At 42.0% G+C, this 576,716-nt stretch overlaps 7 protein-coding genes and 1 non-coding gene across 35 annotated transcripts; 4 read left to right on the top strand and 4 right to left on the bottom strand.

Moving 5' to 3' along the window:
* Positions 1-13,326: 13,326 nt before the first annotated feature.
* On the top strand, positions 13,327-47,976 carry rhof (ras homolog family member F). Its single transcript, XM_078227520.1, has 5 exons — positions 13,327-13,846; positions 22,666-22,753; positions 40,504-40,613; positions 42,029-42,163; positions 45,447-47,976. Exons 1-5 carry the CDS (start codon positions 13,724-13,726, stop codon positions 45,612-45,614), a joined length of 624 nt encoding a protein of 207 aa, XP_078083646.1. The 5' UTR covers positions 13,327-13,723; the 3' UTR covers positions 45,615-47,976.
* A 10,569-nt stretch (positions 47,977-58,545) lies between these two features.
* On the bottom strand, positions 58,546-161,270 carry tmem120b (transmembrane protein 120B). Of its 4 annotated transcripts, none has more exons than XR_013499411.1 (12): positions 137,206-137,297; positions 123,619-123,737; positions 111,072-111,188; positions 99,423-99,482; positions 95,760-95,852; positions 91,924-92,013; positions 70,505-70,570; positions 69,100-69,161; positions 66,255-66,347; positions 64,578-64,642; positions 61,329-61,708; positions 58,546-59,926 (listed from the first exon to the last, which is right to left on the bottom strand). XR_013499411.1 is itself a non-coding variant. In XM_078227503.1 (12 exons), exons 1-12 carry the CDS (start codon positions 161,214-161,216, stop codon positions 59,813-59,815), a joined length of 978 nt encoding a protein of 325 aa, XP_078083629.1. In that variant the 5' UTR covers positions 161,217-161,270; the 3' UTR covers positions 58,546-59,812. The 4 variants fall into 4 exon arrangements, 3 of the variants coding, with proteins under 3 accessions (XP_078083629.1, XP_078083627.1, XP_078083628.1); XM_078227503.1 differs by lacking the exon at positions 137,206-137,297 and adding an exon at positions 161,187-161,270 and having other exon boundaries at positions 61,329-61,397; XM_078227501.1 differs by having other exon boundaries at positions 61,329-61,397.
* Positions 147,039-195,535, top strand: morn3 (MORN repeat containing 3). Its single transcript, XM_078227505.1, has 5 exons — positions 147,039-147,519; positions 155,078-155,235; positions 158,886-159,045; positions 175,715-175,899; positions 194,706-195,535. Exons 1-5 carry the CDS (start codon positions 147,375-147,377, stop codon positions 194,778-194,780), a joined length of 723 nt encoding a protein of 240 aa, XP_078083631.1. The 5' UTR covers positions 147,039-147,374; the 3' UTR covers positions 194,781-195,535.
* Positions 195,536-201,960: 6,425 nt separating this feature from the next.
* orai1a (ORAI calcium release-activated calcium modulator 1a) lies at positions 201,961-212,365 on the bottom strand. 5 transcript variants are annotated; one of them, XM_078227508.1, is made up of 3 exons: positions 210,658-210,780; positions 204,561-204,677; positions 201,961-202,827 (listed from the first exon to the last, which is right to left on the bottom strand). In XM_078227508.1, the coding sequence occupies exon 3, from the start codon at positions 202,819-202,821 to the stop codon at positions 202,249-202,251; it is 573 nt and encodes a 190-aa protein (XP_078083634.1). In that variant the 5' UTR covers positions 202,822-202,827; positions 204,561-204,677; positions 210,658-210,780; the 3' UTR covers positions 201,961-202,248. The 5 variants fall into 5 exon arrangements, with proteins under 5 accessions (XP_078083634.1, XP_078083635.1, XP_078083636.1 ...); XM_078227509.1 differs by lacking the exons at positions 204,561-204,677; positions 210,658-210,780 and adding an exon at positions 212,335-212,365; XM_078227510.1 differs by lacking the exons at positions 204,561-204,677; positions 210,658-210,780 and adding an exon at positions 211,284-211,342.
* On the top strand, positions 211,613-449,446 carry LOC144503002 (lysine-specific demethylase 2B-like). Of its 14 annotated transcripts, XM_078227483.1 has the most exons (23): positions 239,902-240,041; positions 241,603-241,741; positions 242,558-242,636; positions 244,586-244,632; positions 306,030-306,208; positions 326,949-327,055; positions 339,433-339,526; positions 341,235-341,388; positions 343,690-343,805; positions 350,551-350,677; positions 354,627-355,102; positions 385,349-385,435; positions 407,081-407,305; positions 414,917-415,075; positions 417,230-417,318; positions 424,276-424,546; positions 426,103-426,141; positions 429,322-430,001; positions 435,296-435,459; positions 442,367-442,528; positions 443,847-444,065; positions 446,466-446,551; positions 449,328-449,446. In XM_078227483.1, the coding sequence occupies exons 1-23, from the start codon at positions 240,009-240,011 to the stop codon at positions 449,337-449,339; spliced, it is 3,744 nt and encodes a 1,247-aa protein (XP_078083609.1). In that variant the 5' UTR covers positions 239,902-240,008; the 3' UTR covers positions 449,340-449,446. The 14 variants fall into 14 exon arrangements, with proteins under 14 accessions (XP_078083612.1, XP_078083610.1, XP_078083615.1 ...); XM_078227486.1 differs by lacking the exons at positions 239,902-240,041; positions 449,328-449,446 and adding an exon at positions 211,613-211,691 and having other exon boundaries at positions 417,230-417,316; positions 424,283-424,546; positions 446,466-447,444; XM_078227484.1 differs by lacking the exons at positions 239,902-240,041; positions 449,328-449,446 and adding an exon at positions 211,613-211,691 and having other exon boundaries at positions 446,466-447,444.
* LOC144503254 (U2 spliceosomal RNA) lies at positions 370,962-371,157 on the bottom strand. Its single transcript, XR_013499467.1, has one exon. It is a non-coding gene; the product is annotated as a U2 spliceosomal RNA (small nuclear RNA).
* On the bottom strand, positions 446,829-510,539 carry rnf34a (ring finger protein 34a). 6 transcript variants are annotated; one of them, XR_013499410.1, is made up of 8 exons: positions 510,395-510,532; positions 495,210-495,428; positions 488,383-488,778; positions 481,211-481,273; positions 455,330-455,543; positions 455,208-455,240; positions 450,783-451,103; positions 446,829-449,361 (listed from the first exon to the last, which is right to left on the bottom strand). XR_013499410.1 is itself a non-coding variant. In XM_078227500.1 (8 exons), exons 1-8 carry the CDS (start codon positions 510,398-510,400, stop codon positions 449,346-449,348), a joined length of 1,095 nt encoding a protein of 364 aa, XP_078083626.1. In that variant the 5' UTR covers positions 510,401-510,532; the 3' UTR covers positions 448,945-449,345. The 6 variants fall into 6 exon arrangements, 4 of the variants coding, with proteins under 4 accessions (XP_078083626.1, XP_078083624.1, XP_078083623.1 ...); XR_013499409.1 differs by having other exon boundaries at positions 510,159-510,517; XM_078227500.1 differs by having other exon boundaries at positions 448,945-449,361; positions 450,956-451,103.
* A 482-nt stretch (positions 510,540-511,021) lies between these two features.
* On the top strand, positions 511,022-565,635 carry anapc5 (anaphase promoting complex subunit 5). Of its 3 annotated transcripts, none has more exons than XM_078227493.1 (18): positions 511,022-511,048; positions 515,505-515,733; positions 515,821-515,900; positions 517,586-517,695; positions 518,865-519,069; positions 528,604-528,670; positions 529,694-529,795; positions 530,472-530,662; positions 531,212-531,293; positions 531,470-531,562; positions 532,087-532,268; positions 536,202-536,337; positions 540,129-540,203; positions 541,505-541,626; positions 549,685-549,792; positions 556,717-556,864; positions 561,980-562,142; positions 563,182-565,635. In XM_078227493.1, exons 2-18 carry the CDS (start codon positions 515,521-515,523, stop codon positions 563,385-563,387), a joined length of 2,283 nt encoding a protein of 760 aa, XP_078083619.1. In that variant the 5' UTR covers positions 511,022-511,048; positions 515,505-515,520; the 3' UTR covers positions 563,388-565,635. The 3 variants fall into 3 exon arrangements, with proteins under 3 accessions (XP_078083619.1, XP_078083620.1, XP_078083622.1); XM_078227494.1 differs by lacking the exon at positions 511,022-511,048 and adding an exon at positions 511,495-511,515; XM_078227496.1 differs by lacking the exons at positions 511,022-511,048; positions 541,505-541,626; positions 556,717-556,864 and having other exon boundaries at positions 515,172-515,733; positions 563,182-565,629.
* Positions 565,636-576,716: the final 11,081 nt, after the last annotated feature.

The following is a 576,716-nucleotide window of genomic DNA, read 5'->3' as shown; positions in this document are numbered from 1 at the left end:
TATTCAACGAGGTAGCCTCCACCACTTCAGTGGGCAGAGAATTCCAGAGATTCACCACCCTCTGAGAGAAGAAGTTCCTCCTCAACTCTGTCCTAAACTGACCCCCCTTTATTTTGAGGCTGTGCCCTCTAGTTCTAGTTTCCTTTCTAAGTGGAAAGAATCCTCCATCTCTACCCTATCCAGCCCCTTCATTATCTTATAGGTCTCTATAAGATCCCCCCTCAGCCTTCTAAATTCCAACGAATACAAACCCAATCTGCTCAGTCTCTCCTCATAGTCAACACCCCTCATCTCTGGTATCAACCTGGTGAACCTTCTCTGCACTCCCTCCAAGGCCAATATATCCTTCCGCAAATAAGGGGACCAATACTGCACACAGTATTCCAGCTGCGGCCTCACCAATGCCTTGTACAGATGCAGCAAGACATCTCTGCTTTTATATTCTATCCCCCTTGCGATATAGGCCAACATTCCATTTGCCTTCTTGATCACCTGTTGCACCTGCAGACTGGGTTTTTGCGTCTCATGCACAAGGACCCCCAGGTCCCTCTGCACAGCAGCATGTTGTAATTTCTTTCCATTTAGATAATAATCCAATTTGCTATTATTTCTTCCAAAGTGAATAACCTCGCATTTGTTAACATTATACTCCATCTGCCAGATCCTCGCCCACTCACTCAGCCTGTCCAAATCTCTCTGCAGACCTTCTACGCCCTCCACACGATTCACTTTTCCACTTATCTTTGTGTCGTCTGCAAACTTTGTTACCCTACACTCAGTCCCCTCCTCCAGATCGTCTATATAAATGGTAAATAGTTGAGGCCCCAGTACCGATCCCTGCAGCACGCCACTAGTTACCATCTGCCAACCAGAAAAGCACCCATTTATTCCGACTCTCTGCTTCCTGTCGAATAGCCAATCCCCAATCCACGCTAACACCCTACCCCCAACTCCGTGTGACCCAATCTTCTTCAGCAACCTTTTGTGAGGCACCTTATCAAACGCCTTTTGGAAATCCAAAAGCACCGCATCCACCGGTTCCCCTCCGTCAACCGCACTAGTCACATCTTCATAAAAATCCAACAAGTTCGTCAAGCACGACTTTCCCCTCATGAATCCATGCTGCGTCTGCTTAATCGAACCATTCTTATCCAGATGGCCTGCTATTTCTTCTTTAATGATGGATTCCAGCATTTTCCCAACTACAGACGTTAAGCTAACCGGCCTGTAGTTACCCGCCTTTTGTCTATTTCCTTTTTTAAACAGCGGCGTAACTTTAGCCGTTTTCGAATCCACCGGCACTACCCCAGAATCCAACGAATTTTGATAAATAATCACTAACGCATCCGCTATTACCTCTGACATTTCTTTCAGTACCCTGGGATGCATTCCATCCGGGCCCGGGGACTTGTCCACCTTCAGTCCCGTTAGTCTACCAAGCACTGCCTCCCTGGTGACGTTAATTGTATTGAGTACCTCTCCTCCTACCAACCCTCTATCGTCAATATTCGGTAAACTATTTGTGTCTTCCACCGTGAAGACCGACACAAAAAACTTATTTAAAGTTTCAGCCATTTCCTCATTTCCCACTATTAAATCCCCCCTCTCATCCTCCAAGGGTCCAACATTCACTCTTGCCACTCTATTCCTTTTTATATATTTGTAAAAGCTTTTACTATCATTTTTTATATTTAGAGCTAGCCTAGCTTCATAACCGATCTTTCCTTTCTTTATCGCTTTCTTAGTCGTTCTTTGTTGTTTCTTAAAGTTTCCCCAATCTTCCGATTCTCCACTATTTTTGGCCACTCTGTACGCATAGGTCTTTAATTTAATACTCTCCTTCATTTCCTTCGTTATCCATGGCTGGTTATCCCTTTTCTTACAGTCCTTCTTTATCACCGGAATATATTGTTGCTGGGTACTGAAAAGGATTTCCTTATAAATCCTCCACTGTTCCTCAGCTGTCCTACCTACCAGTCTGCTCTCCTAGTCCACCTTAGCCAATTCAGCCCTCATCCTATCGTACTTCCCTCTGTTCAAACAGAGGACACTGGTATGGGCCCCTACTTTCTCCTCTTCCATTTGTATCAGAAATTCAACCATATTGTGATCACCTGACCCAAGAGGGTCCTTCACAAGAACATCCTTAATTCTACCTACCTCGTTACACATTACCAGATCTAAGATAACTCGTTCCCTCGTCGGTTCTGTAACATACTGTTCAAGGTAACTATCCCGACAGCATTCTAAGAACTCTTCCTCCATCCCACCCCTTCCAACTTGTCACAAAGAAGGATGGAAGAAATAAAAAGAAGCTGGTTAAACTAAAGGAGAGCCAAATGGGATACAGATTGGGAAAAGAGTATTAATCCTAAAATGATATTTCAGAATTTTATTAAGAGGGAACATGTGCTGAAGGATTGAAATGTGACCAAAGTAATGCCTATTTTCAAAAGGGGAGCCAGAGATAATCTTGGATATTTTGGATCTGGTATTGTGTAACGAGACAGGTAGAATTAAGGATCTTATTGTGAAGGACCCTCTTGGGTCTAGTGACCACAATATGGTCGAATTTCTGATTCAGATGGAAGAGGAGAAAGTTTGGTCTCAAACCAGTGTCCTCTGTTTGAACAGAGGGAAATATGATAGGATGAGGGATGAATTGGCTAAGGTAGACTGGGAGAGCAGGCTGGCAGGTAGGATAGCTGAGGAACAGTGGAGGATTTTTAAGGAGATCCTTTTCAGTTCTCAGCAAAAATATATTCCAGCAAAAAACAAGGATTGTAAGAAAAGGGAGAACCAGCCGTGGATAACGAAGGAAATAAAGGAGAGTATTAAAATAAAAACAGCTGCGTACAGAGTGGCCAAAAATAGTGGAGAAACAAGTGATTGGGAAAAATTTAAGAAACAACAAAGAGAGACTAAGAAAGCGATAAAGAAAGGAAGGATAGACTATGAAGCTAGGCTAGCAATTAATATAAAAAATGATAGTAAAAGTTTTTATAAATATATAAAAAGGAATAGAGTGGCTAGAGTGAATGTTGGACCCTTGGAGGACGAGAGGGGGGAGTTAATAGTGGGAAATGAGGATATGGCTGAGTCTTTAAATAAGTTTTTTGTGTCGGTCTTCACGGTGGAGGACACAAATAGTTTGTCAAATATTAACGATAGAGGGTTGGCAGCAGGAGAAATACTTAATACAATTAATGTTACCAGAGAGGCAGTGCTGGGTAGACTAATGGGACTGAAGGTGGACAAGTCCCCGGGTCTGGATGGAATGCATCCCAGGGTATTGAAAGAAATGTCAGAGGTAATAGTGGATGCGTTAGTGATTATTTATCAAAACTCGTTGCATTCTGGGGTAGTGCCGGTTGATTGGAAAACGGCTAATGTTACGCCGCTGTTTAAAAAAGGAAGGAGACAAAAGGCAGGTAACTATAGGCCGATCAGCTTAACGTCTGTAGTAGGGAAAATGCTGGAATCCATTATTAAAGAGGAGATAGCAGGGCATCTGGATAGAAATGGTTCGATCAATCAGACGCAGCATGGATTCATGAGGGGAAAGTCGTGCTTGACGAACATGTTGGATTTTTATGAAGATGTGACTAGGGCGGTTGATGGAGGAGAACCGGTGGATGCGGTGTTTTTGGATTTCCAAAAGGCGTTTGATAAGGTGCCCCATAAAAGGCTGCTGAAGAAGATTAGGGCACACGGAGTTGGGGGTAGTGTGTTAAAGTGGATTGGGGACTGGCTATCCGACAGGAAGCAAAGAGTTGGAATAAATGGGTGTTTTTCCGGTTGGAGGAAGGTAACTAGTGGCGTGCCGCAGGGATCGGTACTCGGGCCGCAACTGTTTACCATTTATATAGATGATCTGGAGGAGGGGACGGAGTGTAGGGTAACGAAGTTTGCAGACGACACAAAGATAAGTGGAAAAATGAATCGTGTGGAGGACGGAGAAGATCTGCAGAGAGATTTGGACAGGCTGAGTGAGTGGGCGAGGATATGGCAAATGGAGTATAACGTTGAGAAATGCGAGGTTATACACTTTGGAGGAAATAATAACAAATGGGATTATTATCTCAATGGAAACAAATTAAAACATGCTACCGTGCAAAGGGACCTGGGGGTCCTTGTGCATGAGACCCAAAAGCCCAGTCTGCAGGTACAACAGGTGATCAAGAAGGCAAATGGGATGTTGGCCTATATCGCGAGGGGGATAGAATATAAAAGCAGGGATGTCTTGATGCACCTGTACAGGGCATTGGTGAGGCCGCAGCTGGAATACTGTGTGCAGTATTGGTCCCCTTATATGAGGAAGGATATATTGGCATTGGAGGGAGTGCAGAGAAGGTTCACCAGGTTGATACCGGAGATGAGGGGTTTGGATTATGAGGAGAGGCTGAGGAGATTGGGTTTGTACTCGTTGGAGTTTAGAAGGATGAGGGGGGATCTTATGGAGACTTATAAGATAATGCGGGGGCTGGATAGGGTGGAGGCGGAGAGATTCTTTCCACTTAGTAAGGAAGTTAAAACTAGAGGACACAGCCTCAAAATAAAGGGGGGTCGGTTTAAGACAGAGTTGAGGAGGAACTTCTTCTCCCAGAGGGTGGTGAATCTCTGGAATTCTCTGCCCACTGAGGTGGTGGAGGCTACCTCGCTGAATATGTTTAAAGCGCGGATGGATGGATTCCTGATCGGTAAGGGAATTAAGGGTTATGGGGATCAGGCGGGTAAGTGGTACTGATCCACGTCAGATCAGCCATGATCTTATTGAATGGCGGGGCAGGCTCGAGGGGCTAGATGGCCTACTCCTGCTCCTATTTCTTATGTTCTTATGTTCTTATGAATCATTAATTAGAGATAAAATTACTAAAATCTCCACATGAGGAGAGAGTAAATAGTAACTATCAACTTGTATTTTAGAAAGATGTTCACGTTGGTTGAGTGGTAGCATTCTAGCCTCTGAGCAGGTCTGGAGAGTGGTATGGGAAAATAGGAATGAAGGAAGACTTGAAAAACTCGTACTGTTTTAATTAAAACAAGAGCTTGAGGAATGATTTGATTTGGGTATTTAACATTTTGAACGGATGGGACAGAGTCGATAGAGCTGTTCCTATCTGGTGTTAGCACCCACCCTTTCAAATCTGCTCTCATCACCCCCTCAACTTTGATCCCCTCTACAAAGTCTTTCAACATGTTGTCACACTCCAAATCTACGTCCATTTCTCCCATAGCTACATGTTGTGATGACTCATGTGCTTTTGGAGAGGGAAACCTTTTGGGGCGGTGGCTTTTTCACTCCTGTTTTCGAGGGGACGGGAACAGCAAAGGGGGTGGAAAATCACACAGGAGTCCAAAAATGGCTTTTAAGCCAGTGAGATTTCCACAATTGAATGTGGCCAATATCATAATAGGAATCCCTACTTTAAAAGTCAGGATTCCCATTTGAATTAAGTTAAATCTCATTATCAGGCCTTTACGCCTGCTAGTCCTCCCATGTTAAATTGTCCATTCATGTCGGTGTGAGGGCACACCAATATGAACGATGACAGGCTTGGCTCCTCCCTCTGCAACTGGATCCTGAACTTCCTTACCCACAGACTGCAATTAGTAAGGGTAGGCAACAATGCCTCTGCGATCACCCTCAACACCAGTGCCCCACAAGGCTGCATCCTCAGCCCCTTACAATATTCCTTACACATCTATGACTGTGTGGCCAAATTCCCCCCCAACTCAATTTTCAAGCTTGCTGATGACATCACCGTAGTGGGTCAGATCTCAAACAATGACAAGACAGAGTACAGGAATGAGATAGAGAGTCTGGTGAACTGGTGCGGCAACAATAATCTCTCCCTCAATGTTAACAAAACGAAGGAGATTGTCATCGACCAGGAAGTGTAGGAGAACATGCCCTTGTCCACATCAATGGGGATGAAGTAGAAATGGTCAAGAGCTTCAAGTTTTTAGGTGTTCAGATCACCAACAACCCCTCCTGGTCCCTCCATGCTGACGCTATAGTTAAGAAAGCCCACCAACGCCTCAACTTACTCAGAAGACTAAGGAAATTTGACATGTCCACTACGACCCTCACCAACTTTTACAGATGCACCATAGAAAGCATTCTTTCTGGAGTATCACAGCTTGGTATGGCTCCTGCTCTGTCCAAGACCGCAAGAAACTACAAAGGGTCGTGAACAAAGTCCAGTCCTTCACTCAAACCAGCCTCCCATCCAAAGACACTGTCTACACTTCCCGCTGCCTCGGAAAAGCAGCCTGCATAATCAAGGACCCCATGCACCGAGGACATTCTCTCTTCCACCTTCTTCCATCGGGAAAAAATACAAAAGTCTGAGGACACGTACCAACCAATTCAAGAACAGCTTCTTCCCTGCAGTTATCAGACTTTTGAATGGATCTACCTCGCATTAAGTTGATCTTTCTCTACACGCTAGCTATGACTGTAACACCACATTCTGCACACTCTCTATGAACGGTATGCTTTGTCTATGTAGTGCGCAAGAAACAATACTTCTCACTGTATACTAATACATGTGACAATAAATCAAATCAGGTGCTCTATGACGTGCACCTGGTGAACAGAACTCACCGGTGAGTACAGCCCCCAGGGACAGAGGGTCATGCCCGGGCAGTGCCAGGAAGCAGTACAGGAAGGATGTTCTGGGGGGGGGGGGGAGAGAGAACCATGGTGGCGAGGGTCAGCGTACCATAGGGCATATGGGGGGGGGGGGGGGGAATTGTTTCAATCCATTCCCACCAGTATGATGTTGTGGGACCTGCCCCTTTAGTTTCTTTTGGCAGTTTTTTAAAAATATGGCGGGAAAACCTGCCAACTGCGCCAGTGGACTCCCGTCCGCTTTTCCTGCCTGAGACACTGCCAAAAAAATGGCGACATTCCACCCTTAACCTTGGAGTGACAGCCATGTTAAGAACTAAGGTTCTCTAAGAGATGATTTCTGGTAAAGCACCTGGTTCCCAATAAATGTTCATGTGACCAAGCTGCCTGGGAGATAAACAATAGGGAAAAATAAAGGTCAACCAGGAATTAATTATAGGGGTGAGTATGTCCCCGGCTCTGGTCTCAAGCAGGATTTAAATTTTAGATTTTAGTTTTAGAATAAGCTGAGGGCTTGAAGTCCTTAATTGAAATGCTGAGTTTTGGCTAAAGGAGTTTAAACCTGAAGGACTTCACAAACGTTGAACCTCTGGGGTAGCCAAGCAGAGTTGAGAGTTTTAAAGTTTATTTACTAGTGTCATAAGTGGGCTTACATCAACACTACAATGAAGTTACTGTGAAAATCCCCTAGTCGCCACATTCCAGCACCTGTTTGGGTACACTGAGGGAGAATTTAGCACGGCCAATGCACCTAACCAGCACGTCTTTTGGACATGTGGGAGAAAACCGGGGCACCCGGAGGAAACCCACACAGACACGGGGAGAAGGTGTAGACTCCACACAGACAGTGACCCAAGCCAGGAATCAAACCTGGGATCCTGGCGCTGTGAGGCAGCAGTGCTAAACGCTTTGCCACTGTGAGGGAGACACTTTTCGATATAAGGCTCCAGTTTTAAAGAATAGTAGAAGTAGGGGACTTCTGAATTGGGGTGAGTATGCTTAAAACACTAGTGACACCTGTTGAATGGGGAGTTTACAACATTGGGATGGTTGGAGATTTGCAGTGACAACCTTGGAGGTAATTTGACAGCCGAAGAAATTTCAATTGTTAGACAAATCTTTTGAAATACTATGCAGACCAAAATCTTCCATTTTGTTTTGATAAATTACATGAGCTTATTGGAGTATAAATCAAATGAACTTAGAAGGAAAGTTGAATTAAGAAGTTTGACCTTCAGTATCTGTTTATTACACATTTAATATCTTCAGTGTAACTATTTAAGATAGAGTGTAGTTATCAGTATTCATGTTCTCTAAATTTTATTTTTATTTACTTTTTTGTCACAAAATTATTTTGATTTAAATTGTGAACATTGTAGCTTAATTCTTTTAGCAAATACCTGGGGATTCTAAACTAAAAAATAAACACATTAATGGTCTCTACCAAGATCATAACAATGTTTCAGCCTCTGCCACTGTCATAGCACTGAAATTGCCCTATTAATATCCTCTGTGACTGTGAACATGATAAACTAGTTCTCCTTATCTTTTTTGACCTGTCTGCAGCCTTTGAGGTAGTTGACCACACCATTCTCCATTATCATTCAGCTAGGTGGTTCTACCCTCACCTAGTTCCACTCCCATCCAAAGGGCCATAGCCATCGAATGGCTTATCCTTCCACTTCAAAACTGTTGCCTCCGGTGTTCCCCAAGAATCTATTCATGGTCCCCTCCTATTTCTCATTTACATACTGCTGCTTAGCAACATCCTCCAAAAATGCAACAGGTTCCACATGTTCCCTGACAACACCCAGTTTTATCCCACCACCGCTTACCACAACCTCTGATATGTCACACTGGTGGTCCGACATTTATTGCTGGATGAGCAGAAATATCAGGAAGACTGAAAGCATTGATATTTGTTCCCAGCGCAATCTCTATTCCCTAACTACTGACTCAATCCCTCTCCCTGACTACAGGTCTGAGGCTGAACGGCACCTTATTTGACCCTGGGCTCAGAATTTGATCCCATATCTTTTCCACCATCAAATCTGCCTAGTCCCATCTGGCGTAACATCACCATTCCCCCCCTACTTCAATTCACCTGTTGCTGAAACACTCAGTCCTTATATTCTCATTACTTCATTTGCCAATTACTTTAAATCAGTGCCCTCTGATCTCAATTTTTCTCAGTAAGAAGTTTAACAACACCAGGTTAAAGTCCAACAGGTTTATTTGGTAGCAAAAGCCACACAAGCTTTCGGAGCTCTTAGCCCCTACTTCAGGTGAGTGGGAATTCTGTTCACAAACAGAGCTTATCAAGACACAGACTCAAATTACATGAATAATGGTTGGAATGCGAATACTTACAACTAATCCAGTCTTTAAGAAACAAAACAATGGGAGTGGAGAGAGCATCAAGACAGGCTAAAAAGATGTGTATTGTCTCCGGACAAGACAGCCAGTGAAACTCTGCAGGTCCACGCAACTGTGGGAGTTACAAATAGTGTGACATAAACCCAGTATCCCGGTTGAGGCCGTCCTCGTGTGTGCGGAACTTGGCTATCAGTTTCTGCTCAGCGCTGAGTCCTTTTGGCTCTTTGTCAGAACTAAAGAAAGGGAGAATGTGTTAGATGTTAATCTGTAGCTGTGAGTGATTGCAACAAAAGGTAGCAACCTCAAGTACAAAAGACAGATGGCCTGGTGTGGGAGGGGGAAGGGGAGGCAATATGTGTCTGGGATATTTATAGTAAGAAGTCTCACAACACCAGGTTAAAGTCCAACAGGTTTATTTGGTAGCACGAACTTTCGGAGCACTGCCCCTTCATCAGGTGAGTGAAGTGTTCAGTTCACAAACAGGGCATACATCGACACAAACTCAATTACAAGATAATGGTTAGAATGTGAGTCTTAACAGGTAATCAAGTATTTACAGGTGCAGACAATGTGAGTGGAGAGAGGGTTAAGCACAGGTTAAAGAGGTATGAATTGTCTCCAGCCAGGACAGTTAGTGAGATTTTGCAATCCCAGGCAAGTCGTGGGGGTTACAGATAGTGCGACATGAACCCAAGATCCCGGTTGAGGCTGTCCTCATGTGTGCGGAACTTGGCTATCAGTTTCTGCTCAGCGATTCTGCGTTGTCGTGTGTCATGAACGTCACCTTGGAGAACGCTTACCCGAAGATCAGAGGCTGAATGCCTCTGATAAAAAAGGTTTGAGATGAAGAAAGGTCACAATTTAAAGTTGCCGAACTCAACGTTGAATCCCAAGGGCCGCAACCTGCCCAACCAGCAGATGAGGTGCTGCACCTCCAAGTTGTGGTGGGCTTCGCTGGAGCATTGCAGCGGGTCAAAGATGGACATGGCAGACCCGCTGAGCTTTTCCAGCATTCTGTTCTTGTTTCAGATTCCAGCATCAGCAGTATTTTGCTTTTTTTTTAAGATGTGAAAATGTGTTCAGGAGGATTTTCCAACCCACTGATGTCTGAGGTGGCTACGCCATTGGCCACTGGTGGGAACCTCTGTTCCCATTGATGTCTGCTGCCTTTTATGTGGCTTACCCACCCCACTGCTGGGGGCCCACCTGGGGAGTTTTAAATCTTTTAAACTCTCTCATACTGTTCCTAGCTATGACTAACACCACATTCTGCACCCCCTCCCTTCCTTCACCCCTATGTACTCTGTGAACAGTATGTTTTATCTGTATAGCGCGCAAGAAACAATACTTTTCACTGTATCCCAATACATGTGACAATAAATCAATTCAGTTCAAAGGGAAGATCCCGCCGGCTGGAAGGACCGGAAACCCGCCCGACCAGATGAGTGGCCGTGAAACAGGAATTTCCCAATGATTTTATGCCTGACGAAGAAGTCACATATTCCAAATTCACAGCAGGTGGCGTGTTTTAACCGGGAGTTTGAAACACAATGAAAAATAAACAGCTATTTTGTTCGTCAAGGAGTAGTAATCACGGCAGTGAGTGGAATTCAGAGCACTGTCTCACCCTTTTGAAAACGTTTGCTTCCGCTTGAGTGTATGTTTGGGTAGTTACCCAATTAAATTGTGCAAACGGAAGATCGCAGGACTGGAGAACCATGTGCCTTTGCTCTGACATTGTGACCGCCTCAAATTCAACTGAGAAACTTTGACAGAATGTTTGCTCCAGTCACTTTCTCACAAAAATCCCCTGTCAGGATCATCTATACTGACATGAAATTATGTGATATTTGCTCAAGATTGCATTCAGCCAGGGACTTTCCGGTTAAAGCGGGTTCAGACTCGGGTATTGGTTATTTCCTCCCCTGTGAGTGCAAAGGTTCAAACCCACTTCCAGACCATCTGAAACGTGGCAATAAATGAATGACCTTGTGTGATTCTCATGGATTGAAACACTTAAAATAAAATCACAGTGACTATTAATTTCAGAAATGTCAATGCAGTTTGAAATCAGAAACAATCAGTTAAGATCTATTATAAGATGCAACATTGGAGCAGTTTGCACTCTCTGGGGCTTTATTTTGTTACAATTGGATGTCAACAAGTCTGAGCTTCTTTTCTGAGCTGGTTCCTGGGAGTTAAATTCCAATTAAAGGTCATGGCCGGAAATTTCCTGATGTGGAGGTTGGACTGGGGGAAACACAGTAAGAGTTTTAACAACACCAGGTTAAAGTCCAAATTGGTGTTGTTAAAACTCTTACGGAAATTTCCAGCCATTCACTCTCCGCCGCCGCTGCCAGCGAGGACGGAGTTTTTTGGCGCTCAGCCAACTTTCCGATCACTGCAGCAGGGCCAGAGAATCCCACCGGGGTAAACGGCTGGAAAATTCCGGCCATAGAGTTTTACATAGCACAGAAAGAGGCCTTTTGGCCTATCGTGTCTGTACTGGCCACCACATTTTAATCCCATTTTCCAGATGCTAATCACTCAAAACCAGCTCAGTTGGGCAGGACATGGCCTTCAAATGCCCAGTAGAGATTCCTGAAGGGGGGTGGGGGTCGGTGGTCATGGGACTCCCAGGAGGAGGGAAGAAACTCTTCAGGGATGTCCTCAAAGCATCCCTGGTCAAACATATCCACCAACTCATAGGATCATAGAACCCCTACAGTGCAGAGAGAGGCCATCCAGCCCATCGAATCTGTACTGACAATCCCACCCACGCCCTATCCCCGTAATCCCACATATTTACCCTGCTAATCCCCCTGACACCAAGGGGCAATTTAGCAAGGCCAATCCACCTAACCTGCACATCTTTGGAGTGTGGGAGGAAACCAGAACACCCGGAGGAAACCCACATAGACACGGGGAGAAGGTACAAACTCCACACAGACAATCACCCTAGGCTAGAATTGAATCTGGGTTCCTGGTGCTGTGAGGCAGCGTGTGTGCCACCGTGCCATCCTTGGCTTGTGCCTGGCCAAAGAGGGGAAGGTTCACTGGGGAAGGCACCCAAGACTTTGTGGAGAAAGTGCAACCGCAAAATGGAGGCATGGGAGAGAGCTCTCAAACCTTCAAACAACTCATCTACCAGAACCGTCAAACACCACCTTCTCCACAGAGTCTGCAGATGGTGCATTGGTATTAGTAGCCAGCTCAGAACCCATCAAAGTGGAGTGGAAGCAAGTTATCCCGGATTCCCAGAGACTGCAGAAGAAGAAGAAAATATCTGGCAGCTTCAGTGAGCGTGTGTGCTTCCTGTGACCCATGTTAGAATGTGGGCACTGCTCTCAGTCTAGCTGTACACCGTCAGACACTCATGACAAGAAAGAGATCTTCAAATGAGTTCTGTGGCTGCAGAGTGAGGGGAGGGAGCCGAGGGGAGGGAGCAGAGTGAGGGGAGGGAGCAGAGGGGAGGGAGCAAAGGGGAGGGAGCAGAGGGGAGGGAGCAGAGTGAGGGGAGGGAGCAGAGGGGAGGGAGCAGAGTGAGGGGAGGGAACAGAGGGGAGGGAGCAGAGTGAGGGGAGGGAGCAGAGGGGAGGGAGCAGAGGGGAGGGAGCAGAGTGAGGGGAGGGAGCAGAGTGAAGGGAGGGAGCAGAGGGGAGGGAGCAGAGTGAGGGGAGGGAGCAGAGTGAGGGGAGGGAACAGAGGGGAGGGAGCAGAGTGAGGGGAGGGAGCAGAGTGAGGGGAGGGAGCAGAGGGGAGGGAGCAGAGTGAGGGGAGGGAGCAGAGTGAAGGGAGGGAGCAGAGGGGAGGGAGCAGAGTGAGGGGAGGGAGCAGAGGGGAGGGAGCAGAGTGAGGGGAGGGAACAGAGGGGAGGGAGCAGAGTGAGGGGAGGGAGCAGAGTGAGGGGAGGGAGCAGAGGGGAGGGAGCAGAGTGAGGGGAGGGAGCAGAGGGGAGGGAGCAGAGTGAGGGGAGGGAGCAGAGTGAGGGGAGGGAGCAGAGGGGAGGGAGCAGAGGGGAGGGAGCAGAGTGAGGGGAGGGAACAGAGGGGAGGGAGCAGAGTGAGGGGAGGGAGCAGAGGGGAGGGAGCAGAGTGAGGGGAGGGAGCAGAGGGGAGGGAGCAGAGTGAAGGGAGGGAGCAGAGGGGAGGGAGCAGAGTGAGGGGAGGGAGCAGAGTGAGGGGAGGGAACAGAGGGGAGGGAGCAGAGTGAGGGGAGGGAACAGAGGGGAGGGAGCAGAGTGAAGGGAGGGAGCAGAGGGGAGGGAGCAGAGTGAGGGGAGGGAACAGAGGGGAGGGAGCAGAGTGAGGGGAGGGAACAGAGGGGAGGGAGCAGAGTGAGGGGAGGGAACAGAGGGGAGGGAGCAGAGTGAAGGGAGGGCGGCAGTGCTGTTCTCTCTGAGCAAGTACTCAGACACCAGGTCGCAGCAACACTCAGCTCCACACAACCTCCTTCCGGATAAAGGCTGTGTTCAGATCGCCTCGAACACCAAGCGGGAGGCGCGGGATCTCCGCAGTTCCAGCCAGAAAAGCAGCTTTTCCCCGCGGAAACTCTCACATTCAAACCTCCTTCGGCAGATGTGGCACCAAATGTCACGTTTGTGCTCCGGGGAAGTCTGGCTGGAGTTTGGCGGAGTTTCCAGGGGTTGAGTGTGTGTGAGCGGAGAGACAAAACGCGATTCGTTTTCTTTAAAAAAAGACAATAACTAAGATGTCAAATGGCCACAATGTCAGCGGCGCGGATCGGAAAGAGCTGAAAGTTGTGATCGTGGGAGATGGTGGTTGTGGCAAGACCTCGCTCCTTATGGTGTTCGCCAAAGGAGACTTTCCCGAGGTAAGTTTGAATGAACAGATCGCTAAAGCTAACTCAGCAGTGTAGTGAATAGGAGTTAATGTGATAAGAGTGAGAATTCGCTTCATATCTTACCAGAGCCACCATGTGGATTTGATAAAAGTATCCAGTATATTCTGTATTGAAGGAAATGTAATTTGGCAGCGCTGTTCTGGAATAACCATCATTGGAGTGAATCTTGCTGTATTTCGTTCATCACATTGGCCATATTCTCCCAACATTGAGTTGTTACAGAGACAATAAACTTAAAATAAAATGTTTCCCCAGTAAGATAGTCCAGCTCTGATGTTGAGGTAAAGTGGGGAGCAGACAAGGATTGGTGCAAAGTCTATCAACTCACTGAACTCCCCGAAGCTGGAAGCAGGAACAACTGGAAAGGCAAAACCTAATGAGGAAGAAAATAAATTGCGGGGAGGGGACAGAGAAAAGAGGAAAAGAGGACAGGGATATTGTCACACGAGTGACGAATGAGCCTGTTTCAATTTCACCACACATTTCACACTGCCTAATTAATACTGTTTAGCCCCAAACTGTTCGCCCAAAAATATTGTTGTGAGGATCATTCGTGTTGGTGTTCATTGTGCATGTTGATAGTGTCAATGTGTCCACCACATTTTTTTTTATTATCACTTAACAAACATGTTGCTGTGTCAATGGTGTGAGGATTACTGCAATAGTTTCTCCCCGTTAGAAGGAACTATCTGATGGCATTCGGTTTTTAAAAAAAATAAGTTGTTCATGGGAAAGTACTGGGAAGCAATGCCATGTCCCAATTACAAGTGAAATTAAGCTAGTCACTTAGACACAAGGGAGCAGTTTCACAGCAGACTCAATTGGCACCGTCTCAAGTTGCAATCATGAAAGATCTTTTCCTGAGTAGAACCTTTATTTTCTGAGCTTGAACAGTGCAGACCAGATGAGCAAAGAGCAACGTCAATTGAGTGAGATTTGTTTCGCCTTTCTCAAGGATAGAGGAGATGTGCGAGGAAAGTTTTTTACCCGGGTCACTGTCTGTGTGGAGTTTGCACATTCTCCTCGTGTCTGCGTGGGTTTCCTCCGGGTGCTCCGGTTTCCTCCCACAGTCCAAAGATGTGCGGGTTAGGTTGATTGGCCAGGTTAAAAATTGCCCCTTAGAGTCCTGGGATGTGTAGGTTAGAGGGATTAGCGGGTAAATATGTGGGGTGGGATTGTGGTTGGTGCAGACTCGATGGGCCGAATGGCCTCCTTCTGCACTGTAGGGTTTCAATGAATCTATGATTTCTATGAATGTCTGGAACGCGCTGCCCGGGGAGGTGGTGGGAGCAGGTACAAAAGCGGCATTTAAGGGGCAACTGGACGAATACATGAATAGGATGGGAATGGAAGGGTACAAACTCCGTTAATGCATGCGGTTTTAGTTTAGGCAGGCATCATGATTGGCACAGACTTGGAGGGCTGAAGGGCCTGTTCCTGTGCTGTACTTTTCTTTGTTCTTTGATAGATGTTGTTTATTAGATTCCTTCGATTGGGAGTTGTTCTGGCTTTTTCTAGTATTGACTCCCTCGCTGTGTAATATAGTTTTGATGTGGAAATGCCGGCGTTGGACTGCGGTAAACACAGTAAGGAGTCTAATTTTTTATGTCACACTATCTGTAACCCCCACAGCTTGCCTGCTGGACTTGCAGAATCTCACTGGCTGTCCTGTCTGGAGACAATACACATCTCTTTAACCTGTGCTTAATGCTCCCTCCACTCACATTGTCTGTATCTTTAAAACCTGGTTGGTTGTAGAGATTCGCATTCTAATCAGTATTCTGTAACTTGATTTTGTGTCTCTGTGCCCTGTTTGAGTGTGGAAATTTTTAGCCTGTCTTGATGCTCTCTCCACTCACATTGTTTTGTTTCTTAAAGACTTGATTAGTTGTAAGTATTCGCATTCCAACCATTATTCATGTAAATTGAGTCTGTGTCTTTATAAGCCCTGTTTGTGAACAGAATTCCCACTCACCTGAAGAAGGGGCTTGGAGCTCCGAAAGCTTGTGTGGCTTTTGCTACCAAATAAACCTGTTGGACTTTAACCTGGTGTTGTTAAACTTCTTACCTTGCTTAAGAGCAGATTTCCACTCCATCTGACGAAGGAGCAGCGCTCCGAAAGCCAGTGGCGTTTGTTACCAAATAAACCTGTTGAACTTTAACCTGGTGTTGTTAGACTCCTTACTGTAACATAGTTTTGGCAGCTGTCCTAAAGATCCCTGCATAGCATGAATACTACAGATGCAATATAGAGATAACAACAGAGGTGTTACTATTTTGGTGGATTATAAAAACTGTTAGTCCAGTGTGAACAGTATAATAGTCCAGTATTGGTTGGGGTGGGGCATCATGTAGGGTACACTGGGGGTTGAAATTCAATCTTCACCCTTCAGCTCCAGCTATATTTCCGCACTGCAAATTGCTGGAAGTGTAAACTGATAACAGCAAGTGAACTTAGTGAAGCACAATTACATTAATCAATTACATTTAAAGACAGTGAGAGAAGCAGAATGAACAACAAAGGAGGAAATAATGCAAATTAGAATCAAAATAGATACAGAAAGAGAAAAAAAAGGAAGATGGAATAAAAACAAAATAACTGCAAAAGCAGGAAACCTGAAATAAAAATGAAAGGAAGATTCATAGAATACCAACAGTGCAGAAGGAGGCCATTTGGCCCATCCAGTCTGTGCCGACAACAATCCCACCCAGGCCCTATCCCTATAGAACATAGAAAAACTACAGCACAAACAGGCCCTTCAGCCCACAAGTTGTGCCGAACACATCCCTACCTTCTAGACCCACCTATAACACTCCATCCTATTAAGCTCCAAGTACTCATCCAGGAGTCTCTTAAAAGAGTTCGCCTCCACCACCACTGACGGCAGCCGATTCCACTCACCCACCACCCTCTGTGTGAAAAACTTACCCTAACATCTCCCCTGTACCTACCCCCCAGCACCTTAAACCTGTGTCTTCTCGTAGCAGACATTTCCACCCTGGGAAAAAGCCTCAGAGAGTCCACCCGATCTATGCCTCTCAACATCTTATACACCTCTATTAGGTCTCCTCTCATCCTTCGTCTCTCCAAGGAGAAAAGACCGAGCTCCCTCAGCCTATCCTCATAAGGCATGCCACTCAATCCAGGCAACATCCTTGTAAATCTCCTCTGCACCCTTTCAATCTTTTCCACATCCTTCCTATAGTGAGGCGACCAGAACTGAGCACAGTACTCCAAGTGGGGTCTGACGAGGGTCTTATATAGCTGCATCATTATCCCCGGACTCCTAAACTCAATCCCTCGATTGATAAAGGCCAGCACACCATACGCCTTCTTAACCACCTCCTCCACCTGCAGGGCCGATTTTAGAGTCCTATGGACCCGGACCCCAAGGTCCCTCTGATCCTCTACAGTACTAAGAGTCTTTCCCTTTATATTGTACTCCTTCATCCTATTTGACCTACCAGAATGGACCACGACGCATTTATCTGGGTTGACGTCCATCTGCCACTTGTCCACCCAGTCTTGCATCCTATCTATGTCCCTCTGTAACTTCTGACATCCCTCCAGACTATCCATAACCCCACCAACCTTTGTGTCGTCGGCAAACTTACCAACCCATCCCTCCGCTTCCTCATCCAGGTCATTTATGAAAATGACAAACAGCAAGGGTCCCAGAACAGATCCCTGGGGCACACCACGGGTGACCGACCTCCATTTAGAAAAAGACCCATCTATACCCACTCTCTGCCTCCTTTGGGCAAGCCAGTTCTGGATCCACCGGGCAGCAGCCCCTTGGATCCCATGCCCTCTCACTTTTTCGAGAAGCCTTGCATGGGGGACCTTATCGAATGCCTTGCTAAAATCCATATAAACCACATCTACCGCCTTCCATAGAACCATAGAAAATTACAGCTCAGAAACAGGCCTTTTGGCCCTTCTTGTCTGTGCCGAACCATTTTATGCCTAGTCCCACTGACCTGCACTTGGACCATATCCCTCCACACCCCTCTCATCCATGAACCCGTCCAAGTTTTTCTTAAATGTTAAAAGTGACCCCGCATTTACCACTTCGTCAATGCGTTTAGTCACATTTTCGAAGAACTCCACCAGGCTCGTAAGGCACGATCTGCCCTTGACAAAGCCATGCTGAGTATTCTTGAGCATACTAAACCTCTCTAAATGCTCATATATCTTGTCCCTCAGGATCTTCTCCATCAGTTTACCAACCACTGAGGTTAGACTCACCGGTCGGTAATTACCTGGGCTATCCCTATTCCCCTTCTTGAAAATAGGAACCACATCCCCAATCCTCCAATTCTCCGGCACCTCTCCCGTCTCCATCGATGACGCAAAGATAATTGCCAGAGGCTCTGCAATCTCTTCCCTCGCCTCCCACAGTAACCTGGGGTACATCCCATCCGGACCCGGCGACTTATCTATCTTGATGCCATTCAAAGATTCCAGCACAACCTCTTTCTTAAAGTCCACATACTCAATCCTTTCAGTCCACCGCACGCCCGCAGTACATCCACCCAGGTCCTTCTCCTCTGTGAAAACCGAGGCAAAATACTCATTGAGCACCTCTGCCATTTCTACTGGTTCCGTACAGACTTTCCCACCTTCACCTTTTATAGGCCCTATTCCGTCACGTCTCATCCTTTTACTCTTCACATATTTATAGAATGCCTTAGGGTTTTCCTTAATCCTACCTGCCATGGCCTTCTCGTGACCCCTTCTGGCTCTCCTAATTTCCTTCTTTAGTCCCTTCCTACAAGCCGTATACTCTTCTAAATCCCTATCTTCGCCAAGCTCTCTGAGCCTTTTGTACGCTTTCCTTTTCTTCTCGACTAGGTCTCGCACAGCTTTCGTGCACCACGGTTCCTTTAACCCACCAACTCCTCCCTGTCTGCTCGGAACGTTGTCCTGTAGAACTCTAGACAGACATTCCTTGAAAAACTGCCACCTCTCTTCAGTACATTTCCCCGAGAATACCTCCTTCCCATTTACTCCTCTAATTTGCTGTCTTTACCCTGCATGTATTTACCCTGCTAATCCCTCTGACACTAAGGGACAATTTAGCATGGTCAATCCACCTAACCCCCTCATCTTTGGACTGTGAGAGGAAACCGGAGCACCTGGAGGAAACCCACGCAGACACGGGGAGAAGGTGCAAACTCCACACAGACAGTCACCCATGGCTGGAATTGAACCCAGGTTCTTAGTGCTGTGAGACAGTAGTGCTAAGCACTGTGCCACCGTGCAACCCTGATTGGTTTGGATTGAGGGAGAAGAGAAAGAAAAGGCAAGAAGGAAGTTTTACAAACCTCTAGTAGCAATTTACCAAGAAGCAGGAGAGAGACTCCCAGTTAGTCCGCTTGCTGAACCCTTGGGGTTGGGTAATGTGTCGAGACCGTTATTTGTTCCATCGACGTGGTAACCATTAGTCACCCCATTACTGGAGTCCTTATGCCATGATGTAACACCCCTAATTGCCTGTGCTAAGTTTAATTCATATTTATGGTGCAAATCCAGTACTTGAACACTAAAGTCAAGGCTGACACTTCAGTCCGGGACAGAGGGAGTGCTGCACTGTTTGAGGTGCTGTCTTTTAGATGGTATGTTAACCTGAGGCCCCGTCGTTATCCCTTGGTCTTGTGGCCAAATCCTATACCTCAGTAAACATATTTAAAAACAGAAAATCTGCTCACGGTCACATTGCTGTTTGTGAGAGCTTGTTGTATGCAAATTGTCACGTTTCTAATGTTACAAGAATGACTGCACTTCAAATGTACTTCATTGTTGTAAAGCAAGTGGCACTGTGCAAAGATCATGAGAGGTGCTATGTATATGCAAGTCTTTGTTTAAATGCAGAAATCTCTTGACATTCATGAAGCGGTTCATGGTAAGGGCCATTATGCTCGGGTAATGGCGGAGCTGTGCAAATCAGCCAGCAATATGTAGCAGTTTGCAACAAGTGACGCATCTTTTCCTCACCACAGATTGCTTTTTTTTTACATGCACAGAACAGCATGCGGAAGAATTGGGTTTGCATGTGGTCACCTCCCCTCCCCCCTCCCCCCACCTTACTTATACAGTTGCCTAGCAATGCTTACTGTCAAGGCCCACATAGATAAAGGGCTGCTTGGAAGGAATAGTGTTGATTTCCCAATACTCATACCCCAGCGAGAATCATTGCTTTCAGAAACAGAAAATGGGAAAATTAACCAAAAAATGCAAATAAATTGAATCAGGATGACAACTTATAAACGTTCAAAGATTGTATTTAGTTTTATCATTCAGAATTGAACTGAAGGTAAATACCATGGTATAGAATCATAGAAACCCTACAGTGCAGAAGGAGGCCATTTAGCCCATTGAGTCTGCACCGACCACAATCCCATCCAAGCCCTATTCCTGTAAACCATATAATTACCCCACTAGTCCCCCTGACACTAACAGTCAATTTAGCATGGCCAATCAACCTAACCTGCACATCTTTGGGGTGTATGAAGGGTATAGATAGGGTGAACAGTGGGAAGCTTTTTCCCAGGTCGGAGGTGACAATCACGAGGGGTCACAGGCTCAAGGTGAGAGGGGCGAAGTATAACTCAGATATCAGAGGGATGTTTTTTACACAGAGGGTGGTGGGGGCCTGAAATGCGCTGCCAAGTAGGGTGGTGGAGGCAGGCACGCTGGCATCGTTTAAGACTTACCTGGATAGTCACATGAGCAGCCTGGGAATGGAGGGATACAAACGATTGGTCTAGTTGGACCAAGGAGTGGCACAGGCTTGGAGGGCCGAAGGGCCTGTTTCCTGTGCTGTACTGTTCTTTGTTCTTTGTGGGAGGAAACCGGAGCACCTAGAGGAAACCCATGCAGACACGGGGAGAATGTGCAAACTCCACACAGACAGTCAACCGAGGCTGGAATTGAACCCAGGTCCCTGGCGCTGTGAGGCAGCAGTGCTAACCACTGTGCCATCATGTCGCGTAATTCAGGCAAAGAGTTGGGCAAAGAGTACAAGTTAAAACCTAACATATTGATCATACTTACCTAAAATCTGCATTGGAAAATTTACACCAACCCAGTCAGTAAAATCTCCACGGTTCATTGATCACAAACAATACCTCAAGGTGCAATTCCTACACTGACTTGTACAAGGATTTAAAGGTCATTTATTATGCACACTAAAAATACTAGATATTGTACTGGTCTGCTTCAGGAGAAGAAGAAAGGAAGAAAAGCCAGTGTTAACTTCCTCTCATTTAAAAACTTAAGCTTATACACCTCAAAGATGTTTATATGCTGCACCTCATTTATTGATGCGATGTCAATTGAGATGGTCCCAGAGCTCTTCTTCAGTGGTTAGCCTCACAGCGCCAGGAACCCGGGTTTGACTCCTGGCTTGGTCACTGTCTGTGTAGAATTTGCACATTCTCCCCATGTCTGCATGGGTTTCCTCCAGGTGCTCCGGTTTCCTCCCACAGTCTAAAGATGTGCGGGTTAGGGGATTGGCCATGCTAAATTGCCCCTTAGTGTCAGGAGGACTAGCTAGGGTAAATGTATGGGGTTATGGGCGGCACGGTAGCACAGTGGTTAGCACTGCTGCTTCACAGCGCCAGGGTCCCGGGTTCGATTCCCGGCTCGGGTCACTGTCTGTGTGGAGTTTGCACATTCTCCTCGTGTCTGCGTGGGTTTCCTCCGGGTGCTCCGGTTTCCTCCCACAGTCCAAAGATGTGCGGGTTAGGTTGATTGGCCAGGTTAAAAATTGCCCCTTAGAGTCCTGAGATGTGTAGGTTAGCGGGATTAGCGGGTAAAATATGTGGGGGTAGGGCCTGGGTGGGATTGTGGTCGGTGTAGACTCGATGGGCCGAATGGCCTCCTTCTGCACTGTAGGGTTTCTATGATTTCTATGGGGATAGGGCCTGGGTGGGATTGTGGTCGGTGCAGACTCAATGGGCCGAATGGCCTCCTTCTGCATTGTAAGATTCTATGATTCTTCTGCCTCTTCTGGTCACGTTGCAACAAGGTAGGCAAGATACGGACAATTACAGTCTGTCCTTGGCTTGCTGCAATGTTCCAGTGAAGCTCAACGCAAACTAGAGGAACAGCATCTCATCTTCCGGCTTGGCACTTTACAACCTTCCGGTCTCAACATCGAATTCAACAACTTCAGATGATTTGCTCTACCCCACCTCCACCCCTTTGTTTTCATTCTATTTTATTTTATTTTTTACTGTTCTCTACCTTTTATTTCTTTATTGTCTTTCTTCATTTTTCTTCCCCTCCCCACTCTTTCCCCCAGTTTATCTCCCTTCCCTTACCTTTTCTCCCCCCTCTTCCTCTTTTCTAAATCTTACCTCTGTCCCATCCATTCCCCCCCTCCCCCAACATCTTCATTTTAGCTTTTCTGCCGTTTGGCCATTCACACCCTTTATTCTCTCTCTGGACAGCGATGAAACAGTCTTTTCCCCTGGTTTCTGTGGCTATGACTCATCTTTCATTCCCTCACCCTGCAGTATAAATATCTCCCACTTTCTATGCCTTTTAGCTTTGACAAAGGGTCATCTGGACTTTTCTCTTTTCTCTCCTTACAGATGCTTCCAGCATTTTCTCTTTTGGTTTCAGATTCCAGCATCCGCAGTAATTCGCTTTTATTGAGTCATATCTTTATTTTCTTTCCTGTGGAAAAGTGCGTTCTTCCGCACCTCCTGTTAACAGTTTTATGTTGGTCGTTTTTGAAAGCTAAGCATTTTAATTATTTTCATTCATGTTTTGTTTTTAGCAATACGCCCCATCAGTGTTTGAGAAATATGTGAAAGATATCACTGTTAGGAACAAGAAATTTACCTTGACTCTGTATGATACAGCAGGTAAGACTCTTTGATTTATTTCAGTTTTGGGAACTTTTATTGAAAATATTTTAATATTTAACATTCAATAATGCTTTGTAAGCCTGAGCAAAAGGCAAGGAAAGCTCTCGATTTCTTTTCTGGCCTGTGCTAAGTTGACTGATTTTAACCACAGCAGCAATAGACTACATTTGACTGCAATCAAAATCAAGGCTGACAGTACGGTGCAGCTTTGAGGGAATGCTGTACTGTCAGAGGTACCATCTTTCAGATGTGACATTGAATCGAGGCCTGGTGTGTCCTTTCAGGTGGATGCAAAAGGTCCCATGGCATTATTTCAATGAGTAACAGGGAAGTTATCCTAACGACTTGGCCAATGTTTATCTCTTAATCAACCTCCCAAAAAGTTTATCTAGCCATTATCACATCGCGATGTGTGGGGGCATCTGTGTATAAATGGCTGCTACATTTCCTATGTTACAGGAGTAACTACACTTTAGAAGAATTTCATTGGTTGTAAAGTGCTTTGGGACAGCCAGTGGTCATGAAAAGTGCTTTATAAATCCAAATCTATTTTCCCCTGGAATGACCCTTGGTGCAATGTAGGAAAGTAATCAATCAGAATGTTAGTTCCAGATCCTGTTAGTGACGCCTGTTTGTTTTCAGATTGTAGACATAGTCAGGATCAGTTTATGTTACTTATAAAATGCAGGATCTGTTCAATTTATTAATATTTAAATATTCACAAAAAAGGGCGGGGTTTTCAATGCAACCCGATGCGTGTTTCATAGCGGCAGGGACAGCCTGCCACTGGCTGGTGGTGAGATCCTCTGGTCCCCTTGTTGTGATGATGTGGAGATGCCGGCGTTGGACTGCTGTAAGCACAGTAAGAAGTCTCACCTGAAGAAGGAGCGACACTCCGAAAGCTTATGCTACCAAATAAACCTGTTGGACTTTCCCCTTGTTGTGAACAGGGTTTCCTGTTGAATGCGCCTCTCGCTGCCAGGAAACCCACAGTGGGACTGGAAGATCCCGCTGGCGTGAACAGCTGGAAAGTTCCAGCCACAGTAAGAATGTAAAAGTTAGAATTACCCTGGGATTGTATATGTAGAGCCAAATGAAAAACTAATCCTTAAGAATTAATTAATTATCAGAAGGGATGTTATTAACATGCACAAATAAGGCTTTCAAGTGGTGTCAGGATTTACAGTGTTCTTGTTTTTCAGTTTGTAGAACTTTACACACAGGAGCATTGATACTGCCAATGATGTTTACTCATTGAAGCTATTAAATTGAAACATTGTTCAGTAATATATGTGTGGCAATAAAATATGGCAACAATCATCAGCAAATTACTGCAGATTCTGAAGCAAAAACAGAAAATGCTGGAAAATCTCAGCAGGTCTGACAGCATCTGTGGAGAGAGAATAGAGCCAATGTTTCAATTCTGGATGACCCTTCGTTTCATAGGTTTATGTTAGTTACTTTTGAAATCTATTGATTTTTATCTTCTCCAATATCCCTCATCAGTATTCAAAGTATGTGACTGTTACTAACTATTGACGGCACGTAGAGTTTTGCTAATTACAAGCATGCAGGTATTTGAATTTGTTGAGGTCCCCTTTATATGGTCACAGGAAACTGCAGGTGGACTTAGTGTGTGCGCTACAGTTCACCCAGGGAGTCTGAGTTGTTGTGGCAACGTGCACTTTTACATGCAGCCTGAAGCAATGGACAGTAATGGTAGAGGCTCCAACTTCTTTTCCATTACATGGGTAACCAGGAATATCCCATTTTTACCACCCATCATGGAATCATAAAATCCTACAATGCAGAAGAAGGCCCATCGAGTCTGCACCGACCACAATCCCACCCAGGCCCTATCCCCATAACCCCATGCATTTACCCTAGCTAGTCCCCCTGACACTAAGGGGCAATTTAGCATGGCCAATCCACCTAACCCACACAACTTTGGACTGTGGGAGGAAACTGGAGCACTTGGAGAAAACCCACGCAGACACGAGGAGAATGTGCAAACTCCAGACAGACAGTGACCCAAGCTGGGAATTGAACCCAGGTCCCTGGCACTGTGAGGCACTGTGCCACCATGCTGCCCAATGGCATATATTGGAAGGACTTACTCAACCTGTTTTTCAGCATTATAAACACAGCTTCCATGTCCATCAAGTCCTGAGGTGGGACTTGAACCTGGAACTTCTAGCTCAGAGGCAGGGAAACTACCCACTGCGCCACAAGACTTCCTAGAATAGGCAGTACTAGGTTTTATTGTGTGAAGTATGAACTGCTTATCATTTGCTGGTTAGTTCCTGATTTCATTGTCATGTTATTACATTAGTACTTGACAACTTGACTCCAACACCTTCATCATTTTCCATTTTGGACGTTTAAGCTTCTTTGTTGTCACAGTTGAATTTTATTTGGGAGGCAGTAATGCTGGAAGGAAAAAAAACATTTTCCAGTTAATTTGTGAACGACCCATTACTTCAGTTGTAAAACATTTCACAACAGAACTGGAGTGTGATGATGATGGCTCAGTGATGGAAATGGGAATTCCTAGGCACAAGGTGCATGCTCACCTGGCCACACTTTAATAACTCGAATTTAGATTGCACACAATCTGTTCAATTATATAAAAGGTGCAATGTACATCTGTCAGATTTTAAATGCCTATGTCCTTTCCAAAAAAGGAAGCAATTTGATGTTCTCTTTTCTGATGTGGAACCAGGAATTTACAAGCATTTACAAATCTACAAACTTGCTTCACTCATGACAATTGACTTTGGCATCAACTATCTCTGTATCCAAATATTGTGAACTGCATGTTATACAACAAGCTCAAGAACATCAGAACACTGGGTGATTTGTGCGTGGAACCTGAACCTTCCTTAAAGTGTTAGCTTGTTAGATTGGAATATCCCTAGGGTAAGGGGATTGGATGGGGAAGAGTTCGTTAGGTGTGTTCAGGAGGGTTTCCTGACACAGCATGTGGACAAGCCTACAAGAGGAGAGGCTGTACTTGATCTGATACTGACCAATGAGCCTGGACAGGTGTCAGATCTCTCAGTGGGAGAGCATCTTGGGGATAGCGATCATAACTCTATCTCCTTGATGCTTGCATTGGAAAAAGAGAGGATCAGGCAAGCTAGGAAAGTGTTTATATGGAGTAAGGGGAAATATGAAGACATAAGACAGCAAATTAGAGGAGTAAATTGGAAGGAGGTATTCTCGGGGAAATGTACTGAAGAGAGGTGGCAGTTTTTCAAGGAATGTCTGTCTAGAGTTCGGTAAGAAGTTTAACAACACCAGGTTAAAGTCCAACAGGTTTATTTGGTAGCAAAAGCCACACAAGCTTTCGAGGCTCTGAGCCCCTTCTTCAGGTGAGTGGGAATTCTGTTCACAAACAGAACTTATAAGACACAGACTCAATTTACATGAATAATGGTTGGAATGCGAATACTTACAACTAATCCAGTCTTTAAGAAACAAAACAATGGGAGTGGAGAGAGCATCAAGACAGGCTAAAAAGATGTGTATTGTCTCCAGACAAGACAGCCAGTGAAAATTAGTTGTAAGTATTCGCATTCCAACCATTATTCATGTAAATTGAGTCTGTGTCTTATAAGTTCTGTTTGTGAACAGAATTCCCACTCACCTGAAGAAGGGGCTCAGAGCCTCGAAAGCTTGTGTGGCTTTTGCTACCAAATAAACCTGTTGGACTTTAACCTGGTGTTGTTAAACTTCTTACTGTGTTTACCCCAGTCCAACGCCGGCATCTCCACATCATGTCTAGAGTTCTACAGGACAACGTTCCGAGCAGACAGGGAGGTGTTGGTCGGTTAAAGGAACTGTGGTGCACGAAAGCTGTGCGGGACCTAGTCAAGAAGAAAAGGAAAGCGTACAAAAGGCTCAGAGAGCTTGGCGAAGATAGGGATTTAGAAGAGTATACGGCTTGTGGGAAGGGACTAAAGAAGGAAATTAGGAGAGCCAGAAGGGGTTACGAGAAGGCCGTGGCAGGTAGGATTAAGGAGAACCCTAAGACGTTCTATAAATATGTGAAGAGTAAAAGGATGAGATGTGACGGAATAGGGCCTATAAAAGGTGAAGGCGGGAAAGTCTGTACGGAACCAGTAGAAATGGCAGAGGTGCTCAATGAGTATTTTGCCTCGGTTTTCACAGAGAAGGACCTGGGTGGGTGTACTGCGGGCGTGCGGTGGACTGAAAGGATTGAGTATGTGGACTTTAAGAAAGATGTTGTGCTGGAATCTTTGAATGGCATCAAGATAGATAAGTCGCTGGGTCCGGATGGGATGTACCCCAGGTTACTGTGGGAGGTGAGGGAGGAGATTGCAGAGCCTCTGGCGATGATCTTTGCGTCGTCGATGGAGACGGGAGAGGTGCTGGAGGATTGGAGGATTGCGGATGTGGTTCCTATTTTCAAGAAGGGGAATAGGGATAGCCCAGGTAATTACCAACCCGAGATCCTGAGGGACAGGATATATGAGCATTTAGAGAGGTTTAGTATGCTCAAGAATACTCAGCATGGCTTTGTCAAGGGCAGATCGTGCCTTACGAGCCTGGTGGAGTTCTTCAAAAATGTGACTAAACACATTGACGAAGGGAAGGCGGTAGATGTGGTTTATATGGATTTTAGCAAGGTGTTCGATAAGGTCCCCCATGCAAGGCTTCTAGAAAAAGTGAGAGGGCATGGGATCCAAGGGGCTGCTGCCCAGTGGATCCAGAACTGGCTTGCCCAAAGGAGGCAGAGAGTGGGTAGAGATGGGTCTTTTTCTAAATGGAGGTCGGTCACCCGTGGTGTGCCCCAGGGATCTGTTCTGGGACCCTTGCTGTTTGTCATTTTCATAAATGACCTGGATGAGGAAGCGGAGGGATGGGTTGGTAAGTTTGCCGACGACACGAAGGTTGGTGGGGTTGTGGATAGTCTGGAGGGATGTCAGAAGTTACAGAGGGACATAGATAGGATGCAAGACTGGGCGGACAAGTGGCAGATGGACTTCAACCCAGATAAATGCGTCGTGGTCCATTTTGGTAGGTCAAATGGGATGGAGGAGTACAATATAAAAGGAAAGACTCTTAGTACGGTAGAGGATCAGAGGGACCTTGGGGTCCGGGTCCATAGGACTCTAAAATCGGCCCCGCAGGTGGAGGAGGTGGTTAAGAAGGCGTATGGTCTGCTGGCCTTTATCAATTGAGGGATTGAGTTTAGGAGTCCGGGGATAATGATGCAGCTATATAAGACCCTTGTCAGACCCCACTTGGAGTACTGTGCTCAGTTCTGGTCGCCTCACTATAGGAAGGATGCTGATGTGGAAAAGATTGAAAGGGTGCAGAGGAGATTTACAAGGATATTGCCTGGATTGAGTGGCATGCCTTATGAGGATAGGCTGAGGGAGCTCGGTCTTTTCTCCCTGGAGAGACGAAGGATGAGAGGAGACCTAATAGAGGTGTATAAGATGTTGAGAGGCATAGATCGGGTGGACTCTCAGAGGCTTTTTCCCAGGGTGGAAATGTCTGCTACGAGAGGACACAGGTTTAAGGTGCTGGGGGGTAGGTACAGGGGAAATGTTAGGGGTAAGTTTTTCACACAGAGGGTGGTGGGCGAGTGGAATCGGCTGCCGTCAGTGGTGGTGGAGGCGAACTCAATAGGGTCTTTTAAGAGACTCCTGGATGAGTACATGGGACTTAATAGGATGGAGGGTTATAGGTAGGTCTAGAAGGTAGGGATGTGTTCGGCGCAACTTGTGGGGCCGAAGGGCCTGTTTGTGCTGTAGTTTTTCTATGTTTCTATATGTTACTTAGGAGTGTCTGACATTGGTACAAAACCATTTCCTGCCTGGGTTGGACTTGAATTTCACTGCAGGAAGGAACTGACTAAACATTATAAGTTTGAAGGTGAACACCATTTTCAACTGAATGTTCTTGTCAATTAAATGAAACGCTAATCGATGTCTAACAGATTCACTGGGAGTTAGCTCAATTCTGCAGGCAACTTTGACAATTTGGGTAGTTGCCCTCCAGTTGAAGTCAATTCCCTTGACTTTAACCGGAGGTGAGGATGGTTGCACATAGTAATTACATTTCTTTACTCTTAGAAAGAGGTTTCATAAATTGGTGAATTTAGTATGTTGAACTGTAACAAATTACAGATATCCACATTGGAAACACATAGCACATGGATGTTGCAAATAGTTGAGAGTGTTTGCTTGTCAAGAGCTGTGGTGAGGTGTTGGGGGGGGAAAGATAATCAATGGATTCTATATCAGATTGCACTTCCCCGGGACAGAGGAACCAGACACCGAGAGAATCTGCATTGGTACAGCACCATTCACGTCATCAGGATGTGAAAGCTCCTTATTGACAATTATTTGCTTTTGACCTGTTGTCCATGTTGCAGGCATGTCCAGGGCCTGTGCAACCATGAGACAGTCACCTCAAGTGGCAACATTTGGGGGATGGCAAAAAACTGAATGAAATATCCATGAAACTACATAAATAAGCAAACAGGCCTCAGCAGTGGGAATGAAAGGTCCAGATCTATTGATTTTCTGTCCAAATTGTTATAATCCCAGACCAGACCCCCACACTTTTGGTACGATCTGGTTAGGGACCAGTTACATTTTGTTTAAAGTAGACAAAGTTTGAGATTCAAGACACTTGCGAAGAGAATATAGCCACAACATTCCACAGGTTTTGAACCAGCAAAAATAAACTTTATTATACAAGGTCAAAAGGATTAAACAATTTATAATATCTATTTTATACCCCTAATATTCAGGGTAAAATAAGATACATGTGAATTAACTGGCAAACTGGTTGAACACACCACACTGTCTCTAAATTCCCTCAAGGCCTCTCCAACTCAGACTGTCTCAATGACTGCACACTTCCCAGGGTTTCAACCTCATCTCTGTTCTCCCGGATTTCCAAGTCTTCACTCCAGCTTCTCCTTACTGGTACAATTTCAGCTCTTTAATCATAGAATCCCTACAATGCAGAAGGAGGCCATTCGGCCCATTGAGCCAGCACTGACAACAATCCCACCCAGACCCCATCCCCGTAACCCCACATATTTACCCTTTTAATCTCCCTGACATCCCCCTAATACTAAGGGGCAATTTAGCATGACCAATCAACCTAACCCGCACACTTTTGGACAGTGGGAGGAAACTGGAGCACCCGGTGGAAACCCACGCAGACATGGGGAGAATGTGCAAACTCCACACAGACAGTGACCCAAGCCGGGAATTGTACCCGGGTCCGTGGCACTGTGGGGCAGCAGTGCTAACCACTGTGCTACCGTGTCGCGCTTACCCGGCTAGCTTCACTGGCCTGGCATGCCCCTAGATATCCCCAAGCTCCAATCTCCCCAGCTATGCCAAGCTACAAATAGCTCCCAGGGCTTCTACTGAGCCCTAACACTTTCCAGCATGAAACAGCAACCTTCTGCCACCTTTTCAGTTTCCCAAGACTTCTCCTGAGTCCTAACAGTACAGAAGCAGTTAAGGGCTACAGCTTTTCTGTGGGGCCTTTTCCCCCGTTGCAGAACATTCACTCCCCCAGTCAACACAGATTAATCAAAACACCAGAACTTTATTAAGCTCCACCCATCTTCATGAAGTAGCCTTCCAGGACTCACAATTAAATTAATTATAGCTCTAACTCCCAAAACAAAACACCTCTCTGGGCTGCATTGCTTTGCAAAAAGTCTAGAAACCACATCTCCAATACTCCAGCTAAGTAAGTCCCCCTGCTGTTTTATGATCTTACCTTGCTAGCTGTTAACCCCTTAAGTCAGCCTTTTAAGCGTAATAGTCTTCAAGCTGCTTTGGTTGCATTTATCCCATTTTCTTTAGTTAAACCTTAATCTTCACAGAACTAAAAATTCCCTCTAAAATATTATGATGAACCATGAATAAGGGCCCAAATTCTCTGGCCATTCACGTCAGTTGGATTCTCTGGTCCCGCTGACGGCACACCTCCTGCCATGGGTTTCCCAGCAACGTGAGGTGGGTTCAATGGAAATTCCCATTGACATAGGTGGGACCAGAGGATCCCCCGCCACTAGTGAACGGCACGTTGCCTCCCACCGCTGTGAAAATGCTGAGGGAAAGCCAGAGAATCTTGCCCATGGTCTTTAGAACAACATATGCTGACATACATTTAGATTTCCGAGTATTTACATTGTAGTCCTTCCCAAAACTTCACCCTATACTTCTCATTCTATCTATGCAATAGTTTTACATAAACTTATACATCTGTGTAAATTTTTTTTGGACTCTTTCATGGGGTGTGGGTGTCGCTGGCTGGGCCAGCATTTATTGCCCATCCTTGAGGGCACTTAAGAGTCAACCACATTGCATTGGATCTGAAGTCACATGTCGGCCAGACCAGGTAAGGCTGACGGATTTCCTTCCCTAAAGGACATAGTGAATCAGACAGGGTTTTACAACAATCGGCAATGGTTTGCATGAAACCAGCTAGTAACTGTTGCAGGAACACAGAGGCCCATAACTTCTGGGTTCCCCAGTGATGCGCTGGGGTATTGCTCCAGGAGGATCCCACATAAATGTTTATTCGGCAGTTGCCAGAGGCACTAACTTCCTCTGGACCCTGGGCGGGGACCATCTGACAGAAGTTATTTAAATCGCTATCTTTGGATGGTTCTGCCAGTTTTATCCGATAGTTATTCTTTTAAAGAGTTAGAAGGAAAAAGACACTTTTAACTCTAGCGTAATTATCTGAACACCCAGATCCAGCCTCACAGGGAACCAACCACCTTCCCACTCCAGCCTGAGCACCCTCCGCCAACCCCCCCCCCCCCTCCCCCCAATTCCAGCTCCGGTCACCCCCACCCTCCTGGGGGTGGAGTCCACAACATGGTCAGCGTTTTGGAAGCTTGTTGTATGAAAATAATATTTTCCTAACATGTTGATTGGATATTGCAATGGCAAGGTGAAATGAGGCTTGGACTCAAATGTTCATATAGTGGTGTCCCAATCTCAGCTTTGTTATCTGCGGAAGTCACCTAGTGTTGGGCGCAACATGTGTTTACATAAAGGCCGGTCTCCAAGCTTCAAGCCCACAGTTCTTAAAAAAGCAAATTGTAAAACTTCTCAATCAATTTACGATGCACACAAAATACACATCCCTTGGTATGGGTAGTGGATGTGTTCTTCTAGGATGTCCGTATGTGTTGGGCCACAGAACTTTACCTTGACTTCTCCCTGTAGGTAACATATATTTAATGCAGAGCAGAAGACTGCAACAGTATTGGTGTATGGATACTTTTCATAGAATCCCTTGTTGATATAAAATTAAACTTCTTCATACAGAGAGATTGAATAGGTTGGGACTTTATTCCCTGGAGCGTAGAAGATTGAGGGGAGATTTGATAGAGGTGTATAAGATTTTGATGGGTATAGATAGAGTGAATGCAAGCAGGCTTTTTCCACTGAGACTAGGAGAGAAAAAAACCAGAGGGCATGGGTTAAGGGTGAAAGGAGAAAAGTTTAAAGGGAATATTAGGGGGGGCTTCTTCACGCAGAGAGTGGTGGGAGTGTGGAATGAGCTAGAACATAGAACAGTACAGCACAGAACAGGCCCTTCGGCCCACGATGTTGTGCCAAGCTTTATCTGAAACCAAGATCAAGCTATCCCACTCCCTATTATCCTGGTGTGCTCCATGTGCCTATCCAATAACCGCTTAAATGTTCCTAAAGTGTCTGACTCCACTATCACTGCAGGCAGTCCATTCCACACCCCAACCACTCTCTGCATAAAGAACCTACCTCTGATATCCTTCCTGTATCTCCCACCACGAACCCTATAGTTATGCCCCCTTGTAATAGCTCCATCCACCCGAGGAAATAGTCTTTGAACGTTCACTCTATCTATCCCCTTCATCATTTTATAAACCTCTATTAAGTCTCCCCTCAGCCTCCTCCGCTCCAGAGAGAACAGCCCTAGCTCCCTCAACCTTTCCTCATAAGACCTACCCTCCAAACCAGGCAGCATCCTGGTAAATCTCCTCTGCACTCTTTCCAGCGCTTCCACATCCTTCTTATAGTGAAGTGACCAGAACTGCACACAATATTCCAAATGTGGTCTCACCAAGGTCCTGTACAGTTGCAGCATAACCCCACGGCTCTTAAACTCCAACCCCCTGTTAATAAAAGCTAACACACTATAGGCCTTCTTCACAGCTCTATCCACTTGAGTGGCAACCTTTAGAGATCTGTGGATATGAACCGCAAGATCTCTCTGTTCCTCCACAGTCTTCAGAACCCTACCTTTGACCCTGTAATCCACATTTAAATTAGTCCTACCAAAATGAATCACCTCAGCTGCCGGATAAAGTGGTAAATGTGGTCACTTTTAACATTTAAGAAAAACTTGGACAGGTTCATGGATGAGAGGGGTGTGGAGGGATATGGTCCAAGTGCAGGTCAGTGGGACTAGGCAAAAAATGGTTCGGCACAGACAAGAAGGGCCAAAAGGCCTGTTTCTGAGCTGTAATTTTCTATGGTTCTATGGTTCTAGGATCAGAAGCTGTAGGGCTAAATCTTAGAGCTCTCTGAAGACTGGCTTTGAGGCAGGAAGGCTCAGAAAATGGTGGCGGGAAGCTTCAGGAGGAAAGCTTGACGTTTTCCGGCCACCAAGGGATATTCCCAGAAGCAGGAATGGCATGGCTTGGCTGCTGTCCAACCTGAGGCAGGTGGTCAATTAATGCAACTACGTGGCACAATCTCACGATCTTATAAGCATCAACACAGACAGCACCCACCCACACATAGTGATACATCACTATGGGCGGCACGGTAGCACAGTGGTTAGCACTGCTGCTTCACAGCTCCAGGGTCCCGGGTTCGATTCCCGGCTCGGGTCACTGTCTGTGTGGAGTTTGCACATTCTCCTCGTGTCTGTGTGGGTTTCCTCCGGGTGCTCCAGTTTCCTCCCACAGTCCAAAGATGTGTGGGTTAGGTTGATTGGCCAGGTTAAAAAAAATTGCCCCTTAGAGTCCTGAGATGTGTAGGTTAGAGGGATTCGTGGGTAAAATGTGTGGGGGTAGGGCCTGGGTGGGATTGTGGTCGGTGTAGACTCGATGGGCCGAATGGCCTCCTTCTGCATTGTAGGGTTTCTATGATTTCTATGAAGACTGTCTCCAAGGGCTTCCCAGCAAAGGGGCCTACCAATCTGGCAACTCCAGCAATGTCACACCCGCACTCCCACTACAGCTCTGATGTACTCTATAGTACAAAAACATCTTCCCATATAAAAATTAATCTTCTTTATCTCGGTAACAATTTTAAATTGACACTCTTGTGACAAGGTGATCTCACTCTATAACTCTTCATTATTTTAAAATCTATCGCATTTCCTTCGCTTTGTTTGTTTGTGTGGAAACAGTTCCAATATCTCTAACCTCTCCACTTAATGTTTGTTAACCGCTGATATTATGCTGTGGTGCGCATTTCATGGCTTTAATGTCCTTTTTAGAATGGATCCGCCAATTCTGCACAAAGTGGTGGGCTGATCATTGCCGTCTACAGAATCATCCTTTGCCCTTTATGGCTGCACCTCTGGCCTGATTGCCTTTCTTTACAACAAGACCTGTTGTACTGGTTGGAACGCAGCAATTTTATATCGCTCATTTGGTACTGGTGCACCACCAAGATTTTTAGTCAGATGGTTTCAGAAGTAGAAATATAAGGCTGCAATGTGGCAATAACACAATAATTTTCATCTTCAGTTGTGATATTGTTTTGTTAGAAAGTAAGATGATAAAAATCCTGAAGAATCACACCAAGAGTTTATATTGCAGTGGACGAACTGGTTGTTTTAGTGCTTCAGGAAATGAGATGATTCAGAAGTTCCGAATGCAGCAACACATATGTAAAAATTCCACCTAGGTTATACAAAAACAAATAGTTAATGTCTTTGTGATGCTTTGTTTATGACTGTTACAGCTTATGGTGCTGGACAAAGAGAAGCAGTAACTCATACTTCAGTAACTCTGATTGTTAATATACCTAAACCTAACTAAACTTTAAAACCATGCTATCCAAGGAATAGCAGGGGATAGGTGCAGAATCTATTGAGGCATTTATACTCAGGTATTAGGATGATATGCAAAGAACTTTGGAAGATAATGCAGCACAGTGTCACTGCATGTGGCCTGCACACATTGGAAGCATTGCGGAACTCCTCACAATTTCCCAGTATGGTCTGGCTGCACTCAAGGTCCTGCGCTGTCCCATCTCTGAGAATTGTGCAGTGTTGGTGCGGCTATGGGAACAGTTCAATAAATCACCATTAGAAATTATGGAGCCAAATAAACTTCCCGTACTCTCCTGAAGGATCTAGGTACAATTTCAGGAGGCCCCCAGTCCAACGCCGGCATCTCCACATTACAATTTCATGAGGCATAGCCATCCTCCTGTACCTTGTCCAGGTAATGTTTCTTCAAAAATGAGACTAGACAGCCCTTGTTGCAGACTATTCCAGTGTGGATGGTGTCAGACTCTGTTCTCAGTCAACATTCGCACGCACATTCTAGCAACGCTTATTGGAAAACAATCAGAAACAGAAACACAAGAGACCTAGCCCCTCCTCTTGAACTCAGTGACACTGAACCTACTTATACCATCCCTACCTCAACTAGAATTACCTAAATCAGGAGAAACTAGAAATAAATCCCAGGATGTTCATCCATACGGTGAGTTATTACATTTTCCATAACAACTGAGCAATTCTTTTGCAGAGCTTATCCTTGAGAGATTATCCCTCTAATTTCACCTCCCCCACACTCCTCTTATTATGGTTCTAAAATAGTAGATTGTAGTGTTTCCATGAAAATGAGCTTTTCTTTTTAACGTAATGGAATATGTATTTGCTTTATGTGCCATTTTATATCTGTATGTTCTCAACCTTAACAATATTGACATGTTTACTCTGGTTGCTTCCTCCAACTTGGAGGAGTTCACGTCTTTTGTTTAAAATGGCCGTTTCCTTTTAATTAGTGGTTTGTTAACATTGATCCAAATAGATTTCCTTTGGGTTGGGTTGTAAGTGACAGTTTGTGGAAAGTTCACCGCAAATTATGAGCTACAGAATTGCTCTGGAAAGTCCCCAGTGCTACAACTATTTTAACAAAAGGGTGTAAAACGTGTCACAAAGTTCAGATCGCTTGTTTTATTTAATTGAAGATGAACTTAGTCAGCAAATTGTTGGTAAAAGTATTGAGATGCATTTGATTAACTGATGGAGAATTGTGATTGTATCTCCAGCCAAGTTCCTGTAATGCTGGAGTTGGTGAATATATTTAATAATATAGTTGTACAGAGCATAATCTCCCAATTGTGTTTGGTTAATACTCAAGTAATGGCGGCACGGTAGCACAGTGGTTAGCACTGCTGCTTCACAGCTCCAGGGTCCCGGGTTCGATTCCCGGCTCGGGTCACTGTCTGTGTGGAGTTTGCACATTCTCCTCGTGTCTGCGTGGGTTTCCTCCGGGTGCTCCGGTTTCCTCCCACAGTCCAAAGATGTGTGGGTTAGGTTGATTGGCCAGGTTAAAAATTGCCCCTTAGAGTCGTGAGATGGGTAGGTTAGAGGGATTAGCGGGTAAAATATGTGGGGGTAGGGCCTGGGTGGGATTGTGGTCGGTGCAGACTCGATGGGCTGAATGGCCTCCTTCTGCACTGTAGGGATTCTATGATATGCATTATTCACTTTTCTGAAAGCTAATGCAATCTCCTAAACTATTAGGATGATTACACAAGACGTTATTTGATGAGGTTTAGGAAAAGCAGATTTTGAGTTTCCTGGATGATGGATTTGTCCCCAAGTTTTGACAATTGCAGTAAGTTATTGGGATCCCACCCCCAGGGCTGGTATCTTTCCTGTAATTCTGGTATTTGATCAGGTAAACGGCTATTTACACTCAGCTTATGAGATAACACTTTTATCAATTGGGAAAACCTTTCATAATCAAGGAAACAGTTGAATTTGCCACTCAAAAATTTTGAATTTAACAAAAATAACTGACCAGAGATTGTTAAATATTTCTTCCAATTGTTGTTACTGACACTCATTGTATATAAACCTAACTTTGAGAATGAGCATGATTTTGATGCTTTGTATCACCTTCAATTGAAAATTCATAGAGTCAGATAATCATACAGAACAGAAAATGGCCCTTTGGCTCATCACATCTGGACATACCATCTAACTATTCAATCCCATTTTCCAGCACTTGGCCCATAGCCTTGTATGCCTTGGCATCACATGTGCACATCTAAATACTTCTTAAATGTTGTGAGGGTCTGTGCCTCCATCGCCCTTTTAGGCAGTGAGTTCCAGAGTCCCATCACTCTTTGGATTAAATTATTTTCTTCACATCTCCTCCAAACTTCCTGCTCCTTACCTTAAATCTATTTTCCAGTGTTCATTGATCCCTCCACCAAGGGGAAAGGTTTCTTTTTGTTTACTCTATCTATGTGCCTCATAATTTTATTCATCTCAATCATGTCCCCCCTCAGTCTCCTCTGCTTCAAGGAAAACAATCCCAGTCTATCCAATCTCTCTTCATAAATGAAACTCTCTAGCCCAAGCAACATGCTGATAAATCTTTTCTGCACCCTTTCCAGTGCTATCACATCCCTCTTATAACGTGGACTGTATTTTCTGTACAATTTGTAAAGTCTGGGCTGCTTGATATCCGATTGTGCAACATTAAATCTAGGAAGAAAATGTAGTGTCAGTTTGACTCAGTTGGCAGTCCATTCATTTTGAGCCAGACAATTGTGGGTTCAAGTTGTTTTGTAGGATTTGAGGTACCATGGGTGAAAATCCAGGGTGACACTGATGGAATGTTGCATTATCAGAGGTGTTGACTTTGGATGATCCTGATGGTTTACTTTTCTCCTGAATAGCATCTCTGATAATGCAGCACTCCTTCAGTGCCACCCTGGTTTTCACCCAGGGCACCTCAAATCCTACAAAAGAGCTTGAACCCACAATTATCTGACTCAGAATGAATAGATGTGCATCTGTGATGCCAAGGCATACAAGGCTATGGGCCAAGTGTTGGAAAGTGGGTTTAGAATAGTTAGATGGTATGTCCAGATGTGACGAGCCAAAGGGCCATTTTCTGTTCTGTATGGTTATATGATTCTATGTATGTGAACTTCCACTTAAAGGTGATATATATGTGAGGATATAAACTGAAGTCCCAACTGGCTGTTCAGATGGACATAAAAGATGCTGTGGCATATTATGAAGAAGAACAGGATGTTTTCCTGGTGTTGGGTCCAACGTTCCTATCCCTCAACTAATGCCATCAAAAAAAATAGATAAAATGGTCATCCATCTTATTTGATGTTTGTCAGGCACGGTGTACAAATTAGTTGCTTCATTTAGCTACACAATAACAGTCTCTAGACCTTTGGTCAATCTCAGAATAGGTCATCAGTTCTTGCTTCCAGGCTATTGTACATGTGAAAATTGTCAGTCCTCAGTTACTCACACAAATTGGCCAACAGGTTCTAAGGGATAAGGTCGACTTAAGAGAAATGCCTTTCCAGCACTGTGAAATTGTCCAAAAAAAATCTGAAAGTGTCACAGAACAGTACATCCACAATGCATTGCTCACCCAGTACACTGAAATGATACAAGGAAAGGGATGTGGTTAGCATTTATTGCAAAGAGACAGATAAATATTTTGTACACCTCTTCCTGTCTTTGCAAGATAACTCATTTCCTCTGAAACTTGTCTTTTGTTTATATCAACCTCAGCATTGTGGCTTAACCTTAAAGTAATTCTCTAGGTATCATGGTGCAGCATGCTGAATTTAATGAGGAAAAGGCGCATTCTGCTTTTGACAGGAGTTGGTTCATCGTTTTCCCCCTAATCTCCTTCCAAATCTATGAAATTTGTTCAATGCTTACATCGCAGTTTGTAACAGAAATGGGTCATTCAGCTCATTGGGTTTATGATGTTGCTTAAAGCTCTCACACTCTCATTTATATAACCCTATTGGCAAACAGATGTGTGGGTTAGGTTGATTGGCCATGCTGAATTGTGTCAGGGGGATTAGCAGGTTAAATACGAGGGGTTACGGGGATAGAGCCTGGATGGGATTGTTGTTGGTGCAGGCTCGATGGGCCGAATGGCCTCCTGCACTGTAATGTTTTTTTAAAAATCCTATTCCTTTCCTCCACAGGCCTCTATAACTAGCCTTTAAATATATCTGTGCTATTTGTTACAGTTATTCTAGATTCTACACTCTCTCTGGATAAAGAAGTTTATTCTGAATTCCTTATTGGATTCATTAGTGGCCATCTTATATTTATGATCCCTAGTTTTGGACTTCATCCCAAGAGGAAAAAAATCTTCTTTATTTCTTACCTCTATCAAACACCATCATAATCTTAAAGGCGTTTATTAGGTTTCAAGAGCCATTTGTTAAACAGATGCTTTATAGACGGGAGTATATTGCTTCTGATGTTATCCAAGGTAATATACATTTCCTGAAAAATAGTTGAAATGTTATTAACCTAATTAAGTGAATACCATTCACTTCCCGTCCTTCATACATTTTAATCATTGAAGCACGTTTCTTTATTAAACGCACAACACAAATGGAAGTAGCCGTTTGAAGACTTTAAAGATATAAATTTTGTACGAACAAAGATTTTTTTTGACAGTTCAGAATGTCGCTAAACTTGTAGAAAGAGAAAGCTTGATAGGTTAAAATGAAAGCAAATTACTGTGGGTGCCTTGCCCCTTAAATCTATGCCCCCTAGTAATTGACTCTTCCACCTTGGAAAAAAGCTTCTGACTATCCACTCTGTCCATGCCCCTCATAATTTTGTAGCCTTCTATCAGGTCGCCCCTCAACCTCCATTGATCCAGTGAGAACAAATCAAGTTTTTCCAACCTCTCCTCATAGCTAATGCCCTCCATACCAGGCAACATCCTGGTAAATCTTTTCTGTACCTGGGTGCTCCAGTTTCTGTACCCATATTACAGGAAGATCATGGCCTCAATCACTGACCTATGCTGAGTTTATTGATTTTAGCCAGGTAGGAGTGGGAAGCCTTTGCTCTTTCAGCACACCTTTAGGAGAAATATCATCCTGGGGTTCGATTCCCCGGTTACTGGAAGAGGTGCGATTTTATATTTTCTCTATAGTTCCAGCCACATACAGTCCAGTGTCATGTATGAAAACAACCAGTTGACTGAGTACAGGGTATTGTCAGCAACAATGGCACCATATTCCAGGATAAGTCTACAGGATTTGTTTCTTTGCATTTATCCATGTCAAGATGCTCCTAGTTCTGATATATCTTGCACAGACAAAGCGTAATTATAGACGGCATGTAGCACAGTGGTCAGCACTGCTGCTTCACAGCACCAGGGACCCGCGTCCAATTCCCGGCTTGAGTCACTGTCTGTGTGGAGTTTGCATGTTCACCCCGTGTCTGCGTGGGTTTCCTCCAGGTGCTCCGGTTTCCTCCCACATTCCGAAAGATGTGCTGGTTAGGGTGCATTGACCCGAACACGCACCAGACTGTGGCGACTAGGGGAATTTCACAGCAACTTCATTGAAGTGTTAATGTAAGCCTTACTTGTGACTAATAAATAAGCTTTAACTTTTAATTAGTTGAATAAATAGTTTCAAATAAAGAACATGCATCATTTCGTGCTTGCTTTCCTGTTTTATTAAATTTAGGTCAGGAGGATTATGACAGACTTCGCCCACTTTCCTACCAAGATACACATGTCTTCCTCATATGTTATGATGTCACAAACCCCACAAGTTTTGACAATGTCCGTATTAAGGTGAGGGTGCAAATCATGTCCTTCTACTTTTGTCATGGTATTTGTTTTAGCATTTTTCTGTAATTATTATTTAACCCTAACCACCGTTTTTATAATACATTGTGTATTATTTTCTTCTGTCCCCTTCTTGATAGACAAAATATCATCTATAACTAACAGGGTGGGAAATGTCATCTCCACTGTCTGCGAATTGCACTTTCTGTCTATGTATCTGGAGGTGTATGGGGGTACTATTGTGGGGTAGTTCACCCATGTTCAACATTTCCCCATAATGTCTAAATGCAATTGGGAGCTAAAAATATTGCAGGTATAAACCTACCTCCTAATTTTATGTAATGCAGTGCATGGAACTTCCATGTGGAAGCACAGCATGACCACATCTTACAGAATTTCACCAGGATGGCAGTAAGGCCCAAGGATTTTCAGAATATTGGACACAGTATGATCATCTACAGTACAAATATGTTAATTCCATTGCTCGTTATGTGTATTTCATCACCTAGCTGTTTCCTACAGCACATTAACATAACTATTTCAGGGATAAATAGTCCTATTGGAAAAGGTACTTGCACTGTTAAATTATAGAGTTATCACAGCACAGAGGATGTCATTCAGTCCATCAGGCCCACCCAGCTCTCTGTCGGTCCCATTTTCCCACCTCATCTCCGTAAGTTTATTTCCCTTAAGTGCCTGTTCAATTTCCATTTGAAATCATCAATGGCCTCTGCTTCCACCACTCTTGTAGATGGCGTTACCACTCATTGCGCAAAAGAAATCTCACACATCCCTCTTGCATCTTTTGCCCAAAATCCCTTAAATCTCTGTCTCTTTGCTCTGGCACCTTCAGCTAATGGGAATTACTTCTGTCCACCTTATCTAAAGCTGCCTTAATCTTATACACCTCTTTCAGCTCTCCTCCGCTCAGCCTTCTTACCTCCAAGGAGACCAGCCTCACCTTCTCCAGTCTAACCTTGTAGCTAAATTCCCCAATCTCCCTCGGCACTGACTTTCTGCGTTGAATTCAATTGATAATTGATGCGGAAATGCAACCATTTCATGAAACACTCTGAAAGGTCGAGGGTGAGCTGCTATTGTCACGAGGCTAGTGACAAATCGCCAGCAAATTGTGACGAATTACGATTCACGGGGTACTTCTTGCTCACCACAAGTTGCCATACAATTCACAGATTAATCATGGCGGGCACTGTTAAACCCATTGTTATTTTGGTAGCAAACGTTGGACCATTAGTTCTGACCAAAATTGTAAAGAAAAGCGACTGAAGCACGAGTAATTTGAGCTCTGCCAAAGCTTGAACAAATGTGGAACGATGCTTAACATAAATGCAATGCTATATTTTCCTACAAGTGATGTTAAAGGCTGTTTGTTTTTTGTTGCATTTCCTCAACAACGATAGTGGATTCCTGAAGTAAGTCATTTCTGTCAGGGAGCTCCCATGCTTCTGATTGGTTGCAAAACGGATCTTCGAATGGATAAAGAACGTTTGAGAAGATTGAGAGCTGCCCATCAGGAACCAATCACATATAATGAGGTAGAGTGGAACTTTTTTAAAAAAAATGTTTGAACTAATCTCACATGATCGATTTAATTGTCCAAGCTCTGCCTGTTTTTCAGTATATTAGAAACATCACAAAAAAACTAATACAACAAGCCGTGCATTTGAAGAGTACTCCAACTTTCTCCCATTTACTCAAGGTGTTACCTTATTAATGAGCTGTGGATTCAGATGTGCCATGTGTTACTATTTATGGTCGAGCCATATCAGCCAATATTGGAAGGCAATTTGAGTGCTGGTAACATCACAAAATAGCCAGATTCTTTCCTTAGCCAATATCTACATAGGAGCACTTTCAGAAACTTTAGGTTCATTGGATCACCATAACCAAAGAAAGCATCCTTTCTGAATGTATCACAGCTTGGTATGGCTTCTGCACTGACCAGGGTCACAAGCAACTACAATGGGTCGTTAACAAAGCCCAGTCCATCGCTCAAACCACCCTCCCACCCACTGACTCTGTCTACACTTCCCGCTGCCTTGGAAAAGCAGCCAGCATAATCAAAAACCCTACGCACCCCGGACATACTCTCTACCTTCTTCCGTTGGGGAAAAGATACAAAAGTCTGAGGTCACGTATCAACCGACTCAAGAACAACTTCTTTCCTGCTGCCATCAGACTTTTGAATGGACCTACCTTATATTAAGTTGATCTTTCTCTACACCCTAGCTATAACTGTAGCACTACATTCTGCACCCTCTCCTTTTCCTTCTTTATGAATGGTATGCTCTGTCTGCATAGCGCACAAGAAACAATACTTTTCACTGTATACTAATACATATGACAAAAATAAATCAAATCAAATTAAGTTCCCCTCTAAGTTAACATCTCCTGACTTGGATATCCTATATCATCACTGGGTCAAAATGCTGGAATTCTCTCCTGAATATCATTGTGGGAATTCCTTCACCAAATGGTCTGTACTGGTTCGAGAAGATCTACCACCACCCTGGAAATAAATGCCGGCCTGGCAAGGTCATGCTCCTACCCAGAGAATTTGGGTTTTTTAAAAATCTTCTCTAATCTAGGAGTGCTATGATCAATTTTTTCCACCTGTTTTCGCTGTTTACATCAACTAATACCATACAGACTGGGGAGTTGAAATAGGGCCAGAGAGGCAAATCATAGAATCTATGGTGCAGAAGGCATCCACTCGGTCCATCAAGCCTTCACCGAAAACAATCCCACCCAGACCATATCACTGTAACCCCACGTATTTACCCTAGCTAGTCCACCTGATACTAAGGGACAATTTAGCATGGCCAATCCATCTAACCCGCCTATCTTTGGACTGTGGGTGGAAACTGGAGCACCCGGAGGAAACCCACGCAGACACGGGAAGAACGTGCAAACTCCACACAGTCATCCGTGGCCGGAATTGAACCTGGGTTCCTGGCGCTGTGAGGCAGCAGTGCTAACCACTGTTAGCAATGAAAGCTGTGTTCGCAGTACAAATTTGCTGATTATATAAAAAAAATTGAAAAATTAAGATATTTGTGATATGTTTGAATAGCAAACATATACTTCAGACATGTTTCTCTGAAGTTTACGATACATTAAAAATTAAACAGACTTAAAATTGTCTTTATTTCTTCCTTAAGCTTTGCCAATTTGTGTTGGCATGACATTTTGCATTGGCCAATTTTACTACAAATTGCCACAACTTTATCTTGGAGTAACAATCTTTTACTAAAAAGTTCCAAGAATGGAGCAGTCACTGTCAAAGTACCTTTGGCGATGTTGGTAAAGTGACCAACTTGTGTGCAGAACATCCAAAGGCAATTAGAGGCTTCGCTAGGAATATGAACCCTGTTCTGGAGTTATGCAAAGGACCATGAAGTGAAGACCCCTTATAATCCAAAGAAGCTCATCCATACACTTGCCTGATAGTCTGTTGGACAGATGGATAATATTAATCAATAATAAACATATCAACAAGGAGATTTAACAGAGATGTGCAAAATTACGAGAGGTGTAGAAGGTAACTTCCCGAAGGTGGAAGGGTCTGGAAGCAGAGGACATCGGTTTAAAATTATAAGAATCAAACATGAAACGAGGTAAAACTTAATGCAGCGAGTGATGATAATCCGGAGTGCACTGGTTGAAAGGGTGGTGGAAGCAGATTCCATTGAGACTTTCAAAAGGGAATTAGAAAAGGGAAATATTTTCTGGGTTACAGTGAAAGGGCAGGGGAGTGGGACTACTGGATTGAGCGGGAAAGAACCAGCACGGACTTGACAGCCCAGATGGCCTCCTTCTTTGCTGTCACCATTGTGTGACAGCAATGCCAAAACCCTTGTGGGCCGCCCTTCACACCCCCATGAGAAACAGATCCTTCCCCGACCATGTGGTTTTCCTGACTTGTAGGAGTTACTGACAACCACAAGCTTGGCCTATAGACAAGTGTAAAATCACCAAAATGGTAGAAAACAGTAAAAAAAATTTAAAATATTGGCAAAAAAAGGAACTGAAAGTAAAACAGGCAACAATAGAAACTGTTAAAAGCGACAAATGAAACGGAGAAAGATGAAGAGGAATGAATAAAGAGAACAGTAAGAATAAAGTGATAAGAAAAAAAGTTTTCAAAAAAAGTGAAGCTGGAGTTAATGGATTCTTTAAAAAAAAACTGCAAAACATTCAAAATGGAACCAAAGAAAGCGTCATTCACATTTGTAACCTAACCTTTATAAAATGGTGTTGTCTGTGTAGTGTCTTTCATAGCTACAGGATATCCTGCAGTGTTTCAGAGCAAAGTCAATACTTTGTAAGTATGGTGACTGTTGGAATGCAAGAAATATGGTCGCCAATTTATACAATGCAAAGTCCCACAGCAGCAGTGAATAATGATGAGATAATCTGTTTTGGTGATGTTGATGGAGGAATGGAGTCCAAAGATGTGCAGGTTGGGCGCATTGGCCACGGTAAATTGTCTCTCAGTGTCAGGGGGATTAGCAGGGTAAATCCGTGGGGTTACAGGGATAGGGCCTGGGTGGGATTGTTGTCGGTGCAGGCTCGATGGGCCAAATGGCCTTCTTCTGCACTGTTGGGATTCAATGAAATCTTGTCCAGAATGTGATGCTGGTTGATGGATATCTCATTACAGAACCGCATAGGAAAAACTAAAGAGAAGTCTGCAACAAAGTTCTTCCCATTGACAAGGCTGCAGGGATGAAATGAATGGCAGCAAAACAGACTAAGACTATGGGAAGGGAAGAGAAAAAATAATGAAGTTTTCACATTGTCTCATTTTTGTTCGAGGGTGAAGAGGTTGCTCGCCAGATTAATGCTGTGATGTACTTGGAATGCTCAGCCAAATTCCGTGAGAACATAGAGGATATCTTCAAAGAAGCTTCAAGTGCAGCTTTAAGTGCCATTAAGAAGAAAAAGAACAAAAGGAGGAAGCAGAAGCATTGCTTGCTTCTTTGACAGTTGTTACCTGTAGATGTTAATGGACATCAGTGTGCCAAACTGAGATGCATACGCTGTATTATAAATCTGTAAACCTTTCATTAATGGCATGTAATTGTCAGACATTCTCGGTGAACGTTTGTTACTATATGAGAATATTTTTCACATCCGTGGGTAAATTATTGAGCTGCATTGCAGGATTCGTTAGGCCAGAGATGCATTGCCACAGTACAATCAAATAAGTCATCAGAGCTGCAAGAAGACGGTGATCTATAGAAATAGTATTCATCCATATTAAATTAACCCAAAAAATAAAAAATTAAAAACTGCAAGTGTTGACCACTTGAAACAAAAAGTACACTGAGCAAGTCTTTTAGCGCCTATTGAGGGTGATGATGGGACGGTGTTTTGTTAGAGAGTGTCTTCATGGTTTAAGAGGAGCCTGGCTGAAATGTTGCCTTGATTTTATGCTGACTAACCTGTCGTATACTTCCAGCAACATTTGTTCTTGTTCGTAGACTGCTCATGTGCGTATGTCACTCAACATCATCTTAACCATCACTGCTGCTATGGGGTGTTGAGCTTAGTGCTTCATGTGTCTGATGCATCTTGCTATTGCAAATTTTAAAAATAAATTAACATTGAATGTTAAAAAGTAACAATAACTAGCAGTTGTTTTCAGCCATGCTTGTAATTGTGAGAAGTGAGAATATGTAACTGGTCACTACAAGCAGCAGCAGCTTAATGGCACTATAGCACTTTCTAAAATAACTATTTTTCCAGCTTTTTCCCTCCCCTCCTGAAAGCACCGATTTGTGTGAGGATTATGGTTCCACCAGTGCCTATGGTCTTCTGCAACCTTTCCCAAATTACCTTTTGTGAAATGTCTCGATCTTAAATAACAGCAGACTATTCACTGTGGAGATGCAAGATAGCCTTACTCTCATTTCAGTTTCCAACAGCAGTTAGGAGTGTGAATATTTGGAGATCTTCCCCTCTATGACCTTAGAATCCCAATTGCAAGCCTCCTATCAGTGCCCTAGCTCAGAAACAGATCATTCAACACCAAATAGAATCATCGAATCCCTACAGTGGAGAAGGAGCCTGCACCGACCACAATCCCATCCAGGCCCTATTCCCGTAATCCCACAAATTTACCCTGCTAATCCCCCTGACACTAAGGGGCAATTTAGCATGGCCAAACAACCTAACCCGCACATCTTTGGATTGTGGGAGGAAAGCAGAACACCCGGATGAAACTCATGCAGACACAGGGAGAATGTGCAGACTCTGCACAGATAGTGACCCGAGGCCGGAATTGAACCTGGGCCCCTGGTGATGTGAGACAGCAGCGCTAACCACTGTGCTACAGTGCCATCCCTAGGATACAAAACTTCTGGTTTGCATCCACTCTGTACCTTTAAAAACTGATCTATCAGGAAAGCTGCTGGTGCACTTTAAAAAATATACACATTTACAGGAATATGTTTTAAGTGCATTTTGTTGAACAGCCACAATTCTTTCCTTCCTGTGCTGCCTGGTTCAGAGGAATAATGCAGCAATGCTGTAGGAGCCAGGCTGAAATAAATGATGCTGTTTTCATTTCCCGAATAACAGAAGCAAGATCAAACCAACTTCTGCTGGCAAACAGACTACTGATTTTATAGGATGAGACACCGTATTCTAAGGGAAAATCAATTCAATATATTCAGTTCCTATCATCCTTTCACATTTTTAAACTTCATAATTAATGAGTAATTGTGCAACAACAGTTAAGGAAGAGGTACCAAAGGCAAGGAGATTAACAAATAAGGGATGAAGGAAAACCGTTCCTCTACATTGGCCCACAATAGCTGAAATACCAGAGCACTGGCAGGCATCGGAGATGGCTGCAGCTGCCAGCCTATTCCTGCAGCCATAATCCAAGTGGCTTGTCCAGCATGATACAAAGATAAAAAATGGCACTGCATTTGCTTTGATAACTGTATGAAGCCATTATGCATTCAGTAGGATAAAGGCACATTACTCTTGCATGCAAACCAGCGCTTCAGAATTTTGCTCTGGATAAGCTTAGAATAATTTCACAAGAAAATTGGGTGCAATGTAAAATAAATTTCTAATTCGCTATCACCTGTTTCACATTTGCGTTGACCAATTTGATCCCCAGTGTATTTTATACAGCTGGCTCTGCATCGCCTAATGGGTTGTACTGTATATTTCTGTCAGTGGGACAAGGATGATAATCGGTTAGGAGCTGTCTGCAGTTTGAACCTTCAGCGATTTTTGTTTTAAAAGTAGTTGTTGAAATTCAAACTTAATCTTTAGCAAACTGTTTTACCAACATGGGAAATTATATTTTAATACAGTATTTTGAACCATTGATATTTCTGCTTTCATCTTTTGTCATTGACTTCTATAAACGTTTCTTAATTTACTCACTGAGAAGAGGCAGGCAGCCAATTAGGGAGTCATTTAGAGGGTTCACTGGCATATTGCTGACAATGGAAAAAATCCCCAGCCCTATGTGAGGGCCACCAGCTCTATAGGCTCAGCTTCCCTGTGACAGGCTGGGTGGCTATCAGAGTTGGAGACTCCGTCCCTTCAAGGAGAGGGCAGCAAAGGCTGCATTCTTGACCAATAGGTTAGCTGGCTTAGCCCCTCTGAATTTAAAGCTTAAATTTATGCCTCTGAGGGGCACGTCAGTAGCACCCACCTCTCCCTATGGAGGCTCAGGAGCTATCTGGCCTTTCATTGGGCCACCAGAATTAAGAGCCTGACTGCTGTCCACAAAAGGACAAGCATGGATATGGCCAATTAGGGAAATTAACTTCACCAATTTAGTACCCAGCAAGCATGGACTTGGGACCCAGATTTGCTTCCAATGTCAAGTTGCAAAGCCAATGGGAAAATCCTGCCCTATGGATGGAAGTTTCCTTTTAAGTGACTTAGGTCTGCATTAATTGGTACTTAATTGTCAATCGCACTTAGAGAGAGACCATAGCAAACAGAAGTGTTGCATCGGTTTGAGTAGAGGGTACTAATCTAAGACCTTGAGTACTGACAATCTCGCAGTCAGTCCGAGGAACTACGTTTTATTATTTGTCCCTTTTTTTGTGCGGTGGTCCAGAGATTCGGAGAGAACTGTCCTGAACACCTTTGCCTTCATGGTGGTCTAAACATCATTTGTACATTTACAAAAATTTGAAATAAACGCAAATTAATTGAACAGATCTAAATGTTACACATAGCCTGAGACACCATGGTAGACACCTATACAGTCCACAAAAAACCCTCTGCTACCCACTGACTATGATTCAAATGAAAAGTTCAGTACTGCCATCAATTACCTTACTAACACTAATACAAGACTTATTTTGTGATGTCTATATATATTGTGGTGGCTATATATTTATCAATGCAATAATCAATGCGATAAAGGGCGGCACGGTAGCGCAGTGGTTAGCACTGCTGCTTCACAGCTCCAGGGTCCCGGGTTCGATTCCCGGCTCAGGTCACTGTCGGTGTGGAGTTTGCACGTTCTCCTCGTGTCTGCGTGGGTTTCCTCCGGGTGCTCCGGTTTCCTCCCACAGTCCAAAGATGTGCGGGTTAGGTTGATTGGCCAGGTTAAAAATTGCCCCTTAGAATCCTAAAATGCGTAGGTTAGAGGGATTAGCGGGTAAATATGTGGGGGTAGGGCGTGGGTGGGATTGTGGTCGGTGCAGACTCGATGGGCCGAATGGCCTCCTTCTGCACTGTAGGGTTTCTATGATCTCTATGATAATCATTCTGTCATGCCCAAAATGTCACTCATACAGTACACAATAAGGACTACATTTCCTCTGCAGCATCATTATCAGTTCATGCTGATCATGGGTAGCATTCTAAAATGGTAGATTCATTAGCAGTTGCATTTCATGTATATTCATTTTGCTTCAAAAATGAATAATGGAGGAATTCTTCCAGAATACATTGCTGTTTTCACCAGATGAGTGATATTATGCAATACATACATTATTATTGTTATTTTCCATACCAATTTTTCTCTGTTGTGTGTTGGATATGCTTCACTACCTCTCCAAATGACAACTATTCCTATGTAGTTGAGTGGTAAAAGATAATTTAATCCCAAGCCTGGCAATACACACACACATTCAAACAACACACAAACAGTGACCAGGAGTTGGAACTCGAGACAATTTTCCCTCCTCTCCTGCTGTGGATTGGGACCACCTAACTTCACTTTTAGAGGAATAATAAGTTAACACATTGAAACCACCAACAAAAAGATCAATTCTAGCCCTTACAACAGCAGCCAAAGATGTTGAAGATGAGAAAACATCCACAAGAAACTCATCGTAATGCACTGACATTGTGTTGATCTGCTTCTGCCAAACATAATCTGCCATCAGGCTGAATTGCATCTAAAGGAAGACTTCATTATGTCTTTCAATCACCAAGTTTTTTCACAAGTGATTTGGACAATTTTATGTTACAAAATCCTTGCCCATTCAGCATTATGAAATAATTTTGACGTTCTTTTAAGCCAAGTTACTAAATAGAAAAGGCATCTAAATAGAAAATTGTCTCCTGTGTATTGCAGAATCTCACAGGCTGTCCTGTCTGGAGACAATGCACATCTCTTTAACCTGTGCTTAATGCTCCCTCCACTCACATTGTCTGTATCTTTAAGACCTGGTTGGTTGTAGAGATTCGCATTCTAATCAGTATTCCGTAACTTGATTTTGTGTCTCTGTGTGCCCTGTTTGAGAGCAGATTTCCACTCCATCTGACGAAGGAGCAGCGCTCCGAAAGCTAATGGCATTTGCTACCAAATAAACCTGTTGGACTTTAACCTGGTGTTGTTAAAACTCTTACTGTAATTCAGAGGAAGACAAGTTTGCTGATTGGGAAATATCTATGGACAAAACTGATAAGGCACACCTATTCCTATCAGCTATAGCAACTGCAGCAAAAACCCCAAAAATGTCAAATTATTCATATCAACATTTAATTTTCACACCTATTTCTGAATTATTGAAGTTATTTTTCAGTAGGCAAATGTCCTGTAATAATACATGAAAATGTATCCCAATGGTTACTAAAATGTGCTGAAAATTATCCTAAAACATAACCCATAACGATATGATTTTTGCCTATTTTCTTACAAAACATTTTTACAATGTCGTGATGCTAAAAGACACAAGGGCAGATTTAATGGATAGCAGATCATATTACACATGACCATTAGTCTTTTAAACTTTAGTTTCTTATTGCACAATCTCAGTCAATTTAGCAAGTAGTGACCAGGTTTCAAAGAATGATGACTAATACACATAAAAAGGTAAGCACTCTCTATCAGGATAGAAATTCTTTTTTTTATACTTTTCCAATTCAATCAAATCAAATCCAATTCAGAGTCTCAACAAGTTGAGACATTTCAGATCCAGGCTGACAAGACAGGGCAAGCGACCAAACCACCCTGTCCTGGGCCCGATCTACATGAGCCAAGCTGATTGGAGAAGGGGGAGGTTCCTCCTCCAAGACTTGAGCTCATTTGCATCTTAGCCAAAAGGCCGAGATGCCGCTTTAAAAAATTGCTTCATATGAAACATATGAAGCTTCAGTGTAACCTAATGACCTCAACCAAGTGCAGCCGACCATGGGCTGCCGACCATACTACACTTAATCTTAGCCAAAAGGCCGAAAAGCGATCGAAATTCTTTTAGTATTAGTCCGCAAGACATGCAAGGATTTCTTTTGCTAACATTTTTTCTTAGGTCTTCAACATATGTTGAAAAACCGAAGACTATATTTTTTCACTCTTGGTTTGTGTGTGTTGAATGTGTAAACAGACACACCCATGTGAGGAATGTATTACGATTGGGTCATAGATTATGGTGCAGATTTGTTTAAGAGGATCAGGTATGATTCCTGGTCTGTGCTGTGTTAGCTGATCTCAACTGGAATGACAGTAAGGGGCACTACAATTGATGACAAAATCCTGGGCTAGGGAGGGGAAAAATAAATCACAGTTCTGGTTCCTGATCACTATGATGTGGAGATGCTGGCGTTGGACTGGGGTAAGCACAGTAAGAAGTCTCACAACACCAGGTTAAAGTCCAACAGGTTGGCCAGGGGCCAACTAAAGAGGTATGTGCGTGGACTCTAGAAGTACAGCTGGGTTACAATGCCTCTCCACTGTTAAACAGCATAGAGCATAGAACAGTATAGCACAGTACAGGCTCTTCGGCCCTCGATGTTGTGCCGAGCTTAGTCCGAAACCAAGATCAAGCTATCCCACTCCCTATCATTCTGGTGTGCTCCATGTGCCTATCCAATAACCGCTTGAAAGTTCCTAAAGTGTCCGACTCCACTATCACAGCAGGCAGTCCATTCCACACCCCAACCACTCTCTGAGTAAAGAACCTACCTCGGACATCCCTCCTATATCTCCCACCATGAATCTTATAGTTATGCGCCCTAGTAACAGCTACATCCACCCGAGGAAATAGTCTCTGAACGTCCACTCTATCTATCCCCCTCATCATCTTATAAACCTCTATTAAGTCGCCTCTCATCCTCCTCCACTCTAAAGAGAACAGCCCTAGCTCCCTCAACCTTTCCTCATAAGACCTACCCTCCAAACCAGGCAGCATCCTGGTAAATCTCCTCTGCACTCTCTCCAATGCTTCCACATCCTTCTTATAGTGAGGTGACCAGAACTGCACACAATATTCCAAATGTGGTCTCACCAAGGTCCTGTACAGTTGCAGCATAACCCCACGGCTCTTAAACTCAAACCCCTGTTAATAAACGCTAACACACTATAGGCCTTCTTCACGGCTCTATCCACTTGAGTGGCAACCTTCAGAGATCTGTGGATATGAACCCCAAGATCTCTCTGTTCCTCCACATTCCTCAGAACCCTGCCATTGACCCTATAATCCGCATTCAAATTTGTCCTACCAAAATGAATCACCTCGCACTTATCAGGGTTAAACTCCATCTGCCATTTTTCGGCCCAGCTCTGCATCCTATCAATGTCTCTTTGCAGCCTACAACAGCCCTCCACCTCATCCACTAATCCACCAATCTTGGTGTCATCAGCAAATTTACTGATCCACCCTTCAGCCCCCTCCTCTAAGTCATTGATAAAAATCACAAATAGCAGAGGACCCAGCGCTGATCCCTGTGGTACACCGCTGGTAACTGGTCTCCAGTCTGAAAATTTTCCATCCACCACCACCCTCTGTCTTCTATGAGATATGATGTGGAGATGCCGGCGTTGGACTGGGGCGAACACAGTAAGAGTTTTAACAACACCAGGTTAAAGTCCAACAGGTTTATTTGGTAGCAAATACCATAAGCTTTCGGAGCGCTGCTCCTTCGTCAGATGGAGAAATGTGCTCTCAAACAGTGCACAGAGACACAAAATCAAGTTACAGAATACTGATTAGAATGAGAATCCCTAAAACTAGCTAAAGATACAGACAATGTGGGTGGAGGGAGCATTAAGCTCAATGGCTATGGATGTGAACACCAGTTCTGTAGCGAAGGGTAGAGATTGGTGACAAAAGTGGATTAACTTAATCTTTGGGCAGGCACAGCACAAAGCAACTTCCTTCTACTTTGCCAGCTACCAACATAATCTGTCAAGTACTTGCAACACCCACCTTTAGGCTTCTCATAAATTTAATCTGGTCAGTCAAGCCTCAATTTTGAACCTTTGCTGCTTCGTGAATAATTGGCATCCGAGATAAGATTTTCTAACCCAAGGTCAAATTGTATTAATGAAGGTCTCAGCTCAAAAATGAACAGTGGAATGCAGAAGGCACAGAATAGATAAAGTACATATTTCAACCATAAAAGAAAAATGTTGGAAACCAAAATATGGACTGTAGTCAGCAAAATATAAAGGGTGCATATTAGATGTTGAAAGAGAGAACAAGGATAGAGGATCAGGAAATAAGAACAAGCGGTGGAGCATTTAAAAAAAAAACCATAATTCTTAAAGTGAATTGTTTATTCATATTGCCTTAGTAAAATAACACATCTATTCCTGACATCACAGTTCTATTGTTATTGTAATTCTTTAAGCATTGCAGTCTGTTATCTGGTTTCCCAATTGGCAAGCTCAAAGTGTGCAGAATTCCCTGAATTTACCAGAAGTAATGATATAAGAATTAACTTGAGCAACTTTAAAATATCAAACATTTGAATCAGTTTGTGGATTTTTTTTTCCCACAACACACATTGGTTTCACAGAACATACAATGTACAAGGGGAATGTACTACTTCATCTATTTCTTCTTCCTCCGGAGAAAGTTTCTGGAACAAACCCCGTTCATCACAGAATAGCCCTTCAAGGGCATTTTCTGAAAAAGGGTCTAAACCAAAAATGATTCTTCCTGACATTTGAATTTATACAATTTTCTGTTTTTATTTAAGATGTTTCGGATGGATTTCAGAAACCAACCACCTAAGTACAAGGTGATCCACAATGGATGATAATTTAATGTTTGCTACAATGAGTTGGCCTCCAGATGGGGCATCACTTTTGAAACAGCCATTGCCCCAGTTATTTAAGATAGTGGTACTGTAATCTTGTGAACCAAATATTGTTCAGAATTTTGACCTTCCAAAATTTGGTTGGACAGTATCCATTCATGATACAATCTATTATCGACTCCTCTGGAACCCTGTGTTTTTTTAATTTCTTGAACTAGACCAGTAACTGCAGTCACCCAAATACTGCCTTATATCCAGCTATAGATTAGTTCTAATTCTGCAAAAGCTTTTTAAAATAGTAAAAAATGTAGTGTCAGATTAAGATCACTATTATCCAACTGCTTTATTATATGCACTTTAATGGGCTAAATTCAATTTCTCAACATCAAGATTCACATATGAATAATGGCCATTTTGGAAACATACCAGTGGATAAAAAGTACCATGGAACTATATGCAACAGACATCTGGGGCAAGGAGCAAAATAAAAGACGGCAAGAAAACTCCAAGACGGTCTTTCAGCCTTGAGACCAATTAAGGCCCTTAAGTGGTGGGTAGGCCTGAGGCTTGGTGAGGTAGGGAGGGCTGGCCCCTCTGTTGAGCACAGAGGTACCCATATGCAGAATGGAAAAACATGAGTGAAACTCCCCCGCCCTTTAATTTGAACCTCCTCCTCCACTTACCGGGGTCCTCCAGTCTGATCCACCCCATTGACCTTTTACCTGGTCTCCAATGTTAATCCATGACGTAGGCTTCACTACATAACCGGCAGTAGCCCACAGTCCCAGTGGCTGAGTACTGGAGAGCTGCCAGTTTCCACTTGGCCAGCAGCCTTCAGAGACAAGACATCCACCTTCCTGGATTACTGGTGATAAGGTAGCTTATTTGTGTCACAGCGGGGTTACCATTGATTTTGCACCCAATAGACAGCAACCTCCCCGCCCCCCCGCAAGTGACCATTAGGTTCCACACTTTAAATTTGCATCACAGCATTTTTGACCGGAATTTGAGGCTCTACCATTTTTCTGAACCTATCCAGACACACTATTGCCAGACTCATAGTCCAGCATTTAGTATTGGATGAGCAGAAATTTCTTCCAACTAAATACTGGAAAGACAGAAGCCTATGGATGGGGTTTTCTGTGCCTCCAAGTGGTGTGTGCTGCGGCACCATTGGCCAGCAATGGGATCTTCTAGTGTCATTCCATGCAAACTCCACCCCCACCTCCCCAGGAAACATGTGGCAGGAGTCCATCATCGGCAGGACCGTAAACTTCCACCAGGAAGAATGGCAGAGAAATTCCAGCCCTTGTCCAGCCACAAACTTCATTCTTCTCCCTGACAACTATCTGCGGTTAAACCAGATTGTTCAGGGTCAAATATGTCACTAAGGTAGGCTTGCAAATGCATTTGAACACCTATTTCTATCTCCCTAATATTGCCCTACTCTACATCTGCCTCAGCACGTCTGTTGTGGAAGGCTCATCCTTGATCTTGTTCCTCCAAATTTGATTATCCAATGAACTCCTGGATGGCCTCTTGCTTTCTAACTGCTGTAAAATTTAGGTCACCCAAAATTCTACCGCCCATGTCCTAACTTGCGCCTAATTCCATTTATCCATCACTTCTGTGCTCACTGATCTAAACTGGCTGCCAACTAAGCAACAATTTAAAATTCTCATCCTTCTTTTCAAATCTCTCCATGATCTTGCCCATCCCTACGTTTGTAATCACTCTCCACCTCTGCAGGCCTCAAGTATCCCGAGTATCCCAATGTTAGTTGCTCCATCACTGGTAGATGTGGCTTCAGCTGCCTCAGTCCTAAAGCTCTGAAATTCACTCCTTAAACCTCTCTGCTCTCCACTTCAATTTCCTAATTTAAGACACTCCATGAAACCTATAATCAAGTTTTTGATCATCTGCTGTAATATATCCTTACGCAGCTTATATTTTGTTTTATGATGCTCCTATTATTACATTAATGGTGCTATGTAAATATTGTTGCTATTAAACAAAGGCAGGGCTTTTCACCAGGCATAATTTCAAAATGTTTACATATTCAATGAAAAAAAAGCAATAAGAAATACCATGAATGATGAAACACGTAACAACTCAGTCAACAAAAGACACAAATATCTTGGGTGGGCTCCTTCAGATGAGAGGAAGGATCTTTTGACAAAGTACTAGATAAATCATTTACCTATCTTTCTTTGTTAAGATAGTAGCCAACCTAATGTGCATATTCAACATTATTTCATTTCAGGCAAAACTAGATCCATTTGTGAAAAATACAACCATGGATAAAGATACAAAGTGCTTCAAAGTGTTTGAAAAGCAATGGTCAATTTGAGATTGGATGTCCATTATTTATAAATTTGTAGCCCAAGAGATTGAATTGGTTTATCTTAAACAGCCTTATACATGTGAAAGTACAGTTTAAGTTAAGCCCATATAAACACCAAATCATCTCTGTAACAATCATAAAAAAGTCCGGATCTTTCTTTTTAATTCTATTCCACAGTGGGTGAACCTCATTGAGATTAAACCTTTTCAGGCAGCAAATGGTTAAGGTCTGGAATGCACTGTCTCGGAATGTAGTACAGACAGGTTTAACTGAAGAATGCAAAGGGGAATTGGACTGTTATCTGCATAGGAAGAATGTGCAGGGTTACAGGAAGAAGGCGGGGGAAAGATACTAGGAGAATTCCTCATTCAGAGAGCTGGTGCCAGCATGGCCAGGTGATTGGTCTCCTCTGTACTGTAACAATTCTGATATTCTTACATAAAAATTATCCAGGAAGTGTATTTTTTTTTACAATCAGTATTTGGAAAAAGAATTTTCAGTTAAGAAATACGCTAACTTAAAGATCATTTTAAATGAGACTGCATCACAGCGACTGTGTTCTGTTTATTTATAAACAGCATTCTCATTATCACTATTATAATACAGACCTTTTTATAAAATGTCCATCACATGACTTCAATAAGTACAGTTAACTCACAGCAACTTTATTAATCTGATCAATTCTGTTTTCTCTGTATAACCATTTAAGGCACCGCACACTCTACATACTGGTATCCTTCTTAAATCAGTTGATTTGTGCAACTAGCCTCAGCATTGCAATATCCTACTGGAATGCAACTTAAGCAAACTATTGAAAATTGTAGCTTATTACAGATGTATTGCACTTTGATAGTAAAATAATTTAAATTATACTTGCCTGTTAACATGTAATTTCAGGTTAAGGGCTGAATTCTAGATAGACATTGAATTACTCTGATTTTGAGCAGCAAAAATTTGTTCCATTGATTGAAAATGTTAAATACAAAAAAAAACTTGTTCCATAACAAGCAGTAAAAATAATCTAAAATTTCCCAGCATGGCCAAATAGAAAACATTGGTTTAAATGCAAAATAAACTTCATTGATATAAAACTTTCTGGTCACAGCTAGGTTTCACAGTTAACAGAAGTCTGAGTGACCACAGAACGTGACAGTGTGAGACAATGCCCGATTGAAGCCTTCTGCAAACCGACCATGTGTATTTTTAGCTTTACAGACTCCTTGCTCCGACCAAAAATGAAAATTGCAATTACAATGATATGCTGCTGATAACATAACATGGCCATAACATTTATAACAAGGTTTTCATTTCTAAATTATAAATCCTTTTGTTTATGAACTGTGTTCCATTTCTGTTCATCCATTTTTGCTCCAGAACATGTAAATTGTTACATAGGCTGTGAATCACTGCAAGCATCTTTCAATGCCAGTTTGGAATTAAAAATTCCAGATTTTGATGCCAATTAAATGTGTCTGGTCAAAATACATTTTCAACAAATCCTAAATTGCATGGGCTGTGATTGATGGTATCTGCCTTCACAGCACACTTCACATTCAGCAACAATCATGTTCCTGCAATGCTTGCTGGTTATTAGTGTATCAAGGTCAACATGTCTCCATTTTGAAAGAATAATATACTCTTGCTGTGAAATAGTCAGCCACTGAATCCACGCCGTGTTTATGCTTATTTCTCAACTGAGAGATTTGAAATGCCCTGAAATACACCAGTTTCAGTGTCACATCAATTTTAAACAAAGATGAAACTAATTTAAGAGAATTTTATTGTTTGTGCTCAATTAGATTTGGTTCTGTTTCATTGAAAAAAAGATTATTGTAATTCTTGCTACTACGCAAAAAAAAGTATTTTGTTGGGCCAAGTGGAATTCAACTAAAAAAAGGCAAACATTCAAAATTTTTCCTTAGGTCTAGCTAAGTCACAGTGATTTTCTATTACTTTTTCACTGCTACAATCTTCAGAGAATTTCAAAAATGATGAAATGCTTCAATGTACAACAGCCTTTGGTCTAAAAGTTAAACTTCTCTCAATTTTTACAGTGAATTACATTTGTTTTGCAAGAAAATATGAACTAGCTATTTTAACGAGTTTTAATGCATCTGAACATCATGTACAAATACAGAGTATTTCACAAATTTAAATGTACAAAATACTTAGACCAGCTTATGTGAAGAGCAAATGGATTAATGAAATAAAAAACCTAGGTGGGCAAATGCTATCAATACTAGCTACCGTTTGTAATTAAATGCACCATGTCTTAATATGTAACCAAAATCATTTAACAAAGTATGTAAGCCAATTAAAACTTTAAATCATTCAGGAAAATCAATTTATTCACCGAGTGGTATGAACTAGGTTCATCCAGAATCCAAAATGTAATGAATTCCTTTCAAAGTGTTCCAGCGAGTGTAGGCATTAAATGGATCCCAGGCACTTCTCCCAGTTGTAAGGAGATTGTGTCACCCTGTGCAAATCTAACCAGCTAAATCAAAAGTGGCATTGGTAGACATAGAGGAGGTAGTTTGGTTGCCCTAGTGCATGGTGTTGGGAAAAATGTCTTCAAAACAAAATCCAAGCAAAAGACATAATTAACATGAGGAAGGGTGGGTGAATGCCTATTTTAGAAAGTAATATTACGCACACAACATTGGATAATGAAATAATTCAATATATAATCCAACTTGTAATATACATTTACTTGATGTTAACATAACATCCACAAGGGCTGAACACAAAACACACGTGCAGAATTTACATCAATATGTCATTTCAAATGAGGCAGTATTCAATTTTACTTGGAAAACAGCCTTTTTCATTGGCCAGTTCAGACTAATCTTATTCTTCAAATCAAACTTAATCTCCTGTTTACATCGCAGACAATTCACAAACTGGATAACTCCAGTCAAACCATGATGAAGGATTAGCCAAACATCTGATCTTGGAGAAGACATTTACCGTACCCGTCCACATCCACATCCTCCCCCGCTAAAACCGTCCCCTCCTCCCCCAATGTCATTTCAGAAGGGCTTCATGATATAATAAATCACATTAAGGATGATAACATCTCTCATGGTGGTGAGAAATAACATTGAAATTAATATTCAATTAACTTGTTTAAAGGACAGTGAACCATATTAATGTACAGATCTTAAAAATTAGCTTAGTCATTTTCTCTAAGAATTTGTATGCAGCTAGCATCAGGATTCTCAAATATTTGTGCGACAGTTGCAAATCCAACCTCAATGATGTGCGAGAGTATTCAGCCCTCAAGTAGAGCAGCATTGAAACAGAATGGGAATATGGTGCCATGTTCCCCAACAATGTTGTTTATTCAGCAGGTTTCGTACATTCATAGCTTCTTCAACTTATCTTTGTTTTTCTGAAATTTTTGATGAACAACTTTAAGAGTGGTCAGAAAGTTCCCAAGGAAGAGCACCAGGAATGTGAGAGCCAAGACAAAAACCTGAGGGGAAATAGGTAAAATCAACTGACAAAAACACCAAAAACACAGAATAGCTTTAAAGTATTGGAACAAAACTAACCATTTTGAGCAAAGCTAATCCAAATTATAGCCATCGTTGCCAACTTAAGCTACCTGTGAGAACCCCTCAGGCAATGTTTTCACCAGTCCCAGCCATGGCCCCCATTCCAACCTCCGCACAGACATATCAGACTTTGCCAAGTGCATTCACACTGTCAGTTTGGAAGTGCAATAATATCACAACTTCTAAGCCGTAAAGAACCATTATACACAAATGTTTTAATTACATTCCTTATACGCGAGTATCATATTCTGTTCATGAACAAAAAGTACATTATTGTGGGGTTGTTTATTCATGGTAACAGTCATGGAGAGGATGACAGTGGCATATCGGAGGTATATTTAGTTTCAAGTTACAAAATACTTCCCTAGTTAAATATTTCTTTCCTGGACTGAAAGATGTTCAGCTGATTAATTGATAACAGTTTGCTGAGATCAGCCTGTACACAAATCCACATTGTTGCTTGGTATACAGACTGCCATTGCAAAGACAGATGAATTACCTCTGCCCAGCGAAGTCACCCAGGAATTAGAAACTGTTAGCACCCATTACCACATTGAGAGAATAGAGTGAACTAGTTATTTGGGATTGCCAACCTGCCCGAGGGGGAGGAAGAGATGCTGTTACTCACTGTTATAAGGAACCTGTTGAGTAATTTCTGTGCCTCTCAAGCCTATACTAGTTTGGAGGATGAACAAGGAGGATATTTCATTGTATCAAAGTTCCTTTAGTGACTTTCAGTTTTGATAGGCAGTTGATGAGCTGAAGTCAATGACTGGCAAATATAAAATGTCATGTGTAAGCTTTTCTGCATAGGCATATGATTCAAGTTCCAAAAATGACTAAAGGCTTAAGACAGTTATTAGTTTTAAAGGACAGGCAAGAAATCAAGTATTTAACTGTAATCTAGCGACATCTGCACATCTCTTATGCCAGCTTAATTATACTTCTTTATAGGTTATATCCTGAGATACAAAGTTTCTCAATGAGTATTATTTATTTATCAGTTGGAAAGACCAGGAAAGTGTAAGCATCTCATATTTGCAATGAACTTATCAGCAGCACAAGGTTAACCATGGCATACGACACCATCAGGTACAATGCTTCCAAATTCATGCTTTGATTCAGAGAGAACGAGGGCTTGTTTATAGGAATGGCCTAAGACAGAGGAGTTGCCTGGTGGGCAAAATATTTGAATCAGAACCAGCCGTTGCTTAGATTGGATTAACCTTTCATCTGGAGATCATGCAGAGGAGATGAATTTTATGGTGGAAGGATGCGGAAAACTTTTACCAAGCAGAAATCCCTTTGGTCTGTACTCACTTGCCATTCTTTGCACCGCTCATGTTGTGAAAGTCCAAAAAGTGTCACTGAATTGTATAATTGCCAAAACTGCAAAAGTAGGACAAAGTAACAGAAATAAATAAGCATGGGTACACTTAAATTCGATTGTTTTCTGATCATTACCATTTTCCCTCCTCTCCAGAAGATGTTGAGTTCTTGCTCAGCACTGTTCCAAGTGTCTTTTGTCCTCATCTTGCAACTGACTCTCTACAATTGAATGTCAACGTACCACTTGCTTTGGGGGCATCATTGCAAAGCTCAATCCTGTCCTCCTGAGATGTGTACTCACATGCATATCCAGCTGAATCCAGTGAAAACTTTTTTTTTCCTCTAGCCCAGCTGGTTGATCACTGTTCCAACTGAGAATAGCAAATTCCACAGAAACAAGGGGGTCAACTAGTTTATAAAGCTGATTTATTTGCTGCATAAATTCAGAGTCATCATAACAAAGCAATCACCTTCCAGGCAAATTTGGGGTGTGAAGTTACTGTACCACAGCAGTAATAAAATTTATTGCATAAACTACATTCAACTGGCTTGCAATCGTTTATTGCTGAGCCATTATGGCACAGGAGGAGGCCATTCAACCCACTGAATCATGCTGGCTCTTTGGAGAGCAATCCAGTCAGTCCCATTCCCCTGTTCAATCCCCATATCCCTGCAAGTTTATTTTCCTCAAGTGTCCATCCAATTTCCTTTGTCACTGATGACTCAGCTTCCATCAGCCTCATAGGCAGACTTCCAGGTTATTACCACCGGTTGCCTAAAAATGTCCTTCTTCACACCCCCATATCTCTTGCCCAAAACCTTAAATGTCTCTCCTATTCTTTGTACTGTCTGCTAATAGTAGCAGCTTCTTTTGTGTCATAATATTGTACACCTTTATCAGATCACCCCTCAAACCTTCTTTGCTCCAAGGGGAACAACCCCAACTTCTCCAACCTGATCTTGCAGCTAAAATCCCTCATCCCAGAAACATTCTGGTAAATCTCCTCAGCGCCTTCTTAAGAACCCTAACATCCTTCCTAAAGCGTGGTGACCAGAACTGGACAAAACATATCAGTGTTTTATCAAGGTTCAGCATCACTTTTCTTCTTTTGTACTTAGTACCTTTATTCATGAATTCCAAGATCCTATATACTTTGCTGATTACTCTCTCAATATGTCCCTCACCTTTAAAGATTTAAGCACATGAAACTCCAGATCCCTCTGTCCCTTCATACTCTCATGCCATTCAACATACATTGCTTCTCCTCATTCCCTCTGTCAACATACAGCTTGCAGCTGTATAGAACGATGGTTAGGCCACATTTGGAATACTGCGTCCAGTTCTGGTCGCCACACTACCAGAAGGACGTGGAGGCTTTGGAGAGAGTACAGAGGAGGTTTACCAGGATGTTGCCTGGTATGGAGGGTCTTAGCTATGAGGAGAGATTAGGTAAACTGGGGTCGTTCTCCCTGGAAAGTTGGAGGATGAGGGGCGACCTAATAGAGGTGTATAAAATTATGAAGGGCATAGATAGGGCGAACAGTGGGAAGCTTTTTCCCAGGTCGGAGATGACGAACATAAGGTGTCACGGGTTCAAGGTGAGGGGGCAAGGTTCAACACAGATGCCAGGGGGACGTATTTTACACAGAGGGTGGTGGGGGCCTGGAATGCGCTGCCGGGCAAGGTGATTGAGGCGGACACGCTGGGATCGTTTAAGACTTATCTAGATAACCACATGAACAGACTGGGAATAGAGGGATACAAAAGAATGGTCTAGTGGGCACATGAGCGGCGCAGGCTTGGAGGGCCGAAGGGCCTGTTCCTGTGCTGTACATCAGCAAAAAAATAGATTTGAAGCACGATCTGCCTTTTGTAAATCCATGCTAGCTCTTCTTAATTATCTCTCCAAGTGCCTGTTAATTTTTTCTCTGATTTAGGATTCCAAAACCTTACCCACCATTGCTGTTAAACTCACCAGCCTGTATCCTTTCTTGAACAGAAATTGTCACATTTTTCACTTTGCAATCCTCTGGCACCTCCCCCGTATTGAGGGAACTATTGGAAGATTATGACAAGCCCGCTATCTCCATTCCCACTTTCCTTAGCAACCTGGGATGCAAGCTAATTAGCCCAGCCAATTTATCTAAGTATAGCCAGTACATCCTGCCTGTCTGTTTTCACACCATCCATTATCCCGACAATCTCTGCTTCTACTCGTTTTTGGTCACCATCCTCTTTCTTAGTTAACACTGATATAAAATACTAACTTTCAATAAGGATGTCGAGTCAGTGAAGACGCCAGGGCTGTCGCAGCCCATTTACCAGCATCTTACGCATCCATCACCTTCATTGTCCCTACAGACCCCACTCCATCTCTTACCACTCACTAACTATATATAGGCTGATAGAACATAACTGCCTTTCTATTCTCATATTCTCTTTGCCAGTCTTATTTTCTTTTTCACTTCCCTTTTATTTAGCCTAATGCATATCACGGACCCTTATTTTTTGTTTCATTCTCTTTCATTTTATCTCCATCTTCCTTGGGATCGAAGGGGGCCATAGCTTTGGTTCACCTGTCTATCCTTCTTGTTGGAATGCATCTAGTCTATGCTTGAAACAACTACTCCTTAAAGACCATTGTTCTTTTACAATCATTCCTACTAAACTTTAGTTCCTGGCTAGATGTCCTCTTATCCCAACAAAGTTAGCCTTCTTCAATTTAGAAGTTTTATTTTAGATTATTCCTCATTTTTCTCCATTACTAATCAAAATATTAATAATTATTCATATCCAAGTGTCTTCAACAGACATTAGGTCCACTTTACTCACCTCATTCCCCAGCATCAGATCCAGCACTGCCTCCCTCCCAGTTGGACTGAAAAAAACACTTCAAGAAAGTTCCACTGAACAAAATTCTTAAGTTCCTCCCCTTCCTTTCCCTTTACTCGATCCCAATAAATATTTGGATAACTAATGTTAAAAGTCCCCCAGTATCTCTACTCTATATTTCTTGCATATCTCAGATTTACTTCTCAATTTTTCTCACTGTCTGCAGGCCTAAAGAACACCCATCACAGAGTGATCATGCACTTTTTGCTTCTCACATTTAAGCAAAGAGATTGTTTTTTGCCCCTTCAATATCCGTAAATGTTATTCACCTCCTACAAAAGTACATTCCATTAAATGTATTTTAAAACATTTTCCAAACTATTATTAGCAAAGATTGTTATACTTACATGACCAAAGAAAAGGAATGGAAGAAGAAAAGTTAAACCTCTCCACATCCAAGATTGAAATCCTTCTGCAATTACAAATACAGTATGAATAACTAGCTTGTGGGAGTGATGTTAATGGGAACATTATTAACCCTGCATCAATTTTTTGGAGTTTAAATATAAAAATACTAAATTTTTGTTGTTTATTGTTACAGAAATATAATGAATTATTTCCTTTGCTCCTCTGGTAACAACTTACTCTATTCTTTAGGCTATTTCCTTCTTCATTTATTCCTCACGAAAGAAAGCATCAACCAATAGGGAACATATGTAATCCAAACTCCCTTTCTGTAAAACTAGGACAAGGTGCCAAGCAGTAAAGTTGCTAATTTCTGCACTCCAAGTGTGCATTGGAAGAGAATGCATTTCTTGGTTGAATTTTGACAAAAGTGGAAATAAAGGAAGAAGCCTCCCCATTTCTCTCTTCCTAATCATTCAGATGGAAAAGCTTATGTAACCACATGTTGAAATTGTACTTCTTCACCACATTCAGTAGGACACAGTGGCCTGTTTATTTAACCTTCAAACATTAGGGATAAAATTTTGCACATTTATATGCCCAATATTAGTGGCAAGAACAATGATATCTAGTTGAGATCCACTGCACATCCAGCCATATTACAAAACTGGATATGCAGGTTTGGAGTATTCTGTTGTGCCATTACTATAGCATGATGTTCAGTGGTGGTGATGTGACTGATTCTTTAAACAGATTCGGGTCATCTTAATTGCCAAACTGCTGTAGTGATCCAAGTTTGTTACATCAAGTGACAGAGCAGACTTAGGGGGAAATTCTCCTCGTCCGCTGCGCTTCTTCCCACTGGGCATCACGGCCTCCTTGCATCTCCGGCCACTAGAATTCCAGTGTCGTGAGCTCCGCGTTGGAAATCAGTGCGGGGCTGATAACAATATTTAAATTCTCATGTGAATTTCATTAGCGGGCCCAGGGCTGAAGTCTCCGGACCCACTGGCCTCCCCCCCTCCCCCCCCACACCCCCACCCCTGCCAGGAGTGTTTCACTCCAGCGGGGTTTACAACAGCTTCCCACTAATGGGGAGCTGACGGCCTGACCCCGCTGGAATGAAGGGGGAGGCCACAGAGGCACCCAAGGGGCAAAGTGGCAATGTCCAGGAGGCACCTTGGCATGGCCCACCAGGCCTCTTTTGGGGAGGGGGGAATGGCAGTGTCCCGCTCAGCGCTATGCATCTGGTCGCTCCAGCAGGAATAGGCCCCGTCCATTGTTTTTTAATGGGATTCATGCTAGGACTCTTTGTGATGCACAGAGTGTGGGAGATACAGTTTGAAAAAAGCAGCAGGATTTACTCCAGATTTTATGCAAATTTGACACTTTGTATTTCTTTGGGAAAATTCCACCCTTTGGTGACTCTTTCCACAATAAAGGAAGAAAAATCTGAATAAGGCACCTAGAATCCATTTAATATATCCATACAGGACAACATATAATACTCAGACATTAGTCCATGGAGGATGATAGATACACTACCAAGCCCGTTACTCTGCGGTGCCCTGCAAAGTGGGTGGGGTGGGAGGAAAACATGAGACATCAACATTGTTTTGTTCTCATAATTTGTAAATATTTAAGTCTGTAGTAATACAAATCACTGCTGCATCACATACCTACTGTTAGATCCATGTGGTCCCTTTCCCCCAGTGCCCGCAATCTATAAAGACAGCCACTTTGGTAATAATACTGCAGGAACTGTACACAACCTGCAGGAAAACAGATTTATAAGCTCAGGAAATTATTATGCAAAACCAAAATGGTACACTCAGAAAATCATAGAAAGTCAAAATATAGCCAATGTCAATGGATACATTCCACTTTATTGTAAGAAGTTTCTGATGTGTTCTCCATTTGCCTTGCTTACAACACATCAAATTGCTCAAAAATTATTTTGGCACCTTCTTTTGCTAATGTTAAATACAATTCCAAGGTAAATGGCTTGCAGCAAGCAATCTGCTCCAATGTTTAATGTTAAGAACTTGCAATTGCTCAAAAAAAGAGCAAGATTGTGGCCAAATTCACTTCCTCCTTAATTTTCTTATCCTCTGCTAAGGAAATTGTTGGCTTTTACCTGACAACATGCTGTGATAACCTGTTTATAGACAAAATCTCAGCAGAAAAAGAATGTCTTTATTTGCTGTATATAAAGGCTTTGTTCTTTTTGAATCACATACTGATCTGTGACTACCCCTCATCCACTTCAAGATGGGGATTGCAATTCCAAGATAAACTCTAAAATCTGTCTCAAGTGTTTGAACATTTTAAACATTCAAACATAAGAACGAGGAGCAGGAGTCGGCCATCTGGCCCCTCGAGCCTGCTCCGCTTCAATAAGATCGTGGCTGATCTTTTCGCGGACTCAGCTCCACTTTCCCGCCTGCTCACCATAACCCTTAATTCCTTTACTGTTCAAAAATTTATCTATCCTTGCCTTAAAAACATACAATGAGGTAGCCTCAGCTGTTTCACTGGGCAGGGAATTCCACAGATTCACAATCCTTTGTGTGAAGAAGTTCTTCCTCAACTCAGTCCTAAATCTGCTCCCCCTTATTTTGAGGCCATGCCCCCTAGTTCTAGTTTCACCTGCCAGTGAGAACAGCTTCCCTATCCTATCTTATCTATTCCCTTCACAATCTTATATGTTTCTATAAGATCTCCCCTCATTCTTCTGAATTCCAATGAGTATAGTCCCAGTCTACTCAGTCTCTCCTCATAAGCCAACCCTCTCAACTCTGGAATCAACTAGTGAATCTCCTCTGGACTCTCTCCAGTGCCAGTATATCCTTTCTCAAGTAAGGAAACCAAAACTGTACACAGTACTCCAGATATGGCCTCACCAGCACCTTATACAGCTGCAACATAACCTCCCTGTTTTTAAACTCCATCCCTCTAGCAATGAAGGACAAAATTCCATTTGCCTTCTTAATTACCTGCTGCAAACCAACTCTTTGTGATTCTTGCACAAGGACACTCAGGTCCCTCTGCACAGCAGCATGCTGCAATTTTTTATCATTTAAATAATAGTCCATTTTGCTGTTATTCCTACCAAAATGGATGACCTCACATTTACCAACATTGTACTCCATCTGCCAGACCCTCGCCCACTCACTTAGATTATCTATATCCCTTTACAGACTTTCAGCGTCCTCTGCACACTTTGCTCTGCCACTCATCTTAGTGTCATCTGCAAATTTTGACACACTACACTTGGTCCCCAACTCCAAATCATTTTTGTAAATCGTAAACAATTGCAGTCCCAACACTGATCCTGGAGGCACACCACTAGTCACTGATTGCCAACCAGAAAAACACCCATTTACCCCCACTCTTTGCTTTCTTTGTTAACCAATCCTCTATTCATGCTAATACATTACCCATAATACCGTGCACCTTTATCTTATGCAGCAGTCTTTAGTGCGGCACCTTGTCAAATGCCTTCTGGAAATCCAGATACACCACATCCACAGGTTCCCCATTGTACACTGCACATGTAATGTAATACATATGAATATGCTTCGTTTTGTCTATATAACATTTCTTTTTTCAAATTCACACGCACTGGAACTCATTGTAATGTGTTAATTTTCACAATGTACAAGTAGAAAGACCAAGCAAATACTTCTCATCACGAGTCTACTCTTAAATTCAGTTACGAGCCAACATGGTTATGGTTTAATAATGCAATGATTAGAATGCTCATGTAGCCTCTATACAACTTATAAGTCTAAGTCTCAGCAGTGGTCTCAACGTGAGCCAACTGAACACGCATAAAAGGATATCAGTTGCCAAACAGACTAAGTAGTAGGATATTTCACAGATGCACATTTCCCACCAGCTGCACCAGAGTAGCAATGGAAAAAAATTAAACAACAAAATTGAGAAGAATAGCAAGACATCTTGCTTTGGTTGGGTGGAAAGGGGAAATCAGATAGGTATCACTTGATTTTGCCAGTACATTGAAAGGGTAAAGGCTGTATTTTGACAATGAAAACGACTAATTTTCAGGTGGAACAGAATTAACAAGGCCTTTGTTGACACACACCATGTTAGATCCGCAGCCCAGAGAATTTACCATATCTGGGTCCTCAAAGGAAATTGAAAAACACAGAAAAATAATCAAGGATGGAATTATTCATTTTAAAAAGTCTAGCTTTTCTGAAAGCAAAAAAGGAGCACCAAAGAAAGAGCTGAATAATGTTAAATGCTGACCCACTTAGGCCGGTCTTTTTCTAACTAATCTATGCAATTACCAAGGGAATCAAGATTTTGTTAATTTTACAGAGAAATAAGTTACATACGTGAGCATTTAACTGTAGCCACCCTGAATGGATGAAAATGCAATTCATAGTATGCTGCAAGGTGATAACCAAAGGTTACATTTTGATGCCAACAAGTAATTGCATCTTCAACAAATTTACCTCACAAAAATTAAGGAGTCAGAGAAAATAAATGACTTACTTTGATAAATGGAAAATGCTAAAAATTGGCTGCGAAACATCTGATACATTAACCCATTAGGCCTTAAGAATAAAGAGATGAAAATTAACAGAAAATAAAGGTTCATATGTATGCATCATACACATTTTCTGATCATTGTGAACTGTTAATTCACATCGACATTTAAATAAATTCACATTGACATTTAAATAGTCGTATAAATGGAAATTTAAAGCTTTGGTGAGAAAAATACAGTGCTGCAAAATAAGCTAATAAAAATAATCTAATCCTGTCTTCACCATTTTTCCACTTTCATATTTATTTTTCAGTAACCAATTCCATCAACCCTCATTTACCTCAAGATTTTGACACCCTGACTGAGCTATGATAGTTTCAGCAGCAGTTACTCTTCATTATCTCAAGTAAAGTAACCATTTTGTGTGTGAACAGTGACTATGAGTGTTTACAGGTCACTCAATTGTGGAGACAGCAACATTAAAGAGAACCAGGCCATTCAGTCAGATAAGCCTATTCTGCCATTCAATTAGATCATGGCTGATCAGTATATCAACTCCACTATCCTGACTTGTTTCGTTATACTCCCATTACCCTGCGTAACAAAAATTAATCTGAGTTCTGAAATTTTCAAATTACCCTAGCCTCAACAGCTTTTTGAGAGCAAGTTCTAGATTTCCACCACCCTTTGTGCAACACTTCCTGACATCACCTTGGTGAATGGTTTAGCTCCAACTTTAAGGTTAGATCATAAAAGTTTAAAGTCCTTCACAAGAGGAAATAGTTTTTTCCCCCCATATACCCTATTAATTCCTTTATTTATTTGAAATACCTGTTTTACAAGTCTGTAATCTTCTATACTTACGGGAATGCAAGCCAAATCTATACAACTTATCTTCACAATTTAATCATTTAGTCTCAGCATCATTCTGGAAGAATCTGCACTGCACTCTCGACAATACATCTTCCCCGAGTGCCCAGATGTGGCCTGTCCAGAGTTTAGTGCAACTGTGGCATAACTTCGATCCCTTAGCTTTTATCACAAGGTGGCAGGAATACCAAAATTTCAGCTGATGCCTGCACACGAGTACTTCCATTGTCACAATATTTCCACAGGTCAGGAACACTACAGCTGATTGCAATGCCCCACTACTTTGCTAGCTGAAACTAGCTAATAATTCAGCACAGACTGAGGATTGTACCAGGAGCCTTTTCAATTGTATGAGCAAGTATCATAAGAAGAGTAGCATTTACCCACCAAACTGGGATGGGGAAGAAGTCCATAAATTGACTTTACCCTAAATTTTACTACATCAGTAACCATTTTGAATCATAAATTTCCCAAAATAAAATGGAATTTTCCAAAGTGCATTTTTTGCCTAATGTCACATAAGAAAGAAATTAAGCTTACCATGTTAACATAACCCCAGAGAGAAATGTTGACACATAATGATGAGACACCCACCAGCCCTTGATTCTATCAAATAAAGAAACAAAAAGTGCAGGTGAAAAAAATGTTTGAAACCAAATTAATATCTTAAGGTCACTTGTACTATGGTTACGTTCAATCCATTTGCCAAAAGCATCAAAGTTACTGGAAGTTCTCTGGCACTGCAAGATAAAAGCTTTAACATTGAAAAGAATGCAAGAATTAAATTTAATTTAAATCCATTGTGAATACCCAATACCAGATTTTTAAAAATTAGAAATTGTGCTGCAAACAGAAGATTTGCTTTTGTTAGGCTATTTTGAATTAATTCAAGTCATAAAACTGCTAAAATCATGCGATGCCTATCAAGTGTATATTAGCTCACACATTATCTAAGGTAGTATAATAGTTACATTACTGAATTTGTAATCCAGAGGCCAGGACTAATGAAACTTAGACATCAATTCAAATCCTACTGGACTGCTGGGGAATTTAAATACAGTTAATTAAATAAATCTGGAATAAAAAGCTAACATCAGTAATAGTGAGCAAAAAATTGACGGATTGTTGTAAAAGTCCATCTGGTTTACAAACTTCTTTTAGGAAAAGAAATCTGCTGACTTTACTCCATCTGGTCTATACGTGACTCCATGACTTTGCAAGCCATTCAGTGGTATCTAGCCACAACAAAAAAAATTAAAATAAAACCAGTCAGGCCATCCAGCAGTGACTTAAGCACTGGACATGACAAAAGCACACCAAGGCCTGTTGACCCAGCAAAGTCTTCCACACCAATATCTGGGGACTTGTGTCAAAATTGGGACGACTGTTCCAGATGATTCAAGTAATTAATTGGCTGATAGTCATGGTCACAGAATCAACCTTACAACCAACATCCCAGAATCCTCCATCACAATCCCTGGGTGTATCCAGTCTCACCAGCAGGGCAGACCCACAAGAGATGGTGAGGCAATAGAGTGCACACAGTCAGGTGACAGTAACTCTGCGAGGCCCCAACATTGTCTCCAGACTCCATCCAGTCTTCTGGCATCAGGTCAAAAATAGGCCAGTGTGTCTCTGTCCTGCTATGACTACCTATTATCCTCCTATAGCTGACCAATTAGTACTTGTCCTTATTGAACACCACCTGGAAGAAGCACCGAGGATAGCAAAGGCACAGAATGCACTCTAGGTGGGAACTTCAACATCCACCACTAAAGTTCGCTTGGTGTCACCACGGCCAATCAAGCCCTGACATATCTAGCTCTCAGACTGGGCCTGCAGCAAATGGCGAGAGAATTAACAGTGATCTTGTCCTCACCAATCTATCTGTCACAGATGGAACTGTCCATGACAGTATTGAAAGGAGTGACCACTGCATTATCCTTGTGAAGGCAAAGTTCCGTCTTCATACTGAGAACACTCTTTTTGCACTCCCAACATGCAAAAAGAGGTAGGTTCAGAATAGATCATGTGGCTGAAAACTGGGCATTTATAATAGAATCCCTACAGTGCAGAAGGAGGCCATTCGGCCCATCGAGTCTGCACCGACTACAAATCCACCTAAGGCCCTATTCCCGTAACCCCACATATATACCCTGCTAATCCCCCTGACACTAGGGTTAATTTATCATGGCCAATCAACCTAAACTGCACATCTTTGGATTGTGGGAAGAAACCAGAGCACCCAAAGGAAACCCACATAGACATGGGGAGAATGTGCAAACTCCATACAGATAGTGACCTGAGGCCAGAATTGAACCCAGGTCCCTGGTGCTGTGAGGCAGCAGTGCAAACCACTGTGCCATCCCTACAATGCAGGACATCAGCAGCAGCAAAATTGTATTCCACTGAAGCCTTTAACCTCATGGTCTTGTATGCCCCTCGCTCAACCATTGTCATCAATCCATCCTGGCCTCCTGGGAGATTTCCAGACCACGTGTCAGTCTAAAGCCAATTCAACAGCTTAAGCACATTGAATATAGCAAAATCGATAGGCACTGAAAACATACTGGCTATAGCGCTGAAGACTTGTACTCCTGAACTAGCAACACCTCTAGCCAAGCTGGTTCAGTGCTGCTACAACATTGGCATCCAGCAGGCAAAGCAAAAAATGTCCTTGAGGCAGGTAGAGGGATCCTGAATTCAGGAATGGAGAAGCCTCAGCTCTTGATGTTGTCCAACAGGTATGAGGTACTTGCTCCCTGGGCGGATGAGGGAGGATGAGCTAGCTGACCACTGCACCGTGGTACAGGAGACCATTCATGAGGGGGGGGGGGAGCAAAAAGACAAGTGGTAGTTGTGGAGGATTCTATAATTACGGGAATTGTTAGCATCATAAGTAAGCAGGATCGAGAGTCCCGTATGATATTTTGCCTGCCCGGTGCCAGGATGAGGGACATCTCTGACCGGCTTGAAAAGATATTGGAGTGATAGGGGAGGATCCAGTTGTTGTGGTCCATGTTGACAAACATAGGCAAGAGGACCTGTTTGGGGATTAACAGGCACCAGGAACTAAATTAAAGAACAGGTCCTCAAGGGTTATAATCTCTGGATTATTACCAAAGCCACATGCAAATTGTCATAGGGATGAGAAAATTAGGGAAGTAAACACATGGCTAAAGGAGTGGTGTGGGAACGAGAGGGGTTCCATTTCATGGGGCATTGGCACCAGTATTGGAACAGGAGGGATCTGTACAGTTGGAACAGTCTTCACCTTCTTCATCTGAAATGATCTGGGACCAGTGTTCTAGCGAAAAGGATAAATAGAGTGGTCACAGGGACTTTAAACTAGCAAGTGCCGGGGCGAAGGGGAGAAGGGTAAAACTATGGGAAGTATAATGGTTAATGGGAAGCGAAACAGCAGGTTAGCATGTGGGGAGGAGGGTTCAACTACATGGAAAATTATGAAAAAAATTAAAAGGAAGGAGAACTCAGGAGATATTATTAATGTAACTGTTAGGATTCACGTAAGCGCACTTTACCTAAATGCTCGCAGCATTCGAAACAAGGTAAATAAGTTGACGGCACAAATCATCGCGAATGAGTATGATTTAGTGGCCATTACAGAGACATGATTGCAGGGTGGTCATGACTGGGAGTTAAATATCCAGAGGTATCAGACTATTCGGAAGGACAGACAGGAAGGTAAGGATGGTTGTGTAGCTCTGATACTGAAGGATGACATCAGGACGGTATAGGTTCTATGGAGAAAAAAGGTACAATCCATTTGGGTGGAAATCAGAAATAGTAAGGAGAAAAAGTCACTGATAGGCTTAGTCTATAGGCCACCAAATAATATCACGGTGGGGCAGGCAATAAACAAAGAAATAACTAATGCATGTAAAAATGGTACAGCAATTATGGCGGATTTTAATCTACATATCAATTGGTCAAATCAGGTCAGTCAAGGCAGCCTTGAGGAGGAGTTCATAGAATGCATGTGCAATAGTTTCCTCGAACTGTATGTAATGGAACCTACAAGGGAGCAAGGTCCCGTGTAATGAGACAGGAATAATTAATGATCTCACAGTTGGGATCCTCTCAGAAGGAGCAATCACAGTATGGTTGACTTTAAAATACAGATGGAGGATGAGAAGGTAAAATCCAATACTAGTGTCTTGTTCTTAAACAAAGATGACGACAATAGGATGAGGGAGGAGTTGGCTAAGATAGACTGGGAACAAAAACTTTGTGGTAAAGAATGCTTTCTATGGTGCATCTATAAAAGTTGGTGAGAGTTGTAGCTGACATGCCAAATTTCCTTAGTCTTCTGAGAAAGTGCATTGCTCTGAAGTGGTGGCCTCAAAGTCTTTCATAGCCATATTGAGAGAGCAAATATGGCCATGGCTAAAGGTAATGTGAAATCGCAAAGTTCAGAGTCCATCTCCAACAATTTCACTATCACTGACGTCAAGCTTAATTACCCAGGTTACCCTTGCTGCCCTTCTTAAATAACGGGACAACATTGGCTATCCTCCAATCATCTAGGACCTTCACCCCTTATCCATACCACCACTTTACCCATTGTGATGGGCCTGGATCTTTCCAATGTGTCTTTTGTTGGCATTTCAAGACTTTCTGAAAGTCCGAATATATTGCATCACCAAGGCATAATTGTTAACAGCACAATTCAACATACTTTCTGCCCACATGTTTGTATAAAATAGAAACTTGACCAATGGAGACTAATGTGCCTACTACACTCTCACCATCATACGCGCCCAGGGCAGACAGAGGGACAATTGAGAAACAGTGGAGGACTTGCAAAGCGATTTTTCACAGTGCTCAGCAAAAGTATAGACCAATGAAAAGGAAAGACTGTAAGAATAGGAATAATCAGCCATGGATTTCTAAGGAAATAAAAGAGGGCATCAAATTGAAAGAAAATGCATACAAAGTGGCAAAGATTAGTGGGACACTAGAGGATTGGGAAATCTTTAAAGGTCAAAAGAAAGCCATGAAAAAAACTGTTAAGAAAAGTAAGATAGATTATGAGAGTAAACTAGCTCGGAATATAAAAACAGATAGCAAAAGTTTCTATAAACATACAAAACGAAAAAGAGTGGCCAAAGTAAACATTTGTCCTTTGGAGGATGAGAAGGAGGATTTAATAATGGGAAATGGCCGAGACATTGAACAGGTATTTTGTGTCAGTCTCCACAGTAGAAGACACAAATGCCAAAAATTAATGACAAGGAGGCTATGGCAGGTGAGGACTTAGAAACAATCATTATCACTCAATAGATAGTGCTGGGCAAGCTAATGGGGCTAAAGGTAGACAAATCTCCTGGCCTTGATGCATCCTCAGGTACTAAAAGAGATGACAGGGGAAATAGCAAATGCGCTCGTGGTAATTTACCAAAATTCACTGGACTCTGGGCAGTTCCTTCAGACTGGAAAACAGCAAATGTGATGCCATTGTTTAAAAAAGGAGGTAGACAAAAGGCAGGTAACTATAGGCTGGTTAGCTTAACTTCTGTAGTGAGGAAAATGCTTGAATCTATCATCAAAGAAGAAATAGCGAGACATCTGGATATAAATTGTCCCATCGGGCAGAGACACAGCATGGGTTCATGAAAGACAAGTCATGTTTAACTAATTTATTGGAATTCTTTGAGGACATTGCTAGCATTGTGGACAATGGGGAACCGGTGGATGTGGTGTATCTGGATTTTCAGAAAGCATTCGACAGGTGCTGCACAAAAGGCTGCTGCGTAAGATAAAGGTGCACGGCGTTACGGGTAATGTATTAGCATGTAGAGAGGATTGGTTAATGAACAGAAAGCAAAGAATGGGGATAAATGGGTGTTTTTCTGGTTGGCGATCAGTGACCTTATGGCGTGCCTCAGGGATCAGTGTTGGGAGCGCAATTGTTTACAATTTACATAGATGATTTGGAGTTGGGGACCAAGTGTACATAGAACATAAAACAGTACAGCACAGAACAGGCCCTTCGGCCCACGATGTTGTGCCGAGCTTTATCTGAAACCAAGATCAAGCTATCCCACTCCCTATCATCCTGGTGTGCTCCATGTGCCTATCCAGTAACCGCTTAAATGTTCCTAAAGTGTCTGACTCCACTATCACTGCAGGCGGTCCATTCCACACCCCAACCACTCTCTGCGTAAAGAACCTACCTCTGATATCCTTCCTATATCTCCCACCATGAACCCTATAGTTATGCCCCCTTGTAATAGCTCCATCCACCTGAGGAAATAGTCTTTGAACGTTCACTCTATCTATCCCCTTCATCATTTTATAAACCTCTATTAAGTTTCCCCTCAGCCTCCTCCACTCCAGAGAGAACAGCCCTAGCTCCCTCAACCTTTCCTCATAAGACCTACCCTCCAAACCAGGCAGCATCCTGGTAAATCTCCTCTGCACTCTTTCCATCACTTCCACGTCCTTCTTATAGTGAGGTGACCAGAACTGCACACAATATTCCAAATGAGGTCTCACCAAGGTCCTGTACAGTTGCAGCACGGCTCTTAAACTCCAACCCCCTGTTAATAAAAGCTAACACACTATAGGCCTTCTTCACAGCTCTATCCACTTGAGTGGCAACCTTTAGAGATCTGTGGATATGGACCCCAAGATCTCCCTGTTCCTCCACAGTCTTCAGAACCCTACCTTTGACCCTGTAATCCACATTTAAATTAGTCCTACCAAAATGAATCACCTCACATTTATCAGGGTTAAACTCCATTTGCCATTTTTCAGCCCAGCTTTGCATCCTATCCATGTCTCTTTGCAGCCTACAACAGCCCTCCACCTCATCCACGACTCCACCAATCTTAGTGTCATCAGCAAATTTACTGATCCACCCTTCAGCCCCCTCCTCTAAGTTTAAAAACAGGGAGGTTATGTTGCAGCTGTATAAGGTGCTGGTGAGGACACACCTGGAATACTGTGTACAATTTTGGTCTCCTTACTTGAGAAAGGATGTACTGGCACAGGAGAGGGTGCAGAGGAGATTCACTAGGTTGATTCCGGAGTTGAGAGGGTTGGCTTAAGAGGAGAGACTGAGTAGACTGGGGCTATACTCATTGGAATTTAGAAGAATGAAAGGGGGATCTTATAGAAAGATATAAAACTATGAAGGGAATAGATAAGGTCATTTCCACTGGCAGGTGAAACTAGGACTAGGGGGCATGGCCTCAAAATAAGGGGGAGCAGATTTAGCACTGAGTTGAGGAGGAACTTCTTCACCCAAAGGGTTGTGAATCTGTGGAATTCCCTGCCCAGTGAAGCAGTTGAGGCTACCTTAAGGCAAAGGTAAGATAGATTTTTGAACAGTAAAGAAATTGAGGGTTATAGTGGAGCTGAATCCACAAAACGATCAGCCATGATCTTATCAAATGGCGGAGCAGGCTCGGGAGGCCAGATAGCTGACTCCTGCTCCTAGTTCTTAAGTTCTTTATGTCCTGTCCACCAAAACAGGATAAACCCAATCTGGCCAATCATCACCCCGCTTATGCCGATTATCAGGAAAGTAATGGAAAGGGATGTTGACAGTGCTATCAAGCAGTACTTAGTCACCAACAACCTGCTCACTGGTGCCCAGTTTGAGTTCTGACAGAATCACTTGGTTCCTGAGCTCACTACAGCCTTGGTCCAGACATTGAAAAAGAGCTGAATTCAAGAAGTAAAGTGACCAAATGACTGCCCTTGAAATTAAAGCATCATTTGACCAAGCGTGTCATCAAAGGGCTCTAGTAAAACCAAAACCAATGGGAATCAAGAAGAAAACTGGCTGAAATCAAATGTAGCAAAAGGTGGTGGCTGTTGTAGGCCACTCAACATAGCTCCAAGGGTTTTCAGGGGCACGTCCCAGCCCAACTATCTCTAATGACCTTCCCTCCGGAATTATTTGCCTATGATTGTGTATTGTTCAGTGTCATTCGCAACTTCTCAGATAATGAAGCAACACATGCCCGAAAGCAGCCAGACCTGAACATCATTCAGGCTTGGGCTTGTATTGGCAAATAACTTACAAGTGCCAGGTAATGATCATTTCCACAAAGAGTCTAAATATCTCCCCTTGCCATTCAACAGCATTGCTGAGCCCACTACCATCAAAATCCCAGTGTCAACAATGACCAGAAACTCATCATCAACCACATAAGTACTGAAGTTATAAGATATTAGAGGCTGGATACTCTGCTAACACTAAAGCCTTTCTGCTTTTTACAAGGCACAAATCACGATGCAATGGTCTTCTCCTGCATGGATGAGTGCAATTCCTTCAACACCAACTGGGACAAAGCAGTCCACTTGATTAGCATTCCAATGACTACATTAAGCATTCACTCCCTCTGCCACTGACACACCATAGCTGCCATATGTAGCAGTTACAAGATTGCAGCAATTTGCCAAAGTTTCTTCAACACCACTTTCCAAACCTGCGACCCCTACTGCCTTGTGGAATGAGGGATACACGTGCATAGCAACATCACCACCTGCAAGTTCCTCTCCAAGTTGCACATAATCCTGACTTGGAAATATTTATAGGTGTTTCTTCATTATTGTGGGACCTCTCGTCCTATCAATACCGACATGGACTGTAGCAGTTCAACTCAGCAGATCACCACTACCTTCTCGTTGGCAGTTAGGGATGGACAATAAATTCAGCGCTTGCCAGTGATACGCATGTCCTAATAAATAAATAGAAATCTAAATTTTAAAAAGCTGGTTTTGTTTTTGAACAGGTCTATTGGCCAATGGGGTCAAATTTGACTTTTCCAATCAAATGACTAAATCGAATTAAACTGGAATGTCAGCTTTCAAAATTTAGTGTTAATTTTAAACCATCTCATTTATTTAAAGTAAACATGATTGCTCTGCCCATGTTATGTCGAGCAATGCCTTCAGTTGCAGCTGATCACATGACCAAACTAGTTGTTCTGTGCCTGACAGGGCTCGGCACCGATACTGGTGGAGGCATAGGTGTGGCTGGGTTCAGCAGTTTTGGGTGCGATGAAACAAAGAACTGAGTCAATTCTTGTTCGCTGTCTTTGCAACACAAACTAATCTAGGGAGAACAGTGTGAATTAAAAATCTTGACCGTATTGGTCTGTGGTAATTGTCAAATCATTAGTTCTGATAGGTAGACAGTTGGGAAGGAGGAACGCAAAGGTAGTAATCTCAGGATTGCTGCCTGTGCCACGGGATAGTGAGAGCAGGAATGTAGTAAGGTGGAGGATGAATGCGTGGCTGAGGGACTGGAGCGGGTGGCAGGGATTCAGGTTCCTGGATCATTGGAACCTCTTTAGGGGCGGCACAGTAGCAAGGGGCGGCACGGTAGCACAGTGGTTAGCACTGCTGCTTCACAGCTCCAGGGTCCCGGGTTCGATTCCCGGCTCGGGTCACTGTCTGTGTGGAGTTTGCACATTCTCCTCGTGTCTGCGTGGGTTTACTCCGGGTGCTCCGGTTTCCTCCCACAGTCCAAAGATGTGCGAGTTAGGTTGATTGGCCAGGTTAAAAAAAAATTGCCCCTTAGAGTCCTGGGATGCGTAGGTTAGAGGGATTAGCGGGTAAATATGTGGGGGTAGGGCCTGGGTGGGATTGTGGTCGGTGCAGACTCGATGGGCCGAATGGCCTCCTTCTGCACTGTAGGGTTTCTATGATTTCTAGGGGAATGTGTGACCTGTACAAAAAAGACGGGTGGCACTTGAATCCCAGGGGGACCAATATCCTGGCAGGAAGGTTGGCTAAGGCTACTGGGGAGACTTTAAACTAGAAAGGTTGGGGGGAGGGAATCGTGATGAGGTGACTGAGAGCGAGGAGGTTAGCCCGCAAATAGAGAAGGATTGTAGACAGTGTAAGAGGGAGAATAGACGGGTGATGGAGAAGGGGAGAGCTCAGACCAAAGGTTTGAGATGTGTCTATTTTAACGCCAGGAGTGTAGTGAATAAAGTGGATGAGCTGAGAGTGTGGATCGATGCTTGGAAGTGTGATGTGGTGGCCATTACGGAGACTTGGGGACAGGGACAGGACTGGATACTTCAGGTGCCGGGTTTCAGATGTTTCAGAAAGGACAGAGAGGGAGGCAAAAGAGTGGGGGGAGTGGCACTGCTGATCAGGGATAGTGTCACAGCTGTAGAGAAGGTGGAAGCTGTGGAGGGATTGTCTACAGAGTCTCTGTGGGTGGAAGTTTGGAGCGGGAAGGGGTCGATAACTTTGCTGGGTGTTTTCTACAGGCCGCCCAATGGTAACAGGGATGTTGAGGAGCAGATAGGGAAACAGATCCTGGAGAGATGTAGGAATAACAGGGTTGTCGTGATGGGAGACTTTAATTTCCCAAACATCGATTGGAATATCCCCAGGGTAAGGGGTTTGGATGGGGAGGAGTTTGTTAGGTGTGTTCAGGAGGGTTTCCTGACACAGCATGTGGATATGCCTACAAGAGGAGAGGCTGTACTCGATCTGGTACTGGCTAATGAGCCTGGACAGGTGTCGGATCTCTCAGTGGGGGAGCATCTTGGGGATAGTGATCATAACTCTATCTCCTTTACGCTCGCATTGGAAAGAGAAAAGGATCAGGCAAGCTAGGAAAGTGTTTATCTGGAGTAAGGGGAAATATGAAGCCATCAGGCAGGAGATTAGAGGCGTAAAAAGGATGCGACGTGAAGGAATAGGGCCTATAAAAGATGAAGGCGGGAAAATCAGTACGGAACCAGTAGAAATGGCAGGGGTGCTTAATGAGTATTTTGCCTCGGTTTTCACAGAGGAGAAGGACATGGGTGGATGTACTGTGGGCTTGCGGTGGACTGAAAAGATTGAGTATGTGGACTTTAAGAAAGAGGTTGTGCTGGAATCTTTGAATGGCATCAAGATAGATAAGTCGCCGGGTCCGGATGGGATGTACCCCAGGTTACCGTGGGAGACGAGGGACGAGATTGCAGAGCCTCTGGCGATGATCTTTGCGTCGTCGATGGAGACGGGAGAGGTGCCGGAGGATTGGAGGATTGCGGATGTGGTTCCTATTTTCAAGAAGGGGAATAGGGATAGCCCAGGAGATTACCGACCGGTGAGTCTAACCTCAGTGGTTGGTAAGCTGATGGAGAAGATCCTGATTGACAAGATTTATGAGCATTTGGAGAGGTTTAGTATGCTCAAGAATGCTCAGCATGGCTTTGTCAAAGGCAGATCGTGCCTTACGAGCCTGGTGGAGTTCTCCGAAAATGTGACTAAACACATTGACGAAGGGAAGGCGGTAGATGTGGTTTATATGGATTTTAGCAAGGCATTCGATAAGGTCCCCCATGCAAGGCTTCTAGAAAAAGTGAGAGGGCATGGGATCCAAGGGCTGCTGCCCTGTGGATCCAGAACTGGCTTGCCCAAAGGAGGCAGAGAGTGTGTATAGATGGGTCTTTTTCTAAATGGAGGTCGGTCACCAGTGGTGTGCCCCAGGGATCTGTTCTGGGACCCTTGCTGTTTGTCATTTTCATAAATGACCTGGATGAGGAAGTGGAGGGGTGGGTTGGTAAGTTTGCCAATGACACGAAGGTTGTTGGGGTTGTGGATAGTCTGGAGGGATGTCAGAAGTTACAGAGGGACATAGATAGGATGCAAGACTGGGTGGACAAGTGGCAGATGGACTTCAACCCAGATAAATGCGTAGTGGTCCATTTTGGCAGGTCAAATGGGATGAAGGAGTACAATATAAAGGGAAAGACTCTTAGTACGGTAGAGGATCAGAAGGACCTTGGGGTCCGGGTCCATAGGACTCTAAAATCGGCCCCCCAGGTGGAGGAGGTGGTTAAGAAGGCGTGTGGTGTGCTGGCCTTTATCAATCGAGGGATTGAGTTTAGGAGTCCGGGGTTAATGATGCAGCTATATAAGACCCTCGTCAGACCCCACTTGGAGTACTGTGCTCAGTTCTGGTCACCTCATTACAGGAAGGATGTGGAAAAGATTGAAAGGGTGCAGAGGAGATTTACAAGGATGTTGCCTGGATTGAGTGGCATGCCTTATGAGGATAGGCTGAGGGAGCTCGGTCTTTTCTCCTTGGAGAGACGTAGGATGAGAGGAGACCTAATAGAGGTATATAAGATGTTGAGAGGCATAGATCGGGTGGACTCTGAGGCTTTTTCCCAGGGTGGAAATGTCTGCTACGAGAGGACACAGGTTTAAGGTGCTGGGGTGTAGGTACAGGGGAAATGTTAGGGGCAGGTTTTTCACACAGAGGGTGGTGGGCGAGTGGAATCGGCTGCCGTCAGTGGTGGTGGAGGCAAACTCAACAGGGTCTTTTAAGAGACTCCTGGATGAATGGCAGATGGAGTTTAATCCGGATAAATGCGAAGTGATGCATTTTGGAAGAACTAATGTAGGGAGGAGTTATACAATAAATGGCAGAGTCATCAGGAGTATAGAGACACAGAGGGACCTAGGTGTGCAAGTCCACAAATCCTTGAAGGTGGCAACACAGGTGGAGAAGGTGGTGAAGAAGGCATATGGTATGCTTGCCTTTATAGGACGGGGTATAGAGTATAAAAGCTGGAGTCTGATGATGCAGCTGTATAGAACGCTGGTTAGGCCACATTTGGAGTACTGCGTCCAGTTCCGGTCGCCGCACTACCAGAAGGACGTGGAAGCGTTAGAGAGAGTGCAGAGAAGGTTTACCAGGATGTTGCCTGGTATGGAGGGTCTTAGCTATGAGGTGAGATTGGGTAAACTGGGGTTGTTCTCCCTGGAAAGACGGAGAATGAGGGGAGATCTAATAGAGGTGTACAAGATTATGAAGGGGATAGATAGGGTGAACAGTGGGAAGCTTTTTCCCAGGTCGGAGGTGACGATCACGAGGGGTCACGGGCTCAAGGTGAGAGGGGCGAAGTATAACTCAGATATCAGAGGGATGTTTTTTACACAGAGGGTGGTGGGGGCCTGGAATGCGCTGCTAAGTAGGGTGGTGGAGGCAGGCATGCTGACATCGTTTAAGACTTACCTGGATAGTCACATGAGCAGCCTGGGAATGGAGGGATACAAACAGTTGGTCTAGTTGGACCAAGGAGCGGCACAGGCTTGGAGGGCCGAAGGGCCTGTTTCCTGTGCTGTACTGTTCTTTGTTCTTTGAGTACATGGGACTTAATAGGATGGAGGGTTATAGGTAGGCCTAAAAGGTAGGGATATGTTCGGCACAACTTGTGGGCCGAAGGGCCTGTTTTGTGCTGTAGTTTTCTATGTTTCTAAATTGGAAGGAGGCATTCTCAAGGAAAAGTACTGAAGTAAGGTGGCAGATTTTCAAGGAATGTTTGTCTGGAGTTCTGCATGACAACGTTCCGATGAGACAGGGAGGTGTTGGTAGGATACGGGAACCGTGGTGCACGAAAGCTGCGCTGAACCTAGTGAGAAAGAAAAGAAAAGCGTACAAAAGGTTCAGAGAGCTAGGTGATGATTGGGATCTAGATGAGTATACGGCGTGTAGGAAGGGACTTAAGAAAGAAATTAGGAGAGCCAGAAGGGGTCACGAGAAGGCCTTGGCAGGCAAGATTAAGGAGAACGCTAAGGCGTTCTATAAATATGTGAAGAGTAAAAGGATGAGATGTGAAGGAATAGGACCTATAAAAGGTGAAGGTGAGAAAGTCTGTACAGAACTGGAAGAAATAGCAGAGGTGCTTAATGAATATTTTACCTCGGTATTCACGGTGGAAAAAGACCTGGGTGGTTGTACTACAGGTTTGAGGCGGACTGAAAAGATCGAGTATGTGGACATTAAGAAAGAGGATGTGTTGGAAATTTTGAATAGCATCAAGATAGATATGTCGCCGGGACCAGATGGGATGTACCCCAGGTTACTGTTGGGGCAAGGGAAGAGATTGCAGAGCCTCTGGCGATGATCTTTGCGTCGTCGATGGAGACGGGAGAGGTTCCGGAGGATTCACCGGTCGGTAATTTCCTGGGCTATCCCTATTCCCTTTCTTGAATATAGGAACCGCCCAGGAAATTACCGACCGGTGAGTCTAACCTTAGTGGTTGGTAAGTTGATGGAGAAGATCCTGAGGGACAGGATTTATGAACATTTAGAGATGTTTAGTATGCTCTAAAGTAGTCAGCACGGCTTTGTCAAAGGCAAATCGTGCCTTATGAGCCTGGTGGAGTTCTTTGAAAATGTGACTAAACACATTGACGAAGGAAAAGCGGTAGATGTGGTTTACATGGACTTCAGCAAGGCGTTCTATAAGGTCCCCCATGCAAGACTTCTCGAGAAAGTGAGAGGGCATGGGATCGAAGGGGCTGTTGCCTTGTGGATTCAGAACTGGCTTGCCTGCAGAAGGCATTGCAGGTGTGTCACCAGTGGAGTGCCCCAGGGATCTGTTCAGGGACCCTTGCTGTTTGTCATTTTCATAAATGACCTGAATGAGGAAGTGGAGGGATGGGTTGGTAAGTTTGCCGACGACACGGAGGTTGGTGGTGTTGTGGATAGGTTGGAGGGATGTCAGAAGCTGCAGCGTGACATAGATAGGATGCAAGACTGGGCGGAGCAGTGGCAGATGGACTTCAACCCGGATAAATGTGTAGTGGTCCATTTTGGCAGGTCAAATGGGATGAAGGAGTATAATATCAAGGGCAAGACTCTTAGCAGTGTAGAGGACCAGAAGGACCTTGGGGTCCGGGTCCATAGGACTCTTAAATTGGCCTCGCAGGTAGAGGAGGTGGTTAAGAAGGCGTATGATGTGCTGGCCTTCATCAATCGAGGGATTGAGTTTAGGAGTTGGGAGATAATGATGCAGCTTTATAAGACCCTCGTCAGACCCCACTTGGAGTACTGTGCTCAGTTCTGGTCGCCTCATTACAGGAGGGATGTGGAAATGATTGAAAGGGTGCAGAGAAGATTTACAAGGATGTTGCCTGGATTGGTTGGCATGCATTATGAGGATAGGCTGAGGGAGCTCGGTCTTTTCTCCTTGGAGAGACGAAGGATGAGAGGTGACCTGATAGAGGTGTACAAGATGTTGAGAGGCATAGATCGGGTGGATTCTCGGAGGCTTTTTCCCAGGGCTGAAATGGCTGCTACGAGAGGACACAGGTTTAAGGTGCTGGGGAGTAGGTACAGAGGAGATGTCAGGGGTAAGTTTTTCACTCAGAGGGTGGTGGGTGAGTGGAATCGGCTGCCGTCAGTGGTGGTAGAGGCAAACTCGATAGGGTCTTTTAAGAGACTTCTGGATGAGTACATGGGACTTAATAGGATTGAGGGTTATAGGTAAGCCTATATATAAGCCTAGGTAGGTCGGGACATGACCGGCGCAACTTGTGGGCCGAAGCGCCTGTTTGTGCTGTATTTTTTCTATGTTCTATAACTCTATGCTGTGGAGTATCAAAATGAGACAGTACTACAGGTCAGTTTCATCCGATTTTACTTTTGGTGCTAAAAATTCACTTTCAAATGTATTTGCTAGTCATGGGCATGATCATGCCAATAGCAACATTTAAGGTGTGGGTCGCACAGTGGACAATTAATTAAATTGAATACACATATGGATGTTTAATCAGCCACATTTAGCTACTGTATCAGACAATATTGATTAGTTGATCTGGGTTTTGTACAAAAAGTTTTTGAGCAAGTGTATTCTTTCATTGAAAACAGCGTGAGATGCGGGGAGACCAAAGTGTGTGGATATTATTTAGGTTGAATATTAGAGTCTTTCATGGTATAGTGAAGTAGCTAAATATCTAGCAATTCACTGAACGGAGATGTACATCGTCAGAGAAAGAATTTCTCTCAAGTTTGGAGATGCAAAACCAAGGCACTACATTGCCACCAGTGGTGGGAGGGTGTAATTGCAGAGAGAAATTTATATTATAAACATGAACATTAAAAATTACAATGGAAGTTATGCAATGTAAAATTATTACTTCATATAACCCAGTTTGTAGATATCCCAGTTTACGTTTATATGTAAATATTGTTAAAAAAATTGCTGATAAATGATGACAGGGAAGATCAACTAATTGAAACCAATATCTTAGAAACAAACTACGTCCATTGTGATATTACACCTGCTGCTCACTACTGAAAGTCCTCTTCCAAATTTATGATAATTGCATTCCAAACAAAATTGGAGATGGGAGAACAATCATGTGGATCAACAGAATAAGGAAGTAGCCAGGTGACAACTTAAGACACATGCGTACTTTGGTGCTACTTTTGACAAAAGTGATGTTAACCACAAGCCTGGTGGAAACAATGCTTTATCTCTTTCATCATTAGCAAACAGTAAAATAGCAACACTCAACGTGCATCTTAGATCTGATTACGGTATTAACAGAAGTGACCAGAGTAGGATGGTCACATGCACACATTGTGGGGACTATGCCCCTTACAAGGGACCGCAGAGCCATGAGCACACTCATAAAAAATAATTAACTCTTGACCCGTAAGCTTCATGATTGAGAGGCAATATGCCACTTCTAGTTTGGGGACAATGAGAGGAACCAAAGATGCCTCCTATAGGTAGTTTTGTTAGTCACACCGCATCAACAGCAGTCCACTTTTTAATCTTTCTCCAAAAAAGCAGCAACAAAATATATAGCTTTTCAATTACTATAGACTAAAATAAGTTAATTGTTCCAGTAACTTTTCCCAAATGAACTTGAACAGAAAGCAGATACCTTCTGACTATTTGAGTGCACATTTGAATAGCTCAGCCTTTTACACTGTTCCCCTGTTAAGTGTTGTCAACCATTGGATAAAGAGTAAAGTTTTCTAATGGTGTCTATTTATTTACATATGCCAAACAACAGAGATGGCATGACCAACATGATAATGAAGAACTATTATTTGCTGACCTCAAGTTAAGGGAGGCCAGTCAAATATGGGCTTAGATTCAGCAGTATTTCAGCTGGATTGGAAACCAAGTTCAATTTAGCTGACGAATGGGAGGGGATATCAAAAGTAAACACCCAAAATGTGGAGACAAAACTCCACAGCATGCAGCTATCCAAAACCCAATACTCAATGCTCCTCTACCAGAGGTTAGAACTATCAGTACTGAGGGAATACACCAGCTTTTACACTCTCCCTAAGTATTTAAAAATTAGAAATATTATTGATTGTGTGTAGCATAAACTCCCTTTATCTGATCCTAGAACATGGCTCTGCTTTGATAATGTGGTTCAACTCCACCGTCATCAGAGTCCTTTCTACACCAGCCATTCTGTGGGCTCTTTGAATAACATTACTAATTTAGTCAATTTATGTTCAATTTGGGCAGTTTTAAGAACATTAGGAATGGGAACAGAGTACACCTTAGGCCCCTCAAACCTGCTCCACCATTTAATAAGATTGGATTGGATCTGATTTGTGGCTTCAACTCCACTGTCCTGTCAGTCCTTCATAACTCTTATAGATCAAAAATCTGTCTAACCTCACCGTGAATGTATTCAATGACCCAGCTCCACTGCTCTCTGGAGTAGAGAATTCTAAAGATTAACAACCCTCAGAAGAAATTTCTCCTCATCTGCCTCTTGTGAGAGAATGTTCCCTCCCTTAAACCAGAAGCAATGAGGTGGACTGTAATCTCCCCTGCCTTCATTATGGAGATTAGCAGCTATTAAATTGGAGCTATTACTGGCCTGGGTTTCTCAGCTCAGCCATCGAGACAGCCAACACAAAACATCTTATATTATTTTACATTGGGTCTTATGGCAATCAATCAGGGAAAAATCATCCCATCATGACCTCCACATTCATATTCAGGAACTATCCACTTCAAAAGGTGGTGGTACAGTGGTTAGCACTGCTGCCTCACAGTGCCAGGGAGCCAGGTTCGATTCCCAGTCTGTGTGGAGTCTGAACTCTCTCCACGTGTCTGCGTGGGTTTCCTCCGGGTGCTCCAGTTTCCTCCCACAGTCCGAAAGACGTGCTGGTTAGGTGCATTGGCCATGTAAAGTTCTCCCTCAGTGTTACCCGAACAGGCGCCAGAGTGTGGCGACTAGGGAATTTTCACAGTAACTTCATTGCAGTGTTAATGTAAGCCTACTTGTGACACTAATAAAGTAAACTAAAAAAAATGTAGATTTTTAAAACCTTAACACTGAGATTGGCGGTTGTCATGTACACAATGGTAGGTGCATATGATAAATGCATGAGTGTACTAATCTTAGTCCTTGACCAATCAGAATTTTCCCCTTTACTGATGTCATCATACCAAAATTGAATGAATCAAAATGTAGCGGTTTCACTAGATGACACAGTTACGTATTTAATTATGGTGCACTAAATATTGAATGAAATCCTCTGGCATTGGAGTTTCCTAGCGGTGAGTTTGGTGAGCTCATATGCATGAACATTAGGAGACTGGCTTTATGTCATAGCGGTTAAAGAAGGCTTCTGTTCTGGAGGTGCTATTAACACTTCAGAAATTCAAAGAGGCAGAAACGTCTCTTTTTGTTAATTGGCAGATGCTAAAATAAGAATTATGTTGCTGTCAGGGAGGCCTTGGTTGACCAATGGAGCAATTTGACAGACGGGCGAAATGGGAGTCAGAAAGTATGCTGCCAGCTTGTATGGTGATCCTGATCAAGAATGCATGTCATGCAGAGAATGTGTGACATTATAGGTCAGAGAAATACCATAGAGTACATAATGATTTAAGACTGAATGCCAATTTAGAAATTGGAGGTGCTAGCCAGATGAATGCAAAACTGATTTGCACTTGGCTTGGATTGTTGTCAGACTGCTTCCGTTGCTGTGGGGAGAATGCTAAATATTGAGATCCTATTGTTTGATTTGTTTTTAAACGGAGCAGTATGTCCTTCTCCCACACAGAGTATCTGTTCCTTCAATACAAGTTGAGAAAAGGGCCAAAAAAAAAAGCAAGATAATTTATTATCTGTAGGCTGTCATCTAAAGGGACAAACTTCCTGAGGTTGTCTTACTTGTTTCAGCAGAATCACGGAAACCAAGAAAATTGCTTAGATGCTGTCCAGACTATTTTTCTAAGGTTTCTGCAGCTATTATGCTGAATTATGGCCAAGTGTCACATATACCCTTTCCAGGCAAGGATGAGAGCTAAGATCATGAACAATTGTTCAGATAACTGTACAAGTTTGTTGTGTTTGCAGGGACAAAAAGAACCTTGCACTGTTCCAGCAAAACAAGGCAAGGAGTCTAACAACACCAGGTTAAAGTCCAACAGGTTTATTTGGTAGCAAACGCCACTAGCTTTCGGAGCACTGCTCCTTCGTCAGATGCAGTGGAAATCTGCCACTCCATCTGACGAAGGAGCAGCGCTCCGAAAGCTAGTGGCGTTTGCTACCAAATAAACCTGTTGGACTTTAACCTGTTGTTAGACTCCTTACTGTGTTTACATGACCAGCAAAACAATGCAGACACAGCAATGTAAACAATAAGATCCATGTGTAATGAAAGATAAGCACCTGTGAAACTTCCTAACAAACGTCTCAGCTCCTTAAATCCACATCTCAATATTGAATATGGATTGTTTCATCAATGGTGTCACAGTGTGGATTTTGTTTTGGGTGTGATGCTTACCTGCTCTGGGATACAAGGTCATCCTGGTTAACACCAGCATGATGTCGAGATGCCGGCGTTGGAGATCTCTACTGCCTCCCAAAGATACACAAGGCAACCACACCCAGCCGTCCCATCGTTTCAGGCAATGGAACCCTGTGCGAGAACCTCTCTGGCTGTGCCGAGGGCATCTTAAAACCCAATGTACAAAGAACCCCCAGCTTTTGTCGCGACACTACGGACTTCCTGCAGAAACTCAGCGCACATGGAGCAGTTGAACCAGGAGCACTCCTCGTCACAATGGACGTCTCGGCACTCTACACCAGCATCCCCCACGATGATGGCATTGCTGCAACCGCCTCAGTACTCAATGCCGTCAACTGCCAGTTTCCAGATGCAATTTTACAACTCATCCGCTTCATCCTGGACCACAATGTCTTCACCTTCAACAACCAGTTCTTCATCCAGACACACGGAACAGCCATGGGGACCAAATTCGCACCTCAATATGCCAACATCTTCATGCACAGGTTCGAACAAGACTTCTTCACTGCACAGGACCTTCAACTGATGCTATACACTAGATACATCGATGATATTTTCTTCCTTTGGAGTCATGGTGAGCAATCACTGAAACAACTATATGATGACATCAACAAGTTCCATCCCACCATCAGACTCACCATGGACTACTCTCCGGAATCGGTTGCATTCTTGGACACACGCATCTCCATTAAGGACGGTCACCTCAGCACCTCACTGTACCGCAAGCCCACGGATAACCTCATGATGCTCCATTTCTCCAGCTTCCACCTTAAACACGTTAAAGAAGGCATCCCCTACGGACATGCCCTCCGAATACACAGGATCTGCTCAGATGAGGAGGATCGCAACAGACACCTCCAGACGCTGAAAGATGCCCTCATAAGAACAGGATATGGCGCTCGACTCATCGATCAACAGTTCCGACGCGCCACAGCGAAAAACCGCACCGACCTCCTCAGAAGACAAACATGGGACACGGTGGACAGAGTACCCTTTGTCGTCCAGTACTTCCCCGGAGCGGAGAAGCTACGGCATCTCCTCCGGAGCCTTCAACATGTGATTGATGAAGACGAACATCTCGCCAAGGCCATCCCCACACCCCCACTTCCTGCCTTCAACCGCGCAACCTCAAACAGACCATTGTCCGCAGCAAACTATCCAGCCTTCAGGCGAACAGTGACCACGACACCACACAACCCTGCCACAGCAACCTCTGCAAGACGTGCCAGATCATCGACACGGATGCCATCATCTCACGTGAGAACACCATCTACCAGGTACACGGTACCTAGTCTTGCAACTCGGCCAACGTTGTCTACCTGATACGCTGCAGGAAAGGATGTCCCGAGGCATGATACATTGGGGAAACCATGCAGACGCTACGACAATGGATGAATGAACACCGCTCGACAATCACCAGGCAAGACTGCTCTCTTCCTGTGGGGGAGCACTTCAGCAGTCACGGGCATTCAGCCTTGGATCTTCAGGTAAGCGTTCTCCAAGGCGGCCTTCACGACACACGACAGCACAGAGTCGCTGAGCAGAAACTGATAGCCAAGTTCCGCACACATGAGGATGGCCTAAACCGGGATGTTGGATTTATGTCACATTATCAGTAACCCCCACAGCTTGCCTCCTGGACTTGCAGGCTGTCCTGACTGGAGACAATACACATCTCTTTAACCTGTGCTTAATGCTCCCTCCACTCACATTGTCTGTATCTTTAAGACCTGGCTGGCTGTAGGGATTTGCATTCTAATCAGTATTCTGTAACTTGATTTTGTGTCTCTGTGCCCTGTTTGAGAGTACATTTCCACTCCATCTGACGAAGGAGCAACCCTCCGAAAGCTTATGGTATTTGCTACCAAATAAACCTGTTGGACTTTAACCTGGTGTTGTGAGACTTCTTACTGTGTAACACCAGCCTATCAGGGGCTGGTACCAGAAAAGGGGAGGTGTGGGTTGGGGGGGGCAGTGCGGATGGAGGATACCTCAGCACCTTTATACAGAACTGGAACGGTGAGTCATATCAGTAAAATGACATGGTTGGATTAGTCTTTGAAAGCTCTATTCACATTGATTCTGAAAGCTAGATGCTGCAACGATCCCTTTACTTTAGTTAATTATGTTGAGCTAGTTTTCCAGTATGGGTAGGGAAGGAACTATAGTACCACAAAAAGTGGTTGCAAGTACATATTTTTAAACAGTCACCTTAAATAATGCTTCTCCAACATTATAAATTTAAAATAAGAAAGGAAAGTTAACTTTTAGCTGTCATGCTTGTACTATAGCATTATTAAAACAAATTCAGTCTGATATAATGTAAAGCTACTAGCAATAATTCAAGGTGGTAAGAAAAAAGTACCAAAACAGCTATTACCTGGATCCATTGCTGATAAGAATGCTCTCCCTTATTGTTAACGTGCAGTAATACCAGACCAACAGGAAATTAAAGATTTCATCAATTACCCTGGTAATAAAGGTAAAAAAAAATTAAAAATAGTAACTAAACCAAGATCAAGTTCACAACAGTTGCGTTCCTTACCAATGATGAAGTTTGTTCAACTAAAGGTACATTTTTATTTAAAGAAAATGAATAATTTTATGGGTTTTACCAGCACAGGTGGTTGTAGACATCCATTTCTGCCTTCCATCTAGCAAGCTGACCCTATTTCCATCAGAGTACATGGTACACAAATGGATTATCTTTGTGCACAATGGGATCCCTAATTTTTTTTTTAAGTGCATAAGCAGTTTCCTTAAAGTGTGTGGTCCTTTTAAATTTTTGGGTAGCTACACATCTGTGGTGATTTGTGCATGTAGGGACTTTTGGGTTGCTGTGCAACAGAGGGAATATTAGATAACAACTTATATTTATATAAGCGTCTTTATTGTAATAAAACATCCCACAGTGCTTTATGTGACTACTGCGGGGTGCATGGCATATTTGCTTGTGATGTAAAAATAGTACAACCTACATGCAACACAAATTGTGCCATACTTTCATCTGATTAGCTTAACTTCATATTTATAAATCACCAAAGGGAAAAAATGACTATGCTTAGTTGCTAGATTGTAAACTGCACAAATAAAATTCAGTTAAATATTAACAATAGCTTGAAACAGGTAATCAGCAAGAGCAAAACATTTTAAAAGTGATCATATTGCAAGAATTATTTATTTAAATGTTTTCCCAACCCAATGAGTTACACTCAAGTTGGACAGTTAAATGACATGTCTTGCAATTGGATCAATAAATCTGTCTGATGAATTACTCTATTATCTTTGAAAAGTGTCCACAAACATTTTTCTTCACAGATCTCTTGCAGTGTGACAAGGCTTGGGCTTGACGTTTAATTGTGTTGAGGCATTTGTTGGTCTAACTCATCCTTTGCTTGCCATGTGCATCGTGCATGTGCCATTTGTCCTATTTCCTAAAATGGTTCTTTTCAATATTATTCTAGATATAATTTTTCTGGAAATTTGAACATTTTGTTCATTCTATTTTAGTTACATTATTACATTATTGTACCTTTACAATTAATTTTACTTCTCCTCGCTATTTATAGTTTGTTCTCCAACTCAAATATTCCTTAAAGCAAAAGAAAAACAACATAGCTGCTTTGTTCAATGTCCTGAGATGATCTTGTTTCAGTCCTGCATATCAAATTCAATTACACTGCAAAACACCAGAAAATGTCATGCTAATACTCAGACTTTACAGTAGATGGAGTATTACTAAAAAGTCACAATTTACCATAGCACGCAGACACTAAATGCTATTTAATGCAAGAAAGGATGGAATGAAAAAAATGGTTCACGATGTTAAGTTCATTACACAGTGAAAAACCATGCTGAGCGCAGGAAATAACCAAAAATAAATAAAAAGAGACAAAGGCTGTATGGAAATTGATCAGCGGGGAGCATAAAAGTGAATCAAAAGCCTTTACAAATCTATGTGTTTACAAATAGAAGGGTAGGGCCAACATAGCATCAATAAGGAGAACTTCTTGTGGAGGTTGAGGGTATGGCTGAGTTACTAAATGAGCGCTTTGTGTGTGTTTTTTTCTGAAGAAGTGGATGCTGTCAATGTTACAGCAAAGGAGAAAGGAGCAGAGAAATTGGATAGGAAAAAAGTGGATACACCAAAGAAATTGCAGCGTTCGAAGCAGAAAAGTCACGGGTTGCAGCCCATTCAAACCACAAGCTGCTGAGGGATGGGTGAAAATTACACAGGCTCTGGCCACAATCTTGCTCAGACATGCGTGTTGCAGATGTTGCAGACTTGTTTGAAAAGGAGAGAAAGATAAACTCAGGGAAAAATCTAAAGGGCAACAGCGAAAATTCAGGAATTTTGACTAGACTAATTGCACAGATCTTTCGCGGGGTCAGAAAAGGAATGATAGGCGGTGGCTTCTTTCTGTGCTGTATCATTCTATTATACCACAAAATAGAATTTATCTACTCCTCATGTCCAAATGCGTTCTCCATTTTTGAAGAAATTCTTTTCCTGTGCATCTCCACAGGGATGTGGCATTACAGGCCTGGTTCATCCTTATTCATTAGGAAGGAGCGAAACCTAAACTAGTAATCACCACAAGCTCAGCCTGTGTATCAGCTAGTGTCTGGCGCTGCATGGTAAAAGATGCTTCGTTGCACAGTTGGCTTGGGGAGATGATGGGATTGTTGGATAGCAATTATTTGCCAAGCTATTCTTTCCTGAGGTGCAGTTCTAAGGACAATAGTGCCCTCTGGTTCCTTGAAGTTACAATTCTTTACAAATTAACTGGACAATTAGGTGCATGCATGCCCATTTGTGAATGTTTTGGTGCGCAGCACAGTCAAGCCTGAATCCCATTAACATTCACATCCATGCATGCATTTCCTGCATAGCGTCTGAATAGCAGCCTGATCAATTTGCTCTTTCTATAGCCAGAACACAGACCAATTTCAGTCTGCCCACTGGCAACCTGGAGCACATTAGCTAGCACAGCACAGAAACATCTGTAAAGTTTACACTGAGCCATCCAGATAAATCATGCCACATTAAAAAGCATTTAAATGCAGAGGGCATAATTTTCAGTCCAAGCGCAGGTGGTAAAATGGTAGTTGCAAACTGACTGCCCATTAAACGACATGCCAAATGTTCCTTCCTATTGACTTAAATAAAGGAAAAATTGTGCAATGCATATGACATGCTGCTGATCTTTCACTGATAATTTTCTACCCCTATCAAAATTTATTATGAACCCTGGAAAGTTTAAAATTACAGTTGCATTATTGAATTATCAAAATTTATGCATTGTGAAATTTGGACTCAGAACAAAAATTAGTTATGCTGGAGACTGCCCAGAGGACTCTCCTGCACAAAACATTGCCCCCTGTTTTTATCAAGTCATTATATAACTAGGAAAAGCATTTATAAAGAAAATAGAACAGAATAATTGTCCTCTAACAGATTCAATTATATACATAAAAGCAAAAAGTATACAACAAAATTGTCACAGAAATAAATTAATGTAAAATCAATGCTGTACTGCTGTAGACTGAGTTGAAATCACATCACTTCAATGCAGGAGCTTTAACCAAGACCTATCCCAGGCTGTTGCAATGTAATTCTTTTCTGTTTGCAGTTTCAGGGGTTACAAGTAGAATAAGTCAGAGCAGTCATAATACGGTTCCTCATGGACATCAGATCACTGTGCCATTTGTTACTAAACCATGTGGTCCCACTGAAAATGGCCAGAATACTACGAAGAATGTAAATAAAATTCAATTGTGCAATTTAAGATTTAAGATAGGAAAGGGAAATAAAGTGTGCATTTGGTCAATGCAGAAAGCAGACACTGGGTCCAAATTAAAAACTTTCCAGCACTATCAATCTTTGGTTCTTCCAAGTTGCATTCTGTTGCTGAAAGATTGGTGCCATCAGAGAATGCTTAAGGTGTTCACTCTCCCACTCATCTCACTTCCCAATGTAAATTGCAGCAAGTAAAACAGGACCATCAGAAAAGAGGGTACATGGGCATCAACTGTTTCAGGATGTATAATAGCAAAGCGTTATGTTTATATAAACAATGTCCAACATGACCGAACTGTTTCAAGCCCTATTTTCAGATGGACATGAACGATAGTATTTAAATAATTCAGTTTTAATTTAAATGTAATATTGCAACTGTCCTTCCAATTGAAGGATGGACAAAACAAAACCTTTACCTATTCAGCAGAAACATGCAAGATATCGCACCAAGTAACAAGATGATGGTCAGATAAAGTTTGAATTTTTCATATTCATCTTTGTAGGCAAACCTGTGAAAACATTGTCAGGACAATGGTTAGGTCTTTTCACAAATGGAATGAAACAAAGCAAAAATTTCACACCTTCTCCTTTCAGTTTTAGAATCGTTCTTCAAATCCTAGCTTTCAGACAGGGCAAACATTCACATGACAGGGCAAACTCAATTAGTGTTTCTCAGATGTTAATGGTTTCAGATAGATATTTCATTAAATTCAAAAGCAGCTACCTAGTGGGAAAAAAAGGGCATACATGAAATCAATTAATTTCAATCAGCAGTGTATTTCAGATCTTTGGGACACAGGAATAATTGTATGATTTCTGCAGCTTTTATTGATTTATGATTTAGGAGTATCCGATTGCACATTTTCATAAGTTCTCATTCATTTAAATCTTTGTGTAATAATAAATTCTGGCTTTGGTTTAACTGTATCCTGCTGTGGGATCCCTCCTCCTTGACTGTCCAAGCCTTTATTCAGTATATTTTCAAAATGCATAACATACATTTTATTCACAGGATAAACTGTATGGATAAATACAAAGTGTGATGACAAAAAAAGGATGATAAGTTATAGCATTAACACTCAGTGCCAACGGAGAATGATTAGTGTGTTCATCTGACCCACCCACCCCCCCTCACTTCCCAATGCAAGTTGTAGCAAGTAAAGTTGGACCATCCTCCTGCAGAAAAGAGGACACATGGGCCTCAGCAGTATACTGTACCTCTGAGTGAGTGGGCAACAGGAGCTATCTTGAAGCAAGCTGTCAACCAATCTTTCAGCAACGGAATTTAGAGCAAACTAAAGAATTATGGTGTTAGCTTATATCGAGAAAATTTAAGAGAAGTTTAAGTTATCCAGCACAGGTAGAGGTGGTTCCCATAAGACATGGGAGCAGAATTAGGCCACTCGGCCCATCAGGTCTGCTCTGCCATTCAATCATGGCTGATATTTTTCCCATCCCCATTCTCCATCCAGAAAATAGCCATTTTTAAAAATGGTAAACTCCAAACAGGTATATATAGTTTTGAATGATCAGAATTGTAATTACATAGATATAATAAATTGATCATTTTCAATATACACGAACAACAATGGGCCAAGTTTTATTGTAATGGGGCATCTAAATAGTGGCTGCTGTTCTAAAAAGTAGAAAATGCTGGAAATACTCACTAGATCTGGCCAAAGGTTCACTAATTTCTTTTGGAGGTGATTTATTTAAGTGCGCAGTGTGGCCTTGCATGTGTGGTAATTTAAGAGGCTGACTTGTGCACAGCCTGTGCAGAGACTTTTGGGTTGCTGCATGGCCACGAGGCTTGCAGATAACATTGTTTCCCTCTCCACAGATGCCGCCAGAACGAGAGATAACACTTCAGGTCAATGACCTTATATCAAAAGTCATCATCAGAAGCATCAACACAAAACATTCTCTCCAAAGATGCTGCCAGACCTGCTAAATATTTCTAGTATTTTCCGTTTTTATTTCAGATTTTTGCCACTACAATACTTTGTTTTTGCATTGGTGCCTCTTGCGAGTTAAAACATGCCTTTGTATATTTAGGTTTATACATTTTTGTGTGACAAGTTGCTGAATGAGTGAGCTCATAACGTCACAGTGAGAGCAACAGGACACCTGGGATCCGAGTGAACAGGGCAAGCATTACATATCTCCTAACCCAATCAGATTGAAGGATTGCGAATTTAACAGCAAAAGGACTGAAAAAGAAGTGTAAATTATAGTGAGTAAATTCAATATCAAATCAGGCATAGAGACAAAATGTAAAAAAATAGTTTAAAATGATCAACAATTTAAATTACTTGCACACTTGCAATATTTCATTTTCAGTGCCAAAAGCCTATTTGATAGCAATTAACATCACTTCATTAGAAGAGTACTTAAACTGGAATAGTCAAAGCTTAACTTTACGGCAAGTTTGCTTTGTATCCACCATGTAAATATTGTAACTTCTGCCATTCAAATGGTGGGCCAAACAGTAAGATGTTGTTTTCATGAATCTAATAAAAGAACAGTGTAACTTGGACAGTAAATGTGGACATTCACATTTAACTGCACATCTGCACTTTGGCTGATGTTCCTATAGCAATTGTACATGAGTAACATGAGCACCATTAGTTTCACCACTGTTTTCACAGGAAAAACTGGGGCAATACGAAATGAACTGTATGGAGTGGCATGTACTGGGAACAATATTGGACCCTGATGCAATGAGTGGCATCTCGGCCTTTTGGCTAAGATGCAAATGAAGTCAAGCCTTGGAGGAGGTGCAATGCCGACTCCAATCAGCTTGGATCATGTAGATCAAGCCCAAAACAGGAGATGAGAGCCCTGTCTTGTCAGCTTGGATTGGGAATGTCTCAACTTGTTGAGACTCTGAATTGGACTTGATTTGATTGAATGGGAATAAAAAAAATTTTTAAATGAGTGGCAATGGTGCTGTGATATAATTTTGTTTTCGCCCATGACTTTATTGCCTGCTCCAGATGATTGGCTTATGAGGTATGTGGAGAATGTGGCTGGTATGTCCACAAGTAAACCAGGAATGTAGGTAAAATTTGAAGCAAATTCTTTGTTCCTCAGTTTCAGAATAGAAGATTTTATTCCAGTTGCTCAATTGCTACTTTGTATGGCTATGGTTTCTCTACCATCAGCTTAGTGGAACGCACAGGCTTCACTGTTGAGAAAACTTCAAAGCCGACTCAATGAAATGTTGGAGATATTACAATGCGGTGTCCAGGAAATTGTGCGCTGAATTCAGTTCAGCAGTAAGCTTGGGTTACCTTTAAGGATGTCACATTGCACCTTTTGGCAGAAACAAATGGCAAGAGGATTTGCAATAGTTTTAATTTATGTTCACTGGATTTCTTACAGAATTTTACTAAACTAAGTGATGAACAACAGGAAGCAATTTGTACTTCCTGTCTCTGAACTAGAATTGGTGCTTGGAACAAGAGGAATGACAAATGGAAAGGGACGCAAACATAAGTGGGCTTTTAATTTTAAAAGAAAATCCCAGTATCATAAATTGACTAGTGAGGTGAAAATTAAAGAGTGTTTATTGTGGCTGATAACTGTGGTGGTAAATTCACTAAACACTGATTTGGTACAAATTAAAGGAATTCCAAACATATCAAGTTTGATTCCTGGTCTGTGCAGTGTAATCTGATTGGAACACTATAAATTTACATGAGAAGCCCTGTGAGGTCATGGGGAAATAGGTCAAGAGTTCTTACTCATGATCACTATATAGTTAGAAAGTGCAGGTACGCTCATCAGGTAAGAACAGGACTGGGTTCACTTGTGATGCCCTCGGAAGTTAAATATTCTGCTGACATCGTCTCAATTCACACATTAAGAATGACTTCTTGGACTAATGCCAGGGGGCTGCTGGCACCATGGAATTATACCCTGGGAGAAGTTAAAACCTTCATAAAAGGGAAGAAAACAAAATATTAAAAACTCTCTCTTTGCAAAACTATCGGAGAAGCAAAGTAAGCAATCAAAAGCATTGGAAAGCGGCTGGAAGATAGTTATTAAAGACAGACCAAGAAATTAATTGGTATTACTTAGCCTGCTTGCTGAGAAGCGTTACATTCACATTTCCAAGCACCAGGTTTAAGTATAGCCTGAAAGGAGGAAAAACAAACATTAAAATATGTACTTTAACCGTCTTTCAAATATTCTATTTGAATATTAACATTAATGCTGACAAAAATTGGAGCTAAAGTTGTCTTATGTTAATTCCATGAAGAAAATATAAATATACAGAACTTGGGTAAAAAAAACACAGCCTGACGATATATCAATTAAGATTGCTGGAAAATAACATAGAAAAACTACAGCACAAACAGGCCCTTCGGCCCACAAGTTGTGCCGAACACATCCCTACCTTCTAGACCTACCTATAACCCTCTATCCTATTAAGCTCCATGTACTCATTCAGGAGTCTCTTAAAAGACCCTATTGAGTTCGCCTCCACCACCACTGACGGCAGCCGATTCCACTCGCCCACCACCCTCTGTGTGAAAAACTTCCCCCGAACATTTCCCCTGTACCTACACCCCAGCACCTTAAACCTGTGTCCTCTCATAGCAGACATTTCCACCCTGGGAAAAAGCCTCTGAGAGTCCACCCGATCTATGCCTCTCAACATCTTATATACCTCTATTAGGTCTCCTCTCATCCTTCGTCTCTCCAAGAAGAAAAGACCAAGCTCCCTCAGCCTATCCTCATAAGGCATGCCACTCATTCCAGGCAACATCCTTGTAAATCTCTTCTGCACCCTTTCAATCTTTTCCACATCCTTCCTATAGTGAGGTGACCAGAACTGAGCACAGTACTCCAAGTGGGGTCTGACGAGGGTCTTATATAGCTGCATCATTATCCCATGACTCCTAAACTCAATCATAAGAACATAAGAACATAAGAAATAGGAGCAGGAGTAGGCCATCTAGCCCCTCGAGCCTGCCCCGCCATTCAATAAGATCATGGCTGATCTGACGTGGATCAGTACCACTTACCCGCCTGATCCCCATAACCCTTAATTCCCTTACCGATCAGGAATCCATCCATCCGCGCTTTAAACATATTCAGCGAGGTAGCCTCCACCACCTCAGTGGGCAGAGAATTCCAGAGATTCACCACCCTCTGGGAGAAGAAGTTCCTCCTCAACTCTGTCTTAAACCGACCCCCCTTTATTTTGAGGCTGTGTCCTCTAGTTTTAACTTCCTTACTAAGTGGAAAGAATCTCTCCGCCTCCACCCTATCCAGCCCCCGCATTATCTTATAAGTCTCCATAAGATCCCCCCTCATCCTTCTAAACTCCAACGAGTACAAACCCAATCTCCTCAGCCTCTCCTCATAATCCAAACCCCTCATCTCCGGTATCAACCTGGTGAACCTTCTCTGCACTCCCTCCAATGCCAATATATCCTTCCTCATATAAGGGGACCAATACTGCACACAGTATTCCAGCTGCGGCCTCACCAATGCCCTGTACAGGTGCATCAAGACATCCCTGCTTTTATATTCTATCCCCCTCGCAATATAGGCCAACATCCCATTTGCCTTCTTGATCACCTGTTGTACCTGCAGACTGGGCTTTTGCATCTCATGCACAAGGACCCCCAGGTCCCTTTGCACGGTAGCATGTTTTAATTTGTTTCCATTGAGATAGTAATCCCATTTGTTATTATTTCCTCCAACGTGTATAACCTCGCATTTCTCAACGTTATACTCCATTTGCCATATCCTCGCCCACTCACTCAGCCTGTCCAAATCTCTCTGCAGATCTTCTCCGTCCTCCACACGATTCACTTTTCCACGTATCTTTGTGTCGTCTGCAAACTTTGTTACCCTACACTCCGTCCCCTCCTCCAGATCATCTATATAAATGGTAAATAGTTGCGGCCCGAGTACCGATCCCTGCGGCACGCCACTAGTTACCTTCCTCCAACCGGAAAAACCCTTGATTGATAAAGGCCAGCACACCATACGCCTTCTTAACCACCTCCTCCACCTGCGGGGCAGATTTCAGAGTCCTATGGACCCGGACCCCAAGGTCCTTCTGATCCTCTACAGTACTAAGAGTCTTTCCCTTTATATTGTACTCCTTCATCCCATTTGACCTACCAAAATGGACCACGACGCATTTATCTGGGTTGAAGTCCACCTGCCACTTCTCTACCCAGTCTTGCATCCTACCTATGTCCCTCTGTAACTTCTGACATCCCTCCAGACTATCCACAACCCCACCAACCTTCGTGTCGTCAGCAAACTTACCAACCCATCCCTCCGCTTCCTCATCCAGGTCATTTATGAAAATGACAAACAGCAAGGGTCCCAGAACAGATCCCTAGGGCACACCACTGGTGACCGACCTCCGTTTAGAAAAAGACCCATCTATACCCACTCTCTGCCTCCTTTGGGCAAGCCAGTTCTGGATCCACCGGGCAGCAGCCCCTTGGATCCCATGCCCTCTCACTTTTACTAGAAGCCTTGCATGGGGGACCTTATCGAACGCCTTGCTAAAATCCATATAAACCACATCTACCGCCTTCCCTTCGTCAATGTGTTTAGTCACATTTTCGAAGAACTCCACCAGGCTCGTAAGGCACAATCTGCCCTTGACAAAGCCATGCTGAGTATTCTTGAGCATACCAAACCTCTCTAAATGCTCATATATCTTGTCCCTCAGGATCTTCTCCATCAGTTTACCAACCACTGAGGTTAGACTCACCGGTCGGTAATTACCTGGGCTATCCCTATTCCCCTTCTTGAAAATAGGAACCACATCCCCAATCCTCCGGCACCTCTCCCGTCTCCATCGACGACGCAAAGATCATTGCCAGAGGCTCTGCAATCTCTTCCCTCGCCTCCCACAGTAACCTGGGGTACATCCCATCCGGACCCGGCGACTTATCTATCTTGATGCCATTCAAAGATTCCAGCACAACCTCTTTCTTAAAGTCCACATACTCAATCCTTTCAGTCCACCGCACGCCCGCAGTACACCCACCCAGGTCCTTCTCCTCTGTGAAAATCGAGGCAAAATACTCATTGAGCACCTCTGCCATTTCTACTGGTTCCGTACAGACTTTCCCGCCTTCACCTTTTATAGGCCCTATTCCGTCACGTCTCATCCTTTTACTCTTCACATATTTATAGAACGCCTTAGGGTTCTCCTTAATCCTACCTCCCAGGGCCTTCTCGTGACCCCTTCTGGCTCTCCTAATTTCCTTCTTTAGTCCCTTCCTACAAGCCGTATAGTATACTCTTCTAAATCCCTATCTTCGCCAAGCTCTCTGAGCCTTTTGTACGCTTTCCTTTTCTTCTTGACTAGGTCCCGCACAGCTTTCGTGCACCATGGTTCCTTTAACCGACCAACACCTCTTGTGCTAGTGAGGTTAATTCTGGAAGAATCATCTTTGTTAGCAAAACCCAATCCCCTTTATTCTTTCCACTCACCAACAGCTAGTAAATTAGAATGAATCTGAAACATGGGATTTTGGTGAAATTTCCATACTAATATAGATTTTGAGAGGTTTACAAACATTTTATTAATGACCACAATCTAGGTGATACAATTTAAAATAAAAATTCATTCTACAACTTCCTCCCATTTTTTGAAGGGCAACATTGATACCCGCACATTACTCTAATGTTTAAAAACACCACATATTACTGGCATGCTAAAAGTGAACAATTCTCAACTGTGTGGCAATCGAGTGTTTTAACTGTCCTCACTAGCTCCAGGCCAGTAAGGAAACAAAGTATTCCTAATTTCAATGTCTATTTGGTGATCTTGGTGGAAATTTGCATGTGTGGATATTGGTTTCAGAACACAAATGGACTTTGTTTTAGCTCTCCTTATAGGTCCATGCCAATATTTTACTCTTCAGGTTCATACTAAAAATACGAGGAAATTTGGCATGTCCACTACGACTCTCACCAACTTTTACAGGTGCACCATAGAAAGCATTCTTTCTGGTTGTATCACAGTTTGGTATGGGTCCTGCTCTGTCCAAGACTGCAAAAAACTACAAAGGATCGTGAACGAAGCCCAGTCCATCACGCAAACCAGCCTCACATCCATTGACACCGTCTACACTTCCCACTGCCTCGGAAAGCAGCCAGCATAATCAAAGACCTCACGCACCCACACATACTCTCTTCCACCTTCTTGTCCGGAAAAAGATACTAAAGTCTGAGGTCATGTACCAAATGACTCGAACAGCTTCTTCCCTGCTGCCATCAGACTTTTGAATGGACCTACCTCGTATCAAGTGGATCTTTCTCTGCACCCTCGCTGTGACTGTAACACTACATTCTGCACTCTCTCCTTTCCTTCTCTATGTACAGTATGCTTTGTCCATATAGCGCGGAAGAAACAATACTTTTCACTGTATACTAATACATGTGACAAAAATAAATCAATTAGAAAATCAAATCATACCATTGGAGCAATAACCTAGAGTGTACCTGGTGTCAGAGTTCATATTGTCCTGCATCTCCTGCACTCCTACTTATTCAACTCACCTTCTTGACTCCCGTACCAGCTAATACTCTTCCTTCTTTCCAGGTTATTACCCAGTCACCCCTTCCCTTCAAAATTTCCCTTCTCCAAAAAAACAACTTTCTATCCTCTCCAATTACCACTCCATTTCCTAATTATGAAAATGACAGATTTATATAGTGCATTTATACAGTGTCTTTCCTAACCTCAGGACATAGAATCATAGGAAGTTTATGGCACAGAAAGAGGCCATTTGACCTATCGTGTCTGCCCCACCTAGCCCAATTCCACTTTCCAGCATTTGGTCTGTAGCCTTATAGATTACACACTCAAGGTGCCTAACCCAGGCACCTTTTAAATGAATTGAGGTTTTTGCCTCCACTACCCTTTCAGGCGGGGAGTTTCAGATCCTTACCACCCTCTGGATTAAAAAAGGTTTTCCTCCTCTCCCTTCCTATCTTTGTACCAATCACTTTAAATTTAATGATGCCCTTGAGTCTAGTCACTGATCTCTCTGCCAAAATAAATAGGCCCTTACCCTCCACTCCATCCAGGTCCCTCAAGTTTGTACATCCCAAGAAAATATCTCCTCAGCCTCCTCTATTTCAATGAGAACAACCCCAACCTATCTAATCTTTCCTCAGCTTCATTTTTCCAGTCCTGGTAACATCCGTGTAAATCTCCTTCGTGGCCTCTTTTTAGTGCAGTTATAACCTATCAGCAATGAGGTGATCAGAACTGCCCACAGTACTCAAGTTGTGGCCTAATTAATGATTACTCAGTTCCAGCATAATCCCCCACTCTTAGATTCTAGACTGCAGCAAATAAAGGAAAAGATTCCATGTGCCTTCTTAGCCACCTTATCACCCTGCTCTGCTGCCTTCAGGGAACTGTGAACATTCACCCTAAGGCCTGTCACTTCCTCTACACTGCTCAGTATTCTCCTATTGTGTATTGCTTTTGTCTTGTTTCACCTCTCCAAATGCATCACCTCACATTTCTCCAGGTTGAATTCCATTTGCCACATTTTTGCCCATTGGACAATCCATTGACATCTTCCTGCTGTTTACAGTTATCCTCCTCAATATCAACCACTCAAGGGCAATCAGAACCTACGCTTTAATGTTTCACGACAGTCCCTCCATCAGATACTGGTGTCAGCCTTAATTATGCATTCAAATCTCTTGACTGGAGAAAAGGACCTTCTGACAGAGGCAAGAGTGCCACCACCACTCGCACCAAAAGTTCTTCAATATGTTGCCTCTCAGCTCTGTGCCCATCTTTCCTAAAATATTCTGTTCAGATTTCTCCAGTTCAGTGTTCACCCTTCACCCTTTCTGCAGAGCCAAAATGGTTCACACTAAAGTCCTGAATAATATTCTCGGTGACTGTGGCACATTATTCCTCTGCAATCTTTAGAACCATAGAACTATAGAAAATTACAGCTCAGAAACAGGCCTTTTGGCCCTTCTTGTCTGTGCCGAACCATTTTATGCCTAGTCCCACTGACCTGCACTTGGACCATATCCCTCCACACCCCTCTCCATCCATGAACCCGTCCAAGTTTTTCTTAAATGTTAAAAGACCCCGCATTTACCACTTTATCCGGCAGCTCATTCCACACTCCCACCACTCTCTGCGTGAAGAAGCCCCCCCTAATATTCCCTTTAAACTTTTCTCCTTTCACCCTTAACCCATGCCCTCTGGTTTTTTTCTCCCCTAGCCTCAGCGGAAAAAGCCTGCTTGCATTCACTCTATCTATACCCATCAAAATCTTATACACCTCTATCAAATCTCCCCTCAATCTTCTACGCTCCAGGGAATAAAGTCCCAACCTATTCAATCTCTCTCTGTAACTCAGCTTCTCAAGTCCCGGCAACATCCTTGTGAACCTTCTCTGCACTCTTTCAATCTTATTTACATCCTTCCTGTAACTAGGTGACTAAAACTGTACACAATACTCCAAATTCGGCCTCACCAATGCCTTATATAACCTTACCATAACACTCCAACTTTTATACTCGATACTCCGATTTATAAAGGCCAATGTACCAAAGGCACTCTTTACAACCCTATCCACCTGTGACGTCACTTTTAGGGAATTCTGTACCTGTATTCCCAGATCCCTCTGTTCAACTGCACTCTTCAGAGTCCTACCATTTACCGAGTACGTTCTTCTTTGGTTTGTCCTTCCAAAGTGCAATATCTCACACTTGTCTGCGTTAAATTCCACTTGCTATTTTTCAGCCCATTTTTCTAGTTGGTCCAAATCCCTCTGCAAGCTTTGAAAACCTTCCTCACTGTCCACTACACCTCCAATCTTTGTATCATCAGCAAACTTGCTGATCCAATTGACCACATTATCATCCAGATCATTGATATAGATGACAAACAACAATGGACCCAACACCGATCCCTGCGGCACACCACTAGTCACAGGCCTCCACTCAGAGAAGCAATCCTCCACAACCACTCTCTGGCTTCTTCCATTGAGCCAGTGTCTTATCCAATTTACTACCTCCCCATGTATACCTAGCGACTGAACCTTCCTAACTAACCTCCCATGAGGGACCTTGTCAAAGGCCTTGCTGAAATCCAGGTAGACAACATCCACCGCCTTCCCTTCATCCACTTTCCTGGTAACCTCCTCGAAAAACTCTAATAGATTGGTCAAACATGACCTACCACGCACAAAGCCATGTTGACTCTCCCTAATAAGTCCCTGTCTATCCAAATATTTGTAGATCCTATCCCTTATCACACCTTCCAATAACTTGCCCACCACCGACGTCAAACTTACTGGCCGATAATTTCCCGGATTTCTTTTGGAACCTTTTTTAAACAATGGAACAACATGAGCCACCCTCCAATCATCCGGCACCTCCCCCGTGAATACTGACATTTTAAATGTCAGTATTCACGAAGTAGGGAAGGAGGTAGAAGAGGGGGAGGGGTAGCATTATTGGTCAGAGATTGTATCACAGTGTCAGAGAGGAGGTTTGATGAGGACTTATCTGTTGAGGTAGTATGGGCGGAGATTAGAAATAGGAGAGGAGAGGTCACCCTGTTGGGAGTCTTTTATAGACCTCCTAAAAGTTCTAGAGAGGTTGAGGAAAGGATTGCGGAGTCAATCCTGCTTAGGAGTGAAAGTAATAGGGCAATTGTTATGGGGGATTTTAACTTGACTAATATTGACTGGAATTGTTATAGCTCTAGCTCGTTAGAGGGGTCAGTTTTTGTTCAAAGCGTGCAGGAAGGTTTTTTGACTCAGTATGTAGACAGGCCAACTAGAGGTGAGGCTATATTGGATCTGGTGCTGGGAAATGAGCCAGACCAGGTGCTAGACTTGGAAGTTGGTGTGCATTTTGGTGATAGTGACCACAATTCGGTTACGTTCACCTTAGTGATGGAAAGGGATAGGCATGAACCTCGGGCCAGTGGTTTTAGCTGGGGGAAGGGTAATTATGAGGCTATTAGGAGAGAATTAGGAAACATAGGTTGGACTAGGAGATTACAGGGACTGGGAACGTCCGACATGTGGAGTTTTTTCAAGGAGCAGCTACTGCGAGTCTGTGATAGGTATGTCCCTGTCAGGCAAGGAGGAATTGGTAGGGCTAGGGAACCGTGGTGCACCAAAAAAGTTTCTTTGTTGGTTAAAAAGAAAAAGGAGGCTTATGTTCGGATGAGACGTGAGCACTCGGGTAGTGCACTAGAAAGCTTTAGATTGGCTAAGAGGGAGTTGAAGAGCGAGCTTAGAAGGGCTAAAAGGGGACATGAGAAGACTTTGGCGGATAGGGTTAAAGAGAATCCTAAGGCGTTCTATAGGTATGTCAAGAACAGAAGGTTGGTTAGGGCAAGTTTAGGGCCAGTTATAGATGGCAGAGGGAAGTTATGTGTGGAACCGGAGGAGATTGGTGAAGCATTGAACCAATATTTCTCTTCGGTGTTCACGCAAGGGGACATGAATATAGCTGAGGAGGACACTGGGTTGCAAGGGAGTAGAATAGACAGTATTACAGTTGATAAGGAGGATGTGCAGGATATTCTGGAGGGTCTGAAAATAGATAAATCCCCTGGTCCGGATGGGATTTATCCAAGGATTCTCTGGGAGGCAAGAGAAGTGATTGCAGAGCCTCTGGCTCTGATCTTCAGGTCGTCGTTGGCCTCTGGTATAGTACCAGAAGATTGGAGGTTAGCGAATGTTGTCCCATTGTTTAAGAAGGGGAACAGAGACTTCCCTGGGAATTATAGACCGGTGAGTCTCACTTCTGTTGTCGGCAAGATGTTGGAAAAAATTATAAGGGATAGGATTTATAGTTATTTGGAGAGTAATGAATTGATAGGTGATAGTCAGCATGGTTTTGTGGCAGGTAGGTCGTGCCTTACTAACCTTATTGAGTTTTTTGAGAAAGTGACCAAGGAGGTGGATGGGGGCAAGGCAGTGGACGTGGTATATATGGATTTTAGTAAGGCGTTTGATAAGGTTCACCATGGTAGGCTTCTGCAGAAAATGCAGATGTATGGGATTGGGGGTGATCTAGGAAATTGGATCAGGAATTGGCTAGCGGATAGGAAACAGAGGGTGGTGGTTGATAGTAAATATTCATCATGGAGTGCGGTTACAAGTGGTGTACCTCAGGGATCTGTTTTGGGGCCACTGCTGTTTGTAATATTTATTAATGATCTGGATGAGGGTATAGTTGGGTGGATTAGCAAATTTGCTGATGACACCAAAGTCGGTGGTGTGGTAGACAGTGAGGAAGGGTGTCGTAGTTTGCAGGAAGACTTAGGCAGGTTGCAAAGTTGGGCCGAGAGGTGGCGGATGGAGTTTAATGCGGAGAAGTGTGAGGTAATTCACTTTGGTAGGAATAACAGATGTGTTGAGTATAGGGCTAACGGGAGGACTTTGAATAGTGTGGAGGAGCAGAGGGATCTAGGTGTATGTGTGCATAGATCCCTGAAAGTTGGGAATCAAGTAGATAAGGTTGTTAAGAAGGCATATGGTGTCTTGGCGTTTATTGGTAGGGGGATTGAATTTAGGAGTCGTAGCGTTATGTTGCAACTGTACACAACTCTGGTGCGGCCGCACTTGGAGTACTGTGTGCAGTTCTGGTCCCCACATTACAGGAAGGATGTGGAGGCTTTGGAGAGGGTGCAGAGGAGGTTTACCAGGATGTTGCCTGGTATGGAGGGGAGATCCTATGAGGAGAGGCTGAGGGATTTGGGATTGTTTTCGCTGGAAAGGCGGCGGCTAAGAGGGGATCTTATTGAAACATATAAGATGATTAGAGGTTTAGATAGGGTGGATAGTGATAGCCTTTTTCCTCTGATGGAGAAATCCAGCACGAGGGGGCATGGCTTTAAATTGAGGGGGGGTAGTTATAGAACCGATGTCAGGGGTAGGTTCTTTACCCAGAGGGTGGTGAGGGATTGGAATGCCCTGCCAGCATCAGTAGTAAATGCGCCTAGTTTGGGGGCGTTTAAGAGATCCGTAGATAGGTTCATGGACGAAAAGAAATTGGTTTAGGTTGGAGGGTCACAGTTTTTTTTTAACTGGTCGGTGCAACATCGTGGGCCGAAGGGCCTGTTCTGCGCTGTAATGTTCTATGTTCTATGTTCTAAATATGTCTGCCAGGGCCCCTGCAAGTTCAACACTAGCTTCCCTCAAGGTCCGTGGGAATACCCTGTCCGGTCCTGGGGATTTATCCACTCTGATTTGCCTCAAGACAGCGAGCACCTCCTCCCCTTTAATCTGTAAAGGTTCCATGGCCTCCCTACCAGTTTGCCCTATTTCCGTACAAAGAACAAAGAACAGTACAGCACAGGAAACAGGCCCTTCGGCCCTCCAAGCCTGTGCCGCTCCTTTGTCCAACTTGATCATAGATCATAGAATCATAGAAACCCTACAGTGCAGAAGGAGGCCATTCGGCCCATCGAGTCTGCACCGACCACAATCCCACCCAGGCCCTACCCCCACATATTTACCCGCTAATCCCTCTAACCTACACATCCCAGGACTCTAAGGGGCAATTTTTAACCTGGCCAATCAACCTAACCCGCACATCTTTGGACTGTGGGAGGAAACCGGAGCACCCGGAGGAAACCCACGCAGACACGAGGAGAATGTGCAAACTCCACACAGACAGTGACCCGAGCCGGGAATCGAACCCGGGACCCTGGAGCTGTGAAGCAGCAGTGCTAACCACTGTGCTACCATGCCGCCCCTAAACCAACTAAACCAATCGTTTGTATCCCTCCATTCCCAGGCTGCTCATGTGACTATCCAGGTAAGTCTTAAACGATGTCAGCGTGCCTGCCTCCACCACCCTACTTGGCAGCGCATTCCAGGCCCCCACCACCCTCTGTGTAAAAAACGTCCCTCTGATATCTGAGTTATACTTCGCCCCTCTCACCTTGAGCCCGTGACCCCTTGTGAACGTCACCTCCGACCTGGGAAAGAGCTTCCCACCATTCACCTTATCTATCCCCTTCATAATCTTGTATACCTCTATTAGATCTCCCCTCATTCTCCGTCTTTCCAGGGAGAACAACTCCAGTCTATCCAATCTCTCCTCATAGCCAAGACCCTCCATACCAGGCAACATCCTGGTAAACCTTCTCTGCACTCTCTCTAACGCCTCCACGTCCTTCTGGTAGTGCGGCGACCAGAACTGGACGCAGTACTCCAAATGTGGCCTAACCAGCGTTCTATACAGCCACATCATCAGACTCCAGCTTTTATACTCTATACCCCGTCCTATAAAGGCAAGCATACCATATGCCTTCTTCACCACCTTCTCCACCTGTGTTGCCACCTTCAAGGATTTGTGGACTTGCACACCTCGGTCCCTCTGTTTCTATACTCCTGATGACTCTGCCATTTATTGTATAACTCCTCCCTACATTATTTCTTCCAAAATGCATCACTTCGCATTTATCCGGATTAAACTCCATCTGCCACCTCTCCGCCCAATTTTCCAGCCTATCTATATCCTGCTGTATTGCCTGACAATGCTCTTCGCTATCCGCAATTCCAGCCATCTTTGTGTCATCCGCAAACTTGCTGATTACACCAGTTACACCTTCTTCCAAGGCTTGAATAAAAGCCGAGATTGCTTGTGGAGAAATTGATGCAAGCCGATATTGCCAATACTGTGCTTTATGTTTACATAGAATTTTTTTTAAAAAGGGAAAAACATACCCATTCTTCTTGGGCAAAAATGCTTCCATCTCAAAGAAAACATTGCGTCGCTCTTTGATGTCATTACTAAGTTTCTGTATGACTTCAGCTTCTTCGACATTAGCGGAATGTTTATACCTGTGTGAAAAACACATCTTAGCCCTTATCATGATCAAGAAACAGAGACATGATATAACAACAACGTGTGCTGCTTCTATCTAGCTACAGGGAATGAAAGTGGATAAAGACAAAGGTCTGAAATTTCGTGACAGCATCATTTTACTATATCAGTTTTCTTGACCTGTAATTAAATTCAAATACTCCCAGGCCAGTTCAAATGGGTAGAATTATTAGTCTTCATGGGGTAGAAACATTAGTTTTCCCTTTGTTTACCTTCTATTACCATCAAAACTGTGGACCAATGTATTTGTATCAAATGACCAAAGTGACCTCAGCATTCAAGTGCACAGTACAGGATGAAGTCCATGCTAACAACAGAACATGACCTTGCTGGATAATATACATGCAAAGCAAAGCAATGAAGTACTTCAGTGCTTCGCAAACTATTTTCCAAAGTGACCGGTAGTAACTCACCACTGCCTTTTCAAGGGCAATTGGAGATGGGCAACAAATGTTGGCCTTACAGTGGTGTCCATATCCCATGAATGAATTTAGAAAAAACATTTGAAAATTCATATGGCCGTGGATGCCAGCAAAAGCAAACAGCAATAAAGCAGCAAGATACATCATGAAACAAATAATACACCACAGAAATATTAAAATCTGTGTTAAGCATATCATATAAGGGCAGCAGAGTGGCTAGCACTGCTGCCTCTCAGCTCCAGAAACCCGGGTCCAATTCCGGCCTTGAGTAACTGTGTGGAGTTTACACCTTCTCTCCGTATCAGCGTTGGATTTCTCCGGGTACTCCGGTTTGCTCTCACAGTCGCAAGATGTGTAGGTTAGATGGATTAACCATGGTAAATGGGATAGGGGCAGGCAAGGGGCCTTCTGCACTGTGGGGTTCTATGAAAATAACATTTTTACAAGTACATTATGTAGGTTTCAGTCTGCTCCTTCCTGGGTAGCCAGTTGTATTGTGTCAAAGCATTGCCCTCAAATTGTCATTTTTATCGTATTTTGCAAGAACTGTTGCTCAGACTTGATTTAACAAAGAAGGACTCATATTGGTGGCACAGTGGTTAGCACTCCTGCTTCACAGCTCCAGGGACCTGGGTTCAATTCCCGGTTTGGGTCACTGTCTGTGTGGAGTTTGCACATTTTCCCCATGTCTGCGTGGGTTTTCTCCGGGTGCTCCGGTTTCCTCCCACAGTCCAAAGATGTGCGGGTTAGGTTGATTGGCCATGCTAAAATTGCCCCTTAGTGTCCTGCGATGCGTAGGCTAGAGGGATTAGCGGGTAAATGTGTAAGGATGTCGGGGTAGGGCCTGGGTGGGATTGTGGTCGGTGCAGACTCGATGGGCCAAATGGCCTCTTTCTGCACTGTAGGGTTTCTATTTCTATGATGCACCAGTCTGAATTAGCAACAGGGGCAAATTGTCAAATTAATTTTAGAATACTAATTAAAGAAGGTTGTTTTGAGTTTATTCCAAAAAGATTTTTGGTTAATTAATACCAGTTCACAATGACTGGAGGGGGAATTTTACCGTTCCGCCAGCCATGGGAATCATAGCAGGCTGGACACAGACCATGCAAAGAGGTCTGTTGACATCAGGCAGGATTTTCCTACCCTGGGGAAGCGCGGGGTAGGGCCTGGGTGGGTCCCTCACCTGAAGAAGGGGCTTGGAGCTCCGAAAGCTTGTGTGGCTTTTGCTACCAAATAAACCTGTTGGACTTTAACCTGGTGTTGTTAAACTTCTTACTGTGTTTACCCCAGTCCAACGCCGGCATCTCCACATCACTCTCCCTTTCTCCAGTGATTGCTGAAAGATCACCACCAACGCTTCCACAATTTCCTCAGCTATCTCTTTTAGAACCCTGAGGTGTATTCCATCACTGCTCCCTAAGGGTTCCTTCACCTTAAGTTCCCTGATCAAGTCTGTCCCATTACACATCACCAAATCCAGAATTGCCTGTTTCCTAGTAGGCTGTCACAAGCTGCTCCAAAAAAAAATCTTAGACATTCCACAAGTTCCTTTATTTGGGATCCACTACCTACCTGATTTTCCCAGTCCACCTGCATATTGAAGTCCCTTATGATTATTGTAATATTGCCTTTTTTTACATGCCTTTTCTATCTCCTGATTTATTTTCTGCCCCACATCCTGACTACTGCTAGAGAACCTGTCCACAGCTCCCATCAGGGTTTTTTACCTTTGCGACTCCTCAACTATACTGTAGATAGAAAAGAAAAGGGCTACTCTAAAATTGCCAGACTCTGCTAGGATTTTTGTTTAATCAACTTAGCTGTAGAATTCACTTTCTCAATGGGGAGCAAGTTAGTCAGTAATTGTAATTCGGTGTTTTAAATACTTTGTAGTTTTAAAGGTACAAGTAATACCTTTAATTAGTCCATAAATACAAATATATCTTCGATACATTTTTAGATGTTAAACAAAGAACTTAGATGCCACAGTTACAGAGTGCCCTTTGATACTAAACATATGTTAGACACAGTCCTTTAAAGCACCCAACTGTTGGAATCACAGGCCATAAAGGAGACTTAATTGCCTCACCAGACACCTTATCAAAAACAACTGATGCAAGAGTGAATTTTAATGAAGCTGCCTTCACAGTTTCTAATCAAAACAGAGTCAGAAAGATAATGTCACAGCTAACAAAAAAGTTATGGCAAGGGACTTAGTGGGAACTGACAAGAATTAATGGTAACATAATGATACCCTTGAAATTGTAGGTAGTGATAAAAAGCTCAGTCATTGAATTGATAAGCAATGTATACATGTGTTTTGTTATGTTGGCAATAAACAAACTTATCAGGGCTATAATCGGGGAATATCCTGAAGGCAAATTGAGTTGACCACATCCCTTAAAGATTCAGTTAACTTCACTGACAAGGTCATAAAATACTAATGGCTTTTGTAGGCCCCCTTTATCATTAAAGGATGCCCATGTGAGACTGTTTTAGAGATGCTTTGTGAGGTTGCGATCAAAATAGAGACATGATGAGGATCTCCAAGACACAGACATCAAATTTCGCATTCCAACCATTATCTTGTAAATTGAGTTTGTGTCTTTATATGCCCTGTTTGTGAACACAACTCCTCACTCACCTGAAGAAGGAACTTGAGGCTCCGAAAGCTAGTGCTGCCAAATAAACCTGTTGGACTTTAACCTCGTGTTGTGAGACTTCTTACTCAGAGACTAGAGGACAGGCTTAGGGATGATATATTGGGGTATTCCACGAGGTATCGCGATCTCATAGATCAGGGTGGTTCAGTATGTCATTTGTAACACTTTTGATTGGATTGTGTCCAACTGACTGTGAGCTGTAGAATTGTATAAACCAGGATGATTTTCTCTGTCCGGTGGAGTGATGTCTCTGACCCATTGTGTCGAGACTCTCCCCTTGCTAGCAAGTAAAATAAAGACAATCTGTCGGTTAAGTATCTTGTGTTAACGTGTGTTTGTGTTCAAGTCAAACTCCGAAATCGAGATTTCGACTCTACCCACAGAGATTCTATGCCTGCTGATCCTATATCACTTCTTGCTATTGATTTAACTTCATTTCTTACTAACAATGCAACCCCGACCCCTTTGCCCATTTGCCTGTCCTTTCGATAGGACACATATCCTTGGATATTAAGATCCCAGCCCTGAGTCCCTTGCAGCCACGTCTCTGTGATGGCCACAACAACATACCGGCCAATTTCAATGTGCGCAACAAGCTCATTTACCTTGTTCTGTATACTGCACGCATTCAGGTACAACACCCTCAGTCCCGCATTGACTACCTCCCTTCTCATACTTGTCACCTTTTTTGCTCTCCTTGAGGTTAGATTCCTGCCACCTTCTATACTCTCTGCTCGATTACGTGGTCTTGAAACTTTACTAACCTCTCCTGAGCCCTCAGCTCCTTTAACTCGTCGAAAGTTAGCATTAACCTGTACTTCTACCTTCTCCTTTAACTCTGAATTTCTAATTCTCCAAACAACTGAACCCTCCCCCTGACTATTTAGTTTAAAGCCCTATCTGCAGCCCTTGTTAAACGATTCGCCAGGACTGTGGTCCCACATGATTCAGATGAAGACCATCCCATCGGAATAGGCCCCCTCTTCCCCAACACTGGTGCCAATGTCCCATGAGTTCAAACCCATTCCTCCCAAACCAACCTTTTAGCCACGCATTTACCCCCTTAATCTTATTGACCCTGTGCCAATTAGCTCATGGCTCAGGTAGTAATCCAGAGATTATTACCTTTTTTGGTTCTGCTTTTTAATTTAGCTCCTAGCTGTTCATACTCTCTTAGCAGAACCTTTGTTTTTGTTTTACCTATGTCATTGGTACTTACGTGGACCACGACAACTGGATCTTTACCCTCCCGCTCCAAGTTCCTTTGCAGCCCAGATGAGATATCCCGAACCCGAGCACTAGGCAGGCAACACAATCTTAGGGGTTCTCGATCCTGGTCACAGAGAACAATGTCAATGCTCCTAACTATACTATCTCCAATTAAGACTACATTTCATTTTTCTCCCCCCACTTGAACGGCTCCCTGTACCACGGTGCCTTGGTCAGTTTGCTCATCCTCCCTGCAGTACCCATTCCTGTCCACACAGGGCGCAAGAGTCTCGAACCTGTTGGACAAGTTCAGGGACTGAGGCTCCTGCAACCCTACCTCCTGGATCCCTCTACCTGCCTCACTTGCAGCCACACCTTCCTGTCCCTGACCAAATTCAAGGTATTTAATCTAAAGGGTGTGACTGCCTCCTGAAACAGTGTCCAGGTATCTCTCCCCCTCTCTGGTGTATCACAGATTCCGAAGCTCAGAATCCAGCTCATCCACTCTGAGCTGGAGTTCCTCAAGCAACCAACACTTACAACAGATGTGCTCACTGGGAACCACGATGGGGTCCACCAGCTCCCACATCATGCATGAACAACACATCACCTGACTCTCCATCTCTATTTTATTTAATCAGTTTTTAATTTGTTTTTGTATTTAAACCTTTATTATATATCTCCTTATTACCTCAGTCTCAATGCAATTTCTAACCAGTAATTTTAATGGATTTTCAAATTTAGCACAGCTCCCTGTTAGCCAATCAAATCACACTCACTTTCAAGTTTTTTTAAGCACTTACTTACCAATCAGCACTCTCCCTTGTGGCCTCTGACGCCTGTTTCACCAAACTCCCTGTGTTCACCAAACTCCAAAAGCACTCCTCACAGCCAGGCAGCACTCACCATGCCTTAATTAGGAATTCTATCCTTATTCCACAGAGTAATTCTGTTATTAGAAAATGCTTCTTCTAAATTTTATATCCGATGAAATTGGTCAAATTTTTAAATCCCTATGAACAGATATTAAAACCTCTAGAAAAAGATAGACCTGGGCAGGGCAAGGGCATACTCTATAGGGACATACAATGGGCCGTTCTTGCTGCAGCAAGCATTTTGTGATGTGTGCCGTTTGGGCTTTTTCCTGCACCCTTCAGCTCGAAACATTTTTTGCAGCATGACTTACTGAAAGTGCAAGGGTGGAACAGCGTGGTGAGGGCAACAGGAATCAGGGCCTCAGTGAATGACGAAACCCATTGTGCATCTCCTTCAGCAATTGGGATAGATACATAGGAGTAGCACTACACACTCCCCAATTACGACTACATTTGGCCCCTCAAACTTGACTAGCTTATGACTGTTCTTCATTTAACGAGCTCATGACTGATCTTCTACCTCAACATCTCCATATCCCCTGATGACATTGGCATTTAGAAATCTAGCGACCTCTGCATTGAACACACTGAACGACTGACAGCCGTCTGCAGTAGAGATTCCAAAGATTCTGCCACCTTCTGACTGAAGAAATTCCTCCCCATCTCAGTACTACCTACATTTTATTCTCCCAGTTCGAGGCCCCCAACAAGAGAACTATCTTTTTGCACCCACCCTGTTGAGCCCTGTCAGAACTTTGTATGAGATCACCTCTCATTCTTCTCAACAGGTCCAGTCTCCTCAATTTTATTCGTAGGACAATGCCATCATCCTAGGGATTAGCCTGGTGAACCTTTGTTGCACTCCCTCTATGATCAGTATAGTAAGAAGTCTCACACATCAGGTTAAAGTCCAACAGGTTTATTTGGAATCACGAACTTTCAGAGCGCTGCTCCTTCATCAGGCGAGTGACTCACCTGATGAAGGAACAGTGCTCCAAAAGCTCATGATTCCAAATAAACCTGTTGGACATTAACCTGGTGTTGTGAGACTTCTTACTGTGCCCACCCCAGTCCAACGCCAGCATCTCCACATTATGATCAGTATAACCTTCCTTAAGTAAAGAGAGCAAAACTGCACACAATGCACCTGTACTCAAATTGCCTTGCAAAAAAGGCTAACACACCATTTGCCTTCCTAATTGCTTGTTGCACCTGCATGTTAGCTTCCAGTTACTTATGAACAAGAACACCCAGGTCCCTTTGGACATCAACATTTCCCAATTTCTCCCTATTTAAGAAATATCTGCATTTTTGTTTTTCCTACCAAAGTGGATAACTTCACATTTTTCCACATTATTTTCCAACTGCCATGTTCTTGCCCGCTCCTTAGCAAGTTAAATCCCCATCAAGCCTTTTTGCATCCCTCATCACCGCTCACATTCCCACCAAGTTTTGCCTCATCAGCAAACGTGGAAATGTTACATCTGGCCCCCACATCCAAATCACTGACATTGATCGTGAATAACTGGGGCCACAAGCACTGATCCTTGTGGTTTCCAACTAGTTACAGCCTGCCAACTTGAGAATGATCCATTTACCCCTACTTGATTTTCTGTCCGTTAACCAATCCTCAACCTATGCCAGTGTATTACCCCCATTTCATGAGCTCTAATTTTGCTTAATTATCTCTACTAGCATGGTAACTTATTGAAAGCCTTCTGAAAATCTAAATACACTGGTTCTCCCTTATCTATCCTGCCAATAACATCAAAAAATTCCAACAGGTTTGTAAAACATGGTTTCCCTTTCATAAATCCAAGTTGACTCTGCCCAATCTCACCATTATTTTCTAAGTGCCCAGTCATCACGTCCTTTAGAATAGATTCTCGCATTTCCTTACTACTGATATCAGGCTAACAGGTCATCCCTTTTCTTAAATACTGGGGTTACATTTGCTATCTTCCTATCTAATAGGCACCATTCCAGAATCTATCGAATTTTGAAAGATGATCATCAATACATCTACTATCTCTACAGCCACTTCTTTCAACACTCTGGGATGCAGATAGAAACATAGAAACACTACAGCTCAAAACAGGCCCTTCAGCCCCACAAGTTGTGCCGAACATATCCCTACCTTTTAGGCCTACCTATAACCCTCCATCCTATTAAGTCCCATGTACTCATCCAGGAGTCTCTTAAAAGACCCTATTGAGTTCGCCTCCACCACCACTGACGGCAGCCGATTCCACTCGCCCACCACCCTGTGTGTGAAAGACTTACCCCTAACATCTCCCCTGTACCTACCCCCCAGCACCTTAAACCTGTGTCCTCTCGTAGCAGCCATTTCCACCCTGGGAAAAAGCCTCTGAGAGTCCACCCAATCTATGCCTCTCAACATCTTATATACCTCTATTAGGTCTCCTCTCATCCTACGTCTCTCCAAGGAGAAAAGACCAAGCTCCCTCAGCCTATCCTCATAAGGCATGCTACTCAATCCAGGCAACATCCTTGTAAATCTCCTCTGCACCCTTTCAATCTTTTCCACATCCTTCCTGTAATGAGGCGACCAGAACTGAGCACAGTACTCCAAATGGGGTCTGACGAGGGTCTTATATAGCTGCATCATTATCCCCGGACTCCGAAACTCAATCCCTCGATTGATAAAGGCCAGATCATCAGATCCAGGGGATTAAGCAACTTTGTCCCATTAATTTCTCCAGCACTACATTATTATTCATACTCATTTCTTTCAGGCCCTCAATCTCAGTCCCTTAGCTCCCCAATATTTCAGGGAGTTTTTTGTATCTCCCTCCATGAAGACAGACACAAAGTTTTTGTTCAGTTCCTCTGTCGTTTCTTTATTTATAAACGGTCCATTCTCTGCCTGCAATGGGCATTTGTCTTTACTAACCTTTTTCTATTACATACCTATAAAAGCTTTTACTCTGTCTTTATGTTTACTTTCATACAAAGAACAAAAGAACAAAGAACAATACAGCACAGGAACAGGCCCTTCGGCCCTCCAAGCCCGCCCCGCTCCCTGGTCCAAACTAGACCATTCTTTTGTATCTCTCCATTCCCACTCCGTTCATGTGGCTATCTAGATAAGTCTTAAACGTTCCCAGTGTGTCCACCTCCACCACCTTGCCCGGCAGCGCATTCCAGGCCCCCACCACCCTCTGTGTAAAATACGTCCTTCTGATATCCGTGTTAAACCTCCCCCCCCTCACCTTGAACCTATGACCCCTCGTGAACGTCACCACCGACCTGGGAAAAAGCTTCCCAGCGTTCACCCTTTCTATGCCTTTCATAATTTTATACACCGCTATTAGGTCACCCCTCATCCTCCGTCTTTCCAGTGAGAACAACCCCAGTTTACCCAATCTCTCCTCATAACTAAGCCCTTCCATACCAGGCAACATCCTGGTAAACCTCCTCTGCACTCTCTCTAAAGCCTCCACATCCTTCCGGTAGTGTGGCGACCAGAACTGGACGCAGTATTCCAAATGCGGCCGAACCAATGTTCTACACAACCGCTACATCAGACCCCAACTTTTATACTCTATGCCCCGTCCTATAAAGGCAAGCATGCCATATGCCTTATTCACTACCTTCTCCACCTGTGACGTCACCTTCAAGGATCTGTGGACTTGCACATCCAGGTCCCTCTGCATATCTACACCCTTTATGGTTCTGCCATTTATCGTATAGCTCCCCCCTACGTTAGTTCTACCAAAATGCATCACTTCGCATTTATCTGGATTGAACTCCATCTGCCATTTCTTTGCCCAAATTTCCAGCCTATCTATATCCTTCTGTAGCCTCTGACAATGTTCCTCACTATCTGCAAGTCCAGCCATTTTCGTGTCGTCCGCAAACTTACTGATCACCCCAGTTACACCTTCTTCCAGATCGTTTATATAAATCACAAACAGCAGAGGTCCCAATACAGAGCCCTGCGGAACACCACTAGTCACAGGCATCCAGCCGGAAAAAGACCCTTCCACTACCACCCTCTGTCTTCTGTGACCAAGCCAGTTCTCCACCCATCTAGCCACCTCCCCCTTTATCCCATGAGATCCAACCTTTTGCACCAACTTACCATGAGGGACTTTATCAAATGCCTTACTAATGTCCATATAGACGACATCCACGGCCCTTCCCTCGTCAACCATTCTAGTCACTTCTTCAAAAGACTCCACCAGGTTAGTGAGGCATGACCTCCCTCTCACAAAGCTATGCTGACTGTCGTTAATGAGTTTATTCCTTTCTAAATGCGCATACATCCTATCTCTAAGAATCCTCTCCAACAACTTCCCTACCACAGACGTCAAGCTCACCTATAATTTCCCGGGTTATCCTTCCTACCCTTCTTAAATAACGGGACCACATTAGCTATCCTCCAATCCTCTGGGACCTCACCTGTGTCCAGTGACGAGACAAAGATTTGCGTCAGAGGCCCAGCGATTTCATCTCTCGTCTCCCTGAGCAGCCTTGGATAGATTCCATCAGGCCCTGGGGATTTGTCAGTCTTTATATTCCCTAAAAAACTTAACACTTCCTCCCTTGTAATGGAGATTTTCTCTAACGGGTCAACACTCCCCTCCGAGACACTCCCAGTCAACACATCCCTCTCCTTTGTGAATACCGACGCAAAGTATTCATTTAGGATCTCCCCTACTTCTTTGGGCTCCAAGCATAATTCCCCACTTTTGTCCCCGAGAGGTCCGATTTTTTCCCTGACAACCCTTTTGTTCCTAATGTATGAATAAAATACCTTGGGATTCTCCTTAATCCTGTCTGCCAAGGACATTTCGTGACCCCTTTTTGCCCTTCTAATTCCCCGTTTGAGTTCTTTCCTACTTTCTTTGTACTCCTCCAGAGCTCCCTCCATTTTTAGCTGCCTGGACCTAACGTACGCCTCTCTTTTCTTTTTGACCAATCCCTCAATTTCCCTGGTTATCCACGGTTCTCAAATCCTACCCTTCCTATCCTTCTTTTTTACAGGCACATGCCTATCCTGCAGCCCTAACAACTGTTCCTTAAAAGACTCCCACATGCCAGATGTGGATTTACCCTCAAACAGCCTCTCCCAATCAAGAGCTGCCAATTTCTGCCTAATCCAACTAAAATTAGCCTTGCCCCAATCCAACACCTTACCCTTGGGACACCACTCATCCTTTTCCATCACTATCCTAAAGCTAACAGAATTGTGGTCACTATTTGCCACATGTTCCCCTACCGAAACTTTGAAGACCTAACCGGGCTCATTCCCCAGTACTAGGTCCAGTATAGCCCCCTCTCTAGTCGGGCTATCTACATATTGTTCCAAAGAACCTTCCTGTACGCATTTTACAAATGCCTCCCCATTCAGACTCCCAGCCCTACGCGATTTCCAGTCTATACCAGGGAAATTGAAGTCTTCCACTACAACAACCCTATTTTTCCTGCACCTATCCATTATCTCCTGACATATCCCTTCTTCCACTTCCCTTGGGCTGTTGGGGGGCCTGTAATATACCCCCAACATAGTGACTGCGCCCTTCCTGTTTCTGAGCTCCACCCACAGTGACTCGTTACACGACCCCTCTGAATTGTCCTCCCTCTGCACCGCTGTAATATGCTCTCTAACTAATACTGCTACTCCCCCACCTCTTTTGGCCCCTCCTCTGTCTCACCTAAAACACTTGTACCCCGGAATATTCAGTTGCCAGTCCTGTCCCTCTTTCAGCCAAGTCTCTGTCACCGCAACCACATCCAAATTCCTCGTAAGCATTAAGGCCCTAAGTTCGTCTGTCTTACCTGCTACGCTCCTTGCATTGAAGTAGACACACTCCAGACCTCCAGGCCCAGTGAGTTCATCCTCCCCCAGAGTACTCTTCTTCTTTGCCAGCCTTGTCCTGGCCCCAAGCTCGTCCCCAGCCTCTACACTTGTAGACATAATTTTTTGATCCCCACCCCCCTGCCATATTAGTTTAAACCCACCCGAATTGCACTAGCACAACTCCCAGCCAGGATATTCGTGCCAATTTAGTTGTGACCCGTCCTTCTTGTACAGGTGCCATCCTCTCTTGAAAACTTCCCAGTGATCCAGGAATATGAAGCCCTCCCTCCTGGACCAGTCCTTTAGCCAAGCGTTCAATTGTACTATCTCCCTATTCCTAGCCTCACTGGCCCTAAGTATTGGGAGCAGCCCAGAGATTGCCACCCTGGAGGCCCTACTTTTTAGCCTATTTCCCAACTCCCTGAATTGCTCTCGTAGGATCCCCCTGCTCTTCCTATCTACGTCATTTGCACCAATGTGTACAATGACATCCGTTTCTTTATCCTCCCCTTTTAATATGCCTCCTATCCGCTCGGAGACATCCAGTACCCCAGCACCAGGTAGGCAGGCTACCATCCTGGAGTCCCAGTTTCATATTATATTTCTCTTTATAAATTTCTTGGTTCTCCTTTGATGAATTTTAAAATGGTCCAATCCTCAGGCTTGTTACTTTTTTGGCAACTTTATATACCTCTTCCTTTGATCTGATAAAATATTTTAACATCCCTTGTTAGCAATGATTGGATCACTTTTTCTGCTGGCTTTTTGTGCCTTAATGGGATGTAAATTTGTTGCAAACTGTGTATTATTTTTTAAAATGATTTAATGATTGAGCAAGAAACCAAAACTTTGGAGAAGAAGGATAAATTAGAGTGATTGATTTAGCATCGAATTACTGAGAAATAAAAAGAGACAAAAGGAAAGATGGTTTGAGTGAGGTAAAAGACAAAGATAAAGTCATAAAAAAGTTTTTAATTTGTTTAAAATCCCCTACAATTTATAACATGTAGGAATAAGATTTCACATTTTAAATTGTTCCTTTTCAGAACTAGAGAGATTGATTGGCATTGTATTATCAGCTTATTGTTAAAAGGGGACTTACACTCAATTGCCAGACTTAATGGGCTGTGGTTAGTTTAATAGACAAATAATATTCTTGAAAGTTCTTGAAGATAACATGGAGACATGGGTGTAATGCAGTTTGCATGAAGCAAATGGCAGAGCAGCATAAAATGATCAGCAGTTTCTGGAGATCAGGCTATGAAAGCAATTGGAGCTGGTCAAATTGTATGAAATTTGATTTTTCAGCACAGAAAACATGTATTACAATTTCCTTTACAAAACATAATTAAAATACTATTACACGTGTACATCATTAATTTATTTACCTTCGCAGGTTGCAGGCGAGGTCTTTTATTCTTCTTTTCTGTTTACTTATCGAGTTGCTACATATAGTCTGAAGGTTCGTAAGTTCATCGAGTTTTTGTCTATACACTTTATGTGTTTCCTACAATAAAAAAATATAAAATTAGAGATTCTGTAGATAAATCCATAAATAAGACAAGATCACAGAATTGAACTGAACTAAACTGTCCATCACTTTAAAGATGTTTAGCAAATCTGCTGCCTGGGTCAAAATGCAAGGATAAAATTAATAAACTGACTGGGAAAAAAAATGTGCAAAACACACCAGATTTGTTGGTATTTTCCTTTCTCCACCAAAGACCGCTTAACTCCATTTACATTCCCTTCGCTAAGAAGTGGTTGCTGATGTCAAGTTTTAAAAGAACCCCTTATTCAGGTAACACAGCATCCAGTGTTGTGGACTGTTTGATTAAAACATCAGGTTGTGCTGCAACTCCATCAAGCCACCAAGTGTTGGAAGCAGGAATAGGTCATTTGGCCCTTTCAACCTGCTCCACCATTCAATATGGTCATGCTGGATCCTCTATCTCAATGCATGAAGCATTTATGCCAATTACTAAACTAATTTCACATTAGGTTTCAATGGTTTATGCACATCTCTGATAGAACTTGGTATTCCCCGCAGTTTCTTTCCATGTAGTATTATTAAAATAGGCACAGTTTCCTATGTCTTCCACCACCTGTTCAGTTATTACACTTATAGGAGTTGTGACATGTTCTCTAATTTAACCCCCTAGTTAAGGTTTAATAAAACTACTATACGTGCAGGTTAAGAAGAAATATGTCAGACATTACAAAAACACTCACCCATCATCACTAAACTGTTGTCATCTGAATGGCATAACTAACTTTATTTTTGGGTGCTGGAGAGAACTGTTATAAGGGGCAAATTTTCCTTTAGTGTATTGTTGTCCAATATAAATCATTAACTAGCAAAAGGTACAGCTATGGCAACATGCGTAACCACATACAATAATTCTTTTAGAAAACACCTAACATACAAGTAATTACAGGGGTAAGGAAGGGAGTTGGTGGCACATGGTAATAATGACACTAGACTTGCAATCCAGAGGCTCATGCTAATTTTCTGGGGGCATGTGTCCACCTCGACAGCTGCTGGAATTTAAATTAACAAATCCGGAACATAAATTCAGTAATGGTGACCAAGACAATTATCATTGGATTGTTGCAAAAACCTGAATTAGCTCGCTAATGTCCTTTAGGAACATTATGTTCCTCCTTTAGGGAAAGGAAATCTGCCATCCTTAACCAGTTTGGCCTACATATGGCTCCAGACCCCTTGACTGCCCTCTGCAATGGCACAGCAAGCCATTCAGTTCAAGGGCAACTAGGGATGAGCAACAAATGGTGGCCTTGCAGCAATGCTTGCATCCCATGAAAGAAAGAAAAAAGCAGATTTAATTCTAAAAACGTACATTACCAGTGCAAAACTTTGCAGTCTGATAAAAGGGTGGAAATCTGGCATTAATTTAATCACACAGCAAATCTTATGTAAACTTCTACGTTTTCTTTGATTTCAGAGAGTTTGCTGAGAATGTTCATAGAACCCCTGGAGTGCAAAAAGAGTCCATTCGGCCCATCAGGTCTGCACCAACTCTCTGACAGGGTATATTACCCAGGTCCTCTCTCCACCCTAACCCAGTGACTCCACACACACAGCATGGTTAATACACCTAACCTATACATCTTGGGACACCCAGGGGCAAGTTTACCATGACAAATCCACCTAACCTGCACATCTTTGGACTGTGGGAAGAAACCTACACAGGCATGGGAGAAGGTGCAAACTCCACACAGTCACCCAAGGCCAGAATTGAACCTGGGTGTGAGGCAGCAGTGCTCCCACGGTGCCATCAAGTTGGTACCCTCTCTATAAACTGTTGGGGTGAAGCCCTATATAGAAACATAGAAAACTACAGCACAAAACAGGCCCTTCGGCCCCACAAGTTGTGCCGAACATATCCCTACCTTTTAGGCCTACCTATAACCCTCCATCCTATTAAGTCCCATGTACCATCCAGGAGTCTCTTAAAAAACCCTATTGAGTTCGCCTCCACCACCACTGACGGCAGCCGATTCCACTCGCCCACCACCCTCTGTGTGAAAAACTTACCCCTAACATTTCCCCTGTACCTACCCCCCAGCACCTTAAACCTGTGTCCTCTCGTAGCAGCCATTTCCACCCTGGGAAAAAGCCTCTGACAGTCCACCCGATCTATGCCTCTCAACATCTTATATACCTCTATTAGGTCTCCTCTCATCCTACGTCTCTCCAAGGAGAAAAGACCAAGCTCCCTCAGCCTATCCTCATAAGGCATGCCACTCAATCCAGGCAACATCCTTGTAAATCTCCTCTTTCAATCATTTCCACATCCTTCCTGTAATGAGGCGACCAGAACTAAGCACAGTATTCCAAGTGGGGTCTGACGAGGGTCTTATATAGCTGCATCATTATGCCTGGACTCCTAAACTCAATCCCTCAATTGATAAAGGCCAGCACACCATACGCCTTCTTAACCACCTCCTCCACCTGCGAGGCCGATTTTAGAGTCCTACGGACCCGGACCCAAGGTCCTTCTGATCCTCCACAGTACTAAGAGTCTTTCCCTATATATTGTACTCCTTCATCCCATTTGACCTGCCAAAATGGACCACTACGCATTTATCTGGGTTGAAGTCCATCTGCCACTTCTCCGCCCAGTCTTGCATCCTATCTATGTCCCTCTGTAACTTCTGACATCCCTCCAGATTATCCACAACCCCACCAGCCTGTCATCGGCAAACTTACCAACCCATCCCTCCACTTCCTCATCCAGGTCATTTATGAAAATGACAAACAGCAAGGGTCCCAGAACAGATCCCTGGGGCACACCACTGGTGACCGACCTCCATTTGAACCCATAATTTTAACAGATAACTTACAAGCGGTAACCAACAATCAAAATACACTTGCACATTGCTCTTTTTGTCTTACCATTTACCAACAAATGCACAAGAGGTTGATGTTCCCATGCATACACTCTGTGGACTTGAGCAGAGATCACATTCCAAATGACAGTGCCTATTACTAATTAAAAATGTAATTGGTCATATCTAGACTCCCAATTAGCAACATGTAGCTCGTGGCTAGCGTATTGGAAAACATGGCTTCAGCGCAAACTAAAGGGAGCCACCAATATACATAGCAAACAGGTTTAAATAAGTTATTTGCTATGGAAATTAAAAATTCTGAAAATTGTTCTTTAGTGTCCCATATTCTAAACAATCAATATTTAGTTATTAACTGAACAATTGTAGGATTAATTTATTGCAGTACGACATACCCTTTGAAAAGAAATCTATTTCAGATAAACGGTACTTTGATGTGGCAGATCACAAACAATACAAATTGAGTAACTTAAGATTTTTAAAACCAGCACAGAGCCATTGGCATTAAAGTGAACTAGTATAAACACTCCAATTGATCATATTAATTCTTCCTCTTACTGTAGAATGCAGCCCTATATCAAGGGATAGGGCAATAACATTTATAAAAATTAATCACAGAACAGGACTTCTTTTAAAAATACAAAAACATACATGCCAAGTAGTCAGTACAATTTTTACCTTTTGAAGACAGTAGTTTCATGTAAACTGTTGCGCTTCACGGATTTCATTTTCTTTGGAGATGTCATGAAACCTTAACCTATATTTATTATTTTTAGTGAATTGGTCACTCGTGGTCAGCAGTGACCACTCCCTGGTCAGATTTAGCTGAGTAAGGAATCTAACAACACCAAGTTAAAGTCCAACAGGTTTATTTGGTAGCAAAAGCCACTAGCTTTCGGAGTCCCAAGCCCCTTCTTTAGGTCTGACCTGAAGAAGGGGCTTGGGGCTCCGAAAGCTTGTGGCTTTTGCTACCAAATAAACCTGTTGGATTTTAACTTGGTGTTGTTAGACTTCTTACTGCGTTTACCTCAGTCCAACGCCGGCATCTCCACATCAGATTTAGCTGATACAGGTAAAAATAAAGCATTCTCTACTCTGACCAGTAATGTAGCTTTGCAATTTTATCACCACAAAAGGTCTTCTGCCACTTCCATTGCCCAAGCTTTCCAGCAGCCTTTATAAACAACACTGCCAGCTTTTTGCCAAATTGTCTCTACAAACTACCAGGCTGCCCAAACTCAGACAACTTGATTTTGACATACAAATGCAATGGGTACAGTGGCATAGTTGACAGTAATGAACATGCAAGAGGTCACAAATTCAAAACTCACCATTGAACTTTGTAATTATGCTCATTTGTGGGCTGGATCCAGAGTAGATATCCATAAAAGCAAACAGATGGTCACAAAATGCAATTGATTCACTAAGGTTCAGGGAAGGAAACCTGTTACTTCTATCTGATCAGGTTCATAAGTGACACCAGAGTCCAGTACGTGGTCTTTATACCTCAAGCAAGCCATTCTTCATCAACTTTTTTAACAAAACTATAGATGTGCAATAAATTCCATTTCCAAGATCAAATTTTTAAAAACAGCTCTGGGCTATATAAGCTCATATCTGAGATCGGAGACATAAAAAGCAGTGTACTAATCAACTTAGCATCTGACCTCTTGCCATAAATTTTTTATAGTTTACATTATTTAAGTATAGTCCCCTGGTGAGAATCAAAATTTTCAGGGAGGAAGCTGACACAGTGGCAATAGGGAGACATGGTGGCACAGTGGTTAGCACTGCTGCCTCACAGCACCAAGGACTCAGGTTCGAGTCAAGCCTTGAGTGACTGTGTTTGTACATTCTCCCTGTGTCTGCATGGGTTTCCTCTGGGTGCTCCGGTTTCCTCCCACAGCCCAAAGATGTGCAGGTGGATTGGCCATGCTAAATTGCCCCCTAGTATCTCATGATGTGTAGGTTAGGGGGATTAGCAGGGTAAATATTTGGGGTTATGGGGATAGTGCAGGGGGTGGGATTTGGTAAGATGCTCGGTTGGAGACATGATGGGCCAAATCATCTCCTTCTGTACTGTAGGGATTCTATGAAAAAATGTTTTACACATTATACTGAACCATTTCTGGGATGTGAACTAAGGCCATCATTACCTCTCTTCATTCTCACATCTTAGCCACTTCAGATCAACTTTCATCGCTATGTGGAAGATTCAAAGATCCAATTCGGATCAGGAAATCTTTGTGTCTTGAAACTCATCCTTACATCTCAATGAACTAAACAAAATCTCTGAAGACATTTAAAAGGAAGAATAATCATTCCACTACCGAATTTGGGTAGATCATAATCATCGAGTGGTAAATAAATCCACCAAACATAGCATTAAGAAATTATAGGTAAAAGTGAAGTCAATGGAAACTAAGGGAAAACTCACCACTAGTTGCTCGTACCTAAAACAGAAGATGACTACGAATGTTGGAAGCCTATCATTTTAGCCCAGGGCATTGCTGCAGGAGTTCCTCAGGGCAGTATCCTCAACCCAATCATCAAGGTCAGAGTGGGATGTTCACAGACAATTGTACAATGTTTAATACCATTTGCTACTCCTCAGGTGATGCAGCAGTCTGTGTCCACATACAGCTAGGCCTGGGTGAGAACTGTTGACACTGTTGACCAGAAATTTAACTGGAATTGCTGCATGAATAAATACAGGGGTTACAAGGGCAGGTCAGAGGCTGGGTATTTTGCAGCAAATAACTCACTTCATCAACTCCTCAAAGCCTTTCCACTGTCTACAGGCTCAAGACAGGAATGTGATAGTCTTACCACTTGCCTGGATTAGTGCATTTCCAACAACACACAAGAAGCTCAAGTATTCAGGTCAAAGCAGCCTGCTTGATTGACACCTCACCTTAAAACATTCACTCACATCACCACCACAGTAGGTACCATCTATAACTTTCAGCAAGCAGCCAAGACTTCTTTGCCAGCACTTGCTAAATCCTTGATTGTTACCACCTAGATGAATAGGGCATGGACTACTAACCCAGAGCCCTGGGGTAACGCTCAGGGGATCTGCGTTTGAATCCCACCACAGCAGATGGTGAAATTTGAATTCACTAAAAACCTGGAATTAAAAAGTCTAATGATGACATGAAACCATTGCCGATAGTGGTAAAAATCCATTTGGTTCACTCATGTCACTTAGAGAAGGAAATTGGCCATCCTTACCTGGTCTGGCCTACATGTGACTCCAGATCCACAGCAATGTGATTGACTCTTAATTCAAATGCAAAAAGGGATAGGCAGTAAATGCTGGTCCAGCCAACGACACACACATTCCACAAAATATTTTTTTAAATCTCAGAACTTGCTACTTAAGAGCACTGTAGATGCACCTTCACCACACATCAGTTTAAGGAGGTAACTAACCTTCATCTTCAAGAGGACAGTTAGAGATGGGCAATACATCTCAAACAAATAATGAAAAATGGTGTTACTTTCACTATAATTTAAGTTTATTTTTTAATTACAATGCTAGTGGCATGCACTCTGAAAACATTTAGTGACAATTGTTTACAAATAAGCAAAAAAAAAATTTATCAATCGAGGGATTGAGTTTACAAGTCCGGGGATAATGATGCAGCTATATAAGACCCTCGTCAGACCCCACTTGGAGTACTGTGCTCAGTTCTGGTCACCTCACTATAGGAAGGATGTGGAAAAGATTGAAAGGGTGCAGAGGAGATTTACAAGGATGTTGCCTGGATTGAGTGGCATGCCTTATGAGGATAGGCTGAGGGAGCTCGGTCTTTTCTCCTTGGAGAGACGTAGGATGAGAGGAGACCTAATAGAGGTATATAAGATGTTGAGAGGCATTGATCGGGTGGACTCTCAAGGGCTTTTTCCCAGGGTGGAAATGGCTGCTACGAGAGGACACAGGTTTAAGGTGCTGGGGGGTAGGTACAGGGGAGATATTAGGGGGAAGTTTTTCACACAGAGGGTGGTGGGCGAGTGGAATCGGCTGCCGTCAGTGGTGATGGAGGCGAACTCAATTAGGGTCTTTTAAGAGACTCCTGGATGAGTACATGGAGCTTAATAGGATGGAGAGTTATAGGTAGGTCTAGAAGGTAGGGATGTGTTCGGCACAACTTGTGGGCCGAAGGGCCTGTTTGTGCTGTAGTTTTTCTATGTTTCTATGGCCACGGAGTTGTACCTCTGACTAGCCAAGAATTTGAAAGCCAAACAACAGCACAATTTGCAGAAAGGTTTGCACTATAACTGGAAACAGACATCGACAATTAGAATATCTGGGTACAAAATTCTGACCTAATTTTCCAACAATAAATTCCATTCTTCTTTACTTGCCATCCTCTTAAATTATTCTGTCTACAAAATAGATGGAGTCAAACTGAAGCAAATCCTACCCACCTAATTTTAACTTGTTTCTGAATACAGTAATAACTGGTGCCCAATCCCCATTCAAAGATTGGTGAGATGCAATCATGACCAGCCTTTTTTTGCTGGGAACGTGAGTGCATGTTGGAGGGTAAAAAGACAACAGACTCTTCTTTCACTTTGGCATCATAGTGGCAAGTCTAATAATAAGTCACATGCACGAAGACCCAGTAATTATTAAAACACCTGGTGTACTGCAATTTGAACTGCACTTAATTCGATTTAGCAGTTACCAGGATAGAACACAGCTGCCTTTTAACCTATCACATATGCTCTTCTCTTCCTCCTGCTCCATGTCAAAAAATTCATCAAATGTCTCTACGTGAAAAAGTAGATTCCACACACCCAACCCCCCCATGTCAGTGAGAGCTGCTATGCCAAGCTCTGTTCTTTCTCTCACTCATGTTACACACATTTAGAGAACTTGGACCAGGCAATTCCATCAGGTTTGCTCTTTAGGACACTTATACATGCGGCTTCATAAATAATTTGTTGACATTTTAACATCCCTGTGCAAATTACTGTTTAACACTGTGGTAATTAATGATGCTTTTATAAGTCTCTGTATTTTCAAGTTACATCAGTTATTAACACATTTAAAAGAAATATTTATGACGTTGAGTGATCCTCGCAAAGCATTCAAATGTCATATAAAAGGTTTTAAATCATCAAATCATAGAATCCTTATAGTGCAGGTGGTGGCCATTTGGCCCATCGTGTCTGCACTGATTCTCTGACAGAGTATCTTAGCCAGGCCCTCTCCCCCGCCCTATCCCCATAACCCCCCACACATTTACCATGGCTAATCCATCTAACCAACACACCTTGGACATTAAGAGGCAATTTACCATAGCCAATCCACCTAACCTGCACATCATTGGAGTGTGGGAGGAAACCGGAGCACCCAGGAGGTAACCCACCTACACATGGGGAGAATGTGCAAACTCCACACAGTCACCTAAGGCTGGAATTGAACCCAAGTCCCTGACGCTGTGAGGCAGGAGTGCGAACCACTGTGCTGCCCCTGGAATCAAATACATTTCCTGAAACAAAGGACAATTTCCAGGTTTAGAGGAGTCATGTTCTGGACTATCTAATGTAAAAAGATGTCAACATCATTCAAAGAACATCATTCAAAGATTCAGAGGTTATTATGACCAAATGAGGACAGATGCCAGTTCTTGACCTTTCTTTCTCGCTCCCCAGTTGACTGTAAAAGCAAAATACTTCAGAAGCTGGAATCTGAAACAAAAACAGAAAATGCTGGAAAATCTCAGCAGGTCTGACAGCATCTGTGGGGAGAGAATAAAGTAAGAGTTTTAACAACACCAGGTTAAAGTCCAACAGGTTTATTTGGTAGCAAATACCATTAGCTTTCGGAGTGCTGCTCCTTCGTCAGATGGAGTGGATATCTGCTCTCAAACAGGGCACACAGACACAAAATCAAGTTACAGAATACTGATTAGAATGCGAATCTATACAGCCAACCAGGTCTTAAAGATACAGACAATGTGAGCGGAGGGAGCATTGAGCACAGGTTAAAGAGATGTGTATTGTCTCCAGACAGGACAGCCAGTGAGATTCTGCAAGTCCAGGGGGCAAGCTGTGGGGGTTACTGATAGTGCGACATGAACCCAAGATCCCGGTTTAGGCCGTCCTCATGGGTGCGGAACTTGGCTATCAGTTTCTGCTCAGCGACTCTGCGCTGTCGTGTATCGTGAAGGCCACCTTGGAGAACGCTTACCCGAAGATCAGAGGCTGAATGCCCGTGACCGCTGAAGTGCTCCCCCACAGGAAGAGAACAGTCTTGCCTGGTGACTGTCGAACACTGCTCGAAAATCACCAGGCAAGACTGTTCTCTTCCTGTGGGGGAGAACTTCAGCGGTCACGGGCATTCAGCCTCTGATCTTCAGGTAAGCGTTCTCCAAGGCGGCCTTCACGACACACAACAGCGCAGAGTCGCTGAGCAGAAACTGATAGCCAAGTTCCGCACACATGAGGACGGCCTAAACCGAGATGTTGGATTTATGTCACATTATCAGTAACCCCCACAGCCTGCCTCCTGGACTTGCAGAATCTCACTGGCTGTCCTGTCTGGAGACAATACACATCTCTTTAACCTGTGCTCAATGCTCCCTCCGCTCACATTGTCTGTATCTTTAAGACCTGGTTGGCTGTACAGATTCGCATTCTAATCAGTATTCTGTAACTTGATTGTGTGTCTCTGTGTGCCCTGTTTGAGAGCAGATATCCACTCCATCTGACGAAGGAGCAGCGCTCCGAAAGTTAATGGTATTTGCTACCAAATAAACCTGTTGGACTTTAACCTGATGTTGTTAAAACTCTTACTGTGCTTACCTCAGTCCAACGCCGGCATCTCCACATCGGGAGAGAATAAAGCCAACGTTGAGTGGGGTCATCCAGACTCGAAACATTGGCTCTATTCTCTCTCCACAGATGCTGTCAGACCTGCTGAGATTTTCCAGCATTTTCTGTTTTTGCCCCAGTTGATTGTAGCAGGTTTTTTGAAATTGTTAAGGATGAAGGTGTTATTTCAGTGTCAGTACTTAATCGTTTACATGCTGATTGCAAAGAACTCAGTCCGACAAGCTTGAGTTTAAATACAAAGGGAGGGGTTCATTTTTGATCTAAAAATCAAGCCAAGATAATAAAAGAAATTAAAAGATAAACATACCATTGCAGCACGCACAAACATGCAAATTTTATACAGTACAGATGCACATTCTCCTCGTGTCTGGTGGGTTTCCTCCGGGTGCTCCGGTTTCCTCCCACAGTCCAAAGATGTGTGGGTTAGGTTGATTGGCCAGGTTAAAAAAAAAATTGCCCCTTAGAATCCTGAGATGAGAAGGTTAGAGGGATTAGCGGGTAAATATGTAGGGATATGGGGGTAGGGCCTGGGTGGGATTGTGGTCGGTGCAGACTCGATGGGTCGAAGGGCCTCCTTCTGCACTGTAGGGTTTCTATGGTTAACGTTTGACCATGTTAAGATTCAAGGAAAAAAGGCCACAAAGAGAGTTTAGTGAGTCCTAGTGATGTTCATCACAGAGGCACACCTTTAATGGCGGGTCTTAAGACAGTATCTTTTAAACTGTAAACTGTCCTTTTCAAAAATGGATACTATGGCACCAGAGGTTCCTTTCAATTGAAATTCCCTTGTGATTGCTGCTATTGGTAAACAATGGAGGGTGATCCATGTTAATGAAAGAGCTTTGACCTCCTATTGTCAAAGCTATTAAGATGCCAAAGAAACAGAGTTTCTAGCACTTGACAGAATTCCTTAACACCCTCCTTGCATGATGAACTGTACTAGCACATCATTGTTCCCAATAGTTTCTAGAGTCAGAAAATCTAGAGGCCCATTGCCCTTATGGTTAGTAGTAGTGAGCTTAGACATTGACAGATGTGAAGTCCATTGGAAGAACTGCTGTGGAAATGTCTCCTGGCAAATTCACATTCAGAATTTTATAGATTTGGCCAATTTGTAGCCATTTTAAAGTCAGTGTCTTTGCTTGACAAAAGTCCTTTTAAAAGAAGTTCAATACATATCTGACCAGCTGATTGAAGATTATGATCCCACATACATACATCATAGCGCCATGACATGTAATGAACAGTTCACCTGCCATCATAGATTACAAGGAAGGTTTTATTAAACTGTAAAATTATAGTACCAATGGACTTTGGATTATATCCTCTCAAAAATATCTCAATTGATAAAACACTTGAACTATTGAACGGGCATCAGATCAAATCTGGTAGCATAGGTTTTGCTCCTTTCTACATGTTATGCCCATTATCACATGAGCAGAATCCAAAATGTGTTTCGGTTGTGCCCGAATAAAAATCTGGAACCACTTTCAATCTTTATGCTCTGTTAAAATGGAGTCTATGGTAGTAGTTTTAGTTCAATTCACTTAATCAGCAATGTTTATAGAACATTCTCAGCAATTAACCATGATGACATTTACTGGCTCATAACTTGATTATTTATTAAACAGACAAAATGAAACATAACTTTCTGTTCATGTACAGAATGTGAAGCTTAATGATGTGCAAACAAATAGAACTGTTTCAACTGAACTACAAAGGGTCGTGAACAAAGCCCAGTCGTCACTCAAACCAGCTTCCCACCTATTGACTCTGTCTACAGTGCTTCAGAAAAGCAGCCAGCATAATCAAGGACCCCACGCACCCCAGACATACTCTCTACCCTATTCCATCAGGAAAAAGATACAAAAGTCTGAGGATACGTAAGAACTGACTCAAGAACAGCTTCTTCCCTGCTGCTATCGGACTTTTGAATGGACCTACCTCTCATTAAGTTGATCTTTTTCTACATCCGAGCTATGACTATAACACTATATTCTGCACTCTCTCCTTCTTTATGTACAGTGTGCTTTGTCTGTATAGCATGGAAGAAACAATCCTTTTCACTGTATACTAATACATGTGACAATAATAAATCAAATCAAACTATTTTTTGCTTTCTAAATTTTTCCTCTCGAAGAATCTGACTGTTGCAGCATAGTTCCACGTTTGAATGGACCTATTTTATGTGTGTGAACCCAGAAAATGAGTTCAACAGGACAACTGATCACAGTGGGTGGCAAAACAAATTATTGCCCCAATTGCAAGTGCAGAAATGGACACTTTTCCTTTGGGTCAAATGGGTGGGAATATTGCCTGACTTTTCACTTGAAAGAACAACTGTCTCACAGCAACCCACTGCCCAATCTGAGAGCAGTTAACTCACAAAAGGTCAGGACTTTCTGGTGTATGTGGCTAAAATATATATCTTTATTCCATTTATCCACTAGGCTTGGTCTGTGTTTTCATGCGTTTTACAAAACAGCATTGTACAAGATTATATGTTGGCATTGTACAGCATTGAAATTGTACTGTTAAGGAACCTGAACAACTCTTATTTAATATGTTTCTAACTACTTTTGGAGATAAATCACATTAGTCAGGATATTCTTGGGTCGTTTTCAAAGCCCAGGTCAATATTAGGCCCTAATTAATAAGCAGGCAAATTCTGCATCTCACCTTAAAAGACTATTGCCACCAAAATTGTATCAGCATTTAACCCTTTTATGGTTAAGAGGATTTAGATTTAAAATGAGCTTAATGCTTGACACTACACCCAAACATTAATATTTCCTCAACATTCACTGTTAACCGATTATAAATTCATAGAAATAGAAGATTCATAGAAACCCTACAGTGCAGAAGGAGGCCATTCGGCCCATCGAGCCTGCACCGACCACAATCCCACCCAGGCCCTACCCCCACATATTTACCCGCTAATCCCTCTAACCTACGCATCTCAGGACTCTAAGGGGCAATTTTTAACCTGGCCAATCAACCTAACCCGCACATCTTTGGACTGTGGGAGGAAACCGGAGCACCCGGAGGAAACCCACGCAAACACGAGGAGAATGTGCAAACTCCACACAGACAGTGACCCGAGCCGGGAATCGAACCCGGGACCCTGGAGCTGTGAAGCAGCAGTGCTAACCACTGTGCTACCGTGCCGCCCTGTTCCAACCACTACCTAGACTTCTAAAAGTATAATTTTTTTTAAAAATCACTGATAGCGCCATACCCTGACAGAAAATTAAATGGCCATAGATTCAACTTCCTATTTTTAATACTTCACTGAAGCACTTAAATGCCATTCTAGATATGCGTGTATATATAGTGACAATGCATAGAAATTATGTGCTGGCAATTAAATGAATTAGCGGTACACTAATCTGGGCAAAATTAATTAACAAAGGAGATATTAAACACACTCTTCCCCAACTCGGTGCATCTGCTAATTGGAACAAGCACAGATTTATAACAACATGGTATAAAAAGGACCGTTATTTGCTCGTCAAAGGTCTTGTTTAATCCTTACTGAAAGGTAAGGTTTTGGTACCTTAAGTCTTGGGCCTTATTCCAACACTGAGACAAAGGGGCCCCCCAAACCCCAATGTGACACAGACACTGAAGAGATGCCTCACTGAACAACTAAAATCCCAATTCAAAAGCACCGATGCAGCGAGGTCGCCGCGCAAAATCAGTCGCCTCTCCCTCCCAGACTGAGTGCCGCAGGCTCAGGCGCTGCCATTTACCTGCAATTGTTTGAATTCTTTATCCAACTCCTGCCATTCAGCCTGGCACCGCAGCAGTGACATTGTCCACTCCGCTCCGCAGTACATGCGCTGCACCGGGACTGCTGGGATAGCGCCGTGACGTCAGCCGAGCCCACTGCAGCAGCAGCAGCAGCAAGCTCCCTCCCCTTCAGGCTGTCCCCTACAACCCATCCCAAACAGGGCACAGCAGGCCAGGGAGTGGGGCAAAGATAGCTCGCAGCACCACAAAGGGGCTGCGGATATTTGCTCCTGGTGTAAAAAACACACACACACATTGAAACTTCAACAGTTGGTAAAGTCTAAAGTATATTAATTAGTGTTACAGATAGGCTTACATTATCACTGCCATGAAGTTACTGTGAAAATCCCCTAGAACCCGCAAGTCGTAGGACACAGAGGAGATTATTTAAATCAAACCTTTGGCATTTATGAAGTTGTCACTTTTAAGCCTCCTTTTAAAATCCAGTGGCACAAACCAAAAGAAAAAAGTTGCTCAGTACCAGGGCAAGGGATATCTGAAGGCAGCTGGGAAGGGAAGGGGTAAATAAATCCAGCTGACTGAGACCATGTTGGCAATGAATAAAGGACATACTTAGGAACAGGGAGGAAGCCCTGCTGATGGGGTATCAGGGTTTCTGAACTGAAAAGAGCAGGATCTCAAAGATAATAATCCCTGAATTATTGTCCAAGCCATGTACAAACGAGCACAGAAACAGAAATATCAGCAAGCTAACCCATGATTATGTAATATATATGGCACAGTCATTGATCATTCAGCCCAACAGTCCATACTGGTGTTTATGGCCCACTGGAATCTCATGTAAATCTATATTCATAAGCCTCTAATCCTTTCTCCATCATATGCTTGTCTACCTTCCCCTTAAATGCATTTCTACTATTTGATTCCACCACTCCCTGTGGCGGCAAGTTCCACATTCTGACCACTCCGGGTAAAGTAGTTTCTTCCAAATACCCCACTGGATTTCTTGGTGACTATCTTATATTGATGGCCTTTGGTTACGTTCTTTCCACATAAATAGAAACATTCTTTCTGTACATTGTAAAAAGTTTCATAATTTTAAGGACCTCTATTAGGTCACCCTTCCTTCAGTCTACTTTTTCCAAGATAAAAGGGACGCAGAATTTCCTGATATATATACCCATACATTTCTGGTATTATCCTTGTGAATCTTCCTTGATTCCACTCTAATGTCTCTATATTTTTATAACATGGCAACCAGAACTGCACGTATTCATTAATGTGATCTGGCCAAGATTTGATACAGGTTTTTTTTTTAATTCTATTGAAATCCAGGCTGGAACTGACTTCCATTTGTGGGAAACACAAACTCAGCAGAGCCATTTTGCAGCAAGGGTCCTATCCCGCAGTAAGGGAGTTACAAATTTTCAGAGTAGACATAAATACTCTTGAAAAGTTGATAAGGTATGTAGATCAAGCTGAAAAGCATTTTATGTCTGCAGTCCTCTAAACATTGAAAACAAACCACATGCTAGTCTTAGTTGAAAAAAATCTATTCTAGCAGTTGCAATTGCTGTTGACATTACCCAAAGTGCTAACGCTACAGCATTACTAATGTTTGACTGCTTTCTACAACCTCATTTTCACAGTGAGGGGTTATAAGTTTGCAGTTTGATTCGAATAGGTTATTAAAGGATTAGCTGTGCGGTTATGAATACAAATGTTTTGATTTTATAAGGGTTTAAGTACTTGAGGGTACTTAATGGGCTTTCATGAATGAGACTTTTTTATAGTAAAGTCTGTAACAGATACTTAGAACTTTATTTTATATCATCTGAGTCTGACTACTGAGGTCTGCCCATGTTGGATACTGAGTTGGTTAGCATTGTGGCTATAAGGGGCCATGGGAGAGGGTGAGGGTGATGGGTTGGCATGACTTGGCACTAAGTTGGCATGAGGGCTTCAAGGGATGAGTGGGGGTATGAGCTGGCTCGAGGATGGCATAGATGCAACAAGGTGCCATGAGTATGGGTAGCCCCCATGTCATAGGTTGGCATGGATGGTATGAGAGACTATTCAAAGTTGGTGAGTGGGGACATGGATTGGCATGTATGGGCATAAGGAGTGGATGCAGGATGAAGGACTCTGAGGGGCGAGGATTAGAAGGTTCAATGTTTAAGAAAACAACTGGGAGATGTCCAATAAATAAATACTTATTATCTACATTGAACATCACAATAAAATACAACCACATCAACTTTAAACTAAAATCCTCAGTTGAACCTTCCCTATTCCACTATGACTTTCCCCAGAAACTCTGATTACTTATCAGGTTCTTGAAGGTTATCCAATTTTTTGGGGCCAACTCCAAAATTCTCCACAGCAGCCTTGTAAGTGCCCGGGACTTTTCAGCTCAAGCCTGAACGTTGCTTGTAATTCTTGCACAATGATTAAGCAGAAAATTAGAAAGACCCCTGATTTTTAATAATTCTATTCCCCTGGTCCATAGCTATTTCACAGCTCCTGGCAAATTATTTTCCTTTCCCTTCCAAGCTCACACACCAACGTAGTTGCTCCCAGCTCCAAGTACAAAAATCTTCTGACTTCTCTGAGCTGAATTGCTTGTCTCTAAGAAAAACACAGAAAAACCCCATACAAAAGGGGAGGTCCTTGCAACCTACATCAATTGCAATGTGGCATGCCTGGGGTGTTCCAAACAGAAATTTAAACTTTTGTCTTCAAAAAAATCATTTGATTCTGTGACTCACATGAGTAATGAATGTCTCTAATGGAGCTAACAGCCTTTTTTCTGGACCTTTTGGTCCAAAAAAAAGCATTTATTTACAAATGTGTTTATAGCTTCTTTGATTTTGGAACATGAATAATTTAAACCCCTTAATGAAATAACTGTAGACCTCCTTTCTCAGTTCAAACCCTGATCCTATTAACTAAATAAGGCCTGGCCTAGGCCTCGGCACCTCCCTATGCGACTGGATCCTGAACTTCCTAACTCACAGACCACAATCAGTAAGGATAGGCAACAACACCTCCTCCACGATCATCCTCAACACCGGTGCCCCACAAGGCTGTGTTCTCAGCCCCCTACTATACTCCTTATACACCCATGACTGTGTGGCCAAATTCCCCTTCGATTCGATTTTCAAGTTTGCTGACAACACCACCGTAGTGGGTCAGATCTCAAACAATGACAAGACAGAGTACAGGAATGACATAGAGAATCTGATGAACTGGTGTGGCAACAATAATCTCTCCCTCAGTCAACAAAACGAAGGAGATTGTCATTGACTTCAGGAAGCGTAAAGGAGAACATGCCCCTGTCTACATCAATGGGGACGAAGTAGAAAGGGTCGAGATCTTCAGGTTTTTAGGTGTCCAGATCACCAACAACCTGTCCTGGACCCCCATGCTGACACTATAGTTAAGAAAGCCCACCAACGCCTCTACTTTCTCAGAAGACTGAGGAAATTTGGCATGTCAGCTATGACTCTCGCCAACTTTCACAGATGCACCATAGAAAGCATTCTTTCTGGTTGTATCACAGCTTGGTATGGCTCCTGCTCTGCCCAGACCACAAAAGATCATGAATGTAGCCCAATCCATCACGCAAACCAGCTTCCCATCCATTGACTCTGTCTACACTTCCTGCTGCCTCGGCAAAGCAGCCAGCATAATTAAGGACCCTAAGCACCCCGGACATTCTCTCTTCCACCTTCTTCCTTCGGGAAAAAGGTACAAAAGTCTGAGGTCACATCCAACCGACTCAAGAACAGCTTCTTCCTTGCTGATGTCAGACTTTTGAATGGACTTACCTTGCATTAAGTTGATCTTTCTCTGCACCCTAGCTATGACTGTAACACTACATTCTGCACTCTCTTGTTTTCTTCTCTATGAATGGTATGTTTTGTCTGTATTGCGCACAAGAAACAATACTTTTCATTGTATGTTAATAAATCTGACAATAATAAATCAAATCAAATACAGGTTGCCCTTTGAACTATCATTACCAGTTTATCAACCAAGTGTTTGCATTAATGTACATTTAAAACTGAATGTCTAAAGTAAAAATTATTTTCTAAAACACATGATTAATGAATCAAGATTTTTGTAAAAGTGGCGAGAATGTGGAACTCATTACCACAAAGTTGCTGATGTAAATATTCTAGAGGTATGTAAGGGGAAGCTAGATAATATATATGAAGGAGAAGAGAATAGAGGGCTATGCCTATAGAGTTACGTGAGGAAGCACGGGAAAAGACTCAAGTAGAGCATAAATGACGCTAAATGACCTGTTTCTGTGCTGCTTATACTATGTGATTCTGTACATGCTTGCACAAAACAGGAATTTAGTTCAACAGATAACTAGAAACATAGCATTGACCTGTTGGCACTCCCACATGTCCTTTCTTTCAACAATCTGTTGAACTTATCCATAAATATTAAAAATGGTCTCTGCTTCAATCATTAATGCTTTGGTTTCACAATCCGTCGAACAAAAATGTTTCATGATGAACTGAAATCTCTTACATTTAATCTTGCATCTATACAACCTTATTCTACAAAACAGTCTGTTTTTTCATACCCTGTCACCATCCTTCAAAACTTTAAATGCCTCATCAATCACTATGTCAAGTCCTACATTTAATCTTCTGTTACTTGGAGGTATCTCAGCTCATAAGAACATAAGAACTAGGAGTAGGAGTAGGCCATCTGGCCCCTCAAGCCTGCTCCGCCAGTCAATAAAATCATGGCTGACCTTTTCGTGGACTCAGCTCCACTTACCCGCCCGCTCACCATAACCCTTAATTCCTTTACTGTTCAAATAATAAGCACTATATCCACTCTTGCTTCAACGTCTTTTTTTTGTGAGTAACTCAAAATTGCAAAATATACTCCAACTATGGCCCTATAATGTTTGTTATGGATTCACTATTGCACCTCAATTTATATATTCTATGTGCCTTGTTACAGCGGCACGGTGGCACAGTGGTTAGCACTGTGCGGCACAGTGGTTAGCACTGTGCCTCACAGTGCCAGGGACCTGGGTTCGATTCCCAGCTTGGGTTACTGGCTGTACGGAGTCTGCACGTTCTCCCTGTGTCTGCAGGGGTTTCCTCCGGGTGCTCTGGTTCCCTCCCACAGTCCGAAAGATGTGCTGGTTAGGTGCACTGACCGTGCTAAATTCTCGCTCGGTGTAACCGAACAGGTGCTGGAGTGTGGTGACTAGGGGGTTTTCACAGTAACTTAATTGCAGTGTTAATGTAAGTCCACTTGAGGCACTTCACAGAACTCAATAGCTAGCTATTTTATGGTCTTTTCAACTTGAAGTATTACTTTTAAAATGTTCTGCACCTGTGCCCCAAACCCCATTGCTGTTTCAATTTATCCAGCTGTCCTAATCAAGTTAGAAGCAATACCCTCATTTCTAACATATTTACTTATATTGAATTCCATATGCCATTCTTGAACCATTCCACCATAAATCAACAACTCCTTGCAGAAATACTTACTATACTTTCTAATTTAACACCCGCTCTAGTCTTACACCCAAATTGTTTATGTATGTGTTGAAGAGAAGCACTCCAGTACAAAATCCTTCAGAAAATGAAACTCTTAAACCCAAGTAACCTTTTCCACAATAATTAGACGCTTTCCTGCACTGCTGTGCAGTTCCACCATCTCTTAATACAAATAAGTATTTTATTTTTATATACTTTTAAAATGCTTATTGCTTCCTTTTTTAATTTATCTGCCAGTCTTTTTCATATTCCTAAGTTGCTGAGGAAAGGATTGGTGGACATTGAAGAGGCTCTGGCCACAATCTCCTCATCTTTCTTTGATGAAGGAGTAAAAAATGTAAATGTCGCCAAAGTCCGAGAGGACCAAAAGCTGCTCTCCCCTTTGAGAGAAAGCTGATGATGGTGGTGATTTAACTGAGGGTCACCACATCTCAGGCAAGGGGCAAGGTTGAGAAAGTGGGGCATTCCATAACCTAGTACGGGAACTGAATCCATGCCGTAAGTCTCACTCCTTATCACAAAGAACAAAGAACAGTACAGCACAGGAAACAGGCCCTTCGGCCCTCCAAGCCTGTGCCGCTCATTGGTCCAACTAGACCATTCGTTTGTATCCCTCCATTCCCAGACTGCTCATGTGTCTGCTCATCATGAACCAGCCGTCCAGATAACTGAGCTAACCAACCCCTATATGGGTCACTGTCTGTGTGGAGTTTGCACATTCTCCTCGTGTCTGCATGGGTTTCCTCCGGGTGCTCCGGTTTCCTCCCACAGTCCAAAGATGTGCAGGTTAGGTTGATTGGCCAGGTTAAAAAATTGCCCCTTAAGAGTTCTGGGATGTGTAGGTTAGAGGGATTAGCGGGTAAAATATGTGGGGGTAGGGCCTGGGTGGGATTGTGGTCGGTGCAGACTCGATGGGCCGAATGGCCTCCTTCTGCACTGTAGGGTTTCTATGATTTCTATGATTTCTATGGGGGTGGTGTTAGAGGATTGGAGGATTGTAAAAGGTACGCCTCTGGTTAAGAGAGAGAGAAATAAATCCAGCACTACAGATTAGACAGCTTAATAACAGTACTGGGGAAATGTTTAAAAAAAAAATTCAGGACAACATTAACTGGCACTTGGAAAAATATGGATTAATAAACAAAAGTCATCACAGATTTGTTAAAGACACATTGTATTTGACTAACTTAATTGGGGTTTTTGATTAAGTACTGGAGAGAATCGATAAGGATACTGCAGTTGTATATCATAGAAATCATAGAAACCCTACAGTGCTGAAGGAGGCCATTCGGCCCATCGAGTCTGCACCGACCACAATCCCACCCAGGCCCTACCCCCACATATTTTACCTGCTAATCCCTCTAACCAATGCATCTCAGGACTCTACGGGGCAATTTTTAACCTGGCCAATCAACCTAACCCGCACATCTTTGGACTGTGGGAGGAAACCGGAGCACCCGGAGGAAACCCACGCAGACACGAGGAGAATGTGCAAACTCCACACAGACAGTGACCCGAGCCGGGAATCGAACCCGGGACCCTGGAGCTGTGAAGCAGCAGTGCTAACCACTGTGCTACCGTGCCGCCAACTCTAATAAGAAATATTGACCATGTACAAAAGAAACTATGCAGTGATCACTCATTGAGAGAGGATGTCTAAGTAGCATCTCAGAGAGCAGTTTTCGTTATATGTTTGTCTTGCTTAACTTTTGTAAATAATCAGCAGGTAAATAGATGTTGTTTTGAACAAAGACCATTGCCTCCTGCAAGATAGAATCATAGAATCCCTACAGTGCAGAAGGAGGCCATTTGGCCCATCGAGCCTTCACCAACAACAATCCCACCAAGGCCCTATCCCCATAACCCCATGTATTTACCCCACTAATCCCCCTAAATTGGCAATTTAGCATGGCCAATCCACCTAATCTGCACATTTTTGGACTGTGGGAGGAAACTGGAGCACCCGGAGAAAACCCACACAGACATGGGGAAAATGTGCAAATGCCACAAAGCCAGACACCCAAGGCCGGAATCACACCCAGGTCCCTGACGCTGTGAGGCAGCAGTGCCAACCACTGTGCCACCCAGATCTCTTCTAAAATAAAAGCTAATGAATTCCAATACAACTGATACAAAGACTTTCAAAAGTGTCTGATAATGTAAATAGGCAGATACATAAGTTTGATATGGAGAAGTTTGAAGTGACTCATTTTGGTAGGATGAGTGAAGAGAGACAATGTAAACTAAATGTTATGTGGAGAGACTAAAGGAACTTGGATTTAATAATGCTTGGAGCAGAGACAGTTAAGGGTAGATTAGTTAGATGTGTTCAAAATTATGACAGTTATTGATAGGAGTAAAATAGGAGAAACTGGTTCCAATGGACAGTCAGTAACGAGTATCAGATATTCAAGGTAATTGGCAAAAGAACCAGAGGTGACATGAGGAAAATACATTTTTATGCAGGACTTACATAGAGTTGTTGTGGTCTGGAAAGTACTTCCAGAAAGGGTGGTGGAAACAGATTCAACAATAACTTCCTAAATGGAATTGGATAAATACTTGCAGGAAAACCAGGGGATTGAGTAAAATGTTATAGCTCTTTCAAAGAGCTGGGGCAGTCACAATGAACCAAATGGTCTTCTACTGTGATTCTATATTCTCTAAGCCTTCTAATTTCCCTTTTCACTTTCCAACTATCATATCCAAATTGCTTGTGATTGTCTTTAATGTTGACAGCCCTAATTTTATCATATGATTCTCTTTTAATGTTAATTTTAATCTACTTATCTTTCACTTATAGTCCTGATGCATCCATCCTCTTTTGCTTTATATGAATATTAATTTTGTATGTTAATAATCACATTTGAAGATTTCCCACCAATCTTTTGACCTATTTACTAACTGTTCTCCCTAATTTGGGCCAGATCCCTTCTTAGTCTCACTGAGCTTTGTTTTCTTCTAATCCTTATTTTTGAATCATCATTATCATTATCCTTTTCTATTCTTGCAGTGAACCAAATTATTTTGTAGTCATTATTTTCAAATTATTTTCCTAATCTTGGTTAATTTCTTGACTTTATTTCCCCTCGATACATCTCTATTGTTCGGTGGCCTGTAATGCATGTCCAGAAGTGAACCATTTAGAATCATAGAATCCCTACAGTACAGAAGGAGGCCATTTGGCCCATTGAGTCTGCACCAATTTGCATCTTACCCAGGCCCTATCCCCCCATAACTCCACATATTTACCCCATTAATTCTCCTAACCTACACATTTAAGTTCTTGCACTGTCGTTACAAACACTGCCATCCTACCCATGTGTTTTTCTTCATGTCTCTCATCAAAATGTTATCAGGATTTTACTGGTAATAAATTTCTAATCCTGTTGAAACCTAAGCCACATCTCCACTATCGCTACTCTCACATTCCATATTATTAATACCTCTGCAATTTTGTTTTGAGTGCTTTGTCTATTCACTTACATCGTACCCAATTCAGACATCAATTATTTGGTAATGTGATCAGCAATGACTAAAAATCACTATTCATTCAGCTGAAAATAACTTATTTATGATTCCCACTGTTGAGTTACCTGGTCTCATTTGACTAGTTGGTACACATTCCACATGGAACTTTCAAACCTGATCATATAGCACTATTCTTTCACCACACTCAAGTATGTGATTTAATATACTCAGATATTGGTGTAAACAGTTTTCCCTTTTGGAAGTACAACTTAACTTGGTGAAGGAGGGGTGGGGGGAAATTATCTGGAGATGACGATTTCACATTTATCAGAGCCACCAAGATCAAGAAGTACATTTCAATAAGATCAATGTGGGAATGAAGTGTAAAATGTTACACAGTCCCCGTCCGCAAAAAAAGGTTCAGCTTCTTGTGTGAAGATTACTGTTCATAAACCTTTGCGTGCTGTCTTGTGAAATTTTTCAACTCTCCAGAGCTTTAAATGTAAAATTTTGGCGTTTTTATTTTTTTTAAAATCAGTTTTGTGATACTTACGCGTTTATGAGTGAAAAAAGTGAGTATCCAACAATTCACATTAAATGATAATAGAGATCTATCTTCCAGGCCTGGAGTGAGAACCGCTTCCTTCCTTTCATGGTACTTCCTCCAGGCGGGATGATGGTGTGACGCATACCATCAAACAACTTTTTGGGTTAAAAAAAAATATTCTTTTCAATAAAATAACTTTGGTCTGATACTATTTCCCCCCCTTCCCCTCGCCCGTTTTAGTTTTAAATAAAGACAGTCACAAGGCCCCGAGCGCAAGGCCCGTCTCCGTTGCTATAGTAACGGGCCGTACGCTATAACACAAGGAGCGTCAATGAGTGCGGGGATTGTTGTTAAACATCCTGTTGCACCGGTGTCTCCACCTTGCTTCACTTGCTGACATGTTTTGCTGCCGAATTTCGGTCTGTTCTTCTGGTGCCCGCTTGCCAAGGTTCCTCGAGTGAAAGCGGGGCGCCATCTTCAACAAGCCCGCCTTGTGAAGGACCTGTAGAAGAGAGTCAGCCTCAGCCTTCCCTCCCATCCCTCTGTGCCGGCACCGTGCACCCCGACTCGCCTCCCTCTACAATAAGCAAAACCTTCCGTCGGTATTCACAAAATGCCATTTCTGAGGCCGTGGAAGCCCAAAGAAAATCGGTGGCACGAGTGGGATCGAAACGCGCAGAAAAACGGTTTAAAAAGCACCGTCTACTCATTAAGTGGGGACGAGTATACAGGAGAGTGGCGGGACAATAAAAAACATGGTAAGGACGATGCCCTGCTCCCGCCCCCCAACACACACACTCTTACAAAATACAACATAAAACAATAAAGTGCAAGGCATTCGCGGAGATCTGCTTTAAAAGGGAACTGCTTATGTGACTGTACTGCTCGTACATAGGCAAGGAAAACAGAGCAAGCCAGGAGGAAAAGTTCCAAGAGATGTAATTAACCGAAATGAAGTGGTTGATTTTTGAATTTGAAAGGTGGAGAGGTTAAGGAATGCAGTTCTAAACGGTGAGACTTGGATATATAGTTGAACATCCTTCATTGGTGAGGTGAATTAATGATGTGGAGATGCTTGTGTGGCTTTTGCTACCAAATAAACCTGTTGGACTTTAACCTGGTGTTGTTAAACTTCTTACGAGGTGAATTAAGCCAGCTGTGGATGCACGAAAAGTTTGGAGCGCATCACGGTATTTAAAACTGGAAGAAATAGCAGGAATAGAGTAGACGAGAACTAAGACTTGGACGTACTTTGGGGAATAGGAAGCTAATGCGGGGAAGAGGCAACCAAGCAGGGCTAAAGTGTGGGACGAAATCTGTACAAGTTATGGAAAATGGAACACCAGCAAGGAGAGCACTAGATAGTTGAGTCAAGAAAAAAAGCTATGCATAAGGATTTTGATAAGGATAATAAGTTTAAGGTAAGGCGAGGTAGTCAGTGCTCTTTGTGTTAGATCGGATGTAGGGTTTGAAGCTCAGCTAAGAGTTGAATAGGGCCCCCAATTTGACTAAGACTGTCTCCTTCCATCCCCATAATGTCGCCAGTTAATGCCCCTAAGCATTCGCAACATGCGTTTGTAACCTTAATACTGTTCTGGCTGGCCCTCGTCTTCAACCCTCTATAAACTTAAGTTTACACAAATCTCTGCCGCCCATATTGTAAGTCGCAACATATGTTCACTCGTCACCCAATGTTCGTTGAGCAACATCGGCTCTGAATCTATCAATGCCATGGATTTAAACCTCTCATCCTTGTGTTCCAACCTTTTCGTTGCTTTCCTGGTTCAGTAATCTCCTGCACCTCTACAATCTTCAGCGAACTCTACAATGCTACAATTGAGAGTTCTTGTGCATCCCCAACTTAATTCATTGATCAGCACACACTAAGCTTTGGAATTTCCCCTCCATCTCTTTTTTAAGACACTCATTAAAACCTACCCCTTTGACCAAGCTTTTGGTCATCTCATGTCTCCTTTTTTGGCTTGGTGCCAATTTTTGTCAGATTCCACTCCTTGCCATGTTTTGCTGTGTGAAAGTTTTATATAAAACAGGTTATGGCATGACAGAGTGACTCCTTTACTTCCTCAGATAATGGCAAGGGAGAAATGTTTGGTAATGAGCAAAAAACAAATGGTTTTATCTTCTGTTAAACTGGAGGAGTTGTGACTATTACAAATTACAGATCCCTGTTTAGGTTTCACCATTAATAATGGTTACTCTCCATTGCATCACTTACGATCAGAAGTTATGGTTGGCATGGTGGCACAGTAGTTAGCACTATTGCCTCAGAGCAGCAGGAACCTGGGTTCGATCCCCATTGGCATTATTTTCATGGTTACAATCAGTGATAGAAATGAAATTAAAGCATAATATGACTTGAATTATTCTATGCATTCACTTGCTGACTGCAAAATAAAGCAGTCTAGTGATTCATACCTGGACAACGCCTCGCTACAGAATTAATTGACCTGCCATTTCGAAGTTTGGAGAGAAACAACAGAGTGCCATTTGTGACTGCAGGCCAGGCTATCATATGAATAGATATTGAGTAACTCAGGGAAAGTTTAGTTTATTTATTAGTGTCACAAGTAGGCTTACATTAACACCGCAATGAAGTTACTGTGAAAATTCCCTAGTCGCCACACTCCGGCACCTGTTCAGGTACACTGAAGGAGAATTTAGTATGGATAGCATGCCTTTTGGACTGTGGGAGGAAACTAGAGCACCCAGAGGAAATCCACACAGTCACAGGGAGAAACTTACAGACTCCGCACAGACAGTGACACACGCCAGGAATCGAACCCAAGTTCCTGGTGCTCTGAGGCAACAGTGGTAACCACTGTGCCACCATGCCAGGTCCAGCTCCAGCATCATCCTCCAGGTCTGACCCCGACCCCATACCCGTCCCTCCTGGTCTGCTGCCCTCTGGTCTCTCTTTCTCTTCTTCCCACTTCTGACTCCCCTCATTCTGACTCTGGTCCAATCTCCACCATTCATTCCGACTCCCAGTCTCACCCTACATCCACTCCAACTCCAGCATCCTCCTCCAGGTCTGACTCTGACCTCTTTCCCTCTTCTTCTTTTCTCTCTCTCTCTCTCTCTCTCCCCCCCCCCGAGTTACTCCATGCTGATGCAGTCAGGGACATGCTTCGCTGCCTCTGTCTCACCCACCTTGAGAGTGGAAAGTCAAGTGAGATGGGGGCTTTGGAATTTTAATGAGGGTGAGTCCCTCCAGAATGGCAATCCGTTGGTGGCCTGTGACTCCCTCAGAATGACGAATATAAAATGCAATTCCGTCATTATTAGTGAGTTGAGTAATGTTCCGAGTCTATCCTATTTCTGACTCGGACAAAGAGTTACCCAGAGATTGATTAACTCACTTAAAGTAGACTGGCATAGGACCTTACCATTTGACCTACAAATGCATTCACCTGATCTTTAATCTGGCAGCTGGAGAGAGTTCACTTTAAGAGCTGACAATTAATCTGACTGACTCATTGGTTTCCTTCCATCTGTGAGAGATAATGAAACTGCAGCCTTGGAAGTTTTGGTGAGATCAGATAAGATCATCTGCTGCACTTCCTTTGACTGAAGTCTGGAAAGGCAGTCTTCCAAACATGAAGTTGTTCCATGCTGGTGATGCATGATGATCTCTGCCTTTTTGGAGGGTTTGCTTCGGAGCTTCTGAAGCCACATGTCTTTTTGGTGACAATATTTTGCAGGTGTCACCATTTGCATCGATTGTCAGCTAGAGTTTATCATTTGTCACAGCAGATGTTGTTTGCTGAATAAACCAAATCCCAAAGGGATTACTGATCATAACCCTTTTTGGCTGTGTTCTGAAAACAAGGAAAAAACTACTGATCCCAGGAGCATAGAATTCCATAACAGTTTTATGATTTTTAAAAATTGTAAGTTTTAGAAACAAGAAAAGAAAAACTTAAACATGCAGTTACACAGTTAAAACAGTCTTACAAAACCTCCACAAAAGAACCCACTCAGTCAGAACACACAAGTAAACGCCTTCTTGGCAACTTTCCCTGATTGATTTTGAACTCTAAAATTTCAGTAATATTACCCAAGGAAAAACCGCTGTCACTGTAGTAAAGGTATATCATGTGTCTTGTCAAACTCTTCCACTCTGCTGTGGAAATTCAAGAAAATTTAGAAACACAACTGCTTTCTGAAACTAAAGATTTTTCCGGTTTCTGAATGGCTGTTTCAAATGTTACACCTCTCAGCACAGAACTGTTCCCAGGATGTCTTCCCCATACTGCCAACACAACTCAGCTCAACGTCACTCCTTAAATATCCTTTTCCCTTTCATATTTGATTCCATTGTCCTCAGCACCTCTTTGAACTTAATTTTTCCAAAAATATAAAAATCCTTCATGTAAGACCATAAGATCATAAAGCAGAAGTTGAGTCTGCATCACCATTCAATGAGATCATGACTGATCTGATAATCCTCGACTCCATTTTCCCATCTTATCCCCATTACCCTTGATTCTCTTCCTGATTAAAATCTCTGCCTTGAATATGCTTAATGATCCAGCATCTACAGCCCTCTGCAGTAAAAGAATTACAAAGATTCACGACCCTCTGAGAAAATAAATTTCTCTTCATCTCTGTATTAAATGGGCGGCCTCTTACTCTGAGATTATACCTTCTGGTCCTAGACTCTCCCACAAAGGGAAACAAACTCTCAGCTTCTACCATGACAAGCCCCCTGAGAATCTTAAATGTCTCAAATAGGTTGTGTCTAAACTCCAAAGAGTATAGACCTAACCTACTCAACCTCTCCTCATAAGAAAATCCCTCCATACCCGGGATCAACCTAGTGAACCTTCTCTGGACTGTCTCCAATGCCAGTATATCTTTCCTTAGATAAGGTGACCAAACTGTTCACAGTATTCCAGGTGTGGTATAACTAACTTCTTGTATAGTTTTAGCAAGATTTCCCTATTTTTATCTTTCATTCCCTTTGAAATAAAAGGCAACATTCCATTTGCCTTCCCTATTACCTGCTAAACTTGCATACTAGCTTTTTGTGATTTATGCACGAGGATCCCCAAATCCCTCTATGCTGCAGCTTTCTGCAGACTTTCTCAATTTTAAGAATAATATTGGTATGAAAGTGGACAACTTCATATTTTTCTATATTATGTTTCATCTTTCAAGCTTTTGCCCATTCACTTAACCACCCTATAGCCCTCTGAAGACTCTTTGTGTCACTCTCACCACTTGCCTTCCCATCTATTTTTGTGTCATTGGCAAACTTGGCAATAGTACATTCACTTCTCTCATCCAGGTCATTAATATATATTGCAAGTAATTGTGGCCCCAGCATTCCACTAGTTATAGGTTGCCGTCCTGAAAATGCCCCTCTTATCCCAATTCTCTGTCTTCTATTAGTTCTTCAATTCTCCATTTATGCTAATATACTTCCCCTAACACCATCGGTTTTATCTCATTAAGTAGCCTTTTTTGTGGTACCTTATCAAATGCCTTTTGGAAAAGGTATATCACACCTATGTCTTCCTATTGCCTCCCCTTTTAGGTCAAATAAAATTTAATAACCTTCCCTTGTTTACTTATGGAACCTTTGTAAGTTGTAAAGTTCCTTATTCTCTTTTGGAATTTAACAACTGAAAAGCCAAGCCCCTCTCTAGCTCCTGTCTTCTGATGCAAATTTTTAAACACTGGGCCAAAGTGTTTTGGGAAACGAACACAGAGCTGGGAAGTGATAACATGTACAAAGAGCTTGGAGAGGAAAGGGAGGTTGGAAATGGGTCTTCCATTGAAGAGGGTACATGGGTCAAGGGTGAATTTTGAGAAGACGGTGATGGTAATTATGATGGAGAGAAGAACAGTCTCTGAGGGAAAGGAGACATCGACAATATCAGCTATTATGACTTGCATCATGTTGATTCATTAGCATGAAGAAATGTTGAACTCAAAGTACAATTTGTTATTACATATTTTACAACCCAAGCTCTTTGCAATTGATATTATTCAGATGCTCTGTTGTGTTTACAATAATGCCTGCTCAACCAAAAATTGTTTCTATAGAGTGCTCTTCGGATAATACTTACAGAAGATATAATTATATATCTTTCCTTTAATAACTTAACTTTCTACAAAGCTCAATTGCAACAAGGCTGGCGAAGCTCTTTCAGCACCTCTCACTTCTGAACAGGATACATAAAATGCATGTCGTTTAATTCTAGATCTTTTTCTTTACAGAAAGAAAGTTGTGTCTATTATGTGACATCACACTTTGTTACAGATCACTTTTACAAAAATAAAACCAACCATTGTCATGAAGCCTGAAATATAGAAACAATTACAATTACCCCTCTGATTTATTTTAGAAGCTCATATGTAACTCTAATTAACTCAGTTTGTCTATTTGGCGCAGGCATAAGCTAATTAGGGTCTGAACATAAAAATCATGCTGCAGACCCAGAACAATCACCAACAATGCATCAGGAGATTTTGTGGTTATTAAGGAATTCCAACAAAGTTACCACAATGTTATTTTTCTCTCCGTTCTTTTTTTTAAGTTCTTCAAATCAATTTTGTGTTCTTTCAGTTTTACTTCTAAGATATTTACTACTACCATTTTAGTTTTATATCCGAGACAGATATCTCTGACTACAATTTGCCTCAAATGTACCTCATATTAACCCTGAATGCGATAAATATTGTGAATTGTTTTATCTTTCTGACCTTATATAGGAAAGATTATTTTGCTTGTTCAAAAACTGTGAACTCTTGTGACTTTATTCTCTTAGCAAGCATCTTGAATCTCAAACTTTACTTTAAACACACTGGTCCCTAACCAGATTGTACCAAAATTTGGGAATCTGATTCAGAGTAATAACAATTTCATTTGAAAAGTTAGCTTTTTCAATGGAGTTGATATGCATAAAGGTAAAGCTTTAACTAGTAAACATCATTGTCATCATTAGTATAATGTTCATCTTTTGTCCCACAGAAAATCAAAGTATTAATTCAGTGATACAGCATTGAATCCACAATTGAAATCCTTATTGCATGAATTACAGTGTGTCATGAGACCCAAACCTTCCTTAGTATGGAGCACAGAGGTCAGGAACTCCGAGTCCCGACAGTCTCCAGATGTTCCCCACATGTGCAGGTTGAGAACAAGCTGCATATGTGCAGTTCAGCATCTTCACATTCTTTTGGGTTCAGGATGAACCCAGATAGGTCCTGTGCACCTGCGTCTGAAGGAAAAAGAAGAAGGGTGTGAAAACCAAGATCAGGTTTTAGCAAGTGTCCCAGAAAGAGGGAGAAGGGAGTGGGACAGGGAGAGGCCCCAGGTAGGAGACAGGGGACAGAAACGGGTCCTGGTTAAGTTAAAAGAAAGGAGCAGAAGTTTGAGAAAGGACTGCCAAGAGCAGACTTTAGATGAAGTGGTTTTGGGACAAGCCCTAAAGATCCAAGAAGGCAGCCTCCATGCTGCAGGCTGTTGGGGTAAAGGAGCCCTTTTGGAGTGTTCTGTTTGGCCTGCTCAAGGAATTGAAATTGTACTTGTAAATTGATGCTCGAGTCTACACAGGAGTTGGAATCTCATTAGGTGAGATTGAAACTCTGAAAGGTGGGCCGTTGTTGAAGTCATCTCGAGTTGGAGCGACTTTGAGAGAGAATTCAAAGGTGAAGATTGGAAACTCTTGTGCGAGAGAAGGAGTTTCAGTGAAATTGGTTGACTTTCGGGGTGACTAATGTCTAGATGGGTTGTTGAGTAATCCATGGAATCTATTTTGGTCACATCTACCTTTTATTGTGCAGTGTGGTGTGTCCAACCCACAGCTCTTGCCTGCTAATTCACATGTACCTCAAACTTGCCCTGAATGTTAGGGTATAAGCCGGATATTGCACAGTTGCTAGTTTCATCTTTCTGACTTTGTATAGCGAAGTTTAGTTTTGTTTGTTCAAAACTCATGGAATCTTGAGGCTTTTGTCACTAAGCAAACATCTTAAATCTCAAACTTTGTCCACTTTAAACAAAATGTTGTTGGTCCCTAACCAAATCTCACCAACAACTTGTAAGTCTGGTCAAGGATCATAACATGTGAAGAGACTGAAGAAATTCCCAACTTAAATATTGGGATATGTAAGGATAATTCCTTATTCAAAGTAAAAATGATAATTGAGTGCGCAAAACATGGTCTATTTTACAATAACTGAGTACTGAAGAGGTCCAGTTTGAGCATTACAAAAAAGAAAATATAATTCAAAAGTGTTGAAACATTTCCTATTGCATTATTATTGATAGTTTAATCTAAACAGGAAAGGGAACACAGAAGTGGAAATCTACTGGAGCCATATATAATGGTGATTGGGAGTATGGAAAAAGAAATGGGTTTGGAACTTACAGTCTACCAGATCCAATCAGTGGAGAATATAAAAAAGTGTATTCAGGAGCATGGAAAAATGACAAAAGACATGTGAGTACAGAATGACTTCATGATTTCAGTATTAGTTATTTTAATGTATGACTACTACTTTTATTTCAAATTACTCAATGAACATGTGCCCACACCCAGTTTTTTCCTGGTGTGTTTAAACCCGGACTTTTATAAGTACAAAACATGAATATTGCTGAAAAGAGAGATCTGTTGCCAAACTATTGTCTTGCACTCAGCAGGATAAACGCAAGAATTACACATTTCAAACAATCACAACAATTTATATGACAAAAACAGGGTGCTGACTGGTTGGCAAATCGTCTCTGACTAAATTAATGCCACAGAGAAGGCAATAAAGAACTAAGTACCTGGATAATTCTAAAATGGTGCAAGGTCCCTGTGAATGAATGTATGTCACTTAGTAAGCGTAACAGCCATCTTACAAGCACGACTGTTTATCTTAAATTGTTTAGTGTAGCTATTGATGTACTCGGGATTGTTCAGTAAGTGCTGCCCGATCACAGAATCACATCTAACATTTTGTTTTGGGTTTTGAAAGCACTGTCTGGTTAAGTATAGACTGTACTCTGCCTATTATGAACAACTGAAGGAACATCAAAGCAAAATACTGCAAATGCTGGACATCTGAAATGGGAACAGAAAATGCTGGAAAACTCAGCTGGTTTGGTAACATAGAACAGTACAGCATAGTACAGGCCCTTCGGCCCTCGATGTTGTGCCGAGCTTCCGAAACCAAGATCAAGCTATCCCACTCCCTATCATCCTGGTGTGCTCCATGTGCCTATCCAATAACCGCTTGAAAGTTCCTAAAGTGTCCGACTCCACTATCACAACAGGCAGTCCATTCCACACCCCAACCACTCTCTGAGTAAAGAACCTACCTCGGACATCCCTCCTATATCTCCCACCATGAACCTAATAGTTATGCTCCCTAGTAACAGCTACATCCACCTGAGGAAATAGTCTCTGAACGTCCACTCTACCTATCCCCCTCATCATCTTATAAACCTCTATTAAGTCGCCCCTCATCCTCCTCCGCTCTAAAGAGAAAAGCCCTAGCTCCCTCAATCTTTCCTCATAAGACCTACCCTCCAAACCAGGTAACATCCTGATAAATCTCCTCTGCACTCTCTCCAATGCTTCCACATCCTTCTTATAGTGAAGTGACCAGAACTGCACACAATATTCCAACTGTGGTCTCACCAAGGTCCTGTACAGTTGCAGCAAAACCCCACGGCTCTTAAACTCAAACCCCCTGTTAATAAATGCTAACACACTATAGGGCTTCTTCACGGCTCTATCCACCATTCAGAAATCTGTGGATTTGAACCCCAAGATCTCTCTGTTCCTCCACATTCCTCAGAACCCTGCTGTTGACCCTGTAATCCGCTTCAAATTTGTCCTTGCAAAATGAATCACCTCGCACTTATCAGGGTTAAACGCCATCTGCCATTTTCTGGCCCAGCTCTGCATCCTATCAATGTCTCTTTGCAGCCTACAACAGCCTTCCATCTCATCCACTACTCCACCAATCTTGGTGTCATCAGCAAATTTACTGACCCACCCTTCAGCCCCCTCCTCCAAGTCATTGATAAAAATCACAAAAAGCAGAGGACCCAGCACTGATCCCTGTGGTACACTGCTGGTAACTGGTCTCCAATCTGAAAATTTTCCATCCACCATCACCCTCTGTCTTCTATGAGATAGTAAGAAGTCTCACAACACCAGGTTAAAGTCCAACAGGTTTATTTGGTAGCAAATACCATAAGCTTTCGGAGCGCCGCTCCTTCGTCAGATGGAGTGGAAATGTTTCACTCCATCTGACAAAGGAGCAGCGCTCCGAAAGCTTATGGTATTTGCTACCAAATAAACCTGTTGGACTTTAACCTGGTGTTGTGAGACTCCTTACTGTGTTCACCCCAGTCCAACGTCGGCATCTCCACATCATGACTTCTATGAGATAGCCAGTTACTTATCCAATCAGCCCAATTTCCCTCTATCCCACACCTCCTTACTTTCCTCATGAGCCGACCATAAGGAACGCCTTACTAAAATCCATGTATACGACATCAACTGTTCTACCTTCATCTATACACTTAGTTACCTCCTCAAAGAATTCAATCAAATTTGTGAGGCAAGGCTTACCCTTCACGAATCCGTGTTGACTATCCCGGATTAAGCTGCATCTTTCCAAATGGTCATATATCCTATCCCTCAGGACCTTTTCCATTAACTTACCGATCACCGAAGTAAGACTAACCGGCCTATAATTACCAGGGTAATTACTATTTTCTTGCCAGAGAACAGCCTGTCCCAATCCACGCTTTTTAGATCCTTATTCTGTAAATTCTGATAAGGTTCTTATTCTGTAAATCCTTATTCTGTAAAAATTCTGTAAACTAGATCATGAACTCTGATCTCTTGCAATTGAAACTAAAATTAAACTTGTAAAAATGTGCCTCAAATCACTTTAACTTATTTGGAATTCCATTTTAAAACAGTGATTGAGTATCACCTAAAACTGTTGGTTTTTGTCTTCTGGCAATTTGGAGGCAAGGAGATTCCACACCCAAATGATCTCCTCTTTAAAAAATAGCTACTGTCTTTGGCTGCTTGCAATGGCTGGTCACCAGGTCACCTTTCTACATAATAGTTTGCACTGTTGTATTGATGACGGAGATTTATTTGAACTCGAAAGGTACAGATTTGTTACTTTCTGTGCCTTTTGTTTGAATTTTAAGTTTTATCGCAAGTTGAGAATCAGTAGAGCAGGAAGGTAGGAAAAATCAATTGTGTGGGAGAGTTGGGATGACAAGATCAGTGGGGCAAGGGTTGCAAATTCCTTTTCTATCTTTGATTCATGAAACTGTCTTGCTGTTTAAATTGGTATTTCTGTGAGGCAATGAGCTGGCAATTTGAATATCAAGTTAGGATGAAGTAGCAGGTCTTGGTATAACTAAATTCTGTCTTTTCCTCCTCTTGGAGGTAAAACTGTTATTTCAAATGCAAATTGATTTGGTACAATCTGATGATCACTTAGTGGCTGATATGTATTGTCCTAGTTTTCCTAATCTGCTGACCCTTCTACTCTTGCCTGTTTGTGAGTGACATGCATCATACATGCACACAATATGCAGGAAATAAAATCCCTGAAAAACAGTCTGTTATATAAAAAGGGTTACTACATTGTAAAAACCATTTTCAGAATTGTGACAATGAACTCAATGGAAGTACAGCATTTTATATCTCACAGGAAACCCTGTGGTATGTGTGAATTTGCAGCAGTGCTGCTAGAGTGCCCTTCTGACCCCTCAAGTGGTTGTAAAAGATCCAATGATGTTGTTCTGAAGAAAAGCATGGGAGTTATGCCCAGTGTCCTAGCCAATTTTTCTACCTTAATCATCAGAAAACCAGGTTATCTGATCCTTATCACAGTGCTGTTTTTTCTTATTGCTGTGCATAAAGTGCCTTGTCATGTTTGCTATATTACAATAGTGATTACAATTCAAACATAGTTCATTGGCAGCAAAAATGATTTGGAACATCCTGAGGCTGCAAAAGGCTGTATAAATGCAACTCTTTGTCTTTCTTCATTCCTTTTTGTAATGAGTATAATTTTACCTTTATTTTTCCATCATTGTTATTTTATATCATTGCCTTTTCCGCAGGGGTTAGGAACCAACTTTTACTCAGATGATGACATTTATGAGGGTCATTGGTATGCTGACAAGAGAAGTGGCTGGGGTAGAATGTATTATGCAGATTGCTCTACTTATGAAGGTGAATGGTTTGATGACACTCCCAATGGTCAGGGAATGCTTCGCCTGGGTGAGTACTTGCTAGGATAATTTAGAGTAAAACTGCTTATTTTTTGAATTGAGCAATGGCAGTTTGATTTTATAGTAAGAAGTTTAACAACACCAGGTTAAAGTCCAACAGGTTTATTTGGTAGCAAAAGCCACACAAGCTTTCGAGGCTCTGAGCCCCTTCTTCAGGTGAGTGGGAATTCTGTTCACAAACAGAACTTATAAGACACAGACTCAATTTACATGAATAATGGTTGGAATGCGAATACTTACAACTAATCCAGTCTTTAAGAAACAAAACAATGGGAGTGGAGAGAGCATCAAGACAGGTTAAAAAGATGTGTATTGTCTCCAGACAAGACAGCCAGTGAAACTCTGCAGGTCCACGCAACTGTGGGAGTTACAAATAGTGTGACATAAATTCTGATTCTAGGATCGCATGATAAAGACTCAGGAGGAAAAAAGCAGAAATATTTATGTGAAATAGTGTGACATAAACCCAATATCCCGGTTGAGGCCGTCCTTGTGTGTGCGGAACCTGGCTATCAGTTTCTGCTCCGCGACTCTGCGCTGTCGTGTGTCGCGAAGGCCGCCTTGGAGAACGCTTACCCGAATATCAGAGGCCGAATGCCCGTGACCGCTGAAGTGCTCCCCAACAGGAAGAGAACAGTCTTGCCTGGTGATTGTCGAGCGGTGTTCATTCATCCGTTGTCGCAGCGTCTGCATAGTTTCCCCAATGTACCATGCCTCGGGACATCCTTTCTTGCAGCGTATCAGGTAGACAACGTTGGCCGAGTTGCAAGAGTATGTACCGTGTACCTGGTGGATGGTGTTCTCACGTGAGATTATGGCATCTGTGTCGATGATCCGGCACGTCTTGCAGAGGTTGCTGTGGCAGGGTTGTGTGGTGTCTTGGTCACTGTTCTCCTGAAGGCTGGGTAGTTTGCTGCGGACAATGGTCTGTTTGAGGTTGTGCGGTTGTTTGAAGGCAAGAAGTGGGGGTGTGGGGATGGCCTTGGCGAGATGTTCGTCTTCATCAATGACATGTTGAAGGCTCCGGAGGAGATGCCGTAGCTTCTCCGCTCCGGGGAAGTACTGGACAACGAAGGGTACTCTGTCCACTGTGTCCCGTGTTTGTCTTCTGAGGAGGTCGGTGCGGTTTTTCGCTGTGGCGCGTTGGAACTGTTGATCAATGAGTCTAGCGCCATATCCTGTTCTTATGAGGGCATCTTTCAGCGTCTGGAGGTGTCTGTTGCGATCCTCCTTTTTATAACAGGCTGAAATACAGTAAAAATATAAAAGTTTGGATTGAGAAGAGAGTTGTATTGATCAAACTTGTTCTATCCAGAGCCCATTTTTCCTAATTGGTGGACTGTGCCTTTTACCTCCTCCCCCACTCACACCTATTGGGCCACATTTCAAGGAACACTATTTTCTTTCCTAGATCTCTCCTACAAAATAAATCAAGCATGATATTAATACTTCTGTAACCCACCAACTTCCCTTCTCAATGGATGTCCTTCCAGATCCCTTTTAATTCAATTTATCACAAAGTAGTTACCTGCTCTAGGAGTCTCTTCCAGATGTTCACTATCCAGTGAGACAGGGAAAAAAAGCTTTCATCAATTCCTAATCTAATTTCATTAATTCTGTACTGAGTTTCCTCCAGTCCTATATTCACTATTCCAAGTTAAATATCTTGTTTACTTTCAATCTTGCCTTCATGTTTCCTGTATCGTGTCTTTTCTTCAATGAAAATAAGTTATTCACTTGAGCCTGTCTTCATTGTAGTATAAAGGGTTAACAGATGGGGTATGCTAATATATGATGTGGATGATGATGTACCACTAGCAGTGATGTGTTAGACATTAAGAGAGAGAGAGAGGTTGGAACACCATGCTCGGGAACAACATGCCTACCCTGTAACCTGTTTAGGTGTAGTACTAATAAACAAGTGCTAAGCAAGTACTAGAATATAACTATAGTCTGTCTAGTGTCTTAGTACCATGTTTAGAGTCTACAGGTAAGAAGAACCATCTCAGAACATTTATAAATCGGTCCAGTTGTAGATTAACCTGGTCACTTGTATGAACTCTTTATCATGCATTTTTATCTTTTTTTGAAGTATGCTGGCCAAATGGCATGCTTTACTTCAGAAATTACCTTAGTTTTATCCTGCATTATAATATGCATTGACTTGTAATCCAAAATCCACAAATTGAATCCCAGTACCTCATTGTGCTTTACAGAAAACAGAAAATGCTGGAGATACTCTGGAGAGACATAGATAGGATGCAAAGCTGGGCTGAAAAATGGCAAATGGAGTTTAACCCTGATAAATGTGAGGTGATTCATTTTGGTAGGACTAATTTAAATGTGGATTACAGGGTCAAAGGTAGGGTTCTGAAGACTGTGGAGGAACAGAGAGATCTTGGGGTCCATATCCACAGATCTCTAAAGGTTGCCACTCAAGTGGATAGAGCTGTGAAGAAGGCCTATAGTGTGTTAGCTTTTATTAACAGGGGGTTGGAGTTTAAGAGCCGTGGGGTTATGCTGCAACTGTACAGGACCTTGGTGAGACCACATTTGGAATATTGTGTGCAGTTCTGGTCACCTCACTATAAGAAAGATGTGGAAGCGCTGGAAAGAGTGCAGAGGAGATTTACCAGGATGCTGCCTGGTTTGGAGGGTAGGTCTTATGAGGAAAGGTTGAGGGAGCTAGGGCTGTTCTCTCTGGAGCGGAGGAGGCTGAGGGGAGACTTAATAGAGGTTTATAAAATGATGAAGGGGATAGATAGAGTGAACGCTCAAAGACTATTTCCTCGGGTGGATGGAGCTATTACAAGGGGGCATAACTACAGGGTTCGTGGGGAGATATAGGAAGGATATCAGAGGTAGGTTCTTTACACAGAGAGTGGTTGGGGTGTGGAATGGACTGCCTGCAGTGATAGTGGAGTCAGACACTTTAGGAACATTTAAGCGGTTATTGGATAGGCACATGGAGCACACCAGGATGATAGGGAGTGGGATACCTTGATCTTGGTTTCAGATAAAGCTCGGCACAACATCGTGGGCCGAAGGGCCTGTTCTGTGCTGTACTGTTCTATGTTCTATACTCAGCAGGTTTGACAGCACCTGTGGAGAGAGAAAAACAGTTAGCATTCCAGGTTGATGACCTTTCTTCTGAACTGGGAAAACTTAAGTGATATAATAGATCTTAGGCAAGTGAAAAGTTGGAGGGTTGGAAAAGAAGCAAATGGGAATATCTGTAATGGAGTGGAAGGCATAAGAGATTAGATGGCTAGAGTTGATGTTGCAAAACCATAAGGAGTGGTAATGGGATGTGGATGCATCTCCTGTGTTTGCATGGAAAGATGGTGTGGGGAGGGTGTGCTGGAGGTGATTGAGGAGTGAATGGTCCCTTCAGTATGTTGAAAGGGGAGAGGAAGGTGGTGGCATTACACTGGCAATGGCAGAGGATGATCTGTTGAATGTGAAGGCTGGTAGGATGGAAGGTGAGTACAAGGGGAATCCTATCATAATTCTGGGAGCAGGGGAAAGGTAAGAGCAGAAATACATGAAATGAAGGAACACAGCTGAGGACATTGGCCAGCAATAGGATCACTGGTCATTCCCAAATATTTTTCTTTATTGGCTTCTGCCAGTAAACCTCAAAATAAGACACTTTAGTATTAGAAAGTTCTTTGTTGTAAGTTATTCCTGTATGCAACATTGTATATTTTTTCACAATAAAATCCATCTGCCACATATCAGTCTGTCTGGATAATTGATTCATGCCCGTTTGAAGATGATGATGCATTTCATTTGTACTCATTACCTGCATATACAGTTTTTTGTCATTAACAGATTTAATAATACTACTTCAGATATCCCATTACAGCATTCAAAAATAGTGTTTACAGCAAAGATCTCAGAACACATCTCTCTGCAGAGATGTCCAGAGAGATGCCCAGAGGGGCAATTTTTTCACTCAGAACGTGGTGAGTGTCTGAAATGAACTGCCAGAGGCAGTAGTAGAAGCCGGTACAATTTTGTCTTTAAAAAGCATTTAGACAGTTACATGGGTAAGATGGGTGTAGAGGGATATGGGCCAAATGTGGGCAATTGGGACTAGCTTAGCGGTAAAAACTGGGCGCATGGACAAGTTGGGCCGAAGGGCCTGTTTCCATGCTGTAAACCTCGATGACCGGAATTTTACCGCCTCGCCTGCCCAAGACTCGTAAGATCCTGTCCGAGGCCAACGGAGAATTCCATCCTGTGAGCCTCGGCCACCCCGATTCTGGGGTGGACGTGCCGAAAAAATTCCAGTCTATGACTTTATAACTGGTTGCTTTTACTTTTTCAAGTAAAGTTGTTCTATTTATAGCTATGTCTGTCTTTTGTTGTTAAGCAAGTTAATTCAATCTAGCTATGAACTGCACAAACATCAACTTCCTTACAGTTCTGACAAAGTAATGTTGTAGACAATCTTTGCAAATTCAAGTAAGCTACATTTATTGGATTACCCATATCGACTATGTTCGTTACCTCTTCTACCAATAGGTTTACCTGGTATAAAAACACTGACTGCTGTCTATGAGGCTTGTGTTCTTTCCATGTATCAGCCTCTACCATGGATATTTCTTTTGACTTTGAAACACAAAACATCATAGAAACATTCTAGTTACTGAAATCTTGCAAGTGAACTTTATGCTTAATGTTGAGATAGATCATGGTGTTATCGGCTCAGTGGTAGCACTCTCATCTCTGAAACAGAAGGTTGTGGGTTAAATTCTCATTTTGGGGTCTTGAGCACAAAACTTAGGCTCGAGTACAATACATAGGGAGGGCTACACTGTTGAAGGTGCCATTCTTTGGATGAATTGCTAAAGTGAGACCCTATCTGCCTTATCAGATGGGCATAAGAGATCCCATAACACTATTTGAAGAGGAGAAGGGGCGTTCTCCCTCATGTCCTGGCCAATATTTATTCCTCAGCCAATATTGCTAAAATAGATTACTTGGTCATTATCACTTTGCCTTTTGTTGTATGCAAATTGGCTGCAAAGTTTCCTACTTTACAACTGTGACTACAATTCAAAAGTAGTTCTTTAGAATGCCCCGAGGTTGTAAAAATTTGTAAATAAATGCATATCCGTTATTTTTTTTCCTTCCCCTATTTTAGTTTATCCACATGAGGGCAAGTTCTAGTAGTAGGATGAACAGCATCTACTTCCAGGCAGTTGTCACAGAAACGACAGAACTGTTCATTTTTACTGACTTTGTGGCTACAGGAATTCTTATCTTTAATAAAAAACTCATTTTCAGTACAAGTATAACCACAACAATTTGCATTTATGTAGTATCTTTAATATAGTAAAATCTCCATGGCATTTTCCAGGAGCATTATCAAATAAATTTGACAGCAAGCCACACAAGGAGATATTAGGACAAGCAAACAGAAGTTTGGTTGAAAAGGTAGCTTTAAGGAAAGTCTTAAAGAAAGAGAGAAGAGTAGAGAGATTTAGGGAGGAAATTCAAATATTTTGTGCCAATACAGTTGAAGGCAGAACCAGTGCAGAAATCCTGAAGGGTTGTAAGGTTGGAGGAGTTTACAGGTCTAGGGAGAGGTGTTTCTAAGGAGGGATTTATTTAAAAAAATGATAATTTTAAAATTGCAGTATTGCTAAGGTAGATCATCAAACAATCATGATGGGGTGATTGGGACTTGATATGGACTAGCATATGAGCAGCAGCAGAGTTTTGGATGAGCTCAAGTTTATAGAGGGTGTAAGGTGGGAAGCTAGTCAGGAGAGCTCAGATTATTTGCAACTAGAGGTAATAAAGGCATGGAAGATAAAGTAGGAGATAACATACTTAGACATTTTATAGTAATCCATAACTCTCCATTTCATTCCACTTTCATACCATCGAATTGTCTCATGATATAATGTTTCTGCTTCCACTAACATTATTTCTACACTTGCATTATTTCATTCCCCGATGACATTGTTGCTGTCTTTGGTGCTTCCCATCTTGCCACTGTTATTGGGGATCTGTTCTCTTTTAGATTTGCCTTTGGAATAAAATGTTACCAAGTTAGGAATGGCATATATTTGTATTTGGCCTTGGGATACAGGCAGAGTTTGGGTTGAATTTTGCTCTATGATTTAATTTATTTCTCAGGATGACTTTAATTCATTGATTTGAATTGTTTATTTTGCGGGGCTGAGATCATCTATTGCAGATGTTGATGAATCTCATGATCCATCTAATTTGACAAGTGTTTTTTTAATGGATTGTAACATTTACACAAATTTTAATCTAATTCCTGAAAAATGGATCATTTTCTCAAGCATCCCATAAATGATGAAATATTTATGAAGTCTCAAATGAAGCAGCTCGAGTTACAAAGGTAGGGGTGCTTAAATCTGCTTCGATTCGTCGTTAATTGTTAACTCCCGGCAATGAACAAGTGCTTAAAAGTACCACCCAATCAAATTATTGGCCCAGATATTGCTGTCAAAATAAGGGTGAGGCTAAATGACACGCAACATTGTTTAGGAGTAAATAGCACAGCAACTTCAAACAAGCGGCAAAAGCAGGTATATATGGCAATACCCAAAATTTATGGTCAGAGTTACACCACTCTGCCTTTAGCTACATGAAAATAATCTTTTCCTGTCAGCTTCATTGAAATGTATTGAATAGCATGAAATTGTTTTAGTTGCACAGTAGATAGGAATTAAACATGCCACAGAAGGTCAAGTCTTATCACAAGTGCAAATACTTTAAGGATATCAAAACTTAATGGTTTCTGTGCTGGAGAGGCAGTAATTATGTGTCATTATTTAAAGTATCAATTGTTGCTCTTTAAAATTCAATTTAAAATCACATTTTCTTATTGCTGCTCTTCCTTTCTCTTTTTTCTCAATCCATTCTTTTTTTCCTTTTTATTTCTCTTTCTATACCTGATTCACTCTAAATGACACATTCATCTCCATTGTTCATTTCTTAATCATTCAATCATTGGTTAAGGAAGAATTGCATTCTCTATTTATTCGGTCCCAGGCGCCCTATTTTCTCTGTTAAAATCTTACACTTATGGCAGCTTTCCAAGCAATAAAAATTAACACTGAATGTGCCAGGGCAAGTTTAAATAATGGCTGTTATATGTTATACTGTTGGATGCCCTGCTACAGTAAAATCTGGGCCATTAATCCGCATTTTGTGATCAGCAGTGAACGAATGGGTGTTACATTATGCTTCCAGTTGCCTACAGACCTTTTAGGTTTTGGAGTAGCAACTTGTGGCCATCGGGAATCTGATTTTATAGAACATAGAACATGGAACATTACAGCGCAGTACAGGCCCTTCGGCCCTCGATGTTGCGCCGACCAGTGAAACCAATCTAAAGCCCATCTAACCTACACTATTCCAATATCATCCATATGTTTATCCAATGACCATTTAAATGCCCTTAATGTTGGCGATTCCACTACTATTGCAGGCAGGGCATTCCACGCCCTTACTACTCTCTGAGTAAAGAACCTACCTCTGACATCTGTCCTATATCTATCACCCCTCAATTTAAAGCTATGTCCTCTCGTGCTAGCCATCACCATCAGAGGAAAAAGGCTCTCACTGTCCACCCTATCTAATCCTCTGATCATCTTGTATGCCTCTATTAAGTCACCTCTTAACCTTCTCTCTAACGAAAACAGCCTCAAGTCCCTCAGCCTTTCCTCATAAGACCTTCCCACCATACCAGACAACATCCTGGTAAATCTCCTCTGCACCCTTTCCAATGCTTCCACATCCTTCCTATAATGCAGTGACCAGAACTGTACGCAATACTCCAAGTGCGGCCGCACCAGAGTTTTGTACAGCTGCAACATGACCTCCTGGCTCCGAAACTCAATCCCTCTACCAATAAAAGCTAACACACCGTACGCCTTCTTAACAACCCTATCAACCTGGGTGCCAACTTTCAGGGATCTATGCACATGGACACCGAGATCTCTCTGCTCATCCGCACTACCAAGTATTTTACCATCAGCCCAGTACTCTGTATTCCTGTTACTCCTTCCAAAGTGAATCACCTCACACTTTTCCGCATTAAACTAATTCCAGGTGTAACACCTGGAACTGGTATGAATATAGTAAGAAAAAGTGTCTTTCTTCAACCAAGTATGCATGAAGCGTTTTTGCTGAAGCACACAGAATCAATAGCTAATTCAAAATAAAATTATGTACAGAAAAAGAAATAGAGGAAAGAAAAAAAGATCAATTGAGAAAGCGAGAAGGATAAGAGAGAGCAAAAGTAAAAAATAAATCTCCAACATTAAGATCCAAAGGAATAGGACTACCCAGTCATAAAAAGTAAATCTTCAAGGTCAGGTTGTTTGGCAATAAGTAAAACTTATCAGTTCGTTTAAAAATAATTATTTGCACTTCAGTGAAATACCCTCAAGTTTCCTGGTTACCTCGCAGGTAAGTATCCCCATCCTGCATGTGCTTGAATGCTAACTCACGTAGCAGTGGAATTACTACATCAGTCTAGTGAAGCTCGCAGAGGAGTATGGCAAATTGGACAGCAACGTTTTGATTTTTGCATTTAATTGCATATAATTAATAGTCTTGCCATCATTCCCACTGCAAAATCTGGGCTGTTGTGTTTCTCAAAAACCGCAATCTGGAACCAGAACTGGTACACAATTAAGCAATCAAAATAAAGTAATGCTTTTGACTATCTTCTTTCTTTAATTATTGCATAGAGCTAAAAATAAAAGGGTTGGTTTCACTTCTGGCACAGATCAGGCAGCAGTTGATGGAGCAACCACCAAAGCCTGCTCAATGACTGGGGGAGGTCAAACTAATTGTGTTTGTCGAGCCTCATTTAAATGCAACAGGGGAGCTTTTGGTCCTAACCACATTGTTTATGGACAACTTGATATTGGGGACAGAAATCTAATGGGTGTGCTGCGACTTAATGGAAACCCATAGTTCTTAAAGGATAGGTGCACTTTCTAAAGGCAGTCAGCACATAAATGAGAAAATATTACATTGGCCAGAGGGCCCTGATTCATCAGTAGCCAAGTGTGGACATGCTCCTGGAGTAAGTAAGGAATAAGAAGGAAGTCCTTTTTCCTTCAGAAGACAGATGGTTTTTTTAGAGGCAGTGCCAGAAGAATGACTGAGTCATGGAAAATTAGTCAACTGCAGTGGGGAGAAGTGGCTGGGCAGGTCTTTTCCATAGCATTATTACTAGGTTCTGGCTGCAGTAGCAAGAAAAATAATAATCTTACCAGAACTACCAAGTAAGACTATTCCACATTTTTATTCTTGAAATTAAATTGCAAAGTCATATTTTGACCTAGTAGCAGCAATCCATTTCATCCCCATTTCCCATACATTTGCACAAATCACTACATCTTCTGACTGCATTCGCACACACAATCATCACTACTACAACCCTCAGTGACTAATGCCATATGCTTAGAGATTATGTTTCTTTCTCTCAGCATGCAAACTATGGTAAGTTGCCTCACTTATCTTCAAACTCTTTTAACAAGACATTTTCACTCTTCTTGCAGGAGAAGCTGGCTCATAACCGAAGGGTGACTTGAAGAACAGGAGGTCTTTAATCTGCATTTGACACCAATAGAAGATGTGGCCATTGACATCATAGACAGGGAAATGACAAACAACATTAGAGAAATGATTGCAATGAAGCCGTGCAGAGGAGGGTGCTTGCATATTTTCATTTCCTTTTCCTCTTTACACTTAACTCACTCACATGGATACATTCACACGTGCATGCACACACATGCACGCACACACATGCACGCACACACTCACTCATAGTGGTACGTTGCATTTTGTTATGGCATGGCTGATGGTAAATGCTGAGCTCCCAAATTCCAAAAGAGAAGTTTGAAGCAGCTGCCAGAATGGATTTTACAATTTGCGTATTATGAGGAAAGGTTCTGAAATCAGGAAATGATGTCTCTGATGAACTGTGATGATTTTATATTAATATGTTATACATTTATTAACAAATAAAGAAAAAATAAACAAAATTACACTTTAACACAAGAATGGCTTCACACATTAAACAATACTTTAAAACAGTTCCAAAATATCTTAATTTAAACTATCCTCAGAGCTAACCTTCCCCTTCTCTGTTGAGCAACAATTGTTATAAATTATTAAATCTGCAGAATTCCAGTAATTTTTATCCCACAGTGCCCTTTTTCTCTTGGGGTGTCCTCTGAAACTAACAAGAACTGGTTCTCCAGGTCTGGCCATGTTCACATTGTCTTCTGGGAGATCTGACTAGCTAGCTACCCTGCTGTCTTCTGGGAGATCTAAGCAGCTACCCTCTCACATGGGCTTCAGTAACTCCTTAAATGCATTCCCTCCCTATGATCCCACTCGACTCTTCAGAAGTGTTTTCTTCCCAGAATTGATTAAACTCCATTTTTACTTTAGCTCTTAAGTTTTGAAAAGTAAACTTACCCTATCTTTACCTTACTTACTTGCATCTTTTACAACCTGTACATATCTTCCTTTGAACTAAAACAACCCACTTCAAAACAACTCCTGTTATGGCCTTATGTAAAATTTTTATTAAAGTTCCTCTTGGTTCATTGACATATCAAAACCACTTCTGACCGTTGGTTTAGACTTTTGCATTCACCCTGGCTCATACTTCAATTACCATACTTACCATGCCCAACAGACTGTTTTGCAGTACATAAGAGATATGACGATGATATTACCAAAACAAAAATATTACAATTCCTTATTTCCGTGACAACTGTCATTCATCTGCCATTGTTTTTTCTTGCTATTACGTGTCTCTACCCATTTTGAGGCCTTGCAGCCACAAACATTCAGGAGAACTTTTCTAATGATTCAGTGACTTTTACTGTTGTTCTTCGATTGTCAACGCAGAATTTGGCACCTTGCATGATATAAATGACCAGTTATATGAATTTGCAGAGCACAAGCGCAGATGGGAAGGACAGCCCAGAAAACAGTTTGCTGGAGAGCAAGCTCACATCTTAGCTCTGCTGAAGTAGACAGAGCGTGCAAATGTTAGGGATTCAATATTAAAAGAAGAATGCTTTCTGTGCACCAGAGATAACTAAATCTGCCTGACTGCCTGCCAAGCAGCTACTGTAACATGACAGTGGCTGTGTATGATGCAACGTCTGTGAAGATCTGGTGCGTAGTATTGATCACTCATTGGGGGGCGCGCAATTGGTCTGGGCAGTAAGCAGGTGGCAGGGGCTGCATTTCGGGCAATGCAGGGCTCGCGATCAGCCGCGGGCCCCCACAATTGTGTGGTGCCTGTGTTCAGGTTGCCTGCAGCAGCAAAGGCCTGACAGCTCTCATTCAGTCTGAGAGCATGTGCATCAGAGTTGTGCACATGCGCAATAGCGCCCACTGCTGTTGCGCATGTGCAGACACAAACATCTGTGCATGTGCAATAGCTCCCTCTGTAAGCTGGCTGCCGGAAGCGGCTGGAAATAGTCTAGCCCAAATTTTCAATGTCTAAATCCATAAGACTGGGTGTGAAAACTCACCCAAAAAACAGATCTGCAACTCTCCCATTTTCATGCTAGTTAGACACTTAGAATCATTCTCATATAATTTCGCCCACAAACTCTATTGTAACAGTTAGAAGCCATTGAATAGCTCATAAGACTCCATGAATAAACAAATAGACTCTTTAGAGCAAACTTTAGAACAACATTATGAAGCATCTGTAAATTTAGGCAGTTGGATTGCTGCCACAAAATCACAGAGCACTCAATTCCACATTAGGGTGGCACAGTGGTTAGCACTGCTGCTTCACAGTGCCAGGGATCTGGGTTTGGTTCAGGCCTTGGGTGATTGTCTATGTGCAGTTTGCAAGTTCTCCCTGTGTCTGCGTGGATTTCCTCCGGGCACTCCAGTTTCCTCCCACAGTGTAAAGATGTGCAAGTTAGGTGGATTGGCCTTGCTAAATTTGCCCCTTAATGTCCAAAGATATGTCAGTTAGATAGATTAGCTATGGTAAGTGTGTGAGGTTACAGGGATAGAACATGGGGGGAGGGAGGGGGTGCGGGGAGGCCTGGGGCAGATGGTCTTTTGGAGAGTCTGAGAAGACTCAAAGGGCTGGATGACCTCATTCTAGATTCTATGATTCTAGTGATTGGCCCTTGTTAATGTCATAAGCTCCAGGTGTTAAATGACCTATTTAAAGTGCTCTTATAGATAGGACCTGTCAGTTTTACCAGGGATCCCTTTGTTTTCTGTCATAAGGCACATCTGCTCCAAAACCCCTTTGAAGTGCTTTGATGGACAGTAGGGACTGAGTTTCACTAGGGGTGTTCTTCTTTCAACATTGAAATTTTTCTCATCTTTCTAAATTCCTAATCCAATCTGATGTCTCATTTTTATACTGATTTTCCCTTACTAATAGGATCATAAACCTTTCCATATTGTCTTTACTGTTCATCCATTTACTTATATTTCTGTTGGCAACCTCAAAGGAACTGGAACAAAGACATTCAAGACACCAATGCTCAAGTGCAACAGGCAGTTAAGTGCTATTATTGGCACTTGGTTGCAGAATTTGTAGGAGGTGACACAACTCTGAGATAACACCCTTAGAGAAGTGCAGTTTTCATATGCAGCGCTGACCAGATAAGCGCTGGTATGTTGTCCTGTGCCTGTGTGTTCTATTGAGAGAATAAGGATTCCAGCACTAATGCCTCCTTCTATTTGACTTCTCTGTAACTCTATTTGTTCCTTCCACCTGATGCTGCTTTTCTTCTTCCTTCAGCCAAAGTTGGAATCACCAGAAGGATTCCCATTAATGAAAAACTGAGTTACAATAAGCACATTGAGGTCAGAAGAATGTACAGCCACTATAAGCATTTTAAAAACATTTGAACATATTTTTAAAAATCTAACACAAGCTCCTAGAAAGTTGCAGAATTTTGGCTGAACAGGTGAGTATCCCTTTAAATACTTCTGAAAACTGCTTCCTCCTGACCAGTACCTCCCATGGTTTGTGGGTGAGTTGAGGAAGAAGTGGTGGTAGTGCATGCTGACATTAAACTTTATAATTATTTATCAGGCCCTTGCCTGCTTTGAAAGGAGCCCTAAAGGGAAGTCCGCACAATCATTACAACAGGTGGATTTCCAGCAGTAAGACTCCTCATTATTGCAATTTTCATCCCGCCACCCTTATTGACAGGTATAAATGAAGAACTCCCACCTCCCAACAACATGGACAAAATTTACAAATATAAAGATGACAAAACATTTCAATAAAGCTGGATATATAATGTCAGAAATACCTGCAAAAACTGTCTTGTATGTCTCGGCTTCCTTCTACCTGGAGCTTGGGTATAGGTCTCAAGTTGTACATTTCACATGAGGTTTGTGTACTGAGGGTTTTCTGTGAACAAGTCCTGTGTATTAAAAAAGGGTTAAATTTTGAGTTCTTAAGCTGTTAATATAGAAATTCAATTCCCCAAATGCTCCACAACAACTCACATTACATAGGCAGTAGGTAGAATTCACAGTTTGTGTGGCGGGGGGGGGGGAATGCATCTTAGGAGTGTTTCTCACCATATCTCTGTGAAACAGCAATGTCCAAGGTGTCACATAATAGGCAGGCAGACAACTTACAAATTAACAACCATAAAACACAAGCTGTAGGGGAAGAAAGCAAAGATAAAAGTATTTTTTCCTCGTAATTTGTACAGTATGAGTAATTTTTTTAAATCCCCGTTAACTAGGCTCACTGATTTGGTTTTTTTTTACTCTTGCAGGAACTGATATTTGTGGTGGGGTTACAGCTGTGTTTGAGGGACTTATTTGATGACACATATTGTAAAGTTAATCAGGATCAGGCCATAGGGATAGGTGCTGATTACTGGAAATTCACCACAAGTGCAATCTCATGATACCAGTGCTATACCAATAACTTCAAAAAGAAATACTGTAGGAGGTGAAGAATAAATAACTGAGAAAATAACTTTGAGGAGGCAGGGATGAACAAATACGTAAAAGTACTTCTTCCATCTTAAACATATAAGCCAAGTCACTACCAGAGCTAGAGCAAAACATATTGGGTTTTTTTTGAACAGAGGAGATTGAATGGAAATTTATTGAGTGATATAAAATCATAACAAATCCAGACAGAATAGAAAGGAAGGACCTTTTAATTTTAGTTATAAAGAGAGTTTGAATAGACTGGAGTTGTTTTCCTTGGAACAGAGGAGACTGAGGGGGGGGAGTGGGTGGGGGGGATGAGATTGAGATTTATAAAATTATGAGTAGACAGGAAGAAACTATTCCCATTGGTGAAAGGATCAATGACAAGGGGGCATAGATTTAAGGTAAGGGTCAAGAGGTTTAGAGGGGATATGAGGAAAAACTTTTTCACCCAAAGGGTGGTGGGAGTCTGGAACTTGCTGCTTGAAAAGATGGTGGAGGTAGACACTTTCTCAACATTTAATAAGTATTTAGATGTGCGTTTGTGATGCCAAAGCATTCACAAGTATTAGAATAGATTAGAATAGTTAGGTGGTTTGTCTTTGACTGGCGCAGACACAATGGGCCGAAGGACCTTTATCTGCGCTGTATACCTCGATGACTCTACCTAGTTCCTTACTGAAGAGGTCCACAACCAGGGGACATAAATTTAAACTAATTTATTAAACGGTTGGAGAGAATTGAGAACTTTTTCATCCAGACAGTGGTAGAACTCTGGAACTCTATGATTCAAAGGGGAGTATAGAGGCAGAAACACCTTTTTTATTTTAAAAATATTTGGATGTGGATGCGCAGTAAGAGTTTTAACAACACCAGGTTAAAGTCCAACAGGTTTATTTGGTAGCAAATGCCATTAGCTTTCGGAGCGCTGCTCCTTCATCAGATGGAGTGGAAATGTGCTCTCAAACAGGGCACAGAGACACAAAATCAAGTTACAGAATACTGATTAGAATGCGAATCTCTACAACCAACCAGGTCTTAAAGAAACAGACAATGTGAGTGGAGGGAACATTAAGCACAGGTTAAAGAGATGTGCAGTAACCCAGGATTACAGCCTGGGAGCTGGACAATGATATTAGTCTGGATAGCTATTTTTCAGGTGACATAGTTGCAATGGGTTGAATGGCCTCCTTTCTGTTCTTTTCTATGTTTTTAAAAAAATACTACGTAAGCAATAGAGAAGAAGAAAAAACAAAGTTGCATGCATCTTAAGCAAGGGTTGTGAAGTTGAAAACTTGAATACTGTAGATGATGGAAATCTGAAATAAAAACAAAATGCTGAAAATACTCAGCAGATCAGGCACCATCTGTGGAGAGAAAAACAGAATAAACAAGTGGAATTCTCCCATCTGGGACTAAATCCCATGGCGGGGCAGAAAGTGTTTCCCGTTGTGGAGGCCAACGGGAAACCACCCTATGTCTTCCATCCTTGGCATGATTAATTATGCATCAAGGGGTTTTGCAGCATCTTCCATGGCAGGGCGGGCTTAATGGCACGTGTTCTGCCATCATACCTGGGTGCTAGGTTGCAAAGGGGTCTGACATCAATGACATCAATTGAAGAAAGGAGATGGACCTCCTGAAGAAAGAAGATGGGATCTCCAGGAACACTGACTGAAAGATGATCTCCTCGAAAACACTGAAGTTGGAAGATCCACCTGAAAGCTGCTACCTGCCCCACCCAATGCTGTGGTGTTCCAGGTTCCAAGGTTACTGGCAGCCTCCAGCTGAACTCCGAAGACAGCTCCAAACCTTTTTCAGGTAGTCCTGACTTTTGTATGTCGTGTTTGCCCAGACCTGTTTTCCCACTGGCGTAATGGAGTTGGGTTTGGGGGAGAAGATTCCAGTTGGGCGTTAATGGTTTCATGCAGTTCCTCAGCGGGATTCCCAATTTGCCACAGCAGGCACCATTGGAAGATCCTGCTGTAAATTCAAACTGGCGTGAAACTGACTGTTGGGACTCTTGCCAGTGAGGCCCATGCTTGATTGGGGGGAGACTACAATCATGAGGTGTTGATGGAGAGTTGAAGGGTTTGTTTAGCTGGATGTTAGTAGAAAGACTCGAAGAAATCTCACACCTTGGAAAATAGAGGGGACACTGAGGAATATTGAAGTGAATTCCTGAGAACTGTGACATTTCTTTGTTTGGTCCGAGGAGAAGTGAAAGAACCTTCAAAGTTCTGTAAAGGAACACTTGGGGTGGAAGTAAACAAACGGACTCTGTTCTGCTGCAATTTTGGTGTTTAAAGTATTAGTGTTTACAAAATAGAATATTAAGTTAGTAGTACTTTGTTTAATTCTAGTCTAGTAAAAGTTTTTGTTTAAAATATGAAATCTTGTGGTGTAACTCTCTCACTTAATAACTGGAAGTTGAATTTGTTTTTTTAAAAATGACTGGCCTCCATCGAGATCATACCCTCCTTGGATAGAACAATTCTGATAGTACGATAACTAGTTATACATCCATCAAAATTAACAATTTGTCTGGGACAATATTTCAAATCATTTGCTTATATGAAGACTGTGGAATACAAATGCACTAAAGAAAATCTGTAGGTTACAAATTGTTGGACTAGCTATCTTAAATGTTTTTGGTTTTTGCATTACTTAATACTCCTGTATTTATTCAGCTAATGAAAATCGCTATGAAGGCTTATGGAAAAATGGAAAGAAACATGGATCAGGAAAGTTTTTCTTCTTTGAGAAAGGCCAACTGTATGAAGGAGTGTGGGTAGATGACATTCCAAAGTGTGGAAAAATGATTGACTTTGGTCGAGAAGATGCAATTGATCCTACTCCCTACCCAATACCACAGGTATTTAAATTTTACTGTTGCTTTTTAGACAATCTCGTTTTGCACGATTTATTTATATGTTTGGAACAAGCACGGAATGAAAAAGACCATTCGGTACATTGTCTCCTTTCTTTCCAGTAGACCTTGCACAATTTGTAATACTGGGGATATGCTGAAACATATTTACCTTTTAAGGAAAGGATCTGAGTAACCATGTATTTAAAAAAGCAAATGTGCATGAATCAATCTCTTTATAGTATTTTTGTATCATATAATCTGCTTAACCAGGGTATATATTTCTTCTTTCTTATTTGGTAACTGTGTGTGGTTTTTATGACCACCCCCATCACACTACAATAAAGAAACATTCTCCACTATGGAGGCATTGTGGTGAGCAATTTCATGAACATTAACATGAAAAAAAACTTTATGAATTATGTTTTCATATGACATCACAGCTTGCATCTATTATGTATACATCCCAAGTCCTTAAAGTTGAACAAGAACTTTATATAAGCACTCTTATATATATATATCTTTAAGACTTTTGGCAATTGCCAATTTTTTTAATCAAATAGCTAAATTGTTCCTGTAATTTAAATTCGTCATTATAGAAATATTGCCAAAGAGATATAATCCAGGCATGTCCAACTAGGCATGGTTATTTTCAGGAAGCAGTTAGATTAAATATTTAACATTTTTAATGATTTCTGTTAGGATTCATAAGCAGATTAATTCACTACCTGTGATTGAATAACAGCTTGCGTGATATCAGCAACAATGATACAATAGTTAACTTAGTATAGAGAACTTTATCCTTCAGATACTATCGTTCAGTCATGGTAAACATTTTCAACATTTCAGTAGTATTCTGAAGGTAAACTGTAATTTTGTCTTCTGGCAGTGGACTGAAGAAGATGCATTGTAAACATGATTATGTAACATGTATCAGCAGTGCTGAATTTCAAAGGCATTGCTTACTGATTTCCCACTTTCATTCACTACCATATACAAGACCCATTTTGTCACCTTGTGTAACAAGATTGTCAGCTCTTTGTTTCAAAAACTCAGTAATCACATCCAGCCTCAGTCTAAACAAATCTTTCCCAAGCAAGCATTTGAAAATACCTCTTACATCGATATTTGTTCTTCTCTTAGATTCTCATTGCTGTTAACCCATCAGTTACATTATTAATTTGTACCTAGACGATTGGTCGTTGTTGACATCCTTCTATCTCTAAGATGATGGGCATGCAGCAAACCAAATATGTTAGTCATAACTTCATTATCCGCGAGGGGCAAGTTTTACCATGAGAACATAAGAACATAAGAAATAGGAGCAGGAGTAGGCCATCTAGCCCTTTGAGCCTGCCCCGCCATTCAACAAGATCATGGCTGATCTGAAGCGAATCAGTTCCACTTACCCGCCTGCTCCCCATACCCCTAATTCCCTTATCGATCAGAAAACTATCTACCCGTGATTTAAACATATTCAATGAGGAAGCCTCCACCACTTCAATGGGCAGAGAATTCCAGAGATTCACTACCCTCTGAGAGAAGAAGTTCCCCCTCCGGCCCCCCCTTATTTTGAGGCTGTGCCCTCTAGTTCTGGTTTCCCTTCTAAGTGGAAAGAATCTCTCCACCTCTACCCTATCCAGCCCCTTTATTATCTTATATGTCTCTATAAGATCACCCCTCATCCTTCTAAACTCCAACGAGTACAGACCCAATCTGTTTAATCTCTCCTCATAAGCTACACCCCTCATCTCCGGTATCAACCTGGTGAACCTTCTCTGCACTCCCTCCAAGGCTAATATATCCTTTCGCAAATAAGGGGACCAAAACTGCACACAGTACTCCAGTTGCGGCCTCACCAGTGCCTTGTACAGTTGCAGCAAGACCTCCCTGCTTTTATATTCTATCCCCCTCGCGATAAAGGCCAACATTCCATTTGCCTTCTTGATCACCTGTTGCACCTGCAGACTGAGTTTTTGCGATTCGTGCACAAGGACCCCCAGTGTCCTTGAGTGTGACATACAAAGTGGTTATCAGGTATCATCAGGTTTTCAGTGTTGCCAAGCCACTGATTGTCATGGTGGCGCACACAGGCCCACAGGTGATGTTGCCATTTGCTTTTGTCATTAACTAGTGGTGAAAGTCAATGTTTAGGGCCTTCATGTCATGCTTATAAGCACCTTGAAGTGGAGCTGTGGGCATTCTACTGGTTTTCTGGCACTGGCTTCCTCACCATACAAAAAGTCTTTGGCGGCATATCCTCTTCCTGCGAATTTACCAGAGTCAGAGAGGTTGCCTCTGCTTTATGATTAACCAAATGGATGTAATTATTTTGTAGAATTTATTTAGTTAGAATGCAAACTTATTGTAATTGTCCGAAATTTCTATTCCAAAATTACAGTTTACCTTCAGAATACTACTGAAATGTTGAAAATGTTTACCATGACTGAACGATAGTATCTGAAGGATAAAGTTCTCTATACTAAGTTAACTATTGTATCATTGTTGCTGATATCACGCAAGCTGTTATTCAATCACAGGGAGTGAATTAATCTGCTTATGAATCCTAACAGAAATCATTAAAAATGTTAAATATTTAATCTAACTGCTTCCTGAAAATAACCATGCCTAGTTGGACATGCCTGGATTATATCTCTCTGGCAATATTTCTATAATGACAAATTTAAATTACAGGAACAATTTGGTTGTTCCTTGTTCAAGAGGAGATAGCAGGGCATCTGGATAGAAATGGTTCGATCAATCAGACGCAGCATGGATTCATGAGGGGAAAGTCGTGCTTGACGAACATGTTGGATTTTTATGAAGGTGTGACTAGGGCGGTTGATGGAGGAGAACCGGTGGATGCGGTGTTTTTGGATTTCCAAAAGGCGTTTGACAAGGTGCCCCATAAAAGGCTGCTGAAGAAGATTAGGGCACACGGAGTTGGGGGTAGTGTGTTAAAGTGGATTGGGGACTGGCTATCCGACAGGAAGCAAAGAGTCGGAATAAATGGGTGTTTTTCCGGTTGGAGGAAGGTAACTAGTGGCGTGCCGCAGGGATCGGTACTCGGGCCGCAACTGTTTACCATTTATATAGATGATCTGGAGGAGGGGACGGAGTGTAGGGTAACGAAGTTTGCAGACGACACAAAGATAAGTGGAAAAGTGAATCGTGTGGAGGACGGAGAAGATCTGCAGAGAGATTTGGACAGGCTGAGTGAGTGGGCGAGGATATGGCAAATGGAGTATAACGTTGAGAAATGCGAGGTTATACACTTTGGAGGAAATAATAACAAATGGGATTACTATCTCAATGGAAACAAATTAAAACATGCTACCGTGCAAAGGGACCTGGGGGTCCTTGTGCATGAGACGCAAAAGCCCAGTCTGCAGGTACAACAGGTGATCAAGAAGGCAAATGGGATGTTGGCCTATATTGCGAGGGGGATAGAATATAAAAGCAGGGATGTCTTGATGCACCTGTACAGGGCATTGGTGAGGCCGCAGCTGGAATACTGTGTGCAGTATTGGTCCCCTTATATGAGGAAGGATATATTGGCATTGGAGGGAGTGCAGAGAAGGTTCACCAGGTTGATACCGGAGATGAGGGGTTTGGATTATGAGGAGAGGCTGAGGAGATTGGGTTTGTACTCGTTGGAGTTTAGAAGGATGAGGGGGGATCTTATGGAGACTTATAAGATAATGCGGGGGCTGGATAGGGTGGAGGCGGAGAGATTCTTTCCACTTAGTAAGGAAGTTAAAACTAGAGGACACAGCCTCAAAATAAAGGGGGGTCGGTTTAAGACAGAGTTGAGGAGGAACTTCTTCTCCCAGAGGGTGGTGAATCTCTGGAATTCTCTGCCCACTGAGGTGGTGGAGGCTACCTCGCTGAATATGTTTAAAGCGCGGATGGATGGATTCCTGATCGGTAAGGGAATTAAGGGTTATGGGGATCAGGCGGGTAAGTGGTACTGATCCACGTCAGATCAGCCATGATCTTATTGAATGGCGGGGCAGGCTCGAGGGGCTAGATGGCCTACTCCTGCTCCTATTTCTTATGTTCTTATGTTCTTATGTTGTTTGATTAAAAAAATTGGCAATTGCCAAAAGTCTTAAAGATATATATGAGTGTTTATATAAAGTTCTTGTTCAACTTTAAGGACTTGAGATGTATACATAATAGATGCAAGCTGTAATGTCATATGAAAATATAATTCATAGTTTTTTTTCATGTTAATGTTCATGAAATTGCTCAGCAGCAACTAAAGAACTGGAAAACAAGTTGAAAAATTGGATTGAACAATGTATCACAAAAGATGGTGGTTATGTTTAAGCTGAGAGAATTGAATGGTATTGTATTAAAATGTTATAAATTATGCTTTCATATGCTGTTTATGGTTTGTTTCTGTCATGTGTACATCCAGTTTTTAAGTTGCACATGTACTTTTCACGATGCATTTTTGCCAACTCTGCTTCCTCCTTGTGCAGCAATATAATCTTGGCAAACTGCCCTGGATAGTATACGCCCGCTGGTACCCTTTAAGGTCAGGGGTTATAATAGCTGTCTTTGATTGTAGCTTCATTTCATGTCCCCAGGTCAAGGCAACTGGTGGTAACTCTGGCAGCTTTCCCTTCCTCAGTCCAAGGCCAGATATGGTACTGTCAAACTGGCTGAGATCAAATAAATAAGCACAGCCTAAGGATTAAACCTGAAAACATCATGATCTTTATGGTTCAGTAAAACATTCTAATTTAATATCTTCAGCTGCTTCAACAACCTTCCCATTATCATAAATTTAAAAGTGGGCTGTTTCCTGATGATTATACGGTGTTCATCAACATTTTTTAATTCCTTAGATAATGAAACAGTCGATGCCCATGTACAAAGTTTGTGCCACACCAGTGGCGGGTAGTGACCATCACCAACATGAGAACCTTTCCAGCTTACCTTAATGTTGGAACATATTATTATGCCAGGTATCCAATTATTAATATCATAGGATCACCATTGACCAGAAACACAAAAACACCATTCATGTAAATTCTGTGCCTACTAAAGCTGGAAGTTTAACAACACCAGGTTAAAGTCCAACAGGTTGATTTGGTATGGACCTTGCCTGGACCTGTGGAGACTCTGCAGGTCCAGGCAAGGTCCATACCAAATAAACCTGTTGGACTTTAACCTGGTGTTGTTAAACTTCTTACTGTGTTTACCCCAGTCCAACACCGGCATCTCCACATCATGCCTACTAAAGCTGGTCAGAGGCTGGATATTTTTGATTGGGTGAACCCCATCCTGACTCACTAAAATCCCTCCATTAGCTGTAAGGTACAAATCAAGAGCGTGATTGAATACTCTCCACTTGCCTGGATGAGTGTAGTTCTAATAACACTGAAGAAACTCGACACTGTCCAGGCCAAAGCAGTTTACTTGATCGGAACTTCATTCATTAACCTAAATATTCACTTTGTCTGCCATACTGTACTAACAGTGTGTATTCAACAGGATGCACTGCAGTAACATGACACAGCTTCTTGAGCAGCACTTCCAGGTCTCATTCTTAGCTGCTGCAGACCAACTGATTAGAATCTCAGGTGCAGTTTAAATGTTTAATTGTTCAATCAGCATCTTTATTGTGGGCTACTGTGATTTCATCGCAGCTATTGTGGTCTAAAATTCCAATTCCATAAACACTACCAAATTAGAATAACTAATTGTAAGTTGCTTCTATACTTTCTGAGAAATCTTATGTCCCCTCTGTTGTACATCATCACCCAATTGAAAGATGAGACAAATAATTTGGTTGTATGCCTTTGCTGATCGATTCCCCCTTGGATCAATCACAGCAGAATTTATGAGAACTGCACAGACTAATTCATGGTACAATTTGTTTAGCTTATCCTTCTCTCTTTTTCCCATCCCACAACATTCTACCCCATCCCTGCCCTTACTACAGAATAGATGAGTGTTTGTGGTCACCAGGGATCAATGAGAGAGCAGATTCCACTGTTTGTACAGTGCTTAAAATTTGCATTGCAAGAAGCTGCATAGAACTATCTCACAATTACTATTGAAAAACAAGATGATTAGAAAGCAAACTAAAACAGAAAATGCTGGAAATACTCAGCAGGTCTGGCATCTGTGAAGAGACAAACAGAATTAAAGATTCAGATTGCTGACCTTTCATCAGAATGTGGAAAATTTTGAAATTTATTAGGTTTTCAGTAGGTCAAACGGGAGAGTGTGGAAAAAAAAACAAAAAAGAAGACCTGTAATAGGACAAAAGATGGAAGACATTAAATGACAAAAGATTTGGTGAGCAGAGCCAAAGGGAGTAATGACACAAGTAAAGAAACAAAAGATGTGTCCAGAGGTGATGTGAATGGCAGAATAGTGAACACCTGCTGTTTGAAAGCCAAAGTGAATGGAAAACAAGATTAAGGTTGAAACAAGCAAAGAAAATGGGGCAGAGATTAAAGTATAAAATTGTTAAACTCAATGCTAAGTCCAGAAGACTGTAAAGTTGGAAAATGCGATGCTATTAATCAGGCTTATGTTGAGCTTCATTGGAACACTGCAGCAGTCCAAGGACAGAGATGTCAGTGTGGGAGCAAGGTGCAGAATTAAGACGGTAGGCTATTGGAAGCTTGGGGGTCACACTTGCAGCTACAGCGGAGATGTTCCGCAAAGTGGTCACCCAAATTGCATTTGGTCTCTCCAATATAGAGCAGGAAGCTAATTGAATCAGGGTACACCAAAATTGACGTCAGCAAAATAATGGTAATGAAGAAAGTAATGGCACTAAGAGTGACAAATCTAGATAGTGCTCATTCCAGGGTTTTTAAAGAAGCGGATGAGAACATTGCAGATACTATAACCTTCTAAAGTTCCTTGATTCTGGAGCTATTTCTTTAGATTGGAAAATTGCAGATGTCATTCTGTAATTTGAGAAATGTGAGGGAAGAAATCCAGGGTATTATAGACCAATTTACCTATTAATATCTGTTATCATGGAATTACTAAAGTTGATAATTAAGGATAAAGTGACTAAACACCGTGAAAATTTTCAGCTGTTCAGAGATAGTCAGCATAGTTTTGTAAAGGGTGGATCTTGTCTGATGAACCTGATTAAATGTTTTGAAGCCTTGACTAAAGTAGTACTCAGGGGAATATCTATTTATATGAACTTGCAAAAGGCTTTTATCAAAGTCTCTCCTAAGAGTCTGTTGGCTAAAGCTGAAACTCATGGCATTGAAGGCAAATTATTGGACACATTAGGAAATAGTGTCAGGAGACAGATTGTATGGACATGGATAGAACTCTGAATGTCAGGTTGTGACTAGTGGTGCCCAACAAGGATCTATGTTGGGGCCTCAACTACTCATTATATTATTTGTGACTTGGATCATGGTATAGAAAGCTGCTAACTAAATATGCTGACGATGCAAAGATAGGCAGCATCAAGGTAGTGTACATAAAAGCATAAAATTACAAGGCAATATTAATAGATAACTTTCAATGTAGAGAAACTGTGAGTCATCCATTTTAAAGCTAAAAGCAGCAGAATAGTGTTCCTTCTAAATGGTGAAAAGAGTCTTTGGGGTCCAAGTACACAAGTCATTAAAATGTTGTTAACAGGTACACAAAATAATAAAAAGGCAAACAAAATACTGGCCTTTATATTTTAGAGGGATAGAATACATGAAGGTAGAAGTTAAACTTCAATTATACAAGGTCCTAACTGGACCGCACCTAGAGTAGTGTTAGCAGTTCTGGGCACCACACTTTAGGAAGGATAATATTGGCGTTCGTGAGAGTGCAGCATGGTACCTGAACTCCAAAGTTCAAGGTAGAAGGAGAGATTGCCAAGTGTTGTATTCCCTAGAGTCTAGAAGGTTAAGGTGATTTGCTTTAAGTATTCAAGATAGTAAGGGAAATAGATACGATAGCCAGAGTGAAACTATTTTCACTGATTGGGAAGTTTAAGATTAATGGACTGATCAAAAAATTAGAGTCAGACTGTCTAGGACTAAAAATAAGGGAAAACTAATAAAACTTGGAAATGAAGGGTACCAGTAGAACCTTTCTGAACTTCCCTTGTATACCTTAAAAGGAGACTCCAATACTATTCATTTTTACAGGGATTTGAAAATTTTGAACGAGTTTTTCATTCTGGGGAAACACTTATATATAAAAGACAGTGGAAGTTTGAAACCTTCTTTCGTAAATGGCAATTGATACTAGATCAATTATTAGTTTTAAATTAAAAATTTATAGATTTTTGTTAACTGCAGGTATTAAAGGATAAGGGGCTTAGGCAGGTATGTGGAGTAAGGTTGTAGCTGCCATTGAATGACGAACGGGCTTGAGGAGCTAAAAGGCCTACTCCTGTTCCAATGTTCTTACGCATGACCTATCTCAGTTGCACATATGTATTTGTGGCCAAGTTGGGAATAATATCAGTTTTCTTGCACTTTATGAATGAAGAGTACTCCTTATTATACTGATTTTAAAGATATTAGTGAGGATTGCAGGGAGCATAGCGATGAAGTTACTGGATTAGTAATCCAGTGGCCTGAACTATTGCTGCACAGAGATGAGATAAAATCCCAGCATGGTAGATTTAATTTTATTGTTGTCATATGTATTGGGATACAGTAAAATGTATTGTTTCTTGCACGCTATAGAGACAAAACATACATTCATAGAGTACATAGGGGAGAAGGAAAGGAGACGGTGCAGAATGTAGTGTTACAGTTATAGCTAGGGTGTAGAGAAAGATCAGTTTAATATATGCTAGGTCCATTCAAAAGTCTGATGGCAGCAGGGAAGGAGCTGTTCTTGAGTTGGTTTGTACGTGACCTCAGACTTTTGTATCTTTTTCCCGATGGAAGAAGGTGGAAGAGAGTATGTCCGAGGTACGTGGGGTCCTTGATTATGCTGGCTGCTTTTCCGATGCAAGGGGATGTATAGACAGAGTCAATGGATGGGAGGCTGGTTTGCCTGATGGACTGGGCTTTGTTCACAACCCTTTGTAGTTTATTGCGGTCTTGAACAGAGCAGGAGCCATTCCAAGCTGTGATATAACCAGAAAATGCTTTCTATAGTGCATCTGTAAAAATTGGTGAGAGTCATAGCGGACATGCCAAATGTCCTTAGACTCATGAGAAAGTAGAGGCATCGGTGCTCGTGAGAAAGTAGAGGCATCGGTGCTCGTGAGAAAGTAGAGGCATCGGTGCTCGTGAGAAAGTAGAGGCATTGGTGTGCTTTCTTAACAATATCGTCAGCCTGGAGGCACTAGGACAGGCTGTTGATGATCTGGATATCTGGAAACTTGAAGCTGCCAACCATTTCCCCTTTTCACTGCTGATGTAGACAGGCATGTCCTCCACTACCTTTCCTGAAGTCAATGACTATGTCCTTCGTTTTACTGACATTAAAGGAGAAATTATTGTCGTTGCACCATTTCACCAGATTCTCTATCTCTTCCCTGTACTCCGTCTCGTCTTTGTTTGAGATCCGACCCACTACGGTGGTGTCATCAGCAAACTTGAAAATGAAGTTGGAGGGGAATTTGGCCACACAGACATAAGTGTATAAGGAGTGTAGTGAGGGGCTGAGGACACAGCCTTGCAGGGCACCCAGTGTTGAGAATAATCGTGGAGGAGGTGTCATTGCCTATCCTTACTGATTGCGGTCTGTGGATTAGGAAATCTAGTATCTGGTTGCAGAGGGAGGAGCTAAACCCCAGGCCACGGAGTTTGGAGATGAATTTTGTTGGGATAATGGTGTTGAAGGCTGAGTTGTAGTCAATAAATAGGAGTCTGACATAAGAGTCCTTGTTATCCAGATGTTCCAGGGTTGAGCATAAGGCCAGGGAGATGCGTCTGCTGGGAACCTGTTGCGGAGACAGGTGAACTGTAGAGGATCCAGGCCAGAGTTGATGCATGCCATGTTGTCCTTTTGAAGCACTTCCAAATGATGGATGTCAGAGCCACCAGGTGGTAGTCATTAAGGTACGCTGCCTGGCTTTTCTTTTGTACAGGGATGATGGTCATCTTCTTGAAGCAGGTAGAGTCCCCAGATCGGTGTGTGGCGAGGTTAAAGTTGTCTGCAAGCTGGTCTGCACAGGATTTGAGTGCTCATCCTGGTACCCCATCTGAGCCAGTTGCTTTCCGTGGGTTAACTTTCAAGAAGGCTGATCAGACATCTGCGATGGTGATCTCGGATACCGGTTCGACCGAGGCTTCCGGGGCAGATGACGTCCTCTAGCTGACATCTTGCTCAAAATGGGCGTAGAATACGTTGAGCTCATTGCGGAGGGGTGCATTGTTGCCGGTGATTCTACACACCTTCATCTTGTAGCCTATGTTTTGTAGACCTTGCCATAATTGGTGAGTGTACATGTGGCTAGCCTCAGAGTATAGCTTGGTCCTGTACTGTCTCTTGGCATCTATGATGATTCTCCATAGATCATATCTAGACTTCTTGTATAGGTCAGGGTCACCCAACTTGAACTCCTCAGACCTGGATTTCAGTAAGCAGTGGATGTCTCTGTTCATCCATAGTTTCCAGTTGGGAAACACACAGATTTGCTTCTTTGGCTCACAGTCTTCTATGCGCTTACTAATTAAGTCTGTTACCGTAGTGACGTACTCAATTTGGGTTAGTCGCTGAGTTGTTAAATATTGACCAGTCCACTGACTTGAAGCTGTTCCGTAGGAGGTCACCCGATTCCTCAGACCAACATTGCACGACTTTCTTTATTGGATTCTCCCGCTTCAGTTTTTGCTTGTAAGCCGGAAGCAAGAGCACAGTCTTGTGATCTGATTTGCCAAAGTGTGGACAGACAATAGAACAGTAGGCATGTTTGATGATAGCTAAGGGCATTTAAATTTAATTAGTTAATAAATCTAGATTAAAAATGTTGGTCTCATTAATAATGATCATGAAAATACCAGATTGTTGGAAAAAACATCTGGTTCACAAATGTCTTTCAGGGGCAAAATCTTCCATCCTTACCCTTTCTGGTCTGTATGTGACTCCAGACCCTGAGCAATGTGGTTGACTCATAGTCACTTAGAAAAAAGCATTGAGGGTGTATCTATACAACTTGGATTGAAACAATTACAAACCACCTTTTCAAGGACAATTAGGGATGGGAAATAAATGCTGGTTTAGCCAGTGACGTTCACATGCCAAGAACAAATACGAAAAATATTTCTTTGCTATGCGCTCATATATTATGAAATGTTAACCAATATTTTAAGATGTTGGGTAATTTGTTAAATATCATATATCACTCAGGTTAGATCCCATTGGATTATATTTTGGCAATGTATTGAAAATGTTGTACAATTGGTTTTTGCACAATTTTTAAAGATTGCTAGATGCGGCCAAAACACTGTCCTCAAATACCTCTGGAGAGTATACTTACTAAAAGTGATTTCAAAACTCCTGAAGTGAATACTTACTGAAAATTATTTGAACCACATTTGTCATCATATTAAACTTCTCTAAAACCCAATGCTGTTGGCAGTACTACAGTCCGGTTTAGACATGTCTAATGCATATGCAGCAACAACAATAGTAATGTTTATGTGTGTGTATCAGTGCATGCAGAGTGTACTTTGAACTTATCTGAGATGAAGGCTCTTTAATTGGCAAAGGAGCCCAACTAGGACTGGCTCCATCTAATACCTGAAATTTAGAGGTGCTTGGAACCTTCAGCATAAATATTTAATTTCCTAATGTTGTGTCAAATACATAAACATATCTGTGGTGAATTTCAATGGTGCCATTAAATGTAATCAGTGTCTTTTTTTGCCTGTATATGGTATGAAGTGAAGGTTTGAAGACAATATGGCAGGGTAACATAGTAATAAACAAAGGTTAAATAATTGTGTGTTGAAACAAAAAATGTGTTACTTTTTGGTATAAAGCCAGTAATTGACGAATACCAAATGTTTGCTTCAGTTAACACTTTGAAATCCTTGGTGTTTCCTGATCAAGCTACCAGAATTAGGTTTCTCAAATCTCAGAACATTTGCAATACTATTAGAACTCTTCCAATGTTAACAACCCTGTGTAATAAATTTCAGTTTCTAAAATTGCTATTATAACCTTTTGGGGAATTAAGTGATATTTTCACCTGAGAACTTTCACTGAAACTGTTGAGCAAAATCTATATTGATAAGGTGTATTTTCCTTGTAAAAGTTTAAGAAAAAATATTTTTCAAATGCTAGAACAATAAATTGTATTTACCAGTGGTAAATTTATGAACTTTCAAATTTACTTCCTTATATTTGAAATATGTGAATTTGTATAGCCTCTATCACATCGTCAAAATATGTCAAAGCACTTTGTATAATAAATTACTTGTGGAGTTGCAGTTACCATTGTTATATAGGGAAACAATTCAATAATTTATGCTTGTGATATATATACCAAGCAGCAAAGAGAAGAATGACAAACCATAATTTGTTATAGTGAGGCATGTAAACAACATCTGCTGTGAGTCAGACATGTCCTTGCAGGTTTGGGTTTTCAAATTTTTTTGCACAATGCTGCAGGAAGTGAGAGTTTATAATATTGTGTATCTGGTGATTCATAGAATCATAGAATGTTGTACAATTGGTATTTGAGTGGACGCTGCATAGCTCCTGTGCAATTAACACTATTGTCAAAAAAGTACTCAGGCTGAAATGGGCAAGACTTTACATGATGTGGTGTGTTTAGTTTGTATCTACTTTGCAAATACAGTAACCTCATGCCAATCAATGCATTTCTATGGTGAGCCAGAAGTGAGATGCCCATTTTCTCAAAACTGAGCAAAGCAGCTTGTGCAGTATTTTTTTGAATTTGACTGCATCTGCCTCTTGCCTGAAGTCTCTATATCATTTGTGCAATAATAACGGGGAGCAGTATCAGCCTTGCTTTGACAGCAAGTCAAGGCTCAATTAGTTAATCCAAGCTATCCAAATCTTTTTTTTTCTGTACATAGAACCATAGAAAATTACAGCTCAGAAACAGGCCTTTTGGCCCTTCTTGTCTGTGCCGAACCATTTTTTGCCTAGTCCCACTGACCTGCACTTGGACCATATCCCTCCACACCCCTCTCATCCATGAACCCGTCCAAGTTTTTCTTAAATGTTAAAAGTGACCCCGCATTTACCACTTTATCCGGCAGCTCATTCCACACTCCCACCACTCTCTGCATGAAGAAGCCCCCCCTAATATTCCCTTTAAACTTTTCTCCTTTCACCCTTAACCCATGCCCTCTGGTTTTTTTCTCCCCGAGCCTCAGCGGAAAAAGCCTGCTTGCATTCACTCTATCTATACCCATCAAAATCTTATACACCTCTATCAAATCTCCCCTCAATCTTCTACGCTCCAGGGAATAAAGTCCCAACCTATTCAATCTCTCTCTGTAACTCAGCTTCTCAAGTCCCGGCAACATCCTTGTGAACCTTCTCTGCACTCTTTCAACCTTATTTACATCCTTCCTGTAACTAGGTGACCAAAACTGTACACAATACTCCAAATTCGGCCTCACCAATGCCTTATATAACCTTACCATGAGCCACATTAAGACAATTCTGATACAAATGGCGATTCAATGAATACCTAAAACATTCAACATAGGTAATTTGATTAACTTAATCCAAATTCATCAACTTGCAGGATTTGAACTCAAATTTCTCAAATACTTGGCGAGTAACATAACCATTGAGTTATAGAGGCATACAGTGCAGAAAAGGCCCTTCGGCCTATCAAGTCTGCACCGACAATAACTACCATCAAAGGCACACTAATCCCATTTTCCTGCACTTGTTCTATACCCTTGAATGTCATGATATTTTTAAAGGTTGTAAGATTTCCAGCCTCCATTACCTTCCTAGGCAGTGCATTCCAGATTCCCATCATTGCTATTACCTGAGCATAACCGCTAAATTATTAAATAGTTTTTTGTAATTATATACATCCTCATTTTGGTTACAGATTAACATTGAAAATCTAATTTTGCGCCATCAAAACAATTTGACACATGAATATCAATGCTGGTGAAAGATAAGGCTGTCATCAAACTTTAGACCCAGTACTTGGTGGTTTGTACTCAATGGTGACTGGTTCCTAACACCAACATCATTTTTCCCAGATAGGAAAGAAACAAACAACATTTAGTTTAGTTAAGTGGTGTTCAACCAATGGAATAAACTGCTGCAGAATTTGGTTCAATAAGTATATCAACTTAATATCAGAAAACCATTAGCTTTTATAAATGATAGATTTATCATAGGGGGAAGAAAGGGAATATTAGGTGAACAGGCTAGATGACCCACTTGTCATCTCTTGCCTGAAATACTTTACTATCCTTGTTTTTTTGTAACCAATGCATTGTATAATAGTTGCTCTGCTCTCGAACTCCATATTCACCATTAGCAAATTTGGAAGGGGGATTCAAGGTCCACCTATCTAAGTTTGGCTTTGGCCATAAAATGTGGTCATAGCCTACCAAGATAACTTAGAAGTGACTTAATATGACCAAATTTAATGATTGGAATAGAAAGTGTTGAAGATTGCACATGTGGAGAACCTCCCTTGGAGGGTGTGAATCTCTTTGCTAAATCGAGTAAACAAGTTTCCTCCTACTTATAACGTTGAGATTAAATATTTGTTCTCCAAACAGATAAACATTTTAGTGCCTACACTGCCCTTCCCCCACAAACATTTCTTCAGGATATATGTTATCATCCTTGGCTTTTTTCTATATATTATTGTTTGCTTTTAAATTTGAGACACTTTTGTCTTTTGATCATTTTAATTCTTTGCAATGATACAGATGGGAACATTTTTCTTGTTGAAAAATCAGATTATTTTGTAACCAATGCATTGTATTGTATTATATATTATATTACAAGACCAGGAAAGATTCTGACGCCTATTTAGTCATTCCTTTTTATGTATTGACCATGCTGTCCCATGATGATATCAGCTGTCTCAGATATAAAAGATGTGAGAACGCAGAATATAAAAGAGACTACAGAAAGATTTAGGTGAATAAGTGAGTGAGCAAGAAGATGGCAGATGAAATATGAAGTTATCCACATTTGAAAATTATTTGAAAAAAAGATTTGATTGGTGCTGCACTTGTTAAGATCATTGCTCGATATTATGGATGGTCATATTCTTTAATGCTGGCAATGACGGCACAGGCACTGTGATTGCACGTATGGTGAGTGTGCTCCTGCCATTGTGGCAGCAGTAAACACAGCCACAAAAAAGGTTTTTTGCATTTCACCTTTGGTTCTTTTGCCAATCACGATGAATTTCTGTCCTCTGGTTCTTGACCCTTCCGTCAATGGAAACAGTTTCTCTCTGTCTACTCTGTCTAGAGCTCTCATAATTTTGAACACTGCTATCAAACCTCTTCACAACAGTCTCTTCTCCGAGGAGACAACCGCAGCTTCTCCAGTCTATCCATGCAATTAAGTCCCTCATTCCTAGAACCATTCCTGTAAATCTAAATCCTCCAGAACCTTCATAAAATGCAGAATTGGATACAATACTCTGGTTAAGTTTGAAGTCGGATTTTATGAAGGTTTATGTTTAACTTTAGTACTTGTGTTTATAAAGTTCAAGATACCATATGTCTTTTTAACCATTTTCTCACCTCACCCTGTCACCTTCAATAATGTGTGTATGTCTCTCTGCTCCAGCACACCCTTTATTTTATGTTGCCTCTCTTCATTCTTTCTACCAAAATGTATCCCTTTGTACTTCTCTGCATTAAATTCCGCCTTCCAGGTGTTTGCCCATTCCACCAACCTGTCTATGTCCATTTACCAGAAACTGAACTAGACCAGACATATTAATTCCAAATCTTCAAGAGCAGGTCAGAGCTAGGAACTCTGCACTGAAGTGAGCAACTCATCACCTGATTCCCCAAAGCCTCTCCATCTGCAAGGCAGAAGTCAGAAGTGGGGTAAATACTTTCCACATACCTGGATGAGTGCAACTCCAACAACATTTAAGGAGCTCAATACCACCCAGGACAAAGCAGCCGATTGCTCAGCACCCCGTCCACCATCTTGAGCATTCACTCCCTCCACCACCAACGCACTGTGGCAGCAGTGTGTACCAAATACAAGATGCACTGCAGGATCTCGCTGAGGGTTCTTCAACAGCACCTTCAAGAACCCTTGCATTCTGATACCTAAATGAGAATAGGGGCAGCAGACACATGGAAAAACTAGCACCTGCAAGTTACCCTCCAAGTCGCACAACATCCTGACTTGGAAATATATGACTGTTCCTTCATTTTTGCTGGATCAAAGTCCTGGAACCTCCATCCCCAACAGCACTGTGGACATCATGTGGGTTACAGTGGTTAAGAAAGTGACTCACCAACATCTTCTCATGGGTATTTAGGGATGGACAATAAATGCTGGCCTTGCAATGCTCACAGAAATGAAATGCAATTATTTTTTGAAAAAGCGCACAGCTGGAGAATTGCGTTCATTTCTGGACACTACTTTAAAGGATATCTAGGCCTTGGAGAAAATACAGAAGACATTTATTAGCGTGGTACCAGGAATGAGGTATTCAGACTGGAGGAGCTAGGATTGTTCTGTTTAGAGCAAAGGTGAAGAGGAGATTCAATGTTCAAAATCATGAACAATTTTGCCTGAGTAAACGAGCAGAAATTTACAATGGCTGAAGAGACAATATGTGGAGATGCCGGCGTTGGACTGGGGTAAACACAGTAAGAGTTTTAACAACACCAGGTTAAAGTCCAACAGGTTTATTTGGTAGCAAATGCCATTAGCTTTCGGAGCACGGCTCCTTCGTCAGATGGAGTGGAAATCTGCTCTCAAACAGGGCCCTGTTTGAGACAATACACATCTCTTTAACCTGTGCTCAATGCTCCCTCCACTCACATTGTCTGTACCTTTAAGACTTGATTAGCTGTAAAGGCTCACATTCCAATCATTATTCATGTAAATTGAGTTTGTGTCTTTGTGCCCTGTTTGTGATCAGAACTCCCACCCACCTGATGAAGGAACAACCTGTTCCGAAAGCCTAGTGGCTTTTGCTACCAAATAAACCTGTTGGACTTTAACCTGGTGTTGTTAGACTTCTTACTATGATCTAGAATGCACAGCCTAAAGGCTGCTGGAAGCAGATTAAGTAACATTCAACGGTGAATTGGATAAATATATATATATATATTAGTGAAAGTCATATTAGCTTCAGTGTTTACGTTGGGTAGACATTTCCATGTACCTCCTGTAGATAAGACCATAAGACATAGGAGCGGAAGTAAGGCCATTCGGCCCATCGAGTCCACTCCACCATTCAATCATGGTTGATTTCAACTCCATTTACCCGCTCTCTCCCCATAGCCCTTAATTCCTCGAGAAATCAAGAATTTATCAATTTCTGTCTTGAAGACGCTCAACGTCTCGGCCTCCACAGCCCTCTGTGGCAATGAATTCCACAGACCCACCACTCTCTGGCTGAAGAAATTTCTCCTCATCTCTGTTCTAAAGTGACTCCCTTTTATTCTAAGGCTGTGCCCCCGCGTCCTAGTCTCCCCTGTTAATGGAAACAACTTCCCTACGTCCATCCTATCTAAGCCGTTCATTATCTTGTAAGTTTCTATCAGATCTCCCCTCAACCTCCTAAACTCCAATGAATATAATCCCACGATCCTCAGACGTTCATCGTATGCCAGGCCTACCATTCCTGGGATCATCCGTGTGAATCTCCGCTGGACCCGCTCCAGTGCCAGTATGTCCTTCCTGAGGTGTGGGGCCCAAACATGGTAATTCCAGCAGGAGGAAACATTCTATTTAGAGTTGTCTTCCTACCCACGGAAGAAGGCAATGGAAAAAAACTTTATAATATAATATTTATAATATAATAAATATATATAGTGTTATGGAGAATAGCTCCAACAAACAGCTGACACACGCATGATGGGTCAAATGTCCCCTTCTGTGCTGAATCGTTATAATTCCAAATGCACCGACTGATTTGAAACCATGAGAAAATCATAATGTTCTGTGGTTGGGTATTTGATATGCGACAAGCTAGCACCCTATTTTCATAGATCGTAACAAAAATGAACATGGTAGCTCAGTTAAACAAGGATACCTAAGTAGGAAGTGAATAATCACAATTATGCAACACTCTTATGTCATCTAGCTGCTAAGATTTAGTTTCAAACTATACTTTTGTCTTGACATGGAGGTTGTTGCTTTGTCTGGACTCTATAGCTTGATGTATCAAATAGCCTACTTCTACTCCCAATTCTTAACAATGGTTCTTAATTTTTAAAAATTTATTAATGTTTAAATCTTCAGTTCACTAGGCCCATATTATACAAAGGCTGTAGCTTTTCATCAACTGTGATATTTAGTATATGAAATTTGAATCAAATGAATTTGGTTTAAAAGGCATTCTCTATTTGATCATCTTGTTACCTACAGATGTGTAATAACTCCAGAGAGGCAAAGGTCCTGTCACCAAAAGAGCCTTTATTTACAAGACATACTATACAACAGAGTGCTCCCTGCTTCAACAGGCAGAGAGACTGACACACCTGCTTTAAATAGGAAACCGGAGGGTCCCTGATTGGGCCATCAATTAGGACTCAATCAGGGAGTTCATACTCCAGCAAGCCAACCTCATTTGCCTGACTGAAGTCATCATAAGATGAATTAATAACTTCTAAAAACTAGACTGCTTGTTACAAATGTGGGAGCTACAGTAACATGGAATTAAGAGATTTTGTTCTTTTTTTCAGATTAAGCTACGAAATCCAACTTATGTTTTAGAGAGAGCCAGATCAAGTTTTCTGGAAAGAAGTGAAGATACCTAATTGTTGACATTTCATCTCATCCTCGATTTCAAGATAGCAAAATTACAAACTTTGTAATATGGCTGTCCTTTTCAAAGTGGCACATAGAATCAATCTCATGTACATTCGTTCTAAATTTATATTTTGTACTCAACCACACACTCACATTTTCTGCAACATTTCCAGCAGGACGTTTCTATAAAACATTTACACTGGACCGAAGAATAATCCACTGCATATAAATTGAATACCTGGTGGATAAACACTCATCTATTAGTAGGTAATGATGAGTGCTTTGGTGAAGACTCTCCAGTGCAGTAATGTGCTAGTGGTGGTGTCTGCATCCTTAAATGGTGAACTTTTAATTTTCTTCCAGGTTCCTCAATCATACTCTGCAGTTTATTGGTACTTGAATTTCTATTTGCCTAGTTCTCACTTCCATTCTATATTGAACTCTTTCCTATTACCTCATATCAGTATCAGTGCTGTTTAAGTACCTTACAGGTAGTGTAATTACATTTCTTGCGGATTTCTCTCATTGCTTCCCATTGTTTAGTTTATCTGTAATATCCTCTGATGAAAAGTATGTACCCTAAATGTTAGCTCATTGGTTCAGATGATGACTTGGTGGCTCCAATATTTTCTGTTGTTAGATTTCCAGCTTCTGAAGTTTTTGCTTTGTATGATCCAGTGTGTTGTTTTTCCCTTGTATTTAGCAAGTTATTCTAATTTCCATCATTTAAATTTACCAAAATATAAAACTGTTGCAACAGGAGGATCTATGTTTGTTTTAATTGCTTGTTATACATGGGGGGAAAAAAGGATATTGATCCTGCTCATATCTAGTGATTCTGCTGGGAGTGAGTGTGAACACAGTAAGAAGTTTAACAACACCAGGTTAAAGTCCAACAGGTTTATTTGGTAGCAAAAGCCACACAAGCTTGTGTGGCTTTTGCTACCAAATAAACCTGTTGGACTTTAACCTGGTGTTGTTAAACTTCTTACTGTGTTTACCCCAGTCCAACGCCGGCATCTCCACATCAGTGAGTGTGAAGACAGAGAACCAAGTGCTCTGAACTGCTGTCACCACAATCAAATAACATTCTGAAACTAATGTATCAAAATTAATTCATCAAGAAAGGACACTTACAAGAGGACCAATGAAAAGAAAAAGAAAATCCAGACTCTTGAATAATTTTACATTGCATCGAAGTTTGGAATGACTGCATTAGACACCATGTTGACAGACAAATCCAGTGTGAACGCAAGGTCTCAAATTATCCAATACTGGTTGCAAGTTTCCATTTATTCAGGCTTCAATGAAAATTTGCGAATTAGCCAATTTAATTACCATAGTAGGAAAAGTTCTGATTTCAGTGGTCAACACTATGCACAAGACCAATTTTTTATAAGAATTTATTAAATAATTTTGCTGAATATTTCCTGAAAGCTCAATGCTACACAGAACATTACAGCGCAGTACAGGCCCTTCGGCCCTCCATGTTGCGCCGACCAGTGAAACCCATCTAAAGCCCATCTAACCTACACTATTCCAATATCATCCCCTCATGCGAGCCATCACCATCTGAGGAAAAAAGCTCTCACTATCCACCCTATCTAATCCTCTAATCATCTTGTATGCCTCTATTAAGTCACCTCTTAACCTTCTTCTCTCCAACGAAAACAGCCTCAAGTCCCTCAGCCTTTCCTCATAAGACCTTCCCACCATTCCAGGCAACATCCTGGTAAATCTCCTCTGCACCCTTTCCAATGTTTCCACATCCTTCCTACAATGCGGTGACCAGAACTTTAGTTTCCCATTTAAACTTTAAAATGAAACCCAGGCACCAGTTAAAAACAGATAAAGCTTTATATTAAATAATACTCTACTTTTCATGACCAGGCTTCTGTGTCATGTTGTTCTTCAAATTCAGCTAACAGATGGACATTCAATAAATAATAACCATGTAAAATGAAATGCATGTCATTTAGAAATCCCACATAAATAGAAATAACACTTTGTAGATTTATACAATTTTCTCACAATACATTTTTACATCAGTCATTTAATGTGGGAACATTTAACAGGGCACCATTTTTGATTTTGTACATTAATACATTAAGAAAATTAGGATGCTAGATTTTATTGCTGAGCCTGACCCTATTATTTCAAATACAGCTTGTAGGGCAAGCTTTTTTTTTGCACAGCATATTTCAGACATTAATTTCTCCTTTAACATAATTTGTAAATTTTTAACCAAGTTGAAAATTGCGCTTTTCCATTTATCAAAAACACTTTTTGAAGCATTTGCTAAATGATTGTCTAAAGAAAAGACTGCATATTTTAAAAATATTGGGTAAATGCTTTACTTGGAGATGCAGTAAAATATCACAATTTCTTCAAGTATATGATCAAGCTGAGTTGTCATAGACAGCTGCCAGAAATTAAAAAGTCAATATACATTTGGAATATCCTGTCAGAATGATATGTTCAGTGAAATAGAAATAGTTAGTTGACTAGCCATCAAAATATCAATAACAAGCCATTGCCAATGATGGAAACGTGGGAGAAAGGAAGAGGGAAATGTTGATGGGGTTAGAGAATAGAAGGACACTCATCTGGAACATAAATATTGACATTAAGCAGTTGAGCCAAATGAACTTTAAGATTTCTGTAATGTGAATTACTTGTAAATGCAAAACAAAGATATATAATGCTTGGAAATTAATTACATTAAATTGGAATCACATTGTGATATTGCCTACTGGACATCAGAACTCTGCTGGAGCCAAGAAAATAAGGTAGTTAAGTTTGGAAGTGGCAGAAGAGCAAAGCAACTTTGCTCAACTTTCCGGGTGGACTTTGGCTACCAGATCAACTTTTTTTTGCTATGTTTATTCAAGATTTTCATATATTTTACATAGCAAACAAACAGATACAGATCCACACAGTGCCTGCATGTACATTCCAATGCGACTGGGCACAGGGCTCTCCGTGGCCAGGGGACACACCCCTGGTACCCCTGGCAGCAACCCCGCCCAAGTCCCGTCTAATTGCACTAGGAATAATGGTGATAATATTTTTAAAAAGGCAGAGGGACGCTGCTGGAGAACCAACTGAGCGTCCAAGCAGCCCAGGCTGCAAACTAGCGAGTGGAGAAACAAAAGAGACAGCAAAAGAGCGAGAGGGGGAAAAGAGAAAAAGAGAGAAAAGTTTTCGTGTTGGCCCCCGTATCTCGGCAGGGCGGGCGGGTGGGCATACTCAGGTAAAGGGGCAGGGCATGTCAACCCAATCAGGGAGGGGTTTCTGCGGGAGCACCAATGGTCTTGTGGCCGTCGGATATCTACTCACCCGACTCCAACTGCAGCGTCCCAACATGTGCTATAAATGGTTGCCACATCTTATAGAACCTAAGTGGACCCATGTAGCGTGCACCTCATCGTCTCCAGCTTAATGGTATCTACCACCTCCTTCACCCACTGAGTGCGTGTTGGGGGTGCACTTGATTTCTACTTAAACAGGATTAGTCGTCTTGCCAGGAGTGTAATGAAAGCTATGCAATCCACTTGGAATTTCAGCAGCAGCAGATTTAGAGGCATGACCCCAAACAGGGCGGCCTGGGATGCACTTGTCTAGCGTTGCCACAATTGTCTCAAATATCGATGTCCAGTGATGGGCAAGCATAGAACATATATAAAAGGGTGGCGGGAACTTGCCGGCACCACTCATAAATGGGGCTTGTGCCTGGGTACATTCTCGAGTTTAAGCCTAGTTAGATATGCTTTGTGAAGGAGTTTACATTGCATCACTCCCAGCTTGGCACATTTTGAGTGTACTCGATGCAGCACCATGTCGCAATCCTCCTGAGAACTCCTCCCCCAGATCTTGCTCCCATAAAGATTAAACAAGATCAACTTTTGACTGCATCCCCATGTGCCCAGGTGAGAAATCTGGAGTGCACTATTTAATAAAGCTTTCGTGAATTAGAAAATTCAACTTGCCAGAACCAGATGAGAAACCAAATATTACACAAATTTCTTTGTAAATATTTGCAATTGCAATTAAAAGATTCATAGGAAGGTAGGAGGAGTACATGCATCTATTAAAACCTTTACATATGGAATCTGTTTTAAGTGAAATTTAAAACACAAACTATGAAGATTCTGTTCTAGTAATTTTAGACATCAATAAATTGCATTTCTGTATTTGTTACTCAGCTTAAAGGAATTCCTGTTTTTTAATAATGGTTTTCAGATATGCCAAATGTGGAGGTTGCATGAACTCATTAACTTGTGGTTTTCAACTTGTGATTAAAGGCAGAAAACTACCAGAATAAGGTCCAGATGCAAGGCAACTAGTCACATTCAGGATCACGTTTGAATATTTAAAAAAAGCTCCAACTTTTCTTAAAATGGTTACTTACCATTGCTCTTCATTAAAGCAAACTTAAGATTGTGAACTTGCTTGGAGTTCATCAATTTGAACACTAATATTTTTTCCAAGTGTTCAGATAGCCCACAATGCCATTTATGTTCACACTTCAGGAGGGGTTCGATAATTGATATATTTTGGTTATGTAGTTTTAGCCAAGTTTGTTTTGCTGGATGATGTTCTGAAGATTCTTCTTTGTGGACATAATAATGGAGGGGGATTAAGTCTTTCATCTTCGTATCCTACTTCTGCTACAAGAGAAAAAAAAACTGACTTCTCTTCAAGGAGGGTGCACAAAAAATAATTTTGTTAAAAGGAATATCCAGCCCGAATTACTCTGGAATAAAAACAGAAATTGCTAAAACTACTCAACAGGCAACTGTAGAGTGAACAACAAAATTAATGTTTCAAGTTGATAACCTTTGATTAGAACTGGAAAAAATTGAGAGCCGGGTGGATGTAAAGAAAGACTAGAAGACAAAAGAATTATGGTGCAAAAGACTATAGTAATGGAACATGTAAGAAACAAAAGACCTGTAAATGGGAATAGCAAAACTACCAATATCTCCTGTCTGAAAAAAAATGAGGTCTGTTATAATTTGAAGTTGAAGAGAGATTGTAGTGGGAGATAAAATGACAGGGAAATGGAATCTTTATTTCAGAGTTACACCATTCACAGTACTTTGTTTTGTTCATCTGCAAATCGGTTTCTACTTTCCCTTTTCTGTCTCATTGGTAACCTTTAGAATTAAGACATTGAAACATAGCATAATGCTTCAAAATATCAATACAAAGTGCTTCTGATGTGCATCAACGGAAGTGGTGTGACTGAGGAATTCCTACCACGTCTGACTCAAAACGAAGTAATCTTACATTAGCTTGTTTACCATTGTAATGGTAAAGTTAAACTCCCAAAGTTATGTTTCAAAAGGTTCCTTTGGGCCTCCTGGACAAAATTAGCTACCTAAAGTTAGACCTCCATGCCCAGACAGAATATCTTTTGTCACCGAGTTCAGTGCGACTTGGAATGAGCTCAAGTGATCAGTATAACTTGGGTAGTTTTGCATTGCACTATACAGATAGCCACATTTGCAGCAGAGTGACATCTAATGACAAAAGCAACAGGTTATAGCCAGTGCACCTGAAGGACCCCTTGTTTGTATCACACCACCCTGTAACCTCTTCCCAGCGGCAGAAACAAACAGTCTTAATTTTTTTCCATCAAAATCAATACAAAACACAAACCTTAACTTGTAAATACTCTACCATTTTTGTATATGAACATAACGGAGCACTTGCATGAGATGGCCAACAAATGACTCAAGCTTTTAGAATCAAGACATTTCAGTCCATTATCAGATAGCTGAAAAGTAACTGGCCGTGAAGAATCCACAGCGATAATATCCTGAAACCTTTGTAGGATTGTTTCTTGGGAGCCCAATTGTGTTCCAAAAGGTTCTTCAAAATTGTCTGCACATATCCAACAAACTTACATCTAGATTATCAGTTTATATGTAGATGAATAGCCTTTGAATAAACTCTAGAGATTGGCAGCTAAATGACTGTACGCACTCTAGTGTTTTGTATGTGTAGTTTTCCATAGAATCGCTACTGTGCAGAAGGCCATTCAGCCCATCAAATTTGCACCGACTCTCCAAAAGAACATTTTACCGATCCCAGTAACCCCACCCATTTACCCCACTAATCCCCCTAATTTACACATCTAGGGACACCAAGAGGTAATTTAGCATGACCTAACATGCACATCTTTGTGCACCATGGGAGAAAACTGGAGCACTTGGAGGAAATCCATGCAGACACAGGGAGAACGTACAAACAAGTCACTTAAGGTTGGAATCGAACCTGGTCCCTGGTGCTGAGAGGCATCAGTGCTAAATACTGTACCATGCCACCCCATGTGAACACATGAAATGCAGTTAGAATCACTGTTTGGGGACAGCATTTATCAAACATTCCAATCATTCTTTTTTTCAGTATTCAATTGAGAACCCAGGTGCGATATTCCTGTGTCATCCTCTGTGCAATGTGTAAGATGGAGACAGTGCAGATTTACTAAGAATGGTACCAGGGCTGAGGGACTTGATGTTTTGCAGACTGGGGCTGTTTTTCATATAGCAGAGTAGGTTAAGGGAAGGATTAATAGAATTGCTCAAAAAGTGAAAGTTTTTGACACAAGTAGATAGGTTAAATGCTTCCACTTGCAGAGGGTCAGTAACCAGAGTTCACAGATTCAAGATAATTGGTAATTAAAAACTCTAGATGCAGTGAATTGATATGAACCAGATGACACCATGGGAAATGGTGGTGAAAGCAGATTCAATGGTAATCTTCAAAAGGTGTTTCCATTTATTCCTGAAGAAATATGTTCAGCATTTGTTTTGGGGGCGGGAGGATTGTTCTTTCAAATGTTCAGCAAAGGCACAATGGGTTGAAAGGCCTCCTTCAGTGCTATGGGATTCCATGAACTAGTTTGGATAAGTGGTGTGAAGAGAAGACATTAGTCAATGAGGGACAAACAGCATTCATCCAAGAGGCGAGGTCAGTCGGGCAAGACAACTTAGCTATAATTTTGCTCGTCTCCTAGTTCTACAACAAAGCATTAATTATGCAGTTAAGTGACAGCTAATTCTCAGCCTCTGTATAACCATCAGTGCACAGCTCAATGTAATTTAAATGAAATAATGGAAGTGTAAAACTGTGGGTCAAGTTAAATCCACTTACCCTATTATTAAGACACACAATCCTGCATAACACGCAATAATCTCTTTAATGTTGAAAATTTAAACAATCCAATTAATCCTGTACAAATCCAAAGTAAATACATGCACTTTGCTATTTTATGGCACCATTTTAATTTTAAAACAAGAGCAAAAATGTTCTGCACTGGTCATCGTCCCAAAATATCCAATAGTAATATTGAGTATTACTAGATAGTCGTTCCATTGTTCTTTTTGTACAACAGTTCAGTCACTTCATGCACCAAGTGCTGTAAACTGTATGAAAGGAAGGCCATTCCCCAATAGTTAACAACCAGTCTTATCCAAAATGAGAACTAGTAGGGTGCAGCGCATCTCCTTGGTCCAGCTGATCCTGCAGTTGTGCAAGTACATCCAGTTCCCTTTCGACTCTCTCCGTTTTGTGGCTTACCAACGATCGATAGAAGTGAACTGCAAATATAATGAAAATTAATCCAAAGGGTACCATAATCGTTGTGGATGTAATAGCTGCAGCTTCTCCAGACGAAAGAGTTCCATGGTCTCCAGGTGGTACTGGTGTACAATTACTATCTTTAACCACTGGATGATTCTTTAATGGGAGAAACTTAACCCAACAAAGCAGCACAACCTCTGCAAGAAAAAGCAAGGTCCCAATGACTGTGGAGAAAGCCCATGCAAGTTCAATATGCCTGTGCATTCGCTCATGGGGTGACTCGTGAACAGAATTGAGATTGTGAACGTTGCTGACAGCCTCTATGTGTGGAAGAATACAAGTGCTTATCATGAGAGCAAAAAGGTGCACTGCAACGAGCACAGTCGTGCAGGCGCTGAAGGCTATCAAGAGACCTTGTGGGTACAAGCCGGTCCTTGGATCAAGCTGCACCTCAACCATAGCTACCTAAAAACAAAAAAAGAGAAAAAAAAAAATCAGTTGTTTGTCAAGTTTGGAAAAGGTACATGAAGCACGTTGCCGAGTTAATGTTTCACACCTCCCCACCCCACCCTCAGCACTCCGTTTTTCCTCATTCTTGCCTCTCTTGTTTATGTTCTTATTTCTTCCTTCCCTGGGGCATGTCACAATCCTAACAAAAGGGAGACTTCCAGGTTAGCAGCATCACTCCAAGCAACGCCAGCTCACTGGTAAAGATCTGTAGTGCCCAAATTAATACTTCCATACCAGAGAAGAGGCACACCAGTAATCTGCAATGTCACACTCCAATTTCATTTCATAGAAATATAGAAACCCTACAATGCAGAAGGAGGCCATTCAGCTCATTGAGTCTACACCAACAACAATCCTACCCAGACCCTATCCCTATAAACCCACATATTTACCCTGCTAATCCCTCTAACCTACACATCCCGGGACACCAAGGGGCAATTTAGCTGACCAATGCACCTAACCAGCACATCTTTGGACTGTGGGAGGAAACCAGAGCACCCGGGAGGAAACCCACACAGACATGGGGAGAATGTGCAAACTCCTCACAGACAGTGACCCAACCAAGAATCGAACCCAGGTCCCTGGAGCTGTGAGGCAGCAGTGCTAAGCACTGCTGACATTTCACCGAAAGATGTGCAGGTTAGGCGCATTGGCCGCTGCCCCTCAATGTGTTAAAATGTTAAGGGAAAGGGGTAAAATTAGATAAAGGAAATGGACATACAGATCAACCACTATCTAATTGAACAGTGCAGAACAAGCTGGGGTTTGAATGGCCTACACATTACTGTATTTCTACAAAAGTGCAGTGTTTCTATATCTGTAGGCTCTTGGAGTTCTTTTTGAAGAAAGATGGACTTACAAGATCTGAATATTTGTGCCATTATTACACTATATGTGCACAGTTTGAAACTGTGGTCTGGACTGAGTTTTTCTGAGGGCAATGGTAGGAGCGCTACAGTTGGCTCGGCAACTCTTCAGTGGAAAATTAGCCAAGACTTTTAATCGAGATCACTAACTAGTGACTCCCGTCGGGCAGTCTGTATTTGTGAATGTTGGAGGGGACAAGATTGGTCGTGATGCCCTTTGTGGTTAAATAGATGGCTATTCATTACTAAACCTCATGGGTTTGTAATTACCACACAGTTAAACTTAAAAGGAAACAACCAAAATTACATTGAAAAACAGTGAGATAAGAAAGAGATTCAAATGTAAAGGAAAAACATGAGTTCAGAAATGATTTTAAAAAAAAGTTGATTTATTCGTGTCACAGGTAGGCTTACATTAACACTGCACTGAAGTTGGTGTGAAAATCCCCTAGTCGCCACACAATGGCACCTGTTTGGGTACACTGAGGGAGAATTTAGCATTGTGCCACTGTGCCATCCTGACATTTCATCGAAAGATGTGCAGATTAGGTGCATTGGAGCAGTGACCAAAAGTCACAGAAACAAATTAACTGATTTAATTGTACATTGGACTATTCAGTGCACAATTTTCTGTTGTGATTCTCCACATTAAAATAGTGAATCTACTTTAAATGTACTTCACTGGAACTTCTCAAAGTGCTTCACAGTCAAAGCAGTGAAAGATGCCTTACAAATGGGATTTCCTTTTGCTTCTTCACAAACTTACTGTTGAAGCTATTTCAAATTGTCTGTAGGCTGTCTTAAACCAAACCATTTACTGACTTGTGAAGGAAGCTGCTTCAGGCAACCACCGCCCAGATACACGCAAAGTTACATCATGACTGCAACTCCAAGATAAGCCAGCGGGGATCACAGTCACAAAATGGATATCAGCTCCGACTGCAAATTAAACATAGATCTCATGGTCATTGTGAAACTATTGAGCTAATGGTTTAAAAATGTTTGTTTGGTCAAACTGATTTGTTCGTGTACAATGAACAGGTTTTAAAATGCACTGCATGGAAAGTTGGTTTTGTTGCATTTTTAATCTTTATTAATGTTTAAAAAGTAGTAACCTTATTTCAATTGATTTGTATGGCAACAATCTATTTTAGGCATATCATTGTGATTTAAAGTCAAGTATGCTGCAATGAAAGCAAACTCAGATCTGTATTGAGGTGTAGCAAACAGCCTTTCATCTCCACTTTATGTTTCACAGTAAACAAAAGGAAGTTGTGAAACAAACTATTGCTTCAGAACATTTGTCACTAGAAGTTTAATGTCCATCTCATCTCTGGAGAGCCAAGAGTGAATCCAAATAGACAAGGGGGGGGGGAATTTTCCTGTCCTGCCTGCCACAGGAATTGTAGCGAGTGGTTTGGGGGCGGTGGGACCCAGGCAAAGGTCTGTTGACCTCAGGTGGAATTTTCCGGTTTTGAGGCGAACGCAGCCAGAAAATCCTACCATGGAGTCCAAGATTTTTAGTATCAGTTGAATGACCCCAACTCTAGAACCACACTAAACCGTTTATTTTTGCTGAGGGTATGTTTGAAATAGTGGGCGGGGATGGCATAGTGGCAGGGAAGGGGGATTGTCCTTCCTTATTCTTCCACTCAAAAATACTTAAACCCCCACACAACTTGCATCCCAAAGCAAAACGAAGTGTGAAAATCTTACAACATGAAGGAAAAAACATGGACACCAAACAAGAGGGAAAATTCATAGAATCATAGAAACCCTACAGTGCAGAAAGATGTCATTTGGCCCATCGAGTCTGCCCCGACCACAATCCCACCAAGGCCCTACATATTTTACCCGCTAATCCATGCATCTCAGGACACCAAGGGACAATTTTAGCATGGCCAATCAACCTAACCCCTCACATCTTTGGACTGTGGGAGGAAACTGGAGCACCCGGAGGAAACCCATGCAAACACGAGGAGAATGTGCAAACTCCACAGTGACCCAAGCTGGGAATCGAATCCAGGTCCCTGGAGCTGTGAAGCATCAGTGCTAATCACTGTGCTACCGTGCCGCCCCAAAATTGTTGACATGGTTTTGGGATAGCAATGCAACATTCAAGGAATTGGTCACTTGGAAGCAGAAAGGGAGGTGTTTCGGCCACAGGTATGGTGTTGTACAAAAGAATGACTATGAATGTCAGATTTATCCACATTTCCCATTCGAAGTCAGAGAAATGGAAATTGGGTGCAGGGACCAAAGTCTGAATGCTTCCTTCTACTTCAATAAATTCATTGTTGCAAAGTGAAAATCCTGGAACTCAGTGCATTGGGCTGCAGCAGTTCAAGGTGGTGGCTCAGGACCACCTTCTCAACAACAATTAGGGATGTGGAATAATCGCAATGCCTAAGAACAAATAAAATAAAAGGTATTCAAGTGGAGACAGAGGCAACTGGGACTCCAACAACCACATGCATCTTCCTTTGTGCTAGGTATGACTCCAACTTCCGCTTTGAACCAAGCTTCCACCCACCTTCTACTCCTCGGTTTGTCCTGTAATTATCCAGTCTTCGTGAAACTTGTTTTATTTGCGATTATGTTCAGGTTCTTGAGCATCCAACAACCCTTCCTCATCGCCATGGTTGCTGACATCATAAACCTGTTTTTACCTTTCAATAATGTTCATTAAATCTCAAAATGGTCACCCTCAATCTCCAAAGTTTTGGAACCATTCTTGTCTTGGAATGAGTGCTCTCACCTCTGCCCTAGTGCTTCCTATCCAACATCTGCTTCAACTTCTTACTGGCAAGCTCACCTAAAAGCAGTCAATTTCCACATGTATGTAAATCACCCAGCTTTTATCCTCCTATATCCCTCAATTTCTACCCTATCAATCCAAAATCTCACTCATTAAATCTCTTCAAAGTTTAATTTCTGAAATGCTTTCTTAGCCAACCTCCTTACTTCCACAAATGACAACATATTTCGTTCACCGTACCTTGTTAAAAATTGCACCCATATTCCCTATGCCCCAGATCTTATTTCTCACTTTGCTCATCCAACTTCTTGCTTTACTATTGTTGGCCGCATCTTCGGCCATCATGCTCCTCTCTTCAATTCTCTTCTCCATTTCTGCTTTCAAATGTTTAAAAACTCCAAATTCTCTCACTTTCCCCTCCCAACATCAAGCATTTATTCAAAAACACTTCTTTTCAACCACAGCAGCACAACTATATTAAAATGAAGATTGCTTGCAGGATTTTCCATTATAATATATTTTTAAACTGAATTCTGAGTTGTTACTGCATCAGAGACCATTCCTAATGCAACTTTAACCAAGTTTGGCTTTAGCTGAAACTTCAAAGTATTTCCTATTGTTCAGACGTTGGTAAACATGTGACAGAGCATCAATCCAAATGAGTTTCCAAAGGATCAGTTGTTGACAATGCAAACACTCAGGAAGCATGTCCACATCAAAAATGCACTCAACATTACCTTTCTGGTATCTCTCTCCTTCTCCATTCCCCCCCCCCCCCTCAAAAAATCATTTTTGTTTTTTCTAAAAATGGATTGCACAATCTGTTTTCCGTCACTCATGTAATGTTTCCTGACACTAACTTCCCCTGCAACTGTATGACAAGAGCTACAATTGAAATCAAGAGACAAATGAAACAGTGACAGGGATTTAACTTTGAACACAACCTCAAAATTGCAGATTGAGTGGCACAAGTCGGAGCCAAAATTCATGGCCACCCTAAAAATTACTCTCAAAAGGAGGCCTTTGACTTTGTCAATTCGGGGTATTTTGAAAATCCATTAAAATGAAACAGAAAAATTGAAACATTTGAACTTTTTGTCCATATTATTTTGAATATGTACCACTAGATGGTGCTGGCTCCAAATAATGTTTTATTCTAGTAATCAGGCAAACATGATAGCTTTAGCCCCCAACCACAACCACCCTCATCCCATCACGGAATGATGCAGCCAACACAGCAGGCTGCCATTTGGCCAATCATGCCTGCTCTTTGAAAGAGCTACGCAAAGATGATTTGCTGGAGGAAGTTGTGCAAGACTCTCTAACTCATCCAAGATTGGCTGTCGGACCCGCAGATCGTCAGACCAGCACCCTGATAACAGAATTAGCAAAAATGGGTCAAACGAGGTGGTATGGCAGTGGAGTCCAATCTCATCAAAATACTTGCAAAAGTTGACTCATTAGCTGATGTGACTCAGGGGTTGAATGTGGATGAGGAAGTGGAGGCAAAGGCTACACCGTTGGAAGTTAATAGTGGGAACAAATGACGACTATCCAACTGTGCTGTGTAACTGGGCAGAAGTGTTAGAGAACTAAGTCAAAGATAGGAGAGATTGAGGAACAGTAGAGACCTGTGGCCACAGTCACGGAAAATGTCAATTGTAACACTGAGTGGGTTGTTTCTGTGCAAAGGCAAGACAGAAACCTGATCCGACAGACTCAAAGCAGGAAGTTGGGTGGAGGGTATGGAAGAAGAGGCACAGACTGGAAATTTAATGTACATGTCTTGAGAAAAGGGATACAGGATGATAGTTTGCATTATAGAGCAATCAACGTGATCAAGAAAAATAGGGGATCATTCTCATGTACAAGGTGAGTTCAGGGAGAATAAGGGGCGATGGACAAGAAACTAGTGTTAGAATGGGTTCATCTGAACTTTAATGCCAAAGTGTATTAATGTTTTTTTTCTATGAAAAATGTTTGCATGTTATTGATCAATCTGGCAAGTATCAAATAAATATATTTTAGAATTATTTTCAATCATGTTCAAAAGCAGAATAGCGAAAAATGTTACGCTAAACTAGCTAAAACTTGGAAAAACGCCAACTTCAGCATGATGTTTTTCCCATTTGATGAAGGAAATACTCCTCTGCATAGACTAAGCATTAACAACTGAGTGTGCACTTGCAGTCACCTGGGACATATATAAACGTACAGACTAAGTCCAGTAGTTAGTGAAGAGTGGGAGAAAAAGAGGATATTGTTACTGATACACATCAATTCTTTTTAGCATTGCACGTTGCGAAAGTTGTAGCTTCTTACAAAACTGCTCTGCTGATTAAAGCTTTCAAATTATGAACATTCAATTGTATTATCGCCATGAATATATTTACATACTAATATATTACCCATTTTTCAGTTCTTAATTCAGGGAATCATCAAACTACAGAATCCCTTCAGTGCAGAGGGGCCATCCAGCCCATCGAGTCTGCACCAAATCTCCAAAAAACCATCTCCCTCAGGCCCGCCCCACCCTATCCCTGTAACCGTGGCTAATCCACCTAACATCTTGGGACACTATGGGGCAATTTAGCATGGCCAATCCGCCTAACCTACACATCTTTGGACTGCAGGAGGAAACCCACGCAGACACAGTGAAAACATGCAAATTTCACAGTCACCCAAGGCTGGAATCCAACCTAGGTCCCTGGCACTGAGGCAGCATTGCTAACCGCTGTGCGACTCTAAAATTGAAAGACCTTGTCAGTATTGACAATTCTGCTAATTGATCCAAATAAGAAGCAATCATCAAAATAATTTTAGTGTTTTCAAACCAAGTTTAAACTCAGTGATAGTCACGTCAAAAGCACACATTTAATCTGGGAAAGACAAGCAGCCAGTTTTCCCACTATTTACTGATCCACTGCATGAACATACATCTGGACATCAGCTGTTATAGTCCCTACAAAGAGCCTGATTTAATTCATTTAGGAATAAATTTACACTAATAGTCCCATAGGCCGCAAAAGCCTATGCCTCAACCCAAGTGATTGCCTTCAGAGGGAGGCAGTCAGAATTTTATATACCCAACATCTTACAACTAATCAGTGTTGATGTTAGTCCCACAAACCAGTAATTGTAAACAAAATAGAAATTAAGAATAATATCTAGATAAAAATATGCAAGAAAATGTTTAATGAATTAATGGCTATAATTATTGAATAAGTTTGCCACAACCTTCATTCTCCAAACAGAATATGCTGAACTCATGCCAAATACGTACATTAAAAACGCAAGTTTGCTAAACGCTCTTTTAAACTTAAAACATAATACAGGAAAAAAAAGACACGTTTTCCTACGTGGGTATTTAATTGTTGATATAAAAAAAAACATAACTTCTGAAAAACTTGGAAGCTAAAATATGGTAGACCAGAAATTAAGAGTCAGTTTTTCCCCCGAGTCACTCAATTGGATTAAGATATTATGGATATAGGTTGAAAAGGTTGAGGGACAACCTCAAGAGGTAGATGAAGTATTAAAATTAATAAATCGCAAGATCCTGGAAAATATATTTTGCGCTTTACCCGTACAGACAGGTTAGGATACCAGGAGGAAATCTGCTGCATTACTGCAGGGGTGTTTTTTTATAAAAAAAGAGTGGGAACGTGAGAAGGTTTGCAAAAAAGGCAGGTCGATTTTCAGCTACACTTCATACGAACGCAATTTTTAAAAATCGGTCACTTGCAAATAATCCAATTGCGTTAAAATGTTTAAAGTAAAACTGCTGAACCCGAAATTATTCCGATCCGTAAAGCCACAGCCATTTCCGCCCCATTTGCTGGAACATTTGGCTTTTGGTGATGTTTTCACGGTATAATACAGCAAATTACTGATCATTTTACAGGAGCAATTGTGCGCAGAAAATCCTGCTCGCAAACCCATGTGCGACAACGTGAATTCGCGGTGGGCCTGTCGCTATTTATAAACCCCAATCAATCTGCAAAACACATTTAACCAAATTAAGATGACTGTTTTGTCAATTTGCACTTCCTTAATTATTTCAATCGGAGTTTTTTTAATTAAAAAGAGTGGCACAGGGAAAATGAAGCTTTCATTGGGAACAGAGGGTAGAAATTCAGTGAATGCGAAAGAGAAACTTACCATGGCGAAACCCGACAATAAAGCGGAGGTTCTGCTGGAGGCTTTGAGTTTGGCTCTGCTCAGATAGAGCTTTCTCCAGGACAGAGCCTGCATCGAGTGCTCGTTCAAGCTCATTGATTACACTCTCTCCCCCCCAGACCACCAGCCCAGACCACCAGCCAAACCCCCGCAATTCACCCCGGCCTCAAAGCAAGGGAGAAAGTCCCAGCTGTGCGCAGCAGCAAGTCTCCCAGGTGATGAGTGTCGTGCGGCGTTGTTGTCCCTCCTTTAAAGCACAAACGTTTCTTCCATACTGTGAAAGAGAAATTAAGGCTCCTTTGTTACCAATAGCACTGGCAGAGCGGTGCTGGTCGTGGTTTCGGGTTGCTGCCTCCGAACGCCACACATGAGATGTCCAAGTAACAGCATGTAGCAAAATCAGGAGAGCGGATCGGGTGCACCTATTAAAGGGAAAGCAGCTCCTCTCCGCCGCTGCTGCTGCCGGCTCTCAGCCTGCGCTCTCTGACTGTGCGGCTATTGTGCACAAGCCAAGCACCCCTCCCCCCCTCCCCGGTCCGCCGCGCCTGTCAATCAAACCCGCTGGGGCTCCGGCTGACGTTCCATCCTCCGCCGCGCCTGTCAATCACCCCGAGCCGGGCTCCGGCTGACGTTCCATCCTCCGCCGCGCCTGTCAATCACCCCGAGCCGGGCTCCGGGCCACGTTCCATTCCGGGTGCCCGCGAGACTGAGTCAAACTCTGACCCAGATTCGCTTGGCCGCGCGAGGCGCCCCTCCCTCCCCCCCTCAGTCCCGAGCCATTGGCTGGTCTTATTGCCGCCTCTGCCAGCTTGTGGTAAGCATTGCAAATGATGATGATGATGGTGTAGGAAGGACTTGAAAGTGTTTTGCATATAAACGGCTCTGTAACCTTATGGTGCCGGGGGCGGACTCCGGGGATTTTTTTTCTTTCCTCCCATTTTGGACCCCCCCCCCCCTCCCCCACAACACTAACCTCCCATTGCAGCCTCATAGAAGGAAATCCAGCCGGTACCCAAGTAAGTTAGTCCGATTAATAATGCGTTTGGTTTGTACACATGGCCTTTTAGTCAGGGTCACTTTGAACATACACTGAGAAAGGGTTAAGGGATTTATTTTAGGACAGAAGTAGTTTATTTTAAAGCATTTTCCCGATTGATATTTTTCGCCTAACACGAGATTAAAGCCGCATGGTAAGGTTTGAATTGTACCTTTATTTATTTTTTAATATATAAATAACACTAAATAGTGGTTTGAGGGTGTGGGAAAGCATGGCAATGCTGGCTTCTGGAATTGCCAGGCCCCTGAACGGAAATCCTGGGGATAAGAGAAGAGGTTCTGAATATTTTCCTCATAATTTCAATTTTGTCTTTTTCATTTTGGTGAAAACCGTGATTTTAAAAAAACTAATCTGTGGTTTGAGTTCATCCAGAATTGTGCCGGTATTCTCCTGACTTCCATGTGTGGGCCTTTCGGGGGGGGGGGGGGGCTGGGCATCTGAGTCATTCAAGGCAAAAAAAAATTCAAACCGTCAATAATTCTGTCTTGTTCCTCAATTAAAACTTATAAGTGACGGAACACAATTTTACCCAACTCAATTGAGCCGCCCCCGGGGTTATATTTTGCCAGTTATTGAATGCTGGGTGAACAGTCAATACTTACAGTCAGATGTGTACCTCCAACACAAGATGGCAACTACAAGGAAGCCTGAGGTCCTCACTTGCTATGCTGCAGGAGAATGTGACAGTGTGGGAGGCATTGGGGGAACATAACAGAAGTAAATCTAAATTAATAATCACAGGAGAACTATTAATGAAGCTATTAACATTTGGATTGGTCAGATTGATTTTCCAGAAGCTACCTAGAAAATTCATAGAAATCATAGATTTAGAAATTCCAGAAATGTACATCAAAATATCACTTTTTTAGTCTCTGTGGCCCTGTTAAAAATATGGTGTGCCCAGGAGACAATGCTGCTTTTCCCAATCTGACATGCAGCACCTCTCTGATTGGTAGACACAGTTTTGACATTTGTCAGTTTTGCCTTAATTGATGGAGCGATTCTGGCTTTTTTGGTGTTTCCACCAAATGCCTACAGCCAGAGCTCCTGCCAGGTGATGTTTTGGATTTGGCATGGAAGTATGGATTAATGTACTGTACGAGGGTTGTGTTCCTGATTTTCAGTTGTGTTGATGATGTATTTTCCTAGAGGAAGGGATAGAAAGTTGAAGGGTGCTGCTCTCTCCCTCTGGCGAGGTGACTCATTTGTGTATTGGCATTGAGCTGGTGGGCAGCTCATACAGGTTGTTTCGTGTCCTCTTGATTCATATTAAGTCTGTAACATTGTACAAGAGTAACAAATGTGGGAGAAAATATTTTGAATCCATATTTTTTTTCTATAGTCAATTTGATTAGTGGTGTATTTTAGATGGAAACTGCATTTGTATTAATGGGAGTGAATGGATCTTGCTGGGGCCTTGTCATGTGTGGAGTTCCACAGGTTATGTATTGGAACAACTGCAGTTTGGAGGTGGATGCAAATAAAAGCATTCCAAATTTCCTGATATCTTGAGAATTTACATGGTGTCAATTATTCAGACCAAATGATTAGACTGCAGGACAATTTGGATGAGTTTAGGTGTGAAGGTCCCATAAGTGGCAATGTGAGCTAATGTGGGCAAGTGCAATCTCATGAACTTGGGTTTGGACAACTTCTTGTTACACCATGCACAAATGCAGAGTAAAGATAATCAAGAAAGAACCCTGACGGCATTGATTGATAACTTATTGAAGATACACAAGCAGTGTATGTGATTATAAGGAAAAATAGGGTTCAATTATCTGACTATAAGAGTATAAATATACACATAGGCCAGCCTGTATGTTCAGACAAATGCGAAAGATCCCATGGCATTATTTGAAGAACAACAAGGAGATTCCCATGGTTCTATGGCCACTTCCGTTCACTGTGTAGGGAAGTCTTGCTGCAACTGTACAAGGTACTGGTGAGACCACATTTGCAATACTGTGAGCAGTTTTGATCCCCCAATTTAAGGAAAAATATTATTTCATTAGAGGCAGTTCAGAGGAGGTTCACTAGGATGATCCCGGTATGGAGGGATTGTCATATGAAGAAAGGTAACATAGGTTGGCACTCTACTCATTGGAATTTAGAAGAATGAGAAGTGATCGCATTGAAACATATAGGATATAATGGGTGGTGCAGTTGTTAGCACTGCTCCCTCACAGTGCCAGGGATCCGGGTTTGATTCCCGGCTTGGGTCACTATCTTAGCGGAGTCTGCATATTCTCCCCTTTTCTGCGTGGGTTTCCACAGGGTGCTCTGGTTTCCTCCCACAGTCTGAAAGATGGTTAAGTGCAATTGCCATGCTAAATTCTCCCTCAGTGTACCCGAACAGATGCCGGAGTGTGGAGACTAGGGGATTTTCACAATAACTTCTAGGACCAGAATAAAGGGGCGCCAATTTCAGACTGAGATGGGGTGAAATTTCTTCTCTGAGGGTTGAGTGTCTTTGGAACTCCTTGCCATAGAAAGCTGTGGGGGCAGAGTCAGTGTGTATAATTAAGGCTGAAATAGATAGATTTTGATCAAGGGAATCAAGGGTTATGTGAAAGTGGACATGAGGAACGTTGGTTGGATCAGCGATGACCTTATTGAATGGTGGAGCAGGCTCGAGGGGCCTATTCCTGTTCCTATTTTATATGGTCTTGTGTATTTCCGTGATCTAGGCCTACAGGAAGTGGTGTCATAATTGGCACAATACTAAAATATGAGGTCTAGTTAATTATTTAGAAAAAGCAAAAGCAGTTGCAAAACATTTTTGACTTGATGGAAAATGGAATACAATGTCAGTAATGTGAGGTAATTTTAATTAAATAGCACTAATTATAATTTGAATGCAATTGCTCTTTATTGTGAAACAACAAAGATCTGGGGTTCCTTTAGTTTGATACTAAGGAAGCATTCATGTAGATTTTAAAAGGTTGGATTTTATGTCGGAGATATAGAATGTAGAAACTAAGAGGTAATGATTAATGGCATTGGGCTCCATGCTATAGGGAAGATATTCAGGCTTTAAAAAAGGTGCAGTGCAGTTCATGGGTGTTGCCTGAAATGAGGAAATACAAATATGAAGAAAGGCTTGAAATACCAGGCCATGGATACTCACAACTCGATATGGTGTTGTGCATGTACATACCACCTCTGATTCTGAGGGTCCCAGGAGGAATCTGTGAAAATAGAATCATGGCTTGGTGGCACTGCTGCCTCTCAGTGTCAGAGACCCAGGTTTAATTCCGGCCACAGGTCTCTGTATTTGTGGAGCTTGTACATTCTCCCTGTGTCTGCGTGGATTTCCTCGGGGTGCTCTGGTTTCCTCCCACGCTCCAAAGATGTGCAGGTTAGGTGGAGTAGTCATGCTAAATTCCCCCTTCGTGTCAGGGAGATTAGCAGGGTAAACATATGGGGTTAAGGGGATAGGCTCTGGTTGGGATTGTTGTTGGTGTAGGCTTGATGGGCCGAATGCACTAGGGATTCTATTCTATAATTTTTGGCAGATGTTAAAAACCTGCCAAAGGGCATTCTGGTGGAAGCTGAATGAGGAAGCAGGGAGCATGAAACAGCACTGATAGGAAGGAAGTGATTATAAGGGCAATTTATCTTGCAATACCATTTTTTGCTGTCATAGGAAACTTCTGCTGACTTTGGGGAGCTGCCCCTTTTACTTTGTCCTGATTTAATCTGAGTTTGTTTACTTGGTTTGGTTTGACCTGAAAAGAGGACAACAAAACAAAAATCAGCCACTGGAAAATCTGATCCAATGAAAAATTGGGGTTTTATCCTCATAAACTTCAATTATTTTCATTGTTCATAACACAATGTGCAAGATCTGTATTAATGCTCCGCTATTTTAATATAACAGTTTTGAAGTGAAACTTTATCAAGTATCTTTAACACATGAAACCAAAGGAGAAAATGCTGGAAAATCTCAGCTGGTCTGGCAGCGTCTGTAAGGAGAGAAAAGAGCTGACGTTTTGATTCCAGCTGACCCTTTGGACTCTGGACTCAACATCAGCTCTTTTCTCTCACAGATGCTGCCAGACCTGCTGAGATTTTCCAGCATTTTCTCTTTCAGTTTCAGATTCCAGCATCCACAGTAATTTGCTTTTATCTTTCACACATGATTGTTATATCAGTCAATCAAATTGCTTATAAAAACGAAATCCCTCAATTATCACATTTTCTTTTTCTCTATTTTTGACCCGTTTTAAAAAAAAATAAAACAAGATCCCACAAATGGATGAATAACTCATTTGGCGGTGTTTGAGGAAGGAATAGTCACTGGGACATCAGAGCTCTGCTCTTTAAATAGTGCCATGGGATATTTAATATCTAAGCAAGCATGTATATGGTGTTTTGTTTTAACATTTCACCCAAAAATGGCGCTTCCAGCTTTACAGCACTTCCTCAGAACTGCATTGATGTGTCAGTCTCGATTGTATGTTCCGGTCTTTAGTGAAAATCCACCATCTTTTGGTTTGGTTGAGAGCGTCAGAAACGGAGTCAAGCTGACACATAAGGGAGTCATAATCGAATTCTGATATTTTTCCCAGTTAACACCATTTGATCTGCACGTAAACTGAACCACTGTAGTCTTTGAAAAGACTTAACATTTAAATCTAATGATTTTGGATTAATGTTATTAGATGTTATTTTAAATACAAGCAGTGCTGCTTTTTGCTTTGCCATAGGCTTCCTAAGAAAACTTTATCAACATTCTCGAAGATTAAATTAGTTGTTTTCATTTTACTTTCTGAATTTATACTTCCACTTCCACTTTTTAAATTTCATGGAATGTGGACATTGCAGGCAAAGCCTGTATTTGTTGCTTTCCTTAATTACCCTTGAACTGAGTGATTTGTTGGGCCATTTCAGAGGGCAATTAAGAGTCAACCACATTGCTGTGGGTCTGGAGTCACATGTAGGCCAGACTAGGTATGGATGGCAGATTTCCTTCTCAAAAGAGTGAAGCAGATGGGTTTTTACGACTGTCAAATAGTTGTCATGGTCACAATTACTGAGATTGGACTAGCTGTATATTCCAGATTTATTTAATTAATTAATTGGATTCAAATTCCACAAGCTGCCACGGCGGGATTTAAACCCATGTCAGCAGAGCATTAGCCTGGACTTCTAGATTACCCGTCCAGTGATATTACCCACTACTATCTTCCCCCAACCCCCCACGCCATGCATTCATTTAATTTTATTTCATTATTCAGAATCCCAATTGAAATGAGGTTTTTGCCCTTTCAGCTCTCTGTCTCAATACTGTCACTTTTTATGCCTTTAATTCTTCCATAAAAAGTATCCTTCAGAGATCCATTTCCTTTCAGATCAGGTTGGCTGTTAATTTATCATTTCATTTTAAATGTTACTTCTCATTCTTAATGAGAAGGGATGCTGCACTCTTCCTTTGCCTGAAAACCTTTTATTTAAATTTCTGATTCAGTCTACTTTATCTCCAAAAATTTGACTTTTTATATCTGACAACTGTGCAGATGTAATTTTTTTAAATGGTACATAATATGCATTGAGGCTTGCTGCACAGGAGTAGTCTCTGTATGAGGATTTTTTTTTAAAGAATGCAACTTTTCATGTGCCTTTAGACTTCTCTTCCCATGCCTAGTGGCGTATGAGGTAGACAAAGCATGTGCTCATGTCTGTTTCCATAGCCAGTTTTCCTGGCACAGATCACTGGCCTACTCCACATTAAGGCTGACCAGGAGACTCCTCACCCTCACCACCTGTCATAGGTTTATTGGAAGGATTTACAGGTGGAAAACCAGCCTGTTTGGTCACATTATAAACGCACCTTCCACGGCCATCAAGTCCTGCAAAGGGGCTTGAACCCAGAGTTTCTGGCTCGGAGATGGAGATGCTACCCACTGCATCACAAGACTTTCCCTAACTTTAGACTGGTACGCAAAATTTCTACTAATGCCTTGATCACATCTATTCTCCTTGGAGTATCTCTATTTGTTTAAATATAGGTTACATGACAAGGAGCATGGTTAGAGAAGATATTTTAGATAATAGTGTGCATATTTTATTAGCTTAACAACAAATATCAATTATTTCACACAGGCTACTTGAAGTAAATCAAAACGATTATTGTTATTGACAGATTTTATTGTATTATCTTAGTCTGAAAGGTGTCAAATTTTACTTCATAATGCTTTGTCTTGACGTGTTTTATTATGCTAAAGGTGCTTTATGAATACAACTTGTGTTATTTTTAGACTGGCACTGACACCAATTTAACATAACAGAATAAATATTAAGGCCATGAATCAGAGGCTGGCACAGATCTATGTTTGAAATTGTTTGGGGACGTTAATGGTATGTGCTTTATGTGATAGCGATTATTTTTTCAACATGGGTAGGAGGAACAAGTTTTCTCTATTTTAAAATAAATACAATTCACTCCTTAATGGCTCAGCTAAAGCAGCGAGTCGCTGAACCATACAGAGGGAAAGGTGTAAAGCTCGATCTCTAAATTTCACCAAGTGTGTTGATCTTGGCAATTCTAGGGTAGGAAAGGGAAATCACCAGAGGATTTCAACTCCTGATGGCTAATAAGCCAGAAACGCCATGTGAGGAAGGGATACAATCAGCAGTGGAGTTCATAGAATCATAGAATCTACAGTGCAGAAGGAGGCCATATGGCCCATCGAGCCTGCACCCACAACAATCCCACCCAGGTCCTCGCCCCAGAACCTCACACATTTACCCTGCTAATCCCCCTGACACCAAGGATCAATTTAGCATGGCGAATCAACCTAACCCGCACATCTTTGGAGTGTGGGAGGAAACTGGAACATCCAGAGGAAACCCATGCAAACACGGGGAGAATGTGCAAACTCCACACAGACAGTGACCCGAGGCTGGAATCAAACCTGGGCCTCTGGCGCTGTGAGGCAGTAGTGCTAACCACTGTGCTACCGTGTCGCCCGTGTTGTACAATTCTGGTGTTGCTCCCTTTGATAATGCATTCAGTAGTATAATAAAATCTTCAAATGCGGGAGCCGTATATGACTGAAAATTTACATCATCCCAAAATTATATTTGTGTGGCATCAATGGATTTTCTCATAAAAACAAATACATTTCATCTTCTACTGGGAGACATTTTGACCCCAGATTTCAGAAGCTTTTGATTTTTCAGACCATAGAGAAAGATTCCTTAAACTTCACTGATGCATTAGTGACTACGTGCACCTAATGTGGTGTAAGGCATAAAGACCCAGAAAGTCCCAAGATTGATTGCTGGTTTGCTATGAGTTAGTTGTTCTCTGCTAGTGTAAAGATAAGAATTTAGTTCTACTTTTGTACAGCTGAAAGAACAGTTGGCCCTTGGCTCCTTTAAGCTGCTATGTTTTTTATAGAAAGAAAAGATAAAAAAGATTTGCATGTATATAGTGTCTTTCACAACCTCGGGTTTTTACAGCCCTTCGTGTTTTCTAGCCAATTAAGTATTTCTGAAGTGTAGTGACTGTTGCAAATGTAGGAAATGTGGAAAATTCTGTTCCTTGGCCCAAATCAACATGAGCTTTGAGTGAGCAGTGGCACAGTGGTTAACACTGCTGCCTCACAGTGCCAGGGACCCGGGATCGATTCCGGCCTTGGGTGACAGTGTGGAGTTTGCATGTTCTCCCTGTCTCTGTATGGGTTTTCTCAAGGTGCTCCAGTTTCCTCCCACAATCCAAAGATTACAGGTTAGGTAGATTGGCCATGTTAAATTGCCTGTTAGTGTCCCAAAATGTGAGGTTATGGGGATAGGATGGGGGAAAGGATCCGAGTACGGTACTCTGTCAGAGAGAGTCGGTGCAGACTTTAACCTGGTGTTGTTAAAACTCTTACAGAGAGAGTCGGTGCAGACTTGATGGGCCGAATGTCCTCCTTCTGCACTCTAAGGATTCTATGAGAGGCAGTTCCTAGAAATTTTAAGTCTGCACTAGATTTTTTTGTTTGGATTTGTCACTGCTGTAATGTAGAAGCTGTTGCACCTAATTTGCTCACAGCAAGGTTTTACAAAGAACAATGAGATAGTGACCAAATAATCTACTTTTAATTATGTTGATTGAGGGATGAAAATTGGCCAGAACACTCCTGCTCTTATTGGAATTAGTGCCATGGGATTCCATACATCCACCTGAGCTGGCAGACGAACGTTGGTTTAATTTCTCATCTGAAAGACCGTAGCCCTAGTAGTGTGGTGCTCCCTCCGTAATGCACTGAACTGTCAGCCTACGTTTTGTGCTGAAGTCTGCATATTGGGTCTTGAACTCACAACCTTCTTACTGGTGGAAGAGTTCTCTCACTGATCCAAAGCTGACTGTATAATAATGTTGTTCATGGTGCTAACCTGAAGCATCTTTGGCGTCTGCGCACATTTGCCGTACATGTGTAGTTTTCCTCACCGGTTAGGTATAGGATAGTGTGTCGAGGGGCATTCAAACTTACCTCATCGTTTTTAGTAAGCCCTAGGTGCAAAGTAAATCTTGAGATGACCAAGCAGTAATTAGATGCCAGATTTGATCATTTTTTAGGATTTAATCAAAAGAAGCCCCACAAACCATACAGAATGTGCCATTAAAAAGCAGGATACAACTTTCTATTCCATGTGCTTCAACACTGATATTATAAGTGTTTTAATCAAAAGTATGAGGTGTTGGCATGCTAAATGCATTCTGCTAACTAAAGGATTCCCTAAAGCTGGGAAAGAACTTTCATTTTAGATTTGATTAATTTTTTTACATCTTTTTTTACATCAAGATTGTCCTTGACTGTGTTGTCTGCTTTGTCTTGTTTGTGAGCTGGAAACAAAGCAAAAGTTTGGTCTCTGAGCCCATTCTGGATCTCTGTGTCCAAGGATTGGCCAGATGGGTGCTAAACCGGTTTGGATGAGGATTTCCTGCCTGTATCCCGCCAAAGATGCCTTCACGTCAGCACCATGAACAACAGTGTTTACTGTCAGCCTTGGATCAGTGGGAGCACACTCTCAGTTGAATGAACCATTTAACATAATAAGCTTTGATGTTTACTGGGTTGCTGTTTTAATAAATTTCCATTGTCTTAAACGATCATGATTAGTGCTTCATTTGAATTCTAAAATTGCATTTTCAAGAAGCATCTGGCATAGATTTAACCCTTTCCAGCTGAATTGAATTTATAATCAGCATTTTACTACAAATTACATTGAAATTTTTCTTTGAACAAGTAATTGGACCCCCAAAATTAGCAGACATTGACTGTTTTATAGATGTGGAGAGCCATAATTAGGGCTTTAGGATGCTGCTCAATATTTTCAAAAGCCATGTCTAAAATAAATAGGTGTCAGTCTGTGCAAATAGCACAGTCATTGTTGGGTATGTCAACTAACAAGGAGGAATACATTCCTGACTTCATGCCATGCAGATATAGCATCAGATTTTAGGCAGCCTTTTCAGCATAATACCTATTGAGCAGACCAAGATCCAATTACAGGATTCCTCTAAAACAATCATGTTCACAAATAGATTTCTTGGTAGCCTTTCAACAAGGGCAAGGGAGTATTCCCAGGGTATTGGCCAACAGTTTTTCTTCATCCTTCATTACTCAAAACAGATTACCTGTTCATTTATGTGGAACCTTGCTGTGCATAGATTGGCAGCATGTTTGCTTATCAACTATTTTTGAGGCTGCAAAGCACTTAAGGTTTATTTATTAGTCACAAGTAGGCTTACATTCACACTGCAATGAGGTTACTTGAAAATCCCCGAGTCGCCACACTCCGGCGCCTGTTCAGGTACACTGAGGGAGAATTTAGCATGGCCAATGCACCTAACCTTTGGGATGTTCCCGAGGATGTGAATCATACATAGTCATACAGTACAGAAGGAGGCCATGCTGCCCATCATGCCTTGTACCAGCTCTATGGAAGAGCTATCCCATTAGTTCAATTTCCCTGCTCTTTCCACTTTTTTTCAAGTATATATGATTTCCTTTTGAGAATTACCACTGAATCTACTTCAACCACCCTTTCATGTAGTGTATTCCAGGTTATAACAACTTGATGCGTTGAGAAATTTCTCCTCATCTTCTCTCTGGTTCTCCTGCCAATTATTTTAAATCCTGTGTCCACTGGTTACTAATCTTCCTGCCAGTGGAAACAATTTTCCCTTATTGCCATAATAATTTTGAACACCTTTATTAAATTCCTCCATAACTGATAGCCTCTCTTGTTGTTGAGTCATCATCATTCATGGCACAAAAGAAGCCATTTGGTTCACCAAGTTTGTGTTATTAAGACCCAAGCCAGAAACTCCAAAGTGTTTTGTGAAGTTAGCCTAGACCCCAAGTTTTACATTTGACATTGGTGAGCATAAGGTGTTTTCACTCCAGGTATGATTCAAGTGACCCACCAGGAAGCATTTATCAAACAAAGTTTATTTAAGCACATAGTTAAAATATTGACAGAAAGAAGTAGCATAACTTTTACCAATTACAAGACTTAAACATGATTAAAATGCATTTCTGAAAGGCACAGTATCGTTACAGTGTCTCAATATAACTGAAGCTGTTCACCACTGGCTTCATTCTGGTAAGATCAACATGCACCATCTTCAATGTCTTGACATCCTTCTCAGAGTAGATGCCCAGAATTAAACACAGAACCCCAGCTGAGATCTAACCAGGAATTTATGAAGGTTTAACTTCCTAACTTGGGTACTCTGCCTCTATTTATAAAGTATGAGTTTTAACAACACCAGGTTAAAGTCCAACAGGTTTATTTGGTAGCAAATCTATTTATAAAGCCAAGGATCCTATATACCATTTTAATAGCCTTGCCAATCTGTCCTGAAAGGAACTGCAAATGCAAGGCTTTTTTTCTTTTTGCTTTGAAAATAATTTAAAATTTTATCACAGGACTAGTAGATACAGTCTTTAGAGATCTTGGCCAGAAAAGTTGCTCTGTGTGTTCCCTGATATCCAGTATGATTTACAAGACCTAGGCAAATGTGGCAACAATAATTCTGAGAAACTTTTATTTGGTTGAAGGTGTGTTTCTCATGTTAACCAATTTGTCTCCTATAGCATAAAGATTTATTATGATAAAGCACACTCAAAAATTATGCATTGGACAATGCGACCCTTAAAATAGCCTTAATATGCAAGGTTTCCTCCCTTTAGGTATGGATACCTTATTGCCGACCAGTAAAGGTTCCATACCTAAACCACCAAGTGTTAGATGGGAGGAAATTATCTTGGATGTTGACACACACAAGTTGGATGTGTCTATTTATTTGAATTTGGAAATTGAACTACATTAACTACATGGAAAGGACCCTTAAATACATTTTGTAAAGCAAACCAGGACATTCAGAAGGATGAAATGAATGACAAGTTTAGAGCTGTGTTAAATTGTACCTAATGCAGCTTGGTCCTATGGCATACAGAAGTGTATCGTGAACTTTGGAAATTTGTTCTTTGTTGAGGATAGGTGTCCAATATTTCTGATAGTACCTCTGTTTAAGGGTATTTAGCTTGTGTAAATCATTTGTTCTTGGTGTTCCCAAAGCATCCAGTGGGGCTGACAGCATGTAGGTGAATTGATTAACTAGTTTGGCCATCAAGGGTATTTGGTTGTGCTGACTTAAAACCTACACTATCTTCACGCTTGTTTAATGTAGGACTGGAGAGAGGAGAGAACTTTCATGTCCAGTCTGTGATGGGAAATAAATGGCCTTTTATCTTGAAGAAAGATGATACTTTAGGAATGAAGATGAGTAGTTTTGTAGGCTAAGTTTAATGAGGGTTCTATTAACTCATAGGGAAATTAGTTTCACATTAAAAGCCTGTCTTTGAAAGATACTGTTTTTAATGAGGTACATAATCGGGGTTTGATATCAATGATGTTAAAAAGGTAATGTCAATCCTGTTCCTATAGTTAAATAGAAATATATATAAAGTTGCTGCAGTACCACAGACAGGTGGATGTGTATCTTTAAACCAGATAGTCATAGGTTTAAGTCACAAGATGGCTGCTTTTTAGGATTGAGTTTCATACATCCTAGGGCGTTTTGGATAGACTGTCAATGTGTGGCAGGAGGGTAGAACAGGTATAAAGTAGAATCACCAAAAGTGAATGTTTTGTAAGACAGTTTACTAATAATATCCTATCTGAAGGAAGCTGTGTGTCATCAAGCTGTGTCAGTAAAGAAAAGGCCCTATCAAATAGAGGAAGTGTAACATGTATGTTGTGGAGGTCTGACCTTGAAATTCACAAAACTGAATAAACTGTTCATAGCCAAACTGGCTGGAGGGACCAGGTGGAATTGAAGTTATCAAGTGCCATTCTTATGAACTGTTTCACAACTGGTTTTAGATTTGCAGAGACCAAGTAGTTAATTTTTTTAACAGTTTATTTCTGTCTTACTTTTCATGATAATTTATTGACTGTGATTTTCCAGTTGAAATGGTATTTACGTTTTTGCAGCTGGATATATAAAACCATCTCCCTGGGGACTGTTAATGTCTCTAAAGCTCACTGCCAGCATGTGCCAATTATTACAATGAATAAAGAACAAAGAAAAGTACAGCACAGGAACAGGCTCTTCGGCCCTCCAAACCTGTGCCGATCATGATGCCCGAACTAAACTAACAAAAGCCTTCTGCCCTTACTCGGTCCATATCCCTCTATTCCCTCGCTATTTATGTACCCATCCAGTTATCTGTTAAATGCTGCTCATGTGCCTGCTTCAACCACTCCTCTGGCAGTGCATTCCAGGCACCCACCACTCTCTGTGTGGAAAAACCTCCCTTAAACTTTACCCCTCTCACCTTGAACCTATGCCCCCTTGTAATTGACACTTCCACCCTGGGGAAAAGCCTCTGACTATTCACCCTGTCTATGCCTCTCGTAATTTTGTAGACTTCTATCAGGTCTCTGCTGAACCTCCGTCTTTCCAGTGAAAAAAATCCTAGTTTATTCAACCTCCCCTCATAACCAACACCTTCCAGACCAGGCAACATCCTGGTGAACCTTCATTGCACTCTGTCCAAAGCTTCCATGGTAGTGTGGTGACCAGAACTGCATGCAATAGTCCAAATGCAGCCTAATCAAGGTTTTATATAGCTGCAACATGATTTGCTAATTCTTGTACTCAATGCCCCGACCGATGAAGGCAATCATGCCATATGCTTCCTTCATCACCTTGGCCACCTGTGTTGCTACTTTTAGGAAACTGTGGACCTGCACACCCAGATCCCACTGTATATTAATGTTCCTAAGGGTTCTGCCATTTACAGTATAATTCACACCTAAATTTGATCCTCCAAAGTGCATCACTTTGCATTTATCCGGATTAAACTCCATCTGCCATTTCTGTGCCCATGTCTCCAATCTATATATATCCTGCTGTATCCTCTGACAATCCCCGGCATTATTAGCAACTCTGCCAATCTTTGTGTCTTCTGCAAACTTACTCATTGTTCGACCAGAGCAAGAGAGAGAGCAGCGACTGGTGGCTCGAGTGAAAGGGTAAGAGATTGGCTTTATTTTACTTACTTTTTTGCGGGGTTTCTTAGTCTAGTAGTTTTAAGGGAAAAACGGAAGTAAGCTAACCGCGGGGTGACCTGGGAAGAAAATTTGTTTTTTTTTTAAGCGCACGGGAGGTTTAAAAGCAGGCCGCACTATCCAGCGGGCAGCGTCGTTAGCGGGCAGCGGAGTGAGCAGGGAGCAGAGTGAGAGCGAAAGGGCTTTGGCTTAACGGGCTTAGGAGGAAACGGGCAGAGGGGGTAGGTTCTGTTCTTCGTTCTTCCATTAATTTAAAGAAAGGGGTAATTATGAGTGGGAGGCCAATTTTTTGCTGTTGGTGTCGGATGTGGGAGTTCATGGAGACGCCTAGCCTCCCGGAAGTCCATATCTGCGCCAGGTGCGTCGATCTGCATCTCCTGAGAGACCGCGTTAGTGAACTGGAGCTGCGGCTCGATGGCCTTAGTCTAGTCAGGGAAAATGAGAAGTTAATAGATAGAAGTTACAGGCAGGTCGTCACACCAGGGCCACGGGAGGAAGACATGTGGGTCACGTGGGTAAAGGTCACAGACCAGAGAGTACCCCAGTGGTTGTCCCCCTTAACAGTAAGAGATGGGTGTCACACGGGAGAGAGCAGTCAGTGATGGTATCCCCTGTGGTTGTCCCCCTCCAAAATAAGGATACCATTTTGGATATTGTGGGGGGGGGATGACCCTCCAGGGGTAAGCCACGGTGACCAGGTCACTGGCACGGAATCGGGCTTTGGCTCAGAAGGGAAAGAGGGGAACCAGGAGAGCAATAGTAGTGGGGAATGAAATGGTTAGAGGCACAGACAGGCGGTTCTGTGGGCGTGAACGAGACTCCAGGATGGTAGTCTGCCTCCCTGGTGCTGGGGCCCTGGATGTCTCTGAGCGGGTAGGAAGCATCCTAAAAGGGGCGGGTAACCAGACAGACGTCATTGTCCACATTGGTGCAAATGACGTAGGCAGAAAGAGCAGGGAGGTCCTGAGAGAGCAATTCAGGGAGTTGGGAGTAGGCTAAAAAGCAGGGCCTCTAGGGTAGCGATTTCTGGACTACTCCCAGTGCCACGTGCTCGTGAGGCTAGGAACAGGGAGACTGCACAGCTGAACGCGTGGCTAAAGGACTGGTGCAGGAGGTAGGGTTTTGAATTCGTAGATCACTGGGAAGTCTTCAAGAGAGGATGGCACCTGTACAAGAAGGACGGGTTGCACCTAAACTGGAGGAATACGAATATCCTAGCTGAGAGTTTTGCTAGTGTGGTTTGGGTGGGTTTAAACTAATGTGGCAGGGGGGTGGGGATCAGAACAATAGGTCAATAAGCATAGAGGCTGGGGACGAGGTTGGGGCCAAGACAAGGCTATCTAAGAGGAAGAGCATTCTGGGGGAGGATGACCCCAGTGGGCCTGGAGGTCTGGAGTGCATCTGCTTCAATGCAAGGAGCGTCACGGGCAAGACAGATGAGCTTAGAGCCTTAATGCTTGCGCGGAACTTGGATGTGGTTGCAGTGACGGAGACTTGGTTAAAAGAAGGACAGGACTGGCAGCTGAATATTCCGGGGTACAAGTGTTTTAGGCGAGACAGAGGACGGGCGAGGAGCGGTGGGGGAGTAGCAATGCTGGTTAGGGAGCATATTACAGCGGTACAGAGGGTGGACAATATGGAAGGGTCAGGTAACGAGTCACTGTGGGTGGAGTTCAGAAACAGGAAGGGCGCAGTCACTATGCTGGGGGTATACTACAGGCCTCCCAACAGCCCACGGGAAGTTGAGGAACGGATATGTAAGGAGATTCTGGACAGGTGCAGAAAAAATAGGGTTGTTGTAGTGGGAGACTTTAATTTCCCTTGTATAGACTGGAAATCGCTTAGGGCTGGGGGCCTGGACGGGGAAGAATTTATAAAATGCGTACAGGAAGGCTCTTTGGAACAATATGTTGACAGTCCAACTGGAGAGGGGGCTATACTGGACCTAGTACTGGGGAATGAGCCCGGTCAGGTCATCAAAGTTGCAGTAGGGGAATATGTGGCAAATAGTGACCACAATTCTGTAAACTTTAGGAGAGTAATGGAAAAAGATGAGTGTTGTCCTATGGGTAAGGTGCTGAATTGGGGGAAGGCTAACTACAGCCGGATTAGGCAGGATTGGGTGCTTGTTGATTGGGAGAGGCTGTTCGAGGGTAAATCCACATCTGGCATGTGGAAGTCTTTTAAGGAGCAGTTGATAGGACTGCAGGACAGGCATGTGCCTGTAAAGAGGAAGGATAGGAAAGGTAGGATTTGAGAGCCGTGGATAACCAGTGAAATTGTGGGTCTACTCAAAAAGAAAAAAGAGGCATACATGAGGTCCAGGCAGCTAAAAACAGATGGAGCACTGGAGGAATACAGAGAAAGTAGTAAAGAACTCAGACAGTGAGTTAGAAGGGCAAAAAGGGGTCACGAAATGTCCTTGGCAGACAGGATTAAGGAGAATCCTAAGGCATTTTATACATATGTTAGGAACAAGAGGGTTGTTAGGGAAAGAATCGGACCTCTTGGGGACAAAGGAGGGGAATTATGCTTAGAACCAAAAAAAGTAGGTGAGATCCTAAACGAATACTTTGCATCAGTATTCACAAAGGAGAGGGACATGTTGACTGGTGTTGTCTCAGAGAGATGTGTTGACCCGTTAGAAAAAATCTCAATTACAAGGGAGGAAGTGTTAGGTTTTTTAGGAAACATTAAGACAGACGAATCCCCAGGGCCAGATGGCATCTATCCTAGACTCCTCAGGGAGGCGAGAGATGAAATTTCTGGGCCTCTAACAGAAATCTTTGTCTCTTCGCTGGACACAGGTGAGGTCCCAGAGGATTGGAGGATAGCAAATGTGGTCCCGTTATTTAAGAAGGGTAGCAAGGATAACCCGGGTAATTATAGGCCGGTGAGCTTGACGTCCGTGATATGGAAGTTGTTGGAGAAGATTCTTAGAGATAGGATATATGCGCATTTAGAACTGAATAATCTCATTAGCGATAGACAGCATGGTTTTGTACGAGGGAGGTCATGCCTCACAAATTTGGTTGAGTTTTTTGAGGAGGTGACAAAAACGATTGACGAGGGAAGGGCCGTGGATGTCATCTATATGGATTTTAGTAAAGCGTTTGACAAGGTCCCTCATGGCAGGCTGGTGCAAAAGGTTAAATCTCATGGGATAAAAGGTGAGCTTGCTAGATGGGTGGAGAACTGGCTTAGCCATAGAAAGAAGTTTAACAACACCAGGTTAAAGTCCAACAGGTTTATTTAACCTGGTGTTGTTAAACTCGGGACTTTAACCTGGTGTTGTTAAACTTCTTACTGTGTTTACCCCAGTCCAACGCCGGCATCTCCACATCATGTTAGCCATAGAAGACAGAGGGGAGCAGTGGAGGGGTCTTTTTCTGGTTGGAGGTCTGTGACTAGTGGTATTCACAGTAAGGGTTTTAACAACACCAGGTTAAAGTCCAACAGGTTTATTTGGTAGCAAATACCATAAGCTTTTGGAGCGCTGCTCCTTTGTCAGATGGAGTGGAAATGTGCTCTCAAACAGGGCACAGAGACACACAATCAAGTTACAGAATACTGATTAGAATGCGAATCCCTACAGCAGCCAGGTCTTAAAGATACAGACAATGTGGGTGGAGGGAGCATTAAGCACAGGTTAAAGAGATGTGCATTGTCTCCAGACAGGACAGCCTGCAAGTCCAGGAGGCAAGCTGTGGGGGTTACTGATAATGTGACATAAATCCAACATCCCGGTTTAGGCCGTTCTCATGTGTGTGGAACTTGGCTATCAGTTTCTGCTCAGCGACTCTGCGCTGTCGTGTGTCGTGAAGGCCGCCTTGGAGAACGCTTACCTGAAGATCCGAGGCTGAATGCCCGTGACTGCTGAAGTGCTCCCCCACAGGAAGAGAACAGTCTTGCCTGGTGATTGTCGAGCGGTGTTCATTCATCCATTGTCGTAGCGTCTGCATGGTTTCCCCAATGCACCATGCCTCGGGACATCCTTTCCTGCAGTGTATCAGGTAGACAATGTTGGCCGAGTTGCAAGAGTAGGTTGATTTTGTACTTGATTTTGTGTCTCTGTGCACTGTTTGAGAGTACATTTCCACTCCATCTGACGAAGGAGCAGCGCTCCGAAAGCTTATGGTATTTGCTACCAAATAAACCTGTTGGACTTTAACCTGGTGTTGTTAAAACTCTTACTGTGTTCACCCCAGTCCAACGCCGCCATCTCCACATCATGACTAGTGGTGTTCCGCAGGGCTCTGTACTGGGACCTCTGCTGTTTGTGATATATATAAATGATTTGGAGGAAGATGTAGTTGGTGTGATCAGTAAGTTTGCGGACGACACAAAGATTGCTGGAGTTGCGGATAGTGATGAACATTGTCAGAGAATACAGCAGGATATAGATAGACTGGAACATTGGGCGGAGAAATGGCAGATGGAATTTAATCCAGATAAATGAGAAGTGATGCATTTTGGTGGATCTAATGTAAGGGGGAGCTATACAATAAATGGCAGAACCATCAGGAGTATAGACACACAGAGGGACCTGGGTGTACAAGTCCACAGATCCTTAAAGGTGGCAGCACAGGTGGAGAGGGTGGTGAAGAAGGCATATGGCATGCTTGCCTTTATTGGACGGGGCATAGAATATAAAAGTTGGCATATGATGTTGCGGCTGTATAGAACGATGGTTAGGCCACATTTGGAATACTGCATCCAGTTCTGGTCGCCACACTACCAGAAGGACGTGGAGGCTTTGGAGAGAGTACAGAGAAGGTTTACCAGGATGTTGCCTGGTATTTTACAGGTAATCGTTTTACAGCTAATCAAGTCTTAAAGGTACAGACAATGCGAGTGGAGAGAGCCTTAAGCACAGGTTTACCAGGATGTTGCCTGGTATGGAGGGTCTTAGCTATGAGGAGAGATTGGGTAAACTGGGGTTGTTCTTCATGGAAAGACGGAGGATGAGGGGCGGCCTAATAGAGGTGTATAAAATTATGAAGGGCATAGATAGGGTGAACAGTGGGAAGCTTTTTCCCAGGTCGGAGGTGACGAACACAAGGGGTCACGGGTTCAAAGTGAGGGGGGCAAGGTTCAACACAGATGTCAGGGGAACGTATTTTACACAGAGGGTGGTTGGGGCCTGGAATGCACTGCCAAGCAAGGTGATTGAGGCGGACAAGCTGGGATCGTTTAAGACTTATCTAGATAACCACATGAACAGACTGGGAATAGAGGGATACAAAAGAATGGTCTAGTGGGCACATGAGCGGCGCAGGCTTGGAGGGCCGAAGGGCCTGTTCCTGTGCTATATTGTTCTTTGTAATCAGACCCCCTACATTTTCCTACAGATCATTTATATATACTACAAACAACAGAGGTCCCAGCGCTGATCCCTGCCAAACACCACTAGCTACAGATCTCCAATCTGAAAAACACCTTTACACCGCTACTCTCTGTCTTCTATAACCAAGCCAGTTCTGTATCCATCTAGCCAGCCCACCCCGAATCCCATATGATTTTAGTTTTTGTAACAGTTTGCCATGTGGGACCTTGTCAAACGCTTTACATGTAAACTACATCCACAACTCTTCCCTCATCAATTATCTTTGTCACCTCTTCAAAAAACTCAATCAAGTTGGTGAAACGGGACCTTCCCCATACAAAACCATGCTGCCTTTCACTAACCAATCCATTTTCTTCCAAATGTGCATGTATCCTGTCCCTAAGTACCTCCTCCAAAAGCTTCCCCACCACTGACATCAGGCTCACCGGCCTATAATTTCCTGGATTATCCCTGCTTCCATTCTGAAACAAGGGAACAACATTGGCTATTCTCCAGTTCTCTGGAACCTCGCCTGTGGTCAAAGAGGATGTGAAGATATCTGTTAAGGTCCCAGCTATTTCTTCCCTTGCCTCCCACAGTAGCCTGGGGACTTCTGGGGACTTGTCTACCTTAATGAATTTAGGATGCTGAACACTTCCTGCTTTGATATATTGACAGTCTCTCGAGTGTTAACACACCTATCCCTGAACTGAACATCCGTCAGGTCCTTCTTGGTGAATACCGATATAAAGTACTCATTAAGGATCTCACCCACTTCCTGTGGCTCCACACATAACTTCCCTCTATTGTCCTTGAGTAGGCCCACTCTTTCTCTTGCTACCTTCTTGCTCCTAATTTATGCATAAAAAGCCTTGGGATTCTTCTTGACCCTGTTCGCGAAAGACATTTCATAGCCCTTTTAGTCCTCCTAATTCCACGGATGTGTATTTGCCTTTCACCTGATCTGTCATATTCCCCACTCTCTGCCATCTGTTAATGAAGCAACAGTTGGTAACAGGTGGCACGGTAATGGGCAGCTCGGTGGCATAGTGGTTAGCACTGCTGCCTCACAGCGCCAGGGACCTGTGTTCAATTCTGGCCTTGGGTAATTGTGTGGAGTTTGCACATTTTCCCCTTGTCTGTGTGGGTTTCCTCCGGGTGCTCCGGTTTCCTCCCACATTCCAAAGATGTGGGGGTTAGGTTGATTGGCCATGTTAAATTGCCCCTTAGTCTAGTGTCAAGAGGACTAGCAGGGTAAATACGTGGGGTTCTGGGTTAGGGCCTGGTGGGATTGTTGTTGGTGCAGGTTCGATGGGCCGAATGCCTCCTCCTGCTCCGTAGGGATTCTACGAATAGGATGGGGTGGAAAATGATATTCAATGTATTTCTGAAGAAAGAGCCATGCCAAGTTTTTTGTCTTGCATTCATCAAGACAGATGCAAGAATGCCAAATTTCAAAGTGAACAACAACTTGTACTGCATGAGAAAAGGGATGCTGATTAGTTGCAAGTCAGCTCTGATTACATACAAACATATGGAGTTTAATCCGGGCAAGTGTGAGGTGTTGTACTTTGGGAGATCAAATGTTAAGGGTAAGTATTCAGTTAATGGCAGGACCCTGAACAGCATTGATGTACAGAGGGATCTTGGGGTTCAAGTCAAATTTGCTGATGACACCAAAGTCGGTGGTGTGGTAGACAGTGAGGAAGGGTGTCGTAGTTTGCAGGAAGACTTAGACAGGTTGCAAAGTTGGGCCGAGAGGTGGCGGATGGAGTTTAATGCGGAGAAGTGTGAGGTAATTCACTTTGGTAGGAATAACAGATGTGTTGAGTATAGGGCTAACGGGAGGACTTTGAATAGTGTGGAGGAGCAGAGGGATCTAGGTGTATGTGTGCATAGATCCCTGAAAGTTGGGAATCAAGTAGATAAGGTTGTTAAGAAGGCATATGGTGTCTTGGCGTTTATTGGTAGGGGGATTGAATTTAGGAGTCGTAGCGTTATGTTGCAACTGTACACAACTCTGGTGCGGCCGCACTTGGAGTACTGTGTGCAGTTCTGGTCCCCACATTACAGGAAGGATGTGGAGGCTTTGGAGAGGGTGCAGAGGAGGTTTACCAGGATGTTGCCTGGTATGGAGGGGAGATCCTATGAGGAGAGGCTGAGGGATTTGGGATTGTTTTCGCTGGAAAGGCGGCGGCTAAGAGGGGATCTTATTGAAACATATAAGATGATTAGAGGTTTAGATAGGGTGGATAGTGATAGCCTTTTTCCTCTGATGGAGAAATCCAGCACGAGGGGGCATGGCTTTAAATTGAGGGGGGGTAGTTATAGAACCGATGTCAGGGGTAGGTTCTTTACCCAGAGGGTGGTGAGGGATTGGAATGCCCTGCCAGCATCAGTAGTAAATGCGCCTAGTTTGGGGGCGTTTAAGAGATCCGTAGATAGGTTCATGGACGAAAAGAAATTGGTTTAGGTTGGAGGGTCACAGTTTTTTTTTTTTTAACTGGTCGGTGCAACATCGTGGGCCGAAGGGCCTGTTCTGCGCTGTAATGTTCTATGTTCTATGTTCTAAGTCCATAGCTCCCTGAAAGTGGCCACAGATGTAGATAGGGTGGTAAAGAAGGTGTATGGCATGCTTGCCTTTATTGGTCGGGGCATTGAGTATAAGAGTCAGGATGTCATGTTGCAGCTTTATAAAACTTTGATTAGGCCACAGTTAAGAGTATTGCATTCAATTTAGGACGCCACATTACAGGAAGGATGCGGAAGCTTTGGAGAGGGTGCAGAAGAGGTTTACCAGGATGCTGCCTGGATTAGAGGGTATGAGCTATAAGGAGAGGCTGGACAAATGAGGGTTGTTTTCTCTGAAGCGGCTGAGGGGAGACCTGATATGAAGTCTATAAAATGAGAGGCACAGACAGGGTTGACAGAATCCTTTTTCCAGAGTGAAATGTCTAATACTAGGGGGCACGCACTTCAGGTGAGAGGGGAAAAGTTCAAAGGAGATGTGAGGGGCAAGTTTTTTTACAGAGAGTGGGAGGTGTCTGGAATGCGCTGCCAGGGTTGGTGGTGGAGGCAGATACGATAGGGGTGTTTAAGAAGCTTTTAGATAAGCACATGAGTATGCAAGGAATCGAGGGATATGGACCAAGGGCAAGCAGAAGGGATTAGTTTAATTTGACGACATGTTCGGCACAACGTCGTGGACCGAAGGGCCTGTTCCTGTGCTGTGCTGTACTGTTCTATGAACATACGAATTAGGAGCAGGAGTAGACCACTCGGCCCCTTGAGCCTGATCCACCATTTAATAAGATCATGACTGATTAGCTTGTAACCTCAACCCCACATAGCTGCCTTCTGCCCCCATTACCTTTTAACCCCTTTTTAAGAATCTATCCACATCTGCTTTAAAAATATTCAAAGACTCTGCTTCCACTGCCTTTTGAGGAAGAGTGCCAAACACTCATGACTCTCTGAGAGAAAAAAAATCCTCATCTCTGTCTTAAATAGGCAACCCCTTATTTTTAAACACTTTAGTTAAGAAAGCCCATCAATGCCTCTACTTTCTCAGAAGACTAAGGAAATTTGGCATGTCAGCCACGACTCTCACCAACTTTTACAGATGCACCATAGAAAGCATTCTTTCTGGTTGTATCACAGCTTGGTATGGCTCCTGCCCAAAACCGCAAGAAACTACAAAAGGTCATGAATGTAGCCCAATCCATCAGGCAAACCAGCCTCCCATCCATTGACTCTGTCTACACTTTCCGCTGCCTCGGAAAGCAGCCAGCATAATTAAGGACGCTATGGACCCCGGACATTCTCTCTTCCACCTTCTTCCTTCGGGAAAAAGATCCAAAAGTCTGAGGTACCAACTGACTCGAGAACAGCTTCTTCCCTGCTGCCATCAGACTTTTGAATGGACCTACCTTGTATTAAACTGATCTTTCTCTACACCCTAGCTATGACTGTAACACTACATTTTGCACTCTCTCATTTCCTTCTCTATGGATGGTATGCTTTTTCTGTATAGCGCGCAAGAAACAATACTTTTCACTGTATGCTAATACATGTGACAATAATAAATCAAATCAAATAAACAGTGATCCCTGGTTCTGGATTCTCTCTCAAGAAGAAACACCCACTTCACATCCACCTTGTCAAGACCCTTCAGGATCTTGTATGTTTCAATCAAGTCACCTCTCAATCAAGTCACCTCTTACTCTTCTTAATTCCAGTTAATACAGGCCTAACCTTTCTAACCTTTTCTCATAAACAACCCGCACATTCCAGGTATTAGTCGAGTAAACCTTCTCTGAACTGCTTCCAATGCATTTACATCCTTATTTAATTAAAGAGACTAATACTGTGCACAGTAGTCCAGATGTGGTCTCATTTCAAGATGTTGCCATGCTAAATGCACGAGGGAGCTGTTGTCCCCTGTGCTTTTGTTTATTCAAAAAAGGTGCAATGTCTGGAGATGATTATTTTGCCTTCAGAGAACAGATTCCTACATTGGAATATATGCAGCTTAAAGCAAGTGGAAGTAAGCTACATTGCAGGCGTAACTGATAATTTTAAATTGGTTGTTAGTGTAATTCTTAGCACACTTGGGATTGTGAGGGACCTGCCCTCTGCAGGCAAAAGGAATATGTCCAGACATATTTTTTGAATAAACAAATACATGGGGGATAGAATAGAATCCATTGAATTCTACAGTGTAGAAGGAGGCCATTTGGCCCATTGATTCTGCACCAACTCTCTGACAGAGCACCTTACCCAGGCCCTAACCCTGTAACTCTACTCACCTATTTACCCTGCTAATTCCCCTCTACACATATTGGGACACTAAGGGACAATTTAGCATGCCCAGTCAACCTAATCTGCATATCTTTGAACTGTGAAAGGAAACTGGAGCACCAGAGGAAACCCACGCAGACATGCCGAGTATGTACAAACTCCAGCCACCCAAGGCTGAAATCGAACCTGGGTCCCTGGCGCTGTGAGGCAGCAGTGCTAACCACTGTGCCACCGTGCCGGTGTATCTCTGGTGCATTCGCCATGGCAAAATCTCAATCTTTCAGAGCTGACTTGCTGACCAATCAGCATCCTTTTTCTCATGAAATATAAATTGTTACCTTTGAAATTTGGCATTCTTGCATCTGTCCTGAGGAGTACAAGATGAAAAGCATGTCTTTTTTCAGCAATATTCAAATTCTGAACTAGAAAGTGACAATTTTAAAACTTTTAAAAATATTATATTTGTTCCTTAGCTTGCATGAACTAAAAGAAAATGATGGTCATACATGAATATAGATTATGTAGTTTCATTTAATTGAATCCAGCAAAACTATTCCCTTACAGATACATTTGTATTGGTAAATAATTTCCATTATTGAAAGTTTTCTGAAAAGTCAATATGTTGGTGCGTTAAGATATTATCAGGTATTTTGATTGGTGAATAAATTGGCTTTGAAGTGGACAATGGAGATAAAAATTATTATTGCTATTTGACAGAATTTATAGCTTTAATGAGATTAAGACACTAGAACTGCAAATTGTTATGAAATTGAAATATCCTATGTAAATGTCCATGTTGTACAGCACTTGGAAGTAACACTGAGTGAGGGCAAAGAGGGTGACCATTGTACTGGGATTAGGACCTTCAATATCCATCACCATGAATAACTTAGTAGGACTTGAGCTGGCCAAGTCTTGAAGGACATATCTGCCAGACTGGATCATGGCAGATAGTGAGAAAAGCAACATAATGGAAAACCCTATTTATTATTTTTAATTTTATTTTTTAACTATTTTATTTATTAGTGTCACAAGTAGGCCTTACATTAACACTGCAATGAAGTTACTGTGAAAATCTCCGAGTTGCCACACTCCGGCTCCTGTTTGGGTACACTGAGGGATAATTTAGCATAGCCAATATACCTAACCAGCATGTCTTTTGGACTGTGGGAGGAAACTGGAGCACCCAGAGGAAACTCGCGCTGACACTGGGAGAACGTGCAGACTCAGCACAGACAGTGACCCAAGCCAGGAATCGAACCCGGGTCCCTGGCACTGTGAAGCAACAGTGCTAACTATTGTGCCCCCCCCTTGTCCTCACCAAACTACCAGTCACAGATTGATTTATGCATGAAAATATAAGTAGGAGTAACCACTGCAAAGTCTTTGTGGAGATAAAGTCCCATCTTCACACTGAGGACTTGTGTTATGTATCACCATGAAATGGGATAGATTCAAAACAGCTCCAATAGATCAATTCTGAGCATCCGTGAGACATTGGAGGGGAGGAGGGCAGCAGCAGAATTTTATTCCATCACAAGCTATTACCTCATGGCATCCTTCACTCCTGATGTGGAGATGCCGGCGTTGGACTGGGGTAAACACAGTAAGAAGTTTAACAACACCAGGTTAAAGTCCAACAGGTTTATTTGCCAAATGGCTTTTGCTACCAAATAAACCTGTTGGACTTTACCCTGGTGTTGTTAAACTTCTTACTGTGTTTATCCTTCACTCCACCATTACTATCAAGCCCGGAGATTAACCTTGGATCAACAGAGACTAGAAGGGCATGCCAGGAGCAGCTCTAGGTGTACTTAAAAATGAGGTGCCAATCTGGTGAAACCACAACTCAGGATTACATAGGTGTTAAGTGCTGAAGCAGCATGCTATAGAACTAAGTAATCCCACAACCAATGAATCCGATCAAAGCACTGCATTCCTGCTACACCCAGTTATCAATGGTGGTGAACAATTAAACAACTAATAGGAGACAGAGGTTCCATGAACATCCCCATGTTCAATGATGGTGAAGCTCAGCACCTGAGTGCTGAGATAAGGCTGAAGCATTTGCAGGCAGCTTCAGATAGAGGTTATGCATGGCAGCTCCATCTTAGCCTCCTCCTGAAATTCCCCCATCATAAATGACATTTTTCAGCCAATTTGATTCACTCCATGTGATTACAAGAAACAATGCACAAGATACGGCAAAGGCTAAGGGCACCGACAACATCCCAACTATAGTGTTGAAGACCTGCTTCAGAACTAGCAATGCCTTCAACCAAGCTATTTTAGTACAGCTGTCGTACTGGCATCCACCCAATAATGTGGAAAATTGTCCAGTTATGTCCTGTCCACAAAAAGCAAGGTAATCCAGTTGGCCAGTTGTTACCTCTTTCAGTCCACTCTCAATCATCACCAAAGTTATGGAAGTATTGTCGATAGCAGCATCATCAGAACTTGCTCACCAATAACCTGTTCACTGATACTCAGTTTGGTTTCACTTTGCTCTAGATCTCACTACAGCCCTGGTCCAAAAATGGACAATAGTGCTGAATTCCAGAGATGAGGTGAGAGTGACTGCCCTGACACACGTTTGAATTTGACCAAATGTGGCATCAAAGAACCATAGTAAAATTGAAGTTGATGGGAATTGGGGAAGAAACTCTCCATTGGTTGGAGTCATATATAGCACAAACGAAGATAGTTTTGGAGGCCAACCAAGGTTGGGGGGGGGGGTCACTGTTGATCATAAACTTAATTGGAACAGCCACATGAATACTGTGGCTACAAGTGTAGGTCAGAGGCTCAAACTTCTGCAGTAAGTAATTCACCTCCTGACTTCCCAAAACCTGTACACCATTGACGGTGCACACGTTGGAATGTAAGGAATACTCTGCATTTGCCTGGATGAGTATTGCTCCAACAACACTCAAGAAGGCCGACACTACCCTGCTTGATTGACATCCTATCCACCACCTTCAACATAGTGCAGCATGGTGGCACAGTGGTTAGCACTGCTGCCTCGCGGCGCCAGGGACCCAGCTTCGATTCTGGCCTTGGTCACTAACTGTGGAGTTTGCACTTTCTCCCTGTGTCTGTGTGGGTTTCCTCCGGGTGCTCCAGTTTCCTCCCACAGTCCAAAGATGTGCAGGTTAGGTTGATTGGCCATGCTAAAATTGGCCCTAGTATCAAGGGGATTAGCTGTCTTAAATGTGTGGGGTTATGGGAATAGGGTCTGGGTGGGATTGTGATCGGTATAGACTCGATGGGCTGAATGGCCTCCTGTACTGTATGGATTCTACAGATTAATTACTGGCACACCGTGGTTGCAGTGTGAATCATCTCCAAGGTGCATTGCAGCAACATGCCAATGCTTTCTCATGCCATGACTCCTACTTTCTCAAAGAACAAGGGTAGCATGCCAATGGGAATATCACCACCTGAAAGTTCCCCTCCAAGTCACACACCGTCCTGATTTAGGAGTTATGTTGCCATTCTTTGTCACTGTCAATGACCTGATATTTCCGACCCAACAACACCATGGGACTACCCACACTACATGGAGTGCAGCAGGTGGCTCACTACCACCTTCTGGAGGACCATTAAGGATGGACACTAAATGCTGCTCCTGCTGGCAGCACCGACACTGCACGACCGAATAAAAAAATCGAGGGCAGAATACGATATGCATTCTTGAGATCTCGACTATTCTGATTATTATCGCTATAAAACTGCAGAAACCGCCCGAGAATTTGATTTCAATGCAAAACAAACATTTGCTGAGAAGTTCTTCCGATATTTAAAAATCTAAAGTTTCGGTTTCAAGATAGTCTGAACCAGCCACTGAACACTGCGAGTTAGCATTGACCTCCAACTGGCTGTTGACAGCCTCCGGTACTTTTTTTTTACACACGGATAGACAGGCTGTGCATGTATTAAAGAATGTGCAACATGGCATTTATTTCGAGAGTGTCATCTGGCTGCTTTGGACTCCCTGGAACTTGCAAAGGGAAACGGGTGTTGCAGCCAGCCAGGCAGTCACTTCACCTCCCGGCGATGAATTGCACTTTAGCAGGGTGGGTGGGTGAGTGCGAGCTCGGGGGGGGGACGGGGACGGACGTTCTCGATTGCAGGGCGAAGTGGTGCAAGCGGCGCTGTGCGTGCGTGCCTGCGTGTGCGGCTCTGCATCGCCAAACAATCCGTTGCTGCAAAAGCTGCGGGGGACACGCAAACCACCCCCCCGCCCCCTTAAATGCACATTTAAACAGGAGGAGGAGGAAAACAAAAGGTGCATTTTAATAAGCTGCAAAGCGGGCAGAGGATTTGATGATAATTATTTGGTGGCACGGTCGGGATATGGGAAAGGAAATTGCTTAATGTTTTTTTTGGGGGCGGAGGGGGAAACGACATGACGTAAGGTGTTTTTGGGGAGTGCATGACGTCATATGCAATAAGAGTCCTATAGAAAAATGGTGTCTTTTTACCCGGGCTGTAGAGTGACTGAAAGTTATTTGGATTCACAAAATCCTGGGTGATGCATTGGTGATTTAGAGTAATGCTATCTCAAAAATGGATGTAGAGAAAGAGTCTGGACGAAGATTGGTCTGTAGTTTTTTGTAACGTAACGAGTTTTTAATGCCATATTAAAAAGAGAGAGAGCGAGAGAGGATTTATGCAGCTACTAGTGATATGGAGGGGGAGCAGTCACCGTGTGACTGGAGCTGAAATGGCCTCTTGTTTGTTTTTTTATATATTTTGGGGAGGGTAGTGACTTCCTGTTTTGTTTCTGAGGGTCAGGGGAGGAGGCTTTTTATTTTTATATAGATATAAATGTTATTTTTTTATCTCGTTTATTTTTTATTTCTATATTCCGCCCTGGTCACGGTTTTTGCTCCAAGTTGTGAGGGAAGTAAGTGGCTGAAGTGAGTGGGCTCTGCTGTGTTTACAGTGTCTGCGGGAGGAAGCGCTGCTTCCCGCTGGCCGCTTCTTCCATCCTACAACCCAGGCTCGACGGCCTAGTTTCACCCCCCCCTCCCCCAAAAGCATCTTCACCGCCCCCCCAAACCCCCCCCGCCCCTCCCCCTCCTTCCTCTCACCTCTTCCAATCTCCTGCCCTCACCTTCCCTCCCAGTGACTTTTAATAAACAAAACATTTTTTTTACCCCGGAGACGTGCGGAAAAGCCCAGTACCCAAGGACTGGGTTTGTGCTTATTTTTTCCAAACTCGGATTCCGCTCAAATCGGACGCCTAGCGACCAGAGAGCTGGCAAAAAAATGTCCATGTATACAAAAACCCTGACGCTCCTAAAATTAGTTTTTTTTAATTATATAAAACGAATGAGGAACCTGCAACTTCACTTCTGCCTTTTATTTCTGTTTCTTTGCATGCCAGTTCACCCCGCCCTAGTTTTCATATGCCAGTGGTAATTAAAAAAAATAATTCCAATCTCGCTATGTGGAAAAACAAACTCGCCTCCAATTTGCTTGGACCGGGCTCCCACTTGGTCTAAGACGGGCAGACCGTTAGCGTTTGCAAAACTATTGCAAGCAAATTGAATTCCAAACATCGTTTGCATCGAGATTTCACTTTTGTGTCTGATCCCTCCTCGGACTGTCCAGTAATATAACATCGCAGGTTCTTGAAAGGTGCTTCAGCAGGATACGAAGTGTAAACAAAACATGTTGCTTTAGAAACTGGACCACGAGTTGTGAAATTGTTTCAACAATTGCAGTTTTTAAAAAATGCACATAAACACGTTTAAAAATGCAAATGTACGAAGAAAGGACCGCGGTGAGACGGCTTCATTAAAATACATATGAGTCGTAAATGTCTTTAAATTGATAGATTTACAAACGTCCATTTATGATGTTAAAGGTACTTCTAATTCATCCTCCGAGTACTTAGTGCTAATGATATGTATGCATATGAAGCACGTCCTGTTTCCCCATTTAATGCGTGCGTCCCATATACAAATGTGAACTTTAGTCGTGTTGTATAAACTGATCCTGTTTTTTTAAATTGCAAAATGCACATTCATAAAGGTTAAGTTTAATACCTAGCCAATACACAAAGTGTTTCATTCTGAAATCTAATATTTGAAATGGCTGTGGGTTCAACACTGGTGTAGCGTTACATATAGGTCTGGTTCTGTTCTGTTTATAGCGCACATTTTGTAGAAGGCGGTATGACAATGAGGACCTCTCAGACGATGACATAGCCAGCATGAGGACTTTTGATGTGGAGGAAAAGCTTAGTATTGCCTCATACAATTCAAGTTACGTGCACTTTATGAAAGGAAAAGGTAAGAATTGGGAGAAAGGTGTGTTTTTAAATGTACAGTGAATCCCGTTTAGATTGCGAGACTGTAGCAGCAGTACTGCAGCTTGCCTGGTCAGTGCTGCATGAGACTCGAATTTCCCGCCGTGAAGGCAGACTATGACTTCAGAGTTTGACGAGTATCGTCATTATCTCACAATCCAACTCATTATCCCCCCTCCCCCCGTGCATAAAAATATTTTGCTGTGCGATGAGATGACGTCTGAAAAACAGGAAAACCATTGAGATGTTTTATTTTATTAAAAATACGGCTGTATGTGAGAAAGAATAATCGTAATGTTATGTATGTAGCTGTGTGAATTGTAAATCCCCTTAACCTAGCCACAAAATAAAATAACTATCCGTAGACTTGCTGATATCGTTTATTTTCTTTAATAATTTGCATGTTGCTATGATCTGAACGGTCTGTATTTGCAGCAATTTGTCTAACAGGGATTTGGCCAGTGTTACATGCCGGGGGTGGGAGCGGGAGAGCGAATCAAAGCGACTGCCAATTTTTTTTAAAACAAGTGGCCGTCAATCCAGGTTCAATGGCGAGAGGTTGTTAAACAGCGGCTGTATTATTGGCTCTCCGGATTCGGATGAAGAGCTACGTTGATCTTAAAAACTCAATTTGCTATGTGAAGATGTAAGATAAAGAGTTCTGGGCAAATCCCTGTTCGATCTAAAACGGTGCTTATGGGCAGCGGTTACAGCGCCTTTTGATAAACTGCATTTATATTGTTGGGTTGACTTTTCTCGCTTCTCTCCTAAAGTTAAGTTTTACTGTATGTTGCAACAGATTTTACCCTTGAATATGTGCAGAGAGAGACTATCAAGGTCCCCATTATCTTCAGGGACAAAGATGGTCTAGGAATCAAGTAAGTTTTCTAATAGATACGTTTGTTTGGTAATGTTCCTAAACATTTATAGCACATGCCTTCGATATGTTTATGTTAGGCAAGTAAATAATCTCCCATGACCTGGTTCGTGACCTGAGGTAGACTAAAATGGTTTTAGTGCAACACTGGCGTGAGATGTTAACAGGGTCGTCGAATCCAAATAATTATTTCCCTTCTTTATGCCTGGCATAAGAAGCACTTGCTGTTGGAAATAGACCCTTACAGCAAGATTAGGTTTTCATCATCCACATTCCGGATTAAATAATTGGAGTTCCACCAGATTACGCCACGTTTCTGCCACGCCACATTAAAACAATAAAGTAGCCATGATAACGGCAATGCTTCCGTGAAGATGGGCAATTTGAATCTCCAGTTGCGAATCTTTCCGAGTTGGCCGTTCTTTTGAGTCCCCACGGATATTCTCATTAACCCTTTTCGCGACACGGAAGGATGCCAACGGAGATTTAGACACGGGAACTTCTTCACGCCTGTTTATTCTCACCGGAGCCAGCAATTGTAAAAGTTTAATTACTTTTAAGCATTTCCACGGGAGATAACTGCACCGGGTAGCGAACACCCCCAAACGGATACACGTTAATGTGCCCCCCCCCGTAAGATGAGACGTGATTCTGGAGAGAGGGGGAACAGAGCACGTATTTCCACATCATGTAACACCTAAATCATGATCCCAGCAGCCTCCAATATCCATGTGATCTGTTCTACTCGAGGCCTTGCGGGCTCAGCATTGGCCACGATCTATATTGAAACAAAACAGCCTGCTCGAATCGGTTTTTGCTTTGTGAAAAAATCTTAAATTTCAGTGCAGATGACCGATAAGTGCAATGCCGAAAAGGAGGGGGGGAATCAAACCTTAAAGTGAGCCTGTTCGACTTCCGTGGCCCCTAAATTTGGTTTTGGGGAGGGGAAAGATCGTGTCAAGTGCAGTGTTGCCAAGCCAAACACGCATTCTCGCCTGACGTGATAATTCTTGAAAAGACAGTAGTTATGTAGGGGGGAGGGGGCGGTGGTGGTGACACATTAACCACAGACGCCAATGGATGCAGCAGAATGTAGTTATTGATGTGACATTTCCCACCCACCATGGAGGTTTATTGATGGGGATGGTAGCAGATAATCGGCCCTATTAAGTTTCAACTCAAAAGCAGCAAGCTGATCTGGCGAGCTCTGCATTCCAAAGGTGCACCTTAAAACGAGAAATCTGTCACAAGTAAACGGCAGTAAATTTTCCATGGATGGCCAATGCACAGTAAATCAATGTCATGCCTGATATCGGACATTTATCTTGAATGTATATGTTGACGAGAAGAGTTTGCAAAATCCTGACACGAGTTTTATTTGTGCTGGAATATGGCCCGAAAATGGATCTGAAACGCCCCCCCCCCCCCAAGTTTAATATACTGTAAATTTCCGTATTGCATGTTAGCACAATGTGAATTTTATTACACATCCCTCTCGACTTTTGACAGCTCTGCAAGGAATAAGATTTATCGTATTTCTTTGAAGCTGAATTCACGTATCCATGTTAATACAGCGCTACCAGACCAGCGAATGTGTTGAGATGGGTGGGATGGTACACGGGGTTGTCAAATCTTCGGATCGATTAAGCAGCCTTTTGGTTCTTTGGAGCCCAGAGTTAAATCTCGGGTTCGAGTTGGAAAGGTCCGATTGGACAAAAGCAGCGCCTACCCACCCGGGCGATGTGAAATTGTAAATGAATGCACAGCTGAGCTGAGAATGCAGCTCCGAACTGTACTCTGCAAGCAGGGCTGTTAGATATGCCTGTGATTATAATGGCGAAATACTGGGGCGATTCTTTATATTTTTCAATTGGTGATTTGCATGTTTTAAAACTTTTTTTCTTCCATAACGTGAGACTAAATATTTAATTTCTTGTCTTCTAACCACAGAATGCCAGATAGCAATTTCAGTGTCAGGGATGTAAAAGTGTTTGTTGGTAAGTGAAATTTGCAACATACAAGGTGGAATGGCTTTATGTATGCGGAACTGAATGCAATTTACCGTCATAAGTGATGAATTACATTAATTTTAAATGCATAAAAGTGCTTTGTCCGTGGGTTCCCCAACCCAGGATCGTGCGTTTGACAAATCAAATCACCGTGAGCATTGTGCATGGAGCAAGATGGTGTAAGATGCATATTCAGGTATCATTGGCGATGTGGTTCTAAAATATTATCTTTGTACTGTTCATATTTTTGTCTCCGAAGGGTTAAACATTAAACATTGAATTTGTAATTTCATGGTTTTAAATTACGATTTAGTAATTATAAGGATGCTGCTGATCCTTCAGTAGAAATATCAACATCACCTTGTCTTGATCAGTCACTCAACAAGTTTTGCATACTACTGAAATTTTGATCTGTGTTTTATGTTTTCAGATGATTTATAATGTATACACACCTTAAAGTCAACATATTTGGGCTGCAATTTCATTGCTATATTTTGTGATCGTGCAGATTGGTTTTTGAATGTGTATTGGTACAGCCAAAGGAACAGGAGTAGGCCATTCTACTACTTGAACCTATCCGACCATTCAGTTAGATCATAAGAACAGAAGAGTATAAGAACATAAGAAATAGGAGCAGGAGTAGGCCATCTAGCCCCTCGAGCCTGCCCCGTCATTCAATAAGATCATGGCTGATCTGAAGTGGATCAGTTCCACTTACCCGCCTGATCCCTATAACCCCTAATTCCCTTACCGATCAGGAATCCATCTATCCGTGATTTAAACATATTCAACGAGGTAGCCTCCACCACTTCAGTGGGCAGAGAATTCCAGAGATTCACCACCCTCTGAGAGAAGAAGTTCCTCCTCAACTCTGTCCTAAACCGACCTCCCTTTATTTTGAGGCTGTGCCCTCTAGTTCTAGCTTCCTTTCTAAGTGGAAAGAATCTCTCCACCTCTACCCTATCCAGCCCCTTCATTATCTTATAGGTCTCTATAAGATTCCCCCCTCAGCCTTCTAAATTCCAACGAATACAAACCCAATCTGCTCAGTCTCTCCTCATAATCAACACCCCTCATCTCTGGTATCAGCCTGGTGAACCTTCTCTGCACTCCCTCCAAGGCCAATATATCCTTCCGCAAATAATGGGGACCAATACTGCACACAGTATTCCAGCTGCGGCCTCACCAATGCCCTGTACAGATGCAGCAAGACATCTCTGCTTTTATATTCTATCCCCCTTGCGATACAGGCCAACATCCCATTTGCCTTCTTGATCACCTGTTGCACCTGCAGACTGGGTTTTTGCGTCTCATGTACAAGGACCCCCAGGTCCCTTTGCAGAGCAGCATGTTGTAATTTTTTTCCATTTAGATAATAATCCAATTTGCTATCATTTCTTCCAAAGTGAATAACCTCGCATTTGTTAACGTTATACTCCATTTGCCAGATCCTCGCCCACTCACTCGACCTGTCCAAATCTCTCTGCAGACCTTCTACGCCCTCCACATGATTCACTTTTCCACTTATCTTTGTGTCGTCTGCAAACTTTGTTACCCTACACTCAGTCCCCTCCTCCAGATCGTCTATATAAATGGTAAATAGTTGAGGCCCCAGTACCGATCCCTGCGGCACGCCACTAGTTACCATCTGCCAACCAGAAAAGCACCCATTTATTCCGACTCTCTGCTTCCTGTCGGATAGCCAATCCCCAATCCACGCTAACACCCTACCCCCAACTCCGTGTGCCCCAATCTTCTGCAGCAACCTTTTGTGAGGCACCTTATCAAACGCCTTTTGGAAATCCAAAAACACCGCATCCACCGGCTGATCTATGCATTAACTCCATTTTCCTGGCTTTATTCCAGATCCCTTGACACTCTTATCTAATAAAAGTCTGTCATTCAGTCTTAAATTACAATTGTGGGTAAAAGCTCTGCCATATTTCATGCCACTGTGGCCTAGCTGTAATTTTAAGACTGCCTTTATTTGTCGTGGATTCGCACACGAGAGGAATAGTTTCTCTGTATCTATTGGCTCCCTTGATAATCTTCGATCCTCAACCTTCTAAAGTCTAAGAAATACAAGCCAAGGTAATGCAACATGTCCTGATAAGCAAGCGCTGGTACATTTCTGGTGAATCTGCACTGTACTTCTACCAAGGCTAGTATATATTTTCTGAGGGTTGGTGCCGAAATGCCTTTTGGGGTTGAACGAAGGCTTTGCACAATTGAAGCTTCCTCACTTTTGTATTTATGCCCCTTTTTGATTACTTTCCTGTGCCTGTACCCTGGCTTTTAGAAACTAGCTGCTTATGTCTGCAGTCAGGTCCTGATTCAACTTGCGAATGAGCCAAAGCCAAGGGGTTTGACTCTCCTGTCTTCTCATTTTTCTTCATTTCAACTTTCGCTTTGGCAGTATGCAGTGTATCACTACCATGTGGCATGAAACTGAATTTAAGTGATTGGCAGTCTACGGGCTGCCTGTGCATTTCCAAACTTAAGTGAAAAATATTTTTCATGTTCAAATGTTGTTAACATTAAAAATTGCAGTTGGAAGAATTATCTACATCTATGTAAACACACGTACTAAGCTCTCTGTGATCAAATTGTGACAGGCATTCCACAATATAACTGTTGGTCTTAAAACAATAATGCAGTATTATTTCACCCTTAAGTAAGATCACTTTGCAAAATATTCTAATTTGTCTAGAATTAATCTGTATATGATAAATGGAAAGGTTAGAAACCAAATGAAAACTGGATTAAAGTTTTATAATCTCGTCACAATGTTCATGCAGTAATGCTACTTAGCTAGCTTGTAAATGCTAAGGTGTGATTTGGTTATCTATGTTTTTCAACGATAATGACATGTTCTTATGAGATCCACTAGGCAGTTAGCCTAACATCTGTTATTGGGAAAATACTAAAATCTATTATTAAGCAAGTAGTAGCATTGTATTTAGAAAGAAAACCATACTATGATCAAGCAATCAACATTTTTGTGAAAGGGAAACCGTGTTTGACAAATTTATTCGAGCTATTTGAGGATGTAACAAGCAGAATGGATTAAGTGGTACCAGTAGCTGTAGTGTATTTGGATTACCAAAAGGCATTCAATAAGGTGTCACATAAGAGGTAACTACGCAAGATGGTGTTGGGGGTAGCACGTTAGCATAAATAGAGAATTGGTTAGTTAACAGAAAACAGAATCGGGATAAATGGATCATTTCCAGGTTGACAAATGAGTGGAATGCCACAGGGATCAGTGCTTGGGGCCTCAACTATTTACAATCTATATAAATTACTTGGATGAAAGGACTGACTGCATTGTAGCCAAATTTCTTGATGATGAGAAAATAGGTAGGAAAGCAAGTTGTACCACTAGTTGCCTGATAAATAGACTATAACATGTTCCCAATGGCAGATGTTAGGCTTAACTGCCTTTGCTATACTGCTTTGTTTCTCCTCTTTCTTGAAGTGTTGGATTTGTGGTTTTTCAAACCTGCTGCAACCTTTTCAGAATCTGGCAAATTTTGGAAAATTACACCAATGCATCCACTATCTCTGTAGTCACTTATTGTAAAACACTAGATTGTGGGTTTTTAGGCCCTTTAGTTTTCTCATTACTTTTTCTCTAGTGATGTTGATTGTTTAGAGTTCTCCCTTTTGCCTCTTGTTTTTCTACTATTCTTGGAATGCTTTTTATGTCTTCTCCTATGAAGACGTGCAAAATGCTTATTCAAAGTCTCTTCTGTTTCCTTGCTTATTAATTTGCAGCCTCATCCTCTTGGGGGCCAATGCTTTAGCTACTCTTTTCCTTTTTTACTTGTAGAAATTTTTTACTGTCTTTTTATTTCCTTATTAGTTTTCTCTTGTACTCTAATTTTTCCCACCTGCATTATTTTTTCTTCCACTTTGATTTCTAAAAAAGTCCCAACCTTCTAGCCTACTACTAATACTCTGTGTTGTATGCCTGTTCTTTCAACTTGATACCATCCTTGACTTTTATCAACTAATCATTAACTTCATATAGAATCTTTCTTTCTCTGGCAATTAAATGCATGTGAGAAGAACTCTGTGCATGTTTCTAAGGCCTGTACTCCACTTACCGAGCAGAGATTGATACAGAACCAACATTGTAACTTTACTTTGGTCTAAAAAAAATCTGTTGTTTCAAACTACCATATATGTCAGTGTATAAATTGACCTTTGAAACCTCCAAAAGTTGTTTCAAAGATGGGGGTCAACTTCTAGGCCAAATATAGAGGCAACACAGTGGTTAGCACTGCTGCCTCTCAATGCCTGGGACCTGGGTTCAATTCTGGCTTTGGGTGACTGTGTGGAGTTTGGTAATTTTGACATTGAGATCATTTACATGTTCTCCCTGTGTCTGCGTGGGTTTCCTCTGGGTGTTCTCCACAGTCCAAAGATGTGCAGGTTAGGTTGATTGGCCTGCTAAATTGCTCTTTAGTGTCAGGGGGATTAACAGAGTAAATACGTGGGGTTATGGGGATAGGGCCTGGATGGGATTGTTGCCAGTACAGGCTCGATGGGCCAAATGACTTCCTTTGCCATTGTAGAGATTCTATAAAATGTGAACTGTCAGTGTGGGTGGTTGCCATTTTGACATGTGAAAATAAAACATAACATTTCATTTTAAATTAGTAGTTTACTGAATAGATTAACAGTACAAAAATGCCTTTAACCACCAGGAAAATGTTTTAGACCCATCAAATTCATTGCCTTTGGCATCTGACATAAACAAGTTAATCAACTTCACTGTGGCATCATCGTAACGATTCCGCCCTGGATCAGATGTGGAGCCTTCAGTTTCAGAAAGGTTCCTCCTCAGCAAATTGTCTTTCTTTCTCTTGTCCAGTTTTTGAACAATCTGATGACACTTTGTGCATTAATAGCATCCCAAGATTTGATGACAAAATCACACACGACATCAAACGGGATGGTGCACATATTTCCACTCTGAAGATTTTTTTCCTCCATCAAACGTCCACTTATTCCATGCGCCGTAAGCATGATCCTAGAATTCAGAGATTGAATTATGGATGTCAGACCCTTACCCCCTCCAACCCGGTGTAACTGCAATGTGGGTGTTATTTATTCATAGGCATTTCTTGATCTCATCAATTATATGAAATCTGAACATGTCCCACATGAATAAGCTGCATTCCTATGTAGGCCACCGGGAAGCCTATTTTACATATTATTGATCAATAACTTGACTCCATCCTTATCCATCCATCCAACTGTTATTATAGACTTACACAAAAACTCCTGCAGGGAAATTGATTTTCAGCAAGATTTACTGTATGAAAATTACCATAGGCTTAATTTTTGTTTTGTTGGCCATGCAGGCAAATACCACTGAATCCCTTTTTTGCATGTCCTGCGGTTTTCACGAACTGTTTTTGAACCTTTCCAATGCATGGTTCAGTTGGTAGGCATATTGAAATTCATGGATGTTTCATCCATGTTGCCAATGTGACATATTGGGTACATGTGTGTTTCCCATTATCTGATGAATTGTTGGAAACTGGTAATCTTGACATTGAGACCATTTGGCAGTTTCTAAGTGATTCTTCTGCAACACTTGTTGTTTTAGGGCATAGGTTTCAAAGTTTATTTATTAGACACAAGTACGCTTACATTAACACTGCAATGAAGTTACTGTGAAAATCTCCTAGTCGCCACACTCTGGCACCTGTTCAGGTACTGAGGGAGAAGTTAGCATGGCTAATGCACCTAACCAAAACGTCTTTCGGACTGTGGGAGGAAACTGGAGCACCCGGAGGAAACCCACGCAGACAGGAGCAGAATGTCTGTGACCCAAGCCAGGAATTGAACCCGGGTCCCTGGCGCTGTGAGGCAGCAGCGCCAACCACTGTGCTGCCCTGGAGGAAAGGAGATGAATATTATAGCCTGATTTTGTTCTTGTCGCCATTCACACATTTGGACTGGTCAATTGCATGACATGAACTGTGATTACACTTTTTGCAATTTTTAACACAGGAGTGCGGAGGCCTTTTTTCAAAAGGGGGTCTATTTATTGTCTAATCTAGCTGCCTTAAGAAGGAATGACACATCGTCTTGAACTTCTGTGGTGCATGTGATAATGGTGTTAAGTAGGGAATTGCAAGATTTTGATTGGCAAATTTGCCCTGGTCAGTATGGTGTGTGATTGGGATGTGATAATATTCCATGATGATGCTACTCTCCTTAACATAGAACTGCTGTTGAAATAAGTTAGATGAATTGTTGCACTGCAGCCTGTTGGTTATACATGGGTAGGTTGAAGCTGGAGGGGTAAATAGAGTAGTAATGTCCTCAGTCCCATGAAGCATCAATTTTTTTTTAACCTTCACTCCTAACAAGAAGTTTTGATTCCTCATTTTTTATAGCTTGAATAGGAAATTAAATGGAGCAGGACTCATATATATCCATCCCCATGTAGTGAAAATGAGCAGTCTTATTGCTTAGCACCAGCATAGAATAAAATAGTTTTTAAAAAGCAGAATTGCATCAACTCCACATAATTTTTCTTTGTTTTAGGAGAGCAGCTTCTTGACTCTCTGCTTCATTTCTAGTTTAGGCGGATAGTTGCATAATTACAACCGTTAACCTTTAAGGAGATTATTAAGCTGGTAGCTGCAAACATCAGGTCAGAGGCTGTTCAAAGTTTTTAAAGCTTATTTGTTAGTGTCACAAGCAGGTTTACATTAACACTGCAATGAAGTTACCGCAAAAATCTTCTGGTTGCCACACTCCGGCGCCAGTTCGTGTCCACTGAGGGAGAATTTAGCATGGCCAATGCACCTAACCAGCACGTCTTTTGGACTGTGGGAGGAAACCGGAGCACCTGGAAGAAACCCAAGCAGACACGGGGAGAACATGCAGACTCTGCACAGACAGTGACCCAAGCCGGGTCCATGGTGCTGTGAGGCTGCAGTGCTAAATACTGCCGCCCGGTGTACACAATCCACTGATGTTCAGATGTCCTTCATGCTTAGAACCATATAAAGTTATGGTGCAGAAAGTGGACATTCAGCCCACTCTGTTTCCGCTGGCCATAAAAAAGAAAAACAGAAACCAGCTGCTCATTTTAAGCCCACTTTCCAGCACCTGGTCCGCAGTCTTGCAGATTACAGCACTGAAGCTGCAGATCTAGGTACCATTTTAAATGAGTTGAGCATATCGACTTTAACCACCAATTCAGGCAGTGAATTCCAAATGCCCACCACCACCCTCTGGGTGAAGATGTTTTTTCTCATGTCCACTTTAATCCTTCTACCAATCACCTTAAATCTATACCTGCGGCAACTGATCCCTCAGTTAGGGGAGGCACGTCTTTGCTGTCTTCTCTATCTAGGTTCCTCCATAACTTTGTACACCTCAATTAGGTCACCGCTCAGCCTTCTCTGATCTAAGGAAAGCATCCCTAGCCTATTCAATCTTTCCTCATAGTTGTAATTTTGAAGCCCTGACAACCTTTTTGTATTCTGTATTCTCTGCAAAGCAATTATATCCTTCCTGTAATGTGGTGAGCACTGTACACAAAATTCAAACTGTGGCTGAACCATCTTTTTATGCAGTTCGAGCATTGCAAACCTGCTTTTGTCCTCAATACCTCATCCAATAAAGGAAAACATTCCATATACTTCACCCCTTATCCACCTGTCCTGCCACCTTCATGAACCTGTGGTCATGCACTTCAAGATCTCTTATTTCCTCAGCCCCTCTCAATATCCTGCTTATCGAATATTAACTTGCTTTGTTTGCCCTCCTTTTGGATTGAATTCCATTTGTCACTTTTCCACCTACTCATCAAAACCATTGATATTCTACCATTGATATTCTGGAGTCAACAGCTGTCCTCTTCACTGTTGTAATGTCCGAACTATGTTTGGGGTTGTGGGTTTTACAGGAAAAGAAAAAGACATGGTTTGCACACACACATTCAAACTAACAATAACTGATTTATTCTAGGAGCCTTTGCCCGTACAGAGAGAAACTGAAACTAAAAGCAGGAGCTTCTGAAACACCCCAATCACATGTGACCTCTTAACGCAATCATGCTTTAATAAATAAATATGGAATAACTATCAACTACATAGCCAATTTTTGTACCATCTGCAAATTCCCCAATCGTGCTTCCCTTATTTAGATCCAAATCGTCAACATTCACAACAAACAGCAAGGACCCCATCTCTGGGTCCTGTGGAATGCCACAGGAAACTACATTCCATTTGCAAACAAATCCATTGACCATTACTCCTTGTTTCCCATTACTTAGCCAATTTTGGATCCAACCTGCCTCCTTCCCCTGTATCCCATGGGATCTCACTTTTCTGACGAGTTGCCATGTGGGACCATGTCAAATGCCTTACTGAAATTAATGTAAACAACATCCACTGCACTACCCTCATCAAGCCAGCTTGTTACTTCCTCAAAAAATTCTGTTAAGTCAGTCAGACACATTCTTCCCCTAACAAAACCAGGCTGACTATTCCTGATCAATTATTCCTTTAAGTGACTGTCTATCCTGTCAGAATTGATTCCAGTACTTTGTCCACCACTGAAGTCAGACTGACTGGCCTATAATTTTCTGGCCTATCCCTTGTACCCTTTTTAAGTAATAGTGCAACACTTTCAGACCTCCGATTTCCTGGAACCTCACCTGTATCTAGTGAGGATTAGAAAATGATCCTCATTGCATCGATTATTTCTTCCCTGGCTTTGTTTAACCTTGGGATGTAGTCCATTAATCCATAATACTTGTAATATTTCTCAAGTTTTTAAGGAAAAAAATAATTATTTGTTGTGTAACTGGAACCTTTCATTTTACACTTTTGCAGTTGATTCTAATTCCCAAGATTTCTTTTATAAATAAAAATATTCCTTATTATGCAGTTTCCCCTTGCAGTATCTTTCTTCCTCTACCTTTTTTGTTTTGGTTTGTCATTTTTCTTGTCAGACTTGTTCTGACAACCCAGTGATATTTATGTACGCCTGTACTGACAATCCCTGTTTTGCTGCAAAGTTTTAGTTTGTGCACGACACCACCAATTTTGAAAGAAATGAGGTGAACCTAGAAGTGAAGAATCGGCAATGCTAAACTGGGATTGTAAAGACGTGAATTAAATGAGGAAGGAAATAGAATTTAAGATTTTATAAAGCATTTTAAGACTTAATAGGACAAGATATAGCCTTAATAAAACTAGCATTAAGAAGAATTAAGAATCTTGAGACTGCACACCAAGTTTGAACTCATTACAGTGAGGGTGTGGGAAGAACAGTCTTGTCAGATGGCATATTAAAGCTAAAAAGGAAGAAGGGAAAGTGACCACAGTAGATAGTCAGTGAAACATAATTAGCAATTGCAATTGATTGCAACTAATTGATTTTAATTTAAAAAAAACAATGACAGCTTGAAATTCCTTTGGGATCACAGACCGTCACAGGAACCAATTAATAGTAGGTCAGGTAATTAACTTCAGTCACCTGGGGCGAAGTGTTGAACAACACTGTCACTGGGTTTACACTCCGAGCAAGTGGAAAGTATTTTGATGGAGATGAACCACTTTAGTGTTTCCTCTCTTTATTAGAATTTCAAGAAACCAAGATTTTTAATTTTTCCTGAGCTGTTGAATCTGCATTGAATTATTTTGTACTTTTGAGCGATTGAGATTTGAAAGTTGTCTTAAGTGACATGTTGGTGCATACACACCTCGTGCACTGTACAAAGAGATCTTGTGTTTAATTAAAAAGTGACTTTGGAGGAATGGAGAATTCGGATTTGTTTAGTATCCTGGATTTTTGTTTTTAACACAGATGACATTGTGTAGGGCAGAGTTAAGGAGCAAGGTGGAGAGGGTGGAAAGTCAGTTGCCTTACGATCAACGTCTAAAATATTGCAAAGTCACACCCCCATCTATGACCTTGTTGCTGCAGACAGCAGTTCTGACTTTAGTAGCTAAGTTGTAATGTAATTGGAGGCGGTTTTGCTCATATCAGAGGAGTGGAAAACACTTTTAGTTGCTGGAAAAAGCTGTAAATGGCTACTGGTGCCAGCACGGATAAGCACCTTTTTCTGCTTGCAGGTCTGTGCGGAACTCAAAATCATCAGGGAAAGTCCATTGATAGAAAATGAAAGCTGCAAGTTTGCCTGTGGGCAGTTGTTTTATGTTGTTGCCTTTGCTGTGGAGTTCCCCTTGCAGTATAAATGCAATGGACTCTGCAGTGCTAGCTGTCTTGGCTTAATAAAGAGTTCATTTAAGGTGAAGTATTCCTCTAAGATTTGATCACAACTTGGGCAGGGGCGTGAGTGGGAAGGGGGAAGGAGCTTCCTTAAAATAGAAGTGGGGGGGGTCTTGTACTTGGAAAAAAAATCATCTTGACTTCATATCTGTGCAAAAACAATTGGTCAGTGATGTTTCTGCTTTTAATAATAAATCATAGAGCATAATAAATCAGAGTTCTTGTAATGATAAAAAGTAAACCCAGACCATTCGTGAATTGTGTGCCTGTCAAAGCTGTTTGATAAACTCCCTTTCAACTCTAATTTTCTAGATGGCAGCAAAGAGTATTTTTCTTAAAGTTTAATTGAAAGAGCAACATTTTTTGAGTTGGGTTATTGTAGCAACAAACAAAATAGGACATACTTTCCATTGTTTACAAATTTTATATCACATTTCGGTGTAAAGTTGAAAGTTTTTTTTATTAGTGTCACGAGTCAACACTGCAATGAAGTTACTGTGAAAATCCCCTAGTTGCCACACTCCGGCACCTGTTCGGGTACACTGAGGGAGAATTTAGCATGGCCAATGCACCTAACCAGCACATCTTTCGGACTGTGGGAGGAAACCGGAGCAGCCATAGGAAACCCACATGGAAACGAGGAAAACGTGCAGACTCCGCACAGACAGTGACCTAAGCTGTAAATCGAACTTGGGTCAGCAGGGCTAACCACTGTGCCACCGTACTGTGATGATGTGGTAGTTATGGTATTCAACCAGCAAACTGGAGATACAGGGTTCAATCCCACCATGACACATAGTCATTGGTTAGTTCCGAATTCAATAATTTTGATAATTTGTGGGCTGCCATGAGAAATAAAAATCAGGAACGATGCTAAATTTTCATTTTAAAAATAAAACTCATCTAGTTCATTCGACCGTCCTTACCCCGTCTGGCTTACCCGTGACTTCAGTGTCACATTATGTGGTTGACTGTTAAATACCCTCTGTGGTCACTCAGCCATGGTAAGTAGGGAGGATAGTAAATATCACCTTTGCCCATATCCTGATAATCAATGAAATATTGTAGTTACTGATCTGAGCCGAAGAGTCACGATATTAGTTCCAGCTGAGGAGTACCCCATTTATAATAATTCATTTGCTCCTTGGACAGCCGAACAATCCTGGCAATATTTAGAGGAGGCTGATGTGAATTGGTTCGGTGTGCTAAACCATTATGGCTCTTGCATTGTACTGCTTGTTCCAATTAGTAGAAACTATTGAACCCAGTTCAAGGTTTAAAAAAAAAGTCAGCAACAGATAAAACTGGAGCCCTTAAGAATCAGAAGGTGAGAGCGGTGTCAAGAGTCAGCTGGGCAAAGTGGCGATAGCTGGTATCCCTGTGGGAAATTAAAAACAAAAAATCAACATGGGAGGGGTGGGGGTGCGAATTATAGGAGCAGCAGCAACAAGGGCTGAAAGAAAAATGGGCTGAGGATACAGCAGGAAACACTGACAGGGACCTGGGTGCATTAAAAACAGTGAAGCAGAGAGCATAATGTGGAAGACAGGAATTATTTGCAGTGGTGTAGGAAGAGAGACCCACGTTAACACCGAGGAAGCCAGCCTGAATAAGTATTTCCACATGAAATTTATTTTATCAGGAAAAGAAAGGTAAACAGGCAGATACGGAAGGAAAATGAGAAGTAAGAGCAGGGAAACTAAATCGGGGAGGGTTGGAAAAATGGAGAACACAAGTGGAAGAAAGGAGAGTGAGAGATGCAGAAGGGAGAGAGAAAAACAGAAATGAACAAGACCTGCCATTATTGACTTGTGTAGTGAGAAGATAATTTGAAGCTGAAAGATTTTATATATAAAATATGATACGGAAATGGGCCATTTGACTCAACTATCCTGTCGGTATACCCTCTGTGCAAGAAAATAGCTCGAAACATTTTATCTGTCCTCTTTGCCTATCACTTCATCTGTCTTCCTTGTATCACTTATCCACCCTACTGTTGGATCACCAACATGGCTTGTGTCTTGAGCACTAACCCTGGAAGTTGAGAAGGCCTCACGATTTTCTGTGTAAAGAAGTTTCTCTTGCTCTCTGTTGTAAATCTCAGATTTTGTATCCGTGGCCCTTGTTCTGACACCAGAAGAACTACCAGAAGTCTTTTTCTATCTGTCTTGCCCCAACCTTTCATAATTTTAATTACGACTATCATATCACACCGAGTTATTCTTACAAAAATGCTTAATTTTTTCATGTCTTTCTTCCACTTCTCCCTATACCAGGCAATATCCTGGTGAATTTGTGTTGTACCTTCTCTTAAGGCTTAATATTGTTTCTATAGTTTGGAGTCCAGTACAGCACACAACACTCTAACTGATTGCTTGTTAATATTTTAGAAAGGTTGTCATTATCTCTTGGCTTTTATACTTTACATCTTGTGACAAAACCAGGGTGGTAATTTTAGTTATGTCTTCCTTGTGGGAACTGATCAGACAAACGCGGCCTCCTATTATATCCTCTGCGCCATTTTACTTTACGTTGACATCAGGATGTAAAAGGGGTGATCGATCCAATCCTGACAACTTTCCACTGAGTGGGTTACCCTGCTAGAATTCCATCAGCGATTAATTCAAAAAATGTTGTGAGCTGCTGGACCAGATAGTTCTGTTCGAATATATTGTCAAATTGACCTACCATTATTTTCTGTGCGATTGCACTTATATTTGGTTATGTTGTCTCCCACAGAAGAGGTTCTTTTCCCGTGAGAGAGCTCTGCTCTTTCATAAATTTGTGTTCAAATCCTGCCACAGCCTTACTACTTTTTCCAGCAAGTGCACACAATCCTCTGAGTGCTCTGCATTCCCTCGATTCTAGTTTTTTTTTGCATCCTGCACTCCCTTTGGTAGCTGTCCCTTTTGCAGTCTAGGCCTTTAAACTCTGGACTTCCCTCCTTCTACCTCTCTCTTTAAGACATTCCTCTTTGGCCACACCCCAGGATGTGGCACCCGAGGATATCAAATCCAAGTGAGATTCTGCCAGGGGATCTGTTTAGTCTGGTTGGGCTCTAACTCTGGATTTATGTTGTAACTTTAGCACATTGCACTTCATAATAATATTAAAGTTGCAGTACAGTAAATCCTCCCTCTTTCTGGCTCTCAAGCTTGTGCCTTTCCTCCACAACCTTGCAACTTGAAATTGCTCTCACTCTGAAGCTACTGTTCCGGCCTCTCTCTGCTCATCTGTCAAGCCCTTGCTTACAGCAAGGGTTCGGGAGAGGAAAGTAGTGGGTAAGCGAGGCGGGGATCCAGAAGGTTGGCATGCGTCTAGGAGGGTCGGGGAGCATGGTATGCAGCAAGCACGATCAAGTGACTGGGAGGATCAAGGAACTGGAAAGCGAAGGAGCCGGAAACATTGCATGCAGGAGGTAAGTAGAGCATATTGCTTTTATATTTTAAAATTTTTATTATTAGTTAACAAGTGGAAAGGGCCAATATTTCTGCAATTATTCAGTGGATACAGCAAAGCTGCAACTTTGTTGTGGTTGTTAAAAGTAATCTGGTACATTTGAAAAACATTCCTTAAAACAATCGAGTGATTTTTTTTTTGAGATGGTCCCTTGTGGCCCCAAACGTTTTGATGAACAAATGTAAGAAAGATGTGTGAATCACGCATGTGTGGCTTCTTACAAGTCGTATTATGTTTGCTTAAAAAATAATACATAATGAAGCCATACGAATAAATGTGCATGTTTACATCACCGTGCAACAAATAGACATGCTTGAGACATTGATCTGCAATTCTTAAGACTGCAGTTTTTAGTTCTTATAAGCATTCATGTTTTGGATTGATGGGGTAGAAACTGTGCTCACATCATTCTATATTGCGTGATTTAAATTTTAATCAGCTTTAAGATCTGTATGGCACAAAATATGGTTAATGGATTTTTTATATCAGATTTTACATAGCACAAACATTTTGTATATGAATTGTTATGGCCTTTTTCTGTAAGAGGAAATTAAAATGTTTTGAAAGATTTCATTTACACTTAATATTTCAAGCTAATTGCTGTGGGATTTTGTGCACAGCTTTTATTTTCTTTATTGAGAAATCAATTTTTTTTGCACATTTTAAATATCTTCATTGGATGGGGCTGCTGAAAAGATTTTTGTCAGCTAAGTATTTCAACTGCTTGATTGGATTTTATCTAAATACAATAGCTGCCTCTCATTAGGCTGCCTGTGCCTTAAATGATTTTGCACGGCATCCAAAGGAGGAAAATAGTCCAGTACAATATGTCGGAGTGATAAGATGTAACTTCACATTCATGTAGGAAATTCCTGATCGCTGAAACAGCAAGTGACATTAAAGTGCATCTCACAAAAAAGATAAGAATGTGCCAGCTTTGATTGCCTATGCATTATTCATGAGGGAATGTGATTATATGAATGTTTATTTAAAAAAACTTTTAAAGAACCTCCCAACACTGTACAATTACCGGCAATATTTCATGTTTAATAGGCACAGTGGAGATGTTTTTTGAAAAAGAAAAGCTGTGCTGTATTTTTCATGATAAGATCTGTGCAGCTTCTCCAACCAGTAGGATGAATTTGAAACTGGTTGTCTGGTCTCTGCTGATGCTAGGCTTTATGCCACCATGAGGAGATCTGCAATGATGACGTTATCAAGTTTATTTAAAGTTAAAATTTTAAAGTTGATTTATTAGTCACAAGTAAGACTTACATTAACACTGCAATTAAGTTACTGTGAAATTCCCCTAGTCTCCATGCTCCGGCGCCTATTCGGAGTTGGGATGTCACCCCTGCAACCCAGTTGGGACTTGGGACATCACCTCTGCAACCCAATTTCCTTTCTCTTGGAAAAGCACCCAGTATCTGTTCACTATCTCCCCATGATGGTACAGTTGAGATCAGAAACTTGACTTTTGGGGAAATGTGGCCACAAATCTTAATTTTTTATTGCCACATGTATTAACATACAATGAAAAGTATTTTTTCTTGTGCTCTACAGACAAAACATACCATTCATAGAGAAAGAAAGGAGAGAGTGCAGAATGTAGTGTTACAGTCATAGCTAGGGTGTAGAGAAAGATCAACTTGGTGTGAGGTAAGTCCATTCAAAAGTCTGATGCAGCAGGAAGAAGCTGTTCTTGAGTCGGCTGGTACGTGACCTCAGACCTTGTATCTTTTCCCCGATGGGAGAAGGTGGAAGAGAGAATATCCGGGGTGCGTGGGGTCTTTAATTATGCTGGCTGCTTTTCCAAGGCAGCAGGGAGTGTAGACAGAATCAATGGTTGGGAGGCTGGTTTGAGTGATGGACAGGGCTTCATTCTCGACCCTTTGTTGTTTCTTGCGGTCTTGGGCAGAGCAGGAGCCATACCAAGCTGTGAAACAAACAGAAAAAATGCTTTCAATGGTGCATCTGTAAATGTTCTGTAGCCAGTTGTTCTGTAGATCTGTATGACTGTACGCAATTTTTAAAAAGGAGCATTAATTACAATACAGAGTAACAGACTTGAGCAGTTTTTAGGATTTGCAATGATGATGCTCTTTGATGATTCTCAATGATGATTCTTTGCTCGCTGGTTAATAGAACATTTTCAGAAATGCTTTTTCTTATGTTGACCACCAGTCTTGGTGAATTAATTTTTTCCAAGCAGTGCATAACATCCTCAAATTGTTCCTTTGCACTCAGACAAGACTAATCTTATTTAGATACATTTAATACCTTGAGTAAACATCGCCAATCTTCCAATTTAGTGCATTTATGTTTTTTCTGTGCACTGAGCATTGTGAACTGAAGCAGCATTTTTGTTCAAAGTCGTATTCTTCAGTCAAATTAGCCTGAAATTCCAGCTGGTTTTGATGAAGTAGTTGGATCAATAGGTGCTTTTGTTTGTTTTGTAATTTTTTTTCTAGCATTAGTTTTTTTAAGCTTGGAAGACTTTCAAGATAGTGCAGGATGTTGCATTTAACACTTCAAAGTCTGTCCAATATGGTCTAAATGCACTGATCTATTATGCTGTGGATGTGATGTATGCATTTCCTCTCAAGATTCTCCATAGCAGTAATATCTTGATCTCCCTCAAGGGGAGATTCAAATCAGAGGTCACACATTTCCACTGATACAATGGCAACAAATCAACACTTACTGTGTACACATACCTCCTTGTGGCTGGACAAAGATCTGCACTGGGAAATGCCTGTGACAAGGTTGCGTTGGGTGGAAATGCTGCAGTTGGAGCTGAGGCGGGTTACCATCATTGTTGGAAAATGTTAGAAATAGATATTCTGTAGTTGAGTTGAATTGAATTTAAACAAAGTTGATTTGGCTTTCTCTGTGTATGTGCCAGTGGTGGAAACTTGCCATTTGCAAATTGGAAGCTATTTCCTATATTCAAAACATTGGCTTTAAAGCATTTTGGGACATTCTGAACTTGTGAAAGGTGCCATATAAATGCAAGTCTGCATCCATTGTAGGTCCGCACATTGTGTTTTTTTTAGCTAAGTGAACATGACAGAAACATAAAGTTATGGCCAAATATTTTCCAATTCCTCAAGGAAATTTACACTTCCTGACACATCCTCTTGTATTGTGCAGCACAATGAGATTTCATTTCTAAATTAAATTTTATTCCCACTACCTTGAAGGCCATACAAACATTAAAATTTGTCATTGTCACTATCTTCGCAGGACTAGCTAATCAGGATAACATAACTTGTTAACATATCTCTCAGTAACTATCTTCCTCTGACCTACATTTAAAACTATTAACATGTTTCATTGGAACACCGTACACTTGTTATGCAGATGTTTTGGGATTGGAACAGTGTTTTGCTTAAAAGAAAATGATTGTGGCTGTTTAATCAATGTGTATCAATGTAACACATTGGTTATGTTAACATAATTGATAAAATGTGTTATCAATGAACACAGAATTGATAAAAAGACATTGAAAAAATTCTGATGTTAAAAAAAAGATGCATTTAAGGGTATACTAGATAAAGACATGACAGATAGGAAAGCTTGATTGGGTTAGATGAAAAGGGGTGGGAGGAAACCTGAATAGCATAAATACCATTGTAGGATAGTTTGGCTGAATGTGCTGCACATTCTATAAATTTTATATTGAATATAATTTCTTCTGTATAAGCATTTGGCCATCCACTTTATAGAGCACGTTTCATCTAGCCATCGGTTATGTTCCAGTTCCCATGAAGTTATTAGGCTAGGCTCATCATTGCATCATCTCAGTTGCCATCTGGTTATAGTTAGTAGATGGCTTTGATGTAATCTTCAGTTAATTGCTTCCATTTCTTCCATTTATTGTTCATTTCTCAATTTAAAGAAAGAAAGTTGGGTGAAATGCTTAAAATACAACTTAAATGCTTATTTTCAGGATAATTTACAGTTATTAACTCGTCTCAAAAATACTCCCGACAGTTTGAGATCATTATTAACTGCGCAAATAAAGTTAGTTATTTTAGTATAGTTGGAGTTTGTTTAATATTTTTTATTAATGATTCCTTAAAACACTGGACAACTCATCTAGGTCAATTGCAGTAGTACTGTGATGTGCCATGAAGTGGTGGGGCATGGACAGTGATATTTTGATGTACCAGTTTTTGCGACAATGTAAGTCTGTTACAGATTAGGAAGATGGGATGGTCTATCCTATTTCATCCATCTGGGGACAATTTACAGCTTCCCCATCACAAGATCGTTTTTTTAGATGATTGCACAATTTCTGCAATAGAAATCTGTGCTATTAAAAGCTTTGCAACTCCCTAAAATCAGTTGACTGTCTCTTCCTAGTTGTATGTCATATATGAATTTGATAAGTTTGCATTGAGCTTCTGAATCTAAGGCATTGATTTAAATTAGAAACAATGATGGTTCAAACATGAGTCTCTTGGAAACTCTGCTCAGCAATTCTCTCATGCAAACAACCCCCGCTGACCCCCACTCCACCTATTAATCAACTTACGAGTGGCATGTTGCAAATGTCTTCTCTAGTGAATACTTGAAGGAGGTGCTGTATTAATATCTTAACTGCTTGTGTTCATTCTCTACTTTTTGTCCAGTTTAGACCCTTAAGAATTCTCACCTCTTTGACTGTTGGATAGGCTCCTAATTGCTCTCACTACTTATAAAGTGATATGTACCAGACTCTCCTTGTTGGTGACAAGCTCTCAAGTATAGTTCTATGGATTTGAGAAGGATATCCTCCAATACTGGAGATTTGCACTGAGATTACTCTCCAATAATGCACAGTGTCATATTCTTTTTAATGCAGTGATTTGAACCTTCAACGACTCAGCACTCCCTTTGTATTGAGTTAGGATACCAGCCCAGTTTAGGTGCTCAAGTCTAAAGAGCTTGCAACCACAATTTTTTTTTTTTACTACAGCACAAAACAGGCCCTTCGGCCCCACAAGTTGTGCTGAACATATCCCTACCTTTTTAGGCCTACCTATAACCCTCCATCCTATTAAGTCTCATGTACTCATCCAGGAGTCTCTTAAAAGACCCTATTGAGTTTGCCTCCACCACCACTGATGGCAGCCGATTCCACTCGCCCACCACCCTCTGTGTGAAAAACCTTCCCCTAACATTTCCCCTGTACCTACCCCCCAGCATCTTAAACCTGTGTCCTCTCGTAGCAGCCATTTCCACCCTGGGAAAAAGCCTCTGAGAGTCCACCCAATCTATGCCTCTCAACATCTTGTATACCTCTATTAGGTCTCCTCTCATCCTACGTCTCTCCAAGGAGAAAAGGCCGAGCTCCCTCAGCCTATCCTCATAAGGCATGCCACTCAATCCAGGCAACATCCTTGTAAATCTCCTCTGCACCCTTTCAATCTTTTCCACATCCTTCCTGTAATGAGGCGACCAGAACTGAGCACAGTACTCCAAGTGGGGTCTGACGAGGGTCTTATATAGCTGCATCATTATCCCCGGACTCCTAAACTCAATCCCTCGATTGATAAAGGCCAGCACACCACACGCCGCCTTAACCACCTCCTCCACCTGCGGGGCCGATTTTAGAGTCCTATGGACCCGGACCCCAAGGTCCTTCTGATCCTCCACAGTACTAAGGGTCTTTCCCTTTATATTGTACTCCTCCATCCCATTTGACCTGCCAAAATGGATCACTACGCATTTATCTGGGTTGAAGTCCATCTGCCACTTCTCCGCCCAGTCTTGCATCCTATCTATGTCCCTCTGTAACTTCTGACATCCCTCCAGACTATCCACAACCCCACCAACCTTCGTGTCGTCGGCAAACTCACCAACCCATCCCTCCACTTCCTCATCCAGGTCATTTATGAAAATGACAAACAGCAAGGGTCCCAGAACAGATCCCTGGGGCACACCACTGGTGACCGACCTCCATTTAGAAAACGACCCATCTATACCCACTCTCTGCCTCCTTTGGGCAAGCCAGTTCTGGATCCACAGGGCAGCAGCCCCTTGGATCCCATGCCCTCTCACTTTTTCTAGAAGCCTTGCATGGGGGACCTTATCGAACACCTTGCATATAAACCACATCTACCGCTTTCCCTTCGTCAATGTGTTTAGTCACATTTTCGAAGAACTCCACCAGGCTCGTAAGGCACGATCTGCCTTTGACAAAGCCATGCTGAGTATTCTTGAGCATACTAAACCTCTCTAAATGCTCATAAATCTTGTCCCTCAGGATCTTCTCCATCAGCTTACCAACTGCTGAGGTTAGACTCACCGGTCGGTAATTACCTGGGCTATCCCTATTCCCCTTCTTGAAAATAGGAACCACATCCGCAATCCTCCGGCACCTCTCCCGTCTCCATCGACAACGCAAAGATCATTGCCAGAGGCTCTGCAATCTCTTCCCTCGCCTCCCACAGTAACCTGGGGTACATCCCATCCGGACCCGGCGACTTATCTATCTTGATGCCATTCAAAGATTCCAGCACAACCTCTTTCTTAAAGTCCACATACTCAATCTTTTCAGTCCACCGCAAGCCCGCAGTACGTCCACCGCAAGCCCGCAGTACATCCACCCAGGTCCTTCTCCTCTGTGAAAACCGAGGCAAAATACTCATTAAGCACCTCTGCCATTTCTACTGGTTCCGTACAGACTTTCCCGCCTTCACCTTTTATAGGCCCTATTCCTTCACATCTCATCCTTTTACTCTTCACTCTTTTACTCTTCACATATTTATAGAACGCCTTAGGGTTTTCCTTAATTCTACCTGCTAAGGCCTTCTCATGATCCCTTCTGGCACTCCTAATTTCCTTCTTTAGTCCCTTCCTACAAGCCGTATACTCATCAAGATCCCTATCTTCGCCAAGCTCTCTGAACCTTTGTATGCTTTCCTTTTCTTCTCGACTAGGTCCCGCACAGCTTTCGTGCACCACGGTTCCTTTAACCTACCAACACCTCCCTGTCTGCTCGGAACCTTGTCCTGTAGAACTCTAGACAGACATTCCTTGAAAAACTGCTACCTCTCTTCAGTACATTTCCCCGAGAATACCTCCTTCCAATTTACTCCTCTTTCCGAGCTTGCCTGATCCTCTCTTTTTCCAATGCAAGCATAAAGGGGATAGAGTTATGATCGCTATCCCCAAGATGCTCTCCCACTGAGAGATCTGACACCTGTCCAGGTTCATTGGTCAGTATCAGATCAAGTACAGCCTCTCCTCTTGTAGGCTTGTCCACATGCTGTGTTAGGAAACCCTCCTGAACACACCTAACAAACTCCTCCCCATCCAATCCCCTTACCCTAGGGATATTCCAATCTATGTTTGGGAAATTAAAGTCTCCCATCACAACAGCTCTGCTATTACTGCATCTCTCCAGGATCTGTTTCCCTATCTGCTCCTCTACCTCCCTGTTACTATTGGGCGGCCTGTAGAAAACTCCCAGCAAAGTGATTGACCCCTTCCCACTCCGAACTTCCACCCACAGAGTTGGGGGTAGGGTGTTAGCGTGGATTGGGGATTGGCTATCTGACAGGAAGCAGAGAGTCGGAATAAATGGGTGATTTTCTGGTTGGCAGATGGTAACTAGTGGCGTGCCGCAGGGATCGGTACTGGGGCCTCAACTATTTACCATTTATATAGATGATCTGGAGGAGGGGACTGAGTGTAGGGTAACAAAGTTTGCAGACGACACAAAGATAAGTGGAAAAGTGAATCGTGTGGAGGGCGTAGAAGGTCTGCAGAGAGATTTGGACAGGCTGAGTGAGTGGGCGAGGATCTGGCAGATGGAGTATAACGTTAACAAATGCGAGGTTATTCACTTTGGAAGAAATGATAGCAAATTGGATTATTATCTAAATGGAAAGAAATTACAACATGCTGCTGTGCAGAGGGACCTGGGGGTTCTTGTGCATGAGACGCAAAAACCCAGTCTGCAGGTGCAACAGGTGATCAAGAAGGCAAATGGGATGTTGGCCTATATCGCAAGGGGGATAGAATATAAAAGCAGAGATGTCTTGCTGCATCTGTACGGGGCATTGGTGAGGCCGCAACTGGAATACTGTGTGCAGTATTGGTCCTCTTATTTGCGGAAGGATATATTGGCCTTGGAGGGAGTGCAGAGAAGGTTCACCAAGTTGATACCAGAGATGAGGGGTGTTGATTATGAGGAGAGACTGAGCAGATTGGGTTTGTACTCGTTGGAATTTAGAAGGCTGAGGGGGGATCTTATCGAGACCTGTAAGATAATGAAGGGGCTGGATAGGGTAGAGATGGAGAGATTCTTTCCACTTAGAAAGGAAACTAGAACTAGAGGGCACAGCCTCAAAATAAAGGGGGGTTGGTTTAGGACAGAGTTGAGGAGGAACTTCTTCTCTCAGAGGGTGGTGAATCTCTGGAATTCTCTGCCCACTGAAGTGGTGGAGGCTACCTCGTTGAATATGTTTAAATCACGGATAGATGGATTCCTGATCGGTAAGGGAATTAGGGGCTATAGGGATCAGGCGGGTAAGTGGAACTGATCCACTTCAGATCAGCCATGATCTTATTGAATGGCGGGGCAGGCTCGAGGGGCTAGATGGCCTACTCCTGCTCCTATTTCTTATGTTCACAGAGACTCTGTGGACAATCCCTCCACAGCATACACCTTCTCTACAGCTGTGACAATATCCCTGATTAGCAGTGTCACTCCACCCCCTCCCTGTCCTTCCTAAAACATCTGAATCCCGGCACCTGGAGTATCCTGTCATGTCCCTGAGACATCCAAGTCTCCGTAATGGCACCCCATCACACTTCCAGGCATCGATCCATGCTCTGAGCTCATCCCCTTTATTCACTATACTCCTGGCATTAAAGTAAACACATCTCAATCCTTTGGTCTGAGCTCTCCCCTTCTCTATCCCCGGTCCATCCTCCCTCTTGCACTGTCTATAACCCTTCTCTGTTTGCGAGCTAACTCCCTCGCTCCCAGTCACCTTGTCTCGATCCCCTCCCCCCAACTTATCTAGTTTAAACTCTCCCCAGTAGCCTTAGCCAACCTTCCCGCCAGGATATTGGTCTCCCTGGGATTCAAGTGCCACGTGTTTTGTGTGTACAGGTCACACCTGCCCCTAAAGAGGTCCCAATGGTCCAGGAACCTGAATCCCTGCCCCCTGCACCAGTCCCTCCGCCACACATTCATCCTCCACCTCACTCCATTCCTGCCCTCACCTTCCCGTGGCACAGGCAGCAATCCCGAGATTACTATCTTTGCTTTCCTCCTTCTCAGCTGTCTCCCTAATTCCCTGTACTCTCTTTTCATGACCCTTTTCCCCCTTCCTTCCCACATCAGCGGTACCAATATGTACCGCTGCCTCTGTCTCCTCTCCCTCCCCCCTCAGGATTTCTGGGAGTCGACCAGCGCGACATCCTGGATCCCGGCCCCAGGGAGGCAGACCACCATGCGAGACTCCCACCTGCCTCCGCAAAAGCGCCTGTCCGACCCCCTTACTGTCGAGTCCCCGATTAACACTGCCTTCCTCCTCTTTTCCTTAGCCCTCTGAGTTACAGGGCCGGACTCCATTCCGGAGACACGGCCACTGCTGCTTCCCCCAGGCGGGCTGTCCACCCCAGCAGTACTCAGGCACGAGTACTTGTTGTGTAGGGGCACATCCACCGGGGTGTTCTCAATCACCCGAGCTTTTTTACCCTTCCTGGCCGTCACCCATTTGGCCTCCTCCCGTGGCCCTGGTGTGACCACCTGATGATAGCTCTTGTCTATCACCTCTGCATTCTCCCTTAACAGCCTAAGATCCTCGAGCTGCAGTTCCAGCTCCCTAACACGGTCCCTCAGGAACCGCAGCTCGACACACCCCTCACAGATGTGGATGTCCGGGAGGCCAGGTGCCTCCAGGACCTCCCACATCCTACACTGGGAACAACACACTTTTTACTTCTGCCTCTTGAGGCAAGAGTGCTACTAGCTGATTCCTTTGCTACAGTCTTGTGGAGCAAAAACTGGGATTACACATAAGCCTTCCAAATTTGATTTAATTTATTATTGTCATGTATTAGCATACAGTGAAAAGTATTGTTCTTGCACGCTATACAGACAATGCATACTGTTCATAGAGAAGGAAACGAGAGAGTGCAGAATGTAGTGTTACCGTCATAGCTAGGGTGTAGAGAAAGATCAACTTAATGCAAGGTAAGTCCATTCAAAAATCTGACAGTAGCAGAGAAGAAGCTGTTCTTGAGTTGGTGGTACATGACCTCAGACTTTGGTATCTTTTTCCCAAGAAGGTGGAAGAGAGAATGTCCGGGCTGTGTGGGGTCCTTAATTATGCTGGCTGCTTTGCCGAGGCAGTGGGAAGTGTAGACAGAGTCAATGGATGGGAGGTTGGTTAAATCTGTATGACTCGGTTGTTCGATGCATGAGCCGCTGATTCATCTTTGGACCTTTTGTGATATTTTGATATAGTGAGACAGCATTTGGATTTCAGGAATCAGAGTAAGGATTTGGTTGGTGAATACTAGCAGGCATTTGAATCAGCATTAACATGAGACTCATCCTTGATACAGGACTCATTGATGTGTTGCTAACTTTAACTCGGTACTTTGGGCCATTTATAGTGGCAAACAGAGGTCAGATTCCAGGATTAATGTATTCTCCTTTTGGCATAACAGACAAGGTATCAGTCACTTTTGGCTGTCCGGTTGAAAGCAAAGGACAGCTCTGGAGTGACTTAGAGGTGGTTTCATTCATTGTTGCTTGGTAGCCACGGTTTGTGATGATTTCTGCTTTGACAACACCCTCTATATATTTCCAGTAAACGTGCAGCCTACTAGCTGCTCCAGAAGAGCCATTCAGTAGAAATACTCTCTTTGGAGAGGGAAACTTCAAATCACAGAGTTTGCAACATGTAAGGCAAGTTTATATTCTCACAATGTGTTTCCCCCTTAGCAGCACACGTATTAGTACTTCTAAATCATACACAGATTAACTTTTCCAAAAGTTGTCTGTTGTCCAAAATTCCCAGTTCCCCAAGGAATCGTTCCAAAAGACTTTATAAATGTTTCCCTCCTCCCAGTATTAAAGGTCGTTGAGACAAATGTTTTGTTTGGCAGAATTCAGCTGATCTTGTCAGCATTTTACTAAAACACAAGGAGAAAAGTAACCAAATACGATCAAAGTGAGTAAAAGTATCCAAAATGATGAAAGTGCATTTTAATCAAAGCCTGCTTCTCGTTACGTTTTGTGACACAGTGGCAGCACCCCCACCTCTGGGCCAGAAACCGCAGGTTCAAGCTCTACGCGAGGACTTGCTGGTCACGGAAGGAGTGACCATGACACGGTTCAGTGGGATGATGAATCCTTCGACCACTTGCCTACTATTCCCCAAAGGGGGCAGAAATGTGTGTTTGTGATGATGCACTAAAATAAATTATTGCTATGCCATGAGTTCAGGGATTCCTGCCATACCTGCACAGCTGGGTTAAGTTTTTATATTCTTATACTGTCACAGTATGGGTATGTGGAGTTAAGACTATTTGAAGGATAAGGATCAACACTGACTGGTTGGGCCAAATAGCCTATTTCCATGTTGCAATCTTTACCAGTATGTAATTTAGCTCATCAAGATCAATCCATCCAGAAAGATTCTAAAGAGGCCACCCCCATTTCAGATTCAGTCATTTCCTAAATGCTTCAGTTATTTTCCCTGCACTATGTTGGCAACTGTATGATAACAGTTCGAACTTGTGTTCACTTGTCCTTGTCTTGTGATTTAGTATGAAGCGAAAGCCAGGTTTATATTTTCCTTTCCTTTTAACTACCTTGGCCCCTATCAGGTTTCCTTTCCAGCTGTAAATTGCACATTTTTCTAGCTGTTGTACGTGTGCGCTCACCTGTTTTGGGTTGAAAAGTGGGCAAGTTAGTTTCAGGTTGCAGCTCTCAACAAATTTCCTTGATCAGACCGCAATTAAAACCTGACCTGTTGTTTACCTAATGTTTAGGTTTAAAGAGACAGAAGTTAACATTTGAAAAATGCCTTGTGCATTTCTTGGTATAATAGCCTTGCCCTCTAAAAGTAGTAATTATCATAGAATCCTACAGTGCAGAAAGAGGCCATTTGGCCCATCGAGTCTGCACCAACCACAATCCCACCCAGGCCCTATCCACATATCCCTACATATTTACCCACTAACCCCTCTAACCTATGCAACCCGGGACACTAAGGGGCAATTTAGAATGGCCAATCAACCTAGCCCGCACATCTTCGGACTGTGGGAGGAAACCGGAGCACCCGGAGGAAACCCACGCAGACATGGGGAGAATGTGCAAACTCCACACAAACAGCGACCCGAGCCGGGATTCGAACCCAGGTCCCTGGAGCTGTGAAGCAGCAGTGCTAACCACTGTGCTACCATGCTGCCTGTGAGCAAAAGCATGGGAGGTCATTCACTAATCAGTGAGAATTATTTTATATTTTTTTCTCACTCACTTTCACCTAAAAGTGACATCTGCTGTCAAAGTATGTTTCCATTGGTGCTTGGCACCTTCTGTACTTTGCCCTCCAAGATTGTTCTTCATGTGTGAGCCTTAGTGATTGTTTTCATGTTATTTGACTAGGGTAACATCTCATGTACTCTATCTAATACAATGATTATTGAGTATTGATCATGAGGAAATGCGGCTGGTCTTTCCCTCTTTGGAGCAGTTGTATTCCAGCTGCTGCCGTGGTGAGATCAGCAACGTCCAAACCCGTAACCTCTATCTAGAAGGACAAAGACAGCAGTCGCGTGGAAACCCCACCAGCTGCAAGTCAGCATCCAACACTACGCGCCTTCCTGACGTGCAATTATGTCACCATTCTTCACTGTTGCCGGATCCTGGAACTCCCTTCCTAACAGAGCTGTGAGCATACCTATTGCCACATGAACTCCATAAGTTCAAGAAGGCAGCTTGGCATCACCTTCTCGAGGACAATTAGAGTTCAGCAACTAAATGCTGACCTTACCCGTGATGCCCACATTTCATTAAACAAAACTTGATTTATTGTGGGACAATTAACATGTGTGATCTATAGAATCCCTACAGAGTAGAAAGAGGCTCTTCAGCCATTAAGTCTCCAACTCTCTGAAAGAGCATCCCGCGCAGGCTCTCCCCTCCGCCCTATCCACATAATCTCATGCATTTACTGTGGCTAATCCACCTAACCCACACACCTTTGGACTGTGGGAGGAAACCCATGCAGTTACATGGAGAATGTGCAAACTCCACACAGACAGTCACCCACTTGTTAATGCGTTTGTTTGTAAGCCAGTGCAATTTTCTTTTTCACGTGCCAGCTATCACGTGGCCATCAGAAGTTGTTTTATACTCAGTTCAAACTTGTTTTACCGAGGACCATTATACTCAATAAGTCTCAGCCATTCTATTTGGCTGAGCTGAACTTGAACAAAAATGTGAATGGTTAATATCTCTTCCAGTCCATCAACTATGCTATGTTCCGATGATGCTTTTGATTGCTTTATTGCATATCATGTTTTTACAATATGTTGATTGCACTTGCATGATAAATTAATGCTTACACTTTATTTTTGTGATTTAGCATTAGAATAAGGTCTAAGACTTGGAATGATGGTAGTGAATCCTACAGCTTGCTTCAACCCTGAGGCATGTACGGACTGGTGACGCACTCTCTGACTCCTTGACGTTCCAGTTTCTCCAGACCAGCATGAATCCTGGTTGAAACATGCAGCCTGGATCATGAGCATGCAGTCAGTTGTCCCTATTTCTCTGTATTGGCTGCATATTCCCCAGTGAGCATATTCGATGTCCTCGCTCATCCCGAAACGGTAAAATCCCCCCCAAGATCAACGGTCCTTTCCATGGTCCGCCCCTCACTCGTCTCAATTCCTGTGATGGGCGGGGCGGTAAAATCCTGGCCCTTGTGTTTTGCTCTTCATGTCTAGCTCATTAATCAGAGCCGTTACTAGCAGTTTGAGAAATACTATGACTGCTTCCACTTCAGCTCTTCACCACTTATCACAGGACATCAAAGAACACAAATTAATTTCCTGTGCTGCTTTTTGTAGTATCCAAAAGCAAATGCAAGAGACTTTGTTGGTACAAACAGATGGTCTGAAAACCACAGTTTGAGGTTCTTTTTGAACCATTCATTTTGTTTTCAAGGCAAAAATTTTGTCCTTTTAAGAACGAGTCTGGATGTTCACAAAACACTGTCTTGTGAAGAATTTTTCCCGATATCATTCCTAAATTTACCCTTTCCCAATTTGGTGTGATGGCTTTTGTCAATGGTATGTGCTAGTCCTAAACAAAGTCTTTTCAGTTGTGTCATAGCATAGAACAACCTCAGTTGGACTCATGGTAGTTGGTGGTGTAAAACTAAACTGTGAAATGTCAAATTGATTACTTGAGGGGAGTAATGCTCTGATTGCTTTCTTTAGATTGAACTTTCTCGGCAGAGTGCCTATTATTATCCAGGTGGGTCTTGGACATGGTAGGCGTGGATCTGGATTTATCAATATACCGGAGGCTAGGCATTTGTTAAATTTAGCTTTAATTGAACATTAGGCTGCGTGGGTTTCCTCCGGGTGCTCAGGTTTCCTCCCACAGTACAAAGATGTGCGGGTTAGATGGGTTGGCCATGCTAAATTGCCCCTTAGTGTCAGGGGACCAGCAGGGTAAATAGATGGGGTTAAGGGGATAGGGCCCCGGTGGGAGTTTTGCCAGTGCAGGCTCATTGGGCCGAATGGTGACCTCCTGCACTATAGGGATTCTTTGTGTATCCCAATGTTCCAATTAAGAGTGTCTGTGCACAGTTAAGTACACAAGAATGCTCAGACCACTTGGATATATTTGAATTTTTTTCTGCAAAAATATAAGCGGTGACTGGTCCAGAAAGGACCGTCAGCTAAAGTTCCCAGAAAGCCTGGTTCCAACATGGATTGGCTCCCCTGGACTTTTAATGCCATTGTGACCCACAGTAAGAAACATTCTCTGTTATAGAGATCAGTTATCTGGCTCATTATGTGCTCCTAATTCAGCACACTTCAACGGTCCATTGTTAATATCCAGTGCCACATGTGCAATGAGCTGTCTTTAGTGCAGCCTAATTTTATTTTTGGAAGGATGCCTCCATATTCCTCCTTCAGGTGTCTTGCCTCGATGCAAGTGCATTTCAACATTTCTTCATTGGCTGTGTCGTGCTTTAGGATGCCCTGAGCTAGTAAAAGATGCTAAATAAATGCAAGTTTTCCTTTTCCTCCCACCTTCTTTATGATGTCTACACCTTTTTCCAATAAAGCTTACTATCTGAAATGGAAATGTCCAAAGTTGTTTGCTATTCTACTGTGAGAATAGTAGAATGCTCCGAGGGATTTCCACCCATCCCTCAGGAGGAAGTCCTGCTTCAGATAACTGCCGACCATTCTGTTTGGCCCGCAGTTCTGCAGCGTCGTCATTTTTGCAGTGTCCACTGCTGAGACTGCAACAAGTCCCACCAGTCTAGGTGCTGGAGCCCCCAGAAACTAGCTACATGAGGGGCCAAATAGGAACATGGGAGCAGGAATAGGCCATTCAGTACTTCAAACGTATTCCACAATTTGATAAGGTCATCGCTGATTTAATTGTGGTCTCAACTCCACTTTCCTATCTGCCCCCATAAACTGTAACTCCTTTTTCTATCAAAAATGTATCTAACTCCACCTTGAATTAGTTCAATGCCTTCACTGCGTTCTGGAGAAGAGAGTTCCACAGACTGACAACCCTCTGAGAAAAAGTACTTCTCATCTTATCTTAAAAAGGGAGACCTCTTATTTTCAAACTGTCCCTTAGTTCTAGCCTCCCCTACAAGAGAAAGCATCTTCGGTATCCACATTATCAAGTCCAAAGGGTGGGATGCCCGCTGGTGGTGAGGAGGGTGGGATGGGGTCATGATGGGAAGGCCTGATGAGGAGGGAACATCTGAGGAGGTGGGTTGGGAGGGCAAGGGGGCGGAGGAATGTTTGGTCTGGAAAAAGGATCCCCTCCCACTTTCCACCCGATGCCCCAGCATGGTGACCTCCTGTACTTCCCAGCCCCTGTTCCTGAACCCCTCTTGCTGGGTGAAAAATTGCAGGTAAGCGGGAAGCAGTTCAATAATTGACCTCTTAAGGGCTGGTCCGGATGGGATTTATCCAAGGATTCTCTGGGAGGCAAGAGAAGTGATTGCAGAGCCTCTGGCTCTGATCTTCAGGTCGTCGTTGGCCTCTGGTATAGTACCAGAAGATTGGAGGTTAGCGAATGTTGTCCCATTGTTTAAGAAGGGGAACAGAGACTTCCCCGGGAATTATAGACCGGTGAGTCTCACTTCTGTTGTCGGCAAGATGTTGGAAAAAATTATAAGGGATAGGATTTATAGTTATTTGGAGAGTAATGAATTGATAGGTGATAGTCAGCATGGTTTTGTGGCAGGTAGGTCGTGCCTTACTAACCTTATTGAGTTTTTTGAGAAAGTGACCAAGGAGGTGGATGGGGGCAAGGCAGTGGACGTGGTATATATGGATTTTAGTAAGGCGTTTGATAAGGTTCACCATGGTAGGCTTCTGCAGAAAATGCAGATGTATGGGATTGGGGGTGATCTAGGAAATTGGATCAGGAATTGGCTAGCGGATAGGAAACAGAGGGTGGTGGTTGATAGTAAATATTCATCATGGGTGCGGTTACAAGTGGTGTACCTCAGGGATCTGTTTTGGGGCCACTGCTGTTTGTAATATTTATTAATGATCTGGATGAGGGTATAGTTGGGTGGATTAGCAAATTTGCTGATGACACCAAAGTCGGTGGTGTGGTAGACAGTGAGGAAGGGTGTCGTAGTTTGCAGGAAGACTTAGACAGGTTGCAAAGTTGGGCCGAGAGGTGGCGGATGGAGTTTAATGCGGAGAAGTGTGAGGTAATTCACTTTGGTAGGAATAACAGATGTGTTGAGTATAGGGCTAACGGGAGGACTTTGAATAGTGTGGAGGAGCAGAGGGATCTAGGTGTATGTGTGCATAGATCCCTGAAAGTTGGGAATCAAGTAGATAAGGTTGTTAAGAAGGCATATGGTGTCTTGGCGTTTATTGGTAGGGGGATTGAATTTAGGAGTCGTAGCGTTATGTTGCAACTGTACACAACTCTGGTGCGGCCGCACTTGGAGTACTGTGTGCAGTTCTGGTCCCCACATTACAGGAAGGATGTGGAGGCTTTGGAGAGGGTGCAGAGGAGGTTTACCAGGATGTTGCCTGGTATGGAGGGGAGATCCTATGAGGAGAGGCTGAGGGATTTGGGATTGTTTTCGCTGGAAAGGCGGCGGCTAAGAGGGGATCTTATTGAAACATATAAGATGATTAGAGGTTTAGATAGGGTGGATAGTGATAGCCTTTTTCCTCTGATGGAGAAATCCAGCACGAGGGGGCATGGCTTTAAATTGAGGGGGGGTAGTTATAGAACCGATGTCAGGGGTAGGTTCTTTACCCAGAGGGTGGTGAGGGATTGGAATGCCCTGCCAGCATCAGTAGTAAATGCGCCTAGTTTGGGGGCGTTTAAGAGATCCGTAGATAGGTTCATGGACGAAAAGAAATTGGTTTAGGTTGGAGGGTCACAGTTTTTTTTTAACTGGTCGGTGCAACGTCGTGGGCCGAAGGGCCTGTTCTGCGCTGTAATGTTCTATGTTCTATGTTCTATGATTGGGTCAAGGGCAGTCTAGCTGCCTTAGGCCTCACCTGTTTTCCCCTCTATCCCCATAAAATTGCAGGGCTGTAGAAGGCCAACCAGGGAATTTTATTCCTTTCCACCTCCCTGTCTGTAAACCCATTGGGGGCAGACTGTAAAAATGTTGTCTTGGATGCCCAGAAGTTGGAGTTGAGAATGGAGACTGCGTGGTGCATGCTGCGTGGTGCATGCTGCGTGGTGCATGCTGCATCACTGTTTTTTGCAGTCTTTGCATCTTCAGGACTTGGATTTAAATACAACCTGTCTGCATTCAAAGTTTTCCCTTTTCGTTGAAAGAAATTTAAATTGAGTAACGGTGAGCAATATTTACTGGAGACAAGTCCATTGTACACAACTGCCCCTTCACCAGGTGATGGTTATTTTTATTATGGTGGTTTGTATATGTTTCTAGTCAGATGTTTACACACAGATTTAAATTAGGCAAACTATTGTTCATCCCCTCGGATGGTTGTTTGCAAGCTCAGCCATTACCTGTTCCATCATATGAATATTTGTTGGCCTTTTTCAGGAATGAAAAGCAAAGTGATATGGACGCTGGCAATTTGAAAAGTTGGTAGAGTAAGCAAATTGTGCAGTATCTGTGGAGAAACTGATACAGAAATTGGGTGTGGGCTATTCCTTAAAATATGAGTTAGATGTTATTAGATATTGTGGACAAACGGGCTTGGGGGAGGACATGAGGCAGCAGGAATTTAAAAAGGTAATGTGGAATCTGATCGTTGGTGGAGTTGAAGAGTCAGTGTATAAAATTGAGGGGCATAGATAGGGTGGATAGAAAGGAACCTTTCACTTTAGCAGAGGGGTTAATAACCAGGGAGCATAGACTCATGTTGAGGGGCAGGAGGTTTATAGGAGATGAGGAAAAACCGTTTCACCCAGAGGGTGGTGGGTTCTGGAACTCACTGCCTGAAAGGATGGTGGAGGCGAGAACCCTGACAACATTTAAATAGCATTTAGATAGCATTTGAAATGCCATAGCATGCAAGGCTACAGGCCAAGTGCTGGTAAATAGGATTAGAATAGATAGGTGCTTGATGGCAGGTGTGGACATGATGGGTCGAAGGGCCTCTTTCCGTGTGATAAAACTTTGAGGGTCGGGATTTTAAATTCCGTGCATTAAGGGTACAGGGACACTATATTTAAAGGATTCTGGGAGTAATGAATGTAGGACAGGCAGCTGAGTTTTAAACAAGTGAAATTTATGTGAAGTATGGAGTGGCACAGTGGTTAGCACTTCTGCCACACAGCGCCAGGGACCTGGGTTCTATTGCAGCCTTGGGTGACTTTGTGGAGTTTGCATGTTCTCCTCATGCCAATGTGTGTTTCCTCTGGGTGCTCCAGTTTCCTCCCATTGCCCAAAGATGTGCTGGTTAGGTGGATTGGCCATGCTAAATTGCTCCTTACTGTCACAAGATTTGTAGGATAGGGGGATTAGTGAGATAAATGCATGGGGTTACAGGGATAGGGCGGGGGGTGGGCCGGGTAAGATGCTCAGTTGAAGAACCGGCACAGAGCCAATAGGCCGAATGGCCTCTTTCTGCACAGTAGGAATTCTATGATTCTACAAGATGTCATGAAGAAAATGTGGTCTGGAACCACCAGATGAGCTCAGTTAACATTATTAAGGCTTTAGTATACCTGCCAAGTAGTGTGTGGCAAAATTGAAATGGGGATTAGTTTTTTTTAATAGACTGTTGGTACAGCTTGAAAGGAACATGTTTTGTGGACTTTGGTAAAACAGTCATTCTGATCCTTGTGTTCAGTTTTTTGTGATTTAATACGTTGAAGAGTGGAACGACTGTACTCTTTAGGATAATAGGACTTCAAATTGAACTCTTAATCTTGCATAGTGCTACTTGTTGCAGTCTCCCTGCTTGATGCCATTAAGTTGGTAGTGTTGTAACTTTTTTTTTGTGACTGACCAGCTGCTACACATGTCAAGGCTGTCTGTGTGCTCATGTAACACCCCAGTGCAGAAATGTTGGAGTAAAATGACCTTGTGTCATTTGAAGAATTATATTGGAAAGTTTTGTTTTGCACTAACTATAAATTGTGACCTGTGGCTTCAGAATTAATGCGTCACTTTTCTCTAAGTGATGATGATAAGCATACTGTGTGGGTTCTGTCATACAAGGATATAAATGCATAGATCTTCGCACTTCTGTGTTATTTTTAAAAAGTTCAGCAGACAGATCAATGAGTGTTATGTTATTTTTGAAGTAGTGCTATGCAGGTTGTGTCTGTAAGTGATTAATTTCTCCCCGCCTTCTCAACTTAGTCTGGTTTCAGATAGCAAAACGAGCTGACCCAAACTTTCCAAAGTTGCTTTGTGGTCAACAAGAGGCGTGCAGATTAATTTTGTCCGTTGTGTTGAGGTGGCTCAGTAGTTTTACCAGAACTGATGAAGCATTCTAACTTCCTGCTCTTTGAAAAATGCTATGGAATCCTTTGCAGCCACCCAAGTGTGCAAATGGGGCCTTGGTATAACATGTCAATTGAAAGAAAACAATGTAGCAGCACTCCCTCAGTCCTGCACAGAATGGACAGCCTAGATTATCTGCTCAAATCTAGGGAGTGGGGCTACCACTAAGGAATCAAGGTCAGAGCCACATATTTGTTGTTGAGATGCAAAAAGGTTGAAGGAAATTTTGACTCATCTTGGTTGACTATAATAGATGACAGGCTGTTGGAGTTAGTTGCAACAGGTTTGGATTGATGATGGATGCGGAAGCGATAAATCTGGGTCATGTTTACATGCTGACTGCATGCCCCGTGTGATGGCAGGTAGCTTATTTTAATTTGCTTAATTACATTCAGATGTTGGGCATTGACTGGAGATTCACCTGTGCTCAGATATTCAGGAGCAAGTTGAAAAGCTAGTTGATGGTTGGGAGGATTGGAGGTGCTGCATGATTTATATGCGTCTCTGTAAATGAAACCTTGAAAGCATATAAAGATTGTGAAAGTATGTAAAGATTTGGCTCCAATTCTATCCTTCATTGCCTGGCTGTCTGAGTTACATCAACTTATAAATACTATAACAAAGAGGAGGGAACCCTGTTGCGCATTAGAAGTGGACAAGACAAGAGAAACCATTTGAGGGAATGCATTAACTTTGTTAATCTAGATGAACAGAACTAATAGCTAAAGGTTTTATAATCCAAGATGTGCCATTTACTAAATGTGGTGTGATTCCTGCAATTATGGAAACAGCTGAGCTGCAATGTGCCGTATACTATTACTCTCTGTAGACAGTGGATGTGCTCGCTGATCTGTTTTGGTATAGGTTTTCAGTATGGATGTACTGGACAGACAAACTGATAGAATTGTCTTTTGTTAATACAAAACAGGGCCTAAATGTTCAGCGAGGTGTTATGACCAAAAATACGCTGCCTGAAAGGGTGGTGAAAGCAGATAGAACCATAGATTTCAGAAGGGAGTTGGATATGTACTTGCAAAGGAAATATTTGCAGGGTGATGAGGAAAGAGAAGTGGCAGAGGTCCTGGAATAGATACAGTGGGCCAAAAGACGGCCTTTTGTGCTGCATCATTCTGTAAATGCAAAAATGTTCTTGCAAGCTTCCCAAAGTTGTGAAGAGGCTGGCAGCCACATTGATTTTGGGAAACAGATGGGTCTTTCAACTCGAATATTTTCCCCATGAGTAACCAATGACAAACTCCATTCTTGTCACAAGCCCTTGCTCCGAATGAACAGGAGTTTGTTTTTACTTAGCTAGTATCGAACCTAAAGATTCAACATAATCCTTTGACCTTGTTTTCAACATAGAGCAGCTATCACATGGCCACAAAATCTCCTTGACTTCAAAAAGTTGTAGAATAAGCATCCGTCAGACAATGGCTTTGGGTGTTATCTGTGAAGCAGTTTTAATATTTGTCAGCAAGGAATCTTGAATTTACCACAACAAACAAAAAGGCTATGGACATAACACTGCATTGCAATTGTCCCTGTCTGGGATTTAAGAATAATCATACCTTAATAGTTTTAAATTCCTGATTGAGATTCCAGTGTAACATTTCCTACATTTCTGAACTTCAGAGTACTGCCAGAATATTTTATTCTTGTTTTATCTAAATTGTAAGGACATTTTTCAGCATTTTCTGGGTCGTGGTAAACTTATTACTATTGATATACTGCTGTCAGTCCCGTAGTTACCTTAGTTACTCAGATTTGAGCCCTCCGTTCCGTGTCAAACACCATGTTTAGCTCACTTAGGTATGCTTGAAGCTATTCATACACGGGGGCTCTATCCTCTACCAACAGAATATATTCAGGCACTGGTACTTTTTCAACCCATCAAAAACTTGGAGGTTCACTGTTCCCTGGTACATTCTCCATGGCAATGCCTCAACCAGTCTGAGTTCACTTGTCAACCAATCAGTACCATTTTCTCATGCAGTATAAATTGTTGCTCCCTCTAAACTTAGGTATTCTTGCTACTCTGTCCTGATGAGTACAAGATGAAAAGTTTCAACACCATGTTGCTTTTTTCAGCAATACACAGGTGCGAAAGTTATGACTTGGGATATTTGGGTGAGTTTGACTTTGTGAAGTGAATAAAAATATATCTTGGAGAAATAATCCTGCATGCCTATTCTTTTATCATAAATTTTGGATGACACCATCATTCTAAGTTTTTAAAAGGATCTATGAATATTTCTCTCTCATTCCTATCTGGACCATTTTGTGATCTTGTCAAATAGTCAGCAATGAATGAAAGAGATGTTAATGCACCCATTTTATGTTTCAAGCTTAAATTATTTCTGAGAGCAAGTTTTGGATGTTCCTTTTTAAAAGCATCAAATTATTTTGTTTGCTTTAAGATGATGGAACTTCTGTATTGATTATTTATCATGACTTTGCATCATGCAGGTTTGACCAGCATTTTAGGAAAAGCTGGGTGAGGCAAATATTAACAAACCACAAGTTGGAGCAATCTGATTTGTTTTACAACACGTTATACCTAAGGGATCATAAGTGCAGAAGGTCAGTTCAAAAGTGCATCAGTGGCAGAATTTAGATCCACCCATCCATCCAAGTTTGCATGTACAAAAACAACGTGCTCTCCTAAATAGAGGAACCATTCATTTCCCCACCCTTTGCCACTGTTGTTTTGTAACATATGCAATCTTTCTGTTGTAGGTTTGTATTTACATAATCTCCACTAACAGTGACGACTTTTTCTGTGCATGTTTGTATTTTCCACTGTTACGTAGTTTTATTGATGGAAAGAAGTTTGGAACAAGTCACAATATGTAAAATGAGTTCAGGATAATAATATGGATGAGTATGGTGAGAATGTTGAGAGAGACCTGTATTGAATAGTACTTCAGGGCTATTTATTACAATGTTATCAGATTTTTGACAATTGTGTCCACCTTTTATTTGCTTCTGTTTCCCCAGTTTTTTGCAGATTTCTAAGTGGATTTCAGTTGTAGAAATTGGTTATTGTTTCTCTGCATTTTGTGTTATCTTGCATGAGAGTGACTCTTGTAAAGTATTTATCATTCTGCACTATGGCTGAAAGAATCTAGTTGGTATAAATTTAATCATTTGCATATAGTGCACAAAACCCTGCATGGTGGCACAGTGGTTAGCACTGTTGCTTCACAGCGCCAAGGGCCCTGGTTCGATTCTGGCCTTGAATGACCGTGTCTGTGTGGGTTTCTTCTGGGTGTTCCCGTTTCCTCCCACAGTCCAAAGATGTGCAGGTTAGGTGGATTGACTAAATTACCCCTTAGTGTCCCAAGATGTGTAGATTAGATGGATTAGCCATGATAAATGTGTAGGGTTCTGGGGATAGGACCAGGGGGAGGGCCTGGGTAGCACTGGGTGCAAACTCGATGGGCTGAATGGCCTCCTTCTGTACTCGAGGGATTCTATGATTCTATAGTTTATACCCTGATATTGTGTACAATCAAAATACACAATCATCATTTGCCTCTGTGCTAACAAGTGGATTCATGGTAAATGTACCACATTAGAGGTGTATTCTAAGCTGCTCTTTCAAAGGTTAATTTATTTTTAAAATGTAATTGTGTGTTTCATTGTCTTAAAACAAAACCTTCTGGTATCCTCTCATTATTTGAAAACATATTTTGTCACAGCTTTCAGCACTTTCCACTACAGATTTCTTTTTATTTGGCATCAGGTTTGTGGGGGCGAGGGAATAGGGAGCAGTAAATCTGGAGGGAAAGTAATTCAAATGTCATATCTTCCCTCCAAGTCTTGACATGTTATTGGGAGGATCGTCACCTGATGATCAGGTTAAAAGAATTAATAAACCTGCTTTTTTAATTGAAAAGCAAGACTTTGGGTCTTTTAGTTGAACAAAAAAATTCTTAAACCTATTAGTGATATTGTGGGATAGATCTATATTGTCACACACCACTGCAGTTTGGAGTGGTATGATTCTCTTGCCAAGTTTCTTGATTCTTTTGTGGAAGTGACAAAGCAAATTAACTTTGGAAAGTCCTACGACAGTTTCCCATCACCAAATGCATTTTCTCTTCTCTTTCTCTCTGTGAAACCTGAGTTCACCACCTGTCCTTCACCTGGCACGTTCCTGCACAAATATAGGAGTTACTTTCCCTGCCCATTTCTGCGAGGGCCCCAAGTGGTCCTTTTGAGTGAGACCAATGTGTACTTTCGTTAATCCAGTACTATATTTGTTACTCAAGGTTCCTTTCTCTTGGGGAAACTAAATGCAGGTTAGGTGACTGCTTTTCTAAGAAGTTCCATTAATATACCATTAGAAGGGACATAGTTCCTTTATTTATATTGTATGACATTCTGTTTAACAACAGGGATTTCGTTACGTTGAGTAGATGGCCCCTTTTATCATTAAGATTTATGGGAGTAGCAGATCACATATCAAATGTGAAGGATGAGATAGCACAAAGAAAATCAAATGTCTCGTTTTCCTAATTAGTACTAATTACTGATTCATTTCAAATATGGATGAAAATTATTGGTCAAGAAGTCGATCTTGCACAAAATGAACAATTCTAGTTGCTAAGATATCAATCCATCAACTATAGTGTAATTTAGCAAGTACATCGCTTCATTTTTAAAAGTTGTTCCCAGCTACTGCATTTATTTGTAACATAGCTAAATATATACCCATGTAAACATACATTTATAAATATATGATCAAAAACTACTCTGAAGAAAATGTCATTAAAGCAAGACATTTAATTTAGAAATTGCTCCAGGAATTTTCTCCTGGAGTCCTTTCTTGAAGCATACAACTTTTAAGTCTGCCACATTCTTCAGCTTCACTGTAGATGTCGGTCTTCTCTCATTGGAGAAACTCAAGTAAGTATTTGGCCTCCTACTACCAAGTGCCACTATTAATCTGTGTCAGTCACACCTATGGACCATAGCTCCCAGAATACAGCTTAAAAATTTCCTTTATCTCTTTAATGCACTGGGTGCTCCAGTTTCCTCCCACAGTCCACAGGACGCGTGGGTTAGGTGGATTGGCCATGCTAAATTAACCTGGTGTCGGGGCCACTAGCTAGGGTAAATGCATGGGGTTATGGGGAAAAGGCCTGGGTGGGATTGTGGTCGGTGCGGACTCGATGGGCTGAATGGCCTCCTTCTGTACTGTAAGGATTCTATGATTATGAATAACTAGTTTTGTTGAGGATTTTTTGATTGGAGAAAGAAAAACATTCTCTCAGTTGTCTGATTGAAAATCATTTTTACTTGGGTCCTGGTCACTGTTGCCACATCCCCTGGTGCTGTTAAACTGTAAAGCTGCTGCTTCTTTGCAATGATGTGGAGATGCCGGTGTTGGACTGGGGTAAACACAGTAAGAAGTTTGACAACACCAGGTTAAAGTCCAACAGGTTTATTTGCTTCTTTGCAAGTTCAGAGGTTTTTGGCACGGTGGTGCAGTGGTTAGCACTGCTGCCTCACAGCACCAGGGACCCAGGTTCGATTCCGGCCTCCGGTAACTGTGTGGAGTCTGCACGTTCTCCCCATGTCTACGTGGGTTTCCTTCGGGTACTCCAGTTTCCTCCCACAGTCTGAAAGACGTGCTGGTTAGGTGCATTGGCCATGCTAAATTCTCCCTCAGTGTACCCGAACAGGTGCCGGAGTGTGGCGACTAGGGATTTTCACATTAACTTCATTGCAGTGTTAATGTAAGCATACTTGTGACACTAATAAATAAACTTCAAATTTTTTCTATGTGCCCAGCTGTCCCAATCATCTCCTCCCGCCTTATTATTCTCCAGTTTTAGCTCAGAATGAAACTGTGTGAAACATTGTAGTTGCGCTCCATACCCAAAACTGTGCGCAATATCACAGGAAAACAACCATCTTGTAGAGAAAAGTTAATATGGAGGGGTGACCTGGTTAACTGTATTCCCCTCCTGTTCAAGCATTCCAGTCTTGATGTGTTGCACTTTTCTCTCTTTCCAAAGCTTTGTGTTGCCTTAATATTCCTAAATATGCTCATCAACTCCTGAGGTCATTCCAAACATGATTGTCTGCCAAGACTGATTTGAATAAAGAGCAGGAAAGGGCAGCATACCCATTGTTGTCAATGTCATTTATAGTTTGAAGTAGGAGATGCATAGATACGATATGTCAACATTCTGTGACCGAAGGACGAACTCAATATTCAGTTTAACAGCAAATACCATGTGTTTTCATCTTGCTATTTAACAAAAATGCCATTTCACTCTTAGAGAGGATTGCATTTTAATTTAAACTTGAGAAATGATCATTATTACTCTGTGGAAAAAGGCTTGACTCTGAAATATTTGTCAAACCAAGCTGGCGGGAATGTTTAGACTGTCAGCTAGGAAACTGACTTTTCTTGTCTGTAACAGATGTGTTTGACAGGCTTGTGTTTATAGAAGTAATTTACTACTTGCATCGCACCTTATTGTGTTTCAGATGACGACCCAAAGTGTTTCACATCATCAGCAAGTGAAGTGACTGCTGTCTAAGCAAATATGGCAGCCAGTTTAACTGTAGCAAACCCTGCAAACTGCAATTGTATGAATAACTGGTCTGATTTAGTTTTGAGGGAGAAATGGACGCCAGGAGGATTACCTTATCTTCTTCAGTTGGTGCCATAGGATTTTTAATATTCAGCTGAGTCAGTGAGCAGTTGACTGAACCATGGTTTAACATCTTAGCTGAAGACCTTGCAGTGCTCCATGAATGTTGGATTGGAATCCTGGGCTAGTTTCCTGTGCTGTGGCAGAACTTGACCTCTCTGTTCAGAAGTGAGTGCTATAAACTGAACCAAAGTTGCCACTGGTAATAAAGATGTGGAGATGCCGGCGTTGGACTGGGGTGAACACAGTAAGAAGTCTCACAACACCAGGTTAAGGTCCAATAGGTTTATTTGGTAGCAAAAGCCACAAGCTTTCGGAGCTCTGCTCCTTTGTCAGGTAAGTGGGTGTTCTGTTCACAAACAGGGCATATAAAGACACACTCAAATTCCTCTGTGTCTGCTGTGAGACTGATGGGGTCTATTTTGGGCTTGCAAAATCTCACTAACTGTCCTGGCTGGAGACAATATACACCTCTTTAACCCTCTCTCCACTCACATTGTCTTTACCTTTAAGACTTGATTACCTGTAAAGACTCGCATTCCAACCATTATTTTGTAAATTGAGTTTGTGCCTTTATGTGCCCTGTTTGTGAACAGAACTCCCACTTACCTGACGAAGGAGTAGTGCTCCGAAAGCTAGTTGCTTTTGCTACCAAATATACCCGTTGGACTTTAACCTGGTGTTGTGAGACTTCTTACTGGTAATAAAGTCATACATTTGCCAAGTTTGCTAAATTTAAGTCAGGAAAACTTTCTGAAGTGGCACTGATTTCACAAACCTCAGGGCAAGTTTTCATCAAAGCATCATCAGGATAAATCGATTTTGTTTTCCAATTGAAGTGAAGGAATGCTTTCAAAACAGAGGCAAAATTATTTGCATGATTACCAGTGTAACAGTCAGAGTCCTCTCTGAAACTTGGCTGTTAATGTGAACACATTATGTTTGGTTATTACATTTTTTTGTAAAGATACAGATAAGGAACCAAGGTAATTTGCTTATCAAATTGTTTCCAAAATAGATAGAATAAGCCTAATCATCCTGCAAGATGCATTATATTTAGATAAGATTTTATGTAAATCTCATTATTGCGACTATTCATGAATTATGCAAACAGTGAAAATAGAATTGTTAATTGTGAGATGGAACACCCGAGAGGAGGGTATAGTGAGTTTGTAGAGGATGAGCAGAAATTGTCAGGGATACTTAAGAAGAAGGGCCGAATGGTCTCCTATGCTGTCTGATTCTAAGTACTTTCCTGTTTACAAAAAAATTGGCAGAAAGTTAAATCTCACAGATTATAAGTATTGCAGAAATTCATTAAACTGAAGAAGGACATAGTGCCAGGACGGGAAGCCTGGGAACTATGCTCAGGCCATCTGTTCAGGAAGAAGGAATGGAGACAGATCCTCAGCACTGTGTTCTAAAGGAAAATGAATGAAGGTCATTGCAAAATCATGCGTCATGCATGTCGCATCCCAAACAACCTCTCCAAATATCATCCCTTTGTACCAGGTGATTGCTGGAACAGCTGTGACCAGAAGATCACTTTCCTATGTTTTCAACACAATCTGCTGCTCCACTCCCCCCAAACAAAGCATCCCCTATCTCTGTCTATGAAGGACATTTGCCTTGCCAATCTGATCGTTCAACCTCTAGCAGCTCTTTCCTCTCTGCCACCACCCCCCCACCTAACTAATCATTAGCAATTACGATGCCCTGCTTTAACTCTGATCTAAGTTGTTCCTAGTGCAAGCGCAGTCAGTACTTACAAGGAGGAGTGTACTGGTACATCCAATTTTCTCTGCATGTCTGTGTTTTGTAGTCAGTCAACAGGATTGCAGAAGTGATGGAATTGCAGACTGCATTTTCCTCACTTTTGTTAAATGAGTGAGTTTAATGCTTAGTGTACTGATGTTTGTTTCACTAGATCACCATTTTATTTGGTGCATGTTGTCTTGCCACCATCATTGATTTTTTTTTAAAGTTCTCTTTTCTCTTCCCCCAATTTTTGAAGCCAAATGCTCCGCTGCCATTCGCACAATTCCTTACAGTAGATTTGGAAATTGGAGGTGGAGAGTTAAACCTGTTTCCAGGCCTCTGCTAATGTTATATTAGCCACTAATAACCATTTTGTTTTTTCAACATAGCATCAGCAACACAGATATAGTATTCCACCACTGATGTAGAATACAGCCTAAAATATGCAAACTCTGCTTCTGAATTGTCAGGGTACTGAGACCTGCTGCAATAAGTAAAGCTAATGTGGGCGTTCATCCTCTTTGGGCCTCCGGCACATTTGGCTTGATGGGATGATGCAAGTAAAAATGAGAGAACAGCATTGATTTCTCTACAATGTTGTGCCCTAATGGCAATTTAAAATGGCTTGAGACGTGTGAGAATGTCATGAAGTCTCTGCCTCTTCCTCCCACTTCTCCAATGACCACTCAACATGTGCCGAATCTGTCTGTTAAATTTGAATCTGTGGCATGACAGATATTAGATATACCTTTGTTTGGTTATTTTATTGCTCATTTTGTTTGGGCGCGTTCCACAGAATGTCCCTGAAATTTAGCTGTGTGAAGATCGATAGAGAAACATTGATGCAATTTATATATGAATTTGTTTTCCATTTTAATCCAGGCATTAACTTAGCACTAAGGGAATTAATGGATATAGGGATAATGTGGGAAGGTGAAGTAGCGGTAAGAGACCAGCCATGATTGTATCGAATAGCCAGACTGGCTTGATGGGCCGAAAGGCTTGTTCCTCCTATTTATATTCTTCTGCTTAGTTGTATGCCAATGGCATAATTCAAGACCCATGTTTGAGTGTCAGGTGTGCTGAGATGTTGCAACACCCATACAAATGTCCTGGAGTTTGGAGTTGGTTATTTATTGCACTGTCTACAACTATGAAATCTATTTTTACAACCAATGTTCAATAATATAGCCTGCAGTACTGTCATCTGAAATGCCATTTTACTGACCTTTCAGATAAGTTTCCACACTTACATACTGGCTGAAAGTCAAGGTCATTCAGTTCTGCACAACTGCCTTGATCTAATTATTATCAGAAACAAGCCTTGGCTGTGGAAAGTTTTCCTGAGTGAGTGCCAGATGCCATTTCCCCTCTCGGCACTTTCAGATGCTTGTTAGTAGAATTGTAAACCAGCTGCATCTAGGGTACTTGAGTTGGAGGATTTTTGACATGAAAGCTATCACTTGCCTATAAGCTGCACAAAGAGAATTGATAGTAAGAAGTCTCACAACACCAGGTTAAAGTCCAACAGGTTTATTTGGTATCACGAGCTTTTGGAGTGCTGCTCCTTCATCAGGTGAGTGGACAGGTAGGTTTCACAAACATGGCAGATATAGACAAAGACTCAATTGCCAGATAATGGTTGGAATGCGAGTCTTTTCAGGAAATCAAGTCTTGACTCAGCGAGATTACTGGAAAAGACTCGCATTCCAACCATTATCTTGCAATTGTGTCTTTGTCTATATATGCTGCATTTGTGAAACCTACCTCTCCACTCACCTGAGCAGTGCTCCGAAAGCTCGTGATTCCAAATAAACCTGTTGGACTTTAACCTGGTGTTGTGAGACTACTTACTGTGCCTACCCCAGTCCAACGCCGGCATCTCCACATCAAAGAAAATTGGGTTTAGTGAGGTGACTCAAAGAATAAAATGTGTTCAAAATCATGTTCAGTGAAAATAATACTACAAAGTACATTGTGTTGCCTGCCAATGCAATATGGTTCTGCAAGATGACCCCCCAATACCCATCTACGTGCGCACTGGCCTGTGTGTGTGCACTGAAATCCAATGACGTGCATGTAGCAGTTTACCTAGCACACCACCAACTCATTTTGCTTTCTAATTTGATTATTGTAATTCCATGGATCCCACATATCACTGAGTCGGCAGGTTGCTTGGAATTTATGTTGCTTTATATTCAGTAATCCAAAAGAATCAGTCCAGGCAGGGAAGAAAACTGTTCAATGTTGTACTGAGCTCACAAAGTTTTAGCGAATTTTGCCGTAAGATATCTGCATATCCTGTCATGTTCTCAAATCTCTTCAGTTTAAGAAGGATCAATTAATTAATGATGTTGCAGAAGTAGACAATTTTACAGAGTACTGACAGCCACTTCATTTTGACGTATGGTACATAGTTCTTAAAAATAAATAAGCTGCTTCATGCTGTACATTGCCCTCTGTAAAGTTGGCAGCTGTGCTTACCCCAGTCCAACGCCGGCATTGGACTGGGGTAAGCACAGTAAGAAGTCTTCGTCTGGTTGAAGTGTGTAGTCCGACAAGTTGACAGTGGACTTCCTTGCTTCTTACTGTGTGAAGTTGGCAGCTGTGCATACAGGGCAAATGCAGCCTTGAAAGTATTATGGAATACTTGCATACTTCTTGCTGCCCAGTGTTAGCTAGGCCTGAAGCTATGTTATACAGCTAGAATCTGTACACCCCAACCTCCCCATCCTCATTCTAGAAAATGTGCTCAACTGCACAGTCTTATTGTTCTGTTTGACAAGTTTAGATTTCAAAATCAGTCGATCTCCAAGTCTGTTCCTACTGCATCCATTGTTACCAAAATCCTCATCATGCCGTTTTAATTTACAGACAACATTTACAATGCATCTTCCCAAGCTCCAGACTCCAGCTCACCTAAAATGATGCTGACTGCATCCTCCTAATTCCTAATCCTGCCTAATTTTCCTATTCCTCAGCCCAGCAATATTAAATTCCTTAATTTCGAATCCCTGCATGGCCTTGCTCTTCTCTGCTACTACAACCGTCTACAGGCCAATGTCTCTGCTTTTACACATGGCTCTTCTAGTTCTAGAATATTGTCCATTCCTTTTCTCCTGCCTGTGATGTACAGCAGAAACTCCTTCCATGCAGGTTCTCAGGCTTTGAAATTCCCTTCCTAAATTGCTCTGCCTTGTTATGTAATTTCTCCCTGTTTTTAAAAACATCCTTAATATCTACATCTTCAAAGCTATCTCTCCTCACCTTCCTCTTCCAATTAATTAGAACATAGAACATAGAAAAGCTACAGCACAAACAGGCCCTTCGGCCCACAAGTTGCGCCGAACATGTCCCTACCTACTAGGCTTACCTCTATCTTACTAACTTCCATGAACTTATCCAAAAGTCTCTGAAAAGACCCTATCGAATCCGCCTCCACCACCACTACCGGCAGCCGATTCCACGCATCCACCACCCTGTGAGTGAAAAACTTACCCCTAACATCTCCTCTGTACCTATTCCTCAGCACCCTCAACCTGTGACCTCTTGTGGCAACCATTTCAGCCCTGGGTAAAAGCCTCTGAGAATCCACTCTATCAATACCCCTCAACATCTTATACACCTCTACCAGATCACCCCTCATCCTTCGCTTCTTCAAGGAGAAAAGACCTAGCTCTCTCAACCTATCCTCATAAGGCATGCCACCTAATCCAGGCAACGTCCTTGTAAATCTCCTCTGCACCCTTTCGATGGCTTCCACATCCTTTCTGTAATGAGGCGACCAGAACTGGGCACAGTACTCCAGGTGGGGTCTGACCAGGGTCCTATACAGCTGCAGCATTATCTCCCGATTTCTAAACTCAATTCCTCTATTGATGAAGGCCAGTATTCCATACGCCGCCTTAACCACAGCCTCCACCTGCGACGCTGCTTTGAGCGTCCTATGAACCCGGACCCCAAGATCCTTCTGATCTTCCACACTGCCAAGCGTCTTACCCGTAATATTATATTCTTTCATCCTATTCGACCTGCCAAAATGAACCACCGCACACTTATCTGTATTGAAGTCCATCTGCCACTTCTCCGCCCAGTCTTACATCTTATCCATGTCTCATTGCAACTGCTGACATCCCTTTACACTATCCACAACACCACCAACCATTGTGTCATCAGCAAACTTGCCAACCCATCCTTCCACTTCCTCATCCAGGTCATTTATAAAAGTCACAAAGAGCAAGGGTCCCAGAACAGATCCCTGGGGCACTCCACTGGTGACCGACCTCCATGCTGAAAAAGACCCATCTACAACCACTCTTTGCCTTCTGTGGGCAAGCCAATTCTGAATCCACAAGGCAATGTCCCCTTGTATCCCATGCCCCTTCACTTTCTCAATGAGCCTTGCATGGGGCACCTTATCAAACGCCTTGCTGAAATCCATATAAACTACATCTACCGCTCTTCCCCCGTCTGTGTCTAGATACATATTCTTGTCTCGTTGCAACTGCTGACACCCCTCCCCTCTAATCCTTAGATTGTGTAGTACTTTGTTGGCTAAATACAGAATGTTGTGTGTAAATTCTCATCAGTTTCCTCCTAAACTCTGAAATTCTCCCTAAAGTTTCCTGCCTCTCACTTAGTTTTCCCTTTTCAAGTAAAACCTACTTCTTCGACTAAGCTTTTCACTGTCTGCTCTGATATCTCCTTATATGGCTCAATGTTGTATTTTATAATGCATCTGTGAAGCATCTTGCATGCTTTATTCTGTTAAAGCACTTAGATTAATGTAAGTTGCTGTTGTATTTTCATTAGACCAGGAAAAATTAGCTTGACTTTGCAACTTGGTTAATGGCGAGGCATCCTTGTATATTTGAATATTGTATGAAGACAGGATGGGCTTAAGCTGTGGAACTGTGACCTATAATGAATACAGGACCAAAACAACAAATATTTCCTTTGAATAAACTCGTGTTCAAATTTCTCATGCTTTCACTTCCTCTCCCTGTCCTCTGGACCCTGCTGAGAAATATTTTCTGAAGATTTGCTTTTCAAGTTAATGCATTTAGAGTTCCCACGGCTAATAAAGCATTCTTCACATACATTTATCTCTCCACCCAGAGATAGAGCTAGTTTAAACAGGGAAGTGTCTCCTTATCCAACATCATAGGAAACATTTGCTGACCTGGAGCTGTATATTATTCAGTGTAGTGCTGATTCCCTGCTTTATGCACATTTATACATTTTTTGCTAACGGCAAGCTGAGAAAAATGTGACTTCTAGAATTTTAGTGTTGACAGTTGTTTCATGTTAAATCCACACTATTGAAAGCAGTAACAATTTCTGTGGACCAGGTTTCCAGATTAGCACAGAACAGCTAACCTTTCCTTGGATCAGATATCCTAGCTGTAATGAAATTTTGTATTTAGATTTTGCATTTATTTTGTGAATTATCTATGGAGTGTCTTTAATATATGTTTCCATGCATTTGGCAGAGATTCAAATGGCTAAATTTTTACACTTAAATTTCTTCATAGTGAAGAATTAGCCTCAATAAGCAATGCAGAGTCATCCAGGAAGTACTTTTTACTTGTCCTGCAGAAGCAAGTTAATGTAATCTGAAAATTTTAAACGTATTTGAGGCTCTTCCATTTTTCTTTACTTTTAATGATGCATTTTTGTATGTTAGAACATAGAATTCCTACAGTGCAGAAGAAGGCCATTCAGCCCATTGAGTCTGCACTGACCACAATCCCACCCAGATCCTATTCCCGCAACCCCACATATTTACCCTGCTAATCTCCCTGACACTAGGGTCAATTTAGCATGGCCAATCAACCTAACCTGCACATCTTTGGACTGTGGGAGGAAACTGGAGCACCCGGAGGAAACCCACACAGACACAGGGAGAATGTGCGAACTCCACACAGACAGTGACCCGAGGCCGGAATTGAACCCGGATTCCTGGTGCTGTGAGGCAGCCGTGCTAAACACTGTACCACCGTGCTGCCCAATATGGTCTGTGGGAAATGTGACCATTTAATGTGGGTCTCGTGCTTAATGGGAACCAATTACAAGGCATTTGACAAAGTCCCACATGGCAGGTTGGTTAAGAAGGTTAAGGCTCATGGGATACAAGGAGAAGTGGCTAGATGGGTGGAGAACTGGCTTGGCCACAGGAGACAGAGGGTAGTGGTCGAAGGGTCTTTTTCCGGCTGGAGGTCTGTGACCAGTGGTGTTCCACAGGGCTCTGTACTGGGACCTCTGCTATTTGTGATATATATAAATGATTTGGAGGAAGGTGTAACTGGTGTAATCAGCAAGTTTGCGGATGACACGAAGATGGCTGGAATTGCGGATAGCGAAGAGCATTGTCGGGCAATACAGCAGGATATAGATAGGCTGGAAAATTGGGCGGAGAGGTGGCAGATGGAGTTTAATCCGGATAAATGCGAAGTGATGCATTTTGGAAGAAATAATGTAGGGAGGAGTTATACAATAAATGGCAGAGTCATCAGGAGTATAGAAACACAGAGGGACCTAGGTGTGCAAGTCCACAAATCCTTGAAGGTGGCAACACAGGTGGAGAAGGTGGTGAAGAAGGCATATGGTATGCTTGCCTTTATAGGACGGGGTATAGAGTATAAAAGCTGGAGTCTGATGATGCGGCTGTATAGAACGCTGGTTAGGCCACATTTGGAGTACTGCGTCCAGTTCTGGTCGCCGCACTACCAGAAGGACGTGGAGGCGTTAGGGAGAGTGCAGAGAAGGTTTACCAGGATGTTGCCTGGTATGGAGGGTCTTAGCTATGAGGAGAGATTGGGTAGACTGGGGTTGTTCTCCTTGGAAAGACGGAGAATGAGGGGAGATCTAATAGAGGTATACAAGATTATGAAGGGTATAGATAGGGTGAACAGTGGGAAGCTTTTTCCCAGGTCGGAGGTGACGATCACGAGGGGTCACGGGCTCAAGGTGAGAGGGGCGAAGTATAACTCCGATATCAGAGGGACGTTTTTTACACAGAGGGTGGTGGGGGCCTGGAATGCGCTGCCAAGTAGGGTGGTGGAGGCAGGCACGCTGACATCGTTTAAGACTTACCTGGATAGTCACATGAGCAGCCTGGGAATGGAGGGATACAAACGATTGGTCTAGTTGGACCATGGAGCGGCACAGGCTTGGAGGGCCGAAGGGCCTGTTTCCTGTGCTGTACTGTTCTTTGTTCAAATTGAAGGGTTGCCTGGTGTCATGCAGATGGCTAAGGGTCATGGTGACATTCGTTGCTGTGATCCACAATGTTTGTTCCAATGGGATTTAAGCAACACAAAATAGTTGTCTTTGAATTAAAACATCAGCCTGGTTTTGGTGATTCTCTTCCTCTTCTGTCACCCACATGCCTCAACCCAGATCCTTCCAGCAGCGATCTGATAGGTTTCCAACAGGATCATTCTTTGTCATCATCAGCTGCTGTTAGGCCTGACCAGACTATCTTTGAGCACACTTATCTGAAGGCAAATGGTTGTTCCACAGCTCTGACTACCCTCCAGCTCAGCTTCCGTTTTTCTTCATCTCATATGCTCTAAATTCCGTTTAAGGCTGTTGACTTTGCGTGTTGTAGAGGCTCTGAGATGTTCTAATGGCTCTGGAAATACCTTGCTCCATAAGCAAGCAGAAAAAACGTCTGACCTTTGGTCGGTGTAAAGTTCAAAGTTTGTTCAGGATCATAGAAACCCTACAGTGCAGAAGGAAGCCATTTGGCCCATCGAGCCTGCACTGACGAAGATCCCACCCAGGCTCTACCCCTGTAACCCCACATATTTACCCTGCTAGTCCCCCTGACACTGACAGACAATTTAGCATGACCAATTCCCTAACCCGCACACCTTTGGACTGTGGGAGGAAACCGGAACACACGGAGGAAACCACAGAGAATGTACAGACTCCGCACAGACAGTGACCGAGGCTGGGAATTGAACCCGGGTCTCCGGTGCTGTGAGGCGGCAGTGCTAACCACTGTGCCACCGTGTCGATCCCAGTCCACAGAATATTTGCATACTATAGACTTTGAAAGAGGTAAACGATAGAAGTTGAGTGAATCATGAAGTAATCTGTGTAAGTGTTTTGGACATACAGGAGAGAAGGCAAAAAATAGCAGGTTAAAAATCTTTGTTCTTTAGTTGAAGACTAAAGACTGTTGTAGAGAAACAAAGCAATGATTAAATTAATTTCAAGAACTGTGCAAAAGGAGTAAGAGGAATTATTGTGTGTAATGTTCAAAACTTGTTCAAAGTATAAATTATGGAAGCTTTTGAGAACCTATTCACTCAACAATGGAACTGCATATAATGCAGAAAAAGTTATTTTAAAATGTATTGAAAAAGTTTTCTGTTCAAGGTGTGTAGATTTGATTGTTTTAAAAATACATGGACAAACTTAGATTAATTAAGTGGATTAACATATTTCTTTTTATGGGATTTAGCCTTGTATTGGGCATTGAAACAATTGAGTGGTTTAGCAGCTTAATGTACCACACCCTTGGCAATAAGGAAAACCCTAAAGCTTTCTATAGGTATGTCAGGAATAAAAGAATGACTAGGGTAAGATTAGGACCAGTCAAGGACAGTAGTGGGAAGTTGTGCGTGGAGTCCGAAGAGATAGGAGAGGCGCTTAATGAATATTTTTCGTCAGGAATAACAGGATTACAGAGTACTGGGCTAATGGTAAGATACTTGGTAGTGTGGATGAGCATGGAGATCTCGGTGTCCATGTGCATAGATCCCTGAAAGTTGGCACCCAGGTTGATAGGGTTGTTAAGAAGGCGTACGGAGTGTTAGCTTTTATTGGTAGAGGGACTGAGTTTCGGAGCCATGAGGTCATGTTGCAGCTGTACAAAACTCTGGTGCGGCTGCATTTGGAGTATTGCGTACAGTTCTGGTCGCCGCATTATAGGAAGGATGTGGAAGCATTGGAAAGGGTGCAGAGGAGATTTACCAGGATGTTGCCTGGTATGGTGGGAAGGTCTTATGAGGAAAGGCTGAGGGACTTGAGGTTGTTTTCGTAGAGAGAAGGTTAAGAGGTGACTTAATAGAGGCATTCAAGATGATCAGTGGATTAGATAGGGTGGACAGTGAGAGCCTTTTTCCTCAGATGGTGATAGCTAGCACGAGGGGACATAGCTTTAAATTGAGGGGTGATAGATATAGGACAGATGTCAGAGGTAGGTTCTTTACTCAGAGAGTAGTAAGGGCGTGGAATGCCCTGCCTGCAGCAGTAGTGGACTCGCCAACATTAAGGACATTTAAATGGTCATTGGATAAACATATGGATGATATTGGAATAGTGTAGATTAGAGGGGCTTTAGATTGGTTTCACAGGTCGGTGCAACATCGAGGGCCGAAGGGCCTGTAATGTGCTGTAATGTTCTATGTTCTATAACTTAGTTTTGGGCCTCAGTTTCTACTGATGTTCAGGCTCAGTCTTCATAAAATCATAAGAAACGAGTGGTTTGGCCATTTGGTCCACCAAGACTGTGCCAGTACTTATGGTTGATCTGATTGTGGCCTTAACTCCACTTTCCCTCCCGTTGTTCATAACTTTTGATTCCCTTGTCTCAGCCTTGTTTATATTCATTGACTTGGTCTCTACTACTCCCTAGGGAAGATAATCCCAAAGACTAGGCGGCACGGTAGCACAGTGGTTAGCACTGCTGCTTCACAGCTCCAGGGACCTGGGTTCGATTCCCGGCTTAGGTCACTGTCTGTGTGGAGTTTGCACATTCTCCTCGTGTCTGTGTGGGTTTCCTCCGGGTGCTCCGGTTTCCTCCCACAGTCCAAAGATGTGCGGCTTAGGTCGATTGGCCATGCTAAAATTGCCCCTGAGATGCGTAGGTTAGAGGGATTAGTGGGTAAAATATGTAGGGATATGGGGGTAGGGCCTGGGTGGGATTGTGGTCGGTGCAGACGCGATGGGCCGAATGGCCTCTTTCTGTACTGTAGGGATTCTATCATATAAAGACTACTGATCCTCTGACAGATGAAATTCATAGAAACTAGAAGCAAGAGTAGGCCATTCGGCCCTTCAAGCCTGCTCCGCCATCCATTTTGATCATGGCTGATCATTGATAATAGACTTCAGGAACTTCCCCAATATCAATGTTAAGCTCACTGGCCTATCGTTCCCTGTTTTCTCGCTACTTCCCTTTTTGAATAGCAGGCTTATATTGGCTACCTTCCAATCTGTAGGAACTATTCCAGAGTCCAAAGATTTTTGGAAAATAACTACCAATGGATTTATATTTTCCAGGGCCACTTCCTTACTGGGATGAACATTATCAGGCCCTGGGGATTTATCCGCCTTGAATTCCATCAATTTCCCTAAAACCATTTCTCTACTAATGCTGATTTCCTTCAGCTCCTCACTAAAACATGTTTCTCTCAGCACTTCTGGTACATTATTCATGTCTTCTTTCGTGGAGATTGAAGCAAAGTGCAAATTTAATTCCTCAGCCATTCCTTTATTCCCCGTTATGAATTCTCCAGTTTCTGATGAAGGGCCTACATTTGTTTTTGTCAATCTTTTTCTCTTTAGAAACCTATAGAAACTTTTACAGTCAGTTTTTATGTTCCCCGCGAGCTTACTTTTGTATTCTATTTTTCCCTCCTTAATCCTTTGCTGAATTTTAAACTGCGCCCAATCCTCAGGCCTACAGCCTTTTCTCGCCAATTTGTATGCTTCTTCCTTGAATCTGATACTATCTCTAATTTCCTTTCTCATCTGTCTTAAATGGGAGACACCCTAGATTTTAAACTGGGTACCTAGTTCTTGACTTCTCGGTAGTGATACATTCTCTTAGCACCTACCCTGTCCCACAAAATCTTATGGTTCAATAAGATCACCTCTCATTCTTCCAAATTCCAGTAAATGTTGGCATACATACGATCATATGAATCAGGAGGAGATCCCTCAAACCTGCTCCTCCATTCAATAAGATCATGGCTGATCTAATTTTAACTTCAACTTCACATTCCTGCCCACCCCCAATAGTGGTTAGTGCTGCTGCCTCCCAGCGCCAAGGACCCAGGTTAGATTCCCGGCTTGGGTCACTGCCTGTGCCGAGTCTGCACGTTCTCCACGTGTCTGCGTGGCTTTCCTCCGGGTGCGCCGGTTTCCTCCCACAGTCTGAAAGACGTACATTGTTAAATTCTCCCTCGGTGTACCCAAACAGGCGCCGGAGTGTGGCGACTCAGGGATTTTCACAGTAACTTCATTGCAGTGTTAATGTAAGTCTACATGTGACGCTAATAAATAAACTTTTAAACAATAACCTTTCACCCGCTTGCTTATCAAGAATCTATCTACTTCTGCCTTAAAGATATTCAAAGACTCTCTGCTCCAACCACCTTTTGAGGAAGAGAATTCCAAAGTGTCTCAACCCTCTGGAAGAAATTTTCTTTCCCTCTGTCTTAAATGGGAGACACCCTAAATGGACATACCCTTTTTTTTTAAACAGTAATGCCTGGTTCTAGATTTTCCCACAAGAGGAAACATCCTTTCCATTTCCACCTTGCCAGGACTCCACAGGATCTTGTATGTTTCAATCATGTTGTCTGTTACTCTTCTAAACTCCAGTGGATAGAGTCATAAAAAATAATCATGAATCACACCATTTTACAGCATGGAAACGAGCCCTTCGGCCCAACAAGGATCAGTACTAGGATCTCAACTCTAAATAAATGATTTGGATGAAGGGGGCAGTGGTGTGGTCACTAAATATGTTGATGACACAAAGATGGGTAAAAAAATAAATTGTGAAGAGGACGCAAGGGGGCTACAAAAGGATATGGATAGTTTAGATGAGCAGGCAAAGATCTGGAAGATGGAGTGTAATGTGGAAAAATGTGAAGTTTTCCATTTTGGCAGGATGAATCAACAAAGGCATGCAGAGCCTCTGGCTCTGATCTTCAGGTCGTCGTTGGCCTCTGGTATAGTACCAGAAGATTGGAGGTTAGCGAATGTTGTCCCATTGTTTAAGAAGGGGAACAGAGACTTCCCCGGGAATTATAGACCGGTGAGTCTCACTTCTGTTGTCGGCAAGATGTTGGAAAAAATTATAAGGGATAGGATTTATAGTTATTTGGAGAGTAATGAATTGATAGGTGATAGTCAGCATGGTTTTGTGGCAGGTAGGTCGTGCCTTACTAACCTTATTGAGTTTTTTGAGAAAGTGACCAAGGAGGTGGATGGGGGCAAGGCAGTGGACGTGGTATATATGGATTTTAGTAAGGCGTTTGATAAGGTTCACCATGGTAGGCTTCTGCAGAAAATGCAGATGTATGGGATTGGGGGTGATCTAGGAAATTGGATCAGGAATTGGCTAGCGGATAGGAAACAGAGGGTGGTGGTTGATAGTAAATATTCATCATGGAGTGCGGTTACAAGTGGTGTACCTCAGGGATCTGTTTTGGGGCCACTGCTGTTTGTAATATTTATTAATGATCTGGATGAGGGTATAGTTGGGTGGATTAGCAAATTTGCTGATGACACCAAAGTCGGTGGTGTGGTAGACAGTGAGGAAGGGTGTCGTAGTTTGCAGGAAGACTTAGACAGGTTGCAAAGTTGGGCCGAGAGGTGGCGGATGGAGTTTAATGCTGAGAAGTGTGAGGTAATTCACTTTGGTAGGAATAACAGATGTGTTGAGTATAGGGCTAACGGGAGGACTTTGAATAGTGTGGAGGAGCAGAGGGATCTAGGTGTATGTGTGCATAGATCCCTGAAAGTTGGGAATCAAGTAGATAAGGTTGTTAAGAAGGCATATGGTGTCTTGGCGTTTATTGGTAGGGGGATTGAATTTAGGAGTCGTAGCGTTATGCTGCAACTGTACACAACTCTGGTGCGGCCGCACTTGGAGTACTGTGTGCAGTTCTGGTCCCCACATTACAGGAAGGATGTGGAGGCTTTGGAGAGGGTGCAGAGGAGGTTTACCAGGATGTTGCCTGGTATGGAGGGGAGATCCTATGAGGAGAGGCTGAGGGATTTGGGATTGTTTTCGCTGGAAAGGCGGCGGCTAAGAGGGGATCTTATTGAAACATATAAGATGATTAGAGGTTTAGATAGGGTGGATAGTGATAGCCTTTTTCCTCTGATGGAGATATCCAGCACGAGGGGGCATGGCTTTAAATTGAGGGGGGGTAGTTATAGAACCGATGTCAGGGGTAGGTTCTTTACCCAGAGGGTGGTGAGGGATTGGAATGCCCTGCCAGCATCAGTTGTAAATGCGCCTAGTTTGGGGGCGTTTAAGAGATCCGTAGATAGGTTCATGGACGAAAAGAAATTGGTTTAGGTTGGAGGGTCACAGTTTTTTTTTTAACTGGTCGGTGCAACATCGTGGGCCGAAGGGCCTGTTCTGCGCTGTAATGTTCTATGTTCTATGTTCTATCTAAATAGTGAGAGATTACAGAGTTCTGTGATGTAGAGGGATCTGGGTGTCCTAGTACATGAATCACAAAAGGTTAGTATGTAGGTGCAGCAAACATCTAGCAAAGCTAATAGAATGTTATCATTTATTGAGAGGGGAATTGACTACAAGAGGAGGGAGGTAATGCTTCAGTTTTACAGGCTACTGGCGAGACCACATCTGGAGTACTGTATTCAGTGCTGGTTCAGATCTGGACACCTGGAAACTTGAAGTTCTTGACCAGGGATTCTATGATTTCCATTTTGTCCCCATTCATGTAGACAGCGACATGTCCTCCACTATGTTTCCTGAAGTTGATGACATTGAGGGAGGGATTACTGTCTTCGCACCATTTCACCAGATTCTATGGGCACCTCCCATCGCGACGTGCTAATTTTTTTGTGCATCGGGCTGGGGATGTGTGTGTCGGCCATTTTTCGGGATTTGCGCATGCGTTCCTGACACGTGTGTCTCCCACCGCCGGAGAGCAGGTGCAGTTGAGACCATGTTGGAAACCAGTGGGCGGGGGGGGGGGGGGGGGGGGCATTACCGCTGGGGGGGTTGCTGGAGATCAGGACGCTCGGTTTGGGTGGGTGGCGGGGGGGGGGTTGGGGTTGGCCCGGGATTGCTCATGGGGCCATGATCGGGCCATTTTGGGGGGGTGGGGGGTTGGAAGGGCAGCACTGCGAGGCCTCGGGCTGGCCAGTGATCGAGCTGGCCAGCAAATGGGAGTCTGACAGTTTGGGGCCACTGCGCATGCGCAGCGTTCTGGAACTGTCAGACTCTGGCGTGAATAGACCTCCCCCCCCCCCCCCCCCAAGAATTTAATGATATTCACGATTGTGATCTCTGCATTGCACAGAGTGTGGGAGATTCGATTCTGAACTCCCACTGAAAAAACAATCGTGAATTACACCATTTGTCCCGCCAATTCAGCACTTAGAATTTTTGGGGGGGAGTCACCACCTATATCTGTTTCCTGCACTCCGTCTCATTGTCCAGGATCACACATGACTAATTGTCATTTAGATAAGGTGCTGGATGATAGCCAGGCAAGTGAAACCATAGCCTACCAGTCAACATCTTCAAGCAACGTTTCATTTTTTAAGAAAGTAAAATAGAAGTTCAGTGTAAGTTAAATTGTTTTGACCCAGGCTATCTAATCCATGGCGAATTATTTGCAATCCTTTTTTTTACCAAGGGTCCCTTTATCATTGATTTCTAGCCTAAGTTGTGTGTGGTGTTTATTGGGTAGGTGCCAGAGCTCCTGAACTATTGCATCTTCATTCTTAAGAAGTTTTAAACAGCTGCACTTCTTCCAAAATAGGCATTATAATAGAAGGAAGAGTCCTCCATTTTTTTCAGACATGCCATGATTTGTGCCTTCGTTTTGCTGAAGCAGTAATATTTCTTGGAGGCGCTTTTGTTGCATGCATTTGATTCCGTATACGGACTGCTGTTTGTGTCCTGTCTTTATGCTCGTTCAGAGAATTTGTACACTCGTGGAACTGGAAATATTTATTCTTGCCTCACTGTTTTGGAATTGCTTTAATGCTGGCCATTGTAGGGACTAGGTACCATGAAGCTGCAACTTGTAGTTATTGCCAGTGGCACAAGACCTGTGATGGGGCCATGGGGCAGTTGTATCTGATTGCACATGGAACAGCAGCTTTGGAGTAAGTCCAGACCTGTGAGAAAGCACACACTTGTTATACCAACATTAGAATATGCTTTCCTTTTACTATTCAAATTTAACGTTATCCGTGCCAAAATACACCACGTCAGGGCATACATCTGTCACCTATTTATTTCTTAGTTGTTTGAGAAGAGAAAATAGCATTTGAGAATTATAATGAAAATTGAATAGGTATAACCTAATTAAAAGTATATTCTATAAGTCTGATATTTTGATTTGAAAGAACATTTGGTGTTTTTTTTGCAGTTTAGTTTTGCTGTAACCTTGAAGTTGATCTATGAAAGAGAGCAAATTTCCAGTTGATCATTGACCTCTTGTGGCCAACTTTAAAACTACAATGCTTCTGCTTTTTCACCTGCAGTCACGAGCTTAGAGCGTGCACTGAATGCCACAGTGATCAGCATCCATTTTAAAACAAAGTTTAGAACTTGAACCCTGATTACAATAAGGGAACTGCATTAAGTGAGCTCTCGAGTAAGTGAAAACTGAATTAGCGTAAACAGAATGCCAGCATAAAATTGGGGTTTCCCCTTGCTGTAGTCCGTAACTGGTAGATTAGTGACTTACTGACCATCACTGGTGAACAGGCCCAGCTATTCTACCTGTTCTTCAACTGCAGTAATGTTATCTTGTGTGATTTTTAAATACCTGCTTTAAGTACAATGGATGCAATTAGCCCTCTGTTCTCCACCTAGAAATTTAATTAATTCCAAAATAAATGACACAGAACTGTGTGCAGTTCTGGTCGCCACATTATAGGAATGATGTAATTGCACTGGAGGGGGTGCAGAGGAGATTCACCAGGATGCTGCCTGGGATGGAACATTTAAGTTATAAAGAGAGGTTGGGTAGGCTTGGGTTCTTTTCGTTGGAGCAGAGAAGACTGAGAGGTGACCTGATCGAGGTGTATAAGTTTGAGAGATGTGGACAGAGTGGATAAGGAGCAGCTGTTCTCCTTAGTTGAAGGAGGTTTAGGGGGGATTTGAGGAAAAACTTTTTTACCCAGAGAGTGGTGATGGCCTGGAATGCACTGCCTGGGAGGGTGGTAGAGGTGGGATGCCTCACATCCTTTAAAAAGTACCTGGATGAGCACTCGGTACGTCATAACATTCAGGGCTATGGACCAAGTGCTGGCAGATGGGATGGCAGATAGGTGGGAGCTCAGGTGTTTCTAATGTGTTGGTGCAGATTCGATGGGCCGAAGGGCCTCTTCTGCGCTGTATGATTCTACGACTACAGCCCCACAAAGTAAGCAAAAAATCATCTCCATGTTTATTATAGCAAATGCTTCATTCCAATGCAGCTGCCCAGGAAAATAGTCTCCAAAACAGAAAGCTGTTTTCTGTCTGATATGATTTCCAAAGCCTGAATATAAGGATTACATTTTTTATTATCTTTAGAAAGTGGTCTGGCTGTTTCTATCTTGCTACCTAGCTGTCTCTGCCTTGTCTGTGGATATATCTTTGTCTATCACTGTACATTTTACATTCACACTTGCCTTTCTATATATTTTCCTGCCTACCCCTCCATGTCCATGTTTAATAGGCAGTGCAAACAACAAAGTGGCTTTTCCAAGAGCCTTTATTGAACTGTAGCAAATGTCTGTTTCATAATACACCATAATGCCATAATGAATTCAAGAGTTATTTGTAGTAATGAATAAAAAGCAAAAACCTGCAGATGAAGGATTGAAATGCCGAAAACATACAGCAGAATAGTCAACATACAGCAGAATAGTCAACATCCTGACAAAGGATTCACACCATAAGCGATAATTAATTTTTCCTCTGCAGGCTGAGCATTTCCATTTTTTTCTTTTTATTTTACCCCCACAATTCGCAGTAGTCATCATAGAAGAAATCATAGAATCCCTACAGTACAGAAAGAGGCCATTCGGCCCATCGAGTCTACACCGACCACAATCCCACCCAGGCCCTACCCCCATATCCCTACATATTTACCCGCTAATCCCTCTAACCTACCCATCTCAGGACACTAAGGGGCAATTTTTTTAGCACGGCCAATCAACCTAACCCGCACATCTTTGGACTGTGGGAGGAAACCGGAGCACCCGGAGGAAACCCACGCAGACACGAGGAGAATGTGCAAACTCCACACAGACAGTGACCCGAGCCGGGAATCGAACCCAGGTCCCTGGAGCTGTGAAGCAGCAGTGCTAACCACTGTGCTACCGTGCCGCCCAGTCATGGGAGCAGTTATTTGTTAATCAGTAATTGCACACAGAAAACCTCAGGCTGCTTAATTGGGTGCATTGCATTGACTCTGGGCAGAACTACTCACTCCTGTAAAACCAAGGTCATAGGTGCAGTCCAGTGAGGGTAAAAAAAACAAGTTAAATGACTGCTTCTGCAACTTTAGCAGCGACAAGGAAAGCCTTATTTCTAAAATTCTGTCTTCAAATGGATAATTATGGAGCTGAGAAGAATGATTGCAACTGGAGTTTGTAAATTGGCCAATTTTTAACGTTTGATTGTGTTTGGTATGGTAGTTACACTCTACCTCCCTGTGGACATCAGTTTTTCCCTAAGATTTGGCATTTTCAAGTTAAGCATTTTCTTTAACTGCTGAACCCAGACAACGAATATGCAACATTCTCAGAATATTGTTTCCCACTCCCCCATCTGAATCATTATTACAAGTAGCAACACAGAAAATATGGCTCAATGGGAAGTCATTTCCAATAATAATGCTATTATCGCATCCTCAGAAATGAAATTGTCAGAAACTAGTCATAAAAGGTGAGATTTGACCTGATTAGAGAAAAGACCTTGTTTAGATCAGCAAATAACTCTGCATGGATCACTAACTTACTATTTACTGAGATGTATGCATATTTATAGGAGATAATGAATAAAGACACTGAGTTCGCTGACCCATAAGCCAATGTAAAAATTGCTCAGGAAAAATAAATCATTACATTGGTCCAAGTATTCAGTATTTTGCAGTAGCTGCTGCTTTTAGTTTTGCAATCTCACTTAAAAAGAACAGTTTTGTTGTGCATATTGCAAGTTACCTTCTGCTTTCAGTTGCTGATCGCACAAAGCAAACTGATGGTGTCATACTCAAAGGCACACTGTTCTTTCTGCAGTACTTTAACTCAGTTTATAAGAAGTGCTTAACAATTTGCACAACTTTGGAAGTAAGAGCAGACACTGCTTTCTTGGTTTTGAATCAAGACCCAGTTCACTTGACGGCTCGTTGTGTAAGAATGTTCTGAATTTGATCTCCTTTGTTGGTCTCAAACAAGGTTGGGATTAGAGAGGCTAAAGTCAGCGAGGGCTTCTATCTTTGATTCCTGTCTTGTAATCTCTTGTGTCGATGTTGGATGAAGGCTAGATTGGAGATGGCTCTGATGCGCACACACACACACACACACACACACACCCCCCCCCCCCCCCCCCCCCTGTCAAGACTTGTAAATTGCCACTTGGACAAGGTCCCTGAGAATGACTGACTGATACTTTTGGATCATTGGCCAGTCATTTCAACAACATCTGAAGAGAGTAAGATACTTCATTTAATCCCTTATGGAAACCATTTTGTGTTTTTCCTTAATTAAGGGGCCAGGTTAAAAAGAAAGTATGATTAGAAGTGAATGAATGGATGTGAACATCCCGACTCATTATGAATTTCAATATGCTTCACAAAAATAGCATCTGTTATTGTTTGTATTACTGTGTGATACGTTTATACTATATCGGCGCAGGCTTGGTGAGCTAAAGTGCCTGTTCCGTGCTGTATTGTTCTTTGTTCTTTAATTCTGTTAGATTTTTGGTTCCATGAAGACGATAGCATAAATGGGTGTACAAAAATCAGACACTAAATTGAAGCTGATAAGAATTGTTTTGCTTTTTGTGATTCAGGGAGTCGTCGTATTGTGGATGTCATGGATGTTAGTACACAGAAAGGGATTGAGATGAGCATGTCACAATGGGTGAAATACTACGAAACACCAGAGGTGGAAAGAGATAAGCTCTATAATGTCATAAGCCTGGAATTCAGTCATACGAAACTTGAGAGCCTGGTCAAACGACCAAATGTGGTAAGAAAATTACATTCACGAGTACCTTTGTTTTTTACAGGTGTAGTAACTATGCACGGCAGATGATCAATGTTTGATTGTTCTCACTAACGAATGGCCTCATTTGTTATATTAGAGGAGTAACTTCTCATGGGTTGCAACATATTTCTGTGTCTTAATTTTTTTCATACAGTCCTTAATTTCTGTGTACTAATGTAAACAGTGTGGTTTAAAAATAATACATGGAGGAAAATTAAGTCTTCAAATTGAAGTACTTCACTTGCAATGTTTCAAAATTAAGGCATAATTTTAGCTGCAGGTAAATTTTCCAAGTTGCTGCATTTTCTTAAAATTAATACGTGTTAGCATTCCAAACAATTTCTGTATTAACCCTTTTTGTTAACAATTTAAAAATATATATCTGGCCGTTTACCTCGCTTACTTTTGATTCAAAAAGATGTTCATCCCTTGATGATGATGATAATACTAATACCAAAGAGGTTTAAATTATGAGTGCAGGTTGTATAAACTTGTCTTGTATTCCGCTAAGGACAGAAGATTGAATGATTTGGTCAAGATGTTCAACAGGGTAGATCCAGAGAAACGATTTCTTCTTGTCGTGAATGAAGCGCCTTAAAATTAGAGCTAGGCCATTTAGGAGGGAAATCAGGTAGCATTTGTTATGTAGAAGTCTGGAATTCTCTTCCTCCTAAAAGCTGTAGATACTGCAAAACTAGAAGATTATAGTAGATAGAGTTTTATTGGATCAGGGTATCAAGAGATCTTGATCTAAGGCAAGTGAGTGGAATTAACACAATCATGATTGAACTGAAAGCCAGGAAGCGTTGAGTGGCTTACTTCAGTTTCTATGTTCCTGAGATTGCCAGGAGAAGTTGCCATTTCTAGGCAGCATACTTTCGTAAATTATGAGCTCATACATGGTGATGCACGAATGAACACTCATGTTCGAGTGCCTTTATTTGTGTAGCACTATCCCAAAAGGACTAAAATAAACATTTTGAGTACAATTTTTTATTAAAAACAAAACATCCATGTTTTCTCTCTCTCCTTCAATCCTGTTGTTGTATTTTTAATTTCATAATTTTACTTTGGCTCAAGGGCTGGAAATACTTTATAATCAAAAATGCATGTGTTGGTTAAGTGATGAATAATGACTGGAACCCCAGGAGAATTTCTCTGTTCAACTCATGCCGTGGGATCTTTTACATTCACCTGAACAAGCAGTCTAGGTCTAAGTTTAATTTCTCCTCCAAAAGATGATAGGTCGATTGGCCATGCTAAATTGACCTTAGTGTCAGGGGGATTAGCGGGGTGATTGTGTGGGGTGGCGAGAGTAGGGCTGGGGTGTGATGTGGTCGGTGCAGACTCGATGAGCCAAATGGCCTCCTTCTGTACTGTGGGGATTCTATTCTACGATACTTTCGGCAATGTAGCACACCATCTAGTATTGCTTTGCAGTATTGATAAGAGCTGGAGAGGGGCTTAAAAACATAACGTTCGGCTCCAAGGTGCGTATGGTAACATTGGGCAAAACTGGCACCCTGTGGGTTTTATTTATTTATGGAGAAGAGACATTTTCCCATTTTTGATTGAATGGGGAATTTTATTGCTTAATCCATCATAGGAGCCAAAAATTAACTTTGAATATTTATTTTCCTTTTGGACCAAGTATTTTTTTAAAAAAATGGGTTTTCTTCCCCCATTCTCAGTGAGTTTATCCATTGAGTTATTGAACCAGATGACAAGTTTAGGCTTTTCTTGGAATTTTTTGAGTGGAGAGCTTTATTTTTTACCAACAGGGATTCCTGGAATGCCCCTGAAGCTTAATTAGCATCCATCAGTTTAAAGTAGTTTTGAATGCTGTGACAGTTAAAAATTCTGAACCCCCAACACTTTTGAATGTGAATAGCAACATGCCACACAACCCACTTTGTGATTTGATCCAGGTTTACAGAGAAATATAGAAACTCAAAATACTGTCAAAAGATAGTGGTTTTAAATACAAGTTATTGGTGCCATTTATATTGTTCATGAAGCAACAGGTTGTAAAATCAAAGACTTGCATTACTCTATATGACAGCCCAAGAGGAGATTTGTAAATAAATAAGTTTCCAGTAAAATCTACTGACAATATGTGTTTTTAAAGTATTGTTAGCTGACAGCATTAACCACAAAAGACAGGGACAGAACAATAGTGCAATATTGAACTTTTTTAAAATCCCAAATATACACATTATTGAAACATGGTTCCCCATGCACTGAGGTAAATTTGACCCTCAAGATTTCTCCCAGCCAAAACTGGTGAGTGCCCATTTTCTTCGACAAATTCATAGACACACGTGACTTTGAAATATGTGATTACTGAGCACAATTTTGTTAATGGCAACTATAAAAAAAAACGCATTACCCCATTTGCCAATTTATGCCAAATTCCAACCCCTTTTTTAAACAAAATCAACCAAAAGTGTCCATTTTTTTGGTTCAAATGGGCTGTTTTAGTAAACACCAAGGTGCCTTACTGGCTGCAACATATAAATATTTTCCATGAGTTTGCACATCCCAAAATTCTTCCCATTCTGATTTAGGATTTGTCCATCAACCAAGAACGGTCTTTTCTAAATCTCCAATTCCATGAAATATAAGCTGGACAAACCAGCAAGCCGGAAGTAAACACACACAAAATTAAGTTGCCTGGAGTTTGAGAGACGGATTGCCTGAACTTGCAGACCACAAAACATTTAGACATCACTGGTCTTCCACCACCTTCAAGCATATCACTGAATAAGTGTATTCAACCAGACGATCGCTTCCACAAAGACTCTGTGGGTCAATAAACTTCTGGGTGTGACAGAGCCACACAGATCAGGATTGTCAGTGGCTTGCTCCTTGATTTGTGCAGTGCTAGTTGATCTCAACTTGAACTGTAATGAGACCACTAACAGCTGAGCGCAGTGCTCCTGTACGGCGGGAGGCAAAAAGATTCAACAAGGTTTCCTCTATTAATCACATGACTGACGGCGAAAGCAAAGTGCATGCCTGTAGATATCAATGGGTGCGGAATGGGCCTGACGGCAATAGCAGTAACAGAAGAATAGACCTGCAGTCCTCACCAAGATCACACAGAGAAATGAATGGTCACTTTTGAAATGAAATAACCACAGGCTGCAGACAACTCTGCCTTGTAGAAGTTATACCTTCAAATGGTGGGGGGAGAGATAAGGAAGGAAAAAATATGAATGTCATGTAAATTATTCAAGAAGGTATAACTTATATGAGGCATCGTCTGTTTTGCAGAGGTGGTCTTATTTGGACAGATCGGCAGTGTGCAGGGAGGTGGAGGTGCTCGGTAACTTCATGCAAATGAGGGAAATATTGCCTTTACTTTTTTTCCCTGCCTTTTGTGGTTAAAGCTGTCAGCTAACAATTATTTAAGAACATTCCAAGGTGCTTTACAAAAAATGAAGTAAGAAATGAATAAGAATTTGTAAGAGATTGTTAGAATTTATATGGGATTGAAGGCACCAATGACGGAACAACTCAGAATAGCTGAAAGATTGGTTGAAAATAAAGGTTTTGAGAAGCTTTTTTAAGATTTAAGGAAAAGAGAGGCTGGGTGTTTTGGAGACGCCGAGTTTTACAGTGCACTGAATGGCTGGAACAATTTCCACTGACAGTGGACAAGAGTTTGCAAGTTTTAGTTGGGGCATATAGAATTATAAGGACTGCACCTTTGGCTTAATGGTAGCATTCCTGCCTCTGAGTAATGGGATCTATTCCCACACACGACCCTGGAGAGTGGAGATTAGAATTTGGTCTCAATGCTGGGTTGACACCCTGCTGGGCTCTCTCATGATGTGGCGTGTCTGCTGGCTCAGTACGTCAGAAGGGATCAGCATCGGTGAGTGGAGTCAGGCATGCTAGCTCTGAATATAGGGTTGATATTGAGCGGCCAACACAGGAAGTTTGTCTTCCTCCCATCCCTGCACCCCCCTCCATTGTAAAGGGTAAATGGTTCACTTTTGTCTTAATTGCAGCCCACCTCAGAAGATGCTCTGAATTCAAAATCATTGAGGAAGGGAACGGGGAAACACCTGATGATCCTCCTAAAATTCCAGTTTTTAATTCAAACAAATTCCTTGACTTGTGAAGAACGAGGATCAACATTACAAAACTGGTATCCAATAAAGTTCTTGCCCAAATATTGTTTGCTTTGCACGGTGGCACAGTGGTTAGCAATGCTGCCTCGCAGCGCCAGGGACCCGGGTTCGATTCCCGGCTTGGGTCACTGTCTGTGTGGAGTTTGCACGTTCTTCCCGTGTCTGTGTGGGTTTCCTCCGGGTACTCCCGTTTCCTCCCACAGTCCGAAAGATGTGTTGGTTAGGTGCATTGGCCATGCTAAATTCTCCCTCGGTGTACCCGAACAGGCACCGGAGTGTGGCGACTAGGGGATTTTCACAGTAACTTCATTACAGTGTTAATTGAAGCATACTTGTGACACTAATAAATAAACTTTAAAATGCATTTCCAGTTTTTTTTTCCTCATTTCAACCAGTAAATTTCCATGCGCTGTTCCTTCACTTAGCGCTTAGTTCTTTCAGCACATGGCTGTTTATTTAATGTCTTCATTTCTGGCTCCTGGTGCTGATTTTAAAGTTCCTCTCCTTATCTATCCTGCAAAGATGTCTTCAATTTTAAATCAACAGTGGGAGCTTGGATTGAAGTCAAGGCTTGAGGGGGCAAGCTGTCAAATAAATATCACAGTACTGACGCAGCAGCTGAAAGCTATGACTGATGGGAACATACTGGTATGACACAGTTGGATCTACTGTCTTTGGTGACATTGATTCAGTAGAAGGGAAGAAGCCAGCCAGGAGAAACCTCTGAGGGAAGGGTATGATCCATGTATAAGATGCCTACTCATACTTTTGGCCTCAAATAATTGTCAAATACAACTAGTCTCGTATGTGAATATTTGTGGAAACTTGCAATTTTGTTGAAAGAAATGGTTTAAAGTTTATCCATCAGTGTCACAAGTAGGCTTACATTAACACTGCAATTAAGTTACTGTGAAAACTGCCGAGTCGCCACACCCCGGCACCTGTTCGGGTACACTGAGGGAGAATTTAACATGGCCAATGCACCTTACTAGTACGTCTTTCGGACTGTGGGAGAAAACTGGAGCACCTGGAGGAAACCCACACAGACACTGGGAGAACGTGCAGACTCCGCATGTGACCCAAGCTAGGAATCGAACCTGGGTCCCTGGCACTGGGGCAGCAGTACTAACCACAGTGCCACCATGCCGCCTTAGGAAACTAGTATGTGACTTTTTTATTAGGATTATGTTTAACTAGTTCTGAAGTTTCCACATATTCCTTTCTTAATTGCACTGAGACTAAAATAATTGCAATTAAAAGTACTTGAAACCATTCTTGATGCTGCAGTTCCAAATATATGGTTTGTCACAAAGCTATTGCAAATCTGTATTTCAGTGGTTGACACCAATTTATAAATGTTCCAAAATAAGCTCCACATTTCACTTCAAAATATAGCTGCTGCAAATCCTGAAGTAATGACCTTAGAATTAAGTGCTTGTATTCATGTACAATACAGATTTTATGAATAAATAATGTTTTTTATCTGTAATAGGGAGCTGAATGCATTATAGGTAGTGAAAAATTGAAACCTAAATATTGATTTACAATAAAATTACAGGATTAGTAATTTGTGTGGCTTCAATCTTCTAATTCAGTGATCAATCAAACTAACGAATGTAAAACACCCGGTAACAGCCAAGATTAATCATTCATGTTCCATTATTGGGATGAAATAAATAGAATGTTTGAGGGGAAGAAACAGTGCGTGTTGATACAGGTCCTGCATTTAAGACAAGTGTAAGAGCATTGCAGAGAAATGGGTACTATTGCTAATTTAAAATGGGTACATGCATATAAGGATATAAAAAATGAACGTTAGCAACAGAGCTCAATCTAAAAGGCGGTACAGTGGTTAGCACTGCTGCCTCACGGTGCCGGGGACCCAGGTTCGATTCCAGCTACAGGTGGGTGTGGAGTTCGCACATTCTCCCCGTGTCTGCATGGGTTTCCTCCGGGTGCTCCAGTTTCCTCCCAGACTCCAATGATGTGTGGGTTAGGTTGATTGGCCATGGTAAATTGCCCCTTCGTGTCAGGGGGATTAGCAGGGTAAGTATGTGGGGTTATGGGAATAGGGCCTAGATGGGATTGTGGTCGGTGCAGACTTGGGGCGGCAGGGTAGCACAGTGATTAGCACTGCTGCCTCACAGCACCACGACCTGGATTCGATTCCCAGCTTGGGTCACTGTCTGTGTGGAGTCTGCACGTTCTCCCGTGCCTGTGTGGGTTTCCTCCGGGTGCTCCAGTTTCCTCCCACATTCTGAAAAAAGTGCTGGTTTAGGTGCATTGACCTGAACAAGCGCTGGACTGTGGCTACTAGGGGAATTTCACAGTAACTTCATTGCAGTGTCAATGTAAGCCTTACTTGTGATTAATAAATAAAAAACTTAAACTTAAATGATGGGCCGAATGGCCTCCTTCTGCACTGTAGGGATTCTATGAAAATTTTCAGTCTTCCTGTTAGTTCAAAGTAATTTTTTGCTTGTGCAACTTCAGATGCCTGTGTTACCTCACTGTAAACAGAGACAACCTGGGTTGACCAGCCTTTTGGTTTCATGTTTTCTTATTTTGTCATTGTCTCCCAGGCCTCCTGCTTTTTTTATTCCATTGGCGACGAAGGAGTCCAGTTTTATGGGGACAGACAGCTGGCAATTTCTGACCCAAATGTCCATTTTTTTGTATGCGAACTGAGAGATGAGCTGCTCACTAACGCGTTCACATGTTGAAACCCTGGCTGTCTTTGCCTGTTGCCCTCTGCAGCCCAGGGGCACTGTGGTGCCACAGCAACTATTCATTCTATGATTAGCAACCTTAGCACAGACTAAGGGTGATACCCACAGCATTGTAATCCAAGTGTTTTGATATCTTAATGGGCAGTGTCTTTACCCAGAATCCATCAGAGGAGTGCCCTGAGCTTCTTGAACCAGTCAAATCCAGCATCTTGAGGGCTAGGATGAGCCTTGATTCCAACTTCTTTTGCTCTAAAACAACATTAAGCCAAGTAGCAAGACTTAACACGATTCTTCCAGGCATGAGACAATTAAGGTGGCTTCCGGCTTTTGCTTGACTTTAGTGAGTTTCTGTCTCACATCTTTTGCCCCTTGTTAAACAACACCTTCCACTGATCAGTGTTTGTAGACTTCTTGACACTGTCGTTGACATCTTTGGTTAGCTTTACCAAGAACCTTTGGCTGCAATACTGTGACCAATTGTCTGGCAATGGGGATCACATTTAGTGGAGGAAAATCCACTGAAATTCTCATCTGTGTGCTGATATTTCAGCTGGAGCTTCATTTGAACCAAGAAATGTCTTTTCTGGCACCTGGTTCTCGAACAGGGAGCACTAGGGCACACATGCCCAAAACAGAACTAATTTTGGGTCAGCAGCACATTCATAGAAATCATGGAATCCCTACAGTGCAGAAAGAGGCCATTTGGCCCATCGAGTCTGCACTGACAACAATCCCACCAAGGCCCTATCCCCATAGCCACACACGTTTGCCCCACTAATCCTTCTAATCCACGCATCCTGGAACACTAAGGGGCAATTTAGCATGGCCAATCAACCTAAACTGCACATCTTTGGACTGTGGGAGGAAACCGGAGCACCTGGAGGAAACCAACGCAGACACGGGGAGAATGTGCAAACTCCACACAGACAGTGACCCAAGCCAGGAATCGAACCCAGGTCCCTGGAGCTGTGAGGCAGCAGTGCTAACCACTGTGCCACCATGCCGCCTGTAATTCACCCTGCCATTCTTGAGCACAATTCCAAACCGGTGGTGACGCAACTGACATTTGTGAAACGGTGTGTTTTGTGCCCTGCTAACATAAGACAATTACCATTTGTGTTATTTAGAGGCTTTAGCAGAAGCCAACTGCATTATTCTGTCCTAGCTGTCCTTTCAGCACTGCGCTTTTTTTTGCTCCAACTTGTGTGTCCCACAGCAGGCATCTCTGGTTTCATCACAGTTACAAACCCTGATATCTAATGGAAATGTTCAGTGGAAAAATATTTATTGGAATCTGCCTTTGTTAAACTTGGCAAACTCAGCTTTGGCAGATAGTTTATCATCATGAATGTTAAAGTGCTGGATTTCACGTTATGCCTCGAGTTCTGAAAAGCACCCAGTCGTACTGATAAATTCTAATTCTGTGGTCTAACTTTCTTGCCTTGACCTGTTTCCGCCTGCTGATACAAATTGCTGAGCTTGAACAAATGATTTGCTGGACATGATTAAGGGCCTTAACATGGGGCAAGTAGATAGTCTTGTGCTGCTTACTGTTATCTCCAACTTTGAAGGTTAGTCACTGTTGTAATTATGGAATAAAATGTCTTCATTGACTGTAAAGTGCTTTGGGATACCCTCAGGCAGTGGTTCCCAAACTTTTTTCATTGGGCCGCACTTTCGGAATAAAAATTTGCTCGCGCCACACCAAATTTTTTATTGATAAGAAATACATTCAAAAACAAAAAAAAACAACTCCGAGCAGTGTTTTATAACATAGAACACAACTACTTTATAATCATGGGACATCCAGAAAGTATAAAACAATGCAGCTACATAAAAACATGATTCATTCCTAAAATATACTTATAGACGAGCCTCTTACATATGTAACCTTAAGTAAGTATACAAACTCAATGAAAGGTGTGAGCTTGTTTTTGTCAGGTAATCTCATTTATATTAGACCTAATTTGAGACAAACTCTCATCTCCTCGTCAACACAAAGAAGCCTTTCTCTTAATCAGACAGGATTAAGGAGAATCCTAAGGCATTTTATTCATATGTTAGGAACAAAAGAGTTGTCAGGGAAAACGTCGGACTTCTCAGGGACAAAGGAGGGGAATTATGCTTAGAACCCAAGGGAGTAGGGGAGATCCTAAATGAATACTTTGCATCGGTATTCACAAAGGAGAGGGATTTGTTGACTGGGAGTGTCTCAGAGGGAGGTGTTGACCCGTTAGAGAGAATCTCCATTACAAGGGAGGAAGTGTTAGGTTTTTTAGGTAACATTAAAACTGACAAATCCCCAGGGCCTGATAGCATCTATCCTAGACTGCTCAGGGAGACCAGAGATGTAATTGCTGGGCCTCTGACGGAAATCTTTGTCTCTTCATTGGACACAGGTCAGGTCCCTGAGGATTGGAGGATAGCGAATGTGGTACCGTTATTTAAGAAGGGTAGCAGGGATATTTCGGGTAATTATAGGCCAGTGAGCTTGACGTCCGTGGTAGGGAAATTGTTGGAGAGGATTCTTAGAGACAGGATGTATGTGCATTTAGAACGGAACAATCTCATTAGTGACAGACAGCATGGTTTTGTAAGAGGGAGGTCATGCCTTACAAATTTGGTGGAGTTTTTTGAGGAAGTGACAAAAACGGTTGATGAAGGAAGGGCCGTGGATGTCGTCTATATGGATTTCAGTAAGGCATTTGACAAAGTCCCACATGGCAGGTTGGTTAAGAAGGTTAAGGTTCATGGGATACAAGGAGAGGTGGCTAGATGGGTAGAAAACTGGCTTGGCCACAGGAAGAAGTTTAACAACACCAGGTGTTGTTAAACTTCTTACTGTGTTTACCCCAGTCCAATGCCGGCATCTCCACATCTTGGCCACAGGAGACAGAGGGTAGCAATCGAAGGGTCTTTTTCCGGCTGGAGGTCTGTGACCAGTGGTGTTCCGCAGGGCTCTGTACTGGGACCTCTGCTATTTGTGATGTATATAAATGATTTGGAAGAAGGTGTAACTGGTGTTATCAGCAAGTTTGCGGAGGACACGAAGATGGCTGGACTTGCGGATAGCGATGAACATTGTCGGACAATACAGCAGGATATAGATAGGCTGGAAAATTGGGCGGAGAAATGGCAGATGGAATTTAATCCAGATAAATGCGAAGTGATGCATTTGGAAGAACTAATGTAGGGGTGAGTTATACAATCAATGGCAGAGCCATCAAGAGTATAGAAACACAGAGGGACCTAGGTGTGCAAGTCCACAAATCCTTGAAGGTGGCAACACAGGTGGAGAAGGTGGTGAAGAAGGCATATGGCATGCTTGCCTTTATAAGACAGGATATAGAGTATAAAAGCTGGAGTCTGATGTTGCAGCTGTATAGAACGCTGGTTAGGCCACATTTGGAGTACTGCGTCCAGTCCTGGTCGCTGGACTATCAGAAGGACGTGGAGGTTTTAGAGAGAGTGCAGAGAAGGTTTACCAGGGTGTTGCCTGGTATGGAGGGTCTTAGCTATGAGGAGAGATTGGGTAAACTGGGCTTGTTCTCCCTGGAAAGACGGAGAATGAGGGGAGACCTAATAGAGGTGTACAAAATTATGAAGGGTATAGATAGGGTGAACAGTGGGAAGCTTTTTCCCAGATCGGAGGTGATGATCACGCGGGGTCACGGGCTCAAGGTGAAAGGGGCGAGGTTTAACTCAGATATCAGAGGGACGTTTTTTACACAGAGGGTGGTGGGGGCCTGGAATGCGCTGCCAAGTAGGGTGGTGGAGGCAGACACGCTGGCATCGTTTAAGACTTACCTGGATAGTCACATGAGCAGTCTGGGAATGGAGGGATACAAACGAGTGGTCTAGTTGGACCAGTGAGCGGCACAGGCTTGGAGGGCCGAAGGGCCTGTTTCCAGTGCTGTACTGTTCTTTGTTCTTTTCTGGTCTTTGATATTTGTCAGAGCTGAAAATCCCTGTTCACAACATTATGTCGTGGAGAACTGTAGAAGAATAGCTAATGCTCTTGAAGAGATGCGTGGATATTGTTTCTGGTTGTATATCCAAAAAGAGTCCAGTGGCATACTCCCGTGTTTCATTTTCAAGGTACGATCACTCAAAATGCAGGCCATTTCCTCCTCCTCATCCAGCTGGAATTCGCAAAGGGGTCTCTAACCCAGTCGAATTTTTCTGTCGACAACGATGGGAAGTAATGATCAATCTTTTCTGCCGGTGTTGCAAGATGTTCCTGTATGAGGCCGTACAATTCATTGCTCGTTTTAAAACTTTTTACCAGTGGGAACATTTCGAGGTTATGTTGCATCGCTCTTCCGAGCCAGAGCTGAAGTTTTTTTTGAATGCAGTTAGTTTGTCTGTCGTTGTGAGGATATTGTCATCGCGGCCTTGCATACTGGCATTGGGCACATTCAACCGGGAAAAGACATCGGCCAAATATGCCAGCTTTGCACACCAGTCATTGTCATCCAGTTGGTGGTACAATGGGTTCCCTTCTTGTTCCAAAAATTCTCTTAAATCGTTCTTCAGTTCCAACACCCGATTTAAAACTTTTCCGCGGGACATCCAGCGAACCTCCAAGTGCAGAATTAGGCATTGATGTTTTGATTCCATGTCTTTGCAGAGTTGAGCAAATAAGCGCGCCTTGAATGGTTTTGCTTTGATGAAGATCACAATGCGCACAGTCTGATCTAGAACCAACTTCAAATCAGCTACAAGGGTCTTGGTGATTAATGCCTCTGTGTAAAAAACAGTGAGTTGGTATGACATCTGGATTTTTCTGTTTGAAGAGTGCTGCCAAGCCTCTCACATTCCCCATCATATATGGCGCTCCATCCATACAAATTCCAATACAAGAATCCCATGAAATCTCAACTTTTTCCAAATACTCAGACAAGGTTTGGAAAATATCTTGTCCTCTGGTATGTTTTTCAAGTTCCTTGCAAAATAGAAACTGTGTGATTATTTCGTCATTGTGAATGAATCTGATATAGGCAAGCAACTGTGCTTTTCCACTAATGTCGGTCGATTCATCAACTTGAATGGCAAATTTAGAATTCTTCATACTTTCGGAAACACGCTTCTCAATATTTTTGGGAACCCTTTGGGAACCACTGCCCTCGGGTCTGGATAGCAGCTCTATAAACATAAGTTCTTTTTCTTTAGTTCTGTGTCATTTCATGGTGCTCACTATTATGGTGATCCTGATATTGGAAATGCCTTGAATACTTCACAACTTGTTGTGTTTTCCTTCACCTCACTTGATTCATAGTGGCTCCATGTGAATTTCCGCCTTGCTCACTCAATCATCCAGTTCATCTGTGGCCCTACAGAATGAATCACGGCCAAGCCCAATTATTAGGAGCATCATAACCGGAAATCAGAATGGCAACCAATTGCTTTCTCTCTTTCTGCCCAATTTGAGATGGCAAAATCAAAAAAGTGCCTCTAGGATCAATTAGCCCTGACAAGTGGTGGCGTATTGTCCCCAACTCCATCCGGGGGGATGGCACGTCAAGTTGAGTTAGTCTTGGAAGGCACAAATTCCAATGTTCCAGTCGTTCACGGTTTTGATGAGGGGCAAGATTTCTTGCTGCTGCCATCTGCTTAATGGTAAAATGGTAGGCACCTCAGGCTGCTTGCCTGGAGTTACTGCTTCTCTTTGGAGGCCAAACAGATGGTTCAAGTTTCGGTCTTGTGACTCTGGTTTCAGATTGTTAAATGAGGCTCCTAGTTGAAGACCATTGTTTGTTGGAACAGATAACACTTAGGCTATTAGCACCAGATTGGAGACTTGGAATTGTTCGGAGCTGCCTTTGTTCATAGCTGGTTGGGGCAGGCAGCTCGTCTGCTCAGCTTGGCTGGGATGTTTATATGATGCAAGGAGTGTTACGTTCCAGGGCATTTGAGAGAAAAAGAAAGAGAGCTTAAAATGTTGTCCGGGGGGGACACCAACTGATCCTTACAGAGGCATACAAGTTTGGATACGAGGTCAAACAATCAAGGGCCTCGGCTGCTGCGCAGAAGCAACATGGACCCTATAAGGCTCAGTGTTCCCAGCGTACTGGTCATGACTGAGGGATATAGGACCTGGGTGTTTTGAGCCTAATTAAGACCCTCTTTGTGAGTGCACAGTCATGTCTGAGGAGGATGCTCAGGTACCAGTCATCCTCCAGACTGATATCACCCTGCAAGGGGTGGCCTGAGGATTCTATGTACAGACTGAGGACAGGTTGAGGGCTAGAGACTGGATTGCTGCCTTGGATATGGAGGGGCCCCTCAAGGGAAACTACATTTCATTGCTCAATTGCATCCATTCAAGCTAGGAGGAGGAGTAGAGAATGCACATTGTAGGTAATGCTGCTTTGTTGATAGATATGATCAGAAGAAGGAGAAGATGGGCCCGTCGCTGATTGGCACAGCTCCAGGAAGACCATCGCCCTGAGTATCAAGAGCCAACAGGGTCCCTGGAAGTCTCAGATGCTACCGTGGCGGGTCCAAATCCTTGAAGGCGTTTGGTGTGACCATAGAAAATGCAGCTCATACATGGAGATGAGCATGAGCCAGTACCACAGGTGCCTTCACTTGTCTAGGGATGAGGTAGCTCACATTTGCCACATTCCCTGGAGAACTTGTGTCTCAAGGACTTGGAGGATATCTCTTGCCAGTTGCTTTGAAGGTTACCATTGCACTGAACTTGTTTGCCAGCGGTTCCTTCCAGGGCTCCACTGGGGATCTTTGCTAAATCTAACAATGAGCAAAGCCCAAATACATGAGGATGACAGATGCCCTTTGCAGTAAAGCTCATCTTTATGTACAGTACCCGATGAATGAAGCAAGCCAGGCTGCCAGACCTGTTGGATTTGTTACTATTTCTGATTTCCCGCAAGTGCAGGGTGCCATTGACTGCACACATGTACCCGAGAGAACTCCCTGGCAGCAGCCTGAGAGATTCATTACTAGAAAAGGATTTCACTCTCTCAACGTCCAACTCATTTGTGATCACAAAGCAGATCCAGCATGTTTGTACCAAGTACCCAGGGAGCTCACACGACATTGAGTCACTTGCAAATGCCACTGATATTTGAGGGACCTCGCCACTCAGGGTTGGCTCCTTGGTGACGAGGATTACCCCCAAGACATGGTAAATGATGCCCATTTATCAGCCAAGGACTGCACCCGAGGAGAGATACAATAATGTACGTTCTGCCACAAGGTCCTTGATAGAGCAAGCTGTTGATCTCTTAAATATACATTTCTGGTATTTGGACAGATCAGGCGAGGCTCTCCAATATTCACAATCAAGAGTGTTGCCCCGGCACAATCTCACGCTGCAAAGAGGGAACGTTTTTACAAAGGGATACAATGAGGAGCTAGATGTTTCCTTGGACAAGTAGGACTTGGAAGGGGATGAATCTAAAGAGGGTGAGGATTCAGATGAGCCACATGTTGCCATTGCACAGGCACAATGCGGCAGATGTACTCATGACAACCTATAGCCATAAGATTCCAAGAGAAACAAGGTGAAGACAAGTTTTCACAATCTAAGTTCTCTAACGATAGAGTTGTCTTTGGAAGACCTTGGGAACACGTTGCCACTGTGGAATGTGATTAGCACACCATTAGCACACCTCTTTAAGCCATTACACACACTGCAGTCCTTTGAACCATGGTGTCAACAAGACAGTCGGCAAGGCAGCTTTCAAGCAGGTGAAATGCCATTGCACACACAATGGTATTCAGGTCCGTATGAAGGTGGTGCCAACGGGAGAAAACATTTGTCAATAGTTGGTGCTTTACTACCTCAAGAGGGAGCAGCATCCAGATAGCATCATCTCTCTGATCACCAGCTTTCATGAATGAATAATACAGAGGCATCATCCTGCCGCGAAGCCACAATATCCCTTCAGGGATCAGGACTCGGCGAGCTGTTACTCTACATCAGGCATCCAAAGCTGAGTTTTGTGTGAATGTCCTCGCAGAGAGTGGCTCACCAGGACCATGGTTTGATTATTTCAAAACAGTCAGGACCCTGCATTCGCTGAAAGCCTATTGAGTTTATGTCCTGGATTACCTTGGCATTAGGGAGAAATGTGGTTCAGTCAGTATTAATGCAGCAGTCAATGACAACTTCTCCCCTTATGAGACCCTGCTGATGACTTGAGAGATGTGCAAAAATGTCACTGTCAGAGCATTGACAGTCCTTGACATTGTCCAGCTCACAAAAGGGCAATCTTTTCTATATCCCTCGTCACTGAGTGCACAGTCATGCAATGAATTCATATCAAGTTGAATATTGTGCATTTATCGTAGAATCCTGACAGTCAGAAGGAGTCATGATGTGGAGATGCTGACGTTGGACTGGGGTAAACACAGTAAGAGTTTTAACAACACCAGGTTAAAGTCCAACAGGTTTATTTGGTAGCAAATACCATTAGCTTTCGGAGCGCTGCTCCTTCGATGGCCCATTGAGTCTGCACCATCTCTCTTTGAGAGAGTACCTTACCCAGGTCCTATCACCATAACCCCACACATTTACCATGACAAATCCATCTAACCTCTCACATCTTTGAACTGTGGGAGGAAACTGGGGCACCCGGAGGAAACCCACGCAGAACAGGGATAATGTGCAAACTCACACAGATAGTCACCCAAGCCTGGAATTGAACCTGGATCCCTGGCGCTGGGAGGCAGCAGTGGTAGCCACTCTATCACCATACAGGAGGATCACGTATGGGCACCACTAGGCAACCTTTCAGGAGCAAAGTAAGATCCTGACCGGTAAGGAGATGGCTTCATCAGGATGAGTACACAAGTCTGATATCTCACACACCTCTCTCAGACATTTGTAATGTCAACAATCCAAACCAACTTCCATAGTTCAACATCATACATGGGCAGAGTGGGAACTAAGAATGGTATAACATTCAGCCTTTAACATCGAGGTGGTGACTGCAGGAAGGCATTAAAGACGATGGTGCTCTAAGATGAATCTCACTTTTCCCAAAAACTCACTGTCAAATTGAGCGCCATTGCAAAGTACGTATTGGAGAAACAATTCTAGTGTTCATCATGGGGAATACTTGTGCCGAATACAAACAACAGACATCAGTGCAATACCATCAGGATAATCTCCCTGTTTGATGAGCAATTCTCCCAAGGCCAAATAATGTCTGCCTAAATAAGTGCAGAACCTTGCATCACATCTTAGTCATTGATACCTGAGACTTGGAGACTGATGAATGCAAAAAATATTTTCCAAAGTGAGAAGGATGGATGGTGATTGAACACCTGTGCCACCGTTGTGCCTTCAAAACTCTAATTACTCTAACCAAACCGCTTTGTCTCAGTGCAGTCCCGACATCCACAGCATAGGTGGCAGTTGTCCAGTCGGCTAGTTCATGATGCGGAGTGATGCTAACAGCGCGGGTTCAATTCCCGTACCGGTTGAGATTATTCATGAAGGCCCCGCCTTCTCAATCTTGCCCCTCACCTGTGGTGTTCCTCAGGTTAAATCACCACCAGTCAGCTTTCCCCCCTCACAGGGGAGAGCAGCCTATGGTTAGCTAGGACTGTGGTGACTTTACTTTTATCTTACTGACTGCTATGCCCTGTTGTCTGAGATGACTTTGGTCATACTTTGGTGACCCATAGCCTGGAGTATCCTGGCCTGCTAAGGCTGTCCTGTTCTGGGACATGTGCATCCTCCTCAGCCTGATCTGTTGACATGTCTGGACCCGTGTCTGTGGAGTGATCACCAGATTGTGAACCTGAGCTTACTTAGAACTAGATCTCACCAAGGTGCATGCATCTGCACTGGTGGAGGATGCAAGTGAATGCAGTGATGGGTCTTTATCAGACGATTGGTGTGGCTCCTCATCGGAAGTGGTCTGAGGGCTGGAAGACATCTTTGGCTTTTTTATTGCTGGTACCTGGAACAAGAGAAGAGAGAATTAGTGATTGACTAGGCAGGCTCCTACATTGTACATCACTCGCATTCATTGTCCGCACATGGCCAATGTATTTTGGATACAGCCTCACTGGCTTGTTGGAGAAGGCCAATCGCACCTTCCTGCATGATCAATCCCCATCCCCTCCAGCCAGCTCTGTGGCCTGTTCCTCAACTCCAGGGTCCACCCTCCGGTCTTGGCTCTCTCCCTTGTGGGAAATCTTGTCCTGCACAAAGACAGATGGATTGACGATGAGCACTATGGATGAAGCATGTGTGTCTGTTGTGCCTGCTGAGCCCTCCCCAGAAAGGGATTAAGATGCTGATTATGCAGGATCTTTCATGTGATACTGATCATAAAGTGGCTGACAGATATTTAGTGCTGATGTCCGATATGACATCCCTATAGGCTCTAACTGCCTGATGCCCTTAAGTGTGAGAGTTGGAGTGAGGAGAAGTTTAACTTCACTGATGGAGTGGAACAGACCATTTATCCTCTTTCGCACTGTAGGGTAGTTCGTTCTTTCAGTTTTACACAGGTGCTGACCTCTCCAGCGACCTCTTTCCAGGGTGGCGTGATCGGGTGAGAGGGCCTCCTGCTCCCACCCTGGGGAAACACGACCTCCTGCCTTTCCTTAACAGCATTCAGGAGAATCCCCAGGGAGGCCTCACTGAACCATGGTGTTGACGTTTGACCTTTTAGGTGCCATGGATTAGCAGCTGGACCACTTGGGCTGCAGTGAGTGAATGTCTGTGCGGGTGCTGTTTAAATATGGTATCAGGACCTTCGACCCCAAGAGGTATCTCCTGCCCACCTTGCCACAAGATTTGACAAGCTCCTCACTGGTACGTAATTAAGGAGCTGAAAAGCAGATGGTCACGTGGGCTCCTCCGATCTGTCCAGGGGGGATCAGGCCAACTTCCCCGTCTGCCACTGCATTTCGACTTCAGAATGGCAAATTCTGCCCTTCGCAAATGTTGGGTTTAAAAATCAAATACATTTTGCATGTTTACTTGACTGTGCAGTGGAACCCCGATTTAACGCGCCCCGATTTAGCACGAATTCGGATATAACGCGATGAATCATTGGACCTTTTTTTTTTCCCGCTCATGATTGGCAAATTTAGCACGACCCCGCTTTTTTTGCGATAACGTTTTATGGACCCCAACCATCACGTTATAATGGGGCCGCACTGTAGTTACAACAGAACGCAAAACAAAATTCAGTGTGTTTTGCCCATGCAGGTCACTCATACTATAGCATTGTTTGTTCTTGAAAAGGTACATGTATGCTAATTAAACAGCCCCTCAAAAATTGGAAGTGGGGATCATGATGTGTGAATAAACAGCGTCTGTTGATTGCAATGCTGGCATCACGACACCTTCATCTGTTGGGCTTCCTGCTGATTACAATGATTGCTGCATGCAGACATGCTGTTCGTTGGCTACATATACCATTGTGTACAAAATCATAACTTCCTAGCACCCCTTAAAGAAGAGGTACATTGCGGCTGGAGCAGGAGCTGGAATTTGGGAAGGATGTGACTCTGACCTGGGAAACGGTGAAGAATAGCACAAGCTGGGAAGGCATGGCCTCTTTGGTTTTGGACACTGCATTGGAGGTCTTGATGGAGAAGGGAAAGGAGGGGAGATGCCCTGTATCCACAGGGGAACAGGAGGTCCTCCAAATACACTGTCGAAAGACCATGGAAGGTCAGTGTCTGTAGTTAAGCCCGGAGGACCTGGATGTAATACCATTAGAATAAGTTCAATGAGCTCAGATGATTAGTCAAGGTCAGTGAATGAATCTTCAAGTACCTTATCCAACCAATTGCACCACTAACCTCAATTCCACAATCCCATCAGTTACCTGACAACAATCAGTATAATCAACTTTTACCAGCTTTGTGTGGCCTCTGCTCATTCTTCCAACCATGCTGTATTCCAAAGGGATGGTCTGCCAATGCACCCATGTCTGGGAACAATGGTTTGTACAGAAACCTTGAAATCAACTAAAGTCCTTCAGCACTCACTGCACCACTTCCTATATTTTTTTTCAAGTTTAAAGAACTATAGAGAATGTTAAACAACTTGAAAATTTGTACCAACAGCCGGAAGAAATCAACAAAAAAACATTTTTTTAAAAATGCGGTGGGGGAAGAGGAGAACCGCTTCATGCCACATAACGCACAGTCACCTGTGTGAGGTAAAGACAGGGTGCGACCTGGAACTTGGAGATCCAAAATGGTAGCACTGGTGTTGAATCAGCATGGTGATCTGCCCTCGCTGCATCTTTTGGCAGGTGTGCTCCATGTACTTTGCATTGGTGGCATTCATGGCAGGTGGGTAGGTGCAATAGACACCTTTTTGATCTCCAAGTTACCATACCCAATTTTGCACTCAAGCTTTGTTTTAAAATTTTTATTTGGAAGTCTTAATATGGATAATTTTAGCCGAATTCTCTCTCCCATCAGTGGTTTTGGACCTTCTCCTTGATCCACTATAGTCCTTCTAACAATGATGCTCCCACAGTAATGTTAGATGGGGAATTCCAGGATTCTGACCCACCAATAACGAAGGAATGGCAACATTTGTCCAAATCAGGATATTAATGTCTTAAACTTAATGAATGCCGAAAACTTGAGTAAATGACAGGACTGAGCTGTCCCCCAAGTTTGCCGTTTCCATTCTTAAGAGGATGCACGTGATTGTTTTGGAGGGCTTGGCATTAAATAAACTTGGCATATTACAACTGTATAGGCCTGTATGTAATCAGTGAATTGATGACAAGTTGACAGAAAGATTCCAGGTTGCGTGTGTTCAGGAGTTAGATGACCTGGTTGTTGTGAGGGTGCTGTAATTGCCCTACGTGTTATTTCATTTTGAAGGGGAGGATTAGCTGCAGTGCCTATTCCTGTTCATTATCCAGTGAAGCTTGTTGGAACACTTGCACGTGCGAACATTGTTTGTTGGCAGTATCAGGCTCGGTTGTAATTATTATCTGTACCTTCTGCTTTCTAGCCTTCACACTTATATTTCTTAAGTGTTTTTCAGAATTTCCTGAAAGTGACATGTTTTACTTATCACTAAAGTTTTTAATTTTAAAAGCTTCTTCGAACTGATGGCAATGGGCATCGTAATGAATTTTCAACTTAACAGACCACAGGTGTCTGGAACGTATTTATGACTTGGGTGATATTTACTCTCTGGGATCATTGTGTTAAAACAGCACTGAATAAAGCTGATTTCCTGCCCTTAATTAATTTGTTCAACATTATGTGTGCATATGTGGCATTGTGGCACAGTGATTAGTACTGCTGCCAGCCCCAGGGACTCTGGTTCGATTCCGGTCTTGGATGACTGTGTGTAGTTTGCACGTTCTCCCAGTGTCTGTGTGGGTTTCCTCCGGGTGCTCCAGTTTCCTCCCACAGTCCAAAGATGTGCAGGTTGGGTGGATTGGCCACGCTAATTTGCTCCTTTGTGTTCCAAAATGTGTAGGTTAGATGGATTAGCCATAGGAAATGTGTGAGGTTATGGGCAGGGAAGAGGGCCTGGGAAAGTTACTCTGTCGGAGTTGGTGTAGACTTGATGGGCCAAATGGCCTCTTCTGCACTGTCTGGATTCGATGCATTCTATTCTCACCAAACTTGGATTAACATGTAAAAGTTTTCTGGATGAGTACTTTTTGAGAGGTTATTTTGTGACCATTGCTTAGCTTTCTGGTTGAATTGACTAATTTTTGTGTGAAGGCTGGTGACCATCCATCTTCAGTTGTAAATTAAAGATCACTGAAACACACAGACATAATTTTCAGTAAAAGGTGATGGGTTTCAGGAGCCGACTGGAGCCATTTTTTAAATTTACTGATTTCTACAGACATTCAATGTTTTTTTTTGCAGGTGGACTTGGTAGACTGGGTGGACAACATGTGGCCACGGCATTTAAAAGAGAAGCAAATGGACTCCACAAATGCAATCGCAGAAATGAAATACCCCAAAGTTCAGAAGTAAGTGAGAATTCTGTTCATGTTGAAAGCAACCATTTGGAATCTATACATTTTTGAATCCTTTATATTTCCACAAGGCTGAAGAATGTTTTATTTCATTTTTAGGATTTGCTGAAGGATCCAATTATGAGATTTTTATTTTTGATTAATGGTGCACTGTGTTAATTCCATACCGATTCTTATTCTGGAGTTCTGCTTTAGGAATTGTTGAACCTGGATAATGGGGTTAATTACATAAGATGTCTAAACAAACTATCCATGTGAGTTATATTCACAGTACTCTCATATGTAATAGAATCTATTTTCTTTTAGTCAAGGTGTCTACACATTGACACCACTATCATAATTCAGAACAGTAGAATAAAGTTGAGCTCAACTAACTTGCCGAAAACTCAAAAGTAGGAATATAGGAGTAGGCCACTTAGCACCTCAAGCCTGTACTGTCATTCAGTGAGATTGTGGCTTATCTACGACTTCATTTCATGTACTCACATTTGCCCCATATCCCTTAATACCTACAGAAATCTATTAATCTTGGATCCAAAATTAACAACTAACCTAGCATTAGTTGCTGTTTGCAGAAGAGAGTTCTAAACTTCCAACACCCGTTGCATTATCTCCGCACTCCCCGCTGCTCTATATGTCTCTTTGCTGTCCACCTGTCTGCTGTCCGGCTCTCAGTCTACCCTGTGGGTTATCCGTAAGATTTTGAATTTCTTTTTGTTCAGTCATGGGACATGGGCGTCGCTGGCTGGCCAGCATTTATTGCCCATCCCCAGTTGCCCTTGTTCAGAAAGCTGTTGAGAGTCGATCGCATTGCTGTTGCTCTAAAGTCACATGTGGGCCAGACCATGTAAGGACAGCAGATTTCCTTCCCTAAAGGACATTAGAGAACGAAATGGGTTTTTCCGACACTCTACAATGGTATCGTGGTCATCAGTAGATTCTTAATTTCAGATATTTTTACCGAATTCAAATTCTACCATCTGCCATAGCGGGATTCGAACCCACATCCCCAGAACATTAGCTGAGTTTCTGGATTAATAGCCAAGCGATAATACCATTAGGCCATCTCCTCCCCTTCTATCACATCGACTATAGTCTTTTATGTTCCTTGTGATCACAGGAATAAATTAGGGGCAGGTTATTCTGCAGCTAGTGACTCACTTCTACAAGCCATATGGCTCGGTATAGATAGGGTGTTCCAGGATTTTGGCACAATGACAATGAAGGAATGGCTAGAGATATTGTTTTTATACAGTTTATGGATGATTGGTGTATCCCAGTCAGCAACTCCCTGATAGCGTTTATCTGCACTGGCCTGAAGACAATGGCCAATTTACACCTAAATAGGGGTGCGCACCGTGACCCCCATCTTTTCTGTGTTCCATCCAGCATTGGCACCACTACAATGAATGACTCTCATCATTATTTTTTAACAGTGAATCCAGGGCTATTTTTTCTCACAAACATGCCTTATCTTGCTTGAGTGCTTTTACAAAAAGCACGTCCTGTCTTGCCATGAATATAAAAAGGACATAGAAGCTGTGTAGAAACTGATGTGTACATTGCAAATCTTAGCCTGTTATTCTTTGGATCAGTTTAGCTGGTACTGGCTCAGGGTAGCCTGATAAACACAAGCCCTTGGCTTTTCGGAGACAAAGGCTTCTAGTGGAATTGTTGAAGTATATTTTAAATGCAGATTTCTACTATACACGTAAGTTTAATCATTTTTTGGTAAAATTTACTCATACCTGTTGAGAGCTCAAGATAGAATCCTCATAGAATCCCTACAGTGCAGAAGGAGGCCATTTGGCCCATTGAGCCTGTACCGACCACAATCCCACCCAGGTCCTATTCCCATAGCACCGCATATTTACCCTGTTAATCCCCTGACGCTAGGGGCAATTTACCATGGTCAATCAACTTGACCCACACATCTTTGGGCTGTGGAAACTGAAGCACTGGAAGAAACCCACGCAGACATGGGGAGAACGTGCAAACTCCACACATCTGGTGACCAAAGGGATATTCAGAAAAATTGAGCAATTTGATTGGTTTGTCGTTTTAGTAATTGTCAACTTTTTCGGACACTTTTAGGTTTGTACATTCTTATCTTTTTGTTTTAAAATAGTTTGCTTTGTTAAATATTCATTGGCGTTTCCAGTTGTGATTTTATCCCGATTTCATCAACAAGAATATCAACCAAAGAAGTACAAATGTGACATAAATTTGCATAAAATACATTGCAAAGTATAAAGACCTGCTACAAATTGTTCCACATTTGAATGTTTACTGCTCAGCTGTATTTGCCTCTCTTAGTTGATGGTTGCTCCACAATGTCAGCTGGTACACAGACCATTTTTGTTTCCAAGCGTACCTCAGAAAAAATTGAATAGTTCAGTTTTCATATTCTGATGTTCTATATAAAACAATTATCATAATTACAGGAATGCTTTTGTAGAGTTTGTTTGCCTCTTTGATTTGATTTATTGTCACATGAAGTGGGCTTACAAACAATGCACTGTAATAGCCAATCTTAGCGTTGGTCAGAGATGTTCCTAGAAGGTTTTGGCAGAGGTGCATGCAGGGAACAGTTGCCAACTTGGGTTTATTCAACAAAGAGTGATTCATCTACGAATTTGCATGAACAATCCTCAAACATGGACATAAGCCTCTAGTGGAAAATGCTGTTGTAGGCATTTATAGCACAAGAACATGCTATTCATAGACTCCCTACAGTGAAGAAAAAGGCTATTCGGCCCATCGAGTCTGCACCCACTCTCTGACAGACCATTCCACCCAGGCCCTAACCCTGTAACCCCACTAATCCCTCTAAACTACACATCTTGAAATACTAAGGGGCAACTTAGCATGGCCAATCCACCTAACCTGCACATCTTTGGACTGTGGGAGGAATCCGGAGCACCTGGAGGAAACCCACGTAGACACGGGGAGAATGTGCAAACCACACATAGACAGTCACCCGAGGCCGAAATCAAACCCGGGTCCCGGGTGTGTGAGGCAGCAGTGCTTGCCACTGTGCTGCTATTGGATAGGTAAAGTACATTTTTCGGTCATTAATTTTTGCAGGTCCGCTCTCTTAGATAACTCCTATTGGGTTGCTTTATCTGCCTAAGACTTGGAATGTCCCTCTTATCTGCCCCCCCAACCCAAAAACATACCTGTAATATACTTGTATCAGTGGTGACCCCAGAGATTGAATATAAATTGAACACCGACGTGAGTTAGTGCTTGCATCAAATGCCATTACTTGATTTTCCTGGCCTCAGGAACTGGTAAAATAAACACTTCTTTTTGACTGTGGCTTTCACTAAAAATTGCCAAACAGATTTATGAAACAGTAAATGGGTAAGTAAACAGATGCAATGATTCATTTTAGATTTGCTTAATATCATTCCTCTTAAGATCATTAAATAACAAGCATGAGCTTTAGTTACACTGAGCAGCAATATAAACTAACTGGACACACAGGCTTTCTGATTGTTAACCTCTTTGGGAGTTGTTGATAATCCATAAAGTTTCTTGCTCTTCCTCATCATTGCCTCTAATGGCTTTGAAATGGAAGATCTCAAGATTCACTTATGATTAAAATATGTAATTCACTTCAAAGGAGCTGCCAATAATAAAGGACAAAACTCATAACATGCTTGTAATCATAGAAACCCTACAGTACAGAAAGAGGCCATTCGGCCCATCGAGTCTGCACCGACCACAATCCCACCCAGGCCCTACCTCCATATCCCTACATATTTACCCACTGATCCCTCTAACCTACGCATCTCAGGACACTAAGGACAATTTTTAGCATGGCCAATCAACCTAATCTAACCCGTAATGTAATTAATTGTTTTAATCTTTCCATTGGAAACCTTTCTACATCGATCTTTACATCCTGGTTATTCATGTTTTGATTGTTTGTCAGTATAAACCACTTTTTTCTGTGGCTGTATCTGTGCTTTAAGTCTGTGTGTAACATCACTGAAAGAAATAAACCAATTCTATAATACATTATCGACAAAAATGTTGATGCTTATATGTTGCCAAACATGTGTTTTGTTATTTTCTTATAGTTCTTTTGGGATTCATTATGTTATACACTTTTTTAGTAATTAGGATTCAGGTTAGTAAACCCTAAGTCAGCAGTGAAGGATTTTTAAAAGTATCTTGAATGATTGAATCGCATTTTCTAGTTTAATTTCTACTGTTGTTGATTGCCCATTTTGATAGTGTTACGACAATCTAGTTCATGGTTCATGTTAACATTTTAGAGATAATGTTATTTAAGATTATTGTTGTAAAGATAAAGTAACTAAAATGCTGGGCTTTAGTCATTGTGAAGACACCAAAAAAGAAAATGGTTGTTCAGAAGGTTGCCCATGTTTGTTTAATAAAGCCATAAAGCAATAAGTGGGTTTATTTAGTTGGAGAACTGGAGACATGATATCTACGCTGCTTGTAAAGAAATGGGATCCAGACAGACATTTTGGTTTGGGAGTTCGAGCTAAATTAATTTAAAAGAGTTCCGTGAAGCCTGAAAGGCTACTTCGTCACGGAGATGGGTGAAGCTTAAGAAGCTCTGGTTTCAATCTATCAGAGTATTCTACAGCAGGGGAAGAGGTTCCATACCAAAAAGATGCCGCTTTAAGCAGTCTCCTGGCAGTTAGGACTCAGAAAAGCTCTGGGAACCAATTATAGCTTGGTGCAGCTGTGAGACTGGAGTTCAGAGGAACCCAAGGGCAGTGCCAGCTTAGTGAAGCTAGCAGTCTGACAAAGAGTTGGAAGTGTGCAGGTAATTAGAGGCGGCTTCATAAATCTCATGGAATGCAGTTTCAGGAGGACTCATTGGAAGGTGAACAGCTGTTGAGGCAATCTGGGTTGGTGTCTTTTGAGGGAATTCTGAGGGTTAAACTTTGAAAATGAAGCGTTAAAACCCCTGACGAGAGGGACAGGGGTTTAATGAGATCTTTTGACTCTCAGTGGTCACTGACGTCTGGATACGTTGCTGCAAAATCTGTGGGATCTATCTTGGTCGCACCTGCTATTTAATCTGCAGTGTGTTCGACCACAGTTTGCTGTTAATTCATATTTATCTCATGTTAAATTTGAATGTTAAATTATAGAATAAATATTGTAGATTTGTTTACTTTTTTTGACAGTTTATTTTGTTTGTTTGAAATCATGGAATCTTGTGACTTTATTCTCATAGTGGGTAAGTGGGCTTTCAAACTTTGTCTACTTTAAACAAAAAGGTTACTGGTTCCTAACTGGATTGTGACAACAGGTTTTCGAACTTGGTAGTTTTGATTTCTACTTATTGATTAGACTATAAGACATAGGAGCAGAATTAGGCCACTTGGCCCATCGAGTCTGCTCCACCATTCAATCATGGCTGATTTTTTTCTCATCCCCATTCTCCTGCCTTTTCCCCATAACCCCTGATCCCCTTATCAATCAAGATTAGTATGACATTACCTGTAATGTGATTTATTGCTACTTTATATATGTCAAAGTGTAAGCAAATCGCGTTCCATGTGTGCCACAGATTTGTATATAAGAACATGTCATAAGAACATAAGAAATAGGAGCAGGAGTAGGCCATCTAGCCCCTCGAGCCTGCCCCGCCATTCAATAAGATCATGGCTGATCTGACGTGGATCAGTACCACTTACCCGCCTGATCCCCATAACCCTTAATTCCCTTACCGATCAGGAATCCATCCATCCGCGCTTTAAACATATTTAGCGAGGTAGCCTCCACCACCTCAGTGGGCAGAGAATTCCAGAGATTCACCACCCTCTGGGAGAAGAAGTTCCTCCTCAACTCTGTCTTAAACCGACCCCCCTTTATTTTGAGGCTGTGTCCTCTAGTTTTAACTTCCTTACTAAGTGGAAAGAATCTCTCCGCCTCCACCCTATCCAGCCCCCGCATTATCTTATAAGTCTCCATAAGATCCCCCCTCTTAGCATCTAGAAGTACTCCAACGAGTACAAACCCAATCTCCTCAGCCTCTCCTCATAATCCAAACCCCTCATCTCCGGTATCAACCTGGTGAACCTTCTCTGCACTCCCTCCAATGCCAATATATCCTTCCTCATATAAGGGGACCAATACTGCACACAGTATTCCAGCTGCGGCCTCACCAATGCCCTGTACAGGTGCATCAAGACATCCCTGCTTTTATATTCTATCCCCCTCGCAATATAGGCCAACATCCCATTTGCCTTCTTGATCACCTGTTGTACCTGCAGACTGGGCTTTTGCGTCTCATGCACAAGGACCCCCAGGTCCCTTTGCACGGTAGCATGTTTTAATTTGTTTCCATTGAGATAGTAATCCCATTTGTTATTATTTCCTCCAAAGTGTATAACCTCGCATTTCTCAACGTTATACTCCATTTGCCATATCCTCGCCCACTCACTCAGCCTGTCCAAATCTCTCTGCAGATCTTCTCCGTCCTCCACACGATTCACTTTTCCACTTATCTTTGTGTCGTCTGCAAACTTCGTTACCCTACACTCCGTCCCCTCCTCCAGATCATCTATATAAATGGTAAACAGTTGCGGCCCGAGTACCGATCCCTGCGGCACGCCACTAGTTACCTTCCTCCAACCGGAAAAACACCCATTTATTCCGACTCTTTGCTTCCTGTCGGATAGCCAGTCCCCAATCCACTTTAACACACTACCCCCAACTCCGTGTGCCCTAATCTTCTTCAGCAGCCTTTTATGGGGCACCTTATCAAACGCCTTTTGAAAATCCAAAAACACCGCATCCACCGGTTCTCCTCCATCAACCGCCCTAGTCACATCTTCATAAAAATCCAACATGTTCGTCAAGCACGACTTTCCCCTCATGAATCCATGCTGCGTCTGATTGATCGAACCATTTCTATCCAGATGCCCTGCTATCTCCTCTTTAATAATGGATTCCAGCATTTTCCCTACTACAGACGTTAAGCTGACCGGCCTATAGTTACCCGCCTTTTGTGTCTCCTTTTTTAAACAGCGGCGTAACATTAGCCGTTTTCCAATCAACCGGCACTACCCCAGAATGCAACGAGTTTTGATAAATAATCACTAACGCATCCACTATTACCTCTGACATTTCTTTCAATACCCTGGGATGCATTCCATCCGGACCCGGGGACTTGTCCACCTTCAGTCCCATTAGTCTACCCAGCACTGCCTCTCTGGTAACATTAATTGTATTAAGTATTTCTCCTGCTGCCAACCCTCTATCGTTAATATTTGGCAAACTATTTGTGTCCTCCACCGTGAAGACCGACACAAAAAACTTATTTAAAGACTCAGCCATATCCTCATTTCCCACTATTAACTCCCCCCTCTCGTCCTCCAAGGGTCCAACATTCACTCTAGCCACTCTATTCCTTTTTATATATTTATAAAAACTTTTACTATCATTTTTTATATTAATTGCTAGCCTAGCTTCATAGTCTATCCTTCCTTTCTTTATCGCTTTCTTAGTCTCTCTTTGTTGTTTCTTAAATTTTTCCCAATCACTTGTTTCTCCACTATTTTTGGCCACTCTGTACGCAGCTGTTTTTATTCTAATACTCTTCTTTATTTCCTTCGTTATCCACGGCTGGTTCTCCCTTTTCTTACAATCCTTGTTTTTTGCTGGAATATATTTTTGCTGAGAACTGAAAAGGATCTCCTTAAAAATCCTCCACTGTTCCTCAGCTATCCTACCTGCCAGCCTGCTCTCCCAGTCTACCTTAGCCAATTCATCCCTCATCCTATCATATTTCCCTCTGTTCAAACAGAGGACACTGGTTTGAGACCAAACTTTCTCCTCTTCCATCTGAATCAGAAATTCGACCACATTGTGGTCACTAGACCCAAGAGGGTCCTTCACAATAAGATCCTTAATTCTACCTACCTCCTTACACAATACCAGATCCAAAATAGCTCGATCCCTCGTCGGTTCCGTAACATGCTGTTCAAGGAAACTATCCCGACAGTCATGTCCTGAGCTTGACTGATGGAAGCTGATGCAATACAGAATTAGAAAAATTATATAGTAGATTTCATGTAGCGATTCTCATAGCATGTTGGATGGTATGTTCTCTAAGTGGGTGCGTTTTACCTAATGGCTAATAATTGTGGTCCTAAGATGGAATTACGTTGATGGGAACTTGTTTAATGCATAGCCGATAGACACGGTTTGTTCTTTTTTTTGAACAAATTCCTAGCAGAGGAGATGAGAGACAACAGAATCTAATTGCTTAGTAAACAGAGCCATGGGTCTATCAGAATGTAATTGTTGTTTGTTCAGAAGCTCTTCAAATTAGAATAGGCTCAGACTTAGAAACTGGTGGGGGGGGCGATTCTCCCAAAAAGATTCTAAGTGTTGAATTCGCGTAAAAACTGGAGTAAATTCTGTTGAAAAAAACAAAATGAATCTCCCACACTCTGTGCACTGCAGAGTGCACTGGCATAAATCACCCCAAAAATCAGTGGGCAGGACCTATTCCTGCTGAAGAGGTTGGCAACATAGCGCTGAGCGCGTCACTGCGCATGCGCTGATCTGTCAACGCTGAGATTGGCGTATGTGCAGTAGCCCGCACCACCCATCTCCCGACTGCTGACCAGCTCGATCACTGGCCAGCCCCGCGACCCAGCATCGCTGGCTGTACGACCTCCCCAACGGCCCGGACCCTTTCCTCCCACCCCACCCCGCAGTCCCAATTTTTTGACCGGTGGGGAGTGCCAAGGTGCCCTCTGGGCAGTGCCAGGGGGCCAGGCTGGCACTGCTGAGGTGGCAATGACCAGGGGGCACCCCCTCACGGCCCCCGACCCTCTGGAGGCCCCCCCTTCACTCCAGCAGGGTCGGGCCGCCAGCTCCCCGCAAGTGGGGAGCTGTTGTAAGCACTCCTGGTGGGGAGATGGAGAGGTTTAATGAAACTTAAAATAGATTCAAATCATCATTTAAATAAATTCTGCACCTCTGAGCCGATTTCTGGCACAGAGCTGACGGTGCAAGAAATCCGGTGCCTGGAGACTCGTGGAGTACCCAGCGGGAAGCCCGCAAAACGACCTCCACTTGAGTGGAGGTCAGCCCCCTACAAAAGCAGTGCAGTGGGCTGGGAGAACCAAGCCTGTGGCGTTTTAATATTATTTTGCCTCTGACAATTAACTGGATGTGTTGATGTACCATTTTAATGTAAATTTATATATTTTTCGAATTTTCTTTCTGTTACCATTTTCTCCCCTCGACTCAAACCCAGTCATTTTTCAAGTGCAATTCTGGATAGTGAGCTGTTTGACGAGGAGATGGACATCACAGTGAGACCTAGTCTTGTCCTCCTGTGATATCCACACATGTGCACTTACCAGGGGTTTGCTGGACATCAGCTGATTTTCCCCCCTCCCTTCTATTATCTGATTCCCAACCCAGTTCCTGAAAGCCTGTTGGAGCTTCTAAACTGCCGTACTGATTGAGGTTAACTATTTTGACACACGCCCATCTAAAATAAATGTGTGGATGTTTTTGTTAAAATAGTGGACAAATAAACTTAACATGAATAAGCTACTTAAGATAATATCACATGCCTTATTTTGCAAGCTCAGGAACATTGCATGAGAAAGTGGCAGATAATCCTCATTAAATAAATGTGGTGGAATCCCTACCGTCTTGCCAGTCTTGCTACAGAGTTAATGTGTTCCCCTACTGTGCCCATAGCTCTTCAACTGACACCTGGATCTGACAAAAAGCCTAATTGACTTCAGTTCACTGTTTTATCCTTTACGGTATTGGGTGTATTAGTCATTTTAATTGATTTTCTGTGGAAATGTTTGTATTTATTGTGACAGGAAGCGTATAAGTGCTAGTTACCTTTTCTGAAATGTATTATTAGAGGCTTATGCCTGTTACTGACAGTGATGGATGTCCTGTTCGATAGTGTGTGTGTGCTGGAAACTAAAAGTACTGATTGCTTCAGTTCATATCATGAATGATAAAATCCTTAATTCGCCTATCAGGCCATGGAACATGATTAAAATGCAACTCGGCAATGGGTTTCGGGCAAGCAGATCTAGAGCAATGTGCAAAATGATCTGACTGGCAAGGTGAAATGCAATATAAAAATTATTTTTCTTCACCCGAGCTTTACTAAGGACATGACGACAGCACAGTAGTTCGAGGTGTCAGTGTGAAAATGGGCAGTTGTGTTCCAAAAATGAACGCGCACAAAAATAGGTTCAGGGTTTGAGATAGGTTGATTTTTTTATTTATATTTAGATATCACCCTACCACCATCTCCATATTTCTTTTTCCAATTAGTTTTATAGCGACATAAGTGGGACGTGGTTGTGATAGCACATTTGACAGATAATTCTTTCATTACTTCTTTGCATTTTCTCAACATCTGCACACATTTTAAATTCTAAATATTTTGCAAAATTATGTTAACCTGTTAACGTAATCCAGTATTCAGATAACTTTTTAAAAAAAACTTTGTGTATTTTATTATGGTAATGCTAAGATTAAGTTCAGAAATACGTTAGAAATAACTGCTTTTGTTTATTTTCTGATATGAGCTGTATTATTTCTAATTGATTAAAATTACGATCCAAAACACTTTTACCTACAAGCTTGCATACAGAGCCTGACCCAGTGTTCTGTAGCGGCTAACTACAGGGAGACTGCCTCTTTAATTGTGAAATAACATATCGTGGTTATGTAAGCCGGTCTGTTTCCTGAAATAGGTTATGCAGGTTCACACAAGTTGTGGTTTTGATGGGCACTCCACTCTCTCTGCAAGGAACATGGAGGGTCTCGTTACCATCGCTGAGTCAGGAGAACTGTAATAGTAACAACAGGGAACAAAGACTATTAGACCCTGTAAATTGCCTGAGCTGTCTTCATGACATCAGTGCATATCTTTCTGTCAACCTCAATCCTGGATCCTGTTGCTAGGCAGCGGACTTCTCCTTACCAGAAGCAGCTCTGATCCGCAGACTGCTGCTGTTGCCACCTGGTACAGTCCTCCACAGCCTATCAGCAGAGGAGAGTGTGCATTGCCTGCATAGTGCTTAGATTTTATCTCTAAAATGAAGGCAATAAGTGAAGAGAAGATGAGACAATAAATGATCTTTAGAAGAGTTCAGCAACGCTGACACAACATAACCCACAAAAAGCAGCAACCGGAGTAATGGTGGGTTCACATTAACAGCTGAATTATTTCTAAGGTGCATGGAGCATCAGTTCTGTGATTCAGCCATTAGTTACAGCTGATGGCTGCTGCTAAACCTAACAGGACTGGGAATCATGCATTGAGCGTAAGGCAGCAATTCTTTGCAGCAGATTTATTTGATCATCCTACAGATGAGGAGTTAGATTTTTCTGTAGTCTTTTATCTAGAAATACTTATTTATAAATGTCTATGTTGGCCTGTGATTATGTATATTGGAAGTATAATTGATGAGTGCTGATATGTGATTGCATTGTAAGTATTTTGCCCTGCTGTTTGGTACAGTGTAACCAGGGCACTATAATTGCCTTTTTCTATGCACTTGTGAAACTGGGTGCAGCTGCTGTACTGATGTGCAATAGATTTGAATTGCAGAAAATTATTTTCCCCACACACACAAAAATGTGTAACAGAGTTCACATGTTTGTGGGCCATAAATCTGCTAGCTGGATTCTACAACTAGTTTAGATGTGTACAAGTAGAAACTCTACAATAACAGATGGAAATAATTTAACAAATCTGTTCCTCCCCATTTAGAAGGCATTAGGAGAGCACTTGATCATTTTCCACAGACATGCAGGCATCTTGAAACTGAGAATTTGTTTTTTTTCAATTTGAATGCATTTATGGAATAGAGTACAGAAAAAATAGATTTTCTTTCCCTTTATGGAAAATGAAGGTCCAACCAACGTTTCTTCAACATTAGAACTGTTTTCATTTGCCTCTTTAGTTCTGTGTACTTTAAACTTGCAACTACTTCCCATTTGGAAGTTGTTCCATCTTTTACACAATTTCTAGCATATCAATTTCACTTTGGTCTTGAAACACAGCTGCAGTGTGGTCCTCAATGATGCAGTGAGGATCATACATCATTTGCTGATTTCCTTGGAGGAAAAAAAAATTATATTGAAACCCAAAAATAAAAATTACTAATCCTAAAATTTGTTAGGTTTAATAAGCACTAGAGTCACGTTCAAAGCAGACACCTTCCATTAAATGCTCTGTCCTTGTTGACCTCCATCATGTCATTAGAGGACATTACTTGCTGCTGTTCTTGGTCATGATTGAATCCTCATGTAGGTCAACAACTTGCTGATTGCTAAAGCATGAAGTGATTAATTGTTAAATGCTTTCTCTGCAGGTACTGCTTAATGAGCGTCAAAGGGTGCTACACAGATTTTCACATTGATTTTGGTGGCACTTCTGTCTGGTATCACATACTTCGAGGAGGGAAGGTAAGCAGTGAAGTGTTTGCTTATCTGCGGCATTTGAGCTGTTTGTTTCAATTTTATAAACTTGCAGATTGAGTGGTTTATATACACAATTGTGCTCGTCAGGGTGAAATTCTAAAGCAAAGATTATTGAAAACATGATTTTAAAAATGAGATGAACATTTTTGGGACAATAAAAGCCTAAAGGTTAATTTTAAGTAAACAAATCAGTCAACAATTTGAGCTTCCTTTTTCTGGATAAAGGCGCCACCACTTATAATTGTGAGCAGTGTGGACCAGAAGATCCCAGACTTGACACACACTGTGTTGAATTAATTGATCTGGAATATAAATTGGGACACTCTCCAGAGACTCTTGCTGGAGAGCGAGATGTTTGGATATGGATAGGATATACTTGGCTGTTATAGAGTTCAGAGTGATAAGTAGTCTTCTGATGCCAACTGCCTGAGTCTTTACATGAAGAATAGTTGGTTAGGTAAGTTATAGGAGGCCCTTGTGAAAACATGTCCCAACAAAGGTTACTGCTCCAGAACAGGAGTGGAGAAATGTCGTAATCTCCCCCTCTAGAAAATATACCAACCAGCCAGCTCTTGTATATGCTTTATAATGTGATTTCCCATGATAATTGTGCATCTTCCCTGTTACAATAACATTAATTTGTTAAGCAATTTGAGCTAGTTGAGAGTCCCATTTTTTGCCCCATGTAGTGGAAGCTGAACTGCAGTGCGCAGCAGTTTAAAGTTAAAGTTTATTTATTAGTCACAAGTAGGCTTACATTAACACTGCAATGAAATCCCCTGATCGAATAAAAGTAAATCCGTGACAGCTACTGAGTGTCTTTTTTTTTGTTCCTTCCCTCCTCCCCGTTTGCCCTCTCCCACTTGCACTCCCTCCTACTTAAAAAAACAATGCTTTGTCCCTCCCTTGATAATGCAACAGAGATTGGCCCTCAGTGTGGAAAATACCAAGTGGAAATCTGCATCCTGATGGCACAGTACAATTGAACCTCCACATATTGTTATTCTGGAAATGTTAAGATATAACACTGTGATACTTATGGCAGTGGAACAGGAGAAATTGGCGTGGTGAGCTGTGCAGTGATCTGACCTATCTCTCTATCCCTTTATATCCAAGAATCACTTGTCGTTAGTTAACCCACAACCAAAAGCAAAATGCCATATAGCACCCAATTATACCTCCTTGTTGATCTTGAAGGAAAAGAAATTGCCATCTGAGTAGCTTAAGGAGTTGTGTAATGGGACATGATATAAATGGCTAGTATTACAACCGTGTATATAGCTATATATCTCTTAATATCGATATATCTCTATCCATATCTATTTATGCATGAATTGAATATAGCTCTGTCATATCCCTGTATATTTTTAGTTTGCTCATGCAGAGTTTTGAAACTCAGGAAAACAAAATTTTCAAATCTTCTTGAGTATTTACTAATTTATTTAGGAGTTTGAGGGTTTGTACTGTTCTGTAAGTATGAAATGACATGGACCATTGAAAGATCATTAATGTATGTCACAGCGTTTAATAAATTACAATTTAAAATGCAATCTTATTTTAACTGATCTTTTGAGGCTTAAACAGTTATTCGAGTATTTCGCTGAAAATTGCATTGTCATGTTTAATATTTGTAACAGTGCAAAATGTGATCATTCTTAGAGTCCCGGTTTCATAAGCAGTCTGTCTCATTCAGGTATTCTGGTTAGTTCCCCCTACGGCGCACAATCTGGAGATTTATGAAGAGTGGGTTCTGTCGGGAAAGCAAGGTGATATTTTCCTTGGGGACAGAGTGGACGGATGCCAACGGATTGAGTTAAAACAAGGATATACGTTTCTGATCCCTTCAGGTAACTGCAGACAGCTATTATTATTTGTCACTTTGCATTATCTACACAGGCATATTGGAGGAGGGTGGGATTTGTAGGTGGATACAACCTTGGTTACTTTGGGGGGTAAAAAGGAGACATCCCTTTGTGTGCTGCCATATTGGCTACTGTTTCAAATATGTGGGGGATAAAGTGCTGTAAATAAATCAGTTTCACTGAATCATTCTGAGCTGTCAGCCATCTGAGTGGCTGATTGCACCATCTAACATTGTTACAGGCCTAATGTTACTCAGCATTATCTTTGCTGTATTGATGTATATTTGATGTGCTTATTTACTTCTCACTGAGGCACATTACATGTTACCTGCAACAGATGATAAGTCCATTTTTGTTCTGTTTGACTTGGATTGTTTTAGTAAGAGGGTCAACCTCTTTATTTTCCACTGGTGTTGTCTGAAAATTGAGTTTTTAAATGAAATTTCATCTGTCCTATTCCATTTGTGACTCTCCAGAAAGCCATTTCCTCCTCCATCTGCGGGATAGCAGTTTGATCTGTTGTCAATTGGCTTGAAATGACTGATTTTAAAAGATCACGCCCTATTATATGCACTTCATGTGACATGACTGCAAGATGTTCACTCCTCATCTCCACCCCACACACACACAACACGCACAATTTTATATCTTCAGAATTGTTCCTGCTGCATAGCTTTAAGGCACTTCTATTATGGTCAGTAAAGTGGTTGAGACTCTTGGAGAAAATAGAACTCCCCTGACCTCCTATCTTATGTTAGTATGATGGTAAGGATTATTATGCAGTAATAACTTGTAAATGTCCTGCATTATTTGGATGCTGCCATTGTTACACTGATGTACCCTGTTGATTAATGAGAGATGACAGATTCTGAAAACATTGGTACGTCATTGAGAGGAAATATTAACAGCTGATGCCAGCAATTTCAAAGTCTGTTTTACTGAGAATGTAGTTTGCTTTTTTACTTGATGCTTTTGTTTTTTTTTCCCCCCCATTATCTTTATTGAAGCATTGCTATAAAGACAGGGGAAAGGATTGGATTTTTAAACGTGTCTTTTTTTACAAATATCTAATACGCTGAATTGATTAAACTAATCTTGTACGTAGCCAAAGTCTTCTCAAAGCCTTTTTTGTTAATAGCAAATTAAGGTTCTGGGTAATAGACTGGCATTGAACCCCTGGTGTGAAATGCTGAAGGAAAGTGTTGGCCACCCCGTGGCTGTGTATTGTCCTTATTGTCTGCCTCCTATTTATCAAACACTGACTCCAGTCAGCGATGATATAAGGTAATAAAATAAATGTCCTTCGCCGCTCTGTCATGCAACTGTATGACCAATGATTTGCCTGTGGTGCAGACTGTATCTAATTGATCCTTTTTTGGTATTAAAATATAACAGCAAATACATGGCAGAATTTGGCTGTCATTGATGAAGATACTCCACGCTGTTCACAGAATTGTTGTGTTCCCTGGGTTGCATAGTGAATTAGAGTAGGTATGCCAGCCATTTAACGCAGGTACAGATATCAGAAATAACCAGGAAGCCTCATATGATTGCACACTTCCATGAGACCCATTGTACAAGATTGCAAGGTTTCCGATCACAAAAGCAAAACTTTCAAATGTGAGACCCTCAAAAAGACACAAAGTGGAATTCCTTGATAGACACAACAAGATTTCGATACAGAAAATATAACGCACCTTTTATCCACCAAAAAAGTGAAACCTCTCCGTACACAAGACCTGAGTCCCACATCATCCTCTGCTTCCCTTTTTCCCCCTCCCTCTCCTGGAAGCCTAGAAATCCCTGGACCTGTTGGACTGATAAATGCTACACTTTGGGTCAAACTTTAAAGAGCTGCCAATCAAAGCAGCCAAGGTTAGTTTTGCACATGAAACAATCTGAGCTGCATGCACCAGATCAGAGGAAATGATCAGGTGATTTGGCATGAGGGCTTTGCTTTATTATAAATAACTTGTCCTCTCTACATGGAGCCTTTTCACTTATTTACATTTAACAAATTCTCAGATACAGTGATCTAGTTACAAATAGAATTTTTGTGACTCTTCCTCAGTGTACCCTACCCCCTCTCCTCTCTCGGATACAGTTCCACAGTTGCTAGTGGCCCTTCAGTACTTTTCCAAGTGTTCATTCTTCACCTGATACCCTAAATGGTGAGTGTCAGCTAGGGTGTTTTTTTGAAGAGTTTTAATAAAACTTTTTAAAATTGCCTAATTTACAATCTTCAAACTGCAACAAAGCTCACAAGTCTTACCAATCTATTTGTAGGATGGATCCATGCGGTATACACGCTCGTAGACACGTTGGTTTTCGGTGGAAATTTCCTGCACAGCTTTAATATTCCTATGCAGCTTCATATCTATGGCATTGAGGATCGAACTCGGGTAAGTCATCTCTGTGATAATTCATCTTTAATAAATGCAGACTTCTAGTTATTTCCTCTGCTTACCTAAAGATGTTGTCTCTCTTGGAATACAGTTCCACCATACTTAGAACTTTCTGGCACATTAAGCACTCACTTTTCATGTAAATGTTTTGTGATTTTTTTTTTAAGCAGGCAGTTCAACTGTTTCATAGAATCCCTATAGTGCAGAAGGAGGCCATTCAGCCCATCGAGTCTGCACCGATCACAATCCCACCCAGGCCCTTTTTCCTGTAACCCCTCGTATTTACCCTGCCAATCCCCCTAACACGAGGCTCAATTTAGCGCGGCCAATCAACCTAACCCGCACATCTTTGGACTGTGGGAGAAAACCGGAGCACCCGGAGGAAACCCACGCAGACACGAGGAGAATGTGCAAACTCCACACATATAGTGACCCGAGGCCAGAATTGAACCCAGGTCCCTGGCGCTGTGAGGCAGCAGTGCTAACCACTGTGCCACCGTGCTGCCCTGTTGGTGAGGTAGAGAGGTAAAGTTCGTTATGATTTTGGCTAACCCTGATCCTGTTCTTACCAGAAGTCCACACATGTGCATTTATCAGCAGGGATCACAGGGTATCAATAAGGGATCTGAATTTTAACTGACTTTTTCTTCATCCAGTAATGGGATAATTCTAATACCTCCAACCGGGGGCTGAACTGAGCTAATTACCCGACAACATCTGCTGGAGAATTCAACCTGTGACTGCTCTGCTGTGTGTGCCATGTATTATATTGGATGGTGCATTAATCTACTACGGAATGATCCTAGGAATTTTGAGCACCCTTTATTATTTCTCTTCCCATTCTCTTTAAATAATAACTTAATGAAAGTTTGGTTTGCAAGCTAAGCTTTGCACTAGCTAACTTATGTAGAATTAGAATATATTTGTGGTTAATGTTCGGAATGATCTTTCTAGTTCAAAGGTCCAGATACTTTTTGTAATGGTATTTGTAATACTCGTCAGTCTTGCGACTTTAGTTTATTTATGAGAAGGTATTTCTAAAAGCCCACCAGGTTTCTGAGAATATTTCTACAAACAACTGCTGTCCTTTTAGGAAAGCATGAAATTTTTGTTTCGATGATGTAAAGGGTTTAGCATGTTTATTGATCCTTCTAAAGCTTTATCTGTTCCACAGAAGATTCTTGCCTATTTTCTTTCTTTGAAGGCATTTTTCCTCCAATTTGATAGCAAGGGCAGAAACCACGATAATGATCTACAACAGGAGACAATGAACTTCAGAAAAATGTTACAACATTAATCTATGATCAAACTAAGTGAATTTCCAGAGTTAATATCAGTGGTGGCATATCTCAGTGGCTTCAGTCTCACTACTGAGGCGTGACTCAGTGACTCTGCCTAGAAGATGCACATAGGTGGATGTTTGGTGAGAACCCGATCAAGCTTAGCTATGTTCGGTCATTCATTGTTTTGATTCAGACTTGAACAATAATTATTTTGATGAAGGCTGGTGGTACCCATTCATCTGTAACTGGGAGTTGATACTTTCAGGAGAAGATGCTAAAAAATACATCTTGCTTTACATCAGAGTAAAGGCCATGTGGAAACTCATTGAAAAGAATGATAAGCATATACCTCTAGAACTTGCAACATTGTGAGGACTGGTAAACCATCCCCCCTCCATTTGTGAACCTTAGCCACACGGCAGCTATTACTCCAACTCTAACTAGTGTACTTGGTGTCTGCATCATAACCCAAAATGGAAACCAGCTAAGTTCAACCAAGAAAATGCTGCCCCTTGGGCAAATTGACATCTGGTCCAAATGGAATTAGCAAGTTTTTGCAAGTTAGTGTCAAGTTTGGCCTGCTTCCCCTTGCTTCATAAGGGGATGTTATTTAAAGTATCGCTGATAAACATAACCTTTTCTCCAACTCCTCATTAACTAGGTTTCAATAAGTTAGGCATATCACATTCGAAAATGGAACATATCCAAATACCAAAACGCAATTGGCCCCAAGGGATTTCAGATAAATGATACTTGACCTGTAGTTAACTTGGAACTGCTGGGAGCAAGTTAGTGCTCGTTCTACAGATAAGAAGTTATGTTGTATAAGGGTACGTAGGACACAGTCAAACAAGGGAGTAATGAATATTTCAAACTATATGCCAAGTGAGTATTTTCATACATGCATTGTTAGAATGCCACTATTTAGTCATGATGTGAGTTAAACTGAATTCTATATCGTCATTCTATACTTTAGGCCTTTTGCTTTTATGGCCACTGTGCTGTCCATTTTGCAAAACTTCCTCCAATTGTGATTAGAGTTTGACTTGTATGAAATTAAGGATGATTTATCTGTTGAATAGAAAGTTCTCATTTACACACGCCTCTAGAAACAGGGTTTAAAGATGGATTCCCAAGTGGCTGAGGAGCCAATGGTATGAAGCTACCATCTGTGGGATTATGACTGAACGCTTCTAAGTCAGAATCCTGTCTAAAATAAACAGGGTTCAAAGATGGATTCCCAAGTGTCACTTCAAAAAAAAAAGACTGATTCTTAGCCTCCAGCCCTTGTCGACCTTGTTCTATACCACCTGCCACTCAAAAGCAAAGTAAAGCAGAAAAGGACAATAGGGAGAGAGAGAGAGAATAGAAAGAGACGAGAGGTGGACAGAAACCACAATGTCAAAATGACACAGGTAAGAGAGAGACATGCAACATCTTGGGAGAGCCTCCATTGTGTCCACTGCGTGCATTATCTATCTATCTGCATCTCTCTGTGTGCATCTTGGCGAGAGAGATTACTAGCCACTTCCTCAGGATAAAAATGCCTTTCAGTTTTTTTTCTACATCTTCTGAGATACATGATCTGTTGCATGTTTGATTCTATTCCTCTTGTGGGGTAAGCACACTCAAGATAGTGATGTATCATTATATAAAAGTCAAAATGAAGGCAGTTATCCCTGCTCATTGGGATATGTGACACTACGTGACAGTAACTAAGGATCACAGATAAGACCTGTGGCATTTTGGCATTCACACAGTATTAACATTCAAAGACTGGATAGTTCAGACATTCTAAAGTCAAACCTGAGGTCTGAATCTACATATATTTTCATTTTTACCATCAACTCATTAAATACTTAAGTTGCAATATTAATATATCATAAAGCATAGAATCCTACAGTGCAGAAAGAGGCCATTCGGCCCATCAAGTCTGCACCAACCACAATCCCCAGGCCCTATCCCCATATCCCTACATATTTACCCACTAATCCCTCTAACCTATGCATCCCGGGGCACTAAGAGGCAATTTAGAATGGCCAATCAACCTTGCCCGCACATCTTTGGACTGTGGGAGGAAACCGGAGCACCCGGAGGAAACCCACGCAGACACAAGGAGAATGTGCAAACTCCACTCAGACAGTGACCTGAGCCGGGAATTGAACCCAGGTCCCTGGAGCTGTGAAGCAGCAGTGCTAACCACTGTGCTACCGTGCCACAATTAGGTAAATATTTATTTATAAACTCCAAACTAATTTATTTTGCATCATTAAAAATTTATGCTCAATTTTTAAAAAGATGATGGAGCTCGGGAATGATCTTGCAGCGTGTAATTTTTTTGTAACTCCCATTCTTGTGAATTTTCATGCTGTACACCAAGAAAAGTGTACACACGTAGGATTTTAACACACTTCCCCTTGCTCAAATGCAGGCAGCTATTTTATCACAAATTTTGTTTGGTGTGTGTGATAGCTGACCTCTTCAATTGGCCTGTTCTGGGTGGAAGCAGATCACAATAATCTTGATTTATCGAAACTGGTTTACTACAATCGGTGTGCAGAGGGACTGCTGGATAGAATGTGTTTTGCTCACTGTTCATAAAACTGAGTAATGGTTCTCGGAATGTTAGTCATTACTGCAACAAAACAACAATGTCTGAAAGATTGCTGGAAGTACCATAGAAGGCTGTAGTGTATGTGCCCATCATGCTCCCATCAATAATCTCAAATTCTCAACTCTGAATTCTGAACTAGACCAATTGTTCAGTCACAGTCTTTAGTTTGCGAATCCTGAGTTATTGTTCAACATTAATGCCAAAAGCAGGGATTTGAGCAATCATCAGCATAATAGATTGTGTCTCTTACTCAAGAGTGAAATCTTAAACTTGAATTCATCATGAATATTACCCTAACTCTCTTCACCACTGGATTAAGCCTTTAAGAAACTAATTGCAAAGTGTATTTTGGCTCATAAGACTGCAGAACATGATCACTGTAAATTCAGTTTGTGATTTAGTAATGGTTTGCTGAGTTGGTGCAGCAATTGCTAAGTTACTGGCAAATTGTGCTCACAGTTCCCTGGAAGACAAGTTGCTGATTTCAGGTTGGCTTGAGGAACCATACCCCATCAAGAAGTTAATATTCAAAAGAGATAGGAATAGAGAAAATTGTTGAGAAGATTAAACCAGAGTTTACAACACAAAAAGTGGCCCTTTGATCCAACATGTCTGCATCAGCCATCAAGCACCTATCAATTCTAATCCCATTTTCTAGTTCTTGGTCCATAGCCTTGTATGCTATGGTGTTTCAAGTGCTCATCTAAATGCTGCTTAAATGTTGTGGGGGTTCCCACCTCTCCAACACTTTCAGGTAGTGAGTTCCAGTTCCCCCCACTCTCTAGATGGAAAGGTTTCTCCTCTAGTCCCCCCTTGGATGGCATGGTGGCGCAGTGGTTAGCCTCACAGTGCCAGGGACCCGGGTTCCATTCCGGCCTCGGGTCACTGTCTGCGTGGAGTTTGCACATTTTCCCTGCGTCTGTGTGGATTTCCTTCGGGTGCTCGGGTCAGTCCAGGCTCGTTGGGCCAAATGGCCTCTTTCTGCATGATAGGGATTCTATGATTCTTTTATGAAATCCCCTACCCCTTACCTTAAATCTATGTCCCCTGGATATTGACCCCTCTACGAAGGGGAAATATTTCCTCCTATCTACCCTATCTGTCTCCCTTATAATTTTGTGCACCATGATCAGGTCCCTCCTCAACCTTAAAAGTCCTTGAATAAACTAAACTATTATGTTGTGTTTTGAAAATTCTGCTCATCGGATTACTGTGAATGGGCCTTTTAATTTGGATGTTCTGTCAGGGTGTAACTTGCTCATAGTACTGTGCTCAGTTCTGGTCGCCTCATTACAGGAAGGATGTGGAAAAGATTGAAAGGGTGCAGAGGAGATTTACAAGGATGTTGCCTGGATTGAGTGGCATGCCTTCTAAGGATAGGCTGAGGGAGCTCGGTCTTTTCTCCTTGGAGAGACGTAGGATGAGAGGAGACCTAATAGAGGTGTATAAGATGTTGAGAGGCATAGATAGGGTGGACTCTGAGGCTTTTTCCCAGGGTGGAAATGGCTGTTATGAAAGGACACAGGTTTAAGGTGCTGGGGGGGTAGGTACAGGGGAAATGTTAGGAGGAAGTTTTTCACAGAGGGTGGTGGGCGAGTGGAATTAGCTGCCGTCAGTGGTGGTGGAGGCAAACTCAATAGGGACTTTCAAGAGACTCCTGGATGAGTACACGGGACTTAATAGGATGGAGGGTTATAGGTAGGCCTAAAAGGTAAGGATATGTTCGGCACAACTTGTGGGGCTGAAGGGCCTGTTTTGTGCTGTAGTTTTCTATGTTTCTCTGAAACTCCAGTTTCTTGGTTGCTTGGGACAATGAAAGATTTGTTCTGGCTGCCACAGTCAATTAATGAAAGACTTTGTTGACACTTCAAAAAAGTTTGAATTAGTCATTGAAGATGCCATCAATGGAATTTACTATCAATGGAAATGGGTTAATTTAATTCCAAATCGTAACATTAATCCAGATGATTGAAAATTGCCCTGCCTTGTACACCAGGTACTATGACAAAAATGTGCACAATTTTATACATTAGGCATCTGGCTTTTGGTTCCAAGGTGCACACTGAACTATATTGAGCAGTGGGAAAAACTTTCTCATTTGTTTGGGAACATTGAGTTAATGTGCAAGTCTCAGCTCGCCCCATCTTATTTGTAAAATTCTGATACTGTGTATTCTAGGTCCTGCATTTTATGAACTTAAACTGGTGCAAACTCTCAAGTATTTTTGGGCACTTATGTTCTTAATCTTGTCGGTCCTCCAGCTGTGTCATTTTGAGTGTTGTAAGAAATTGCATCTAAAAATATTTACAGACCTTCTGGATGATGCGTGTCCCTGCTAACTAGCAAACCAGTGTGACTTGAAGACTTCTTGAATTTTAGTAACTTGAATATTCATTCTGTTTTCCTGTTTAATCCACGCAGCAAACTTACTAAAAATGTAATTATTGCAATCTTTGTATATTGAATTATGTGTTAATTCAAGCAGACAGTGAAACAACAATGCATGTTTGTGCGCACTGCCTCGTAATGAAGCATAGAGTGATGTAAATCATTGTATTTCACAGAATTGATTCCCTCACCCCAACAAATAGACCATTGATATGAAATGCTTTTACACTACATGAATTTGATTTTTAAAAATAAGTATGTGCAATCTACAATTACATATTAACCTAAAATAAATATGCACTCAAGAAGTGGTTTAGTTGTGTTTTCCTTGGTCATCTCCACCCTACACAATGGCAATTGTTGTAGCTCTCTGTTGTGCCTGCACTTGTAGGTTCATTTTCATGTTCTCCTTTACCATAAGCTGCAATCTGCTGTATAAAGGTTCCTTGTTTTTCAGGTTAATGCCAAGTTCCGTTATCCTTTCTACTATGAAATGTGCTGGTATGTCCTGGAAAGATATGTGTTCTGTTTGACAAAACGGTCTCATCTCACCAAACAATACCAGAGGGAATCAATGTTAATTGGTAAGCAGCCAGCAGTAGTACATGTGTTCACATGAGATGTTTCAGGCTATTATTTCTTGAGTATTCACAAACAGATAAAGGGTCGTTAGAAAATTCCATAAAATATGCACTGTCTTTCAGCAGGCTAACAGTAGCTGATTGGAGGGAAATATTAAAGTCGCTCCCCTAATGGCCCAGCTAGTTTACCAAGTGGCGGCTGCATAATTTTAGCAAGGTCTCTGGTATGCCTCAAGTCAGGTACCAGCAACTGGGGAAGCACTGAGAAAGGGAGTGGAAACTAAGCCAGTGCTGATACTTGCGTTTGATGGTAGTAACCTGGCAATTTGTTTATCTGAGCTGGGTGCAGATAGAATTAGACCAGATGAAACTGGAATCCCCGATGCACTTGAGGCTTAGACATGAAAACTGGTTACTTGGGTGAGCATGACTTGTACCATGAAATGACACTTGAGGAGTCAGCTTGAGGAGAAAAGGGCTAAAGATAGAAATAGAATTAAATTAATTAGCAGAAAATAATTCTTTATCTCCTGACCCGAGCTTGGACAACACTAATGCAATTACTAATTAGACCAATTGCCATTTAGTGGTGGCTTTTTTTCCCCTGAGGGCGACATAGCCTTTTTCTCAGTGCTGTTTCCTTCTCATCTTTTTGAACGATCCAGTCTTTAGATGGACAGGGCAGCTGCTCTCTGTTCTCAGACATTGTCGTTGGTTTTGTTGCTTGGGATGCCATGGGACTCTTAGGAATAGGCTGATGAAAGCTCCCTCATCGATCACTATGAAAATGATGTTTGAAATTTATTTGCAGTTATGTGTTTATAATTGGCTGAGCAGGGTGTAGTTGTTTTATTATTATTTGTTATGCTCTCTCTAGTTCCCTTTCTCTTTTTCTCTTCAAATTAAAGCATAAAAAATTCATTAGCCTTCACTACAAATTTCAGTGGCAGTGCATTTGAGTAATTCTGCTGTTTGCTTTTTTTTTCATTTCGAACCCCTGGTTCGTATGTTACAGATGCTTATCCAATTCTGTTTTGGAAGCAAAACAGAAAATGCTGGAAAATCTCAGCGGGTCTGACAGCATCTGAGGAGAGAGAAAAGAGCATCTTGTGTCTGGATGAGCTGCTGAAATTTTCCAGCATTTTCTCTTTTTGTTTCAGATTCCAGCATCCACAGTATTTTGCTTTTATCCGTTTTGAAAGCCCCTATTGTAGCCTCCAACAGACTCTCTGTGTATTGCAGATTCTAACCACTTGCTACATAAAAGGCTTTTCCTCATTTTACCATTGATTCTTTTCCCAATCATTTTTTTTAATCGTGTCATTTAGTTCTTGACCCTTTCGCCTGTGGGAGTGAAAGAAAATTTGCATGCACCAAACTTGAAAATTGTTGTTTAGTCAGTCCTCTATGTAGCTTGCTCATGTTGGTGCTATTTTGAGTCACAGCTAGGGAGAGCATGCTGATGTGCTAAATTGGCTTTAGTACTTTTGACAGATCAGCAGAGGATGCCATTGCACTAATGGTAGATTAGGAGCTCCTTTTTAAATAAAGCTCTCCATCCTTCTGCTGTGTTGGTCTGAGTTGTCAACAAGCAAGAAAGACATCTGTCTGTAACACTCCAAAGTAGAAGTATCTTAAGGTGGCTTATTTACCATTTGCACCATGTTTTAATCCAACTAAACTGTAAAGATGTGAAATTGTGACCAAATTTGTGCCAATTCTATAAAACCAATTCTATATTCATTGTATAACACTGCCAAACCCAAAGTTAGCTCATAGGCTAGTTTCAGTGAGGCCAACTCAAAGCAATGTATTGGAATACAAGTTCCATTTTAGCAGTTGAAACTAATAAAGCGCCTCAATTTATCATAGAATTGCAATATCATGATGTGCATAAATTAATTAATCTGCCCCAAGCTAGTAGTCCAAATACTACCTTCCATGCCTTGGCTCAAAAGACTCAACCTGACGTCAGTAATTAATTATGAATGGCTGTGTCTGGGTGTCTTGAACTGTGAGCAAGAGGCACTCTAATTTCTTTCAAAACTGGGAGTATCTGTGCAGGTGGACAGGAGATCCCTTGCTCTTTTCGATAGTGCCAGGATCTTTTGTGTCCAAATCTGAGGTAAGATGAGGTCTTGCTTTAATGTTTTAGCTGAGCAACAGCATCTCTGACAGTGTAGTGTTGCCTTAGTTTTGCATTGAAGTATCAATATTAAACTGTTCAAGTGTCTGGACTGGGGCTTGCAACTATGACCTCCTGATTTCAAGACCAAGCTGCAACCACTGATCCAAAGTTGACATTATGGCAGCATGAGGAAGTTACAGAATTATTAACCTGCAGTTAAGAGATCTCCTGTATGAGATCTTTCTTGATAGCTATTATAATGCAAACCAGGTTATGCATTGCAGTCTCTTCAGGCTTCTCTTTGTAGTCTCCTGGTGGACTTCCATGGGGTCTCTGATGGACTTCCAAGTTGATACGTTTTAGCTAGGCTGAGTTTGCTTGCACCTGAAGTGTTGTTTCACTATATTAATGGTGCAAAATAGGCAGAGATTCAGCATGACAGTACCACAGTTCAGTGTCTGATTGCCACACAGTTGACTCCAATTATGAGGTCCTTAATGATTGGAAAGTACGGCAGATTAGTTATTCTTGTCCAGCAGTGCAACATTCTTTTTCATGACAACACAAGATTTGCAGTACTATTGAAGAATGAGGTTTTCTTCACTGGTTGGGAGTGATGTTTTGGGGGAGGCAGTGGTAAAGTGAGCTGATCCAAAGCTCAGACAGATGTTAACCCCTGGGCAAGGGAAAGTAGAAATCATAGAACCCTACAGTGCAGAAAGAGGCCATTCGGCCCATCGAGTCTGCACCGACCACAATCCCACCCAGGCCCTACCCCCATATCCCTACATATTTTATCCACTAATCCCTCTAACCTACACATCTCAGGAAACTAAGGGGCAATTTTATCATGGCCAATCAACCTAACCTGCACATCTTTGGACTGTGGGAGGAAACCCACGCAGACACGAGGAGAATGTGCAAACTCCACACAGACAGTGACCCGAGCCGGGAATCGAACCCAGGTCCCTGGAGCTGTGAAGCAGCAGTGCTAACCACTGTGCTACCGTGCCGCCCATTCAGTCCAGGTTCTTGCTTTTGACTACTGTCCCATGATCTTGACGAGGAAGTGTGGGCTTTAGGTGGGAGTAGAATTGGGCTCAGATGTGATGGCCTCTTAAACAGTCAGTTATTCACCAGTGCTTGGTGCTTAAAACTGATTTTCTAAAATCATTGGGTAATCAACATTTGACATTCTTATGTAAAAATGCTTTGAAAGGGTATTGAACATGTGTTTATTGTCAGAGATCAAGATGTTTGGAGAGTTTGTGCTAATACTGCAACTGAAATGTTTTTCATTGTTGTTATGATTCCCTGTGGTGACATGTGGGTGTATCAATATGAGGAACTTGCAGCATTCTATTAATAATGTGCCAAAAAAAATCACTCCTACAAGCAGGTTCTTTTAACCTCTTGCAATTAGAGTTTTGAAAATATTTGGTACCGTTGTACTGATGGTATAATGTCTAAACTGCCGAGAATGGTAACTGGAATTTATTTGCATTGTTACATTGCAAGGCTTGGAGGGACATGACAGATGTCCTCGCACTGTGGAAAACTCCATCAGGGCATAACCTGGGAGAGCAATAATTGGGCCTCCGTGTCCTTCCCAAGGGAATATAAAAATGGAAGGATCCTGCTGCTGACCAATAGTCACTGACTTCCAATTTTGTATTTTGAGATGCATATTATAACAGTGTTGGATTTATTCCCAGTTTCCTTAATGTAATCACTTATTAATATTACCCATTATTTAACTTCAGCAAAACTTTCCCTTTCTTGATTACTGTGGGACATATTACATTTATGTTTAAATATTCTCAGATACAGAGAAGAAACCAAATACAGAGAGTCCTTCATCAGATTCCCGGCTAGACATGGATGAAGAATTTTCTGATATACGTTCCAAGGAGGAGAAGGATGAGACAAGAGACAAAATGAGCCTTCAGAGCGTGAAAGTATTTGGTGACGATTCGCCTTCTCCTAACAGTGTACATTCAGAAGGAAATGAAAGCTCTGGGAAGACCCAGAAAATGGCAAAGCGTTTAAAGCGGACTTTGTCCAATGACTCAGATGACAGCACCAAGTCACCAATGCTGACAGACTGTCCAAAGACGCCAAGCGGATCCCCTGACCCCTCTCAGCCAGTATCTGAGGGGTCTAACAAATGGATTCACCTTACAGAGTTTGAGTTGAAAGGGTTAAAAGCACTTGTAGAAAAACTGGAGTCCTTGCCAGAGAATAAAAAGTGTGTTCCTGAAGGGATTGAAGATCCTTACGCCCTTCTGGAGGATATGAAGGTTAGTGTTGTAAAATGTTTTCAAAGGCTTTGACGCAATTGTTTATCTGTTTGGAGCACACCATTTTAATCAAATGCGAGTCATGTTATCATTTCTGATTACAAGTGGCACTTATCCTGTGTTTCGATTTACATTTTATTAATAATGTGACTAAATTAGTAAAAAGCACAATATATTAGTCATCTTTTGAGATCCAGGGAATTGACACAAATCAAAAATTCCTTCAGTGCCTCTTTAAATTTGATATTTAGGACTTAATCTGTTGGTGATAATTAGGAAAATCCTATCAGTTTGTTAAATATGACAGAGCTTCTCTGGGTTGGGAAATTGTTAGCCTCTACTGCTTAATTATTCTGTTGGATTTACAGCAACTCAACTTCAATAATTTGACATACTTCTGCCAAGTGGAATTCTCGTCAATACTGTGAGAATATGTCCTCTTAAGATTTTTTTGTGTAAATGAACAAGTCTCTCGTGTACCCGAACAGGCGCCAGTGTGTGGCGACTGGGGGATTTTCACAGTAACTTCATTGCAATGTTAATGTGAGCCTACTTGTGACACTAATAAATAAACTAAAATAGCTGTGGAAACTTATCCTAGGGTGGCACAGTGGTTAGCACTGCTGCCTCACAGCGCTGGGGACCTGGGTTCAATTCTGGCCTCAGGTGACTGTGTGGCATTTGCACGTTCTCCCTGTGTCTGCATGGGTTTCCTCTGGGTGCTCCAGTTTTGGCTGTGCTAAATTGCCCATAGTGTCAGGGGGATTAGCAGGGTAAATACATGGGGTTACAGGGATAGGGCCTGGATGGGATTGTTGACAGTGCAGGCTTGATGGGCAAATGGCCGCCTCCTGCACTGTAGGGATTCTATACAGTCTCTAAGCACTTGATACAGCAATTTTCTAACTGCTTTTTTTTGTTTTCTTAACTGAGCAACTATTAATGTTTTCTGGTATGAAAATGTTTTCTTGTGTCGAAACCTCCAAGTATAACCATATGATAACAGAATCATAGGCTGATAGTCTCTCCTCCCTATTCATAGGTTATGGGGGAATAAATAAAAACACCAGTTGTCTAAAGGATGCACAGATTAGGAGTGAATTTGTTTGACTGTGGCAGCAAATGTCTGCATAACCCTTATGGATTAGCATGGAATAGACTAGCCCGTTTCTAGCCATCAACAGGACTTTCCAGTCACTTGTTTGTGAAGTGGGAGGTTTAGGGAAGCATCTGACTAGCCCAGAAAAATGCCACTTGCTTGGAGAGCACGAGTACTCCACTTGCTGCAAGCTTGTGCGTTCTCGGCCCTAGTATCTAACATGGTGTATGTTTGGAGGCCAGTTAGATGAGGAGCACCTGCCTGCTATACTGGTAAAATAGTGGACTGCCACTGACCTCACATATACAAGTTCTCTTTGTGCCACTTCACATGGATATTAATTTTTATATTTGTTCTCTGTATGTTATAATAAATTAGACTTTGAAATAATGAGAGTGACTTTGTTGAAGCAGCAGCATGTAGTGCAATCCATTGGGAAGAAGAATCGGGTCTTATTTCCTCAGTCCATCCAGCCCTTTCGCCTCAGATCTCTGCACTCCTCTGAGTCTGACCTCTTGCATATCCCCAATTTTCTTAACTCCACCATTGAAATTTCCTCCATCTAAATAATGGGAAGACTGAAACTTTAGCCTTCATTCCTTAGCTGGCTTCATCAATTACTGCACTCAATGGGTAGTGAATCTTTGGAATTCTCTACGCCAGAGGATTGTGGATGCTCCAATCACGAATGTATTTATGGCTGGGATAAATATATTTAACAACACCAGGTTAAAGTCCAACAGGTTTATTTGGTAGCAAAAGCCACACAAGCTTTCGGAGCTGCAAGCCCCTTCTTCAGGTGAGTGGGAATTCTGTTCACAAACAGAGCATATAAAGACACAAACTCAATTTACATGAATAATGGTTGGAATGCGAATACTTACAACTAATCAAGTCTTTAAGAAACAAAACAGCATGAGTGGAGAGAGCATCAAGACAGGCTAAAAAGATGTGTATTGTCTCCAGACAAGACAGCCAGTGAAACTCTGTGGGGGTTACAAATAGTGGGACATGAACCCAATATCCCGGTTGAGGCCGTCCTCGTGTGTGCACGGGATATTGGGTTCATGTCCCACTATTTGTAACCCCCACAGAGTTTCACTGGCTGTCTTGTCTGGAGACAATACACATCTTTTTAGCCTGTCTTGATGCTCTCTCCACGCATGCTGTTTTGTTTCTTAAAGACTTGATTAGTTGTAAGTATTCGCATTCCAACCATTATTCATGTAAATTGAGTCTGTGTCTTTATATGCTCTGTTTGTGAACAGAATTCCCACTCACCTGAAGAAGGGGCTTGCAGCTCCGAAAGCTTGTGTGGCTTTTGCTACCAAATAAACCTGTTGGACTTTAACCTGGTGTTGTGAGACTCCTTACTGTGTTTACCCCAGTCCAACGCCGGCATCTCCACATCATAAATATATTTCTCAGGGAATAAAGAGATATGAGGAGCGGGCAGGAAAATGGAGTTGGAGCCCAAGATCAACCATGATTATATTGAGTGGCACATTGGGCCATATGGTCTACTTCCCCTGTTATGTTCTCTCCTCACTGAGGCTGAACCAGAGAGTCCGCAACTGTGGCATCCTCATTTGGGTTGAGTTTCCAGCCACATATCTGCCCCATCTCCAAGACTGCCTTCATCCATCTCTTTATCATTGCAGGTCTCTGCCCCTGCCTCAGCTTTTCTGCTGATCCATGTCTTTGTTACTTCCAGACTTGACTGTGTCAATATTTTCCTCATTGGTGTCTCATGTTCCATTAACATGAATTCAAAACTTGGTGGGCACGTGAGTTGTGAGGAGGATGCAAAGTGGCTTCAAGGAGATTGAAATGGACTAAGTGAGTGGGCAAGAGCCTTGCAGATGGAGATATAGAAAACTATCCACTTTAATATGAAAAACAGAAATGCAGATTATTTCTTAAATGGGGGGAGAGATTGGGAAGTGTTGATGTCTGGAAGGACTTGTGTGTTCTAGTCCATAAACTCAACTCACTGAAAGCTAACAATGTAGGTCCAACAAGCAATTAGGAAAGCAAGTTGTATGTTGGCCTTTATTGCAAGTGGATTTGAGTACAGGAGTAAGGAAATCTTGCTGCAGTTGTATAGAGCCTTAATGAGACCACTCCTAGAGTTTATTATATGCAGTTTTTGTCTCCTTACCTAAGGAAGGGATTTACTGGCCACAAGAGGGAGTGCAACAAAGGTTTAACAGACTAATCCCTCAGATGGTGGGATTGTCCAATAAGGAATGATTGAGGAAACTGGGCCTGTACACTCTAGCATTTAGAAGAATGAGAGATGACCTCATTGGTGTACAATATTCTTCCAGGGTTCGACAGAGTATTTGCAGGGAGGATGTTTCCCTGGTTGGGGATAGGGGGTGTCTAGAACCAGGGGACACAGTCTCCGAATAAAAGGTAGGTCATTCAGGACTGAAATGAGGAGGAGCTTCTTTAGTCAGAGGGCAGTGAATCATTGGAATTCTCTACCCAAGAGGGCTGTGGAGGCTCAGACATTGCGTATGTCCAAAACTCAGGTTGATAGATTCCTAAACATCAGGGAAATAAAAGGACAGTGTGACAAAAAAGGGATAGAGGGATGGGGTGGGAAGATGCCATTGACCTGGATCGAGTTAAATGGTGGACAGACTTGAGGGCTGAATGGCCTGGTTCTGCCCCTATATCTATCCAGAACTCTGCTGCTCCCATCCGAACTTGCATCAAGTCCAGTTCATTCATCACCCCTATGAAGGATAGACTATGAAGCTAGGCTAGCAATTAATATAAAAAATGATAGTAAAAGTTTTTATAAATATATAAAAAGGAATAGAGTGGCTAGAGTGAATGTTGGACCCTTGGAGGACGAGAGGGGGGAGTTAATAGTGGGAAATGAGGATATGGCTGAGTCTTTAAATAAGTTTTTTGTGTCGGTCTTCACGGTGGAGGACACAAATAGTTTGCCAAATATTAACGATAGAGGGTTGGCAGCAGGAGAAATACTTAATACAATTAATGTTACCAGAGAGGCAGTGCTGGGTAGACTAATGGGACTGAAGGTGGACAAGTCCCCGGGTCCGGATGGAATGCATCCCAGGGTATTGAAAGAAATGTCAGAGGTAATAGTGGATGCGTTAGTGATTATTTATCAAAACTCGTTGCATTCTGGGGTAGTGCCGGTTGATTGGAAAATGGCTAATGTTACGCCGCTGTTTAAAAAAGGAGAGACAAAAGGCGGGTAACTATAGGCCGGTCAGCTTAACGTCTGTAGTAGGGAAAATGCTGGAATCCATTATTAAAGAGGAGATAGCAGGGCATCTGGATAGAAATGGTTCGATCAATCAGACGCAGCATGGATTCATGAGGGGAAAGTCGTGCTTGACGAACATGTTGGATTTTTATGAAGATGTGACTAGGGCGGTTGATGGAGGAGAACCGGTGGATGCGGTGTTTTTGGATTTCCAAAAGGCGTTTGATAAGGTGCCCCATAAAAGGCTGCTGAAGAAGATTAGGGCACACGGAGTTGGGGGTAGTGTGTTAAAGTGGATTGGGGACTGGCTATCCGACAGGAAGCAAAGAGTCGGAATAAATGGGTGTTTTTCCGGTTGGAGGAAGGTAACTAGTGGCGTGCCGCAGGGATCGGTACTCGGGCCGCAACTGTTTACCATTTATATAGATGATCTGGAGGAGGGGACGGAGTGTAGGGTAACGAAGTTTGCAGACGACACAAAGATAAGTGGAAAAGTGAATCGTGTGGAGGACGGAGAAGATCTGCAGAGAGATTTGGACAGGCTGAGTGAGTGGGCGAGGATATGGCAAATGGAGTATAACGTTGAGAAATGCGAGGTTATACACTTTGGAGGAAATAATAACAAATGGGATTACTATCTCAATGGAAACAAATTAAAACATGCTACCGTGCAAAGGGACCTGGGGGTCCTTGTGCATGAGACGCAAAAGCCCAGTCTGCAGGTACAACAGGTGATCAAGAAGGCAAATGGGATGTTGGCCTATATTGCGAGGGGGATAGAATATAAAAGCAGGGATGTCTTGATGCACCTGTACAGGGCATTGGTGAGGCCGCAGCTGGAATACTGTGTGCAGTATTGGTCCCCTTATATGAGGAAGGATATATTGGCATTGGAGGGAGTGCAGAGAAGGTTCACCAGGTTGATACCGGAGATGAGGGGTTTGGATTATGAGGAGAGGCTGAGGAGATTGGGTTTGTACTCGTTGGAGTACTTCTAGATGCTAAGAGGGGGGATCTTATGGAGACTTATAAGATAATGCGGGGGCTGGATAGGGTGGAGGCGGAGAGATTCTTTCCACTTAGTAAGGAAGTTAAAACTAGAGGACACAGCCTCAAAATAAAGGGGGGTCGGTTTAAGACAGAGTTGAGGAGGAACTTCTTCTCCCAGAGGGTGGTGAATCTCTGGAATTCTCTGCCCACTGAGGTGGTGGAGGCTACCTCGCTGAATATGTTTAAAGCGCGGATGGATGGATTCCTGATCGGTAAGGGAATTAAGGGTTATGGGGATCAGGCGGGTAAGTGGTACTGATCCACGTCAGATCAGCCATGATCTTATTGAATGGCGGGGCAGGCTCGAGGGGCTAGATGGCCTACTCCTGCTCCTATTTCTTATGTTCTTATGTTCTATGCTTGTTGATATACATCGGTTTCCAGTTTGGTGACGCCTCGATTAAAAATTCTCATCTTTGTTTCAAATCCCAGTTTTCAGCTGTGTCTTTAGTTCCCTGGATCTTAAGCTCAGAAATTCCTCTCCATCCACTCCGTCTCACTACTGCTCTCTATTCTTTAAAATGCACCTTAAAGACTACGTCTTTCCTATATAAATATCTCCTTATGCAGCCCGATGTAGGAATTTGTTTGGTAATGATCCTGTGAAGTGCCTTTGAAAAGTCCAAATATGCAAACCTAAGAGTTTTTCAGATGCAACACTGACAACTAAAGTCCCAAAATGGCGGGGGGGAGAAGAAGAACATTAAGTGTGCACACACCTCCAAGCAAAGGTCTTAAATGACTGACCACTTATTCGGAAACTGTGCCCCCTAGCTCTGATTCCCCTACAAGTGGAAATATCCTCTCGGCATTCTTCTAAACTCCAATGAGCATACGTCCAACTTGCTCAACCTTTCCTCACAAGATGATCCCTTCATCCCAGGAATTAACCGAGTGAACTTTCTCTGAAATGCCTCCAAAGCTAGTATATCCGTCCTTAAATAAGGAGACCAAAACTTGGTGTGTGCTCTCACAAATGCCCTGTACGGTTGTATCAAAACTTCCCTTTTTCTTTTACTCCATCCTCCTTGCAATAAAGGCCAATATTAGAACAAAGAACAGTACAGCACAGGAACAGGTCCTTCGGCCCAACAAGTCTGTGTTGACACAGATGCCTCTCTAATTTCTTTTGCCTCTACAAGGTCCATATCCCTCTATTCTCTGTCTATTCATGTATCTACAGTAAGAAGTCTAACAACACCAAGTTAAAGTCCAACAGGTTTATTTGGTAGCAAACGCCACTAGCTTTCGGAGCGTGCTGCTCCTTTGTCAGGTGGAGTGGGAGATCTGCTCACAAACCGGGCATACAGAGACGCAAACTCAATTTACAGAATAATGATTGGAATGTGAGTCTTTACAGCTAATCAAGTCTTAAAGGTACAGACAATGTGAGTGGAGAGAGCATTAAGTACAGGTTAAAGAGATGTGTATTGTCTCCAGACAGGACAGCTAGTCAGATTTTGCAAGTTCGGGCAAGTTGTGGGGGTTACAGATGTAGGGTGTGACATGAACCCAAGATCCCGGTTTAGGCCGTCCTCATGTGTGCGGAACCTGGCAATCAGTCTCTGCTCAGCGACTCTGCACTGTCATGTGTCGTGAAGGCCGCCTTGGAGAACGCTTACCTGAAGATCAGAGGTCGAATGCCTGTGACCACTGAAGTGCTCCCCAACAGGAAGAGAACACACATGCCTGGTGATTGTCGAGCGGTGTTCATTCATCCGTTGTCGTAGCGTCTGCATGGTTTCCCCAATGTACCATGCCTCAGGACATCCTTTCCTGCAGCGTATCAGGTAGACAACGTTGGCCGAGTTGCAAGAGTATGTACCGTGTACGTGGTAGATGGTGTTCTCATGTGAGATGATGGCATCCATGTCGTTGATCCGGCACGTCTTGCAGAGGTTGCTGTGGCAGGGTTGTGTGGTGTCGTGGTCACTGTTCTCCTGAAGGCTAGGTAGTTTGCTGCAGACAATGGTCTGTTTGAAGTTGTTTGAAGGCAAGAAGTGGGGGTGTGGGGATGGCCTTGGCGAGATGTTTGTCGTCTTTAATGACATGTTGAAGGATCCGGAGGAGATGTCGTAGCTTCTCCGCTCCGGGGAAGTACTGGACGACGAAGGGTACTCTGATCACCGTGACCTGTGTTTGTCTTCTGAGGAGGTTGGTGTGGTTTTTCGCTGTGGCACGTCGGAACTGTTGATCGATGAGTCGAGCGCCATATCCTGTTCTTATGAGGGCATCTTTCAGCATCTGGAGGTGTCTGTTGCGATCCTCCTCATCCGAGCAGATCCTGTGTATACGGAGGGCTTGTCCGTAGGGGATGGCTTCTTTAATGTGTTTAGGGTGGAAGCTGGAGAAGTGGAGCATCGTGAGGTTATCCGTGGGCTTGCGGTACAGTGAGGTGCTGAAGTGACTGTCCTTAATGGAGATGCGTGTGTCCAAGAATGCAACCGATTCCGGAGAGTAGTCCATGGTGAGTCTGATGGTGGGATGGAGCTTGTTGATGTCATCATATAGTTGTTCCAGTGATTGTTGACCATGAGTCCAAAGGATGATGACATCAACAAGTTGCAACTCGGCCAACATTGTCTACCTGATACGCTGCAGGAAAGGATGTCCCGAGGCATGGTACAGTGGGGAAACCATGCAGAAGCTACGACAATGGATGAATGAACACCGCTCGACAATCACCAGGCAAGACTGTTCTCTTCCTGTTGGGGAGCACTTCAGCGGTCACGGGTATTCGGCCTCTGATCTTCGGGTAAGCGTTCTCCAAGGCGGCCTTCACAACACACGACAGCGCAGAGCCGCTGAGCAGAGACTGATTGCCAGGTTCTGCACACATGAGGACGGCCTCAACCGGGATCTTGGGTTCATGTCACACTATCTGTAAACCCCACAACTTGCCTGGACTTGCAAAATCTCACTAGCTGTCCTGTCTAGAGACAATACACATCTCTTTAACCTGTGCTTAATGCTCTCTCCACTCACATTGTCTGTACCTTTAAGACTTGATTAGCTGTAAAGACTCGCATTCCAATCATTATTCTGTAAATTGAGTTTGTGTCTCTGTATGCCCTGTTTGTGAGCAGATCTCCCACTCCACCTGACAAAGGAGCAGCATGCTCCGAAAGCTAGTGGTGTTTGCTACCAAATAAACCTGTTGGACTTTAACCTAATGTTGTTCGACTTCTTACTGCGTTTACCCCAGTCCAATGCCGGCATCTCCACATCATGACTATTCATGTATCTATCCAGATCCCTCTTTGAACGTTGTTATAGAATCTGCTTCCACCACCACCTCCAGCAGCGCGTTCCAGGCATTCACCTTCTGTGTGAAAAAATGTGCCCTGCATCTCTTTTAAACTCTCGCTTTCAATCTAATCCCCGAGTAATTGACCCTTCAACCCTGGGAAAAAGACTCTGACTATCCACTCTATCCAAGCCTGTCATAATCTTGTAAACCACTATCAGGTCCACTCCTCAAACTCCGATGCTCCAATGAAGACAGTCCAAGTTCATTCAACCTTTCTTCACAGTCCATATCTTCCAAACCAGGCAACATCCTGGTAAATCTCTTTTGCACCCTTTCCACTGCATCAACATCCTTCCGGTAATGTGGTGACCAGAATTGTACATAATACTCCAAATGCGGTCTAACCAAAGTGTTATACAGCTGCAACATGATTTTCCAATTCTTAAATTCACTGCCCTGACCGATGAAGGCCAGCATGCCATACGCCTTCTTGACCACCTTGTCCATCTGAGTTGCCAACTTCAGGGAACTGTGGATCTGTACACTAGATCCTTAGAAATACATGCTAATATTTCTAAGGGCTCTACCATTTACTGTATACTTCTGCAGTAGACTTTCTAAATCACATCACCTCACATTTGTCTGGGTTAAATTCCATCAGCCATCTTTCAGCCCAGGTCTTCAGCTGATTTATGTCCTGCTGTATCCTCTGACAATCCTCCTCACTATCCGCTACTCCCCCAATTTTTGTATCATCTGCAAATTTACTAATCAGACCACCTACATTTTCCTCAATCATTTATATATAGAGGCCCCAGCACTGATCCCTGTGACCATTTGTCACAGACCTCCAGTTCGAAAAGTACCCTTGCCACTCTGTTTTCTATGCCCAAGCCAGTTTTGTATCCATCTAACTAGCTCACCTCGGATCCCATATGATTTCACCTTTTGTATCAGCCTGCCATGAGGAACCTTATCGAAGGTTTTATGTATATAACATATATATTTCCATGTATATAATATCCACTGTATATAACATCCACTGTTTTATGTATATAACATGTATATTTCCATGTATGCAACATCCACTGCCCTGCCCTAGTCAATTTTTCTTGTCACTTCCTCAAAGAACTCAATCAAGTTTGAGAGACATGACCTCCCCTTCACAAAACCATGCTGCCTATTGCTAATAAGCCTATTCTCTTCCAGATGTGAGTACATCCTGTCTCTAAGAATCTTCTCCAATCATTTTCCCACCACTAATGTAAGGCTCAGAGGCCTGTAATTTCCCAGATTTCCTCCTCTTAAACAGAGGAATGATGTCAGTTACTCTCCAATCCTCTGGTACCTCATCTGTGGCCAAAGAGTGTACAAAGATTTTGGCCAAGGCCTCAGCAATTTCTTCCCTTGTCTCTCTCAGTATTCTGGGACAGACCCTATCTGGCCCTGAGAACTTGTCCACCTTAATGTTTTTCAAAACCTCCACTGCCTCCTCCCTTGTTATCTCGACATGTCCTAGAATGTCAACATCCTCCTTTCTACACTCAACATCCACCACATCCTCTCCTTTGTGAATGCTGATGCAAAGTACTCGTTAAGAACCTCACCTGCCTCATCTGGCTCCACACACACATTCCCTCCACTATCCTTGAATGGACCTACCCTTTCCTTAGCTACCCTCTTCCTCCTTATATACATATAAAAAGCATTGGGATTCTCCTAAGGAAATGAAAAGGACATTTCATGGCCCCTTTTAGCCCTCCCATGTCCCTATTTAAGCTCTTTCCTGTTATCTTGGTATTCCTCAAGAGCCTTATCAGTTTTCAGTTTCCTGAAATTTATGAATGCCTCCTACTTTTTCACTAAGCTCACAATCTCTCTTATCATCCAGGGTTTTCAAATCTTGCCATCATTATCCTTCATTTTTACAGGGATATACTTGTCCTGAATTGTGAACAACTGACTTTTAAAAGACTTCCACGTATCAGATATGGATTTACCCTCAAACAGCCGCCCCTAATCTACATTCCCAGCTCCTGCCTAATACTGTCGTAGTTGACCTTTCCCTAGTTTAGTACTTTCTCTCTGGGACTACTATCCTTTTCTACAAGTGTTCCATTTGCCTTCCTAATTATTTGCTATGACAGCATGTTAAATTTGTGCTTCATGTATGATCTCTCTATAGTGCTGCACTCTTTAGACTCGATGTATTTAAATAATGTTTTGCATTTCTATTCTTCCTTCGAAAGTGGATAATCTTACATTTCCCCCATTATACTCCCAAGTGCCAAATTTATGCCCACTCGCTGAACCATTTATAGAATCATGATGATTCTGATTCTATAATACTTTTTTGAATGTCCTGCTTCTATTTCCTTAATAATGAATTCCAGCATTTTCTCAATGGCATAAAATTTCTAAACTGGGGGAAGGCTGATTTTAATACGATCAGATATGATTTGGCCAGAGTGGACTGAGAGCAGACACTTTTAGGTAAATCCGTGACATAGCAGTGGGACTATTTAGGAAGGGAATAAGGAGAGTACAGGGCCAACATATTCCAATAACGAAAAAGGGTAGCACCAACAAGTTGAGTGCACCCTGGATATCGAGAGATAAACCGCATTGGACAGAGAGAAAAGTGGAGGCTTATGGCAGAAATCAGGAGTGCAAAACAGCAAAAGCCCTAGATGAGTATAGAATGTGCAAGAGGGAACGTAAAAGTGAAATTAGGAGAGCAAAAAGGAGACCTGAAAGAATCCTGGCAGGTAAAGGAAAATTCTACATTGTTTTAACAAATACATTAAGGGCAAAAGGCTAACTAGGGAAAGAGTAAGGCCATCAAGGACCACTCTGGTAATTTGTGTATGGAGCCGGAGGATGTAGGTCGGGTTCTAAATGAATACTTTGTCTCAGTGCTCACTAGTGAGAGAGACGATGTGGGTATAGAAATCAGGGAGAAGGACTGTGATACAATTAAAGAAAGTAACATAAACAGAGAGGAGGTTCTGAGTGGCTGAAAAGTCGATCAATCTCCAGGGCCAGTTGAAATGTGTTCCAGATTGTTGAGTGAGGCAAGGGAAGAAATAGCAGGGGTGTTGGCAATTTTCAATTCCTCTCTGGCTACAGAAGAGGTAAACACAGTAAGAGTTTTAACAACACCAGGTTAAAGTCCAACAGGTTTATTTGGTAGCAAACACCATTAGCTTTCGGAGTGCTGCTCCTTCGTCAGATGGAGTGGAAATGTGCTCTCAAACAGGGCACAGAGACACAAAAATCAAGCTACAGAATACTGATTAGAATGCGAATCCCTACAGCCAGCCAGATCTTAAAGATACAGACAATGTGGGTGGAGGGAGCATTAAGCACAGGTTAAAGAGATGTGTATTGTCTCCAGACAGGTCAGCCTGCAAGTCCGGGAGGCAAGCTGTGGGGGGTACTGATAATGTGACATAAATCCAACATCCCGGTTTAGGCCGTCCTCATGTGATTTATGTCACGAGGACGGCCTAAACCGGGATGTTGGACTTATGTCACATTATCAGTAACCCCCACAGCTTGCCTCCTGGACTTGCTGGCTGTCCTGTCTGGAGACAATACACATCTCTTTAACCTGTGCTTAATGCTCCCTCCACCCACATTGTCTGTATCTTTAAGATCTGGCTGGCTGGAGGGATTTGCATTCTAATCAGGATTCTGTAACTTGATTTTTGTGTCTCTGTGCCCTGTTTGAGAGCAGATATCCACTCCATCTGACGAAGGAGCAGCGCTCCGAAAGCTAATGGTGTTTGCTACCAAATAAACCTGTTGGACCTTAACCTGGTGTTGTTAAAACTCTTACTGTGTTTACCCCAGTCCAACGCCGGCATCTCCACATACAGAAGAGGTGCCAGAGGACTAAAGGACAGCCCATGTGATACAATTATTCAAGAAGGGAGAAATCAGGAAATTACAGGCCAGTCAGTCTAACCTGTGGTGGGGAAACTATTGGAAGCAATTCTGAGAAACAATCTGCATTTCGGAGAGGCAGGGATTAATCAAGAACAATCAGCATGGTTTTGTTTAGGGGAGATCATGTCTGACCAAATTGATTAAATTTTTCGAAGTGATCAGGTGTGTCGATGAGGGCAATACATTTGATGTAGTCTTCTTGGACTTCAGCAAGGCTTTTGACAAGGTCCCACATGGGAGACTGATAGCGAAGATAAGAGCCCATGGGATCCAGGGAAATTTGGCAGATTGGATGTAGAATCGGCTGAGTGGCAGGAGGCAGAGGGTGATGGTCGAGGGTGTTTTTCGGACTGGAAGACTGTGTCCAGTGGGATCCTGCTGGGACCAGTGTCGGGGCCTTTACTTTTTATGGTTTATGTAAATGATTTAGACTTGAATGTAGAAGGGTTTGTCAGTAAGTTCATGGGTGATATGAAAATTGGTAGAGTGGTAAATAAGTGAGGAGGAATGTCATGGATTACAGGTGGATATAGATGGGCTCGTCAGATGGGTTGATCAGTGGCAAATAGAAATTCAATCCGGATAAATGTGAGGTGATGCAGGACAACAAGACATGGTGAATGTCAGGATCTTAGGAAGAACCGAGAATCAGAGGGACCTTGGTGTGTATGTACACTAGTCCCTTAAGGTAGCAGGACAGGTGGATAAAGTGGTAAAGAAGGCATATGGTATACTTGCCTTTATTAGCCGAGGGATAGAGTTTAAGGGCAGAAAGGTTATGCTGGAACTATATAAAATTTGTTTAGGCCACGGCTAGAGTATTATGTACAGTTCCGGAATCCGCATTATAGAAGGGATGTGATAGCACTGGAAAGGATGCAGAGGAGATTTATCAGGATGTTGCCTGGGCTGGAGAGTTTTAGTAATGACGGTAGTTGGATAAACTGAAGCAGAGGAGACTGAAGGGGGACATGATTGAGATGGATAAAATTGAGGGGCATAGATAGAGTAGACAGAACAAACTTTTCCCCTTGGTGGAGGGATCAATGAACAGGGGGTTTAGATTTAAGTTAAGGGCAGGAGGTTTAGAGGGGATGTGAGGAAAACTTTTTTCACCCAGAGGATGGTGGGAGTCTGGAACTTATGGCCTGACAGGACATTTAAGAAGTATTTAGATGTGTACTTGCGATGCCAAGGCATACAAGGCTGTGGACCAAGTGCTGGAAGATGGAATTAGAATAGTTGAATGGTTTGTCTTTGACTGGTACAGATGCAATGGGCCAAATGGCCTTATCTGTGCTATTGACCTCTCACTATGACATGCTCGGCTAACTGACCTGTAGTTTCCTGCTTTCTATCTCGCCCATTTCAACAACAGGGGTGTTATGTTTGTGATTTTCCAGTTGGGACCTTTCCAGAATCTAGGGAATATTTTTAAGGCAGAGGTGGATAGATTCTTGGTAAGCAATGGGGTGATGGGCTATTGAAGGTAGGTGGGATGCAGATTTGAGGTTACTGTCGGATCAGCCATGATCTTATTAAATGGCAGAGCAGCTCAAGGGCCAAATGTCCTAGTCCTGCTCTTTGTTCTGATGTTCAATGGAAAAATTATTTTATACGCATTCCTATATTTCTTGATTTTTCTTAAAGCAAAAGTTGCTGTTTTGCATTTGGGTTGTTACTGAAATGTTTGAGTTAATTTTCTGAATGATGTGGGTGTTTGCAGTGTACACAATGAAAGGCTGCATTGTTAATTCCCTGTGGCATCATTTCATTAGATATTGGTCAGTGTAGTAGTACTCCTAATTATTGAGGCCACAAAGTCTGTTAGGGGAGTAAATCCTAATGCTGAACTCATGAGAATACCTATTTGAGTGTTGAAATTGGTAACACTCCTTAATACTGCTTAGACTGTTGCTTTCTGAATGACCAGGGTACCTCATCATGGCTTTATGAATGACCAGGGTAGCAGAGGCCTGCTGTAGGCTATGGAACATCCCTGACAGTTGCAGTGGCTTTTTCAGGAAAGGAAGGAAGGAACGAGGGAGTGAAGAAACTTGCATTTATAGTAACAATTTGTCCTAAAATGCTCCAAGGTGCTTCACAGGAGCATTGGCAAAAGATTTGCCACTGAGCCATATGTAGGGCTATTAGGACAGATAATCAGAAGGGAACTGCAGAGCTTAGGGCCCAGGGAATTGCAGGGTTGAGGGCATGACCACTAGTGGCAGTGATTAGCATCAGGAATGCAAGGAGGCTGGAATTAAATGTACACAGATATTTCTGAGAGCTGTGGCTACAAGCGATTACAGAGATAAGGCGGGGAGAAGCCCTGGAAGGATTTGAAAACGAGGAGGAATTTTAAAACCGAGGCATTGCCAGAACAAGAAGGTGTGCGGATGCCGAATGATGACAGAATAGTACCGGACTGTGATTTTCCCATTGTCTGATATCCTTCCAGGACTTGCGCATAATTGATCCAATTGGCAATAATTCATCAAAGGAAAATTGTACCTAATTTGGGCTGAGAGTAGTGAAAAAGTGTCCAATAACATCCATTTTCATCTACCAAATCACTTGCCCTCACTTTGGTATGGTTAAAAAGGCGATCAAGTACAATGCCCAAGTGACCATTCCTCGTGTGTGCAGCTCAATTATATTTATTTGTCAGCAAACTACTGATCTCTCAGCTGGAATTGGGGATGAAGTTGATTATATCCGTTCTAATATCCACACTTGTACGTTTGGCTGAGGTTGCAGGATAGTAACCAGGGAGTGCGATGCTTGGATGTTTTTTCTTCATGTGAGGCCAATTTCTTTTTTGTTTTTATTCCAATTCAATCAAATCAAGTCCAATTTAGAGTCTCAACAAGTTGAGACATTCCCTACCTATCCAAGCTGACAAGACAGGGCTCTCACCTCCTGTCTTGGGCTTGATCTACATGATCCAAGCTGACTGGAGTAGGAATAGCTCCTCCTCCAAGGCTTGATCTCATTTGCATCTTAGCCAAAAGGCCCAGATGCCGCTTTTAAAAATTGCTTCAAATTAAGCTAAAATGTAACCTAATGACTTCAACCAAGCACAGCATGTCAATGCTACACTTGATCTTAGCAAAAAAGGCCGAGAAATGAGGCCAATGTTTTAAAAAAACTTTTCCAATTCAATCAAATCAAGTCCAATTCAGAGTCTCAACAAGTTGAGACATTTCCGATCCAAGCTGACAAGACAGGGCCTCCACTCCTGTCTTGGGCCTGATCTACATGAGCCAAGCTGATTGGAGTAGGTGTAAGTCCTCCCCCACCAAGGCTTGATCTCATTTGCATCTTAGCCAAAAGGCCGAGATGCCACTTTAAAAAAATTGCTTCAAATGAAGCTTAAATGTAATCTAATGACCTCAACCAAGCGCAGCATCCTGTCCATACTACACTTGATCTTAGCCAAAAGGCCGAGAAGCGAAGTGAGGCCAATTGGAGCACCTTCACTTTGGCTAAGGCTGAGAACAAACTTAGCTCAGACCTGGAACCTTCCTGGTCACTAAGACCCGGGACACTCCTAGTCAGCATTGCTCAAACACTCTAAGCTGAGCTAAAATTATGTTTTGTAACCTCATTCTCTGTTGGCAATTTTACATTTTTGTTGGCTTGCAATTTTGCCTAGTTTTCCCAGGTGGGCCTTCTGTCCTGCCCTTGTCTTAATGTACATTTACATCCATGTTTGATTATTTCTCATGGGGATTGGTTGGGGGCAGAGTGCAGGCAGGTGGGGGAGGGCTGCATTTTGGTTATGGTCTCCTTGATGAATATGATTTACCTGCACCTCCGTTCTCTCTCAGGATATCCTCAAATGCAGATTTTGAAACCAAAGCATTGTTGCACTCGTCACTGACAAAATGGTGGTGTATTTGAAAGAAGCATCTTCTGTTGGATGTGCAGGAATTGTTATTTTTGCCACCTATTGGCTATATAGAATAATGCAGGCAGTTCTGTTGAACTCAACGAAACATCATCCTGTATAATCAGTACATGCTGAATTAGATGCAGGATGGACGTTGCAATATTTTTTGTTGTCAATTTGTCTGCACAAACTTTTCCTCCTCCTGATTGCCTTTATATGTCCTGTTTGTGAACAGAACTCCCACTCACCTGATGAAGGAGCAGCACTCTGAAAGCTTGTGGCTTGTGCTACCAAATAAACCTGTTGGACTTCTTACTGTGCCTGAGGTGGTACAGTCCCAAGGCTGCCAGTGCCTTGCCCACGGTGGCACAGTGGTTAGCACTGCTGCCTCACTGCACCAATTCCCAGCTTAGGTTACTGTCTGTGCGGGATCTGCATGTTCTCCCCATGTCTGTGTGCTTTTCCTCCGAGTGTTCCGATCCTCACACAGTCTGAAAGATATGCTGGTTAGGTGCATTGGCTGTGCTCAATTCTCCCTCTGTATCTGAACAGGTGCCTGAGTGTGGCAACTAGGGGATTTTCACAATAAGTTCATTGCAGTGTTAATTTAAGCCTACCTGTGACACTAATAAACTTAAACTTTAAAGAGATTGTTATTCAGGTGTGAACCTTAACGTTAAGATATATTTTAATGACCTAGACTTGGATGTACAAGGAACAATTTCAAAGTTTGCAGATGGTGCAAAATTGGGAGGTATTATGAATTGTGATGAGGATAGTAATAAACTTCAAGAGGACATAGATTGATGGAATGGGTGGGTGGACCAGTAGCAGACAACATTTATTTAATGCACGGATGTGAAGTGATTCATTTTGGTGAGATGAATAAGGAGAGGCAAATTAAAATAAAGGGTACAATTCTAAAGGAGATGTCATGAATAGAAAAGGAGAAATAAATTGAAACCCACAAATTCTTTCCATAATCAGTGTTGCTTTGGTGAGGAAGATATGTGTAGTTCTTAGCCTCCGTAGAGTGTGGCCAATTTAGAAATAACAGGAACAAGGTTTTGTAGGTTTAACTAAAGAGGATTATTTATCCTCTCGCACACCTCAAATCTAAAAGTGACATCATTCACAAATCACACACTCGAAGGATACAATTAAAGAAGATAGTGCACTTTAAGAGTAGCGAACAATTCATGTGTTGAATTCATGTTTGCCGAACAGCTATTGTGGGCCCAATAAAGAAATGAATCCTTTCCACTCTTGAATTGTAGTTTAGATGGGTTCAAATTGCCAAAGCAAATCAGGATTATTGCAGGATTCCCTCACAGAGATGAAAGTGCATTTGTGGTTTTCCTATCAAGAGTTCAAATTTCTTTACAGATGGACTTGGAGTTTTAGAATCAGGTTAGGAGTCTATTTTAAGATATATAGCCACCAGGTTGTTAAAGCAAAGACAGCTTTTTCTTGCAGTTGTTGTCTCTTTCTGTTGTCAGTTTGAATTAAAAGGGGCAGCCCAAAAACATGGCTGCCTCACCATGTGGCTGCTTACAGTCCCCTTCCAAGTATGGTTCAAGCCTTACTGTAATTAGCAACATATGCCACATCCTGGGTTATTGTTTTCCAGCCAACCTCCCATGGAGGTGGGAGACTGTTATTGTCTCTGTTCCTGAAATGACCCATTCAAGGCAGCAATGTAGTGTGGATGGTTTCAGGATATGGATGTTGACCCTTGTTTGTCTGAAATGGAGTCTATTGTCTCTCTGATACCGTGTGATATCCACAGAGGATTGCTGTCTGGGCATACCCAGTTAATGTCCAAAGTGACTTAATTAGGAACCCTCTGGAAGCTTGGGATAATCTGTTCAAGTTGCAAAGGCCGCCTGACCCTTGGTGGCAATCTTAACAGTTCATCAGTGTCTACTTTAAATAAAAGACAGTTCTAGAAACTTCAATACAAACGTAGATCCCATATTTAATGTTAGGAATATGTCTTGACTGGGCATAACGTGCTGTAGGAGCAGAGGGGCCTGGTGATGTATGTGCACAAATCTTTGAAGATGGCATAGCAAGTTGAGAAGTTGGTTAATGCAGGATCCTGGGCTTTTTAAAATGTACGTTGATTGCAACAGCAAGGAAGTTATGATAAAAACTGTATAACTTGGTACACATAGGGATCCAATCTGACACTGTCTGGCTTTTTAAACTTCAGCAAGACACAAGTTTCCTGAGATGCGTGGGAAAGCCAGCATACTTCATTTTGGCTGAGATTAAAGGAAGAAAAGACTTGCATTTATTCAGGGTCTTTCACAATCTTGGGACATTCCAAGATGCTTTACAACCAATGAAAGATCAAACTGGAGTTTTAGGAAGGAATTTTAGTATTGCACGCCATTCCCAATACTGCCTTCTGTCTTTCCTATGAGATGGTGTAAAATTTGGGTATATTCTGATTAAAATTTTACTTAGCAATTGATAGATTCCTAAACATTAAAAACACATTTATAGAAAAAGTGAGGTTATATTTAACAGAATGGCCTGCCATCACTTATTATTCTGTCCATCATCACTTATTCTGTCCATCATTTCCCCAAATCCACCTGAATGTTATCAAATTGAACTTTCACGCAAGCATACTTCAATAAAAATTGATCTTATCACTTACAAGGGTTTCATGCTGTGATCATTTTACCTGGTTTCCTTTTCGACCCCTTCTATTACCCCTTTCATCTGGGGAGAGGAGGTTGGAAATGAATGGAATAGAGCTCTCCAGGACTAATGTTCAGTAGCATTGATGTTGACTATAGGGTCGTTAAGCAGGCATTAATTCCCCCCCAAGACTGAGTGTTCTATTGTTCTAAAGTGATCCAATCAAATGATAATTGGGATCTGCTGGAATTCATCCAAAGATGGTGGCCAAATTTGAAGGGTGCCTGAGGCTGGAATGTAAACTCTGATCCTTATTTTAGGAGTCCAGTACTGGTTACTGCACCTGCAAACAGGCATCCTTTTACTCCACCTGTGATCAGTTGATGGGTGAAAGGCTTTGAGGACTTCATTGATGAATTAGCAACCTTCTTCACGTAAGCTTAGCTTAGGAGATATTTTGCCTCCAAAATGGAAGACTGTTTGACTCTCACTGCACTTTTGAGACCAGTTTGAGTAAAGGAGACTGGCAACGTCGGGCAGTCGTGGTGTATTTATGTAGATACGATAGTGACTTTTAAAGGTCATCTTGACAAGTACATGAATAGTATGGGAATAGAGGGATATAGTCCCCAGAAGGATCGGGGGTTTTAGTTCAGTCAGGCAGTGTGGTCGGTGCAGGCTTGGAAGGCCGAAGGGCCTGTTCCTATGCTGTATTTTTCTTTGTTCTTAGTATCACACAGTAAATAGTAAAATCTCAAACTCTTAAGTGTCCAGACATTAGCAGAAGAAAAAGGATAAAAGGTAATTCACAAAAATATTGATGATTCTGCAATAAATAATGATGGACTGATAAAGAGCAGATTGATGGTGAGCATATAAAACAAATCTCTGCTTTGAACCTCAGCACCCCACCCTCAAATTCTTCGCTGTTAACCCGTAGCTCACAGGCCTTGTATTTTACAGTCCAATAGTGCAAATGTGGGCCAGTTTGAAATTCACAGGCTGCGGCTAAATCATGTTGAAAAGCATCAGTGAAAATTATAATGATGATAAAGGAAGGAAGTGTTTAACCTTGGGCAGAGACTGCTACGAATAAACCAATATCTTTTCTGTTGCCGTGACAACAATTTTTTTCCTCCGTTTATTCTCCAGAATTTAAAGCTACATGTTGTGTTAAATGACCAAAGAACTTGGTGGGATTCTTTGTGCACCACTTCAGCTGTTAGAGTCAGTATATTACTGACTGATGTGACACCTTGAGGGAGCAAAAGTACCAACAAGCTTGTCTGACCTGCTACAAAACCTGGGACCTACCTCAAATGCTTTGGCTTCATACTTGATGGTGCCATTCACACTGAAACTTAATGGACAGTCTGAGCCTAAAGTGTATGTCTAAATGTAGACTCTTTACCTGATTCATATATGCTAATCATACACGTTCTAGACAGCACTTTAGGACACGATTGTGATTGTGACCTCGTATCCATGTTGTCTCTTGATTTCCATCTGCAGCATCGCTCTGGGCTCCTACCTCCTGTTGCTGTGACAGTGAATGTCACTGCAAAATGTTTGGGGAATTCCAACAGAATTAGGGGATCCCGTCACACATTGCAGTAGCATTCAGGTTAGGTGCAATAAACAATGATGGGAGCCCTGAAACAGCATGGAATCGGGAGTCTTACTGCAATACTTGGTGGGAAATGAAAGGAAAGTCCATGGATAGGACTAGTGGAACTGGGTATGAGGAGGTGGCAGAGGGCAAGGGTGAAGGGAAAACCTAAACTGTTATAGGGAACGAGTAGAGTGTGTGTGTGTGTAAAATGTTCTGGTAATTCATTAATTTATTTGTGGGATCTTGCTATGCGCCAATTTATGCCACGTTTGCCTGTACAACAAATGTGAATTCACTTAAAAAGTAGTAATTGATGGTTGGGGAGTATGTTCCAAAGACCTAAGGATAAGGTAAGGCACGATATGAATGTATGTTTTTGATGCAAAGTTTTAGAAGGCTAATTTAAATTTTGCAGCTGTAAGCAGGAGCAGCACTGAGCATTAGAACACAAATGGGTACAGTATGAGAGATGGTTGTAGATTTGATCACTGTTTCATTTCTCAGCACGTGAAGGCTATGGATCCTGCCTCATCGCAGTTTACCCGGAATGAGCAGCCAGAACTTCTAAGTTCCAGTTACTAGCTGGATTCTCTCATTCCACTGGCGTGACATGTTGAGATAAAATATGCACCTGTGGCCTGGTTGTCTCCACTCTGCTGTGCTGGGGAAATAAATATAAGGCCTGTTATAAATATGGTTAAAACCAGGCTCAGTGGTGTAATGTGAAAGAGAAAGGCAAAGTTAAATAATGTAGAGGTCTAAGGAAGTACTTGAAGTTTAATTAAATTTGCTTTCATGTTAATTGATCTAACGATACAAAATGAATTAAAATAGTTTGCATAGTTTTGCTGACAAGAGTCCTCTGCTTCATCTTGACCCAATTAAATTTTAAAGAATTAAATTTGACCACATGTATTTTTAGTTCATCATTTGCGGCATTTATGTAATTTTGAGTAACTATCTAGTGTGATTGGATTTTTTTTATTCATTCATGGGACATTGGCGCCACTGGCTGGCCAGCCTTTCTTGCCCATCCCTAGTTGCCCCAGGGCAGTTAAGTAGCTTTGGAGTCACATGTAGCCCAGATCAGGTAAGGACGGCAGATTTCCTTCCCTAAAGGACATTAGTGAACCAGATGGGTTTTTCCAACAATCGACAATGGTTTCACGATCATCAGTAGATTCTTAATTCCAGATATTTTTTATTGAATTGAAATTGCACCATCTGCCGTGGTGGGATTCGAACCCCGGTCCTCAGAACATTAGCTGGGTTTCTGGATTGATAGTCTAGTGATAATACTAGGCCATTGCCTCCACTTAATGAACCCATGATTTGGGGAAACTGAACGGGAGGTTTTTCAAACCCAGAAGCAAGTAAGCCAAATAATAATGATGTAACTCCAAAAGTTTATTTGGACATATAATTCTTGCTTTTCTGAGTTTGATGATATTGATTTCGCAGGCTAACAGAACTGTCTACTGTATCGATGGTGCTGAAAAAACTCTATAATTTAGCCAGAAAGATACACTCATGAGTTTTGTTTGCCCAAAGTGTATTTAGCAGTGGTGATTGGTCAGTGTATTGTTTTGTAATTCTTTAGTTCTGATCCATAATACCTCATGGGCAGCAACTAAATAGCACCCTAAGAAAATAAGCTTGTAAAAACCCAAGTCTGGATTTCTCAAACCTTGTGTTTTTTTAATATTTTTGTTTTGTGTTTAGCTTTGCTCATATTTGAGAATGTGGACCCTGGTGCTACATATTTTGGAGCTATGGTTTGCATTAATATATTGCCTTTAATGCAGTAAAATGCCCCATAAGAGTTGTTATAAATCACAATTTTAACAGAGCCATAGGAAGAGATATAAGAACAGATGATCAGCAGCATTCTTAGGGAGCAGTGAGCGGTAGAGAGGCAAAGAAGTTTAATGAGAGAACTGCAGAGTGTCGGGTCAAAGCAGTTGAAAGGTCAGACACCAATGAAGGCCAGTAAGGCCAAGGCTTGATCCCTAGTTTGTGTTGTTTACTGAATTATTCTGGGCCAGCTATACAGGCAACACTACTAAGTGTTCATGTGCAAACATATTTCCTGCTCCTATTTGCTATCCAGTGCCTCCCTGCTGTTTGTGTGGGTCATTTCAGATGGATAGAGACAGAATTGCATTTGCCATGGCTAAATTGCCAGTCAACACTCACTTGTAGGGTGCCCATTTGGGTAAGGTGCTAAAGAGTGACCTGTGATCCTATATCCTAGGCTTATGATTTCTTCACTCAGATTTTTAGTGTTGCCTGAAACTGTTTGCTGCCTTGCTAATGCTCTAGCATAATGTATACTGGTGGAATTGCCACTTGAACATCAAAACTGGTTGTTTCAGTTATGTTAACAAATGCAAACAATGTGGCTATGTTGAATAACATTACTCCATTGGGATTCAAGTTGAGATGAGCAAGGGCACAAGAGGAGAAAGGCATGTAGGGAAAAAAACAGATGGCAGTGCGGAAAGGTGAGGAGAATAATATAGCAACTGTAGAGGGTGCGGGGAATAATGTAGCCACTGTCGAAGGTGCGGAGAATAATATAGCAACTGTAGAGGGTGCAGGGAATAATATAGCAACTCTGGAGGATAATAAGGCCAGCAGAGAGAACAGTGGAGACTTTGTGATTAGGGTAGGATGGGCTGGATTTTCTTCTTTTCATTGTCTCCCTGAAAGCAGGTTCGACCCACAGCGTTGCAATCACCACCATGTGTCAGGTCCTGAATTCACCCCAGCAATCATACTGTTGACACCAATCTGACCCATGCTGGTCGTCCAGCCAACTGAGTCAACTGACTCTTCACAATTTCTCCACCACAGATGTTTGGCTAACTGGTCTGTAATTCCCTGGATATCGTCTTTCACTCTTCTTAAAAAGCGGAGTGACATTAGCAATCTTCTCATCCAGGAGGAACGACTCCTGAATCTAAGGAACTCTAAGATTATAGTCAGAGCATCAACAATGTGCTCTTCTACTTTAGTTAACACCTTCAGATGGAAATTGTCAGGTCCTGAGGATTTGTTACTTTTTAGTTCCATTAATTTCCTCGTTATCGATGTTTTACTTACATGAATTGTATATAATCCATCCCCGATCCACTATTAATTCCCTTGGTACTTCTGGCAAGCTATCCCTCTATGCTGTAAATACTAAAGCAGAGTAATTATTCAACATGTTTGCCATTTTCCCCAGAGTCAATGACAATATTCCCACTTTCAGTCTTCAGTGGGCCGACCTTGCTCCTGACCACCCGCTTTCCCTTTAACTGTAACATTTCTTCTTATTGTGCTTGATGCCCCTTGCAAGTCTCCTTTCATAATCCCTTTTAGCCACTTTGTGGCCCTATCTTTCCCATTCGATAGGATCTGTGCTATTTTTTGCATTTTTGTCAGCCCTTTTTGTTTATTGTTGTCCCTCATCTCTTCAGTTGCCCAGAGCTGTTTTTTCTGTGAAGTGTAGCTTATCCTTCACAGGAGTATAAACTGGTTCTGTATTGCGTTAAATGTTTCTTTAAATATCCTCCACTGTTCTCCAGTTGTTTAACCCATTAGCAAATTTTCCCAGTTTACTGTGGAAAATCTCACGTTTCACCTCATTAAAGTCGGCCTGACCTAAAAGGCGAGTTGCTGATTCATGCTTTTCGCTTTCAAATGCTACATTGAACTCAATCATGTTATGATCACTATTTGATAAATGTTCCCATAAAATTAGGTTACTAATTAAATCCGGCTCATTACCAAATCCAATATTGCTTGTCCCCTTATTGCATCCAGGTCATATTGCTTTGGGAAATTATCCCGGACACACTCCAGAAATTCATTTAAGACTTATCTAGATAGCCACATGAACAGACTGGGAATAGAGGGATACAAAAGAATGGTCTAGTTAGGAACACATGATCAGTGCAGGCTTGGAGGGCCGAAGGGCCTGTTCCTGTGCTGTATTGTTCTTTGTTCACTATCGTTCTGACAGCTGCTTGTCTGTTTCTCCCAATCTATGTTAAAGTTAAAGTTCCCATTAATACTACTCTGCCTTTGCTACACACTTGCCTAATAATTCTCCTAAAAGTAACCACCTCAGATCTGCATCCTGTACGTCAATTTCTGCTTTTTAATTGCAAATAAAATTTTGAGTTATTTTTCCTCTATATCCTGAACCATCTTTTCATAAAATGTGTAAACTTGCGTTAAACAGCTTGTACTGACACAGCACCTTTAATATAGTAAAACATCCCAAGGTGTGCTTCACTGGAGCATTATAAAAGAAAGTTTGACACAACAAAAGCTTGTTCAAAGAGACACTTTTTAAGAAGAATCTTGAAGAAGGAAAGAGTGGCAGGGAGGTTTGTCGAGGGGATTTCAGAGTTTAAAACTTAAACATACATTACACTCCAATGTGACAGTTCACATTGAGTCATTCAGATCCTTATGATTAAATACAGTACATGCTGCTCTAGGGTGTCCCCCTCCATTTAACTTGCATACAGTCTGAGGGTTTTACACTGGTTCTAGCCTCTTGGTGTAAATTGTGGGAGGGCCCTAAACTGCAGCCTTTTCCCATTGAGCCTTTGTTGCAGATGCCACAAGCTTAAATGTATCCCTCAGCATGTGGTACTGAACTTTGAACTGTCTTAGTCTGCAACAGTCAGTCACTGGAAAGCCAATAGGTTTTGGGCAGACCAAAGAATATCTTCCACCGAGTTGAAGACCTATTAGTGGCAGTCGGTGTTTGGTTTGGAGTCTGTCCCTGGGAGCAGACCATTCTGCAGGGCCTCAAGTGTGTCACTTGCAGACCACTCCCTGATTGACTTGTGGTCAAAGATGTTTTTCTGCACAAACCTTTCCACAAAGGACAGGTAATACAGCACAGTCTAACTCAGTGGTTCCCAAAGGGTGCGGCGCGCCACACTGGTGCGGCGAGAGAGGATGGCAAGTGTGGCGGGAAGATTCAAGGACAATCAAAGAAACATTTAAACATGGATAGATATTTTTCCAAAGTGAGAGCAAGAGCATCAAGTGATGCTGAGGACGATGTCCCATGATCATATTATAGAGTAGTTGTGTTCTATGTTATGAAGCACTACTCGGAGTTGTTTTTTTTTGTTTTTGAATGTATTTCTTATCAATAAAAAATTAGATGTGGCGTGAGCAAATTTTTATTCCGAAAGTGTGGCCCAGTGAAAAAAGTTTGGGAACCACTGGTCTAACTGAATATAGCAGTCTGTGGCCACATGACCAAGTCCATCCTTTGCAACACTGGATACAGAGCGAACCTCATCAAATGCGGACACTTGGTTGTTGTATACAAAGTTTGATACAGCTACGCACGAAGGGGGCCATTGGGATAAGGGTAACGTTGGATATGTTTCTCCCCTGTTTTTTGAAGATTTGTACACCATGTCCCTGAAGGGATGATCCCCAATCAACAATTCAGTCATCTTATTTTGAGGCAGGTGATCTCCAGTTTCTCCACATTACTCTCCTCATAACCCATACCCCTAACATTGGAGGTTTGCCTCGTTGCTCTAATTTGCACAGCCCCCAACACTCTGGATTTTGATTTGATTTATTATTGTCACATGTATTGGTATACAGTGAAAAGTATTGTTTCCTGACACTGTATAGACAAAGCATACCATTCAGAGAGTACATAGGAGAGAAGGAAAGAAGAGGGTGCAGAATATAGGATTACAGTCATAGCTAGGGTGTAGAGAAAGATCAACTTAATATAAGGTAGGTCCATTCAAAAGTCTGATGGCAGCAGGGAAGAAGCTGTTCTTGAGTCGGTTGGTACGTGACCTCAGACTTTTGTATCTTTTTCCCAACGGAAGAAGGTGGAAGAGAGAATGTCAGGAAGTCTCTTGAGAATTGGAACTAGACACAAAATGGAAGGCGTGAATGGATGAGCACCATAACATTTGATCATTACCTTCTGTGTCCCACGTTCTACTGTTTCAGAGACATTCTCCATCCTATTGGTTTTGCTGGTTGCCTCTTTCTAAAGGTTGGGCATGCCTAGCATCAAATTTATTAAGGTTCCTCAGCCTCTTGCATCTTCAACCATAGCTATTTGCACACCATTCATTGAGTGCACATCATCCACATTCTTTTCCAACAGTATCATTTTGTCTACGTTAAATTAACATTGCTCTGCTTGCTTATATATCCTTCTCAACTCATTATGTATCTGTGCTTTCTGATCTCCCTGTTCCAAAACTGCTCTTTTGGTATAAGTTGCAAAATGGTCCACTCAGTTTCTGAATCCAGATCTTTTTAAATTAGTTAGAGATGCTTCCACCGTTGAGTTTACAGACACCCAGCTCATTACTAAGATAAAAGCCTCTCTGACAAAGGGTTATCTAGACTTGAAACGTTGGCTCTATTCTCTCCTCACAGATGCTGCCAGACCTGCTGAGATGTTCCAGCATTTTCTGTTTTTGTCCCAGCTCATTACTCCCTGCTCCCCAACAGTTCCCCATTATATAATTCCTCTAAACAGTACTCATGGTTTTCTATATTTCAACCAGCTAATTATTCACTCTGTTTCGACTGCACCTTTTGAGTTTAAATTAACTTTGTCAAAAGTCTCTGGGAAGTCAAGGTGCACAACGTCATGGGCATGCAGCAGTCCACAGGGTTTGTTACTTCTTTAAAGAATGAAAAATATTGGTCAGGCTGAATCTTCCCCTTATTTAAGAAACCATTGGATGATGCACTAGGAGAACAATTTGATACTTCTGGATGAGTGAATTAAGATGGGCTGTATGGCTCTCCACGTTGGTAATGATCTTCTGGTCACTTTGCTGGGACCCTGTTGTTCACCTGACCTCTGAGGTGGAGAATAATGCCGACATAAACCAAAAGGAGAAAGTGGTATCATTTAATACAAATTGGAATCAGTTCCCCTCTGCTTGACTGCAGTGCTTGCAAGCCAATAGAATTGTTTGCATTTGCCTGGACAACTTCCAAATGGGGAGTATTTGAGCAGTTACCTTTAAAAGACAAGCCAGATTAAACACTGCTTGATTGTAGAAGCTAAGCTGTGCTCCAGACCACCTCCGGACAATGCTTTAGAACAGAGGTTCCCAAAGGGTGCGGCGCGCCACACTGGTACGGCGAGAGAGGATGGCAAGTGTGGCGGGAAGATTCAAGGACAATCAAAGAAACACTTAAACATGGATAGATATTTTTCCAAAGTGAGAGCAAGAGCATCAAGTGATGCTGAGGACGATCCGAATCCACGTTGTGATCCAGAATCCTGTTTGAACAGAGTGCTGAAGAAGAGTCATTTAATTCTACACCAGTAGCAGGCCCAAGCAAACCTCCAAAAAAGAAAATTTGTCGACAATATCTGAGTCTCGGTTTCACATGAACTGGAGATGAAAACGTACCTCGGCCTATGTGTTTGATCTGTGGTGAGAAGCTTTCCAATTCCAAATATGGTCCCAAGCAAGATGAAAAGACATCTGTTGTCAAAACATGGAAATCTGGCAAACAAGGATGTTCAATATTTTGAAAGGCTTTTGGAACAGCAGAAATGCCAACGATCATATTTCGAAAAACGAATGACAGTCTCTGATAAGATGCAGATTGTATCTTACCAAGTGGCTGAATTGATTGCTCAACAGACAAAACCACATACAATAGCTGAAAAATTGATTCAGCCTGCCTGCAGCTTGATTGTGTGAAAACTTTGTTTGGTGATGATGCTGAGTGAGAAGTTATGGAAATTCCTTTGTCTGATAATACAATTCGCAGAAGAATAGTTGATATGTCAGCTAATATTGAGAAGCATGTTTCCGAAAGTATGAAGAATTCTAAATTTGCCATTCAAGTTGATGAATCGACCGACATTAGTGGAAAAGCACAGTTGCTTGCCTATATCAGATTCATTCACAATGATGAAATAATCTCAGTTTCTATTTTGCAAGGAACTTGAAAAACATACCAGAGGACAAGATATTTTCCAAACCTTGTCTGACTATTTGGAAAAAGTTGATAATTCATGGGATTCTTGTATTGGAATTTGTACAGATGGAGCGCCATGTATGATGGGGAATGTGAGAGGCTTGGCAGCACTCATCAAACAGAAAAATCCAGATGTCATATCAACTCACTGTTTTTTACACAGAGGCATTAATCACCAAGACCCTTGTAGCTGATTTGAAGTTGGTTCTAGATCCGACTGTGTGCATTGTGAACTTCTTCAAAGCAAAACCACTAAAGGCGCGCTTATTTGCTCAACTCTGCAAAGACATGGAATCAAAACATCAATGCCTAATTCTGCACTTGGAGGTTCGCTGGATGTCCTGCAGAAAAGTTTTAAATAGGGTGTTGGAACTGAAGAACGAATTAAGAGAATTTTTGGAACAAGAAGGGAACCCATTGTACCACCAACTGGATGACAATGACTGGTGTGCAAAGCTGGCATATTTGGCCGATATCTTTTCCCGGTTGAATGTGCTCAATGCCAGTATGCAAGGCCGCGATGACAATATCCTCACAACGACAGACAAACTAACTGCATTCAAAAAAAAGCTTCAGCTCTGGCTCGGAAGAGCGATGCAACACAACCTCAATGTTCCCACTGGTAAAAAGTTTTAAAACGAGCAATGAATTGTACGGCCTCATACAGGAACATCTTGCAACACGGGTAGAAAAGATTGATCATTACTTCCCATCATTGTCTACAGAAAAATTGGACTGGGTTAGAGACCCCTTTGCGAATTCCAGCTGTTCAGGTCTGACATTGGATGAGGAGGAGGAAATGGCCTGCATTTTGAGTGATCGCACCTTGAAAATGAAACACGGGAGTATGCCACTGGACTCTTTTTGGATATACAACCAGAAACAGTATCCACGCATCTCTTCAAGAGCATTAGCTATTCTACAGTTGTTGTGAACAGGGATTTTCAGCTCTGACAAATATCAAAGACCAGAAAAGAGAAAGGCTTCTTTGTATTGATGAGATGAGAGTTTGTTTGTCTCAAATTAGACCTAAATATAAATGAGATTACCCGATTAAAAACAAGCTCACACCTCTCATTGAGTTTGTATACTTACTTAAGGTTACATATGTAAGAGGCTCGTCTATAAGTATATTTTGGGAATGAATCATGTTTTTATGTAGCTGCATTGTTTTATACTTTCTGGATGTCCCATGATATTATAAAGTAGTTGCATTCTATGTTATAAATCGAACACTGCTAGGAGTTGTTTTTTTTTGTTTTTGAATGTATTTCTTATCAATAAAAAATTTGGTGTGGCGCGAGCAAATTTTTATTCCGAAAGTGCGGCCCAGTGAAAAAAGTTTGGGAACCACTGCTTTAGAAGATATGTTAGACACTCTCTATAAAAAGGAAACCAATATTTTGTTTTGATGCAATGAGTAGCATGCATAAATAAATGAATTTTATTTACAATATATTTATATTCTCTTCTGTTGTGAATGCAGACGGTGCTGGAGGAACATGCTGATGATGATCAGAAACTGGCCATCACTGGGGTCCCGATTGTAACATGGCCAAAGAAGACGGTGAAGGTGAGAATGAATGGCAGGATCATAAACAGACGGAAACACACACTCGTGCTTTTTAATATTGTTCGCAGTTGAAATCTTTACGGTTGCAGGAATGCTAACTGTTCATGTTGATGCAAATTACCACGGGCCAGTTCACTGTATCCAGAACTCTGAAGAATTTTAATATTTTGATGTTAAAGATATTTTGTAGTATTTTTTCATCCATTTATGTAAATTGTTTCAAGAGTGCTCATGTTATGATTTGCAGAGAAGGGTTTATTGATCATGTAGTTTCATGTGTCTACAAGTGCATGTTGACATTTCATTTGTGTTGTTATATTTTTGCCTTGGGGATTCATCGTTGAATGTGCTTAAATGAAACAATGTTTATACTTTGTTTGACTTTTGCATGCATTATTCTTTTGGTACCAGGAGTGTAACTAACATAATGTTGTCAATGCAAACTCAACTTTCATGTTATTCATGTATAATTTAAAAACATATTCTGTCTGGTTAAAGGATGGTAATCATGTACATTCATAGAGTTAAATTCAGGATGTACATTTCTTTTCACCTTCTGTTTATGAATCAGTTGCTTATGATGAGGTATGCTCATGTTGGGAGATTGGAACCGTTCATGTTGGGCATCCATTGTCAGCATCAAACATTCCTTGGTATAGCATAGTTAAGCGCCTTGACTCTGCCCTAATGTGTTTCAACTGCTACTTCAGAAGAGTAAACTTTATTAATGTGATGCTTTCCCATTTCCCACATCAACATTCCTGTGACTTCTCGGAGAGATTGTCAAATTATGGGCAATTTTGTGCTTTGGGGCCTTTCAGTTTCGATTTAACTCTTGAACATTTTTGTGGATACAAAACATATGATGTGTGCAGTCCCGTTATCACCTTGGACCGGCTGCATATTTCTTGGAGGATAGCTAATGTGGAGGATTGGAGGATAGCTAATGTGGTCCCATTATTTAAGAAGGGTAGGAAGGATAACCCGGGTAATTATAGGCCGGGGAGCTTGACGTCTGTGTTGGAGAGGATTCTTAGAGGTAGGATGTATGCGCATTTAGAAAGGAATAAACTCATTAACGATAGTCAGCATGGTTTTGAGAGGGAGGTCATGCCTCACTAACCTGGTGGAGTTTTTTGAAGAAGTGACTAGAATGGTTGACGAGGGAAGGGCCGTGGATGTCGTCTATATGGACTTTAGTAAAGCGTTTGACAAAGTCCCTCATGGTAGGTTGGTGCAAAAGGTTGGATCTCATGGGATAAAGGGGGAGGTGGCTAGATGGGTGGAGAACTGGCTTGGTCACAGAAGACAGAGGGTGGTAGTGGAAGGGTCTTTTTCCGGCTGGATGCCTATGACTAGTGGTGTTCCGCAGGGCTCTGTATTGGGACCTCTGCTGTTTGTGATTTTATATAAACGATCTGGAAGAAGGTGTAACTGGGGTGATCAGTAAGTTTGCGGACGACACGAAAATGGCTGGACTTGCAGATAGTGAGAAACCTTGTCAGAGGCTACAGAAGGATATAGATAGGCTGGAAATTTGGGCAAAGAAATGGCAGATGGAGTTCAATCCAGATAAATGCGAAGTGATGCATTTTGGTCGAACTAACATAGAGCTATACGATAAATGGCAGAACCATAAAGGGTGTAGATACGCAGCGGGACCTGGGTGTACAAGTCCACAGATCCTTGAAGGTGACGTCACAGGTGGAGAAGGTAGTGAATAAGGCATATGGCATGCTTGCCTTTATAGGACGGGGCATAGAGTATAAAAGTTGGGGTCTGATGTTGCAGTTGTATAGAAAGTTGGTTCGGCCGCATTTGGAATACTGCGCCCAGTTCTGGTCGCCACACTACCAGAAGGATGTGGAGGCTTTAGAGAGAGTGCAGAGGAGGTTTACCAAGATGTTGCCTGGTATGGAAGGGCTTAGTTATGAGGAGAGATTGGGTAAACTGGGGTTGTTCTCACTGGAAAGATGGAGGATGAGGGGTGACCTAATAGAGGTGTATAAAATTATGAAAGGCATAGATAGGGTGAACGGTGGGAAGCTTTTTCCCAGATCGGTGGTGACGTTCACAAGGGGTCATAGGTTCAAGGTGAGGGGGGGGAGGTTTAACACGGATATCAGAAGGACGTATTTTACACAGAGGGTGGTGGGGGCCTGGAATGCACTGCCGGGCAAGGTGGTGGAGGCGGACACGCTGGGAACGTTTAAGACTTATCTAGATAGCCACATGAACGGAGTGGGAATGGAGGAATACAAAAGAATGGTCTAGTTTGGACCAGGAAGCGGCGCGGGCCTGGAGGGCCGAAGGGCCTGTTCCTGTGCTGTATTGTTCTTTGTGCTGTGTTTGTTCTCAGGCCAACAGCATTCCAAATCAAACCAGATTCTTGTGGTTTCTCCTCTCCTTGAGGCTTTAATTGCTGCTGTGATATGGCTCGACAGGTGACGGTTGCCCTCTGATACATTACTTGGGGTTATCCTTCATGTGTAAGCTTAGTGTGTGAGCAGGAATCATAGCTGAGTCTGATTTTGTTCTCACTCCGTGTATCAGGGTTCCGGATCACAGGGTAATTTTGTTCAGAATGGTCATTCAGCCTGTCTTGTATCCGTGCAGAAACACCCTGCAGCATCTCTATGCAGTTTCCAATTGATTTTTAAATCATTCCAAGATTTTTACCTCTTGTAACTCTTTTTTGAAATCTATTGATCACTCATTTTGTGCAGAAAAACTCTGGATACCAATCCTAAGGTACCTGTGTCCCTCTGTACAACTCACAATTTGATTTGAAGGTATTCTCCATGTATTTTATTATTATACATATCGCCACAATTTGCCTAATTTCCTTGTTAAAAGATCAAAGTTTCTCCAGTCTTTCCTTTAAACACCGATGAGGTATCAGCCTCCTAGCACTCTGGGGAGACATCCATGCTTTGGATGTTGCACTGCAGTGTCTTGGTAACCAGATGGAACACAGCACTCAACGTGTATTCAGATGGCGGATGATTTGTTCCTTTATTCAACTATTTTGGCATGATAATTCAACGTTATTTTGACTTGTGATAGCTGCTTTGCAACGATTGGTCATGTTGAGTGTTTTCGAGCAGTGAGATGACTCGGGAAGAGATAGTTAATAGGTTTGCAGCAAAGCTCTGTAGTTTTTTTAAGTATGCATTTCCCAACATCTCGGTCTCTTGTAATTCCATCCTTGACTATTTCAACACTCCTTAGGTACCCATCTTCCCGTCCTAGCACATTGAAACTGTTTACATTGGCTTTAATTTGCTCATTTATATAGATTTTCAATTTGTTTTGTAAATTCTGAGTCGTCTTAAGTTAATCCGAGTTTGTTGTCATTTACAAATTTGATCAACTTTCAGTGAGGTTTTGAATTAATCATTGTTATAAATTCAAAATTGTTGTGGTCCCAATGTACGTCTCTGGGACACCGCAGCGTTTCTGAATGGAGGGCTGTAACAAGTGGTGTTCCTCAGAGATCAGTGCTGGGACCTTTGCTGTTTGTAATATATATAAATGATTTGCAGGAAAATGTAACTGGATTGATTAGTAAGTTTGCGGACGGCACAAAGGTTGGTGGATTTGCGGATAGCGATGAGGACCATCAGAGGATTCAGCAGGATATAGATCAGTTGGGGACTTGGGCGGAGAGATGGCAGATGGAGTTTTATCCGGACAAATGTGAGGTAATGTGAGGCATTTTGGAAGGTCTAATACAGATAGGAAATATACAGTAAATGGCAGAACCCTTTGGAGTATTGATAGGCAAAGGGATCTGGATGTACAGGTACACAGGTCACTGAAAGTGGCAATGCATGTGGAGAAGGTAGTCAAGAAGGCATACAGCATGTTTGCCTTCATCGGCCGGGGTATTGAGTTTGAAAATTGGCAAGTCATGTTGACGCTTTATAGAACCTTAGTGAGGCCGCACTTGGAATATAGTGTTCGATTTTGGTCATCACACTACCAGAAGGATGTGGAGGCTTTGGAGAGGGTACAGAAAAGATTTACCAGGATGTTGCCTGGTATGGAGGGCATTAGCTATGAGGAGAGGTTGGAGAAACTTGGTTTGTTCTCACTGGAGCGACGGAGGTTGAGGGGAGACCTGATAGAGGTATACAAGATTATGAGAGGCATGGACAGAGTGGATAGTCAGAAGCCTTTTCCCAGAAGAGTCAGTTACTAGGGGGCATAGGTTTAAGGTGCGAGGGGCAAGTTTTAAAAGAGATGTACGAGGCAGATTTTTTACACAGAGAGTGGTGGGTGCCTGGAACTCGTTGCCGGGGGAGGTAGTGGAAGCGGATACGGTAGTGACCTTTAAGGGGCGTCTTGACAAGTACATGTATGAGATGGGAATAGAAGGATATGGTCCCCGGAAGGGTAGGGGGTTTTAGTTAAGTCGGGCAGCATGGTCAGCGCAGGCTTGGAGGGCCGAAGGGCCTGTTCCTGAGCTGTAATTTTCTTTGTTCTTTGTACCTCAAAGCACTCCACCCTCCCCCGAATATATTTCTTCCAATGTTTCCCACCTTGCAGCTCATTTCATACCCATTACCAAGATTTACCCTGAATCTCATCACATTCCCCCTTTGTCTCACTGGAAGTATACCAGAAAGTATTTGCATCCTCTTTCTTTGTGTTGCAAGACAATCCTTGCATATGACTCTCATTTCTTTCTATGTCAATAATCCTGAATAGACAACCACCATTGGGTTTCTTGCTGTTGCCTTCAGTATGCCTTCAACCTTTCCCGCTCTTTCAAGTCCAGCTGTTGTCCTTGTGGTAACACATGCCAATCCCCTTTTCTGAGCCATTAACTCTCCATGACTTAAAATCCCCTGTGATTTATGATCTGCATTTTTAACCCAGCTATCTCTGAATTTCTAGCTGTTACTACATCTGTAACCTTTTTTCCTTCTGCATTATAGTGTCGCGGCTGGGGTCTGATTGTTACTATTGAGCTTCCTGAGTAGCTTCTGAGGTTTTCTCAATCTTTTTTGCCACTTCTACAACCAGTATCCCTGTCACCTTGACTGTTTCACTTGAATATACTGTGATCACTGGTTATTTTCATATTTTGTTTGGTTTGCCAGAGCAGATGTTGAAAAATAGTTTAATTTAACCAGGGCCTCCCAAACTGGGGGTCCTAAGCAAACTTTTGCCATGGAGCTTGGATCCCTGATCCAAAAGACCCACTGCAAAATTAAGTTTTTAAAAATAAGTGTAGACTGAACACAGTGGCCCCACCTCTGCCCTTGCACAGCTCCTACTGAGGGGGTCATGGAAATGTTCAAGTCTTGAAATGGTGTCACAGTGGGAAAAACTTTGGGAAGCACTGAATTAAACACTGGCTTTATTATCTAAATGGTAAGATAACTAGGAGACATCTAAGGCTATCTGCGGAGTGGGTGGCTTCTGTAAGGGCATTGTGTGTTTTATTTTCCTAATTTTTGCTGAAGTTCTTTACAACTTTATTGTTTAAAGAACTGTGCCACAATCAGTACCCAATTTCCAAAATACAGTGTTGCAGCGTAAACTGAAAGCAAAATTGAGAATTCCATGTATCAAGTGAGAAGCAATTGCCTTGTTCAATATTGAGTCATTCAATATTGATTCATTCAATATTGATTCAGTTGTGCAAGGCACATCGTCTGATTTATTTCAAGATCTATGGGAGTGTGTTTTAAAAGTCCCACCCTGGGGTAATCGACTTAAACAGGTGACTGTTCCTGAGATTGCTGGGAAGAGGTTGGAACCATGATTGGGTGGAGAACACTGATTGAAAGCTGAGATTCATCCCACAGTATTGTATGAGCAGCTCGAGGGCAGTCAGGAGTCCGTGTTCTCAAACCCATATTTGTCAGCTGAAGAGCTTGAGTATCTTAACTCACTGCTGCAGTCTTCCAATTTCCTATATTGTCATGTCAAGGTTTATCATGGTAATGTTCGGATATTGTAGTCTCGGGCACAGGATTGAAACTTCAACTCCCAACAGTCTCATAAACCAAATTTATGAAAAGGAACTGGAAATAACCACCACAATTTTCCACCTTTTGCACTTGTAACACTAAAGAATTAAATTTTATATAGTGATTTTTTTTTCTCCTGAAAATTAAGAATTTTTTGATGGGTGATAGCAAATTTTATTTGAACATAGTTTAACAAAAATTTGGATGAATTTTTTTGTGTGACTTTGTGATGATTGCTTTTCCCCATTCTGATTGGTAGCTGTTCTTCTCTGTAATTGAGTAAAGTAGTTTGGACAACATGAGCAAGTCAGAAAAGCATTGCTCAGATTCTTGTACTATAGTCATGTATTTATAGTGTGACAGACATTGTACATAGGACTTGTATTTGACAATTTAAACCAAATTTTTAATAGGCCTATATTTCAATTCCTGTCTCTCTGAACAAACAAATTTATTTGGTTACTTGCAGCCAGCGAAGTACTCACTGTACTCAATTCGCCCATGCTTGAAACACTCGGAACATAATGTCCAATGTTATATTTGATTCTGTGATAAGGCAACACTTACTAAACAATCCTAATTGTGCTAAGGCTTACACTAACAACCAATTTCAGGTCATCAGTTGGGTTTGCAGTGTGACTCACTCACTTGGGCAGGAAGCTATATTTATTCACATACTGCCTTTTACAACCAGAAAAACATGTCTATGCATTCCACCTTTTTCAACTAAACAAAAGCTGGGGGGAGCAGCCATTCCCTATTGTCAATGCCTTGGCCAATCGGAGTCAACTTTCCTGGTTTGAATTTAAACAAAAGCTTGGCAGTTAACTGTTTCCTGGTGCATTCTCCTTGGCAACGCTTCTACCAATCAGCGTTCAATTGCCAATCAATCAGCCCCCTCTTCTCATGAAGTATAAACTGTTGTTCCTTTTGAGATTTGGTGTTGATTTTGAGATTTGGTATTCTTGCAAATCTGTCCTGATGAGTGCAAAACAAAAAACTTTGACACCGTGTTTTTTTTCAGAAGTAATATTTAAACAAATGGCTTTATGATATAGTATCAACCAGGATTTTCCAATTCTGTGCAGTTAGTTATAAAAATTAACTTCATAATCAATTGCCTGTCAAAAGAGAAAATAAAATGTATTAGCTTTTTTATTCCTTTTCAGCAACATTCTACAGATGGCTTTTAAAGAAGCATAGACCACATTTTAAAATGTTTTAAAATTTAACCTTTAATCATATTTTGCAGATGAAATTGTCTATGCCTACCACTATTAACATGTAAATTGAAGACAACTTTCAGAGCCCCCACACATTACACAGTTAAACATAGAAATCAGGAAGTTGCTGTCCAGGTTTCCCTGTTCCACCAAAAGATTCACTGTAAAAGTGTCTCGTTGAAAGATTCGGCATTAAAGCACGTGCCATGGCATCAGTCACTACTACAAGTGATAAATCAACACCAAACTCACCAGAAGGTTTTGCTTGTTCATGCCAGTGTAACTGAACCGTTAATGGTGTAAGTTTTAAATTGCTGCCAAACACCCATACCAACATTGAAATTCCTTTAGAATTGAGTTTTAGTTGGGAGATTTTTTTAAAATCACACTTTTTTCTTTCTCTTTCTTTCATCTCCCTTTCTTAGTTCCATCTTTCTTATTCTATTTCGCTTTCTGTACATATGACATTGAATGCAATATTCTAACTTGCACATCCTGGTACAGACTCTGCATGTCTGATTAACAATTCTTCATTCTGGTTAATGAGATACACAGTTGCTTTCGCTGTTCGTGGAGGTTTCATATCCTCTGTAGAGGACAAAGTGTCAAAATGACTTTTTAAATACCACAGGTTCCATGTAAAAGCCCATAGAGAGTCTGTGGGCAAGTGTAAGCATAATGAATGGCTGATGGCACTTGTTATCTGCTGAGAGTAACATCCGGCCCTATATTCCAAAACATCTTTTTGGTCAAATGACATTGTGCAGCAGATTAGCACTCTAGAACACCATGTCAGGATGTGATTACACTCAGTTTTTGAAATGTGTTGGCGTTTTGAGTTAGGCTATTTGACTTCACGAGGTGTCACAATCCAATTCAGCCTGATCTTACATTCATAGACGCATACATCCAGTAATGATCACTTTACTGATTTGTCCTTTTGCCAATGTTCAATTGAAACATAAGCTATACTGTCACGCGATCAGGTAAACCATCAAAGGCTGGTGATTAGAACCCTAGTACCTCCACTTTTCCTTCACTTCGTTTCTGCAAGTAACAATACATGTTAAAATTAGTTTCCTCCTAGTATCATTCTTTCTGCGTGAGGCCAGACAGTGAATGCCAGCCGGCCATTCAGCCACAAAAACCCATTATGATGCTTTTCAACAGGATATTGAATATCAGGTGATAACTGGAGTGGAAACCCTGGCTGACCAGTGGTGTTCCGCAGGGCTCTGTACTGGGGCCTCTGCTATTTGTGATATATATAAATGATTTGGAAGAAGGTGTAACTGGTGTAATCAGCAAGTTTGCAGATGACACGAAGATGGCTGGACTTGCGGATAGCGAAGAGCATTGTCGGGCAATACAGCAGGATATAGATAGGCTGGAAAATTGGGCGGAGAGGTGGCAGATGGAGTTTAATCCAGATAAATGCGAAGTGATGCATTTTGGAAGAAATAATGTAGGGAGGAGTTATACAATAAATGGCAGAGTCATCAGGAGTATAGAAACACAGAGGGACCTAGGTGTGCAAGTCCACAAATCCTTGAAGGTGGCAACACAGGTGGAGAAGGTGGTGAAGAAGGCATATGGTATGCTTGCCTTTATAGGACGGGGTATAGAGTATAAAAGCTGGAGTCTGATGATGCAGCTGTATAGAACGCTGGTTAGGCCACATTTGGAGTACTGCGTCCAGTTCTGGTCGCCGCACTACCAGAAGGACGTGGAGGCGTTAGAGAGAGTGCAGAGAAGGTTTACCAGGATGTTGCCTGGTATGGAGGGTCTTAGCTATGAGGAGAGATTGGGTAAACTGGGGTTGTTCTCCCTGGAAAGACGGAGAATGAGGGGAGATCTAATAGAGGTGTACAAGATTATGAAGGGGATAGATAGGGTGAACAGTGGAAAGCTTTTTCCCAGGTCGGAGGTGACGATCACGAGGGGTCACGGGCTCAAGGTGAGAGGGGCGAAGTATAACTCCGATATCAGAGGGATGTTTTTTACACAGAGGGTGGTGGGGGCCTGGAATGCGCTGCCAAGTAGGGTGGTGGAGGCAGGCACGCTGACATCGTTTAAGACTTACCTGGATAGTCACATGAGCAGCCTGGGAATGGAGGGATACAAACGATTGGTCTAGTTGGATCAAGGAGCGGCACAGGCTTGGAGGGCCGAAGGGCCTGTTTCCTGTGCTGTACTGTTCTTTGTTCTTTGTATCTTTATCCCTTATTCAAGGATCACAGAGGGTAATTGTGGCATCCCACATGAGAGCACCGGATTAAACACAGACAGGGACCCCGACCAGGGACCTTCCTGTTTAATATATCTGTTGGATTTACCAATTGAACAATCAAGCAACCAGGCAATTTATGTTACTATAAAGTTGTAGTTGACTCAGGAGGTCTGCCATTGTTTCCGCCATGAAAATACATCTCCCAGTCCATTCTCAATTTGAAAATTTGCATTCCTGGGCTAAGATCTTCCATGGCTTCCCTCCAACAACCCTCCAAGGTCTTGCACTCCTCCGATTATTACCCCTTATGAAAAAATATTTGAATTTCCAGTGACTGTCTGAGAATATCACTTGACACAATTTTAAGTTTTAAGACTTTTACAATAACAAACAAAGCAACTTGACTAAGCACTGTTTAGTAGACAACTTACAATTTGAATGACAGAAAAGATACCCCATGCCACTTTTAACACAGTCAATTGACAATCCCCCACCGTGGTTATAATTTATGCTATCTCTTAAGTGGACTTTACTCTTCTGTAACCAATCCAAAGCTAGTCTCCATACCCATGGCCTGCTTCCTAGCTGGGTAACTTTCAATCCTAGAGCTGCCTTTCAGTTTGATGGTTGCACTGGAGATTCTTTCTCTCTAATCCAGGGTAGTTGAATGTTACACCCTCCTTGAGATCCTCACAAATTTGGTCTCTTTAATCTGAGCGTGAGCTCCAGTGCACAACAGGTTCAGCATTTTCTCTGCTTACGGTGCAGGACTGGCTCCTTCTGTAATCCAGCATGCCCTCTCAGCTTCTTTTAGATTGACTTGGGTCTACGAAGTTCAGTGATATCTTAGAAAACCTGGTAACACGAAACTCCTGTGGCTTGCTATGGGCTCTTCCCCTTTTGAAGCCCCTCTCCATGGCAAGGTGAGGGGGCCACATCCAGGCAGAAATGTTAATTAACTATCTTCTATATCCTCAACTCTAGTCGAGCTTGGAATTAAATAAGTAGTTTAAATTATAACCGTTAATGAAACTTGACACTCTTAACACCTCCTTACACCTCCCTCTGCGATTCAGAGATCTAACACAGTGAACACAGATGCTCTTGCCATTGTTCACAGGTGTAAACAACTTGCAAGTCTCTTGGCTTGATCCCCTCTTGTCCCCTTGGTAACTAAACTACCTAGGCTTGTTGTCGGGCTGAATTCACAATAGGTCACATATTTGTATTCATTTATTTTACCTTAGATTAAAGAAACAGTCTCAAAACGTAACAACCTTGTAAACTTACTGTTTGTAACACGTTACTGATTTCCTCTGCCCTACCATTTACAGCTCTGCGTTAGCTGGTCTGGGCCTTAGCTCTGGAATTCCCTTCCTAAGCTCTTTGCAATTTATTTTAAGGCAGCCCTTATAACTTGCCTCTTTAATCCAGCTCCTGTCCTAAAATTCCCTCATGTGACTTGGTGCCATATTTTGTCTGGTAATGCTTCTGTTAAGTATCTTGGGATGTTTTACTGGGTTAACAGCATCATGCAAAGACAAGCTGTTGTTGAGATAGATCTTTCATGAAGTGGCTTGTGGTTTGTATATCTAATTTCCTTCACCCTGCTATGCTCCCTCCCCCATGATATATTGACATTGAACGCTCAGCACCGTTGGTAGTTAGGCAATGCGATAACATTCTTGCCTATGTGTCAGAGGTTGTTCATTTAGCCCTTTATGGTCCACAGAAGGCATAATCCCAGTTTTCCAGATGAGAGAGAACACCAAGGCCCTACCTGTATAATTGGATGGATGTAACAGATTTGGAAAAGAATAGAGAATCCTGCTGGTGTTCCAGACAATGTTCCTCTCTATTCAATATCACCAACAACACATATCTTAGTCGTTTATATCGTTTGTTGTCTTCGGGATCCATTTTTGTACAAGTGTAAGAAAACTGACTCCTGTGTTTGCCCAAATTACAACAGTGCACTGCATGCAGTAACCCATTGTCTGCGAAGTACTTCAGGATTTCCTGAAATATTCTCTATGAACGCAGGAATTTCCTTTGTCCAAAAGTATAGATAAACTAGAACTGAATCCTCTGACGGATTTTATTCGGAGACAATAAATATTTTGGTTGTTTTCCTTATTGTTTTGTCAGCTTTTAGCCATGAGCTGCTGCCAAACCAGACCAAGAAGCTTTATTTTGTGCATTAACTGGACAATGGATTTGAGCAAAAAAAAGTTCACATTTTGGTCATGTGAACCTTTAAACTGAACCTTTAAGAGTATGAGTTTCTGTATCAGCCAGCTGGCAGCAGTGTTTATACGGGGGCTGAAACGACACGAGTGCTTTAATAAATAAACGGAAGCATGGAATAATGTTGTAAATGTTCTCTGATTATATCTCCACTCGTAGTGCCCAGTGCATTAAATTCTTCTGTGTTCAGTTGTTTAATATTAGTCATTGTTAGATGTCTGAAGGGCTGGGGAAGAGCTCTAAAGTCATTTTAGCAGGGGTGATTTGTGAATGTGTCGCGTGTGTGCCCTTACAATGTCATTCCTCCTGCTGACTCTGGTGTGTAATCACAACCAGCTCTCTATTGTCTGCTTTTCAAAATAACACATCTGCCTCTTTTTGATTGGTCAAATGAAACGGTTCAACCCCATCCTGACCTTCCCCTCATGAATATTGATGAGCCTTGAGTGTGGAAGCTGGGTTTATGGTGGAGACTCGTTACTACAGCAGTCCAGCCATGTCAGCTTGTCCCTGGCTGGGCCCAGCCTGAGATTTGGCCATGTCCCTGAGTGGAGATGATGAGGAGTATGACTCAGACCCAGAGCAGGTCAGCTTTCAGCTTTGGTTGTGGACGCAGTGGAAGCATTATTTAAAAACAAAACTAGAAAGCCCTTATTGGGGGAAACAATGTCAGAGCCTAAAGTAACTAAGCTGAAGCCAGGCTCTGTTGTGGTGAATAATGATAGTGGCTGTTCATGTTTTTTTAGGCTGCAAACAGCCTGGTTCATTTTTTTACTGATGGTTGCTACTTTTAAAGTTGAAACATGTGGCATTCTGAGTCCTGCGTGTTTACCAAGGCAGGTATCCGTTACCCAGATCACAAAGTAATGACCCATAAAACCTTATCCTTTAGGACATTGAACAGGCATTTTTGGAGAGTTCATATATATTGTTGGTGAACGGATCACCAGCAAATCGACACATGTTAGCGCCTGAAATGTTTCAATTATCATGTTGTGCTCTTGTGATTTGCAATGGTTTAGTCGTTCCCTTTTGACCCTAGTTTTTCAATAGTGTGTAGGAAAGATTGTAGTGTTTATACAGCAAAGCAACTTCGAAAAGAGCGTGGCGTTGCTGCTGTTGCACAAAGTACAGCAGTTTCAATCTGGGTCATTAACGCAGCATGGCCTCCAGTCCGGGGACGGGATTTTGACAAAAGATATTATCTGCGGGAGGAAACCTATTAAATATGATCATGCTGGAAAGAGCCGGGCTGCCTTGTTTGCTGCAATGGATTGTGTGGGGGGAGGGGCGGAGGAATCTTGGGCTTTTCTAACAATGAGTTGTGTAAATGGCTGTGGGTTTGTGCATTCATGGCACTTTGGGGGGAACGAATGCTGGAAGAGACTTCTGCGGAGAAATGTTTAAGTCGCTCGCGAGTGTTGATCGCAGCCTCCCTCCCCCTCCACTGTAACATTTTACTCGGGCCTAAAGAGAGCTCCGTGCAGGAAATCATTCTCCATGTAACTTTAAACGGTGCTGGGCTGAAAACATTTCAATAATGATTTGGAATTCAACCCTTAGACAGCATGCATGGTTCGAGTTCATCACTTGATTTTTTTGGTAAATGTTACTTAATATCCGTATTGATTTCATTGAATTATATGCTGCTGTGTCAGGGCCCCTGTCTCATGCACCGTATAATGGATTCATTGTGAGTGCCAAAAGGAATACTGACTGGGAGAGTTCCTTTAGTCTGTTCCCTCTAGGATTCGGTTTCCTATATAACACCCAGAGAATGTCTGGAATAAAAGGCCATCATTAAACCACCAAACATTCTAAAGTTTAAAGTTTGTTTATTAGTGTCACAAGTAAGGTTTACATTAATACTGCAATGAAGTTACTATGAAAATCCCCTGGTCGCCACAGTCAGGCGCCTGTTTGGGTCATTGTTCTGGGACCCTTGCTGTTTGTCATTTTCATAAATGACCTGGATGAGGAAGTGGAGGGATGGGTTGGTAAGTTTGTTGACGACACCAAGGTAGGTGGTGTTGTGGATAGTTTGGAGGGATGTCAGAAGTTGCAGCGAGACATAGATAGAATGCAAGACTGGGCGGAGAAGTGGCAGATGGACTTCAACCCGGATAAGTGTGTGGTGATCCATTTTGGCAGATCCAATGGGATGAAGCAGCAGTATAATATGAAGGGTACCATTCTTAGCAGTGTAGAGGATCAGAAGGACCTTGGGGTCCGGGTCCATAGGACTCTTAAATCGGCCTCGCAGGTGGAGGATGCGGTCAAGAAGGCGTACGGCGTACTGGCCTTCATTAATCGAGGGATTGAGTTTAGGAGTCGGGAGATAATGCTGCAGCTTTATAGGACCCTGGTTAGACCCCACTTGGAGTACTGCGCGCAGTTCTGGTCACCTCATTACAGGAAAGATGTTGAAGCCATTGAAAGGGTGCAGAGGAGATTTACAAGGATGTTGCCTGGATTGGGGGGCATGCCTTATGAGGATAGGTTGAGGGAGCTTGGTCTCTTCTCCCTGGAGAGACGAAGGATGAGAGGTGACCTGATAGAGGTTTACAAGATGTTGAGAGGTCTGGATAGGGTAGACTCTCAGAGGCTATTTCCAAGGGCTGAAATGGTTGCTACGAGAGGACACAGGTTTAAGGTGCTGGGGGGTAGGTACAGAGGAGATGTCAGGGGTAAGTTTTTCACTCAGAGGGTGGTGGGTGAGTGGAATCGGCTGACGTCGGTGGTGGTGGAGGCAAACTCGTTGGGGTCTTTTAAGAGACTTCTGGATGAGTACATGGGATTTAATGGGATTGAGGGCTATAGATAGGCCGAGAGGTGGGGATGTGATCGGCGCAACTTGTGGGCCGAAGGGCCTGTTTGTGCTGTGGCTTTCTATGTTCTATGTTCTATTGCACCTAACCAGCATTCGCAAGGTGGGGGGGGGGCTGTTAAGTTTATTTATTTCCTTTCTTTAAAAATTCTTCCACCTCATATGGGGCCAACTGATGAGTTATAGTTTGCTAACTGTGACATGTTTCTAAATCCAAGTAAAGGCCAGAGCTGAAAAGAAGCAACATCAGAAGTGTTAAACCATCAACTAAACATGTAACCCATTTCTCCTTCTCTGTGCCCCGTTTCCCCCTTCCATTTCTCCACCAATGCTATCCTCAGATTAAAGGGGAGAACTGCATTTATCCATTCTCCTCTTGCATGCATACAGTTTGTGTGTATGTGTACAAATATTTCTCAATGTATGTTGCATTGAGCCTCCTTGGTTAGTTAATTGTCGACCACCATTCACCGCTGGATGTGGCAGGACTGCAGAGCTTTGATCTGATCATGGAATCCCTACAGTGCAGAAAGAGGCCATTCAGCCCATTGAACCAGCACCAACCACAATGCCATCCAGGCCCTATCCCCGTAACCCCACGTATTTACCCTGCTAATCCCCCTGACTCTAATGGGCAATTTAGCATGGCCAATCCACCAAACCTGCACAACTTTGGAGTGTGGGAGGAAACTGGAGCATCCGGAGGAAACCCGCACAGACACGTGGAGAATGTGCAAACTCCACACAGTTACCCGAGGTCAGAATTGAACCTGGGTCCCTGGTGCTGACACGTAAGATGCATGTAGTCTTGTGTTGAAGCTTCACCAGGTTACACCTCATTTTAGGTATGTTGAGTTCTGCTGCTGGCATGCTCTTCTGCAGTTCTGATTGAACCAGCATTGGTACACTGGCTGGTAATGGTAGAATGATTGATGTGCCAGGCCATGAGGTTGCAGATTATGGTTGAATACAATTCTGCTACTGATGGCCGATAATACCTAATGGGTTGCAGTTTTAAGCTGCTAAATCTGTTCTGAATCTATCCTATGAAGCATAATGGTAGTGCAACAATATATTGGAAAGCATCTGGAGGACTTTGCGATGGTGACTTTTACCAGATGCAGCTCTGACTGGTAGGTTAGTGAGGTAGGTTTTTCCATGTTGTCACTTCCCTCATCACCTGCTGCAGCCCCAGATATGTTCTTCAGGACTTGGCCAACTCGGTCACTAGTGGTACTACTGAGCCACTTTTGGTGAGGGACCTGGGCCCCCACCCGGACTACACTTCAAAGTGCTTCTTCCAAATGTCGTTCAGCGTGGAGGAGCATTGATTTTTCAATTGAGGAAGATTTCCTTGCCGTATTTCCTTCTCATGCCAATGACGTCCAGAGTCAATGCTGAGGACCCCTGGGGCCACTTATTCTCTGCTATATGCCAATGTACTGCCATCGTTACTGGATCTGTCCTGGCAGTGGGACAGGACATACCCAAGGATGGTGATGGAGATGTCTGAGAAACTGGTGATAAGGTATGATTCGGCAAGTACGACTGCCAGTTTTTCTTGACTGCCTCCTAATTTTGGTACAAGTCCCCAGATGTCAATGAGGAAAGCTTTGTGGTGTTCATTGGGCATGTTGTTTCTGATGCTGAATGATGTTGCAGATATGTATTCGAAAGCACATCTCAGGATCAGATATAAAACCAAGGGTGCAAAAAGTCTGATTGAGCCTCAGATAGTTGCCAGAGGGAGTGATGGAGTTGTTGATTGGGACCAAAGACAAAGGCTTTGATTTTCAGAGGAAAATTTTGCTCATCCAGCATTGAATATTGACAATTTGGAGGTAATGGAGGGATGGAAAGAATGATCCAGTATTGGGATACTGCAGTATCTGATGCAGAATCGTTTTGCATTATCGTTTGCTGACATTATGCATTCATAGTAGAGGTTAGTTATAATAATCAGAAATGGCCAATTCCTTAATAATCAAATTAATATTAAAGTAGATTGGCGTTAAACCATGCAAAAAAAGGACGAGTCTGGTGACTTGCAATTACCTGAATCAAGAGCACGGTATTTATGATATATTTACAAATGTACAGATAGAAGTTTACTTTATAATGATCCTTTTATTGGCCAATTTCAAAAACAAAGCAGACAGGTAAACATGCAGCATCAGCTGCACCTAGAATATTTGAGCCAGGAAGTTGCGATTTCATGGAAATAAGCTAATTTTAGTGCTACTTTCTTGTTTTGTCCATGATGTACTGAACTAAGGGCCCTGGACCCTCACTAGGGTTACTCAATTTAAAGAAAAAAAACTTTATTTAGATAGATACATGTCTTTACTTGAGGCATATCATTTTACTCCAGTTATTGTACCTTCTTGTTTACCTTCATCCATAAAATATATTAAGTGCTTCTTCCAAATGTTGCTCAATGTGGAGAAACAATGATTCATCAGCCGAGGGAGGTTTCCTTGCCCATATTTCCTTCTCAAGATTGTTAATGAGGTCCAGAGTCAATGCTGAGGGCTCCTAGGGCCCACTCCTCCAATGTATGCCATTGTACTGCCATGTCTGTCCTGGCAGTGGGACAGGACATACCCAGGGATGGTGATGGCAAAGTCTAGGGCACTGACAAGGTATGATTCGGTGAGTATGACTAACTATTAAGTCATCATCTCTTTCTCCTCTTTGGAAAGGTTTTGTAAAACGTGTTGCATGACCTTATGGCTGCTAGGGTGAGTGGATGGAAAGTGTGTCGTATTTCTGTTTCTGATGGTCAACATAAAACAGGCTGTGAATTGGGGAATCACAGAATTATTCTGTTGTCTCATCTCACAGGAATGGTGCCGGTTATGCTCAAGATCAGCTCCTTCCCTGCTGCCGTCAGACTTTTGAATGGACCGACCTCACGTTAAATTGATCTTTCTCTGCATCCTAGCTATGACTGTAACACTACATTCTGCACTCTCTCCCTTCCTTCTCTATGAACTGTGTGCTTTGTCTGGCGGTGGAAATAGGTGGTCTAAGACCATAAGACATAGGAGCAGAATTAGGCCACTTGGCCCATCGAGTCTACTCCGCCATTCAATCATGGCTGATATTTTTCTCATCCCCATTCTCCTGCCTTTTCCCCATAATTCTTGATCCCCTTATTAATCAAAAACCTATCTATCTCTGTCTTAAAGACACTAAATGACCCGGCCTCCACAGCCTTCTGCAGCAAAGAATTCCACAGATCCAGCACTCTCTGGCTGAAGAAATTCCTCCTTATCTCTGTTTTAAAGGATCGTCCCTTTAGCCTGAGGTTGTGCCCTCTGGTTCTAGTTTTTCCTACGAATGGAAACATCCTCTCCACGTCCACTCTATCCAGGCCTCGTAGTATCCTGTAAGTTTCAATAAGATCCCCCCTCATCCTTCTAAACTCCAACAAGTACAGACCTAGAGTCCTCAACCGTTCCTCATACGACAAGCTCTTCATTCCAGGGATCATTCTTGTGAACCTTCTCTGCAGCCTTTCCAAGGCCAGCGCATCCTTCCTTAGATACAGTATAGCGTGCAAGAAACAGTACTTTTCACTGCATGCTTGTACATGTGACAATAAATCAAATCAAATTTCTCCCCTGTATCTTGCTGGGATAACCTCGTATTTGTGCCATCACTGAGACCACCTATTTCCACCGCCATAACATTGCCTGCCTTCACCTTGTCTCTGCTCATCCGCAGCTGAAACCCTGATTCATGCTGTAGTTGCCTCTAGACTTGCCTATTCTAATTGGCTGGTCTCCCATCTGTAAACTTCAAGTCATCCAAAACTCTGCTGCCTGAGTCTTAACTCAGAAAATTCTGTTTCTTTACCACCCTGTGCTTGACCAGCACTGGATCCAGGTCAAGCCACATCTTGATTTTAAATCCTTGTTTTCAAATCCCTCCAGAGCCTCACTCCTGCCTATCTCAATAGTCTTTTCCAGTCCCACAATCCTCCAAGGTATGTGTGCTCCTCTAATTCTGACCTCTTGTGCATTCTTACTCAGGATTGCTCCACTATTTGTGACCGTGGCTTCGAATCCACCCACCCCCATCTCTCTGCCTCACTTTCCTCCTTTAACACACTCTTAAACTTTACCTCCTTGATCAAGTTTTGGTCATCTGATCTAAAGACTCCTTAATGCACTTGGTGTTATAATTTGTTTTATAATGTTCCTGTGAAGCACCTTGGGATATTTCATTACATTAAAGGCCCTATGTAAATACAAGTAGTTACAAGGTCACAATTAAGAGTACTGTATATAGTTTTGGACGTCCCACCATAGGAATAAAATGTAACCATGAGGAGAGAGGTTAGGTTAAATTAACTTGAGCATCATGAGCCAGAAACCAGTGCATCTTTTTAAGCAAAAATTGGATAAATATCCAAAGCAGGAGAAGATAAGACTACGAGAAGGTAGTAGGCCAGTGAGATTTATGTTGAAATACGCAAGGTACTGTGGATGCTGGAATCTGAAACAAGAACAGAGGATGCTGGAAAAACGCAGTCGGTCTTCCAGCATCTACGAGGAGAGAAACAAAGTTAACGTTTCGAGTCCTTAGACTTAGAACTGGAGAAACTGCAACAAAAAGTAAGCAACATTAAGAACAAAAGACAGGTGGTTATGGTGTGAGGAGGGGGGGTGGTTGGTTTGAGGTAATGCATGTATGAGATTTTTTTTTTTAAAGTGGAGTTTAAGATGAAGGAGAAAGGCCAAAATCTAAAGTTGCTGAACTCAACGTTGAGACCCAAGGGCTGCAACATGCCCAACTGGGATTCGTGTTGAGTTCTACTAATACCCTCCTCTTGCACTGTAAATCTGAAATGTTTTATGTAAAATTATACTTCATATTTTTAAGAATCTTACTAATTGGTCTCCCATGGTGTTATATTTTGGTGGTTTAGGTCCAAAACACATTTGTGATGTTTATATGCAAAGTTAAATATATTGCGCTTGATGCGTGCTATTCCTTTTAAGGCAATTACAATACACTGACAAGGAAGTGATCTGATTACACATCTGGGAAACGGAAAACATGAGAAAGCCACGTGCGAGGTTGACAAGAATTTAGTGGCTATGGGCTTTTCATAGCTGTTTATATTTATATAAATATATATATTACATATTTATAATACTGAAATTAGGTTGTCACTACTTCATTTTATATTTAAAGCTCTCTGTTGAAAAGCCTGACATACATTTAAATGAAACCATTTTTTGTTTTAAAATTGCATTGCTGGCAGATTGAAGTATTCAAAGGACTTTGCATTCTTGAAACACTTTTCATCAGACCAGCACATCCCAAAGCACTTTGCCGCTAATAAAGTATCTTTGAAGTATAGTTACTGTTGTAATGTAATAAGCACCACAGCCCATTTGTAAACAACCAATTGACTATTTACATACATTACGTGCGTACAACAGTGTTCCACATAAAGCAATCTGACATCAGACAAGTATTTTTTCTATTGGCCAGGACACTAGGGACACCTTCCCTGCTCCTGTTTGAATAGTGTATCAGGATCTGTTACATCCAGTTGCAAGTGCCGGTGGGGCCTCAGTTTAAAGTTTCATCTGAAAGCCAGCAGCTCCAACATGCAACATTCTTGTCAGGTGTTAGCTTAGATCTTGTGCTGAAGTCTGTGTATTGTGACTTAAACCCACAGTCTTCTGCTTCAGAGGTTGTAATGTTGATAAGTTTGGAAATATCCAGAATTCATATAAGATGAGCATATTTAAAATTAATTAGGATGCTATTTTTGGTGCATAGGGAAAATTGGAGAGGAATCTCCCTGGACACGATGGAGATGGGTAATAGGGAAGGACTCTGACCATGTAATTAATTACTTATAATGCCTGAAGAGGATGAAGGCATCAGGAAAGGAATTTGAGCCAGGTGGCAATCCACTTGGGACAGTGTGGAAAGACTGTAAAGGCAAAGAGGGGCATAAGAATTTGGAGAAGGGATCAAGCAGACTTGAATCCTCATTAATGGATAGGCCCTGTGGAGAAAAGATGGCTGATCATGGTGTCTTATCTCTGTCTTGCTTAATCTATCCCTGATATGGATAGATCATCTATAACCATTGCAATCTTCTTTCTTAGTCTTAACTCTCGTGCCCACTTCTCCTTGATTCCCCTCAGTTGGCTCCATTCCTACTTGTTTGAAAGCAGCCAAAAATATCCAGCCAGGGATTCTCTTCCTATACAGCCATTTCCTAAGTCCCTGAAGGATTTATACTTGGCTCCCTGCTCCTCACCGTGTTGTCCCTTGGTAGCATTAACTGCAGGCATGGGAACAGCTTCCATAAATATGTGGGCAACACAAGGTTCTCCTCTGACACTTTATTTCTCCTAGAACCAGCTCCATGCAGTCTTGACTGCCTCTCAAGTAAAGAAATTGGGCAGGAAATTGCTCGCAATTAGGTCTGACACAGGAAGTGTGTTGTGATGACAGGAAATGTGCACAGTTGTACAGTTTTTGTTAGACTATTTGATGAGCATTTGAGAAGGAAAGTAATGACAGCTAATGTGAGCTGGATATGATTCTGAGCCAGGGCTCTCTCCCACATAAGAGAGTGAATTGATTCAATGTGGTTGTTAACTCACATAATGTGTATCCCCTCAAAGTGAGTTAATGGCTGAGAATGATTAAATTTACTTTCCCAAAATGTGAAAATAAGAAATTTTCAATAAAGAATTACCATCCAGCTGTAAAATTCTTGCTTTTAACTTCAAGCAACTTTAAGAGAAAAAGAAGAGACAACTACAAGGAGAAAATAAAGGCGTTTTTAACTCCCAATGGTCACTTGCTGCAAATTTCTAATATTTGCTGCACCGTTATAATTAAGTCTTAGAAAGTAAATTATTTTAGAACGTCATATTTTCTCTTACTCTGTCTCATGAGAGATTGGCACTCCCAATATTTCAATCTTATCATAAATTTGCTAAGTCTGTTATCATTTGTCGTGATGTTGAAAGGACAGTTGGTCTCCCTCCTTGTGTTATACTGAATTTTGGTACTTCTGTGTACAGGCTATGGGGAAGAAAGTGATCTGAGCATATTTAGCTGATTTGAGTGATTTTTTCTTTTTGTTTACAGAATAGAGCAGTAGGAAGGCCAAAAGGAAAGCTTGGAACCTCTGCAGCTGTGAAACTCGCCGCAAACAGGGCTACAGCTGGAGCGCGCAGGAGGAGGACAAGATGTCGAAAATGCGAGGCATGTCTAAGAACAGAATGTGGCGAGTGTCATTTCTGCAAGGACATGAAGAAGTTTGGAGGACCAGGGAGAATGAAACAGTCCTGTATCATGAGACAATGTATTGCTGTAAGTCACAACATCGTGAAATGTTTCCGTTTGATACATTTATGGGAAACGTTGATGCATGTGATAGAATATTTGGGCTGCTGCTTTTGGTTAGCAATATTCTTACAAATCCTGCCCATCCAAAAATAGCTCAATGGGCCTTTGTACATTGTTTGAAGTAATTGTATTTTGAGCACAATAAAACATTGAATGAGGAGGTCCTGGGCTATTGCACTGTTCGGTCAATGTGAAAAGGGAGCATTTAACTCCAGATCAGGTCTGGTGTGACTCCGAACCGGAAAAAAATAGGATTTCAAAAAATCACCTGAGACACAGCAAGATTATAGGTACACCATCTAATCATCCACTCTGTTCTGATTAAGCTAGTTAACAAATTGTTAGACATTCAACTTTAAAAGAAGGCAGCCAGCAGTAGTATAAATAATCATAAATGAAAGAAGTGAATCTGATGGATCACTTCCAGTGGTACATTTTAGTATTACACTTCAGAGGATGGGATTATATTTTCTCACTAGATATTCGTCAATTCCATCTGCATTGTTAGATTCAAAGGAAAAACCTCATTGATGTTTTGAAATGTGTGGACATTTTATTGGTCAACAAAACACTTTTTTGTCAACACGGCGCATTGTAATTGTCGGCAAGGTGGCACTGTTGCCTCACAGTGCCAGGGATCCAAGTTCGATTCTCAGCTTGGGTCACTGTCTGTGCGGAGTCTGCACGTTCTTTATGTGTCTGCGTGGGTTTCCTCCCACAGCCCAAACGACGTGCTGGTTAGGTGCATCGGCCATGCTAAATTCTCCCTCGGTGTACCTGAACAGGTGCTGGAGTGTGGCGACTAGGGGATTTTTGCAGTAACTTCATTGCAGTGTTAATGTAAGCCTACTTGATTAGGATAGTCAGCATGGCTTCGTCAGAGGGAGTTCATGCCTAACACATTTTAAATAAATTTTTTGAGGAGGTGACCAGGTGTGTAGACGCAGTTAGTGCAGTCGATGTAGTTTATATGGATTTTAGCAAAGCCTTTGACAAGGTCCCGCATGGGAGACTCGTAAAGAAGGTAAATGCACATGGGATACAGGGTCATTTGACAAAGTGGATTCAAAATTGGCTGAGTTGTAAGAAACAGAGGGTGATGACAGAAGCTGCTTTAGTGACTGGAAGCCAGTGTCCAGTGGCGTACCCCAGGGATCTGTGTTGGGCCCCCTATTATTTGCCATTTATATAAATGACATTGATGATTATGTTGGGGGGGGGGGCGCGGTAGGATTAGTAAGTTTGCGGATGACACAAAGATTGGACAGATGGTTAGCAGTGAGGTGGAGTGTCTTGGACTACAAGAAGATATAGACGGCATGGTCAGATGGGAAGATAAGTGGCAGATGGAATTTAACCCTGAAAAGTGTGAGGTGATACTCCTTGGAAGGAGTAATTTGACAAGAAAGTACTCAATGAATGGTAGGACATTAGGAAGTTCTGTGGAACAAAGGGACCTGGGCGTGTTTGTCCACAGATCTCTGAAAGTGGAAGGGCATGTTAGTAGGGTGGTGAAAAAGGCATGTGGGAGACTTGCCATTATCAATTGAGGCATAGATTACAAAAGCAGGGATGTCATGTTGGAGTTGTATAGAATTTTGGTGAAGCTACAGCTAGAGAGAGTACTGTGTACGGTTCTGGTCGCCACATTATCAGAAGGATGTGATTGCACTGGAGGGGGTGCAGAGGAGATTCACCAGGATGCTGCCTGGAATTAAGCTTTAAAGTTATGAAGAGAGGTTGGATAGGCTTGGGTTGTTTTCGTTGGAGCAGAGAAGACTGAGGGGCAACTTGATTGAGGTGTACAAGATTATGAGAGACACGGACAGAGTGGATACGGAGTAGCTGGTCCCCTTGGTTGAAGGGTCAGTCACGAGGGGACATAGGTTCAAGGTGAGGGGCAGGAGGTTTAGAGGGGAATGTGAGGAAAAACCTCTTTACCCAGAGAGTGGTGATGGCCTGGAATGCGCTGCCTGGGAGAGTGGTGGAGGCGGGTTGCCTCATATCCTTTAAAAAGTATGTGGATGAGCACTTGGCACATCATAACATTCAGGGCTATGGGCCAAGTGCTGGTAGATGGGACTAGGTGGGAGTTCAGGTATTTCTAATGAGTCAGTGTGGATTTGCCAGGCCGAAGGGTCTCTTCTGCGCTGTATGATTCTATGATTCTACTTGTGACACTAATAAATAAACTTTAAAATTAATTTTGTGCATTGTTCTGCAATACTCAATATTGACTGAATTTTTTTCATTAATCCTTTCATTATTTGATTTGATTTATTATTGTCACATGTATTGGTGTACAGTAAAAATGTTGTTTCTTGCGCGCTGTACAGACAAAACTTATCGTTCATTGAGTACATAGTGGGGAAGGAAAGGAGAGGGTGCAAAATATAGTGATATAGTCATAGCTAGGGTGTAGGGAAAGATCAACTTAATATAAGGTAGGTCCATTCAAAAGTCTGACGGCAGCAGGGAAGAAGCTGTTTTAACCCAGATTTCAAGGCTGTACTTCAGACTTTCAACTCTGGCCCCTCAAAAACTCAATGTAACCTGTTCAGTTCGAGTGTCTGGGACCTAACGGTATTTTAAAATCAAAATTTGCCCAAAGTATATTTTATCAGTTAAATGTTAAACGTACAAAAAAAAGTGTTTGTTCGTTATCAACGTAAATGCTTTTCCCATGAAAGGGGAAGGAAATTCCAACAGAGTACATTTTGTTCCACATAAATTTTGCCAGTTCCAATCAATACAGAAACCCTCTTCCAGGCTGCTTTGGTGGTTTACAATCCCTGAAAACCACCCTAAAGGCTGGAATACAGCATCCAGAAATAATTTCATCCCCAAAATGCTGAATTCAAAAGTGTTTCATGGCTCTGGAAAACATTAATACAGGTGCACAATGCAAGAACATTAAATTTCAAATAAATTCTAACCCCACAATTTGAAGATAGTTATTAGAAACTAAAAAAAAAATAACACCCACTTAACAGTAGAATCACCACATAAATGAGAATCTTTCTAAAGTTGCTTTATTTAGCTCCAGAAGTTTTGAAAGTAATTTCCTCTTCATCTGCAAGTGCACCATTTTGTTCTCAAGTTATCATACAGAATCCCTACAGTACAGAAGGAGGCCATTAGGCCCATCGAGCTTGCACTGACAACAATCCTACTCGGCCCCTATCCCTGCAGCCCCATGTTTGCTAATCCCTCTGACACTGAGGGGCAATTTTAGCATGGCCAATCATCCTAACCCACACATCTTTGGTCTGTGGGAGGAAACCCATGCAGACACGGGGGGAACGTGCAAACTCCACAGTCACCTGAGGCCAGAATTGAACCCAGGTCCCTGGAGATGTGAGGCAGCAATGCTAATCTTTGGAGGCATCATATTGCATTTTTATTTTGCCTAGAAAAATTCTCCAACTATAGAATGAAAATAAATGATGAAAGTTATTGTAATGAATTTAGTCAAGGTGTTGTAAGCAAATTGTTATGAGAGTCCAAAACTCAAAGCATTATTAAGAAGGCAAGCGAAGACTGCTGATAGTTTATGCAGTAATGTGTAGATGGATTGGAAATTTATTGGCTGTCATGTAGCCATTTCCTACTCTAGTTGTTTGCACTTAATTGAATGAACTTTTTAATGCTTAGCTGCTTAGAAGACATTAAAGCTCGGCATAGGTTGCAGTTATCCTTCTGTTATCATTTATAAAATTGTGTTGTAAGAGCCATTTTTGTGTGGCTTTGATCTTGATTTTCAGCCAACCTGATAGGAACCATGTCTCCAATGAACCCTACACTCTAGTATCTGGATTTTTTAAATCTTCTAATGTTAAATCCACATTACTGTCATATAGTTTCATTAGCCTTCAAGTGATTCACTCGTGCCTCTGTGATATATTCAGAGCAACAAGTTTTTTGACTCCTGGGGGGAGGCGGGGATCATGAATGCATTGCATCTTCTCGTGCATTATTCGCACAAGTTCCAATATAGGTCACTCAACAATCGCCTTGAGAAGATCCAAGCTAATATTACTTTTCCCCCTGACCTTCCACGGCAATGGGCGTTGAGGTTGATTGTCTTAGCCAACTATTTTCCTGCTGAAGATCATTGAACAGTCGCAATAAGAACATAAGAAATAGGAGCAGGAGTAGGCCATCTGGCCCTTTGAGCCTGCCCCGCCATTCAACAAGATCATGGCTGATCTGAAGCGAATCAGTTCCACTTACCCGCCTGCTCCCCATATCCCTTAATTCCCTTATCGATCAGAAAACTATCTACCCGTGATTTAAACATATTCAACGAGGAAGCCTCCACCACTTCAATGGGCAGAGAATTCCAGAGATTCACTACCCTCTGAGAGAAGAAGTTCCCCCTCAACTCTGTTCTGAACCGGCCCCCCCTTATTTTGAGGCTGTGCCCTCTAGTTCTGGTTTCCCTTCTAAGTGGAAAGAATCTCTCCACCTCTACCCTATCCAGCCCCTTCATTATCTTATATGCCTCTATAAGATCACCCCTCATCCTTCTAAACTCCAACGAGTACAGACCCAATCTGCTCAGTCTCTCCTCATAAGCTACACCCCTCATCTCCGGTATCAACCTGGTGAACCTTCTCTGCACTCCCTCCAAGGCCAATATATCCTTTCGCAAATAAGGGGACCAAAACTGCAATGAGGGATTAAACATTGGAAAAGCTTGTATAAATCAGTGCAATTGTTTTTCCCCCACAAATGCTACAATTAAATGAATATTAATATATAAATAATACACTTCCCCTACTGTTTACTCATCCTTTCTGTACTTTACATTTTCTCTCATTTTGCCATTCCCTAATAATAGTGTTCCCAGCCCTTGTAGTACTGGTTAATGTTAGCTGCTAAAAGTGGGGTTGAAGAGACCTCTGCTTTCCCTCCCTCAAAGTGGAGATCTGACTCTTGGATTTCCCAGAAGGTACAGCTATTTTTGCTGATTAGTAGGAACTTGAATAGTATTAGAATCTCCATATAGATAGCTAACTTTTTAAAATAAATTCGAACTCCCAGTTAACAGCTGAAAGGATGACATGGCACGATTTCATGTTTTAAGACTTTTACTATCACAAAAGACTAAAAATGCAATTGACCAAATACTGTCTTTTGTAAGCAACTTTAAACCACAAGACCGAACATTTCTATTCTTTTAGCACAATTGAAAAAACACTTCACAAATATATTTTACACTGTCTTTTAAGTGGACATTCAATTTTCCTGGAGCCAATCCAAGGTGATTTTTGGTTCCCAAGGGTTAACTTCTGTTCTTTTCCTTTCTCAGTCTGGGAACTTTAGAACATAGAACATAGAAAGCCACAGCACAAACAGCTCCTTCGTCAGATGGAGTGGATATCTGCATTCTGCCCAGGACCCATGTGCTTATTTTAATTTGTGTTTTCTATATTACCATGCATTTACAGCACGTGGTCACAAAGCCAGAAAGACTGTCCAATCCATTAAAGCTCTAATTGTTTAACCTGTGTAAATAGTGTTCAGTAAACAGGAATTTGTGGTTAAATTAGATAAATGGGATCAATGTTTGTACTGCCACATTGGTTATATTCCCTTGACATAAATATTAAATCAGGTGCACAAATGGCATGAACATTGATCATTTAAAAATGTTTAGCAGCATTTGGACAGTAAGGCACAGCTACAAAGTTCAGTTGTTTGATGTATGAAGCTGTTTCAATACTCTGACGAAATACTTTAAGCAATTGGTGCATTTTGAATATTGCTGAGTAATCCTGCTAAAACTTCATGCCTGTTTATAACAGGAAGTGGTGGAAGTACGGTAAAATAGTATTGATGCATTTAAAGAAAAGGTAGACAAGTTATGAGAGATAGTAGGATAGAGGGCTACAATGATAGATTTAGATGGGAGGAGGCTCAAGTGGATCATGAACACAGGGTGGACGGGACATAGCCTGTTTTATGCTGTATATCAGTGAGAATGTTCTGTTTTGAAATTGTTCCAGAAGGTTAATTTTGCTAATACTGTGATTACATTGAATGCATTGTGATCATGAATGGTAGGAAATAGCATCAACACACTCATCAATATGGAAACATGTCGAGTACATTCATAGATTGCAGGTGATTTTGTTTTGCCCTTGCTTTGGATCATGTCTCGGGCATGGAATCTCCTGCAGCAACCACCTGTATTTATAAAATGCCTTTAACACAGTAAATGAAACAGGACAGAAACAAATGTCATATGAAAAGAATTGGTGACTGTGCTGTAGTTAAACAGGTAGGTTTTGATTTTGCTTTCGAAGGTGGAGAGATAGTTGGCGAGGTGGAAAACTGAAGATATTCACAGTAAATGAGGAATTAATGCAGAGTTGGAGATGTGCTAACACAAAGAGCCTGAGGACATTGTAGAAGTAAATTGGCATGGAGTTGTGGACACTTTGGTAAACAAAAGCAGGAATTTTAAATTTCAGTTTATTGGTAAGGGGGAATCAACAGAAGTTGACTCGAGCAGGAGTGATGGGGGAGTGGGATAGCATCAGGAGCCACTTTTTAAGCAAGCCAAGGCTTGGAAAGTCAAGACGACGTGGGCCCCATGTTATAGAACATAGAACATAGAAAGCCACAGCACAAACAGGCCCTTCGGCCCACAAGTTGCGCTGATCATATCCCTACCTCTAGGCCTATCTATAGCCCTCAATCCCATTAAATCCCATGTACTCATCCAGAAGTCTCTTAAAAGACCCCAACGAGTTTGCCTCCACCACCACCGACGTCAGCCGATTCCACTCACCCACCACCCTCTGAGTGAAAAACTTACCCCTGACATCTCCTCTGTACCTACCCCCCAGCACCTTAAACCTGTGTCCTCTCGTAGCAACCATTTCAGCCCTTGGAAATAGCCTCTGAGAGTCTACCCTATCCAGACCTCTCAACATCTTGTAAACCTCTGTCAGGTCACCTCTCATCCTTCGTCTCTCCAGGGATAAGAGACCAAGCTCCCTCAACCTATCCTCATAAGGCATGCCCCCCAATCTAGGCAACATCCTTGTAAATCTCCTCTGCACCCTTTCAATGGCTTCAACATCTTTCCTGTAATGAGGTGACCAGAACTGCGCGCAGTACTCCCAAGTTATAGTTTATTGAACCTCATCTTGTCTGAAATTAAGAGTGCATCAGAAGGAAGGAGAGCCAAGAGACTGTCTCTGCCAGTGAAGATGAGATTTTGTAAGAATAATGTATGATTCAAACAGGCAGATCAATGGCAAATACTAAATACTGAGTCGGGCAATGTTTTTGTAAATTTGGAGAAAAATCTCAGCAATATACCGGAGGAAATAGAATTAACTCTGGGATTTTTTACAAAGAGCTTTGGAGTGACTGCAGACTCGAGATTAAGACATTGTACAAAAGTAATTAAAAAAAACAATCATGTGTTGCAACACAGTTGCCCCAAATTGTTTATGTACAATTTTAGAAGTAGTATGGACTAGGAATAATTGCTGTACGTTATGATGGCATGCTGACGTATCACAGATGGCAGTTTTATGATGTTTGTTTTCTCTATAGCCGGTCTTGCCACATACAGCAGTCTGTCTCATTTGTGGAGAAGCAGGAAAGGAAGACACTGTGGAAGAAGAGGAGGAAAAGTTCGATTTCATGCTGATGGAATGCTCAATTTGTAATGAAATTGTGCATCCTGGCTGCTTGAAGGTAAAGCAGTTAAAGGTAATTTCTTTCCCTTCATCTCATAAAAATGCTGACTCCTGCTGGAACACTTTCCTTCATATTTAAGCCAAATAAATTCAAAGGGAAATTGGAGGAAAGTGATTCAAAAGAGTTATTAGCGTGAGAAAGAAATCTGTAGATGTTTAATTATAAAATGAAACTCTTTTGAATAGCAGTCACTAAATTGGACATTTTGTTAGTATTTAGCCTGAGATGGTGATGGAACCTCATAACAAAAGTACAGTGGTTAGCACTGCTGCCTCACAGCGCCAGGGACCTGGGTTTGATTCCTGGCTTGGGTCATTGTCTGCGTGGAGTTTGCACATTCTCCCTGTGTCTGCGTGGGTTTCCGCTGGGTGCTCCGGTTTCCTCCCACAGTCCAAAGATGTGCGGGTTAGGTGAATTGGCCATGCTAAATTGCCCCTTAGTGTACCTGAACAGATGCCAGAGTGTGGTGACTAGAGGATTTTCATAGTAACTTCACTGCAGTGTTAATGTAAGCCTACTTGTGACTAATAAATAAACTTTACTTTTAAGTACTTACATTTTTAGAGTACAGTTAATGTCAAAATTATTCCCAATGTACTTCATTGTTGTGAGCTTAAAAGAGCAAATGGATGCCATCCTTAGATAACCTATACCTTATGTTGGACATATTTTAAAGCAGTGTCAGAACTCATCCACTAAACCTGGAAATGTTATTCTATCATGGTTTATAATATCAAATTATATTTATATATATATATATATATATCTGTGTTGTATATTTTGATGTATCTGATTATGTATTTATTATTTAATTTATATATTTTAATTTGTTAAATAAAAGCAGCAGAATACTTGTACCTTTTAGTAAAACGGTTGGGACAGTCAGTTTAGTACTGTTCAGTACTGCAGCTGAATGTTCGGTGATTAAAAAGTCATCATTAAGCCACATTACATAAAACTACAGGTTTGTGAAGTATTCTGTTCAGCTTTGAATGCTGCACATGCTCCCAGCTGTGAATTGAGATTAAAACAATTCTCACTGGGCATTCGAACATGGATATTATTTTCTGGATTAGGTCTAAACCGAGTGATCTGAATCTTGTTTGTGAAGTTGATGCCTCCCCAAACCTGGTAAAGAAATTAATTCAAAGCTGATCGATAAAAAGCTTTTATCGATGTAAGACATTCTGAAGAAGAACGTGAGATTGAAACATGTCTGACTTCTGTGTATCAAATAGAGAACATTTCAGAAACAGTGACTGTGAAATCAACACTCTGTCTCACATCATAGTACAGTAAGAAGTCTCACAACACCAGGTTAAAGTCCAACATCATAGTCACCCAGTGCCATCACTTAATCATGGCTTTCAACCTAACAGTCTTAACTATAAAGAGCTGGCTTAAACAGATTATAGAGTTACCTAAGCTAAGTCCCTTCTGAGGCACTTATCACTAGTTTCAGTTATAATGCAGTGGCCAGTTGTAATTTTATATTGGACATGACCATGAAATACCACAAGAATTCACGAAACGATATGTCTCTGAAATCACACTATCAAAAGTTCTTCATCATTTTATTACATGTGAAAATGATCACAGATGGGATTTTCCAGCCGTGCTCACCCCAAGGCTGGAATTCCTGCCCGAGGTCAAAGGATCTTTGTGCGTTTCGTCGAATTTTCTGTTCTGCCCGCTACGGTTCCCCATGTGTTTTAAGCTCCCAGGCAATCCACACCTTTGCACCCATCACCCTGCCCCTTCTGATGAAAGGGATTAGTGCAGCACCATTCGTACCAATAGTGCAAGGCTATATAACTGGTGACTATAGTTCATGATTTTAAATATATGCTGTTATTGAAATATTTTCATAGAAACCATAGAAATCATAGAAACCCCACAGTGCAGATTATTTTATTTAGTGTCCTCATATTTACAGTTTTGTCAACTTTTTATGATTTATGCCAAAGCTTCCAACAAGTCAGAGAATGCCAATTAGATTAATATTGTCATTGTATGATGTCCTATATACAGAATTACTTATCAGTTGCCATGTGTATTTTTAATTTTAATCATAAATATTGTTTTGTTCCTTTGTGCTGCTGAAGAATTGTCCGTTATCAGAGTGGACTTTTAATAATGACGTTAACTTCCTGCCCTTGTTATTAGGTACAAGATGGAGGTGGAGTTGTCAATGAAGAGCTTCCAAACTGCTGGGAATGTCCAAAGTGTAACCATGAAGGAAAGACAGGGAAAGTAAGTTTAATTAAAGTTTCCTGTCCAGGCCATTTAATAATTTACTGGGAGGGTCACTATAGCCAGGTCCTCATTGACATTCAGCCGCAGTCACTAGATAATGATGAGGGACCGAGACTGGTTTCCCCCCCCCCCCCCCCTCACTGTCTCTAACATCCAGGTAAATCATAGGAGTCTCATCACCACCTTAAGTTGGCTTATCCAGCCCAGACTAAGAATTAAAGCCGGAGCTTAATTATTTCTTGATGACCTGGTGCAGGCTCCGTGGTTATATTTACAAACAGGATAACTGGGGGAGGCACCATTTAGAAGGAAAATATTTTGATAAGGTTTCATAATTTTCTTTTAGAAACTTTGAGTTCTTTTTGGCTCAATGAATAACTCTGAAAGAAGTATCAGTTGAATGTTAGCATAAAGCAGCTGTCTGCATCGTACCCCCCACCCCCCCGAATCCAATTCAGCATGAAATTATTCAGCCAATCAACAAATTGTCTTTTAAGTGCTGTGGAAAATGTAGTTTATTCCATCCATGTATAGTCATAGGTTGTTGACATTTAAATTAGGCATTTAATTATGTGATATTAGGTGCAAATTGATGACAGTACATTGGTGTCATAATGCATTATGGAATATAGAACATAACGACATTCCCAGGTGTTCAGCAGTCGGTTGCCAACCTCAGCCTGGCCATAGGGTTGAATGCCAAACAACCTCAGACGATGAGCAAATCTGCTCATTGGTCAACGCACACATGTGGACTTCACTGCTGCTCATTCTGTGGTGAATAAAAGATCTGGAACATGGTTCTCTTTCGCTAAGTTTTACCTGCTCCACGACACACCATGTTCCGTCGTCAAGTATGTCTAGCTCATGCACTTTGTGAATACTTGCTTTGTCAATCACTAGCTGACAGTATCTGGCACCGGACATGGAATGGATTATGTATGTACATCTGTTGAAGCTAATACAATGCATGATTGTGGCCACAAAACACAGAATGAAATATGTCCAGCAGTGCCACAAGGTCAGGATGTCATTACCAGAAGGTTGGGAGTAGGTTGACTGTTCTTTCTTTCGGGGAATAGTACATGCCAAATTAAACTTGAAAGGAAAAGAAAATATTTTTGACACAGGTAGATTTGTGGCAGGAATAGGGTCTTTTAAGAGACTTTTGGATAAGTTCATGGAAGTTAGTAAGATAGAGGGTTATAGGTAAGCCTAGTAGGTAGGGACATGTTCGGCGCAACTTGTGGGCTGAAGGACCTGTTTGTGCTGTAGCTGTTCTATATTCTAATAATTTTCTTTTGGATGTAACAGTTTCTGAGATGAGAGCAGTGGAGAATGAGGAACCAGTTGATGTATTCTTTAACGGGTTTGCAGTAATTGCAACAACCATATTATGTATTTTTTGTTGCATAATCTGGGATTTTGGGGATGCAGACGTGATTATATCAATTTTTCTGTGATAGTGGAAAACCACTTGTTTTAGTTGCAGTACACAAAGGGGAGATTGGTTGCGATTTCCCATAATTAGGGCTATTATTTTACAATAACCAAATAAATCAAGTTCCATTCCTTTTGTGCGGGAATTATTGGTATTTTCAGACTGTGTTCTGCAATTCTGTCTACTTTTTCAAAACTGGCCAGTAGTGACTTTGACTTTAGGACGGTGTCTGATATTCTTCATTGCAGCATGATAATGTGGTTGTGTTTGTGAAATTTGGGGCTTATCCACTAGAAACTGTTCAACTAAAGAAAGCAGAGTAATAATTTTATTTAAGTCAGGAACTGAATTTTGGAGCATCGTTTCTCCACAAATCACTGCTCAGACCCCAACTTGTTCTGAATGAAATTTTGACAATTTTCAATATCTTCTGGAGGTGGCAGATTTATTTAATTTTCAGCTAATGAAGTATTGCGCAATGCAGTTGTTCGGGTATCAGATCAGAAACCCCAAGGTATATTATGAAGCCAGATTAGACCCCAACAATTTTCTATTTTGGCATTAGTGTGAGGATAAGATGTTTCACTCCCAGCATGATCCTACTGACAAACTAGGAAGCTTTTATCAAACAAACTTTATTTAACAACACAGTTTAACTATAACAAATGAATTAGCGTAACGTTTAACAATTGAATAATACTTAAACATGACAAGATACAAGTCTTAAATGCCAATTTAGCGATATGAGTTCCCATTTAAGCAATATTCCTCTTATAGACCTAAACCCCCTCTTTAAAATTAGTTACCAAAATACAGGCATACTTGCTGTGACTTAGGTTACCAGTTCTGGAGCTTTCAGAGAGGTCTTTTCAAAGAGAGAGCGCTGCTGCTTTCTTATAGTGCAGGCAGTAACTCCCTTTGTTTTAAAAATAAAACTGAAAATAGTATTTCTTTCCTGCAAGCTTAGCCCTCCCATTAATCACATGACTCTGTCAATCAACCGAACCAGAAACCTACTCTGAAACCCCAGGGGAGCCCAAGTAAACACAAATGCATCACCTCTGCTTAAATGAACACTCCATGTCTAAAATGAATATTTATCTTGTTCTCCCAGCCACTAATTTAAAGGTTTTCTGAGACAAATCGGCACCCTGCAAAACAGATCTGAATACTAAACATACCCCCTTACATGAAACATGATATAAATATATTTCTTAAAAGACAGTATCATCACACAGTCCATGAATCTCGAGCTCATTTCTCCAAGGATAGTAAGAAACAGAAAGGAGCAAAAGGGATTCAGTCATTGAATGAACTGATGTTGGTAGACGAGAAAGAGCTTTTGAAGAGATTGTACACTGGACTTCAAAGATATGCATAAAATGTGATTCATAGATCAGAATATCCTGTTTAACTGCCCAGTTGGTTGATGTACAAATTCAAAAATATTGTTCCCATAACAGTGCTTTTTACACCAATTATTTCAGTTACAGCATTGCCTTCTGTCCCAACAATAATAATTCTGGAATAGGAGAAATAAGTACAGTTTTCCAATTTGGATTACTGTAATGTGGAGTTGATCTCATGGAACAAAACCTCATTGAAACAAATGATGGAGATGTGCACCATGATTATCCAAAAGGTGACCTTTCCTAAGAACTGTGGTAATAGCAGTTTTGGCCTAGCCACTAAGAGATCAGTCAGATCAGCAAGGACTGATTCAGTCTTTTGATTTGCCCCCATGCTGTTTTCCCTGTGATGTTGTAAAAGCTCCTAATCACTGTCATTCAGAATCTGCTAAGTCGATGCGTTTAAGCTATGCCATGGTTTTTTTCCATAAATTACAACAATATATGATGCAACTGAGCAAATAACACAGTGCGAACCAGGGAAAGATGGTGGACACTGATAGCTCAACTGAGTTAACCAGCTAAGGAGATAAAACAAAAGAAACTACAGAAGCAGTTTATAACTGGAACAATTACAACTTCAACAGCCAAACAGGCACACTGGTATAGGCATCCTTTAATTGTTCTTTCTATGCAGTAACCAGGATCAGAATGTTCATACATTTTGCAAAGACACATTGGCCGTCACTAAGCATGCTGTAATTTTGATGGAATCTGTCTTTTTACTGTAGACCAGCCAGAAGGAATGGGCTATCATTTGCTTTCATGTTTTTTGGTTAATTCCTGAACAGCATGTTAGAATGATTATCTGTTCCATGTACATGACCTACTGAGTTTTTCAAAATAGAAAAATATAATGCAGTGCATTGTTTCAGAGCTGATGAATATTCTTTGCTGATAACATAACAGATAATATACCTACGTTCTCTCTACAAGTAAAAGAAAAAAGCTAATGGGAACAGATTTTAAAACATAGAGCCACGACAGTGCAGAAGGAGGGCATTCGGCCCATTAAAGCTGCACTGGTAACAATCCCACCCAGGTCCTAAACCTGTAACCCCATGTATTTACTCTGCGAGTCCCCCTGACACTAAGGAACAATTTAGCATGGCCAATCCACCTAACCTGCACACTTCTGTGAGAGGAAATCAGAGCACCCGGCAGAAACCGACGCAGAAACAGCGAGCACATACAAACTCCACAGTCACCCAAGGCCAGAATGGTACCCGGGTCCCTGGTGCTGTGAGGCAGCAGTGTTAACCACTGTGCCACCATGCCGGCCCAGTGCATGTCAAAAAGAATTAAACAAAGCAAACACTTTAACTTAGGATTCACTTTAATTCTTCTTACTGTTCCAGCTATCCTCCAAGGTAAGATTCCACATGGATTCTTCCCTTAACTTTTTCGCTACATGACCCAGTACCTTTTCTTTACATACCTCATGACTGTGGATGCCTCAGCCCCTTGTTCAGGCTGACAGTAGCTACACAACTGCCTTCCCATAACTTTCCAAGCTAAATCTGCTGATTGTTTTCTGCCACAAGGCTCTATGAGGACCACTGTAGATTTCTTCCACTAGCTGCAAACTAGAGTAAATCTTCTAGCTGCTTTTCCCTCTTGAAATCAAAACTCCCTGCTTCTGTCAACAAACACAGACAAATTCAACAAAAGAATCTTCTAACCCAGGCTCCACCAGGAATCAATATCTCTTTGGTAATGTGGCATGCTTTGGGATGGTTTAAACTAAAATGCAAAATAATTATTTTACCTTGAGCACAACTATTTCATTCTGCAACCTATACAAATAATTTACATTGTTAATTGAGTTTTTGCACCTTTCTCCAGACTCCGATGCTCCATTACAAGCTTAGAGATGGATCACTTATTGTTCAAGTTTTTTCACTATCACCTCTGACTTTGCAGATGAACACAGGATATCTTTTTAAGTAAAATAAACCCGGGCTTATTTGAGAATTCTTTCCTCCATCACCACTACCCTGTACTATTTAATCTCTCTCAACAGACTTACTTTCCATGTTCTACTCTGTAGCTCTGTATCCCTTTCAACTCATTGGAATTAACCCTCGGTTACATATTTTCATTATTAGAGTCATAGAGGTTTACAGCATGGAAACAGGCCCTTCGGCCCATTGCTCCTTGTCTGTTTCTAAACTGCCCTAAACCTAATGATATCAAGGTTAGCATTTCTTAGCTATTCCCTCCCTCCCTTTCCCCAGGACCAGATCCATCGTTGTTTCCTTCCTTGTTGGGCTGGAAAGATACTGATAAAGAATGTTTTCTTGTGAACATTTCCAGAATTCCTCCCCACCTTTGCCCTCTACACTATTATTTTCCCAGTTTATATTGGGCTGATTGAAATTCCCTATTATTCTTCTATAGATGTTGCATCTTTCTGTGATGTGCCTGCAAATTTGCACCTTGATTTGGTGATTTATGGTACCACATAGTAACTCCTCCATTTTTTTCTCATTTCTAACTAAACCGATTCCATATTTGAACCATTAGATCTGTCACCTCTTTCCAGTCTGTAACAATATCTTGGCTAATGCTGCCATTCCTGATTTCTGGCACCTCTCTTCCCCTGTCCCTCCATTTCTCCCTTCCCTGTCTTTTCTGAATAATTTGCAGCGAAGAAAAAACATTAAGCTCCCAATTTCCTTGTTTAAATCAAGTTTCTGCTATTGCCTCCATATTGTAATCCCATGTGACAGTTTATGACTGCAGTTTGCCTGCCTTGTTTATCTGCCTTGTTTATCACATCCACTCATTTACACACATGTAGTTCAAGCCTATCACAGTCCGTCTTGTGTCTCCTCCTAATAAGCCCCCCCCCCCTTCCCTTCCTTGTCTTATCTTTCCTGCTTTTGAACTATTTCCTATTCTAATACTGTTTGTTTTGCCACATCCTCTATGTACCTTGTTTCCTCCCCCAATTCTTCATTCTGGTGCCCTTCCTCAGGCCAAATTAGTTTAAACTCTCCCCACCCCCCAACCACCACCACCATCATACTTGAGATATTGGCCCAGATGTCTCCTTCCCCAGATGGCTGTATCCTGGGCGATGTGCTGGGTCCCTCCCCCACACCCCCCATACTTCCCAACTACAACCTCCATTCCTCGACGATTTCACCCTCCACCCCCGACTGACCACTCAATTTATCTTACACACTTATTTCCTTGTGTCAAAGTGGCTGGGAGCTTTAAACGTGCCCGGTTTACAACAGCTGATGTTGTAAAAGGGGGGCCTGGTTCATGTTCCCCAACACTTATGCACTGCAGGGACCTCACGAGCAGCTGCGCTGCACATTTCTCAGGAGACCCATGTTGAGCGAGAAATGTGCAAATCTAGACCAAGTTAAAAGGAGCTGAGTGGCAGTCTGCTCCACTTCACACCACTGAAGTTTCTAACCCTGTTGGAACCAGTCCCTGTTCAGTAGACCCCCTCCTTCCCCTGAACTAGTTCCAATGTGTTTGGACTCTGAAACTGTCCCTCTTGAGCCATTTCTCTAGCCACATGTTAATCTGCCTTCTCTTACTGCTCCTTTGCTCTCTAGATCATGATACTGAGAGTAATCCAGAAGTGTTTTGAAGTCCTGCTTTTCCAGGCTCCAGAAACTCCAGGCTCCTGATTGCAGAGTGACAAATCTCTTCCTTCCTATGTCATTGGTTCCAACATGAATTGTGACTTCTGGCTGTTTCCTTTCTCATGCGGATCCATACCCATTTTGTGATGTATAAATTATACCATGGATCACTGTACTTGTATCATTGAGTATGTATATGCACATATTCCTGATATAAAATAGTGATCTTTTAAAGATTATGGGGGGAATTTTCCCGTCCTGCCCGCCACCGGAATCGTAGCGGGCAAGGGGCACGGACCATGCCAAGGTCCATTTATCTCGGTCGGGATTTTCCGGTTTTGGGGCGAGTATGGCTGGAAAATCCTGCCCTATATCTGGTATTAATTTCTGCTGTTATTTCAATCAGTGTGTAGGCAGAGTAAGACTATTAAGCATAAACATTACAATGACACCCTAAGACACGAGATATAAAGTTGTATCTGTGTTTTTTCTTCTTCTGGTCTATAAGCAGAAAAGAGGGCCAGGGTTTAAGTATGCCTCCAACCTCCCAGGTTCACTACTGAAGGAGCAGAGGCAGAACAGAGAACACAAGGATTCTGCAGAGACGACCAAGAAAAAGGGAGACCGTGAGGAAAATTCCAAACGGAGATCAGAGGAGCATCCCAAGAAAAGATCCGATGACTCTGTTCCAAGGAGGAAATCTGAGGATGGGCTTGTGATGCGAAAACGGAGAGTTTTTGATAAAACATCTGAGCCAATTGCCAGAAAAAAGGTGCAAGAATAAAAACTGAACAATTGATAACAAAGCAGATTCATATAGACAGGATTATTGCTGAATGTGCCATTATTAAATAACACTCATCGACTTGTGCACCTATTTTAAGATTGTATCTCATGAGATTAATTTTAGTGTTTATTTTATTACAAAAATTCAGAACCTCATCTAGTAATATTTATTATTTGCAAAAAGCTGATGAAGTTTTTCAATGAAGTGCACTGATTTATAGGTCAGTAGGATCACTATTGATGAATTCCCGATTCACCGCTTCTCTCTACCATCCCTGCCTGACCCGCCATCGTTCATAGCAGAACCAGGGCAATTGGCAAATATGAATAGGCACAGTCTGCATTGTGACCATGATTATTGGTCTGAATAGAGGATGGCATTATTCCCTTCTCTGACTTTTTCTTTAGAGTTCCCACATTATCTTATGGCACTAAATGTGGGATTCACTGCTCTCCTTTTCGTGACTGATCTCAAACCCTCTTTCTGTGCCTAATTTATCCCGAGTTTTCTGTAAATCTCCACTGCAGATTCCAAATCCAGTACTTCACTGTTCAAACTCTTTTAAAATCTGGTTTTCATTCTAGAATACAACCAGCATTATTTGCTTCTTTACACCATAGTTATATAATTGTCTTTTTTGTTGCATATTGTTTGTTTATCGATGTTTTAGTGAAGCATTAGAACAATCTAAATGTGTGACTCCTTTTATTGTATGGTATTGACAGTCTAGTCTGTTGACACGTTATTCTGTATCAATTTAATGCATGTTCCGAGCTGCATTTGAGTCATGTATGTATGTTAATTTGAGGAGCCATCAAAGTTGAATCTTAATTCTGTCCTCACTTGACAATCTCCCTGGTCTGGCAGCACGGAACCACATTGCAGTTTTGCTGCTGCTGTACCAGCTAACTCTGAATGGACTGAAGTTTGAACTTTAGACTTTAATCCTCTGTGTGGCTCAGCTAATCACTTCATAACCTTGCTGAGCAATTGGGGAAGACAAAAAATATTGATAGTGGGGGCAAGAGAAGTCAATTGGTTTTGGAGTGTTCTAAATCATGCTATTTGAAGCGAAAAGTCTTTATTGGTATTTGTGTAATATGGAGGAACGGCCTCCCTATCCTTTCTAAAAATTACCCATCTGCAACGTGTACTTTGAGTTGATTATAAACTAACCTAAGCAGTGTACATTGTATTGGCTGTGCTGCAATCTGTAAATTGTTATTTTGCCAAATATTCAGTCAAGTCTATAATTACCAATATTATAAAACCTATTGTTAAGCAGTGACTGCTGAATATCCACATCAAGTATTATGGCACAAGCACTGACCATGCTGGCAGGGAAGCTGAGTGATTGAAAGGCTTTCTTTCACTCTGACTGATGCAAATGGTTGAATTGCTGAGAACTGTAATAAACAGACTGATTTTTGGAGAAGAACTTCAGTTCATATTTCCTGCCAAAGAAACTATTATTCTGGTGTAACAGAATCAGAATGACCTCTGCTGTGACACTGACTCAGTCTGCCTTCTTTTTGTTGCAGTTTAAGATTGGAAAGGAAGAGAAACTGCTGAGGAAAAAGGTATTTACTTCATATTTTTAACATGTTGGCTGCTGCAATGTTTTCTTAAGTTCCAAAGCTTTTTAAAATTGGCATTATGAATCAGTAAACCTCCCCTGGCATTGTCCAATGCTCGCCTGGAGCGGCTGATGCTCATTGCAATGGATGAGAATCCCTGCTCCATCCATTGAATTGACATGATTTTTTTCAGTGTAAATTCAAATTCATCAAATCCTAAATGCTTATATGTTCAAAGGAAGCTTTTATTGCATTCCATGTTTGCATCATGTACGTGAGCTGGGACTTTAAATTTATGCAAGTGAAAGTTTAAGACTAATAACCATTCTTTTAAAATTTAAAGTGGTTTGGAAATGGATTGCATGCTTTATTTGGTTTGGTAACCTGGGCTGCTTCCCCAGTATTGGAGCAATTTACCAGCGTAGACTTGGGTGCAAAGCTGCAGAGCAAAGCATTGGAAATGAAGTGGGGCTGTTGCAAAATTCTGTTCAAATAGTCAATACATTTTAGATTTTGCAATTACTTTCATGAATAGTGAGTGGGGCTGGGGAGAATGTAAGTCTGTGGTTGTGGTTTGGGTCTTAGGATGCTGTTAGTGGTTGAAAAAGAATATAGCTTCTAATGTAAGTCGCATGGGTACTAGCCCCGATGAAAAGATACTACCAGGACAAATGGTGGACGATGGCTGTCACATGGTGCCCATGGATCAAAGAACAAAGAACAGTACCGCACAGGAAACAGGCCCTTCGGCCCTCCAAGCCTGTGCCGTTCCTTGGTCCAACTAGACCAATCGTTTGTATCCCTCCATTCCCAGGCTGCTCATGTGACTATCCAGGTAAGTCTTAAACAATGTCAGCGTGCCTGCCTCCACCACCCTACTTGGCAGCGCATTCCAGGCCCCCACCACCCTCTGTGTAAAAAAACATCCCTCTAATATCTGAGATTGCCCCATGATATTATATAACTAATATCAGTCTGGTTGTTAGAGACAAATGTCAGATAAATCATTCAGGTTTATCAGGGATACGAGGAATATCAACTTCCTTGAAGAAAATGGACAAATTTGCTGTTGTCTAAATGCTGACACATTAAAATTACAACATTGATCCTTCTAATGGAGTTATTGATTGTATAGTTCAATGAGCCACTTCAGTTATATGATGTGATGAGAGAGGCTGGGTTCGTTTTGCTGGTAGAGAAGGTTCAGAGAAGATTTAATAGAAGTGTTCAGAGTTATGAAAGAGTAGCTAGGGAGAAGTTCTTTCTGCAGGATGAACTAGAGGAGACAGATTAATTGAAGCAGGAGGAAATGAGTTTTTTTATACAGAGAATTGGTGTGATTCGGAATGCAGTACCTGAAAGAGTGGTGGAAGCAGATTCAGTGGTAACTCTCAGAAGGAAGTTGGATATTGACGATGAGAGAGAAGCAGAGTGAGATTAATTTGATAACTATTTCAGTGAGCTGGCCTAGGCATGGCCAAAGTCAAATGGCCTCCTTTGATACTATGATGATGTTATAAGCTATTTATACCCTTCAACACAAGTGATTAAAGTTTGTTAAATGTGACATGCATATATTCATGTGCATAGCCTGTATCATTGATCATAAGGTGTGTGCTCCAGTAGTGTCTTTAACTTTGAATCCAAGCCTATCCATAGAACCATACAGTGCTGAAGAAGGCTATTCGGTCCATTGAGTCTGCACCAAAGCCCAACCCCGTGGTCCTGACCTATCCCTGTAACCCTGCGCATTTACCATGGCCAATCCACCTAACCTACACATCTTTGGACTGTGGGAGGAAACTGAAAATTTCCATATGTGGGTCTATCTTGTTCCACAGATTGTCTACTCCCAAAGGCAGCCTTCCCACCACCACCACCAATAATCTTCAAGATCCCCTCTCTTGGCCATTCTTCATGTGTAATCCTGGACAATGAATGTTGACTGTGGAAGCAGCATCACAGCAAAAGTCAAATCTGTCCTCATCCAATGACCCCACAATGTCAGATTTCAGTAAGGATATCCGAATTACATGTTTCCAATCAAATCTTTTCTTTTTTTCCCCTGCACTTGGCGAAATCCTACCCATTTCCCCGAAACAGAGTTCAGCTAACTCTGTATAGGTGAGAGATGAGTCCTGGAACCTCTGTGCATTTTGAGTTGCCGCATTATGTAGTGCTTTCCCCGCTGAGCCAGAAAGGTTCATTTTCCTTACTGATTTTTACACCAATTCTTTTAATGGCTCATTTAAAACATCCTTTGGGTAAACTTTTAATTAATTCGTCTGGGGTATTTCACTGGTTTAGTTCCACATATGACCACATTCAACCGCTGCTCAGCCTGGCTTTCTACTTCTGAAACATTTTCTTATTGATTGCCCCATGATATACTATAAGTCTCAACACAAGTTGCAAGAATTCAGTGACCGTTCATCAATTGTATCTTTGCACAATTTATCTTTCTCCAGAAAGCAGAAGCTGAAACACAAATGCCTGTTGGCTTGCTGCATTGAATTTCCCTTCAGGCTGTTATGTTAGGTGATCTTTTGGAAATAGTTGTTTCATGTGCTGTATCTTTAGTTCATGATTTGTAGTAACAATTGATTTCATATCATGGCTTGGAGGAAAAGGGAAAGCGTGCATTCAGTCAGACTGTATATTTAATTCTTTACAGTAATTCTGTTAGCAAATCATCTTGGGTATTCTGTTACTAGTTGCTAGGCTTCAAGTAACAGAATCATGTTGTAACTAGCATCATGGGCTGTTCGAGATACACAGTCAGAAGGTTGTCGGTTTAAGTCCCACTCCCATGACTCGAGCACGAAAATCAAACTTGACACTTTGATGCAGTATTATTGGGGGAGTGCTGTATTGCTATTTTTCAGATAAAATGTTAAATCAAGGCCTTGTCTGCTCCCTCACATGGATGTAAACAATCCCATGGCACTATTTCAAAGAGTAGCAGGGAAGTTATCTTGGTGTCCTGGCCAATATTTATCCCTCGATCAATATCACAAAAGCATTTCCAAATGTTTCAATGGCTGTAAAACAATTCTAGATGTGCTTTGGTCATGAAGTGACAATATTAATGCAAGTCTTTCTTTATATCACTGTCCATTGCTGTTGCTGCTCACTTTTTGAAATGTTAAGTGTGAATTTAACGCAGTTAATTTTTTTCAACAGAAAAAATCCTTGCAACCAAATGAAGATCACCCACCAACTATCAAAGCGTTGCGATGTATTAAGCAGGAGCCTGAGGATGATCCACCAGAGACACCTCAAAAAACAAAGGAGAGTGACCAGTCCAGATCAAGCTCTCCAAGAGCTGGTCCCAGCACTGAAAGTGCAGAGACCAAGGAGAAGAAAAGCGAGAGATTTAAAGAAAAACGCAAAAAGCGATTGCACAATAAAGAACTTAGTAAAGAACTTAGTAAAGAACTCAATCAGGAGATTCATAAAACTGAGACCAGCCTGGCAAATGAGAATCACCAACCGATTACATCTGATGGAGATAGTGAAAAAGTCGAGAAGCCCAAACGACTGCTGGCAAACAGTGAAAGGTTGCACAGGTTAAGCAAAGGGTTAAATGGAACTCCCAGGCTCAGAAATCAGCTTACCACGAGCTTGAGGCGGGCTCCCAGGGTTATCTCTCGCCCACCGCCCTCTGTGTCCCCAACTAAATCTATTCAAATGGAGCGACACGTGGTGCGGCCTCCCCCTGTCAGCCCACCCCCAGACTCTCTACCCCTTGATGATGGCGAGGACCATGTGATGCAAAGGGAAGTGTGGATGGCTGTGTTTGGCTACCTTAATCGCAAAGATTTATGTATTTGCATGAGAGTCTGTAAAACCTGGAACAGATGGTAAGTTTTAATTTAGTATTTATTGTCCTGAATTGGGAGGAAGCAAGCTCTTTATGCAAAAATTGAAACATCATTGTGCCCAAAATAAACTTGCATTTGTAAACTTGTTAAAGTGCTATCAGTGTGTACGATATCTAACACCCTCAATTTCCAGGTGGTCTGCATCTTCAATACTAATTACTGCAAGGAGCATCCGGAACAAGGTAGATGAACTTGGGGCGTGGATTGGTACTTGGGACTACGATGTTGTGGCCATTACGGAGACGTGGGTAGAACAAGGACAGGAATGGTTGTTGGACGTTCCGGGGTATAGATGTTTCACTAAGTGTAGGGAAGCTGGTAAAAGAGGTGGAGGAGTGGCATTGTTAATCAAGGATAGTTTAACGGCTGCGGAAAGGCACTTCGTGGGGGATCTGCACACTGAGGTAATATGGGCTGAAGTTAGAAATAGGAAAGGAGCGGTCACGTTGCTAGGAGTTTACTATAGGCCCCCAAATAGTAATAGAGATGTGGAGGAAGAAATTGCTAAGCAGATTATGGATATGTGTGGGGGTCACAGGGTAGTTGTCATGGGGGACTTTAACTTTCCAAATATTGATTGGAACCTTTGTAGGTCAAATAGTTTGGATGGGGCAGTTTTTGTGCAGTGTGTGCGGGAGGGTTTCCTGACACAATATGTGGATAGGCCGACAAGAGGTGAGGCCACATTGGATTTGGTACTGGGAAATGAACCGGGCCAAGTGTTAGATTTGGTTGTGGGAGAGCAATTTGGAGATAGTGACCACAATTCGGTGTTTTTTGTTATTGCAATGGAGAGGGATAGGGCCGTACGGCAGGGCAAGGTTTACAATTGGGGGAGGGGTAATTATGATGCGATTAGGCAAGAATTAGGGGGCATAAGTTGGGAACAGAAACTGTCAGAGAAAGGAACGAATGAAAAGTGGAACTTTTTCAAGGAACAAATACTGGATGTCCTTGATAGGTATGTTCCTGTCAGGCAGGGAGGAAATGGCCGAGTGAGGGAACCATGGCTCACAAAAGAGGTGGAATGTCTTGTGAAAAGGAAGAGGGAAGCTTATGTAGGGATAAGGAAACAAGGTTCAGATGGCTCGATTGAGGGTTACAAGTTAGCAAGGAATGAGCTGAAAAAGGGGCATAGGAGAGCTAGGAGGGGACATGAGAAGTCCTTGGCGGGTCGGATCAAGGAAAACCCCAAGGCTTTTTACTCTTATGTGAGGAATAAAAGAATGACCAGGGTGAGGTTAGGGCCGGTCAAGGACAGTAGTGGGAACTTGTGTATGGAGTCAGTAGAGATAGGCGAGGTGATGAATGAATACTTTTCTTCAGTGTTCACCAAGGAGAGGGGCCATGTTTTTGAGGAAGAGAAGGTGTTACAGGCTAATAGGCTGGAGGAAATAGATGTTCGGAGGGAGGATGTCTTGGCAGTTTTGAATAAACTGAAGGTCGATAAGTCCCCTGGGCCTGATGAAATGTATCCTAGGATTCTGTGGGAGGCAAGGGATGAGATTGCAGAGCCTTTGGCGTTGATCTTTGGGTCCTCACTGTCCACGGGGATGGTGCCAGAGGACTGGAGAATGGCGAATGTTGTTCCTCTGTTTAAGAAAGGGAATAGAAATGACCCTGGTAATTATAGACCGGTTCGTCTTACTTCGGTGGTTGGTAAATTGATGGAAAAGGTCCTTAGGGATGGGATTTACGACCATTTAGAGATGGGATTTACGACCATTTAGAAAGATGCGGATTAATCCGAGATAGTCAGCACGGATTCGTGAAGGGCAAGTCGTGCCTCACAAATTTGATAGAATTTTTTGAGGAGGTAACTAAGTGTGTTGATGAAGGTAGGGCAGTTGATGTCATATACATGGATTTTAGTAAGGCGTTTGATAAGGTCCCCCTTGGTCGGCTTATGATGAAAGTGAGGAGGTGTGGGATAGAGGGAAAGTTGGCCGATTGGATAGGTAACTGGCTGTCTGACCGAAGACAGAGGGTGGTGGTCGATGGAAAATTTTCGGATTGGAGGCAGGTTGCTAGCGGTGTGCCGCAGGGATCAGTGCTTGGTCCTCTGCTCTTTGTGATTTTTATTAATGACTTAGAGGAGGGGGCTGAAGGGTGGATCAGTAAATTTGCTGATGACACCAAGATTGGTGGAGTAGTGGATGAGGTGGAGGGCTGTTGTAGGCTGCAAAGAGACATAGATAGGATGCAAAGCTGGGCTGAAAAATGGCAAATGGAGTTTAACCCTGATAAATGTGAGGTGATTCATTTTGGTAGGACAAATTTAAATGTGGATTACAGGGTCAAAGGTAGGGTTCTGAAGACTGTGGAGGAACAGAGAGATCTTGGGGTCCATATCCACAGATCTCTAAAGGTTGCCAGTCAAGTGGATAGAGCTGTGAAGAAGGCCTATAGTGTGTTAGCTTTTATTAACAGGGGGTTGGAGTTTAAGAGCCGTGGGGTTATGCTGCAACTGTACAGGACCTTGGTGAGACCACATTTGGAATATTGTGTGCAGTTCTGGTCACCTCACTATAAGAAGGATGTGGAAGCGCTGGAAAGAGTGCAGAGGAGATTTACCAGGATGCTGCCTGGTTTGGAGGGAAGGTCATATGAGGAAAGGTTGAGGGAGCTAGGGCTGTTCTCTCTGGAGCGGAGGAGGCTGAGGGGAGACTTAATAGAGGTGTATAAAATGATGAAGGGGATAGATAGAGTGAACGTTCAAAGACTATTTCCTCGGGTGGATGGAGCTATTACAAGGGGGCATAACTATAGGGTTCGTGGTGGGAGATACAGGAAGGATATCAGAGGTAGGTTCTTTACGCAGAGAGTGGTTGGGGTGTGGAATGGACTGCCTGCAGTGATAGTGAAGTCAGACACTTTAGAAACATTTAAGCGGTTATTGGATAGGCACATGGAGCACACCAGGATGATAGGGAGTGGGATAGCTTGATCTTGGTTTCAGATAAAGCTCGGCACAACATCGTGGGCCGAAGGGCCTGTTCTGTGCTGTACTGTTCTATGTTCTAATTAATATGGGCCCACTTTTGCCTTTCTCCAATATCTTGACTGTTATAATTAGATTTTGGATTGATTAACCTTGGACTGATGGCAGGCTGATAACATCCGGGTGGTCTGATTTCTCATTGTCTCTGATCACAGTCAGGTTGTCAGAGTAGTCAAGCAAAGGTGAAACTTTCACCTGAGCGGGGGAGCTTCAGCAGCTTATGGCATATCTCTGAACCTACTAACATATAACAGAGTGATGATGGCTTTTTACGAATGGAGAGAAATGTGATGTCTGAAGTGTAAGAGTCCTATTAAATCACCTGTTACAATTGCCATTGATTGACAAGAGACTGAGAAAAGATGCTTTAACATTTGGGCTACAGATCATTCTACTTTAACGGTTACGCCACCTTTTTTAAACTTCGGATGAGCCACTGCGTAATTTCAGCATCTTCAGTTTTTTTCTTCTTTTCAAATTTTAGGCAGAGAATTGTACCTTAAATTTTATCTGCTCGGTGTTCCTGCTAGCCGGTCATATTGCACACATCTTTTCAGTTAATATTTGCAAAATGTTTACACCATAGTGTTAAAAAGCTTTGAGCTGATGTTATTGCCACATTATGTTGTGCAGTGGGATTGTAAAGTTTAAAGTTTATTTATTAGTGTCACAGGTAGGCTTACTTTAACACTGCAATGAAGTTACTGTGAAAATCTCCTAGTCACCACACTACAGTGCCTATTAGGGTACACTAAGGGAAAATTTGGCATGGCCAATGCACCTAATTAACACATCTTTCAGACTGATATTTATACTGATATCTTAATGTTACAATGGCTGTTAGACTTTTGCTCATGAAACCATTCAACATGAGGCATCACCCTCAGACGACACTACCTGCGGAGATAGGGTGCTTTTGTTATGAGAGGCAGAGAATATTGGAGGAGAATTGGCTTGCACTATTCCTGAGCACCACCTAGCAGCTGCTTAAACAGCAGCATTGGTGGTACCTGGGCGGAGGTTTCTGCATGCTTCCACGGGCATGATGAGTGCACAGAGAGGAAGAGTCCTTATGCAGGGATCAAATGCAAGCAGAAAATTATACTAGAAGTTATATTTTGAGCTAGGAGGCACACCTCTGATTTTTGTTCACCCCCATCCCCCTTGTAGGTATTGACTCTTTCTGGGACACGGCTCCACATTGCATGTTGTTAGTTCCTGAACAGCTTGTCCAAGTGCTGATTGTTGAGCAGTAAAGTGAACCAGAGGGTTGGCAGACTCCTTGACGATGGATCCTGTCCTACCATGACATTCTTGGAAATACTTTGAACTCTTTAGCTCCAGGGGGAAGGTGAGGACTATTGGTTAGCGATTTATGAGTAAAAACACTGAGGATAATTTTACTAAATGCTTTGCTGGCCCAGGGTTTCTGAGTTGAGATCAATGAACCTGGCACAGATTGGGGATGGAACCTGAGACCTCAGTGGCTTGTATGCCTCCCTGCTGTACCCAGCATTTAATTAACCTACAAAAGCATTGCTGCTGACCTTGGTAATCCCTTGTCAAGAGAGATAAAATTACTTCATGTGACTTTATTGGTAACAGAAATATGTACTTGGTGAGGTTCAGCTTCCAGTATTCACTCAATGTGATGAGGTGCTTTAGGTGCACCGAGCAGTGCAAAGCCGATTCTGGGACCTGCGCTGCCAGTTAGCAAGGCTGCAATCTGATAGCAGAGCCTCATTGAATTTGAATCTTTGCAAACCTTTATTTCAAAATAATTATGTGGGGGGAGGGGGGGGGGGGGTGATACTCGTTAGCATTCGGGAGTTGGAAACAGCCACGATATTTGACTTGAATGTTGCATAGCAACAGTGGGACCTCATCATACTGCTGTAATTATAGTGTAAATACTTGACACTGGACTCTCCTCTGATCCATGATCAGTTTGGGTCATTTTACCAGATTTACTCAATATCAGTTTAATGTTGGTGAGAAAGTATCAATGTTTGCTTAAATTAGTCTTACAATTATTCTGTATTGTTGATATAATGTTGTGAGAATGAAATTGACAATAGTTACAAGTTGCAGCACATTTTATTTCTGTGAACTGGTGCAACTTATATAATTTGTTGCACTTTCACCAAATAACTGTTCGTCAGATCAGCCCAATACATTCCTGAATTCTAACTGATCTGAAATCTGACTCTTCTATTATAGAATGAATGAATACCTTCCATGTTGAAATAATCGTTAAATTTGACCTCCCCAGGTGCTGTGACAAGAGGCTTTGGACCAAGATTGATTTAAACCGGTGTAAATCAATCACACCTCTTATGCTCAGTGGCATCATTAGGAGGCAACCTGTAACCCTTGACCTGAGCTGGACAAATATATCAAAGAAACAGTTAACTTGGCTTATCAACAGGCTGCCAGGTGGGTGTCTGTGAAATGCCAGCACACTAATACTAACTTGAAGCATGAAAATGAGTTAAAAATATTGAGCTGTCAGATAAATTGCTTGGCATGGTACTATGCTGTTCCATGATGGGATTGGCTGCCTACATCTAGCTCGCTGGTTATTCTGAAACATTCAGGGGTACAAGCCCAGTAAGAGGATTTACAACCATAGAAGTAAACAAATGTACTTTAATGTCAACATTTAGATGGCTTTATTTGGAAAAATCGATATAATTTTATTACTATAAATATAATTTCCACTGGGTACTGTTCTTGTTCTTGTTTTCTATCCAATAACTTGAGCCTGGTAATTTACAGCCTGTTCTGTGAATATTATTCTTCTGTCTTTTCAATTTGAGACGGTCACCTGGTGTGACTCATAGAATCATAAAAACCCTACCGTGCAGAAGGAGGCCATTCAGCCCATCGAGCCTGCACCAACAACAATCCCACCCAGGCCCTATTGTTGTAACCCCATGTATTTACCCTGCTAGTTTCCCTGACACTAAGGGGCAATTTAGCAGGCCAATCAACCTCATTTGCACATTTTGTGGAGTGTGTGAGGAAATCAGAGCACCCGGAGGAAACCCACGCAGACACAGGGAGAACGTGTAAACTCCACACACTGGCCCGAGGCCAGAATTGAAGCCGGGTCCCTGTATCAACGTTTGGTTCTCACTGCTTTTGCCCTGATTTGCAACAAGAAAAGGCACATTGCTTTGTAAGGGATACCAGATCAGCTTACAGGAATGGTCTGTCACCAAAACTAAGGGCATGTCTATTGTAAAAACCTAAAAGGTAACATTTTTACCACCAGAGTGATAGCTCTGTGGGACATGGTCATGAAGGAGTAGCCTCAGCGTTGACTGCAAGCCAGTCTCATGGTATCAAGTCAAACATTCTAAGGAAACATTCTACTGATCAATACCTACATTTTCCCTCGGCTAATGAATTAGGGAAGCACTGAGGGTAGTAAGAGCACTGGAGATGGGTGGGAAACTTCATTGTCCATTACCAAGGGCAGCTCAGTAGCACCATTACTGACTGAGTCCTGTAGGACAAAGCTGTTTGACTGGGCATAAGGCCAATGATGAGATAACAAACAAGCAGGAGAAACTGCTCCTCACCAATCTACTTGTCGTGGATGTACCTGTCCATGACAGAATTGATAGGAGTGTTTACCACACAATCCTTGTGGAGGCAAAGTCCTGTCTTCACACTGAGGATCCCTCCCCCAACCCCACCACCATTTGTATGGCACTAGCCTCCTGCAGATCAGAACAGATCTAACTGCTCAAAACTTGGCAGCAATGAGATGCTGTGGAACATCAGCAACAACAGAATTACTCCAAGGGACAGTGTCCCAACCTTTTTCAGCTGTTTGATCTATGACCTTCCTTCTATCAAAAATCGGAAATGTGAAAGTTTGCTGGTGATCTTTGTTGAGTTCCAATTGCAACTTCTCAGATGAAGAAGCAGTCCGTCAGCGTGCAAAAAGGCCTCAACCACATTCAGGCTTGATGTGATATGCAATATTCAGATCTCAAATGCCAGACAATGACCATCTCCAACAAGAGAATATTGGAACATCGGATGTAGGAGCAGGAGTAGGTTATTTGGTCCTTCAAAGCTGCTCCGTCATCCATAAACCTAATGGGTTGTCCACTTAACTTCAGAATCACCTAGAATCAGTGGGATTCTCCCTGTATATAGATAGGACATTCAGTTGGAGCTCTTCATCATACTTCTGGACATTCTCCTCTTCACAGTTGTAATTCTTTTCTTCTATGTGTAAGTTTGTTTTGTAGACTGCATCTTGTTCTTTTCTTGATAGCACCCAAATTCTTCTTCTGAATGTTCTTCTCAGGGGAAGCTGGCACAGCCCACCAAGCTTTTTGTAATGTGACCCATTTTGCCACAATTCTTGCATTGATTATCCTTGCTGCAAGCACGCATTCGCTGAATGGCACATCTGTGACATTCTTGTTGCTGTTTTGACTTATCTATGGGCAGTTCCCAACTTGTGGATTTTCATTCCGGCACCAGATTCTGAAGGCTCTTTAGCTGCCAGTTCCATTGATACTGCGATTTCTACTGCTGTCTATAAAGTCAAAGAATGTTCAAGTAAGCAGTCTTCCCTGGATTGCCTCATTTTGGAGACCACAAACTAGACCATCTCAAAGAATATATTCTAATGACTCACCAAACTCTCAATGTTGTGCCAGCATTTTTAAGATTGCCACAAAGAGCAATGCTTTCACCTTTCGTTTGATTCCTTCGGTGGAACCTGAACCCTTCTGCAATGATCAGTGGTTAATTGCTAAGCCTCTTTTGACAGCACCTCCCAAACCCAGGACCCCTGCCACATAGAAGAGCAAGGGCAGCAGGCAAATGGGAACACCACCACATGCCAGCTCCCCTCCAAGCCGCACACCATCCTGAATTGGAAACATTTCTCCATTCCTTCACATTTGCTGTGTCAAAATCCTGGAACTACCTCCCTAACGATATTGTGGGAGCACCTTTATACACATACACTGCAGCAGTTCAAGAAAGTGGCCCATCACCACCACCACAATGGCAATTAGGGATTGCTAATAAATGTTGGCCTTGCTATGAATGAACAGAAAAAAATGAAGGACTTGATTTCCCTTCCAGTTACTGAGGTTTCTGTTGCTGCCTTTCAAAGCCTGTACTAAGCACAGAAGGTTTTGTACATCTCTTATCCAAGTACAATGTTCACTGAGGAGAGAAAATAAGAGGCATTCATTGAGCCAAAGAATGCCCCTTGGGGCATGAATTCAGCTGCACGGCACAGAAATATTACAGTTGACAGAGAGTGCCGTTTGTTTTTAAATGGAATAAGTTTGAACAATACCTACTAGGTAGGTAGTTGGGCAGAGATTTATTCGTCTTAGATGGAGTAGTGGGTAAGTGAATAAATTAATTAGCCTTTTGCCATCTAATGAACATAGTTCAAATGTTTTGTATTCCATCTGAATTTTTGTGCTGGAGACATGGGAAGGGAACAGGAAATATTATCTATGGGTGGACTCTGTTGACGTTACAGATTACTTCCTTAATTTGGTAATCAGTATTTTTGCAAGGTAAATAAACCTAAATTCTCCAAACCCGTGTTATGTAATAGCAGGACTCGATCTATCACCTGATTGAGTGCTAATACCAAGTCTGTACCATGGTCCATGTTCCGATATTTCTGTGGACAGCTGTCTTGTGTTACCTTAGCTTTGTTGGCTGGCTCTGTCAGATTTTCATTCCATAGTTCTGATTTACATCCTTGCACAGTATGTCCTTTAGTGAGGTCAATTTGACTTTTGTTCCATTATACTTATCATGACCGTCAGAGCAGATTATTTTCTCTGGTGATTACAATGTAGGTGATGAGCTAATTATGACATTTTAGAGTGCTTTCTAGTGTTTTTTTTTAAGTACTTGTGCTGTCCTTGGCAGTGTATTAGGTTCCTTGGGACACTATCTGTGTGTTCTGTTCTGAACAGGAATTATTAATAAGAATGATTGTAAAACACCTTCAGGTTGTTATGCTGCAGTTCTGGTTTTGGGCAATAAATGGCATAATTTGGATCCTGCTAATACAATGGCAGTTTTCTGACCACAAAATAACATTGCAAAGCTTTTAAGTAAGTTTTGTGTTAGTTGTACTTGTGTGTGCCAGTTATGCAGTTTGCCATATGCATTGGCATGTTGTGGATTTGGACAGTAAGTCCCCCCAAATCATCCAATAGACCATGACACATTTACCAAAGAGATGGAGGCTGAATTGCACATCATCTGAATAGGTGGTACTCGTGTACACTGGGGTCATTGGTATGACCTATCATGGGAGTTTGTCGATTTATATCAGAGGGAAAGAGGACAGGTGATAGATCCAGACCTGTTGTTTTAATTAAAAGATGCGCGTCACAGTGCCATATTTAGCACATATAGTCAACCAAATGGAAACTGTGAAAACTTTGTAAAACGTTAATTTTAGGAGCTTTCTGTTGCCCATTATTAAGAATAAAATAACGTGTTTATACTTGATTACACTGAGGCATCAGACATGCTTACTGGAGATAAACATAAGAACATAAGAAATAGGAGCAGGAGTAGGCCATCTAGCCCCTCGAGCCTGCCCCGCCATTCAATAAGATCATGGCTGATCTGAAGTGTATCAGTTCCACTTACCCACCTGATCCCTATAACCCCTAATTCACTTACCGATCAGGAATCCATCTATCCGTGATTTAAACATATTCAACGAGGTAGCCTCCACCACTTCAGAGGGCAGAGAATTCCAGAGTTTCACCACCCTCAGAGAAGAAGTTCCTCCTCAACTCTGTCCTAAACTGACCCCCCTTTATTTTGAGGCTGTGCCCTCTAGTTCTAGCTTCCTTTCTAAGTGGAATCTCGCCATCTCTATCCTATCCAGCCCCTTCATTATCTTATAGGTCTCTATAAGATCCCCCCTCAGCCTTCTAAATTCCAACGAATACAAACCCAATCTGCTCAGTCTCTCCTCATAATCAACACCCCTCATCTCTGGTATCAACCTGGTGAACCTTCTCTGCACTCGCTCCAAGGCCAATATATCCTTCCGCAAATAAGGGGACCAATACTGCACACAGTATTCCAGCTGCGGCCTCACCAATGCCCTGTACAGATGCAGCAAGACATCTCTGCTTTTATATTCTATCCCCCTTGCGATATAGGCCAACATCCCATTTGCCTTCTTGATCACCTGTTGCATCTGCAGACTGGGTTTTTGCATCTCATGCACAAGGACCCCCAGGTCCCTCTGCACAGCAGCATGTTGTAATTTCTTTCCATTTAGATAATAAATCCAATTTGCTATTATTTCTTCCAAAGTGAATAACCTCGCATTTGTCAACCTTTTACTCCATCTGCCAGATCCTCGCCCACTCACTCAGCCTGTCCAAATCTCTGCAGACCTTCTACGCCCTCCACACAATTCACTTTTCCACTTATCTTTGTGTCGTCTGCAAACTTTGTTACCCTACACTCAGTCCCCTCCTCCAGATCGTCTATATAAATGGTGAATAGGTGAGTTCCCTGCAGCACGCCACTAGTTACCATCTGCCAACCAGAAAAGCACCCATTTATTCCAACTCTCTGCTTCCTGTCGGATAGCCAATCCCCAATCCACGCTAACACCCTACCCCCAACTCCGTGTGACCCAATCTTCTTCTTCAACCTTTTGTGAGGCACCTTATCAAACGTCTTTTGGAAATCCAAAAACACCGCATCCACCGGTTCCCCTCCATCAACCACACTAGTCACATCTTCATAAAAATCCAACAAGTTCGTCAAGATTGTTTCAGTATGTCCACAACTCCTCCCAAAAAATCTTCACGATCTGTGGGAAAGTTATTTCACAACTAACCTTTCAGAAAATGGGCTTGTTTATTTATTAGTGTCACAAGTAGGCTTACATTAACACTACAATGAAGTTATTGTGAAAAAAGCTTTGTTTAAAGCAGCTTACAATCAGTGGACAAAATCACTGGGCCACCCGGTCCCCTAACTGGCTGCCTCGCCTCTTCGGTTGCTATTCTGTATTTTAGTTAAAAGTTTAAAGTTTATTTATTAGTCACAAGGCTTATATTAAAACTGCAATGAAGTTATTGTGAAAATCCCCTAGTCGCCATATGCCGCATATGCCAGCGCCGTACACGGAGGGAGAATTTAGCATGGCCAATGCATCTAACCAGCACGTCTATTTATGTATCATTCCAGGCATAGGTTTTCTTGTTAAAATGTGTTATATAATTATATTGCCTCTTGTTTTTCATTGTGTATTTTTGATTCTGCAGCATGTTGCTCCATTTGGTTGTTGAGAAGCTTATGTTTTTCTGTAGTTTCTGAAGCCACCTCAAACTCTCTAGTCTGATTCATCAATACGATTCACCCACATACTCCTCCTTCATACTGCATTGCACCAGTTGTGTTAAGTTAGATGTACGTTTTCTTTAAGAAACCATTTGCTTCTGCTGAGATGGTATGGGTGACACCGAGACGTATTTCTGTTTATAAAAGTCCATAGATTAATTAGTCTGTGCTGCTTTGTTCATTTTAAGTCGTAATTATCTGACTTCAACTGTGGAAACGGCAGCCTTTTTGTACTTGCCACAAATATCGAAAATGTGCACCTGTTTTGGTAGCGTTGTTAGAAGCAGTGCAGGCAGATATATCAGAACTTTCCTGCATAACATCTGATGCCAAGAAAAGGAAATGTTGCCCAGGTTGCTATTTTTGACAGTAGATGCAGAAAGATTAAAGCTGTAAGGCACCTGCACGAAGCACCAGTTTCAAAATTGAGAAAGCTTTCACTCAACAAGGAATCAAGTAATGTGCGGTCAGAGGCTGATCAGCAATAGCATGTCTCTTCATCTGATGACAAGTAATTTTTCCTCATAAATGGAACTAACATGAATTGAGTTACAATTATCAGAATCCTTTAATATAACTAGCACAGAATATTAGCATGAGGCAATGAATTTTTAGCAGCGGATTGCTAACCACCAACCAACCATCACAAAGATGCAACATCAGAGCAACTGCTACTTTTATTTGTTTGGGATTCTGTGATTTGTATCTCTTATATTCTTGAAATTTTAATTAGGATAATACCAGTACCTGAGCACACTTTAAAGTTAGTTCCTATGTACTATTAAAACAGTGACTTTGGTGTTTTTTGTGTCCTTGTCCTTGTCACGTTTCGTGATTCCTCTGTTAGTGGTTTACATTTTTTTAAAGGATTTATATTAACTTAATTTCTTAAACATGACTATTTTGCAAACTGCTGTGCAGCCAATATGTTCAACTTTGTTTGTCTTCCCCTTAGGTCTTAAGGATTTGGTTGTTTCAGGCTGCGCCTGGGCAGCAATCTCTGCACTTTGCAGCTCAAGTTGTCCCCTACTGAGAACCATGGATCTCAGATGGGTGGAAGGATTAAAAGATGCTCAGATGAGAGATCTGCTTTCACCTCCAACTGACAACAGACCAGGTAGGAAATCTTTTTGCACCCTTTTACACATGTTTCAAGGTGTGTTGTATCTAGTCACCAAGTTTTTTGAGTTGGTTAATTAAGACCCATTAATTGCATTTTCCATTGTGCTATGATTTCAGCCACTGGAGAGTTTTCCTCCAATTCCCATTGACTTCTGTTTTACTAGAGCTCCTTGATGTCATGTTCGGGCAAATCTTGTCTTGATATCAAGGGCAGTGACCCTCACCTTGCCTCCAGAATTTAGTTCTTTTGTCCATGTTTGGAACCAAAGTTGTAATGAGGTCTGGAGTCGAATGATCCTGGCAGAACCCAAACTGAACAGGTTGCTGTTAAGTGCCATTTGATAGCTCTGTTAGCGACACCTTCCAGTACTTTGTTGATGATTGAGAATAGGCAGGTGGACTATCATTGGCCTGATTGGATTTGATCTGCTTTTTATGGACAGGACATAGGTGAGTAATTTTCTATTTTATCAGGTAGCTACCAGTGTTGTTGTTGTCCTGGAATGGCTTGCTAAAGGTGCAGCTAACACTAGAGGATGTGTATTAAGCAGCTTGGCCAGAATGTTGTTGGGGTCTTTACAGTATCCACTCTGCTCCGCTATTTCTTGATATCACATGATGTGAAACAAAAATTAATTGGCTTCTGTAACCATGAAGGAGACTGAGATAAATCTTCCACTGCACCGTTCCACTAGATGAGCAGCTGTTTTGCAAAATGTTCCAGAAACGTGTTTTAACCTTTTCTGGATATTTTGATTGATTCAGATTAGGTGCTTTTAGGAGGCTTGTTTTCTGTTAACAATCACAACAATTGCAGTTAAAAATTAAATTGATCTGTAGATTGTAATCCACCTACACCTCCACTTTTTAGCATTTGTTAATGTCTTTTTGAATGACATAACATTGCAGAAAAATCTCTTCAGTATCAACTGGGTCGAGCACTGACTTTGCGACAGTATGGGCCTCTCTCGGGACTATTGTGTACTTTTACTATCTTTGAATGCCATTTTTTTTCAGCAGTTTCAGAATTCATACTTTTTAGACCACATTCCATCGATGAATTCTGAAAAGGGCAAATTGACCCACCCTGATAGCAGATTGTGGAAAATAATCCAATGGATCTAAAATAGAGAAGATATCATTTTTAATTTTAGCAAATGATTTTCAGTCCTTCCTTTAACAACATATCAATAGTTCATTGTGGGAATATTTCCCTATTATTAAAGCAAACACCAGTTGTGATTAAGTACAATTATATGAACTATGGGACTCCCAGAATCCAGTATGTTAATAAATGTCTTGTTACCATAAAGGTCAAATTGACAATCGCAGCAAGCTACGAAACGTGGTAGACCTTCGTCTGGCTGGACTGGACATTACAGATGCAACACTCCGGCTTATTATTAGGCACATGCCAATGCTTTCCAAACTGGACCTTAGTTACTGTAACCATCTGACAGATCAAACAATTAACCTACTTACAGCAGTTGGCACCACAACTAGAGATTCCTTGACAGAAGTCAATCTATCAGGTGAGAAATGTGCATTTGATGCCTTATTATTTAAACTGAAAGTCGATGTTAATTCCTTTGTAAGTGATTTGAGCGATTGTGGTACGTAATTTAGCAAACAACTTGAGATTTTATGGTACAATGAAAACGTGAAAGCTTTGTTATATCTTGCACACTGCACAATTGGCAAGTTAGGCAATAAGGATCAGTTGTTCCCAATTCTGAAAACTCTTATTGGAGGCACAGCCCTATAAACACTTATGGCTTTCAGATACCTCACCATCTTCAGCTGCTTTATCAATGACATTTCCACCATCATAATGTTTAAAGTGGGGCAGTGTTCATAAGTTCTCCAATCGTTAGACAGCTTATGCAAGTTTAAAGCAAGATTTGGGTAAGGCTCCAGGGTTGAAAAGGTTGTCAAACGTCATTATTAAGTTCTTATTTTTTAAATCCTGGATGTGATCAACAACGGCCACTTTTAAATGCATTTTTAATGCACAAGTTGCAGATAATTACCTTATCCATTCAATAAAAGCTCAGCTATCTCTTCAAGACCTTCACTGGCATTACCATTTCCAACTCCTGCACCACCAACATCTTGGGGGTAACTACTGGCAAGAAGCTTAACTGAACCAGCCATAAACAACATAACCCAACTAGAGCAGGGCAGAGATCAAGTACTCTGGGATGAATGGCTCACTTCCTGAAGTTGCTTCACAACAGCAACAATATGCATGCCCTTAACTGGATGTGTAGCTGCAATCACACTCCCACACCATCCAAGATGAAGCAGTTCATTGGATTGGTTCTTGTGCCACTTTACTCAATATCCACATGTCCACATTGTGACTCCGATATGTACACTATAGATTGCTGGAATTCACCAAGGTTATTTATCTGCACATCTCTCCCCTCAATCTTTAGCTTCAAGGCGGCCACAAGCTACAATGTTCTGAGAAACCCCAAATCACTTGCCATCCTGTCTTGAACATGATATTGTCATTCTTTCATTATCAGTGGATCAGTATCCTGGAATTATTTTACCTACTGTCATTATGGGAGCATCATTATGCACTACTGCAGTCTTAGTGGCAAGGTCGACTATCTTTTCAGAGCAATGAGGGATGGGAAATAAAAGTGGCTATTGTTGATCGCATCCAAGATTGTTTTTTAAAAAGAACTTAATAATGGCATTTGACAACCTTTTCATCGATAGAGAGCACTGGAGCGGAGTCCAAATCTTTTCCCAACCACACTTTTTCCAGTACATAACCAGTAAATAGCAATCTCTGGGTCGTCCAGCATTTATTACCATCCCTGATTGCCCATGAAGTGGTGCTGAGCTGCCTTCTTGTGCTGCATCCACTCGCCGCTGTTAAAGAGGAAATTCCAGGATTTGTCCCTGCAATGTTGAAGGAACAGTGATGTAGTTCAAAGTAAGGATGGTGTGTGACTTGGAGGGAAACTTACAGGTGGTGAGGCATCTGCTGCCGTGGTCCTTTTAAGTTGGTGGATGTCGCAAGTTTGAAAGGCTCCTTTGATAGGACCTTTGTGAGTTGCTGCAGTGCATCTCAAAAGTCATACACATTGCTGCCACTGTGCATCGGTGGTGGAGGAAATGCCAATTCAGTGAGCTGTTTCATCCTGTCTGGTGTCAGGCTTCTTGTGTGCTGTTGGAGCTGCGCTCATCCAGACAAGTGGAGAGTATTCCATCACACTCTTGACTTGCGCATTGTAGTTGGTGGATAGGCTTTGGGGAGTCAGGAGGTGAGTTATTTACCACAAAATTCTAACCTGCTCTTCTAGCTAGTGGTTACAACACAGTATTTATATGTCAGTTCCGTTTCAATTTCTGGTCAATAGTAAGATGTTGATAGTGGGGGAAATCAGCAATGGTAATGCCGTTGAATGTCAAAGTGGGGAGTTGGTTGGATTCTCTCTTGTTGGAGATGGTCATTGCCACTTTTGCCTTCCCTAACCTTTTGATGCTGAGGCCAATAATTTCAATGGAATTACAAAACTGAAAAAAACTAAGGAAAATATATTAATCAATGTTCATTTAGGTTTATTCCATTGTTAATGCATTCCACCTACAGTACCTAAATGTAATTTGAACCATTTAATGAGGAAAATTTACTGAATTATAAAGATTTATATTCTTTGATCTTGGGTACATTAGATTTGTCTTAATTTAACACTAAAATTCAACGTGGTTATTCTATTTTCTCGTCTTGAATACTTAAAATTGTCTGAGCTTACCCCATTACATTTGTTTTTAGTTTGATTAATTTTCTGTATTAACTCTTATCTTGTTCTAGTGGCATGTTCAGTCAAGCTTAAGACAGCATTTTAAGTGAAGTTGAGAAATGCCTGTAAATCCTTGCTTTACCTGAAATGCACAATATCCTTCTTTTTCAGTTTGCAATAAAGTCACTGACCAGTGCCTAACCTATTTCAAACGCTGTGGCAACATCTGCCGAATAGACCTCCGTTACTGTAAGCAGGTAACAAAAGAAGGTTGTGAACAATTCATAGCAGAGATGTCTGTTAGCATTCAGTTCAGTCTGTCAGAGGAGAAACTGTTACAAAAACTTAGTTAACTAAACAAGAGAAACTGGATCCCATTACAAAGGACATTTAATTTCTTCTAAGATTTAATTATGCCCAGATTCTGCTTAGTTATTGGCAACAGACAAAAAGGACAAGGATGAACCGTGGAGAGGACAGAAAATTAATAACAGAAGCTGCTTACCCTAACAGAAATGTTTCCACATCTGAAAATCACTCTGAAATTGAAATTTATTTCCTAAGTTTTAATAATGTATAAAAGGACACTGATGCATAAGTGTTTGTACTTGTATAAACATATGCGGCAAGAAAATAATTGATAAAACTAACATTTTTGTGCACGTTTTACAACTAAAGCATGTGCAGTGTAAATTTTAATTTCAGTTTTTAAAAAAATGCAGTCTTAAAACAAAAAGGTATCTTAGTCATATCTGACCACACATTGGGATCATTTTGACTGTGTTATAAATATTGTTGTTTTGTTACTCTACACGTCATACATTATGCAGAAATATTTTTGTACAGAAATTACTTTATTGATAGTGTGGAAATTTCAATAATTCCAATGGTAACCTTATTACTTGTATACAATTGAATTCCAGTTTATTTCAGATTTCCCTATTTGTTACTTGTGGTTTAATCTCTGTAAAGTTCCACATTTCTTGTGGAATGATCTTCGTGATGTTTGTATGTGCCATCATTGCATGCCTTTAAGGCAAGCAGCTTAGCAGCAGTAATAATACTGTAAAGTGACAAGATGTTGAGTTTTCCACCATTTGCTATCGCCATTTTGTCATTGCTGAATTTGTATAAAACCTTTGTCTTGAATGCTGTGTACGGAACTATTGTTAGATTCACAGGGAAACAATATTCAAGGTGCTGTACAACACAATTTTTTTTAACACTTTTCACAGAGAAAATAATGGTTTCCATTCCCTCTTGTGTCTGTTGCAGTTTGTCATGCATGTAAATGAGATGCAAATTAAGGATGGAGTAAGTCATTAGAATTCTCATTTGTTCCCTATTGTGTTCATTGTAACTTCTGCCCAGATAAGTGAACTAAATAACTTGCCCGTAAAGCAGCGTCTGATGTAAATACACAATTTAATGTTACATAGACGATATTAACCCACAGATCAGCTTGTTCTACATATCTTTTAAAAGTTTTGTTTACTGAGGTAACTTAACAAGGGATGTTTAGATATACTCTTCGTGAAGGATGCAACATAGCAACTATCTGGGGTATGCTTTCTAGAGCATCAAGGGCCAATGGAGAATAAGGCCGTATCAAGGAAAGATGAGGAAAATTACTTCACACAATCTTGCCCCTCCCCCGGCCCTCAAAAACAGTGTCCGATAGCTTTGGAATGCTATTGTAGGGAATAAATGAGAAGGAAGTCAGCCCTGGATATCCTGTAGCCTATATCAATTTCCTGGGCAACTCTACCAGTCAATGTGCCAATTCACCATTATCAGGAAAAGAGATTCATTCGTTCTGAGCTGAACCCTAGCTAATCTGCCTCCAATGAAAAAATATCTTTCCCTAAATAAGGGGACAAAACTGCCCAAAGTACTGCAGCTGTGGTCTCACCAATACTTGTACAGTTGCAGTAGGACATCCCTACACTCGTATTCCAACCCCCTTGAAATAAAGGCCAACATTCCATTAGCCTTCCTAATTACCTACTGCACCTGTATCCTGAAATCCTTTTGTGTTGCAGCCATTTAAATAAACACTCTTCTTTTGCTCTCCCTTCCAAAATGGGATGTTCGAAGCATCTTTCACTTTAAAGACTGCAGTATATCTGTCTAACTCCACTGCCACTTTCTTGTTCCCTATAGCTATCTCCCCAGATTCATTTTCTAAGGGACCTATGTTCACTTTGACCTCTTCCTAGTTATACATTTAAAGAATCTCTTGTCAGTTTTTATGTACTTTGCTAGTTTGCCCTCGTAGTTTATTTTCTCTCTCTTTGGTCCTCCTTTGCTGGATTCTGAATTTATCCCAGTCTTTGGGGCTATCACTGACTTTTGCCTCCATATGCTTTTTCTTTCAACTTAAAACTCTTTGATTTCCTTGGTTAGCCATGATTATCCCTCTCAGAATATTTCCTCCTTACTGGGATATATTTTTGCTGGAGTCATTAATGACTGCCACTGCTTGCTTACAGTCTTTCCTGCTAATCTATCCACCTTGTCCACTTTTTAGCTAACTCTATTGTAATTTCATTGTAATTCCTGTTGTTTCTGACCCTAGTTTCTCCCTCGGAAATTCTATTATGTTATGATCACTGCTTCCTAGGGGATCTTTTACTCAGGCCATTTATTAAACCTGCCTCGTTATCAGATTCAAGATAGCCTGTTCCCTAGTTGACACATTGCTCTAGGAAACTATCCCTAATGCATTCTATGAATTCACTGTTGTAGCAACCCAATCAACATGAAGATTAAAGTCACCCATAATTATTGCATGCTCGTATTATTTGTACAAGGTACTGGCATTTTTGTTACAAATCCAATCTCCTTGTTCTGTTTGGGGAAGATAGTGAAATGGCTTTTGCATGACTACACTTCCAAGTAAATTACCCTCCAACTGCAAACCTGGCTAAATTAACATGCAAAGTGGAGAAGTTTGCATCTCAATATAAACTGCCATAAGGTGGTCTCTCAGAATACAGTAATTCATTAATCGTCAACTTCTTATTCAAACAGGAACGGAAATAAAATTCTTCAAAGGTGGGCCGAACTACAGTGGAAAAAAAAAGAAACACAGGAATCAAGATTATTTTGTGATAATTGCAAGGGAAATGAATAAATAGATTACAAACACATTACAAGATTTAAAGCTTGTTACTAAATCTCAACAGCCTTCATGCCAATGAACAGTTCTGTAAACATCAGCAGGTTTTACTACTTTTCATTAATTGCAGTGCTTTCCTTGTGACCTAGCTTAGCACTTTTCCTCGGTGCCAGAGAACTAAAGTCATTTGAGGTTGCTGAATGCTGGATAGGTAGAAGAGGATCTTGCAAAGTCCAATGAAGAGCCTGCTGCAGGCACAAGCCATTCTGCAACCAGCAGGATGTCAGATGTCCGTTTAGCTGTCAGTGGCAGCCATACAAGTTCATGTGGCTGCCACTTCTATGCCCCTTAGGGCTTGTACTGAGAGCTAGATGGACACCTGACATCTACTGATCAGGGGGACAGCAGTTCTTTAGTTTCTGCCTGGTGCTATGCTGAAAGTGTGCACATATAGAACTATATCTTCCCGTGACAGTCTGCACTTTTGAAAAGGTCTATAGGGACCAGACAGCCACAAAAATTAGTGAAGATGCTACATGGTTCTATGTCCCAAAAAAATTGCTTCTCAATGTGACATCACCTACAATGGAGGAAAGAGGTGCCACTCCTTTGACAGCTCAGACTCCACCCCAATTCTCTCTTCCATTTCCTTGAGGGCTTATCTGTTTTGATCGGGCAGCAGTTGACAAAAGCTGTATTTGGGCTACTTACTGCAACTGGACACAAATCATTCACATATGATGAAATAAAAATGCATGTTAGATATTTTACCCCTTTATGGAATTTATCAACTCCACAACTAACTCTTTAAAAAAGCCTAGGCTATGCCCGGGTCAGAAACACTGTTGCAAATTATATACCTGATTTTCTTAATTTCAGAACTTGAGAGAGTTGCTATTCCATTAAATTAAATTCTTTATTAGTCAAATTGAATTTCAAAAACATGATTTACAAAAAGTACTGAAAGCAAAAATGACAAAACTAAAACAAGGCAGTTGGCAGCAAATGATACAAGATTGCTTGAGGTTTCCTTTCTGTTATGTTGGGCACTGCTAACTGCTCAATTCATATCCAGAGCAAGCCGCACCACAATTAATACACTACCACACCACATTATTAATCCATTAAATGATAAATGTTTTAGGAGACTTATAAAAGTGATATGAAAAGTTTAAAATAGAATCTTTGCGATTTTCTCCAGCACATCCTTCATTTAGTCTCGGTCCTAGCTTTGATATCTCAACATAATTCAGTTTCTATTTTTTGCACCTTAAACATTGTGTTATGTTTTACAATGATTTCTTTAAGGCTTCCAGTAATAAGCAATGATAAAACTGTTAGTAAATTAAGAAATTCCATTCTCCTACCATTTTCCAAAATTGCCACAACAAAACTGTCATCGATTATAGTCCCAAAAAAAACTTTTCTCCATTAAGTTTCCTGTATCTTAACAGGAAAAGCCAAATTATTTTTCTTCATCTTTCATTCAGACACCTCCCAAATTTAAGATTTAAAGACGTGCACTGCCCGTACAACATACTGTCGACAAATAGGGCATTCATTCATGCGTTTTCCACATTTAGTGCAAGTGACCATGTGACCACATTCGAGGAGAACGCAATCAATCACTGCATCCATACAGATCCTGCAGAGATTCTCATCGCTGCCAAGCTGCATCTGTTCTTCGACTGAAAAGAAAACAGAATTATGGAAAACTTGGTTAATTAATTAAAAACATGCACACACTTTTAGCAGTAGGTATGAACTTTGCAATAGTTACATTTGGGAAAGCAATTGCAGATATAGAAGCTGAAAGTCTATGGCAAGATAACAAATGCAGCCATATTACTTGGGATTTTCATTTTGAATGGAAATAGAATGAAAGGTATATTTCTGCTGACTTGCAGCCTCACTTTGTAACGGTAAGAAAATTCAATAAGTTTTCTGATCCAGCTGTGTCCCACTAAAGTCATGCAGGGAATTTTAATAAGTATAGTTCTGATCACCCTATTATAGCAAGGATATTATCAAACTAGAAAGAGTGCAGGAAAAAATTACTAGGATGCCACCAGGACTTGATGGTTTGAGTTATAAGGAGAGGCTGGATCAGACTGGACCTTTTTTTTCCCTGCAGCGTAGGAGTGATCTTATAGCGGTCTTTAAAATAATGAGGGGCATAGATAAGGTAGATAGTCAACATCTTTTCCCAAAGGTAGAGGAGCCTAAAACTAGAGGGCATAGGTTTAAGGGGAGGATGCACAAAAGGGTCCAGAGGGGCAATTTTTTCACTGAGGGTGGAGAGTGTCTGGAATGAGCTGCCAGATGCAGTTATCAATTATCTTTTAAAAAGCATTTAGTTAGTTACATAAGTAAGATGGTTTAGATGGATATGGGCCAAATGCAGGCAATTGGGACTTAGTGGGAAAAACTGGGTGGCATGGACAAGTTGGGCCGAAGGGCCTGTTTCCATGCTGTAAACCTCTGACTTTCAGTAGGGGAACATGTGGCAAATAGTGACCACAATTCTGTAAACTTTAGGATAGTAATGGAAAAAGATGAGTTGTCCTATGGGTAAGGTGCTGAATTGGGGGAAGGCTAACTACAGCCGGATTAGGCAGGATTTGGTGGCTGTTGATTGGGAGAGGCTGTTCGAGGGTAAACCCACATCTGGCATGTGGGAGTCTTTTAAGGAGCAGTTGATAGGACTGCAGGACAGGCATGTGCCTGTAAAGAGGAAGGATAGGAAAGGTAGGATTCGGGAGCCATGGATAACCAGTGAAATTGTGGGTCTAATCAAAAAGAAAAAAGAGGCATACATGAGGTCCAGGCAGCTAAAAACAGATGGAGCACTGGAGGAACACAGTAAGAAGTTTAACAACACCAGGTAAAAGTCCAACAGGTTTATTTGGTAGCAAAAGCCACACAAGCTTTCGGAGCCTTAAGCCCCTTCTTCAGGTGAGTGGGCTCCGAAAGCTTGTGTGGCTTTTGCTACTAAATAAACCTGTTGGACCTTAACCTGGTGTTGTTAAACTTCTTACTTTGTTTGCCCCAGTCCAACACCAGCATCTCCACATCAGCACTGGAGGAATACAGAGAAAGTAGAAAACTCAAATAGGGAGTTAGAAGAGCATAAAGGGGTCACAAAATGTCCTTGGCAGACAGGATTAAGGAGAATCCCATGGCATTTTATACATACGTTAGGAACAAGAGGGTTGTTAGGGAAAGAATCGGACCTCTTGGGGACAAAGGAGGGGAATTATGCTTAGAACCAAAGGAAGTAGGAGAGATCCTAAACAAATACTTTGCATCAATATTCACAAAGGAGAGGACATGTTGACTGGTAGTGTCTCAGAGAGATGTGTTGACCCGTTAGAAAAAATCTCAATTACAAGGGAGGAAGTGTTAGGTTTTTTAGGAAACATTAAGACAGACAAATCCCCAGGGCCAGATGGCATCTATCCTAGACTCCTCAGGGAGGCAAGAGATGAAATTGCTGGCCCTCTAACAGAAATTTTTGTCTCTTCACTGGACACTGGTGAGGTCCCAGAGGATTGGAGGATAGCAAATGTGGTCCTGTTATTTAAGAGGATAACCCAGGTAATTATAGGCCAGTGAGCTTGACGTCCGTGGTAGGGAAATTGTTGGAGAAGATTCTTAGAGATAGGATATATGTGCATTTAGAACTGAATAATCTCATTAGCGATAGCCAGTATGATTTTGTACGAGGGAGGTCATGCATCACAAATTTGGTTGAGTTTTTTGAGGAGGTGACAAAAACAATTGACGAGGGAAGGGCCGTGGATGTCGTCTATATGGATTTTAGTAAAGCATTTGACAAGGTCCCTCATGGCAGGCTGGTGCAAAAGGTTAAATCTCATGGAATAAAAGGTGAGCTAGCTAGATGGGTGGACAACTGGCTTAGCCATAGAAGACAGAGGGTAACAGTGGAGGAGTCTTTTTCCGGTTGGAGGTCTGTGACTACTGGTGTTCCGTAGGGCTCTGTACTGGGACCTCTGCTGTTTGTGATATATATAAATGATTTGGAGGAAGATGTAGCTGGTGTGATCAGTAAGTTTGCGGACGACACCAAGATTGCTGGAGTTGCGGATAGTGATGAACATTGTCAGAGAATACAGCAGGATATAGATAGACTGGAACATTGGGCAGTGAAATGGCAGATGGAATTTAATCCAGATAAATGCGAAGTGATGCATTTCGGTAGATCTAATGTAACAATAAATGGCAGAACCATCAGGAGTATAGACACACAGAGGGACCTGGGTGTATAAGTCCACAGATCCTTAAAGGTGGCAGCACAGGTGGAGAGAGGTCAAGAAGGTATATGGCATGCTTGCCTTTATTGGACAGGGCATAGAATATAAAAGTTGGCATATGATGTTGCGGCTGTATAGAACGATGGTTAGGCCACATTTGGAATACTGCGTCCAGTTCTGGTCGCCACACTACCAGAAGGACGTGGAGGCTTTGGAGTAAGTACAGAGAAGGTTTACCAGGATGTTGCCTGGTGTGGAGGGTCTTAGCTATGAGGAGAGATTGGGTAAACTGGGGTTGTTCTCCCTAGAAAGACGGAGGATGAAGGGCGACCTAATAGAGGTGTATAAAATTATGAAGGGCATAGATAGGGTGAACAGTGGGAAGCTTTTTCCCAGGTCGGAGGTGACGAACACAAGGGGTCACGGGTTCAAGGTGAGGGGGGCAAGGTTCAACACAGATGTCAGGGGAACGTATTTTACAGAGAGGGTGGTGGGGGCCTGGAATGCACTGCCAAGCAAGGTGATTGAGGTGGACATGCTGGGATTGTTTAAGACTTATGTAGATAGCCACATGAACAGACTGGGAATTGAAGGATACAAACGAATGGTCTAGTTGGGCACATGAGCGGTGCAGGCTTGGAGGGCCGAAGGGCCTGTTCCTGTGCTGTATTGTTCTTTGTCTCTAAGTAGCATTTGAATACAGTAGCACCTTAAAAATCCTTCTAAGCCCAGGCAGTTATTTTCCCTTTGTATTACACTGATATTAGATGATTGCACATCAAGATAACTCGATACAAAATCTGAAGAGTTTATGCTCATTAACATATGGAAGATAGATTTACTGATTTTGTTAGAGAATTTAATTCTACTAAAAAGATCGATATGCAAGTTAGCTGAGTTTACAGAGTCAGTTTTCCATATCTCAAATGTAAGATCTACAAAGGACATGTACAGACATTAGATCTCAATTACACTTGATTAAGTTTGAAGGAAAGTGTGGGAAGCCAACTTTTGTTTCACGTACTTTTTTTCATATACATATAGCATATATATATCCTGCCTTTGACAATGTCCAGTGACTATTTCCTACTACCATAGAGCCCTTTAAAAAAAAATGTTGTAGATAGGATACATCTTTCAAGTGGATGACTTAAGAGGCCAAGATATCAATTCATCAGCTCGGGGAGCATTCTACTGCCTGGGCCTCTATCCAATGGGCTGATTTCCCTACATTGCATGGCACTAGAGGAGCTCCAACAGTGACATTTGGGATGTTCATTTATGACGACAACATTATAACAGCCCAGCAGTGAAAGAAACCTAATTACGGGATCTCTGACAATAAGACTTTTTGTATACAAAAAGAAAGGTTGAGCAGAATTCTCCTCAGCCTGATAATAATATGGAAATAGCTTGATCAAAATACTCTTTCCTTACACTGACTTCCCAGCACCTCTGCATTAACTGCAAAATATTTTTCAACTTGTGAAAAGCTCAAGTAAAGTTGGGACTACTTACCAGCAGTGACAGCTGGGTTATTTCCATTTTCCACTACAACAAAAGAAAAAAAGTTTCAAAAGTCACTAATTGTTGAACTTAATGAATACATTTCTAATAAAGCATTTTGGAGACAAACGTACAAAACTTGCGATTTTCTTCTGTTTCTTTGAATAATCTCTTCACTCGTTCCACCAGTTCCCATTTTTCACAACATCCTGAAAAACTGACAAAGTTGCGAGCCAATATTTCCTTCAACTGACGAACAGTCAATGCTTCAACATCATCAGTACTGGAAAGGTCTGATAACGAGGCTCGTGTTTTTTTAGGTGGTATGTCGTCATTGGTTCCATTTGCCTGCAAGAAAATCCCACATAATACATAGCTTTTGAATACGGAGTACATTGTGAACTGCTGCTTCCAATATCTTAATGAAATGGGCAGCGTCACATGGCCCCTCCAAGACACAAACCATTCAGACCTGGAAGTACAATCGCCATTCCTTCACTGTCGCTGGATCAAAATTCTGGAACTCCCTAACTGCACTGCAGGTGTGTCTACACCATATGGAATGCATTGTTTCAAAATAGCAGCTCACCCTTTCTCAAGGGCAATTAGGGATGGGCAATAAATGCTAGCCTAGGCAGTGGCGCCCACATCCCGTAAAATAATATATTTTTAAGAAGTATTCTGTAAAGAATTATGGACTATTAACTAGCAAATAGATCAAGATTCAGTACATTTCATCCAGCACTGGATTAAAACTGCAGTTTCAAAGTGGTGCATGATCACAATGACTTTTCAAATCACTCAGATTTCTCCTGATTATCACTAATTACTTTAAAAATAAATTGAACATTGAAGTGTCACCATTTTTAGAGACTACCTTCAGGAAAGTCAATTCCCTGCCACAGACAATAATGGACACATCATCTTTCATACTATTTGGGATTGGGCATTTTTATTCTGGGTTAGCATACACTGGCCATTGATAATGTCTACAAGATGAAAACTGAAAATGCAACATCTGAATCATATCACTCATGTCTGTCTTTTTAAACATGAGCACGAGTTTACAACCACAAACCAATTATGCTGTCTTCCCTGGAGTGGGTAGTGATATTGTCATCTTTCTGATAGGATGTCACACCTCCATAAACAGGAAAGATTGGCATATTACATCAATTTTTGTCCAGCCCATTTGAAAGATTTCCACAATCAGTAAACATTCCCTTCTCAAGGCTAAAAGGCATTTGGTTCTCAACTGCTACATCTGACCTCAGGACATAAAATACATGGATCTTTGCTGCCATGAGGAGGACCACAAGAAGTATAACCAACCAAGCAAGACCTGGAGAAGCATGCTACAGTAAGTAAAACTGGTAAACCCAACAAAAGTAAGTCTATATTTGGGGAATTCGGCATAATATTTTGGTATAGCACACAAGACAGCCCAAGTAGACTGGGCACAAAAAATTGAGGGTAGGACAGTAGAGGAACAATGGTAATGTTCAGGGAGATATTAAATATCTCTCAAAGTATATTCCTAAGAGGAATTGTAAAATGAAGAAAAATATTCCATGGCTAAATAAGGAAGTCAAAGGGGGCATAAAGGCGAAAACTAGGGTATATCATACTGCAAAAGTTGTGGTAAGCTGGAGGATTGGGAGAACTTCAAGGTTCAACAAAAAGGCTACTAAAAATAAAATCAAAATAGCTAAGATGAGCTATGAAAGGAAACTAGCAGAAAACTTAAACACTGAGTTCCAAAAGCTTCTATAAGTATATAACGAGGAAGAGAATAGCTAAAATAAAGTTTGGCCCTTTAGAGGATGATACTGGTGAGGGTAATAATGGGGAACACATGGCAGAGGCACTGAACCAATATTTTGCCTCTATTTTCACGGTAGAGAACAATGAAAATTTTCCAAAAACTGCAGTTAATGCAGAAGAACTTGGTGCAATAACCATCACTAGGGAGACAATATTGAATAAACTAATGAGATGAAAGGCAGCTAAGTCTCTGGGACCTGATGGCCTGCAGCCTAAGGTGTTAATGGACGTGGCAGCAGTGATATTGGATGCATTGGTTATGATATTTCAAAATTCACTGGATTCTGGAAAGATCCCGGTGGATTGGAAACACGCTAACATGACGCCCCTGTTCAAAATGGGAGAGAGGCAAAAAGTAGCTAACAAAAAGTAGGTCAGTTAGCTTGACCTCTGTGGTGGGGAAATTGCTGGAATCAATCATTAAGGAGGAGATGACTGAACATTTCGAAACACAAAGCTCAATCCACCATTGTCAGCATGGTTTTGTAAAGGATAAGTCATTCTTGACAAACTTGCTCGAGTTCCTTGAAGACATAACCAGCAAGGTGGATAATGGGGAACCTGTGGATGTGGTATATCTAGACTTCCAAAAGGTGTTTGACAAGGTGCTGCATAAAAAACTGATCCAGAAGGCAAGAAAGGGATTGGGAGGGGTTAGAGTACTAGATTGGATTGAGAATTGGCTGACTGACAGTATGTGGAGATGCCGGCGTTGGACTGGGGTAAACACAGTAAGAAGTCTCACAACACCAGGTTAAAGGTCCAACAGGTTTATTTGGTAGCAAAAGTCACTAGCTTTGAAATAAACCTGTTGGACTTTAACCTGGTATTGTGAGACTTCTTACTGCGACTGACAGAAAGCAGAGGCCAAGATAAATGGGTCCTCTGGCTGGCAGGATGCCGTAGGGGTCAGTCCCCGGACCTCAACTGTTTACAATCTATATAAATGATCTGTAAACAGGGACAGAATGTAACATAGTAAAATTTGTGGATGATACTAAAATAGGTGGGAAAGCAGGCAGTGAAGAGGAGATAAAGATTTTACAGACAGATATAAATAGGCTAGGAGAATGTGCCAAAATTTGGCAAATGGAGATTACTGTGGATAAGTGTGAAGTTATAAGAACATAAGAACTAGGAGCAGGAGTAGGCCATCTGACCCCTCGAGCCTGCTCTGCCATTCAATGATGTGGAGATGCCGGCGTTGGACTGGGGTGAACACAGTAAGAAGTCTCACAACACCAGGTTAAAGTCCAACAGGTTTATTTGGTAGCAAATACCATAAGCTTTCGGAGCACTGCTCCTTCGTCAGATGGAGTGGAAATGTGCTCTCAAACAGTGCAAACAGACACAAAATCAAGTTGCAGAATACTGTATTCTGCAACTTGATTTTGTGTCTGTTGGCACTGTTTGAGAGCACATTTCCACTCCATCTGACGAAGGAGCAGTGCTCCGAAAGCTTATGGTATTTGCTACCAAATAAACCTGTTGGACTTTAACCTGGTGTTGTGAGACTTCTTACTGCCATTCAATATCATGGCTGATCTTTTTGTGGACTCAGCTCCACTTACCTGCCCGCTCACCATAACCCTTAATTCCTTTACTGTTCAAAAATGTATCTATCCTTGCCTTAAAAACATTCAATGAGGTAGCCTCAACTGCTTCACTGGGCAGGGAATTCCACAGATTCACAACCCTTTGTGTGAAGTAGTTCCTCCTCAATTCAGTCCTAAATCGGCTTCCCCTCATTTTGAGGCTATGCTCCCTAGTTCTAGTTTCACCCGCCAGTGGAAACAACTTCCCTGCTTGTATCTTATCTATTCCCTTCATAATCTTGTATGTTTCGATAAGATCTCCCCTCATTCTTCTGAATTCCAGAGTATAGCCCCAGTCTACTCAGTCTCTCCTCATAAGCCAACCCTCAACTCCGGAATCAACCTAGTGAATCTCCTCTGCACCCCCTCCAGTGCCAGTATATCCTTTCCCAAGTAAGGAGACCAAAACTGTACACAGTACTCCAGGTGTGGCCTCACCAGCACCTTATACAGCTGCAACATAATCTCGCTGCTTTTAAACTCCATCCCTCTCGCAATGAAGGACAAAATTCCATTTGCCTTCTTAATTACCTACTGCACCTGCAAACCAACTCCTTGAGATTCCTGCACAAGGACACCAAGGTCCCTCTGCACAGCAGCATGTTGCAATTTTTTACCATTTAAATAATAGTCCATTTTGCTGTTACTCCTGCCAAAATGGATGACCTCACATTTACCATCTGCCAGACCCTCGCCCACTCACTTAGATTATCTATATCCCTTTGCAGACTTTCAGCGTCCTCTGCACACTTTACTCTTCCACCCATCTTAGTGTCATCTGCGAATTTTGACACACTACACTTGGTTCCCAACTCCAAATCATCTATGTAAATTGTAAACAATTGTGGTCCCAACACTGATCCCTGAGGCACACCACGAGTCACTGACTAATCCATTTTGGCCAAAAAAATAGGCAAATTATCAAAATGGAAAGCAGATTCAAAATGTGTCTGAGCAGAGGGATCTGGGTGTATTTGTTCATGAATTGCAGAAAATCGGTGTGCAGGTACAGCATATAATAAAAAAGACAAATGGAATGTTAGCATTTATTGCAAAAGTACTGGAGTATAAAAGTAGAGAAGTGTTGTTGCAATTGTATAGGGTGTTGGTGAGACCACATCTGGAGTATTGTGTCCAGTTTTGGTCTCCTTATTTAAGGAAGGATGTGGGGGCATTGGAGGCAGTTCAGAGGAGGTTCATCAGATTGATTCCGGGGATGAAATGGTTGACGTACGAGGAGAGATCAAACAGTTTGGGCTTATACTCGCTGGAGGTTCGAAGGATGAGAGGGGATCTGATCGAGGTATATAAAATACTAAAAGGGATTGATAAAGTAAATGTAGATCAAATGTTTCCCATTGTGGAGCTATCTAGAACAAGAAGTCATGGTAATAGTCAAAGACTATTTCCTCGGGTGGATGGAGCTATTACAAGGGGGCATAACTATAGGGTTCGTGGTGGGAGATACAGGAAGGATATCAGAGGTAGGTTCTTTACGCAGAGAGTGGTTGGGGTGTGGAATGGACTGCCTGCAGTGATAGTGGAGTCAGACACTTTAGGAACATTTAAGCGGTTATTGGATAGGCACATGGAGCACACCAGGATGATAGGGAGTGGGATAGCTTGATCTTGGTTTCAGATAAAGCTCGGCACAACATCGTGGGCCGAAGGGCCTGTTCTGTGCTGTACTGTTCTATGTTCTATGGTATAGGTTGGGAGGTGGTAGATTTAAAACTGAGATGAGGAACTACTCGCAGAGGGTGGTGAATTTGTAGAACTCGCTTGTATTAAATGGATAACCTGACACTGATCCATCTGCCAAATTTTGGCCCATTCTCCTAGCCTATTTATATCTCTGTAAAATCTTTAGTGCAGTGGAGTCTTCATCATTAAATGGTTTCAAGAATGAGATCGATATACTTCTGATAAAAAAAACAGGTTAAAGAAATACGGGGAACAAGTAGGGAGATAGATTTGAGACCAGGAAGAGGTCAGCCACGATCTGATTGAATGACGGAGCAGGCTCAAAGGGCTGAATTGCCTACTTCTGCTCCTAATTCCTATGTTCCTCCGAGTTAACCAGTCATTTGAGCTACCAGGCTGCTCATTGTTCAATTAATTTCTGTTCCTATAGAATTTATGTTTTAAATTTTGCCTTAATTTCCCAGCTTCCTAAATTAGCACCCTTCTATAACTTGGGTTGAATAAGTTTCATGTTGGTTATTGAATAAAGCTCGATTATTTCCAGACATATCTCTGTAAAATCCTGATACTAAACTTTCCCTTTAATAATATTTCATTGTTAATTTTGGGGCAGGGTTGTTCAAAAAAACTGAAAGAATAAAAATTGGGATAAATTCTGAATAAAATGATTAAACTTAATACAAATAAACCCATACATAACACAGTCTGGTCTATCCTAATTACCAATTTTCAGCTCAAATGGTCAACAGCAAGAACCCTTTGAATATAAATTCAAAACAAGATCAATCATTTTTGATGGGAGTTTTAGTCCGCAAAAAAGCCCAGAGATCTCAGGAACATAACCACAGATTCCAAATTCTGCGCAGAGACTGAACATCCTATCAGCAATGGAATGAAGTAATGCACCATTTTCCTCCATGCTCTGTTGGAATGGTACCACAGAGTGGATCACCTTCAAGTTCCCTCATTTACAGGGTCATTATTAGTGTATATGCTGGACACTGAGTTGTGAGGAACATAAAGCCGAACACTATCCTATTAATACTCAATCCCCTTGCATGCAAAAGTTCAGCAGGACCAGTTTATTTTTCTTTCCCTGGCTCAATGTGAATTCAATAGCAACACAGCCATCAAGGTGGCCAAGATCAAACCTGATGCTATCAATCTGTATTGGTACTAAAGTACCCATAAAAAAAACAGCTTTTCAGTGATCAAAAGAGGTGCAAAGGTTTTTGCTATGCTTCATTCTATATATTTTCAAAATAATACATTTACATGAAATGTTAGGTAATGCAATGGCTTGTTCATTACAAATGCAAGGCATATGAACAGAAGTAGACCATTCAGTCCCTCAAGCCTGTTACATCATTCAACTAGATCACAGCCTATGTGTTGCTCAATTCCATTCACCAGTCTTGGTTACATATCTGTTTAGCAAAAATCTCAAAATTAGAACTAATAATTGAACCAGCATCAATTTCCATTGTGTGGGAGAGTATTCCACCCTTTGAGTAAAGAAGTATTTTCTAACTTCTAGTTCAAATGGCCTAGCTAATCCCAGCCCAGTCACCTGCTGAGACAATTTATATTTACTCAATTCCTTTCAAAGACACCCTTTAATCTTCTACATTCAGGGTATACATCCCCAGTTTATGTAATCTTTCCACAGAGTCTGACCCAGAGTGTCCTGGTAATATTCTGATTAATGTGCACTGCATTCTTGCAAAGGAGCAGTGCTCAGAACTGTACACAGTAACCCAGATGTGGCCTAACCAGAGCTTTGTTTAGCTGTAGCTTTATATTTCTAGTCCTCTTGAGTTATAATGGCTAACATTCATTTGGCTTTATGAATACTTTTATGCGCGGTTATGGCATTTTAGTGATTACATGGAATTACATACAACTTCCAGCAGACAAACAGGCCATTCAACCCAACAGATCTGCGTATGTGGGCATTTAAATCTCTTGGGATGTCCATTGCTCCTATCTTCTCACAATTTACAAAAAACAGCTAAATAAATAGATGACTTCAGTTGCTTGTATTAAAATCCATCTGCCACAATTTTGCTCACTCAACCAACCAGTATTCTTTTCGTTTATGTTTCCAACCACACTACTTACTATGCCACTAATCTGTGTTATCAACAAATTTAGAAATATGGCTCTCTATTGTGTGATTCTTCATTAATGAACATGAAAATTGTAGAATGATAGAGCAAAGTAAACCATTCGGCCAATTACACCTGTGCACTTTGGTTATGCTAAGCAAATTGTCCCACACCTTTACATACAGCAGCAAACTGTACCCTTCAAGCATTTAACCAATTTCCTTTTTCAAGGAACATAGAACAGTACAGCACAGTACAGGCCCTTCGGCCCTCGATGTTGTGCCAAGCTTAGTCCGAAACCAAGATCAAGCTATCCCACTCCCCATCATTCTGGTGTGCTCCATGTGCCTATCCAATAACCGCTTGAAAGTTCCTAAAATGTCCGACTCCACTATCACAGCAGGCAGTCCATTCCACATCCCAACCACCCTCTGAGTAAAGAACCTACCTCGGATATCCCTCTTATATCTCCCACCATGAACCTTATAGTTATGCTCCCTAGTAACAGCTACATCCACCCGAGGAAATAGTCTCTGAACGTCCACTCTATCTATCCCCCCATATCATCTTATAAACCTCTATTAAGTCGCCTCTCATCCTCCTCTGCTCTAAAGAGAAAAGCCCTAGCTCCCTCAACCTTTCCTCATAAGACCTACCCTCCAAACCAGGCAGCATCCTGGTAAATCTCCTCTGCACTCTCTCCAATGCTTCCACATCCTTCTTTTAGTGAGGTGACCAGAACTGCACACAATATTCCAAATGTGGTCTCACCAAGGTCCTGTACAGTTGCAGCATAACCCCACGGCTCTTAAACTCAAACCCCCTGTTAATAAATGCTAACACACTATAGGCCTTCTTCACAGCTCTATCCACTTGAGTGGCAACCTTCAGAGATCTGTGGATATGAACCCCAAGATCTTGCTGTTCCTCCACATTCCTCAGAACCCTGCCGTTGACCCTGTAATCTGCATTCAAATTTGTCCTACCAAAATGAATCACCTCGCACCATTGGGAACCTTATCAAACGCCTTACTAAAATCCATGTATACAACATCAACTGCTCTACCTTCATCTACACACTTAGTTACCTCCTCAAAGAATTCAATCAAATTTGTGAGGCAAGACTTACCCATCACGAATCCGTGTTGACTATCCCGGATTAAGCTGCATCTTTCCAAATGGTCATAAATCCTATCCCTCAGGACCTTTTCCATTAACTTACCGACCACCGAAGTAAGACTAACAGGCCTATAATTACCAGGGGCATTCCTATTTCCTTTCTTGAACAGAGGAACAACATTCGCCACTCTCCAGTCCTCTGGCACTATCCCCGTGGACAGTGAGGACCCAAAGATCAAAGCCAAAGGCTCTGCAATCTCATCCCTTGCCTCCCAAAGAATCCTAGGATATATCCCATCTGGCCCAGGGGACTTATCGACCCTCAGGTTTTTCAAAATTGCTAATACATCGTCCCTCAGAACATCTCCCTCCTCCAGCCTATCAGCCTGTATCACACTCTCATCCTCATAAACATGGCCCCTCTCCTTGGTGAACACTGAAGAAAAGTATTCATTCATTGCCTCTCCTATCGCTTCTGACTCCATGCACAAGTTCCCACTACTATCCTTGACCGGCCCTAACCTCACACTGGTCATTCTTTTATTTCTCACATAAGAGTAAAAAGCCTTGGGGTTTTCCTTGATCAGACCCGCCAAGGACTTCTCATGCCCCCTCCTAGCTCTCCTAAGCCCTTTTTTTAGCTCATTCCTTGCTACCTTGTAACCCTCAAGCGACCCAACTGAACCTTGTTTTCTCATCCTTACATATGCTTCCTTTTTCCTCTTGACAAGACATTCAACCTCTTTTGTGAACCATGGTTCCCTCACTCGGCCATTTCCTCCCTGCCTGACAGGGACATATCTATCAAGGACACGCAGTATTTGTTCTTTGAACAAGCTCCACTTTTCATTTGTGCCTTTCCCTGACAGTTTCTGTTCCCATCTTATGCTCCCTAATTCTTGCCTAATCGCATCATAATTACCCCTCCCCCAATTATAAACCTTGCCCTGCCATTTGGCCCTATCCCTCTCCATTCAAATAATGAAAGACACCGAATTGTGGTCACTATCTCCAAAGTGCTCTCCCACAAACAAATCTAACACTTGGCCCAGTTCATTACCCAGTACCAAGTCCAATGTGGCCCCACCTCTTGTCAGCCTATCCACATATTGTGTCAGGAAACCCTCCTGCACACACTGTACAAAAACTGCCCCATCCGAACTATTCAACCTATAAAGGTTCCAATCAATATTTGGAAAGTTAAAGTCACCCATGACAACTACCCTGTGACCTCCACACCTATCCATAATCTGCTTTGCAATTTCTTCCTCCACATCTCTCTTACTATTTGGGGGCCTATAGAAAGGTAAGAGAAGGGACTACTGGATCTACTGGATCCAGTAGAGTTACTACTGGATCTTTTTTTATTTTTTTGATGGGATATGGGCATCACTGGTAGGACCAGCATGTGTTGCCCACCCCTAATTACGCTTGAACTGAGTGGCTTGCTAGGCCATTTCAAAGGGTAGTTAAGGATCAATCACATTGCTGTGGGTCTGGAGCTACATAGGCCAGACCAGGTAAGTACAGCACATTTCCTTCCCTGTAGGGTATTAGTGAACCAGATGGGTATTTATAACCATTGATAGTAGTCGTCATGGTCACTATGACTGAGACTAACTTTTAATTCCAGATTTATGAATTGAATTTAAATTCCAACAGCTGCCGAGATGGGATTCGAACCCATGTCTCCAGAGTATTAGCATAAGCCTCTGGATGACTAGCCCAGTAACAGTACCACTTTTACATAGAAACATAGAAAACTACAGCACAAAATAGGCCCTTCGGCCCCACAAGTTGTGCCGGACATATCCCTACCTTTTAGGCCTACCTATAACCGTCCATCCTGTTAAGTCCCATGTACTCATCCAGGAGTCTCTTAAAAGACCCTATTGAGTTTGCCTCCACCACCACTGACGGCAGCTGATTCCACTCGCCCACCACCCTCTGTGAAAAACTTCCCCCTAACATTTCCCCTGTACCTACACCCCAGCACCTTAAACCTGTGTCCTCTCGTAGCAGCCATTTCCACCCTGGGAAAAAGCCTCAGAGTCCACCCGATCTATGCCTCTCAACATCTTATATGCCTCTATTAGGTCTCCTCTCATCCTACGTCTCTCCAAGGAGAAAAGACCGAGCTCCCTCAGCCTATCCTCATAAAGCATGCCACTCAATCCAGGCAACATCCTTGTAAATCGCCTCTGCACGCTTTCAATCTTTTCCACATCCTTCCTGTAATGAGGCGACCAGAATTGAGCACAGTACTCCAAGTGGGGTCTGACGAGGGTCTTATATAGCTGCATCATTATCCCCGGACTCCTAAACTCAATCCCTCGATTGATAAAGGCCAGCACACCATACGCCTTCTTAACCACCTCCTCCACCTGCGGGGCCGATTTTAGAGTCCTATGGACCCGGACCCCAAGGTCCTTCTGATCCTCTACCGTACTAAGAGTCTTTCCCTTTATATTGTACTCCTTCATCCCATTTGACCTGCCAAAATGGACCACTACGCATTTATCTGGGTTGAAGTCCATCTGCCACTTGTCCACCCAGTCTTGCATCCTATCTATGTCCCTCTGTAACTACTGACATCCCTCCAGACTATCCACAACCCCACCAACCTTCGTGTCGTCGGCAAACTTACCAACCCATCCCTCCACTTCCTCATCCAGGTCATTTATGAAAATGACAAACAGCAAGGGTCCCAGAACAGATCACTGGGGAACACCACTGGTGACCGATCTACATTTAGAAAAAGACCCATCTATACACACTCTCTGCCTCCTTTGGGCAAGATGTGGAGATGCCGGCGTTGGACTGGGGTGAACACAGTAAGAAGTCTCACAACACCAGGTTAAAGTCCAACAGGTTTATTTGGTAGCAAATACCATAAGCTTTCGGAGCGCTGCTCCTTCGTCAGATGGAGTGGAAATGTCAACTCCATCTGACGAAGGAGCAGCGTTCCGAAAGCTTATGGTATTTGCTACCAAATAAACCTGTTGGACTTTAACCTGGTGTTGTGAGACTTCTTACTCCTTTGGACAAGCCAGTTCTGGATCCACAGGGCAGCAGCCCCTTGGATCCCATGCCCTCTCACTTTTTCTAGAAGCCTTGCATGGGGGACCTTATCGAACGCCTTGCTAAAATCCATATAAACCACATCTACCGCTTTCCCTTCGTCAATGTGTTTAGTCACATTTTCGAAGAACTCCACCAGGCTCGTAAGGCACGATCTGCCTTTGACAAAGCCATGCTGAGTATTCTTGAGCATACTAAACCTCTCTAAATGCTCATAAATCTTGTCCCTCAGGATCTTCTCCATCAGCTTACCAACCACTGAGGTTAGATTCATCGGTCGGTAATTTCCTGGGCTATCCCTATTCCCCTTCTTAAAAATAGGAACCACATCCGCAATCCTCCAATCCTCCGGCACCTCTCCCGTCTCCATCGACGACGCAAAGATCATCGCCAGAGGCTCTGCAATCTCTTCCCTCGTCTCCCATAGTAACTGGGGTACATCCCATCCGGACCTGGCGACTTATCTATCTTGATGCCATTCAAAGATTCCAGCACAACCTCTTTGTTAAAGTCCACATACTCAATCTTTTCAGTCCACCGCAAGCCCACAGTACATCCACCCATGTCCTTCTCCTCTGAAAACGGAGGCAAAATACTCATTAAGCACCTCTGCCCATTTCTACTGGTTCTGTACTGATTTTCCCGCCTTCACGTTTTATAGGCCCTATTCCTTCACGTCTCATCCTTTTACTTTTCACATATTTATAGAACGCCTTAGGGTTTTCCTTAATTCTACTTGGCAAGGCCTTCTCGTGACCCCTTCTGGCTCTCCTAATTTCCTTCTTCAGTCCCTTCCTACAAGCCGTATACTTATCTAGATCCCTATCTTCGCCAACCTCTCTGAACCTTTTGTACGCTTTCCTTTTCTTCTCGACTAGGTCCCGCACAGCTTTCGTGCACCACGGTTCCTTTAACCTACCAACTCCTCCCTGTCTGCTCGGAACATTGTCCTGTAGAACCCTAGAAACAGTAAGAAGTCTCACAACACCAGGTTAAAGTCCAACAGGTTTATTTGGTAGCAAATACCATAAGCTTTCGGAGCGCTGCCCTTCGTCAGATGGAGTGGATATCCACTCCATCTGACGAAGGGGCAGCGCTCCAAAAGCTTATGGTATTTGCTGCCAAATAAACCTGTTGGACTTTAACCTGGTGTTGTGAGACTTCTTACTGTGCTTACCCCAGTCCAACGCCGGCATCTCCACATCATGAACCCTAGAAAGACATTCCTTGAAAAACTGCCACCTCTCTTCAGTACATTTCCCCGAGAATACCTCCTTCCAATTTACTCCTCTAATTTGCTGCCTTATGTCTTCATATTTTCCCTTACTCCATATAAACGCTTTCCTAGCTAGCCTGATCCTCTCTTTTTCCAATGCAAGCATAAAGGAGATAGAGTTATGATCGCTATCCCCAAGATGCTCTCCCACTGAGAGATCTGATACCTGTCCAGGCTCATTGGTCAGTATTAGATCAAGTACAGCCTCTCCTCTTGTAGGCTTGTCCACATGCTGTGTCAGGAAACCCTCCTGAACACACCTAACGAACTCCTCCCCATCCAATCCCCTTACCCAAGGGATATTCCAATCTATGTTTGGGAAATTAAAGTCTCCCATCACAACAACTCTGCTATTATTGCAACTCTCCAGGATCTGTTTCCCTATCCGCTCCTCCACCTCCCTGTCACTATTGGGTGGCCTATAGAAAACTCCCAGCAAAGTGATCGACCCCTTCCCACTCCGAACTTCCACCCACAGAGACTCTGCAGACAATCTCTCCACAGCATACACCTTGGTCTCTACAGCTGTGACACAATTCCTGATCAGCACTGCCACTCCACCCCCTCTCTTGCCTCCCTCCCTGTCCTTCCTGAAACATACAGGAAAGGTATGACCACATTAATGGGCTTGTATTATAGACCACCCAATAGTCAGCGAGAATTGGAGGAGCAAATCAGCGGAGAGATAGCTGACAACTGCAAGAAACACAAAGTTGTGATAGTAGGGGATTTTAATTTTCCACATATAGATTGGGACTCGGATACTGTTAAAGGTTTAGACGGGGTAGAGTTTGTAAAATGTGTTCAGGAGAATTTTCTACACCAGTATATAGAGGTGCCAACTAGAGAGGATGCGATATTGGATCTCCTATTGGGAAATGAGTTAGGGCAGGTGATGGATGTGAGTGTGAGGGAACACTTTGGATCCAGTGATCATAATGCCATTAGTTTCAACCTGATCGTGGATAAGGATAGATCTGGTCCTCGGGTTGAAGTTCTGAACTGGAAAAAGGCCAAATTTGATGAAATGAGAAGGGATCTGGGAAGTGTGGATTGGCACAGGCTGTTCTCTGGTAAGGATGTAAATGGAAAGTGGGAGGTCTTCAAAGGAGAAATTTTGAGAGTGCAGAGTTTGTATGTTCCTGTCAGGATTAAAGGCAAAGTAAATAGGAATAAGGAACCTTGGTTCTCGAGGGAGATTGTAACACTGATTAAGAGGAAGAGAGAGTTGTATGAAATGTACAGGCAGCAAGGAACACATCAGATGCTCGAGGAGTATAAAAAGTGCAAGAAGCTACTTAAGAGGGAAATCAGGAGGGCTAAAAGAAGACATGAGGTTGCTTTGGCAGACAGAGTGAAGGAAAATCCAAAGAGCTTCTATAGGTATGTTAGGAGCAAAAGGATAGTGAGGGATAAAATTGGTCCTCTTGAAGACCAGAGTGGTAGACTGTGTATGGAACCAAAAGAGATGGGGGAGATACTAAATGGTTTTTTTGCATCCGTATTTACTGAGGAAACGGGCATGGAGTCTACGGAAATAGGGCAAACTGGTAGGGAGGCCATGGGACCTTTACAGATTAAAGGGGAGGAGGTGCTCGCTGTCTTGAGGCAAATCAGAGTGGATAAATCCCCAGGACCGGACAGGGTATTCCCACGGACCTTGAGGGAAGCTAGTGTTGGGCTTGCAGGGGCCCTGGCAGACCTATTTAAAATGTCAGTATTCACGGGGGAGGTGCTGGATGATTGGAGGGTGGCTCATGTTGTTCTGTTGTTTAAAAAAGGTTCCAAAAGAAATCCGGGAAATTATCGGCCAGTAAGTTTGACGTCGGTGGTGGGCAAGTTATTGGAAGGTGTGATACGGGATAGGATCTACAAATATTTGGATAGACAGGGACTTATTAGGGAGAGTCAACATGGCTTTGTGCGTGGTAGGTCATGTTTGACCAATCTATTAGAGTTTTTCGAGGAGGTTACCAGGAAAGTGGATGAAGGGAAGGCGGTGGATGTTGTCTACCTGGATTTCAGCAAGGCCTTTGACAAGGTCCCTCATGGGAGGTTAGTTAGGAAGGTTCAGTCGCTAGGTATACATGGGGAGGTAGTAAATTGGATAAGACACTGGCTCAATGGAAGAAGCCAGAGAGTGGTTGTGGAGGATTGCTTCTCTGAGTGGAGGCCTGTGACTAGTGGTGTGCCGCAGGGATCGGTGTTGGGTCCATTGTTGTTTGTCATCTATATCAATGATCTGGATGATAATGTGGTCAATTGGATCAGCAAGTTTGCTGATGATACAAAGATTGGAGGTGTAGTGGACAGTGAGGAAGGTTTTCAAAGCTTGCAGAGGGATTTGGACTAACTAGAAAAATGGGCTGAAAAATGGCAAATGGAATTTAATGCAGACAAGTGTGAGATATTGCACTTTGGAAGGACAAATCAAAGTAGAACGTACAGGGTAAATGGTAGGACTCTGAAGAGTGCAGTTGAACAGAGGGATCTGGGAATACAGGTACAGAATTCCCTAAAAGTGACGTCACAGGTGGATAGGGTCGTAAAGAGCGCTTTTGGTACATTGGCCTTTGTAAATCGGAGTATCGAGTATAAAAGTTGGAGTGTTATGGTAAGGTTATATAAGGCATTGGTGAGGCCGAATTTGGAGTATTGTGTACAGTTTTGGTCACCTAGTTACAGGAAGGATGTAAATAAGATTGAAAGAGTGCAGAGAAGGTTCACAAGGATGTTGCCGGGACTTGAGAAGCTGAGTTACAGAGAGAGATTGAATAGGTTGGGACTTTATTCCCTGGAGCGTAGAAGATTGAGGGGAGATTTGATAGAGGTGTATAAGATTTTGATGGGTATAGATAGAGTGAATGCAAGCAGGCTTTTTCCGCTGAGGCTAGGGGAGAAAAAAACAGAGGGCATGGGTTAAGGATGAAAGGAGAAAAATTTAAAGGGAATATTAGGGGGGGCTTCTTCACGCAGAGAGTGGTGGGAGTGTGGAATGAGCTGCCGGATAAAGTGGTAAATGCGGGGTCACTTTTAACATTTAAGAAAAACTTGGACGGGTTCATGGATGAGAGGGGTGTGGAGGGATATGGTCCAAGTGCAGGTCAGTGGGACTAGGCATAAAATGGTTCGGCACAGACAAGAAGGGCCAAAAGGCCTGTTTCTGAGCTGTAATTTTCTATGGTTCTATCTGAATCCCGGCACCTGGAGTATCCAGTCCTGTCCCTGAGACATCCAAGTCTCCGTAATGGCCACCACATCACACTTCCAGGCATCGATCCACGCTCTGAGCTCATCCCCTTTATTCACTATACTCCTGGCATTAAAGTAAACACATCTCAATCCTTTGGTCTGAGCTCTCCCCTTCTCTATCCCCCGTCCACCGTCTATAACCCTTCTCTGTTTGCGAGTTAACTTCCTCGCTCCCAGTCACCTCGTCTTGATCCCCTCCCCCCAACCTATCTAGTTTAAACTTTCCCCAGTAGCCTTAGCCAACCTTCCCGCCAGGATATTGGTCCCCCTGGAATTCAAGTGCCACCCGTTTTTTGTGTACAGGTCACACCTGCCCCTAAAGAGGTCCCAATGGTCCATAGAACATAGAACATAGAACATTACAGCGCAGAACAGGCCCTTCGGCCCACGATGTTGCACCGACCAGTTAAAAAAAAAAAACTGTGACCCTCCAACCTAAACCAATTTCTTTTCGTCCATGAACCTATCTACGGATCTCTTAAACGCCCCCAAACTAGGCGCATTTACTACTGATGCTGGCAGGGCATTCCAATCCCTCACCACCCTCTGGGTAAAGAACCTACCCCTGACATCGGTTCTATAACTACCCCCCCTCAATTTAAAGCCATGCCCCCTCGTGCTGGATTTCTCCATCAGAGGAAAAAGGCTATCACTATCCACCCTATCTAAACCTCTAATCATCTTATATGTTTCAATAAGATCCCCTCTTAGCCGCCGCCTTTCCAGCGAAAACAATCCCAAATCCCTCAGCCTCTCCTCATAGGATCTCCCCTCCATACCAGGCAACATCCTGGTAAACCTCCTCTGCACCCTCTCCAAAGCCTCCACATCCTTCCTGTAATGTGGGGACCAGAACTGCACACAGTACTCCAAGTGCGGCCGCACCAGAGTTGTGTACAGTTGCAACATAACGCTACGACTCCTAAATTCAATCCCCCTACCAATAAACGCCAAGACACCATATGCCTTCTTAACAACCTTATCTACTTGATTCCCAACTTTCAGGGATCTATGCACACATACACCTAGATCCCTCTGCTCCTCCACACTATTCAAAGTCCTCCCGTTAGCCCTATACTCAACACATCTGTTATTCCTACCAAAGTGAATTACCTCACACTTCTCCGCATTAAACTCCATCCGCCACCTCTCGGCCCAACTTTGCAACCTGTCTAAGTCTTCCTGCAAACTACGACACCCTTCCTCACTGTCTACCACACCACCGACTTTGGTGTCATCAGCAAATTTGCTAATCCACCCAACTATACCCTCATCCAGATCATTAATAAATATTACAAACAGCAGTGGCCCCAAAACAGATCCCTGAGGTACACCACTTGTAACCGCACTCCATGATGAATATTTACTATCAACCACCACCCTCTGTTTCCTATCCGCTAGCCAATTCCTGATCCAATTTCCTAGATCACCCCCAATCCCATACATCTGCATTTTCTGCAGAAGCCTACCATGGTGAACCTTATCAAACGCCTTACTAAAATCCATATATACCACGTCCACTGCCTTGCCCCCATCCACCTCCTTGGTCACTTTCTCAAAAAACTCAATAAGGTTAGTAAGGCACGACCTACCTGCCACAAAACCATGCTGACTATCACCTATCAATTCATTACTCTCCAAATAACTATAAATCCTATCCCTTATAATTTTTTCCAACATCTTGCCGACAACAGAAGTGAGACTCACCGGTCTATAATTCCCGGGGAAGTCTCTGTTCCCCTTCTTAAACAATGGGACAACATTCGCTAACCTCCAATCTTCTGGTACTATACCAGAGGCCAACGACGACCTGAAGATCAGAGCCAGAGGCTCTGCAATCACTTCTCTTGCCTCCCAGAGAATCCTTGGATAAATCCCATCCGGACCAGGAACCTGAATCCCTGCCCCCTGCACCAGTCCCTCAGCCACACATTCATCCTCCACCTCACTCCATTCCCGCCCTCACTCTCCCGTGGCACTGGCAGCAATCCTGAGATTACTACCTTTGCTTTCCTCCTTCTCAGCTGTTTAGTCACCAACCCACTTCAATCTGCTTCTACCACCCAGAGAGTGCATTCTTAGAATCATAGATGCCCTACATGAAGGAGGCCCTGTAAAAATGAAGGATAAAGATCGTAAAATTTGGGCACCCTGGATGACGAGAGATTGTGAGCTTAGAGAAAAAGGAGGAGGCATACATAAATTTTAGGAAATTGAAAACGGTTAAGGCTCTTGGGGAATACAAAGATAACAGGAACTTGAGAGGGCTAAAAGGGGACATGAAATGTCATTGGCAGGCAGGATTAAGGAGAATCCCAAGGCTTTTTATGCAAATATGAGGAAGAGGGTAGCTAAGGAAAAGGTAGGTCCACTCAAGGACAGTGGAGGGAATGTGTGTGTGGAACCTGATGAGGTGCGTGAGGTCCTTAATGAGTAATTTGCATCAGTATTCACAAAGGAGAAAGATGTGGTTTGTGGTGAACGTAGAAAGGAGAATGTTGACATTCTAGGACATGTCGAGATAAAAAGGAAGGAGGTATTGGAGGTTTTGAAAAACATTAAGGTGGACAAGCCCTCAGGGCCAGATAAGGTCTATCCCAGAATACTGAGAGACAAGGGAAGAAATTGCTCAGACCTTGTATCCTCTTTAGCCACAGGTAAGGTACTAGAGGATTGGAGAGTAGCTAACATTGTTCCTCTGTTCAAGGCCTGTGAGTCTTACATTAGTGGTGGGAAAATGATTGGAGAAGATTCTTAGAGACAGGATGTACTCACATCTGGAAGAGAATAGGCTCATTAGCAATAGGCAGCATGGTTTTGTGAAGGGGAGGTCATGTCTCACAAACTTGATTGAGTTCTTTGAGGAAGTGACAAGAAAAATTGAGCAGGACAGGGCAGTGGATGTTGTATACATGGACTTTAGTAAAACCTTCGATAAGGTTCCTCATGGCAGATTGATACAGAAGAAGGTGAAGTCATATGAGACCCGAGGTGAGCTAGTTAGATGGATACAAAATTAACTTGGGCATAGAAAGCAGAGAATAGCAGTGGAAGAGTACTTTTCTAACTGGAGGTCTGTGACAAGCGGTGTTCCACAAGGATCAGTGCTGGGGCCTCTGTTGTTTGTAATACATATAAATGATTTGGAGGAAAATGTAGGTGGCCTGATTAGTAAATTTGCAGATGATACAAAAATTGGAGGAGTAACAGATAGTGCGGAAGATACAGCAGGATATAAATCGGCTGGAGTCCTGGACTGAAAGATGGCAGATGGAATTTAACCCAGACAAATGTGAGGTGATGTGATTTGGAAAGTCTACTGCAGAAGGAAAGTATCCAGTAAATGGTAGAGCCCTTAGAAATATTAGCATTTATTTCTAAGGATCTAGTGTACAGATCCACAGTTCCCTGAAGGTGGCAACTCAGATGGACAAGGTGGTCAAGAAGGCGTAAGGCATGCTGGCCCTCATTGGTTGGGGCATTGAGTATAAGAATTGGAAAATCATGTTGCAGCTGTATAACACTTTGGTTAGACCGCATTTGGAGTATTGTGTACAATTCTGGTCACCACATTACCGGAAGGATGTTGATGCAGTGGAAAGGGTGCAAAAGAGATTTACCAGGATGTTGCCTGGTTTGGAGGATATGGACTATGAAGAAAGGTTGAACAAACTATGATTGCTTTCATTGGAGCCTCAGAGAATGAGGGGGGAACCTGATAGAGGTTTACAAGATTATGACAGGCTTGGATAGAGTGGATAGTCAAAGTATTTTTCCCAGGACCGAAGGGTCAATTACTTGGGGGCATAGGTTGAAAGTGAGAAGGGGAAAGTTTAAACGAGATGTAAGGGGCAGTTTTTTCACACAGGTGGTGAATGCCTGGAACACGCTACCAGAGGTGGTGGTGGAAGCAGATTCTATAACAATATTCAAAAGGCATCTGGATAGATACATGAATAGACAGGGCATAGAGGGATATGGACAATGTAGAGGCAAGAAAATATTAGATGAGAGAGGCATCTATATCGGCAGAGACTTGGTGGGCCGAAGGCCCTGACTCTAAGTTGTTGTGGGGTAACCACAGTGAGGAAGCAGTGGTTAGCACTACTGCCGCCCAGCACCAGGGACCCTAGTTCGATTCTGGCCTTGGGTTACTGTGCGTGTGGAGTTTGCACATTCTCCCCGTATCTGTGTGGGTTTCCTATTTTGTATTGAGTTATCTTGATGTGCAATCATCTAATACCAGTGTTATACAAAGGGAAAACAACTGCCTGGGCCTAGAAGGATTTTTAAGGGGCTACTGTATTCAGATGCTACTTAGTCATCGAGGTTTACAGCATGGAAACAGGCCCTTCGTCCCAACTTGTCCATGCCGGCCAGTTTTTCCCACTAAGCTAGTCCCAATTGTCCACATTTGGCCCATATCCGTCTATACCCATATTACCCATGTAACTATCTAAATACTTTCTAAAATACACAATTGTACCCACCCCTACTACTGCAGCTGGCAGCTCATTCCAGGCACTCACCACCCTCAGTGAAAAAATTGCTCCTCTGGACACTTTTGTATCTCTCCCCTCTCACCTTAAACCTATGCCCTCTAGTTTTAGACTCCCCTACTTTGGGAAAAGATGTTGACTATCAACCTTATCTATGACCCTCATTATTTTATAGATCTCTATAAGATCACCTCTAAGCCTCCTACACTCCAGGGAAAAAAGACCCAGTCTAACTAGACTCTCCTTATAACTCAAATCATCAAGTATCAGTAGCATCCTGGTAAATCTTTTCTGCATTCTTTCTAGTTTAATAATATCCTTTCTATAATAGGGTGACCAGAACTGCACACAGTATTTCAAGTGTGGCCTTACTAATGTATTATACAACTTCAACAAAACGTCCCAACTCATGTATTCAATGTTTTGACCAATGAAACCAAGCATGGCGAATACCTTCTTCACCACCCTGTCCACCTACGACTCCATTTTCAAGTAGCTATGAACCTGTACTCCTAGATCTCTTTGTTCTCTAACTCTCCCCAACACCCCACCATGAACTGAGTAGGTCCTACCCCGATTCGATTTATCAAAACGCATCACCTCACATTTATCTAAATTAAATGCCATCTGCCATTCAACAGCCCACTGGCCCAATTGATCAAGATCCTGTTGCCATCCTAGATAACCTTCTTCAGTGTCCACTATGCCACCAACCTTGGTGTCATCTGCAAACTTATTAACCATGCCTCCTAAATTCTCATCCAAATCATTAATATGAATAACAAGCAACAATGGACCCAGCACTGATCCCTGAGACACACTGCTAGTCACAGGCTTCCAGTTTGAAAAACAACCCTCTACACTGATCCCTGAGACACACTGCTAGTCACAGGCTTCCAGTTTGAAAAACAACCCTCTACACCTTCTGTCGTCAAGCCAATTTTGCATCCAATTGGCTACCTTATCCTGGATCCCATTAGATTTAACCTTATGCAAAAACCTACCATGTGACACCTTGTCAAAGGCCTTGCTAAAGTCCATGTTGACAATGTCGACTGCACTGCCCTCATCTACCTTCTTGGTTACCACTTCAAAAAGCTTCTTTTGTCGTTTCTTTATATCTCTCCCAATCTGTTGGATCGACGCTAATCGCAACAATTTTGAATGTTCTTTTCTTCAGTTTTCAGTTATCCCACAACTATTTTGCTGACCATGCTTACTTAATTTGGTAAGTACCAGTTCTTGTCCCTTAGGGGTTTATACTGGTCATGTATTATGCCAAATTCTTTTTGGAATATCTGCCACTTTTAATTTTGAGTTTTACCCAAATAACAGTTTTGACCAGTTTGCTGTCATCAGCCCGTCTCATCCCGTTAAAAGTTAGCCGTACCAGAATCTTAGCAACAATGTTAAGTTTCTCCTTTTCAAACCCAATTACAATCACTGTTAGATGAATGTTCCCTCTGTTATATTAACAAATCTGACCCATGTGCCCTGCCTAACTGTAGGTTCTAAGACATATTGAAGAATAAAACATATTCCAGAAAACTCTCTTACTTGCACTTAGGAATGTACTATCTTTGACTGGAGTTAGTCTGCATTTTGGATTATACATGAAAATTGAAAAATCTGCAACACGTTTCTGGTCTGTTTTATAAAAGTCAGTTACTGACTATCCAAGATGTATTACATAAAAGCCAAATTGTTAGGTTTAAAATTGATTTCCCTCAATGACCCATCTTTTGCATTTTAGAAAAGTGAGGCTATCAGTGCTAACTGTTATTGAGTAAATGCTTAACCCTCTCTCCACTCACACTGTCTGTCGTTTAAGACTTGATTACCTGTAAAGATTTGCATTCCAACCATTATTTTGTAAATTGAGTTTGTGTCTTTATATACCCTGTTTGTGAACAGAACTGCCACTCACCTCATGAAGGAGCAGCACTCTGAAAGCTTGTGGCTTGTGCTACCAAATTAACCTGTTGGACTTTAACCTGATGTCGTAAAACTTCTTACCATGTATAGCTAACCATGGAAATCAAGCTGCTGTCAGAATTGTCCTGTTCCTCCCCAAGCTTCACTTTAACAGTATCTTGCCGAGAAACTTGGCAATCACATATACAATAGTGTTAAATAAGGACACTTACCCACTCGCTTTCCATTTAAAAAAGCCAAAATTTCAAATTTGTTCATTTGAGTGAATATTTTATAGCATGGTAAAGCTTAATTTGCTGCTAAAGAACCTCTTTCACACTTTACTTTTACAAGTGTTCCTTCTTATTGTATTTATAAAAATTCTTTCCAAACTTTTTCTCTTATCTCTCTCCCTTAGTTCCATTGTTCTTTGCCTCTGTACATTATTTTATACTGAATTAACTATTCTAACTATTTTCTAATATCTGACTGAATGTGGCATACAGGAATCAGGGGGAAAACTCTCCAATGATTAAAGTCACAAAGGAAGATGGTTGTGGTTATTGGAAGCCAATCATTCAGCCTCTAGGTAGAGTCAAGGCCCGACCATCTTCAGCTACTTCATCAATAACCTTTCCTCCATCATATCAGAAGTGGGAGTGTTCGGTGATGATTTCACAACATCAAATACCAATTATAACTCCACAGACACTGAAGCAGTCTGTGCTCTCATGCAAGATATTCTACAGTATTACCATGACTGAATCTCCAACATCAACATCTTGGGCCATAACCATTGAGTAAAAGAGGTCAGAAGCTTGGAATTCTCACCGCCTGACTTCCTGAAAGATGTCCTGCACCTGGTAGACATAAGTCAAGTGTGCGATGGAATACTCTCCACTTGCCTGGATGGGTGCTGCTCAACAACACTAAAGAATCTTGACACCATCCAGGACAAAGCAGTTCACTTGATCTGCATCCCATCCACCACCTTCAATATTCACTTTCTCCACCACTGACACAGTGGCAGCACTATATACCATATATACAAGATGCAATGCATTGACTCACCAAACTCCTTCTACAGCACCTCTAAGCCCACAATCTTTGCCATTTAAATAGGACAAGGGCAGCAGATGCATGGGAACACCACCACCTGCAAGTTCCTCCCCAAGCCACGCACCATCCTGTCTTGAAACTACAATCACTGTTCCTTCACTGTAACTGGATCAAAACTCGAACTTCCAAACATCAATTTGGATGTACTTGCACCAGATAGACTGCAGTAGTTTAAGGCAGCAGCTCACGACCACCTTCTCAAGGGCAACTGGGGACAGGCAACATACTGTGGGTGTACCAGCAATGACCACTCCTATAACAGAATTTTAAAAACTTACACATCCTGGTCTACTCTGTGTACGCCAGTAAGGATTCCTCATTCTAATTGAGGAGAAAGGCCATTGCTTGCCCCGTTCCCAGTAGAGGGCGATGCTATTGCTACATTCTAATTATCGCAAGTCACAGTACAAAAGCCAACAGGACATCCATCGGCAAGTCCAGGTATTCTGAAATGTTTTTATTCATTCGTGGGACAAGGGCATTGCTGGCTGGCCAGCGTTTATTGCCCATTCCTAGTTGTCTGAGGACAGTTGAGACTCAACCACATTGCTGTGGTTCTGGAGTCACATGTAGGCCAGAGCAGATAAGGACGGCAGATTTCCTTCCCTAAAGGTCATTAGTGAACCAGATGGGTTTTTCTGACAAACGACAATGGTTTCATGGTGATCAGTAGGTTCTTAATTCCAGGTATTTTTTACTGATTTCAAATCAGCCATCTGCCGTAGCAGCATTTGAACCGGGTCCCCAGAACATTTGTTGAGTTTCTGGATTAATAGTCCTAGCAATAATACCACTAGGCCACCGTTTCCCCATGTACTGTTTAGTCACAACATCTGAACCAATGTATTTGTGAGACAAATTATTTCTATTTGTATAATACAAGTTAAATAAAAGTTGGATTCAATATTTAGAACCTTCAAATTTGGTATACATCTGTCCATCTACAACTTCTTGAGTAATGAAAATTTAGAACCTGTCATCCCCTCCACTTTCCAGGTTTGAATGGGATGCACCATGGTCTCAATGTTTAAAGTAGTCCATAATCTATTCAAATAGACCAAGTACAAATATTTCTTTAAATGTAAACGATTGTTGATGACAAAACACATATTTACTGTAGATTATTGATTTGACTATTAACTATATGCATACAAGGTTATCAGTTATTTATTTTCTGCATAATGAAGAGAATTTAGTGGGACGTTTGGCCATATCTTTACAACAGGGCATGATCTGATTGTTACCACTATATATGAATAGGAAACCAGACAGACTGCTTAAGTGGTTATTGATGAAGAATATTCACATTATCAGTAAGTTTCTGACTGAGCCCTGTTTAATTACAGATAATTCAAATTGGGACAAACATTGTATGCCACTAACAAAAAATGGTAATTGTAATTCAAAATGCAATTTAATGTCTTTTATTCTGAGATTCTTGAACTCTTAATCCCTTGAAACATCCGGAATGATATCATAGCTTCAACAGATAGCTGGGATGAAAGTGTGGTAAAGCTTGCAAGTAGGGTTGGATTCAATGTTTCTTTGTAGTCATTTTTGCAGTCAGCACTGCAACCAGGGGCTTCCAACTGTGTTACTTAGATTCTACGTCTTGAGGCAACCATGCAAACAGAGCTAGTTTGACACATAGCAATGGTTCATCATGTAAATAAAACTCCGTTTTCAATACATGTCGAAAGATATCAGGGAAGAAGCTTCTTTGCTAACTTATTTCAAAGTTATTAAGTGAGTAAATTAAAATAAATCATTTTATACTGAAATCAGTTATTTAACCTGGTTTACATTAAATTAGTATTACATTAAATAAGTAGTTTACATTAAATAAGTAGTATCAGACAAATGAGGGGGGATCTGATAAAGACTTATGAAATTCTAACAGGACTAGACAGGGTAGATGCAGGGAGGATGTTCCCGATGGTGGGAGAGTCCAGAACCAGGGGTCACAGTCTGAGGATTCGGGGTAGACCATTTAGGACGGAGGCGAGGAGACATTTGTTCACCCAAAGAGTGGTGAGCCTGTGGAATTAATTACCACAGGAAGTAGTTGATACCAAATATTGAATGATTTCAAGAGGCGGCTGGATATAGCACTTGGGGCGAATGGGATCAAAGGTTACGGGGAGAAAGCAGGATTAGGCTACTGAGTTGGACGATCAGCCATGATCATAATGAATGGCAGGAGCAGGTGGGTGCCAAATGATCTCCTCCTGCTCCTATCTTCTTTGTTTCTATGTTGGTTTGTAACTTGAGTCTCAAGTTTTATGTGGTATAAATTCAATTCATTTGCCAAAAACACAGAAATTCATGAGGCATATGTGATGTATTCCAATAAACCTGAAGAATTCTCAGTTTGATCCCGAAGTCTAGCTATTGTTTATCTAGACACTGAGCAGCTAGTCATTTTCTGGCTGATAGAGAATGCAAATCACCACTTACGGACGTGATCACTGATGCTGATTCATAGTAGAATATCTAGTGCAAAGCCCAAAAATGTAACACTTACATATTCCTGATTTTGTTGTGATTCAGAACTTCTATTTATTGGAGATATTCTATCTTCTCTTCCCTGTAAATAGTGTGGATAAAAAAATTAAATAAGCATAGATTTCACTAACTCAAAGTTGTCTAGAGAAGATACCACAATAAATACCTAGTTCATGGTTCATAGTAATATGTTAGAGGTAATTTTTAGTTGTGGAAGATTGAAGTTTAACTGTAGAAAATAGGCAAGTACATTAAAAAAGTTTACTTAAGGGATTAGCTACAAAGGCAAGATCATAAAACAACAGGTGAGCTTACTGATATGGAGGACTGCAGACAAGGGGGCGAATTTTCCCATTCTGCCTGCTACAGGAATCGTAGTGGGCAAGGGGCAGGCCATGGAAAGGTCCATTGACCTTGGGCAAGATTTTCCCATTTCAGGGCGAGGGTGGCCAGAAAATCGCACCCAAGGTGTCTATAGTGCTTGCAACAAAATGCAACCAAGAGTAGTTTGGTTTTGGGAGTTAAAGCTACACTTAATTTAAAAGCATTCAATGAGCCCAGGAAGGCTACATCGTCATAGAAATGGTGGAACTTAAGGATGTTTAATTTATCTGTATGTTTGTGGGGGAGAGTCTTCTGCAGCAAGGGAAAGGTGATACTGAGAAGCTGCGGCTGTTAGCAGGCTCGAGGCAGCAAAATATTGCTGTTGCCTGTTTCTGGAGAAGCCCCAGGAGCCGTCACAAAATATCTGCATTGCAAATACTGTATATGGGAATGAAGAAAGAAACAGAGTTAATGTTTTAAGTTGATGACCTTTCAGAAACTTTCCATTCTTAATTGGAGCAGGCTTGAGGCTCAACTGAGCATCTTTTAGTTCCAACTAGGTTTGACATTAACAAAAGGTATAGGGACCAAACCTTTAGTGTGGTAGGGCATATTGCACAGAAAAACTTCACATCTCTCCAAGAAATATCAATGCTTTCATAGTCAGGCATTTTTGAAAACAATATTTAAAAGTTCATAGACAAAGCATTGCACCAAATAGTGCAATAGGAACAGTGCAATCTTAAAATTGTAATCTCACACATAAATCTCCCCAAATAAAAGGGAAGCATGAGTTAAGACTTGTAGCCTCATTGTAAATGCAGTAAGCAGACATGCACATTCAATGATTTTTGCTGGTCTCATTTTACCATGTACCAACAACTGCTCCAGAAAACTTGTGATCAAATCAGAAATATTCCAAGCTTAACATAATTGGGAATACTAAGATCCAATTCCCCATTCACATGCTGCCTGGCAGTCTTTTTCCAAATGTCTGCTCACATGTGGCTTCTTTGCAGCTATATTTCTCTATCATAGAACAAAAAATCATAAGCCACCATTAATAAATGCAGTAATATCACTCTGCAGCACTTACAAACGCACAATTTATGCCCAGAAAACATTTCCATTATAAATGGATGGCTAGTTTTACTTTCCTCTATTTAAAAGAATTGCACACAAACAAAAACAGCAAATTTATATCGTGAACTGTTAAATTTTATCACTGGAGTTAAAAAGAGCAAAAGCTGTATCAACACCCTGATTTAATAACATTATTTTTTCATAGGATTTGCTACTGCTGTCATCACTGGATTGATTATTTCAATCTCGAGGTGTCATTATATTGGCTTTGATGACAGCATCTCATTGAAAAAGAAAAAGTAATTGAAGAGGTTTGATGCATTTAATTTTCATATTCTTACGAAATTACATTGGATCTTCATTAGCTGAGAATTTGTTAAAGTTATTTGAGCACTACAGAAACATTCCAGAGATTTGCTGACTAAAATGGCTAGTCATATCCTCCACTCTACCATTATCATCAAGTCAGAGGAATCAATCTTAGTTCGATGAAGAGTACAGGAGGGCATGCCATGAGCAGCAGCAGGCATTCCTGAAAGCTTTTTAATCTGAACCCTGATTCTTCAAGCAGAAACACTGAAACAACTTCAGAAAATGAATAAACAGATTTTACTTTTACTAATGAATCTTTATGGAGCTCAATCCATGCAAATACTGCCAGGGTTGTGATGTGCATCTGTATTAAAGGATATAGTCAAGTAAGAGAAGACACTGCCACCTTTAAATTATCTGCATTTTTGTTGCAAAAGTGATAATTGAGTGTTTTCTTTGTTGGTGTATCTACTTAAAATAAAATTGCTGCACAATACTATTTATCATTCAATGCATTTTAACATAACCAGCAATTTTGAAATGGATGTTATTGCAAATCAAAAAGGTTATCGTTTTTGGTCGCTAAATGCAACTGCTTGTTTTAAATGTGAACATTAAGTGATAGGAACGAAGTAGAAATTCTAGCTGACTAAAGAGACAGAACCCTAATATTTTCACTAATGAACATAAGAACATAAGAAATAGGAGCAGGAGTAGGCCATCTAGCCCCTCGAGCCTGCCCCGCCATTCAATAAGATCATGGCTGATCTGACGTGGATCAGTACCACTTACCCGCCTGATCCCCATAACCCTTAATTCCCTTACCGATCAGGAATCCATCCATCCGCGCTTTAAACATATTCAGCGAGGTAGCCTCCACCACCTCAGTGGGCAGAGAATTCCAGAGATTCACCACCCTCTGGGAGAAGAAGTTCCTCCTCAACTCTGTCTTAAACCGACCCCCCTTTATTTTGAGGCTGTGTCCTCTAGTTTTAACTTCCTTACTAAGTGGAAAGAATCTCTCTGCCTCCACCCTATCCAGCCCCCGCATTATCTTATAAGTCTCCATAAGATCCCCCCTCATCCTTCTAAACTCCAACGAGTACAAACCCAATCTCCTCAGCCTCTCCTCATAATCCAAACCCCTCATCTCTGGTATCAACCTGGTGAACCTTCTCTGCACTCCCTCCAATGCCAATATATCCTTCCTCATATAAGGGGACCAATACTGCACACAGTATTCCAGCTGCGGCCTCACCAATGCCCTGTACAGGTGCATCAAGACATCCCTGCTTTTATATTCTATGCCCTTCGCAATATAGGCCAACATCCCATTTGCCTTCTTGATCACCTGTTGTACCTGCAGACTGGGCTTTTGCGTCTCATGCACAAGGACCCCCAGGTCCCTTTGCACGGTAGCATGTTTTAATTTGTTTCCATTGAGATAGTAATCCCATTTGTTATTATTTCCTCCAAAGTGTATATGAGACTGACATCTGTCAATTATTCCAAGGTCACTGCGCAATAATAGTGACTGAATTATTTTGTCCAGTAAAGTGTAGGAGATCACATTTATTTACAGCTACAGAAACTAATCCAGAGATTTGCGTGAATCATCAACATGCACACACACAAATTCTCAACAGTACCTACTAAAATAATGGCCTGGATGGTGCAGTCGTAATGACAACAAAACTGTCAACATTCATTGTCATTACTTCTGTGAAACTTCGAACAACTTCTGGCATCCACAGATATAAACTGAAATCTAAAAGTTGTCAGCACCTCTAGACTTTATCATAGAATGTTGAATTTTCCACAGATGGCAATCAAGTAGAAATCATTGAACTGATAAGAAGTTGTCCTTTTACACCCATCTATCACACTGTACTAACCTTTGAGAAAAAGTTACATTTGGTAAAGAGGCCATATTAAGCTGATAATTATTGCTAAACAGCCTCACTAGCCCTCAAAAACTCGTGTGTATTTGTGGAATGTCGAATTTAAACATTATTTTAAAAATCAAGTTAAAATTTAAACCATTTGCTATTTCAGCTTCTTTCTTAATCCCGTGTGTGTCTGATATTTCATGCTCTAAGTGATGATTCAGTATATTATACTGTTTGGTTGCAATTTGAGAATGCTTCAATGTAATTGTTTGCGTACCCTGCTTGATGACATCACTATTGCTAGATGCCTGGAGATCCTGTTGACTGGCACCAAATTCATGTTGAGAAAGGGGAACTTCACACCATAGAGATAACTAAATTTTATTGGGCAGCTTTCTTCGAGATCAGCAGAGAGTACTGTTGCTTTAACTTGGATTCCACAATCAGTGGCAATGATTATTCCAAGAAACAGGCTTCACGATTTTAAAAATTTATTTACAGGATGTGGGCATCAATGGCTAGGACAGCATTTATTGCCCATCCCTACTTGCCCTTCAGAAGGTAGTGGTCAGCTGCCTTCTTGAACTGCTGCAGTCTGAGGTGTAAGCAAACCCATAGATAGACAGTACTGTTAGGGAGGGAATTCGAGAATTTTGAGTGACTGAGAGGGGAATATCCAGGCAGTGGTATTTCCAGGTATCTGCTGCCCTTATCTTTTTAGATGGCTGAGGTTGTGGGTTTGGAAAGGGCTGCCTAAGAATCCTTGGTAAGTTGCAGCAGTGCATCTTGTAGATGGCACACAATGCTGCCACTATTCCTCAGTGGTGGAGGGACTGAATGTATGTGGAGGGGGTAGCAATAAAGCAGGCTGTTTTGCCCTGGATGGTGTCAAGCTTCTCGAGTGTTCTTGGAGTTACACTAATCCGGGCAAATGGAGAGTAATTCATTGCACTTCTGACTTGTGGATACTGGATAAGCGGGGAACTACTTGCTGCAGAATTCCTAGCCTTTGTAGCCACAGTATTTATATCCCTGGTTCAGTTCAATTTCTGGTTAATGGTAACCCCCCAGGATGTTGATAGTGGGGGAATTCAGCGATGGTAATGTCACTGAATTTCAAGGGGCGATGGTTAGATCCTCTCTTGTTGATGATAGCCATTGCCTGGCACCTGTATAGCACGAATGTTACTTGCCATTTGTCAGCTCAATCCTGGATACTGTCCAGGTTCTCCTGCATTTGGACATGGATTGCTTCAGTATCTGAGGAGTACCAAATGGTGCTGAACACTGTGCAGTCATTAGCAAACATCACCATTCTGACTTTATGGTGGAAGGAAGGTCATTGATGAAGCAGCTGAAGATGGTTGGGCCTAGGACACTACCTTGAGGAACTCTTGTAGTAACGTCCAAGGGCAGCACAGTGGTTAGCACTGCTGCCTCACAGCGCCAGGGACCCGGCTCAATTCCCAGCTTGGGTCACTGTCTGTGGGTAGTCTGCATGTTCTTCCCGTGTCTACATGGGTTTCTCCGGTGCTCCCATTTCCTCCCACAGTCTGAAAGGTGTGCTGGTTAGGTGCAATGGCCATGCTAAATTCTCCCTCAGTGAATCCGAACAGGCCCAGAGTGTGGCGACTAGGGGATTTTCACAGTAACTTCATTGCAGTATTAATGTAAGCCTACTTGTGACACTAATAAACAAACTTTAAACTGCAGCTGAGATGATTGGCCTCTGACCACCTTCCTTTCATCTAAAGAACAAAGAACAGTACAGCATTAGGAACAGGCCCTTATGCCCTTCAAGCCTGCGTCGATCATGATACCTGCCTAAACTAAAACCGTATGTACTTATGGAGTCCGTATCCTTCCATTCCCATCCTATTCATGTATTTGTTTATTTGTGCCAGGTATGACTCCAAACAGCGGAGAGTTTTATCCGATTCCCATTGACTCTAGTTTTGCTAGGGCTCCTTGATGCCAATCTCGGTCAAATGCTGCCTTGATGTCAGGGGCAGTCACACTCACCTCACCGCTGGCATTCAGCTGTTTTGTCCATGTCTAAACCAAGACTTTAATGAGGTCAGATGCAACCAGAAAATGTAAAACTGCCTTTTGACAAATTTATCTTAAAGATGCAGATTACAGCCTTGAAAAAGCACAGATTAACGAGCAGACAAGATTCTTTGCAGTTATCCCAAAGGGATACAAATCGGCCAGCTACCAGCCAGAGAGTGGTCTTTGACTGGAAAACAACGATCACGAGGCTTATTATTATAAAGGAAACAGCGGAGTTGGCTCATTGTCAGCCAACATCAAAAGTATCTCGGAATAAAAGGCATGGAATATTTTGTTCCAAAGTGCATTGGTGTAATTCAAAAAAGATGGAATAAATAAGTAAGACTCAACTACAAAATCACATAAAATATGAATGGATATTAGGCTGTAGAATTTACATGCACAGAGGGAAAAAACAAAACCAGGGCATGCATAAACATTCTGCCAAGAAAGCTATAATTATAAAAACAATTTTCCACAAAATCCTGACTGTACAAGTTAAAGGATTAAAGGACAATTTGTTAGTTTATAGAATTGACTAAATGTAGGGCAGAAAACTCACAGATGTTCTGCCTTTCAATATTCTATTAATCTAAAAGAGGAATGCATCAGAGTGCCACCAATTCCACCAGACCTACACATTTATAGTCAAAGGCACTCATTTAATAATGTAAAAGCACCAAGAAATGCAAGTAACATCCTTCACATTCAATTACATAGGTCTGAAGAAGTCATGCTGACTCAAAATTTTAACTCCATTTCTCACTGCACAGATGCTGCCAGACATGCTAAGTTTTTCCAGCATTTTCTGTTACAAAGGTTGTTTGGAGGTCAGCAAATAGTAGTAGTGGTAATAGCAAGAACAAGTATAGGATGTTCACTGTTTTTTCACCCTGTGTTTCAAAACATTTTTTTGGTTTGAAACACCAGGTAGAAAATAAACAGCAAACATCTTTAAAACAGATCCTTACCATGAAATTATTTCTAATATCCTTTTCTTCCCTTCCCTCTTTCTTATTCCAAGGAATATCAAAACATTAAATCACCTTCCTTCAGTAAGTGAAATGATACTATACTGTATTTACCATTATTGTACCTGTTCAGCTTGATAACAAATTTCAAGGAATTGTGAAAACTATTTAGCCGAAACAGATGACAAATTTCACAGAAAGTTGGGAGCTTACACTTCTGAAAAACATCTTTTTTTATGTATATGTAGCATGAAATTTTGGGAGAATGAGCTTATGCAGGTGTTACCAACTCTATAGGTCAAGAAAAAAAGACTCGTCTCCTAAACCTTGGAAGCATGCATTTGTATTTTGGAAAATCATTGCAATGTATTCAAAGAACATCATTAGCACAACCATTTTGTTACAAATATTTTTGGTCGCGTATTTTTAAATGCTTAAAAATCACTGAACCTTTGCAAATTAAGGAACAAGTAACTTGGTTCTGAATGGATTTGTAAGACCTGTACTAATTGAATCTTTCTCAAATCAAACTTCAACATATTTGAAAAGTTATAATCTACCTGTTGCATGTTTGGAGTTCCTGAGCTGGATCTTTGATTGGAGGAAATCCCCTGAGAAGATGGTGCCGCTGATGCTGAGGTGGTGGCAGGAGGACTAGTATAAAGTTGTGAACTCTGTGATCTTGACGAACGCATATTCTCAGTGTCTACACCATCAGCATCTGATTCGTGATGGCTCAATACAAGCTGTACCAAGTCTTCTTTTTCACGACATGTTTCTATGGGTATGTTTCTTAAACTCAGGTACTCTCGTAGATCTTTGACCTTTATCTTCATAAGCTCATTACGCTGGAAAGAAGTTTGTTGTAACACTTGGCATGTGTAGCATCTTCGTAGATTTTCTTGCATCACTGAACAGAATGAACAGAAATTCTTCTTGCAATCCTTACATATGTACTGGTAAACAAAGATAAATACTTTTAGAGTGTGCATGCCTCAGTGAAGTAATTGCAGTACAATCTTCGATTAAATCTCCCCTAAATAAAGGTTAAGAGAAGCTCTGATATATTTTTGCTTCAAATTAGATCCAAAAAAGGTAAAATCAGTAAAAATATTTCCACTGGTCAGCGAGTCAGAAATCTATTTTTTAACAATAGTGTCATTGCCTTATAATGTACAACATGTGATTTTGATTAGTTTGTTTATAGTAATTGAATGTGGCCAAATTGGCTGCAACATTATTTTTGGAATTAAATTCTGCAATTGTCCATTTTTCAACAAAGCTGTAAATTTACAAGCTTTAATGATTATCAGATTCACTTTTACCTACGTACTCAAAGGAGGCAATGTTAGGTTTCCTTCTAGGAAGCAAATAATGTAAGAATAGAGAAATATCAATGAAACAGGGACAACATAATTATAGAAATATAGGAATACCAAGGGACTCATACCAAGTAAAAATGAAAACTATCTACTAAAATCCTTTCAATTAAAATGAGTTACCCAATAGGGAAAAGGCTAATGAGCTTATAAATATATTCTGACTACTCTTAAGATACAATTTGTATAATATCTAGCTGACAAACTTTGGACAGAAATGTTTGCAAAAAAGGGACATTAAAATGTATTATAAGCAAACTACTAAACTTATATATACAGTAATATTTTGTAAGTTTTTCCAGGATTTGCTATTAGTAATAACACTAGAAAGACATTGACTGAACCAATAAAAAGGGAAACTTTATTTTAGAGCGATTAGAGTAAAATCAATATGAAATCCAAAAAAACTTCTGGCAGGTGGAGAAAGATGTCCACCTTTCAGTATTTAATATTAAAATTCCACATTTTTGTCCTGAAACATTTAAATTTATAGGAACCAGAGTCCCTTAACATTCAGTAAGTTGGAATTTTTGTTACAGTACGTGTATGAAATTGAAAGGCTATTTACCAATACCATTCACAATGTAGTCAACATTTTATTCCACCTCTCCATCTCCCACCAACCCTTCCCGACCCCAGCCTTTCTTGAATAAATTGCAATATGGTTGTACGTTTTTGTACAGTGAGCCAAAGCAGAAAGTTACTTGACCATTGTGGCCTAGACCAATTCTTTCTAAGTCAACACATTCACACTTTATTGTTGGTATCACTGGATATAAATTAGAAGCTAGTTGATTTTGTTTTGTAGCCTCAACAAACTATATTTAAGTTTCCAAGTGACTTATTGTGACATTATACAGGACTAGCATGACATTTTTAAAACATTATATCAGCCAAAGCATGCAAGTTTGCATATATTATCTGCAAGAACAAAGTGGCTGCAGACGCACTTCAGTTGAGCTCGGAAGATATTAATTATTGTGAACTAGTCACTGTATTCAATGGAATTTAGCAAAATGAACGCAATATATTAAGTTTCCGAATCTTTCTTTCCATGTAATGCTAGCAGGTGGATATAAACAGAAAAAGATAATTTTAGGTATCACATACATATACTTAAAATTTAGAACAGATCAGTAATTTAAAGAGGTGTTTGTTTTTATTAATCTTTTCATGCATTAACTTAGCCACTGTTAGTATCGTATTGAGGTACATCAGTGTGTATTACTAATATAGCTAGCCCACTAGCAAAACAGTGGCATGTCATGTAAATTTTAATTTCAGTAAATAGTTAATCCCTATTCAAACAAAATTGGACCGATTAGATTATGAGAATTTAACAAAAAAAAGGCAGATTGTATTGCATTCAAATAAAATCAACAGCTCTATAGCTCTCGGTATTCATTAAAAATTGAACTTTACAATACCTCCAAGTTACAATCGTTTAGACATCTTCTGCCATCATAGAACATAGAACAGTACAGCACAGAACAGGCCCTTCGGCCCATGATGTTGTGCCGAGCTTTATCTGAAACGTGCCGAGCTTGATCTGAAAGCTGCTCAGTAACATAAGAACATAAGAAATAGGAGCAGAAGTAGGCCATCTAGCCCCTCGAGCCTGCCCCGCCATTCAATAGATCATGGCTGATCTGAAGTGGATCAGTTCCACTTACCCGCCTGATCCCTATAACCCCTAATTCCCTTACCGATCAGGAATCCATCTATCCGTGATTTAAACATATTCAACGAGGTAGCCTCCACCACTTCAGTGGGCAGAGAATTCCAGAGATTCACCACCCTCTGAGAGAAGAAGTTCCTCCTCAACTCTGTCCTAAACTGACCCCCCTTTATTTTGAGGCTGTGCCCTCTAGTTCTAGTTTCCTTTCTAAGTGGAAAAAAATCTCTCCATCTCTACCCTATCCAGCCCCTTCATTATCTTATAGGTCTCTATAAGATCCCCCCTCAGCCTTCTAAATTCCAACGAATACAAACCCAATCTCCTCAGTCTCTCCTCATAATCAACACCCCTCATCTCATCTCTGGTATCAACCTGGTGAACCTTCCTTGCACTCCCTCCAAGGCCAATATATCCTTCCGCAAATAAGGGGACCAATACTGCACACAGTATTCCAGCTGCGGCCTCACCAATGCCCTGTACAGATGCAGCAAGACATCTCTGCTTTTATATTCTATCCCCCTTGCGATATAGGCCAACATCCCATTTGCCTTCTTGATCACCTGTTGCACCTGCAGACTGGGTTTTGGCGTCTCATGCACAAGGACCCCCAGGTCCCTCTGCACAGCAGCATGTTGTAATTTCTTTCCATTTAGATAATAATCCAATTTGCTATTATTTCTTCCAAAGTGAATAACCTCGCATTTGTTAACGTTATACTCCATCTGCCAGATCCTCGCCCACTCACTCAGCCTGTCCAAATCTCTCTGCAGACCTTTTACGCCCTCCACATGATTCACTTTTCCACTTATCTTTGTGTCGTCCGCAAACTTTGTTACCCTACACTCAGTCCCCTCCTCCAGATCGTCTATATAAATGGTAAATAGTTGAGGCCCCAGTACCGATCCCTGCGGCACGCAACTAGTTACCATCCACCAACCAGAAAAGCACCCATTTATTCCAACTCTGCTTCCTGTCGGATAGCCAATCCCCAATCCACGCTAACAGTTATGTTTACACATAGAACATTACAGCGCAGTACAGGCCCTTCGGCCCTCGATGTTGCGCCGACCAGTGGAACCCATCTAAAGCCCCTCTAATCTACACTATTCCAATATCATCCATATGTTTATCCAATAACCATTTGAATGCTCTTAATGTTGACGAGTCCACTACTGCTGCAGGCAGGGCATTCCACGCCCTTACTACTCTCTGAGTAAAGAACCTACCTCTAACATCTGTCCTATATCTCTCACCCCTCAATTTAAAGCTATGTCCCCTCGTGCTAGCCATCACCATCCGAGGAAAAAGGCTCTCACTATCCACCCTATCTAATCCTCTGATCATCTTGTATGCCTCTATTAAGTCACCTCTTAACCTTCTTCTCTCTAACGAAAACAACCTCAAGCCCCTCAGCCTTTCCTCATACGATTTTCCCACCATACCAGGCAACATCATGGTAAATCTCCTCTGCACCCTTTCCAACACTTCCAAATCTTTCCTATAATGCGGTGACCAGAACTGTACGCAATACTCCAAATGCAGCTGCACCAGAGCTTTGTACAGTTGCGGCATGACCTCCTGGCTCCGAAACTCAATCCTTCTAACAATAAAAGCTAACACACCGTACACCTTCTTAACAACCCTATCAACCTGGCTGCCAACTTTCAGGGATCTATGCACATGGACACCCAGATCCCTCTGTTCATCCACACTACCAAGTATCTTACCATTAGCCCAGTACTCTGTATTCCTGTTACTCCTTCCAAAGTGAATAACCTCACATTTTTCCGCATTAAACTCCATTTGCCACCTCTCAGCCCAGCTCTGCAGCTTATTTATGTCCTTCTGTAACCTGCCACTTCCCTCCGCACTGTCTACAACTCCACCGACTTTAGTCGCTTCTGCAAATTTACTAATCCATCCTTCCACGCCCTTATCCAGGTCAATTAATAAAAATGACAAACAGCAGTGGCCCCAAAACAGATCCTTGCGGTACACCACTAGTAACTGAACTCCAGGATGAATATTTCCCATCAATCACCACCCTCTGTTTTCTTACAGCTAGCCAATTCCTGATCCAAACCACTAAATCACCCTCAATCCCATGTGTCCGTATTTTCTGCAAAAGCTTACCATGGGGAACCTTATCAAACGCTTTGCTGAAATCTATATACACCACATCAACCGCTTTACCCTCATCCACCTCTTTGGTCATCTTCTCAAAGAACTCAATAAGGTTTGTGAGGCATGACCTACCCTTCACAAAACCGTGCTGACTATCCCTAATCAAATTATTCCTTTCTAGGTGATTATAAATCCTATCTCTTATAATCCTTTCCAATACTTTGCCCACAACAGAAGTAAGGCTCACCGGTCTATAATTACCAGGGTTGTCCCTACTCCCCTTCTTGAACAAGGGGACAACATTTGCTATCCTCCAGTCTTCTGGCACTGTTCCTGTAGACAATGACGACACAAAGATCAAAGCCAAAGGCTCTGCAATCTCCTCTCTAGCCTCCCAGAGAATCCTAGGATAAATCCCATCCGGCCCAGGGGACTTATCTATTTTTACCCTTTCCAGAATTGCTAACACCTCCTCCTTATGAACATCAATCCCATCCAGTCCAACAGCCTGCATCTCAGTACTCCCCTCAACAACACTGCCCCTCTCCTGTGTGAATACCGACAAAAAATATTCATTTAGTTTCTCTCCTATCTCTTCAGACTCCACGCAGAACTTCCCACTACTGTCCTTGACTGGCCCTAATCTTACCCTAGTCATTCTTTTACTCCTGACATACCTATAGAAAGCTTTAGGGTTTTCCTTGATCCTACCTGCCAAAGACTTCCCATGTCCCCTCCTGGCTCTTCTTAACTCTTTCTTTAGGTCCTTCCTGGCTAACTTGTAACTCTCAAGTGCCCTAACTGAGCCTTCACATCACATCTTAACATAAGTCTCCTTCTTCCTCTTCACAAGAGATTCAACCTCCTTAGTAAACCACGGTTCCCTCACACGACTGCTTCCTCCCTGCCTGACAGGTACATATTTATCAAGGACGCGTAGTAGCTGTTCCTTGAACAAGTTCCACATTACAATTGTGCCCATCCCCTGCAGTTTCCTTCCCCAACCTATGCCAGAAGGGGGGGGGGGGGGGGGGGAAACCTCCTTTGCGGATCCTGTGCCCAGTGGAGGGCTTGGAACTGTGCTCATTATGCATCATCATTGGCAATGAGTTTTGCTTTCACGTGCAAGCCAATTAAGGTGGATTTATTTTCTACACCAAACAGATAATTATTTGAATAAAAAAAGAACTATGCTCGCTTATAACGGATATTGGAATTAAAACAATTACCTTGTAAGTAATTTAACTTGAGGAGCCTGTCAAAGCATTTTTAGGAGCAGCAGACAAAATCAAGACATTTGCCTCTCAGCTAGCTTAACTGTGACAGCGCAAAATTGCCCAAAGTGCTACGATTTGGATCAAAATGATGTCAAGTGCTTTGTTTGTAATATTGCAAAAGTACCTGAGTTCATTTAAATTTTAAGCACCTTTAAATACTTTTGCACTACTACATTTGCCACCAACAGATGGCTGTTTTTAGACTCAGGTTCATGTTAACGACTCAGCGGCCCACGTGTGAGCAGCAGCCGGCACTGCAGCCCCAGAGCCGGGGATTTCTCCACACTGGCTTCCACAGACCAGGAACTTCCCACTGCCTCAGCAAAGCAGCCAGCATAATTATTGACCCCATGCAGCCCGGACATTCTCTCTTCCACCTTCTTCCGTCGGGAAAAAGATACACAAGTCTGAGGTCACGTACCAACCGACTAAACAACAGTTTCTTCCCTGCTGCTGTCAGACTTTTGAATGGACTTACCTTGCATTAAGTTGATCTTTCTCTACACCCTAGCGATGACTGTAACACAACATTATGCATTCGATTGTTTCCTTCTCTATGAACAATATGCTTTGTCTATTTGGCGCACAAGAAACAATACTTTTCGCTGTATGTTAAAACATGTGACAATAAGATCAAATCAAAATCAACACAAATGCAAGCTTTAGTTATTGTCAATTCACACAAAATTCAAACTGCTAAAAAACACTAAATCTGACAGGTACTAATGCAGCTGGTCACAAAAATGTTAATACAAATGTTGAACAGAGTTTATTTCATGGCTATCAGATCACGGGAAACAGTTTATATGCAGCAGACATACATATCACAGTATTATCTATGCATACAATTCTCTTGCTCCTTGCCACCTCCTTTAATGCACGAATACCAAGTTAGATGTAGAGCAAATTTTTTAAAAGACCCAACTCACCTTCTTCCTAAAGAGAGAAAAGGCCTGACCACAGCCTTTACAGACTATATTTGGGACTTCAGGCATTGGGGAGGGGTACGAAGAATATCCTGTGCTGTGGGCAAATCTGAATGGCCCTGTACCTCCACTGAACCCAGGTTGCTGTCCACGCACTGTTCCAGTACCCATTACTTCATTTAGTAGACCACAACATGAAGCCCACATCGATGTGGCCCCAGCCTATAAAGTGGACACAAATTCACACACTTTACAGAAGTGCACTGCTTGTCCAAGAACAAGGTTGATAGAGTATTCTTCAAAAACTGCAAAATTAGATTTGTTTAATTAATTTACATTAGAGTTAATGAAGATACAAAAAGTTATATTTTACAGCATAGATTCATTAAATTCTCTAATTAGCATGGCATATTATCCTGCTTTCACTATTTTCAAGCTATATAATTCAGACATAAAATAACAACAGGCAGGCACAGAAAGCATTGGTAAATAAAGTAGGCGGCATGTTCAGACATGTAACGGAAACTGGAGACACTACAGACTGAATTTAATAGTATGGTAAGAAATCAAACAAAAACGTGCAATTTGAGTTGTTTAACTTTTCCCTATGCGTTTCCCTTGTGTATCTTGGTTGCACATTTCTACTCCTGAAAGGATAATTAGTGGCTGGCTGACTAGATAGATATCTATACAGTATACTATTATCTTTTTAGAATGGTTCAAGTTGCTCACAGCCATGAATTATTGTTAAGTAGGCAAATATTACCAGAAATTTGCACAAAGAAAGATCCCATAAACAGCAATGAGACAAGTGATCACAATCTTAACTTTGGCGGTGATTGTTGACAGTGCAAATGCCATCATTGGGCATCTGATCTTAATTTAATTTCATAGTTGCAAACTCAGCTTTTCAACTTGCTATTTTACCAAGAATCACATAATGAGTAAAGTTCATGTGCATACTACATTTTTCAATTTGAAAGTGGTTTTTGATCGTTGCGAGTGCCGCAGTTCCTTAGTTATTGAATGGTGGTAGATGTTTGTATTTCTTACATCTAGAGCATATGCATAAAACATGCCTAGCCACACCTATAACTCGTAAGCAACATTTATCTTGGCAACACTGCATTAAAGCATGCAACAATAGCTTGCATTTAAATACTGCTTATAACAAAATAAAATGTCCCAAGATACTTCACAGGAGTGTTATTAAACAAAATTGAATACCAAGCCACATGCAAGAGATTAGGACAGGTGAATAAAAGCTTAATGAAAGATATAGGGTTCATGGAGTGAATTATAGAGGGAGGTGTAGAGGCAGGGAAGCTTTCTCCTTTGTCATTGATGCTGGTCTCAGATGAGGTTGTTCATGATCTGGACTTGCAGGTAATGCTGGAGGCAAGGTTGATGGTAAACTATACCCTATTATTGAACATCATATAAACTATGTTCATTATAGATTTAGTACAAGGCTCTATGTACAACACCTCTCCATGCTCTTTACCATGTGATCTTACATCACTGATGATGGGGGCTATATATTTCCATATTTAACATGAACCCTTTAGACTACGCTCGCCATATGGGGTATGCCCAACAGCTCACGCCACAGTCCAAAGGTGCAACTCTCCTCCATCCCCACCATGCATGCATTTCAAAAACTCCCAATCCCATTCTCAAACCATGCCATGGTCCATTCTCTCAGGCTATTGGGTTCATGCACCCCTTCCTAACCTGCTCTCCCTAGTGATGTCCATCAGCATTTAATGCTTAAACAAACAAGCAGTTTTTTAAAAAATGATTTTAACTTTGTTCAGACAAAAAGAAAGAGGGCACCAGTCACCATGTGTTCTAAGGCTGGAACTATTTTGAGGTCTCAGTTAAATAGAACTGGTGAGCTGCTCAACCAAAACAACATCGTGCTGGGGGCTCATTGGATTCAGGTCACAGGGGGCACAGATCATCAACCTGAAGTATCAACTCTGTTGTTCTCTCCACAGATGCTGCCAGACCTCTTGAATATTTTCAGCATTTTCTGTTTTTATCCCAAGTTATTTTAACTGAGCTCGGAAGAGCATTCTTGGTAATATGCTCCCTAATCTTCATTATTTATTAATAGGGAATAGCCCTTTCATAATTTTACAATACTCTTCACAGTATTTAAACAATTTTGAATTTATGAACATGAGTTATAATCTCACTTTAGGCTTTCAGTACTAGGCTGAGACATTAATTCCGTACTGAAGAAGTGGTGTCTTTCAGTTGAAACATAGAAACTGAATCCATATAAGCCTGTTTAAGCAATTGTAAAAGATTCCATGGCACTGTTCAAGGAAAAGTAGAGAGGAGCCATGCTGTCGTTTCCTAACCAACACCAACTAAAAACATCAACTGGTCCTTCATTACAAAAGCAAAGAAGACATTGGCAAAGGAAAGCTACTGGATACCAGTTCATGCAGCATTAAAAGTCTGAATTACTTTAAATTTGAAATACTGAGCAAATTAACATTAACACATTCAGCTATCTTACTTCATGTCACTGTCAGCACTTCCATAGTCCTACATGTCTTTGTTGCAATCAACAAACAAAGAACAAAGAAAATTACAGCACAGGAATAGGACCGTCAGCCCTCCAAGCCTGCACCGACCATATGGCCCAACTTAACTAAAACGCCTACCCTTCCGGGGACCATATCCCTCTATTCCCATCCTATTCACGTACTTGTCAAGATGCCCCTTAAAAGTCACTACCGTATCCACTTCCACTACCTCCCCTGGCAACGAGTTCCAGGCACCCACTACTGTGTCAAAAATCTGCCTCATACATCTCCTTTAAACCTTGCCCTCGCACCTTAAACCTATGCCCCCTAGTAATTGACTCTTCCACCCTGGGAAAAGCTTCTGATTATCCACTCTGCCCATCCCTCGCATAATCTTGTAGACTTCTATCAGATCTCCCCTCAACCTCCGTTGCTCCAGTGAGAACAAACCAAGTTTCTCCAACCTCTCCTCATAGCTAATGCCTCCATACCAGGCAACATCCTGGTAAATATTTTCTGTACCCTCTCCAAAGCCTCCACATCCTGTGTAGTGTGGCGACCAGAATTGAACACTATATTCCAAGTGCGGTCTAACTAAAGTTCTATAAAGCTGCAACATGACTTGCCAATTTTTAAACTCAATACCCCGGCCGATGAAGGCAAGCATGCCGTATGCCTTCTTGACTACCTTCTCCACCCGCATTGCCTGTGTACCTATACACCCAGATCCCTTTGCCTATCAATACTCTTAAGGATTCTGCCATTTACTGTATATTTCCAAAATGCATTTCCTCACATTTGTCCGGATTAAACTCCATCTGCCATCTCTCTGCCCAAGTCTCCAACTAATCTATATCATGCTGTATCCTCTGATGATCCTCATCACTAACCGCAAATCCACCAACCTTTGTGTCGTCCGCAAACTTACTAATCAATCCAGTTACATTTCCTGCAAATCATTTATATATATTACAAACAGCAACGGTCCCAGCACTGATCCCTGAGGAACACCACTTGTCACAGCCTTCCATTCAGAAATGCACACTTCCACTGCTACTCTGTCTTCTTTGACCGAGCCAGTTTTGTATCCACTTTGCCAGCTCACCTCTGATCCCATGAGACTTCACCTTCTGCACCAGTCTGCCATGAGGGACCTTGTCAAAGGCCTTACTGAAGTCCATGTAGACAACATCCACTGCCCTACCCTCATCAATCATCTTCATCACTTCCTCGAAAAGCTCGATCAAGTTCGTGAGACACGACCTCCCCTTCACAAAACCATGTTGTCTCTCACTAATACGTCCACTTATTCCCAAGTGGGAATAAATCCTGTCTCGAAGAATCCTCTCCAATAATTTCCCTACCACGGATAGAATTACAGGCTCACCAGCCTGTAATTACCTGGATTATTCTTGCTACCCTTCTTAAATAAAGGAACATTGGCTATTCTCCAATCCTCTGGGACCTTCCCTGTAAGAAGTTTAACAACACCAGGTTAAAGTCCAACAGGTTTATTTGGTAGCAAAAGCCACACCTTCCCTGTAGCCAGTGAGGATACAAAGATTTCTCTCAAGGCCCCAGCAATTTCCTCCCTTGCCTCTCTCAGTATTCTGGGGTATATCCCATCAGGCCCTAGGGACTTGTCTACTTTAATGTTTCTCAAGAACCCCAATACCTCCTCCTTTTTGATCTCAATATGACTCAAACTATCTACACATCCTTTCCCAGATTCATCATTCACCAAGTCCTTCTCTTTGGTGAATAATGACGCAAAGTACTCATTTAATGCCTCACCCATTCCCTCTGGCTCCACGCATAGATTCCCTCACTTGTCCTTGGGTGGACCAACCCTCTCCCTGGCTACCCTCTTGCTCTTTATACATGTATAAAAAGCCTTGGGATTTTCCTTAATCCTGCTGGCCAATGCTTTTTCATGACCCCTTTTAGCCTTTCTTACTCCTTGCTTAAATTTCTTTCTACTTTCCTTGTATTCCACACTTGCTTCGTGTGCTCCCAGCCTCCTAGCTTTGACAAATCGCTCCTGCCTCTCACTTATTACTGACTTTATACTCTGCTCCATACCCTCTTATACAGTATATAATCCATCACTTTTCTCCCTCTTTAGCTCTGAAGTCATACAGACTCAAAATGTTAACTGTTTCTCTCTCCACAGATGCTGCCAGACCTGCTGAGTTTTTCTAGCATTTTCTATGAGCAAATTAAAGGTGAAATTTGTAATAACTTGGTTCCACCAGTTATGAAAGAATTATAAACATTCATCAACCAAAACAACTATTTACAGGGCGATGCAAATTTAATGCTTCCAGTCATGCCTCTAGGATCTAACAGAGTAAAAGCCCACACTCTGCTTGGGTGATCCCATGTACTAGTTATCAATTGGGTGAGTAGGTCACATAACCCTCCAGAAGATCACCCCTTAAAGAGGCGAGCTACTACATTCCTCCCCTTTAATATTACAGAATGATAGTTAACTTATACAGTTCCCCATAATTTACAACAATTAACATTTTCAATCAGTCTATCAAAAACTCAGTCTCTCTGGTGGCTTCCACTTCCTTGTACAGCAGTGCAATTCCACTGACTGGGGTGCTTCTGTTGCAGTACTTTCTGTAAAAACTGGCACACTTGGTCTCTATGCTGGTACTGATGCTTCAACCTCTTCTGTTTCAGTTGGAACAATGCTCTCACCTGTTACAGGCTGATGGTTCTTCAAAATCCTGTCTTGTATGCTCACTCCTGACTTGGAACTCAGCTTGGACCACATCCAAAATTTCTCACATAGGCTGGGTTCATTTATTTCAAATAATCTTGCATCTTTAGTCAAATCACGGTTCCTCTTCTGGTTGCACCGTTTTACCTCTACCCTTCCCACTAAATTTGGGAATACCAGGCTTAGCCTGGTCCTTAGACGTTGACCCATCAATAGTTCTGCTGGAGACATACCGATGCTTGAATGCGGGGTGGTCCTACCCACGAAGTGAAACAGCTATTTTTGTTTCCTAAGATGGAGCTAATTGTTTCTTTTAGCCAGCCTTGAAAGTCCAGACTGTCCTCTCAGCCAGCCCATTCAAAGAGGGATAATATGGTGCACTTCTGATGTGCTTCATCCTATTGAAAGACATGAAACTTGGAAATTTGGCAGAATGCAAGGCATTGGCGAAGCTTCTCAGCTGTGGCATGTGCAGTTGTGGCTCTCACCTCAAATACTTCCATCCATTTGGAGTGGGCGTCCACCAATAGTAGAAACATTGTACTCAAATATGGTCCTACATAATCTACGTGGACTTGCACCCATGGCCGCCTGGCTATTCCCAAGGGTGCAAAGGGTTATAGCAGGTAACTTCTACTGTAACTGACACTAGTCACAGTGCTTCATTAATTTCTCAATAATCAGCATCGATACCTGGCCACCAGACATAGCTTCTGGCAAGCATCTTCATTTTTGACATGCCCGTATGGGTACTATGCAACTCTGCAAGGAGCAATACCCTTTCTGGCACAGGGACAACAATTCTCGCTCCCCATAGGATGATGCCATCCTGACAGCTTAGCACATCCTTCCTAATGTGGTATGGCTTCATGTCTTCGGAAATCATCTCATTCAGCCAACTTACTAATACTTTGTGTCTTATCTTCGATAACAGTGGGTCTCTGCTGGTCCAAAATTTTATTTGCTGTGCTGTGCTGACACTGGCAAAGTGTTTTGGAAATTTCACTACCATCACAACTTTGTGTGGTACTGGGACTGGTGCTGTACTCTCTGGCAGTGGTAGACAACTAAGGGCATTAGCGTTGGCTATTTGTGTTCCTGGTCAATGTTCAAATGTGCATTCATAGGTTTAGGTCAATGCTCAGCACTGAATCCTGGCCAATGCAGTCAGCTGAACAGCCTTGTCCTCCTTGAAAAGACCCAACAGTGAAATGTCTTCCGTAGGCATACTGTTAGAATTTTTTCATTCCGTACACAACAGACAACCCTTTTTTTTCAAAATATGCAAAGAATCTTTCTCATTTTCTGAAAGGATTTTTGACAAGTATGCAATAGACCTTTCAGACCCATCATTCATTCAGTCTGTGTGGAGTTTGCACATTCTCCTCGTGTCTGCGTGGGTTTCCTCCGGGTGCTCCGGTTTCCTCCCACAGTCCAAAGATGTGCAGGTTAGGTTGATTGGCCAGGTTATAAATTGCCCCTTAGAGTCCTGGGATGCGTAGGTTAGAGGGATTAGCGGGTAAATATGTGGGGGTAGGGCCTGAGTGGGATTGTGGTCGGTGCAGACTCGATGGGCCGAATGGCCTCCTTCTGCACTGTAGGGTTTCTATGATTCTACTTCTATGATTCTAGATAAAACTGCTCCAATGCCGTATGGGGGGGCGGGGGGGGGGGGGCATATGTCAGCACTAACTTCTTGGATAGGTCAAAATGTACCAGAAGGCAAGATGAATGTAATAATTGCTTGACTTTATTAAATCCTTCTCTCTGTGGTGCTTTCCAGCACCATCTCTGGTGTTTCTTCAGTGACGCGTGTCAAGAAGCCAGCAGTGTTGACAGAATTGTAAGGAACTACCCATAATAATTAACCATCCCCAAGAGTGATTTAAGCTCAGAGATGTTTCTAGGGGGCAGTGCCTCCTTTATTGCTCTTACTTTGTCCTCCATACGATACAATCCCTGGGCATCCACATGGTAGCCAAGGTAAGCTACTTTGTTGGCCTGGAAAGTGCATTTTTCCCTTTTTAGATGAACTCCTGCCTCCTGAAATCTTCTCAGTACTTTTTCTAGATTAGCCAAGTGTTCCTCTTCGGTTGCATCAGTAAACCAAGTATACAACGACACATAGCAAGCCCTGTAAAACTTTCCACAGTTCTTTGAAATATGGTGCAAGCTGATGAAATGCCATAAAGCAAGCGTGTATACTGATATAATCTTTTATGAGTGTTAATAGTCATGTAGCCGTGGAAGCATCATCCAACTCCAACTATTGATTTGCATGGCTCATACCTAGTTTTGCATATGACTGTCCTCCAGCCACTCTTGCAGATAAATCCTCTATCTTTGGGATAGGATATCTGTCCAGTTTTGCTGCCTGGTTTACTGTCAATTTATAGTCTTTGCAGATCTGGACTATTTTATCTGGTTTTAGCACAGGCACTATGGAAGCTGTCCATTCCGTAAACTGAACTGGCTGGATGATACCCAGCTCTTCTAGCTCAGTCTTGATTTTCTCCAAAAAAGCATAGGGGGCAGGTCTAGCCCTGGTGGCTTCTGGGTCTCTGTGAATGTTTGCCTTAAAGCCTTTAATTTTCCCAAGTCCATCTTGAAGAATGTCCTGGCACTTCTAGATTACTTCATGCAGACCTCCTTCCTTAATCTGGAAAATTTCCAACCAGTTGAGTTTAATTTCTCGGAGCCAGTCACGGCCCATTAGACTTGATCCTTGGCCAGACACCACGATTAATGGAAGATGGGCAGATTGTTGCCGATAGTGCACTGGGGTTTCAGTCATCCCCACTATCCTAATGGGCTCCCCCATGTAGGTAGCCAATCTAGTTGATGTGTTCTTCAAACTCAGAGGCTGAACCTCTTCTGAAAGATATCTATAGGTCTGCTCCCCTACTGCAGCAGCAGACACTCCTGTGTCGACTCCCATTCTTAATATCTGCCATTGACCAGTAACACTGTAATGGAGATTACCTTGCCTACTTTCATATTACGCATCTGAAGAACTCGCAGAAAAATCTTCAATACTATGTACAGATGCTAAACTATTTACTCTATTGCTACTAGGCAGGTTCTGCTTACTCTTGCATCTGTGTTTCCAATGACCTTTCTAATGGCACACAAAGCATTCCGATTTCTCAAATGAGCAAAACTCTGGACAGTGAATTCCCCATACCTGTAACACCCTGCACCGACCTGAAGCTGTTGATTCATTCTCCTAAATCTTCTAACTCTACCAGCTTCTGGATTAGTTTCTCGGTTTAAACAGGTGCCTTTACTTTTGGCACCACTGCAGCTTCCCGCCTAACTGGTGGACCATGCCATTCTGCAAGCTCTGAAGTTCCTGGGCACCCTTCTCAGCGCTCTTCATTGCTAACGTTATTTCCAGTACCACTTTTAAATTAATCTCAATTTCTGCCAGCAACTTTCTCTGTATACCCCCATCATTGACTCCACAAACAAAGTGATCCCTCAGCATATCATTTACTGCTGTCCTAACGTCACAATGTGCTGCAATTATCCTAAACCTTGCTATGTAGGTTGCAATGCTCGCCTCTAGGGCTCTCCCCAAAGCATGGTCTGTTTGAGGTTGCGTGGTTGTTTGAAGGCAAGAAGTGGGGGTGTGGGGATGGCCTTGGCGAGATGTTCGTCTTCATCAATGACATGTTGAAGGCTCCGGAGGAGATGCCGTAGCTTCTCCGCTCCGGGGAATGCTCCACTTCTCCAGCTTCCACCCTAAACACGCTAAAGAAGCCATCCCCTACGGACAAGCCCTCCGAATACACAGGATCTGCTCGGATGAGGAGGATCGCAACAGACACCTCCAGATGCTGAAAGATGCCCTCATAAGAACAGGATATGGCGCTCGACTCATCGATCAACAGTTCCGACGCGCCACAGCGAAAAACCGCACCGACCTCCTCAGAAGACAAACACGGGACACGGTGGACAGAGTACCCTTCTTCGTCCAGTACTTCCCCGGAGCAGAGAAGCTACGGCATCTCCTCCGGAGCCTTCAACATGTCATTGATGAAGACAAACATCTCACCAAGGCCATCCCCACACCCCCACTTCTTGCCTTCAAACAACCACGCAACCTCAAACAGACCATTGTCCGCAGCAAACTACCCAGCCTTCAGGAGAACAGTGACCACGACACCACACAACCCTGCCACAGCAACCTCTGCAAGACATGCCGGATCATCGACACGGATGCCATCATCTCACGTGAGAACACCATCCACCAGGTACACGGTACCTACTCTTGCAACTCGGCCAACGTTGTCTACCTGATACGCTGCAGGAAAGGATGTCCCGAGGCATGGTACATTGGGGAGACCATGCAGACGCTACGACAACGGCTGAATGAACACCGCTCGACAATCACCAGGCAAGACTGTTCTCTTCCTGTGGGGGAGCACTTCAGCAGTCACGGGCATTCAGCCTTGGATCTTCAGGTAAGCATTCTCCAAGGCGGCCTTCACGACACACGACAGCGCAGAGTCGCTGAGCAGAAACTGATAGCCAAGTTCCGCACACATGAGGACAGCCTAAACCGGGATGTTGGATTTATGTCACATTATCAGTAACCCCCACAGCTTGCCTCCTGGACTTGCAGAATTTCACTAGCTGTCCTGTCTGGAGACAATACACATCTCTTTAACCTGTGTTGAATGCTCCCTCCACCCACATTATCTGTACATTTAAGACCTGGCTGGCTGTAGAGATTTGCATTCTAATCAGTATTCTGTAATTTGATTTCTGTGTCTGTGCACTGTTTGAGAACAGATTTCCACTCCATCTGACGAAGGAGCTGTGCTCCGAAAGCTTATGGTATTTGCTACCAAATAAACCTGTTGGACTTTAACCTGGTGTTGTGAGACTTCTTTCAATGGAAGAAGCCAGAGAGTGGTTGTGGAGGATTGCTTCTCTGAGTGGAGGCCTGTGACTAGTGGTGTGCCGCAGGGATCGGTGTTGGGTCCATTGTTGTTTGTCATCTATATCAATGATCTGGATGATAATGTGGTCAATTGGATCAGCAAGTTTGCTGATGCTACAAAGATTGGAGGTGTAGTGGACAGTGAGGAAGGTTTTCAAAGCTTGCAGAGGGATTTGGACCAACTAGAAAAATGGGCTCAAAAATGGCAAATGGAATTTAACGCAGACAAGTGTGAGATATTGCACTTTGGAAGGACAAACCAAAGAAGAACGTACTCGGTAAATGGTAGGACTCTGAAGAGTGCAGTTGAACAGAGGGATCTGGGAATACAGGTACAGAATTCCCTAAAAGTGACGTCACAGGTGGATAGGGTCGTAAAGAGTGCCTTTGGTACATTGGCCTTTATAAATCGGAGTATCGAGTATAAAAGTTGGAGTGTTAGGGTAAGGTTATATAAGGCATTGGTGAGGCCGAATTTGGAGTATTGTGTACAGTTTTGGTCACCTAGTTACAGGAAGGATGTAAATAAGATTGAAAGAGTGCAGAGAAGGTTCACAAGGATGTTGCCGGGACTTGAGAAGCTGAGTTACAGAGAGAGATTGAATAGGTTGGGACTTTATTCCCTGGAGCGTAGAAGATTGAGGGGAGATTTGATAGAGGTGTATAAGATTTTGATGGGTATAGATAGAGTGAATGCAAGCAGGCTTTTTCCGCTGAGGCTAGGGGAGAAAGAAAACAGAGGGCATGGGTTAAGGGTGAAAGGAGAAAAGTTTAAAGGGAATATTAGGGGGGGCTTCTTCACGTAGAGAGTGGTGGGAGTGTGGAATGAGCTGCCGGATAAAGTGGTAAGTAAGGAACTTTTAACATTTAAGAAAAACTTGGACGGGTTCATGGATGAGAGGGGTGTGGAGGGATATGGTCCAAGTGCAGGTCAGTGGGACTAGGCATAAAATGGTTCGGCACAGACAAGAAGGGCCAAAAGGCCTGTTTCTGAGCTGTAATTTTCTATGGTTCTATATACTCAGATAAAGATAAATCATTATGCACTTGTTTATGTTCAGGCTTATTCAGTTGTCTAGGGCTGATGCTGTGCTATTTACACTGTTCATGACAGAAAGGAATAATGGATTACTTATGTAGAATGAAAACAGAAATTGCTGGATGATCTCAGCAAGTCTAGCAGCATCTGTGGAAAGAGGAGAAACACAGCTAACGTTGAATCCATTGTCCCTTCTACAGAAAACATAAAACTGTAGAAGGATCAATGAACTCAAAATTTTAACCGTGCTTCTCTCTCCACAGATGCTGCCAGACTTGCTGAATTTATCTACGTTTTCAGTTTTTATTTCAGATTTTCAGCATTTGCAGTATTTTGCGATTATTTGATGGATTGCTTAAGTTAGACTTAGTGTTGGGTCCCATACTCTGAAATTCTTTCCTTAAAGCCGTTTCGACCAAGTTTTGGGTTACCTGACCTAACGTGTCCTTCTTTGGTTTAGACTCAATTTTTATCTGCTTAACTTCTGAAGCACCTTGGAATATTTAATTACTTCAACTGGGTAATGAACCAGGTGTTAGATTTGGAGGTAGGTGAGCACTTTGGTGACAGTGACCACAATTCGATTATGTTTACCTTAGCAATGGAAAGGGATAGGTATATACCAAAGGGCAAGAGTTATAGCTGGGGGAAAGGAAATTATGATGCGATTAGGCGAGATTTAGCTGGCATAGGTTGGGGAAGGAAACTGCAGGGGATGGGCACAATTGTAATGTGGAACTTGTTCAAGGAACAGCTACTACGCGTCCTTGATAAATATGTACCTGTCAGGCAGGGAGGAAGCAGTCGTGTGAGGGAACCGTGGTTTACTAAGGAGGTTGAATCTCTTGTGAAGAGGAAGAAGGAGACTTATGTTAAGATGTGATGTGAAGGCTCAGTTAGGGCACTTGAGAGTTACAAGTTAGCCAGGAAGGACCTAAAGAAAGAGTTAAGAAGAGCCAGGAGGGGACATGAGAAGTCTTTGGCAGGTAGGATCAAGGAAAACCCTAAAGCTTTCTATAGGTATGTCAGGAGTAAAAGAATGACTAGGGTAAGATTAGGGCCAGTCAAGGACAGTAGTGGGAAGTTCTGCGTGGAGTCTGAAGAGATAGGAGAGGCACTAAATTAATATTTTTTGTCGGTATTCACACAGGAGAGGGACAGTGTTGTCGAGGGGAGTACTGAGATGCAGGCTGTTGGACTGGACAGGATTGAGGTTCATAAGGAGGGGGTGTTAGCAATTCTGGAAAGGGTAAAAATAGATAAGTCCCCTGGGCCGGATGGGATTTATCCTAGGATTCTCTGGGAGGCTAGAGAGGAGATTGCAGAGCCTTTGGCTTGGATCTTTGTGTCATCATTGTCTACAGGAACAGTGCCAGAAGACTGGAGGATAGCAAATGTTGTCCCCTTGTTCAAGAAGGGGAGTAGGGACAACCCTGGTAATTATAGACCGGTGAGCCTTACTTCTGTTGTGGGCAAAGTATTGGAAAGGATTATAAGAGATAGGATTTATAATCATCTAGAAAGGAATAATTTGATTAGGGATAGTCAGCACGGTTTTGTGAAGGGTGGGTCGTGCCTCACAAACCTTATTGAGTTCTTTGAGAAGGTGACCAAAGAGGTGGATGAGGGTAAAGCGGTTGATGTGGTGTATATGGATTTCAGCAAAGCGTTTGATAAGGTTCCCCATGGTAAGCTTTTGCAGAAAATACACACACATGGGATTGAGGGTGATTTAGTGGTTTGGATCAGGAATTGGCTAGCTGGAAGAAAACAGAGGGTGGTGGTTGATGGGAAATATTCATCCTGGAGTCAAATTACTAGTGGTGTACCGCAAGGATCTGTTTTGGGGCCACTGCTGTTTGTCATTTTTATTAATGACCTGGATTAGTAAATTTGCGAATGACACTAAAGTCGGTGGAGTTGTAGACAGTGCGGAGGGAAGTGGCAGGTTACAGAGGGACATAGATAAGCTGCAGAGCTGGGCTGAGAGGTGGCAAATGGAGTTTAATGCGGAAAAGTGTGAGGTGATTCATTTTGGAAGGAGTAACAGGAATACAGAGTACTAAGCTAATGGTAAGATACTTGGTAGTGTTGATGAACAGAGGGATCTGGGTGTCCATGTACATAGATGCCTGAAAGTTGGCACCCAGGTTGATAGGGTTGTTAAGAAGGCGTACAGTGTGTTAGCTTTTATTGGTAGAGGGATTGAGTTTCGGAGCTAGGAGGTCATGCTGCAACTGTACAAAACTCTGGTGTGGCCGCACTTGGAGTATTGCGTACAGTTCTGGTCGCCGCATTATAGGAAAGATGTGGAAGCATTGGAAAGGGTGCAGAGGAGATTTACCAGGATGTTGCCTGGTATGGTGGGGAGATCGTATGTGGAAAGGCTGAGGGACTTGAGGTTGTTTTCATTAGAGAGAAGAAGGTTAAGAGGTGACTCAATAGAGGCATACAAGATGATCAGAGGATTAGATAGGATGGATAGTGAGAGCCTTTTTCCTCGGATGGCGATGACTAACACAAGGGGACATAGCTTTAAATTGAGGGGTGAGAGATATAAGACAGATGTTAGAGGTAGGTTCTTTACTCAGAGAGTAGTAAGGGTGTGGAATGCCCTGCCTGCAGCAGTAGTGGACTCGTCAACATTAAGAGCATTCAAATGATTATTGGATAAACATATGGATGATATTGGAATAGTGTAGATTAGAGGGGCTTTAGATGGGTTTCACTGGTCGGTGCAACATGGAGGGACGAAGGGCCTGTACTGCGCTGTAATGTTCTATGTTCAACGGCAATGTGTAAACGCAGGTTGTTGCTCTGTTAGTAAATAAATAAAATGCCTGTATGTGAAGATACTAGTGCAAAATTGATTGAAAATTATCAGCTTGCTTCCGCTACTTGTGATCAATTTCACCCCAAGTTTTCTTCGAGCGATGCAAGAATGAGATGTGGCAATAAACAGTTTGGGAACACCAATATAAACTAGAAAAATGTATACAAACAGATTGTGCTGTTTGGTTGTATTGATACATTGTTTAAATTTAAAAATTCAAATAAATGATTTGATTAATTTCAAGATTTAAAGAATCGTAATTCACCATTTGAATTTCAATTCAGCATTGCAGACACAAAATTTAATGGACCCCTTATATTTCACTAATATGTCAATTGTGTTGAAGTGTGCTGGAAACATCTTGACATTACATCTACACAAAGGGGTGGGGTTGGAGAACACTAAAATGTATATATTTGGACCCTCATGAGGGCAATCAAATAACAAAGGCTGTCAGCAAATCTTCTGTTGAAAAGCATAAACGTTGGTAATTACGGATCACCGCAGATATTCCGGATTAAGTATTAGCATCCTCTCTCTCTGCTCTTCCTTCTCCCCTACGAATGCTTAGCGCGGAAAGATCTGACAAAATCCCCAAGGATTGCGGCTGGAAAGCTTTTGCATGTGTATTAAATTCTCTGCGCGACACTCAGCCCTCTGTAAGAAACCGAAGATGGGGAAAGGGGAGTGTGGGAGGGAGCCCCAGGCCTGCCACAGACAGTGAAGACAGCCCTCCCTCCCTGCTGTCCCCGGTAAATAACAATAAATAACACGCCTCACTTCCACACTCATGCTGTGATATAAAATTCAAAATTGAAGTAGAACCACCGCCATCAGTAAACGCCCATTCGCATTTTCTACCTCTACATTTCCTCCTCCAGCGATAAAAAGGATGCTTGAGGATGCTGCTGGGTTTCCCCCAAAACCGAGGAAAATCGGCATCAACTCCCTTCTTCGTGCCAAATAAATAATATCTGCGCACAGTTGCCGGCGACAATCATTCGTTGCCCCGATCGAGGGTGACAGCTACACCGTTACAGGAACGGGCGGCCACCGCGGCAACACGACAGCTCTGAAAATACCGAAGAGAGCAGCACCTTCATGGCAAGTCGCTCCGTCCCCGCGTCCCGAAGCTACATCAACATGTCTGGCCTCTCGATGCCACAGGCTGAGGAAGCTCGAGCGCACCGTCCGGCCAACGGACAACTCGCTCTCGCGCTGCTGCGGCTGCGCACAACCGGCACTCGCCGCCACCCCCAGCCTGATTGACATGCGTCTCAACCAATCGGAAGCGAGATGCAGCGTCTGACACACCGGAAGTGACGAAAGGTCAAGCCGGTATTTGGTGTGAGTTTTCGTTTCGTTCAGCACTACCTGTGACAGGAAAAGGTCGTGTTGCTGGGTTTGTATTTATCTGGAAATTACAGGTTGGAAAGATGTCCAACCACTTCTAATTAGAGGTCGCTTTTGAGCTCCTACGAAGGGTCAGCCTGATTCGAAACGTTGGATGCTGTCAGACCCGCTGAAATTTTACAGCATTTTCTGTTTTTATTTCAGGTTCCAGCATCCGCAGTATTTTATTTTTATCTAATAAAAGGTCATCGACCTGAAGTAAGACGCTCTGTTGGAGAGTCAGTGCAGACTCGATGGGCTGAATAGCCTCCTTCTGCATTGCAGGGATTCTGTGGATTCTTAGTTATATCAGATATATTTTGCTTTTGCCAGCAGCTTGTGTTGAGGTTTGCTTCCATGTAAGTGGTAGTTATAACCCAATTCAAACCCTATTACTAAACCCCCTTTGGGTCAATTTCTTACAACTGAAACTTTAACATGGTCTCTGCTTCAATCATTACCTCCGGTACCAAAGCAAAATACTGTGGATAATGGAAATCTGAAATAAGAACAGGAAATGATGGAAATAGTCAGCAGTGCAGGCAACATATACTAAGAGAAAGATATGCCCTGATGAAGAGTCATCCAGCCTTGAAATGTTAGCCTGTTCTCTTTCCACAGATGCTGTCAGACCTGCTAAGATTTTCCAGCATTTTCTGTTTTTGTTTCAGATTCTAGAATTGCAGCAATTTGCTTTTGACTGTAGGAATTGGAAAAAGTTGGTAGGAAAAGGCTGAAGAAATGTTGAAAGGGAAGGTATAGAAGACAGAATAGACATAAATGACATAAAAGATAATGGTGCAAAGCAGAAGGAGCTGGTAATGGGGTAAGTAAAAACAATAGATAGGTCTAACAGAGGTTTCAGTGGCAATAGTGGCTCCTGAAAAAATAGCAGCTGTGATTATGCTCTGAAATTTAGGCAATGCGGGCAATGTTGGTCCAAATTTGGCTTAGTGGCAGGAGGCATAGCATGATGGTCGAAAGTTGTTTTTGTGACTAGAAGCCTGTGTCCAGTGGTGTACTATAGGAATTGGAGCTGGGTCCCTTGCTGTTTGTAATATACATTGATGTTTCAGAAGTGAAAGTAGGAGATATGATCTGTAAATTTGCAGATGACATGAAAACTGGTGGTGTTAGAAATAGCAAGGATGAAAGCCTTAGATTACAGGATGATATAGGTGGGCTAGTCAGATGGGGAGAACAGTGGCAAATGGAATTTAACTCAAAGTGTGAGATAATGCATTTTGGGAGGACTAATAAGGTATACAATGGATGGTAGGATTCTAGGAAGCACAGAGGACCAAAGGGACCTTGTTGTGTACGGTCATATATCCCTGAAGACAGTAGAACAGATAGATATGGCAGTTAAAAAGGCATATGAGATTCTTGCCTTTACGAGCCAAGGCATAAAATATAACAGCAGTGAGGTTATGATGGAGTTCTTTAAAGCACTGGTTAGGCCATAGCTGGAGTTGTGTGTGCAGTTCTGGTGGCCACCCTATAGGAAGAATGTGATTGCACTGGAAAGGGTGCAGAAGAGATTCACCATGATGTTGCCTGGGCTGGAGTGTTTCAGTTATGAAGAGAGGCACTAGGCTGGTGTTGTTTTCCTTCGAGCAGAGAAAGCTATAGAAAGGAGGTGTTGTGATTAGCACATAAGGTACCAGTAGGAGGTCATTTGGGAGTAAAGAAAACTCAAGCCGAGAAGGCCGATCATGGTGTACAAAATTATGAGGGACATGGGGTAGATAGGAAGGAACATTTCCTCTTGTGTTTCTTCAGAAGGAGCGCTTCAAAATGCAGCTAATGAAAATACAACAAAACTTACTCCAATTTATAAATCAAAGAAAGGGTTTAATAAAGAAACATCATTATTCCAAACTCATGGCCTTGCCCTGAGCCACTCCCAGCAATTCTACATAGTTCCTTGTTTATAATGAATCAGCTGGTCAGTAAACTATTACATCACTCTGTAATTGGTTCCATGGTTTACTCGGTCACCTGACGCTTACATCTTGTTCCCATCAGTCACATAACATCAATACAAAGTTGTCACCAGTTACATTCCAACATAGTAGAGGAGTCAATAACCAGGAGACATAGATTAAGTTAAGGGGTAGGAGATTTAGAGGGGATTTAAGGAAAAATGTTTTCAACCAGAGGGTGGTGGGAATCTGTCTGAAAGGGTGGTAGAGGTGGGAAGCCTCACAATATTTAAGAAACATTTAAATTAACACTTGAAACGCTATAGCATACTAGTCTATGGACCAAGTGCTGGGAAATGGGATTAGAATAGGTAGGTGCTTGATGGCCAGTGCAGATACAATGAGCCGAAGGGCCTCTTTTTGTGACTCTATGAAAGTAATCCTAAAAGTTAGCCAACTCATGACAACTAAAGTTAGTTTACTTATTAGTCACAATTAAGTCTTATATTAACACTGCAATGAAGTTACTGTGAAATTCCCCTACTCTCCACAATCCGGCGCCTGTTTGGGTCAATGCACCTAACTAACACATCTTTCAGAACTCCACCCAGATCCCTGGCACTGTGAGACAGCAGTGCTAACCACTGTGCCACCGTGCCACCCACTGGAGGAAAGATTTGTTCGCTACCTCAGGGTCATATTTGACTCAGATAAGCCTTTGATCACATATCTGCAGCATTACTAAATCCAATTTCCATCTCTCTAATATTGTCTGACTCCATCCCTGCTTGGCTTATCTGCTGCTAAAATGTTCAGTGATGCCTTGGTTACCTATAGACTTGACTATTCCAATGCACTCCCAGCCGGTCTCCCACCATCTACCCGCCGTAAAGTTGAGGCCGTCCAAAACTCTGCTGCTCATGACCAATCTCACACAAAGTTCTGTTCAGCCATCACTCCTGTGCTTATTGAAATACACAAGTGATGCCTCAACTTTAAAATTCTCACATTTGCTGGAGTTCAGAAGAATGAGGGGGGATCTCATAGAAACCTATAAAATTCTAACAGAACTAGACATGATAGATACAGGGAGGTTGTTCCCGATGGTGGAGAGTCCAGAACCAGGGGGTCACAGTCTAAACCATTTAGGACTGAGATGAGGAGAAATTTCTTCACCCTCAGAGTGGTGAGCCTGTAGAATTTGTTTCCACAGAAAGCAGTTGAGGCCAAAATGTTTTCAAGAAGGAGTTAGATATAGCTCTTGGGCTAAAGGTTCAAAGGACATGTGGGGAAAGCGGGAACAGGTTACTCAGTTCAATGATCAGCCATGACCAGAATGAATGACAGAGCAGGCTCGAAGGGCAGAATGGTCTACTCCTGCTCCTATTGTCTATGTTTCATCATAACTTTCAAATCATGCACAACCTCCCCTCTCTATCTGAAATTTTCTCTGACCTCTATAACCCTTGGAGGTATTTTTGCTTCTCCAATTCTGGCCTCTTAAGCAATCCCAATTTTTATTGCTCCACTGTTGCTGGCTGCGCTTTTTAGCTGCCTGGGCCTTAGGTTCTGGCACTCCATCCATTATCCTCTTTACCTGTCTACCTTTCCTCCTTTAAGATGGTCTTTAAACATACCTCTGTGGCCAATCTTTTTGTCATCTGCCCTAATATCTTCCTGTGACTCAGGTTCAGTTTGTTTTTTGGTAACACACCTATAAAGTACCTTCAATGTTTTATTATTTTAAAGGCTACGTAAGTGTCTCCTGTGGCTGAATTGGTAACTGACTCAGAAGGTTGTTGGTGTCAGTCCACAGGACTCCAAAGATGTGCAGGTTAAGTTGATTGGCCATGCAAAATTGTCCCTTAGTGTCAAGGGGACTAGCAGAGTAAATACGTGGGGTTACGGGGATAGGGTGGGATTGTTGTCGGTGCAGGCTCGATGGGCTGAATTGCCTCCTTCCTCACTGGAGGGATTCTATGATTTGAGCACAAAAATCAAAGTAGTGCAGTACAGAGTGAGTGCTGCATTGTTGGAGGTGCTTTTTTAGATTAGACAAACTGAGGTCTTATCTGCCCTCCAAGATGGAAGTAAAGTATCCCATGCCCCATTGTGGCTTTTGCTACCAAATAAACCTGTTGGACTTTAACCTGGTGTTGTTAAACTTCTTACCATTGAAAGAAAAACAGGAAGTTATTTATTAGTCAACATCACAAAAACATTAGTGGTTATTATTATATTGCTGTTCGTGAGTGGTTTCTGTGTGCAAATTGGCTACTATTTTCTACATGACAGTGACAGTGAAATGTCCTGAAGTCGACAGGTGCTATATAAATGCAAGTATTTCTTTCGATATTAGTATATGTTATTATAAAGTCTTTTTTTGTTTTCTTTTAAGAGATGTATAAAGTATCACATTTTGAAATATTAAACAATTCCCTATATGTTTAAATGGGCCACTCATCTATCTTGCTCCCTTGCCATATTCCATTCCTGACTTTCACGCTTTCAGACCCAACAGGTCGAGGCCAGAGCAAATCGACCGGACGTCTCAATCGTTCATCGATTGGCGAGGCTGGTGTCAGTGGGAGGTGGATGATTTGATGCGCGGCAGATTTGTCCTAATTTTGCAAATTACGGGTTAAGACTAAGGGGAATGTGTCTTGTATTTAGCGTGTTGATGCCTCATTGCAGGAATGACTCTCTGTGTTGAAGGGAAATATCTTTAACAAATCGAAACCCTTACATATGTGCAACGCCGATTTCAACAGGCCTGGTGTGATTGTGGGCTCTGGGATGTTCTCTGTGTTTTTTGTTTTTGGAGAACCTCAGTTGAATTTAGTTGCTTTTTAAAACTCGTGATCGTCGCTCTGGTATTTTATTCCTCCAGTTAACTGCTTGTTATCATGGCCAGCGTTCACGAGAGTATGTTTTTCAATCCTATGATGGCCAACGGTGTGGTTCATGCAAATATTTTTGGTATCAAAGACTGGGTTACCCCACACAAAATTTCTATCCTGGTTCTATTGCACGAAATGGCCACTTCTAAAGAACAAGCGACGCCAGAAGTTGAAACCCGACGTCTTCACATGAACAAACTGAATTTACCACTGCTGCAGGTAAGGATATTTCTCGGTTTGGAGTTTATTGATGTGCCCTCTGTTTTAGTTACTAAATTATGAACATACCTTAATACTTTGTTACAGGGTCCAGATATGACATTAATTCAGTTGCTTAAGACCATTGGAGAATGTTGTCCGAAATTAGCGAGTGCTGTCAGTACAAGGTAAGAAAGAGTATAATAATGGCTCAAATTTGTATTTCTAATTACAGAAACTGACAGCATTCAGCATCATCACTGTGAAACTTAATGCAACACTCTGCAGTTAAATGTGGAATTCCAGAAGTTGCTGTCAGTGATTGCCTACTCCTCTACAAGATGTGCAGTTGAAATTCTCGCAGATGTCGAGTCAATGAGTTTTACAGCACAGAACGAGGCTCTTCAGCCCATTGTGTCCGCACTGACCACCAAGCACCCATTTTCCAGCACTTGATCTGTAGCCTTTTTGCTAAAGCGTTTCAAGTGCTCATCAAAATGCTTTTAACGTGAGGGTTCCCACCTCTAAACCCCCCCCCCCCCCCCTTTCAGGCAGAGTGTTCCAGATTCCCACCACCCTCTGGATGAAAATGCTTTCCCTCAAATCCTTTCTAAATCTCCTGTTCCTTACCTTAAATCTATGCCCCCTGGTTATTGACCCCTTTACTGAGGGGAAATGTTTCTTCCTACCTATATCAGCCTTCCCTGCTCTAAGGAGCACAACTTCAGCCTAAACAGCCTCTTTTCATAGATGAAATGCTCCAGCCAGGCAACATCCTGATGAATCTCCTCTGCACCCTTTCTAGTGCAATCACATCCTTCCTATAAATGATCTAAAATCACAAAATTTAAACTTCTACTTTTGACACAACTTTTAAAAACGTGAACCTTGCATGAGGTGTAACTGGGTTTTTAATGGTCTACTAAATTATAGTTCCTACTGAACAATCTCTCTGATCCTGAGCAACTAACTTTATATTTGTGGAATGTCAAAGTTCTCCATGATAGTTCTTTTGGAATTTTTGCAGTAATTCCAACATTTAAAAAAATTATTTATATTGCAACTTCTATCTTAAACCTACATGTATGTCCCAAACATTATTTTGTTTTCTGTGAAATTATTAAAGTAAAATAAAATTACAAAACTTGCTTGTTCCTTCCTGATTTGCTGTCTTCAAGATATCTTCATTGGGGTTGGCTGCTTAACCTCCTTGATGGTATTACTACCAGAGATCATCCATAGCTAGCACCAAAGTTAAATTAACATTGAGAAAGATAAAATCCATGTCACAGATCTCACTAGATCCTTTTGAGCAGCTGTCTTTGAGTATGCAGTGAGGGGAGTCATTACACCATTGACTGCAGAATCTGGGCCAATATTAATGCATTAAAACAAGACACATGAACTGCAGGATAATGTAGCCATAGGGAGCAATGATATGATGGGAACCACAGAAAAGTGGCTAAATCCAGAAAGTAGAAATTAGTTTAACATTCTGGGGTAGTGTCTTTGTAAAATATTGAGGATGGAAAGGTGGTAGTTTAACATATATTCAGATGACATGGGAGATAAATGAACTTGATCCTGTGGGAAGGGCAAGCTACACATCAAACTATTTGGATTTAATAGTTCAGTTACAAAATTATTCCAGACTTTGGTACAATCTTCAAATCAGAATAAGGAGCAGGACAATGTGCACAATGAAGGGATAGGTAAACAATTTCATTACTTGTTTTTAAAATCGCTGCAGAAGCTTACTGTAATTGCGTTGAAATTAATGTAGGTTTGTCTCTTTAACAAAACTGTTGAGTTAATTTCAATTTTGCTTCTAAAATACACTTGAATAGTATAAATATCCCATTTATCCTTTTAGAGTGAAGGTAATGGCTGAAGGGGAGTTGAAAGATATGGAAAACTTCTTCTATTCTCTACAAAATGTTTTCACTGGGACAGAACCAGCAGTTCATAAGACTAGTGTCATAGGTATGAAATTTTAATATTTGACAATGAAATATTTCTTAACTGATCTCAGTGCAAGTTACAGGATCTGTAATCATCACAAGTATAACCTATTGCTTTGCTAAAATAAATCATTGAAAATTGTGATGTTTATGCAGCACAGACTCGTGTTTGATCAACCTGCTTTAAAATAAGAGTACAGTGTTTTTAATCAAATAACATACCACCTGTGGCAAAATCCCTCTGAGGAAAACAGAAATTGATGGGTGACTTGAAAGTTCCCAGCTGACCATTGTGCTTTGACAGGCAAGGTTGCTGGAACAGCTGATGTATAACCTGGAATATTGAGTTCAAGCAAATCTACTCATCTGTCCACAATTCCAGTTGTTGCATACAGTCAAGGATTTTCCTCTGACTTGAACCACGTGTTACCATGGTTCCTCCGTTTTCTTGGTGCACTTTGTGTGTATTAATGGACATTGATTTATGAGGAGGAGAAATTATTTTTGGATCCATGCCACAGTGTTTTATTTACACGTGCCATAATTTTTGTTTGCTTTTCCAATTTAATTTACCCCATGAGGCCCCTCCCTCCCTCTTATTTTAAAAAAGGGAAGCCACTAAAATTGACAGATGTTGAAGGGTAAAAAGAGCAAACAATTGTTGAACAATCTTTAATTTTTATTTTAAAAATTGCTTCCATTCAAAAGAAATCATAGTTTTGCAGTGGGGAAAATTGTTGCTTCTGTACCTAATAATGGATGAGGTAACAAATTCCCTTTTTTAGTAACTTGATAAAATGTCAAGTTGATGACTTTCAGCTCCATCACTAGAGAAAAGTGTTTGAGAACCTTGCTGCATGTCAATCCAGTATTGAGAGGCTGGAGTTCTGGTCCTCTGTTTATTGCCTCCTCAGACCCGAATATTCAGTGAGGTGACAATCTAGTTTTTAGACCCTGGAGCTCTCTTCTCCATTTGCTGGGACTGGCTACACTGGAGCTTGCATCTATAACTTTCCTGGTTGGAAATGTTAATACTACCATGAACTCACTCCCATAAGTAAATTTAAAACTTAATTTAGAAAGATCAGTTTTACTGATTACATTCTATACTAATTATCTTATTGTGTCCAGGACTGCAGTTTGAAAATGGATGGAAGCCAGTTGGGTAACTAATTCTTAATCTTCCTGTAGGTCTGTTCTTACGGCACATGATCTTGGCTTACAACAAACTGAGCTTCAGTCAGGTTTACAAGCTTTACACTGCTTTACAGCAATATTATCAAAGCTTTGAAAAGATGTCTTCAAGGACGGTAGAAAGAGAAGACACAGACATGGAATTAACCTCTTTAGATCTAGAGGGAAAGATGGAAAAAGAGGAACTAGAATTTCCAACAAGGTAAGATTCATCACAACATTTGCTATTTGCTTGAAGGAGAATGAAAACATAGGTGGGGAGGCTACTTTCAAGAAGTGTTCCTCATCTTGTGTTTTTCTTTTCTTCTGTCAATTCCTTCAATTTGGTTAGAATATTTTTGAAATTAATTTTCTCCTTCTGTGAACACCTATCAATTAAATACTCCACCGAACTTGGGAGCTGTTGAACCAATGTTGGTTCTTCACATTCTGCATATCTTCTCCTCCTCCTCCCTTCCACTATAAGGCTTGTCGGCTAAACCAATCACACTAATAGGTGCAGTCTACAGACTACCTATACAGTCCAGAGACAGTCCAAAGATGTGCGTGTTAGGTGAATTGGCCATGCTAAATTGACCCCAGTTTAGGGGGATTAGCAGGGTAAATGAGGGTTACGGGAATAGGGCCTGGGTGGGATTGTGGTCGGCACAGACTCAATGGGCCGAATGACCTCCTTCTGTACTGTAGGGATTCTATGATTCTATCATTCTTCCTAATAATGGAAGGGAGGTGGAAGAAAAAAATGTGGAGTGTGTAGAAAATTGAGTAAAAAATATCAAATAATAATCCTAGAGGATTTCAACTCCCCTGATATTAATTGGACAAAAGAAGTAGGTAAAGGGGATATACTGGATTCCTTTGTAACCCAATATGTAAAAAGCCCAACAAGGAAAGATTTACTATTGGATCAAGAATAGGAATGGCAGATTGACTATGCTAAATCATCTCTCAGTGTTGGGGAATTAACAGGGTAAATACGTGGGGTCATGGAGATAGAGAAGAAAAAGTTGGGAACATTTCGGCAACAGGGAACATAATATAAAAGGTTTAAAATGATGATAGAGAAGGACATAAGTATGACAAAAAGCAAGTTCATAAAGAACAAAGAACAATACAGCACAGGAACAGGCCCTTCGGCCCTCCAAGCCCGCGCCGCTCCCTGGTCCAAACTAGACCATTCTTTTGTATCCCTCCATTCCCACTCCGTTCATATGGCTGTCTAGATAAGTCTTAAACGTTCCCAGTGTGTCCGCCTCCACCACCTTGCCTGGCAGTGCATTCCAGGGCCCCACCACCCTCTGTGTAAAATATGTCCGTCTGATATCCGTGTTAAACCTCCCCCCCTTCACCTTGAACCTATGACCCCTCGTGAACGTCACCACCGACCTGGGGAAAAGCTTCCCACCGTTCACCCTATCTATGCCTTTCATAATTTTATACACCTCTATTAAGTCTCCCCTCATCCTCCGTCTTTCCAGGGAGAACAACCCCAGTTTACCCAATCTCTCCTCATAACTAAGCCCCTCCATACCAGGTAACATCCTGGTAAACCTCCTCTGTACTCTCTCCAAAGCCTCCCCATCCTTCTGGTAGTGTGGCGACCAGAACTGGACGCAGTATTCCAGATGCGGCCGAACCAACGTTCTATACATCTGCAACATCAGACCCCAACTTTTATACTCTATGCCCTGTCCTATAAAGGCAAGCATGCCATATGCCTTCTTCACCACCTTCTCCACCTGTGACGTCACTTTCAAGGATCTGTGGACTTGCACACCCAGGTCCCTCTGCGTATCTACACCCTTTATGGTTCTGCCATTTATCATATAGCTCCTCCCTACATTATTTCTACTAAAATGCATCACTTCGCATTTATCAGGATTGAACTCCATCTGCCATTTCTTTGCCCAAATTTCCAGCCTATCTATATCCTTCTGTAGCTTCTGACAATGCTCCTCACTATCTGCAAGTCCTGCCAATTTTGTGTCGTCCGCAAACTTACTGATCACCCCAGTTACACCTTCTTCCAGATCATTTATATAAATCACAAACAGCAGAGGTCCCAATACAGAGCCCTGCGGAACACCACTAGTCACAGGCCTCCAGCCGGAAAAAGACCCTTCCACTACCACCCTCTGTCTTCTGTGACCAAGCCAGTTCTCCACCCATCTAGCCACCTCCCCCTTTATCCCAAGAGATCCAACCTTTTTCACCAGCCTACCATGAGGGACTTTGTCAAACGCTTTACTAAAGTCCATATAGACGACATCCACGGCCCTTCCCTCGTCAACCATTTTGGTCACTTCTTCAAAAAACTCCACCAGGTTAGTGAGGCATGACCTCCCTCTCACAAAACCATGCTGACTATCGTTAATGAGTTCATTCCTTTCTAAATGCGCATACATCCTATCTCTAAGAATCTTCTCTAACAACTTCCCCACCACGGACGTCAAGCTCACCGGCCTATAATTACCCGGGTTATCCTTCCTACCCTTCTTAAATAACGGGACCACATTAGCTATCCTCCAATCCTCTGGGACCTCACCCGCGTCCAGTGACGAGACAAAGATTTGCGTCAGAGGTCCAGCGATTTCATCTCTCGTCTCCCTGAGCAGCCTTGGATAGATTCCATCAGGCCCTGGGGATTTGTCAGTCTTTAAATTCTCTAACAAACCTAACACTTTCTCCTTTGTAATGGAGATTTTCTCCAACGGTTCAACACTCCCCTCCGAGACACTCCTAGTCAACACATCCCTCTCCTTTGTGAATACCGACGCAAAGTATTCATTTAGGATCTCCCCTACTTCTTTGGGCTCCAAGCATAATTCCCCACTTTTGTCCCTGAGAGGTCCGATTTTTTTCCCTGACAACCCTTTTGTTCCTAACGTATGAATAAAATGCCTTGGGATTCTCCTTAATCCTGTCTGCCAAGAACATTTCGTGACCCCTTTTTGCTCTTCTAATTCCTCTTCTAATAAATTGGAGGAAAGTTGATACTGAGGAGCTGAGAATATAACTTGCTAAAATAAAATGGGTAGCTATATTGGCAAACAATATAGGAACACAATAGAAGACATTTAAAACTGTGTTCAACAGATTTGCACCACAGGTTAGGAAGGCCATGGAAAAGCAAACCAAGCACTAAACTTTATTTCTAGAGGGATAGAATTGTAAAGGAGTGAAAAATCTCTATCGAATCTTGGTTAGACTGCACTTTGAAAGTATTGCACGCATTTCTGATTTCCTGAGTGTAAAACATATATTGAGGCACTGGAGAGAGTGCAAAGAAGATCTACAAAGATAACACAAGAAATGCCTCGGTATATATATCAGGGAAGGATGAACAGGCCGGGTCTCTTTTCTCGTGAAAAAAGAAGGCTGAGTTGTGGCCTAATCAAGCCAATTAAAATTTATGAAAGGATGTAATAGAGTGGATATAGAGAGAATGTTTCCTCTTGTGGGACAAGCATAACTAGAGGCCATCAATATAAGATAGTCACCAAGAAGTCCAATAGTGAATTCAGAAGAAACTTTATTGCTCAAATAGTGGTGAGAATGTGGGACTCGCTACCATTGGAACAAAATAGTGTAGATGTATTTAAGGGAAAGTTAGACATGTGTTTGAGGCAAAAGGGAATAGATGGTTACAATGGTAGATTTAGATGAGGAGACTCGAGTGGAGTAAAAGCAGTCACCCGTTTCTGTGCCATATATCTTATGTAATCCAATGGTTCTAAGGCCATATATCGTATATCATTCTATCAGTCTAAGGTCATTATGAAGTGGATAACTGAAAGTATTGCTAATGGATAGTCCTTTGGTCCTAGAGGCTGGTCAGAAGTTTGAGTCAGGAAGATTCAATAATAACTTTTTATTTAGCAATACCGTACTCAGTTATTTGGTAGTACAACTTGAGTATTGCTGGAGAAAAAAAGACATGCTGTCAAAACTTTTCATCTTGCACTCATCAGGACAGAATCACAAGAATACTAAATCTGAAAGGGAACAATTTATATTGCATGAGAAGAGGGTGCTGTTTGGTTGGCAAGTGGATTCTGATATAAAAGCATTGCCATGTTAACAGTTAACTGCCAAGCTTTTATTTAAGTTCAAACCAAGGAAGTTGACTCTGGTCTTGGCATTGCCATGGGGAATGAGCCAGAGAATAGGAAACCCTAAAGCTTTCTTTTGGTTGAAAAAGGTGCAATGTGTGACATGTTCTTTGTGATTGTAAAATACAGGGCTTGTGTTGTGAATATATGTAGCTTCTATCACATGTAAGTGATCCATGCTCCAAGTCTGACTGATGATCTTAAATTGGTTGCTCAAGTAATTCTTGGCACATTCAGGATTTTTTAGCAAGTGTCCAGTTGCAGAATCACATCTAATGTTAGACACTGTTCTGAGCTTTGTAAGCATGACTGGTTAGATATGGTAAGTACATAGCCTCATGAGCAGTCCATCACTCATTGGAACATATGGCCCACATGCCTGGTATCACATTGGCACTGAAATTCATGTACCACATTACTTGTTTATGTGATGACAGTGTCTTTTTGCCTTAATGAGTGCAAGATGATAAGCTTGGAGGCATATCTTTTTTTTCAGCAATACTCATATACCTTATTCATTACTGAACCTTTTTGGTTCATAGAATCTTTACAGTGCAGAAGGAGGCCATTCAGCCCATCAAACCTGCACTGACAGCAATCCCACCCAGGCTCTATCTCCATAACCCCATGTATTTACCCTGTTAATTCCCTGACACAGGGATGATTCAGCATAGTCAATCTGCCAAATAGCTGCTTATTGACATCTATGACAAGACCATGTGTGGAATGTATTTAAAGTAGAATTATCATTTTTTTTCATTTGTTACCAATGAATTTGAATGCCTAAAATGACAATCTTTCTTGGGTTCATTAAAAATAAAGTGAAACATTAGGATCATTTTTTTCTTGTATTATTTGATTACAAGCACTTTGCATAAGTCTTCCTCTTTAAACCAATCGGATATTGATCAAAAATAGTCCATGTCCCATAAGCACCACAGTTCTCAGTGATCCAATTTAGCAAATTAAAAGATCTGTTTATGTTGATTGCGACTTGCAACTTGTGCTGAGATTGTGGATTGCATTTTTAAGTGATTTGGATCATTCTCCTTGGTACATTTTTAAAGAAATAGTCACATTTCTTTAAAAATGTGACTATTTCTTAAATAGAAGAATTTAAGAAATAAATTCTTCTATTGTTTTAAGTCTAAATATCTACCCATATAAAACCCATCTGGTTCACTAATTTTCTCTAGGGAAGGAAATCTGCTGTCCTTACCTGGTCCAGCATGCACTTGTTTCCAGGTGCACGGAAATGTGGTTGATTCATAACTGCTGTCTGAAATGGTCTAGCAAGTCACTCTGTTGTATCCCTGTGAAATAGAATAAGAATGAACCCAGATGAACCACCCAGGATCAACCTAGGCACTGAACACAATGAAGGCATATCCAGCCTATCTGACCCTGCAAAGTCCTCCACTCTAACGTGAGGACATGTCTAGGTTGGGAGAGCTGTCCCACAGATTAGTCAAGCAATAGCATAACAAAGTCATAGTCACACACTCATACCTTTTCAATCAATGCCCCAGAGTCTTCCATCACCGACATTAAATATATATTGTCCCACTGGCAGGACAGACCCATCTGAGGTAACAGCGCAATGATATACAATTAAGAGTGAGTGGCCCTGGGAATCCTCAATATTGACTCCAGATCTATGAAGTCTCATGGCATCAGGTCAAACATAGACAAGGAAATCTGCTGATTATCACATATTGCCCTCTTTCAGCTCATTTTCATGATCCCCATCCCCATGTTGAACACTACTTGGAAGAAGCACTGCTGAGTGTCGCAAGGGCACAGAATGTACTCAGTGTGGGGAACTTCAATGTACATCATCAGGAATGCCATGGTAGCATCATACTGACCAAGTTGGCTGAGTCCAGATCTGCTAGACTGAGCCTAGGGCAGGTGGTGAGTGGGATGTTACAACTGGATGAGGAAACATGCCAGGATTTGTCCTTTTTTCCCCACTCGATTGATTGTAACAGGCTTTTTTGAAATTTATTAGGATGAAGGTGCCAATTTACTAAACAACTTCCATATTGATTACAAAGAATTCAGTCTGACTTTTTTGCTTTAACAACAGAGGTTAGTTTTGTTGAACTAAAAATCCGCCCAGATATAGAAATAGAAATAACAAATAATTTAAAGTAAACACACATCCCAAACTTTGCACATTCATGCAAAATTATAGGTTATACAGCAGAGAAGTTTAACTTTTGGCCAATTTAAGATTTAATGATAAAAGGCAAAAGAAAACAAGAGTTCACTGTTCCTTTGCTTGGTGCTCAAGGCAGTTTTTTATGGTCCTGATTTTTTTTCACTGGCAACGCTGCACCACAGTCTGTGACCTCACAGCCTGTCATATCCCTCATTACTATCAAATCGTGGAATTAATCCTGGTTCAATGAGGATGTAACAACACAAGGTATACTTAGAAATGAGATACCAACCTAATGAAGCTTCAACACAGGAATACAAACATGCTAAACAGCATGCTATAGTCAGAGCTAAGTGATTCCACAACCAATGATCAGATCAGAGTTCTGCAGTCCTGCCACATCCAGCTGTGAATGGTGGTGGACAACTAAACAACTAATGGGAAAGAATACTCCATGAACATCCCATCCTCAGTGTTAGCAGAGCCCAGAATGTCCAAAAAACAGAAATGCCCAGTGGGTGATCTATAATTGACTGCTTCCTATTCCACCCATCATAGCTCCCAGTCTTTAGTCTATTTGATTCACTTCACCTGATATCACAAATTGGCCAAGTACACTGGAAACAGCACGGCCAGTAGGCCCTGACATCATCACAGATGTAATGTTGAACATCTGTCTCCAGACCTAACTGCGGCTCTTTAACACCAGCATCTATCTAATAAAATGGAAAATTGCCCAGATACATCCTGACTGGAAAAAGCCTCCCCTGTCTATTTGCAATTATCTGTCAGACGGCACTTGCTGTTGAATAACACCTCATTGATCCCTAGTTTGAATTCCACCAGGACCACTCGGCTCCAGACCTTATTAGTCCAAACATGGTCAAAAGAACTGAATGCCAGAGATAGGATGAGGCTAACTGCTCTTGACATCAAAGCAGCATTTGACTGAATGTGGTATCAAGGATCCCTATCAAAATTAAAGTCAGTGGGAATCGGGGTGAAAACTCTTCACTGGCTGGAGCCATAGAGAGCACAAAGAAGGGTGTTTGAGGCCAATTATTTCAGCCCCAGAAAAGTGCATAGGAGTTCCTAGGCTGGACTATCTTCAGTCACTTGATTAATGACCTTCCTTCCATCATAAAGACAGAAGTGGGGATATTCACTGATGATTGCAGTCTTCATTTCTATTTGCCACAGTGCAGATAATGACGCAGCCTGTGCCCACATGTAGCAAAATCTGCACAGTGTCCAGACTTGGACTGATAATGGCAAGTAACACTTGCGCCACACAATGACCATCTCCAACAAGAGAGACTCCAAGCATCTTTCCTTAACATTACCCACCTCGGAATTACCTAATATTAGTATCCTGGGGCTCACCATTGATTAGAAACTCCAATTGAGTTTCTAATCAATGGTGAGCCTCAGGATACCTTGGCTGCTAAAGCAGGTCAGAGGTTTGATATTTTGTGGCGAGTAACTCCCCTTTTGACTCCTCAAAGCTTGCCCACTATCTACAAGGCACAAGTTAGGAGTGTAATGAAATTCTCTCCGCTTGCCTGGACATGTATAGCTCCAACATTCAAGAGGCTCAATGGCATTCAGGACAAAACAGCTCGTGATTGGCACCCACCAACCACTATGCTAAACATTCACTCCACCACCTGCAGACAATGACTGCAGGTGCAACGCAGCAACTTCCAAACTCATGATCTCTCACTAAAAGACCAAGGGCAACAGGTACATGGAAATACCATAACCTGTAAATTACCCTCAAAGTCACACATCAATTCAACTCGGAAATATATTTGACAAAGAGTCAAACAGACTTTAATCATTATTTCTGTTCTCTTTTCATAGATGCTCTCAGACCTGCTGAAACTTTCCAGCATTTTCTAGTTTTATTTCAGATTCCAGCAGCCACAGTAGTTTGTTTTTATCAGAAATATATTGCCTTTTCTTCATCTAACAACATTGGATGTACTAATTCGAGAAGGTAGTTCATTTCTGCTTTCTTGGGGTAATTACGGATGGACAACAAATGCAGTCCCTTCCAGATGTGCCCACCTCTCATGGATGATTAAAAGAAAACATCTGCATCGTGCAGACAAACTGACTAAGCTATCTCAGGCCATCCTACTTGTGCTTTGCGTGATTTGTACTTTACACCGACGTTTTCTTGACTATAATTCCTCTGCTTAGCAACCAATGACCTTCTGAACAAACAATTTACAAAGGAGGAGCTGGAAAATATTCTTACTGTGAACTGAAGTGTGCTTTGTATTTCTTATGAGGTCCTTATCTGTACTTTTTTATTGAGGCATGAGGGATCCAAGCTTATCAATACCAAGTATAATATCAATTGGCATAATCAATCACAACATAGATACACTGAGAGTGAATCCCAAACAAGCAGAGCCCCTAAGCTATATTCACAGTTTGAATGTGATAACTGGACAGGATTTGTAGCGTGCAATCGCTTGATCTTTTAATTCAGTTTGTTTTATAATTATTGGGTGTAGAAGATAGATTTCATAATTTAATTTCTTCACTGAACAATTGTATTTGATAACAGTCCACTGTTGCCCCCTTGTTGGTGTATTTTTTTTAAAGCAGTTCAATATGGCAATTAATCTGGTTTAAAAGCACCCTTGTTATGTAAAAAGGATCGGTTTTCCAAGCAGTAGCGTGATTTCCCAGGGTTGATGAGAACCAAATTGTCCCCTCACGAGTCTGAACTCTTAGCTCTCTCTCTTGATAACGGAGATGCTACAAGTCACTTCTCCAAAATCACTAGCACAGTCGAGCGAAGAAAGGAAGTATTTTTAGGTTTCCCATGTCTGATGACTGTGCTCTTCCTTGACTCATCCTTCAACATTACTTCCCTGTTCGCGGTACTGTGCTGAGCTCTCAAGTTTCTGTTACTACATCTCTTTTTGGCCCTGCTGCTGTTTCTTGGACCAGCTATGTTACCCCAGCTGACCTGATTCTCTGGCTGTAACTTATACCTATCCTGGCTCCCTGACTTTCATTGCTCTCACTACTTTTAACTTTGTGTACCTATATAAATGTCAATGTTATGCAGTTATGTAGCAACTGGTGTGGACAGGCAAATGTGTTTTTGTCAGAGGACGCAAATATTATCTCTAAGTTAGTAACCTTATCTATTTTGTTGAATTGCTGAGATTGTATCAATGCAAACTCAATAGCAGTGAAGCATTTTATTTCTCTATTAACTTGCAATTTGTAATCTTTTATCAACTAAAATTCTTGCTAATTTTATTTGTTTTTAAACTAGTCTGCAATCTATTTCCTTGCCACTATCAGAATATGTACGTCAGTTAGAATCAGTGAAGTGATGGAGTAAATTAACAAATAAAACTCAGGCTTTGTCAAATATGTAGCAAATAAAAGCTCTTAAAAATTCAATTATTGATGCTACAGTATAATTTGACAGGGATGAAGAAGTTGTTGACAGAGGACCTCTGTCCCAGAAACAAGCAGAATATTTCCTTGCTCAACAGGTATGCGATAGCTATTCTTATTCCTCTTTTATTTAAGTTCTGACTCTTGCTATGATAAATATTACAGGTGCAAATAGCTGTTCTGCATGTCTCACTCGTGGCACAGTCCAGGGATTGATCTTTGGATCTTCCTGGTGTTTATGGCTCAATACCAAACTGGCTGGTGTATCTATTCATGTGCGGACGTTATTTCACAACTATAGAACCATTCCCTGTTTTTACTTGCGCTTACTGCTGTGGATTGGCTGGTGCTGTCAGGGCTATGATCAGTCCACTGGCCAGGAGTCTTTTGCTACTTTACAACATGGAAGAAGTCTTTTAGATATGGACCTGCTTACAGTTGTAATCCTCCCATGTTGATGGCATTCTGTTCTCTGACAAAAATGGTCACTGGATCTACCCTTAACCCTTTTTTTTACACATGTTGCTCCCACCTCTAAAATGGATGAATAGGATGGGAAGTAAGTAAAGGTTTCTAATTACAGCTTTTAGTGAAGACAAAAAATTATAATGATTAGAAAGCAAGTTTTAAAAAGACAGACACTTCTCTTTATCTGCTGTTGATTCACATTCACTTAACAATTGGTAGTGGTTGGAGAAAATGCCTTATGGAATGTGAAGGAGTTTTTGATGTGGATATTATCAGCAAGTAATTCAAGTAAGATAACCTTGCAATAGTGGTTTCTGTATTTAGTATGGATATTAAACTCAAAGAATCCTATTTGACACAAGCCAGGAAATATGCTATTTTTCTCACGAGTTATTTAACCAAATGTGTTGTACAAAGGTAATACTCAATGTTGATTTTGAAGCACAAGCAGTACAGCAGTTTAGATTGCCCTTGACCAATATAGAAAACAAGTTCATATTTAATACAGGCTAACGGCCATTCTCTGAGATAATCTTGTATAAGTATAGAATTAAATTCTGCTTGATGTGCATTTAGAATAATTAGCTAATACATTGGCTAGTTTATCAGCTTTGCTTGTATGAAAAGACAAGTATGGATTTTTAATTCTGTAGGCATCACTGTTGAAAAACAATGAAAACAAGGCTCTTTCACCAGCTGCTCTACAGAAAGAACTGAATAACTTACTCAAATTTAATCCTGATTTTTCAGAAGCTGTAAGTATTCACATTCTCAATATGTATGATTTAATTCTTCCTTATAATTAAACCATTTGTAATTATGTTTTTTTTAAAGAAAAAACATTAGCCATCACTAATGCTGCTTTATGTGGGAAAGTGTTGACAAAGGATATTCTGAAAGGCTATACCTACATTATTTGTGAAAGAACATACAATGGGTGATTGCGTTTTCAAAGAGCTTTGAATGTTACATTTTAATATTTGACATATAAAGTAAGGGTTGACAATTTAATATATTTAAAATTAAGTGATTTTTCAGCCATGGATTGCTTCCCTTCTTTTCCCACCTCTCCAAAACTGCTTGCTAATTCCTTTGTAAATATGCAGTCTTGAAAGCAGATAGGTTGGCAGGTTCCACATTTTTTTTCCTCCTCCGCCACTCCCAAACCACAGTTGCATTAATTTGAACTGATGAAATGAATTTTGGTCTGTGGCTGTCAGATTTTAATTCAGTGACTAACCTTGCTGCATCTCTTCTCCTTCAACGCCCCCACACCAGAACTTGATTGTGTGAAATGACAATGAATTAAGTGGCTAGTGTTGCTCACAAAATAGCTTGGAAAATCTGTAGGCGATCTATTAAATATTTTTTTAAAGTATTATTTTAAAGTAACAGTTATAATGTTTTAATATATTTATCTTATGATTTCAGCATTATTTGAGTTACCTAAACAGCCTTCGCGTACAAGACTACTTCAGTGCTATGCACAGCCTCCTTCACTATTTTGATCGGTTGATTCTGACTGGCAGTGACAGCAAAAGCAGTGGAGAGGATGGATTTGGACGTAGTTTACGATATGCAGCTCTAAATCTTGCTGCTTTAAACTGTAGATTTGGCCACCAGTGAGTACCTATCAGTTTTGGTTTTAGTTATTGAGTGCTGCTAAAGAATATTTTAATTTCTGTGCAAACTAAGATTAAATAGGTATGTAGTAGTACTTGACTGTTGGAGGCAAGGAGCGGTACCAAAGTAAGTGATGTGCAGCAATATCTCCAATTGCAGCAACACCTCACTTCAACTTTAAACGTTTCTGTTAGTTGTAGCCAAGAAATATTGCTGAAGCAGGCTGGCTGAATGGTTGAAGCACTCTCAATTATGTCTGTATCAGGAGCAAAGTGTGTGTGCTAAAAGGTGGTCCCAATAACCCTCGTCGAACCATTAATGCCACTCAATCATAAATGTGATTTTTGTTTTAAGTTGCCATGGCTACTGTTAAAAAAACATCTAGAAACATGCCAGTTTCAGCAGCAAGGGGTCCCCAGGAGCTAATTAACAGTGGGAAACTGCTTCATGAAGTGCTTCTCTAATATAATTGGGACAATTAAGTGCAATTATTATTACTAAGTATGTGCTTGCTTGCTGACCTGACTTTTATATCTTTGTTTCTGTAGTGAGCAGGCCCAGTTTGCTTTACAGGAAGCTATTCGTATTGCTCAAGAATCCAGCGACCATGTTTGTTTACAGCACTGCTTGGTAAGACGGGGAGAAGAAAAGTATTGTTTTTTATAGTCTAATTTAGTCTTCACATTTTTCAATCCTTAGTAATACATTTCTATTACTTTGCTATGAAAAGCAACTCCAAGTTTTGATATTTTACTTTTTTTATGCATTCTGCTAAGTTTATCATGCTATTATTGCTTTGATTCTAGAGTTGGCTTTACATTCTGGAGCAGATGAAGGGATCTGATAATGCAGTTCTTGTTGAACATTCTGTGAAAAAGGCTGGACAACTTGGCTTACCAGTGAGTAATTTTCCTTTTTAGAACCAGATACTATGCAAGTATTTTAATAACATTTAGGTTTAATTGTAACAATTCCAGAGAAAAATTAATAAAGTTACCATAATTTTCTAAAACTATATTCAGAAATGTTTTTAACAAGTATTTGTGGTCCTTGATATAGGAAAATGACATAGAGTTCAAGTAAAAGCTAAAGCCAAATTTGTATTGCTGCAGCATGACCATTTTTTTGTACCGGACTAGCAAACACAGAAGTCATGATTTCATTTTCTACCATTAAATCTTCAATGTAGTAATTTTGATCATTATAATTTAGCAAATACCCAATTGGTTCACTGATTTTCTTCAGGGAAGAGATTTTGCCATCCCTGACTGGTTCTTGCCTCCAGGTGACTTTAGTTGTCTTAATCCATTTAGGAAAGCAAGGCATAGACAACAAATACTGCCTTGTCAGTGTGTACCACACTTGAAAAAAATAACAAACATGATACTTCCATTATGTTAATAACTAACTTCTTGTTTTGTAGTATCTGGCTTCTCTGGGCATCCAATCACTAGTGCAACAAAGGACCTTTTCTGGAAGGTCAGCCAACAAGCTAATGGATGCCATGAAGGATTCTGACATGTTGCATTGGAAACATGGGCTTTCAGAGCTTATTGATGTAAGCATAGCACAGAAAACAGCAATTTGGAAAATGTATGGACAAAGGTACATAAGTATATTTTTTTTTTACTGACTCATGGTGCACAGCATATTGTGGGCATTTTAATCCCTAGGATTCAAATTAATTAGTTGTATTCATTTTTCCATTATATATCCTGGCGGGAAGGTTTGCTAAGGCTACTGGGGAGTGTTTAAACTAGAATGGTTGGGGGCTGGGAATCAAAATGAGGTGACTGGGAGAGAGGAGGTTAGCTCAAAAATAAAAGGGGCTTGTAGACAGTGTGAGAGGGAGGATACGCAGGTGACGGAGAAGGGGAGCGCTCAGACCAAAGGGTTGAGATGTGTTTATTTTAACGCAAGGAGTGTAGTGAACAAAATGGATGAGCTTAGAGTGTGGATCACTACTTGGAAGTGTGATGTGGTGGCCATTACAGAGACTTGGTTATCTCAGGGACAGGACTGGATACTTCAAGTGCCGGGTTTCAGATGTTTCAGGAGGGACAGGGGAGGAGGCAAAAGAGGTGGGGGAGTGGCACTGTTGATCAAGGATAATGTCACGGCTGTAGAAAAGATAGACGCCACTGAGGGATTGTCTACGGAATCTCTGTGGGTGGAGGTTTGCAACAGGAAGGGGTCAATAACTTTACTGGGTGTTTTCTATAGACCACCCAATAGTAGCAGGGATGTGGAGGAGCAGATTGGGAAGCAGATCCTGGAGAGATGTGATAATAACAGAGTGGTCGTGATGGGAGATTTTAATTTCCCAAATATCGATTGGAATATCCCCAGGGTAAGGGGTTTAGATGGGGAGGAGTTTGTTAGGTGTGTTCAGGAGGGCTTCCTGACACATTATGTGGATAAGCCTACAAGAGGAGAGGCTGTACTTGATTTGGTATTAGGGAATGGACCTGGGCAGGTGTCAGATCTCTCAGTGGGAGAGCATTTTGGGGATAGTGATCATAACTCTATCTCCTTTACATTAGCATTGGAGAGAGATAGGATCAGTCAAGCTAGGAAAGTGTTTATTTGGAGTAAGGGCAATTATGAGGCTATTAGGCAGGAAATTAGAGGCATAAATTGGAAGGAGGTTTTCTCAGGGAAATGTACAGAAGAAATGTGGCAAATTTTCAAGAAAACTTTGCCTGGAGCTTTGCACAGCAACGTTCCAATGAGACAGGGGAGTTATGGTAGGTTACAGGAACCATGGTGCACAAAAGCTGTAACAAATTTAGTCAAGAAGAAAAGAAAAGCCTACAAAAGGTTCAGGGAGCTAGGTAATGTTAGAAATCTAGAAGAGTATATGACTAGTAGGAAGGAACTTAAGAGGGAAATTGGAAGAGCAAGAAGGGGTCATGAGAAGGCCTTGGCAGACAGGATAAAGGAAAATCCCAAGGCATTCTACAAGTATGTTAAGAGCAAGAAGATAAGATGTGAAGGAGTAGGACCTATCAAATGTGACGGTGGGAAAGTCTGTATAGAACTGGTAGAAATAGCAGAGGTACTCAATGAATACTTTACTTCAGTATTCACAGTGGAAAAGGATCTTGGTGGTTGCAGCGCAGACTTGCAGTGGACTGAGAAGATTGAGCATGTGGACATTAGGAAAGAGGATGTGTTGGAGCTTTTGAAAAGCATCAAGTTAGATAAATCGCTGGGACCGGATGGGATATACCCCAGGTTACTGGGAGGTGAGGGAAGAGATTGCTGAGCCTCTGGCGATGATCTTTGCGTCATCAATGGAGACGGGAGAGGTTTTGGAGGATTGCGGATGTGGTTCTGTTATTCAAGAAAGGGAGAAGAGATAGCCCGGGAAATTATAGACCAGTGAGTCTAACCTCAGTGGTTGGTAAGTTGATGGAGAAGATCCTGAGAGGCAGGATTTATGAACATCTGGAGAGGAATAGTATGATCAGAAATAGCCAGCACGGCTTTGTCCAAGGCAGATCATGCCTTATGAGCCTAATTGAATTTTTTGAAGATGTAACTAGACACATAGACGAGGGAAGAGCGGTAGGTGTAGTTTATATGGATTTCAGCAAAGCGTTTGATAAGGTACCCCATGCAAGGCTTATTGCGAAAGTGAAGGGGCATGGGATATAAGGGGACATTGCCTTGTGGATTCAGAACTGGCTTGTCCACAGAAGGCAAAGAGTGGTTGTAGATGGGTATTTTTCAGCATGGAGGTCGGTCACCAGTGGAGTGCCCCAGGGATCTGTTCAGGGACCCTTGCTCTTTGTGATTTTTATAAATGACCTGGATGAGGAAGTGGAAGGATGGGTTGGCAAGTTTGCTGATGACACAAAGGTTGGTGGTGTTGTGGATAGTGTAGAGGGATGTCAGCAGTTGCAACGAGACATAGATAAGATGCAAGACTGGGCGGAGAAGTGGCAGATGGACTTCAACCCAGATAAGTGTGTGGTGGTTCATTTTGGCAGGTCGAACAGGATGAAAGAATATAATATTAAGGGTAAGACGCTTGGCAGTGTGGAAGATCAGAAGGATCTTGGGGTCCGGGTTCATAGGACGCTCAAAGCAGCGTCGCAGGTAGAGGCTGTGGTTAAGAAGGCGTATGGAATACTGGCCTTCATCAATAGAGGAATTGAGTTTAGAAATCGGGAGATAATGCTGCAGCTGTATAGGACCCTGGTCAGACCTCACCTGGAGTACTGTGCCCAGTTCTGGTCGCCTCACTACAGAAAGGATGTGGAAGCCATCGAAAGGGTGCAGAGGAGATTTACAAGGATGTTGCCTGGATTAGGTGGCATGCCTTATGAGGATAGGTTGAGAGAGCTAGGTCTTTTCTCCTTGGAGAAGCGAAGGATGAGAAGTGACCTGATAGAGGTGTATAAGATGTTGAGAGGTATTGATAGAGTGGATTCTCAGAGGCTTTTACCCAGGGCTGAAATGGTTGCCACAAGAGGTCACAGGTTTAGGGTGCTGGGGAGTAGGTACAGAGGAGATGTTAGGGGTAAGTTTTTCACTCAGAGGGTGGTGGGTGCGTGGAATCGGCTGCCGGTAGTGGTGGTGGAGGCGGATTCGATAGGGTCTTTTCAGAGACTTTTGGATAAGTTCATGGAAGTTAGTAAGATAGAGGGTTATAGGTAAGCCTAGTAGGTAGGGACATGTTCGGCGCAACTTGTGGGCCGAAGGGCCTGTTTGTGCTGTAGCTTTTCTATGTTCTATATGTGGGTGGCACAGTGGTTAGCACTGCTGCCTCATAGCGCCAGGGACCCGGATTCAATTCCGTCCTTGGGTGACTGTGTGGAGTTTGCATGTTCTCCCCATGTTCCAACAGTCCAGGGATGTGTGGGTTAGGTTGATTGGTCATGCTCAATTCCCATTTAGTGTCAGGGAGATTAGCTGGGTAAATATGTGGAGTTATGAGGATAAAACCTGGATAGAATCGTTGTTGGTACAGGCTCATTGGGCCAAATGGCCCCTTTCTGTACTGTAGGGATTTAATGATTCTACATTGCGTTATTCCACAACTGAGAATGGGCAAACAATGAGCTGTGTCTAGTTCATGTCCAATTCTGTTACTTTTTGCCAGATTTCCAAAAACAGTGGCAGCTTTTCAAAAAATAATCTAAAATGTAATCGTTTTTCCTTAATGATTAGGAATTAATTTAGCTCCTGTTCAATTCCTTCCTACCATTTGCAGCGATTGGAACAGAGTCTATACACTCTGGAACCATATTCGATTGGATATTCTTCTCTAGTGAGTGGGCAGTGATCATTAGCAAACTGATTTGTAAACTGAACACTATTTTTTCCCCTCTTTTTTTGAGTCCTATGGTGATACTTCAAAAGAGGGTTTGTGTCCAGTTCACAACATGGTTCTGGTGTTGCCTTGTTCTACATTCCTTAATGACACAGATTAGATTTACCTACTAGATGAAACTTTCAAGAGCGTTTGTAATGATTTCTAATGAATAATTCACAGCGCTAATGTTTAGTGTTTCATTTTTATCGTTGTAGTACAATGGCACTACAACAAACACAGCTTCTTCTGTACATGCACAGTCTGGAGTCTGTAAACATGGATATTCATCAAAATAACACTGAGGCAATGGCTGTAGTACTGTGTCACCTGGCAGAACTTCATGCAGAACAGGTAAGTCAGCTTTGTGCTTTTATTCCCCCCACACCTTTTGCCTCTTCTGCCCTTTTGTTCCTGTAGGCATTGGCACCTTGATGAGGTACAGTTCTGTGGATGGTTGGTGTCTGATGATCCCTCACCCAAGTGACCACTCTGTTAACCAGATATTTTACCACAAGGGACTTTGTGGTTGAGTCCAAACCTATCTTCACATGCATACTTCAACAGAGTTCAATGGATAGTAATTAGGAACTAGGGATCTGGGCTTTTTCCTCCTTTCCCAGGATGCACAGAGGGCAATCATTGTGCCCCTGCTGCATCTCAGCCAAGATTGGCTTACCTTGCACAAACCAAGGGTCAAATCTCATATTTTCTTACCTGCAGTTATTTAAGGCAGTCAAGCCAGCAGAAGAACATTGTTGAACAGTCTTGTGATCTTCCTAACGTGATTCCAGTTTCTTAATTACAGTATAATACTTTTTTTTTATTCCTTTCTGGGACATGGGCATCGCTGGCTGGCCAGCAGTTATTGCCTATCCCTAATTACCTGAGGGCAGTTGAGAGTCAACCACATTGCTGTGGCTCTGGAGTCACATGTATGGCAGATTTCCTGCCCTAAAGGACAGATGGATTTTTCCCACAGTTGGCAATGGTTTCATGGTTACCAGTAGATTTTTAATTCCAGATTTTTATTCATTGAATTCAAATTCCACCATCTGCCATGGCGCGATTTGAACCCGGGTCTCCAGAATATAATTTGAGTTTCTCAATTAATAGTCTAGCAATAATACCACTAAGAAATCGCATCCCCCAAACATGGTTAAAGTAGTAATTTTGTGGTCACTGAGTTTTCTTAAGAGTAAACTCCCTGAGGAGGGGAAAATATTGTTCCTTGTACTTGTTTTTGGACATAAAATGGACCTTGTGGGGCACTGATTTCTGGGCACATATCCCAATTTATATTCCCTTTCCCCCTTAAATCTGTCAGTTTCTAAAATCAGGGGCGTAATGCGTGTTTCAAGACACTGATGTAGAATTGGGAAAATGCTGAGCAGAGCGTTTTTCTGAGGTGGCCTAATGAGTGATGCAGGCTCACCAGAAATAAATCTATGGCTGATTTCTCCTTCCCTCTACTGAAATATCAGTGTCCCTCAACAGTGATGCAGGTGAGATTGGGAACTGAGCAAGATGGCTTCGATAAAAGCAAATTACTGCGGAAGGAGAATCCAAAGAGCTTCTATAAATACATAAAGGGCAAAAGAGTAACAAGGGAGAGAGTAGGGCCTCTTGAGGATCAACAAAGTATCTATGTACGGATCCACAAGAGATGGGTAAGATCTTAAATGAATATTTCTCATCAGTATTTACTGTTGAGAAAAGCATGGATGTTAAGGAACTTGGAGAAATAAATAGTGGTGTCTTGAGGAGTGTACATATTACAGAGAAGGAGGTACTGGAAGTCTTAAAGTGCATCAAGGTAGATAAATTCCCGGGGCCTGATGAAGTATATCCCAGGACATTGTGGGAGGCTAGGGAGGAAATTGCAGGTCCCCTAGCCGAGATATTTGAATCATCGATAGTCAGGGGTGAGGTGCCTGAAGATTGGAGAGTGGCAAATGTTGTGCCTTTTGTTTAAAAAGGGCTGCAGGGAAAAGCCTGGGAACTACAGGCCAGTGAGCCTCACATCTGTGGTGGGGTAAGTTGTTGGAAAGTATTTTGAGAGACAGGATCTACAGGCATTTAGAGATGCAAGGACTGATTAGGGACAGTCAGCATGGCTTTGTGAGTGGAAAATCATGTCCCACAAATTTGATTGAGTTTTTGAAGGGGTAACCAAGAAGGTAGATGAGGGCAGTGCAGTTGATGTTGTCTACATGGATTTTAGCAAGGCCTTTGACAAGGTACCACATAGTAGGTTGTTGCATAAGGTTAAATCTCACAGGATCCAGGGTGAGGTATCGCAATGGATACAAAATTGGCTTCTTGACAGAAGCCAGAGGGTGGTTGTAGAGGATTGTTTTTCAAATTGGAGGCCTGTGACCAGCTGTGTGCCTCGGATCAGTGCTGGGTCCATTGTTATTTGTCATTTATATTAATGATTTGAATGAGAATATAGGAGGCATGGTTAGTAAGTTTGCAGATGACACCAAGATTGGTGGCATAGTGGACAGTGAAGAAAGTTATCTCCAGTTGCAATGGGATCTTGATCAATTGGGCCAGTGGGCTGACGAATGGCAGGTGGAGTTTAATTTAGACAAATGCGAGGTGATGCATTTTGCTAGATTGAACCAGGGCAGGACTTATTCAGTTAATGGTAGGGCATTGGGGAGAGTTACAGAACAAAGAGATCTAGGGGTACATGTTCATAACTCCTTGAAAGTGGAGTCACAGGTGGACAGAGTGGTGAAGAAGGCATTCAGCATGCTTGGTTTCATCGGTCAGAACATTGAATACAGGAGTTGGGACGTCTTGTTGAAGTTGTACAAGACATTGGTAAGGCCATACTTGGAATACTGTGTGCAGTTCTGGTCACCTTATTCTGGAAAGGATATTATTAAACTAGAAAGAGTGCAGAAAAGATTTACTAGGATGCTACCGGGACTTGATGATTTGAGTTATAAGGAGAGGCTGGATAGACTGGGATTTTTTTCTCTGGCACGTAGGAGACTGAGGGTGATCTTTTAGAGGTCTATAAAATAATGAGGGGCATGGATCAGTCAATATCTTTTCCCAAAGGTAGGGGAGTCTAAAACTAGAGGGCATAGGTTTAAGGTGAGAGGGGGAAAAATACAAAAGTGTCCAGAGGGGCAATTTCTTCATACAGAGGGTGGTGAGTGTCTGGAACAAGCTGCCAGAGGTAATAGTAGAGGCGGGTACAATTTTGTCTTTTAAAAAGCATTTAGATAGTTACATGGGTAAGATGTGTATAGAGGGATTTGGGCCAAATGCAGGCAATTGGGATTAGCTTAGGGATTTTTAAAAAAAGGGCAGCATGGACAAGTTGAGCCAAAGGGCCTGTTTCCATGCTGTAAACCTCTGACTCTATGAAGCTGGAATCTGAAACAGAAAATGCTGGAAAATCTCAGCAAGTTTGACAGTGTCTGTGGAGAGAGAGTAGAGCAATGTTTCAAGTTTGGATGACACTTCGTCAGATGGTCTTGAACCTGTCTCATCACTCTAGGCTACCTTTGTTACATGTTTTTAGAGCAGCTGAAATATCACAAGTCTGTATTATCTAGAAAGTCTTACAAACTGAAAAATTATCACTTAAATTCTGCACTTCACAATATTATTTACAAACTTTATCATTTAAAATCATTAAAATAATTTTTGTTTTGATTTGGACAGGTTTCATAAGATTTATGAGGGTTATTTGGCCAAGAGCAATTACTAAACTGAACCATGAGAGGGAGCTGATGAAACTTTGATGGAGATGGCTATCATTGGATGCTGTTAAGAGTTTGTCTCCGTGCTATTAATTTAATTCTTTCACACTTCTCAAACTGGGAATCCCTTCCAAACCAACTGAAGTGTACTAATGAAAATCTGTATTAGTTGTATGACCTTTGTATATATAAAAAACATTCATAATGATTAAACCCCACCTTGTGGTGAAAGAGAGCTCCGGAAATAATTTTTGTCAAAATATCAGCATTGGCCTCCACTAAATATAACGCAACAGAAATTTAATTTGCTTTATTTTTTTCAAATTGATTCACATTTGCTATCAAAATGAATACTATCAAAATTGAATGTTAACTGCATTGATTGTGATTAATATAAATTGTGTATTTTTGGACTTGTAGGGCTATTACTCAGCTGCTTCGGAAATCCTAAAGCATTTAAAAGATCGGTTTCCTCCCCACAGCCAGCATGCAAAAGTACGTTGATAATTGTGCTTGCAGTAATTGTTTGATGCAGAAGATGTCATCTTTTTGTGACCATGTTATATTTTGAAGTGATTATCATTTAACAGAAGGTGTAACCATTCTTCAAAACAAGTATTCAATATTATTACTGCACTGGATTGATAATGAATTACATGTCTAGAAGTGTTTACTTTGTTTTCTTGTTACTGGGCTATTGGGATGAAAGGGTTAATGCCTCAACAGCAATTTTTACTTTGAATAAATTAGGGGAGTTGCAAGTATAGAAGGACACTTGTTCTTAAACTGCCATTGGATGGATTGGCATGAAAATTGCACTTTCTATAAAATCTGGAGACAGATGAAATGTATGAGAATTAATCATTTGGTTTTCAAATGTCCGTTTAAAAAAAAAAAGCTCCTGTGTCTGTTTCAACCATCACTGCGGTGGAAGTAGACCATGAACTGGAGAACCAATTGGCTTTACCAGTTTGATGGAACGTAGGTTTGGGACCATGGTCTGTTACTTTGCTAAGTTCCTCGCCTAAGGTGAAAGAAAAGCAGAGGCCATAAATATCCTTTTGAGGATAGCGGGAGGCTGAAGGGAGAGTCATAACCATTGAACCAGATTCTGTCCATGCCTCAAACACATGCATGCACTTCTAGCATAAATTTATGACCTATTTATTTTTATTGTTTTTTTTTCCAGTGTGACTGCTGAATTTCAAAGAGCAAACTATTGCAGTCCTAGTTTAGCTCTTTGTTATAAATTACCTGTTTCAGTTCCTTGAGGGAGTTTGTGGAACTCTTTTGCTAAATGATGATTACCAGAAAATGCTGAAAATTCAAGTCTTATTATTTTGTCAGAGATTGTGTATTGAGTTTGACAAATATTGTACCACTATAATTTTGTGCTATGTTTTTTCCACAATGATCTAGCTTGAAAATATACTTTTGAAATGCTAAGGAAAATAAGATTGCAGCCCACACAGCTTTGGTGATATTGCTGGAGTGATAGAATAATTATTCGTTCCTTCTCATATTATTCCATTCATGTTATATATTTAAATTCAGTGGGGATATGGGTCCTCCAATAGGGAGTATCTTTTAATTGTGAACACAAATACTAAGAGAGATCTAAATAGTAATATACACTACAGGAAATCTCACTGTAGCTTTTTGAGTATGTACTATGAATTAATATAATTTGACTCAAGATTTTAATACCAAAACAGTGTACAATAATGTATTACCAATGTTCATCTGCAGCTTTGTATAGTTCTGTGCTTATAATCAAGTTTCTCTGTATCTAAAAGCTCTGGATGCTGTTTGACCAAAATATACAGTTTAATCGAGCAATGACTGATGGGAAATATCATATAGCTGACTCCCTAGTTCCTGGAATAGCAGCACTTAATGGGCCAGAAGGACTGTATAGGTAAGTGCAAGGAATATTTTTCAGCAAAAGTGTTTTCTGCACTTAAAGGGTGGTAGAAGTTCGGAACTCTCTTCTGCAAACAGCAGTTGATGTTACATCGATTGTCAATTTTCAATCTCAGATTGACCGATATTTGTTCACCAAAGATATTTAGGGATATTGGGTGAAAGCAGGTGTAGAGTTTGGTCACAGATCAGCACAATCTCATTTAATGGTGAAAGAGGCTTGGCTTACTCTTCCTGGAACGTAGGTGCCCCAGCCTCTTGTCAAATAATAAACAAATTACAAAACTTAATGTTTTTGGAAAACTGAATTTAAAAAGCTTGAATGTCCGTGAATTGAATGATTTGGCAAACCTTTCAAGTTTTGCTGATTTGATTTGATTTCTTGAATTACGAAAACAACACTGCCTCGTGTCTCCTGCCAACACAATATGGCCATTTGCGCATGTACACTGGTTCACGCACCCAAAGCATGGGTTTTGTAGGCAGGAAATGTATGCAGGTCTTAATGTCTTAAGCTTTAAAATATTTATAACCCCCGATTACATTTCCATTAACATTTCCACTAACAATGTTCAAACAGTCCAAATAATAGCTGCACTCTCACCACAACCAGAGCAGTTTCCCCTCCTAATATTTTAATTATATTGAATAATTCACAAAAGAGACAAGAACAAGATTGCTGATGCTGCAACTTGGAAACAGGAGATATTCAATGCAAGGTGATGCCCAACTGTCTCCAAGATTTTCCATTTGTTAGTTTGCTGCTTTAAATTATCCACTTGTGTACTAAAATGTTGAAAAAGTTTTTTTTCTCATAGACTGAAATTCATTCAGTGTCAGTGAAATCCTTTGCTGCTGTCAGTCTGATACACTGTGATCATGGCTGCGTGAGTCTGTAAAACAATAAACATAGCAGAGAAACAGTGGAACTGCGCATACACAGCGTTCGCAACAAATGCAGTCTGAAATGGGCTGTCTTTCTTGTGCTATCTTTTTTAAGTAAAATGGTTTTCTTTAATAAAACTTAGAAAAGGTTATGGCTAGTTACTGAAAATATTGTATTTAGAGGGCTTTCTAAGCTCTGTTTTTGTCTGTGCATACTGAAGAGGATGTTGCAATGATAGGCATCACTGGAGAAACACCTGCTCCATAGCCTTTTAATTCACTTACAGGATGTGGGTGTCACCAACTAGGCCAGCGTTTATTGCCCTTTCTTATAGTTGCCCTTGAAAAGGTGGTGGTGAACTGCCTTCTTGAACCACTGCAGTCTCTAAGGTGTAGGTACACCCACAATGCTGTTAGGGTGGGAGTTCCAGGATTTTACCCAGGCAAGTCAGGATGACTGGTCAAGTGACTTGGATGGAAACTTCCAGGTAGTGGCGTTCCCAGGTATCTGCTGCTCTTGTCTTTCTAGATAGTAGCAATCGTAGATTTGGAAGGTGCTTTCTAAGCAGCCTTGCTGAGTTGCTGCAGTGCATCTTGTAGGTGGTATACATTGCTGCAACTGTTTGTCGGTGGTGGAGGGAATGAATGTTTGTGGAAGTGGAAGGGATATCAATCAAGCAGGCTCTTTTCTGAATGGTGTTGAGCTTCTTGCATGTTGTTGGAGCTGTATTCATCTAGGCAAGTGGAACATATTCCATCACAATCCTGACTTGTGCTTTGTAGATGGTGAACAGGCTTTGGAAATAATTTAAAGCAGCTTACCAGGCAGCATGGTGGCACAGTGGTTAACACTGCTGCCTCACAGCACCAGAGACCTGGGTTCGATTCCCGGTTTGGGTCACTCTGTGTGGAGTTTGCACATTCTCCTCATGTCTGTGTGGGTTTCTTCTGGGTGCTCCGGTTTCCTCCCAGTTAGGTGCATTGGCCATGCTAAATTGTCCCTTAGTGTCCCGGGATATGTAGGTTAGAGGGATTAGCGGGGTAAAAATGTGAGGTTCCAGGGATAGGGCCTGGGTGGGATTGTTGTCAATGCAGTTTCGATGGGCTGAATGGCCTCTTTCTGCATTGTAGAGATTCCATGATTCTAAGAGTCAGGAGCTGAGTTACTCACCGCAGGATTCCTACCCTTTGCCCTGCTCTTGTAGCCACAGTATTCACATGGCTAATCCAGTTCAGTTTCTGGTCAATGCTAATGGCCTGAACTTGCACAGAGTGGCAATCGGAGTTACTTGCAAGGAAATCCACCCACTCCTTTCTCAGACCAGTCCAGAGTGTGTAGGACAGTGCACTGCTGAGACTTACAGTCAAGGCTAGGGAGTCGGAGGTAAGGAAGCCCCTATTTTATAACACTAGTCGCCAACACTAGTCGCCATAAAGCAGCTACATTTGAAGGCCCAGCCACTTTCGGCAGACAAGAGATGGTAAGTTGTAAGGGGGTAGTCAATGGGGGCATCGGGTGGGGGGCTGGGAAGGTGTCCCATGGTTAGGGGAGGTCATGGAGGGGTCGGGGAGCATTGGGGGGGGGGGGGGGGGGGAGGTCAATACTGCAATTACCCAGGAGTTAGGTTTTTCTAACTTTTCTCAGGCAACTATTACTGTAAGGCAGTTGGAACCATCCACAATCAGCAATTAAATTTGTACTTTTGGATGATTCCAATTGCAGGGCAATTGCCTAACAGAAGTTTGAACTTCCTGGGCAAATGCTGGGCAGTCCTTACCTGGGGACTTGCTGGAGTGGATCCCAAGCACCTTTTTGGGGTGCCCCCCAGTTACAACACCCAGAAGCTTGTAAGATACCAGCCATTAAATTACCTCCTCTGAGGTTTAAGTGCCTGAGGCTTTTTGTATCACTGTAATGTTAACGTAGATTACTGCTGGACCCTGGCACAGTCCTGAATGCAGGTCAACTGTTTTAATTTATAAATATATCCTTATCCCATACAATTGCTGTCACCACTACTATATTTCCACCTATCTCATTCCTTCTCAGATCAATATGACCTGGAAGCCAGAACTCCCTCCCCTTCCCCTCCCCAAAGCTACTGCATTTCTACTCAACAGGCCTGCCCTTTAGAGCCACCCTAATTTGCTGCGATCCCAGCCTGCGTGTGTGATGTTCATAATTTCAAAGCATGTATCAACTGGGTTATTTGTGAAAATATAAACATGAGTTTTCTAACTTGTCTCTTTAAAAATTATTTGCAATTCAAGTAAATCATCTATACAACAGGTTAGGTAAAAGCTTACATTCTGTTATTTAACTGAATTTATTTTAGTTCAGAGAGACCGTAAGTGGTGGTTAGCCAAACAGACAAACGAAAAGGGCACTACTCCATTTTACCTTTAATTTTCTAAAATTCAAAAAGTATTACTCTTTATAAACATGCTTATAGTTTGCTATTATGTTCAAATTCTATATTTTCTGACTGGCAAACAACATACAGGCAATGTGAGCAGCCGACGAGTAAATGAGTAGAACAAAGAACTATACAGCACAGGAACAGGCCCTTCGGCCCTCCAAGCCTGCCCCGCTCATGTGCCCAACTAGACCATTCGTTTGTATTCCTCTATTCCCTGTCTGTTCATGTGGCTATCTAGATAAGCCTTAAACGATCCCAGCGTGTCCGCCTCAATCACCTTGCTTGGCAGTGCATTCCAGGCCCCCACCACCCTCTGTGTAAAATACGTCCATCTGTGCACTTGTACACCCAGGTCCCTCTGTGTGTCTATACTCCTGATGGTTCTGCCATTCATTGTATAGCTCCCCCTTACATTAGATCTACCGAATGCATCACTTCGCATTTATCTGGATTAAATTCCATCTGCCATTTCTCTGCCCAATGTTTCAGCCTATCTATATCCTGCTGTATTCTCTGACAATGTTCATCACTATCCGCAACTCCAGCAATCTTTGTGTCGTCCGCAAACTTACTGATCACACCAGTTACATCTTCCTCCAAATCATTTATATATATATCACAAACAGCAGAGGCCACAGTACAGAGCCCTGCGGAACATCACTAGTCACAGACCTCCAACCGGAAAAAGACCCCTCCACTGTTACCCTCTGTCTTCTATGGCTAAGCCAGTTCTCCACCCACCTAGCTAGCTCACCTTTTATCCCGTAAGATTTAACCTTTTGCACCAGCCTGCCATGAGGGACCTTGTCAAACGCTTTACTAAAATCCATATAGACGACATCCACGGCCCTTCCCTCATCAATCGTTTTTGTCACCTCCTCAAAAAACTCAACCAAATTTGTACGGCATGACCTCCCTCGTACAAAACCATGCTGTCTATCGCTAATGAGATTATTCAGTTCTAAATGCGCATATATCCTATCTCTAAGAATCTTCTCCAACAATTTCCCTACCACGGACGTCAAGCTCACCGGCCTATAATTACCCGGGTTAACCTTGCTACCCTTCTTAAATAACGGGACCACATTTGCTATCCTCCAATCCTCTGGGACCTCACCAGTGTCCAGTGAAGAGACAAAGATTTCTGTTAGAGGGCCAGCAATTTCATCTCTTGCCTCCCTGAGGAGTCTAGGATAGATGCCATCTGGCCCTGGGGATTTGTCTGTCTGTTGGATTTTTACGAAGATGTGACTAGGGCGGTTGATGGAGGAGAACCGATGGATGCGGTGTTTTTGGATTTCCAAAAGGCTTTTGATAAGGTGCCCCATAAAAGGCTGCTGAAGAAGATTAGGGCACACGGAGTTGGGGGTAGTGTGTTAAAGTGGATTGGGGACTGGCTATCCGACAGGAAGCAAAGAGTCGGAATAAATGGGTGTTTTTCCAGTTGGAGGAAGGTAACTAGTGGCGTGCCGCAGGGATCGGTACTCGGGCTGCAACTATTTACCATTTATATAGATGATCTGGAGGAGGGGACGGAGTGTAGGGTAACGAAGTTTGCAGACGACACAAAGATAAGTGGAAAAGTAAATCGTGTGGAGGACGGAGAAGATCTGCAGAGAGATTTGGACAGGCTGAGTGAGTGGGCGAGGATATGGCAAATGGAGTATAACGTTGATAAATGCGAGGTTTTACACTTTGGAGGAAATAATAACAAATGGGATTACTATCTCAATGGAAACAAATTAAAACATGCTACCGTGCAAAGGGACCTGGGGGTCCTTGTGCATGAGACGCAAAAGCCCAGTCTGCAGGTACAACAGGTGATCAAGAAGGCAAATGGAATGTTGGCCTATATCGCGAGGGGGATAGAATATAAAAGCAGGGATGTCTTGATGCACCTGTACAGGGCATTGGTGAGGCCGCAGCTGGAATACTGTGTGCAGTATTGGTCCCCTTATATGAGGAAGGATATATTGGCATTGGAGGGAGTGCAGAGAAGGTTCACCAGGTTGATACCGGAGATGAGGGGTTTGGATTATGAGGAGAGGCTGAGGAGATTGGGTTTGTACTCGTTGGAGTTTAGAAGGATGAGGGGGGATCTTATGGAGACTTATAAGATAATGCGGGGGCTGGATAGGGTGGAGGCGGAAAGATTCTTTCCGCTTAGTAAGGAAGTTAAAACTAGAGGACACAGCCTCAAAATAAAGGGAGGTCGGTTTAAGACAGAGTTGAGGAGGAACTTCTTCTCCCAGAGGGTGGTGAATCTCTGGAATTCTCTGCCCACTGAGGTGGTGGAGGCTACCTCGCTGAATATGTTTAAAGCGCGGATGGATGGATTCCTGATCGGTAAGGGAATTAAGGGTTATGGGGATCAGGCGGGTAAGTGGTACTGATCCACGTCAGATCAGCCATGATCTTATTGAATGGCGGGGCAGGCTTGAGGGGCTAGATGGCCTACTCCTGCTCCTATTTCTTATGTTCTTATGTTCTTAATGCTTCCTAAAAAACCTAACACTTCCTCCCTTGTAATTGAGATTTTTTCTGACGGGTCAACACATCTCTCTGAGACAACACCAGTCAACAGGTCCCTCTCCTTTGTGAATACTGATGCAAAGTATTCATTTAGGATCTCTCCTACTTCCTTTGGTCCTAAGCATAATTCCCCTCCGATTCTTTCCCTAACAACCCTCTTGTTCCTAATATATGTATAAAATGCCTTAGGATTCTCCTTAATCCTGTCTGCCAAGGACATTTCGTGACCCCTTTTTGCCCTTCTATGTCCCTGTTTGAGTTCTTTTCTACTTTCTCTATCTTCCTCCAGTGCTCCATCTGTTTTTAGCTGCCTGGACCTCATGTATGCCTCTTTTTTCTTTTTGATTAGACCCACAATTTCACTGGTTATCCACGGCTCCCGAATCCTACCTTTCCTATCCTTCCTCTTTACAGGCACATGCCTGTCCTGCAGTCCTATCAACTGCTCCTTAAAAGACTCCCACATGCCAGATGTGGATTTACCCTCGAACAGCCTCTCCCAATCAACAGCCACCAAATCCTGCCTAATCTGGCTGTAGTTAGCCTTCCCCCAATTCAGCACCTTACCCATAGGACAACACTCATCTTTTTCCATTACTATCCTAAAGTTTACAGAATTGTGGTCATTATTTGCCACTTTTTCCCCACTGAAACTTTGATGACCTGACCGGGCTCATTCCCCAGTACTAGGTCCAGTATAGCCCCCTCTCTAGTTGGACTGTCAACATATTGTTCCAAAGAGCCTTCCTGTACGCATTTTATAAATTCTTCCCCGTCCAGGTCCCCAGCCCTAAGCGATTTCCAGTCTATACAAGGGAAATTAAAGTCTCCCACTACAACAACCCTATTTTTTCTGCACCTGCCCAGAATCTCTTTACATATCCGTTCCTCAACTTCCCATGGGCTGTTGGGAGGCCTGTAGTATACCCCCAGCATAGTGACTGCGCCCTTCCTGTTTCTGAGCTCCACCCACAGTGACTCGTTACCTGACCCTTCCATATTGTCCACCCTCTGTACCGCTGTAATATGCTCCCTAACCAGCATTGCTACTCCCCCACCTCTCCTCGCCCGTCCTCTGTCTCGCCTAAAACACTTGTACCCCGGAATATTCAGCTGCCAGTCCTGTCCTTTTAACCAAGTCTCCGTCACTGCAACCACATCCAAGTTCCACACAAGCATTAAGGCTCTAAGCTCGTCTGTCTTTCCCATGATGCTTCTTGCATTGAAGCAGATGCACTCCAGGCCCACTGAGGTCATCCTCCCCCAGAATGCTCTTCCTCTTAGATAGCCTTGTCTTGGCCCCAACCTCATCCCCAGCCTCTATGCTTATTGACCCCCCCCCCCCACACACAACCACCACATTAGTTTAAACCCACCCGAACCACACTAGCAAAACTCCCAGCTAGGATATTTGTGTAGTACTGCTGTGTAGTGTGAATGTCGCATTGATAATCACACTATAACTGATGCAAGTGTCTCCTGTTTGTGAAGTTTGTTCTATTTCAAGTTCTTTGTACCTACTTGGCCTAAATCAAATTAAATTAATTTTAATCTGATTACATTTAAATTTCTGAGAAAGGAGAAAATGAAAAATTGTTCAAGAATATTTTTTTTAAAATACCATCTTTCATGCAGATTAAAAATATATATAATTTACAATCTAACCTGTAAAGAAAATTGTAACTTGCGCATAATATTGTCCAATCCTGTGAGAGATTCCTCTCATTTTCATTCTGAAGTGTTGGGATCTTAAATTGATTTTATTTGATTCTCCAACTGCCACATGTTGTGCCTGGCCAACACACATCTGTCCCAGCCCACCCAGATGCTCGTCATCTTCTTGTATATCCTGGGATTAAGAAACAAGGTAAAATTGAGTATAAAAGTAAATGAGCATGTAATAATTAATAATCAAGATCATTCATTTACTGGATATAATTGTGGAACTAAAAAACTGGTTAAAAATCCCAGAATGATTTGCAATAAAATTTTGATGCATTCATACATCCTAAATCTGTATCACTGTTAAATGCATTGTCAGTTACATGGCATTAAACATACTTATGCTTGGAGAAAATTCTCCAACTCATTGTGACACCATAGGAAATTTGTCACGTTAATTAAAAAGCACTGTATTCTCATTGAATATTTGATGAATCAGGTGTCGTAGGGCACTATATTGTTGCATTCACTTGTTCCTCTTGTGTTTCTCAAAGGAAAGCACTTGTATTGAAAGCACAGAACCAGATCATAGAATCCTACAGACTTCTACAAAAGTTGTTGGTCCATTGTCAGAAAAAAAAGTCTACAGAAATGTTGATAAAGTAAGTCAGAAAAGAATACACATGTGAATGATACTAAATTGTGTTAAACAATCGGAACTAATTTTTCATGAGTGGACAGGAATCCGGCATGGGTTGTAGTTAAAGATCCTGACCTTGCATGGCATGTGATTTTGAAAGCGAAAGGCAATTAAAGGCATGGATGGTTAGCAAGCTGGGGCCAATGGGTGGCCATCAGCACTTACAGGTCAGCAGAGCCATCGGCCAAGCTGCTGATCTAAAGATGAAGACAGCAAGGCAGAAGTCCAGGTAAGTTTTCTTGACTATTAAAACAGGTCCATGTCATTGTGGGCTACCTGCATTGCCAACATTAATCCCAATCCATACGATAACTGGTCCTTAATAGACTCCTTAATTAAATTAATTTGCCAACTTGATCTGACATCTTTGAAAACGGCTCAAGGTTGGGACCTTGGCGGGAAATCAGCACAATGGCCAGTGATGTCAAGTTGTGGGATGCTGACCTTGAATGAAAATTTGGCCCCAAGTCTCATTACAGAGCAGGTTTGAGTAACATTTCATTGAGATAAAACAGTGTTTTTTTAGTTTGAAAAGAATTGTATGTGTCTCTGATAAAAATTCATGACTGCAACTAAAGCTTTTTAAATTGTCATTGTCAGGTACACAATTTATAAGGAATAGCTTGTTTGGTGATCGTCTTCAAGTTTTATTTTGTGCTCTTAAAAAAAAAAGCTGGAAGTAGTATTACAATTGCAGATTATAACGCTTGAATACAAAGCAAACAACTTTGAAGTCTAAAAATTAGACTTTTCAACTAATAAATTTAACACAAAATTCTAACATTCAAATCAAACTGACTAATACAACAAATAAAAATGATATATAAGATAGTAATTGTTAATATATAATTAAAGAAGGGTGCACAATAAACTAATCTAACCTGAAAGAAACTGAATACTGAAATCTGGTAAACTAGCTACCGACATCAAAATTAAGTTTTTTGAAATGAAGTTCAGCCACCCGGAACATCATTGTGCCACTACTCTAAATAAGCAAACAATTTTTCTATGTTTCTATAGATATAGCTCTTGGGACTAAAGGGATATGGGGGGAAGGGGGGGATCAGGACATTGAATTTGATAATCAGCCATTATCAAAATGAATGGCAGAGCAGGCTCAAAGGGCTAAATGGCCTACTCCTGTTTCTAGTTTCTTTCTTTCTATCTTATAATCCTTTATTAAGGAAAGCCAGCAGAGATTTTGTACAGGCAAATGGTGTTCAACAAATAAGTTTTTTGAGGTAACATTGTTTATTAATGAGAGTAATGCAGTTGATGTATATATGTACTGTACTTCCAAAAGATGATTGATCAAGTGCAACATAATAGTTTCATAAAAGTTGAAGCCCATGGGATAAAAGGGACAATGGTGGCATAGATATAAACATTAGTTTTAACACATCTATGGAGAATGATAGGTCTGGCCCAAAAGTTAAAATTTTAAATTGGAATAAGGCCAATTTTGATGGTATTAGACAGGAACTTTCAAAAGTTGATTGGGGAGTCTGTTGGCAGGCACATGGACGTCTGGTAAGTGGGAGACTTTCAAAAGTGTGTTAACCAGGGTTCAGGGTAAGTACATTCTTTTTAGAGTGAAGGGCAAGGCTGGTAGAAGTAGGGAACCCTGGATGACTCGGAATATTGAGGCCCTGGTCAAAAAGAAGGAGGAGGCATATGATGTGCATAGGCAGCTAAGAATATAGAGGTTGTCGGAGTAGAGTCAAGAAAGAAATCAGGAGGGCAAAAAGGGGACATGAGATTGCTTTGGCAGATAAGGCAAAGGAGAATCCAAAGAGCTTCTACAGATACATAAAGGGAAAAGAGTAACTAGGGAGAGAGTAAGGGCCTCTTAAGGATCGACAAGGTCACCTAAGTGCGGATCCATAAAAGATGGGCAAGATCCTAAATGAATATTTCTCATCGGTATTTACTGTTGAGAAAGGTATGGGTGTTAAGGAACTTGGGGAAATAAATAGTGATGTCTTAAGTGTACATATTATAGAGAAGGAGGTGCTGGAAGTCATAAAGAGCATTAAGGTAGACAAGTCCCTGGGATCCGATGAAATGTTTCCCAGGATGTTGCGGGAGGCTAGGGAGGAAATTGCGGGTCCCCTAGCAGAGATATTTGAATCATCGACAGCCACAGATGAGGTGCCTGAAGATTGGAGGGTAGCAAATGTTGTGCCTTTGTTTAAGAAGGGCTGCAGGGAAAAGCCTGGGAACGACAGACCCATGAGCCTAACGTCTGTAGTGGGTAGGTTGTTAAGTTAGAAGGTATTCTGAGAGACAGGATCTACGTGCATTTGGAGAGACAAGGACTGATTAGGGACAGTCGCATGGCTTTGTGAGTGGAAAATCATATCTCACCAATTTGATTGAGTTTTTTGAAGGGGTTACCAAGAAGGTAGATGAGGGCAGTGCAATCGATGTTGTCTACGTGGACTTTAGCAAGGCCTTTGACAAGGTGCCACATGGTAGATTTTTGCATAAGGCTAAATCTCACAGGATCCAGGATAAGGTAGCCAATTGGATACAAAATTTGCTTGACAACAGAAGGCAAAGGGTGGTTTTAGAGGGTTGTTTTTCAAACTGGAGGCCTGTGACCAGCGGTATGCCTCGGGGATCGGTGCTGGGTCTACTGTTATTTGTTATTTATGTTAATGATTTGGATGAGAATTTCTGGGGCATGGTTAGAAGTTTGCAGATAACATTAAAATTAGAGGCATAGTGGACAATGAAGAAGATTTGCAATGGGATCTTGATCAATTGGGCCAGTGGGCCAATGAATGGCAGATGGAGTTCAATTTAGATAAATGTGAGGTGATGCATTTTGGTAGATCAAATCGGGGCAGGACCAACTCAGTTAATGGTGGGGCATTGGGGAAGGCTATAGAACAAAGGGATCTAGGAGTAGAGATTCATTGCCCCTTGAAAGTGGAGTCCCAGGTGGACAAGGTGGTGAAGAAGACATTTGGCATGTTTGGCTTCATTGGTCAGAACATTGAATACAGGAGTTGGGATATCTTGTTGAACTTGTACTAGACATTAGTAAGGCCACACTTGGAATACTGTGTACAGTTCTGGTCACCCTATTAGGATATTATTAAACCAGAAAGAATGCAGAAAAAAATTACTCGGATGCTATCGGGACTCGATGGTGAGAGTTGTAAGGAGAGGCGGGATAGTCTGGGACTTTTATCCCTGGAACGTAGGAGGCTTGGGGGTGATCTTATAGAGATCTATAAAATAATGAGGGGCATAGATAAGGTAGATAGTCAACATCTTTTCCCAAAGGTGGGGGAGTCTAAAACAAGAGGGCATAGGTTTAAGGTGAGAGGGGAGAGATATGAAAGGATCCAGAGGGGCAATATTTTTTCACTGAGGGCGGTGAATGTCTGGAACAAGCTGCCAGAGGCTAGTAGAGGTGGGTACAATTTTGTCTTTTAAAAAGCATTTAGACAGTTACATGGGTAAGATGAGTATAGAGGGATATGGGCCAAATGTGGGCAATTGGGACTAGCTTAGTGGTTAAAAACTGGGCGGCATGGACAAGTTGGGCCAAAGGGCCTGTTTCCATGCTATAAATCTCTATGACTCTATATGAAGTTGGCTGACTAACAGGAAATAGTGGTGAATGGTTGTTTTTCGGACCGGCAGAAAATATATAGAGATTTCCTAGGACCACTGCTTTTCTTGGCTGTACAGGGCACAATTTTGAAATTTGCAGATGAAACAAAGCTTGGAAATATTATGAACCGTAAGGAGGATACTGATAGACTTGAAAAGGATCTTGACAGGCTGGTGGAATGGGGGAATATGTGGCAGATGAAATTTAATGTGGAGAAATGTGAAATGATACATTTTGATATGAAAAGTGAGGCAAGGCAATATAAACTAAAAGGCACAATTCTTAAGGAAGTGCAGGAATAGATGGACCGAGAGTCAATGTGCACAATTCATTGGAGATGGCAGGGTGGATTCAGAAAATGGTTTAAAGGGCATATGAAATTCTTGGCTTCATAAAGATACAGAGAGTATAAAAGCCACAAAGTTATGATGAACCTTTTATGTAACTGGTTTGGGCTCAAACTTGAGTACTGGAGATACAGATTTAGTTGATATGAAGAAAAATATTCTTGCACAGCGAGTGGTTAGAATCTGGAATGCACTGCTTGAGGGTGGTGGTGGTAGATTCAACTGTGGCTTTCAAAAGGGAATTGGATAAAAAACTGAAGATTTGAAAAGAGTTGTAGGGTTATGAGGTAAGAACAAGGCAGTGGAACTAGCAGAACAAAACCTCCAGAGAGCTGGTACAGACCAACAGGCCAAATGGTTAAAGCACAGAAAAAGGCCATTCTATGATACTCTGTGGGTTATTAGAACTAACCTCCGCTCAGCCTCCTCACCTGACTTTCCCACAAAAGCACTTCTGACAGGGTACAGAAGCAGGAACTCTGCTGGTCTTTTGCCTTCCTAACTTAATGCACTGGAAGCAGTTGAGGCACTTTAACTTCTTTTCTGAAAAGTGTCAAGTTTAGCACAAGCCAGACATTATACCACAAACACTCTTCATCTGTATGGTTTGGCTTCTCACTGTATTAAACATTTGAGACCTGGGGACAATTAGTGTAAATAAAATTATTAGGACTTTGTTATAGATATCTCTGACATATCACAGATAATTCTAATTGAGGATGTCCATTTGTACCATCTTAGTTCTTCCATCCAGAAAGTCTCTAACATATCCCTCCTTCCCCATTGCAGGATTAAATTTGTTTCCTAAATGATTCTAGCATTTTTTTGCCTTGACTACTCTACCTAGCAGTCCATTCCATGTGCTGTTTAGTCTTTGTGTCAAAAGGAATTTCTTGACATCTGTTGGACAGCTTTCTTATTCTAAATCATTTAGTTCCTTTAAACACTTGAACACATGCACATCCAGTTGTAGTAATGAAGGATTAAATCTTTATTGAGACATCATACCTCATAATTCAGTATGTGTGCTCAGGTCATTGTTTACGTCATACCTCACAATCCAACATTCACACTTCACAATTCCAGCATGAGTACAGCATACAAAGTCTCACTCACATTTCCTATACTAATTCAACTTTTGATCTCTACATTTCCATCCATGCTACCAGTAAATCATAGTACATCAAAGATACTTACAAGTGACATCAAAATAACATGAATGCAACAAGCAGGCACTTGAAGTCTTCTCAGTCTCTTCTAATAATTTTATTATTGTGACATTGTTCTCAAAAATACTTCTGATCATTTTATTACTATAAATACGAGTGACCTGATTCCTGATCTGATAAGCATGGATCAGCCTTCCAATCTGTGATAATACATTTGTCTTAAACCTATGCTCAGTAGAAAGCTGTTTAACTCATCCTGTGCTGGTCCCACAGACAGCCCAGAACATTGAAGTTTTTGGTAGTGCAACTTTTCATCCCTATAAAATCAATCTCAAATTTACTCCATAATTTTTCCATATTCATGGTTACAATCTAGTCCGAGGATAATATATCGTATGGAATCAGAAACCGTTAGTAAGCATTTGTCATATGGGATGGGTAAAACATGTCACTGAAACAGACAACTGATTTATCATGTTTTCTAACTCAATATCACAGTAATGTGTACTCCCTCATGCTGTTGGGAGAGGCCAATGCCAGGTCCTTGCATTAGCCAAATTAGAATGCTATGGCAAATTACTTGCTTTCCTTTTGTGTTGAGTAATGCTTGGGATATTAAAGAAAGCAGAAGTGAAATAAGATGCAAAGGGCAATCCCCATAGCACAAGCTAAAGAAAGGAAGTATTTAAGACAAAGATGTCACAACTTGGTGACATTTTCAGAAGTAATTTCAGCATCATTTTCAGAAGTCTGACAGCTCGCTGCTAGTCGCTCAACTGAGATCTATCTGGAAAAGAAGAAAAACTTGAAATTATCTTTTCCTTCATCAAAAATATATTTTTAAAAAAATCAAACTGACATTACAGGAAAGGTGTGAGTTGATTGGTTGGTGAGTATTGTGGCTTTGATTCCCTTTAGCATTGTATTAAATTTATAACGTAACTGGTTAAACTCCATAACATAACTACAGATAATTGTTGAAAATGTTTCTAAACTTGAGACCTAGTTAGTTAAATAAATCAAAATAAAGATGACACGGCAGGTGATGTTTTGCAGCTGTAATATGTGGGAACTGGCAGACACTTGTGTGATCATGTCAGTAAGTCTCTGCTGCTTGAGGAACCTCACCTCAAAGTTGACAAACTGGAGTCAGTTTTGGACACTGCGATTCATCAGGGAGGGGGGAGGTCACCTGTCACTTTGTTCTAGGAGATAGTCACACCCCTTAGACTAGGTTCTTCATGATCAGGGACAAGGGGCTATGACTGTGAGAGGTATAGGGGTCCAGAATGTAGAAACGGAGGAACCTCAGCCCTTTAATTTGTCCAACAGGTTCAATGTTCTTGCAACTTGTGTGGATGAGAGCATGGATTGCAGGGAGGATGAGCAAACTGACCACATCATTGGTGCAGGGGCCCATTGCAGTGAGGGAATAAAAAGAAATGTAGTTGTAGGGAACAGCATAGCTAGGGAGACAGATACTGTTCTCTACAGCTGAGAGCATGAAGGCCGTGTTCCCTCTCTGGTGCTACTTGGAGTGTGAGGGAAAGGATCCAATTGTCATGGCCCATGTGAATACCAACAACATAGGTAGGATTAAGAAATATGTTTAGTTGATGGGCTAAATTAAAAAGCAGAACCTCAAGGGTAATAATCTCTAGCTTACTATTTTAACCACATGTAAATTTGCATAAATTAAATAAACTCCGAGTTGAATGATAAAGAATTATATTTTTTTTTAGAATTCTTATTTTGGAGGCTGAGCTTTTCTGGCGTTCTTCATGTCATGCTGTGGCAGTTCCTTTACTTCTAAAAGCGTTGGCTCTGAGCCGTGAATATCACTTAGAGTATCTAACTTCGGAAGCCATCTTACATTTGGCATTTTCACAGGTGAGCTGAGCTGTCCTACAAATGTTACAGTGTTCCCAATTGTAAAACTTATTATATGTACTCCAGTATGAGACAAGTATGTCCATCTTCAGCCTTTATTTTGAAGAGCCCTCTATAAGGATATTTCTTCCTTCCTGATTTCCTCCCAATAAAGCAACTTTGCCGGTGATAGCAGATCCAACAACACCTACCAACCATACCAGTGGTTCCTATGACCTGTTGCTCTACTTCACTCATGATGTGGAGATGCCGGCGTTGGACTGGGGTAAACACAGTAAGAAGTTTAACAACACCAGGTTAAAGTCCAACAGGTTTATTTGGTAGCAAAAGCCACACAAGCTTTCGAGGCTCTGAGCCCCTTCGGGCTCAGAGCCTCGAAAGCTTGTGTGGCTTTTGCTACCAAATAAACCTGTTGGACTTTAACCTGGTGTTGTTAAACTTCTTACTACTTCACTCATACAGTGTTGTGATAGTAAATAGCTTTCTTACTGAACTTCAGGCCAAACTGCCACCTTTCAAATCAATTATAGGGGGAAACAATTTAAAATGTGCAGTAGGAACCAAGACTAAATTTGGAAGGGAGAGATGCCATTTAAACATCATTGCCAGAGGTGTACACAAACGTAAAATTACAACATGCAATGTACAATTGTTAGTTTCAATACCACGTGTCCAGTGTTCCCATATTTTCCTTAATCCTCCTTTCCTTCAACTATCTTTCTAACCCATACTTAAATATTTTCATTGCCCTTGCACCAATCATTTCAAGGCCTCCCTAACCTCTGCCTTTTTAAAAAAAAATGTTTCTTTTCTCTGTCTTATGCTAATGACCTTTTGTTCTAAGCCAACCACTGGAAGCAGTCTGTTTCTATCTATGCTGCTTCATCACTTCACAATTTTAAGCACCTCCAAATCATCCCATAATCTCCTGCATTCTAATAAAAACAGTACCAAGTTTTTTAAATCTTGGTTTGTGTTTGTATTTTCTTCTATCAGGCAACATCCTAATCAATAAATACTATAAACTTGCCATTGCTTCACCATTCCTCCTGTCGTCTATAGCCCAAACTGGAAAAACTGTGGTCTGTCTTAGATTTTCTATAGATTTACCTTTTACATCTTGACTTCTATACTTCATTTACATAAAACCAATAGTTATTTTATGGGCTTATCCATCAAAGGTGCTGCTTTTAATATCCAAAATGTACCACTAATTTACTGATGTATATTCAAAAGAAAAGAATGGAGAAAAAACTCTTCTGGATAACAGTAAGGTGACTGACCATTTTAATGAAAGCATACTTTTTAACTTAATCCCTTGTTTTACACAAAATACATGATCTTATTAAGTGGAATTTTATGAAGTACAGCACTTGCTGTACTGTTTCAACGTTTATCTTTCTGATCAACGTTTTGAAGACCATTTAATTTAAAATCCAATATTATGGTTTTTGATTCTGATAACTATATCCACAGAATCTTTACAGTGCAGGAGGAGGCCATTCAGCCCATTGAGTCTGCACTGGCTCTCTGCCTAGTCTCACTCCTGTGCCTTATGCCTGTAACCTTGTACGTTTTTTTCTTTTCGGATAGCAATCCAATTCCCTTTTTTACACCTCAATCGAAGATGCCTCCGGCCACTCTCTTGGTGAGAGAACTTTTCCTCACATCACCTCATGCCAATTATTTTGAATCTGTGCCCTCTGGTTCTTGATCCTCTTAAGTGGGAATAGTTTCTCACTACCCTGTCCGTACTCCTCAGGATCTAGAATATCTCCATCAAGTTTCCTCTCAGCTGCCTTTTCTCCAAGGCAAACAGTCCCAATTTCTCCAATCCATCCTCTTGGCTAAAATTCTTTAACCTTGAGATCATTCTTGTGAATCTCCTTTGTACTTTCTCCATTGTCTTCACATTCTTTCTCAACTATGGCGCCCAGAACCGGATTCAGTAATCCAGATGAGACCTAACCAGTATTTATACAAGTTTAACATGATTTCCTTACTTTTGAACTCAATGCCCCTATTAAGAAAGTCTAAGATGCTATATGCTTTATTAACTACTTTTTCAACATACCCTGCCATCGTCAATGACTTATGTACATAAACACCGAGGTCCCTCTGTTCCTGCACCTCCTTTGGAGTTTCTTACTTTATTTTAGACGGCCTCTCCACATTAGTTCTGTCAAAATGATTCACGCCTCACTTCTCTGCATTGAATTTCATGTGTTACATAAATGCCCAATGCACCAACATGTCTATGTCCTTTTGAAGTTCAAAACTATCCTCATCATAGTTAAGTGTTTCCAGTCTTCATGTCGTCTGCAAATTTTGAAATCACAGTCTAGGTCATTAATATATATTGAGAAGAGCAAGGATTCCAACACTGACCTCTGGGGAACTCCACTACAAATCTCCTCCAATCTGAAAAACAACCATTTATCATCACTACTCTGTTTCATGTCACTCAGTCAATTTCCTATCCAAATGCCCACTTTCCCTTTTATTCCATGAGCTAGAATTTTGCACACAAGCCTGTTGTATGGCACTGTATCAAATGCCTTTTGGTAATCCATATACGTATACATCAACAGTGTTGCCCTTATCAACCTTCTCTGTTACCTTCTCAAAAAACTCCAGCAAGTTAGTAATATTAATATAATTGTAATATAAAATATTTTTCTATTTAAAATTGCTGACTTAACTGCTTCATCAGAATTGTAATGATGTTTGAAGTAAATGATCTACAATTTGATGTTTAATGTGCTTTTAAATTATATTCTGTTTTACAGAAGCAGATTATTGATACCCTTAACATTCTTGTTTTCATTGCTTTTTTGATGGTTTTTGCTTTTTTTTTCATGATTTCTCTTCCAAGACTGTATATTTCTAAATGGGAGTATCTGAAAGCAACATTTCACTGACTTGCATCTTCCTAAACAGATTTAAGTTTAAACCAAAATTAAAACATGATCCAAACAACCAATATGGCAGCAATTTCTGATCAATCTCCTGTCGTTGTTGAACTCAAACAATATATTAATTAATATTCCCATGATGCAGTACAGAGAGTCAAGGACAAGTGTATACAGGAGTTGAGTGCAAGGTTCAATGGGGAAGAAATAGAAGAAATTCATTTTAATATTCCCTTTCCCATCAGAACGCAGAGCAGAAGCAACGAAACAGCATCGTCTTTTGGTTGCAGTACAAGAAGATAAAGGGCAGGTTATAACCAGTAAATAGATGTCCTAGTGAATACACATGAGGAAAATCAGGATAGAAAGTATGTTTCAGCCATAGCTAAGAAATAGGAAATAGTAAGCATGGTAATTATAGACCGGTTAGTCTTACTTCGGTGGTTGGTAAATTGATGGAAAAGGTCCTTAGGGATGGGATTTACGACCATTTAGAAAGATGCGGATTAATCCGGGATAGTCAGCACGGATTCGTGAAGGGCAAGTCGTGCCTCACAAATTTGATTGAATTTTTTGAGGAGGTAACTAAGTGTGTTGATGAAGGTAGGGCAGTTGATGTCATATACATGGATTTTAGTAAGGCATTTGATAAGGTCCCCCATGGTCGGCTTATGATGAAAATAAGGAGGTGTGGGATAGAGGGAAAGTTGGCCGATTGGATAGGTAACTGGCTGTCTGATTGAAGACAGAGGGTGGTGGTGGATGGAAAATTTTCGGACTAGAGGCAGGTTGCTAGCGGAGTGCCACAGGGATCAGTGCTTGGTCCTCTGCTCTTTGTGATTTTTATTAATGACTTGGAGGAGGGGGCTGAAGGGTGGATCAGTAAATTTGCTGATGACACCAAGATTGGTGGAGTAGTGGATGAGGCGGAGGGCTGTTGTAGGCTGCAAAGAGACATAGATAGGATGCAAAGCTGGGCTGAAAAATGGCAAATGGAGTTTAACCCTGATAAATGTGAGGTGATTCATTTTGGTAGGACTAATTTAAATGTGGATTACAGGTCAAAGGTAGGGTTCTGAAGACTGTGGAGGAACAGAGAGATCTTGGGGTCCATATCCACAGATCTCTAAAGGTTGCCACTCAAGTGGATAGAGCTGTGAAGAAGGCCTATAGTGTGTTAGCTTTTATTAACAGGGGGTTTGAGTTTAAGAGCCATGGGGTTATGCTGCAACTGTACAGGACCTTGGTGAGACCACATTTGGAATATTGTGTGCAGTTCTGGTCACCTCACTATAAGAAGGATGTGGAAGCGCTGGAAAGAGTGCAGAGGAGATTTACCAGGATGCTGCCTGGTTTGGAGGGTAGGTCTTATGAGGAAAGGTTGAGGGAGCTAGGGCTATTCTCTCTGGAGCGGAGGAGGCTGAGGGGAGACTTAATAGAGGTTTATAAAATGATGAAGGGGATAGATAGAGTGAACGTTCAAAGACTATTTCCTCGGGTGGATGGAGCTATTACAAGGGGGCATAACTATAGGGTTCGTGGTGGGAGATACAGGAAGGATATCAGAGGTAGGTTCTTTACGCAGAGAGTGGTTGGGGTGTGGAATGGACTGCCTGCAGTGATAGTGGAGTCAGACACTTTAGGAACATTTAAGCGGTTATTGGATAGACACATGGCACACACCAGGATGATAGGGAGTGGGATAGCTTGATCTTGGTTTCAGATAAAGATCGGCACAACATCGTGGGCCGAAGGGCCTGTTCTGTGCTGTACTGTTCTATGAAGCAAACTTCTATAGACTTTGGAAACTGAAAATCTGTCACTTGTTTTAGATAGATGGCAGGAAAGCCACCTTGGGATTAAGATCTACGTATTTTCCAAAGCTGATGCTGGAATGATTATGTTGAAAGAGACCCATGACAGAAAATAAATGTAAAATAAATTACATATAAGCTTGGGGGGAAAAAAGCATTTGCTAAAATATTAAACTTACCCAAATCTTTAGAAAAGAATGAAGTCAGAGCTTAAACATAGCTACTGTTTCACCTGGCATTATGAGGACTGAAAGGTAAAGTTATATATTCTGACACAGGAAGCGAGTGCAGCCAGCAGGAAATATATGCCAGATGTGATAACAGTTTTAGCTGTAACGTCTTTTTTCACTTCAAAATCTCAACTCAACCAAATTGTATCTTTCTACTAGCTGCTACTTGGAATTCCAGAACAAGCTTTGAATGTGCTGCATATGGCTATTGAACCCATTCTGGCTAATGGAACAGTCTTGGACCGAGGGCGTGCTATGCTGCTGTTGGCAAAATGTCAAGTTGCTTCTGCAGTCTCTTGCCCTACTCAAGAAAAATCTGAGGGTAAATACCTGAAATATTTTGATCTGCATTGTATACTTTGCAAGGATTACAGTAACATTTATAAACTGTCAAAATAAGAATATTCTTGGCTCTTATTAAGGATCCATTGGGCCCAATATATATTATCTGCTATGTGAGAACATTTCAAGATGTTCCTCAGACTATCAGTTTTAAAATGGAAAATTTCTCAGACAAGTATTTGGTGAATAGACAGGCCATTTTAAAATTAGTTGCAACAGCATATTTTAAATCATACAGCATCTTGGTAGAACACAGCTAAAAATATGTTTTACCACACTTCCTCCTGTACCTCAAGTCAAATGTGTTTCTAGTAAACATTGTATTAAGCTATAATATTGGACTTCTCTAAATTTCTAAAGTTTCAAAACCCCTGGTATTTCAGTCATGACCATAATAATAGACTTCAAGAAGACATAGGCTGCTGAAAGGGGCAGACATGTGGCATATGAAGTTTCGCAGAAGTAATATATTTGGGTGGAAAAACAAGGAGAGATAAAATAAAGGGCACAATTTTAAAAGAGTTACAGAAACAGAGACCTAGGTATAATCATGCATAAATTAATGAAGGTGGCAGGGTGGGTTGAGAATGTGATTTTAAAAAAGCATACCATGTCCTGGGAGGGAGATAATACAAAAACAAGAAAGTTATGATAAACCTTTATCAAATACTGAAATTTTCAATTCAGTGCATGTACAGACTGAGTTTTGCTAAGACTCTTAAATTCCTTGTTTGAATTTGACCAAAGGCTTGACAGTTAACTATTCCCTGGTGCATTCTCAATGGCAGTGCTTCTACAAATCAGAGTCCACTTGCCAACCAATCATCACTCTCTTCTCATGCAGTATGAATTGTTGTTCCCTTTACTACTGGTATTTTTGTGAACTGTCCTGATGAGTGCAAAACAAAATGTTTCAACAGCCTGTCTTTTTTTCAGCAATAATATATTGATAAGGGCCATGGGTCTTTCCAATGATGTTGCTTGTCACACTTTCTAAAATCTAACTTTGTTTTTTTAAGCTTTTGAATCAGCAATTGAAAATCTGAATGAAGCCAAGATATATTTTGAAAAAGCAGACTGCGGTGAGCGGATCAGAGAGGTCCTTTATTTACAGGCAAGGCTGTTCAACACTCTTGGCAAGACAAAAGAAAGAAATAAATGTGCCATGATGTTCCGCCAGCTACACCAGGAGCTGCCAACCTATGGAGTACCTCTTCTTTCATAGCATTTGATGCATTTTAATGCAACAACTTAATGTAAAGGAACCCTTTTACAGTAAACCTTAATATTAAGCATCATATAGCAGAAGATAAAATATTCTTGATTTGACTTTGAAACCAGAAAATATAAAATTAAGTATTAAAATTAAGTAATTGAGTATTGACACCACCATGTTAGCTAATAAGTTGCATTGTCAGGAGGGAGTAAATGCTGGACAGGACTTGTGAAAGGATATGCAGCAAATAGAGTATATTTACTCAGCAGAATCCTGACAAACTATAGCACACAAAACCTATGACCAAAAATACCGCTGTCTCTTGATAAAAGCCACTCCAATAAAATGCAGTGAGTGCAGGATAGTGTATATAATACAAATTGATTATTTCTCTAGCAAAATTATTTAAGCAGTCTGGTCTTCTGGTGTGATTGATAAGGAATTACCCCAATCAGCTCCATCCTAGCCAGCACTCCTCACTATATTTAACCATATGAATTTTAAATTGTTACTAGATTGCTGTTTAATGTGTGTGAAGATCATAACCTAACCTTGAAAGGAAAGAAAAGTAGTTACCAGTCTGATGTGAAACTGTGTATATAGTTGTACAAAAATTGTGGTCCTGATAAGATTTTTGGTACCAGGATTAACATGTAAACTTTTCTAAAATATAATTAAGGGATTCAATTTGTTCATAAATGAAGATTGGTTGTTTTACAATTAAATCTCCAGTTTATGGTGATTTTGTAAGGCATACTCCACAACTTCACCAATGGTTTAAGACTGATAAATAAATGGGGAGATTTTTAATTAGAGTAGAAATATTTCAACCTTTTAAAATTCATTCAGAGGATGTGGTGTCCTGGCAAAGCTGGCACTTAATGCCAATTCCTAATTGCCTTGAAAGGATGGTGGTGAGCTGCCTTCTTGCTTGCAACTTGAGTGGCATGCTAGCACATCTCAGAGGACAGTGGCAGATTTCCTTCCCTGAAAGACAGCAGCAAACCAATTGGGTTTTTGCAACAATGGAGTAGCGTCATGGTCATCATTACTAATACTAGTTTTATATTCCATATTTATTTAATTACTTGAATTTAAGTTCCCCAGCTGTTGTCTTGGGATCTGAGTTTGTCCAGCTCATTAATCCAGACCTCTGGTTTGCTAGTCTAGTAACAAAACCAATGTGCTACTGTACCACTGCCATGCCTATTTCCAGTTTTTCAAAATATATTCACTGCTTTAGAATTCACAATAAATGGACTCCATTGTAAGGATATATTGGAACATTATTAATAATAGATTGTAAAATTATGCATTAAACTTGACACATTAGGTGTTCCATTAAAAACTCATAAGTACGTATATAAGTAGCACTGCGGAGTATTTTCAATGTTATAGCAGTCATGCTGCATGACACACAACAGCTGCTATTATAATACGAGAGAGAAAAATGTGTGTTCTGATTAAATACCTATTGCAGCCTTTTGTTTTGTGCTGTACAAACTTTAGAAAGTGCATCAAGCTGAAGGAGAAAGGCTAAGAGACTGAATTTTCATTTGAACATTGATTTTTATTTCCAAAATGCTACTGGTTTTTAAGCCAATTTTTAAATTCACCTATGTTGTGTTTTCAGACAAGTTAATAATTGCTTACATGTGCAAGAAAGGGAGAGTTTGTTACTTGATGTTATTTTTCAAAAAGAATCAGTTGAATTTTGAGATCAATTTTGAAATGAACTTTGGTTCTGAGAAGATTAATGCTACTGAGTTTATACCTGTGAAATGAAAATTCCAGTTTCTAACATTAATGAGAAGGATGTGGGATAAGAGATAAACACACAAATAAAAAAAACAGTCAGGAAGGTTATCTCATTTTAGTTTGATTTCTTATTCCTCGTGATGGTTTTGAATTTTTCTTGTATTCAATCTTGACTTTCATTACCCTATTCTTAACCTCTTATTTCTTACTATTTGAAAGCAATAAATATTTGCAATCATATAGTGCTTTTCATCACCTCAAAACATCCAAATATTTTATAGCCAATGAAGTACTTCCGAGGTGTGGTCATTGTGTAATGTGGGATGTGTTGTAAGGTTAGTAAAAAGCACCAGCTTTTTATGTCCTATTTATGGTATATTCTTCTGATAAACTGACCCAAGAAAATTATTTTTAAAAATATTCAGTGGCAACAGTGATACTAAATGTGGTACAAGTATACAAAATAAAAAATTGTGAATAAAAGTACGATTCAAGATTTTATTTGCATCAGTCTTCATTCAGTTCAGTGGAAGTGTAAAGATGTTTGGTTGGACTCCTGATATATCACGGAGTAATATTACATTATTGTGACATTATTTGTAGAAATGAATAACTAGGTATGTACATGCAAAATTTGTACTTTGAATGTTTATAGAGATGTAAGTTTTTAAAGCAATTTGGGAGTTTGCAGGGGGTGAAAGAGAATGGAGGAGATATATTAGAACATTCTGTACACCTGAGTTTGAATGCACCAAGACAAATGAGTTGAAACTCTCCTTTCTCTCTCTCCCTCTGTCTCTTCCAGTGTCACAACTAAAATGATTTAGTTACTCCGCTTAGTTTTTAATTGGTTTAGGTCTATAGAAGATGGCATGAATTTGACTACCTTCCTGATGAACCATGAGAAGTGCTGATAAGTTGAAAAAAATTATTATTGTAGTTTAGGGAATTGCTGTTCTAAAGTTGAGTTTGAGACAAAATATTCTATAATGCATCTAAAAGATTTAGTACCAAAAAGAACGTAAATTACTGAAACTGCAGAATATTCATTCATCCCTTCTATAGCAGTTTAAAAAGTAACATTAATTGTCCAAATTAATTAATCATGCAATGATCTTTGGTGATAAGAGTGAATAGAACCTATTTTTCCAATCAATCTTTCCTATCTTACTGACCATTGGTTAACAGGATGCTTCATGTTTTGGGAAGTCTTTCCATTGTCGCACATTGAGCTATTCTTCATCTCACCACCTGGAGTCTGGTTTTATTCTGTAGCAGGTGGTTGCAGTGTCCATTTGAAATTCTGATGCAGTTTACAATAACCTATACTTTATCTGGCATGGTGAAGCTGAGTAACTAATCCATTTTTGTCATGATTCTTGACCTTGTTCATTTCTCACGACCTCTGCCATTTGCCTTTAGATGAATGTTATGAAGTTTTAAGAGTTTTGGTCAAGGAGTTCCTGAATTTATGATAGTGTTTGAGGAGCTTCTTGAGATCTTCATTAGATCTTTTTGTTTTGTGAGAGGTGGTGGCAAGATACGTATTAGGATAGGAAGCATGCCTATTGAAGTTGGTTTCAGTATTCCTGTGCTAATAATTGTCATAGTTCAGATGCACAACAACTAGACTTGTGTCCTTTTTCCCTATTTTTGGGTGGCATGATGGCACAGTGGTTAGCACTGCTGCCTCACAGCACCAGTGACCCAGGTTCGATTCCGGCCTCAGATCACTGTCTGTGTGGAGTTTGCACATTCTCCCCGTATCTGTGTGGGTTTCCTCCGGGTGCTCCGGTTTTCTCCCACAGTCCAAAGATGTGCGGGTTAGGTTGATTGGCCATGCTAAATTGACCCTAGTTTCAGGGTAGGGTAGGGATTGGCAGGGTAAATATGTGGGGTTACAGGAATAGGGTCTGGGTGGAATTGTGGTCGGTGCAGACTCGATTGGCCGAATGGCCTCTTTCTGCACTGTATGGATTCTATGATTCTATGAACGTGCACAGTTTCTGCCTACACTGGTTTGCTATATTCAGCTACTGAGAAAATGAGGACACAAAGTGGCTGCAGGATGTAAGCATTTACACCCTTGCTGGTGCCAGCTTATTTGGGAATTGAATTGTCCTAGTCTTTGTCTTGCTGACCGCTTTAGTCAGATGGTGATAGTATGTGGGCATACAATTCAGGACTAATCCAAGAAGTATTCATGCTTGATCCTCTCACTGTTCCTGACTTTGCTGAATAGAACCCTTTTTTCAAATTTCTCTTCTTTCTTCCTTTAACTTCCTGGAATTCTCATTCCCTGGTTTCTGGGACTTTGTTATTTACCTACTGGAACTTGCTTTCTGTCCCTCTGTATTGACTTGCCTATACTGGCAGTTTCTGTAGAATGCTGCAAGGTTACCTGGTTCCAGACTGAAACTGCTTTTCAATGTCAGCCTCTGGTTGCTAAGCTGCAATTGCTTTTTCATTGTAAAACCTTCATTACAATGCAGACAAAGTGAAACTACACCTATAGACTTGCAGGTACCTATGCTAACATGAAGCTAAACTGAAGTTTTAACCCTTTCGTGGCACACCCATACAGAAACACAAAATATAAACTTACACCTTAAAACTATTTCAATTTCCTAACAAACATTAGATTGAAAGACGTACAAAATGCTAAGTCTGAGGATTGGGAGTGTTTTAGAAACCAACAAGGGGCCATCAAAAGGTTGACAAAAAGGAAAACAATTAGAACACTAAAGTGTACAAGCTGGGAATATAAAAACAGAATCATAGAATGATGCCAAAACATTGAATGTATTCAAGAGGCAGCTAGATGTAGCACTTGGGGCGAATAGGATCAAAGGTTATGGGGAGAAAGTAGGACTAGTCTACTGAGTTGGACGATCAGCCATGATCGTAATGAATGGCAAGCAGGCTCGAAGGGCCAAATGGCCTCCGCCTGCTCTCCTCCTCTTCTATGTTTCTACGTAATCCCTACAGTGCAGAATTCAACCCATCAAGCCTGCACCAACAACTGTGTGTAGTTCTGGTCGCTACATTAACGGAAGGATTCGATTGCACTGGCGCGGGTGCAGAGGAGATTCACCAGGATGCTGCCTGGGTTAGAACATTTAAGTTATGTAGAGAGGTTGGAAAGGCTTGGATTGTTTTCATTGGAGCAGAGAAGACTGAGGGGTGACCTGATTGAGGTGTACAAGATTGAGGGACATGGACAGAATGGATAAGGAGCAGCTGTTCCCCTTAGTTGAAGGGTCAGTCACGAGGGAACATGGGTTCAAGGTGAGGGCAGTAGGTTTAGAGGGAATGGGATGAAAAACTTTCTTACCCAGAGGGTGGTGACAGTCTGGAATGCGCCAGCTGGGAGGGTGGTAGTGGCGGGTTGCCTCACATCCTTTAAAAAGTATCTGGATGAACACTTAGCCCTGAATGTTACGACATGCCATGGGCCAAGTGCTGGCAGATGGGATTAGGTGGGAGTTCAGGTGTTTCTAATGTGTTGGTATGGACTCGATGGGCCAAAGGGCCTCTTCTGCGCTGTATGATTCTATCTTTGGAGTGTGGGAGGAAACCGGAGCACCTGGAGGTAATCCACGCAGACACGGGGAGAACCCAAGGCTGGAATTGAACCCGGTCCCTGGCGCTCTGAGGCAGCAGTGCTAACCACTGTGCCAAAGTAGGAACTTTTACAAATATATAAAAAAGAGAGTAGCTAAATTAAGTGCCTGTCCTTTAGAAGCAGAAACAGGAGAAATTATCATGGGGAATGAAGAAATAGTAAGAAGTCTCACAACACCAGGTTAAAGTCCAACAGGTTTATTTGGTAGCAAATACCATAACCTTTCGGAGCGCTGCTCCTTCGTCAGATGGCTGACCAGCCATCTGATGAAGGGGCAGCGCTCCGAAAGCTTATGGTATTTGCTACCAAATAAACCTGTTGGACTTTAACCTGGTGTTGTGAGACTTCTTACTGTGCTAATCCTGTCCAACGCCGGCATTTCCACAGAATGAAGAAATGACAGGGACGTTGAACACACATTTTGTCTGTCTTCACAGTAAAAAACACAACTTACATTCCAGAAATAGAGGGTAACCTCTAAGGACTAATGAGTGTAGAAATTAAGGTGATTAATATCACGAGAAGTAGTACTGGGTAAACTTAAGGGACTAAAATTGAAAAAATCCCTAGGACTAGATGGCCTACGTCCTAGGGTTCTAAAAGAGATAGATGCAAACATAATTGATGCACTGGCTGCGATTTTCAAAAATTCCCTAGACTCTGGATCAGTGCCTGCAGCTTAGCAGTTGGCAAATGTATCGCTACTATTCAATAAAAGAGGGAGAGAAAAACCAGGAACTACAGGCCAGTTAGCCTGACATCAGTCATTGGGAAATTGCTGGAATCTATTATTAAGGATATCTTAATGCACGTAGAAAATCATAATATGATCAAGTCTGCATGATTTTACAAAAAGGAAATTCTGTTTGACAAAGGTATTAGAGTTTTTTGGGGGTGTAACCAGTGGGGTGGATAATGGGGGGTCGATAGATAATGGAGAGCCAGTCGATGGATTTCCAAAAGAAAATCAATAAAATGTCTCACTAAAGGTTAATACACAAGTTAAGGGGCTCAGGAGTTGGAGGTGATACATTAGCATGGATAGAGGATTTGTTAATTTGGAGAGGAAGCAGAGAGTTGTGCTACGATTCTGTTGGGAATGGTTATCACATAAAGAAGAAGAAATCCGAACAACCAGCAATTAACCAACCGGACTATGCCACAAGATTACACATTGTTAAACAAAAACTTTATTGTACATAAAGTGAAATTAAAGCAAGCATCACTAACATACCACTTTAGTTTATAAATACTTGTGTTATAAATTCAGTTTTACTTTGCTTTCTCCTGTGCCATTGTACCCTCCCAAGAGTTCACTCATCTTACAAAATCCTTTTCCTAGGACCCAAGCCAAAGGTGTGCCAAATCCCTCCAGAATTCATTTCAGTTCTTCCCAGTGTTCCATCAATACTCTGAGACAAGATTCAATGGGGCTCATTCATTAGCTTTTTGACTGCAGGACTCTCCACCTTTTCTTTATAGAACTCATGACTAAAACAAAAGTTGATTTATTAGTTACAAGTAAGGCTTACATTAACACTGCAATGAAGTTACTGTGAAATTTCCCTCGTCGCCACACTTCGGCACCTGTTCATGTCAATGCACCTAACCAGCATATCTTTCAGACTGTGGGAGGAAACTGGCGCATCCGGAGGAAACCGACACAGACAGTGACCCAAGCCGGGAATCGAACACAGATCCCTGGCGCTGAGAGGGAGCAGTGTTAACCACTGTTCCAGCGTGCCGCCCACTGTGGGTGTGTTAGCTCTTGATTTGATTTGATTTATTATTGTCACATGCATTAACATAGTGAAAAGTATTGTTTCTTGCACGCCATACAGACAAAACGTACCATTCATAGAGAAGGAAATGAGAGATTGCAGAATGTAGTGTTACAGTCATAGCTAGGTATAGAGAAAGATCAACTTAATGCAAGGTAAGTCCAGTCAAAAGTCTGACAGCAGTAGGGAAGAAGCTGTTCTTGAGTCGGTTGGTACGTGACCTCAGACTTTTGTATCTTTTTCCTGACGGAAGAAGGTGGAAGAGCGAATGTCTGGGGTCCTTAATTATGCTGGCTGCTTTGCCGAGGCAGCGGGAAGTGTAAACAGAGTCAATGGATGGGAGGCTATTTTGCGTGATGGATTGGGCTACATTTACGACTCTTTGTAGTTTCTTGCGGTCTTGGACAGAGCAGGAGCCATACCAAGCTGTGATACAAACAGAAAGAATGCTTTCTATGGTGCATCTGTAAACGTTGGTGAGCGTCGTAGCTGACATGCCAAATTCCCTTAATCTTCTGAGAAAGCAGAGGCATTGGTAGATTTTCTTAACTATAGTATTGGCGTTGGGGGACCAGGACAGGGTTGTTGGTGATCTGGACACCTACAAACTTGAAGCTTTTAACCCTTTCTACTTCGTCCCCATTGATGTAGACAGGGGTATGTTCTCCTTTACACTTCCCTATCTCTCCTTGTTCAGGTTGCCAACAGATATCCAATTGTCCTCCGACAGCTTTCCAGGCTAACACTGTTGACTGCTTTCTACCACAAGGCTCTGTGAGGACACTAGATTTTTTTCCACTAGCTGCACCACCCACATTCCATATGGTGAATGATCAAATAAACATTTTCTCTGCTTGAAATGCAGGCCTAACTGATTATCATCTCTTGTTGCCTTCCTTAATCTGGTGAGATGCAGTCTACACAAAGCAAAGCTACAACCTGAACTGTTCATTTTTGTCAGCAAACAAACAGATAATAAACAAAATAATCTTTTTTTCAAAGCTCCATCCTGAATCAATATCTCTATGGAAACAGCATGCTTTAGAATGGTTTGAACAGAAATGCAAACAAATTATTTTAATCTTCGATGCAATTGATTCTGCAACCCATATGAATAATTTCTATCTCTAATATAGTTTAATGACCTCCTTTCCCAGAACTGCTAGCTTTTAGCTTTTATGAAGATAATCATAATGGCTGTACCAAGACGTCCAGAAATGGGTATCCATTATTTAGGTTTTTTTCACAATTAACTATGACCTTGTAAGACAAGATGTGGAGATGCTGGCGTTGGCCTGGGGTAAGCACAGTAAGAAGTCTCACAACACCAGGTTAAAGTCCAACAGGTTTATTTGGTAGCGCAAGCTTTCGGAGCGTTGCTGCTTCTTCAGGTGAGTGAAGAGTTGTGTTCGCAAAAAGGGCATACATAGACACAGACTCAATTTACAAGATAATGGTTGGAATGCGAGTCTTTACAGGTACAGACAATGCGAATGGAGAGAGGGTTAAGCACAAGTTAAAGAGGTGTGAATTGTCTGAAGCCAGGACAGTTAGTAAGATTTTGCAAGCCCAGGCAAGTCATGGGGGTTACAGGTAGTGTGACATGAACCCAACATCCCAGTTGAGGCCGTCCTCATGTGTGCGGAACTTGGTTATCAGTTTTTGCTCAGCAATTCTGCATTGTCGTGTGTCGTGAAGGCTGCCTTGGAGAACGCTTACCCAAAGATCAGAGGCTGAATGTCCTTGACTGCTGAAGTGTTCCCCAACAGGAAGAGAACACTCCTGCCTGGTGATTGTCGAGTGGTGTTCATTCATCCGTTATCGTAACGTCTGCATGGTCTCGCCAATGTATCATGCCTCGGGACATCCTTTCCTGCAGTGTATCAGGTAGACAACGTTGGCCAAGTCGCAAGAATATATACAGTGTACCTGGTGGATGGTGTTCTCATGTGAGATGATGGCATCTGTGTCGATGATCCGGCACATCTTGCAGAGGTTGCTGTGGCAGAGTTGTTGTGGCGTTGTGGTCACTGTTCTCCTGAAGGCTGGGTAGTTTGCTGCGGACAATGGTCTGTTTGAAGTTGTGCTGTTGTTTGAAGGCAAGAAGTGGGGGTGTGGGGATGGCCTAGGCGAGATGTTCGTCTTCATCGATGACATTTTGAAGACTCCGGAGAAGATGCCGTAGTTTCTCCACTCCGGGGAACTACTGGACGACGAAGGGTACTCTGTCCGCCGTGTCCCGTGTTTGTCTTCTGAGGAGGTCAGTGTGGTTTTTCGCTGTGGCTCAATTTCTGCCCACCATCATTTTGATGGTGGGGCAGAAATTGAGCCCCTGGCTATGAACTTCGATTTCGACTGGTTGAAGTGTGTAGTCCGACAAGTTGAAAATGGGCTTCCCTGCAGTGGTACTGTTTTCTACTGTGGTACCAGGGAAGGCTTGGTTGCTGCTGGTGGTGATGCCGAGTTTCTCAAGTTTCCTGTTCTTGATGTGCATGTAGATGGCTCATTTCCGTTGTCTTGTTTGTTTGACAGTGTTTCATAGCTGGTCTGCATCCTGAACGCAAGTTGAGAATATGGACTCTATCTTGGTTTCCAGGTTGCGGTGTCTGCTGTAGAGCTGGTGTATGAGGTGGTTGAGGAGTGTGAGACAGGTGCGATGGCAAAGTCTCTCAGCGTAGTCTGTGTTACAGGTTAACCTGAGTGGGTTTGTGATCTATACTCCTTTCGGTATCTTGTCTGCTTTCTTGCACCTTTGTAGAAACTTGATGTCTGTGTCGATATGCGTGATCTTCTTGGAGATCCTCTCCACCTGGAGCCAGCAGTTTGTGGTGTCGATGGTAGCCATGATGTTGAGATGCCGGCGTTGGACTTGGGTAAGCACAGTACGAAGTCTCACAACAGATTAAAGTCCAAAGCTTTATTTGGTAGCACAAGCTTTCGGAGTGTTGCTCCTTCTTCAGAAGACCACATGTCAGACCATTGTCCACAGCAAACCATCCAGCCTTCAGGAGAACAGTGACCATGATGCCAGACAACCCTGCCACAGCAACCTCTGCAAGATGTGCCGGATCATCGACACGGATGCCATCATCTCACGTGAGAACACCATCTACCAGGTACACGATACATACTCTTGTGATTTGGCCAACGTTGTCTACCTGATACGCTGCAGGAAAGGATGTCCCAAGGCATGGTACATTGGCGAGACCATGCAGACGCTACGACAACAGATGAATGAACACCGCTCAACAATCACCAGGCAGGAGTGTTCTCTTCCTGTCGGGGAACACTTCAGCAGTCAAGGACATTCAGCCTCTGATCTTCGGGTTAGCATTCTCCAAGGCAGCCTTCACGACACATGACAAGCAGAATCGCTGAGCCAAAACTGATAGCCAAGTTCCGCACACATGAGGACGGCCTCAACCGGGATGTTGGGTTCATGTCACACTACCTGTAACCCCCATGACTTGCCTGAGCTTGCAAAATCTTACTAACTGTCCTGGCTTCAGACAATTCACCTCTTTAACCTGTGCTTAACACTCTCTCCACTCGCATTGTCTGTACCTGCAAAGACTTGATTACCTGTAAAGACTCGCATTCCAACTGTTATCTTGTAAATTGAGTCTGTGTATGCCCTGTTTGCGAACACAACTCTTCACTCACCTGAAGAAGCAGCAATGCTCCGAAAGCTTGTGTTACCAAATATACCTGTTGGACTTCAACCTGGTGTTCTGAGACTTGTAAGACAAGCATAGGGTACCTTTTAAGAGTAATTAACTCCAAGCTTCTTTGAATTGTATCTACTTCAGAGTTGTCTATTAGTTTCTCAATCACATGCCCCCATTTATCTACAGTTAAAACTTTAATCCCTAAAACTAAAAGTTGTATTCTAATATATAAATCATGAATCAGATTTTTGCAACAGATGGGATCGATGAGGCAATTTCAGGTTGGCAGGCTCAGTGAATGCCACAAGGATCAGTATAAGAGGCTCAGTTATTTGCAACCTATATTAATGACTTAGACAAAGAGACAGAGAGTAATGTCTCTAGGTTTGCTGGTGATACAAAGCTGGGTGGGTTATGGGAGAAAGACGATGAGAAAAATATCAGCCATGATTGAATGGCAGAGCAGCCTCGATGGGCCGAGTGGCCTAATTCTGCACCTATGTCTTATGGTCTAGGTGGGAATGCAAGCTGTCAGATGAACACTGGCTGCAAAGAAATACAAACAGGTTGAATGAGGTGGGCAATAATGTAGAGGTGGAGGATAATCAGGGAAGTGTTATTCATTTTGGTTGTAAGAAGAAAAAGCAGAATATTTTTTAAATGGTGTGAAACTTGTAAATGTTAATGTTCAGAGACACTTGGGTGTACTCTTACAAGGAACACAAGTTAGCATGCAGGAATGGCAAGCAAATACGAAAGCAAATGGCATATTGGCCTTTATTGCCAGAAGATTTGAGTAGAAGAATAAAGAAGTCTTGCTACAATTTAATTCCACACCTGGAATAGTGTGTGCAATTTTGGTTTCCTTATTTAAGAAAGGATGTTCTTATATTGGAGGCTGTACAGCAAAGGTTCATTAGATTGATCCCTGGGCTGAGGGTGTTGTACTTTTTAAAGTTTATTTATTAGTGTCACAAGTAGGCTTACATTAACACTGCAATGAAGTTTATTGTGAAAATCCTCTCGTTGCCACATTCCGGCGGCACCTGTTCGGGCCCACTGAGGGAGAATTTAGCATAGCCAATACACCTAACCAGCACATCTTTCGGACTGTGGGAGAACATGCAGACATGGGGAGAACATGCAGACTTCGCACAAACAGTGACCCAAGCCGGGAATTGAACCCAGGTCCCTGGTGCTGTGAGGCAGCAGTGCTAACCACTAGTTCTATGGAATTCTTATTGAAACTTTCTAGATTATGAAGGCTCTTGTCAGGATAGGTACTCTGATGTTGATTTCCCGAGAATAAGTGGGAACAGCTTTGGGATAAAGGGCTGATTGTTTAGGACTGAGTTGAGAAAATTCCTTATTCTGAAGGTTGTGAATCTTTGGATTTTCTACCTCAAAGGGTTGTGGATGCACTGCCATCTTTGAATATTTTTAAGGCTGAAGTAGAGAGATCTTTGGGAATCGAGGGATATGTTGGGGGCAGACAAGGAAAGTGGATTTGAAGTCTAAATTCAGCCATGATCATATTGAATAGTGGAGCAGGTGTGATGGGCCGTATGGCCTTCTCCCATTCTTATTTCTTATGTTCTGTGCAAAGAATTCAAAAACAATACATTTCTTAACAGTTGGTCAGATTTCACTGAGATACTGGTGTACGAAGAAGGATGGAAGGTTTTGAGAAGTTTATTTATTCAGTGACTATCAGTTCTATAGTAAATACTATGTATAGTGTTCTTGTTGGGTTACTCTAGTAACATCAATTAGGTGGAATTTCCATGTTGGTCCTAGAATGTGAAATGGTGTCCATGACCTTGAAATGTTTTGGGAATCATTTCAAAAGCATCTGCCACTGGGAAATCCCATTATAGGCCAATAATGGAAATTTGCTTTATTGCTTCTGAGCGAGCTTGTTAAATTATTGGTAATTTTATGGTGGTATTGCTGAAATTTACTTCATCTTGGTCTGGACATAAGTGGAAGGGCAGTTTTCCAAGTCACCACAACAACGAATATTCCACTGACATTTTTTTTTTCTACCAGAGTAAGTTCACACTCTGCCACATTTTTTTTCAATCTGAACAAGTTCACAATCTAGTCACCTTTTTGAGCTGAATGACCCTCAATTCTGCAGTCTTTATTCTGACACACACGAGATTCTTGGTTCCTTTGCAAAGATGTATTTACATCCATTTGCTGTAATGAGGGATGCCAACTTTGGTTGTATATATATATATTTATGTATCAATCCACAACAATAGAGGTTTCATTAGGTTGTGCAACAGTGCCCAGGACATACTGGAGGGAGGCATAATAGTAAAATAAAACATTTAAACACAACAGCGTAGAACCTTACAGCACAGAAAGAAGTCATCTGGCCCATCATGGTTCTGCCAGCTCTGAAAGAATGATCCAATTCTTCCCTCATTGTAGTCCTGCAAAATTTCTCCTTACAATCACACATCCAAATTCCTTTTGGAAGTTACCATTGAATCCTCTT

This window comes from Mustelus asterias, chromosome 13 (assembly GCF_964213995.1).
Source record: "Mustelus asterias chromosome 13, sMusAst1.hap1.1, whole genome shotgun sequence".
Taxonomy (NCBI): domain Eukaryota; kingdom Metazoa; phylum Chordata; class Chondrichthyes; order Carcharhiniformes; family Triakidae; genus Mustelus; species Mustelus asterias.
The sequence above is the reverse complement of the archived record's forward strand: the minus strand, read 5'-3'. Positions and strand labels throughout refer to the sequence as shown.

Coding starts and splice junctions, on each gene's coding strand:
- morn3 (XM_078227505.1), top strand. CDS start 147,375: ATGCCATTTCTGAGGCCGTGGAAGCCCAAAGAAAATCGGTGGCACGAG. Junction 147,520..155,077: donor GCGGGACAATAAAAAACATG/GTAAGGACGATG, acceptor TAATCTAAACAG/GAAAGGGAACACAGAAGTGG. Junction 175,900..194,705: donor CTCCCTACCCAATACCACAG/GTATTTAAATTT, acceptor TCTTTTTTTCAG/ATTAAGCTACGAAATCCAAC.
- anapc5 (XM_078227493.1), top strand. CDS start 515,521: ATGGCCAGCGTTCACGAGAGTATGTTTTTCAATCCTATGATGGCCAAC. Junction 515,901..517,585: donor GCGAGTGCTGTCAGTACAAG/GTAAGAAAGAGT, acceptor TTATCCTTTTAG/AGTGAAGGTAATGGCTGAAG. Junction 528,671..529,693: donor AATATTTCCTTGCTCAACAG/GTATGCGATAGC, acceptor TTAATTCTGTAG/GCATCACTGTTGAAAAACAA.
- LOC144503002 (XM_078227478.1), top strand. CDS start 240,009: ATGGATGTAGAGAAAGAGTCTGGACGAAGATTG. Junction 407,306..414,916: donor TCATGAGACAATGTATTGCT/GTAAGTCACAAC, acceptor TTTTCTCTATAG/CCGGTCTTGCCACATACAGC. Junction 430,002..435,295: donor TGTAAAACCTGGAACAGATG/GTAAGTTTTAAT, acceptor TGACCTCCCCAG/GTGCTGTGACAAGAGGCTTT.
- rnf34a (XM_078227497.1), bottom strand. CDS start 510,239: ATGCCGATTTTCCTCGGTTTTGGGGGAAACCCAGCAGCATCCTCAAGC. Junction 495,429..510,158: donor CTGGAGGAGGAAATGTAGAG/GTAGAAAATGCG, acceptor TCCACTTTATAG/GCTGGGGCCACATCGATGTG. Junction 455,544..481,210: donor CACAACAAAATCAGGAATAT/GTAAGTGTTACA, acceptor ATTTTCTTGCAG/GCAAATGGAACCAATGACGA.
- orai1a (XM_078227506.1), bottom strand. CDS start 210,771: ATGAGCTTGAACGAGCACTCGATGCAGGCTCTGTCCTGGAGAAAGCTC. Junction 202,828..210,657: donor TATTGTCGGGTTTCGCCATG/GTAAGTTTCTCT, acceptor TTTTGTTTTTAG/GTAGCTATGGTTGAGGTGCA.
- tmem120b (XM_078227501.1), bottom strand. CDS start 137,292: ATGTACTGCGGAGCGGAGTGGACAATGTCACTGCTGCGGTGCCAGGCT. Junction 64,643..66,254: donor CCACATGGATCTAACAGTAG/GTATGTGATGCA, acceptor TTGTAATTGCAG/AAGGATTTCAATCTTGGATG. Junction 61,398..64,577: donor CATTCCTTTTCTTTGGTCAT/GTAAGTATAACA, acceptor CTACTTTTGCAG/TTTTGGCAATTATACAATTC.
- rhof (XM_078227520.1), top strand. CDS start 13,724: ATGTCAAATGGCCACAATGTCAGCGGCGCGGATCGGAAAGAGCTGAAA. Junction 40,614..42,028: donor TTGACAATGTCCGTATTAAG/GTGAGGGTGCAA, acceptor CAACAACGATAG/TGGATTCCTGAAGTAAGTCA. Junction 42,164..45,446: donor AACCAATCACATATAATGAG/GTAGAGTGGAAC, acceptor TTTTTGTTCGAG/GGTGAAGAGGTTGCTCGCCA.